Below are 465,773 nucleotides of genomic sequence, written 5' to 3' on the forward strand. Positions count from 1 at the left end.
CCTTGATTTCAGACGTCTGCCCTCCAGAACTGTGAAAAAATAAATTTTCGTTGTATAAAGGCACCCAGTCTGTGGTAGTTTTTAATGATAGCCCCAGGAAATGAATGCACAGCTGCTCCAGTTTGACTGTTCCCAGCAGACTACCACCTACCCCCTCACCCCCCACCCAGCTAGGTCTGCCCTCTTCCTGCTACCTGTCTAGCTCTCTTCAGGAGACAGGGAAGTCAGCCAACATGTAATACTTTTCTAAATACTCACGTGCTACAAAAAAGCTTTGTATTTTTTTAAGCATTTCTCCCAATTTGACAAAGGTTATTAATTTAACAAACATCTGGTGAAGAGATGGCTTAATCTGCAGAAAAAGCCAGATCTCAGGGAAGCTGCAGTAAGGCAACGGGTGTCTGAAATCATAGGAAGATCAGTGATGCCCATTCAGCTAATAGTCGTCGTGGATCTAAGATGTACCAGGCACCAGGGAGACCATGAGGCTGAGTCGGATGTCATTTCTGCCTTCAGGGTTATTAAGTCTTGTAAAGGAGGGAAGACATAATTTTAAACAACCTTCAGAGCAGAAAAGGCTTGATGTTATCAAGGACAAATAAGGTTCTGTAGGAAAAGTTTTTTTTTTTTTTTTTTTTTTTTTAATGTAGCCAGTGCAAGACTGCTTTATAAAAGGTTTTTGTTTTTGTTGTTTTGTGTGTATCCATTTTTTTTTTTTTTAAACTAAGTTGATTCTTTAAGACCCAGGTCAATCATCATTCCTACTGGGAAGACATCTCTGACCATCCAGTCTTCTGTGATCTGAGACTTTAAGGTTTCCCTATTTCAGCAATTAGGACATTTAATCATGAAGGTTTGTTTCCACATCTTACTTCTCTCACTTGACTGTGACCAGATTTCGAGTGTGTGCATGTGGCTACTTTTTATAGCACAGTGCTGGGCACATAATTGCTATACTAACAAATAAACGAATGCTTGCTGTTAGAGATGGTTGGAGGACGGGCAGCCCAAAGAGAAGCAATGGCATGAAGAGAGGCACAGAGTAAGAGGTAAAAAGGTGTCTACGTTGAACAATGTCTTCTTTACAATTTTGCCAGAGGCTGATTTCACTTATACATGTATGTCATCAAGGATGCCCTTCAGCTGCAGGTAACAGAAGTTAACCATATTGGTTTCTAAAACAGAGGGAATTTTCCCCCCCTTACCTGAGACTCTAGGTATAAGCAGCTGAGGGCTGAGTCATCAATGTCCCAGGCTTTCTTCCTCTTCTCATCCCACCATCTTCAGTAAGCAGCTTTACCTCAGGATAACTTCATGGTCATAGTCTAGCTTCATATCTGTGTTCTAGGCAGGACAAAGAAGCAAAAAGAAGGAAGAATCATGCTCATGTCAGGAAAATAAAACTTTCTCGGAAATCTCCAATAGATGTCTATGTGTCATCGATCAAAACTGTATGTGGCTAGCTGTAAGGGAGGCTGAGAATGCCTATCTTTTAGCAGGACTCTTTGTTTTCATAAATCTTTTTTTTTTTTTGAGATTTTATTTATTCATGAGAGACACACAGAGAGAAGCAGAGGCATAGACAGAGGGAGAAGCAGGCTCCCTGCAAAGAATCTTATGTGGGACTCAATCCCAGGATCCCGGGATCATGGCCTGAGCCAAAGGCAGACGCTCAACCACTGAACCACCAGGTGCCCCTATTTTCATAAATCCTATTGGAAAATTGGTTGTGGAAAATGAACATTCGCTAGATTAGCACAGTCTCCTATGACATGGATGGAAAGCAGAGAAGGAATCTCATTATTGCCTAGGGTTCACTGTAAGAGGCGACGCTTAAGCATCTTGACCCATCCCAGTTCAGGAGACCATTTACCACTGGCTCTCAAATCCACTGGCCTCACATCGCCCACTAGGGCTGCTTTTTTCTCAGTATCATGCATAATGGAATAGAGTCTTTGTGTTCCTTTTAAGGAGGTTTCTTCAAAACTCCCACAGTCCTGAACAGGAAAACAGCCTACAGACCAAAGATGGAGGAAAGGACATAATTCCATGCACACTAAGTTTCTGCAGTCTGTCATGTGGGTCACTATGTAACCATTGACATTTCTGAGGGCCACCAAGATTCCTCTGACTTTTTGGTTTATGTTTAGTATTTCTAAATTCGGACAATTTGAGACTTTTTGCACAAAGAATTTTGTTTGTGACACTGAAAATTATTTTATTAATGGACTATGGACAAATCCTAAAATAATCATAGAATCCTGAAAAATGTCACAGATAATTAGTCATATTATCCATCATACATATGGATTCTTGCCCTTGGATTCTGTTATTCTTTACTAATTGTATTTTCTGTATCTCCAGACGCTATTTATGACCCTCTGAACCCTCCTAAGCCAGAAATTTATTCACAGCAAGAATGCTGTAAAAACATGGTTCATTTTATTTCTCCTACAAGTGATGTACCTCCTGGAATGATGCTATAGCATCATGAAAGCTCATCAAAATAATTGTAAAATGTGTATCAAATTATGTTTTGAACAACATTGAGCACCATATTTAACAATAATGTTACATACAATTGCTCCCTAATTCTGTTTTTTTAATTTGTGCTATAGATTTTCTTGTAAGATACTGTTCAGTATATATTTTGGGGTCACCCTGTGAAGATATAGCAGGAAAGAAGCCATCTGGAAGCTGACACCAGAATTGGCCAACACCTTGATCTCAGACCTCCAGCCTCTAGAACTGTGAGAAAATACATTTCTGTTGTTTAGGCCACCCAGTCTATGTATTTTGTTATGGCAGCCTGAGATGACTAAATAGGAAAATCTGTCCTTGAAGTATCCTAGTAAGTTTTGCTTTAAATGTAATTGCAAGAGGGGTGTCTATGTGATGTGTCAGTTAAGCATCCAACTCTTGGTTTCAGCTGGGGTCCTGATCTCAGGGTTGTAAGATTGAGCCCTCATTGGGCTCCATGCTCACTGTGGAGTCTGCTTGGGATTCTCTCCTCCCTCGCTCTCTGTCCTTCCCCCCAGCTTTCTCTTTTTCTCAAATAAATAAATCTTTAATTGCCAGGAAAAAAATCATATAGCCATGGCTAGCTTCATGGAAAGCTGGGAAAGTATATGGCCAAATGCAATGAGAAGCACTACTGGCTTATTTCAGTCATGACTGATCATGTTGTCTGGATGCATCATTATTCCTAACAAATCTTCTGTTGACGGGGAAGGAGGGTAGTACCTATCAGATAGGGGAATGACCTTTCTGCCACAGAGCCTGGAACAATTAGAGAAATTTACACAGAAATTATATCCAAGGAAATATATTGATAGCAGTGACCTTCACATATCTTCAGAATTAGAGAAGCAAACAGATAATTGTGGAATTACAGAGATGATAATATGGAGCAGATAAGACTTATGTGCTGGAGGATCTTGCCAAGCCTCAAACCTGTGAATTCCAACCATATGCATATAGTTTATCCTGCATTCTCAGTGAGTGCTGCATCCGTACAGTCAGTAGAATGAGCCAGAATCCTGAGAGCATTCTTGGCCTCTCTGTCACCCCCACCACATCTAGTCAGTCACCAAATTATGATGATTCTATTTCTAATATCCTTTGTATATATCTTTTTCTTTCCCCAAACTACTTATATTATCTTGAATACAGGCCTTCCTTCCATCTCTGGATAAGAGGCTTCTCATGTCCCGTGTTTTCCCCTGTAGTATGACTTCCATGTTGTAGCCAATGTATAACATGAAGCTGGTTATCCCCATTTACCATTTTTCCATTGTCCCTCAAGACCTTCTGGATAAGGCCCAATGTCCCTTAGAATTTGACCCCAGTTGGTTTTCCCTGTCTCATCTACTCCACCACTGTTTGTCCAGCCATGCAAATCTACTTGCAGTTGCCGCAGTGTCCAGCTCTCTCATACTCCAGCCTTAGCATATGCTACTCCCTCTCGACACTGAATACAATCACTCAGCTTCTTCACTTGGTAAACTCCTACAATTTATTCTTCAAGATTTATCTCCTGTGTCATCTGATCCTTTAGACTGAGTTAGATCTCTTTATTCTCTGTTTATCTTTTTTTTGCTATAACTCTGTGGCAAAACCCTTAATTATAGTGAAAGGAGAGTTTTGTTGAGAACCTACTCTGTGCTATACATTAGTTTGTGTACTTTTACAGACCATCTCATTTAATCCACAAAACACCACACTGTAAGAATTGTTACAAATTCCACTCAGCACAGAATGATTCCATTAGATATGGAAAGGATAACTGTATTTGTATTATATGGGATTTTGTACAGCAAAGGGCTATAACAATGTTTTCCCCAATATCATATATTAGTAATCACCATTTGCTTCTTTTCAAATCAGAAGTTGTGACATATCTCCAGCATAATTTCTGCAGACTGCTATACCAACAATTGATGGTTACCTCCTCCAAGACTATTTTAAAAATTGTTTTAAAAGATTTATTCCTTTATTGTAGAGAAAGAAAGAGAGTGTGCATGCATGCATGAGCTGGGGGAGGGAGGGAGGGAGAGAGAGAGAGAGAATCTCAAGCCTACTCCACCAAGCATGGAGCCTAAAGGAGGACTTAATGCCATGACCCTGAGATCACAACTCAGCTGAAATCAAGAGTTGGATGCTCAACTGACTGAGCCACCTAGGCGCCCCTTCCAAGGATATTTAAATTGATCTTCGTATATCAAAGGACCTCCTCCCCAACCCCTTATTGGCTGCTGAACTTTATCATTAGTTATGTCCATCAGGTGTTTGAAGGTGCTCACTTACCATAAAATGTGCATTTTAACATTTGTTGTGAAAGTTGGTTGTAGCATCTTGCAGCATCTCTAACACTGTCAATTTGTTTGCCATTCATCAGCCATTAAGAATTCACAGTGGTCAACAAAACATGAAATAATAGCAGAAACAAAGATCATGTCAGAGTAAACAGATCAGTTGGCTGGGAGCATATGATATTGCTCAGTCTGTGTGTTGGTTGATGAGTCATGAGAAAAATATATATTAATTTTACTGTTCAATGGAGTAATAAATACATTCTTCTCTTAAAAAATATAAAACTTTTTTCTAAGACCGACAGCCTCTAACAAACCAGCACTCTACAGGACAGAACTAGACAAGGGGTATTGTGCTTACAGGAGATATAACTGATCAGAGAGACTGAGAAATGGCCCAAATCCTCTTTCCTAGGATCATTTAGAATTTGAACCCAAGTCTGCCTTGCATTTGGTAGGTGTTCTTTTCACAGTACCATTCACCCTCTCTGTAGCACTTGCCACATGCTATTGTGATTATTTTTAATTAATTAATTAATTAGAATTGGGGGAGCAGAGGGAGAGGGACAAGCAGACTCCCTGCTGAAGACAGAGCCTGACGCAGGGCTGGATCCCATGACCCCAAGATCATGACCTGAGCTGAAATCAAGAGTCAACGCTTAACCAACTGAGCCACTCAGCTGCTCCTCATTACTTTTTTTTTTTTAACTGTCTCCTTTTTGAAGTTGAGGAAATCCTGAATGTCACCATTTTCATAGCAACCAAAAGGTAGTGTTAAACATCTGACCACTTGATTTGTTAAAATTTGTTATTATACATCATGATCATACTGTGCATATGTTTTATTATTACAGAATTAGAAAGACTGCCTCCAGCTAGTCCAGGAAGTAGGATCACAGCTGAGAGGAGCCAAAGAGAGTTTCTGAACAAGTCCAGGAAAACACTATTGTATTTTGGGCTACATGACTGCTGAATTGTCAGTTATACTTTTCAGTTGCACTGCTGCTACATTGAAGCAGTATAACCTAGAGGATGTAATCATAATTGACCTTCAATTAATTTATTAATTTATCTCCAATTGCTCCATTAAATTTATTCTTTGGAGTGACTTCCTTTCCCTGAGTGAAACTGTGATTGCATTAAAATATTTCTGGCTATTCATAGGTAAAACAGTCCAGAAATCAAATGTCCACTTCCATTTAATAGTACAGATTCCAAACTGAACTTAAAATTGAGGGTTCTCTTCTCTCTTGCTAGGGTTTGTTTCGGGCAGGAAGCCTAAAGTAAAGTAGAGGTACAGAGTTGGCTTATTTTATCTTTGCTCATATCATGCCTATCCCTTTCCATTATTTAGCTATCTCACTGGGGTTTTGGAATCCTGGGGAATTGAGGCAGGGTGATGGAAGAGAAGTAAAGGATAAAAGTACTTATGTGACCAAAACCCTTAAGGATGGGCTTCTAAGTCTCTGGGACAGCAGTTATTTCTCTTCCTCAAAGCATTTAAAAAAAATAGTTTTATTGATATATAATTCACATACCAATTGCTAGCCAACAAAAAGAAACAAACTGCCGGCACATGGGACAACATAGATGGATCTCAGAAATACTATGATGAGAAAAAACATTATGCTGAATGAAAGAAGTCAGATATAAAAGGGGACATATGTGTAATTCAATTTATATGATATTCAAGAACAGGCAAAACTAAACTTTAGCGATGGAAATCAGATCTCATTGATTGCTTGTAGCAGAGATGGGGTAGATTGACTGCAAAGCAGTGGGGGTGGGTCATGGATTTTTTTTGAGGGGTGGAAAACTCTTCTGTTTCTTGATCTGGTCAAGGTTACATGGCTATACATGTGTCAAAAGTCACAAAATTGTATACTAAAATCTTTGTATTTTACTGTATGTAGATTATATGATAATAAAAATTATTTTTTAATTAAGAAAAAATAGAATTCATATAACCTAAAATTCATCACTTAGGAGTGATTTTTAGTATATTCTAGAGTTGTGCAAATATGTTTAAACAGCTCCAGAAAATTTTCATCAGCCCAGAAAGAAATTCCATGGGACAGCACAGAGAGCTCAGAAGTAAACCCACACATATACAGTCAACTAATTTTCTACAAAGGTGCCAAGAATATTCAGTGGAGAAAGGAGAGTCTCTTCAACAGTGGCATTGAGAAAACTAAATATCCACATGCAAAAGAGTGAAACTGGACCCTTATCTTATGCCATATACAAAAACAACCCAAAATGGATTAAAGACTTAAACACGAGACCTGAAACTGTAAAACTCCTAGAAGAAAGCATAGAGGAAAAGCTCCTTGACACTGGTTTTGGTGATGCTTTTTTGGCTCTGACACCAAAAACACAGGGAACAAAAGCAAAAATAAACAAATGATATCTACATCAAACTAAAAGGAAACACAGGAAATTAACCAGCAAAATGAAAAGGCAACTTATGAAATGGGTGAAAATACTTGCAAACTATGTATCCAATAACTCTGTATCCAAAATATATAAGCGAACTTACAACTCAATAGCAACACACACACACACCCACACACAGACACACAATTAAAAAATAGGCAAAGGACCTAAATAGATATTTTCCAAAGAAGACATACAAATGTCCAATAGGCATATGAAAAGATGCTCAACATCATTAATCATCAGAGAAATGCAAACCAAAAGCACAATGAATATCATCTTACACCTGTTAGAATAGCTTTTATCTAAATGATAAAAGATAACAGATGTTGGAAAGGATGTGGAGAAAAGGGAACTTCTGTGCACTGTTGGTGGGAATGCAAATTGGTACAGCCCTTACGGAAAACAGTATGGAGATTTCTCAGAAAATTAAAAATAGAACTACTATATTGTTCAGCAATCCCTTTTTGGGGTATATATCCAAACAGAATGACATCACCATCTCGAAGAATAGCTGCACTCCCACATTCATTGCAGCATTATTCACAGTAGCCAAGTTATGGAAACAACTGAGATGTCTGTGGATGAATGGATAAAGAAATAATATATCTAATGGAACATTATTGGGCAGCCCGGGGGTCTCGGCGGTTTAGCGCTGCCTTCAGCCCAGGGCCTGATCCTGGAGACCCGGGATCGAGTCCCACATTGGGCTCACTGCATGGAGCCTGCTTCTCCCTCTGCCTGTGTCTCTGCGCCTCTCTCTCTCTCTCTCTCTCTCTGTCTCTCATGAGTAAATAAATGGAATCTTTTAAAAAAAAATTCTCTCTCTCTCTCTCTCAAAAAAAAAAAAAACAAAAAAAAAAAAACATTATTTAGCCAAAAAAGGGAAGGAAATTCTATTTGCAACAACATGTATGAATCTGGAGGCCATTATGCTGAGTGTAATAAGCCTGACAGAGAAAGACAAATACTGTGTGGTACACTTAATATGTGGAATCTAAAAAATAAATAACAAAAAAAGGTGAACTCATAGACAGTAGAATAGTGGTTGCCAGGAGCTAAGGGAGGGGGAAATGGTGAAATATTGATCAGAGGGTACAAACTTTCAATTATAAAATGAAGTTCTGAGGATCTAATGTACAGCACAGTCGCTATAGTTAATACAACTATATTGTCAATTTGAAATTTGCTCAGAAAATATACCCTAAGAGTACTTATCAAAAAAAAAAAAATAACAATGGTAGGTGATGGGTGTGTTAGCTTGATTGCAGTAATCATTTCCCAGTGTATACAAATATATATAAAATTATCATGTACATTTTAAATATATGATAATTTTGTCATTTATACTTCAATAACGGTGGAAAAATCGAAATAAAATGTATTTGAAAGGAAAAGAAAAAAGAATATAAAGTTAGGAAAAGACCAAAAAAAAAAAAAAAAGGAAAAGAAAAAGAAACCCCATATTCTTTAGCAGCCATCCCTTATTTAACTCCTCTCAGCACCAGGCAACTAGGAATTTGGATTTTGGATAAACATTCTGGGCAAGAATAGTTTATAGGTGATGTTGAGAACTTTATATTTCAATTCCTCAGGTTGAAGGGGAGGAGGCTGGATGATTCTTAGTTTAATCACTTGATGAAGGTGGTGATGGTAAGCTCTTTCCATTACAGAGGTGAATTTTTTCATTGGCATTGAACAAATAATGAGCAAATAATCTGCAGGGTGTTAGGTAGGTGGATACCTACTCAAAATATCACCCAAAATAATTTCACCCAAAGATTTTAGCATCTATTAATAAGCATTTACTCTACTAGTCATTTTATGGTATGTTATAGATTGAGGATTTTCTATTTTTACCATTTTTCTATATTTATTATCTGGCGTTCATCTATAAGAGTTTTTCTTGCTTCTGAAAAGTCAGGGTAGATGTTTAACTTTTTCCCTTTAACTACCAATTTTCAGAATAAGGAGTTGGTTTGGTAATCACCTGCGTTGGTGGTAAATGAGGTTTTCCTGACTTTCTCTCTCGTTTTTCTTTCTACAGTTAGTTTCATCTATTATTATTTATAATAATTATGGGTTCAAAATTTCTCAAATTTAATATATAAGCACTTTTCAAGGTATATACTTTTGACATGACCCTATTGATAATTGAATTCTCCTTTAACTCTGGTATAAGATATCCCAGGCTAACTTTATATGCTTCCTGTCCCAAACCTGAAATCTGTAAATCTTCAAGGAGATCAGGCTCTTCTTATGAAGAATAATATGTAGAAACAAATATTTGGGCATTCATTGCATTAATTGTTCCAAGGATGTCATTGCTTTTTGTTTTTTTCATGTGTGTGTGTGCATGCATATCCATATATTTTATATATAAATATATATATTTATATGTATAATTTTTTTTCTTGTCCAAGATTCAGCCTTATTCCTCAATACATGCCCTATCTTTGGAACACTAATATAAAATGTTTTATATTTTAATTAAAAATACAGTTTAGGGATTCCTGGGTGGCTCAGTGGTTTAGCACCTCCCTTCAGTCCAGGGCATGATCCTGGAGTCCCAGGATGGAGTCCCATATCAGGCTCCCTGCATGGAGCCTGCTTCTCCCTCTGCCTGTGTCTCTGCCTCTCTCTCTCTCTCTCATGAATAAATAAATAAAATCTTTAAAAAAAATACAGTTTAAAAATATTTGCCTGCATTTTCTAATTTGAAGATGGAAAAATTATACTGTGAAATCCAATCAGTTTTACATGTCACTATATCTCTAGTTAACAAAAATCAATCTCTTCCGTTGCTTCGAAATCTTCTGTGAAATATTCAAAATTGTTGTCTTTAATGGAGAAAGGATGGGAATCCCCATTAGTTTTAAACTCCATATACGTTTACAACATCCCCTAGAGTGGCTTTGCAACCTTCAAGATTGTTGCTCACTTGCTCAGCAGATGCACCTCTGTAAAGCGTTCTAGGAAACGGATGATGTGGAGAGGAAGCCTGATGCTCAGATGCTTTGGGTCTCCTGGAGCTCCCTGACCAGTTTAGTGGTTTTATTAGGTTTCCTTTGGAACACCACAGCATCTTCAGTCAAAATTGTCACCTGGAGTTCTGTACCTCCCTGCATTCAGTGCTGTGAGCCTGTCCTATTTGAGTCAGAACAACCTAGATCCATTTCTAGAACCCCCATATTTTTTATGTCAATTGTCCTGTAATGGCCTTCATCTTTAGGTGATGGTGCTTCCAACTTCTGCAAAGTATTAACATGACTCTTGTGAGAACATGCACTAGGGACGCCTGGGTGGCTCAGTGGTTGAGCGTCTGTTTTTGGCTCAGGGTGTGATCCCAGGGTCCTGGGATCAAGTCCCACATCAGGCTCCCAGCAGGGAGCCCGCTTCTCCCTCTGTCTATGTCTCTGCCTCTCTCGTGAATAAATACAGAAAAATGCACTAAACTATTTGTATTGTGTATGAATAATCTTGGCATGTGGCCAAAACTCAAGGCTACTGAGATCCTTTGGAAGATGAATCTCCCCTATGAATCAAATCGATTACAACAAAATGACCCTTGCCCATATTTATATTAAATACTATATCATAGTGTGCTCCAAGAAACTGATGTATTACTAGTGTAGCACTTTATTCCTTTTATATTCTTGCATCTTCTTCATTCCAGACTGACATCTTTCAGTTGTTACTCCCAGTCTTTTTGTTTTTAAGTTTATTTATTGAGTAATCTCCACACCCCATGTGGTGCTCAAACCCACAACCCTGAGATCAAGATTTGCATGCTCCTCTGGCTGAGCCAGCCCTGCCCCCTGTTATTCCCAGTCTCCAGAGCAGTAGCCTGGTTCTCCTACTGGTTCATCTCCTATGATTTTATACATGTAATACCTTTATTGTTAGTTTCCTTTATATATAGATCTTCAGTATATTTGCATCTATCTATTGTTGTGAATGTTGTTATACAGAAAATGTAATTTATTGTTCTAACGGATAGCCAGTTGTCTCTAAATCTTTAGTAAATCGTGTGTGTCTCTAGTGATTTGAATTATCTTCTTTATCATATATTATCATATTTATAGTCTGTTTATGAAAAATCAATTCTGTTCCATTGATCTGCTGTGCTTATTTCGCTACCAAAATCACACTGTTTCATTGATGGTAGCTATATAACATAATAAAATCTTATTTAAAACATAAAAAAAAAAAAAAAAAAAAAAGGATTCAGGATTCATAGGATTCACAGACCAGAAAAGTACCATTGTCTTTGTCCCATCTGCTTTTCTTTAAATTTTGACTGTTAAAGTTTTCTGGTCACTTTTTCCTCTACAGTCTTTAACAGTGTCACAATCTGTTACTGTTCTCTTTTGGTTATTGTTTCTATATTTATGTTCAAGCATATCTTCGTCCATTCTTAACTTAATTTGATTTAATTTAAGTTTGTTTTCCTGACTGCCACTTGTGAAAATGTTGGCATCGGCTTCTTCATCATCTCTTGTCCTCCCTAGTCTGCTGGGCGTTGCTTTATGTTTCTGCTTTTGAATTCTTCGCACCCATGCTCTGCTTCAGGCTCTGTATTCTTTGAGAACTTTTATTTCTGCCTGTAATAGCATTTTGCAGCTTCATAATAAATAGTGTCCAGTTTGTTATAAAGTAGGCATTAATACACATCCTCCACTCTTATGAGTCATCGTTTTTGATCTCTTGATACTAAAATCCAGTGGGTATTGAATGATCATGGGGTAACTGGGAACAATAAAATCAGTCACAGGAAGTGAACAGAAAGCAGTTTCCTTTCCTTGCAGTGCACTCATCTGTTGATCCCAAGGTTCTAGAAAGGATTCTGTTCTCATGGCTCTGCTGAGGTGCTCTTGAGAGGCTTCTCAGGAGCATCCATTCTCACTGGAGCCTGACACAGAAGGTCTCTCCCTGCCTTGTTCTCCCTTTTCATGTTTCATAAAAATGTTTCTGTACTTTTCTCTACCTCCTCTCCCACCTCCCACCCCTCTTCTTCCCCTGGAACCTGTTTTCTTTCCTTTTATTTTTTTTCAAGATTTTATTTATTTATTTGAGAGAGAGCGCGCGCAAGAGTAGGAGCAGGAGCAGGGGGAGGAGCAGAGGGCGAAGCAGACTCCCCTCTGAGGAGGGAGCCTGATATGGGGCTTGATCCCAGGACCTTGAGATCATGACCTGAGCCGGAGGCAGATACTTAACCAGCTGAGCCACCCAGTGCCCCCTGGAACCTGTTTTCTTTTTCCTTTTTCTGTCCAGTGTGTTATGATCAATTGTCTTTTGTTTCCAAAGAGACTTGAATTGTATCCTGAGCTGCCAAATATCTTTTTCTTAAGCTTTCAGAAACTCTCCCACCCCCGAGATCCAAGACAGAGATGCATATATTTTAATCATGAACTCACGGCAATATCTGTTACTCAAATTTAATAATACAGGTTTTTTCTCCTCTGAACTCCTTTGATTTTATAATTGTACCTTTCTGTTACATAGTAAATCTTACCTTCAAATTACATGAACAAAGTTTATCATTTGCTGTATCTTAAATAGAAAATGGTTTCAAAATTGTAATACCAATATTCTTACTAATAACAAGCCCACCAAGTGAAGTTGAAAGCTTACTTATACTAGGCCATATCCCATGTGGGATGAAAAGACAGATTACTTTTTTTTTTTCCAAAATGACTTGGAATAATTATTTTTCTATATGGTTATTTGACCAATTTAATGTAAAGTTCAGTTCATTCATTCTACTTTGCTTTCAGTGTAGGAGGTGCTTTTTAACTGTAATTGATTTTATGAATATATAAAACCTTTACATAATTTAAAAGCTAGAAGTGTCTTATGAGGTATCCTCAGTAAAGTCTTGCTTCCATCTCATCTCCAACACCTCATTCTCTGTCTTCATGGGGAGAAAGCATAAAAATAAATATTTTTATTTTTATTCCTCTAGTAGCTGTTTTCTTTCTTCAAAATTAGGCAAATAATATATATTCTTATTTTCTCTCCTTCCTTATATCAAATTTATGGTAACTCGGCACACTGATTAGTACTTTAGCAAAATTTTAAGCTTACTCTTTTTTCTTCTTCTAAATTCCATTTTGGAAAATTTTCAAGGATATACAGCAGTAGAAAAGCTTCATCAACCACAATGTACTTTTTCACTCAGCTTCAACCATTATCAATAAATTGTCAATCCTGTTTTCTCTACTTCTCTATCCTCCCAAATTCTTTTGAAGTAAATCTCACAGGTATTGTTTCATATTTATAAATATTTCAGCATATTTCTCTGAAAGTGAAGAATTCCTTTTAAAAACATAAATAACCATAATATCATTATCATATCTAAAAATTATTGATTTTCTAATGTGATAAAATATTCAATCAGTATTCAAATTTCTAATTATAGAACTGACTCTATTTTGGATACTTTGGAGTCCCCATCTCAAGGGATCTCTTACCTGCAGGCCTTACTATGGGCAAAGGCATCTCACTTCAGGGGTGGGTTAATCCTTCCACCACCAGCTACATGGAATCTGGTGATGTCTTCAGCTTCTCTTTGCTGAGGTCTGTTAGACCTCATAGACAGATTCTAAGATAACCCCACACAGGTTGTCTTGCACATGGCTTACATCACATCCACAGGAAATACCCCTGCATGTTTTTCCCTGAAAATTCTGGGGTTTTAGCTATCTAATGCCATACTTTCTCTCCCTTTCCTATCAGCTTCTAGATGGTGTTCCTCTTCCCACTTAGATTTCTCAGATGACAGTCTGGCACTAGTCCCCAGTGTTCCCCAGGCTGCGGGGACATATAACAGTCTCCCCAGGTGGTTCCTTGGAGCCCTCTTGCCAGAAATGATAAAAGAGTACCAGTTTGTACATTTCACATAAGTGAGAAGGTTTAAGAATGAGCAAAAATAAAAATTTACACAGATTTTACTATAAATTCTAAAGGTTGATATTTTTCACAGCTATCTTTGTTATCTGATGTCTGTCTTTAGTCTCAGCAGAAATTTTTATCTTAATATTCCTTTACATACTCAACCATCCAATCAGGCAATTCAAATTTAAATAAAGTGGTATCTTCACTTTCACCTCTGTGCACTGAGGTGGCCAAATCTGAAGATTGATAAATTTTACATCATCTTAAATTTTACATTCTTCAATTTAGGGTATGTGAATTTCTTCAATTTGCAAAGAGAACTCTCAGCAAACATTAAATCCCATTAGGTGGTTTTACACTTGATTTTGCTATTCAAGCAAACTTCTCTGCTTCAGGTGAGCCAAGACCCTGGCTGCAGTGTCACCAGATGCATGGGAACTTTAGTTGTCCAATCATGCACCTCATCCTCATACAGTAAGTTTCTTTCTGTTTGTGTATGTATGTGTGTGTTTTTTTTTTAAGATTCTTTCTATCTATCTATCTATCATCTATCTATCTATCTATCTATCTATCTATCTATCTATCTATCTATCTATGAGAAAGAGAGCACAAGTGGGGGGAGGAACAGAGGGAGAAGCAGATTCTCACTGAGTGGGGAGCCTGACCTTGGGCTCAGTCCCTGGACCCTAGGATCATGACCTGAACTGCAGGCAGATGCTTAACCGAGTGAGCCACCCAAATGTCCTACACATTGAGTTTCTGATTTCATTTTGTTAGAGTTTTCTATTTGGGTAAGAGGAGGGGCCCTCATATTACATCTTCTTTCAGCTATATGTAAATATTTATTTGTAAAAAGTTATGATTACTTTGTACAAAAATGCCTCCTAAATACATTGGTTAACTGAATTCTAGATAATTGTGAGGCCTATACAGTGACAGGCTAAGCCACTGGTTGTTTCAGCTTTACTTTCTGGTGGTGTAAAGTTTACTGTTTCCACAGCATAGCATTACAAGTACTTATTAGCAATATTAGCAACTTTTTTTTCCATTCATAGAAACACTCCAAAATTTGCATTTTCTGTAATGAGAATCTGTGTTACTTAGACAAGTTTTTGCCTTTGAGCAAAAGCTTTTAACAGATTACCCATAAGGCAAGAGATAAGTGCATAGAAAGAGAACTAGACCAGGACTCCAGAGACCCAGATTAAAGTTTAGGAATGCTTGCAAGAAGCTAGGAAACTATGTTATTATCCTAATTCCTAATATTATTTTTAGTGACTTTAAAATCTTTTTTTTTCCTGCATTTTCTCTTTTAGAGTTCCTCAAAATAATGTGGAATATTATTTATCACTAATGCAAATAGATAATCCCATAATTTATTTATGACTTTACAGTTTTCAAAGAATTTTCATAAATATAAAAGCTCAAAAATGTCAAATCTTTTGAAAGACACAATGTTTATAAATCTTATCAACTTAACTCTTTAGGAAAAAATCCAACCCAACATTACAGAGATATTAACATAAAAGAGAAAAAGTATTCATAGTCCTTGTATGAACAACTGTTTAATAAAATAAAACGTGTACATTTCCCTGAGCTTTATTTTTCTAAACCCGTACTTGTTGGGGTGATATTTTTCCTTTTTAAACAAAGATAGAATAATATTACCCATGCTGTTTTACCACTTTTTTCCTGTATCAATAGCTCTTGAATATCTTCCCATGTTTATTTTATGCCAAATCTACTCCCGCATTTAAATTGCTGCACCGTATTCTCTAGTTCATTCAATCAGTCACTTACTGATAGATTAGGTTGTTCCCAATGTTTCTCTAATATGAACAACACTGCGAGAATATTCTCACATATCTTTGAAATTTCTGCAAGTACATCTGAAGGATAAATTCTCGTTTAGGATAGTTGCATCAAGATATCCCATATTGTCTTCCAGCAAAAGTTAAACCAATTTCAACTTCCATTAACAATGCATAATAAGAGTTTGATAAACTAATTTTCTTATCTTCTTTTCCACCTATGTAAAATGAGAGAGCTAGAGCCTAAGCATTTATATTCTAATTACTTTATTGTCTCCCACCATTGACTGCAAGTTCCTAAGGTCAGGCACTCTACGGCTTACTTGACATTAATTCCTTAGTGGGAAGCACATTGAGTGGCACATACTACGTCATCAATAAATATCTGTTAAATTTTGAAGGCATCTGTGGATCTCTCTCGATCTCTTATTCTATGGATTAATGACATGTCTTGTTGATGACATGGCTTAATGATATGATATTGATGATATTGTGTGCTTTTATGGGTAGCTAAATTTGAAGCATGAACTGCTGGTAATAAGTGATAAGGATGTGTGAGATACTGGAAATATAAATATATATATATGTACACACAGTATATATAATATGTTATTTATATTATACTATGTGTATTAATTATATATATAATTATATATATAGTGTGTGTGTATAGTTCTCTGCCTCTTGCTCTAATGAGGTGATCCTTGGTGGGTTCCTGAATGATGAGGGTAGTTACCAAAAAGACCAAGCCATTATCAGAAGCCTGGAAGTTTTAGTTCTATACCCTTCCCGCCCCCCCCCCCCCCCCCATTTTCCAGAGAGGAGAGGGAGTGGAACTAGAGTTAATGATCAATCATGCCTCCACGATGAAGCTTCCATAAACATATCTAAAGTATGAATTAGAAGAACTTCTGGGTTAGTGAGCAAGTGGAGGTGCTATGAGAGTGGTGCCTGGGAGAGACCATGGGAGCTCTGTGGCCTTCCCACATACATTGCTCTCTGCATCTCTTCCATCTGGGTGTTCTTCTTGGTTTTTATTCTATCCTTTTATAATAAATTGATAAATAGTAAACTTCTCCTGAGTTCTGTGAGCTACTCTAGAAAATTAATTGAACCTGAGGTGGAGGTCGTGGGAACCTCTGATTTATAGTCAATAAGTTAAGCACAAGTGACAGACTAGACTTGGAATTGGCATCTGAAGTAGACAGTGGGGGGCTGAGGAGAGACAGTCTTGTAAAACTAAGTCCTTGGCATTAGAAACGACAAATACCCACGATTTGCTTCAATGTGGATGGAACTGGAGGGTATTATGCTGAGTGAAATAAGTCAATTGGAGAAGGACAAACTATATGGTCTCATTCATTTGGGGAATATAAAAAATAGTGAAAGGGAATAAAGGGGAAAGGAGAGAAAAGGAGTGAAAATATCAGTGAGGGAGACAAAACATGAGAGACTCCTAACTCTGGGAAACGAACAAGGGGTAGTGGAAAGGGAGGTGGGTGGGGGTTGGGGTGACTGGGTGACGGGCACTGGGGGGGACACTTGAGGGGATGAGCACTAGGTGATATGCTATATGTTGGCAAATTGAACTCCAATAAAAAAATAATAAAATAAATAAATAAAATGTCCAGGTAGTGTCAGAAATGAGTTAAATTGTAGGACACCCACTGGTATCACAGAATTTCTTGATATGGGGGAAAAACCCACACATTTGGTCACTAGAAGTGTCAGAAGTGAAGTGTTCTCTGTGAATCATAAAGGAGAGACACATAGAAACAGTGAGTGTTTCCTACTCAGGATGGTTCCAAAGTTCCTTTATTTTTCTTAAAGATTTTATTTATTTATTCATGAGAGACACACAGAGAGAGGCAGAGACACAGGCAGAGGGAGAAGCAGGCTCCATGCAGGGAGCCCAACGCGGGACTCGATCTCTGCACCCGGGATCACATCCTGAACTGAAGGCAGATGCTCAACCGCTGAACCACCCAGGTGTCCCCGTTCTACAATTCCTAAAGCTTTTTCATAGTCTCTTTCAACGTCAGATTTCACAGGCTAAGGCCTCAGTTTTTTTTTTTTTATTGGAGTTCAATTTGCCAACATATAGCATAACACCCAGTGCTCATCCCATCAAGTGCCCCCCTCAGTGCCCGTCACCCAGTCACCCCCTTTCCCACCTCCCTTTCCACCACTCCTTGTTCGTTTCCTAACATACAGAGTTAGGAGTCTCTCATGTTCTATCTCCCTTTCTGATATTTCCCATTCATTTTTCCTCCTTTCCCCTTTATTCCCTTTCACTATTTTTTATATTCCCCAAATGAATGAGACCATATAATGTTTGTCCTTCTCTCTGCTCTCTCTTTCTCTCTCTCTCTCTCCCAAATAAATAAGAGCTTAAAAAAAGGACTTCTTCCTCTTCTCTGATTAAATCTGAGATTATTTGAACAATTAAAGGAAATATTTCCGGATACTTATAATGACCTTATTAGAGCTACTTCTCACAGCAATAGTTTTTATTCTATAATACGTGTAATATATTGAGCTTTCTTGAGAATTTCTAAGAGTATATGGCAGAGATATGTGCCAGCAATTGCATTCTCTTAGCTGAGTATGGTGACAATTGTAAGAAGGGAACGATGTGTTGTATTGTTAGATAAGTAATGGTAATAACATTTTGTGACTTGGAGATACAGGCAGAATATTTTTCTCAATCTTCAGAGAAAAATAGAAAATGTATGACGCTGGGATTAGGTACATTTGGTCCTGTCAGTTATCAGCTCTGAATCAGAGTATACCCATGTCCTCATCTATAAAATGGGCATATTTATGTAACCTGCTATTGGGGATTGTTAGAGATTATTAGGAAAATCAACCCTTTTTCATCCTTGAGGTTACAACGTAGCCATGACCTCTGAGCAGCTATTCTGAATTCTCTTCTCCCACAACATAATATAAATGCCTTGTCCTACGCCAGGACCCCATGTCACCACTGCATTTCTCATTGTATTGAAATCGCATCTGTATATGCCTGTCACTCCCACCAGACTGTGATATCCTTATAATCCCTTTATCTTTAACACTGACTAGGGTAACTGCTTACTCAGAGTACGAGCTCAGTAAATATTTGTTGAGTAAATTAATGATTTATTTCAAGTGCTAGCCTAATACTTAAAACATTGGACATTCTATCATTTGTTCTTGACTTCTTTTATAAATTTGAGTCCCCAAACTTTTGTGAAAGATAAGCTGTATTTCTTACCCATGTTGCTGTAACTACTAAAATGCAGGATTGGGGCTGTTTTTGGATTCATTCTAGGTTAATTAGATACAGTGTGAGAGGCATGGTTCATGGAAGGTTAAAATTTACCAAACTTGATGAATAACAGGATGAAAGTTGCTTCAGACCTTTAGCAATAGCCTGTGCACATACATCCAGAAAAAAATTAATTGGCTCTTTGTCCATATTTTTTATAAATATATAACTTGGTGATAAGAATTTAGATCATCAAAGCAATGTGTTGGAGACCCTTTTGCATTTGTCTCAGCTGCCTTATTTAATTGCATTACAAATGATGTTAATTCTGTGCTTAATTGTGCTTAACATTATATATATGCAACCCAGTGTTTATCAGTTGGACATAACAAAAGTGCTGTTGTTTCTTCCCATCTTCCTTCTGCTTATCATTTGTTGATTTTTGAAAGCAGCTGGAGTTGTTCCATGTGGATGGAAACAATCACAAGGCTGTACAATAGATGCTTTTTCTCGAGGAACTATCTTATATAAACTGTGGTCTTTGTCTTTTAAAGTTTTTGTGTATGTTCTCATGCAAACTTTTATTTTTTTATTTTCAAAGATTTTATTTATTTATTCATGAGAGACACACAGAGAGAGAAGCAGAGACATAAGCAGAGAGAAAAGCAGGCTCCCTGCAGGGAGCCTGATGTGGGACTCAATACCGGGAATCTGGGATCAGGCCCTGAACCAAAGGCAGACACTCAACGACTGAGCCACCCAGGGATCCCTCTCATATAAACTTTTAATCTTATCTTTGCCATCTTCTCAGGATCAAAGAAATTTCCCCTTAGATTAAAAAAAAAAAAAAATTCACCTTAACAGAGATTATCCAAAAACACACATATTTCATCCATTGAAATAACAGCCATCTCCAAATTAGCTAGTATAGTCTGTTAAGTATGTGTTAATTCAGGTTTACATAAAGATCGTGTTAATATAATGACTGGGTATTTGTGGCTTAGGTTCTTGTACTTTCCACTATTACATGTGACTTAGGAGTTGGAATGGGAGTAGCTTTTGGTTAGTATTTATTTTACTTATTTTTGTTTTTTTGAGAATAGTTGACACACAATGTTACATTGGTTTCAGGTGTACAACGTAGTGATTTGATAAGTTATACAATATGCTGTGTTCACCACAAGTATAGCTACCATTTGTTCCTATACTTTGCTATTCCATGTGACTTAGGAGTTGGAAAGGGGGTAGCTTTTGTGAGTATATTTAAAAAGAATATTTCAGGGGTGCCTGAGTGGCTCAGTTGGTTAAATGTCTGCCTTTGGCTCAGGTCATGATCCAGGTCATGACCCTGGTCACCATCCCAAGAGTCCCTGCTCAGTGAGGAGCCTGCTTCTCCTTCTCCTCCTTCTCCCTCTGCTTCTCCTCCTACCCATTCTCTCTCTTTCTTTCTCACTCCCTTGCTCTCTTTCTTAAATAAATAAAAAATCATTAAAAAAATATTTTGGGGATGCCTGGGTGACTCAGCGGTTGGGCATCTGCTTTTGGTTCAGGGCGTGATTCCGGGATCAGAGATCAAGTCCTGTGTCAGGCTCCCTCTGCCTGGTCTCTGCTTCTTTCTCTCTGTGTCTCTCATGAATAAATAAATTTTTTTAAAAAACCCAAATATTTCAGCTAGTTTGTCCAGAAAAGATGAATTTATTTTAAAAATGTTCTTTTAAATTTTTTCCATTGGAAGATCAAAACTACATTTAGAGCATAAGTGTAATTATTTTTACATTTTTTGTAGCATGTGTGTTTTTTCCTAAGACTTGTAAGATTAAAGTTCATGAAAAATATTTTTGGTGGCTATGAATACTTATTAAAAATTAACATCTTTTCTGATAGTAATTTTATTTTTTTCTTCAGATTTTATTTTTAAGTAATCTCTATATTCAACATGGCGCTTGAACTTACAACTCTGAGATCAAGAGTTCCGTGCTCTTGGACTATGCCAGTCAGGTGCCCCTCTGATAATAGTTTTATAAATAAAATTTAGGTCATTGTAAACCATGAATTATGCTCTAATAATATTAATTAGCTATGCTTATTATCCAACTATTCTGGGTCAAATACATTATATACATTATAATTATCTCATTTACTCCCTAAACCAATCCCATTTGAAGGATAAAGACTGGAAAGTTAAGGATTTTGTTCAAATTTAGTAAGTAGAAGGAGGAAAATTGGAACCAATGTTTGCATGTGCAAAATTCTTGCTCTGTCTTAATCTATTGATTCCATAAGAATCTCCCTTCACCCATTTTTTGAGGGAACTTAGGAGATAGAGCCAAATAAAGCTCTAGCTAAGTATCCATAGTATACTGAACATTGCTGTATCTTAAATTTTGCTATCTTTCCTTCTCAGTAAACACACCAGGAAGAAATTTTTTGGCTCACTTTGTCTCTTCCCCAAAGGTTTCTTTTTTTGTTCTAGCAAATTCTAAATGCTGGAAAGTCTCTTCTTTAAAGGTGGTAAGAATAATGAAGTGCCACAGTCCCTTCCTTTTTTGTCCTCCCTACCCTTCTGATCCTGTCTTCTTTGCCACACAGACTGTTTGGAATATAGTAAGTGCTCAATAAGTGGCAGCTATTACTATTTTCTAGGCTCTGGGGTTCCTTCCTGAAGGAATTTTTAATAATAGTACTAATAATCACAGTTAATATTTGTTGCACACTACGTGCCAGAATTTCTTTCTAGTACTTTAAATGCATGTGGTCTATTATTTGTCTATCTTTATTAAGCAAGGAAAAAGGTGAGGCTCAGAGAGTAAATTACTTGTCTAAGATAACATGGATAGCTGGTTGGCAATCATAGTTCTGGAACTCAAAATTTCTGACTTCTAGTCCTTTATTGACTTGTGTGGTTGCAGAAGTGTGCTTCTCAAATCTCTTTCAAGAGAACTTGGCATGAGGAACATAGTTGATGACAGATTTCAGCTGCCAACCTCTTCACAGTGCTGTGGTGTTCATACCAAGACCATACTTCCTTCTCTTGGGCCGCCCGACTGATCATAGTAGGAAAAACAGTATGGGCTTATTTCAAGGAGAGGAAAATAATTTGACATTAGCAACTCTGTTAATACAATTCACCTGGAAGAGAACAAATAAGAGAAATCATACAATCATAAAAATGAAGTATTAGAAAAAACTCAATAAACTAAGTACTATATGGTCATGTTTTAAACTAATAGTTGCCATCTAAAAGCCAGAATCATGTTTAATGAAAACACACTGGAAAAATTCCCATTAATTCAAGAGCAACACCAGAGTGTCCATCGTCACTATTGCTTCTTAAAAATGGTTTTGGGGCAGCCCAGGTGGCTCAGCAGTTTAGCACCGCCTTCAGCCCAGGGTCTGATCCTGGAGTCCCAGGATTGAGTCCCACATCAGGCTCCCTGTGTGGGGCCTGCTTCTCCCTCTGCCTGTGTCTCTGCCTCTCTCTCTCTCTCTCTCTGTCTCTCATGAATAAATAAATAAGATCTTTAAAATAAATAAAAATAATTTTTTAAAAAAATATTTTATTTATTTATTCATGAGAAACACAGAGAGAGAGGAGAGACACAGGCAGAAGCAGGCTCCATGCAGGGAGCCCAACGTGGGACTCGATCCGGGTCTCCAGGATCACACCCTGGGCTGAAGGTGGCACCAAACTGCTGAGCCACCCGGGCTGCCCCATAAAAATGGTTTTGAAGGTACTTGTTTAATGCAATGAGAAAGGAGAAGAAACAAGGCATATATATTTGAAAAAGAAGATAAAATTATCATTATTTGCAAATGTTATACTTGCTTACATGAGTATACAAAAGAATCAACTGAAAATTGTAACAAACAATAGAGGGATTTATAAATGGCAAAGAATAATAATAAACAGTAATCAACAGCTTTCATGAGTACAGACAATAACCAATTGGAAGATTTAATAGAAGGGAAGATCACATTTACATCAATAAAAAAATAATTTATAGAAGTAAATTTAACAAGAAATATGCAAAACCTCTTCAAACAAGGAAATTATACATTTTCTTTCTTTTTTGGAAAGTATACATTTTCTTAAATAGGAAGATTCAATATAAAGGTGTCAGGTCTTTCTAATATAAGCAATAAATTTAATTCTATACCAATAAGTACGATAGGATAATTACTTATTCATTTATTTGTTTTTGAACTGAAAGGTTGATTCACATGGAAAATAGAAAAAATATTCAAGAATATTCTGGGAAAGGAAGAATAATAAGTTGCAAGCCCTCTCATATCTTAAAATATATAGTTACAGTAGTTATACTCATGTAATAATGCATGAATTGACATGCAGAATTGGCAAGAGAGTCTGTAAGTAGGCCCAAATATATATTAGATATTAGTATATGGCAAGAAAGGTGTAGCAAATCAGTGGATAAGTGAATTATTGAATAAATGGTATTGGAACAACTGGATAGTCATCTGGAAAATGAAATTATTTTTGAATACTTACCTCATTACTTATATCAAAGTTCCAAATGTTTCAAAGATTGAAATAGAAAAATTAAAATATAAGTATACTAGGGAAATATTATGTATATGGGTACACACAGACGTGTATGTTACATGTGTATCCCTGTGTATAAATAACTTTGAAGTTGGAAAGACATTTCTCAGGTTAATCCAAAACTAAGAAATCATAAATGAAAAGATAGACTAATTTGACCATATAAAATTAAACTAAAAATTTCACAGCATTGAATACCATAAACAAAGGACAAACCACAAATGACATACCAGGGAAAAGTATTCGTGTGCCAGCTCATGACATAGACCAAAGGATATGTTTCTCAGTCTATACAAACAATATGGAAGAAAAATATCAAAAATCCTACAAAGAGATGAACAGTTTGTGTCAAAGTAAATATAAACAGATCTTAAATGAAAATACATTCACTTTAAACATAGTAAGAAAAATACTGATTTAAAAATTAAAACCATAATGAAGTGCCATTTTCTCCTATCAGTTTGGCAAAAATAAAAGAATTGTGAGAGCATACTGTATGGACAGAGGTATGGGGAGAAAGGCATCTAATTTACTGCTCTTAGTTTGGTGTAAACTCTATAAAACGCTATTGAGCAATAGCTTATCAAAATCACAAATGCACATATTCTTTGATCCTGCAATTCTACTCTACGAATTTACCCACAGATATCCTCACCATGTCTTAAATAACAAACATACAAGGATGGTCATCATAACATTCTTTGAAACAGTAAAAAAAAAAAAAAAAAGAAAAAGAAAAAGAAAAGAAAGATTGAAAATAGCTTAAGTATCTCTTTTAGGGGACTGGTTAAAAAGTTATGTACATGTATGGTATGGGATACCATGGAAACTTCATAATGAATGAAGCTGTTCTATATGTATTGATTTCAGACAATTTCCAATATATAGTGTTAAAAGAGTAAAGTGAAGAAAATTGTATACAGTATGTAATTATTTGTTTTATGCACATATGCTTTTATATGCACTGATTATCTATAAACTGATGAAGTTACTTCTAAGGAATGAAACAAGGAAACTAAAGGAAAGGAGCAGTGAAATAGACTGAATTTTTAATCTATAAACTTTTTTTTGAATCTTTTACTGCATGCTGTACTACATATATAGTACTGAACTACAGCACCAGTAGACTATTCAGTTCAGGTGATCATTTCTTGGTACCAAGATTTTCTCAATGGAGGATGCAATGTTCATTTACAGATGGCACAAGCTTTTATCTTGTCCAAGTTTTTTATCTTGGTTAGTTTGTGGACAGGCTGCTGGTCTAGACTGTTTCTGAAACAGGGAATGTGTGCTTATATGGACTGGGATGATGGTGACTTGACCTGTGTTGGTGATGCTGGGCATTAAACCTAGCCAGTAGTGGGAGGGTGAGACCAGGAATCGCAGAGAGTGTGGTGGACATAGCTGCCAGATGTTAGGAGAAGAAGGTAAAACTTGCTAACAACTTTCATCCCTTTTATTCAAGCATTTATCTTAGATGGAAAAGGGCCTTTTGAATACCTACTTTGTAACCTGCAGAAATAGAAAATCATGCCAGAAAGTTAACCAGAGCCCGGAGTTCTCTCTCGGGAAGCAAAGTGGCTAAGAAAGTACAGCAGTAATTTAATGTTTATAAAGAATGGACTGAAATAGCTACAGTATATCAAAAGCAAATAACTGCTGAGGAAATTGGCATATTTTAATTTGGTTCAGACTATATTTTACATGTTCTGGGTGTACTGTAATGTACGAGTTTGTATGTAGAGCTTAAATGTATAATTAATATAGCTTTGAAGCTAGTTCTATCCACATAATTAAAATTTATCATGGAATTAGCTTTCAAATAGAGACTTTTTAACAAGTTATAGTCAATGCTATAAATTAGATTTTCTCTGATGAGCTCTGAATAAAGGACTATCGTTTATCTCAATGGTATTTTATTAGAGACATTTTAATTGCTGTGGCAGGTGAAAAGTACCATCCAGTATCTTGGCTAAACACTTTTGTTAATGAAATCATTTTTCTTCCTAGCACTACTGGTTTAAGGAGTATTCTGTTTCACTGCAAATGAACTAAAAATATTTTATAAACATGATTCAGCCTCATATTGAATATCAGGCAAATCCACTTTGTGGGGAGTTTATCCCATAAAGGAATAGGGAATCTTTTAGCATCCATGAGGGAAACAATATACCATTTCTTGTTAGTGGAGGTCAAAAGGGGGAAATTCCAAATTTCCCTGCCAGTCATTTAAAAGTAAAGATCTGGGGGTTGATTGTTAGTGATCAAATTATCGGTGTGGTGTTTTTCCTGCTTTATAATTATTCATATTTTTTCTTATGATGCATATTTAGTAAAAATTCAGAATTATAGAAATAAACAATTAAAAAATCTCCAATAATCCTTTCTTTAAGAGAGAACTACCATGAATGATTTGGAATACATTTTTCCAGAAATTTTCCACAGAAATTATTTATTTTCTCCTTAAAACTGTGGGTCTGTTGCCAACAATGTTTGCATTCTTCTTGCTCTGCCTGCTGCATTTTATCAAATTTGCCCACCCCTGCAGTTTCAATCACTTTGTTGGAATGACATATTATGTAAATGAAGCCAAAATTCCCAGTTTCTGGGCCTAAGGACAGATTGTGTGCCAATGCATCTGTGCCTAAGAGCAGATTTTAGATTGTGTGCCTGTGCCCAAGTAGGGTCTGGGTGCCAGCCTGTTCAAAGCTTAGCAGAATACCGATCCCCACATGGAGTGAGGCTGCTTCTGGTGGCTTCATTTCCTCTTCCCCAGACACAGGAATCTGGTGAAGTACAGCACCAAGGGGTGGTGTCTTTATCACACTTCCTCACGTTTGGGTCAATGGATTAAGCAAGGTCTCTTCCTTCAATTTCACCCTTGTCAAAATAATTACCAAGTTTATTCCATTTTGGGTTGTATATTTCCCAGCTTTTAATGGATGATTTTTATGGTTTAGTTATTTGACCACTAATTCAGTAGACACCAATGAGAAGCTCTAAAAAGTGTTTTTAGTAAGTGATCTTTATTTAATGTGATAGGTCATTTGGAGTAAATACCCACCCTTTAAAGAGGGGCTGAATTTAACAGTCTAAAAGCCATGCTACATTTACTGTGTGATTGAATTTTAACATATCAAATGGATTTACTAAAGCCTAATAAAATATTCTATGGAAATTAGAATATTAATTCTGAAAAACCTTGGGTCCAAATGCATCAGAAGCTGTTAAGTGTCTTACTGAATTTTGTCAGCTTGCCCACCCTCCTTAATATGCCATCTTCACAGTAGCAAAACAGAAAGTGTACCTAGTTAGGGAGGCCAAATCTGTGCTTCTAAATTATTTTTCAAAGCTGTCTGTGATGTTTCTTCTTCAGAGAGAATTAGGGTAGAAAATTTAAAACACTAGCTTTTTAAATTTTCATGTTGGATATAACTCCTGTATCTTAGACTATGTGAATTTGATGTATATGTCAATATATATAGACAATTTTTATATATTAACATTAATTGGAGACTTACTTTGCAATAGACACGTTACGAAGCATTTATATGGATCATATGATAAGCTATAAGCACCTCTCTGGCTCATTAGTGTTTACAGGAGATCAGTATGCTGTCATATTAATCAAGCCCCCCACCATTTTCATGTAATAATAAACAATGAAATATCACCAAAGAAGATGGAGACAGGAAGACATTGATATGAATTCATAATAATCTCTCTATAGCACTTCAAGGACTAAATTTGCTAGGAACTTTCCAGAAGCAGAGTCCAGACTTGTGGTTTAAACCTCTTGTCTGAGGAGACTTCCAGGAGTCTTGAAATATTATTGTTTTCATTTTATTGGAAACAGAAGACCAGAGTAACTTGCTTATTCATTTTTGCATCCATTCCATCATCATTCACTAAGAACAATCTATAGGCTTGACTCTCTATTGTATCCTGTGATCAAAAGCTAGTAAGTCATGGCTCACTGTAGTGTCCAAATTTTGGAGCTGTTTCTTTTAGTGGGAGAGGGAGTGAAAGAAGCACTGCTGTCATGGGATTAGGTTGAGCCTTGAGTCTACTTATGGTAGAGTCCACAATTCACCATTAATTTTTTTGAGCTCCCACTATGTGTCAGGCATAGAAAAATTCAGAGTAAGGAAATTAGACAAAGCCTCTACTCTCATGTAGTGTACAGCCTCAACTGAAGAGATAGAAGGAAGCAAACAAACAAATGAAAAAATTACAAATTGCGAAAATAAACAGGGTGAAGTGATAGAAAACTAGAGAGCATATTCTAGTTAGATAATTTCTCTGAGAGCATGTCACTGAAGAATGCTGAGACCAAATGAAGGATCAAGTCAGGACTCAGGTGTGATCTGGTGTTGTGTTTAGGTTGTGATTGTGAAAAGCATAGTGCCCAGAGGAAGAGGGGCCCCAAAGCCATAATGTGGAGTTGCAATTATATTTGAAGAGCAGTAAGAAACTATCAAAGGGTGTTTAGCAATGGGGATTGGAAGTATGTTTTTTTTTTTTTTCTTAAAGACCACTCTGCCTGTTGAGTGGAGAATGTATCAGAAGAGAGCCAGCATAAGAGTGGAACATGCAGTAAAAGGTTCTTTGCAAAGGTGAGAGATTGTAAGTGGACGTCAGTGGCAGTGATGCAGAATAGTGCATGAGATGAGATATTTTGGAAAGCCATATACCAGGACCAACATGTTCCTGGATTGAATGTGGGTACCATCAAAGACTATGGTAGACTAAAGACTATTTCTGACTATAACACTGAATGGATGACAATGTTGGTGCATTTACTGATATGAGGAAAACTGGGTAGGATGGGAGCAGATTAGGATCTTTAGGGACCTCATACAATAAAAAATATCATATTGCCTCCTTTCTTTAAACATAATACAAAATAAAAACAACAGTAAATTATAACAAATGAAAAGCTAATTGATTCCTAACTGTAATGGCCATGTATCTTGTTTTATTTTTATAATATTTCCTATTAAATGCTTTCTTTTTTTTTAAAGATTTTATTTATTTATTCATCTCTCTCACACACACACACACACACACACACAGACACATACACACAGAGGCAGAGACACAGGCAGAGGGAGAAGCAGGCTCCATGTAGGGAGCGTGACGGGGGACTCTATCCCGGGTCTCCAGGATCATATCCTGGGCTGAAGGTGGCGCCAAACCGCTGGGCCATCAGGGCTGCCCTATTAAATGTATTCTTTAAAAAATTTTGGAGTGGTTCCCCTATTTTGTTGATGTCTTATCCACAAACTTGTTCTTTTTATTCAAGTACCAATCCCTGAGAAAAATCAAGTATAGTGAGATGCATCCAAAACTGCTAAGAGACGTCAACTAGGTTGTTGGATATACAACTGTGGAGGCTCAGAGAATGGAACAGAGACATAAATTTCAGAGTTGTCAGCATATAGATGGTTTCAAAAGTTATGTAAATAGATGAGATCACACAAAGAAAATGTATAAAGCAAAGAGAAGAGATCCAGGTGAATTTCTAACTTTTAGATGAGGAGCAGGTGAAGGAGACTGAAATAAAGTGGCCAGACTAGGAGAGATGATGTCAGGGAAGCTAAGAGGAGAGTACTTCAAGAATGAGACAGTATACAGTGGTGTAAGTGCTTCTGAGTGGTCGAGTAAGATGATGTCAGAGAAATGGCTGCTGGTGACCTTAGCATGAAGGCATTTTGGGTTATTGTTGAGAATAAAGTAGATTGAGAAGGTAATGGAAGGTGAAGATGTAGAAATGATTTATGTAGAAAATGTTTGCAATCTGTTTTCTTGTGAAGAAGAAAAGAATGTTGGTGTAGTAATTGAAGAGGATCTTTGGGGGTGTTTTCTTTAGTTTTGTTTTTAAGGATGGATGATAGTAGCACATCTTTGCATGAGAGGAATGATCCAGCAGGAGGAAAGTTTGGTTGATGCAGAAGAGAGAAGGGATAACTGAAGGACCAAAGTTCTTAAGAGGATGAGAAAGGCTGGGATTCAGAGAAGGAAATTTAAAGAGGATGGGGACTTCTTGTTTAAGAATTGGGGGAAAAGGTCTTAAAATATTCATCTTTGTGCTTCCTTAGCCAACATCCTTGAATGAAATCTTTCCCTTGATCAGATCATACATGTTACCTTGAGAAATAAGTATTTTTTATAGCATGACTAAAATACTAACTAGTTGTGAAGAGTCAAAAGGGAAGACCTGAAGAAGAAAGGTACAGAATTTATGTCAGAAAGATGCACCTGGAGAGCAATAATGAGCCTGAGCTACTCCTCCTTCCTGGGACTGAAGGCTGAGTGGAGGTCCCTGGGGAAGAGACTGGATAGGAGACTTCAGAGAATCACATAGAAGAGGACTGGGTTAGAATTAGGGGACTGCTGAACATGCTGGTAGCCAGCATCCCAGAGTTTTATGGGAGCCTAGAAGACACCTAGCAATAATAGTGACTCACATTTATTAAGTACTTGCTATATGGCAGGCATTGTTCTAAGATATATATATATATATATAACCAAGTTGTATAAACCCAATAATGTGTGAGGTAGGAAGAATTATTTCCCCATTTTATAAACAAGGAAACTGAGGTTTGGCACTTAGATAACTTTCCCAGAATCATACAGCTTTAAGTGGGGTCAGAGATTTAAAGCCGGGCTATCTGGTATTAGAGCCTCATTAACCGCCATTTATCATTATTGCAAATATGTATAGACCTTTTATTAACAATAGAGGAAACTTCTACATGATGGTGAAGGGTTAACCAACAGCATCAGCCATTCCTCTTTTTACTGTAGGGTGAGGACTTTCCACCAAAAGTCACATATATGCTATCTGGATGCTGAGGGACAGAAGGCACTAGGCAGGTAATGTTCAGATTCTAGAAACAGGTTGGTATTGCTTGGACCACTGGTAGGCTGAAAATACTCTAAACAAACCTCGCTTTAAGTTTCACTATATAGGATCTGAGCAATACCCTTCACTTCTCTAACTTTTTCTGGTTAATAATGTTGGCCCAAAAGGAGAATGATAAGAGAGCTGCGGCCAGGTGAGAGGAATCAGACAAAGACATCTTGGAAGAGGGCAGTCAAAGTCTAGATATTGAGGATGTGAGAGTTAAAAGAACACATTTCGTAATTGCAGCTTCACTGGATTTCAGAGAAAGAGCTCTGCTATTAGCCTCTCAAGAGCTAGGCTGCCAAGATATAGTAGACTTAGTACTTGCTCACAGTAGACTGGGGATGCTGCCTTTTGTGAGGGCCAAAAGGTACATAGGAGGGATAGGGATGAGAAAACGGTATAGAATCTATTTTGGAGGCTGGGGTCCAAGAATTAAATCAGGAAAGGGCAAATGGGTCCATGACCAAGACTTTTCCAGCCTCTTCGTGAGTAGTCCACACCTGGTTAGAGCACTAGTGTTCTTACCTCATAGACTGATAGGGCCCAATGTAAAGGTTACTGCAAAGGCAGAAGGGGAGCAGGCACTGGAGATCCTTGGTCGTAACTAGCAGATTATGAGAAGATGGGAACAAATCTTTCAATGAGAAACAGCGGTAGATTTATATAAAGTCAATGAGGTTAAAATTTCATGTTTTTTTTCATTCACATGCCTTACCTTCTCCAAATTAGTATTCTTCTCTGGAGATGCATAGAGCCCCACCTGGGACCACTTCCCTAGCCTGATGGTCCTGGGCTCTGGGTGCAGCCAAAGGGCTATCAATACCACCTCCACCCCTGGTGGGCCTCTAGCAACTACTGGTTCCCATGGACTGCAACCCAAGGAGAAGCCCTTAGAATAAGATTTGCTCCTAGTTGGGGACCACTATGACCAAGGACTCATCTAGAAGTAGGGAGGGTAAAAATATGGTGGGGGTGGGCAGGACCAAAGACTTGACTTCTGGTGGAGCTGGACCAGCATCTCTGCAGCAGCTGGCAATCTGAGGCCAGATCAAATGAGATCAAAAGTCTAGAGTTCAGGAATCCCTGGGTGGTTCAGTGGTTGGGCGTCTGCCTTTAGCCCAGGGCGTGATCAGGAAGTCCCAGGATAGAGTCCCGCATTGGGCTCCCTGCATGGAGCCTGCTTCTTCCTCTGCCTGTGTCTTTGCCCCTCACTCTCTCTCTCTCTCTCTCTGTGTCCTTCATGAATAAATAAAATCTTAAAAAAGAGAAAGTCTAGAGTTCCCTCAAGGATTGGCCCATGGTAAGAAGCATCATCTGACGAGAAACTGTGGGTGAAGGTGGACATGAAGCATTAACTCAAGTCGTGAAGCTGAAAGCACATTTACAAAATTATAAAAAATAAAAACCAAATTTTTATCAGTCATGTCATAGAAAGATCTATATTGGTTTTTGTTCTTGTTATAGAATTGATATTATTAAATTCCCATAGGAAGAGGTGATCAAATAGAATATAGGCCAAAAAGGTAGAAAGAATATTATAGGGGTATGTTAGATAGTTAATAATAGAAAAGATGCATTATGATTTTTCTGGATTTTATAATATTTATCAGTGTTCTAGTTATCTATTGCTATAAAACAAATCACCTCAAAACGTACTGGCTTAAAACAACAACAATAAAAACATAAACATTTCATTTCCTCCTAAATCTTCAATTTGGGCAGAGCTCAGGAGGAAATAGTTTTCTCAGTTTCAGGTGGGGTGGTTCACATGGGCTTAGAGGGTCCATTTCTATGATGGCTCAGCTCACATGGCCTAGCAAGTTGGTGCTGGCTGTTGGTTGACAGCTCAACTAGAACTGTTCAACCAGAAGCCTCAGTTTTGTCCCCATGGGCCTCTTGGGGATAATTGTGGGACATCCTCTCTTGGGGATAAAACGTGGGTGGATGAGTGGGTTCTAAGAATAAGTGTTCTAAGAGGCCTGAGTGAAAGTGCAGGGTATGTTTTGAGCTCTAATTTTACAAGTCCTAGAATGTCACCTCCACTACAGTGAATTGGTCTTCAAGACATTAAAGCTAGTCCACATTTAAGGGAATGGAACTATATTTCACCTCTTAATGGGATGAGTAGCAAAGAAATTGGACCATCTTTGTCTAACCACAGTCAGTTTTTTGAACTTTTTAATTCACTGTGATTTTTTTTCTCATTCTAAATAAGTACTCCCTTTCATATTTGATTTTGCGTATGAATTTTTGAATATTCCTCTTGGGGGCATGCAGGTGGCTCAGCCTGTTAAGCGTCTGCATTCAGCTCAGGGCTCAGGTCATGATCTCAGGGTCCTGGGATCAAGCCTCCAGTGGGGATTCCTGCTCAGTGGGGAGCCTGCTTCTCCTTTTCCTCCTGCCTCCCCTCCACTACTGTGCTCTCTGTCTCGCTCTCTCAAATAAATAAATAAAATCTTTTTAAAAATTCTTCTTAAAGAGAGCTCCTAAATTGTATAAGATTGAATTCCCTAAAAACCTGAATCCAGGCCCAAGGGGCAATATTGATGCCATCCCACAATGCAGAGGGGACACTGTGAACCTGTGTGACTTAAGTTCAGAGAATTATTATCTTTTTTTTGTTTGTTTTTAACTTCATTTTTTAAAGATTTATTTATTTACTTTAGAGATAGAGCTTGAGCAGGGGCAAGGGCAGAGGGAGGGACAGAGGGAATGGGAGACAAGCAGAGTACCACCCCCCCCAACCCCTTGCTGAGCAAGGAGCCTGGGGCTTGATCTCGGGACCTTGAGATTATGACCTGAGCTGAAATCAAGAGTTGGACACTAAACCAACTGAGCCACCAAGGTGCACTTTTTTTTTTTAAGATTTTATTTATTTATTCATGATAGACACACAGAGAGAGAGAGAGAGAGACAGAGAGAGAGAGAGACAGGCAGAGGGAGAAGCAGGCTCCATGCAGGGAGCCCGATGTGGGACTTGATCCCGGGTCTCCAGGATCGTGCCCTGGACCAAAGGCAGGAGCCAAACTGCTGAGCCACCCAGGGATCCCTGCACCTTTATTTTTAATTTTAGACTAGATTTTGTCTCAGTGGCCTTGGTTCATTTAGGTGGTAGATAATCTAGAATTATAGGCATCAATCTAGGAAGCCTGTTGGGTGTGTCATTACTTATGAGAATGAATTCCAATTTTTACGGAGGCAGGTCAGTAGTGTCAGCAGCAGACACAGCTTGCATATTTAAGTGTACTTTTCTACTCGTATTTACTTGCTGCTATTGAAAAAAAAAAAAAAAAAAGATAGGGGACACGTTGGCCAAACAGGATTATGTACCAAAACCCTTGCCTTTCTAATTAGAATTTCATCCATAATATTTCCTAAATTAAAGCCCCAAATTTGATTTTGAAGATTTCTTAGTACCTAATGAGGGGAAGGAGAAAATGGGAGGAAAAGTTTTTCAGACAGGAGCAATTTTTGTCCTTCGAGTAAGAAATGTGTTGGGTTCAGAGTGACAGTAAAGAATAGAATAAGGGACACCTGGGGGGTCCAGTGGTTTAGCGCCTGCCTTCTGCCCAGGGCATGATCCTGGAGTCCCAGGATCGAGTCCCACATCAGGCTCCCTGCATGGAGCCTGCTTCTCCCTCCCTCTGCCTGTGTCTCTGCCTCTCTCTCTCTCTCTCTCTGTCTCTCATGAATAAACAAATAAAATCTTAAAAAAAAAGAATAGAATAAAAACGATCCATGCGCTTTTCATATAGGTTGTAAGGTGTGAAATTAAGCACGTATAGGAGCATATTAAAGTTTGCCACCAAAAATACTGAATATGGGTCCTCCATGGGTTTGAAAGAAATCTGGAAAAGTATAATTCCATGGGTTACAGCATTCTGAGGAAGTGCATTAAAATAAACCAGTACCTTGCCCCTGGACTGTCTGCCAGGAAGACACTGGAGGTCACACCTGGACTTGAGAATTAAGAATGATCAAAATCTTTAGCTAAGGTGGACCAAGAAAAAGATGGACTTCATCTGCCTGTGTTTGAAAAGGGGGCGGGATATTAATTTGAAAGTGTGTCCAAAAGTGTTTCCAGGGCTTCTGGCAGTTTTCTGTGTTTAATGGAGAAGGTAATTGGGGGAATATAAATTATCTAGAGGCGTTTATCTATTTAGATGACATAATCAATTTTGGCAGGCTTCTGGAAAAGCCAGAGCAAAGACTTCTTAAAGTTAGGAAGGGCAGGTTTGATGATGTTCCCTGACAAGTATTCGTGCTGACAAAGCTTCATGAATTATGATAGGCAAGAAGTGACACAGCATGGTGTGCACTGTTCCTGAAAAAAATACCTGCTCGCCCCCAAGACATCAAATTAAAATCTTTCTTTGAGGTTAGTGATGACCACAGGACACTGTGAAGAGTATTCCCTAATTGCAAAGCTATTAACAACTTGACAGTTAACCCCATCAAGAAAGGTTCAAGGCAGGAAAGGCCTTGGGTCTCCCAGCATGCGGCCATGTGGCCTCTACAATTTTTCAGGGATTACCCGTTGAAAGCCTATGACCAGGCAATCACAGAAACCTAACTAGGCTTTCACACAGCCTGCTATGCCTTTATTACCTATTACCTACTTATTACCTATATAGATGCTAAGTGTAGGTTCAGGCGCTTTCCACCGAAAAAGAGGAAACAAGGCTATGGGGTTTACTAGCCATCGTCTGTTAGGTTGCAACCTGATACACACTCACACGTTTCTGTTTTCTGGTCCTAAGATGGACCATTACTGACAAATTTCAGGAATGTGTAAATGGGGTAGCTTTTGAGGTATGGGACATGAGCAATATGCTCGTTCAGGCTAAACTGGACTCCATGGCGGGTGGTTCATGAAGCCAACACATTCCAATGTTTATTATAAATCAGGCCTTGGCATCAAGATACATGAATGCACATCTCCAAAGACACTTTATAGAGGATGATAAAAGTACTGCTTGAAAAGAGCCAAAGCAATGTATGATTCAGAAGGGGCTGGAAGTCCTCTTGAAGGGATTATGGTCAAAATTTGGATGGTTTTTCCCTGTCCCCAATAATTCAATGTCTGAGGCAAGCCTCACTACCTTAAGGCAGGCAGGGTGGAGCAAAGCCCCAAGAGGTTCTACTTCATCTCCAAGGGTCTTCAATGTTTCCTGCAAGCCTGGAGCGGAGCAGAACCGTGTGTGGCGGAGGCTGTACTAAGCACCGACAACAGTGCTCTATCGGAGGGTAACCCAGACAGATGGGGGCTTTGTTTGTTCTTTCAGAAATGTCTATCATTACAGAAGTAGTATGTTTGTGTTGCAGAAAGTTAATATGGGCAGGCACAAATGAAACCCTTACATTCCCTCCTCCAGAGATCCCTTTGTCACACCTTCATGCTTGTCCCCTCAGAACTTTCTCTGTGTATAAAATATGTACGTACATATGCTTACATACATGTGCATAGAATATATACATATATAAAATACACTCATGCTATAAACTTGCTTTTTACAATATGTTATTTAGAAATAATTTCAAACTTACAGGAAAGTTACAAAATAAAGATATTACAAATAACATCAATATACCCTTTACCCAGATTCACTTACCGTTAATTTTTTGACTCAGTTTGCTTTATAATTTGTACTACCTATCCAATGATCTAGCTCCCCTTCCCCCACTCCCTGAACCACTTGAGGGTAAGCTTTGCACATCCTTTGTCCTTAAATACTTCTGAACTGTATTTTCTAAAATGTTCCTTAGTTTGAAGAGGTCTAGAAGGTAGATGACTTGGATTTTTTTTTTTTTTTTTTTGGTGACTTGGATTATTGGGGAAGGAAAGTACTAGAACTAATCTAGACTTGAACTACAATGCTAGAAAATACTAAATCCAAAAGCAAGGCTTGTACTCACCGTGTCCAGCAAGGAGCCAGCCCATTCTGGCTGCTTAACTGGAGATAATTTAAAGCAGAAGCCACTGAAATGAGTGCACATTGATTTTCTGACCTTGGACCCTGGTACTTGTAATCTGATCTGGTTACCTGTTTTTTTTTTTTACAGGCTACCTTAAGTGGGAACACATATATCATAAACATGAGCGTTTGAAGCCCGAAAAGTTTGACCTTCCTTCTAAAAACAAACTTGTTTGTTTTCCACCCTGCAGAAAAGGTGAGATATCTAGCAAGCTGGTTTGGAGGGAAGAGGAAGGGTAAATTTACTTGGAGTAGTGAAAAGAGGGAGGAGAGAAGGATGGCTGAGTGATGAGATACAAAAGATATGTATACAAATGTTCTAATTTTTCTTAAGTCAGTTTTTACAGTGTGGCTTTATTTTCTGGTTTCAAACACGGTGACTTCCCCCAAAGTCAATTTCACAAAAGGAAATTAATAATTCTTAAGCCAGATGGAAATGACTTTTGATTATCTACACTCCTGTTCATCTCTGATAGCGCCAATAATCAGGAGCTACCGAATGAAAGCAGGCTCAGATCTCCAGCTACAGAAAATAGGATCAAGGAAGATGCAGCCTATCAATTAAGGTCTGGTGCTAAAATAATAATAAACTAGGAATAAAACGTTCATATTCTAACTTCTGTTAGAGTCACTAATTTTCACCATGTTTCTAATGAGCACTGATTATTTTAAAAATATAGAAGTTCTGCTCTTTCACAATGCTGAGCACGCTGCTGGCGGGCATTGTATTCAATGTATCACTGGGGCTAGAAATGAAAAAGTCCGATTAGGTCATCTTGTCCACTTCCTGGGGACATGACTATGTCTATTCAACTGCAATGGCTCAGCTGATGAAAATTTCATTGTGGGCTGAGAACTGATTGCCCTGGGAATCAGGCTGAATGAGAAGATGGAATGGGCTTATTTTTAAAAAGAAAAAAAAAAAAAGAGGAAGCAGATTGGGAAAACACCAGAGTAGATCATTTGTAGGATCACAGCTCTGTATGTAATGGTTAGAGGTCATAATTCATCTGTGGACAAGACTGTTGAGTTTATTCTAACTAAAAATGAAAAGTATTGTGTATCTTCCTTAGGAAGACTCTTCAACAGAACCAAGTTCCTGGCAGTCCCTGAAATCAGTTCTCTTTGGTTTTATTCTCATAGCTGAATTTTATATCAGGATGCAAATAAAAAGGTCTAGCAGAAAATGGATTTTTCCCTGACACACAAAGAAATTTAGCTCCCTGAAGTTTGTGTGGCTTTCCATGACCTCAACCTGATACCTATCTTCTGCATTTGTAACCTGCTAGGCCATTAGAAAAAATATATTATGAGTGTCCCTAACAATCGGAGGGAAACCCCTCAGGCTTCACTTTAGCTTCACCTGATGGCAGTTTCTGTTTTGTCACCTCTTTGGCTTTAACTTTACCTGCTCACCTCCACCACCCAACTCTACTCCAGCTGTGTGGGCCTCCTTCCTGTTTCTCAAGCATGTCAGGGACTCTCCCACCTTAGGGACATTGTATTTGCCATTCCCTCTGCCTGGATGGCTTTTTCTTCGAATACAGGCATCACATCCTTCAGGTCATCTTCTCAATGAGACTATTCTGGGAAATCTTGTCTAACATTTTAGTCTTCCTCTGTAATATCTATACTCCTTACTTCTTGTGCTAATTTTTTTTCCTTTAGTACTTATAACACAGAATATGTAATTTACTTATTATTATTTTTATCCATGAATTTCTTCCACACTAGAATATAAACCTTGTGAAAATAGGAGTCTTATCTTTTAATTTTTGTTCCATTTCCCAGAACCTGGGAGAGTGGCTGATACATGAAAGGTATTCGATATATATTTATTGGATGGATGGGTGGATGGATGGTTGGATAGAGTTGTCTTTTGAGGCAAGAGCCCCATAGCTGGAAGGACTTTCTAACATTAACTCCAAATTTCCATACCTCAACTTCACCACTCACAGTCTACACTTAAGATCAGAAAAACCCTTGCAGAAAAATTCAACCGGAAATCTCAAGGAAAAAATGTACTTGAAGAAACAAGTAGTAATTGAAAGTGCTAGAGTCTAGATTTAGAGACATGAGTCTGAAAAGACAGAGACGTCAAAAAAAAAAAAAAGTAATCTACAAAATCTGAGTTTTTATAAGGAGAGACCCCATGTTAGATTTTAATTTCAAAGATTTATCTATTTACTTGAGAAAGAGAGAGAGAGAGAGAGAACTCAAGCAGGGGAGAGGCAGAGGGAGAGGGCCAGGGAGAGACTCGCAAGCAGATTCCCCGCTGAGTACAGAGACCATCATGGGGCTCAATCCCACAACCCTGAGGTCATGACCTGAGCCGGAATCAAGAGTCAGACCCTTAACCCACTGAGCCACCCAGGCATTCCTAGATTTTTATTTCAGATCCTTTCTAATGAGCAGAATAAGAAGTGTGAGGACAATCTATTAATCTCCATGACATTGATTTGTTGAATGTATTTTTCCCTCCAGCCATATTGAGTGAGCTAAATCATGTTTTTTCTTAGGAGCTTCAACCTCTAGAAAATTATTTATTAGTCTGTTTTCTTAATGACTTGTATGAATCCATTGATTTGCTAATGAATGGGTAACTTATATAATTTTTTTAAAAAGATTTAATTAATTTATTTTTGAGAGAGAGACCACAGTGTGAGGGGAGGGTAGAGGAGGAGGGAGAGGGAGAGAATCCCAAACAGGTTCCATGCTAAGCACAGAGCCAAACTCAAGGCTTGATCCCATGACCTGAGTCAAAACCAAGAGTCAGATGCTCAACTGACTGAGCCATCCAGGCACCCTAACGTATGCAGTTTCTAAAAGAATAGGATCAACTAAGTTTGTGGATACTTCCTTGGATGCTTTGTAGGAGACGTGCATCTTGGTACATTGAGATGAATCAGCAGCTTCTGACCCTTGAGATGTTGCCTAACACAGCACCATAGGAATTTGACTGTTTTGTAAAACAGTGAACTAATTTTTGAGGGGAGGGATGGGAGAGGAAGAGAGAGAGAGAGAGAGGATCTCAAGCAGACTCCACACCCTGTGCAGAGCCCAACCTGAGGATCAATCTCATGATCCTGAGATCATGACCTGAGCAGAAACGGATGGTGGGCAGCCCTACAGATACCTCAGCTCCACAGTTCTCTGTCTTCTGTTTTAGCACTGTCAATACGTGGCCTCCATATGTCTTAAGTCCAGGTGGCTTCTAGAGCCGTAACCATCATATCTGAATTCCAGGCTGATATGGGGAAGAAGAAAAATAGTCCTTCCTTTTCCTTTAAGGAAACTTTTCAGAAGTCTCACATCACCTACACATAGGACAGACTGCTGAGTAGAGTTGGGAAAGATGCAAAATGTAGATTCTGAGCTGGGTATTTTGCCAATTCCTCATAAATACAAGGTTTTTGATAGGAAAGAAGAGTCCAACTCACAACTTTAAAAGCCAGCTAAAATGCCTTTCTTTGTTCCTGAACTTTCCCGTGCTTACCAAACATTTGGTATTTATCTCATATATATGAGAAATACATATATCTAAACTTCTGTTTCTCTTACCATAGGAAGCCTTTATAAGTAGCCTTTTTAAGATTTTATTTATTTATTCACAATAGACAGAGAGAGGCAGAGATACAGGCAGAGGGAGAAGCAGGCTCCATGCCAGGAGCCCAATGCGGGACTCGATCTGGGACTCCAGGATCGCACTGTGGGCCAAAGGCAGGCACCAAACCGCCAAGCCACCCAGAAATCCCTATAAGTAACCTTATACAAGTTGACATCTGGGCAGCCTGGGTGGCTCAGCGGTTTAGCGCTGCCTTCGGCCCAGGGCGTGACCCTGGAGACCCAGGATCGAGTCTCACATCAGGCTCCCTGTGTGGAACCTGCTTCTCCCTCTGCCTGTGTCTGCCTTTCTCTCTGTGTTTCTCATAAATAAATAAATAAAATCTTTAAAAAAAAAAGTTGACATCTACTTTATAGTAGTCTTTATAAAAGTTGGCACTTTTGATCTTGGCATCTAGCGCACAGTGAGCCTCTGGTAAATGTTTGTTGAATCACTGCCTGCCTGTGTGCCTAAAACGACTGCTCCCGAGGTGGTGGATGAATGGCAGTTCAGGCCGTGATAAGTCCAGGCCTTATTTTTGGGTGGGAGCCGAACCCGAGGCTGGCGAGAACCCCAGGGTCAGGGTCTCTGTGCACGGTTGTGCTGGTTGTTTACTGCATCAAAAAACCAAAGGATGCCTGAGGTCTGAAATTCAGCCCTTGCTCTTTGTCCCAGACGGTTACCCTGGAGCAGGGCTGCGGGGGCCTAGATGGGCCACTTTCTTTGGCCGAAGTCGCCCTGTGGCCACCGCACCAGGCTGCCCAGGGGGATCTCAGAGGCGTTGGAGGTCACTCACCCCGGTGCGCGCTGCTCCAGCTGGCCCTTCCCTGGGCTGCGGGGAAGGGACAATATGCTGAGCCCGGGAAGCAGGAAGCAGAATCTCGTCTCCCCACCTCTTCTCTTCCTCTTGCCCTCCCCGAAGCACACCCTTTTCTTACAGTTCAACTTCCAGAACACAGGCTTCCACTGCTAAAAGCCAGGGTTATTATCTCTCTTTGGGGAGCCAGAGATTTAAGTCAAAGGAGGGGGGGAGGGGAAAGCATATGAAGACACAGGGGGTAACTGGATGCGGAACTGCCTCTTGACTCAGAGGCACGACAGGTGGCAGGAGGGCCTGGGGGGCGAGAAGCACACCTGGGGGGCGGGGGGCGCACCTGGGGGGGAGGGCACACCTGGGGGGGGGGGCGCAGGATCCTCCCGCCTGCCGTCGGGGGCCAAGAAGGGGCCTTCTGCGCTGCCTTCGTCTGCTTCTCTGGCATTGGCGACCCCTGTGACCCTGAGTGACCGACGCGTGAGCGGGGGCGGAGGCCTGTGCCCCCTCCTCCAGGAAGCCGGCCCTCCCGGAGTGCGTTGGGACCTGGAGACCCGGGGTCGAGTCCCACGTCGGGCTCCCTGCATGGAGCCTGCTTCTCCCTCTGCCTGTGTCTCTGCCTCTCTCTGTGTGTCTCTCATGCATAAATAAATAAAATCTTAAAAAAAAAAAAAAAAAGAAAGCTTCCTTTCAAAGGCGCACCTGCCAGCTTCCCCGGTGGCCTTGGAAGGATGCGCACCCGGGACTCCTCTGACAGCGGGGCCTCCGCTGACCCCCGCGGCCTGGGATGCTGATTGTGGGGGCGGGGGTGGCGTTTGGGGTCAACAGGGCCGAAGGCGACAGCATTCTGAATCCCACGGAAGGAAGGGAACTCAGTCATAATTTCCAATTTCCCCTCCCAGTTTTGTTTTCATTTCTGTTCTTTCTAATATGATGTTCATTGATTCAGAATGACAAAATAAACTCATTACAGACACTCTGTAAGGTGCAGCTGGAGATTTGGGGAAAAAAAAAAGCATCTGTAACCCCATGTACCATGGTGAGAACTACGATGTGTTTTATTGAATATCTGTTGTCACTTTTCCCTCTTGGCAACGTTGAGTTCACCCTCTCTATGATGCAACTTTCCTATTTTACTGTTGCGGCTTTATTTTTTTTTTAATTTTTATTTTATTTTTAATTTTTATTTATTTATGATAGTCACTCAGGAGAGAGAGAGAGAGAGGCAGAGACACAGGCAGAGGGAGAAGCAGGCTCCATGCACCGGGAGCCCAACGTGGGATTCGATCCCAGGTCTCCAGGATCGCGCCCTGGGCCAAAGGCAGGTGCCAAACCGCTGCGCCACCCAGGGATCCCCCCTGTTGCGGCTTTAAAATGTTAAAGTTCAACAAATACAAATTTTTTATTTTATTTTATTTTATTTTATTTTATTTTATTTTATTTTATTTTATTTTATTTTATTTTATTTTATTTTAAAGATTTTATTTATTTATTCATAGAGACACAGAGAGAGAGAGAGAGACACAGAGACAGAGACAGAGACACAAGCAGAGGGAGAAGCAGGCACCATACAGAGAGCCTGACGTGGGCCTGGATCCAGGGTCTCCAGGATCACGCCCTGGGCTGCAGGTGGCGCTAAACCACTGCACCACCAGGGCTGCCCAACAAATACAAATTAAAAAAAAAAAAGATTTCTGTTGACCATTACAGTGCATGGTAATATCTTAATTTACTTAGCCATTGTCTAATTGCTGAACAGTAAAATTTCTCCAACATTTGCTCTTTTAAATAATTCTATAATGAACATCTTTGTGCATAAAACTTATTTCTGTATTTTAGATTTTTTCCTTAGGATTATTTCCTTGAGGTAGAGTGACTACACCCATTTTAAGGAAAATTTATTGCCAGATTGCCTAAAAATATATAGAAGCACCAGCTTCAGAGTTTCTTTAACAATGGATATTCTCTTTCTTCTTTGAAATTTTAGCTGATTTGGTGTATTTTCCCACCTCAAAACTGTCAAGAATTAAAAGCTAGATATGGGTTGAAGCACCAAACCTACTCTGCTGCACCAAAACTTCATTTTACCACGTTCCAACCAACGGATCTAGGAGTACCATCTAAGCAAGATTCAGAAGTAGGGATGCATTGTGAGGCCCTGTGCCTGAAAGGGATGTGCTATGCTCAAAGGCCCAGCGCGGTGCTCATCTTTGAATGTTGCTTTCTCATTGGCTCACCTCCATTAGCTGGCTCTGTGGCAGTCATTGATAGCCCTAGGTCTTTAATGGCTCCTTCCCGAGGCCAGGTGGCCCTACCTACCGGGAACAGCATGAGTGCTCTGCAGAGTGGGGAGTTAGTGCCAAGTTGGGCATGGTGGTTGGCTCTCCGAATAGAAGTTCAGCAGGAGAGCTGGAGTCCTGCTATGAGGCCAGGCTGCTTCGGAGGCACTGGGGTGAGAGGCCAGCACACCTGGCTTCTCTGGACTTAAGTCGATGCCCCCCCCCCCAAGAGCTCAGTGGGTGGTGATGTATAATCCTGTTAGCCTATTGTTATTCCATCCATCAATAGCCTCAGTTCTGTTTCTTTAATTCTATCTTTCCTGAGCCTCTAAAATCTCTCACTAATTAGTACAGCTTTTCCGCCACTATCCTTGTTCAAATTTGTGCTCCTTCTCCTCCTGACACACCAAATCTTTCTTATCTTCCCAGGGCACCTCCAATCCTATTTTAGGTAATGTATCCCAGTAATTCTGAACTGCCGTTGTCTCTCTCTTTTCTATGTCTCCAGAGCTTTAAAAATTATTGCTGTTGACAAACGTTTTGGCATTTGATCACCTGCCATCTTGTATTTTCTTCTGATTTGTCTCTACAGGCAAGTCTTACGGCCTCAAAAATATGACTATTTTTTAGAAGAGAAATCTGAGTCTTTGTTTTATATTTCTAGTTTATCCTGGCATACTCAAGCTTGGATTTGTTGGACTGACATCCTTCTTAACTCCCTAGCTCTCACCCCAATCACCAACACAAAATTTACATACCTGAAATTCAAATTTACAAAATGTGTCCATCCCCACTGCAAATCTAACTGGTCTACTCAAACCTACTGGATCCCATCCAGTCTTCTGCAACCAGTGATCTTTGCAAACTATCAATTTGATCATGTTATGATGATCAACTTCTACACAACCTATTTTAAACCTGTTAATAGTGGCTTCTTTTTTTCTTTTGAAATTTATTATTGTAAAGAATATATAGACAACAAAATTTGTCATTTTAACCATTTTTAAGTGCAAATTCAGTGAAATTAAGTACATTCATGCCATATAGACCTTATTTCCAAAATTTTTCATCATCCCAAATTGAAACTCTGTAACTATTAAGCAATAATTCCTCATTGTCCCTATCCCAGTGCCTGGAAATGTCTAACCTACTTTCTTTCTCTATGAATGTGCCTATTCTAGATATTTGATATAGGTGGAATCATATGATATTTGTCCCTTTGTCTGGCTTTTGTTTTTTTTTTTTTTTAATTTTTACTTATTTATGATAGTCACAGAGAGAGAGAGAGAGAGAAAGAGAGGCAGAGACACAGGCTCCATGCACCGGGAGCCCGATGTGGGATTCAATCCCAGGTCTCCAGGATCGCGCCCTGGGCCAAAGGCAGGGATCCCACCCAGGGATCCCTGGCTTTTGTTTTTAAACTTAATATGTTTTTGAGGTTTATCCATGTCATAGTACCTATCAGAATTTCATTATTTTTTAGGGCTGAATAATATTCTGCTATACAGATATAGCACATATTGTTGATTCATTCACCTATTGATGAACACTTGGTTTGTTTCCACTTTTGGACTATTGTGAATAATGCTGCAATGAAAATTGGCCTACAACTATCTGTTGGAGTGCCTGTTTTCAATTCTTTTGCCTTCTTTTTAATTTACTTTTTAAAAACAAATTTTGTAACCTAACCTATTAGACTGGCCTCTCCTATGTCCCATGGCCAGCACCTTCTATTCTCACATTTATTTGAATCCTTATTCCTGTATGCTTTCTTCTTACATCAAGGCCTTGGCACAGGTCAGTGCATGTGTCTGTAACCCTCTCCCTTCCTGCATTTTACAAGTTAACTCATTCTTGCCCTTCAGACCTTCACTTATTTATTTATTTATTTTTAATCTCAAGGAAGCCTTTGTTGATTCACCTGAGTGAATGCTCAGCTGAGTCCAGTGCTCCTGTTACAGGGTCTCAGAACATTCATATTTCTCTTTAGTAGAACTTATAACATTTCACATTTTTATGTATTTGTCTTTTCCAGAAGTTTTAAAATTCTTCATGGATAGAATTCATCATCAGGGTTTAACTCATCCTTGAATTCCTACTGCCTAACACTGGTGAATGGCACTTGCTAGATAATAAGGAAATATTTATTAAAGGACAGAATAAATATATATTTTTTCTAAGTCTCTTATAGATCTTATAATAGCCCATGGCATGTATCATAGATTCAATAATATTTGCCTTTCTCAAAATTCAAATTAGCCAACATCCATTTTATTTTGAATAAATAGGATGTTGAATATCAGAAGAAGAAAAACAGAGTTTGGGATGCCTGGGTGGCTCAGTGGTTGAGCGTCTGCCTCTGGCTCAGGGCATAATCCCAGGGTTCTGGGATCGAGTCCGGCATTGGGCTCCCCACAGGGAGCCTGTTTCTCCCTCTGCCTATGTCTCTGCCTCTCTCATGAATAAATAAAAAAAATCTTAAAAAAAAGAAAAAAAGGAAAACACAAAGTTTCTGGAATGCAAGAGGTGATAGTAATTTAAATATCTTTCTTTAGAGACAGTTGTAACTTCATACCTGCTGGATGAGATACCCTCTGTCAAGTGCCAGAGGGGTAGTGGCTGAGAAAGAGCATGGATTCCAAAAGGGGTTTAACACTGAGTTACCATATGAGCCAGCAGTTCCACTCCAACATATATACTCAAAAGAAATGAAAATACATGTCTCCATAAAAACTTCTACACAAATGTTTATAGCAATGAAATTCAATATAGCCAAAAAGTAAAAACAACCCAGTGTTCTTTAACTGTGAATGGATAAATAAAATGTGGTATATCTATGCAATGAAATATTCAACAATACAAAGATCTGGAGTACTGATACATGCTATAACATGGGTGAATCTTGACAACACTGTGTGTGCTAAGTGAAAGAAGCCCATTACGAAAGACCACATATTGTATGATTCCAATTTATTTGAAAATCCACAGAAACAGAAAAAACATTAGTGATTGCCTTGCTGGGGAGCTAGCAGGGAAAGGGAAATGATCTCCAAGGAGTTTAGAGTTTGTTTTGGAGTGATGAAATATTCTACGGTTGACAGTGTGCAACTCCACAATATTAAAAATCATTGAATTATATATTTGAAAAAGGTGAATTTTATGATATGAAAACTGTCTCTAAATATATTAACATCTTTTTGAAAAGTATATGAAAGTTAAAATCTTAAAAAACAAAACAAAACAAAACAAAACAATGTGGGCTCTGGAGCCACATTGTCTGAGTTCAGCTCTTGGCCCCTTGACTTCCTAATTATGTGGCCTTGGGCAGGTTACTTAATCTCTCTGCCTCTCAGAGATAGTGATATCTTTTTGATAAAGTTATGGTGAGAATTAAATGAATTAACATCCATAAAAGCCTCAGGTAAGGACCTGGCACATAGCCAGCGTTCAATAAAAGTTAACGTTATTGTTTTTTCACTGTTCTAGAACTAGGATTCCTCTGCAGGTGCCTAGATCTTCAAATGTGCAGGTTAGTTTTGACTTACTCTGGAAATGGTTCACTAGTGATTACTTTTCTATAGTTTATCTTATTGGTGGCCAGTTTCCTTTTCCCCACCTCTCCTACCAGAAAATTCACCTTTCTTCTGATTTTAATCTGGAAAATAGATCTTTTTTTTTGTTGTTGTTGCTACAACCCTCAAGTCTCTAGAGCATCTTTAAATGAGGTTATTATTATTATTTTTTTGCCATTGAGTTATAGACGTACTTTATATATTTTGACAATTAATCCCATATCCAATAAATGGCTTGTAAATATTTTCTCTCATTCTTTAGGTTGTCTTTTCACTCAGTTGATTGTTTTCTTTGCTGTGCAAAAGCCTTGTAGTTTAATGTAGCCCCATTTTTCTATTTTGGCTTTTGTTGCCTGTGCTTTTCATTATCATATCCATAAAATCATTGCCACAATGAATGTCATGAAGTATTTTCCCTGTTTTCTTCCAGAAGTTTACAGTTTTAGGTCTTACATTTAAGTCTTTAGCCTATTTTGAGTTGGATTTTTGTATAGATGGTGTGTAAGAGAAGGGTCTAATTTCACTCCCTTGCTTGTGGATATCTAGTTTTCCCAACATCATTTATCAAAGAGACTGTCTTTTCTCCACCGTGTATTGGTAACCTTCTTGGCAGTTGACCGTTATGTGTGAGTTGGTTTCTGGACTCTCTCTTCTATTGAATTGGTCTATCTGTCTGCTTTTTTTTTTTTTTTTTTTATATCTGTCTGCTTTTATTCTGATAACATACTGTTTTAATTACTGTAGCTTTGTAGCATATTTTGAAATCAAGAAGTATGAAGCCTCCAATTTTGTTCTTTCTTAAGATTGATTCTAGAAATTGTTACATTCATAAAAACATACAATCTACCAAGACAGGGCCATAAAGAAATAGAAAGTCTTGGGATGCCTGGGTGGCTCAGTGGTTGAGTGTCTGCCTTCAGCTCAGGCTGTGATCCTGGTCTGGGATCGAGTCCCACATCAGGCTCCCTGCGAGGAGCCTGCTTCTCTCTCTGCCTATATCTCTGCCTCTCTCTCTCTGTGTCTCTCATGAATAAATAAATAAAATCTTAAAAAAAAAAGAAATAGATAATCTTGATAGACCAATAATGATTAAGGAGATTGAGTCATTAATAAAAAATCTTACAAGAAAGAAAAGCATGGGACCAAATAGCTTCACTAGTAAATTCTACCAAATATTTAAAGAAAAATTAATTCCAAACTTTATCAAATTCTTCCAAAAAATATGAAGGGCAGGGAACACTCAAATACATTTTGTAAGTGCAGCATTACCTTGATACAGAACCCAGACAAATGCACTACAGGGAAAGAAAATGCAAACCACATTTTTCAGCTTCCCTTGTGATTGCTACATATGGTTATCTGTAAGCTTTGGTCAGTAAGATATAATTAGAGGTGTACATGTCCTTAAAGATAAGGGGAATGCTTTTCCCTTTCCTTTTTTTCTTCTGAAGGAGGAGGGAAAGGAAGAGGGGAAGAAAACTACAGGCCAATAGCCCCGATGAATACAAATGCAAAAATTCTCAACAACAACAAGATACTAGCAAACCAACTCCAACATCACATTAAAAGGATCACACCATGACTGATAAGAATTATCCCTGGGGTACAAGGGTGGTTCAACATACACAAATCAATATACAACATTATCAGAATAAAGGATAAAAGTGACATGATTGTCTCAGTAGATATTGAAAAAATATTCTTTTTTTTTTTAAAAAAGGATTTTATTTATTTATTCATGGGAGACACAGAGAGAGAGAGGCACAGACACAGGCAGAGGGAGAAGCAGGCTCTATGTAGGGAGCCTGACGTGGGATTTGACCCAGGGTCTCCAGGATCAGGCCCTGGGCTGAAGGCGGTGCTAAACCGCTGAGCCACCCGGGCTGCCCAGAAAAAAATATTCTTAATACCTTCTCATGATGAAAAACTTTCAACAAACTAGGAATAGGAGGAAAGTACTACAAATAATAAAGACCTTATATGAAAAGCCCATAGCTTAAAATCATACTCAATAGTAGAGAACTGAAAGCTCTTCTTTAATATCAGGAACAAGGTGAGGATGCCCATTCTTGCCACTTTCATTCAACATACTATTGGAATTCCTAACCAGAGCAATTAGGCAAGAAAAAGAAACAGAATCCATCCAAATCAGAAAGGAAGAAGTGATCAGAAAGGAACTAAGAGGTGAGTTGTAAACTGAGAACTACAAAACGTTGATGAGAGAAATCAAAGAAACAAATAAAAAGACGTCCTGTGTTTATGGATTAGATTTAACATATTAAAACGGCAGATTTTTAAGTTTCCCTATGGCTGCTTTTTTGAGAAAGGGGACAAGGGTTAGGACACAGTTTCTATAATCCTCATAGCACATCACAATTTTATAACAGTGTAAGTGTTGGTAAACATTTAGATTCTGGATATATTTTGAGTGTAAATTTAACAGAATTTGCTGATAGATTGGATGTGTAGTGTGAGAAATAGGAGTCAAGAACAAAACCAAAAACTATCAAACTCTTTTCAAAAGTGGCTGTATCATTTTGCATGAGCACAGCGATTTATGAGTAATCCACTTTTTCTGCAGCCCTGCCAGCATTTGGCTTTATTACTGTTTTTTATTTTAGCTCTTCTGGTAGTTCATTATGGTTTCAATTTGCATTTCCCTTTTAAAAAACTCTAAATAAGACAAACAACAACAAAAAAGAATGAGTGAAATGTAAGTAGACAGATGATGGCTTCACAGCTTTGTGACTATACTAATAGCCACTGAATTATATACTTCATAAGAGTGAATTTTATGGCACATCAATTATATCTCAACTGAGAGGTAGTGATTGCTGAACTCTTTTTTTTTTTTTTTGTATTAAACAACTGGAAGAGTCTATCGGCAATCACCGAGATAGGAAAGAAGGGCAAGAGAGAAGATTTTTGCGGAAAAAGGAAGGGAATAGCAGTTGTAGATATATAGTTTGAGATGCCTCTTAGCATGTAGTTGGATGTACGAATCTGAAATGCCAGGGCAAGTTTCAGTTTGGAGATAGGAATTGGACATCGTCAGAATGTGGCAATTGTTTAAAGCCACAAGACAGGATGAAGTCACGTGGGGAAAGAATGCAAATGAGAAGAACTTGGCCTATGGGCAGTAGAGCACATAGAGGTCAGAGGGATGTGAAAAATCAGCAAAAAGAGACTGAAAAGGGGGTATTTGTGATGTAAGAAGAGAACCTGATGTCCCAAATACTATCTAAAGACCATGCTTTGTGAAGCAGAAGTCATCAATTCTGTCAAATGTTGCTAATGGGTAAAGTAAAATAATCACTAACTGACCATCAGATTTACAAATTGGTGATCATGACAAAAACTTTTTTGATGGTATTGGGAAGGAAAAGCCCACTGAGAGTTTCATAGGTGAGAAAGAGAGGAGGAATAGGAATTAATGGAAACAGAAATGGAGAAAGGAGAGGGAGAGAAATATGGGATCAACAGAGGTTTTTCTCCCCCTTTTGAAATGGGAGAAATGTATCAGGTTTATAGGTTGATGGTAAGAATCATAGAAAGAGACAAAATTGATGAAGCAGGAGAAAGAAAAGAGAATGTCTGTAGTGATAGCCTTGAATACAGGTGAAGAGGATGGAGTCCAGAGGCAAGTGAAGGGCTGTCCTTGGGTAGGAGTCCAGACAGTTTATACCTTGCGTAACAGGAGGAATGAGAGTGTACAGGGGCATGGATCTCGGTAGGCTGGTAGATGTATTTAGGAGTGTGTAGTTTTCTTCATATTAATTCTATTTCCTTAGAGAAATAGAAACCAAAACCAGTGGCCAAGAGTAAGGATGGAGAAGGATATCCTGGAGGTTTGCCAAAGAGGAGGATATTAAAAGCCTAACTAGGGCAGCCCGGGTGGCTCAGTGGTTTAGCACCACCTTCAGCCCAGGGTGTGATCCTAGGAGCCTGGGATCGAGTCCCACATCAGGCTCCCTGCATGGAGCCTGCTTCTCCCTCTGCCTGTGTCTCTGCCTGCCTCTCTCTCTCTCTGTCTCACATGGATAAATAAATAAAATCTTAAAAAAAAAAAATAAAAGCCTAACTAGAAGAGTGAGAGAAGGAAGGGATAAGGGATATGTAGTTGACTTTTTAGGCAGTGCCATGGGCCCATGTGAGAGATTACTCATCGTGAATTTATTTATTTTTTAAAGTTTTATTTCTTTATTCACGAGAGAACAGAGAAAGAGGCTGAGACACAGGCAGAGGGAGAAGCAGGCTTCCTGCAGGGAGCCCAATGTGGGACTCGATCTGGGGACTCCAGGATCATGACCTGAGCCAAAGGCAGACGCTTAACCCTTGAGCCACCAAGGTATCCCTCATCATGAATTTAAAGTGAGATCTATTGGCATAGTTCTGTGTTTTTTTCCTCCACCACAACACAGGTACAGGTGTGGAGTAAGCAGAGAGTTGGGTTCATCAGAATTGGGAGATATTTTTCAGATGAGTAGCCTGGGAAAGCATGTGCAGAATTGTGGGTATAGATGAGGAAGTGTTACAGTGATGGACCCTGACTTCTAAGCCTGGAAAAGAGGGAAGCAAGGAGGGAAGGGCAGTGAATACAGTAGGCATACCAACTCTGCTTCATCTCTAGACATCTAAATCCAGCAGCACAAGCCTACTAAAAACTCAAGACTCATTGTAATATCTTTTACATGAACTCAGATGATGATATTCAAAGTTACAAATTAAAATCCTTTTACACATTTTTTCTTATAGGGAACAACAATTGGATGTGTGTTATCATTGCTCAAGGCAAGAAAACAGCAGTAGTCTGTTCATGACTAAACATGTTGGTGCTTAAAAGGACTCTGAGTCAATATTTAATGAACAAATTGCCATGCTCATTTCACAGATGGCATGATATGAGAAGGTTATCTATAGAATGAAGAACTAATGAATCCCTGTCAGGAAAACATGGGAACTTTATATATATATATATTGAGCTGCAGCTGCTGGAAACATCCTCATGTCAGAATATCTAAAAAAAGCAGTTTGTGCAGAATGCAGGAGACTTCTCTTCTGTGGTCTAAATCTGGAATACAATAAAATATCCCATACACAGTAGGCATAAAACAAGTATTTGTTCAATGAGTTGAAGGAATGAATACACAAATGATGATGAGTCATCTTTCTTAAGATTTTATTTATTTATTTATTTATTTATTTATTTATTTAATCATGAGAGACATAGAGAAAGAGAGAGAGACAGAGACAGAGACACAGGCAGAGGGAGAAGCAGGCTCCATGCAGGGAGCCCGATGTGGGACTCGATCCCAGATCCTGGGATCACGCCCTGAGCCAAAGGCAGACACCCAACTGCTGAACCATGCAGGCGTCCCATGAGTCATTTTTCCAACATGACATTTGTATATAACAAAATTTCCTGTTTTGCCTGCCCTGTGTAGGTTCAATGTCTTTTTGAGATTTTTGGTCCAATTTCTGGTTGGTGATTGAGGATGGTAGAAAGGCTGGTCAGAATGAAGAGGCCTCTAGTTGTTCAGGCATCATGATTCCCCGGCCAGGCAGGGCTTGTGCAAGTACTATTCTTTGGAAAATTGCTTGTTGTGAACCCTCAGCATTGTCAGCCTCACCACTGCTCACCTCCCTCCAGCTTGTCCACCTGGAAGCGGCTTTCTTTCCAGCAGTGATGCAAGCTCACCTCCACTGGGAAGCCGTTTCAAATCTACCTGTCTCTGGCCCTGGTACCTCTCCAGATGTGCCAGACTCTTCTACTTTGTAGGCCTCAGTCGCTTGCCTGGCTGAGAGCCTTTCCTCTACCATCCTCTGTACCTCCTCTGCATGCAACCCCTGGCCCTGCCATCTTTCTGAGCCTTGCCCAGGGGAGGGCTGGACTCTGGCATGGCTCCATGACACCCACCATGAGAGCACAGGGAAGACCCTGGAGCTCGGGCCCAACACACTGTGCCCTCTCCCCTCCAGCTGCTCTGGCCACTCCCAGAAGCAGATGAAGCACCGTGCAGTGGGGTCTGAGTTCTGACCCCCTCAGTCCTGGTCCATGCTATGTAATTCAGAAGTACAAGAGAGGAGATTCCCTCAACTGTAGCCAAGGAGAGACCGGTAGATTCCTACCTCTTCTTCCCTGTATGCCAGCCCCACTCAGACACTCGACGGCACCGAGGTTTTCATACAGCTGTCTGGAGATGTCTAGTGTGACCATACAGCATCCGTGTTTTATTGTAAATGCATCACCTTTGTTTCCTCCTCTTCTTGGTGCTCAGTAAAGGGTTAATGCAGGAGCTTTGGCCTAGGTTCTATTTCTGCGGAAGTGTCCATCCTCCAAAATTCCATAGCAACCAAGGCATACCTCTAGCTTAACTTTCAATAACCTTTGTTGTGAGCGTTAGTTTACTTTTAGAGAGATTCTCAAGGGCAGAGACTTCTGTTTCCTTCCATCTCATTACCAAGGGCCACGTTTGGAACATAGTAGGCAACTGAAGAAACAACCGTTAGTTAATGAATGGCCATAATATCAAACTAATGTGTAATGCACTTAGTGCCAGAAGGTTCCTTAGGTATTTTTATTTTAACTCTTTACTACATTGAGGAACAAAGCTGAGGCTGAGAGAAACTGAGGGACTTTTTCCAAGGTCATGCAGTCATGCAGCACCTGAGTAACCTGACTAGAGCCAGAACATTCCCTTCATCACATAGCACTATTTCCTTAATTGAAAGTGATTACTTCCATTTAGATGCCAAGTAAACAATACCAGGACCAATCTGACAAACCGGGGTTTCTCCCAGCCGCTTTAAGCCTCTGGATTAAAATATAGAGTTGGGGTGCCTAGGTGGCTCCATTGGTTAAGTGTGTGCCTTTGGCTCAGGTCATGATCTTGGGGTCCTGGGATAGAGCCCCCTGTCGGGCTCCCTGCTGAGCGGGGAGTCTGCTTCTCCCTCTGTTTCTGCCCCTCCCCCTACTTGTGCTCTCCCTGTATCAAATAAATAAATGAAATCTTTAAAAAAAATAAATAAAATATAAAACTGGTTAACACTAACAATAGGAAACCATTTCTTTGGCTCTGTCCCCACCATCCTACAAAGTCCTTGGGGTCTCTTTTTACTGGGTGTCTCTAGGTGGCATCTTTTTACTGGGTGTCTGTAGGTGGCATCGTCTGAAACGGTGAAAGTCTCCTGCACCTCCTCAACTCTAGCACCATGTTCTGGATCTCAGGGGACAGAGTATTGCTGCCCCAGCTCCTGGAGTACAGCAGAATTATCTGTTTGTTAGTTTTTTTTTTTTTTTTAAAGATTTTATTTAGTTATTTGAGAGAGAGAGAGAGACAGAGATAGCAACAGAGATAGCAAGATGTGTAAGATGTGTAGAGATGTGTAAGATGTGTAGAGATGTGTAAGATGTGTTTGCAATCACACAGTCCTGCCAACTCCCACAGGGCACCTATCAATGCATTCCTTTCTTTCCTTTTTTTTTTTTTTTTAAGATTTTATTTTTTTATTCATGAGAGACACAGAGAGAGGCAGAGACATAGAAGGAGAAGCAGGCTCCCTGCGGGGACCCCAATGTGGAACTCGATCCTGGGATCATGACCTGAGCCAAATGCAGACACTCAACCACTGAGCCACCCAGTGCCCCTGCATTCCTTTTCTACTTCAATTTCTAGCATGGTGTCCACAGCCAGGGCTTCCTAGTGCACGTCTGCAGGCTTGGCACACCTGCAGAGCCTCAAGTGCTCCTCCTGCTGCTGCACAGCACTCAGGCCTGCTGTAGGCCCGGCTCTATTCCTCAGGATACCTGTATACTGATTGGCTCCTGGCCCAAGAGTCAGTGTGTGGAGGCCATTCTCCTGTAGTGACCTGAAACAGCAAAAGTCTCCTGCACCTCCTCAACTCTAGCACCAGGTTCTGGATCTCAGGGGACAGAGTATTGCTGTTCTGGCTCCGGCTCCTGAAGTACAGCAGAATTATCTGTCTATTCTTTTTTTTTTTTTTTTTTAAGATTTTATTTAGTTATTTGAGAGAGAGAGAGAGAGAGAGAGAGAGAGAGAGATAGCAACAGAGATAGCAAGAGAGCATGGGCAGGGAGGAGAGGGAGAAGCAGGCAGCTGGCCGAGCAGGGAACCTAATGCGGGGCTCGATCCCAGGATCCTGGGATCATGTCTTCAGTCAAAAGCAGATGCTTAACTTACTGAGCCAGCCTGGTGCCCCTCTGTTTATTCATTCTTAACCACATCTTGAGGTCTCAGATGTGAATCTCCAAGATTGGATCAAGGCCACTGGACAATCTGAGTAGAGTCATGATTGTGGAATAGAGAGGTCCGGTGGAAGGGAGGCATAACAAGCCCCTGGCCCCATCACAACATGCTCCCCAGGATACCCAATGTCTGGCGCAGAGGTCGGCCCATGGCCTATCTTTGTCCGACCATGAGCTAAGAATGAGTTTTATGCTAAGGTGGTAAACACAAAGGACAAAGAGGAATATGCTCTAGAGACCCACGTGACACACAAAGTTTAAAACATTTAATCTGTCCCTTTACAGAAGGAGTTTGTGTACTCTTGTCCTTGAGAGAAAACAAAATGCAACAATTAGAAATGGGAGCCATAGCAATGCACGGTATGGACTATGCAATCATAAACTATATATCGCTTTCATATGTTTTGCAACTATACTAAAATCTGGCATTTACCAGCATGGTGGGAACCAAAAGCATCGAGAAATAACTTTCATCTGATGATGACTTATCACAGCCACAGTAGATGACGGCTCTGCCTCCAGCCATTCTGAACTTGCGGGGCCTCCAATCTTAGAACCTGACCTGGCATCGGAGGGAGACTCCATCCTCTCACATTCTGTGCCATTCTTCTTCCTCTTCTTTGTTTTTTATACATTTATTTTCTGTGATTTTTCAGGGGAGTGGCTGAGCCTATTGCATTTTCTATTTCTTAACTGAATATAGTTGAAAACCGTAATAGGGAAAGTAAGTATCATCAGTATTCCCATAGTCAGGAGATGACCACTGACAACACATGGCTCTATATCACACTCAAGGCATTTTTCTATCCATATTACATGTGTTCATATATACTTTTCAAATGCTACAGGTAGTTTAATAAGTGGAGCTCTAGGACCACCAAGCAGGAGAAAAGCACAGGTGTCACACAGGTGGTGACATAGTGGGGACCAGGATGGGCTTAGCATGGAAATGGGGGAAGGGGCATCTGGGAGATGTGGCTGTCTCCTTATTCTGGAACCAAAAGGGAGTGCTCTACATAGGATGAGTACTTAGGATGAGTAGCCCTCTCCTCTTCAGGCTTGTCTGTAGATAAGACTCTTGGGTCTTAGACCACAGGTTCTTCAGCTCTATCAAGAGAGGAATTAATCTAAAAACAAACACAGTTGAGAGTCACACTGAAGCCCCTGCTACACATAAAAATAGATTTGATTTCTGTTTAACTTTATCCCAGTTGGGTTTAAAATAGACTAAAATTATAAATATTTGTTTCCTCTTCGTTGCAAACTTCCTTCCAGGCCTGACCTAAATGAAAAATTTAATATTTTTTGCAAATGTGAGGATGATTATTTTCCATTTATATTTACTTTGCCTTTGAAATTTAAATTCCTGAACCCTTTTTGGCTGGTTGTTTGCTAGTTCATCATTGGTAGATAAAGGTTCCATGCGCCAAGAAATATTCTAGGTGCCAGGAACACAAGAAAAAGAAAACCTTGCCATGTGTTACTGGTTTATTTATTCATTTGAGCTTATTATTCCATTTCTGTTTTCTAAGTGTCAATTAAAAATAGCAACAAAGTAATGTCTTCTTTTGGCTAAGGAGAAAAAGAGACTTCAACCCTATTTCAGGAAATACCGCAGCTTACTGATGTTAGATTAAAATAATAAAGATTGTGACACTAGGGTCACGAATGTGCTTAACTTTATCATGTGTTGCTTTTTTAAAGTGGAATGAAAAGAGGAGTTTCTGTACCAGTAGCACCAAGCTGTTGTGAGTGAACTCCTGCTGGCTCTGTGGTCTGGTCTCTAATTAGCCAATTTCTTCTGTGAGTCTCAATGTCTTTTTTTTTTTTTTTTTTTTTTGGTAAAACACAGTGTCAAATTTGTTATTTATCAATCCCTTTTGGAAGACATTTAAAGAGAGAAATGAAATAATGTCCACAGCGTGTCATGTTTTATGTTTCTTGGAAGAGAGGTTCTTGGTAGCATTTTAAGGACAAGTTCCCTGGAAAAACATGAAGATTCACCCGAGCTGGTACTGGAACCCCCACTGAGAACACAGACTGGGCAAATGAACCTGCCTAGGTGGTTGACGATGGTAAGCAACCCAAAGCCTTGTGCCACTAGCTTTTCAGCTCAAACATCTCTTTAGTTATTCTTCAGTCACGATCCTCTTTTAAATCCTAGATGAAAGAAGAGATTTGATTTGATACCACATATTGTTATCTTGGACACCACGTACTCGGAATAAATACATCTCACAGTGGTACCTGTATCTTACTTCAGCTTCCTGGAGACTTCTTTCTTTCTTTCTTTCTTTCTTTCTTTCTTTCTTTCTTTCTTTCTTTCTTTCTTTCTTTCATTTTATTTATTTGAGAGAGAGAGAGAGAGAGAGAGAGAGAGCAGGGGGAGGGGCCGAAGAAGAGAGAGAAGCAGCCTCTGAGCAGGGGAGCCTGACATGGGGCTCCATCCCAGGATCCTGAGATCATGACCTGAGCCGAAGGCAGATGCTTAACCAACTGAACCACCCAGGCACCCCATGGAGACCCACTTTCTATCTCTTCTCCATCCTAGCTTGTTGTGGAGCTCCTCTCACTGAACCACAATAGAACCTAAGCAAATCAGACCAAAAAAAAGAATCAAATTGTTTTAAAAAACAAGCAACAGAAAAAAACTACTGGAGAAGTTTTCTCAGATGATTCTCTGGATTAACCAGCGTTCATGTTCACTGTGCAAACAATCCCAACTGATGTCCATAGCCTGCTGAACACTTGCTGTTCTTTATTAAGTTTATTTACTTCTCCCACCAACTGAGTTGTATGTTTACCAAGATTCTTTTTTTTTTTTTAAGATTTTATTTATTTATTCATGAGAGACACAGAGAGAGAGGCAGAGACATAGGCAGAGGGAGAAGCAGGCTCCATGCAGGGACTGATCCCCAGGACCCCGGGATCATGTCCTGAGCCAAAGGCAGACACTCAACGGCTGAGCCATCCAGGTGTCCCTGTTTACCAAGATTCTGTTGTGTTTACCTTCAAACTGGATTAGGCTCCTGGTATTTGTTATTATAATTACCTAATTTGATGAAATTTTGTTAAAACTTGTTAAAATGAGTTTGAAAATTGTTTTTCCCAATAAAAGCTATAGATACTCAGGAATATAAAAATGAATCTTAAAAATAATTACTATTGGATTATATTTAGACAAGTAGCTATAGAAGATTGGGGTGAAGTAACAGAAATCTGGGATAGCAATTGAATTGTTTAAAAAACACGGACAGCCCAGGTGGCCCAGGGGTTTATCTCCGCCTTCTGCCCAGGGGGTGATCCTAGAAAATTGAGTCCCACATTGGGTTCCCTGCATGGAGCCTGCTTCTCCCTCTGCCTTGTGTCTCTGCCTCTCTGTCTCTCTCTCTCTCTGTGAGTCTCTCATGAATAAATAAATAAAATCTTTTTTTTAAAAAAAGAGAGAAAAACATCTACAAGTTCTTGTTTCATTAAAAACAAACAAACAAACAAAAACCAGAAACATAAAGCTGGAAATTATAGAGGTGAATTATAGATATGCTATAAGAAAGAAAAATAATATGGAACTCCAATCAGAAGAAGCATAATTAAAGAAGATACCAGTAAAAGAATAAGAAAAGATAGAAATCATTCGATATACACACAGTGATGTGGCTGAAACTCAAAAATATGATGCTGAATGAAAAAAGACATTGAATAAGAACAATAAAACCATACCAACTGTAAAAATTTAAATTCATAGACATGAAATAAAATTGCACATTTTAAATTTTTTTTTAAAGATTTATTTATTCATGAGAGACATGAATGGTGGAAACTAACCAGAAGCAAGCTGATTCTTGCTATAGAAGGTCAACAGACTCAGCAACAAGAGACCCCACGTATGTCTGGAGGCAGAGATGCAGGTACAGTTGGAAATGGGATTGATTGAAATTTCACTCAAAGAACAGATTCAACCTTGGGTCCCTTCCTCCAACCTATGCAGTCAGACATCTTCCCTTCTTTCAGTGTCAGGGAAGCTGAGAAGTTTTACTTTCTAGAATGGAAGATCACAGTTGATTGGAGTGAGAATAAGGCCATCTGAAAACTGGTAAATAGAGAAAAATAGTCTTATTCAATGGTGCATCTCTTCAGCTTCCTTTCTTTCTTGTGTTCTAGGACCCTATCAACTGGGTTTATACCTATACCTGCATCCCCAATTAAGACATTGGAGAATCTGACTCAGCAAGAGAAAAGACCCCTGGATAGTGACCACTGGGGAATCTGTCAGTGAAATGGTCAGGTCCTGCCCTACCACCTACAGTGAGCAAGCCAACTTGTTCCCGAAACACAGAGCTTTCAATTGGCTTCTTGGCAACTCACTCTTGACTACATGGGTAGTCAAGGATCACCAGAAATCCATTTTGGATAGTAATTTTACATTATAAAAATAGATTCTGGATTATTTGCTGTTCTGAATTATCCATGCCTTTGTCCTCTTTCCCTTGTCTAAGATTTTGCCTCTGATCTTTACATGAATGAGGATCCATGTCAATCTTCACCACATTCCCTAATATTAGTGTCCTACATCTCCTTGGCTAAAATGATCTCACAAGTGTTCACTCCAGGAGAGCAAATGAAACTAAAATATGGAGGAAAATGTATTGTATTCTTTTTTTTTTTTTTTGTATTGTATTCTTTTAACTTCAATTCTGTAGCAGGTGGCCTGTCCTCATCACATTTCCATCAGCTGAGAACCTCCTGTAATGATGTGGGGCTTCCAGTTGGACTAAAACAGGAGACAATTGTATTTGGTTCAGACACATTTTGATTGGGGCCAAAGTTGGAATATTCTATCATCTGCCATTTTGAGTAGGTATATATGGGTGGGTGTTTGTGAGTGTATGTATGTACATACCTATACACCCAGGTGTGCACACATAACTATGCCCCAGTGCAAATGAGTGAGTGCTTGTCAAGCTTTTTGAAAGGAAATACACCAGCCGCTGGTGCACCTTGCCTTTTTTCCCTAAGAAATCAGGAATTTGGCAAAGCAGTCAGAACCCCAGAAGAAATGCCCTGTTTGATGAACATGGAGCCATCCATGTGGTCATTCAGCAGGACTCTGCCAGTTTTGTCATCAGTGAACATCATGGCTGATGAATTAAGGCCTGGATACAATCTCTAAAGAGTATCTCTAGCTTTACTATAGGATAAAAGAGAGAGAGTGAAAGAAATGCTTGAAGAAGGACTTTCTTATCATAGCTTTGGTTTTCCCATTAATCTTCCTTTCCACCCATGATGCCCTTGTGCACTGTTATCTTGAAGAGTGTAAGCTGGAAGTACTCCTGCAGGATGATTGAATTGTTCAAATTTCCCTCTCTTAGTTTCCTATGGAAAGTATGGAGACAAGTGTTCCTGCTGCAGACTAAGACAAAAGCACTACTGAGTTTCTTGGAAGTACATTAACTCTGCTTTCTGTTTTCTGAATTCTGATGCTTTGACATTTAAGGTCTTGCAGACCCTGGAGGACTGCCCCTTGCAGGGCTAGACAATTTAGGCAGAGTAAGCAACTGGCCTGTGAGGATGCCTTTCAAATGCAAACCAACCACTTCAGAGCCCAGAGTCCTAATCACTTCCTTTATCAGCCTCTCAAACTATAGGCCATTATCTACTAATCACCTCAGGCTCAGATACCAGACAAGGGAGAGCGTCTATACCCCAGAGCCCATTGAAATTATTCAACGTAGTGGATTCTAAGCCTGTTTACTCTGCTTCTCTTGTTCCTTTCCATGGAAGCCATAATAAAGACTGTACCCATGTTTTCCACCACTCCCTCTGCCTCCTAACTGACCCTGGTGCTTCTCCATGTAGCCCTTCATGACGTGGCATGTCCCTTCTCCTGAGAATTATGAGTAACTATCATTTCAATGGCTATGGTCTCCTAATCTGTTGGCCTAAGCATCCCTAAGTAATAATAAAACAATTTAAAACAGGAATGCATGCTATACTGAGTGGCAAATCACAAGAAACTATATCTTGAGGTATAGTTCTTCCACGAGACTTTCTCTGATCCCATCAACTTACAATGACCTTATCCTCTTATGAACATCTAATATCACTGCCTATGACTCTCATTTAGAGACATATAGACATTTAGATATATGCCACTTCACAATAATGTTGTTTAAATTTCTTGTGTATGTTCTTGTTCTTCAGATGAAATATAAATTTCTCAGGTGTACAATTTCTATCTTCCAATAACTAATGAACTAATGAATGAATGAACAAATGTAACTTACTAAATTTGACCCAAAACTTACAAAGATCTTACTTTGTTTTTCCTGAACTTTCTCCCTTTTTTTTTTCATTTTTAAAGAATATTTTATTTATTTATTTACTTGAGAAAGAGACAGAGAAAGAGAGAGAGTGAGCAGGAGCCAGGGGGAGGGGCAAAGGGAAAGGGAGAAGCAGTCTCCCCACTGATCAGGGAACCTGATGCAGGGCTTGATCCTAGGAACCAAGGATCATGATGTGAACCTAAGGCAGAAGCTTAACCAGCTGAGGCACCCAGGTGCCCTATTTTTTTTTTTTTAAAGTAGATCCCATCTCCAGTGTGGAGCCCAATGTGGGGCTTGAACTCATGACCCTGAGATCAAGAATTGAGCTGAGATCAGAGTTGGACACTTAAGCAACTGAGCCACCCAGGCACTCCTGAACTTTCTCTTTGCGGATCACTTTGTATGACTGTGACAAGCCCAAAACTGCAAATCTGGCTGTTTTCTTCAAACAAACAAACAAACAACCCAATAAATACTGAATTATTTCCCTGTACTTGTAATCACATATAATTGTCATGAGCATCCATAGTTATTTACTGTCTGTAGGAATAGCATAGCAATATTGGGTGCTGGTTAAGAGTGCTGTTTTGGATTTAGACAGACTTAGTTTAAATACTAGCTCTATTACTTATTAGTTACATCTTTGGTCATTTTAGATCTTCAATTTCTTCATCTATAAAATGGGGATAATAATACCTATCCTAGAGGGATTTTATAAGGATTACATGTGTAAAGTTATTAGCATAGTACTGGTGTATGGTAGGTGCTCAGTAAATAGTATGATTATACATCTTGCTTTGCTTGGGACACTATTCCTGTTGTTCTAACATCATTATTAACACACTTTTTTCCCCCCCTAAATTTTGAAGTTTAGGCAATAAATTGTTCTATTATAATAAATGTACTTTTGAACTTTTTATACTGATCACTACTTAAATATGTGTGAAAATAAAATATATTTATAAATGAATACATGGTTATGTTGGGGCTGTGTTGTAATCCTTTGCAATACAGTCCACCCCATTCATTTGTCTCCATTGTGGAGAAGCAGAATACAGTATAGTGGCTAAGAGCACTGACTTAGGAGTCAGACAGCCTGGACTTAAATCCCAGCCATGCTATGTCCTACCTGTGTAAATTTAGATCATTTATTTACCTAGTGTGTCTTAGTTCCCTCACCAGTAAAATGGGAACAATAAAAATGGTACTTTTATCATAGGGTGTCATGAGGCTGAAAATCAGGACATGAATTTTAAAATGCTTACAATAGTGTCTAGCACATAGTAAGTCCTCTGTTAATCTGAGTGGTTATTGTTGCCTCCATGTCAGTGGCACCTAAATTGAAGTCAGCTTGATTCTGTTTCCTGTGAATTGCCACCGGTATAGAAAGCAACTCTAATATTGCCTTCAGTTTAGCTTACGAGTCTGCATAAGTGTCTTAGATGATAAAGTCTTAGAGGAGTTTTGCACAATAGTGTGTGTGATTCTACAAGATATAAATATGTTTTACCAATGCCACGGACTGAATTATAGCCCCTCCATTTGTATGTTGAAGCCCTGACCCCCCGTGTGACTTTATTTGCGGGTAGGGCTATTAAGTATCTAATATTAAATGAGGTCATAAGGTTGGGACCCTAATATGATAGAACTGGTGTCCTTATAAGAAGAAGAAGAGACGCCAGAGATCTCTTTCTCTCTCTGTGCATACACAGAGAAGAGGCCATGTGAGAAGAAAGCAAGAAGGTGGGTGTCTACAAGTCAGGAAGAGAGTCCTCACCAGAAACCAACCCTTGAGCACAATAGCTTTGGAGTTCTAGCCTCCAAAACTGAAAAAATAAAATTTCTGTTGTTTAGGCCACTTAGTCTGTGACATTTGTTATGGCAGTCTGGGAATTTAATACAGATAATAAAGGTTGTGCTCCCAAGATTAAGCATATAAAAAAAAATCTGTGTATAATTTGGGAATTAGACTAAAAACAGTAGAGGAGCCCTCTGTTTATGGGAGAATTAGATCAAGGGACATCAAATAAAACATTGATATTGTACATCTGTGAATCTGCTCAAGGATGAGAGAACTGTGGTCAACCAGACAGTACACATCCTGTTTAAAGACACTAAAATCTAATCTTCCAAAGTCCCCATACAGGCTAAACAGAACACATCAAGAGGATACTGGTCCTGTGGCCCTGCTCTAGCAAATGTCTTTGGAAGTACTGATGAGTTGGATCGTCCTCTGGAGAGCACAGATATGGGGGTTTCGTGAGTGAATAGAATCTACACAGTAGAGAGATGAGGACGGAGGGTATGAGAGAGGCAGCCTGGTAGGGAGGAGGCTGCCGACAGAATTGACTGCTAGGGCTGGAAAGGGATACAGATCCATTTTGTCAGAGGAGAGGCATCATATAAAGAAGACTGGAAAACACGGATGGAAAGGTTCAGTCTGCATTTGGCTACAAGTTCTAAACTAATAAATTTGGATATCAAGTGGTTCATTTGAGAGAAAGTTATCATGAAAACATTGTTTTTAAATAAATTGTAAGTGCTTGTTAGGATGTTTGGGAGAAAGAAGGAATTGGAATGAGTTCCTGAGACTGCACACACTCACCTAGAGGCTGGTTTGCCACTTGGTGGGCAGTGGTAGATGGCTGGAAGGCACATCACCTGGGGATTTTGTTAAGCTGTAGAGGATCATCTCAGCAAGTCTGAGATGAGGTCTGAGGTTCTACATTAAATAAACTGATGCTGATGATCCTGCTGGTACCTAACCACACCGCAGATTGCAAGGAAATGGATGACCTCTAAATTTACTGGTAGCTCCTTGATTTTACTACCTATCATGCTGAGAAAACTGACTGAAAATTTACATTCAGCACCAGCTTGAGTCATTCTGCCCGTCCCTAGTGATGAAATTGGGTATTCTAGAATGCCAACTCAAACCTTGCAGAAAAATGACTACACACACCTCCTTGCTTTGCAAAGACAGCACCACATACTGTGGGTTAACAGGAGCAAGGAGAAAGTACACACAAGATTTTGGAAAGAATGGAACTAGATTTGGACTTAATGATAAAAGAAACATTGTAATCTCTGGATGGAAAGATATAAAGGGAAGAATTATGGGACTTAACGATAGATTACTTTTGTTTAAGAGTACAGTTTGTATGCGGAATATAAATAAAAAATGGTCAAAATCAGAGAAACAGAGTAGAAAAGCGGTTGCCAGGGTTGGGGAAATAGAGGTTGGTAAAAGGTACAGACTTTCAGCTATAAGATGAATAAAGTCTGAGGATCTAATAATAATGTGCTGACTATAGTTGATAACACGGTATGTACAATCGAAATTTGCTTAGAGAATAGAACTTAAATGTTCTCACCAAAGGAGGAAAAAAAAAGATATGTGTGTGGGGTGATGAATGTGTTAATTAACTCAGTGGGGGAACTCCTTCCACGATGTATACGTATATCCAATCACCATTAGGTACACTTTAAATATCTAACAATTCTATTTGTCAGTTATACTTCAATGAAGCTGAAATTTAAAAAAAAAAAGAATATTGCTTTCTCACTGACTATAAAACTTAATCTCACTATATCATCATACAATCTGCATTAAGCTAGATGTGAACAAAATATTTTCTCAAATCATTTTTCCTAATAGCTCCTTTTAGACCTTGAAAGTGTAGTTATACAGAAAACACTTCATCAACGGCATGCTAAAAAATATTTAAGAATCACAAACTTTCATTTTTTTTTTTTAAAAAAGGTTGTATGGATTTATTCGACAGAGAGAGAGAGAGAGAGAGAGAGAACCAAAGAGCACAAACAGGGGGAGGAGCAGAGGGAGGGAAAAGCAGGCTCCTGGCTGAGCAGGGAGCCCGACTTGGGGCTCAGTCTGAGGACCCCAAGATCATGACCTGAGCGGAAGGCAGAAGCTTAACCGACCGAGCCACCCAGGTGCCACACAAACTTCATCCCCCAAGCTACCCCTACCACCACTCCCCATCCCCGGCTGATGGAGAACCATTTATTACTTTTATGTACAAAAAATTCGACAGTGTCCACTCAGCCCAGTTTGGTGGCCAGTTCTTTAGCCTTTGCTCTTTCCAGCTTGGTGATGAGAGTCACTGAGGTCGGACCCAGGACGTTGCCTCCCCAGTTGCAGCAGATGCCATCATATCTGTCACTGTAATTGGTCCTGATGACTTAGCCCGAGCTCCTCTGTCTTCCGAGTTAACCTGTGTGAAGGCAACAGTGGTGCAGGTCCTCCTGTGGACTAGATGCCCAAGGCCTTCCCCCTGATAACACAGTAGGGAACCCTCTGTCTTATGATACAGGATGGGCAGGAAGACCAGCAGCTCAATGGGATCCACAGAATGGGTGATCATTCCCAGCTGAGCCTTCTTGGTTTCCACCAAGATGGTGACAGTATTAACCCCAGCTTGAAGGACCGACAGCCTCTCCTTTGCCTGCAGCTTTCCTCTCAGCCTTGAACAAGCTCTGCTTTTTCTCTTGCTGTCTCTGGTCTGTGTTTGTGGGCCAGTTTAAGCAGTTGGGCTGTTGAAGGCCTGGGTGAACTGGTTAATTGTGGGAGGCACTTCTAGATGTTTATAGAGAATAGCCCTTTGCAGTTGTAGCTGGATGTAGTGGGGCCATTTGACAAAGCGGTTGAGGTCCCTCTTGGGCTGGATGTCCTGTCCGATGCCAAAATACTTGGGCCTTTTCTCACACAGGGGATTGACCACCTTCTTGGCCTCATGTTTCTTCACAACAGCAGGGGCCAGGGCCGCCGGCTTCTCCTTTCCCTTCTTTCCTTGGGTTGCTGGAGGATTGAGTCAAACTTTCTTTTTTTAGGAGTTTTTCACCTACTTTTTCCCTTTTAATTCTTTGAGACACGATCACTTTTATAAAGTTAGTTAAAAATCACTACTTTAATACTTGCTTAATCCACTCTTCAAAAGTGCCTATCCATCGTTTTATCATATGGAAAGGTATGAAGTGGATCTTACAGAGGAATTGAGATGAAGGCTGATGATGGGCCGAATTATATTTAACATGGAATATTATGAAAAGGTGAATATAAAATAGAACATGGTGATAGTGACTTGTTTCTAAATCAAAAGGACGTTGAATTTTTAACAATAGGAGTAGTTTCTATGATTTTTGTTTATATAAAGTACCTCAACTCTAGAAAAGTAGAAGTTAAGGAATGGAAAATATTCTTTGAAATCATGTGTTTCATGACCTTCATTTTACAAATGAGAAAGTCAAGGCTCACAGCATCACAGTGACTTGCCCATGACCATTCAGTATATGAGTAGCAAAATTAGGAGTGTGGTTCTCTCTTTGCAGTAAAAGAGCTGTTTCCTTGATACCATATTGCTATCTTTTGGACAACCAGTAATGTTACCATTACTAAGATTAAATATTGTCCCTCAATATGCTTTGTCATTTTGGGAGAGACATGAATGATACCTGTGTGCATTCTGAGAAGATTTTATAGAAGAAAGAGGCCTTTTTCTATCTAAAAAAAAAACTAAAAAAAAAAGGTTTTTAGGACCCAGAGATGGCAATGTTAGTTCAAGCTCCAAGAGCAAAAGTAGCAGGAGATAATCCTGAGACCTGAGGACAGTGAGTACCTGGAACGATTGGTCAGCAAAATTGGGTGAGAAGGTGGGGCCAGCAATAAAAAATCTAGGAAAGCCAGGAAAGGAGTTGGACTCAAAGTCATAGCTCAGAGCCAGAACCGGTGGTGAACTGGGAACCAGTGGAAACCAGCTGTCAGAGCTTCTTGTCCCAACTTAGAGTTCAGTAACATCACATCAGCAGCTTGAAACTGGCCATGGTGGGAGTATTTACACCATGGGACTCGGCAAACTCTACTAACAAGGAGTTTTTTTTGTTGTTGTTCCTGGAGAGCCAAGGCACCACCGTATCCAGACAAAATGAAAATCTACACTCCAGTAGCTGTCCTAGAGCCTGCAGGAGGAAGGAAAAATTGATAGGAGGACTGGGGAGATGGGAACCTCCACTGTGCAGTCTGTTGAGAAGTTTTCAAGGCATGTTTTCTCATCCAATTTTCATGGTAAATATTACGTATATGTCCATGGCCCTTTAATTTGTAGAACCAAGAGATCCTAACTTCCAGATTATTCAGTCGGGTGCTATCCATAGCATTCTGGATTTTTCAGACTTTGGCTCAATTCCAAAGTGCTTCAGGTAGGAAGAGAATGAGGATCCCCATCAAGACAAGAATAAGCTATGGGACTCCTAGGTGGCTCTGTGGTTGGGTGCCTCTGCCTTCAGCTCAGGGCATGATCCTGGAGACCCGGAATCGAGTCTCACATCAGGCTCCCTGCATGGAGCCTGCTTCTCCCTTTGCCTGGGTCTCTGCTTCTCTCTCTGTGTATCTCTCATGAATAAATAAATAATTTTTTTTTAAGAAAAGAATAAGCTAAGAAAAAGAGAGTCTAAAGACTGAAAGTAATTTTGTATTACATTAAACTCTAACTCACATCTATCATGCCTAAGGCAAGGTAAGATTTTCATCAAAAATTACCATTATATTAACATCAATCAGGTGGAAAACTCCCAGCATACCCCACATCATGATTTTCCTTGTTACCATCAACACATCACCGCCACCAGAAGCAATAGCACTATCATTTATTGAGCAACTACCTTAAGCCAAGCCTTATGCTAGTCATTCAATAATTATTTATTAAATGGTTATCATGTGCCAGGCTTGTACTAGATTAGTAGTTCTCAGTTTCCTTGGTCCCAGGACCCCTTTACACTCTTAAAATTTGTTTAAGGCCTCAAAGAGCTCTGATTATGTAAGTTATAGCCATTGATACTCACTGTATTCAAAATTAAAACTGGGATATTTAAAAATATGTGTTAATTCATTTAATTATAATAATGTAAGCCCATTACATGTTAACATAAATAACATATTTTGTATGTAAGATAACTATATTTTCCAAAAGGAAAAAATTCTGAGAAGAGTGGTATTTGCTTTATAATTTTGCAAATCTCTTCTGGTTTAAAAGAAGGCAGCTAGACTTTTTCATATCTGTGTCTGCATTCTATTGGTTGCAATATCTCTCATATGTAGTTTCTGGGAAACTCCATTTTACACTTGTGAGAATGGGAGTGGAAAAGGCAAATAATGTCCTAATGTTTGTACTAAAGGCAGTTTTGACCCTATGGGTCCCCTTCCAAAGTTTAGGGACCCCAGGAGTCTGCAGACCACACTTTACAAACTACCATATTACATTGGGTATTTAACCGTAGGGACCTTACATTGTAAGGCTAAGTCTCTCTTATGATGTATTTAAGCCCATAATCCTATAAGATAACTACTTCTATTGCCTCTATTTCTAACGTGGGGAAACCGAGGAGCAGAGAAATATATAATATGAAGGTATTATTGGTAGGATTAAAAGTGGCAGAGCTGGTACTCAGCCTAGGTGTGTCTGATTCCTGAGATGATGCTTGTATCTGCTATACAAGCTGCTTCCTAATGCACACACAAAGAGCAAACAAAGTTCATTAACTACTTTTTGAAAATCCCACCTAGCCAGGAAAGCTCAACCATCTTTTGAAGAGATACAAAACAAGTTCTAATCCAGTAGCTGCTACTATTCTTTTGTCATAACTGAAAATATGATGTCTAGGCAGGCCTTTTGTTTTGTTTTGGTTTGGTTTTTGAAGGATGGCAAGTGTCTGGGATGGCTGATGTACTCTGAGAATTTGGAAGTGAAGAACATGACCTGACCAGGAGATGACAGTCTTTGAAACAAGCCTAGCTGTATTGAGATCAAATAAGGAAAAGGTTGGTTTGGAGTTTTCGGGCAGTGAGAATAGTGAGGTGCCATGGTCAGCAGAGCTCTCTATTTCCCCAAGGATTCCTTTCTGGCTGCAGAGGTGTAGTGGCACAAATTAATAGCTTTTCTTTACTGAGACCAGGTAATAAATCTGGGTGCCATCCATGATGGTACTTAAGGGAAAAATGGGTTACAGATGTCATTATTGTCAGATGGCCCAGGGATGGTGCAGACAATAACTGTGACATCATCATAATCTATTGACAAAATTTCTCAGGGGTTTTATAAAGGAGACTCTCTTTACATATAATCTCTACTTTCTACTACCTCAGTAGTGTAGCTACCACAGAATTCTTTCAAGAATTATAAGGTCTGGAAAGAATGTTCAAAGATCACCTGGCTTTTCTCCAGCATTCTAATACTACAGTAGAAAGTGCATGAGCTTTGGAGTCATAGAGATGAAGGTGTAATTGCAGGATCTGCCAGTGATGAATTGTATGGTCTTGGATAAATGAGCTCCTGAGCTTCAGCTTTTCCATCTGCAAATTGGGGAAGACAAAATCATCCTCGCGGGAACATTGTGAGGCTTAAATGAGACACTAAGGAAAGGGCATAGCCCAGTTCCTCGCATTCGAAGACAGATGTTAAAGAGACATTACTTCCCTTTTTCCTTCTAAGTACAGCGACTGTAATTTATCATCCCAAATGAAATATTTCTGAGAACAAGGAGAGGCTCAGTTAATAATTATACCTGAATACCTGATGTAAGCTGAGAACATCTTGGGCAATCCAGGTGCATGATCGCCCTTTCTTTGTGTAAACTATTCTGGAAGGCAGCTGCGCATTGGTAATGACATAATTTTGTAATGTCAGAATAGTGCTTTTTTTAATTAATAAAAATTAATAGACCAGTTTCTAGAATAGTTGTAGATTTACAGAAAATCAAGGAGGTAGTAAGTACATAGAGTTAGTTTCCATATACCACCACCCTATACACCAGTTTCCGCTACTAACATTTTGCATCTGTGTGGTACATTTGTTACAAGTACTGAACCAATGGTGATATATTATTGTTCACGAACGTACATGATTTACACTAAAGTTCACTCTGTGTTGAATAGTTCTATGGATTTTGACAGATGCGTAGTGTCATGTTTGTCTCCTATGTCAATATCAAACAGAATGGTTTCAACATCTAAAAATCCCCTGTGGTTTACCAATTTATCCCACTCTGTCCCCAACCACTGGCAGCCACAGATCTTTTTGTCTCATATAGTTGAAATCATGCAACATTATAGTCTTTTCACACTGGCTTTTTAAACTTAGCTATATGCATTTAAAATTCGTCCATGTCTTTTCATGGTTTGATAGGTTCTATCTTCTTATTGCTGAGTATTATTCTACTTGTTTATCCACTCACCCATTAAAGACATCTTGGTTGCTTCCAGTTTGGGGATATTATGAATAATGCTGCTATAAACATTCATATGCAGGTTTTCATGTGGATATAAGTTTTTAACTTGGGAAAAAAAAACCCTAGGAGTGTGATTGCTGGATCACATAACAAGACTATGTGTCAGCTTTGTAAGAAACTGTCAAGGGGAACCTGACTGCTTCAGCTGGGTGAGTGTCCAACTCTAGGTTTGGCTCAGGTCATGGTCTCATGGGTCATGAGATGGAGCCTTGGGCTGGGCTCTGCGCTCAGTGAGGAGTCTGCTTAAAGATTCTCTCCCTCTACTGCTCCCCTGACTCATGCACACATACATACATACACACACACACACACACACACACACACACACTCTCTCTGGAATAAATAAATAAATCTTAAAAAAGAAAAGAAACTGTTTTCCAGTGTGATTGTACCCTTTGGCTTCCCATCAGCAATGAATGTGTCTCTGTTGCTTGATATCCTCACCAGGATTCAAACTAGGCAGTTCTCTCATTCTTTTTGTTTCTCACAGATCATCACTAATTCATGCAGTCCTCAATATACAACTAGCAATTCCTTAACTGTATAAATCATTTTGTGCTTAAGCTAGTTGAATCCCCTTCCCTAACTTTGGTTCCCTGAAATGTTATCAATCATGATTAATATAAAAAGCCAGTTTTAAACATCAACAATAAGGAGGGTCATGATTATTTTTGCTCAAAGAATTGCATACAAATTTAGTGGTTTCTATGAAACTATTGTTTTGTTTTGTTTTTTTTTGATACAAGAGTGGTTTTATTTATTTTTTATTTTTTTAAATAATAAATTTATTTTTTATTGGTGTTCAATTTGCCAACATACAGAATAACACCCAGTGTTCATCCCATCAAGTGCCCCCCTCAGTGCCCGTCACCCATTCACCCCCACCACCCGCCCTCCTCCCCTTCCACCACTCTGGGAAACGAACTAGGGGTGGTGAAACTATTGTTTTTAAAACAATTCATTTTTCTTAAACTGGAAAGTAATAGAATCCAAAACAATTAATATTTGAATTTTCACATATTTTATTAAATGTTCAAAATTAATCAGTTGAGAAATGAGAGACAAAAGGAGAGAGGTGAGGGAAAGGTTTCACTACTTATCAAATACCTTGGGTTTTTTATTTGTTTGATGTCTGACCTGTTCTGCTTTCGCCAGAGTAGCACTAGCCAATTGTGCTTTTCATATGAAAATTTTGATTAGGAAGTGAGTCTATAACTCCCCAAATCTAACACCTGTCTTTGTGCTTAATATGATCTGAGTAGATAGTAGAACGAAATGAGAATGGAGCATGAAACCAAATGTTTAAAACCGAACACATCATCTCCTGACCTCATGAACCTATCAGAGTTTCCTGCTGTCATTTCTCCGTTCTGTTTTTGAAACCTCATTACCCATGTCACCCGCATTTGAAACTGTGCTGTCATCTTCGACTCTCTTCTCTCTCCCTTACCACTTAGTTATAAGCTGTCTTTGTACAGCAATGTTGTTTTGTTTTGATTATACCATTGCATGGTTGGAGCAAATGAGAAAAAGACAGCTACAATGTCTTGCCAAATGTAACTTTGGATGACATTGCTAGACTGGAACATATAAAACTGAATCTTTTAGTTCTTTCTTTTTTTTCCTCTCTCTCTCTTATATACCCTGTCTTCTTTAAGATTTCAGGAAATCTTAAGAAGGCAACTGAATATGCTTCCCCAAATCTTGCCCAGTTGCTAGGGGAAAGAAGAAAATGATCTCCAATAGTCACTATTATAATACACATTACCTAGAAAAAAGAGATGGATTTTCTACTAACAATTCTCTGTTAACACTTTGGCATTCATTCATTTGTCAGATTTATCAGTGAAAACCATGGAAAATAGGACAAAACTCACTTTCTGGGCTTCCATTTGGCTTTCCTCCAAATGATCTTCTTCTTCTTCTTTTCTTTTTTTAAGATTTTAATTAATTAATTTATGAGAGACATGCAAAGACACAGGCAGAAGGAGAGGCAGGCTCCTCACAAGGGGCCTGATGCAGGACTCAATCCCGGGACCAGGCTCATGCCCTGAGCCGCAGGCAGACGCTCAACCACTGAGCCACCCAGGCATCCCCCAAATGATCTTCTTTGACAATGATACCGGTGACATAGTATCTTTTCAAATGCAGAGGCAATCAAATTACTCCTCCATCTAGAATCCTTCAATGGCTCTCATTACATGCAAGATGGAGTCTGGAAAGATTTTGGTGATTTGCCTCGGACTCATTTTTTCCAGCCTCTCATCCTTGGCTTACTCCTTCAAAAGCAGTGCTGTCATTCTCTGATGAGTCCGCTCTCTCCTGCACATGCTGTGAAGTTCACTTGACAATCCCCTTATAATCAGGACTTAAATTAGGCAGCGTGTCCTTTCTATAGCTTGTGCCAATTATGAAGGCAGAGTTTACTTACTCACTTAACAAGAATTCACTGAGAGCCTACACTGTACCAGATGCCACTCCAGGGCCTGGGGATGCTGCTGTGATCAAGGCAGACCAAATTCTCATTCTCAAGAATATAGACTAGTGTAGAGGAAATGGGTGGAAGGGGGAATTTTCACCTAATAAAGAAATACATGCTAATAAGTAAATTATAGGTAAATAAATAAACAAGAGAATTTCATGTAGTGCTATAAAAAATAGCAAGAAAGTAAAAAGCATAACAGACAGAAACTGCTAGAAGTTGAAGTGTGGCCGGTAGAATAATGAGTCCCTGAAGATGTCCACCTCCTAATCCTGGGCTGTATGTTATCTTGCATGGCAAAGAGGATTTTGCAGACGTGATTAAGGTTAAGGACCTCAAGATAGGGAGAGCATGGTGGATTATTCGAGTGGTTCCAATCAAATCACAAGTTCTTAAACAAGGAGGAGCTTTCCCAGCTCTGGTCAGAGAAAGAGAATGGTAGAAAAAGGAGCAGAATTGCTGGTTATGAAGATGAAGGAATGGCACCATGAACCATAGAACAAAATGTCCTACACAGTGGAAAAGGCAAGGAAGCGGATCCTCCCCAGGATGGGCCTGAAAGCAATGCAGCCTGCTGACATGTAGCACCTGTGATACCAGTGTCAGTCTTCAGGCCTACAGGAATGTAAGATTATAAATGTATGTTGTTGAGGCCACTAAATTGAGCTACTTATGACCAGGTAATCAGGGATGTATTCTCTGAGGAGGAACCCTTGAGCTGAGAGCTGAATGATAGTGGGAAACCAACTCATGAACTTCAAAGGAAGTGTAGTCCAGACACAGGGAAGCCTAAATGTCTGAGGTTGGAGCAAACTTGGTATGCTTAAAAATGACGTGGAGGCCACAATGGCTGGCATGTGTTCATGAGAAAGAGAGCAGTCCAGGATGAGATCGGAGCTCCAGGCGGGCCCAGGCTGTCAAGAGCCTTTTGCTGCTTTAACTTCCATTGTGGTTTTGCCATCATGGGATTGTGCACACATGGAGCGTCCCCAGTTCACTGTGAGTCCCTTGAGAGCCTGAAGAGCAGGGACCAGTCTCATTCATTTCTGGACCCCCCACCCCCCAGCATAAAGTTGTTGTAGCGCCTCAAACACACAAGCTCAAATGTACAGCTGTGGGATAGATGCTGGAGATTCTTTAGAAAAGCAGAACAATAGTAAGATTAATCTGTTTGGCATTACCAACTACTGAGAGTTCCCTGAATTTTAATTTCTTGCTTGTCATCATTGGGTAACCCTTTTAGGGCATATTAAGGAAAAGTGATTTGTGGTAGTATGGTAGATCAAAAAGCAGCAATTCAGATGATAAAAAACAAAATTGTTGTCTGAGGTCCCTGGTGGGATTTTCTTTAACACTGCTATCATAATCAGGTTTATTTCTAGTTTTAAAAAATAGCAATAGCCCTTGGGTGTTTATTAAATAAAAAATTTTCCTAACAGAACTATTTTGAAAACCAAAGTGGAGATAATGTGCATTCTATTATTGCAAGCAAGTATTTGTAGAGGGCCTATTATGTGCCAGAAGCTTATCTCAAGCAAGCCCCACTCCACTCGGCTGAGGCTGAGGTTGGTGCTTTTATCATTTTCATTTCAGAGATAGGAAACTCAGCCACAGGGGGGAAATATGACCCCAGGTCTCTTGCTCCAGAAGCTACATTCTTAAATACCAGGTTACTTCCCTCCCTTCCCCCAAGAAAGGGGTAGAACCAGAAATTTTTTTTATTTTTTTAAATTTTTTTAAAATTTTTATTTATTTATGATAGTCACACACAGAGAGAGAGAGAGAGAGAGAGAGAGAGGCAGAGACACAGGCAGAGGGAGAAGCAGGCTCCATGCACCGGGAGCCCGATGTGGGATTCGATCCCGGGTCTCCAGGATCGCGCCCTGGGCCAAAGACAGGTGCTAAACCACTGCGCCACCCAGGGATCCCTAGAACCAGAAATTAAACATAAAGTCTCTCAGGAAAATGTATGGTATTTAAAGAGATTTAAAATTTCAACTCTACAAGTTCTGTTAATTTTTTTCTCTCTGTAGTTACTGTCTGTTTAAAGATCATCAAAGAATCCCTTGTAAAATATACTCTATGATGGAGCAAAACAGGATAGGGCTATGAAGGCATACCTTCCCTGAAATTGTCTGTTAAAAAATAATTAGCTTGGGTTTTAATATTATGATCAGAAGAAGAAAATGCTGCTGCTTTTGTCACTGATGGATGGGATGAAATATTTTGAATTCAGATAATTTATTTCTTTTTTACATTTGAACTGCCTTCTAAGACAGTTCCAATTTGTGATCTAATCTCCAAACATTTATTTTTTATTTTTTGTCTCTAATTTGAAAGAGTCTGGCAATATCTCTGCTTCAGACTGGTAGTTTGTATATTTAACCAGTCAATGCTAAATTACTTTCTATAAAATTAATTCAGGCTGTCACTATCATTGAAGATAACAGTGTGAGATATATATATTCTTTGCCTGGTTCAGTTGCCTGAGATGTTTTAGATCAATTTGGGGAAAATAAATGGAATAAATAAAATCAACAGATGAAAATAAATACCTTCATTTTTAATTTGTTCTATATGTACGGTACTCCCATCCATTAGTTATTCTATTTAAATTACAATGAATTGGTAGAGGAAGATGGATATCTTTTAAGATTGGGTCTGATGTGTTGGTGAAACTGAAGTCCAGAAATGAAAAATATTGAGTTCTTATTCAGTTCTTTTATCGATTCACTGGACAGCATGTGGATAAATTATATCACATCTTATTTGTTTGTCCTGCTACTGATATAAGAAAGTGTCTTAGTGTGTTCAGGCTGCTATAACAGAACACCATAGACTGGGTGACTAATAAACAATAGAAATTTATGTGTCATAGTTTGGGAGCTTGGGAAGTCCAAAATCAAGGTGCCAGGAGATTTGATGTCCAGTGAGGGCTAACTTTCTGGTTCATAGATAAGTGTCTTTTTGCTAACTCCTCACATTGTGTAAGGGTCAAGGGAACTCTCTGGGTTTTTAGTTTTTATCTGTAAAATGGGATCTGTAGGACATGCCTTAGCTTGCTCCTCGTTAGACCTCAGAATGGAAACTTACTTCAGAAGAATTCAGAGTCACCAGAGCATTGTGTTCTGTTTTTGAAGAGAGGGAGAGCACAGGCAGAGGAATCAGGACTTGATACCAGGCTCATGACCTGAGCTGAAGGCAGACATTTAACCGACTCAGCCACCCAGGTTCTGCAGGGCATTTATGTTTGTTTTAAAAATATTTTATTTATTTGTTTGACAGAGAGAGAGAGAGAGAGAGAGAGAGAACCAGAGAGCACAAGTGGGCAGAACGGGAGAGGGAGAACTAGGCTTCCCCACTGAGCAGGGAGCCCAATGTGGGGCTCCATCCCAGGACCCTGGGATCATGACCTGAGTCGAAGGTGGGCACTTAACTGATTGAGCCACCTAGGCAGCCAGAGCATTTATGTTCTTCTTTCTTTTCTTGTTCTCTTTTTTTTTTAATACTGCAGTAGAACCTGAGAACATCCTGACTGCAGAGGCTGTATAGTCTCAGGAAGTGAGAAAAGGGGTAGCTTCTGATCCTCTCTATTTTTACTAATATTGTGTGATTGCTGTAATTTGTTCTGGGCTCTTAAAAAATGTTGAATGTGTCTTTAGTCTTGAAAAAAATAGATTTTACATGGAGTTTATAAATTAGATACAGATTAGAGCAAATCAGAGGACACTCCCCACCCCCCCACAAATCACTTACCATTTTGAGAAAAAAAAAACATCCGTTAAATTGAGTCAGCCAGATAATTGGTCCCTCAGTACAATCAATGTCTTTAAACACTGAATTAAAAATTGTTCCGGTCGAAACTAAATTTGCATGCAGACACTAAATATGTGGCACTTAGGTTTTCTTAAATCCTAAAAAAAACTAAATACCCTAAAAAAAAATGGAACACTGCCCATTTCCTGCTCAGCTGCGTGGAAGTTTAACTGCTGGATTTCTAGAGAAATTATCTTATGTAGACCAAGATTCTTTTCATTTGTTTGTTTTCTGATATCATATAAATTTCCAGTAATTTCTTGTGAAACTATGTTTGGATAAGAAACTTCCTTTCCATGCTTGTTTAATCCAATAACAACCTAACTGTAGAACTACATTTTAGTGCTCGCTAAGTCAAAATTACCTTGGCAGCTGATTTATAATTTCACATTATTGGTGGCCCACAACTCACCCAGCATCTTCCTTGTTTTATACTGACCAAAATGAATGAATTAAAGTCCTTTTCTTTTTCTCCTCCACATGTTGCCTTCATCACAGCTTCGTGAGTGTGTATGTGCGTGTGCACATGTATTTAAAATAGGTTGTAATGGTTAATGTATGTGTCAACGTGGCTGAGCCACTATGCCCAATGTGAGTGAGGTCAAGCATTATTCCGGATGTCTCTGTGATGGTGTTTTTGGATGAGATTAACATTTAAATTGGTGGACTTTGAGTAAAGCATATTGCCCTCCATAATGTGAATGGGCCCATCCAATAAGTTGAAGGCCTAAATAGAACAAAACACTGACCTTCCACAAGAAGGAGGAATTCTGACAATACAAGGCCTTAGGACTCAAACAGCAAAATCAGCTCTTGACTGGAGTTCTGGTCTGATGACCTTCAGACTTGAACTGTGACAATGGTTCTTCTCTGGTTTCCAGCTGGCCAGCCATTCCTACAGATTTTATACTTGCCAGCCTCCATAATCACATGAGCCAATTCCTTAAAATAAATCTTTTTCTCTGTATATACACATTCTATTGATTCATTCTCTGGAGAATCCTGATCAATACATAGGCATTCTGAATGGAACTTTGTGGCAGCAAATGTATATTATCTTTGAAACCCTGAGATGTATTAATATACAATCTCAACTTTCTTACTACAAACCCAAATGATTTATCTTCTTTCTTTTGTCCATCCAGTTGTGTTTTGATTGAAAAATCTATGTTTATATATTGGAAATGGGTAACAGTTAAATGGATAAATTATGTATCAGCCTCAACTTTCTCACTGCAAATTCCTCTAGGGCATGGAATAGGAAATGGGGAATACCAAATAGCTGCCAGCGTCCTCTTGAAGAGGAGAGTGCTGGGCTATAGTCTTCACATTGCAGCCTCTTAATGTTTGATTTTTCTGACATACTTGCTGCTGGAAAAGTGCTTAGGACTATTGTAAAACCACATAAGACCCACTATGGTCTTGGGGGGATGCTTCTGTTTACCAAAAGAAATCCCTCAGAGAACAATTGGCCTAGGTACATAGAGAGGAATTGACTTTGAGAAAACAAAATTTCCATCTATCTGTGATTTTGGCGGGCAATCTAAGTTACTGGTCATATCATCTCCTCAGTCCTCAAACTAGAGTACTGAAATGGTATTTTATGGGCATATGGAAAACTATAGCATAAATATAGTCCACTTTTCTTTAGAGTCAATTTTTCAGTTTTATTGAAAACCATAATAAATATCCCTAGCCAGCAAGTTAAAAGTGTTGTTTCAAATTGAAATAAATATCAATATATTATGGACTAGACTGCAAAACTTGCAAAATTTTACAAAACTCCTAAGGGCTTTGCACTTACAGATGAATGTTTCCAATGGGTTCCCAGTCATCATCTGCTCCCAAATAGGAGTTAAGATGATATTCTCTACTGCCCTCAGCAATACACCTTTGATGGAAAAGTTTCAAAAGCACTATTTTAAAATAGGCTGCCTTTAGAAAGTGAAAAGTATTGAAGAAAAAGGAGAGAACCAACTCCATTTGAGAGTCCTCTCTTCCTTTAATTAGTGAACTCTCTCAAAAAGGAAGCAATGGAAAGTAAACTATCAACAGTGAGTTTTAAAGACATTATGGTTTTGTTTTTAATTTCCTTCTCCGTAAAAGCCCCCTTTTTATAAATGTTATTTTAGTTCTCATTTTAAGAGCTATAATTTATTGAGGACTTTTAATTCTAGGTTTTCTATAATTTATTGAGAACTTCTAATTCTACTTGGGTTTTCATATTTACTCCTTTCAACAGCTCTATGAGATGGACATATTAAATAATCTTTAACAGCTCCATGAGACAGATGTATGAAATAATCTTGTGAGTGGCATGGATTTGCCTCCAGGTCTCCAAAGCCCATGGTTTGGGTTCATTGCCATGTTGACTTCCCCTATTTTTGCTCTCCTGGTTGAACCATCAAAGCACATTTACTGGGCAGTGGATACGTCAAGAGTGAAGGAATTCATATTCAGATAATACTCTGCTGTTGTTTTCAAAGCAGTCCATGTTTCATGAACCTGCAACAAAAGAAACTTCAAGTCATGATCTCTGAGTATGGAGAGTGCATGTTATATCAATTGTGTTTGGGTTATTGTACAGATAATCCTAAAAGATTAGGAAGTAGAGTGGAAGAATAATACCAAATAAGGTTTGGTTAACATACTTTTAGTGACCTGTATACTTGGTGCTTAAGTGTTTTCCAGTATTTTGGGGCCACTGTAGGAACCAATGTGGCAGCGTCCTATTATATTTGTCAGTTGATCATAGCACTGGCCTATAATTATAGGCAGGAGTACACTTGAAAATTTCAGTATTCCATAAAGAAGACACAGTCTACCCGCTTATGTAATATTTAATTTGCCAAATAAACAAATGTCTGGTTTTAATATCTCTAAATGATGCTTGTTGGAGAAAAACATGCATAAAACTAAATGCATTATTCAAGCTGGTGGTTTGCATCAGCAAATGCTAACCAGCAATGAGCCAATCCTGGTAGACCAGTTAAAACTCAACCATGCAGAGTAAGGACAGGACCCAGGCCCCAGAAAAACAAAGACAGTCATTTTTTTTTAAATGACTTTATACAACCCTCTAATGTAATGATAGAACCTGATACATGTGTAAAAGGGCAAACAAGTGAAGGGATTAATTAATTTGTTATACATTTTTATTTTCTGAACAGCTCAATTTTAAGAGGGAAATCATGAATAATTGAAATACTCAGACAATTCAGCAATTTCATTTGGCCTGGAGTTTCAGTGTTTTCTTTCATCAAAAAAGTAAACATGGAATAAAACTGGCTAAGGTACATTTCTTCTTTATTTCTCTTGAAGTGAGACTTCCAAATGAATAGAAAACTGTACAAAGGCAAGCAAATGAAGGAATGACATTAAGGGTTTGCATAATTATCACAGTGGAAAATAAGCTGTTGAATAACTGAAAGGGAACTAAAATGTGACTGTGATTCTTTCATCCACCTACACAAACGTGCAGTAATCTACTGAGATTAGACCGAGTAACAGTCATTTTGATAGTTCTTGAGAATAATGACCTTGATGGATAAGTTGTGCACCTTACTTCTGTAGCCGAGGTAAGGGAGGCTGGGTGCACAAGGCAAGCTAATCCCAGTGTGATAGTTACAGAGCGATTCACACATGAACGGCATGCAAAGGAGAGAAAGGAAAGAAGGGCAAAAAAGAAGCCCAGGAAAGAAGGGTAAGGCTTCAGAAAGGAGGGAAGCATTTGATTTTAGTCTTGGAGGAAGACGTGATGTTTACTGCACAAAAGTCACTTTATGGTGAGGAAAGGTCAAGTATAGCTCAGAGTGGCTAGAGAGAAAAAAATCATAGGTTGGGCTGGTGGTGTGCTGATGCCTGCTGTGGCAGTGTCTACTTAGCAAGATAGAGATGGTGCGTTGTTTCTAATGCAAATACCTGATCGGCCAGCGTGTTTCCCCACATATTTGGATTGTGATCTGGGTCCCAGTAATTCTGCAAATATATATGTCTTTTGAGATGTAGGAACTGGTTTGCTGGGTCCTCCGACAAAAATGGTGCTCCCAATGCTCCTGTAATTCAGAGTCCAAGAGCACAGCATCTTTTAGGGCAGTAGTTTACATCTCAATGTTTATCTTTTTAAGAGACACAGCTATGGCCTTTGGGAGGTTGGGTGCCTGAGAAGCGAGCCCTGAGAAAGCTATACACGGAGAAAGGTGACTTCTCCTCAGCCTTCCTCTATCACTGTGCTATCATCACCCTACATGTCCTCAATATAGTGCAGCATCAAAGCTAGTGCTAGATGGGAAAAATTTTTTAGAGCCTTCTGTACCTGCATGGGAGCCCACACACCTGGATTCAAATTCTAGCTCTATCACTTTTTTTGGACAGGTTGCTTAATTTTTCCTAGCTGTAATTTTCTTGCGTATAAAAAGAAAAAAAAAGAAAAAAAAAAGAAAGAAAAGAAAAGCATAGTAATAACACAGTAACACAATAATATAGGATTACCATAAAGGGTTGGCTCTATTAATGGTTGTAAACCATTTGGCTCAAACCAGGCAGTCAACAATCTTAGTCTTCCTTTCCGAGCCTTCCAAAAGAGAAACATATCTTTCAGTTTGAAGTAGACTGCTTCCAAATCTGGCACCATGGCTTAAATTGTTAGTATTGATAGGTCTGTCATTGAATTGAAGAGGTTTGCATTTTGTATTCCTTCCCACTCCAGGATTAAGGAAGAAAAATGATTGTTTTTAAAACCTAGACATTTTTAGTATCTTGAAATTTTAAGTCTATATTGTATTTTCATTTCCAGATAAAACACAACCACATTCAGAGTTGTAATCTGAATCAATATCAAGGAAGAATACACTCCTGACCTATTTGTGGTAACAATACAATCTGTTCATTGCTTGTGATAAGCATTTATTACAAATGTCATGTTCAGTACTCCAAGCTTCATCATTAATAAGACTCTATTGACCAGGGTTATAGTGAACTATAAGATACGAAACCTCCCCTCTGTAGGGCAAGGGTATGAGGGAGTCCAAGATTCAAAATAAAACAAGGCAACATAGCATTTGATTGTGCCAAGGGAGTTTAGGAGAAGGTGTCATTATTGAGCTTTGGAGCTCTGAGGCACCAACAGACATTTTCATGGTCAGAAAAATTGCTGAACCTATTCCTTAAAGAAAAGATTAAATTTAGTGGGATAGGAGAAGGAGAAAGACTTTCGATTTTAAGCTGGAGGAATGGTGTGGCACTGGGAATCTGTAAAACAGATATCTGAACACAATGGTTATAGGTGGCTAAATTACTTGTGCGTGTGTGTGTGTGTATATATATATATATACACACACACATACACACAAATAACAATGAGAGTTGACATTTATTGAGCATTGTGCTAAAAAATACCTGAACTACCTTATTTAATACAACAAACCTAAGGAGCAGTACTGTCAATCATTTCATTTTGCAGACAAGGTAACTATATCACAGGAAAAGTTAAATACTATGTTCAAGGCCACATAGCTAGTAGGAAGGGGAGATGGAATTCTCCCTTTAAAGCCACTGTGCGATATTATAACTAAGAGACGGGAAGGCTTGGGGCCAAAGAAAAGCAGCAGCAGCAGTAATAGTAGTAGTACTACTACTACTAAATAATAATAATAATATTAGTCTTATGCATTTATAGAAAAGAGACAATCATTACTTATACATTTCCTATGATATCATGCTTTTCCAAGCTTGACCTTGAGTACTAAGCAGGGCTCTAATTATTAGCTCTATTACTTTTAGCTTAATTTGTTACCCTGCTAAGTTCTAGTTTTAACTACCTACTTATTGAAAATGACAACCTCTGTGGATGTTATACATCACTCAGGCTGCCTCTAGGTGCAAAACACTAGTGATGGAGGGTAGAAAAATGACTTACACATATTCTCTATGAATAGGGGGTTAACAATTTTAGTTATTCATGGTTTAAAAAAGAAAGGCAAAAGTCAACTTTCAGAAGATATTAGTAACAGATGATAGAAGTAATAGTGTCCTGCTTCTAGGTCATCTAATTCAATATAACTAAGCTAGCATGCCTGGGGAAGCCATCCTCTAAGATGTCCCCCAAAGACCACTGCCTTCTTGGTATCCATACCTTCTGTGGTCTTCTTTCATTCAGTAGGGCAGACCCTGGAACTGTGGAAATGACAGTGTGTGCTTTCTGTGGCTAGCACAAAATAGGTGTTACAGCTCCTGCCTTGTGCCTTTCTTGGATCACTTGCTCTAATGGAAGACCACTACCATGTTGTGAGGACACTCAAGCAGCCTGTCAAGGAACTGAATCCTCCCACCAACAGTCATACAAACAAACCACCTGGGAACTGGATGCTTTCATTCCAGTTAAGCCTTCAGATCACAACAGTCCTCACTGACGTCTATACTGTTATCTCATGAGAGAGCCTGAGTCACAATCTGTGACCTAAGCCACTCCCAGATTCCTAGAAACTGTAAAATAATAAGCATTGATTATTTTAAGTTGCTACGGTTTGGAGAGGTTGTTAGGTCATAGTAGATAACTAATACAATGCATTATGAGTGCCTACTGATGTCAGGATAAACTGCTAACCACCAGACCTGAGCCCCAGATGAAGCAAGTGAGTCCACAAATAGAAGAAGAAACTGGCTTCTAAGCTTACACAAATTTTGTGCCATGAGATCTCTACTTGCTCTGATAATCCTCATTGCATAGAAAGAGAAACAAAAAACAACCCTTGCCGCTAAGTAACTCACATGATATTCAGAGTTCATAAATAATTTATAAGGAAATATACTATGACCATACAGTTTGAAGGAGGAGTGATTAGTTCTGATATTGGCATGGAGGTAGCATGGAGGTAGCATGGAGAAATTGGTTTTGAGTTGAGCTTTCATGCTTATGGAATGTCTCCACAGTTAGGAAGAAGGGAGTGGAAGCAAAGAGCATGTGTTCCGGGCTGAAGAAGATTGGTGAGCCAAGGAACAGAGAAGCACAGTAAGGCTCAGATTTGGTGACCCCGACTTTGCCAATGTGATGGCAGGGTAGAGCTGAGGTGTGCATGTGGTCAGAGAGAATGTTGGAGGATTATTACTGTCACATCAAGGAGGTTGGACTTTATTCTTCAAGTAATATTTCTGAACAAGAAAATGATAGGACCAGATTTACTTGCAATTTTTTTGGTTTGATTATGATAAAATATGCATTATATAAAACCGTTTTAACCACTTTTAATTGCATAGTTTAGTGGCATTAAGCACATTCACAGTTTTCCAATCATCATCACTATCTCAAGAACTTCTCCCTAAATGGAAACTCAGTACCCTTTAACAATTCCCATCACTCTCTCCTCCAGCCCCTGGTCACCACCATTAGCTTTCTATCTCCATGAACTTGCTTATTGTAGGTACCTCATGTAAGAGGAATCATGTACTCTTTGTCCCTTTGTGTCTGATTTATTTTACTTAGTAGAGTATCTTCAAGATTTGCATGTTGAAGCATATATAAGCATCTCATTCCTTTTGAAACTTGAATAATATTTTGTACCTATATGCCAACATTTTGTTTACCCATTCACAGATACTTTTGAAAACTCCTTTGTCAGTCGTGTTAGAAAGCAGATGGTAAAAGGAAGACAGTGAGAGACACAGGTTGGAGCCTCTCGTAATGGTCTGGTGGAGAGATAAGTAGGGCCTGAATCAGGTGATTGACACCAGGGATGGGAAGACAGGGCTGATTGGAACAGAATAGAGAACTCATCCATTGGGCTCGCTGGTGCAGAACCACCAGCACTGAAGTTCTGGTTTTAACTGAGATGTGTTCATAGGCGACTTCCAGATTTCTCTTCATTCTCTTTGAAGAAAAGGTGTCAATTACAGTGTGACATGTGTAGTGTGCTCATATTCTGTTAAAAAAAAAAGGAGGGGGGTTTCAAAATGAAGAGAGTATTTAGGCAAAGAAGATCCAATATCGATATCTAATAAATATTTCTTTTTTTAAGATTTGTTTATTTGCTTGAGAGAGAAAGAGAGAGTGTGAAGGAGCAGGGGGAGGTGCAGAGGGAGAGGGAGAGAGACACCCAAGCAGACTCTCTGCTGAGCGCAGAGTGAGAAGAGAGGCTCAATCTCATGACCTGGAGATCACAACCTGAGCTGAAATCGAGTTGGCCACTTAACCGACTGAGCCATCCGGGCGCCCCTCTAATAAATGTCTCTACATAAATTATGCTTACAATATAATTTATAGCAAGATAAAGTACAGTAACCACTTAAGGTAGTGTTACTTGGAATCATCCAAAAGTAAAACCAATATTCTGTACCGTGGTTGTCCCGGTGCATTGTATAATCGCTAAGGGAAAAAAAATGCTATGACATAAATCTTGACAGAGAAGCATGCTTTAAAATATAAGTCATAGCTATTTTCAGCTCTAATAATTCTGTCTTTTGTAAATCTTCTCTCTTTTTGCTCACGGAAAATGTTTCACTGATATAATCTCCCCCTCCCCATCCCCCTGCCCCTGAACAAAGCGCCTACCTCACCATTATGCGCCCAACAGGCATCCAATAAATATTAATTGATGGCGATAATAGCATCACCCACAAGAGAGACAGAAAGTAGTATTTATTGTCCTACTTTACAAATGAGAAAATTGACACACGGAGATGAAATGACTCACTCAAGGTCACCTAGTAAGTCATTGGCAGGGCTGGAAATAAAATGCAAGTGATACAGAAGGGCACGCTATTATCCTCTCTGCTTGAGAAACTTCTCCTCCCTTTTTCATCCTGTCTGACAAACCTTGAAAGTTAGTGAGAGCAAGATCAGAGTTTGTGTTTGTAAGCCTATATAATACTGCTGGGGTTTGAAAACTGAACCCTGACTTTTATTAGTTTGTTGGTTTTTAAATTTTTTTTTAATGTAGGCAGTATCAGCCAGGTTAATGTCTTTTTTTAAAAGTTAGAATCATAAGCTATAAAAAAAAATCTCCCTCTTTTTTCTTTCCAACTCCCTACACACCCTCCTTCCTTTCATCCCATATCATAGTAGTTTTAATGGATCTGTCAAGCTTAGTTCTGCTATCTAAACATGTCTCAAATATCCTCTGCAGAAAATTCTGTGAGTCAAAATGAGGCAGACACTTCAGAATGTGGAGACGTTGGAGATCACAGCTCTTGCCACACAAACCAAGAAGGATCAGAGATGGGAAGTCTTATCCTGGCCCTGCCAGTGATTAGTTGGATCATTAGTTGGTTACTCCTACCCCCCACCCCCGTTTCCTATTCTGTAAAACAGGGCTGGATCATAGGAAGCTAACTAAGATGTCTTGTGCCTCTGATATTTTTAACTGGAATGTATTCATAATCAATAGGTCATTAATTGAAAACTACTTTCTCTGCATGATATTAGGGCATCAAAATATGTAGAATTTGCTTAATGGGTACAGCTCCTAGTACTGTCAAGGAGCTCACATGCTGAGAAATTCAGCACTGAGAGAGACAGAAATAAGTGAAAGAGAAGTCAGAATAGATCTAGCCAATAATTAAAGCAATACAAGTAAAAATGTATTCACGTTACACACAGAGATGAGAACCCATCATGGGCTGAGGAGCAGCATGCTGGTAATGGAAGATGTATAGTTAGAAATGGAATGCTTCCCTATTTTGCTATCACCCAGGGAGGGCTGAAAAAGAGTCTTTAAATTTGATAGTGGAGTCATAACTGAATAGTCTTTATACTGTGCACGTGACCATGAAGATGATCCTCGTGGTAGGAACCTATCTGCTAAAAGGGTTCTGGAAAGCCTGATGTGAAATGTTAAGATACAGAATCCAAGGACAGAGTCTGAGGGCAGAGTCCTGTTTTCTTCTCTGTGGAGGGAGCTCTTTTAGAGTAGCCTCTAACCACTCATCTCCCCTTTGTAGACAGTGCCCCTCGGAAGGGGCAGTGCCCCAGGTAACTGGTAGGTCCAAGAGGCATAACTTGGCATGTCCAGTCAGCTCCTACTTCTTCCTCTTGAGAGTTAGCTGCGCTCAGAGATCACACTTTCTCTTCTGGTTCCACAACCTGCAACCGGAGATGAAATTTGCCAAATTCTGGGGTCCAGTCAGCAGGCCCTTTCTATCTTACACTGCTATATATTCCAAATTAGCCTTTCCCAGTAATAAAGGGAATTGATTGCCTTCTATGATCATCTTTGATTTATTTTTCAACTAGATCAAAAGCAGGCCAAGAAAGGGGACAGGAGTTCTATGTGTCAGACAACAGGTCTATTGTCTCAGAGCCTCACTAAGAAATAGGAAAAAAAAATATAGCACAGACTGGGCACTCCAGCCAATAAGAGCCTGTCATCCCTGGAAAGCCACAGCTGTGAATATTCATAGGCAGTTACATGAGGGAAGGAATTGTATGTCTGTGAATAAATGTGATGGGATTTAGCAGGGGTAGAAGACACAAAAATGACCAGCAAATCCACAGGATGGGCCATAGCTAGCTATTTCCCGGAGAGGTGAGGTGACGCTGCTATTTGTAGTGGTACTTGATGCCTGGTGCCAGAGATGGAGAATAAGCATGACAGTCCTGCTACAAGCTTAAAAATACTCAGTATGGGATGCTGAACATAAAGCACTTAGCATTCAGCATAAGCAATTAAAGAATAACAGTTATTATTTACTATTTTTATTGCACTGAGTTTTAGTCACTTCCTGTAACATGTCTATGTCTTTAGAAAAAAAAGACGAAATAAATGCTCAAGCACATAAATTAAGTATTAAAACAAAGTATAAATGGTCACTAGGGATTAAATACAAAAGAGGATCAGGAAAAAGTATATACAGGCATCTCGGCAATATGGCAAAATTTTCAAAGATCGCTCTAAGTGTAGGAGAAATTTTATAATTTTGTGAGTGATTCAAGTACATGTCATGTTTAGGTTCATATGTTTAAAGTTGAATCTTTTATTCTCTGGGCTAAGTAAATAATTTTTGTTATAAAATAGTTATCTTTTTCTTCCCACTCTAAATTTTCATCACTGACCCAAAAATTTATGGCAGAAGACAGAAGAGCTATATTTAGTATAATAGGCTCTCTCACTTTGCTGCAATTGAGATTAAAATTAATGAGAGAGAATGAGAGAGAAGAAATTTGGGGTTTGAGACAGAAAGAAGGAAACAGGAGAAATCAAGAAAAGAAATCAAAGAAAGGAGAGACAAAGAAGGGAAGTTACAAAAATGAAAGGTTACGAAAGGTGAAAAGCCATGGGGAAAGGGAACAGAGAAGTAAAAAGACAGAGGGCAGGATGGATGAAAGTCAGCTGGAAAGGAAGAAAGAGACACTGAACTTGGGGACCAGCTCTCAAATCCCATGGTTTTACTAAACTGTTAATGAAATGCTTTCGTATTTTGTAAATGAACTTTTAACTCAGGGAACTTTGGTTTTAGTGACGTTACAATTGCTGGTGTGTTGACTACTTTGCAAAGTAAACAGGAGCTAGTGTTGCTTGAGTTGGAGTTCAGTCTGTCTTGACCTGCTCTCAACGTGCTAACATACACCCACACACGTGCTCACATGCACTACCATGTCATTCCCTGAGGCATGTTTTGGACCTGGTAGATCTTTTATTAACTTTTGATTTTGTGGGCAGCGAAATGTGTAACTCACGAAAGACAGTGTTTTATATGAGTCAATAGTAACCCCTTCTGGGTCATTGCCTGTGTGTGTTGATGGAATTTCCAACTCCAGTGCCATGACAAATGATGCAATGTGGGCAGGAAAATAGATGGCTTTTCGGCAACACCCAGAGAGCTCAACGGATCTAGTCATAGGCAATGATATTTTTTTCTAACTGAGATATTTCCCAGGTTATTCTCACTACTTGCTTTCTTGAGAACATCAATCAATCTGAAGCCAAAGTGAGTAGATAAAATTAAGAATGAGTTCTTATAAAAAAAAGCAAAACTATATCCAGAAATATAGACTCTTCAAGGAATGGGGCAGTGAAGGGGGGAGGGGTGGCTGGGTAACTGGGAAGGGCCCTTCCTTCCATGGATGGTGCTAAAGGCAAACTTGCAAGCACTGGCGGGGCCGAGTGGGTCAAGGGGAAGAAAATGTGAGCTTAAAGCTGTTATCTCAAAAACCCAAGCTGGGACGCCTGGGTGGCTCAGTGGTTGAGCATCTGCCTTTGGGTCAGGGTGTGATCCTAGGGTCCTAGGATCGAGTCCTGCATCAAGCTCCATGCAGGGAACCTGCTTCTCCCTCTACCTATGTCTCTGCCTCTCATGAATAAATAATAAATAAAATCTTTAAAAACAAAACACCAAACCAACCCAACGACTCAGAGAAACAAAAACCTTCAGGACAAATTGCTCTTGGTTACTAGGTGTAGGGTGAAAAGTAAGAGCTAGAGTAATGCTAGAGAAACAGGCAAAAGGCAGTTCACTTCCCCTGTCTAAAACCAGAAGACATGCTTGCACTTCATGTGATCTGATCACAGGTCAACAATATGGGCACGAACCTCCAAATTGTCTCACATATGGGTCAACTTCACTGGTTTATTTACTCTGTGAAATACTTTCCAAATATGTGTATTTTCCATATGTCTTCTTTGTGTGAAATGGGGCTGTTTGATTTTGATGAGTGTCCTATGGAGGTGGAACATATGAGTTTAGGACTTCTGTTTACCCTCACCACAACTAGAAACTGCCATAGAAGTCTTCTGGTTATATCTCAGTGTGGCTCTGTTTATTCACCTAAAGTCACCCAGCTCCCTAACTCCTGGCTTGTTCTTGTAGAACCAATGGCTGTGATACTGGCTTTATTCCTTTTTCATGAGGAGGTCTTGTTGTGTGCTCCTTTGCCTATACCATAGCTACATATTCCATATCTAGCATGGCAGCACCAAGGGGACAGTTTGTTTGTTTGTTTATTTGTTTATTTATTTTTGGGGGGGACAGTTTGTTTAGATGAAAGAAGGGTTTTGTTATCGGAAGAGCTAGCTGTAGAATTTGCACATGAGTCCAGCATCCACCATGGATTAGCTGTACAGCTCACTTAACTTCTCTAAGCCAAAATTCCCTTATACAATGAAAATCATAATACTTATTTGCAGAGTGATTATGAGAGTTGACTTAAAGTAACATATGGAAAACCCCTGCCCACAGAATAAAGACTTAAAAGAGTAGTATTAATGCTTGCTGGGTTTATTATAGAAGGCAATTCTTGACCTAAATGCTGAAGAGAGGGTTTTTGTTTTTGTTTTTTAATCAAATCATGACACTCGGATTTCTAATTCTCTGACCGAGGAACCAGTTCCTATGTGTATAAATTACTATTTTAAGAAAATCAATAAAATGATTTGAGGACTGTGTTTATAAATGTAATTACTTGGGGAAGGTTCTTCATCATTTTTGGCTTCAGCATTCCCATTAGGAAAATGGATAATGAGATCTTTTCCCTATTTGCTTCAAATTAAGTTCTAGACAAAAGTAATTTGTTAGACAATTAATCTGTAATGGAGAAAACTTTTTTTAAATATAAAAACAAACTTTTAAAGATGGTTATTTTCTTATGATAAGTAGAAGTTTCCAGGGAAGTGTAGATCAATAGGTAGCATTCTTAAATGAAAAATGGGAGGGAGAGAAAAAGGGAAGAAAGTTGACCCAAGCTAGGATTTCCTACTTGAGAGCTGTATGATTTAGAAAGTGTCAGTTAAACAAATTATTAGTGTAACAAATGAATCTGGTTCTAACGACTTCCATGTACTCAGCCTACATGCAGGAGAGGCTTCTTTCCTGAGATCTGAAGGGCTAACCCCACCTTGTCAATGTTCCTCTGTCCTTAGGCTCTAATTCTCAACTTATTATTTCACGAACTCTCACCACATAATTTTATTTATTTGTGTTTTAAGTGAAGTCAGTCAAACCAGTTATCTTTCTAGATAGACATATTTGTATCTCAGCTGGAGCTAAACTTAATTCTGACTTGTTTCTTAGGAAAGTCCCTAAAATGGCCTGGGTGGCTCAGTGGTTGAGCATCTGCCTTTGGCTCAGGTTGTGATCCCAGGATCCTGGGATCAAGTCCTGCATCAAGTTCCCAAAAGGGAGCCTGCTTTTCCCTCTGCCTCTGCCTTTCTCTCTGTGTCCCAAATAAATAAATAAATAAATAAATAAATAAATAAAATCTTAGAAAGAAGAAAGAAAGAAAAAAGAAAGAAAAGGAAGGAAGGAAGGAAGGAAGGAAGGAAGGAAGGAAGGAAGGAAGGAAGGAAGGAAGGAAGACTGTCCCTAAAAGGGCTCCTTTCAAATAAAATAAAATAAAATAAAATAAAATAAAATAAATAAAATAAAATAAAATAAAATAAAATAAAATGGCTCCTGGGTGGCTTAGCAGATTGAGCATCTGCCTTCAGCTCAAGTCATGATCTCAGCGTCCTGGGATCGAGTCTAGAGTTGGGCTCCTCAGCAGAGTGTCTACTTCTCCCTCCACCCCTCCGCATTGCTTATATTCTCTTTCTCTCAAATAAATAAATAAAATCTTTTTTTTTAAAGTCTCTAAAAGTCATTTTGCAGCACAAATTCCCTTTTGCCAGATTTTTTTTTTTTTTGCCAGATATCTTTGACCCTGCACGTTCACAGGTGAATGTAGACCAGCAGCAGTGCTTTTAGCCTTGCGCTAATACACCATCACCCACTCTAAAGCCAACTGCATGGATCAGCAGGTAAAGCAAAGCAATAACTGATGGATTATAACTAGCCCATGACTTCAATTTACAGTGTGCTCCTCATACACTCACTTAAACTGAACCAGCCTCACTTTCTTCATCTGGAGAGGTGGGCTGTAACCGGGTATGATTACACATCTTGATGATAATTACCTAATAATAACTTGGCTAAAAATTTCTAAATCATTTATTTAAACATGTCCCAAATGCAAAGTATAACATTGGTAATTAAAATGATTTATCAAAATTATTTACATGCTTAAGAATATAAGGCTAGTTATATACACATACATATATGCCCACATATCTAGATTCATATTCTAGGTATATACCTATATCCTTTTATTTAGGACACACACATCTCTGTGTGTCTGTGTCTGTGCACCTCAAGAAAAATATGTAACTTTTTTGCATGGGCCTCAAGTTTATCATAAAGGTAGAAATTTATTCTTATTTAAGCATCATATCAGAAGTATATATAAATTGTAGAGATTTAACTGTGAAAATAATTTACACCTTTGTAAGTATTTTCAGTTTTGGTTACAAGAAAAACAAATGACCTCTCAGTTCCATTCAGATATAAGTCACTGAATTATTGGGTCAATTTGGCAGCAAATCATCTGACCTTCAGTGCCTTCCTTGATCTGTCTTTAAAACACCACTTCTCTGAGCTACAGCTTGCTCTAAAGGTTAATGAATTCACACTCTCAAAGTACCTTGAGGTCTCCACATAATGGTACTATGTAAGTATTACAGTTTCTAAAAAGCATTTAAAATTTTTCTTTGTTCAAGGACACAAGAGTACTTCTTTGGAGGCAACCCTTAAATAGATTTCTTAGCAATAGTGACACATTAATACGTTGATACATAGAAATAAAATGATCACACACAATTAACACTAACATGTTCAAAACCATAGCACGACACGATAGTTTGGTTGTCCTAATGTTCTAGAATTGATCTGTGGATAAAACCTATCTGTTCATTTCTTTGAAAAAGTCAAAAGGGGTTATCTGTCAACCTAATCTTTGTAAAAGACATGATAAATAAAAAAGAAATGGATTCTTACCTATAAGCAATGTTGAACACAGGGCTACTTGAAGCATTTTATAGGCCATAATCCTGTTTTGAAAAGAAAAGATTTATTTATTTTAATTTAGACCAAGCAAAGCTTCAGGGCATACCGGCTACTTTCCAGGACTATGAAGCATTTGCTGCATACCTGGCAGCCCTGTGAGCTGAGATAAGTCAGAGAGGCCGTTGCTTAAGATGGCTTTTTTATATGACTCCCGTCTTTTTACCCTTTGGACTTTTTGGACTGACTTTTTACGAGCTTCTTATATGGGCCATGTATTTACTTACTAATTTTATCATCCATCCAGACTAATGTCATACAATGTAAAAAAAAAAAAAAGGGTGGAAAAACTGAATCACTCATACATTGCTGGTGGGAATATAAAATGGTACAGTCACTTTGAAAAAGAATTTGGCAGTTTCTTATAAATCTGAGCACGCAATTACCATACAACCCGGCAATTGCACGACTGGGCATTTGTCTCAGAGAAATGAAAACTTATGCTCATACAAAAACTTGTACGAGAATGTTTCACTACATTTTTATCAGTAGTAGGCAAGAAGTGGAAACAACCCAGATGTCCTTGACAGCCGAGTGTTTAACATACCGAAATGCTTCTATACCATGAATTACAGTAACGATAGAGTAAAAATTACTGATAGACACAACAACTTAGAGGAATCTCAGGGGAATTATGATGGGTGATGGGTCCCAACTGGTCAAATATGGCATGATTCCATTTATGTAACTTTCTTGGAAATGATGAAATTATGGAAATAATGAATAGATTAGTGGTTGCTAGGGGTTAGGCATGGAAAGGGATGGAAGAAGTTATAAGGGGCAGTATGAGGGACCCTCATAATAATAGAACTACTTGGTATCTTAGCTGCGGTGGTGGTAGACCCAAACATAAATGTGATAAAATTGCACAGGACCAAATACAGATGTCTCAGATACATACATGCAAATAAGTACACCTAAAACTGGGGAAATCTGCATAGGATCAGTGCATCGCATCAATGTCAATGTCTTGGTTGTGATATTGCATTATAGTTTTGCAAGATGTTACCATTGGGAGTAATTGACTGAAGGGCACACAGGATCTCCCAGGGATCCCTCTATTATTTCTTACAAATGCATGTGGTTCTACACATCTCAAAACAAAATGTTTAAAGACAAAGGAATGTGTGGGGTGCCTGAGTGGCTCAGACGGTGAAGCCGTGAAGTGTCTGACTTCCGCTCAGGTCATGATCCCCCAGGATCCTGGGATTGGGTCCTGCATCAGGCTCTGGCAGAGAGTCTGCTGCTTCTTTTTTCTCTGCCACTCCTCTACCCTTGCTCATGCTCTCTCTCTCTCTCAAAGTAAAAACAAACAAACAAACAAACACTTAAAAAAATGACAAAGGAATGTTTAACTGCATTATGGAATGTGTTTCCAACAAAAATTCACAATGAATAAAACCAGGACACTTTTTTAAAATTTGAGTTTTAGGGGCGCCTGGGTGACTCAGCGGTTGAAACTTTAGTGTAGGTCGTGATCCCAGGGTCCTGGGATCGAGTCCTGCATTGGGCTTCCTGCAGGGAGGCTGCTTCTCCCTCTGCCTGTGTCTCTGCCTCTCTCATAAATAAACAAATAAAATCTTAAAAAAAATAAAATTTGATTTTTTAAACAACTACCCTTTTCTGTGGCATGATTAACAGTTAACTAAATCAATTTATTATTATACAATTTATTCTTAACAGCAAATCATGCATCTGTTAGCCAGTCTCATCAAAATTATGCAATCTGAAACAAACAGGTATAGAGATATAAAAGTGGTAGAAAATAACTTTCTTATCTATCTTAGAAACCTGGGTCTACCTTGTTGAGAGTTACACCTCTAATTACTGATAGAAGGTTTGGGAAGACAGATATTTGGAAATAGGCATGGTGAAATTTTGGCAGCTTATCCCATGTGTCCATCTATGTGTCCAGCTGTGGCCACATTTCTGTGATTCTTGTTTTTTATTTGATGGAGAGGTATAAATATGTCATTATGTCATAGACTAGAAAAATCTTAGGAAAATCAAAAGAAGAGTATTTTTATAACAAGAAGTACACTCACTCAAAGGAGGAATTCATCTTCGCCTCTTTTCTTCCATCCATTATTCTTCAACTTTTGGAACTGAAGTGAAGCTTGCCTGGAGTGGGAATAAGGGTGGGGACAGGGTTGCCCCCATCTCTTTCACCCTACTCTTCTCACAAAAGAGGTTATTAGTCTGTTATTTTGGTTGGGATGTAGAATGCAAGTATAAAATAACAATGGCCTTTCTGTGAACTTTATATATATTGTCTCATTTAATCCTCATGACAATGCAATGATGAAAGCATTATTATTATTTTACAGATGAGTAAATTGAGGCTCAAAGAGAATTTATAACTTGTCCAAAGAGCATTCAGAAATTACAGGGTAAGGGGCATCTGGGTGGTCAGTTGGTTAAACGTCTGCCTTCGGCTCAGGTCACGATCCCAGGGTCTTAGGATCGAGCTCCGCATCGGACTCCCTGCTCAGAAGGATCTGATTTTCCCTCTCCCTTTGCCTGACACTCTGCCTGCTTGTGCTCTCTCCCTCTCTCTCTGTCACATAAATAAAAATAAAAATAAAATAGAATAAAATAAAATAAAAAATTACAGGGTGAAACTCTGCAGCAGAAGTGGAGCGACTGCGTGGCTGAGAGGCACAAACCAGTGAAATGAAACAAATTAGGTGACTGAGACCCCAGTGTGGTCTACAGGTGAAGGTGGCTTGGGCAACTCAATTTCACAGTGATTATGTATCATACGAGATCCTGTTTGAGCCAGAAAACATTGTCCTTCCTGGTGAACGAAGCCTTCTCTGATTCCCCAAATCAAATTTGGCTTCTCTTTCTCACATCTGCATCCTTTGGCAGTTGGGCCATGTCTCCCTGTACTATGCGTGGTTTCATATGTGTATTTCAGTGTTCCTGAGTGGATTCTTTCTGAAAGCTGCTTCTGCATCTTACTCCTATTTGTATGCCTTCGATGCCTAGCAGGGTGCTTATCATATAATAGCCCTCAATAAACATGATTGAACTGAATTGAATCAACTGATTCAAATTAAACGCAACTACGTTAAATCGAATCAGTATTTTCCTGCACTGGCCTATCAGTATTACAACCTTATCCGACTGGCTGTAAAAAGGCAAGTATAATGTAGCAGTTTTGTTTTTATGTTGCTGCTTGGGTTTTAAATAGTGTTTCCCAGAGCTTGCCTCTTCTTATGATCTATAAAGGAAAAAAGTTAGATGCATGAAAATTGGCAATATTTAATTATAAAGACATGGAAATGCTCTTTGAAATGAAATTGGAATATCTATCTTTGAGAAATACAAAGATCAAGTGGCATGAATTAATGAAGCTCATCAATGGAGTCTGTTTATAACTTTGATGATTTATACTTAGAAATTATTATTTTAATATGACACAATGGACCTTGGTAAGCTCCCATGGTCTTTTTCATATCAATGAAATATAAATGTGAAAAAAATGTGAGATCAAATCCAGTATTATAAAAACAATTTAAAGAAGAAAAAAGAAAAGAAGGAAAACTTTATTTTACCACGGAGCAAACAACTTGGTTTCTGCTTTGTCATGCCAGCAATACAATCAGATCCAATAAACTGCAAAGCTCTGGAGAATGCAGTGTTCATTTATAAAATTCTGATAAGAAGTGATGAAGGGCATGGTGCAGGCTCGCATCATTTAGTGACATCATCGGCATCAATAAAAGGTGAAGAGTCCACCAACATGTTGGAGGAGAGGATACTCACCCTTTTAAACATTGTACTAAACTTTTGACCGTGTTCACAATTGAAAATAAACCTGTGATAGGACTTCTTCTTATGAGATTACTTGAGATTTTTGAAGAATTGCTATGTGGGAACAAAACAAGTCAGTTTTAAACTGATTTGACTGCAATGAGTTTGTTGTCATTGATAGTCTAAGAGTTTAAGATGCCATCATTATCAGGTCAAACCTCAATTTAGGGATACACTTACTCTTCTGGGATGGATGGAATATCTCATCATAGCTGGCTATTGAGGCAGAGAATGTCATAGCAACTACGTTCCAAGAAGGAGTAAGGGTTTCCATAAGGTCTTGTGCTACATGCAGAAAGTAGCTTTGAGAAGGCCCATGGTGGTACATTATGACTCGGTTGGTATGATGCAGAAACTACTTTTGTTTATTTACTTATTTTCAAAGATTCTTTTTTAATTTTCAAGGAATCTCTATACCCAAAGGGGGGCTTGAACTCACAACCCCGAGATCTAGAGTTACATGTTTTACCAACTGAGCCAGCCAGTTGCCCTAGAAACTGCTTTTATTTTATTTGTACTCTTTTTAAAGATTTACTTATTTATTTTGAGAGAGAGAGAGACAGAGACAGAGGGAGGGGCAGAGGGAGAGAGGAGAGAGGGGAGAGAGAGAGAGAGAGAGAGAGAGAAGGAGAGAAGCGGAATTCTCACTGAGTATGGAGCCTGATTTATGACCCTGAGATCACTGCCTGATCAAGAGTCAGACCCTCAAGCGACTGAGCCACCCAGGCCCCCAGCCCTCCAAAACTACTTTTAAAGTACTTTGTAGAATATTGTTTAGCCTTGGAAGCTAGAGTTCCTGCTCCACCCCCCTCAATTTGTGAATAAAATAAAGCCTTGCTGAGAGCCAACAGAAGATATAGTCTCTCTTTAGCCTGTCCCCTCCACGTAAGTACATTGTACTCCCTCTTATCTATTGAGCCTTCAGGGCTTCTGTCTCCAAGTCATGGGGGGCCATGTACTCATCTCAGTAAGAGCTGGATTAATTTAGAGAAATTACCTAAAACGTTGGAGAAATACATTCTGTATTTGTATTCATTTTTAGTGTGACTGTTGCAGATTTAAAAACTCGATATGGTGTGAGATGCCTTAGTTTTAATGTGGTTTGGAAATGTAGTGTAAGGACTTACATAATAGGCTTCTTGTTTACTAGATGTAGTTAGTTCAGGGTCTTTAAAAGATTAAATTGATCTTATCTGGTTTGGGGTGGGGGGTTGATTGTCATCTTGAGATCTAGGCCCTGGTATTGGCCAGGGCTCCCTTCTGCTCCCTCTTTCCCATTTATCTGCTGATTTGTGTCTCCACCACAGAGCAGTATATAAAGACAGACCATGAAGAGTTTTATAGACTTCTCCTTCAGGTATTATTCATTCATTCAACATCTATTTTACTTGGTCCTTCCTATGTTCTGGGTACTTGTCAAAATCCATCTATTTTGAACACATTTGATATACATTGTTCCAAGAACTAGAGTTACAAAGATCTATCAACCATTGTTTCTTCTATATGAGAAAGTAATTTCAGGGCAACTTTCCAGGGAGATGAGTTGCAGTTTTCCATGAAGACAGATATAGTTGGGGGACGAGGAAAATTTTAGGAATGGAAAGAGCTTGGTAAAAGATCAAGAGGCTTGAATGGAGGGAAGGCATTACTCAGCCATCATCTGAGGCTATCACAACATTTGTGAGTACTGTACTGGCCTTCTCTAAAAAGTCTCCATATTATTGATGTTTAATAATTTCAGTGATTTCTCTTGGTTATTGCTATAAGTAAATCAGAGTAATTTTTTAAAAAGATTTATTTGAGAGAGGGGGAGAGAAAGAGAGAGAGAACACTCACGTGCATTTTTGCACAAGTAGGTGGGGAGGGGCTGAGGGAGACGGAAAAGCAGGCTCCTTGCTCAGCCAGGAGCCCAACGCGGGGCTCCATCCCAGGACCCTGGGATCATGACCTGAGCTGAAGGCAGACGCTTAACCGACTGAGCCACCCAGGTGCCCCAAATCAGAGTAATTTAAAGATATACACCATTGATAGAAATGTACACAGTTTAGCAGTTTAAGCAAAGATGTCAATCTGTTTTATGCTATGGTGTTGGAATCCCAGGCTTCTTGATTAAGCTTTGAGGTACTGCGTGTCAAGGCATTTTCTTCATTACACACTGAATAATCGATAGTTGACAATATGTGACATTTATTGAGCATCTGCAATTCACTAGCTAGTTTACAGAGCACAGAATGATCAAGGGGCCCTGTCCATCAGCTCACCATCAAAACTCAGTCTGTCATGTGCTAGGTCTTTCCTCCTTCACTAAACTAAAAGCAAAGAAAGCATTTTTCGAGATCACTACAGGAGAGAATGGGGCCATATTTTCTCTACAGGTAGCTCTGTGGGCATTAGTATTAGTTCCATAGGGAAGCAATCTTTTCCCATGGTTCTGGTAATCTCAGAAGATAAATTTGATGATCTAGAATAGATTCGAAGTAAAGGCCGTTCTATCATTTCATGATGCTTTTTCTGCTCTGATCTGCAGGCAAGCCCTTGCCACTGTGATTTTCTGAAGATCAAAATGTAAGTACAGGTGTTTTAGTCTGGAACATATAAAAACAATAGTTGGTTTAGCTTTAAGAGATTTAAAGTATCACTTGAAATTTCTGCTTCCTTGGGGAAAAAGAAGGGGATTTAAGATAAAGGAGAGTAATATGGAAGAAGGCATATAAAAAATTAAATAGTGGGGCACTTGGGTTGTTCAGTGGTTGAGCATCTACCTTTGGCTCAGGTCATGATCTGGGGGTCCTGGGATCAAGTCCTGCATCGGGCTCCCTTCAGGGAGCCTGCTCCTCCCTCTGCCTATGTCTCTGCCTCTCTGTTTGTCTCTCATGAATAAATAAATAAAAACCACAAGAAATAAAAATAAAATAAAAATGAAATACTAGGAGAGGGTAAAGGATCTGGGGAGAGTGAGAACATTCTTCAAACTGAGAATGTTGACTTCTGGGTTGGAGGTGGTGGAGGTTAGAAAGAGGGATGGCACAGTGGTTGGAAAAATGGCAGCAATTGCTTCCCTTTAATTGTTTTTGGGCAGCTGTGTTAGTTTGCAAGGGTGGCCATAACAAATATCACAGACTGGTGACTTAAATTATAGAAATTTCTTTCTCACTGTCCTGGAGACTAGAAATCCAAGATCAAGGTGTTGGCAGTTTTGGTTTTCCGAGGTCTCTCTTTTTGGCTCTTTATTGGCTGCCCTCCTGCTGCCTCTTTGCAAGAACATCTCTCTGTGGGATCCCTGGGTGGCGCAGCGGTTTGGCGCCTGCCTTTGGCCCAGGGCACGATCCTGGAGACTCGGGATCGAATCCCACATCGGGCTCCCGGTGCATGGAGCCTGCTTCTCCCTCTGCCTGTCTCTCTCTCTCTCTCTCTCTCTTTCTGTGTGTGTGTGACTATCATAAAAAAAAAAAAAAATTTCTCTGTGCATTCATACATCCCCGGTATCTCGCTGTATGTCCGAATTCCTCTTTTAAATATACCAGTCAGCTTGGATTAGAGCATATCCTAATGACCCCATTTGAACTTAATTACCCCTCTAAAGACCCTATCTCCAAATTCAGTCACATTCCAAGGTAGGAATGTATTAAAGATTCAACATATGAATTTTGGAAGGACACAATCCATCCCATAGCAAAGAGAAAAATCCATCAAATGTGAGTACTTCTGCTTTCTACTAACCCTTGTTTTTGCTTAAGGAATAGGAGTGTGGAGGCTGATAGAGGAAATTTGAGGGGAAGAAGATTCCCCATGAGCTCCAATGAGGATTTGTCAGCTGGTGATGTCTCCTTCGTGAGATCGCCTTTCTCTCTTGGGTGGAGGAAAGTTCTTCTACAGTCCCCCTCTCCATCTCCGCTGAATCAGTTTCCATCCCAGGAATTCCAATATTGTTCAATGATTTATATCTCTGGCTCATGTGTTGGGCTAATGTAAAATTTTAGTTCTCCTTCCCATTGAGGTTGACTAACAAGTTAATGGGTTTGTTTCTTTTCTTTTTTTTTTTTTATTTATTTTTTTATTTATGATAGTCATACAGAGAGAGAGAGAGAGAGAGAGGCAGAGACATAGGCAGAGGGAGAAGCAGGCTCCATGCACCGGGAGCCCGATGTGGGATTCGATCCCGGGTCTCCAGGATCGCGCCCTGGGCCAAAGGCAGGCGCCAAACCGCTGCGCCACCCAGGGATCCCGGTTTGTTTCTTTTCTTAGCATATGATGGCATGCCTCTTTCTAGGAAAAAGTCTTGCTAGTGCACTGGAAGTTGATAATAATCATTATTCATCTTCTCTGGTATTTATGGGGATTTTTATCTATAAGAATTAGATACAAGAGGAAGGGATATACCACTTTAGGGTGGTGATATCTACTCCAAATATCACACTTCATTGGTGAGAGCCAACCTAGTGATGGGGGTCTGTTAAATGATGGAGTGACTAGCTTTGGCAGGAAATGATGTTCTGAATAAGGCAACAACCTAATTTACCAATACTAACCAATTCAGTGGTTAGTGATCACAGGGTGGAGAATGTTTCTTCTAGAAATGGGGAGGGGGAAAGCTGGAGGATTAAGAAGAAAGGGATAGCCCCCCCAAAGAAAGAGATGCAAAGAGAAGCATGTTACAGAGACTGATGCAAAGTCAGGAGGCTTCTGTGGAAACGATTCAGGCTCTAAGCAAACCACTCTCCACCTCCAACCTCCCTGTGCCACACCAAAACTGAATGATTTGGGGTGAAAAGGTATGGAATTTGGAAGCCTGAGAGGTGTGGATTCTCAATCCCGGTATGTACACTTCACATCAAAGCCTATTGGCATTTTTTGTTGTTTAGGTATTTCCTATAGCATTATATGTTATCACTCACCAGACCCAGGAAGATGCTCCGTCATTAGCCACGTGTCACCAGCATCAGGTCTGAGAGCTGCCCACTCTGGACATGGCTTCAGTCCCCATCCAAGGTGGGAAGATCCAGCAAATGTCCTTGAGCCAGAAGAGCAGGATAACTTCAGTGTTTCAACTCAGAACCTTGCAAGTAGCTACTTCTCCCTTCAGCTCACACCCTATTATTTCTTCCAGCAGGATCTGTGAAATGAAAGTCTTTATGCCTTGTTGAAGAAATTTCAGGCTACAAATAAAAAGAAGGTGGAGTGCTGGGCCGATGGCAGAAGATTCCTGACATCATATCACAGGCTCATTTCTTTCACATGTTGGATTTTTTTCATTCTTTTATCATTATGTTATATTTATAGTGCAACAGAGATAATTTACATTCAACAATAAAATAAATCAAACCAAAAACTATTTTGAAACTGTTATGTAGCTTTAGTTATAGATAAAAGCTATGCTTGATCTAACTTTTTTTTTTTTTTTAAGATTTTATTTATTCATGAGAGACACAGAGAGAAAGAGAGGCAGAGACACAGGCAGAGGGAGAAGCAAGCTCCACGCAGGGAGAGCCCGATGTGGGACTCTATCCCGGGACTCCAGGATCACTCCCTGAGTTGAAGGCAGGTGCTAGCTAAACCGCTGAGCCACCGAGGGATCCCTGATCTAACTTTTTAAATTATCATTGCAAAATTCTTTGAGTTTACCTCAAATAACAGAATTCTGGCAATTTAATATAGGAAGAATATGATAACAGTAAAAAAAAAATATGTATATATATATATAGGTAGTCAGCAAATTTTACATCAGAAACGAAAGTTTATTTGAGTGTGTAAAACACATTAGGCATCTTCTGGATGTTGTGTTATGATATGACGGAAAGACAATGCAATTATGGGCAAGAAAGATCCCTAGACTGAAAATTGTCTGTCAGAGAACATCTACAAAAATCTATTTCATTTCAAAGGTCTGCAATTTGAGTGAACTAAGTAATATTAAGAGGTTTTTTTTTTTTTTTCCCAAGGTAGGAAATACGTGCTTACCTCTTTCTTTGAATTACCAGTTATTCATTGCGCGTCTGTAAGTACTATGAGCAAAGGTCAAGGTACGAGTCTTCCTGACATGTGTGAGGTTTTTTCCACCTTTGAACTTTTAAAAAGACTTTTATTACAGAGTGCCCCAGAGATCAAAATGTCTTATTTCATTACTTTGCATTCTAAGAATTCACTAAATTTGGCTGTTTGCAATGGTTTTTAAGGGGATTTTGTTGAAAGACAGTGGAGCCAGTGTGAAAGGAATCTGGGTGCTTTCTTTTTCTTTTCTTTCTTTCTCTCTTTCTTTCTTTCCAGATTTTATTTTTAAGTGATATCTACACCCAATGTGTGGCTCAAACCCACAAACGCCAGATCAAGGGTCACATGTTCCACCAACTGAACCAGCCAGGTGACCTCTTTAATTTTCTATGAGTGAATCCCAGAAAATACAAACACAGATAATGCTGTCTTGTCCTTTTAGGTCAAGGCTGATGTATAATAATTTTTGACAGCCTACTGAGTGGCTATATAACCTTAATTCAGAAATTTGGTGTTAGTATATAAATGGAATTTCTGTACAGAAGATTTTCTTTGCAGATTTTTTTTAGGGGGTAAGTCTTTTTTTTGGGGGGGGGTAAGTCTTGACCAATATTAACTTATATCCACAAAATGTGCATTTCCCCATTTACCTATGTGTGTATCTTTATTTCCTGGTGAATCTAACTGGCTTCTCCCATTTTCATGAGTTCCTCAGGCTCTGGTTTCAGAGGCATACAAGACTCAATAATTTCACTAATACCTTCCATAACGCAAATTATATTGTACTGAAAAATGACAATCTGGCGTTAGCTAACTCTACTGAAGACAGGAAACCATGTATGTGTGTGTATTTTTTTAAATTTTATTTAGGGAAACCGTAGATATATTTAAAGCACATTGGCAATTCTCTACTAGGATGTGCTATTTAATACTAAATCTTAACGTGACAACAACGAACTCACTGTCTTCTACCTTCCGCACGTGTAGTTTTTTGTGACTTGCCCCCTACTATTAATGGCAATACCATCTCCTCAGGACTTCAAGCTTAAAAGCATGGAGCAACTTTTGCCCTCTCTTTCTTTTCTTCTTCCCTCAGACCCTTGAAGAACTAAATTAAGCCACCCACACTTGTATTCCCCCCTCCTTACATTTACCATTACCTGTTTTTGGTGTGTTTTGTTGTTGTTGTTGTTTTTGAGAGAGAGCACAAGCAGGGGTGGAGGGTGAGTGGTGGTGGGGATGGGGAGGTTCAGAGAGACAGGGAGAGAGAATCCTAAGCAGGCTCCATGCTCAGCTCAGAGCTTGATTCGGGGCTTGATTTCATGATGCTGGGATCATGACCTGAGTCAAAGTCAGGAGTTGGAAGCTTAACCAACTGAACCACCCAGGTGCCCCTTACCTGTTGATACCATTAAGAAATGCCCACTCTCAAGTTTTCCTAATCAAGACTTTTTACGTTCACCTCTTTCTCTCCATTGGCACCACTCCAATTTACTGCAAGTCTTCTGAAGGTTACCTTTCCAGCTAAATAAGCTACCAGGGCCCTTCAGTTGACCTCTTTCCCCTTAACATTAAGACTCCCTCCAGCTCCAAAGTCTATTCCTCACTTTCTGTGGCAATAGTGTTCTAACTGGACTTCCTACTTCTAGTCTTGAATTCCCCCAGACCAGTATTCACATGCATCAAGAGTGATCCTTAAGAAGCATGAATTTATTCATGGCATTCCACTGCTTCAGATTGACTCTGGTTTCTCACTCCTCACAGGATACATTCCAAATTTTTCAGCACAGCATTCAGGGCCCACCACGATCTGCCTCCCATTTCTTCCCCAGTCCTCTCTCAACTCACACTCCCACCCCTCTGCCCCACTTTGCTTCCCACACTGCATACATGATGAGCTACTTGCTGAACATCCACTTTGCCTTTTTTCAACTCAGCATTCCACCTAGAATGTCGATCACGATTCTGTCCACCTGGCAGATGTGAACTCATTTTTCAAGTGTCATTGCTCTTTTGAGATCTTTCTGAACCCATCTCCCTCTTTGGAGCCTCCTTCTCTCAGAGGGCCTGTAATGCCTTAATGCCCTAATTGGTGCTTCAAAGTCCGTGAATGTGGTAGAAATTGTATATAATCTCTTTTTGTCCCCATCCACCTTCTCTCCTATCTCTCTAGTTAGAGAAGTTGGAAAACTGGAAACACCTTGGCAGCCAAGGCTCTGCATGTGGAAAACATTGCTTTGTTTTGTTGTGCTGCTACCGTGCAGGACGTGAGATGTGAGTGTATCCAGGCAGCAGTCAACCTCAGCATTTCTGTACATGGAAACCATCCTTGTGGGTAGTTGGAGGCAGTTGTAGCAGTTCCATCAGCAGACTGCTGCCCTCTCATCTGCACCTTCATGGTGGGAGCCTGAATTCAACTATCACTGGTGGGCTCCTGATTTTGACCCTTCTATCCCTTCCAGAGATTTTACGAATACCCATTTCTCGGTAGTATATTCTGTTGTGTCTAATGTAACTGGAATGGTTTCTGTTTCCTACATTGAAACCTGATACTGTCTGCCTGTATTAAACCATACCCCTTGATGGAAAAACCAAGATTTTTCAAAAAGATTTTTCAAAAAGATTTTTATTTATTCATGAGACACACAAAGGAGAAGTAGAGACATAGGCAGAGGGGAGTCTGATGCAGGACTTGATCCCAGAACTCCAGGATCAGGACCTAAGTTGAAGGCAGACACTCAACCACTGAGCCACCTAGATGCGCCAGAAACAAAATATTTTTATATTCTTGGAACCTACCATAGAGGTGGCTCTCACCGAACAGTTGTCTGATTCACTGGATGAGCCAACCAATGATGGCTCCAAATTACATATCACTTAAACATAAACGTCACCCTAACACTCCAACTCTTCTTTAGTTCTCTGCTTCCTTATCTGGTCAACCTTGGCCCTTCCAGCACTGCAGTCTGATGATTCTAGTGATTATATTCTGTATACATACTATGTTTTGTCCTTTCCTTACTTCTGTGTTCTGATGGTGGCTTCTGTCTACAGTGTCTTCCTTCCTATGAGCTCACATTTACCACCTCTGGCAAGAGAAGACTTCTAAATCACAGCCCAGAGAAAATAATTCTCTGCTTATGCCCAATGATGGAAAGAAAGTATGTTTTTGGGCTTTATGGTATTATTCTTTGTCACTATTGGTTAAGAATAATGTTGGCTACAAGCAAAAGAAAACTGAATTATAATTACATATACAAATAAAGACTAATGTTAAATTTTATTTCATAACACAAATCTCAAGATGGGTGACTGCTGGCTTTGGGACAGCTTCATATGATTCTGTTGACTTTTTCCTCATGGATACCTAAATTCAGGTATCATGCTCATATTTAAGTTAGAGACAAGAAAGATGGGAGATGGAGCCAGCCCTGCCTCTGTCTTTTATCAGGAGAGCAAAAGCCTTCCTGGAACCACTAAGCAGACTTCTGCTTCTATCTTATTTATGAAGACTCAGTTGAATGGCCACCCCTTGCTACAGGAGAGACTGGGAAAGCAAAGCAAGTCTTCACCTTCGAAAGTGGAAAGAGGAAAGTTGGGGAAATGACTAATGGGTTAGCCAACCGAAGATGACTACTATATTTTCTAACTTTATTTTGTATTTATTTATTTATTTTTAAGATTTTATTTATTTATTCATGAGAGACGCAGGCAGAGGGAGAAGCAGGCTCCATGCAGGGAGCCCAATGCGGGACTCGATCCCGGGACTCCGGGATCACACCCTGAGGCCAAGGCAGGCGCTAAACCACTGAACCACCCAGGGATCCCCAATATTTTCTAACTTTAATAGTCATTATTCTGGGGCAAGCTCTAGGCCTCATATTTTCCATAGTCTCCAGAAATGCTTACCATAGTGCTGCATACCTGGAGTATAAAGACTGTCAGTTACGTGGATAATCAATTCAAAAATATTGGGGAAATAGCAGGGAGGGGAAATTTAAAAATGAGAACATCATCTGCCTATCTTATCATTGATCCTGATTTTAAGGAGAGTCAGTTTCTACCATTTTCTAACATGGAGTTGACTGGGAGAGATGAAAACACAACCAACCAGGTTCAGAATTTGCACAAAAGCAAGAAAATAAGCAAGCAAGAGTGAGTTCCTTTCAGAGATATTTCACTATTATCCATTAAGTGTCACTGGCATCTTTCAATATTACCACCTCAATAGTATTTTAGCTTCTGTATTTATTGTAATGTACCGATTTCATTTCTTAATTATAATTCTTAAGAAATGACATATCATTGTGTGTGGTTAGTAGGTACAAGCGTCTGGATTTTTTTATGTTGATAAATTTTGTCTTGAGTTTTAAACATGTTTATGAAGAGTAATAAGATGTTGGTTTATACAAATTTATTTATTTATGAGAGAAAGAAAGAGAGGTACAGGCAGAGGTAGTCTTAAGCAGACTCCACACTGAGTGCAGAGACTGAAGAGGGGGGGCTTATCTCATGACCATGCGATCATGACCTGAGCTGAAAACAAAGAGTCAGAGCTCTAAACTGACCGCGCCACCCAGGTGCCCTCATACAAAATCATTTGAATGAAAAGGGGGGAGTATAGTTTGAAAGATCTGAGCCATTGTTTGTGACTAGTACATGAATGTTGCAAAACTGAAATGTCTAGTTAGGAAGAGCTGACGAGTCTCTTATCCCGAACTGACTCTCCTTAATATCAGGATCAATGATAAGATGGGCAGATGATGTTCTCATTTTTAAATTTCCCCTCCCTGCTATTTCCCCAATAATTTTGAATCATAAAATAAGGTTAAAATGAACCTTGAGGCAGAGTTGAGAGAGGTGGCTCAGACAAAGAATCCCAAAAGCATCCTATGAAGAGAAACAAGATTTACCTTTATGACTGGAGGGTGGTTAAGTGGAATTGAAATGATGAAGGGGAAAGGCTTTTGGGGGTTGCATGCAATGACTCTCAGGCCTCTATTTTAGTAGATCTAACAGATTCCCTTAAGTGCCCATTATCCAGGCCAACCAGTACTGTCTGGTGCTTTGGGGCTGGCCACTTACTGTAGGAGGGCTCTGCTCATATTATTAGAAGACCTGCTTTTATAATAATCACACCCTTCCCTCTGGTAGAAATGAGATATTACAGCCTTTACTAATTACAGGCGGATGGCCCCGGTGCCCTCCCAATAGTAAATTGCTTTGCGATAGCAGCTGGAAATTGGGGTAGTAAAATAAATCCAGAAGAGGCTTGTCAAGCCTCTCTTGCCCATAAAATGAAAATAAATATCATATTTCTGAAGTTCTATGGAAGGAGAAATTGGAAAGATAGCTCAAGTTGCTTAGTACAGAGAATTCTGCTATCAAAACACCACCACGTCAGCCACCGTTAAAACAAAAATGCAATCAGAAAAATTACTTGAAATGTTTATGTTTACTTCCAGTTTTCAAATTAGAGCATCATGTTCCTTTGGGTTGTCATTCAAATTCTCTCTTCCTCTCCTGATTCCTATAAATGTAGTAGCTGATAAACTACCTTTTTTTTTTTTTTTTAGGAGTAAAATGACTATCCCAAAACTGACAATTTTCTTTTTTCTTTTTTTCTTTTCTGAGAGCCTCCTTGCTTGTATGATGCCCAGAAATCACAAACCCATCTAGCTCAAGTTCTTTATTCAACAGACGCTCATTTCTGATTTTCAAACCATCACAGAATCTGCGGGTGCTATTGGACTACCTGAGTTTGCAAGTCACCTAGCCCTAGATGGAATGAGTCTGAACACTTTTTAGAGGTCAACTAGGTTAACTCGTTTCTCATCAACACCAGGACCTTTCCAGAAAGCATCTTTGACAAGTCCTGTTTCAACTTGGGTTTGGTGACTTGGAACTCAGTGCTCTGTGAGCAACAGCGTCTGGCCAGCTGGTGCTCACAGTCCTTCCTTGCGTCCCCACCCCCTCCGTCCCCAGAACCTTCCCCTGCCCAGCTCTCTCCTTTGGAACAGTCCAGAATGTCTGTCTGTTCTTTGAGCCGGGCCAGCACATGAAATAGTTGACTATCAGCTGATAGGTGAGAAAGTCTCTCACGGAACACAAGCTCCACATCACAGCAAAGTCCAAATTCTGCTCCGATTGCCCTCAGTCCTTTCTTTCCTCCCTGGCTTCATCCCGTTTCTTGTCTCTCTTCTTCGAGGGTATCAAGCCAAGAACCGCCGCGAGGTGAGCGCCGGGGTCAGCACCCAAGACGCCTTTCCCCGGGCGGCTGCGTCACAAACTGGGCGAGTGAAGGAAAACTGCCCGTTTCCGTCCTGCCCCGACGCCCGCCGCCCGCAGCCTCCAGCCCTGCCTCTTGGCTCGGCGGGTCCCGCGCGCCCCTTTCCCACCAATTCTGATCGCAGCCCCGGGCCCGCGGGCCGCCTGCCGAAGGACAGCGCCACTGCGCGGGGCCCCTACGCCCACCGCAACGGGAAGCGGCCGGCGCGACGCCGCCTCGTCGGAGGAAGGATTCGAGCCCGCGACCCGGGACCTGCCTGCCGGCCGCCGCCCACGCCCACGCCCACGGCTCCGCTCCGGGTGAGCCTCACCCCCGCCGGCAGGGGCGCGGGCGTTTGTGCACAGCCCTGGGCCTGGCCGTGCGCGTGACCGGCCCGGGGGCGTGGGCTGCCCGGGGGCGTGGGCGTGACCAGAGCGTGGGTGTGGACTGCCTGTGGGCATGACCAGCAGGACGTGGGCGTGCTTGTGATGAGCCCGTGGGCATGTGCATGAGGAGCCCCTGAGCGTGACCAGCCCGAGGGTGTGGGCGCGATGAGCCTGTGGACGTGACGAGCCCGTGGACGTGAGCGTGCCGAGCTCATGGGCGTGGCTGTGCGCAGGGCGTGATGAGCCCGTGGGCGTGGGCATGATGAGCCTGTGGACGTGACGAGCCCGTGGTTGTGCGCGTGAGGAGCCCTTGAGCGTGACCAGCCCGTGGGCGTGGCCGTGCGCAGGGCGTGACGAGCCCGTGGGCGTGCATGTGCCGAGCCCCTGAGCGTGACCAGCCCGTGGGCGCGGCCGTGGGCGTGCCGAGTTCGTGGGCGTGGCCGTGCGCAGGGCGTGACGAGCCCGTGGGCGTGCATGTGCCGAGCCCCTGAGCGTGGCCAGCCCGTGGGCGTGGCCGTGCGCGTGCACGTGGGCGTGCGGAGCCCGTGGGTGTGGCTCGCCTGTGGGCGTGGCCGTGCGCGTGCGCGTGGGCTGTGCCTGCAAAAGGGGTGGCCGCGGGTGCCCCGAGGGCTGCGGGCCCCGGGGGAGGACATGGGCGACAAGTACGGCGGCCTGCGGCGGGCCCAGCTGCACCTGGATTTCATCCACGCCAACTCGTGAGTGCCCGCGGGGCCCGAACGGGGGCGGCTCCCCACGCAGCCGAGGAAGGGCTCTGCTGCTCCCCATGCGAAATACCTACTTGGGGGAAAAAAAATCAACTTGGTATCGATTTATGGGAATTTTATAGACTTAAGTTGTTCCTATTAAAAAATGAAAAAGTAGGAAGGATGCTATTCTGGGCTAGATTCTGATTTTCAGAGAGAGCGGTGGGGTGGGCGTGCTGCAGTTGGGGTGCGGGGGCGCTTCCACAGGCTCCAGCCTCCGCACCCGGGGAGTCAGGAATCCTAAGTCCCTGTGATTTCTCTGGGCCGCACACTGACGGGTTGAGGTTGCGCTCGGAGGATGCTGTGTATTTAGGGATTCCAGCCTAAATGAGTCCTTCCAAAAACGGAGCCTCTTCTGGGCAAGAATCCTCATATTTTAGTTATTGCTAGAACCCCCCCAGCGTCTCTGTCAGCCCCGGGGGCCTTCTGGGGACTCCCCAGGTGCTCGTTTCAAAGGCCCAGACTGCACAGGCACATGACCCAGGTTTTCTGTCCCACGGGCACAGCAGACCAGCGAATGCCGCCTAATTCATACCGATGTGCTAGGTTTTTGTGGAGTCTCTGACTAATCTGGATTTCCTAAAAGTGCTGATTGATGCAAGGGATGCATCATCTTAAAACCACAGAAATAGAAGCATAAAGAATACCAGGCAAGGCCCGCCTTGCTGCCTGGGGCAGACATGTAATTTTTACAGAAAACAAAATAAAACAGGCAGTCATGGGCAGCTGTTTAGTCTTTTTTTTTTTTTTTTAATCTGTCCATCCAGAGAATAATAATTTCCAGAAAAAGCTGGAAAAATTAGAACAAATAATTAAAAGCTAACTGAAGTGGAAGACAAATGATGAGATGGCGATTTTGAGTAGAGTCTTAAAAAATTACAGGTGGAATGCTGGAAGGACTGTGAATTCTGGGAAACTCCCTCAGCCTCAGTGTCATGTAGTTATCATAGCTGCGGGGCCGCAGGCACCTAGTGGTTCCCCCTCGCCCACAGCCCATCATCAGTTGGTGGCCCGAGAACTTCACAACAAAAGTGACAGCAGCGTGAAGCAACGAGAAAATCAGATAGAAATTGGCATTTTCTCGGCTTCTCCGGATAGATTTCTGTTTGCAGAAAAAGCAGGAGTGGTTTTTTTTTCTCTCCTGCCCCACTCCCATATCCGATTCAATGTCAAGTCCTCTTCATGCCATCTCTGTGTCCCCAGGCCTCTGCATTGCCTCTGCCATTGATTTCAGTCCAAACTAACTGCCATCGCCCCTGTGAGGTACTCCACAGAGCCTCTCACCTGGCTCTCTGCTTCCCCTTATTGCTCCCTGATGAGCTATTTTCCTGAGAGCTGCCAGAGTGAGGTTTTTAACAAAAAAAAAAAAAAAAAAAAAAATAAAAAAATAAAAAAATAAAAAAATAAAAAATAAAAATTAATATATATATATATTTATTTAAAGATTTTATTTGTGTATTCATGAGGACACAGAGAGAGGCAGAGACACAGGCAGGGGGAGAAGCAGGCTCCTCGCAGGGAGCCCTATGCGGGACTCGATCCCAGGACCCCGGGATCATGACCTGAGCCAAAGGCAGATGCTCAACCACTGAGCCACCCAGGTGCCCCCAGAGTGAGATTTTTTAAAAAGTAAACCAGATATGTCACTCTCTTTAAAACACAACAGTGGTTTCCAGTTGCATGTCGGGTAAGTAGGAGGTCCTAAGCGTGGTGTAGGAAGCACTGCCTGGCTGGCTGGCCACCCTGCGTCCAGCAGGCAGGATCTCCCCGGTTCACTGTAGCCAGAGCATCCTGGCCTCCCGGGATCATCTTTATGTTTATTTACTTGTGTGTTTTCTACGCCCCCCCCCCGCCCCCGCCCCCCAGCTCCAGTCCCAAGAGGCTGAAGCCCAGGACTGCCCGCATTAGCACGTGGCAGGCAGGCTGTTAAAATACACTATGAAATAGTGTAGATGCCTCTATGGCATTTCTTGGTCAGAATGACTGCAATTACTTTTCTGAAGTATTGTCTCTATGTTGGATTTTTGTATATTGAATCATGTGTTTTAAATTCACTGGAGAGTCCTGTGGTTTCAAGTGCTGCTTTTGTGAAGCATATAACCTTCACTTTTGCTCTGATTTGGATTTTTTATACACTCGATTTCTTTTGAGTGAAGGCCATCTTTTCACAGCAATTGTACTTAGTTTTTTTTTTTTTAATTACAAGTTTGAAAGCTGACTTGAGTCAAGAGACCCCCACATCAGCTTATGTTTAAAGTTTAAAATTAAAAAAAACAAAAAAACAAAACAAAACGGAGGGACGCCTGGGAGGTGCAGTTGGTTAGGCCACTGACTATTTGGGCTCAGGTTGTGATGTTAGGGTCCTGGGATCCAGCCCTGCATTGGGCTTCATGCTTAGCAGGGTGTCTGCTTGAGGATTCTCCCTCTCCCTCTCCCTCTGCCCCTGCTTGCTCGCCCATGTATGTGTGTGCATTCTTGCATTCTAAAATAAATATATCTTAAAAATAATAAACTTTCAGCTAACATATTGTCTTATGGCCTGAGGCATTTGGAATCTCTGAGACATTGCAGATGATCTTTCTTCCTCTACAAATGAGCAGATCTGTTTTGATAAATAGGTCTGTCTTGCTTCTGTGACCTGTTTACTAAATATAAAAGGAAAATTGCTAATTGACTCTTCCCTTAATGCTGTGATAAAGTTGCTGATGGAAATATCCACATCAAGAAATGAAAAGCAAGTGTGGGCCCCTGATGGCAGCCTGATTTCACCCCCAGATGAACATTCAAAGCCTTCAAAGCATAAAGAATGATGGCTGTCTAGTGTGTTCTGTCACCCAGGACCTAGCATGAGGGGGTGCAGGGGAAAGTGACCACAGGTAATTCAGAGGACAAGAGGCCCTGCAGAAAAAATAGGGATTAATGGGGCAAACAGGGGGTCCCTGCCAATGCCTGCGCCTACAGGTAGAGTCTTAAGCCCTTTTGGTGTGCCAAGGTTTTGATCAAGATCTTTCAGAAATAATTTGACCTTAAAGAATACAGTTTTAAGGACAAGTTCTCCAAAAAAAACACTTGAATACATGCTTATAAAGCAGTTTTAAAACATCACAACTTGCTGTAAGTACAGTAAGGTCCTTGATGTCTTTGTTTTATTAGGAACAGAAGGCCATTTTGGCTATATCATGTTCTTAGCCTCGGCTTTGTAATGGACCGCATCTACTTGAGCATCTTGACCGTGCTGAGAAAGTTGTTTCTAGAATAAGTCCTTAATTGATTATCTGTCCTGAACTGGAGAACGCTTGTCTGCAAGTATCTTGAAGCGTTTACACTGATCACAGAGTTGGTTTAACTTTTGGTTTTCCCTCTTTCTTCATCAGCACCACGCACAGTTTCCTTTTTGGAGCACTGGCTGAGTTGCTGGACAATGCAAGGTAAGGCTCATCTGTAAACTGCTCCTATGTGGCAGAAGGAGATTGGCAAAGAAAAATTGACTTCAGACCCAGGGGAGTGAGAAAAATGTGATCAATAAAGCAATTCTCAGAGCCGCATCTATAAACTGGCAGCCCTCTGGCCCCGCCTAGCCTGTCTCGTGTTTGTTTGACTCATGGTGAGAGTTTGCACTGTAGTTATAAAGAAAAGGAAGAAAAGAAGGGTTTATGAAGGTTAAGAAACAGGAGGTGCCACATATAAAATGTGGGTCCCTGGCCCTTCACTCCCCCCTCCTTTTTTTAACAATTAGATGTAGTAGCCTTGAGGCTGCTCAGTGGGCTCAGGTGCGTAGCATGTGCTCTGTTGGGACAGTCTGTGCCTTCGGCTCTGCCATTCCCAGTGCTCCCCACAGGCAGCCTGAACTCCTCAGTTCCTGTGTCTGCAGCAGACCCTTGAGTTTGCCAAGGCTGTTCAGATGCTAGTAATTGATAGCGGATGTAGCTGTTTTATAGATTTACTCAAGATGCTTAGTTCTTATGATGAAGGTCTTTATAAAGTCCCCGTGTTATTCTAAAAAATTCTATCATTTCATTTAAGAGTTTGATGGTTTCCTGTGGTTGGCAAAAATTAAAACTGGAGAATGTGAAAAGGATGTTGTAGACAGCAGGAAAAAATGTGGCAGTATAGGAGGAGATGATGGTTCAGGCCTCTTTTCCTGTTAACAGCAGCTAATCAGAGAAGAAAGTACCTGGGCTAAAGTACAAAGCTTGTTACAAAATGTCTTAATATGCTGTAGAGGTGAATGATTGTTTTATGTCTCATCCCGTGGCATTTCTCTATGAACAAACCCTCTCTGAAAATTCCATTTCAGTGCAGTGACATTTACTGAGCACCTATTAGGTGTATGGTATTTTGTGTAAAGTATAATTATATAATGGGGGTAATGATACTTAGGTATCATGGGATTGTGGTAGGAATTAGGAAAAGGGGCTTAAAAATATTTCATTCACTGTTTATTTGACACAACCAAAATGCTCCAAGAAATAACAGTAGTCCCTCCAGAATTTCCAGAAAGGAGGAGCTTAAAAGGCAGCAGTTGGCTAGAGGAAGGAGCAAAGGGGCCAACTTTGAAGGCTTGTAGAACAAGTCAGTGTACCTACTCAGATTTATTTGGTGTAGTTTTGGCTTAGAATTGATGGAACTTTTGGGAGAGACTCAAATTTCCCATTTAGAGTCCCAGTGGTTGTTATTATTCTGAGTTTCCCTTACTCAACACATCCACTTCTGCATCAGCTAAGACCACTTTCCTCATTGTCTTCACCCCTCACATTGAAACTATGATTTTTTGGCTCTTGCTTTTTTTCTTTTAAAATTTCTACTTAAAAAATAATTTAAAAGATACATAAATAATATCCATGAGTTGTAGAAAACTGAGAAAATAATAAGGAAAAGTAAGGCATCAGTAATCTCATCACATGGCAGGGAGGTGGTATCAGCATGCCTCTCTGAAAAAGACCAAATAGTAAATATTTTCCCCTTGCAGGCCATGTGTTTTCTGTTGAAACTACTCAGCTTTTCCATTGTGGTGTGAAGACAGCCATAGGCTATATCTAAGTGAGTGGGCATGATTGTGTTCCAATAAAACTTTATTTATAAAAACAATGTGGTGGGCCACATTTGGCTTTTGGACCATAATTTGCCAATCTCTGATCTAGAGAAAACCACTGTTTTGATTTCTTTCCTCACACATATGAACATGTATATCATATATGTCATTTAAAAAGATATATGATCATACAGTACATGTTAGTAATTTGCTTTTTCTTTTCATTTTTTGGGGGACTAAAATATATCATGAAAATCTTTCTGTGAATTATGGATTATTATCCAACTAGGTTTTCTTTTTTATATTCATATCTGTTTTTGGTGAGCTTTTTGGTAATTACCATGAAATTCCATCTCATATTTCTGAGTTTCAGGTTTTGTGACATTCTCAAATTATGAGTGATCATAGATCTTAGTACATAAATGTAGAGTGAAACACTTTAGTAATTGTTTTGAAGCAATTTAAGTGGATTTGTCTATTGTTTGTTATCTGACAATAGATTATACTTCATGTAAGCAATTCAGATAAATGTAATTTTTTAAAACATAATTTCATATTGAAGCAGTGATATTTTTATATTGTTTCCAGAGATGCAGGGGCTGCAAGACTTGATGTGTTTTCAGGTGAGCATTTTTATTTTCCTCCTTTTTTTTTTCCTTCCTTCTAATGGAAAGCCTATAGTTATTTTGCTTTTATTTCATGAAGTCAAAGCACATTTTATAGATTTTTAATGTAATCTAAGTGCTTAGTGAGTACAGTGACCTTATGGGGAGCCAGGTTGAGAAAAGTATACTCTGAGAGTTGAATCGTTCACTTGTTAGGGGACCTATTTACAAAATTAGATCTTCCAGGGTTTTCTGAAAGCATCAGAGTGGTGTGGAACAATGTGTCTGCCATAAAAAAAATTTTTATTTTAAAAAGCACATTAAGTTAATGGTTATTTGTAATTAAGTATACATCAGTTTCAACTTATCATAGTGTTAAAATGTGTAAGTGAATGTGATATTTGAATGTTTGGGGGCTATAATATTCAAACCAGATACGTTTGCTTCACGGACTTCATTTTTAGTCACCAAATATTTGTTGTACTTATTAATTAGTTCATTTCGTTAGACTGTGTTGCAAATGAACTTAGGTTCTGAGATCCAGTCTTGTATTTAATACTGCCTAGATAAATGTCTGAAGTGTTAAAACTGATCCCCAACCCTGAATCTGTCAGCTTTCCTGTAAACATTGGCTATTAGTCATAGGCAAGAGGATATGGTCCATGATGTAATCTGTATCTATAATTAAAAAGCAACTCTGTTCAAGTCAATTTAAGTGTTTAAGATCCTGTGGGACACCTAGGTGGCTCAGTCGGTAGAGTGTCCAACTCTTGATCTCAAGTCTTGGTCTCAAGGTTGTGAGTTGAAGCCCCACATTGGGTATAAACATATTTTAAAAAGAAAAAAGAAAAAGATTTTGTGTTAGGTGGTCCTTTTGGTTCATGAGACATGGACATTTTAAGACATCTGAGAAAACATAATAAATGAACTCTCTTCTCTTTCTACTCTTCAGGTTCTGAAAAGTTTGGGAAATAAAGCAAGAGAGCCTTTATTATTCATAAATGCTAGATTGGAGTGTGGAGCTTAGGTGTGAGAAAACCAGTGGATTTGCTCATCATACTCCATAATTAGATACTTGCCCAACCTGTGGAGTCAGGCTTCCCCTCAAAATGGTCTGCCTGGAGTGAACAGAACAGATCTCATGCACTCTGAAAGCAGCTCACTCCCAAGAGGGGACAGAAGAACTCTGAACTGAGCCTCCCTAGGTGATTCTTCCTTAGATTACCAGTCAGATGAGTGAGAAGTGAGTCAAGGGACAGAGAAGGGCCTCTTTACTAATATTAATGGCACTCCATTGTACATTCTACTAATATTAATTACACACCATTCTACTCCATTGGAAACACCAATAGTGGAGAAAATGTCGTCTTCCCTTCCATTAGATAGGATTGAGTAAGTGTTGCTTGTGCAGGGGAGACTCAAAGAATAGTAAGAACACAGAGAAAGGTACCTCATATGAAAGAGCTAGGGCCTGAAATATGGATGTGGTTTTCATCAAATATTGTAAAAGAATATTCCTATCTGAGGAATTATTGTGAGAAAGAGAATGGAAGTAGATCAGTTCAGAGATTCATTCATTTATTCAATAACAGTTTAGTATCTGCCATGAATGAACCAAACCATTACTCTAGGTGCCAGGGACAGCATGGAACAACATGTGTGACTAAATATGTGTTGTCAAGAACGTGTGTTCTCATGGGGGAGAGATAGACAATAAGGAAATGAACAAATAATACACCAGGCAATGGAAAGTGCTAAAAGGGGGGGGGGGAGTGGGATAAGAGAACAGAGAGCGATAGGCAGGGTATACTATTTTTTATGAGGTAAACAGGGAGAGTTTCTGTAACTGAATGCTGTACCATCAATGAAGGGATAGTAGGGGCGTGGGGCTATGGAAACAACCTGTGCAAGATTTCATGAGAATTTGAACTCGGGCAGTGGTCCTAGAAATGGAGAAGGGGAAAGGATTTAAGTTGCATTTCACTCAGAGCATACACACATATATAGTTTTAAAGATTTTATTTATTTGAGAGAGAGAAAGAGCAAGAGTGAGCATGAGTGGGGGATGTGTGGGGAGTGGAGAGAGCGAGAGGAAGAAGCAGACTGCCTGCTAAGCAAGGAGCCTGACAGGGCTTGATCCCAGGACCCTGGGGCCATGACCTGAGCTGAAGGCAGGCACTTAACCGACTAAGCCTCCCAGGCACCCCCAGAAGATACATATTATTGATGAAGGGTCAAAAAGTTGAGAAGAATTATTCGGAATCACAAAGTACAACAAATGTAATTGGAATTTACATGTTAGGTTCTCTTCGGTTTGTGGCAGGACACCAGCAGGGCATGGCAGTACTCATTTCCCAACATTCTCTAACACTCGGCATATATACACACATAAAATCTTTGCCATTTGAGTTCAAAATGGCACTTCTTTTTAAATTTAGGTTATATGTGTTTTGTGAAAAATTGAACTTATGTTATTTGTTTTTAAATTACCTATTCATTAAAAAAGTACTTATTCACATTATAATTTTTTTTTTGTTGCAGCAAATCACAATATGGCTATCAACTTAGCAAACTGATTTTTCTTAAAAAAAAAAAAAAAATGAACCAGGGTCAGGGTTTATGCAGCAATAGATTGAATTGATATGAGGATAAATAATTAAGTCTTGGGTTAGTTTTCAAATTATTTACAGAGTCCCCTGAATTACTTTCCGGTCTTGTTTTCTTCAGTAACTTGAGGGAGGACCCTAAAATTCAAATTAAACAAATTTAGCCATTGTTGTTTTATCATGCATGTGTATTGGTTCTAGTAAACATGGATTTGCAGTCAATACTTGTGTGTGTGTGTGCTTACCGAGTGTCGGGCACTGGGTTAAATGCTGAGTACACACAGTGCCTGCTTTAAAGAAATTGGTATCCTAGTGCGAGGTCTTTAGAAAATATGTATATCTTCACTTTTATGGGTAGAGGGCCCTTAGCGTTCACTAAATCTCTGAGGCAACTGTGTTACAAAAAGTAAAAGCCACTAGTTTGAAAGAGAAAGAGATACACGAGCAGGTGGGAAACACAAAGTACAGAGAAAATGTGCATTATGGGTGCCCAATGATGTGTAGGAATGAGGAAGTGCTCTAGAAGGAACCTTTCTAGGAACTAAAGACCTAAAGGGGAAATAGGCCTTTACCTGGTGAATCAGGGATAGAAAGGGAGAAAGGACAGTGTAGTGCAGGGTCTTGAATCTGGAGAGAGTGTAAAACATGGATGGAGTCGCAAAAATGCTTGAGATGCTCAGGATTAGTTAAAGAGAATATTTGTGTGGAAGTGGATGTATGGTAAGGGGAGGGAGTATGGGTAAGGGGAGGGAGTGATGAGAGATGAGCTTGGAGAGTGTATTTGTCAGAGTTCTTCCAAGAAACAGAACTGGAGACAAGCTAAGTGTAGGAGACAAGCTAAGTGGACAGACAGGTAGACAGACAGACTGGCAGATGTGATTTGCCTCCCTCCCCTGACTCTAGACACGTACGTGTATTTCAATATCAATGTGTGTGTGTGTGTGTGTATCTGTATCTGTCTATATCTATAGATACTGATATAGAGAGTTTGGGGGGGTGGATGAGAGGGAGAGTTGTTAAGGAATCAGCTCACAGATGGTGAAGGCCGACACATCTGCAATCTGTAGGGCAGCTGGCAGGGTGGAAAGCCAGCTAAGAGATGACGTTGCAGTCTCAGGTTCTTGATCCTTGCGGTAGACCAGCAGCCTGGAAACTCAAGTACCATTTCTATGTGGCAGTCTTGCTGCAGAAGATTGCTTCTTTGGGAAACCTCAGTCTTTGCCTTTAAGGCCTTCAGCTGATTGCATGAGGCTTCCCCACGCTATGGAAGTTACTTAAAGTCAGCTGATTGTAAAAGTCAGTTATAGCCACAGATGTTTTTGTAGCAACATCTAGACCAATGTTTGATAAGGGCACCAGACTTAACCAAATTGACACATAAAATTAATTGTGCAATGCACACTGGTCTGTGCTCTGCCTTTAGCAAGGAGTAAGGCAGTGGTTGCTGCAATTCAGAAGAGAGATAATGGTTTCCTGAACTAAGGCAGTGTCATGGGGGTAGAGAGGCATTAAGGAGGTGGCATTGAGAAGACATATGGTGATCCTGAGGTTTTGACTTGGGCAGATGAAGCCTAATGGCAGAGTGACGGCCACTTATTGAACAGAAAACATCAGAAGGAGAAGTAAGCCTGATGAGGAGAAGGTGCTGTGGTTTGTTCTGGACCTGCATATTTAACAGATAATAGATATTTATCTGGAATCCTTAGTTTTAAGGAATTGAAATAAATCAGGTTAAGCTTCAGGGTGGACAGTAGGGGACTATTACATTTCGAGACTGTGATTGTCTGTAGTCACTCATTGGGGTTTATGGAAAAACTAAGCACTGTACTTGTCTAGGGAATTTTCAGTCTTTCCCACTGATTCACCAAAGAAATGCCCTCCTTTCTGTAAGCTCCTTACATGAGAACTTTATCCCAAGAGCTGCAAAATCAGTTGTTGCGTCTATGCAGAGCCACTTGAAGCTTGGATCAGGTGGTTCCCAGGGCTGATACACACTAGGATAATTGGGAATGTTAATTCCTGAGCCTGGCCCAAGACCAGTTAATTTGGAGTACCTCCATGTGATTAAAATGTTCAGCCACGGTTGAGAACTACTGCACTGTGCAAGAGTTGGTTTCCCCTGTTGAATAGTGGAGAATGTCATCCTCAGTCAGAGGGGGGTTGCACAGAGCAAGATCTAAAGTGGGGGAGGAAATATTCTGACACAGAAGTTGAGGTAAGCACTCCGGAGGACCAGGCAGAGAGAGAAACTGGGAAAATGAGATGTAGGGAAGATCCCAAGGGTTTATAGACAGGAAAGGAATTAGCAGGGGTTGGGGGAGGGATTAGAAGTAGGCATGTGACCATAAAATTATGAACCCAGAAAGCTTAGGTATGTGTTTGAGATATTTATTTATAAATTATCTCGAACATTATTTAATTTTTAAAATGTAGGTTAGGGGTGACCATTGAACACAGAGTTGACTAAACAAATGTGCTACAAAATGAATCATAGATATAGAGTTAGCAAATCAGTGGCTACCTGAGGTTGGGGTGGGGGGACGGGTACGGAAGGGGGCAGAAGGGAGACTGGAGAGACAACTAAGGAAGAGGTCTGGGGTGATGGGTATGTTCATGACCTTAATTGTGGTGATGATTTCACGGGTATATACATATGCCACAGTTCATCACATTGTACACTTTACACAGAGGCGGTCTTTTTTTTTTTATGTGTAATCTATTTCTCAACAAAGCTATTGTAAAAGAGAGAGAGAGGTGATAGAACTCGTATATCCAAATGCTGAAATTACCCTCAGACCCAGATTACAAACTGAGCATTAAAATTAGTCTCATTAGTTTTAGTTACACCTTTCCATTTTTTTAAACAAGAGATTATTTTCTGTTATCTTAATGATATCTCTTAATCACCAAAATTGATTCCAAATAACTTAGCCATTTTCAGAAATGCATTTTCAAGAGGCAAATATTTGCTGCCACTAAGAAGCACACACAAATGGGTCTTATGGGAATTAACTACTTAGACAGGAGGCTGCAGAATTTAGTAAGAATGGCCTGGGTTGACTTCAGAATTAGTGCTTCGGTGGAAGGGCATAAAGGTTGATCAGTGCAGTAGAGGGATCCTGGGGTCACATCAGCAGCTACCTTTATTCCCGCTCCAAGGGTGGAAAATACCTGAAGTTTAAAGGCCAGTCCGATTCCAGGGCAGGGCATGCCACACTGTATACATAATTTATTAATGTGTAGATGTTTTATGTTAATTGAAAGCCTTTTTGGTGCATGACTCTTTTCCCCCTGCAGTGTCCTGTGAAACCATAGCCAGGACACCTTTCTGAGCGCCATCATTGTGCCATCACTCTGTCACTCAGCAGCTGCCTTTGAGGAGGACAAATAATTATGTAAGCAGCATGACTTTCTGATGAACAAATTAAGGCCAGTATTTATTAGTAATAACTGCTTTCTCTTACAGTGGATAATGAAAAACTGCAGGGTGGATTCATGTTGTGCTTCCTGGATGATGGATGTGGGATGAGCCCTGGTAAGTTAATTATCTAGGTACCTAACTGGCTGTTCGAGGAAACAGTCTGAAAACCCATAAAATAAATAAAAATAAATTGAGCCATCTATGCAAAAGCAGGTATGGAGCTATTAGGGGAAAAATAAACCCCAGACTTAACATATTGTTGAACTTTTTAGATTTAAATATTCCAGCTGACAGAGTAAATTCATTGTAATCATCCAAACCAAGACAAAAAGTGAATGTAGATAAATATTGCAAGAAAAATGAAAAGGAGAAGGTATGATTACTTGCAAGAAAAAGCATCTGGGAATGAATGGAAAAGGAAGGGTAACTGGATGGATTTTGAGATTGTTTGAGCCCACCCTTCAGATATTGTTTGCAAGAGGCCTGGGGCAGTTTCCAGTGCCTTTAGGCTATTTTTAATTTTCTGCTTAACCTTGAGGAAGAGGTTATCTCTTCTAGTTTTCAGCGGTTTCTTTTTTCTCTGCGTGTTCAAAAGTTTAGTAGCTTCAACTATTCTCACCATAATGAATACATCTACAATTCATTGCATGATTTTTTAAAAAGATTTTATTTATTTATTCATGAGAGAACACAGAGGGAGGCAGAGACACAGGCAGAGGGAGAAGCAGGCTCCATGCAGGGAGCCTGATGTGGGACTCGATCCCAGGTACCCAGGATCACGCCCTGGGCCGAAGGCAGGCGCTAAACTGCCGAGCCACCTGGGGATCCCCTTGCATGATTTTTTTGTTGTTGTATTTATCTTCAAGGCTAACCAAAACTCAACACATAGTAGGTACACGATACCAGTTTACTGTGAAATTAAATGTTATTTCCTCTGATTAAGGCTTTGAGTCATTTGGGATAGCTTATCCCTGAATTCTTGTTTAACTCTTGTTGCTGTCCCACAAGACCACTAAGTTCAAAAAATCGTGAAGTAATTCAAATAATATGGAGCAGTTCTGGTCTGTTCTACTCCAGCGGATAGGACGCTCATCAGTGCTGCTGAAAGCAAAGAATACAAAGTAAAGCAGTTCTCTTCCAGCCAGTCTCTGAAGTACTCCCTGGGTATGAATAGTCAAAGATTATTAGGAAGTTTAGAAAATTCTCAGATATGTTACTCAGTTCTCATTCTGAATTTGGATAATTTTGATTCTTCCAGGTGATTTTGATTCAAAGTACCGTTGGTTCTTAGTGTTTAAGAGAAAGAACAGAGTTTGTGAGAAAATCATGATGAAAAAAGTTTTGTTTTTCACTTCTAGGCTGACCCTTAAGTTCGTTTTCCTGAATTCTTAAACAACAGAATATGTGATATAGTTTAAGTCACTTCCTTAAAAAAGAAAACAGAAAGAAGCAACTCCTTTTATATATGGCCATGAGCAAAATGATCAAAACACAGAAAAGTGGCTAATATTCAGATCCTCAGAAAGAGCTAGCACTTCAGTGGACATGTACAGTACTATTTTTAAAAGCACACTAGTGTTGAGAGAGCGATTCTGTGTTAACATTGATTGGAAATCAGGGTGCCTGGGTGGCTCAGTCGGTTAAACGCCTGCTTTCGGCTCAGGTCAGGATCCCAGGAGTTCTGGGATTGAGCAGCATCGGGCTCCCTGCTTCTCCCTCTCCCTCTACCCCTCCCCCAACTTGTGCGCAACATGTGCATGCTCTCTCTCTCTCAAATAAATAAAATCTTCAAAAAACCCCCCATATTCATTGGAAGTTAAGCAATGAGTTAGAAGGAAGAGTTTATCTGATGACTGAAAATAGAATCTTATCTGTGGCCCAAACTAAGTTAAATCAACCTTGACCCAGAGTAATGATAGGAATTTCCACACTCTTGGCTTCTAGTCTTGCCCCATCATGGTCCATTCCTTACACAGTGATCCCAAGAGTATTTGTTTTCTTTTTTATTTTTTTTTAAAGATTTTATTTATTTATTAATGAGAGATACGGAGAGAGAGGCAGAGACACAGGCAGAGAGAGCAGAGAGAGAGAAGCAGGCTCCATGCAGGGAGCCTGATGTGGGACTCGATCTTGGGTCTCCAGGATCGCACCCTGGACCGAAGGCAGGCCCCAAACCACTGAGCCACCCAGGCGTCCCTTTGTTTTCTTTTAATATAAATCACATTATATCCTTCCCTTGCTTAAAAGCAGTAGTGGTTTTTCATTACTTTGGGATACAATTTATACTCCCCAGTAATGCTTGTAGTTTCTAGCCTTATTTGGCAAGAAATCTTTGTCCACCTCTTTGACCATTTCTCATGTCATTCTCTCCCTTGGCTTATAGCACACCAGCCATGCCTGCTAGCCATTCATTTAAAGCTCATCTCAGATGTGACCTTATGAAAGAGGCCTTTCCTGATCATTCTGTCTGAGGGCCCACTCCTATTAATTCTCTAGCACAGCACCCTGGTTTTATTTCTTCACTTAATACTCTCAGAAGTGATCTTGTTTGTTTCTTTTAATCTGTTTCTCCTACTGTGACATAAAGTTGTGGGCAGAGGTCATGTCAGTGTTCTATACCTGTGCCCAGAACTCTGAACACCATATATGGGAGTCTGTGAGGTGTGCTTGAAAACCACAGAATATGGTCTCTGGCAGCCTTGGATTGTTATCCTTATGGTGGCATTCATCGGCTGTTTCACCTTGGGCAGCCTTTCATATACTCTTTGAACTTAAGTTTCTTCATAACATGCAGATCATCATAATAATATCTATTATGTAAGTTTGTTATAAATATTAAATAGGTGGTGCATGTAAAGGATATGATATAGTTCCTAGCATATATACTAAACAATAAATGGTAGCTAATGTTGTTATCATGGATACCCTCACTTAATGACCAACCCCTTATAAGAACATGTGATAGAACGTCTAGTTGGCTTCAGACAAGCAGAGTGTCTGGTAGCCTTTACACACCACATGCCAGGTGCCGCTGAACCATAGCATGTCTGCACACAGATTGACACAGGTCTTTGAGACACTTCTAGAGTGTGTATTCAGGTAGGCCCCCTGGGAGAGCCATTTCTACCTTTCCCTGTTTCCCTAGAAGCATTCTTGTTTCTGGAGGTATGTATATTTTGAAGTTTAGACGATTCTTCTCTAGAATTCCAGAATGCCCTGGAGAGATCTGGAGGATGACTCGAAGAGTCTGAAACAAGTGGCTCTTCTTCCCCAGGGAGTGTCAGGCCAGAAGTCATTCTACCCTGCTCAGTCTTACATGGAGCTGGATAAGGGCCAAATTCATGGAAAATAACTAGTGGTACAAATGATTATAACATTTTTGATTTATTGGTACTTAGCAAGTGGCATGTATTGTGTTCAGGGTTTCACAAACAGATGATCTTATTTAATAGGTTTGTTTTTATCATCAACTCTGTAATGTAGGTATTAGTGGTTCCCTTTTAGAGATGAGGAAATTAAGACTACAGAGTTTCACTCTGTTTGCCTAAGGTCATGTGGCTAGATCTGTCTGACCTCCTTCAATGTATTACAGTTAAGATCTTGGTCAGAGGTCATGGAGTCCAACAAGGATCCTTGTCACTGGGCTAACCCAAGAGGTATGGATTTGTCCTAATGTCCTAAGATATGCTGTGATATCCTGACAGCTGGACCTATGGCCAGTGTCAATGACAATTTCTAACCACCTAAATGTCTTTGTGAATTATAGAGGAGGCTTCAGATATCATTTACTTTGGAACATCCAAGAAACGTTCATCAACCTTGAAGTTTATTGGGCAATATGGTAATGGTCTCAAAAGGTGAGAATTTTTTTCCTTTAAGGCATGTATTATTGGGAGCAGTATTTACTTAGACACAAACTTACACAGAATGATCTAGATTTGTAAAGGTTAATAATATAAACTTCAAAGTCCTACTTGTTTTGGGATTTCCATACCTATAACTGGCTTGGATCTTTGTAACATTTGTAAATTTAATTCTCAAATAGGTGATGAATCGTCTTCCAAGTATTGAAGCAGAAGCCCTGTACTTCCGAGCTTCCTTGAATCTCTGTGTTCTCTTTTTTCTCAGAGCATATGTTAGTGTAGGTGTAATATGTGTTCACAGCTTATTTTATTAGTCTGCCTCAGTGTAAGGTGAGGACAAGGGTATATTATCACTTATGTGTCACCTGCTGCAGACAGATGATTGTTCTTTTCTTGATTTCTGGATAGCACCTTATTTTTGGCAGTCTTGTCTCAAGCAAGAGTGGAGAGCTGGATTGGTTCAAATCCATCTGCTCTACTTTGAGGGAAAAAGAAACCATTTATACCCTTTCGGTGATGGGTCAGCAAAACAGTGGAGTTACTTCTATCAAAGAACAATTCATCACAGTGATGAATCCACCTATTTCTTTATAGTATTTGAGATGTAAACCAGCATGTTCTCAATTTTTAATATAGTGGATCCATGAGGATCGGGAAGGACTTTATTCTTTTCACAAAGAAGGAAGAAACGATGACCTGTGTGTTTTTTTCTCAGACATTCTGTGAAACAGAAGGTCTTAGTGAGGTAAGAGTTGAGATTTTCCTTTGGTTTCCATGGTAACGGTCTTGTTTTCATTTATCATCTCAGGAGGTGAATCTACAACAGTTCTTTTCTGATTATGATCGAGAAATTTAGAAATGTATTTGGGAAATGGAGAGAGGGTGGCTGGACGCTTTGGGTTCATTAGAGGCCTGTCCTGTTGACCATTCTTGAGTGGGTTTTAACTCGTAAGCAGTTTTCAGAATGTTTTCATTATCCATGTGCCCAAATCTCCCAGAATAAGAGGCTCCCTTTGGCACAGTGAGCTTTTTGGAAGGAGCCTGCAAAATACTTCTGCCATTTGTGCCATAAATGGATTATCATTTTAAGAATAAATATTGGAAAAAAATAAAGATGAAATCAGAGAGGGAAACAAACTATAAGAGACTCTTAATCATAAGCAACAAACCGAGGGTTGCTGGAAGGGAGGAGGGTGGAAGGATGGGGTAACTGGGCGATGGGCATTAAGGAGGGCACGTGATATAACAACCACTGGGTGTTATATAAGATTGATGAATTATTGACTTCTCCCCCTGAAACCAGTAATACATTATATATTATTTAATTTAATTTAGGTAAAATTTAAAAATTAAAAAAATAATGAAAATAAATATTGGATTAAAAGGGTAGGAATACAAAATCTAAAGAAACTGAGTGCAAAATAGAGTAAAAATTGTAACTCCAGTGACCATAATTTCAACTCCATTTGATGACCTAGCTGTACTTTATTAATTAGCAGTATCTGAGTTTTACTATTCAGAATGTCCGTGTAATTCAATACAGCGAATGCAGGTAAACAAACTACCCAGCATGGTTAGATCCTGTGGCAGGGAGAAAACCAGTGAAAGATCATCTGACCATCAAAGTAGTCACAAAATATAGGCAAATGCATGTGAATTGGATTCATAACAAAATGAGGATGTTTATAAACAATTCTGTCCAGTGAGTATGCACTTCTGCTGTTACAGAATTGTCAAAAGCAATGGGATAAATGGAGGGATTAGAGAGCCTTGATTGGTCAATGAGGGTTTTATGGAGAGAGTTCCCTTCGCAGTGGAAAGGCTGGTATGTGGAGAGAAGTGGCGTGCAGCAACTCTCACACTTGGACAGGAGTATAGGATTTGGAAGGACAGTGGAGATGTGAAGTTGTTCCGCAGGGGTGCAGCATGCCCACTGGCAGCAATGGAGGGGGGCCTGGTAAGGAACAATCTGTAGGCAATAGGGAGTAGCTGAATGGGAGACTGCTATAAGGAAAAGCAATGCTTTAAGTATTTATGTTGCCATTTATGTATGTAAAGGCATGGAAAATTGGGCCAGAGCTGAGGTTATAGCATTCCTAAAATGGGCCATTCCCTTTTTTTTTTTTTTTTTAAACTAAAACCGGCAACCCCTTCCTATTTCCACTTCTACTCAGGCAGTCTCTTTCAACAATTTTAGCTGATTATTTTTCAGTATTTTTCCGTGTGTCTCTATATAACATACTGGTATTACTGCTTCTTGATTTGATGTATTATATGATAACTGCTCATTATAAAGGGATTTATATATATTATTTCCTGTGTTCATATCACACATACACACTTTTCCTATTCTCCACCCTCAACATATCTGCATTATCATTTTATTTCTTCTAATTTTCAGTATTTATAAGTCTGTATAAACACTATTCACAACTATATCATGTCATAAACTGGTTTTCCCTTTTTCTGCACAATGTTTTCTTTTCCTTGGAATTATTAGTTGTATGCTTGGTGTTCTATGTACCTACCACTGTCACTAAATATTGGCTGGGTTTTCTGTCTTTGTCACTATGTTAACCCCAGTCTCCAGCTGTGCTCGGCTGAGCCCCATCTTCCTGAAGACTCTGCTCTGGAGTCTTCTCCTGTGTTGCTTCTCGCTCTTGCTTTCCATGGCTAGTGTTCCATTGTCCTCCCAGGATCTGCCCTTGTTAACAATCCTCTGTTAGCTTTCTTAGTAAAGGTGCATGAGAGGTCAAGTATTTTGAGACTTCATGTGCTTGAAAATATTTTTAACCTACCTGAGCACTCAGTGATAGTTTGGGTTGGTGTTATTTGTAGGTTGGAGTGAATTTTCCCTCAGGAATTTGAAGCCATTGCTTCATCATTTTCTTATTTCTAGCATTGTCATTGAGAAGTCTAAAGCCATTTTAATTTCTGAGTCCTGTGTGTGACATATTCTCCCCCCGCCCCCTGCTTCTATTTTTTTAAAGTCAGAGAGGGCAGCCCTGGTGGCTCACCAGTTTAGTGCCGCCTTCAGCCCAGGATGCGATCCTGAGACCCGGGATCGAGTCCCACGTCGGGCTCCCTGCATGGAGCCTGCTTCTCCCTCTGCCTGTGTCTCTGCCTCTCTCTCTCTTTCATGAATAAATAAATAAAATCTTAAAAAAAAAAATAAAGTCAGTAGAGTCATCTTTGTCTCCAAAGTTCTGATTTAAGTATTTTGCTTCTGGGTAGCTCTATTCACATCTATTGTGCTGGTTGCATATTGGACACCTTCAATCTGGAAATACCTGTCCTTCAATTAGGAGATGTTTTTCTGTAATCTTTAATAATTTTCTTCCTTTCATATTTGCAACTTCTGTTCTTAGCGCTTGGACATCTGGAACTAGTTTTTTAATTTTCTTATCTTTTCCCTTCTATTTTCTGTTCTTTATATTTTTGTTTTGTTCTCTGGGAGATTTTCTAACATCTATCTTCCAACCTTTTCATGTATTTTTTTTCTATAGTCCTATTTTTCATTTCCAAGAAGTGTTTTTAAATTCTCTCAATATTCTTTTTAAAAGACATATAGTTCTGTTTCATGGATACAATATTTCCTTTTAGCACTCTAAAGATATTAACAATGATTGACTTTTCTTTTCCCCTGAAATTTTCATCTTCCTCCTATGGTTTTTGTTTCAAATGATTTGCTTTGCTTGTGCCTATTTATTTGGTCTATATTTATCATATTAGAGGCTTTTCTCAGATAGCTATCAATCCTGACTACTTTAAGGAGTATTCCAATAAAATTTGGATTGAAAGCTCTGCGAGAGTAGGATTGGGGTTGGAGGCTTGGCAGCTGTGAGCATCACAGTAGTGAGCTCTAGCTGTGCTGTATTATTGGGAAACCCTCAAGGTAATTTTATGTCTTTCCTTTGGGGCTAGTCTGATATCTCAGGGAAGACTCCTACAGTCTTCTGCCTGAAGGCTTGGCTAAGAGCTTTCTGGGACCCAAATGAGAGAAGAGATCTGGGTTCTCGGCATCCAGTGTGTACGCTTTTCATCCCTCTGATCTCAGTAATGTCCCCCTAATAACTGTGCCTGACATATCCTCTAATCTAGAAAGGCTTTGTTCCATTCTTTCTAGAAAATAAGCATCCAGTCTCTGTGAAGATAGGGGCACTAGTGCCAGATGGGCTCCGGATGCTACTTCCAGTTCTCTTCTCCCTTGATCCCACCTCCTGAGTTAACTCATGCCATCAGTCTCTGAGCCTTTTATTCTGAATTGTAAACTGGCTGGTTTTCTCTTCCAACATTGGCCTCAGATTGATTTTCCTGGATATGCTTTCATGGACTGTTCAACTTCTAGAGTGCTGGTACCACCTAGCACTCCTCTACCATCCTTCCCATATTTCAATAGGAGCTGAAGTAGGTTCCATCTGTCCCCACATCATACAATGGAGCATTTCTGAATAAAACTCTAAGAATACATAATTGTTATGTGTCTCTTTCTTATAAAACTAAAGTAAATAAGAATAAACTTAAACTCTTAACTTTGTGTTTTGTAATTTTGGCTAGATGAAGAATGGACTGAATTAGGATCAGACAAAAGGATGATGGTATTTATTTGTGTATTTCATAGTAAACTGATGTGTTTTCTTTTTTATATAGGTTGTGGTTCCAATACCTTCATGGTTAACAAGAACCAGAGAATCTGTCACAGATGATCCTCAAAACTTCTCAATAGAATTGTCTATAATTTTTAAGTACTCTCCATTTAGAAATGAAGCTGAACTGATGCAGCAGTTTGATGTGATCTATGGGAAATGTGGTAAGATCATCAAAACTCTGAAGTTTTGTTGAAAGTATTTGTCTTTAATGTCTTTCAAAAGATACTTTACATATGCTTTTATATTTTTTCTATTTATAATACCATGCGGGATCTCACATGGGGGCAGTCATTCATTTTATCCGTATGAATTCTGTCTTAAGTGAATCCAAATATGAATAGCTCTAAGTCCCTGACACTGGGTGAATGATTTGTACTTGCATGAGCTTGGTGCAGACTGGATGCGAAGACAATGACATAGTCTGTGACCATAGGGAATCCATAGTCCCTGCACTACATAGCAAAGTTAGGAGTTGATCCCATGTGTATAAGAGAGTTAGCATTGTATAAGCCAGTGAATCCAGTTGTCTGAGGCAGAGAGTTAGCAAAAGCTTTGTGGACATTTTCCAAATTAATAGATCTTTCTGTATATTCTGTATTTCTATATTCTTTCAGCCTGTACCAGCTTTCTACTCAACATGTAGAAGGCACTGAGTCTACTAACATTTTTCAGTGTCAGTTTTTCTCCAGACTTCTACCTTTCATATCTAGAACAAGAAGAATCTTACTCTAGAGAAAACTGTGCATTTCCTTTTTGCAACTCTTTGATTTATGGAATGTTTATAGTCAAATTTTGAGAAATTTGTTTCTGACTTGGCTTGTATTACCTTCAAAATTTCTTCTCTAATTTGTGGCATTTTGTTTAACAATGATATTTTTGTCATCCTTTCCCTTTTGTGTTAGACTAAATCTAGTAGCAGTTCAGTAAATATTAATTTCATTTTTTTTAATTTTGAGAGTGTTTGTACAAGCAGTGGGGGAGGGGCAGAGGGAGAGGAAGAGAGAATCTTAAGCAGGCAGCAAATCAGCACAGAGCCCAATCTGGGGCTCGATCTCACAACCCTAAGATCATGACTTGAGCTGAAATTAAAAGTCAGGTGCTCAAATGACTGAGCCATCCAGGTGTCCCTATACGTGGTATACTTTAAGGAAAACTAATGTAATTTGTTAGTTGACTTTTAATTGTAAAATATTCATGTAAATACTAATGAAGGGTATACTATTTTTTGAATATTTTTCTAAGTGCTTTATAAAAATTAACTCATTTAATTCTCAAAATAATTTATGAGATATACTGTAAATTAGAGAAATTAGGTTCAAAGAGGTTAAGAACTTTATCTGCAGTCATTGCACTGCTAAATCAGTGGTTGATTCAGGATTTAGACACAGGCATTCTTAATCACTGTCCTGTGCTGTTCTCTCTTGTGTTTTAGTACTACCAAGAGAAGTATAGTTGGTTGTTCTTTTAATTTCTCTGACAATCCTGCTGGTATCATAATCAATTTTGTAAAGAATTTGTATTATTCTGTTAACTATGCTTTAGGGCAGGAGTCAGCAAACTGCTGCCTGCAGGATCGAATCCAGCCATACTTGTTTCTGTAGATAGAGTTTTAGTGGACTACAGTCTCACACATTCATTTATATGCACTGTGGCAGCTTTCGTGCTACAATGTTGGAGTTGAGTTGTGATTAGTTAGTTGTGACAGAGACCGTTTGGCCTGCAAAGCCTGAAATGTTTATTATCTGGCCTTTTACAGAAAAAGTTTGCCAACACCTACAATAGGGGCTAAAGCAATTCTTCATATTTGTACAAATTTTAAAAATTCATCTTTGTTCTTATGTGCATTGATTTCAGTTCCACCGACGAGAGCTTTACCTATAATGCAAATTTAGCTCAGACTCCTAACAATTTTCATAATGCAAATTATGAAAAAAGTGCCAAAGTTTAAGAATCCACATTGAGAGACTTATAATGAATAGAATTGGAATAAGCAGTATAATGTAGAAAAACTCAACACTCTTTGGCAGAGAATGGAATTTGCTGTAAGACTTATATCTTGGAACTTATCCAAGCATATTATTTACTGAAGTACGCAAGGAAATTTGGTCTAGAGTAGGCTTAATTCCGTAGATGAGATAATAGCACCATGACTAACACTTAGTGTGAAGTATCAACAAGTCAAATGTCCTTTTTTCTCTGCTAGGTACTTTGCTGGTTATTTATAACTTGAAGCTCTTGCTTAGCGGAGAACCAGAGTTGGATGTTAAGACGGACAAGGAAGATATACTGGTGGCTGGAGCCCTTGAGGAGTGAGTAGTGTCTGTGTTTGACAGGATGTCTCTCCATAATGGCAGCAAGCTGGCTTTGGAGCTCTGCATCCTGGCTCTAGGTCTGAGGCCCCTTGGCCCTGGCACTAGGGCAATTCATTTTATCTCAGTTATAGAGGAAATAGTGGGGCTAGACCACTGATTCCCAGACCTGGCTGACCCTCTGGATGACCTGGAGAGCTTCTTAAGAAGTATAGGATCTTGTCTTATCCCAGACTCTGCTGAGCTCCAGTTATCAGGACAAGGAATCAGTATTTTTCACATGTTCCCCAGGTGATTCAGAGGTAGCAGCACACTTGGGAACCACTGGAATAATGCTTGTAAGCTTCTCTAATTCTGAAACTCCTATTCTATGAATATTAAAACTGAAAAAAACCCTTCAGAGTTCATTATTCATGGCATATCATTAAAAATGAGCATCAGTATGGTACGAAGCAAAAAGAAATATGATCAACTGACAGTTCAGAATGACCCTATGAACTTCATACTTGCAGTTTACAAGTAAAAAAAAAATGACACATTCATTTTTCTTGGCTATTAGGGATCCATAGGAATGGGAGAATAAGGAGACAGAATAAGGAATGGGAGAACATGAGTAAAAAGTGTGGAGAAATAATGAAACAATGTCTAAACTTAAATTTCTCTAAAATAACTTTGTATTTGAAACTTACCAGCCTGAGCCCATGGTCTCTTAGTGTGAGAACTCTGGAGCTGGAAGGGATTGGAAGGAGTTAAATTCAATCTTATTTGATCTAAAAATCTTATAAAAATAAATTTTATTTATTTGAGAGAGATTGAGCATGAAAGCATGAGCAGGTGGAGGGGCCTGATGTGGGGCTCCATCCCAGGACGCTGAGAACATGACCTGAGCTGAAGGCAGACACTTAACTGACTGAGCCACCCAGTTACTCCCAATCTGATTCATTTTAATTAAATACTGGTATTGTCCAATGGAAATATAATGAGAGCCACAAATATGAACCATATATGAAGTCTAAATTTTCTAGTAGCCCCATTAGGAAAAGGTCAAATTAATTTTAATAATATTTTATTTAATCTGGTGTAAAGTGTAATTTTAATATGTAAAATATTAATGAGACATTTTATACTCTTTTTTATCTACTAAATCCTTGGAACCTAGTGTGTGCTTTACATAGCATGCAGCAGTTTGGACACATGTGGCCAAGTAGCTACCACATTGGACCATACAGTTTTAGATTAAGATATTGAGACCTGAGTAACTACATAAACTTGACAAAGAACCTCTTTTACTTTTGTCTTTGAGGTGAAATTTGAAGGTCCCATCCCCAGTTTGAAAATGTAACGTTTGATAACGTACTTTCAGATGATCTTTCCTACTTTTTTCTAATTTACATTTTTCTTCATTTCATTGTTATAACAGTAATTCTTAATTTACACAGAAATGAAGGTATTTTTTTTTTCCAAAAGAAAAAAAATCCAGTCTCATTACTGTTGTACAAATGCTGGGGACCCTTTTGGCAGCATTAACACGCTGATATCAGAAAGGAGGCGCAGAACTGTTACTGGCACCTCTGTCACCACCTCCCCCTCCCCTGTTGGCCCAGCCTTTCTGCCTAACAGCTGTATCCAAACCCAACATCTCATGCTATTTAAAAGCTTAGAGCCCAAGTCTTCAAACAGTTATCTGTCAGAGTGCCTTGGCATTTCAGCACCAGCATCAGGAAACACATACATTATTAGAGAAATAATTTGACAGCTAATTTCTTTGGGAAAAAGTTCTTACTGTTTCTAGATTGTTTAATCGAGTCAGAAGCTTCTTAAGCCATTTAAGCTTTAATCACAAAATGAAGAAAATGGATCAGACCCAGGATATGTATAATTTAATTTTGGAATGTTGACCACATTGGATTTCTTTTTTGTTTGTTTGGTCTTTCAGCAACATTTGTTTGTAGTTTAATCATAAGAAAACCCTTTTAAAGGCAGGGTGGGGGATTTTTATGAGGATGCATTGTCGTAAAGAGGAGACATCATTTCTCTGCCAACGGTGCCATCTATACATTTCATGGCTTCTGAGGAGTCTCACAATAGTGTCAAGGAGGGACAGCAGTATCACCTTCTGTGGGGGAATGATGTATAGTTTTCCCCTTTGAAAAGTCAGTGAGCTCTGACATTAACACCCAATTCCTCTTCATGAAGGGACTAGAAAAACGTTGACTCTTGCAGCTGAAAGAATACTCTAGTCGAAGATGGATCTTTTTCTGATTCTTCTTCCATTTATGACTTCTGATTTTTGAACTTCTAATCAAGTACAGTTATATTATCTTGGTTTCGAGAACAAGTAGTTTACAATGTAATAACTCCTTTGCCCCTTCTTTTTCTTGTGGTTATTGTGTCCCCTTAAAGTCACTGGGCATGATTCTTCATCTGTTCAAAACAAGTTTCAAACCTTGCAACTAGGCAATTTCCACCTTTGGTGTTAGATGGTGTGGTCCTGCTGATTCTGAAAATAATTTAATTTTCTACATAGAAATAGGAAAATTCAAGCTTTCCAGCTTTTTTTCTGTGTTTTTTTTCCTACCTGTTTGGTTTACTATAAAGTCAAAAGTGAAACAATATTTTAAAAAATTTTAAAGAAAATAATTTATATATCATAATTGATTATGAATTTTTTAAAAAATATTTTGTTTCCTGTAGTTTTTATTTTATTTTCAAAGATTTTATTTATTCATTCATGAGAGACACACAGAGAGAGAGAGAGGCAGAGACCCAGGCAGAGGGAGAAGCAGGCTCCATGCAGGGAGCCCAACGTGGGACTCGATCCTGGATCTCCAGGATCACGACCTGGGCTGAAGCAGTGCTAAACCTCTGAGCCACCCAGGCTGCCCTGATTATTAATTTTTGTTATTCGATTCTAATGTTTTTTAAGTGTGATTTCTCATTTTCCTTTTTTCATTTACAATTTGTTTCTGAACTTTGTTATTATGTAGTCTTGGTAAGTCTCATTTCATAATGATTTCTTACTAAGTGGTTTTATAATAGTCCATTAAATTGATTCATTCTAACTTACATAACGATTTCTATATTTTTGGATGGTAGCATTGGTCTCACTGTTTCACATTATTTATAGGTAATATTGAAATAAACATTTTCTGGCAGATGGATTTTTCTCTTCTTTTGAATTTTTTTTTTTAAGACAAATTCCCTGGAAGGGAACTACTGAGTCAAAGTGTCTGAATCTTCATACAGTTATTGTGAATATTTGAATTGCAATCCAAACCCTTTTTTTGCTTCGGGCTAAGGCTTTGGGATGAGGGTCTACAACCATCATCCAACCATCAGCGGGGCCTTGTTTCAAGATGACAGTAACCTCATGAAAATTTCATTAGGAGTGATGTTCAAGCACAGAGGCAGTAGCATTTGCTTTGGCAACATCACTGTAAAGACAACCTGTTTTCACTTAAATTAAAAAAAATTATGTAGATAGATAAGTCATCTCAGAATTTCAGAATCAGCAGAAGTCTGTATTTAACGTGTGATATATTAAATCAGAATTTGAATCTGTGAATGTGGCATGTGGAGAGTGCCAGGGAATCATACATAGTTTCAGGGTGATATGCAGAAAGTGGGCTGTATCCGCAGGGAAAGAATCTGCCATGTTAAATTTAGGCAAAGTGCCTAAAAGGGAAGGGAAGGGAAGGGAAGAAGACAACATGAAAAATAACTTTGGAAGGAATCAAAAGAAAGTTAAGACTTTGGAACAAAGTGGCAGGGGAAGGGGTGAGAATATGGAATATTAATGAAAATAATACTGAACTAATGATGGGAAACAAGATGTTTCTTCAGAGCTTAGACAATGTTTGTTAGTTTATGTTGTAATTTTTGGAACTCTGGACCATGTCCCACATCTCAAATTTTTGCAAATTTTACCCCCTCCCAAGTCCCCCCCACCCTTTGAAGTAGTCAAAACAAAATCAAGTTACTTTGTTCTTTCCTTCTCCCTGATGGCTGTTAGTAGCTTTTAGTAACAATCACACAGATGATTAAAATCAGAGTAATTTGCAGAGGTCCCCTATTGATTGAATACAGTAGGACTGAGCAAATGGAGATGACAGGTGGTAGATGGGAGGGTTTAAGATGCCTCACGTGGGGTTAGTATAAGTTGGCGTCTGCAAAATCGACAGAGCTATAATTCTCCTTCGGTATTCCTTACCCAGAGAGTCTGTGTGGACAGCAGGTATGGAATGACTCTAATTCAGATGTTTTAAATTTAATTCATAGGACTTAGAATTCTTTTTTTTTTTTTTTAAAGATTCTATGTATTTATTCATGAAAGACACAGAGAGATAGGCAGAGACATAGGCAGAGGGAGAAGCAGGCTCCCTGCAAGGAGCCTGATTTGGGGCTTGATCCTGGATCCTGGGATCACACCCTGAATTGGAGACAGATGCTCAATCACTGAGCCACTCGAGCATCCCAGGACATAGAATTCTTTATGTGGATACCAGTATAGAATTATAATTTCATAATCGAGATCTTGAAATTTCATAGAAGGTATGCCGCCAAATCCTGGATCCAAGTGTAAGTTTTACGCTCTCCTGTATCTCACTCTTCACTTTGGTCTTCTTGGTGGCCCAGCCCCTGCTCCAGGGACAGTAGTCTTTGGGGCAGAGGGTGGAGTGGGCCTTAAGTAGTACACAGATATGAGTGTATTCAAATCTACTCAAATGTGCATAAATACATAAATCAGTATAACAGTGCTTTCTCATTTTCTACCCCAACCCCTCCAGTCTTTCTTCTACTATAGAAATAATTTTGCAGCTTGGGATCTTTAAGTATATCATCTAGATTTTTCAGTATTTTTCAGTTTATATTAAATTCATACCTTTTTTCTCCTTAGCTCTTTCTTTTGAAATAATTTCAACTTTTCCAACAGGGTTGCAAAGATAATACAAAGAATTCCAATATATCTTTGCCTCAGCTTCCCCAGATGGTGATATCCTATCACATTTGCTTCATCATTCATCTTCTCCCTCTTTTTCTCTTTATGCACAGCAGGGACCCATGCATTCCTTTTAATTTTAAGGGTAATAATCTGTTACTATCAGTATTAATTTTGTGGTTAAAATTGTCCTAGAATTGGCTACTGGGAGCCTGTTCAAGCTGGCTTTTGTGTTCTTTTGACATATCACCATCATTTTTGAACATTTTCAGCATCATAAGATATTCCAGGCTCATATTATACTTCTGTTGCTGTAACACAATTGACCATTCCTCCAAGGAATCCTGGTTTCTTTCACTGGATAATCGTATTCCTCTTTTTTAAAATGACTTTTTAAAAATGGATGTGAAGCAATAAATTACTATACATTGGTATATAACACTTTTTTGTAATATTCAGTTATTTTACATTGATGTATTGTACCTCAAAACTCATGGGCCCTTAGACTGACTTCACTTTTTCACTATTTTAACAATGGTGATCTTTATGGTTCTATTTTGGGGCACTTGCACAACTATTTCTTTATTATCGATTCTCAGAAATAATATTGCCAGATTAAGTGGTAGTAATTTTAAATTTAAATAGATAGTACTAAATTACTGTACAAAAAGCTTAAACTGTCTGTGCACCTAACCAATGAACTGAGTTTTGTCAATGCCCCGTTTTCACTAAGATACGATGTAATCAAACCTTAAAAATTTTGCCAGGTAGATTATTTCTCTGCGCTTTGTTTTCTTCTGATTTTGGCAATATTGATTATATTTTAATGTTTTGTGGATGCTTACTTTGCTTCCATAATTCGCTTGTATCTTTCACTTTTATTTGTATATTTCTATTATGTAGTGTTATTGATTTTTTTTTAGGAACTTTTATTTGGTTCTAGCTATTATTACTTTGGATGTTAAATATGAGGAAAATATTTTCTCCAGTCTGACACTTAGTCTTTTTTTTTTTTTTTTAGATTTATTTATTTTTGAGAGAGCGAGAGAGAGAGAGAGAACACTAGTACAAGCAAGCAAGCAGCAGGGAGGCACAGAGGGAGAAAGAAAGAGAGAATCTCAGGCAGACTCTCCACTGAGTGTGGAGCTAATGCAGGACTTGATCCCAGGACTCCAGGATCATGACCTGGGCCAACACTGAGAATTGTGTGCTTAACTGAGCCACCTAGCTGCTCTGACATTTGACCTTTTTTCAATTAAAATTTGTATTTAGATAATTATCAACTCTTAAGCAGTTAAATAATGTAGAAAAAGCCTGTGTACCCTTTGCTCAGGTTTCCCATTGCTGTTACTTTGCTAAACTTACAATACAGTATCACAACCAGGGTATTGACAATGATGAAACCTACCCAGCCTGGTGCAAATCCACCAACACATCAGCACAAGGATCCTTCTTCTTGCCTTTTATAGCCACATACACTCTCTTCCCTCTCTCTCCACGTGACTTTTAATATCATTAGTATTGTCCTTTGTCTAATAGAAATTTTTGATATTTTAAGGTCAAATCTGTCAATATTTTTATTTTTCTTTATGAGTTTCTTTTGTGTTACTAAACTCAGATGTTCCTTAACCAAATATATTTTCTTTTAGTATTTGTAGTTTATTTCTGTAGCTTTTTAATCTATGTGGAATTTATTTTTTGAGCATGGCGTGTACATGAGGTAGGACAGATTAATATTTTCTAATGGATATAGCACTTTTAAAATAGTTCAGCCTTTACTATTTATTTGAAATGCATTAATGATATAAACTAAATTCTCATCATATATGGATCTGTTTCCGGATGGCCTAGTTCTTTTCATATATTTTTTCTGCTCTTAATTCATTAAAACTTTTTAATTGCTATAGCCTTTATAATGTGTTTTGATATTTGGTAGGGCAAGTACTCCTTCACTGTCCTTTTAAAAATATTATGATTGTTCTTGCAGATGTTCTTTTCCATATGAATTTCAAAATCAGCTTTTCAAGTTTTATTACAAAAAATGCTCTTGGGATTTTGATTGGTAGTCCATTGACTTTATGGATTAATTGGGAAAGAACTGACAGTTATGTTTTTGTTCTTATTTCAGTCTTTTATATAGTTGAGTGGAGTTCTACATCATTATATATATCATAGTAAAAAATCAGGCTTTGGTAGTTAGGCTATCTGAGTTCAATTTATAGTTCTATAAGCTGTGCTAATTTAGGGAAAATAGTTAACACTACAGAGCCTCAATTTACTTATCTGAAAATGGCAATAACAATAGTAGTAGTAGTAATAGTAGTATTATAGGGTTGTTATGAAGCTTAGGCGATGTATGAACTTAAAAGTGCTTAGATCATTACCTGGCACAGAGTGCATACTCAATAATTGTTAGATATTATTATATCTTCATATAGGTCTTGTACATTTTTTATTAAGTTCATAGGTATTATGACTTCTTGGCATTCAAAAAGGATTTTTTCTCCACTGCTTTTTCTAATTATTGTTAATGTGCAGAAAGGAAAACCATTGACTTTAAAAAAAAAACAGATTTTATTTATTGGAGAGAGAGAATGAATAAGTTGGGGGAGAGGCAGAGGGTCTCTAAAGCAGACTCCACTCAACCCCATGATCTTGAGGTCATGACCTGAGTCAAAATCAAGAATCGGGTGCTTAATAGACTGAGCCATTCAGGCATTCCTAAACCATTGACTTTTGACTATTGATTTTATATCTCACCATTTACTAAATTCTTTTATTCTAATAGTTTTCAGTTGGATTTTCTCTATAAGCTTTATTTGCAAATAATGATAGTTTTGTGTCTTCATTTCTATTATTCTATTTTCTTGTTCTAACTAATTATTTAACTCCGAGTGGTAATAACAGACATGATTTTTGGTTTGTTTCTATCTTAATGGAATTCTTTTATCTTTGACCATTAGGTGTGATATTTGTTCTAGTTATTATTCCTTTTAATCAATGCCTTTTGTCAAACTTAGGAAGTCATTTTATTTCTAGCTTATTGAGTGACTTTTATTTATTTTTCATATCAGGAAATTGGTGTTAAGTTTAAGTCAATGCTTTTTGACATCTGTTGAGGTGATTTCATTGTTTCTCTTTTAAACTGTTTAAATAGTATATTATTCTAGTAAAGTTGTGATATTGAACTATCATCCTTCCATTCCTCAAATGAACCCTAATGGTTCATGATGTAGTAGTATTCACTGTGTTAATTTCACTAGTATTTTATGTAATATTTTTTGCCCTTATGCTTACACATGAGACTGGGCTATAATTATGCCTTTATTATACCTACTTTATTTAGTATTGGTGTACAGATTATGGTAGAGTGAGTTGAGAAGTTTTTCACCTCTTTTGTTGATTTGGAAGAGTTTACATAAAATGAGCCTGTTGTTTGCCTGTGGGTTTAGTAGATATTCTCTGAAAAATCTGTGGTCTTATCACTGTCTTTGTTTTTACTTTCACTACTTTTGAATTGTTCTATAACTGTTAATCTATTCATATTTTAAAATTCTTGGGTCAAGGGACTCCTGGGTGGCTCAGCTGTTGAACATCTGCCTTCGGCTCAGGGTGTGATCCCGGGATCAGGGATTGAGCTCCACATCGGGGTCCCTGTGAGGAGCCGGCTTCTCCCTCTGCCTATGTCTCTGCCTTTCTCTCTCATGAATAGATAAATAAGTCTTTTAAAAAAAATTCTTGGGTCAAATTTGTCATTTATAATTTCTTATAAAAATATTTATTTAGATTTGTAAATTTGTTGATAAAATATTCTTATCAAATTTCTGTTTTATCCAATCCTATAGTTATATCCACTTTTACTACTTTTATTGCATGTTAGGCCATCTCTTTTTCTTGGCCAGAGAGGTTTAGTTGTTTCAAATGTCTTTAGAAACAAAATAATTCTGGATTCTTTTTAAGTCTACTAGGTTTATATTATATATTTCTTATTTTCTCCTATGTTCTTTGGATTTATTTTACTTTTTCTGCTTCCTTGAGGTGTATCTTTTATTTGTTTACTTTCAACCTCATTTGCTAAACTAAACTGAGGCTTTTATGCATCCTCCTAGCCCCACCTCCTGCATTATGGCTCTATTCTACAGATTTCAAAAGTAGAACTATCATTATTGCTTCTTTCCTTTTTTTTTTTTTAAGATTTATTTATTTATTTATTTATTTATTTGAAAGATAGGCAGAGAGAGCATGCGAGTGGAAGGAAGGTTAGAGGGAGAGAAGCAGAATCCCTGCTGAGTGTGGAGCCCAATGCAGGGCTCATCCCACCATTCTGAGATCACAACCCGAGCCAAAACCAAGTTCAACAAACTGCACCCCCCAGGCGGCCCCCCCAGCTTTTTAAGATTTACTCATTATTGCTTATTTGTAAATAGTTTATAAATTCCATTTTGATTTTCTCTTTAGCTCAAGAGTTACTTTTAAAAAGTATTTTAAAAATCTACAAGTACATAGATTTTTGGGGGGTGGTGTCAAATATCCTTTTATTGTTTTGATTTTATTATATGGTGATCAGAGACTGTAGATTGCATTATATCTGCTCCTTGAAATTTGTTGAGATTTCTTGTGGCCTAATGTTTTAAACATTGGAAAAATTGTGAATCTCTGAAAAAGGTTCTGTAACATCAAGCTTTTAATTATTCAGCTCTTCTATTTCTTTTTCCTATTCAATCTCTCAATTTCTGAGAGCAGTGAGTCTTATAGCGCCTATGTTTTTGTCCTATATTGTTTTTTATTCTAATTTTTGCTGTATATGTTTCTGAGTCATTAGATCTATGGCACATACACATCTTAAGGAACCTTTATCAATATAAAATATCCTCTGTATTCCAGTTAATACTTTTTAATAACTTTGTTTCTATTTTTGTCTGACATTAACCTATGTTTGCTTGATTTTGGTTAACTTTTCTTACCATATATTTTTCTACTGTTTTATTCTCAACAGTGTGTTTTTTTTTTTTTTTTCAACAGTGTGTTTAATTTTCAATTTGTCTCATATATGGCATATAACTAGATTTGTGACTCAGTCTAGGTGCTTCTATCTTTTAATAGGAAATTTATCTAGTTTATGACATCTGCTATGGCTGGACTTTGCCCTCTCATTTTACGTTTTATATTTAATTTGGTTCTTTGGTTGTCATTGGTTTGGTCTTGGGTTTGTTTGTTTGTTTAATTTTGTTCTAATTTTTTTCTCCCCCTTTGTGAGATTGGTTGATTTGTGATTTTCTTTTTTTTTGCCAAGAAGGAAGTTTCATTTTTTTTTTCTATTTCAGTATTTGAAAATTATTTGTTCCATTCTGTTTTTCACAGTGGATTACCTTACATTTTAAATAAACATATCTAAATTTAGTTTTCTTATCATAGTGTAGAGTTAATTAATATGCTTCCATACCAGTTCTACCTTTTCTGATTATTATTCTGTTTGAATTTATTTATAACAATATTATATCATACCCTGCATAAATAGTTATTTAGACTAAATTAATAAGATATATTATTTTTCTTTGCTTACCACACCATTTTTCATGCTTTATCTTTTTATTCACTCATTAGTTCATTTGCTGGGTTATATCCTCAAATAATTATTTCAGAGTACATTGGAGGTAAGTTTTTTGGAAACTTGTATCCTTAAAAGTGTCTATATTTTTCCTTTCCTTATTAATATTTGTTTAAATGAATAAAGAAACATTGATTCAAAAATCAATGTTTTGGAGCACCTGGGTGGCACAGTAGGTTAAGCATTTGACTCTTGGTCTTAGACCTGTCTTGATCTCAGAGTTGTGAGTTCACGCCCAGAGTTGGGCTCCACAATGGGCGTAGAGCCTACTTTAAAAAAAATTAAAGTTTCCATCAGCACTATTGCTCATTTGACTTCTTGAATTCATGTTGTTAATGAGAAGTCTGATGTAGATGTCATTACTGAATTTTTGTAAATTACTCATTCCTTCCCCCACCCCCACACCAAATAGCTTTTAGGAGTTCTCTTAACTTTAAATGAAATTCCACAAAGTGTCTATCTGTGGGTTTTGACTTTTTAAAAATTCTTCATACTCAGGAATCTTGTCCTGCATATTCTTGGGGGACTTCTAACTTGCTTATTTCACATTGGTTCTGCCTTCAAATAGATCTAGACCTAGTCATTTAGCATCTCCTCTACTGCTATCCTTGTCTAGCCCACTGTCAAGTCTCCCCGGGGGTTATTTTAGAGGGCCTTCCACCAAGCCGCAGGTCTCTTTGCTCCCACCCTTTCATCCTTTGAAAATTATGCCAACCTTGCGATTCTAGCAGCCAGAGCAGTCTTTAAAAAACTCTCTAGACAAGAGTTCCCTATGACTTCTCTTTACACTCAGAGGGAAAGTGAAGGTCTTTATAATGCTCTGCTGTATCCTATGTGATATTGTCCTCTGTAATCTGACTACTTGTTCCACTCCTCTCTAGGCACACAGGGCTCCTTACTATTCTTTGTTGGCAAGAGACAAGTATGTGTTCATAGTTCCCAACTTGATTCTGTCTATGTCTTTGATTTTTTTTTTAAATAGTCCTATATGTAATGGCATGATCTGTCAGCAGAGACATGAAGCCAAACTGAAGATTGTGGGGAGGGGCATTTGCAGTCTATTGCCATATTAACTTTTCCTGTGTCTAGTAAGGTACAAACAAAATTTAAAAATGTGGACACCAGACCCTTGAATCCAGTTCTGTCCATTAAGTTGAAAGAACCAGAACCTCAAGCTCACAGGCAGGAGAGTCCTGGGAGGTGCGGCTGTTGATCCTCTGATGCCCACTCCAAGTCACATTGCAGCACCGTTCCTCAGGCCAGTCCTCCCTGGAAGCACCTGGTACATTATAGAAAGAATGGGCTCTATAGTTGCTTAGAACTGGTTTCCAGTCCTGGTTCTTCCCCTTGAGTAGCTTGCTGTAGATGGATTCATTTTGCATTCACTCATTCAGTAGATATTTATTGTCAGACCCTGTTTTAGGAGCTGGGTGATATATTAGGGAAAAAACCACAAATATCTCTGCCCCAAAATGGCTTGAATTCTATTGGGAGAGCTTTCATTCTAGTGATAAATTATCTATGGTCTCTGAACTTCAACTTCAGTGTTTACATCTACAAAATGAGACTGTGTATATAGCATCATCTACTTAGTATCAATGCTGTAGAAATAGAATAGGCATAGTACCTGGCACATGGAGGTTCCAAATGCATTTTAGTTGCCTCCACTCTGCTTTTGCCTACAACACTTCTTTTTGGCACTACTGTTATAGTACTTTGGAAACTAACCCAGTGTCTGATATATAACAAGCAACAAGTGAATTCAAGTAAACTGAATTGAATGCCAATGTCTAGGTAATTTTCTAAGGATGTGTGAAAGTATCTACTTTCATTGGATGGTACTGGCGCTCTTAGTAGTGGCTTCTACTCTCCTCTATCCTTGAAGATCATTGGAGATCTTTATTAGGGGCAAGAGGGGATTTTGGGAAATTTTGTGAAGTGCTCCTGTTACCTTTGAAATTTCTTTTGGGTTCCAAATTGTGAAGACTTGATCACTTCTATAACATTTTCCCTGATTCCCTTTTAGGGGTTAAGACCATGTGAACATTGTACCTGTTCTATTATGCATGTGATTTCCCTGTGCCATGTTGCTTTTGTGACTTGTATTTTTAAGATTATAAGTATTTTACATATTCAGCTTTATGAGAAAATGCAAGAAAGCATAGACTATAGTAAAAAAGGCATGTCATGGAATTGTCACTGAATTGTCACTGAAGGGGCTTGTCATACCCCTGGAATCCATCATGGCTTAGGATCTCAGGCAACTGGAGGAACCCATCTTAAAAAACAACGCTGAGAGTGATGATATAATGTGGAATAATGGAGTTGAAATTTTGTGCTAAGTAATGTGTTGAAATTAGATGCCACATTGCCAGTGTGTTCCTAAATTGACAGTCATTGGGCAGCATTCCATAATGTCTCTAGTTTATGTCTTAACTGAAGTTACAGCTTCAAATTATAATGTGCTGCTTGCCATAGCATGGTTATGACAGAAGCACTTTCATTACTTTGCATAGCTTATAACTTTTCTTTTAAATTACCTCTTTGAGTTGACATTTCTCTTAGGTATAATCCACCTTAAGATTAAATTTGGTTAGCCCCTTCATAGTTCAGAATCTAAACTAGTTAAAAATCTTTATGAACTTCCTTATATTCAAGATAATATAGGCCTTGTTAATTTCAACTTTAAGGACTCCTCAGAGATTTTGTAGGGACTTTAGCAATAAATTTAGAAAACAATTTTGGTTATAATATGCAGTATTTTCATGAATAAAAATATGGCACTTCTGAGCTATTCCAAAAGGAATCTAACTTATTGCCTGGAGTTTAGAGTCATTTTTGTCAACTGTGGACCTTACAAGGGCAGTTCAATGGGAGTCCGTTGTCTGTGTACCCATTGTGGATAGATGTAGAGGGTGTCCTATATCCAAATACTGCTTCTCTCTTTCAGACAACCATTTTTACATACTGCCCTGTCCAGCATGTCTACCAAGCAGTGATTCTCAAAACTTGCAGAGTTAAAGGAATCACCTGGGTAACTTAAAAAAATTTACATTCTCAGACTCCAGCCACAGAGAATCTGAATTAGTAGATAAAGGAGATATGATACGGCCACAAGACCTCTCTTTCTGGTCCCTTTCCTGTCCTTTACAGTTTGGTGACCACACCAACCTACCCATGATAGGCCACATATGGAGCAACACTTAAAACAGCAACAAAACATTGTGGATAGATGGGGAGAAGAAAGAGGCCACACCGAGGCCACAGCCACAGCTGGAGACTGATTTAGAGACTTCTTAAGAATTCCCAAATGCTGAGCAAGGGACAAACGCATAGACTATTCCATCTGCTGTTATATTCCACAAACTTTCAAGCCAGTTTCTGGCTTAAAACACTCTTACTTCCCCATATCTATCATGTGACTGTGCATGCGCCTGTTGGGGGGGAGCACCCTCTCTTCCTTTCTTTAGTTGATTATAGCCAGTTAAATAGAAAAATGAGAGAGAGATACAGATGAAGAGATATGGCACTTCTGGCAAGATTCAGGACAGAAAAGAAAGCAAACAAGAGAACACTCCTTGAGAAAAATATGTGAAGTAGTTCCTGGTTGGTGGAAAATAACAGTATTTTTTTTCTTACATCTTTTTTTTTTCTTACATCTTTTGAAGATAACGTAGTACACTTCTATTTCAGCTTCCGTAGTAACTGGCTTTATTTATAAAAAATTGATAGTATCATCATTGAAGATGATCAATCATTAAAAGTCTTTCTTGTAAAGGGAACTCCCTGTTGTTCATTCTAAATTAAGCCAAGAAAGTCCTGAATAAATATCATTGATGCAACAAGTATTTATTGATGAGGATGCTAGCCTCGTGGGTTTACAACCTGGAGGGGTTGTAAACTAGTTAAAAATAGTGACAGTGGCACACCACTAAGTGGCAAGTGCTCTGATGGGGAGTCACAGAAGAAGAAGGGGAGCACCAGAGCCACATGATTCACCCAATCTTGCAGAGTGAGGGAAGGCTTTAAGAGGTTAGGAGATCTCAAGTTGCGCTGTGAGGAGGGTAAAAGGAGTTAGCCAAAAATGGCCAAGGAATGGGTATAAGAAAGCCTGACCCATATCTAGAGAACTGAGAGTGATCCTCAATGCCTACACTAACTACAGCTGGCACTTGGTGGGGCTGCCCACCACTGCCCAAGTTAAGTGGTGGCCAGATCGCCAAGGATCTGTGCTAAATCCCATGAACCCTTCCAGTGAATTTCCTAACATAGAGGACATCCTGAGGATCACCAGCACACCTGCTATGCCTGTTTACCTATAGATATTTATTGGATGAGGACAAAAAGTGAGCTATCAAATGGTAGAAATACTTGTTTCCTTATTTGTTTTTGTATAGTATCTTTTTTTTTTTGTATAATGTCTTTTTTATTTTTTATTTTTATTTTTTATTTTTTGTATAATGTCTTTTTTAAACCTAAACTTGTCTAGCCCAATTTGATCTCTCATCATTATTTCTCAAATTCTCAAACTTGGCTCTGAATTACTTTTGACTTTTACTCTCAAATGACAGAAATATGTTAGCTTTTAGGAGAGTCAAAGAAAGCTACTGGTTCTAAGGGCAATTTTTAATCAAGAGATCCAGAAAGGATTTGAAGCCCTTGGAATATTTATAGTGTCCCAAGGTGACACTTTTTCCCCCCTTTTTCTTTTAACAGGTGAGGATTTACTTGACTGTGTAACTTCTGGTGTAGTAAAAGCCACCCATGGTATTATGGTGCTATACCATAATGCAGATAGCTTCTCTGGTCATGTTCAAGATACAGTAGTATTTATGGAATAATAGCCATGGACCAGATACTTTTATATATATATTTATTGGGAAATTCTACTCAAGTCTTTCTTGAAAATAATTTCTTTTTAAACAATTAAAAGAATTCCTAAAGGAACTTATGACCAGCCAGGAAATCTTTGGATTTCTTACCGGCTTTATCTTCATTTTGGGAAATTCCTTAAAGCTCTGTCCTTTCTTATGGAGTAACTGGCAGTGGTCTGTGACTCTGTTGAGCAGTCCCCCTTAGACAAGCTTTCTGTTTTTTTTTTTTTTTTTCCATCATCTTTGTCTCCCTCTGGACTGAAGTAGGATTGTAAACATGGTGGGCGTAGGGCTCCCTCCTTTCTGTTTGACCTTGTACCCTTCATAGTAGTGTTTTCTGGGGCCCAGTAGATAAAGAACACTACTTCCCAAGCACAGCTGGGCTTGTTTTTGATCTTTATTTCTCATCTAATTGGAGAGGATTTACAGTTCATAAATGGGCTCTAATAGGGAGCGTCCCTGGAGTTAGTATACAGCAACACAGTGATTTCCCAGCAACCTGTGGTTTTACAAGGGTAGCTTCCTTCACAAGTCTATTTACGTTATGTCTGCTCCTGCTTTATTGCCTTTCTGTCCTTTAATTTTCTCCTTTCTCCTCTCTCACTCACCACATCATCAGACTTCTCCCCTCAGCTGGCCATAAATACTTAATACTTATTGCACTTACAGAATGAAGTTTAATATTTATTGTTCATGATTTCCTATGCAAATTAAACATTTTTATTGTATTTCTCTGTTTATAGTAACTTCATGGAAATGTTTCTTATTCATGGGGGCCTAGATTTTTTTTTCCCTCCTGTTATTTTTGAACAGGGGCATAGTTTTGTTTGTTTGAATTGGTTTTACCCTTTTGATCCAATAGCTTTAATGAATAGTGTATTTTCTATTGCTGGTGTACATCTACTTAGCATCAGTTGCCAACAAAAATTCAGTTCTAATCAAAGTATAGGTGATTTATATAGTCCTTTGTATTTAGAAGCCTGCCTAATGAGGTATGTGAGTATTGCAAGATTTGCTGGTGCATCCTCTACAGTGTGCCTTTTGATATTTTCTATTCTAGTTTTCCAGAGAGATGGTCATTCAGAGCCTACACATCTGTTCTGTATTTTGAACCTTGGATGAGAATATTCATTCAGGCCAAAAGAGTTAAAACAAAACACCTGTGCTATTGCCTCTACAGACCCAGGTAACTCACTTTCTTTCAATTAACTTCATAGAGTTTTTATTATAAAATCAATATTGCCCCTTCCCCAAATTGTCAAGGTGATTTGATAGTAAGAATTTTACAATTTGATAGTAAGATTTTATAATTTGATGGCAAGGTTTATACTCTTGTAAATAAAATTCAGACTGCCTCTGAAAGGTTTGCTGAAGAGTAATCATGTGTAACAAATATTTGGCCATAATAACAACACACTGCCGTGAACTCTCTGAAGTTAGAGAATCATTCCAAGTAGGAATTTATTGTTTTATGAATCCTAGGTTCTTTGTTTATGATAAGTTCCATTAAAAAAATCATAGTTCACTATGTGTTCTGTTTACCCAAGGTATTTGAACTATTAAATCATACATATATGTGTGTATATATTATGTGTAGAATGAACATATTTATAAACACAAATTTGGTTCACTTATATTTTACCATGAACTAGTTAACATACATAACCAGACATAGTTACAAATTTTTCTTGTGATGAGAACTTCTAAGATCTAATCACTAGCAACATTCAAATATGCAATATAGTATTGTTAACTATGCTGTATACTACATCCCCATGACTTAATTATTTTGTAACCGGAGGTTTGTACCAACATAAACTTTTTAGAAGCCAACATTTACATATTATAAAATTTACCTTGCCCAACTATATATGCAATCATAACAGTCTGTGTGTGTGTGTGTGTGTGTGTATTCTTCCTGGATGGTCTTCATTTACTCACCAAAACAGTTATCCAAAGATTATCCAAAGCATAAAAAAGGTAAGATTAGCTCTGGTTTTGAGGAGTTTAATATCTACTGGGACAAACATTTAATGCCTATATGCTGTCCCCCCCCCCCCTCTCTCTCTCTCTCTCTCTCTCTCTCTATATATATATATATATATATATATATATATATATATGTCTTTTTATATGCATTGTTTTGTTTTTTGTGGCGACTTTGTAGGTTGTGTTTAATAATCACCATCTCAGAGATCAGGAAATGTCACAACCAGACAAGAGCTCAGTATTCTGGCTTCAAATTCTTGACCAATTCATTCAATGCTCCTTCCCCTATACCACCTAACTTTCTAATAGACCTACATTTGTTATGTTGTCTTATTTTCCATGAAAAAGTAGTGGCTGTCCTAGGATCTTGCAATTACTCATACCAATATCAATATTAAAGTTATAGATCTCTTAATTGTATGCCCTGGTGAATAAGTCTAGTTATCATGTGTCACCATACAAAGTTATTACAGTATTTTTACTATATTCCCTATGGTATATATTACACTCTGATGACTTATTTTTTTTATAACTGGAAGCTTGTCCCTTTTAATTCCCATCACCTGTTTTGCGTGCCCCCAACCTCTCCTTCCTCTGGTAACCAATATTTTGTTTCTTTTATCAGTATCAGTCTGTTTCTGTTTTGTCTTGTTTGTTGATTTGTTTTTTATATTTCACATATAAATGAAATTATATTGTCTTTCTATGACTTATTTCACTTAGCATAATATTCTAGTTTCAACCATGTCAATGGCAAATGGCAATATTTCATTTTTTTATGGCTGAGTGACATTCTGTGTGTGTGTGTGTGTGTGTGTGTAGGTAGGTAGGTATATGTTTACATTTCTTTTAATCCATTCATTTGTTGATGGACACAGGTTGCTTCCATATCTTGGCTGTTGTAAATAATGCTCCAATGAACACAGGGGTGCATCTATCTCTTTGAAATGATATTTTTGTTTTCTTTGGATAAATACCCAGAAGTGAAATTGCTGGGTTATATGGTAATTCTTTCTGAAATTTTTTGAGAAATATGTTTTTGAGAAATTTGGCTGTACTATTTTACAGTCCTACCAACAGTGTACAAGGGTTTCTTTTTCTCTGCATCTTTGCCAACACTTGTTATTTTTTGTCTTTTTGATGATAGCCAGTTTGACAGATGTGAGGTGATATCTCAGTGTGATTTTTATTTTCATTTCACTGCTGAGTAGTGATATTGAACATCTTATCATGTGTTTCTTGGCCATCGTATGTCTTCTTTAGAAAATTGTCTATTGAAGTCCACCTGTTTTTTAATCAGGTTGTTTGTATTTTTTTTCTTTTGGATACTATGTTGTGTAAGTTCTTTATGTATTTTGGACATTAACTTATTATTGATTGTTTGATTTGTAAATATCTTTTCCCATTCAGTAAGTTGCCTTTTCATTTTATTCATTCATTTTATTCAGTTTCCTCAGCTGGGCAAAACCTTTTTAGTTTGTTGTAAACCCATTTGTTCATTTTTGTCTTTGTTTCCCTTGCTTGATAAGACTGTTCTAAAATAATATTGCTAAAAAAATAATAATATTGCTAATACCAATGCCAAAGAGTTTACAGTCTATGTTTTCTTCTAGGAGTTTTATGATTTCAGGTCTTCAAGTCATACTTTAAATCCATTTTGAATTTTTTTGTATATGTTACAAGATGGTGATCCAGTTTGTCCTTTAACATGTAGCTGTCCAGTTTTCCTAACACCATGTATTGAAGACATTGTATTTTCCCCATTGTATGTTCTTGCCTCCTTTATCATAGGTGAATTGACCATATATGTGTGAGTTTATTTCTGGGCTCTCCATACCTTTCCACTGATCTGTATATCTGTTTTCATACCAGGACCATACTATTCTGATTACTATAGCTTTGTAGTATATTTGAAATCTGAAAGCATGATACCTCCAGCTTTATTTCTTTCCCCTCAAGATTGCTTTGGCTATTTGGTATCCTTTTGTGGTTCCATACAAATTCTAGGGCTCTTTGTTCTAGTTTTGTGAAAAATATCACTGGTATTTTGATGAGGATTGCATTGAATGTATAAATTGCTTTGGGTAGTATGAACATTTTGATGATGTTAATTCTTCTAATCTATGACATTGAGACATCTTTTCATTCATTTTTGTCTTCCCCAGTTTCTTTCATCAGTGTCTTAAAGTCTTTAGAGTAGAGATCTTTCACCTCCTTGGTTAAATTTATTCGTGGGTATTTTATTTTTTAATGCAATTATAAATAGATTGTTTCCTTAATTCCTCTTTCTGATGGCTCATCATCAGTGTATAGAAATGCAGCCAATTTATTTTAGAGGGTTATATTAGTTTCAGGTGTATAATATAGCAATTCAGCACTTCCATATATCACCCAGTGGCATACTCCTTAATCCTCATCATGTATTTAACTTAACTCCCCACCCCTCTTGCCTTATGGTAATCAGTTCTCTGTAATTAAAAGTCTATTTCTTGGCTTCTCTCTCTCTCTCTTTTTTCCCTTTGAAGCACAGCCAATTTCTGTATGTTAGTTTTGTATCTTGAGGCTTTACCAAATTTATTTATTAGTTTTTTGGTGATCTCCTTAAGTTTTTTCATATGTAATATCATGTTATTTGTAAATAATGAAAGTTTTACTTCTTTCTTTCTAATTTTGATGCCTTTTATTTCTCTTCCTTGCCTAACTGCTGTGGTTAGGACTTCTAGTACTATGTTAAATAAAAGTGGTGGTGAGAGTGAGCATCTTTGTCTTGTTCCTGGTCATATAGGTAAAGCTGTCACCTTTTCACCATTGACTGTGATGTAACCTGTGGGTTATTTTTATATTGAGATATGTTTCTTCTACACCCACTTTGTTGAGAATTTTTTTCATAAATGAATTTTGTTAGATTCTTTTTTCTGTATCGATTGAGATAATCATATAATTTTTATCCTCTCTTTTGTGGACGTTGAACCATCCTTGCATCCCTGGAATAAATCCCACTTGATCATGGTGTATGATCCTTTTAATGTATTTTCAAATTTGGCTTGCTGATATTTTGTTGAGAACTTTTGCATCTGTGTTCAATAGGGATATATTGGCCTACAATTTTCTTTTTTGGTGGTGTCTTTGTCTGGTTTTGTTATCAGAATAATGCTAGCCTCACAAAATGAGTTTGGAAACATTCCTCCCTTTTAAATTTTTTGGAATAATGTGAGAAAAAAATTGCCATTTTAGTTATCGTCTTGCTATGAATCTCTTTGGGTTCATCCTGTCTAGGACTCTGCACTTTCTTCCCCAGGTTAGGGAAATTTTCAGTCATTATTTCTTCAAATAGTTTTTTGCTCCTTTCTCTTTTCCTTCGGGGACTCCTGTAATGTGTATCTTAGTACACTTGATATTTTCTAGAGATTTTTAAATTTACCTTCATTTTTAAAAATTATTTTTTCTTTTTGTTCTGATTGAGTGATTTCCACTATTTTATCTTTCAGTTTGTTGATCCATTCTTCTATATCATCTGTCTGCTGTTGGTTTTCCTTTAGTGTATTTTTTCATTGCATTTATTATATTCTTCAGCTCAGATTGATTCTTATATTTTCTAACTCTTTGTTGAAATTCCCACTGTGTTTCTCCAGTCTTCTGAGTCCAATCAACATCTTTATAATCATTACTTTGAACTCTTTGTTTGTTTGTTTGTTTGTTTTTACTTTTTTTTTTTACTTTGAACTCTTGGCTAGGAAAATTACTTATCTCTGTTTCATTAGAGTTTTTATCCTGGAATTTAATCTTGTTTTTTTTTTTTTTATTTGGAAAAGATTACATGGAACAGCTACCTGTCCATGTTTTGAAGTAATGGCCTTGTATAAGTGTGTCCTTTGAGTAGACTCTGTGTGCTTTGTCGGTGGCTTTGAAAGGCCAGCCGGACAGGGTGTGGGCTGGGGTGTGCCATACCAGGGCTGCCTTGGAAGGATAATTGGATCAGGCAAGGCCGTGCAGGTCCCAGAGCATGTTGGGGCTGCTTTGAGAATATGGCTGAAGCTGGTGTGGGCCAGGGGCCTGAGGCACACACTGTGGTAGGCTGGCTAGTATACCTGGACCCTGCTCTCATTTGTGCTACTAAGGTGGAGAGGAAATGTAAAAAATGGTGCTCATCCAGATATCTTTGACCCTGGAGAGAGTTCCAGCAGTTCCCCACCCATTTGGTAGGTGCTCTAGGGTTTATAAATGGATTTCCTTCACTTACAGTCTTGTTGCCCTTTAAACTATTCTTTTTTTCACTGTGCCCCAGGATGGGTGAGTCTATACATGGGCCCCTCAATGATATCCCTCCCGGCTGCATGTTGCCACATCAAGGGTGGGATTTCTGTTGATATTGTCTCTTTTTCCTACCCTTCTCTATGGTCCCCCTATTGTTTGTTGTGCAGATCCTGTTTCAGTCAGCCTTAGTTCTTCTTCAAGAAGAATTTCTGTATGTGTAGGTATAGATTCAGCATATCCACGGGAGAAGGTGATCAGGGTCTTCCTCTGCTGCCATCTTGGACTGATTCTCTGCTTTACTTTTGATTTCTGATTATACTGTAGATAATAGTTGAAAAGAAGTATATCATGCCTGAGGCTTTCTTAAGAAATTTTCTGTTTGTTTTCCAGTTCATATCAAAGTGATACTTCCTTTCCATCAGTCTCATTCTTCTGTGAAATATTAAGGGTCTCCTGGATCAATCAATTTTAAAATTCAATTATTTCTTTCTTAGTGAGTTTGGGTAAAAAATGGTTTAAGCCAAAGGAAAATGTGGATTTGTCTCTATTTTCTCAGGGAATTATCTAGTAAGTTGGATTTCATCTACCTAAATTACTGGTATCAAGAGATAGCTGTTTTCATTCTAGTATATTTTTTGTTCACCTTTCTTTTTTTTTCTTTTAAAAAGATTTTATTTGTTTATTTATGAGAAACACACAGAGGCAGAGATGTAGGCAGAGGGAGAAGGAGGCTCCCTGCAGGGAGCCTGATGTGAGACTTGATCCCAGGACCCCAGGATCACCCCCTGAGCCTAAGGCAGATACTCAACCACTGAGCCACCCAAGCATCCCTTTTGTTCACCTTTCAAAGTGATATTCTTAGGGATATGTTACTAGGAAGTAGATATTGTATAAATGCTTATTTTTTTCCCTAAATGATATTTAGGGAGGCTTGCACCTTTGTCAAGTTTCCTTTGGGGTTCCAATAAACTGTTACATCTGGTATTTGGTATTTACTGTATGGACAGATTTAATCCTTCCTGGCTTTGTTCTTTAGGCTTACCTCTCTCCCTGGCATATTTATTTGCATATAATTTCCTTCACAGTTTCTCCGGAGGCAGAATTTTTGTGTAAGAAATTATACAGTACCTCCATGTTATCTCATCCCTAGTGGGTTAACCATTTTCCCTTTCCTTTCCCTCCCTTCCTTCCTACCTCCCTGTCTCCCCCCTCTCTTATTTCTCTTTCTTTTCTTTTCTTTTCTTTTCTTTTCTTTTCTTTTCTTTTTTTTCTTTTCTTTTCTTTTCTTCTCTTTTCTCTTCTCTTCTCTTTTCTCTTTTCTTTTCTTTTCTTTTCTTTTCTTTTCTTTTCTTTTCTTTCCTTTCCTTTCCTTTCCTTTCCTTTCCTTTCCTTTCCTTTCCTTTCCTTTCCTTTCCTTTCCTTTCTCTTTCTTTCTTTCTTTCTTTCTTTCTTTCTTTCTTTCTTTCTTTCTTTCTTTCTTTCTTTCTTTCTTTCTTTCTTTCTTTCTTTCTTTTCTTTCTTTTCTTTCTTTTCTTTCTTTTCTTTCTTTTCTTTCTTTTCTTTCTTTTCTTTCTTTCTTTCCTTTCTTCTTCCTGAAAGGCGTTATAGCTGTCATCACTGCATCAGAACAAATTAGGAGCTGGAAATGAGCCTATTAGATCAAAGTAGGGATATGTAAAAGGTATTAAAAAGTGACTAATTACTTTGTCCACTTGATCACCTAGGCTCTAGTAAACATCTAGAAATGAATCCTGAAATATTATTTATAAGAACACATGACTATACATTGTGGTTAGTCATGTTCTGTATTTCTGTAGCAAACAGAAGAAAGAATACCGGGTTTTATTCTTGTGGGTAAAATTACAGTTCCTTTAGCTACTTTCATCCCAAGGTCTCTAACAAGTTCAGAAGAAGACGAGATAGGAATTTTCGTGTCATATCACTGGTTTCGTTCCTTGATCATATTCTGTTCAGTATTTTTTATCAGTAACTTGGGTAAAAAACAAACATGTTTGAATTCATATTTGACCCTGAACTAGGAGGAATATCTTCCATTAAGTGTAACAGAAAAAAGAAATGAAAGAGTTTAAGTCCAAAAGATAAATGTAGTATAATATACAGACCTGAGTTTAGATTTTAAAAAATCTATCATATAAGCATAGACTTAAAAGTGATTTGTGAAAAAATAAAAAGTATAGATGTCTTAATTGACTATAAGCTTAGGATTAGCTGACAGTGTGACCAATTTGCTAAAAATGTTTATGGAACTCAGTGAGCAGAACAAGATGGTGAGAGTACTGATAAACCATGTCCTGCTTATACCATGTCTGGAGGGCCACATTCAGATGGGGATACTTTGGGAGGTTATGTGAATTTACTAGCTTATAGGAAGTGAACTATCTGGCAGGGAGTCATTGTTGTAATTGAGCATCATTTTATGGAGGAGAGAAGGGCCTGAATGAAAATGTGTTAGCATTATCATGTGATAGCTGGAACTCCAGAGGGCAGAACTTGAATGGCTGGATAGGAGTTGAAGACAAAGCAAGCTCAGCAGGATGTTTTTGCAAGGAAGAGACAGACACAGATTACCATTTTCCATTATTGTTTAGTATAAGGATATTCAGAGAAGTCAAGTTAACACAAGTCAAGTAAACAACTGCCTCACTGCCACCTTTCCATGAGTATTTCCACAAGGAATGTTCCATGGGGGGCATTCTGGAGAAATGAAACAGCAGCCCAGTGTTGCTCTGGCTACAGCTGGGCTCTACTTAGCTGTCTCTGCTGGATGTACCTAGCACTTGTTCCTCTAAGAGTAGATTTTCCACGATCAAATTCAAAACTTCTCAATTGGACAGAGTTTGGAGATGAGACACACCAGAGGGGTTTCATTGCTCATGTAGCTTCCTGTGGTTGAACAGTCTCTGGTTCAGCTAGGAGATTTAATATCCAGAATACGAATCTGGTGTGTCTAGGACAGCAAATTTAGTTTCTTCTGACACACATGGCATGAGATATAGCAACTCAGAGAGAGCCATAAGTGTGGCATGAGATTAATGAAGTTCATACTCTTTAACAGTGGAAGGAAATCCCACCCAAGGTGAGGACACATTTGCTCCTGGAAGAGTCTAGATTATAGAAGAAATTATTACTTTTGGATGAATTTTAGCTAGGTGATTCCTTAAAGGCTTTGTAAGTCGTAAGTCTGTATTTCTTGAAGTCTTAAATATTGTTTATTTGTATTAACACAGACAAGTTGATATATGGCCAAGTTACTTGATTTTAGGAATCAGCACTGATTTTCTTTGGCTTTGCATTCTTTAGCTTTAGTAGAGAGCTAGCTCTCAGATTTATGCAGGCATTATATCTCTGCATATTAGGTCTAAAGACAGATGTAAAATGGTCACTTCTGAAAACTCTTTAAGGTAGACAGAGCTAAAATGTCTGAAGATCTTTGTTCTTCATTAAAACTGTTTGTCATAGACCCATAACACTGAGAGGAGCCCACACGACATGGAATTGGAGTCATCTTGCTTTTCATAGGAGCAGCATGGTTCTTCGTAAGTTATTCAGGGACACTAAGTTTATGGTTTCCTGTTGACTACTCTGTAGTACTATGCTTGTTGGGCAGTCTTTCAGTTTTGGGGGTGTGCTTCCTACTCCCTCAGATCCCACCCACCTAAGTAGACTAATAATACTTTAAAAGTATTTATTTTATAAACTGTGCATCTTATGTGTCCCTTCATGAATTTGTATGATCTTAATTATATAATAATCTGTTGGTATACGATAGCAGATGCAAATAAAATATGGATAAGCCCAACCTGGATCTGAGTTTTGTTATTTACTATTTATTTACTATTTACTATTGTTATTTACTATTTACTATTGTGGACCTTTGGCACTTCCTCTCTACTATGCATTGGGAATTCCTCTGCCCCTTAGGGTTGTTGTGAGGATGGAAATAAAAATAGGTTTTGTTTTAAACATGAAAATACTCAGCACAGTTCTCAACAGATTCGCAAATAAACATCAGTTGTTACTGTACAAATGAATAATGACAAGTGAATGGAATGACTGCTCTGCGTGAGGCAGTGTCATAGGCATTTGGGACTCAGCACAAGCAACAGCAGAAAATTTCCTGACTTCATAAGGCTTACATTCTAGTGGAGAAAAAAACAATAAGCAAACAGTAAATAAAATAGTAGGTAATACTAAGTGCTATGAAAAGACACAAAGCAGGACAGGAAATAAAAACCTAGGGAGAGGATTTGAGTAACTGTCCGAGATAGGAAATCAAGGAAAGAGGTTAGTTCTAAGCAAGTAACCTTTGAGCAGAGAGCTAAATAAACTGAGAGAGTGAATGTGTTATCTACCCTTGCATAACAAATCACTCCCAAATTTAGTGGCTTATTTATAAAAGTAACCATTAGTTATTTCTCAGTTTCTATAGGTCAGTTATTGGACAGTGGTTCTATCGGGTGCTTTTATCTTAGGATTACTCTTGAAGCTGCTGAGACATTTTGACTAGGAAGGCTGGTTAGTTCCTCTTTGCAGGGACTGCTGCACAGGGCTTCTTGAGTGTTTTCCTGGCACAGGAACAGGCTTCTCCCAGAGTGAGCAATTCAAGGGAACAAAGGAGAAACTGCCATCTTTTGGAACCTAGCTTCAAAAGTCGCATACCACTGCTTCTGCCATGTTCTTTTGGTCACATAGGCCAGCCTGGATTCAGTGTGGGAGGGCACTACACAAAGGCATGAATACTAGGGGTAGTAGCTGTTAGAGGATGTCTTGGGGGGGGGGGGTGGATACCACAGGGAGTCATGCAAGAATTTTATGGAAGCTTTCTCCAGGAATAGAGGAGAGCAGCTGTAAAGGCAGGGTAAAAAGGCAAGTATAGCTAGAGCCACAGTGATGGGGAAGAGATGAGGTAGATGAGCAGCATGGCAAGAAGTGGTTGTATTGAGAACGTAGAGCTTTGAGAAACGCAGCATTACTTATGTTTTTAAAAGATTATTCTGGCTGCTGAGTGGAGAGTCAATTGTATAGGATAAGAAAAGAGGAAGGAAGATGACGTAGGATACCATTACTGTATTCCATGTAAGAAATTATTGTGGTCTGAGTGGTAGTGGTAGTGATAGAGTCATGACTAGTGTTTGGATTATAGGATGCTGTAGAGACACAGCCAGCAAGACTTGCTGATGGATTGGATGTGGAGTGGAGAGGAAATGAGGAGTCATGAGTGCCTTCTAAGTTTTTTGCCTGAACACAACCTTAGGAATGATAGGGAAGATGCAGGGTAGAGGTGAGGAGTGGTGGTGAATGGAATCCTTTCTCCTTGTTCTGGATGTAATACATTTGAGTGGTCCCTGTAACTTCCTGGTCGAGCTATCAACATTATACTGGGCAGAAAATTTTTGATCATGCCTCATTACATGTTTTGATGTATAATTAAGTACTATAACTATTTTATGGTGTCACTAGACCAAGTATACTCACATAATTTAAAAAACAATAATTATGATCTTGAATACTGCAACATAGTTATAGTTCATAACTGTGGGCTAATTTTTTCTTCATAATAAAGGTTCAGAATCGTAGTTTTCTTTACTTGTGTCTGTTTTACCAACTCAAAAATTTTAACTACTATATTTTGTATTAGCCAAAATGTTTTTCACAAATTTTGTACTTGTGAATACTAAATGCCAATAAATTTTTAATTTTTACAGATTGTTATGATTGAAATAGTCACTCAGAATGCTCTATTATGCTATACTCTATACTTCTGCAACATAAAACCTTAAAATTACTGTTTTTTCATATTTTTATTTCTCTTGAGGGGGAATAGTTTTATTTTGCTTTTAAAAGTACAAAATTAATAAAAATTCAAATAGTACAGAGTTAGATCTTGGAAAAAAATCAGATAACTAAAATTCTCCCTTACCACTAGTCATTCACTCTGTCCTCTAACAATTCATAATCTCCCAAATGGGAACCTCTGCTAGAAATTTTATAAATACTCTTCCAGATTGTCTTACACACATTTACACACATGCATGGATGCACGCACACAACTTTTATACTTAGAATTCTTTTTTAAAACAAAATTCATATGCAGCTTGGTCTTTTCACTTACAAATTTTCTTGGAGACCTCTCTCTTTTTAAAATATATTATGTAGTACTCTATGGTTTATTTAACTTTATTGTATATATTTAAGATTTTTAGAGTTTTTATTGTTACAGTGCTGAACTGGACATACTTGGGCATCACTGGACAGATGTGCCTTTATGCTAATTTGCCATTCTTTCTATGGAACAGACTACAGAAGTAAATTTTTGAGCTAGAATATAGTCACACCATTAATTTACCTTCTAAGAAGTAGACCCAATTTATTCTTACACCAAAGGCCCTTTTCTGCTTCCAAATCTACATTTACTATTAATAATGTTTTATTTTTTCATTTTTGCCATTCTAAGGAGTAAAACATATATATTGTTTTAGTTTTCATTTCCCTCAGTGTTTTCATTGACCTTATGTTTTCTTCAGCTCCTTGGAAAGACAGTATTCAGTAGATTGCTTTATGTAGAAAGTGAACATCAGGTATTTGAATGTAGCTTCACTGATGGAAAGAAACAGGGAAGTAGAAGGTGAAATGTTTGAGGGAGAGTGAAGGCCTAAAATGTGTCAGAATGTGGCATTTTCAAGAGAAGGCGGAAACAGTGTGGGAGCAGAGGTGTCAAGTCAAAGTGAAGTTTGGGCAATGGATTTGGAAAGAATTCTAGCCATTGAGGAACTGGAGGTGCAGTTCTAGGGGGGAACATCATTCCCCTGCCCTTAGCTGCAAGGAAGGAGGAATAGACAGCTGGATGGATTCTCTTCCTTGTCTTCCAGGGCATGCATTGCTCTGGCTTTGTTTTTTAAGATTTTATTTATTTATTTGAGAGAGAGAGTGCAGATAAGCAGGGGGGAGAGGCAGAGGGAGTGGGATAAGCAGTCTCCCCACTGAGCAGAGAGCCCAACATATGGGGCTTGATCCCAGTACCCCTGGGATCATGACCTGAGCCAAAGGCAGATGCTTAACTGACCCAGCCACCCATGAGCACCCAGAGCATGTTGCTCTGACCTTTTTTTCTTTTTAAATATTTTATTTATTTATTCATGAGAGACACAGAAAGAGAGAGAGAGGCAGAGACACAGGCAGAGGGAGAAGCAGGCTTCACGCAGGGAGCCCGATGCAGGACTCGATCCCGGGTCTCCAGGATCACGCCCTGGGCCAAAGGCAGGCGCTGAACCGCTGAGCCACTCAGGGATCCCCTGCTCTGACTTTTAAGGGCATTTTTATTCTGCAAGAGTCCACCAGTAGGAAAAATGAGAAGTGTCCACTGAAGTAGATTCCTAATTATGGATGAGGATTGACTGAAAATTCTTTCCATATGAGAATGGGTAGATTCATTATACTGGTTTTCCACAAGTACATATATTTCTTTTTTAACTTTTTATAATTGTTTTAAACAATTGTAAATTTTTAAAATAGATTTTACTTATTTATTCATGAGAGACACATAGAGAGGCAGAGACATAGAGAGAGAAGCAGGCTCCTTGAGGGGGGAGCCTGATGTAGGACTCAATCCCAGGACCCCGGGATCACACCCTGAGCCAAAGGCAGATGCTCAACCACTGAGCCACCCAGGCATCCCAACAACTGTAAAATTTAAATTGTGAAACTATGCAGATCATCTGAGATGTTCCAGGTCACCTGGAGCCTGGTTGTCTCAGTGACACAGACTATGAAGAGAGTATATGTGGTTTTGGTCTTTGTTGTTTAAAATTAAACATTAATGTGCAGTTGGCACCTCTTGTGCCACTTTTACTTTTTGGGATTGTAAACACAGAGTATATTAAATGCTTGAATAGTTTAATTCATAGCATTTTTAAAGGATCACTTCATTGTTCAAAGTTTCTCCTCAGTTCTGCTTTAAAACATATTTTAAAATGAATGATTCAAACCAGATTAGGTGATTAGTATGTGATTTAAAGAACAATGGTAATTCCAGTAGATAGAGACCAATATTTTTTTTTACTTTAAAGGTTAGGTTCCGCTGTTTTCTAAATGTTATAGAGACTGATTTGGAATATACCTTGGTTATGACTTAAGTAACTAATGTTCATTGTAAAAGAGAATCAAGGGAAAAAATTGAGGATTACTTACCTTAGATTTTATGGGTGTTCCTTACTTGTGGTTAACTATATAATCCCACTGGAAAATGAACATTAAAGTTAGTCATAAGGAGAGAAAGTTATTATAACTTGATCTATTCATTAAACCGTCGAAGTAGATGAATATAGGATGACATTTAGCTATTTTTTTGAACATTAAGCCTATTCATGTAAGTAACTGGAAAAACTTCAACAAATTTTTCAGCGTCTTAAGAGAAAAGGAATTTATCTTGCTACTTATTTCTTTTCCTTTTTTTTTTTTTTTAAGATTTCATTTATTTGAGAGAAAGAGAGCACGAGTGGGAAGAGGGGCAGGGAGAAGCAGGCTCCCCACTAAGTAGGGAGCCTGATGTGGGGCTTGATCCCAGGACCCTGAGATCATGACTTGAGCCAAAGGCAGACGCTTAACCGACTGAGCCACACAGGCACCCCTAGCTACTCATTTCTTCATTCTTAACATATTTCCCCTCTAAAGCACACATTGAGGGAGCAAGTACTTAATGTGATATTAATAGATAGTATTAGATAATAGGTGTATTGACAACTTTAATTCTCGTAACAACCATGTGAGATAGATACCACTGTTACTCTCCCCATTTGCAGATAAGGAAGTAGAGTCACAAGAAATGAAATAATGGGGCAGCCTCTGTGGCTCAGCGGTTTAGCACCGCCTTTGGCCCAAGGTGTGATCCTGGAGACCGGGGATCCAGTCCCACATCGGGCTCCCTGCATGGAACCTGCTTCTCCCTCTACCTGTGTCTCTGCCTCTCTCTCAATCTCTCTCTCTCTCTCTCTGTGTCTGTCATGAATAAATAAATAAAATCTTAAAAAAATAAGAAATGAAATAATGTGCCTAGTCTTACACTACTCCTAAAGGACACGAAGGCCTTTAATTCAGACAGGATTGGGATCCAGGCAGTCCACCATTTTTTTTTTTCATGTCTGTTGAGATAATGCAAGAGTCTTAAAACTATAAACAGACTTGAGCTAATAGGTATTTAAGTTATATGTGACCTGTTGTACAGTGATAAATTTGTATTACTGTATGCATTATTTAAAAATCAGACCATATAAATACAATTCTAGATCAAGCCATTGCTTATAAGTATAGATTCCAGGGACTGGCAAACCTTTTCATGATAAAGGGCTGATAGTAAATATCTGGTCACATCCATCTCTTTTTGCATATGCTTATTTTTTCCTTTATATATATATATAATATATAATAATCCTTAAAAAGAATAATAATCCTGAAAACTCATTCGTAGGTCTCAGGCTATACCAAAAACAAGCTGCTGGCTCATTTTGGCCTATGAGCCATAATTTGCTTATCCTAGCTTGGACTCAAAGGCATATATATTTATTTATTTATTTTAAAATTATTTTTTATTTTTAAAATTTGTTTATTTATTTTAGAGAGCACAACAGAGGGAGGGACGATGGGAGAGGGAAAGAGAGACCCTCAAGCTGACTCCTCGCTGAGCACAGAGCCTGATGCTGGGGCTTAATCCTAGGACCCTGAGATCATGACCTGAGCTGAAATCAAGAGTAGGATGCTTAAACAACTGAGCCACCCAGGCATGCCAAGAGCATATAGATTTAGACTCTCCCTCTGCCTAAGCATTTATATGGGCAGAAATTTTGTTATTTCTCTCCTGAAGTTCCCTTACAAAAGCAAAATTGTCAACTATTAAAAGACAAGGAATTTTTCCTAGGTATAAAATTTGCTGATTTATCAGTTGGATACAACTTATTCTATGAATCTTTATTAATAATTATGTGTATTTGGAGTATATATTCTTCCTAAAGAATATTCTCTGGATATTAAGTATTTTAAAATGATAATCTGACTTGATTATGTTTTTTTTTGTTGTTGTTGTTTTCAGAAAGTATCTATATGTCACATCTTCTTTTAAAGAAGTATTTAAAAATGAAGTTAAAAAGGCAGAAGAGGCAGTAAAGATTGGTATGTAATTACCTATGGCTAATCATTATTGTTCATTCAGCCAACATTAATTGTGTGCTTATTCTGAGATATATATACTGTTCTAGCATTGTAGGAATGACCACAATTAATCAAATTCCTGCCTCTAAGGAACTTTATAACACACTTTTCTATTTCTAGCTTTGTTTTATCATGGTGTTATTCATCATTATTATTATTATATCTTATTTACTTCCTATTATTCCAAGTACACACTTTAACTAGACTGATATATATTAGAAATTCTGATTGGCATAATGCTAATTTAGATCATTTTAGAGAGTAGCACTGCATGCACTTTATTTTTTTTGAAAGGATTTATTTATTTATTAGAGAGCACAGAGGAAAGTGAGAGGGAGAAGCAGACTCCCCGCTAAGCAAGGAACCTAATGCGAGACTCAATCCCAGGACCCTGAGATCATGACCTGAGCCAAAGGCAGACAGTTAACCAGCTGAACCACCCAGTACCCCAACATGTGCTTTAAGAAGGAATGTTCCACATGTTTACTCCCCCCACATGAAGACAAAGCCATTCTTTCTCAGTGGTCCAAGAGCAAGGAGTAACTTTATATTTCATGGATTTTAGAGAGTTTTCAGTCAGACATTCAGTCATAGCTCTTCAGTTTGTATGTATAAAGTTATGCCCTGTCAACTGTAATGCCTCAGAGGAAGCCCAGTGTGGCTACCTACACCTGGCATGTGGGAGAGCTATGGAAGGAATAGAGATTATTGTCTGTGAACCATTCTCTGAGATTATTGTCTGTAAACCATTCTCACTGGTTACAGCTAGAGTGTGTGTATGTATATGCTGCTCACTTAAAATTGCTTGAAAGAATTTCCTGGTGTTGTAATTACCTTGCTTCTGCTTCCAGCTAATCTCGTATTGAAAGAAGCACAAATCACAGTAAACCAGCCTGACAGGACTTCTTTGTCTTCTGCCAAGGTATGACACATAGTCTTCTTAAATGGCGAAATGTCATTTGCTTTTTCCTGCAAACGGTTGTCTCTTATCATTTACTTCCTAAACTTATAAACACAGACAAGCTCAGAAGCTTAAGTTGATTTTAGCCCAGGTAAACAGAACGGAGTCGTGCAGAGAAAGGAGAGCAAAGTCAGCGGTGAGAGGAGGCTGAGTCTGAGAGCAAAGATAAGAAACGTGGGGTGAATTTGGAACAGCGGGGAAGAGTACTGCAGCTCGTTTCTTTAAAATGAAAAGAAAAGTAATATGAGAAAAGGAGAAAATAATGAAAAACTAGCAGAGAAAACTAGCCTATCAAGTTTCCTTGAAAATATCTTTTCAAATTATTGCTCCCTACAGACCTGAATAAATGGGGAAAGCAAGGAGAAGACTAATAAGCCATCCTTTTTTCTGGTGCTAGGAATTATGTGCTATAATTATGAATATTAATAACAGTACTTCCAGCTTACAAAGCTCTTTTCTTACGAGTTGCTCAACTCAGTTCATAAACATTTTCTGTAATCCTTGCAATACGCCCATGAGTAAGATAGGTTATAAAGAACTATTATTATTAATTATAATGCAGGGCAACTAAGAAAAAGAATACTGCTGTGGGACATGTATTGTAAGTTTGCCACCTTTTACCGAAAATGTGGTACAAAGCTTTCTACCACGGTGAATTATGAAGCTAACCTTTTTTTCCTTGCACATAAAGGAATAAAAAAGTATATGGAGAAAAAAATGCTTCATTTTACCTTTCCTTCATCCTTTTTCTGCAAACTCAGTCTATGAATCCTTCCTGTGATTTGACCTTGAACTTTCAAGGACCAGGGCTGTGTCTGATAAAGAGCTCGCTCATATCTAAAGATCATGAATAGGGAATGAAATCAAAGAGTAGCACATGGTAATGCCCCAAAGTTATGTATGGCTTTCCCAAAATTCTCTTACTTCTTCCTTTTCAATTATTATTTTAAGGTAAACGTAGACCTATCTTACTGTTATTGATTTTTAAAGAAAGGATTAAGCTTTTTTATTTTGTCTCTAAGAAATCAATTTCCTTGGCTTTATGTATTTGAGAGACAAGAGAAACAGACTCCTTCTAATGGGTCAGGACCTCTCTTTCTTCTTGCCTTAGCCTTACCTCTCACTGCCTCTTTGCTCTGTGTTCTGAGCGCATTGACAGGAAGGGTGGGGAAGTCTTTGACCACCCTGCTTTGTTGTTCAGCAAAGAGAGCAAAGCAGAATGACCTTGGCTTTCAACCTCTTACATTCCTCTAGGCAGTTGAGTGGTTGAATTTGAAGTGAAATACTTACCAATCATTTACCATTTGCTTTTACTTTAAAGTCCATGAAAATAATGTTCGGTAGTGGCATACTCACCAAATGAGACGCCCTGCCCTGTCTTTCACGTCAGGTGGCTGGAACACATTAAAAATCTGTTGTCATTTGTGAAATAATAATAATACATTGTTTATTTTCTGGCTGGTTAGAGGGAGTGTACTAGACATAGGGCAGTGAATGAGCCAGTATATCAAATTAAAAGAGAAGATAAGAAAGATAGGTAGGCATTGGTATTGAGGTACTCTGAAAGGGAGAAAGCCTCAGGATGGCATATCCTATAAAAGGGACAGCTTGGGGAGTATTCAGCATATCTGGAACTTGGTATAAAAGAGATATTTCTTATGAGACTGACAAAAATTTTTAATTACAACTTTTGTTTTTCCTGAAGAAGCTGTAGTGATTGATCATGGGATTTGGCATTTTGTTGTTTTTGTTGTTCTCACAGACAAGTCAGAGTCATTTGATATACTAGTACATTGTATGACTTTGCTAAGCTTTTATGTAATTTGTATGAAAGCCAGTGTGACATTACAGGGAGCAATGGCTCTTTTGCTAAAAGGCAGAGAGAGAACTTTGGCATATGTGCAAAAAGAGAACCACGGGCTATGATTTGGTGTGTCCTCTTAGCTGCTGGAAATGAATCATTTTTCAGGTATTTATTGAGTGGCTGCCGTGGTACAATTGCATTAGGCAATGTGACCTATCACTATTACCCTTGTGAAACATTTGGATAATAGGATAATAAATATCAGCTAGCTTTCATTAATTTAATGGAATTATGTTCTCTCCTAACCAAATGTGCTTCCCTAGGTTGCATTACAGAAAGCTCTGGAAGACGTAGAAGCAAAGTATAAGACTCTTAAAGAGAAACGGAGGTGAGAAATAAAATTTTCTTTCCACCAGAGTCCTCTGCACTTCGATTAAACAAATTCTGATTTCTGAGGAGGCAGATTTGGTTAACATGGTAACTCCTCTTTCTCAGCTTATGACATCTTCTTATATTAAGCATAATGTGGTCAAAATCCCCAAACCACATAATCAATGAGAGTATTTATAAAATATGTATTTGCATGCACCAAGTGCAAAATTAGCTCAGTGTCCAATTGAGGAAGTGCACTCTGCCCAGAGGATCGGCTGACTACTTTCTCTGTGTCCTTTGGCAGACACAAGCCTCTGGAGGGTTGGTCCTGGTTTCTTTTCTCTTCCAATACTGCTTAAAATTTAAAACAGAAAATGTATCACATGTATAGTGGAATGAGGAGAGCTACTAGTTGGGTGGAGGGGAAGAATTATATTTGGTACCATTCTTGGTAGGGAAAGGAAAATAACATTGTTGAGGCACCAACTCTGTTCCAGGTTTATACTTAACATTCTCTCTTCTGGTCCTCATGGCATCCCAAATGGCTAAGTATGTATTATTCCCATTTTTCAGATGAGACAGAAAGTTGAAGTGACTCATCCATAGTTACCTGGTTATATTCTATTTGAAGCTGGATATGTCTTTCCAGTTCGTCCATCCAGGCATTTTTCATGGCTCCAGGCAGCCTCCTGTTACTACAATTGTTTCTATCATATTCTGTTATGTCTCAATTTCTGTTTTTACACTTTTAATAGAGAAGTCACATAAAACATGATATAGCAGGACAGAGTCAGAAAAACAGGAGCTCATGTCTGTTGCCCTTGTAAACTTGCTATATTAACTCTGATTTACCTTTGACTTTGGAGGAAAAGAGAAAGCTAAAGAATGTCTTTTGGCACATTCCAATCTATATAGGATATTTGGAGGCTTGAGGACATGCTGAAAGTTAGAAATCACATCTGGTGTTAAAAATAACCTAAATTTTAAAATAGTCAAATCACCATTTTAAAAAAATGCTGCAGTGTACATATTAGACCACTGAGCATTTCACAGATCATTTGGCACTTTCTAGTTCTTGGAAATTAAGGTTGGCCAACCTGTTTTTTAATCAAGGATTGCTTGTGTTTGTTTGACTGGAATGGCCATCATGTTCATGCAGAATACTTGACAATACAGAGATACTGAGTGTACCCACTAGATTTTGCACAATACCGGAGTATTTTACATATAGTTCCTTTGATGTTTACCTTCTCAGTTTAATAATTAGCAGTTTGTAAATTGTGTATTTTTATTTAATAAAAACTTTTTTTTTAATTTTTCTAAATATAATGCCAGAGAACTAAGAAAAGCAAGGACACTCTGCTTGTTCTTTGGAGTGAACATAGAGAATCGAAGCCAAGCTGGGATGTTCATTTACAGTAATAACCGCCTGATCAAAATGCATGAGAAAGTGGGCCCACAGTTGAAACTGAAGTCCTTGTAAGTATGTTTTTGTTTTCAGAGGCATAGGCAAGATGAGTGAGGTTGCAGTAAGATTTTGTCTGTGGAGTTAGATGAGTGATTAATCATAATGGGAGCAGGTGTCATGTCCTCCGTTCACCCTTCCCATCAGTGCGCAGGCATTAATCTGCCTAATTTATAATATCAGCAGAGCTGCATGCCTGTTCTAACGAAAAAGTATACTTTGGGAAATTTTTTCAATACATTTCCTGAGCAATTTGATATTTTACAATTTCTTGCACCATCTACTAGGGTTAGATTTTTAGTATTTTACCAATTTAAAAATAATACAAGCATAATAAAGAAATTTTAGGATAGAAAAATCCATAGTCCCATAAAGCAACCCTTTTGACATTTTGTGCAACTGTTACATGTGTCAGTTCTTGCCAGTTATCTGCATAAGTGTGTATTATTAACACTCTCCAGCCTATTTGGATTCCAGAATAATATACTCTGGTGCTTTTCCGATGGTCTACAATTCCATGGGCTGCTTTCATGAATTATGTAGAGTCTCAAACAGGGTAATTGTGACCAGTAAAATGGCTCTGGGGTCAAACACAATAATTGTAACTATTAGAATGGCTCAGGGGAACATTTTTCATCTTATTTCTCACTCTCGAGGAATTAGCAGTTCATTCATTTGTTCATTCAGCAAGCGCTTATATTGCAGTATCATACACCAGGCACTGCACTAAGCTGTGTAGACAAGATGGTGAACCCCTGATACCCTTTGCTAAAGAACTTATAGTCCAGTGAAAGGGACAAGCATATAAATACATATTTTTTGTATTATGTGGAAACAGCAAGAATGATCTTTAAAAAATAATTAGGCAAAAAAAAAAAAAAATTAGGCTACTCCCTTGCTTGAAGCCCCACTGCATGTCTAATACAACTGGTTGCCATGGGCTTCCAGTGATCTGGCCTCTGCGTGGCTCTCTGACAGCCCCCTCCCTAGCTGCCCTTTCACTGCATTCTCCCTACACAGGCCTACAGGCTTTCTTAAGCTCACTCCTGCCAGAGTGCCTTGACACTTGCCATCCCTCTACCTTGAACCTTCTGTCCTCAGATCTCTGTATTGCTGGTCCTGGTGTGTTACTTAGGCACTAACTCCAAAGTCCCCTCCGTAGGAAGTCTTCCTCATCTGTCAAATTAAAGTTAGCCCCTGCCATCAACCCCTCTACCGTATCACTCTTCACATGTTACAATACCTGCTTTATTTTGCTCCTACTATCACCAACTGTAATGATCTGGTCACCCTTACTGTATGCTACCCTTTAATAGAAGAAAAACTTTATAAACAGGGACCTTGTTTTTCTTGTTCAGTACTGCATTCCTAGTTCCTGGAATAGGGGCAGGTGCTGAGCATGGATGGATGGATGGATGGATGGATAAATAGGTGGATGAATAAATATATGCTAGAGGCAAGCATCAAGTGCAAAAAAGAGCATTTGGGAGAGGTAGTAAACCAAACTGGGGGAAGTTGAGTCAGGCTTCCCAGAAGAAATGATGCCCAAATGTAGACTTACAGAATGAATAGTGAAGGGAGGGCAGGGGAGAAGGGGAAACTAGTGGAAAACATGATAGGCAGCAGCCCCACATTGGGAAGGCTTGGTTTGTGTGCCTTGCTGAGGGGTGTTGGGAGGGCCACACAACTAAATGCACTTTCCCAAAACAGGGAAACTAAGCAGAATTTTCTGTCATTAAGAGAAATATCTTAGTTATATATATATATTGCAAGCTGCTAAAAATGTGAAAAAAAATTGAATTTATCCATCAGACTCACAGGCAGATACCTATTACTTTTTGGGATACTCCAGCCCTTATGTTCCTATGTTCCTTTAATAGAACTCACTAAGCACCCCATGGACCTCTGCAATGATGAGGACAAATCCAACCTGACAGATGAAATGAGGATGGAGAAAATGACTCTTTGGCCAGATCATGAAGAGTCATGTTAGTCTATTTCAGCAAGCATTGTTAGTGGTGACTAGTGCTAACAGGCCTTCTCTTCCCACCCACCCTGACTCCCATATAAGGTTTAGGTTTAGAAAAGGAGTCATATTAATTTAGTAACAGTATGCATTAAGAGATTTTTTTTTTATTTTGAGACCAAACATACTTAGGTTTACCATAAATTTATGTAACAAAATACAGATATAACTTGCTAGACTTTGATGACATGGTCCAGACCAAGTAAATCAATTTATTTGTAAAAAAAAAAAATTCTGATTTTAAAATTTATATTTACTTTTATATTTACTTTTCCTTTTTCCTTAGCTTAATTTCACAGAATTTATTTATGTGTGTATTTATTTTTCCTTTTTCCTTATATTTACTTTTCCTTTTTTCTTAGCTTAATTTCACAGAATTTGTTTATTCTCCCAGATTTGGTGCAGGTGTGGTTGGAATTGTTAATATACCCTTGGAGATCATGGAACCATCCCATAATAAGCAGGAATTTCTCAATGTACGGGAGTATAATCATCTGCTAAGAGTGATGGGGCAGTACTTGGTCCAGTACTGTAAGGACACCGGGATGAGTGAGTATTCAGTAGTCATAGTAAGAGATACTTAATCGGGAATCAACTTGTGTGATTTCTTTAAGCTAGAATGATTGTGCTGATTTGGGCAACCAGTAGCCCAAAGCCCTTAAAGAGAGCTCTTTTTATTTATTAAAATAATAAGTAAGGGAAATGAGAAGGGAGCTGGTCTCAGAATCTTTCCCAGAATATTATGTGAAAAATAAGGCAGCAGATTAAAAATTGTAAGAGGAGAGCAGTGAGCAGAAAGAGGACTGATCATGGAGGAAGGAAGCAGAAGTTTGCTTCAGGTAAGCCTCCGAGGCCGCTCGAAGACTGTACCGTGTAGGAAGGAGCACTTAGTTCCAACAGACCTTAGTGGCTCCCATAGCATTGTTATGTCGTGCCATAGCATAATCATTGTTGACCCTGGATAACTGTAGATGGGTATTTAGCCTTGTTTTGTACAGCTAACAAGTCTAGAATATGTTCATGAGATTTTGATTAAAAAAAATCACTGTAATAAATATATTCGGTAACTTAAGATAAACTCTAGTTACCTGGAAAATGCGGCTTATTCAGAGCACTTCGTTCTCCAGAGATACCTGAACAATGAGATGGTGTGCTGTGCATTAATGAAATAAACTTTCTTTAAGTTATGCAGACATAGGACTTCATTTATGGAAAGAAATAGACGGGCTACTGTGTTTGTTCAGTGATTTGCATGAAGTATGTATAATTCATGCATATCAAAAATTATGTCTCTACCCTTGAGACAACTTAAAATCTTACTGCTCTACTTGAAGTTGTGATTTTTAGAATATTTTCTTTTCTTCTGTACTCACTTAGCTCAGCCCTGAAATTTTCATGTAGCAGTGAAAGAGGAAAGAGTTTGGGTACTTGGGAGAAAAATAAGAGTGGGGATGAAGGTGTGGGCACAGATTTCCTGCCCAAGCTGCGTTTTCATGCCATGGTCTAAAATGTACTCAGAGTGGGCATCACCTGTGAGCTTGTTAGAAATGTAGCATCTCAGACATGCTGGACTCCAGTCTGTGTGTCAGCAAGATCAGCAGTGATCTGGAGGCGCACTGGAGTTTGAGAAGCACTGCTCTGAAGGGTATGTCCATGCAATATTTTCTTAGCATAGATACACTTTTCCCACATGTATTTTTTTTTTCTCAGAGACATGTCTGAAGTTATACTAAGTGTAGGAATGAGTACCTTATTTGGCAGGTTATGCTTAAAGCTATAGGAAACAGAGGGCTATCCAGAGCGAGATATAAATCAAGGATCTACTCTCCAGTCTTGAAATGCTAGCATGACATAGTACAAAAGAAAAAACATTAAGCATTTGAAAATTGTATGACTTCTTGACTCTCCTATTTTTTTCTATAACCTTTTCCTCTTGCTCATCCTTGGAATAAGGAGTGAAGCCCTCAGAAAGTGGCATGAAACTTAAACATGATGGGATTGATGTCCATCGAGCCCACACTTCCTCAGGACAGCCATATTGAGCCCTGTTCCAGGGAGGGCTCTCTTGAAGCCCCTTTTCCTGGCTTGAGGGTACCCTCCTAACAACTGTACTCTCAACTCTTGGGTGTCACTTGCCTGCCTTCCTGCCTCTGTGTAACTCCCCATCTCAATCTAGTTTTTTCAGAAACTTCTCAGTGGATGTACTAAGATGCAAAATAAGTTAGGTTTGTGAAGGTTTTAAAAAGATTTTATTTATTTGCAAGAGAGTGAGGGAGAGAGATCTCAAGCAGTAGGGAGGGATAGAGGAAGAAGCAGACTCCCCACTGAGCAGGGAGCCCAATGTGGGGCTCTATCCCAGGAGCCTGGGATCAGGACCTGAGCCAAAGGCAGATGCCCAACTGACTGAACCACCCAGGAGCCCAGGTTTGTATTTTAATTACTAGTAGTAAATACCATGTTGTTTTCCTAATTCTGTAATTACCTATGAATTGATTTAGGGCTGGAGGTACTTTTACAAAAGGTATTCCTCGAGAAGGAAGTCCGGGAGTAGAGAAAGGATAGCAAGCATGTGTATTTGTTCATATAAATGACAACTTCATCCCAGAACTTCTTATCAAACTGAATCGAGTAATCAAGGTCAGAATTGGCAGTCTGAGGAACGGTGCTGAGGAGATGGACTTTCAAGGTCTTTGTATATTAATTCCCACAGGAATAACCAAAGCTATCTCATGCTTGCCTAATACGCTAATAGCTAGTATTATAGGCACACAGTTTTAATGACAAGTATTTGAGTAGATTTTTGCCTTATAAATAAAAGATGCAATCTTTTGTATTTGCTATAAATCTGATCCGTTTCTATGGAAAATTGAGGCAGAAAGGGAAAAATCAAATCCGCAGAAAGGGAAATGGAGAGGTAATGACTTTGTGTCATTTATCAAATCTGCATTTATGTTTGGCACAGTTGATGCTAACTAAGAACCTCAGAAGTATTTTTCTTGTCTCCAGTCTGACCTTACCTCACTGTCTGCTACTATGCTTCCTGAAGCTTTATGCATCCTTACAGTGAAATGGAGATATTGATCATCAGCCTTTTGGAGTAGGGAGAGGAGGAGAAGGAAAAGATAGAAACATCGAATGAAATTTGGGTTTGAACAGAAGGAAGTATGTAGAAATTTATTACAGAAGTTTTCTAAAATGGATAATATAGCTGATGTACCACGTGAAATTTGTGGCATAATAAGCATAACTTCTCTGAGCAGAACTCAAACAATAGGACCTCAGGGTGGCAAGGAAGCTAAAAATCATATAAGCCAGTCACCCCCCTGATGCTTTCATCCCCACTACCTCATCCACTCCTGCCCCAGCCAAGCAGACCACCATTTTAAGCCTTAGTGAGGGTTTCCTGTGAAAGAAAAAATTGGCACTTCTTGAGGCAGCTCTTGAATCTCTCCACAACTGTAATTAGAAAAATACATTTTCATATCAAAGTCAAATCTATTTCTCACATGGTGTTTCCCTCATTCACCTGTGGCAGGAACAGAATGTTATAGGAGTGACAAATCAGACATGGTCCACCGTCTCTGGGAATCTGCAGTCTAGCAAGGCTAACACAATTTGACAATTAGAAATAGGATTGGTACCCAACAGAGAAGAATGGGTCCTGCAGAAGCCAGTGCTTTGGGAGCCAGAGAGGCCTTCTTGAGGAAGTGATGTTTTCTGAAGGATGAGGAGTTAGCCAGGTCAATAAAATTTTTCCCTCCTAGGGCCATGAAGGATAGGCCAAAAGCCTTTCCAAAGGACAGCCCCTTTCTGTCTCTCTCCAGTCTTATTTTATTGTAATATTTCCAACTCCTGTTGCTAGTTTTCATTTGACAAGGTGTTAAATAAAGTCACTATTTTAACATTATACTTTATAAAGGGTGCTGGCCATGTAGAAACAAAAATTTCAGATGAAACTCAGCCTTGAATAAAATAGGATCATCATCTCTTTCTCTTAGGTTGTTGTAATTCTATTGATGCAGCCTAATATATTAACTTTCAGTAAGCACATTATTGACTTCCAGTCTCTTTATTGCCAATTAAAATCTTTAATAAAAATTTTAATGCATATTCTTGTTAAGCTATACATCTTACATTTTTTTCCAGTATTTTTGGACCCTAGGATAGAATCATACATTTAGTCCTATTAAATGCTACTAGGCCCATCCTTTCAGGAATCTCTTGTTGACTTCTAACTAATATGCTATTTTTCCAGAGTTTTCTCTATGATTTCATTTAAATCCTGTTGCATAAAATTTAAATCAAGCTCTTGTCCCTTCACGGAGGTAGAAATGGGATACCGGATAAAGAAATTAATCATTTACCAATCTTCCTACTTAGGCTATCATCTCACATCAATTTCTCAGTTTGTGTATAATTTTGAAAATGAGAGATAATATTTGTTAGCTGAATGGTTTAAAAAATAGATAATGCTTTATGTCTTAGGTTGGGCTGCTATAACAAAATACTACAAACTGGTGGTTAATGAACAGCATAAATATATTTCCCACAGTTCTGGAGGCTGGAAGTCCAAGATCATGGTCCCAGTATGGTTGAATTCTGGTGAGAGCTGTCTTCCAGTTTGCAGACTGCTGATTTCTTATACCCTCACCTGGTGGAAAAAGAGTGAGCTAGCTCTCTGGTCTCTCATAAGGGCACTAATCCCATCGTGAGGGCTCCACTCACATGAACTAATTACCTCTCAAAGAACCCACCGCCAAATACCATCACACTGGGGATTAAATTGCAATATATGAATTTAGTGGGGATGCAAACATTCAATCTCTAACACTCTAATAGCTAGATATAGTTAGCTTCTCACAGCAAATATGGTCTCTTTTATGATATGCATAAGTCTGTAAGATCTCAGAAAGGCACTACGAGAAAAATGCAACATTTCTGCTGCAGACACATGTTGACTGAGGAGGTCTATATATATAAGTAGTAAAAGGTGAGACTATGAGAAGTTTATTTGGAGATGTAGGTCAAGAAGTAATTCATCTCTTTTTAGTTTTTGAAGTTACAGATTTTATGTATTCTATTTCATTTAAAAATATATTTTCAATGTTATATGTTATATATATATTTAAAAATTTTGTTTATTTATATGAGAGAGAGAGAGCATGAGCAGAGGAAGGGGCTGAGGGTGAGGGAGAAGCAGGCTCCCCGCTGAGCAAGGAGCCTGATTTGGAGCTGCATCCCAGGACCCAAAGATCATGGTCTATGTGAAAGTCACATGCTTAATGGACAGAGCCACCCCAGTGCCCCTTATATGTTATGTTTTATTTTGAAATTTTTCATTCCGGTATTACAGACTGAATTGTTTCATCAGAATTCGTATGTTGGACCCCTAGGACCTCAGAATGTGACCGTTTGGAGACAGGGCCTTTGAAAAGGTGATTAAGTTAACACTAGGCAGTTAGATTGAGCCCTAATCCAGTCCAACCAATGTCCTTATAAGAAGAGGAAATTTGGACAGAAGAGAGTCCAGGGATGGGTTTGCGCAGAGAAAAGATGATGTGAGAAAATAAGTTCCCATTGTTTACGCCACCCAGTGTGGTTTTTGTTGTTGTTATGGCAGCTCTAGCAAATGAATATATATGGGAAATTGTGAAATTAGACAGAATTAAAAAGAATATTATAATGATACCCATAAATCCATCATCCAGCTTCAATAGTTATCAACTCCTGGGCAAATTGGTTTCATCTATATTCCCCTACTCAACAGTTAAATTATGAAGAAAATTCCAGACATTATATAATTATATCAAATGTATTTATCATGTATTTTTAGAAGAAAGAACTCCATTTAAAACAAACATAACCCTAGAAAATTATCAGTATTTTTTTAATACCATAAAAATAGCCAGTCCATTGTTACATTTCTAATTATCTCTTGTCCTAATATATAATTCATGGTCCTTTTCACCCATCCTCCTATTTCTCTTTCTCTCCTGTTTTTCCTTATGATTTATTTGTAGGGAAAACTGGGCTGGTCGTTTCATAGTTGTCACATGCTCTAAATTTTGCTCGAAGCATTACTGGGTGTGGTTTAACAGGTTCTTTCGTTCTGTTGCTTTTTCTGAAAATTAGAAGACTCTAGCAGCTTGACCAGATTCAGACATAGTGTTTATTCATTTGTTTTTTGTCAAGATGCTTCATAGGTAGTCTTGTGTTCAGCCATCAAGTTGTCTGAGTTTCTCTCTTTTAATGATGTTAGCAGTTAATGATTAATACTCAGATCCCTTAGGGGTTCCAAAATCTTCTATCCTAATTCTATCATATTTTTATCATTTATTCACTCTAATACTTCTTATCAAGAAAAACTTTTTTCATCTTCCATTTGGTAACCTATGTGAACTTTTTGACAGAAACAACATAGAGCTCTATACTGATAAAAAGAACTTGTATTGAATAAAAGCTTTATTAGAAATGAAATTAAAGCAATAAAAATGATACAGACATTTGCCTGACTTATATGGCATGAATATATACTCTGTTTAAAATCATTACTTCATGCCAATTCTCAGCAAATAGTGGGATGGTTCAGAAGTTCATTGAATTGATTTCTGTTTAAAAAAAATTACATTCTTAGATTTTATCCATTTACACTGCTTTCACCTGGTAATTGAAATTATCACCATCGACAGTACTTATGCTTCTTTTCCTTTCTGACTGCACTTGTATTATTATCATGATAATGACATTTTTTACATCTACAATGAATTTTCATGCTAAAATATCTTGGAGGATCTCGCCTATATTGCAAATAAAATACTAAAAAGCCTAGTAGCCTTTTGTCTGGAATTAAATACACTCTTATTCTTACAGTCTCATTTCCCCTGCCATACCAGAAGCAAGACCTCAAAACTCTATTAGTCCACTTGTGTGTGCCTCAGTAAAGGAGAGTAGGTTGCAGCTTAATGACTGAATTTAAAACATTGCTGTCAGAATTAAATGTAAATTGTATTAAGAAAAAAAGTAAGTTGCGTCGGCCAGAGTCAGAGTACATATAGGAAATCATTGCATTCCCCATCCTGAAGCTATGAGGTCAGATCATGGAGATTGATCATGCCCAGCCCGCGGTGCATCCACAGCCTACCCCCTTCTGAGAGCTCACTGGGATTATTCACGCTGTGGTGGATGGTCTGCCAAGCCTACAGCAAGTGCTGGAGAGGGTCATCCAAACATCAAGTCAACTTTTGTCACCTATGGAGACTGGGACTTGAAAATCATGCTCCTGGGCCTTGGGCCAGTGCCAGTATTCGGGCTTGCCAGTGGAAGATTACTTCAAGCAGTGGATTAATCTAAAAAAGGTTTACAGCCTCACCATGGGCTGCTGGCCCAAAAATGGACTTCTAGACACAAATAAGGACCTTAGCCTGTAACACATAGGCACAGATGACTGTAAGAACATCTCTAAAATCATGAAGATACTTGCATACCAAGTCTCATTGTCAAGCAGATATTGCCAGTCTGATTGGCCAAGGACAGGGTGGGGCAGGACAGGGTAGCTTGGCCCAGCCCAGAGCCTCCTTTCCCTCTCCTGAGGGGAAAAGGGAGAGTGACACAGCTCTATATCCAGAGTGTCCCCCAGCCTGCTATGTGGGCTTGTGCCCTGGGGAAGGACTTGGCCACTGGGCCCCTTTGGAGCAGACATATTGTGTCCCCCACCCCAACCCCTCAACCTCAGCCCAGTGTTAGTCCTTCCCATTGTGGGCCTGGGCTAGCAGGACCAGGCACTCACTGCCTCCCCCCTGGTACACAGGCTCTGCTGGGACCACCAAGCCCCCTAGTGCCCCCCCTCCCATCTGTAGTGCATGGTATGTGGTGCCCCCAGGACTCCAGGTCAGATCAGGCCCCATCTTGCGTCCCATCCCCGCTGTGAATGTGTCACTGAATAAATTTAGTCAGGGAAATGAGAAAAAAAAAATAAGTTTGAATCTTTAGATTTCTGAGAACATAAGTAAGTCAGTGGGCTTTGTGTATGTCTGAATACATCCTGGTAGAAAGAAACTTTGCTAACCCAGATATTCAGGAGAGTGAGCTGGCTGGCTAGGCAATTGCCCATAATGACACAATTCTAGGACTATGCTTTAGATTAGATTATTATGTCTAATTTTAATTTCCCCATTATAGAGGGAATTAGAAAAGTTGAGTGTGTGCACAGAAAAGCAGTGAAAATGATTTTTAAAAAATTTTAACCTAAAAAGAGAAAGTAAAAGTTTTTTCTTCCTGAGGGATGACAAAGAGGAAACCTAAGTTTTGTCAGTTTTGGTTTTGAAGGCTTGTTGTCGTGGGGCCCCTAACCCTCTTCCTTCTAGTGTCCAGCACAGGCAAAGCATGTTTCTGAGCTGGGAGCCAGGGAGCCCTTAGAGGGCTTTAGAGTATGGTTTGGAATCTTGGAATCCCTGTCTACCAAAAATTGGCTAAAACGGCATTATACCTTATACATACATACGCTACAGTTTTTCAAATATGTGTTGATGTAGTTTTGGTAGTAAAATCTAGAATCACACAGAATTCAGTTTGTTTATTTATTTATTTTTGTCGTATTTTCTCAGGTCGGGGGTCAGGGTTAGTGGTTCTGAAATTATTTTGCAGCTTAAGGAGATTCTCATGGGAAACTACGGATATGGAACAAGAGAAAATGATGCTATGTTGCCGGGTGAGGTAATGAAGTTGACACTTCCAGGGAGTTGGACCAATTCCTCCAACTCCTGGAGCTTTGCCCTGGAGCCTACTGTGCTCACAGTAGAGTGAAGTGAAAACATTCTGGCTGTGGCTGCCACGGACCATCCCAGTGAAGTGAGACTTGCCCAACCCAGGCCACTAGCCCCAGGAGGGAAGGCAAGGGGCTGTCAGCAGCTTCCCCAGCCCTGAAGACATCTTGCTTTGCTGTCCATCAGTTCACATAAAGTACTTGGGGAAGATGGTCATGTAGCAGCTCCTGTGCCATGGGCCCTGCTGACTCTCTAAGCCGCCTTGGCGATTGGCTTCAGAACCCTCCTCAAGAGTGTACAGGTATCACTCTGAATTGATTAGGGTTGGCGTGTTGGTTGAAACCAGTTTGCCATCTCTAACCAAGAGACTCCATCATGAATATAAATGATCAGTGATCACACATGGATCAACTTAGGAAGGGTCTGATGTCTGCCTTTAGCTAAGAATGAGGGGTAACGATCAACAGGACAATTTCAACAGCGGAGGAGGCATGCTGTCCAATCCCCTGAGGATGGATATGTAATTTCTATCTCAGGAGATCTTTAAAAATAGAATATAATCATCTATTTAGTTGCAGAACTACCTGAAGTCAGGGACCTGATTTGAGCACCTTCATCTTATGATTTCCTGGTCCTTCGATTTCATAACTGTTTTAGCCTTCCTTATTTTGATTGAAACCATTACAGCTTTGCTTTGGTAGCTTATTACTGAATTTTATTACTTCTTCTCTTGGCTAATTGATTCCCTGGATGTCTTTGTACATTCTGTGAACAGATATGAAACATCTAGGAGGATGTTAGGCTTCTCCTCTTTTTAAGATGCAGAGTCTTTGTGAGCTGCTCTTTTAGTTACTGGTGTTTGGGAAATGTTTAGTAAGTTATTACAACAGTTCCCATTATTTTTCCTGAGTTTTAAAAGGCTCCTGAAAAATTAATCAGATTAATTTAAACATTTGCAATCTTCTGAGTAAAGTACTCTATACATAGCTAGCAGTAAATTAAATTTTCAGTTGCTTTCAGATACTCATTCTAGAAATTAGGACTTTAATTCTGTGTGCATTAATCCCTGATTATTCCACTAATTTAACAAGCTTGTTGATTATTCAAGCAAAAATCTCAAGATATGTATTCTTTTATAATTTTGAATATTACCTGTGTGCTTGCAGCCATTTCCTGTTTGCAAAATAAACTGAATTTTCAGATCAGAATGCCTTGATAATGTTAATACAATTTTGGAGTTAATAAAGTTTGGGTTATCTTCATAGTACTCTTTTTTTTAAAGATTTTATTTATTTGTTTGAGAGAGAGACAGAGATAACAATAGAGACAGTGAGAGAGAATGCAAGTGAGGAGGAGAGGGAGAAGCAGGGTCCTGGGATCAAGACCCAAGTCAGGCTCCCTGGGGTCATGACCTTAGCTAAAGGCAGGTGCTTAACAGACTGAGCCACCCAGGCGCCCCTTCATAATACTCTTTATAAGTGGAAATATTTAAGATATAAAGATTTTTAAAAAAATCAAATTCTTTTCAAACTTTGAAATTTTACCTCTCTTAATTTATTTCTAGATGAAGGGGCGATTAAAAAAAACCCTCATCAAGACATTAACAAAATGGGGATGCCTGGGTGGTTCAGTAGTTGAGCGTCTGCTTTCGGCTCAGGTTGTGACCCCGGTGTCCTGGGATCGAGTCCCACATTGGGCTCCCCGTAGGGAGCCTTGCTTCTCCCTCAGCCTGTGTCTCTGCCTCTCTCTCTGTGTCTCATGAATAAATAAATAAAATCTTAAAAGAGACATTAACAAAACATTAACAAAAACATCAGTTGTTAAAGCCACATATACAAATATATAACCAGATGTCCATAATTATATACCACAGCATTAGGCAAGACCAACCTAATGTAATGAATGATAATTATTATTAATGTTACTGTTTCTTGCTGGACTAGGATAGACAAGAATTTTTTCCAGCTATATTAGGATATAATTTATTTTAAAAATTGTATGTACTTAAAATGTACAGCATGGTGATTTGATATACATAAACATAGTGAAATATTTAGCACAGTCAAGTTGATCAACACATCCTTCACCTCCCACAGTTATCTTTTTGCATATGTGTGGAGGTGAACGCTTAGGATCTATTCTCTTAGCAAATTTCAAGTACACAGTACAGTACTACTAATCATAGTTGCCATGCCATACATTAGATCCTCAACTCACCATATTGCTCAAAGCTTTTACCCTCTTACCAGCATTTCCCCGACCCTGTAGCCATTGGCAACCACCATTCTACTTTCTGTTTCTATGAGTTCAACTTTATTTTTTTCTTTAGATTTCTGTGTATGAATGATACCATACAGTGTTTTGTTTTTCTCTGTTTTTTTTTTTTTTTTCATTTAAGGTAATGGCTTTCAGGTTCATTCATGTTGCAGATGGCAGGATGTCCAACTTCTTATGGCTGGATAATATTCTGTTATCTAATCATATTTTCTTTAACCATTCATCCATCAATGGACATATAGGTTTCCATATTTCTGTATCTTGGCTATTATGAACAATGCTGTAGTGAACATGAAAGTCCAGATATCTCTCTAAGATACTGATTTCATTTCCTTCTGATGTATATCCAGAAGTGGGATTTCTGGGTCATATAGTAGTTATATTTTTAATATTTTGAGAAAACTCCATACTGTTTTCCATAATGGTTGTACCAATTTACATTCCCACCAACAGTGCATGAGGGTTCCCTTTTCTCAGTATCGTCATCAACATTTGTTATCTTTGTCTCTTTTTGATAACAGCCATCCTACCAGGTATGAAGTCATGTTGTGCTTTTGACTTGCATTTCCCTGATGATTAACAACTTTTCATGTACCTTTGGCCGACTATCTATTCATGTCCTTTGCCCATTTTATTATCAGAGTGTGAGATTTTTTTTTTGCTATTGTACAAGTTCCATGTCTATTTTATTTTATTTTATTTGTTTTTTTTTCCTTGTGTATTTTAGATTTTACCTCTTTATCAGCTACACGGTTTGCAAATATTTTCCTCCTCCTGTATGTTGTCTTTTCATTTTGCTGATTGTTTTCTTTGCTATGCAGAAGCTTTGCAGTTTGACATAGTCTTGCTTGTTTTTTGTTTGATTTTTATGTTTTGTTTGTTTGCTTTTGTTGCCTGTGCTTTTGGTGTCACATCCAAAACAGATCAGTGTCAAGAAGCTTTTTCCCTATGTTTTCTTCTACGAGTTCTATGGTTTCAGGACTTATGGTTAAGACTTTAATCCATTTTGAGTTCATTTTTATAAGTGGTATAGGATAGGGCCCAGTTTCATATTTTTGCATGTGGATATCCAGTTTTTTCAGCACCATACATTGAAGAGACTGTCTTTCCCCCATTGTGTGTTCTTGGTACCCTTGTCAAAGATTAGTTGACCATATATGACTAGTTTTATTTCTGAGCTTTCTCTTCTGCTCCATTGGTCTATGTGTCTATTTTTATGCCACTATCATACTGTTTTAATTACTGTAGCTTTGTAATATGTCTTGAAATCAGGAAGTGTGATGTCTCCAGCTTTTTTCTTCTTTTTCAAGGTAGTTTTGGCTTTTCAGGGTCTTCTGTGGTTCCATACAAATTTGGAGATTGTTTTTTGTATATGTCTTTTGCATTGAATCTGTAGATTGTTTTTAGTGGTATGGACATTTAAAAAAATATTAATTCATCCAGCCTAAGAACGTGAGATATCCTTCCACTTATTTGGTATCTTTTCAGATTTTTTCATCAGTGTCTTACAGTTTTCAGAATATAGGATTTTTACCTCTGGTTAAATTTAATCCTAAGTATTTTATTGTTTTTGATATTGTAAATGAGATTGCTTTCTTGGCTTCTCTTCCAGACAGTTCATTGTTAGTGGCAGAAATGCAACTGATGTTAGTATGTTGATTTTGTACCCTTTCTCTTTACTGATTAGTTCTAGCAGTTTTTTGGTAGAGTCTTAGGTTTCCAGGTATACTATCATGTCATCTACAAACCAGAAAAAATTTTTTGTGCTCTTCCTTTCTAATTTGTATGCTATTTGTTTTTCTTCATATCTAATTGCTCTAACTAGGACTTCCAGTACAATGTTGAATAGAAATGATAAGGATAGTTATCCTTGTCTTTTTCCTAATCTTGAAGAAAAGTTTTTAACTTTTCACTATGGAATATAATATTAGCTATGGGTTTTACATAATAGCCTTCATTGTATTGAGGTACATTCCTTCCATACCTAATTCGTTGAGAGTTTTTATCTTAAGAAGATAATGAATTTTGTCAGTGTTCTTTTTTTTAATTGAAGTGTAGTGGACATGCACTATTAAATTAGTTTTAAGCGTACAACATATTGATTCAACATTTATATATATTAGAAGTGCTCACCATGATAAATGTATCTGTCATCTGTCATCATACAAAGTTGTTACATATTATTACCTATATTCCCTATATTGTACTTTGTATCCCTGTATCTTACTATTTTATAACTAGAAATTTGCGCCTTTTCTCTTTCCTTCCTCCTTCCTTCCCTCCTTCCTTCTTTCTTTCTTTTTTTTTTTAAGATTTTATTTATTCATGAGAGACAGAGAGAGAGAGAGAGAGAGGCAGAGAGACAGGCAAAGGGAGAGACAGGCTCCATGCAGGGAGCTCGACATGGGACTCGATCCTGGAACGCCAGGATCATGCCCTGGGCTGAAGGCAAGCACTAAACCGCTGAGCCACCTAGGCGTGCGTCTTTCTTTCTTTCTTTCTTTCTTTCTTTCTTTCTTTCTTTCTTTCTTTCTTTCTTTCTTTCTTTCTTTCTCTTTCTTTCTTTCTTTCTTTCTTTCTCTTTCTTTCTTTCTTTCTTTCTTTCTTTCTTTCTTTCTCTCTCTCTCTCTCTCTCCCTCCCTTCCTTCCTTCCCTCCCTCCCTCCCTCCCTCCCTTCCCTCTCTCCCTCCCTTCTTTCTTTCTTTCTTTCTTTCTTTCTTTCTTTCTTTCTTTCTTTCTTTCTTTCTTTCTTCTTTTCTTTTCTTTCTTTCTTTCTTTCTTTCTTTCTTTCTTTCTTTCTTTCTTTCTTCTTTCTTTCTTTTCATTTATTTATTTATTTTAGAGAGATTGCATGGGGGGAGGAAGTGAGGGAGATGGGGAGAGAGAACCTCAAGCAGCCTTTCCTCTCAGCGCAGAGCCCCATGGCGGGCTCAGTCCCATGACCCTGAGATCATGACCTGAGCCAAAATCAAGGGTTGGATGCTAAATTGACAGAGCCACCCAGGAACCCTGGAAGTTCATAACTTTTAATTCTCTTCCCTTGTTTTGTTCATCCCAACTGGAAATCACTAGATTTTTCTCTATGAGTTTGTTTCTATTTTGTTTTGCTTTAGATTCCACATATAAGTGAAATCATGTGGTATTTTTCTTTCTCTGATTTATTTCACTTAATATCATCTAGGTCCATCCAGGTTGTCACAAATGACAGATTTCATTCTTTTTATGGCTAAGTAATATTCCACTGTATGTATATACCATATCTTCTTTATCCATTCATCTGTTGATGGACACCTCGGTTGTTTCCATATCCTGGCTGTAGTAAATAATGCTGTAATAAACATAGGGATGCATATATCTTTTTGAACTAGTGTAAATACTTAGAAGTACAATTGCTGGATCATACGGTAGTTCTATTTTTAGTTTTTTGAAACTTCATACTTTTTCCATAGTGGGTGCATCATTTTGCATTAACACTCACTTTGCACAGAGTTCCCTTTTCTCCACATCCTCCACATCCATTCTCCAACACTTGTCATTTCTTGTCTTTTGATAATAACCATTCTGACAGTTATGAGGTGATAATCTTATAATCTTATTGTGGTTTGATTCATATTTCCTAAATTGTTAGTGATGTTGAGCATCTTTTCATGTGTCTGTTGCCTATCCATATTTCTTTGGAGAAATGTGTCAAGTCATCTACCCATTTTTTAATTGGATTTTTTTATATTGAGTTGAGTGAGTTCTTTATATCTTTTTGTTTTGTTGAAATTCTAGTTAGTTAACATGTAGTGTAATATTGGTTTCAGGAGTGGAATTTAGTGATTTGTCACTTATATATGACCCCCATTGCTCATCACAAGTGCCCCCATAATACTTATCACCTATTTAGCCCATCCCCCACCCACCTCCCCTAAAGGAAACTTCAGTTTGTTCTCTATACTTAAGAGTCTCTTATGGTTTGCCTCTCTCTCTTCCTCCCTCTTCCCCTATGTTCATCTGTTTTGTTTCTTAAATTCCACATATAATTGAAATCATATGATATTTGTCTTTCTCTGACTTATTTTTCTTAGCATAATATACTCTAGCTCCATCCATGTTGTTACAAAGGGCAAGATTTCATTCTTTTTAATGGCTGAGTAATATTCCATTATATATTGATACTATAAACACACACACACACACACACACACACACACACACTTTTTGAGGAATCTCCATGCTGTTTTCCAGAGTGGCTGCACCAGTTTGCATTCCCACCAACAGTGTAAGAGGGCTCCTCTTTCTCTGCATCCTCACCAATTTCATGTATCCTGTGTTGTTAATTTTAGCCATTTTGACAGGTATGAGATGGTATCTCATTGTGGCTGTGATTTGCATTTCCCTGATTATGAGTGATATTGAGCATCTTTTCATTTGTCTGTTGGCCATCTGGATGTCTTTGGATAATTATCTATTCATGTCTTTTGCCCATTTCTTAATTGGATTAATTGTTTTGGGATACTAAGTCTGGTAAGTTATTTATAGATTCTGGATGCTAACCTTTTATCACATATGTCATTTGCAAACATTCACTCTAGAGGCTGCCTTTTAGTTTTATTGATTATTTCCTTCACTGTGCAGCTTTTTACCTTGATGAAGTCTCAGTAGTTCATATTTGCTTTTGTTTCTCTTGCCTCTGGTGATATGTCTAGAAAGAAGTTGCCGTGGCCAATGTTGAAGAGGTTGCTGCTTGTCTTTTCCTCTGGATTTTAATGGTTTCCTGTTTCACATTTAGCTCGTTTATCCATTTTGAATTTGTTTTTGGGTATGGTGTAAGAAAGTGGTCCAGTTTCATTCTTCTGCTTGTGGCTGTCCAATTTTCCCAACACCGTTTGTTGAAGAGACTGTCTTTTTTTCTATTGAATATTCTTTCCTGCTTGGTTGAAGATCAGTTGACCATATGGTTGTGGGTCCATTTCTGGGTGTTCTGTTCCATTAATCTATGTGTCTTTTTTTGTGTCAGTACCATATTGTCTTGATGATTACAGCTATGTAATGTAGCTGGAAGTCTGTAATTGTGATGCCTCCAGCTTTGTGGGATCTTCTGTGCAATATTTTAGATATTAACCCCTCATTGGCTTTATTATCATTTGTAAATATCTTCTTCCATTTGGTAGGTTGCCTTTCTGTTTTGTTGATGGTTTTCTTTGCTGTGCCACACTGTTTATTTTGATGTAGTCCCTTTTGTTAAGTTTTTGCTTTTGCTGCCTTTTGCCAGAGAGGATCCAAAAAACTGCTCAGATTGATGCTCAAAAGCTACTGCCTACATTTTCTTCCAGGAGTTTTATGAGCTTTTGTCTTACATTTAAGTCTGTAATTCATTTTGAGTTACTTTTTGCATGTGATGTAAGTTTCATGCTTTTGCGTATTGTTGTCCTCAAATGCCCTTTCTATATCTATTAGGATGATCATATGTTTTTTTATCTTTCCTTCTATTAATGTGGTGTATTGCATTTGTTGATTTGTGTACTTGAACCACCCTTTTATCGAAGGATAAGTCCCATTTGATCATGGCATATGATCCTTTTTTTGTACTGTTGAATAGTTAGAGGAGTTTTCCATCTGTATTCATTGGTGATATTAGCCTGTACTTTTATTTTCTTCTGGTGTCATCTGGATTTGGAATCAAAATGACGCTGGCTTTGTAAAATGAGTTTGGAAATGTGCCCTCCTTTTCAGTTTTTTGGAAGAGTTTGAGAAGGAGAGGCATTAATTGTTATTTAGATGTTTGATAGAAATCACCAGTGAAGCCATCTGGTCTTGAGCTTTTATTTGTTGGGAAATTTTCAATTGTTGATTAAACCTTCTTACTAGTTACAAGTTTTTCAGATTTTCTATTTCTTCATAATTTAGTCTTAGACATTTGTATCTTTCTAGGAAATTACTCATTTCTTCTAGGTTATGCAAATTGTTGGCATATAATTGTTCATAATTCTCTTATCTTCTGTATTTCTGGGGTATGAATTGTAATATGTCCTCTTTGGTTCCTGATTTTGAGTCTTCACCTTTTTCTTAGTTTAATTAAGGGTTCTCTATTCCTATTGATATTTGCTATTTCCTTCCTTTTTCTAACTTTGGGTTTCATTTGTTCTTTTCTCAGCTCCTTGAGGTGGAAAGTTGGATTATTTATTTGAGATCCATCTTGTTTATTAATGTAAAGATTTATCACTATGAACTTTCTCTTACAACTGCTTTTATTGCATTTGTTAAGTTTTGGTGTGCTGTTTCTATTTTCATTTATCTCAATATATATTTAAATTTCTCTTTTGATTTCCTCTTTGATCCATTGGCTACTCAAGAGTATATTATTTAATTTTTACCTGTTTTTGAATTTTTTCTATTATTAATTTCTCATTTATAGTATTATAGTCAGAAAAGAGGGATCCCTGGATGGCGCAGTGGTTTGGCGCCTGCCTTTGGCCCAGGGCGCGATCCTGGAGACCCAGGATCGAGTCCCACGTCAGGCTCCCGGTGCATGGAGCCTGCTTCTCCCTCTGCCTGTGTCTCTGCCTCTCTCTCTCTCTCTCTGACTATCATAAATAAATTTTAAAAAAATTAAAAAAAAAAAAGATATTTCATAATGATTTTAGTATTTGTAAATTTGTTAAGACTTCTTTATGATATAATTTATCCTGGAGAATGTTCCAGGTATGTTTGAGAAGAATGTGTATGTTACTGCTATTGGATGATATATTGTGTGTCTCTTAGATCTATTTGCTCTAAAGTATGGTTCATGTACACTATTATTTTCTTATTATTTTTCTCTGTGATTATCCATTGTTGAAAGTGGGATAATGAAGTCTCCTACTATTATTGCATTCTCATTCATTTCTGCCTTCAAATCTGTTAATATTTGTTTAATGTATTTAGGTGCTCTAATATTGGAGATGTATATATATATATATATATATATATATATACATACACACACACACACATACATACATATATATATGATTATTATTTCCTCTTAATGAATCCTATTTGCATAGGATATCTTTTTCCATCCCTTCACTTTGAGCTTATATATATCCTTAAAACTGAAGTGTCTTATTGTCACCATATAATTGGGTCTTGTTTTTTTAATCCATTCAGCCACTTTATGTTTTTGATTAGAGAATTTAATCTATTTACATTTTACATAAATATTGATAGATAAGGACTTATTATTGCCATCTTATTGAGTTTTTTAAAGATTTTATTTATTTATTCATCAAAGACACAGAGAGAGGCAGAAACATAGGCAGAGGGAGAAGCAGACTCCCTGTGGGGAATCTGATATGGGACTTGATCCTAGGACCCCAGGATCACAAACTGAGCCAAAGGCAGATGCTCAACCACTGAGTCACCCAAGTGCCCTTCCATCTTACTGTTTTAATTATTGTTTTTAAGCTCCTTTGTTTCTTCCTTTCTTGGTGTCTTCCTTTGCAATATGATGGTTTTCTGTAGTTTAATGCTTTTAATCCTTTATCTTTTTGTTTTGCTTTATTGTTTGTTTTGATTTACTTTTGTTTATCATAGGTTTTGCTTTGTGGTTACTCTGAGGCTTGCATAACACATGCTTTAGTTATAACAGTTTATTTTAAGCTTATGACAGGTTAGTTTTAATCTCATACAGAAGCTCTACCTTGTTACTCCCTTTCCCTACATTCTTTATTTCACAATTCACATGTTTTAATATGATATATCCACTAAGAATTACTATAGTGATTTTTAATACTTTTATCTAACCTTTATACTACAGTTAAATGATTTACATACCACCAAGACAGTACTAGAGTATTCTGAATCTGATTATATACCTACATTTACCAATGAATCTTATATTTTCATGTTTTCAAGTTACTAATTAGTATCCTCTCATTTCAGCTTAAAGAATTCCCTGTAGCATTTCTTGTAAGATAGATCTGGTGGTAATGGAATCCCTCAGCTTTTGTTTGGGAAATTCTTTGTGTCTCCTTAATTTCTGAAGGGCATCTTTTCTGGGTAAATTATTCTGGCTTGGCAGGTGGTGGTGTTCTTGTTGTCGTTTTTGTTTTGTTTTGTTTTAGCACTTTGATTATATCATCCCACACTCTTGATTTGCAAGATTTCTGCTGAAAAAGCCGCTGATAGCCTGGTGGAGGTTCCCTTGTATGGAAGGAATTTTTTTTTTTTAGGGTATCTGTATAAATCTCTACAGAGTAACACATTAAAAAAAATTAGAAACTGGCACTATGTTTCCTCCTGCTGCCATCCCTTCGGCTTACTTGCTGAAGCATTTGCCTAGTCTTAAGGGTCCAGTCCTTGGAAATTTGTTTTAATAACATGTTGTAAGTTGTGCACATTGGAGTAGTTTCTATCTGGAAAAAAAAAAAAAGTTGAAGAGTTGAAGTTCTGTTGACAGTTAGAAAAAGCCATTTCTGACTCCCAGAGGGAATAACTATTTTCTTTGTTCTGATATCTGCTTTGAATAGTATAATACCTTCTATCAGACCTGCTCATGATGTTGGGGCTACTGAGTGCTCTGTCTTCTGCTTTGATAGCCAATCATTCTTTAGTATTATTTTGTCTTATAAGTAGACCTTAAACTCTGTGTGTCCTAAAAACAAGATCCTAACATAGCCACTGTATTCAAGGATTTCACTATCTAGAGGGAAAAAGAGGCATAAAGTAAAGTAAAATGTAATGCATGAGCATTAAAGGGTGATATGGTCACAGAGCAGGGATCATCGCACCCTTGAGAGGTATGTGCCTGTATTTCTAACATCCTAGTAGTTTTACCACCCTTAAGGTGTTTTATGTTGGGGTTCACAGCTGATATTTGTTTTAGAAGTTAGTTGGGTTGTGTTAACTGTGTTTAGTTAATGTTTCATGGAGAGATGATTTCACCTTCATTTTAACCCACACGGCACATTAGTAAGGTATTCTGTCAAGATTAGCAGCAACATTTTTTGAGGGCTTGTTATGTGCAGGATGCTGAGCTCTGTGTTGAGGGGATGCAAAGTTATAAAGCACAGTTCCTCCTTTGAAAAGGTACAGTATCCTTGGGGAAGCAATATTTAGAGAGAAGATAAATATAATACAGCAGTGACTTAAATTTCTGCAGAATGCTATAGTTTTTAATACACCGCATTTATTCTTTGTGATAACTCTGTAAGGAAAGTTGTTGTAAACACTTTATGATAAGAAAATTCGGTAGCTTCCCAGTTATACAACTGATGTGTGGCAGAGATAGCACTCGAAGCCATCTGACTTTAATCTGCAGCACCTCTTACTTTGACATAGTAAGAACTGAGTAGTTCATGTGGAAATCAGAGAATGAGGTCTCACAAGCCCTGTCCAGACACCAAAGAATATTTCAAGATCTGATGTGCAGTGAAGAAGTGAAGTTTGGGCTGGGCCAAGACTAACTGCTGCAATTAGCTGAAAGTCAAGAGTTTGAGTTGAGAGGATCCCAAGAAGCAAAATTTGATGTGAGAGCTGCTAGGAGTTTTGTGAAGAGATAAAGTAGGAAAGCTGGGAATTTGTGAGGGCAGCTTTCAGCCTGGCCCAAATTCATACTTCTTTTGAAGACTGAGTTCCTTCCTTGCTGGTCTTAATGGCATGTGACATGCTGAACCTAAACTTTAACATGAATAGTAAGGAGTGGGATATTTATTTGTATTTTGCATGGATTATACAGTCATATGTTAAGGCTGATATGAGGCTGGCTCTACTGCATGTATTTTATTTCCAAGGTGTGTATGTGAGATTCTCACTGTACATTGGTGAAATGCCACATTTCAGGTGCTTGGTATCCATATGTGGCTGTGGTTACCATATTGGACAGAATGGTAAACCTGAATTCTTTTTTTTAAAGTTTTTAAAGCAATATATGCACATGTGAAAATATTCAAGGTGTTCAGAAAGTAAAAAATGAATAGTGGAAATGTCTCCCCCCCCCTTCTCAATTTCTCTCCCTCTCCCCAGTGCCTCTCTCTCTCTTTTACTATTAAAACTTTCTGTTATTTCCTTTCAGGAATAGGAATACATATCCATTAAAGTTGTGTATACATAAGCTTTTTATAAATTTCAAAAATTGCCTACTGTTTCATTCTTTTAAAAAAGATAATCTTTAAAAAAAGTTATTAACATTCTATCCAAGAGATCTTGACAAAACTATGCATTTAGCTCTAACTACCTCTTTTAAAGGTTGCCTAGTGTCCCTTGTTTGGAAATAGAGTTTGTCAGTTTCCTATTTTAGGTTTTTATGTTGTTTCCTTTTTTCTTTTTTTTTGCTGTTTAAACAGTGTTGTAATATATATAGTCTTTGTTTTGTATGTTTGGGGAGTATAGAATCTGGGGCAACAGTAGGACATAAGACTGGAAAGGAGACCAGAGATACAATAACGGTGAAAAAAACTGGCTGTGAGGCAAGATGATAAATATCTATCAATAGTCTGAAGAGTGGCCTTTAAGTTTCATCAGTACAGTCGCTTCTGTGGGAGTATTTAAGAAAAAAGTTTTAAATGTCAGTATATTTTATTACAATATGTATATGTTTTTCTAACATCTATTGTGTTTAATTTTGTTATTAAAAATATTGCAGTTGTAATATATTTATTGTATATAGTTTGGAAAATACAAGAATAAAGCAGAAGACAAATTTCACCCACGCAGAGAAAACTAATATTAATATTTTTATTTCTTATTTCTGTATATGTATTAGTTTTTACACAGTTGAGATCATATTGTATATACACGTGTTTATATTCAAACTTTGCTTATCATCCTAATCTTATTGATTTAATTTTCTTTCATCATTTTTTGCCTGCCTTTTTTTTTTTTTTTAAGGTAATAGAAATCTAACATTGTTTTGGAATGAATTTGGATACCAGCATAACACAGACATGGAGAAATCTTTAGATACTATTCAATATCAAAGACGAAAAGCCCTGGCTATCCCATTCATCATTCAATGTGGTGAGTGTTGAATTTCATTCCCATCAGCAAACATTTAGTGAGTTCCCAATAGCAAATCTTTGTGCTAAAAAATGGGTTATGGGAGAGATAGAGGTGGGTAGGACAGAGTTCTTGCTTTCAAGGAGGTTGGGTCTAGGAAAGGTTCAGAAACGTATGAGACTAATTGTAATAGAGATGAAAATTAGGTAACTGATGTCAAAAAGGCATAAAGTTATTTGAGGCTTCAAAAAAAGGAGGTGGAGGAAGTTGAGGCCAGGTTTCTTGACAGAGGTAGCCCTTGCCATGGTCTTTAAAGTAGCTTTTTTTGTTGTTGTTATTGTTGTTTGTTTGTTTGTTTGTTTTTAGCTTCTTCGATGTGGCCGCTTCTCTCCCTTTAGTTGTGGAGTTTTTTTCTGCCAGTCTTCAGGTCTATGTCTGGGGCATTTTAGGATGATGTGATGGGATGAGGTGAACCTGTGCTCCTTCAGTTCTGCTGCCATCTTCCTCTATAGCTCTCAAAGTTAGAATTTTGAGAGGCGGAGATGTAGTGGGGGAATGTGTGTTAATATCAAGTGTATATACTTCAGCTAGAATTTTTGTGATAGAATAATTAAAATGGTTTTTAAAAATTTTTAATATCTAGCATGGTGTTAAATATATAGTACTTAGTAATTGACTACTGAATGAATGATGAATGAATAATAAGAGACAAGAGTATTTAGTTTGAGCAAACCTATTTGAGGGCCTTGAATGCCAGAGTAAGGAGTTTTACTTTGATAAGTAATGATGAGGCTTTGGGAGTCTTTCAGTAGGAGAACATCACTGAAGCATTGAAAACTTACTGTGTGCCTCTAATACATCTTCTAGCCGATGTACAAAGGGTTAGAGAATTAAAGATACTTTACATCTGCAAGGAATCTGCCACCCAGTGGGGAAGGCAGCCAGGCAAACAAAAAAGTGCTTAATAATGTGCAAAATTCTGTAGTTATTTATGGCCCAGGGAACACCTCTCCCACCTTTTCCCTGAGTGGTCTAAGGAGGACCTGAGCGTCATATGTAACTTGTAGTAAGGTAGCTCTGAGAGCTCAATGCAGGTTGATTTGGAGGAGGGCTAACACAAAGGTGGGGGTCAGTGGGGAGCTGACTGGCATCATCCAGGGTCCAGGGGAGAAATTGTAAATGTCTGAAGATAGGCGTGGCTGTGCGATTTAAGAAGAACATACATGACACAGATATTTAGAAGGTACAGTTGAGGAAATTCATGACTATATGCAACAACCTGTTGGATGATAACAATAATGGCTAAAAGTTACTGTGTGTTTTTGATGTGTGCAGGGTACTTCCAGAATCCAGTCTCCAGTATCTGAGAGCTACATGAAATTGGGCAACTCTTTAAGCTCTTTAAGCCCCAGTTTTTCAGACTTATAAAATGGAGTTAGTGTTTGTAGCTACGTCATACAGCTTTGTGTAAATAAAGTGAACCAACACATATAAAGTTTACAAAGTTCTTAGGTTAACATATTATTAGGGTTCTCCCAGAGAAACAGAAGCAATAGGATAGATGGATGGATGGATAGATATTAATTGTGGGGAATTGGTCCACATGATTAAGGAGGCTAGAGACTCCCAAGACCTGCAGTCAGCAAGCTGGAGACCCAGGAGAGCCACTGGCTTAATTCCAGTTTGAGTCTGAAGGCCTGAGAACTGGGAGACCCAGTGATGTAGGTTCAGTCTGAATGTTGACAGGCTTGATACTCAGGAAGAGCTGTTCTTTTAGTTTGGGTCTGAAGGCAGAAAAAAACTGATGTCTCAGCTCAAAGCAGTCAGGAAGGAAAAGTAGTTCCTTCTTGCTAACAGAACAATAAGCCTTTTTGTATCCATGCAGGCCTTCAACTAATTAGATGAGGCCCACTCACATTAGGGAGGGTAATCTACTCAGTCCATCAGTACAAATGTTCTCATCCAAAACACCGTCACAGACACACTCAGAATAATGCTTGACCGAATACCCAAGTGTATCCCATGGCCCAAACTGACACATAAAATTTACCATCATAAATAATGCCCAGCAATGTTGGCTTTTATCATTATTACATCTTTTAATCCTCAATGATCTTTTTAAATAAGTGATAATATTAATGTCTTTTTACAGATGATGATGCTGAAGCATAGAGAATTTGTCCAAGATGATAAAGGTAGAAAGTGGTTGAGCTGTTCTAGTTCTTACCACTGTGACTTGAACATTATGTGTTCCTAACCATTGTACATACTGCCTTAATCTTAGATGAACAGACAGAACATTTACCTAAGAGCCATTAGCCATTCTATGTGGATAGAATTCAGGATTAAATTTGAGAAGAGCTTGGAGAGAGGCTGGAGTGCCATGGTTCTACAGGGAAGAAAGGAATGAAAGGAAGAAATAGACAAGTCAGAACTCCAGAATAGGCTGGAGGATGGGGTAAAAGCAAGAGACAAGCGCAGAGCAAGGAACTGTGTAAATGGTTCAGAGAGCTTGATTTTCCTTGTTATGTTATTTTTGTGGTTGGACATGGAAAGTGGTGGTAGCAGAGGGATTGTTGATCAGAGAAAATGGAAGAGTTGGGTCACTAGAAGTCTTCTTGTGGTTCAGGAAGAGGTGGGGAGGGACCTATTACCAAGATTCTTCTGGCTGAAAGGAGCAGGAACCAGCTGGAAAGAACTGAACCAATAACAACAATAACAACAATAATAACAGTAATTTATTGTGGTGTGTTGGGGTAGCTGATAGAATCCTAGACTAGTTGTGCCATCAGATGTAAAGTGTGTGGTCATGGCTTAACTTGTCTCTGGGTTGAAAGGTACATCATACGTTCGAGGGTTTTTTTGTTTTGTTTTTGTTTTTTTAAAGATTTTATTTATTTACTTGAGAGAGAGAGAGAGAGTAAAAGCATGGCAGAGAGGAAAGAGCACGGGCAGGGGCAAGGGACAGAGGGAGAAGCAGACTCCCCACTGAGCAGGGAGCCTGATGTGGGACTTGACCCCAGGAGCCTGGGATCATGACCTGAGCCAAAGGCAGATGCTTAACCCACTGAGCCAGCCAGGTGCCCTCGTCATTGGCATGTGCAGTCTGACATGTTACTCTGCTGGGTTCACTCCTGATTGTGATCTTTCTTTTGTGTGATTTTGTTTTCATTATCAGATCTTTGCCTTAAATGGAGAGTCTTGCCTTCTTCTATTCATTATCAGGAAAAAGAATTTTTTGACCTCTGGATTTGTGCTAATAATCCTAACCTCTTGGAAAACAGGTATATTTTTATAGTTTTCTAGAATTTGTTAATCCATTTTTAATTCCTAAAATGCATATGTGTGAGACAGGAATATATGTCAGCTGTAGATAAATTTTAGCTTAATAGCTGTCATCCCTGTGAACTCTTTCTAGCTCCTTGCCACCTGTGGAAAGATACTTCATTAGTGTGCTTTTCCATCAAGATAAGAGACCTGCATGTAGCTATTTGCAAACTTTGGGATGTGCAGCTCTATGCTTCTGCCAGCAGGAGACCATGACCCAGTGTTTGAGTTTTGCCTTCCAGTTCATTTTCACACAACATATGGCCTTATCGTAAAGGAGGCTTATCCAGAGGGTGTCTCCAGGGGCACTAACCTGTTAGACCATGTGCTTTTTCTATTTAAGTTTTATATTGATTTCATTGCTTTGTGCTCTTGGAGGAAGAAGTTCAGACTAAAACGGGAAAAAGACCGATTAAGTATTGATGAATGTCTCTGTTATTACAGGCCCTTTAGACCTACATTATTTTCCTTGGTGGGGAAAGGATGAGGATCCCCCTTTAATGTAGGCACCCTAAATGAAACATTGTTTCTCCGTGGAATTCTAAGTTCTTTGGCCTGGATAAGTGAATCAATATTGCTAATATAGACATTAGAGTAATAACTCCTGTTTGGTTATTTTTATCCAGCCCTAAAAAAAAAAAAAAAAAAAAAAAAAGAAAGAAAGAAAGAAAAGAAAAAGAAAAAGAAAAAGAAAAAGAAAAAGAAAAAGAAAGCACACACACACACACACACACACACACACACACCAACATTGAGATACTGCTGCTACTACCCCTTCTACCTGGAGTTCCCAAATTATCCATATTTAGAGACTAAGGAAAATGCCAAAAGTGGTAAAGGCTCTTAGATTCCCCATGGCCCAGGGGTTTTTATTCTTGTTTCTTGGTTTGCAGCAGAACTCATTTTCGCCAAATAAAATTTGTCCAGACCCCAAATGTATAAGATAAATGCAGAACTTTCCTGATTAAATTGGAAGCTGGGAATCTTGAGAGCCAAAGACTCCACTTCTCATTTCTATTCCATACTCTCTGCAAAAAGCCTAGATCTCTGGGGAGCATGATTATAAAATACTGATCTAGCCTCCTTCCCTCATTTTAGAGAAGTGAAAATTGAAGCCCAACGGGGGCTAAGAAACCTGTTCATGAGGCTACTGGCCAAGGTCTGTGACTCCTATCTGGGTTCTAGCCTGGCTTGAAACTTAAATGTCTCCCACATAAGAGCCAAGATTGGCGCAGTTTCAATATTAAAAATAGTTACTAATATTGATCCCTTCCTGTAAGCTAAGAGCTTTTCACGCAGCATTAGTCCAGAGTTCTGAAACTGGGGCCAGACGGCCTGGGTTTGATTCCTCTGGCTCCGTTAGCTGTGAAATCTTGGGTAGGCAACAGAACATCTCTTTAACTCCGCTGTCGATCACTTAGAATAAGATGTAATCAGAGTATCTTTTGCATCTTTGCTGAGTCCAGCTGAGCCCCTTAGGAGTACAATTTACTGAGTGGTTACTGGGGCTTTTTAGTTATAAGCTTTGAGAATTTAGGTCGCTCCCCACAGATCTAACATATATTTATGATTTCATAGCCCAGCCTTGGGCATTATTGGACCCACGAACTGAGATCTGCCCTCTCCAGCTTTCTTTACCTCTAGTTTACCATTGTCTGTGAACTGGTGTCTCTGACCCTCACCCTCTTCTCCTTGAAAAGTGGTGTTGCCATCACAGAGCATTGCAAGATTAGTTTCAGTTCTGCATCAATTCTGTCTTTTTTGCACGCCCAAACAGTGTTTCTTGTGATGACAGGCAAGAGAAATTTAGCCACATTGACAGAAAACTGATGGTCCTTCAAAGCCTACGATGCAGAGTCGTTCTATATTTATAATTTAAGTCCTTGATTCTTGAAATATACTGACAATGATTTTGACCATGTGTATTTCATTCCCACTGAAAAGATGAGGATAAAAACTATGCTTAATGTGGCAGTAAGAGATTTAGGGGACATGTAAAGAGAAACGCATGATTATGAGGCAATTACTTGAGAGTTGACACTTCCTTTATTAGAAGTCATTAACAGCTCTAATTCAATACAGTAGGAATGACCATGAGTACTTGGAGAACACTCCATAAAATAGCAACCCCTATGCCATTGGATTTGAGAAGAATCACATAAAATCGGTGTATTCAAGTGATGGGAAAAAAAAAAAATAAAAATAAAGTGATGGGAAGTACAATATAGTTATTAGGCAACATTCAGTAAATGAAAGGCCAGAGTAATGGGGTAAAATGTAGCATCATCTCTGTTTACAGACAGTATAGTGTTATTGTCTGCAGTTAATTGCCAATTGTCAGCAGGGTTAATGCCAAGGAATAGCATTTAAATGAACAATGTCTAGGTAACCAGAACTTGGGCAGGAAACATAATAACAGCTTTCTCTTACATAGCAATTATATATGTTACCCCATTTCTTCTTCGCAATACCCGTGTGAGCATTCATCGTTTCTCAGAGAAAACAGTGAGGCCAGTGACTCGTGCAGCTTGCCTCCCTAGAGCTAAAACTAGAAGCCAAGCCTTTTGATGCAAACCTGTACTCTTTCTGCCTTATCACACCCACTCCCTGAAGGCATCCTCTTTGTGTATGTGCTTTAAATGTTTTAATTCAACTTTAGTTGACACACACAGTTATATTAGTTTCAGGTGTACAACATTTACACACAACACAGTGATTCAACATCTGTATATGTTGTGCTGTGCTCCCCACAAGTGTAGCTACCATCTGTCACCATACAACACTATTACAATATCATCGGCTACATTCCCAGGGCTATACCTTTTATTCCCGTGACTTACTCATTCCAAAACTGGAAGCTTGTATCTCCCACTCCCCTTTGCTCATTTTGCCCATCCTCCCACCCCTTTCCTTCTGGCAACCACCAGTTCTCTATATTTATAAGTCTGATCCTGCTTTTTATTTGCTTATTCATTTGTGTTTTTTTTTAGATTCTGAGGGTATCCTTCTACATTTTAGGAAGCCTAATGCCAGTCGTTTACTCTGTGGTGGCAAAAAACACCGTATTACAAATGGTAGTATTCAGAGTTGGTGACTCGGGCCAAGTAAAATGAAGCTATTCTTTTTTGGACCACCAGAGAATCTTTTTCTTTTCCACTTTAAACACACAGGGAGGCTAGACATTTTTTATCACAGTACCATTTCCATTACATTCACGCTATGCGTTTATCTGCATTTGAAAATAGGAATCACCAGTAGGGTAAAAATGATGCCTATCATTTGATTGAACCAAAAATGTCTGAATTGTGAAAAGGATGTTTAAAATACCCATGGCTCATACTGCAATTTAAAATTCTTTAAAGATAATTGAAAGGATTGTATTTTATTAAGATACTTGAAGTTTCTCTTTTCTGAATAAAAACTTAATGTTTTTATGTTAATGTTAATTTTTTCAAATGAAATAGAAGCCTATATAGGTCCCACTCCACAGATGCCTTCAAATCAATACTGCAGGTGGCTGTAAATATATAGTCGATGTCCCCGGATTTGTTTCTCTACCACCTTTTTTGAAAGTAACAATAGGAACAAATACCATATGTGGGTGGGAATTAAGTGTTTTTTCACAGTTGTACTTGAATATGATTGTAGTTCCTCACTCTTCCTTCTTGCTAGGGAGAACCGAAATATATCCTGTGGCCCTGAAAAACAGAAATCATGGGTTTGATATGCTTTGCTTTTCCTGAACTGTTTCAAAAGGGAGAAGGCCCTCTTTCTAGTCTCAACCTCCTTCTCCCTGTCCTAGCGTAATAGCACATTCATTTCATACAGACTTTGTCCCTTCCTCCTCTTTTTGGTTCCTATTAATAATAGAAAAACCCTTACGTAAAGCAGGCTCTTAGAATTGAGCTTGGCATTTTGCCCCACTCCTGAACATTCCTAGCCATGCCTGAAATAAAGCCATGCCCGATGAGAGATGAACATCTTATCCTTGACAAGCCTTGATCCCAAAGGAAACTATAGCATCTCCCTCTCTTGATAGTTTGGCTAACTCAGCTCCCCAGAACACAGCCACGGAACCAAAAGTAGAAGGGGAAAGAAAAGGCCTCTAACCTCCCAAGCCATATGTCTCAAAAGTCATTAGTATTTTATGTAACCATAACGAGGGAGGCTCATCCACAGTCCGCTTGTTGTTCATTTATATGCAGTTCTCCTTGATTCTATAGTACGTGTGTTAGCCCAGCAGTGATTAGGAACGAACAGCAGTAAGGCTGGGAAGCACAGTGGCTGCCAAAAGCAGGTCCGCCACGACAGCCGAGCAGAGGATGTGAGCGTGCCGCAGCCGGGGTCACGGGGCTCACCCAGGACAAAGGGGTGACCCCCGGGCCTGGCACTGAGCACCGCATCCCACACCACGCTTCACCGTCAGCCTTCACAGTGGCTCGGTGTGTTTCAGAAGCAGAATTATTTGGTGTAGTTTAGAGAGACATATGGATTTCTATCTGAATTTTTTTGGGGAAAAAGACATTCGGCAATAATGAGATAAGCTTCAATTATCTAAAAGCATTTTTGCAAAAAGGCTTTGTTTCATGATAATGCAGGATAAATGAAGCATTAGTGAAATAATGAATATATATTCTCCCATTCTTGTAAATATGCCATCTTCCACATTTTCCCTTAAGCTCTTTGCCTTGCAGACTAGAGATTTAATGTCGTGTGTTACCTAAAGTCATCAACTTGCAGCTCTTGCTTCGTATTCAAGTTTTGGATATAAGGCATAAGGAGTATCTGTTTATAGAAGTAAATCATCTTTTACTGACGGTAGTTTTCTATTTCCTCCTGACGTTGTCTCCTGTTGATTGTGCAGTTGTTGTCAAGCAGAACGCCTACCTTCCATCCCTCTGGGCACCATGAACACAGTGTCGCCATCAAAAACTGAGAAAGAGAAACAACTTCAAGAGGTGGTGCAAAGGTACCACAGCCGACTGGCTGAACAGCAGCCACAGGTGAGCTGTTAGTCTTCCCAAACTCTACTTGAACCCTCGAGCTGTTGGTTTTATGTGTGTGAATCAACTAATGTGCTTTATCCCTGTAACTTGTGTAGCTTCTTTTTTTTCCATCCTTTTTTGTCATCTTTTTTCTTTTAATTTAATTTATTTATTCATGAGAGACACACACACACAGAGAGAGAGGCAGAGACATAGGCAGAAGGAGAAGCAGGCTCCCTGCAGGGAACCTGATGTGGGACTCCTGATCCCAGGAACCAGGGATCACGGCCTGAGTCAAAGGCAGATGCTCAGCCACTGAACCACTCAGGTGCCCCTTGTCACCTTTCTTTTAATTTTGGCTCTAAGGACTGTTCTAGAGATAAGCTCAAGTGCCCCAGAGGCTCAGAAAGGGAGGAGAGTTAAAAAAAAAAAAAATACTACCTGTAATATTTAAGCCAATCCACATGACCATGCATGTGAGAAGCAGGGGGATCTGTTTCCACCCTGCAGATGCACAGAGAGCCTTGTGCAGATGACATAGTCAAGACTGGGACATAAGTCTGTATGATTGCAAAGCCTAGGCTCCTTTTATTTCTTTGGGCTTCTTCCCTGAGGGTGGATTTTTGAGGTGAAGAGTTGTCCTTTTAAAAAATATTAGCCTATTAATACAGGAACTCAGTGTCACTTAATTGTTAAGAAAATTCAATAAATAAAGCATTACCATCAGTAAATATAAGTAACCATGACAATTTCAAAGGAAAGAAAAAGTGCTATGCAGAAATACTGTTTTAATCTCTTAACTAATAAAGTAATTAGATCTCTGTTTACTTTATAGGTTCAATACCCAAATTCAGCATTTTTAAATTGGATAGCCTGTCAACTTCCTCAAATAGAACTTGAGGAGGTCAGCAGCACATTTCCAAATGTGTTGACTCCTCTGTAAATGTCAGGAAGTAAAATACTTGAATAGGAAATTCTTTTATGGAGCAGGAATAAAGATTCTCAGGCTTAGCGTCTTATTATTATTATTATTATTATTACATATATTCCTGTGCTTTGAGAAGATCAACTTTCCTTTCCACCTCATTTCATCTTACCTCTCCCACTTTACTAGGGATCTCCCATACAAATCCACCACCGCTTAGGACCACAATCAAAGAAACCTGACCTTCCCTTTTAGTCTGGAGTCTCTGGGTCTCTTGGGAAGACACCGAGAGTCAATTTTGCAAACACGTTCTCTTGAGCATTCCCTGTCCCTCCAAACTGGTGAAACTATCTACAGTTCTTAGAGCCTCTAGTCATGGGTTTGATAACAGAGGTCAGAAGTAAGGGTATCACAGCCTGCAGTTATTTTAATAAACAAGTAGGTAAAGTCAGATCTTCCCAGTGTAGAATGTCTTCATTTGGTTTTTTGCTTCTTGTTTGCCACTCCCTATAGATTTGCCAAGGCAGACGGCTTCTCCTGAAATGACCCCGTCTTTATTGCAGTCTCTGGATGCTTTTTTTCTTTTCTATGGAGGTCGCTGCTGACCCTTGGATAGTAATAGTGCCAATCACAAAGTCTTAATTACCTTTTTGTTTGTTTTATATTGGAATTTTTTATTCATTACTAAGGTAGAGATTTTGACGGTAGCTGTTGGGGTAACAAATTTGGGCCATCCGTTTTGCTTTTTCTTTCTTTCTTGGTAGTTGAGTTTTTCATAAGAACTTGAGCCAAGTTTGTAGATTCAGATTGTTTTACATGTAAACAAGCTTAGCAGTATTTGCATAGAGACTTGTTCCCATCAGTCCAAAGGACCCAAGAATCCTCACCCTCCTCCCTTGCCCCCTTTTCATGAAGGTCATCCAAGTGTCTTCAACTCACTTTCAGCACTCTGTGCCCTTAACTGACCCTGGTTTTGTGGTCTTCGAGGAAAGCTTTGTTTAGCATTTGCCAACCATAGGCAGGCAACCTGTTAATTTTAAGGCTGTCATTGAGCACATACTTACCTTTGGGTGCGTCCCATGCCAGGCGTTATGGGGAAGACAGAGTACCCCTGATACCACCATGTGAGCTCTGTGAGTGCAGGGATAGTCTTGGTTTTGTTCACCATAAATCTGTTACCTAACGCAGTGCCTGGCAAGCAGTAGGTACTCAGTAAATACTTGTTGGATCAATAAATAGAACATGCACTCAGATAATAAATGGTCCTTTTGTGGACCAAGCCTAATAGCTATTTGGAAATTAGCAACCACTGCCACACCACACAATACTAGTTAAGCATTTGTCTGATCACAACTGAAGCCACAATAGAAGTTTATTACGCAGAGAGAGGCGGACAGCTTTTTTTTTTTTTAAATGTCATTTTCTTTTCTTTTAGAAGACTTTATTTATTCATGAGAGAGACACAGAGAGAGGCAGAGACACAGGCAGAGGGAGAAGCAGGCTCCATGCAGGGAGCCCAACATGGGGCTCGATCCCAGTCTCCAGGATCACGCCCTGGGCCGAAGGCAGGCACTAAACTGCTGAGCCACCCAGGGATCCCAGAGGAGGACAGCTTTAGTCAGAGAAGGGTTCACAGAAGAAGTGGCACTTGACTGTGTCTCGAAGAGTATTTAGGGTAAACAGGGAAATGACAGGGCAGGCATTCTAGGTGAGAAAAACATTATAAATGAAGACTTGGGAGATTAACAATGACTTTTTCCTTCATGGTGCCAGTTTTTTAAATTACATGCTAAACTTACATATTTTAAAAAATAGACTCAGCATCTGTGTGACATGAAACTCATTATAAAATATAGTAATTGCTGAATAGAAGACCTCTAGAAGGTGACCTCAATTCCCCTTTCACAGAAATAACCCATGAAAGTATTCAAAAACTGTATTTTGGTGATAGCTGCCTGATGCCAGAAACCAGACTCAAAACCATCCAATATTCATTGTGAATTTACTCCCTTCCTGACTGCCTTTTAAAAGAAGTTCCGTTAGAATGCAACCCAGGCAGGGGTGGGAAAGCCAGAAAAACAGGACACTAGTGCCGTTCAGGTGCAGTGCAGGCATGATTCAGGTGTAGGGTAGACGCCACGGGAAAATCGGGAACTGGCTAGTGTGTTACCATGATTCACTGTGTTTACTGGTGGTGCCCATTCTCTCCTATCGGGAAATAATAAGGCGCATGCCATGTAATTACGGTCTGCTCCCTCTTGTTCTCTCTTCCTGCCTCCCACTACCAGTGCCTACTTATCCATTGACTAGACTGGGAAACAAATATAAAAATAACCCAAATCTGCACATCCCATTTCTTACTGTCTTGTAGTTTATCTTTCATGGCTGAAGGCATCCTGCTGTGGAGAATGAAAAGTTGATTAGGTAAATCAAAGCCCTTTCTGGACCTTAGAGTCTGGGGTTGTGGGTTTTGTGTTAAGGACAAACAAGAGTGATAGATTAATGGTAAGAGAGAGAGAGTTTTTTTTTTTTTTCTTAAAGATTTATGTACTTATGAGAGACACAGAGAGGCAGAGACACAGGCAGAGGGAGAAGCAGGCTCCATGCAGGGAGCCCAATGTGGGACTTGATCCCAGGACCCCGGGATCACGCTCTGGGCCAAAGGCAGATGCTCAACCGCTGAGCCACCCAGGCGTCCCTAGGAGAGAGAGTTTTATGGTACAAGTACGTGAAGTGGACAGACAGCTACAGCCCCTTCTCCACCTCTCACGCACCCTACCGCTGTGTCGAGTGACTAAGGTCTAGGAGTGCCACGTACCTGATGCCCTGGTTAGACGATGCTTACAGTGAGTCAGGGAACTCTTCTGGAAAAAGAGGTATCTCAATGGTTAGATCCGGTCCTTTAGGAGAAAATGAGTAGCTAGATCCAAAGCTGTCATTTCCACAGATGGTATCTTATGTAATCCCTGCAACAGAACAGTCATATCAATTATAGAAAAAGAAGTACAAAGTGGTTAAATAACTGAATCAATCACACATTTTTAAATGATGAAGTTGGAATGTGTTTCCTTTTTGTCTAATTTCAGCATGGCTCTGCTCATAGTCTCATAAGGATAAATACAGTCAGAAACCTAAGAACACTTACAAAGGCAACAAACTGATAAACTGCAAAACATATTTGTTCAGGGAAATACTTAAGTTCAGTAACCTCATGGGAGAGCTCAGATTCAAGATGTAAACTGATGAGCTGTGTCAGCAACCCAAGACCCTCCCTATAGATTGTGCTTCTGAAACAGCCCGTTCCACTCTTTCTCCTTTCTGGAGAGATGAATGAATAATCTGTCCCTAACTCAGCGGTTCAAGTTCATTTCTCAGTACCTGCTGTTTTCTATACCGAGTGACAAGTGCCACCTGCTGGCCAAACGGTGAAACATTTTCATTTTCATCCTGTTGCTCTTGACTGCTCAGCTACTAAGTAGCCTATTATCTGGATAATTGTTATTCTGTTTTTTTTTTCCAATAAACCTAAACAGTACTTTTAAAACCATAGAGTAGAGATAAAAAATCAATTTCTCTGAATTTGAGGAGCTTTCCAGTCCTCAAATTTGCCCTACCTTTTATTACATGGCAAGGACGACTGCATCACAATCATGCACAGGGGATATAGTTTTAGGTGCATCTCGTTCAGGGGGTTTTGGTACCACTTTAAATCCACTTAATGCCTTTAGTCATTATAAAACATCATAACTTGATTCCCTGAATAAAGCCTGCTCTACTCACTTATACATAAGTAACGTTAATGGGCATATATTTGGATAATCCCTGCTTGTGCAATGTGTGCTGTATCACTTATGTATCCTATAGGGCTTTCTGGGTTCATCTTTTCTGAGTAATAACTTCTTATCCTACAGTCTAGGCTCTCTCTAATCTGACACTATTTGCCTTTCTGGGAATACCATTGACCTTTGAACAACATGGGTTTGAACTGCGTGGGTCCATTTGTGCAGATTTTTTTCCCGAGAAATAGAATACGGTATTGTAAATGTATTTTCTCTTACTTATGATTTGATTAATAACATTTTCTTTTCTCCAGCTTTATTGTAAAAATGCTGTATATAATACATCTAAGTACGTGTTAATTTGACTTCAGACTCAGTAAGGCTTCCAGTCAACAACAGGCTATTAGTGGTTCAGTTTTTGGGGGAGTCAAAAACTGTATACAGACTTTCAGCTCTGCAGGTGTTGGTGTCCCAAACCCCCTGTGTTGTTCCAAGGTCATCTGTAGTTTCCTCCCCTCTATGGGATCTCCCCTAGCCATGCCCTAGTCCTTAGCTATGCTCTCCATTTCCATTCCTTCCATATTGTCTGGAGTGGCCACTGTTTCTTTTTCTCTTCCTTAAGATCTAAAAATAATGCCATTCTTGCATGAGGTTTTTTTCTCATTTCCTCCCTGTAAAAATGTCTTCTTTCCAGTTCTCTTTGTCCTTAATGGGTCTTCCTTAGAACATGTTTTATTTTCTACCTGGTGTAATAATTACTCATGTGTCTCTTCTGTCTCCTCTTAGGCTGTAAACTTTTATTTAAAAAAATTTTTTTAAAGATTTTATTTATTTGAGAGAAAGAACGCACAAGCAAGGGGTGGGGCAGAGGGAGAGGAAGAAGCAGAATCCCCACTGAGCAGGGAGCCTGATGCGGAGCTTGATCCCAGGACCTGGGATCATGACTTGAGCCGAAGGCAGACACTTAACTGACTGAGCCACCCAGGTGCCTTAAACCATAAACTTTTAGAAACAAGGGACCATTTTTATTCATCTCTCCATCCTCCAAAACCTACGCCTGGACCTTTCATGTACTAAGTACTTACCAAACGATGAATGAAGGATTGAAGGAATAATTTGATTTATGCAGAACTCTTCACAAATAGGTCCAAGGCCAAGTATTTTCCATTTTACCAAATTGATTGACTCTGCAAAGGTTAGACTTAACTCTTTCTGCATATATTATTGGAGACCAAAGTGTTCTTACACTTGGTCAAAATAAGGTGTGGCATTTGTATGGGAGTTATAGAGACTGTATTTGGATTTTGTTTGCCATGATCATGGTCTTGGCATCAAGTGCAGAGCCTGTGTAAAATGTCGTGCTTGTTGAAAAGGAATTCCAGCAATAGCATTCTGTTCTTTTGCAGTGCTTCCGTGGACACAAAAAAATGAAATAGTGTAATCTGACAATTCCCACACTGGTTGTTTTAGCATTAAATATAGAGCAAAGAAGGCTTCCTGAACTTTTAGCTATGTTTTTCAAATTGAAATGGCATATCTGAATACAACTTTGTAATGAAGAGTATGAATGCATTTTCCCATTTAGAATTTAATCTTTTAAATGTGTCACTATTGCGTAGGATGCTGAGATTTCAAATCTGTATAACCACAGAGACAGATGCCTTAGAAAATATATTTATTCATCAAGAGTACTTTTCAGCCTTCTTACATAAACTGCCATGGTTTAAAATTTATGATACCCAAAGACCCTTGTCTAACAAGAAGCTATTATAGTCACTGTAGTTGAGATATTTTACTTTATTACTCTTGGTACAAAGATCTCATTTCTCTGTGGTGATGCATTGTTTTTCCAAAAGGAATAATGCATAATATACTCACACTTGCGGGCCCTGTGCTCACAGCATAGCAAATGAAATATTAAGTGAGTTGCTTCTGTCAGAGTAGTTTAGCAGTTCGTTGAGAATGGATATCATGTGTTCTTTCTCTCGTGTACCTCCCATCACCACACCTGGCTCAGCGTTGGGCACAGTAGATGGCTACCAGAAGATACTCACTTTCTTAACTGGAGTTGCTTGTCCAGATTATTTTCTAACTCATCCTTTTCCTGAGGCGCTGATGTCAAGCTTCCTGACAGGACAGCACTGTGGCTTACTGAACAAACTGGGGCAGTGCCAGTAGTTAGAGGCACATCAAGACAGCCAGAGCAGGACACTGCAGGGAGCAGTGTGGTGTGAGGAGCCCAGGACACCCCCTGTTCCTGGCTTCACAGATTACTCCATTCTGCCCTGGAATTTGGGATCAAGAAATTTCATCCATTGTTGTCTGCTCCTGGGTCTCCCAAACAGGACCCAGTGCGGCTGCTGGTGGCCCATAGGAATGTGATTCCAAAGGGAACTCCTCCTTCCTCCAAGAAGAAGAGAAGTAGCTTCTCCAGGGGCAGGCGGTCTTGCCACATTACCTCCCTCGCTCAGCATGTCAGTGAGCCATTCTTGCCCACATCCACAGAGACGGAGAGCATAGAAGTTCAGGTGTTTGCTGAAATGATTTTCACTGGAGAGAATACTAATTTGGGTTTCGAAGCAAGTACACCTATTGGATCTCTGCCCTATAAAAATTCTGTGGGTGCCTTAACTGCATGTACAACCAGTTTTCATTAGTGTGCATGCTCTTGGGGGACAATCAGAGGCTGCCTGGTGCCCCAGAAGCACTGCGGGGCCTGTTTCCTGACCGCTCAGAGTAAGGTGCCGACATTTGGCTTCCTTCCAAAGCAGGCTACTCTTCAGTCCCTTCTAAAGGAACCCTGTGCACCCTGAGCACCAGCATTCCTGTGTCTCCCCCTTCTAAGCTTGGATCCCATTTCTCATCGTGTTAGACCTCACCTCCCCTCTCACTCAGGACCCAGCCTCACATTTTCAGTTCAGGTTCACGATTGTTCTGATTTTGAAGTCAAACCTCATATCTTGTGCCTCCTGATTTAACAGTTAACTCTTTGCCACCTGATCATATTCTTACTTTGAATTTGGTCCCTTCCTCTATCCTGACTCCTGTAGGCTTGAGTGAAGTTCAAGTGTAACCTCCATTTTCTACCTTGTCCTCGATCAGCGAGTGCTGATTCCCCTGCCCCCTGTCTCAGGCTTGCTCTCCCAGACCCAGCCTTCGAATGAAACAGGGTGGTCTCTTGACACACTTGGGGGCTCTAATGCAGACACAGAGGATTAACTGTTATTTGCCCATGACCTTTTCCTTATAATGATCTAGAATCATCCTTCCTCTATTCAGAGAATCCTCAAGGAGGTCTTCTAGTCAAGACCATTAGTAATAATTCCTGGCATTTGAAAATAACAAAGTATTATTTAAAATGTTTCTGAACAAGGGAAGATCTAGTTTTTTGGACCTTGAAGCTTGTACAGTTTTGCAGCACCCCCCCCCCAAGAAAAAAAAAAACTATAAAATATATAAATATGAAGTTGGGGAACAGAGCCTTGGAAGGGGCCTATGTTGGGGGGGGGGGGTCTTGAAGCCAAAGCTTCATTTGCTCTTTGGTTTATCTGCCACTTGAAACAAATGGCCAAAACAAGCAAATGGCCACTTGTGCCATTTGATCTCCACAGGAATTTTTTTAGTAAAAGATAACTGCATTTTTTTTAAATTTCCAATTCACTTCTCCTCTCCAATTTCTTCCCCAAGATTTCCATAATCATGGATATTTTGGTGAATTAAAAAACTACCCTGAATGATTAACTGTACATATTACATAGATGAGGAATTTTTTTTTCTTTTTCAAATTTTCATTTAAATTCTAGTTAGTTAACATACAATGCAATATTGGTTTCTGGAATAGAATTCAGTGATTCATCATTTCTTTCTTTTTTTTTTAAAGATTTTATTTATTCGTGAGAGACAGAGAGAGAGAGAGAGGCAGAGACACAGGCAGAGGGAGAAGCAGGCTCCACGCAGGGAGCCCGAGGTGGGGCTCGATCCCAGCTCTCCAGGATTGCACCCTGGGCTGAAGGCAGCGCTAAGCCACTGAACCACTGGGGGCTGCCCTGATTCATCATTTCTATACAACACCCAGTGCTCATCCAAACAGGTGCCCTCCTTAATACCTGTCATACATCTGGCCCATCCCCCCATCCACCCTCCCCTCCATCAACTGTCAATTTGTTCTTTATAGTTAAGAGTCTCTTAAATGGTTTGTTTACCTCTCATAGATGAGGAATCTAAAGGAGAAGGATGAATGAAAGGATTAAATGACAGTAGTGCTTAGAATGTGTCTCTGTTAGAGGTGCTATAAGCATACTGACTCACTTAAAACCTATGACAGTCCTATGATTTTTATAATTTCTCATTCATAGAAGAGGAAATTGAGGCACAGAGAAATAGCTGCCAAGAATGGAGTTAAGAAACTGGTTAACTGTGATTTCTTCTGACACAGTCAGGCTCCAGGCTCCTCAGTCTGTTATTAAGCCATGCGCCTCTCTTTACTTAAGTCACATAAGCAAGAGAGGAATACAGATAAACTTAAAATATGAGATTGATTATTTCAGAGCTATTTGAACTACTCTGATATCTTTCCATTTAGATTGATAGGTCTTTAGTGTGGGAGAAATTGAGAAATTAATAGCTAGCAGCAAACATAATTTTTCTTTTTGAGGAGCTCTGTCTCTATTAGGCAGATATTGGAGGACAGTGATCTCTTTGGAAGGCGGTACAGAGGGAGGATGCTTAGGGGTTCTTTAAAGATGGTGGAGGGAGCTGAATGGTGGGCAGCACTGGCCTAGTGTCAGGCCCTTAACTGCAGGTCCCAGCTCTTGTTCCTAAGCAGCAGACCTCACGCCTGTCTCAGGTCTCTAGTCCTTGATCTTAGTATCTCCTACCCCAATAAAAAGAAAGGGGTTAAAGGTGCATGGGTGGCTCAGTTGGTTGATTGTCCAACTCTTGATTTCTGCTCTAGTTGTGATCTCAGGATTACAAGATCGAGACCCATGTCAGGCTCTGTGCTGAGCGTGGAGCCTGCTTGGGACTCTCTCCCACTCTCTGTCTCTCTCATAAATAAGTAAATAAATAAATAGAGATTAAACTAGATGTTTTTAAAGACTCATCGAAATTTTAGAGCCTGTGAATATTGCCCATCTTCGTTACAAGCTGTTAAGTTTTAAATATCTATATTTGTTTATTTTATTCTGAATATAAACATGAAGTTTCTGGAGCAAAGAAAATTATTATTTAATTATAGCAAATAATTGTGCTGACTTGCATTTGCTCTAAGTTGTATCTTGGAGGCAATGGATGAGATGAGTCAGATCTGATGTTCTACATATACCAGAGTTTGTACTACTGGTAAAGAACTCCAAGGAAAAGAAAAGAAAAGAAAAAAAAAAAGGAATCTGGATGTTTATATAGGAGGGGACACCCACCTTCTGTTCCCCTCCATACACACGTATCTCTTTGCTATTTGGGAGGGGTCCTGGAATCTTACTCTTACCCTTTGGAATAAGGAAAACTTTTGGAGGAACTGGTAACGTTTTTCGTTAAGGTCAACTTCATTTAGTACATTTACGTGTGCCGATTTATTTTAGTTCACTAATTATATGTTATCCCTGTTTCCACAGAAGGTATTTCAATAGATGAAACTAAAATACCCTACTTTTTGTCTTAATGGTTTAGAAAACCTTTTTTGCAAACCTTACTTTTATAGTGTTTTGTTTTAGTCTTTTCCCTTTAATTCTGCTGGGTTATTAAATTAAGTGTGCAAGTATTTTTGTATCTATTATGATGTGGTTATTGCACTAAGTCCACTTTTTAAAATACTTTTATTATTATTATTATTATTATTTAAGATTTTATTTATTCATGACAGACACAGAGAGAGGGGCAGAGACATGGGCAGACACCACAGGCAGAGGAGAAGCAGGCTCCCCTTGGGGAGCCTGATGTGAGACTCAATCCCAGGGCCCTGGGATCACGACCTGAGCCAAAGGCAGATGCTCAACCACTGAGCCACCCACATGTCTCAAAGGATATGATTCTTAACAATGATAATCTAGTATTGCTTTTTCTAAAGAAGAATAGGACCATCAGCTGAGGTGAGAGGCAAGCTTTATGTTCAGGGCATAATGAAGCTTTGGAACAATCTTTGTCAGGAGGGACAGAGCTAAGGATAGTAAAAGAAGAAGTCCAGAGAAGATGAGAACTGTGCCTTTTTTTGTGGTGTGGGTTCAAAAGTTATGCAAATTTTAGCAGCCTGAAATTTCCGAGCAGACAAGGAAAGTGATTAGTGATCTGACTGATTTAAGGCTGGAGTTTATCTTCCTGGGTGTAGCAGAGCATAGCTGAAATGATGACTTGTTTTTCTCAGGCAGGATGGGGAATGGAAGGAAAACCAAGAGGGGGTGTGATAAATTGAGAGAAAAGAGAAGAACTGAAGGAGAATAAAAGTTTCAGTAGCTATCAAGAGCATTTATAATCCTGAGAGAATTAGAAGAACCATAAATGATAAGGAAGTAAAAGGATTTCAGAGCTGGAGAATGTTTGAGAGATGGAAAGATTGGTCTAAGTTCACTTGAGCGCAACTCCTGGAGTTACAAGGTGGAGGAAAGCATGTGATGAAATTAAGGAAAAAGATGAAAAGTACTCAGTTAAAATAATTGGATCCAGTATTATTAAGGATATGCTATACCTTTACTGCAAATATAGTGAAATTATTTATACTGTAGTGAAATTTTCTGGGTATAGAATCATGCAGGGAAAGATACTCAGTGTGGCTATCACTGAATGCCTCGTCCCCTAATTACTGCTATGTTCTTCTAATTACTAGTGAATTTTGCCTTTATCTGGAGGCATTATTACAGGCATCTGGAACTCATTTCAGTGTCTGGTATTGGCTCCCGTATTGCCTTAAAATGTTTTATTGGCCACTACTTTTGATGTTTTTCTGTTCAAAATGCAGCTGAGGCATTTTAATTTTTGCTGTGTTTTTCCATAATATCTGAAGTTCGTCTGTCGAAACACAACTCTGAAATTAGTCATAGAAGAGGAAAGTTTATGTAATTTATAAACGTTTTTATTTACCCACAATTCTAATTTAGTGATGTGATTAGTATAGATCAAAAGTCATTACAATGAAACTAACAAAAGTCATTATCTTTAAGCCAGTACCAAAAATGAGACAACCCAAATTAGAGAACTGAATCAAATATAGTTCCTAGGCTAGGCTCAATCCATTTTGCTGTATCGGGAACAAAGCTCATCCCAGGGTGATACAAACTTTGGAAGAGAGTATATACTAGCATTTCCTATAAAGCATCTCAAAGATGTGATAATGTCCAACATGACTGGAGAAGTAGTCACATTATGCATGCAGAATAGACTTGTGGCTGTGTTTCAACTGTATGGAATAGATGAGCCATAAGCACTGGGAGCATCTATTTATTGAAAAATAAAAAAATTGATTGAAAAATCATCAATTATCAATGTTTTATTGAGCACCTATAAAGTGCTAAACATTGTATTAGGTATTACAGATAAAAAATGGGTTTGGAAGTTTACAATTTATTGAGACAGACACACCTGTTACCATGTAGTGTGATACCATCATAAAGAGACGAAAAAGTGTTATAAGAAGAGACTTCTGGTATAAATGTGGCTAGACAGACATAGCATTTCCCATTCTTTTTCTGGAAGTCTTCTTTGAGCAACATGGAAAACAGAAAACAAAAATGTGAACTCCAATTTCAGTCGTACTAGGAGATATATACTAAAATATTGCTCAGGGTTGTTGCTCAAAGCTGTCAAGATAATGGAGGAACTCCACAGGAGGTAGGGGAAAGAAATGGAAGAAAGAGCCCAACAATAGCACATCTAAGGAATTAATACAAATACACTTAGTGAAGAAGGGTACTTCTGGGGATTGAAAAGAGATAGCCACTGTCTACTATAGCCAGAAGGCAACAGGAGCCCTCCTGGACCTACTCTGGTTCACAGAAGGAGATGTGGACTGCACATGAAAGTATTCAACAAGTCGTATTTGCCGAGGGGTGTGTGTGTGTGTGTGTGTGTGCGCGCGCGCGCATGCATGTATAAAGATGAGAAGAAAATAAATGACTTGTGGAGTTAAAAAAAATAACTTGTCTAGAATCTTATCCTCTCTTTCTATAGAAAACTCTAGCAAAGAGCTAGTCCTAGAACACCTAACTCATATATGTTTAAGAAATGAACTAGTACAGCAGCTTAAAAAAAAAAAAGAAAAAGAGAAAGACAAAAAACAAAAGAAAAAAACATTTCAGTAAAATATAAACAAGATATCATTCCATAAGAAAAAAGGGAAAAGAATCCAGTAAGATATAAATGACATGACAAAAAAGAAGCAACTACATCAATTTCTGATAAAAACATCAAATTTGGAGCAGAAGAAAACTTAGTGTGATAAAGGGCAATCTATAAAAAACTTACAGCCAGAACTGTACTTACAGTGAGAGACTAAATTCTCTTAAGATGAATTAAGCAAGAAGGTTTGCTCTTAAACTCCAATTCAGCATTCATTGTACAGGAAGTTCTAGACAGTGCAAGAAAGAAAGAAAAAGAAATAAAGGACATTCAGATTGTCAACAAAGGTAAACTTTTTCTTTTTAGTTGTGACGGTCTATGTAGGAAATCAGATGGAATCTATAAAGTTACTAAAACTGGTGAGGTGAGCTTAGCAAGGTTGCAGAGTACAAAATTGGTATATAAAAATCAACTATTTCTACATACTAGCGCAAACAATTGAAAGTTAAAATTAAAAAAATAATATTTCCGGGCAGCCCTTGTGGCTCAGCAGTTTAGTGCTGCCTTCAGCCCAGGGCCTGATCCTGGAGACCCGGGATCTAGTCCCATGTCAGGCTCCCTGCATGGAGCCTGCTTCTCCCTCTGCCTGTGTCTCTCCACTCTCTCTCTCTCTCTCTCTCTCTCTCTCATGAATAAATAAATAAAATTTTAAAAGAAGATATCAAGACCTGTACACTAGAAACTATAAAACATTGCTTAAAAAATTACATGAAACAAATGAGAGATAACCTATGTTCATGGGTTTGCAGATTCAATATTATTAAGATGTCAGTTCTCCCTAACTGGTCTGTAGACTTAACCCAACCTCAATCAAAATTCAAGCAAGATTTTTTTTTTTTGGTAGAAATTGCCAACAATCTAAAATTCATGTGGAGTGCCAACAGCAGTAAAAATAACATTGAAATAGAACAGTTGGTGGACTCTCACTACCTAATGTCAAGACTTATTATAAACCTACAGTAATCAAGACAGTGTGGTATTGATGTAAAAAGAGACATAGAGAGCAGTGGAATAGAGTCCATAAATAGACTCACATGTATATGTTCAGCTGTTTTTCAGTAAAGGGACCAATACATTTCAATGGGAGAAAGAATAACCTTTCAACAAATGATACCAAAATACTTGGATAGCCATATGTCCCCCAAAATAGTGAACTTTGACTTTTACCTCAGTACTGAAATTATCTTGAAACCTTAAATGTAAAAGCTAAAACTATAAACCTTTTAGAATAAAATATAGGAAACCATTTTAGTGACCAAAGGCTTGCAAAGATTTTTAAAATATGATACAAAATCACCAACTCTAAAAAAAATGACACATTGGGTTTCTTTAAAAAAAACTTTTGCTTCTCAAAAGTACATGATTAAGAACTTGAAAAGACAAGCCAATGACTGGGAGAAAATATTTATAAAACAGTACCTGATACTAGATTTGTATCTAGAACATGTAAAGTACTTTAAAAACTCAGTGAAGAGACAACATAATTTAAAAATGGGCAGATATTTGAAACAGACACTTCACTAAGCAAATACACATATAAACACAAGCATATGTCTACATAAAAACTCATATGCCCATATTAGTTTTGTTTGGAATAGCCAAAACCTGAAAGTCACCCAAATGACCATTAATGAGTGAAAAGACAAATTATGGTCTCTTCAGTGGAATACTACTCTAAAACAGAAAGGAATGAACTGTTGATCCATATAGCAACATGGATTAATTTCAAAATAATTCTTCCTACTGAAAGAAACCAGAAAAAAAATTCATACTATATGATACCACTTAATCGAAAATTCTAGAAAATGAAGATAATCTATACTAAGAGAAAGATCAGAGGATAGGAAGGGGTGTAGAGAGGGATTGCAAAGGAGTACAAGGAAACTTTGGAGCATGATCAGTATGTTTATTATCTTGATTATTATGATGACTATATACATATGTCACATCTTACCAAATTGTACACTTGAGTTGTGCGCAATGAAGTGTATGTCAGTTATGGCTCAATACAGCTGGAAATGTAAAAAAAGAAAGTGTTGCCGCAGTTCAGAAGAAAATTTTACATATACATTTAGAAACAATTTTTTACTTAGTAAAAAAAAAATAAGTTGTTGGTGGTGTTTTTTGTTTTTTTATGAAGGAAGACGTCTAAGAAGAAATATAGGAACTTAGGAAGAGATGTTGAAACAGCAAGAGACAATGGAAATGAAACATGATTTGGTAGAACTCAAAGAAGAAATAGAAAATATAAATAGAAAAAATAAATCATACAGTTGGAAAGAATACAGAGGCAGGGGATAAAAGCAATAGGGATAGAGCAGGGGTCAGCAAGCTATTACCCATTGAGTAGATCTAGTCTGCTACCTATTCATGTATGGCCCTTAAGATAAAAAAGATTTTTGCATTATTGGATGATTGAAAAAAGGAGAATATGCAACAGAGATTGTATATGGTCTATAAAGTCTAAAATATTTGCTATCTAGCCCTTCACAGAAAAAGTTTTCTATCCCCTGCTATGGAGGATAAATCTGAAAAAGCAAATAAAATGAATAGAAATTAGGAAGGACTTCCTTATAATTACAAGGAAAATGACAATAGAAGGAGATTGAGTATTTGCATAACTGGAATACTCTTTAAAGAAAAAGTAAGGGAAGAACACATTTTTGAAAATATAAATCAGGAACACTTTTGATTAAAAACAAACAAAAAACCTTGATGCTACATATTTGAAACAGTATGCTGCATGGTAGGGTAAACTATCTAAGAATAGTCAGCAATAAGACATATCCTGGAAAAGTTATTCAGCTGTACAGAAAAAGATAAAATGTTTTGATGAGTAGGCATAAAGATCAAATCACTTAAAGAGACAAATTCAGATTCGCTTCAGATTTTCTATGAAAAACTCAGCTCAGGTGACAGTGAAGTAAGAACTCGAAGATTTTGAAGTATAAACCAATAATTTTATATTAGCTATACCATCTTTCAAATAAAAGCCTACAAACAGTTTTGAAAAAATAGGAAAAAAACTCAAGAATCCCTTTTTGAGGAAAATAAGTAAAAAGCAAATTTCAGCCAGGCCTCCCCTGATGTCCTTTATTGCTCCTCCATCTACTTTTTATTTATTTCCTTTTTAAAAAGATTTTATTAATTTATTCACGAGAGAGAGAGAAGCAGAGACACAGGCAGAGGGAGAAGCAGGCTCCATGCAGGAAGTCCGATGTGGGACTCGATCCCGGATTCCGGGATCAGGACATGAGCCAAAGACAGACGCTCAACCGCTGAGCCATCTAGGCATCCCTAAGAATAAGTTTTATAAAATTAACATTGTAATGGTAGCCTGTAGGGGGAAAATATCCCTTCATAATATCAGAAATACCCACATAAATCAAAAGAAAATGGACTGTATCATTAAAAACTTAAAAGAAATGATAAAAGCAAAATAAAATGACAACTATACCACCCATATATATGTTATCGTTAAATACAAATGGCCTAAATCTAGCTTGATAAAGGACAAAGAACTTCAGATTGCATCACAAAGCAAAACTCGATTCTGTGCTATGTGCAAGACACCCATCTAAAAAGGCAATGCAGAAAAATTGAAAATGTTATTTCAAATAAGTGTACAAAAGTAAAATAGAGATCCAGCCTACTATTGGTTTGGAATTCAAGGGAAAAAACACATTAAATGTCCAAGGAAGGGCATTAAGTTAAAGTTTTCAATTTATAATGAAGATATATCAGTTACCAATCTCTCATATCAGCTAATGTAGTGTTGAGTTTCATAAAGCAAAAACCTACAAATGATGCATGGAGAAAGAGTCAATCATTGCTAGTAATAGGAAACTTTGTTGGCCTTCAGCCTAGGAATATCTAAATAATCAATAATATATAATAATAATGTATATATGATATATACTCTGTACTCTCAAAATAGGGAATGTACTTCTTATCAGTGCTCTTGAAATATTCACAAGGATGACTGTACACTGAGCCACCAAAAAGCCTGGTGGGGACAATGTGTCTATCAAAATTACAAATGCATAAACCTTTTGATCCAGAAATTGCACTTTTAGAAATTGATCATATATACATACTTATACAAATATAAAATTATCTATTTACAAAATTACCTATTTTATATGTCATTACAAAATACTTTGTAGAGTAAAATATTGAGAAGGCCTAAATGTTTAACAAAAGGTCTGGTTAAACGAATTGTACAATACATTAGAATATGATGAACCTGTAAAGAGAAGTTTTTTAAGTACTAATAAAGATCTTTAGGATGTATCTTTACTGAAAAAGTAAGATGCAGACTGCATATACAGTATACTACCATTTTTCTCTACCTCAAAAAAAGTGAAGAAAACTTACTTATATATACTTCTGTAAGTATTGGGACTTCATCAAGGTAAGAAGCTTTTGCACAGCAAAGGATACAGTCAACAAAACTCAAAGACAACCTACAGAATGGGAGAAGATATTTGCAAATGACCTATCAGATAAAGGGTTAGTATCCCAGATCTATAAAGAACTTATTAAACTCAACAGCAAAGAAACAATCCAATCATGAAATGGGCAAGAGACATGAAGAGAAATCTCACAGAGGAAGACATAGACATGGCCAACATGCACGTGAGAAAATGCTCTGCATCACTTGCCATCAGGGAAATACAAATCAAAACCACAATGGGATCCCACCTCACACCAGTGAGAATGGGGCAAATTAACAAGGCAGGAAACAACAAATGTTGGAGAGGATGCGGAGAAAAGGGAACCCTCTTACACTGTTGGTGGGAATGTGAACTGGTGCAGCCACTCTGGAAAACTGTGCGGAGGTTCCTCAAACAGTTAAAAATATACCTGCCCTACGACCTAGCAATTGCACTGTTGGGGATTTACCCCAAAGATACAAATGCAATGAAACGCCGGGACACCTGCACCCCGATGTTTATAGCAGCAATGGCCACGATAGCCAAACTGTGGAAGGAGCCTCGGTGTCCATCGAAAGATGAATGGATAAAGAAGATGTGGTTTATGTATACAATGGAATATTACTCAGCTATTAGAAGCGACAAATACCCACCATTTGCTTCGACATGGCTGGAACTGGAGGGTACTATGCTGAGTGAAATAAGTCAATCAGAAAAGGGCAAACATTATATGGTCTCATTCATTTGGGGAATGTAAATAATAGTGAAAGGGAATAAAGGGAAAGGAGAGAAAATGAATGAAAATATCAGTGAGGGTGACAAAACATGAGAGACACCTAACTCTGGGAAATGACCAAGGGGTAGTGTAAAGGGAGATGGGCGGAGGGTTGGGGTGACTGGGTGATGGGCACTGAGGGGGGCACTTGGCGGGATGAGCACTGGGTGTTATGCTAAATGTTGGCAAATTGAACTCCAATAAAAAAAAACAAAAAGAAATAATGCTATGAGTTTATAGAAGATAAAGCAATGAATTCTTTGGAGGATCAGGGGAAGTGAACTAGAAGCAAGAAAAATAAGATGATAGAAAATAGTTCAATCAAGAGATGATAAAAAGCTTTATACAATTTGATGACTTGAGGCTAGTACAAAATTTTGGATTTCAAAGATTGAAGTGGAGAAATCTGTAAAGTTCCTCAGTGGAGAGGATTGAGAGTGACGATGGCCCAAAGATAACCCAGCCATGGTGTCTGGGTGTTTGGTGATGTCTCTAATCAGGAGAGGAAATGCACCAGGAAGTACCGGTTGAGGGTGATGTGGTATAGAAGTAACATAATTCCATTTTGGAAGGGTTGTCTTGAAAGATGCCTGCAGTTTATGGAATGTTCCAAGAGGCATTTGGGTCTCAGGACAGAGAAAAAGGGACCATTTCAAAATCCGTGCAGGCCATCCACATCAGAAAAGTTTTCAGCAGAGAGCAGAACCAACCTTTAATCAGTCAGGACTCTCAGTTTTTGGGGGGAAGGATACTTAGAAGAGGAAAGTAAATTTTAATGTCCTAGAGAATCTGGCCATTGAGCTGGTTACCACACTGGTGTTTGTGGCACAGTAAACATTAATGGATGTACACCATAAAGGAGGTCCAAGCAGACCCCTAACTTGGGTCATATCCCAAGGGGAGTGGACCTGAGCCTGGGTGCAGGTCCTGTATTACTCTCCATCTTCTCTCTGTTTCATTAACATCCCATCATTTTAACATGACCATCATCATCACAAAATACTAGTTTTAAAGGTTTTTTTTTTTTTCAGGGAGAACAAATGCTTCCTCTCACTCTAGATGTGCCTCTAAGTACAAGCAGCATCCAGTTATAAGGGACACAATCAAAGGCAGTCTACCCTCAAAAGTCCCTTGAAGTTCTGACCCCAAGCTCTGAACTAGACAGAGCTATTGCTGCAGGTCAGGATTCATTCCAGATGCTGGGACCTGCAAGCAGGGAACAAAGGGTCTCCAGAGAAAGGAGACAGGGGCTGTGGAGACATGTTTGATACAGTCATGCCCTGAAATTGCTCATGAGATATCTGGTCTGTGATGCTTTGACAAACATTCTCTTAGGTTACCCAGTTGCCACTGATCACAACACTGCTGCAGCTTATCTAAACTAAAAGGGACCCCTTAAATTATCAGGGAGGATGTGCAATCTTGACACTCCTTTAAGAAATGAAGATTATTGAATTATTGTAATATTCCAGTTGAAAGTTCTTTTTACTTACATTCGTCTAATGATTTTTTTTCTATAAAAGCCTCAGTTTGTACCAACAAGTAGGATCACTGAGTTCACTACTACCTGCCAAACTTCAACATCTAAGGTGAATAATTAAAGTAGGATTTAGCCATTTGTGTCATGTTTCCCATATGAAGGGTAAGACTTTTATCAAGGGCCAAGTGTCACCATCGTTAATGAGGTTCAGAGAGTGAAGCACTAATACATATTTTTAACTATTATTTTTTGATTTTATTAGAGTGATACATGTTTAATAGGAAAAACTTACAGAATAAAGTAAATAAGATACAAAAGAGAATTTAAATCTCCCATTATCTTACTGTCTGGAGTTGATGACCATTTTAGATATTTTAATGTATTTTCCATATTTTCTATGGTTTATATATGTGTCTGTGTACATATGTAATCGTATATATAGAGAGAGACATTGACTAATTCAGTCTATGGATATGTATTTGCCTAGAAATATGTTTTCTATGTAATTCCTACATTGTTTCTTTGTGTTTCCCAAATGTCCAATTATCCAATTACATTATATTCTTCTAATGTCTGTTATCTGAAGTTTACATTTTAGAGAGAATATTTTTTAACCTGTAGGGCTTTTCAGTTATACCAATCACACACAAACGTGAGCACACGTGGAAAACTGCAACTTTAGTTATTCATACTTCGTAACAGGAAGGTAAATACTTCCAACAGGAATACTTCCATACTTCCAACAGGACTGGTAAATCCCAGCCAACCCTGAGCTAGATTACTGACATGCTTGCACCAGGGAACCAAAGGCAAGTAAACCTCTGTTGGGAGGAAGTCAGGAAGCACACTGTGTCCTCCATCCGTAAGTCTGCATCCTCAGAATCAGAAGATTTCTTGGCTCAGGCCAGCTCTACGGAATTGAATTCTGAATGAGCCGTCACAATGATATATACTTGCTAAAGTCCATCTTCTACAGCTCTGCTTTTTAAAGTGTTTTTAAAGTGTTTATGAGTAATAAGTATCACCCAATACCATCAGGTTTTGAGGGAAATTATAATTAATTATAAATAAGGTGGCTACCAAATAATGAAAGCATGATCTTTATTATTTAAGGAAAGTACGAAAACACAGAAATTCAGGCCTTGGGGTGATGACTTGAATGAAGAGTCTCTTGCATCCTTTGAGCTTTCTGTCAGCCACAGAGGCAGGAAGACAAACACAGAAGGGTTGGACTCTGATGTGGAGTACGTTTTGGACACTAAAATGAAGAGGTCTACACAGAAGAAAGTGAAGCCTCAACAACACAGACATCCAGCAGCCCTGCCGGAAAACACCCGACTAGCCCAGAGGTCCCAGGTATTTGTTTTTCTTTTCTTATCCACAGATGTATAGTAATTAATTTATTCTAGAAATAGCATTAGGTAAAGTTTTGCTTCATTGTCATGTTTTTAAGGCACCCTAATTAAAGCATACATACATATTGTCTCTCAGTTTCCAGGACAAGGTCCCAATTTCTTTCTTTTTCTTAATTAATTTTTAAATTTTATTTAAATTCAATTTGCCAACATATAACACCCAGTCTCATCCCATCAAGTGCCCTCCTTAGTGCCTTTCACCCAGTTACCCCATCTCCCCACCCACCTCCCCTTCTGCAACCCTTTGTTCGTTTCCCAGAGTTAGGAGTTGCTCACGGTTTGTCTTCCTCTCGGATTTTTTTTGCCACCCAGTTTCCCCTCCTTCCCTTATGGTCCCTTTCACTATTTCTTATATTCTTCCACATATGAGTGAAACCATATGATGATTGTCCTTCTTCAATTGACTTCTTTCACTCAGCATAATAAGGTCCCAATTTCTATTTTTTCTTCTTTGTTCTCTTTTGGAGGAAATGTCAGATGTCTCATATCAGCACATCAGCACAGTATGTAATGCTCAGCCAAATGAAGGGCCCCAAAGAGTGCCTGCATGGGAAAAGGATTTAAAATCTGTGTTTCAGAGAAAAGTATTCATAGAGAGTAAGCCTGTAATCTTGAGGATTCTGCATTCAGTGCTTTAGAGCAAAAATGCTGAGCCAAATTTTATAATAGGTAGTTCCCCCAGTAGTCAAGGTTCTGGAAAAATGGGATATGAACTCGATAATCCATTTAAGTGGTAAGACTGATTTTAACAAATGTACCACCCCACAATTTCCAAATGAATTTGTTTCACCTTCATTCTGACAATATTATTCTTTTTTTTCTTTTTTTTTTTAATTTATTTTTTATTGGTGTTCAATTTACTAACATACAGAATAACCCCCAGTGCTCGTCACCCCGTCACCCATTCACTCCCACCCCCCGCCCTCCTCCCCTTCCACCACCCCTAGTTCGTTTCCCAGAGTTAGCAGTCTTTACGTTCTGTCTCCCTTTCTGATATTTCCCACACATTTCTGACAATATTATTCTTATTTAATTCCTTTTTGAGAACTTGTTCTCAGATTTAGCTTATAATAATAAGAATACCTATGATTGAATGGTCATTTACCTTGTGCCAGATTCAGTTGGAGGTTGTAATGGACAATATCTCACGCCATTTAAAAATTTTTATAAGGCAAAATGCATTGTCTAGTTTATCTGCCTTGTTTAGCAAATTTGATTTCTAATGCCTTCTTACTATATCCCAAAACTAAATTTACCTTTAAAAGGTAGAGATGAGTTACCAGAGAAAATATTCAAATGCATTGCCATAGGCTCTGAAAGCAGTAAACTAATTTGATCAACAAATATCTACTGAACTTTGCCTTGTGTAGAGATACTGTGTTAAGCATTATGGGGGACAAGATGTTTTAGGCATTGTTCTTTCAAAAGGAATTATCCTGAACAATTGTTACACTGCGGAAATATCTCACATGTTCTTTTATAAAATCTTTGGCAAACAGTGTATAGACTCTTCTAGAAAATCTTTAGTGACAGAAACTTACTACCTCCTAAGGTCACCTTTCTCATTACATTTTTGGGTAACTCATTCTCTTAAAATATTTGAAGTCCAGTTCCCTGTAATTTTGAAATTTGAGCCCTAAATCTTTCTTTGAGGCTATAGAAAAAACCCTATCTACAATTGACAGAATTATTTGTCATAGTTACTTTGAATTATATACGTACAAGTTTATAGATACAGGAGATAATTATTTAACCTTTGCCATGTCTAAAATACTGCATGTTTATAATATAAAAATTATTATATCACTTTATAGTCATATCTCTTTTAACCCTGATTTCCATTTGTTAACTGGACAGTTTCAAGATTTGGAATTTGTTGACATATTTTATGAGTAGATTGCAAACTGTTAAAACATATAAATGATTGAGAAGTTGAAGTGTGCACAGGTGTTAAAACATTTTAGACTTTCAATATAGAGATTCATTAAGTGTGAGGTGTGTGTATGAAATCATCTATTATGTATACCATTCAGTATGCTAGCCAACTATGGGGGATTTAACTGTGAGCACACCCACACACGGTCCCTACCCATGTTAAACTTACCTAGAGCAGAGATTCCAATAATCAGACAAATGTAAACTACTATTGTGGCAGTTTTTAGTGATTTAGTAGCATGAGTACTTGTAATAGGGGATTTGACCCTGCCTGGGAAGATTGACTGGAAAAAAATGATGAAAAATCCTGAAAAAATGATGACTGAATTTTTAGGCTTGAGTTCCAGTTGGTAAAAAGAGAGGAAGAGCATTTCCAAACAATGCAGACACGTGTGAAAAAAGGATGCTGGTGAAAAAGAGTATCTTAAGAAAGCAAAGAAGCTCTAGCAGGGTGGAGACGGAAAGGGGCTAAGGTGGGAGATGCGTAGAAGTGAGCAGAACCATGCAGGTCCTCTAGGCTTTGACAAGGGGTTTTGCATGTATCCTAAAAGCAATGGGACACCATTGAATGGAAGTGATGTGATTATATTTTCCTCTAGAAAAGATTGCTGGCTGAGCGTGGAAGCCTGCAATGTGTGGGCGGAGCAGTCGGGGGAGCTGTTAACAGTGGTCTGGTGGGGAAGCACTGGCAGCTTGGGCTGGGGTCATGGCGGTGAAGCAGAGAGGAGTGAGTGTGTGTGTGTGTGTGTGTTCCTTGTGTGTTTGTCTTGAGGAGGGGACACTGACCCACGTTGGTGATGTTTTGGGTTTAGAAGGTGAAGCAGAGGGAAATGGCTAGGACAGTTTCTGGCTCTTGCACCTGGTTGGGTGGTGGTCCCATTCTTTGAAATAGAGAATCCTAGAAAGTGGCTGGGCCTGTGAGGGGCAATCAGTTTCTGTAGTTTGAAGCCTCGAAGAGGACATGCCAAGGGAGGAGTAAGAGTAAGAAGAGAAGAGAAACTAGACGGAAGGCTGAGGGATTTTCCCATCTAGGGGCTGGCTGTCAGGGTGAGCATGCTCAGGGGATGGTGAAGGAATGGCCAGACAGGAAGAGGACATACCAGGAGCTTGTTTCATCAGTAAAGCCTAGAGGGAGAAAATGTCAGTTCAAGGAGAGGTAGTCAGAGAGGTTAGATTCTATTGAAAGGCCTGAAAATGTCCATTTACTTAACGACTTAGGGGTACTAGGGATGATCTCAGGAAGAATTTTGTTGTTTTTTTGTTGACATGAAGGGGATGGAAACCAGATTAGAATGGAATTATTAGCAAGAAGAAGGTGAAGACATGGAGAGAGTTTGTATGTCAACTTTTGGAAATGTAAGATAATTTCACTTCAGAAGATACTCTAGACAAAAATCTAGAATCGAGGCAGAGAGATCAGGAGACTCTGAAATTCCCTAACATTTGAAAAATGAGTTTAGCCAACCAAGTTTTAAACTGCAACTGAAACAACTTGCAATTACTTGAGGATTATTTGCAGTAAATACCTAATATCCTGTCTAATAAGCACACCGGGCATTACCACTACCAGAGGAGGTTTAGAAAGCACATGGAATTAGGAAGGCAGATATGCTCTGCGTCAGTCTTACAATGTGCTCCGAAAGCTTGATAGCAATGGCTCTGCAATTAGCTAATGTTTTAGCTTAAATGTACCACAGTTTGGCTTTATTAACCCAAGTAATTAATTGTTCTTCCTAGAGAATTGTTTTAATCACACCCATGTGTTTCTCAGAAGGTTCTACCTTCTTCATCCTAAACCATGTTTCCCTCATCTCCTGAAAGCAAGACTCCCAGTAAAAATAATATTCTTGTTGTTTCTTACATCTGCAGCTGTTAATTCCTTTTAATTTTCTCTCAGTGCCTTTCGTTAATCTGTTTCACTGAACAAACACATGTTAAGCATTTATGCTGGGCCAGGTGCTAAGGACTCAGACTGACACAGTTCTTGCTCCCCAGAAGCTGAGTCTACCTGTAGCCATTCCAGTCAAAGGAGACTTCTCCCTGCATCACACGTTTTGTTTTTTGTTTTTTTTTTCGTACCAGGTGTTTCTCATCTTTTCAAATATGAGGATTTGTTTTTAAAAAATGACTGCAGACATCTCATGTAATACCAAGCATGCCTAGTATCTGTTGATTAAGAACTACAGGAGAGAAAGCCATCAGAGATATTTTGAAGTGAATGCATGTCTTATGTCCCTACAGCAACATATACATAAATTTTAAGAACAATGTGTATATCCATGTCAGACATTATTTATTCAGTGTATGGGCAGTAATTCATGGAGATCATTTGCAAAATACTATAAGCCCTTTGATTCACTGTGGAGCCCCATAGTCTCAGCCACTCATTTCACAGTTAATTTGCCTGATACTCTTTTTTTTTTTTTATTGTTGTGTATTGTTATTTAACTTTTACAAGTGCTTATTTAAATCACATGCTTCTTCAGGGCAAAGATCAGAAATTGAATTTCCCCGTTTATCCCACAGAAGTTTGTTTCTGTATGGAAGTGAATAGAGGCTGAATAAATGTGGCTTAATGTATACCAGTGATTGCTACTAACCCTTATATATCTTCTGTTAATATCTTGGAAAATGAATAGGAAGCAGAGTCAAAACATTATGCAGGAGTGCAAGGCTTTGATTGGAGTTGAAACAAGTGACAGTGATCCAGATATAATCTTGGTGAGATAAATTTTATAGGTTAAATGACACCTTGAGTTTGATTCACATTCATGAAGATTAAAGGAATTTAAGAAGCATGTCATACTAGTACCTCAAAGTAACTGTGAAACAGTTAATAACCTAGTTTTTAGATGAAGAAACAAGACTCAGAAAAGTTACATATCCAAGGTTACACAGGAACTAGTGAAAATAGAACTGGGATTTGTACCTCCAGACCACTAGTCCATGATGCTTTTCACATTAGCAGTCAGGGTGAGAAAGATTTAATAGTATGCAAACCCATATAAATTATATCTATAACTTGAAGGTCATCCTGAACCCTGCATGCCCTAAGCATATGACCCTTTCTATAATTCATAGTATGGATCCCCACCAGAAAGTGACTTAACTGACTTACCTTAGGCCACTGCCAAAAGCCCTAGAGAAATCTATTAAAGAAATACAATTGTATTTGTTTATCCTCTAGATTATGTATCCCTGATTCTGACTTTGGTGGTCCTTATCGAAGAACTATGTGTCTGACTCTCCTGTAGATCGCAGCAGAGTTGCTTTGTCTCACTGATCACAGTAAGGAAGAAAGCCTTTGGTATTTAGAAAGAACTGACTCAAGGACTGGCCACGTGAGGAACACTTCATCTGCAAAGCCATGTGACAGACATTGTCCGTTATGCCATTTAGTGTTCTTTGTACTGTAATTTAAGAGTTCATTTAGACATCAGAATTTAATGTCAAGAAATAAAGCTATTTGGTGCTTCCTTTTATCAGAATATGAACTGTATCGCTCACTGTAGTTCTTTTTACTTAGATCGGGAAGAAGCTCATACCAAATTTTAAATAAGAATAACTCTAGTCACCTAGATGGTTGCTGTCTGTTGACGTAATATAAGGGAGAGTATTGAGACGGGGACCTGGCCTCACCTGGGTGGCTCTGTGGGTTACGTGTCAGACTCTTGATTTTGGTTCAGGTCATGATCTCAGGGTGGTGAGATGGAGGCCCGTGTTGGGCTCCCTGCTGGGCAGGGAGCCTGTTTAGGATTCTCTCTCTGCTCCCCACCTGAGTGTGTGCGTGCTCTCTTTCTCATCCTCTCTCTCTCAAAAAAAAAAAAAAAAAAAAAAAAGAAAAAAGAAAGGGACATGGTCTCATTGTACTTGCCTTTAGGTAGGATTATTTGGAATTGTAGATTAACTTTTATTTACCAGTGAGCCAATAAAGACCTTATGTCTTCTGACTGCGGCCTAATTTCTCTGCCTGTCAACAGAAAATCATTGTCAGAAAGTACACAGTACGTACACAGTATAACAATAATGGAGGTTTTCTTTAAAAAATTTTTTTTTCATCATGGGATATTTCACACATAGTACCATCAACTCCTTTGTGCCCGTTTCGCGGCTCCATGGTGACCAGATCACGGCCAGTATCGTCTCACCTGCATTCCCTACCTGCCCCCTCACCCCCAGGCATCACATCACTCCATCCATAAACCATCATTGCTTTCAGAAGCCCTCTGAAGGGACGCTGAGAAGGTTTAGGAGTAATTTGTCAAAGGGAGCAGGAAAAACCTTCATATTGACAAAAAGGAACAACTAAATCCAGGACGTGAAGAAAGGAGACACCAAAGCATTTTTCAAAAGGAAAAGAGTCAAAATTCAATCAGCCAGCAGAAAGGAAGAGGAAGGGCAGCTAGTGTTGGAGAGCACCACCGCCTCTTCGAAGCAGGACGTGATGCAGCTGCACCTGTGAGCAGTACTAGTCACGGCCTGCTTTCCAGAACTTTGTTGGCATGTTTTTCACGTATCCATCCTCGTCACCTCCCTAAGCTTTGCATACGCCTTTTAGCAAGTACTTTTTTCAAAATTAGATATGACATTTATATTAAAATTGTCATGGGTTTTTAATGTAATATTTCTCAAGTTTTATGTTGTGTCTTATGCACACACGTGTGTGTAGTAGGGTTTATTTGTGCCCCATTGATCCTAGCAGGAAGTCTGTTCTCAAACTCAGGGTGCCTAATTTATTTAGATAAATACGAATTATCCACGGATGCACATTAATTTCTGTGTTTGGCTGTAGTTGCAGTAATTCTAGTAGGAGATAATTGCTTCTGGATGTTTGTACGTACTTTTCTAAAACTCGGAAGTTAAAAAATGATTCTTCTTAACCCCTGGGCTCTACCCAGTTCTCTTCTACCTGTAGTGCTTACATGCGTGTGTGTGTATGTGCTTTAATTCTGACTCTGTCCCTGACTCATTTAAAGAAGGAAGACACTCAGGGCTAACAGTGCTGCAAGAGGTTCTCACTTAGAGAAGAAGAATTAGCTACTACACAGGACACTTCTCACTCCCTTGCAACCAGGTGGTTTTTATTGTTTTGGTGAATTTACTGGGGCCCAGGGCCTTATTTTCAAGTGTAATGGGCTTAGAAATATATGTTCAGCACATCACAGAAAGCCCATCTCACAGGGATGATTTTACATTATCCAAACTGATGAGACTGTTGCATAGCATCATAATAGCAGTTGGGTCATTCGAAAGATAAATACAGCCTCTACCCAATCGGAAGGCGCACGCTGACCTACACTGTGCACTCTCTCCCTTTATGCCAGTGTGCCTGGGCTGGCCGATTACAGTCTGACAGGTGCTGGTGAGTTATGGGCCTGAATATTTAAAAGGCTTCCAGCTAAGGCAGGCTGCCGCGTCCACCTCCCCCCAAGAGCACAATAGTGACAGTGTTGCCACTGTGACTGACTCTACCACTAAACGGGCACTAGCCCAGCGCCCAGGCCCTGTCTCACCTGCGCTCCTAGGTGTCCCTTTTTCTTATGGAGAACAAGTCCATTGTGGTAAGCACATTCTTTCCTTGGCTGTGTCTGTCCATCTGCCTTCTGAAAGGATTTTTTTTTTTTTCATAGTAGTGTGCTTCATCTTTCTCTCCTCCAAGCTCTGGGCACACCTCACGCTGGCTCTCCTACCAACTATTGCGCACCTTCACCTGAAATGATGAGAGCATTGATGGCTTTTCAGACCTCTCTCGAATCTGAGCACTGCCAATTACTGCTGCCATGTTAGCATCCGTTCTCCTACGTCATCTCATCTGCTGTGGCTTAGGGTTACGACAGTTTGACCTCTTTTCCTAAATTCTTCCTCTTCTCATTCCACCTCATGCTTGATTGAATGTTCTTCATATTCTTTTCTCTCCAAGGCCCCTGGTCTATTGAAGCTATTTTTTTTTTAAGAAAAACGTATTCTTTGGTTTTATTTCTTTTCTCATTGAGATAATGCTCATTTTCTAGCCATTTTTAATGTTTGTCTTTTTGTTCTCCACCATGTCTCACACTTAACATGCTCCCAGATCATTTATGTGGCACTGGGCTTCATTTTCCTTTTCTCCAGTTGCTTCTGATCCCATAGTTTGCTGGTGTCACCTCTGTGGCGTTTTTTTTTTTTTTTTCCCCTTCTCAATATTAATTTATGCTTGGCCTTTTAGCCAGCGCAGTCTATTCATTTTCAAAGTCCATGCAATAAGAGTGTTCTTGGTAAGACCTTGCATGTCATTTGGCACTGTGGAAGTCTCCAACTGGGATTCAGTTAAAACTCTAGGCATTTTTTAGAAATTAAAAAACTGTCATGAAAATAATGAGGAATTTTTTAAGAACATCTTAAACCCCTTCAAAATGCCCTGGGTAGCCTCCCCATTGGACCTTTGGAGACATTACATGTGGGGCTATCCGTTTGCCCTGCAGCAAGCTTCTTTCATTATTTTTCATAATCTTGTCAGCACAGGTACGGTTTCCTCCACCACTTCAGGGTAACTAATGTGACCCAGATTTATTATCTCTGACCCTGTAAAACCATTCTGAAATTGTACTGTGTGTGTGTGCCTGTGTATGTGTGTTTTAGTGGGGTGAGCCTTTCCTCTTTCTTTGTTGCCATGATGAAACTCAGGTACTGTGCTTCACTTGTATAATCTCACCTAATTTTCTTTGTAACTTGAGGGATAAATTCTCTTTTCCTCTCCATCTTACAGGCAAGGAAAATAAACTTGCTCAGGATCACACTGCCAGGAAGTGGTCACCTTGAACCGTAGCTGTTCAGCTTGAGCCCCCACTTTCTTAACCATATCTCCTTATGACTTCTCCCTTTATCATCCATCTCCGTATACTGTCCCCCATATCCGTTCACCCAGCCCATTGGTTGGAGTACACAGATACACTTTACTCAGGGCTGAGGATTTCAAGGTACAAATAAATACCGCATTGATTAACATTCAGCATTTTGGCATAGACAGGTTTCTTGCATTCCATAGATGGGCCTTCTCCAGGCAAGAGTTCTGAATTCATTTAAAAAAATCAATCCATCCTCCTTGCCCACATCAAGCTAACTTCCCTTTAGTTCATTTCTCCTGTTATCCACCTTAAATATGACCTTTCCATTAAAGTTATTTTCTGCTTAAGACCTGGCTCTTCTCTTTCCAGGCACCCCAGACTCACATAGAAATCATCAGGATCATCACCCCAGGGATGATTCCTGGAAAGGAGAATCTTCTCCACATCCAGAATGACTACTTGTAGTAACATGGTTGTGGTCATAACTTGATCACCAACCCCTTCCATGGGCTGGTGTTACCTGACCTTTGGCCTCCAGAAAATCCTATTGTTTTTCATCTTCCAGGCTCAAAATACATACCCTGTCTTCTCTTGATTCTGAACTCTGTCTCAGGCATTTCCAAACCCATGTGTAAAGTTCAAATTTTGTTCCAGTTAACCCCAAATGGGAAGGAAGTAGACATTCTTTTAGGTCACCTCTTAGATGCTGAGCCTCTGCGGGAAGGAATCAATGTCTGAGTAAAGGTTGCTATAGTTTCTGCTTTACTAGATCATTACCCTGTGGTACAGTTGTAATTAAGAATTTGTCTTAAGTTCAATTAAAAACGCGAGAGCGCTGCTATGTGATATATTGGCAATTCAGCTTTACTCCAGGCAAAAATTTGGCATATGAACCTCGTACCCCATTGCTGCCCCTCAAAATGAAGCCATCTGATCAATTGGCACTGCACCATGCTTAAAGAAGCCATAAAAATAAAAGCAAAACAGAGGAACTAGACTACCAAGCATCCTAGCAAAGAGGTTACAGTCTCAAGTTATGTCACCAGATGAGATAAAGGAAGAGACTATACAGATTAGATGTCCTAGGGGGTCTGTTCTGAGAGGTGACTGGGAAAATTAGCTTGCCAGCCTACAGCAGATGGTCAGGAAAGCAAATGATCAATTTGAAGAAAGCTTCAAAATTCAGGAATACCAGGGGAATGACATTATCCATGCCAACAGTAAATCAGAGGAGTTGAATGAGAATAATTTCTGAGACTCAAGCCAGAGTGTGAAAGTACCAACTTTTTGTTGCACATGTGCATGCTTTTATTCATCTTCAGAGAGCATGTGCTCCAAATTGACATTATGCATATTTTCTGACTCTAATATGAAACATTTACCTTCTTCCTAAATACTAGTATTTGTTGTTTTTCCATATTTTATAATAATCTTTTTTTTTTTTCTGTTTCTGCTCTGAATATCAATGGCAAACCCCAGGTTGCTAGAACAGTAAAAACATCTGTCATGGTTACTTCAAGTTGGGTTAGACTTGCCTAGTTAATAACCAAGAACCATACTACCTTTTTGATTGGCCTGACTTGAACCTTTTTGTCCTCTGTGGTCATTTAGGTCTTTTTTGGCTTGCACCTGGTCTCAAGAGCAGATTGGCAGATGGCATTTCATTTTCCCAATCTGCATACATTTAAAAAATTTTGATGGCTAGATCATCGTTGACAGATGTATTTTAAGAGTTTGGCAATGGGAAGCCCTGTATTTGCTATGAAAGATGTAACCTCCAGTGTCTAGCCCAGAATGTGGCACTTTCTGGGGCTAAAAAAAGACATGTGAATAAAGGAATGAGTAGATGGAACCATCTTCCCGTCTCAGAATGAAGTCCTTAACACTTACACCTCATTAGTTTTTTGGGGCATCTTTCAAAAGAGACTGATTCCAGCTTCAGAAAGTCATCAACCAGCTCTGAATCTCTAAGGCCACTGACAGAGTCTCCATGGTATATTAGAAAAGCTGAGGGACATCTGGAATAGCTGATGAGTCTCCAGTGTCTAGATCTATGGTAGCAAAAACAACTAAACCATGACACCCAGAAACAACAGTTAATGGGGGAACCTACAATGGTGTTGCAAGAACGTGATTTCAGATGATCGAAATTGCCTTAATGTTAAAAGCAGGCCATTTCTTAGTTTTCCAGGTTGATAATGTTACCATTGCCTCTGTATGAACTTGTGTAATGCTGTGATTGTTGCTAACAGTATCAGGAATTTCACAGGCAGAGCCAGCTCCTTTATGAGATAAAAACCAGAGCTACCCTAAGGGCTCTGGAGGAAAAAATGTCTCTACTCACTCTCCACAGTATAATTCATCAGCTCACCAGCAGACTTACAACAGACACGGAGACAGTGTGTGATACAGCCCCTGATGTAAAGGAAGATCTCGTCAGCAACATTTGAGTCTGAATTTCCAGTGCCAGTGTGGACTACTAGCAGCTGGGCACCAGTTAAGACAAATGTATCGAACAATATTGTATCAGATATTTTGAGAGACACCAAATAAATATATTTATATATGATCCTTCCTCAAAACGAACAAGAAAATTGGAAGATAATTTTACAAAACCACGTTAGCATTATTTTACAGAAAGTTGACAGACACTGCCCTCTGACAGACCCACCTAGGTTCAAAGTCAGATCTACATGCCGCTAAGTCAGTTGTATCAACTTATGGTCTTCTGTTTTCATATCTAGAAAATGGAAATAATACTACCTACTCTCAAAGTTGTTGCAAGAATTAATGGGATGATTTGTGACAGAATAAAAATGATTATTGGTGTTATGAGAAACATTTTTAAAAAGCATTTTCTGGGATTCCGAAGAGGGCAAATTCAACCTTTATTGGTTGGGCCAGGAGATGGGAGTAAAAAAATGAAAATTGAGAGAGTGAAATTGCTTTGTGGAAGCAAATGGAGAGCTGGAGGGGGTGCATGTGAGGGGTTGGGGAAAGGAAGAGGGTCATCCCAGAAGCCAAAAAACATGGTGCTGCAGAATTGGCGAGGCTGGAGGGGAAAATGGGGGGAGAGAGGTGAGTAGGCAGCCAGTGGTGGAAGTAGTAGAAATAGAGGTGCTTCAGGGTGATTCAAAAGAGACTTTTGCATTATGTGACCACTTCCTCCATTTCGCAACACAATCTTTAGTAAAAACTGTACATCTTTTAATGTTTTGTAGAGTTGGATTTGTTTTTGGGAGATGGACCCAAGTTTTGAATTCTGCTGTGAAGTATCATGCTAGGATCAGGGCTCCTATAGGATCCTGGTCTTATCTAGGCTACATAGATACGATGCTTGGCTATTAATAAAAAAACTGTTTGTAATTTACTGTTAATAGTTTTTCAGAGAAAGGAAGAAATCCACATGGGCTGGAGTAACTTAAAAGGACATTTTGGAAAGAGTAGGATTTATTCTTGTCTTGGAAGGTGGGAAACAGAGGAGAGAGAGGTGTGTCCTGTTAGAAGTGTGTGGGCAAAGATGTGGAGGCAAAAGTGTACGTGGTGCATATAGGGAATTCTGACAGCCTTCTGGTTATAGCAGAGGGTGTTTGTTAAGAAGTACTGACATTGTGCTCACATATCTTAGAATCCCATTGAGAAGGGCTCTGAAAGTCAGACATGGAGTTCGTACTTGATATAGGACAAGTCAGGACGTGTGGAAAGGTTTCGAGGAGGAACATTTGATCGTGGAGATTTTGTATAGGAAAACGAATTGGGTTATGGTGATGCTGCTGTCCTGGATGGAGGAGAAGCTAACGACCAAAAGGAGTATCTGCTGCCTAAAGATTGCAGTATAATGATGAGGAAAACTAGCCATTTGGAAGGAAAAAGCAGAGATCGGAGAGGAGTGTGGAAGAATGAACAGTGAGAGCAGTTTGGGGCAGCCTGGAACAGCATGTTGCTGCCAATAGGAAGAGAGGAGCCGACAGGGGATCTGAATATGCACCCATGGGACTGAAGATTTGACGTTTCAGCAAAATGTTCAAGTGCACATGTCCTGAAGTCAGTTGGAAATGAGCTGGAGCAAAGATGGAAAGTTAGGGTTGAGGATGCTGATCAGGCCAGAATTTGCATAAGGGTGATAGTTGAACCCTCTGAAATTGTAATGGGTTCACTGATGGATTAAGTGTAGACAGAAAAGTCAATATCCCGGGAGACTTGGGAAACAGAAGGTTATAGAAATCAAGGGAAGAAGGAATGGCAAGAGACTTCCTCATGCTTCCCATCTCAGTAAAGGGCACCGCCATGCACAGCTACTTGGGCAACAGCCTAGGAGGCGTCCTGAATTCTTCTCCTTTCACAGCTGGCACTCAACCTGTCAGCCAGTCGTGCCCAATCAACCTCTGAATGTTCATCGACATCTCTCGTCGAGGCTACAGTGGTGGCCCTCCCTGCAAATGACTTCACTGCCCCTGGTGGCATCCACAGTCTCAAACTCTGTTTCATCTAAAAGACAGGTCTTACCACCCTCCTACTCGGAACCCTCCAGTGGCTTCTGCTCACACTTGGAACAGAATGCCATGTCCTTGCTATGCCCTCCAAGGCCTCTACCACTTCATCCCTCCTTTCACTTCACTGTGGCCTCCCTGACCTTCCTTGGCCTCCCACACCCTGAGCGTATTTTTGCTTCCCTGGCTTTTCCGTTGCTGTTTGCAGTGCTGGGACTCCACTCTCCCCAGCCCCCAGCGACATGCACATACTGCCGGGACTTTCTAGGATTCTGTGAGTACTGTCACAGACATGGGGGAGACAGCAAGAAGAGAATAGACACTGCTCCCTATCCTCGTGGTGCTTCCCTTCCATCAGGGGACCCAGACCACACATAAGACAAATAAGGAAGCTGTGTTGCAAGGTCAGTGATGGCAAGAGCTCAGGAGAAAAGGAAAGCAGAGGAAAGGGGATAGGAAGGGTCAGGGTCAGGTGTAGAGAGGGTGAATGAGTACAGTTCTGTAGAGTTGGCATGAAAGGCCCTGCTGAAGGATGTGTGAGGAAGAACCAGAAAAACGTTTGGAGGAGCAAGCGGATCAACAGCAAACAAGCCAAGGCATCAAGAGAGGAGAACATGTGTGTGGCAAAGCGGGTAGGGAGGAGGAGACATGGGGGGTGTGGGGTGAGAGCGGCGAGGCCCAGGGAGGCAGCTGGGCTTGGGTGCGGGGACTTAGGCCTTCCTGCATCTCTTACCCGGGTTACTTCTCTTCACAGAACGTAACGTTACCTGACATCATATCACGTATCCAGATTTTTTATTTACTTAACATCTCTTTTTCCCTCACTATTAATGGTTTGTGAATAAGCTTCACAAAGGCAGGACTTTGTATTCTTCATCAGAACAGCATCTGACCCATACTGGGAACTCAGTTTTATTGATTAAATTTGTGGATGAGAGAGAGAAGCCTAGAACGTAACGTCCACTACGGAAGAGCAAAAACAGAAAGGGCCTTTGAATGCGGCAAGAAGGCGTTCCTGGCCTGGGAGTTTTTTCGGGTCCTTGATAATAACAAATGCTTGTGTTGGAACTAGAGGGGCAAAGAACTAGAAGGAAGGAAAGCAGGCGGAGTGACGCCAACCGGATCTTAAGCATCCTTAACAACAGAAGTAACACAGCTGACGGTTTGTTTCTTCCCCTCTCTCTAACTTATTTATGATTTATTTATCCTCTTAAATAGATACTTCACCAAATTGCATCCCTTGGAGAACTGACAAATCCCACTCTGCTCATTGTTAACATAATTTTAATTAAGGCATCTAAAACCCCATGTTAAGACTTGACTATAATCTCATTTACTGTGTGGGAGGTGTTACCTGGTTCGTGACTGAGATAAAATCTTAGGAAGGAGATATCCCCAAACTGCAGAGCATGAAACACAGTTACGCCTGAGAGACTGAAGAACCCTCTGTAATGAAATGAAGTAATGTATATGAAAGAGCTTTGTAAGCAGTATCAAAATATGCAAATAGTGTCATTGAAAAGGCAAGTCTCAGCCTGAGAAAATTCAGACCTTCAAAGCCACAAATATATTGTGATAGAAGAGAGCACCCTGTGAACTCAGGTAATATACGGCTCATTGGTTGGAGTCATTGTTACATCCACATAAGGTATGGATTTTTAAAAAATATATCTGCACAGATATTGATGGAAGTATAAAAATCCCAATAAAGGAATTTGTAGAATAAAGTAAATAGATAGACATAGATATTTAAAAGGAATTAGTGTAGCTGTGAATTGTTGATCCAAAATCTTTTAAACATCTCTATGCCAAAGGATAAAGAAAATACAAGAAAGGAAAAGAAGATAATCTCTCCTGCAATATAGATGGGAAAGCTTTGTATAAGTATCATTTTTGGGGATGCCTGGGTGGCGCGGCAGTTTGGCGCCTGCCTTTGGCCCAGGGCGCAATCCTGGAGACCCGGGATCGAATCCCACCTCAGGCTCCCGGTGCATGGAGCCTGCTTCTCCCCCTGCCTGTGTCTCTGCCTCTCTCTCTCTCTCTCTCTCTCTCTCTCTGTGTGACTATCATAAAAAAAAAAGTATCATTTTTGGAGTGAGGGGACACATCCGCCCCTCACAGAAACAGCCTCCACAAGGCATGACTCAAAGCAGAGAACTAAACAATAAAACGCAGAAATAATTTCATGACGCTGTGCTAGTAACACCAGCAACCAAAGTTCCCTACTGGGACTGCTGTCATTTTGCCTAATCTTGGATGCTTGCATCTTGTCTGATTTTTATCACAAGGAAGAATTACCAAAGGAAAGGAACACATTCTGAGCTGGATCATCATGGATTACAACAAAGCGGTTATAACTAAAGGCATTAAGTAGTTCCTGTCGTCAGCTTATCTTGTGGTTGCTGTTCACGGCGGTGGGAAATAGTCTACGCTGCTTATAAAAGAGTCAAAAAATATTTAGTTCAAAGTTAGAGGCACTTAAAAAAGGCATGTAGATTTCCCAATATCTCAGCACATTAGAAGAAAACTTACAAGTTTGATGATACATCGGAGAGAAGTAAGATGGACATTTTAAGGTCATTTTGCAAAATGAACTTTAAAAAAATACATGCGTTTTATTTACTTCTAGGGCAGGAGTTTATTTACAATAAAAGTACTAAACTATCCTGAAATGGACAAAAGCAACTTACCATCAGTGTTATTTCTTTCGCCCTAGAAGGACTTTTCTTGCTGTGGATCTGGGTGAAACACAAGCAGCAGTGATGGGCCACCTCCCAGGCCTCCCAGGCCTTTTGTTGCTAGGCTGCACGTGTGCCCATTTAACCTGCTTCCTGACGAGCACGGTTTCTAGAATGCTGTATAAAATAGGCGCCTGCCTTGTTAATTTTCCCCATTCTCACTGGTGTGAGGTGGGATCTCATTGTGGTTTTGATTTGTATTTCCCTGATGGCAAGTGATGCGGAGCATTTTCTCATATGCATGTTGGCCATCACTATGTCTTCCTCTGTGAGATTTCTGTTCATGTCTTTTGCCCATTTCATGATTGGATTGTTTGTTTCTTTGGTGTTGAGTTTAAGAAGTTCTTTATAGATCTTGGAAACTAGCCCTTTATCTGATATGTCATTTGCAAATATCTTCTCCCATTCTGTAGGTTGTCTTTGAGTTTTGTTGACTGTATCCTTTGCTGTGCAAAAGCTTCTTATCTTGATGAAGTCCCAATAGTTCACTTTTGCTTTTGTTTCTTTTGCCTTCGTGGATGTATCTTGCAAGAAGTTACTGTGGCCGAGTTCAAAAAGGGTGTTGCCTGTGTTCTTCTCTAGGATTTTGATGGATTCTTGTCTCACATTTAGATCTTTCATCCATTTTGAGTTTATCTTTGTGTATGGTGAAAGAGAGTGGTCTAGTTTCATTCTTCTGCATGTGGATGTCCAATTTTCCCAGCACCATTTATTGAAGAGACTGTCTTTCTTCCAATGGATAGTCTTTCCTCCTTTGTCGAATATTAGTTGACCATAAAGTTCAGGGTCCACTTCTGGGTTCTCTGTTCTGTTCCATTGATCTATGTGTCTGTTTTTGTGCCAGTACCACACTGTCTTGATGACCACAGCTTTGTAGTACAACCTGAAATCTGGCATTGTGATGCCCCCAGATATGGTTTTCTTTTTTAATATTCCCCTGGCTATTCGGGGTCTTTTCTGATTCCACACAAATCTTAAGGTAATTTGTTCCAACTCTCTGAAGAAAGTCCATGGAGAGGATGTGGAGAAAGGGGAACCCTCCTGCACTGTTGGTGGGAATGGGAACTGGTGCAGCCACTCTGGAAAACTGTGTGGAGGTTCCTCAAAGAGTTAAAAATAGATCTGCCCTACACCCAGCAATTGCACTGCTGGAGATTTACCCCAAAGATGCAAATGCAGTGAAACATCGGGAAACCTGCACCCTAATGTTTATAGCAGCAATGTCCACAATAGCCAAACTGTGGAAGGAGCCTCGGTGTCCATCGAAAGATGATGAATAAAGAAGCTGTGGTCTATGTATCCGATGGAATATTCCTCAGCCATTAGAAACAACAAATACCCACCATTTGCTTCAATGTGGATGGAACTGGAGGGTATTATGTTGAGTGAAATAAGTCAATCGGAGAAGGATAAACATTATATGGTCTCATTCATTTGGGGAATATAAAAAATAGTGAAAGAGAATAAAGGGGAAAGGAGAAAAAATGGGAAATATCAGAGAGGGAGACAGAACATGAGAGACTCCTAACTCTGGGAAGGAACAGGGGTGGTGGAAGGGGAAGTGGGCGGGGGATGGGGGTGACTGGGCACTGAAGGGAGCACACTTGATGGGATGAGCACTGGGTGTTATTCTATATGTTGGCAAATTGAACACCAATAAAAAAATAAATTTAAAAAAATATGCGCCCGTGTTTCCTGGCAGAGGAGAGGAGAGGTAGCCGCTCCTGGTGTGTGTTTAGCAGGGCACAGGGGGCTCGAAGGGCGACGAGCCCCGACTCAGTGGGCAGCTCTTGAGAACCAGCAGCTCCGCACCCTCCACCGGGCCGTGGAAGCGGGGCCGCAGTGTGGTCCCAGCACAGGTTCGGGGGCTGCAGATCAGGAGCTCTCGCCTTCCCCCGGCCTTCTCCATTTTCAGCTTTTGCTGCCTGTTCCCCCAGCTCCTCACAGATTTACAGACTACACAAAGGGAACATTCTAGGGCCGTTTTCCTTGAGGGCATAAACTAACTCTTGCTTTCTCTGATGTAAAGACTACATTTCCAGAAGGTAGGTTTGTTTTGTGTGAGCCTTGCAAAATGGGTCTTCAGGCTTCCCAAAGCAGTGGCCCACCTGGCTTCTGGATGGCACGTCCCACCCCCAGCTCTCCCAACGCCCAGTGCCTCCCACGCACCCCAGACATCACACCATCACACACACACACACACACACACACACACCCTCAGGTGCCACCAACCCTCCTGGCTCCTGCATTCAACACATTAAGGCTCTGTAACCCCTCTTAGGCAGATTTCTTGGAATTTTATCAAAAGACAAGGCATCCCTTTCTCAATGCCCAGGTGCATGCCTCATTCCCATCCCTGTCTTCTTCCCCATAATGCTTTGGGGCCTCAGGCCCCAGCCTCCCCAAGGTTTTCATTGCACCAACTGCACTGATGTTGAGCTCCTGCTCTGTGGCTGTTCTGAATCAACCACGAGTGTGATAAGCCTCCTCAAAACAGCAGAGGCCCCATGGTTGCTCCTGGCGAACCAAATACTTGGCTCATTTGTTGGAGTCATTGTTACATCCACATACGGTATGGATTTTTTTAAAAAAAATATCTGCACAAATATTGATGGAAGTATAAAAATCCCAATAAGGAAATCTATAGAAGTAAATAAATGACAATTGTGATGTAACCATCCTTGAGATGCACGCCAATGTAATTTTCTACCATGTGCATGATTATCTCTTTTCATGACGTGTATAAACTGTACTTCTGGTCTCTCTCTCTAATATGGGCATAGACACTCAAGGTCATTTTGTACCCTTTGATACATCCTATATTTTTGTGCAGCTTTAAGTAAATGGCTTGTTTTTCAGGTTTTAGGTAAAAGTGATGCTGATGTTTCATTGAAACAAAAAAAGGAAGTTTCTCTTATGAAAAGAGGTAAAAAAAAAATTTCAGTTTACCTATGTTAGCTGTAATGTTTGAGTTGTTTTCAATGTGATTTAGGTGGCATATCTGATATGGGATACAGATTGGAAGTTAGGCAGCATTTTGGATTTTTAAAAGTTAAAATGTGTCGTTCCAAAAGTGGGAAGAGGGGTGGGTGGAGGGTGAGCCGCCAATCTCATGTGTTTCAGAGGTCACAAGAGATATTCACTTCCTAAGGAGAGTCCCCCCGGCACTGCCACATGGCCTGACGTTCCCAGAGGTAGACGTGTGCCACTCTCTGCATTGAACTCTGTTTAGACATTTGCAGTGTTTTGATATGAGCTCTTTAATTTTCAGACAGTATTTTGAAAATTATAATGACAGTCCTCTATCTTTAATTATTTAGTCCTCTTCCTGCTTTCAATGATTCCCCTGAGACTAGTTCAGCCAACATCTTCATTAGTTCCTTTGTGCCCTTTGGACATCCTTTGTCTCAGTTGAGAGACTTGACCTTTTTGAAACTTAGAGTTGCCATCTTATACTATTCAATCCAAAACCAATTGCCCTGGATAGAGAAGCTGGGAGCAAACTGGACTTAGGAAAGTTCTGTCTGTTATACCACTGGACCGGAGCAGCAAGCCCATCATTTCCATGGTCCCCTGTTATTCTGAAATAAGTTTTAAAGCCTTTCTTTCTTAGCCTCTTTAGCAAGCCTCAGCTCATTTTGGCTTCCTCATTCCCAGTCCCTGTATCGGTCCATGGCATCATTCTGTGTTCACTGTTGGTCCTAAGCTCTCTCTTCCTTCATACTTTGTTGCTCAGGTAACCTAATCAGTCATTCACACACATCTTTATATTGAACCCATTAGTAAGATCCCTCAGAAATTGCACTTTTTTTCTTTTAGGATAATTTGCAATTCCACAATCAGGATTTCTTTTGTAAGGCTCTCTTAATCTTAAAGCCAGTCTTTTGTAGAAGCTTCAAACTATTAACATGATTTCAAGTATGTGCCTGTTAGATTTCTAAATTGTAATGGAAAAATTGTTAATACAATTTTGATCCTAAAATTAATATTTAATTTCAAATATTCATCCTGGGTTTGGAATGAAAAAATTGTGAAATAATTTCAAATAACCATAATTATAGATTAGTTGGCTCTTGGGCTAAAAAAAAAATCACTTTTTATTCAAGCCAGTGAGTAAAACCAGTGGTGCCTACAGTATGCTTAGGAAGCCTCTTTCTGTGTTTTCTCTTTTGTATTTACTTAAGGAGTCAGGTAGATCCTCAGCCATTCCCGCACTATCTACAGCTTCCTTTGTTGCTCTACTGCTCCATTTGGCCTTTAATGGTCCTACACTTGTTGACAAGGGTTTACTTGGTGGAGTAAGATATTTGGACAGTTACCACAATGAATTCTAGAGATGGATGGAAGAAAGACACATTGATGTATTAGTCTACTGACTCTACCATACTTTTAAAACCAGTCCAAGGATTCGTAACATTTCTGCTCCTCTATGAATTGCAAATGAATCACTCTCTTGAACATACAATTCTGAAGTCGCCTCAATGAGAAGGTCGACTAGATGACTCCAGATCTCTTCCTGCTTTATAATTAAACTCTCTACTAGAGATATGTTTGGGGTTGGCATCTGTTAGGATGTTCTTGAACCTGAACCTAAAATGGAATAGAGTGGGATTCTAGGGAGAAGATGGGAGGTTGTCTGGGCAGAGGCTGGTGAGGAAAGGGAATCCCGACGGCCTCAAGCAGTCACCCGTGCACACCCGTCACGAGTAATAAGCATCATGAATAAGAACTTAGAAAAAATAAATTACAAAGGCTCTTGGATTATTATATACATCATCTACACTTTATTAAAAGGTTAATATAAGTCACATTAAGAACATATTGGTGCAGGGACGCTTGGGTGGCTCAGTGTTGAGCATCTGCCTTCAGCTCAGGGCATGATCCTGGGATTTGGGATTGAGTCCCACGTCGGGCTCCCTGTGAGGAGCCTCTTTCTCCCTCTGCCTATGTCTCTGCCTCTCTCTCTCTCTGTCTCTGTCTCTCTCTCTCTGTCTCATGGATAAATAAATCTTTAAGAAAAAAAACATATCGGTTCAATATCCTTAATAAGGAGATGTTTGGAATAAAAAGCCAAATTATAAGTAGTTAATAAACTGCCGACACTTCTTTCAGTTCACTTTATTGTGTGATTATCAAAATGTGATTGTCTTCATTTTATCGGTCTTTTGAAGAAAAGCAGGAGCTGTGCAGTGATAATCCAGAAATAAAGAGAAACTCTTCATTACCTAACCGGGAAAGGTGAGTGTACCGCAATTATACAAATTCCAAGTGAGTGCAATTATACTGTTGCAAAGTAATTATCAATGTTTAAATACAAGAAGAAAGAAAATAATAGCAACAAGCAAAGGCAATTAAGAACAGAACCAAAATTACAAAGGAGACAAGAAAGAATAGAATACGGCTAGGTTTCTTACCTTTTCCCCAAACCTTTTTATTTTCTTTTGTGAGGATTTGGGGATAATGAAGTGGAACAGGCTTAACTTCCTACTCACCGCGAGCAGCTAATTTAAATTACTGTAATGCAGTCAAAGAACTGAAAATGTCACATATATAAGGTGTGAATATACAATCAGGAACCTGGTTTTTTTGTGTGGCTCATTATCTGTTATATGTAAATATAATTATGATAATCATTGCGTTTCTGGAATTTTCTTGACCTGAGACTTTTGTCATTTTTAACATAAAATCAGCTGAATATTTTGGATGCCCAAGAAAATAGGAACATTTTCAAGGAAGCAAACCCTTACCCTCACTCAGACAAACTTGTCAAAGGTGCTTTCCAGGCATTTAGACCCAGTGTCCCTGGATCTAAATCCTGGGCTCTTTTTGCATTGGAGTATAGAACGAAGTGCCAGATAAAAACATCTTTATTCTCTCTACCTGCTGACAGAGGAGCCCCTCTGATCCTCACATCCCCCCACTTCCCTGTTCTACCCAGAAGCCTTTTGTGGCCCTATCACTTGCAAGATAAGTTATAAACTATCCCTTAGCATGATGTCAGTCCCCTTCACTCTTGGCCCTTCCTATAGCCCCCACTCTGCTTCTCAGTTTCGGAATTGCTTTAAGCCCTGTTTTATCACACTTCCATCACTCTTTCCACACTGCTTCCTTTGCCCTCTGCAAGCTGGACCAGTCTGTAACTCTTTCCTTCAAGGTCTGGTTCAGGTGTTCTTCCCTCTGGGGCCCCCAAGTCTTGCTGGCAAGCTCAAGGGTTTCAGAGAGCCACTGCTGCAGTGATCAAATTGGTCATCCCTCAACCTCCATAATTATCTGTTAAATACCAGCTATATTCTGACATACAATGGTTTGCAACACCATCATCCAGTCCAGTGGGATTGTCCATTTGAATGTCTGTCTTCCCATAAGGACAGGGGCAGTATCTTTTCTTCTTCATAACTTCAAGTGTCTGAGAAGTCTTCCCACGGTACTCCATCCAAAATTGCCTGTCCCACTCCTGATGAGGCACCCTATCAGATCTTAGCATCCTGCATGGTTTTGTTCAGAGCACTTGTTACTATGCAAAAGTATCTTATTGACTCGACTATTTCTTTTAATATTTTACATTCTAGCGTGCTCTTTCTGTATTTTTCACTGGGAGCTAATTCACTCCACAAGAGCAGGGCTCTCTTGCTCTCATCTCTGTGTCATTAGTGTTCAGAATAGCAGCTGACTCCAAGTTGGTGTATTTGTTGATTGAATCAATGATGCCGTTTCCCCTCCCCCCCATTCCATTGCTAGGCCACTTTATGGACAATGGTTTAACCTAGAGTTATTTATTAAAGTTTGAGTTAAAATTTCAAATTCACCCCCAAAGTAAAACACATTATGTGTGTGTGTGTGTGTATGTATTATATGTTACTCTTAGGTTTTTATGAGATTGTGTGTGTTTGTTTTTTTTAATCATCTTTGAGTTACATCTACAACATGAGTGTTAGAACTGTGGTCCAATTAAAAGTCTTCGTGGAAGATTCTTATCAAATTCACTAATAATGGTAGTGATGATAAAGATGATCATAATAACAGTAATAATTAGGTGCTATTTACTGAGCACTTACTAAGCATAGGCATTGGGCTGAATTCTTTGTATGTCTTGGCTAATCCTCAGCACATTCTCTGTGGTGGGCACTATTATTATTTGGCAGGAAGAGAAACAGGTTCAGGTGTAGTACATTTTACCTTTTACCCCCCAGTGCCGGCATAACTTTTCAGCATCCCAAAAAATGTTAAAAGAATTTTTTAGAGGATTACTTTAATAAAATTTTAGCGTAAAGAAAGTTATAGTTAATAGGCTTCAAATATTGTACAAATAATTCTTGAAGAGACAAGCATTAGTTATAATATTCTTAACCTTAAATAAAATTCAGCTGAAGTTAGTAGAATCAATGCCAAAAACGTGTTGACGGTAGAAACACATTCCATTTGATACAAGCTTTTGTCCAATTTTTAAATGACCCATACAGTATAAACATATAAAACTCTCTAGAGCTTTAACACTAGCATGAAAAGATGACAAAAATCTCCTCCTTATTTGACAAACAGATCCCTACATGATCTCACCCCTACCTTCCCATGCAGCTTGGCCTCCCAAATTGCATGTCCCCCAGCCCTCTTGAACTTTTTTCTGTTCCCACAATACTGAAAGCTTGGGGTCTCATTAACATGCTACACTTTCTGAGCATTCTCGCTGTGAATTATTCTCTATGCTGCAGCCAGTTTTCCTTTTAAAACATAATAGATAACCTTGCTTCCATGTCAGAAACCCTCTAGTGGTAATGTCTGCTCCGCTTAGAATAAGCTCCAGTTCATGTCCTGTGGCCATGGGTGCCAGCCCTCCCCCCACCTCCTCCCACCCCCCCATCCCCTCTTACCCCTACCCCCTTATCCTCCCATCCCTTTCTTCTCTACTCCAGCAGCCCTGCCTTTTCACTGTACCAGTAGTCCTGCCTCATTACTACCCAGGATCATTACACATCACCTGGAACACTCCTCTTCCTCCAGATCTTACCTAAGTGCTTTCACCTGACTTTGCCCCTTTTTGTTTTAGTTCTGTATGTACCTTCCCCCAGGCTAAAACAGAACTTCAATTCAAAAGCCTCTTTCAACAAATGAGACAAATGGTATGTGACTACTGTTGTTGAGAATACATTACCACCAATTCTGTTTAATTGTGGCTACACAAAAACCTTGAAACAAAATTTGTCAGGAATAAATAGTAATTTTTCTAGTTGAGAATTGATTTTTTATAACTACCTAAATGAAAGTTTTTAGCATGACGTATATGGCCTCGCTCTCGTTTGTTGTATTTTAATGTCTCTGAATTTATTAGTATCTTATATGATTCCGGCTTTGAAATTATAAGTCTCAGCTTGTTTTTGCACAGTGCACTGATGGAAGATTCAAGTCCAGGTTCTGGATGCAACGCCAGCTTTTCTGTGAGTGGTGGTTGTAACGTCGCTTCTGTACTGACAAAGTCTTCCCAAGGCACATCTATCAAGGAAACAGTAAGAAAACTGTCGTTTAAATTAAGGTAAAGATATTTGCTACCATACTTCTATATGCTTTGTTGAACTTTCTAAGCAGTGACGACTCCTAATCTTTTTTTCCCCCTATTGAGTAGTAAAGTCTTCAAGAAGATTCAATAGAATGACTTTATAACTTGTCTCCTACCTGTACTGATGCAGATACACCATGGGTTAAATGTCTTTTTAAATAGAACTGTAGTCGCTAACTGCCTGTTGTCATGTGGTCTGGCAGTGGGATAGATGTTAGTTATCTCCTGGATGTTACAAAGAATTTTTACTGAATTTCTTCTTCCCTCCCTCCCTCCCTTCCTTTCTCTTTTATTTTTTATTTATTTGGTTTTTGCCTGACAAAGACCCTCCTAAGATTTGTGTGGCCTTCTGAAAAGTCTCCCTTTGGAGCTTTAGACACTAAACTTATTAAGGGAAATTGAGTTTTACTTTTTGGTTCAGTGTAGAATGTTAATATTTGTGGACATGGCAAATGAGGAATTTAGATGTCTGGATCTTAATTCCTAAAGGATGGAGACAGAGATGGGATACAGTCCAGGATTCAGAATTTTTCCAAATAGGGGCTGATGATAGGAGGCTTTATAATCAAGCCAAAGAAGTTAGAATAGAGAAGAGTGCTCTTAAATTAGTAACCTCTGGAGAGGGAAGGTGCAGGAGCAGTAACACCACTAAATTAGCAGAGCCAGTTGGTTTGATTAGGGTTCACAGACTGTGAGTGGCCTGTGTTGTAAAGTAAGAGGCTTTCAACCAAGGAGAACACACCATGTGCCCTAACTAGATCGTATTTTCCATTAGGACAGTTTCTTTGACCTCTGATCCATGAGTGATTACAAAAACTTCCTGAAGAAGAGAGTTGGCAAAGGCTGGAATTAGAAAGTTGGCAAAGAGAAATGTAGAGGTGGAGCATATATATAGGGAGCTGCAACTTCTACTCAGGCTTTGATCTTGTGTGTGATAGTAGACTGCAAAGCACTGTAAGACTTGAGCTCAATTCTGCAGTTGTCCTGGGCTTTCTGGAAACTTCTGTGGTAACATTCAGGGCTGTGGGGCTCTGCATACAGGCGCAACGATGCCCCACCTGTCCTTTAGAAACACTCTCCTAGCATCTACCCTGCCCCAGCAGAAAGGAAGAGGCACTCTTGGTGATACGTAGGTAGATCTTCTTGGACTTCGCATCAGGGCACATCTTCACTAATGATACTAGGGTTCCAGAGACAAGTTGTTGACCAAGAAATGGAACCAGAGGGCTACATTTCTGAACACTGAAGTTTTGACCACTAAATCTGCACTGATGTCTGAATTGGCAGGCTTCCACTAGCCTGGGAATGGGATGGAAACAGGCCAGACCTCAGTGTTGTACAGATATTATGGGGTTGAAAAAGACCACTTGCCACCCAATGATCTGGATGGATGTCAGTCTCATATTGTCATGGTCTATAGTGTAGTCATTCAAGAATGGGATTCTCTAGCCAGTTCTGTCAGTATTTGCCCAGAATTAATATGTAAGCTCTTCAGTTTTGAAGTTGGGTAGCCAAATGTGAATCCTGATTTGTTCCTTACTGGTTCCAAGGTTCAGGCATGTCAGTTGAGCACTACGACTATGCAATAAATTGTATCTATGAATGTGCCTGTATATATCAATAAATGGGTACATATTACAAAAGATGCATGGATCTGACCACATGATTGGAATTTTGCTTCTTGATAAGAATAGCTATACTTTTGAGCTGTTATTATATTTTAGGCTCACCCAAGTATCTTATTTGTGTTATCAGCTCCTTTCTCCCACAAACTTATGGAGTTGATATTATTTTTTTTTAATGGATGAGGAAACAGAAGCTTAGAGAAACCAACACACTCAAAGTCATAATTACACAACTACTAGGACAGGGCTGGGTTTAAGCCTAGGCTCCCTGATATATAGTCTCATGCTCTTAACCACTGCGTATACACACAGACACAGGTGTATAGACACATGCATATACATACAGAAGTGTCTATATATATACACGTCTATATACCTTAGTGTGTATGTGTGTATGTATATATGTTCGTACACAACTTATAACACACACACCCCCTTTGGGGCTGTCCACACTGGGATCTGTAGAGACCCGTCTGTTTGCGTTGCAGCAGAGTTGGGGTATGCCTCTGTGTATCATCATTTTCCTTATTTTTCCCTTGGCTCATTTTTGTTCTGCATTTAAGTGTATCATTATTATTAATTTTAATGTTACATGTGATCAAAAAGGAGATAATGTGATTGAGAGTGCTAGGACTTTAAAGTATGTTCACTTCTATAATTAGGCATCACTAGGAAATTAAAGTTTCCTGGATACCATCTCCCTAATGAACATGTGGAATCTTTGCTGCTTGAAATCACTGTACAATTATCAGCTGAACACTCTGAAAGCCAAACATATTAATAAATCAGCTCTTTTCAGGACCAGCTTGAATTTTTTTTTGTGGTGATTGTTTTACAAAAATATTAAGTGGGAAAAGAATTGTACAGAACACAAAGTTTAACTGGAATAAAATGGGCTCCTCATTCATCAATCTTCTCTTTTGCCTTGAGCAGCATGTAGTATGTTTTCTCACATTTCACGGATGAAAACAGATTTCTTGTCTTCTTTGTTATGTTTACCCCCTGCACTGCGCTATTCTGTGTCTGGTCCACGTGTTATTCATTGTGCTAACTAGACCTCACATTCTCAAGGTGTGAGGATCACAGCTGGCTGTGCAGAATGTGGAAGGTACCGTGCGTTGTTCACTGATGCTTGTTCACTAGGTTTGCCTTGCTTGTCACATGATGAAGAGAATCGTTAGAGCCCTTTCCCTCCACTTGGTTCACTTTGGACGTGCCATCATCCTTATCCCTTTCCACACAGCCAAAGTGGAGTCCAGACACTTCTGTTTATTTCATGTTAATGAAATAAATTAATAAAAATAATCATTTTCATTGTTCATTTTCATTACCTGATTACGCTCAGTTTAGCGTTTTCTGACTTACATTACTTTTGTTTTGTGTATTAGTTTATTTAACCCCCAAATATAGTTAACATATTTGAAAACAGATTGGATTTTCCATATTTGTCTAGCATATAATACTTGGTATTCAAAAAATAATTTTCTTTTCTTTTTAGTAGCCTCCATGCCCAGCATAGAGCCCAATGTAGGGCTTGAACTCATGACCCTGAGATCAAGACCTAAGCTGAGATCAAGAGTCGGGCACTTAACTGACTGAGCTACCCAGGGGCCCCTCAAAGAATACTTCTAATAAAGCTGAGATGGATTAATGTTAAATGCAGTGAATGGTATTGCTGGATATTAAAATATTTTCAGATTATGGGGTGTGTTAAGTCAGAGGTAGCAGAACTAAACTAGGATCCAGACTGTTAAGCTGTATCAGATGATCCTAATATTGGAGTAGTATTCAATCTCAGGTTACTCTCAATATTAATCATCATAATAATACATATTTATTATGTACTTTCTGTGTACCAGGCACTGTCTTAAGGGCTTTCCATGTGTTAACTAACTTTTAAACTTTTCAACAGCCCTATAAATAGACCTTTATTATCCCCATTTTACAGATGAGAAAAGTGAGGTTTGTAGAGGTTGAGTGATCTGCCCAGCATTATATAACTCTTGGGTGATAGAGCTGGAATTTGCATCCTGGCAGTCTCATAGTCCTTGCTGTTAACTGCTAGCCCTATAACCCCTTGTTTCAGTTTATTGTGTATATATAAACTTGATAATAGGGCAGACTTCATTTATTTCAACTCTGCAAAAGCCCAAACATGCTTTGTGTTAGCTTCAGTTTTAAAAGCATCAAAAATAAGTTTTAAAAAAAGAAGTCCCCAGGGGATCCCTGAGTGCCTCAGCGGTTTAGCACCGCCTTAAGCCCAGGGAGTGATCCTGGAGTCCTGGGATCGAGTACCACATGGGGCTCCCTGCATGGAGCCTGCTTCTCCTCTGCCTCTCTCTCTCTCTCTCTCTCTCTCTCTCTCTCTCTCTCTCCTCTCTCTCTCTCCCCTCTCTTTCTCTCTCTCTCATAAAATCTTTAAAAAATAAATAAAAATAAAAAAATAAAAATAAAAAGGAAATCCCTTGGTACAGGTTGCTGCCAGTTACTGAAGCAAGAGAAAAGCCCACAAAAGTAAATACACTAGCAGTTGAGGTCTGTCAAAAAACGTGATCTGATATCCTGGTTTGGGGAAATGAAGCTTTGCCATTTCAATTCATCCTCATCTTTCTCTTTCACTGGGTTGGAGAAGAGAGTTTCAATCTACCTTGAGTAAGAGGCTTATTCTTTTTCTTAGCCAAGACCAAGCTTATTTTATTTTAAAGATTTTTTTTTTTGTATTTATTTGAGAGTGAGAGGGAGAGGGCATGAGTAGAGAGGGGAGGCAGAGGAAGAAGCAGACTCCCCTCCGAGCAGGGAGCTGAATGCAGGGCTCGATCCCAGGACCCTGAGACCATGACTTGAACTGAGGGCAGATCCTTAACCTACTGAGCCACCCAGGACTATGCTTATTAACTTGGTTACTTTTTAAAAAGAGCAGCTGGATGACTAGGTATTTCCGTGTTTCCCTGCTCATGTCTAGAGACAATGAAGCTGTATTAATGCAAGTAAGAGATTTTTCATAAGCAAAAACCACTCCGTTGAGAAGGGAATAGGACCATGGAGTGCAAAGGAAATGACCCTTAGCTGCAGCGTTTCCAAGCTTGGCCACCACGGATGCAAGCAGTGCTATGCAGGGTTGTAGCTCACCCGGCTGATCTCTGTAAAAACTTCCAGATCAAATTTGCAGATCTGGATGTGGATTTTATAGGAATTCAGCCGGGATGGGCCTCATAGCCAAGGAAGGACCTCCTAGGGTCCTGGATGCAAGTAATAGCTCTGGAAGATCTTTAGGATATTTCCTTCTTAAATGCTTGAGAAGAAAGTGTTAAGCCAAGACATTTTCCTTGATTTTCTTGTCAAGCCTGAGGGTAGAACTGTGAGTAGATGCTCCATGGGAAGGAGGGCTGTTCCTACGGGCCAAGAGGCCTGTTGAAAAGGCAGCACTTGATTCATGAGTCCCCCCAGGTGCACAGTATCCACCTGGTTCTGTGGATACTGGTGAACAGACGCCACTTCATCCCTGCAGCTTTGTGCTGAGCGCCTCCTGGCCCACCTCCTGGAAGCCCCCCTTTCACGGATTAGAGGATCACTGTGTCCTAAGGGGAACCTAAAGTTTGTGAGTGAAGAGAGGTTTGATCCACTCTCAGGAACAAAAGAAGGTGTCAGCAAGGAATACCCCTGAAGAAAGGGACTCAAGGCAATAAATGAAGGAATTTTCTAAGAGTTCTTAACTACACTCGCACCCTGCTTCTGCGATGTTTGGGGTCTTCACCGTTTTCTGACAGCACCTAAGTTTTTCTGAATTCACCTTTCAGGAAAACGAAGAAGTCTGTGTGTTTATGCTTGGAGACCACAGGAGCTGTATAATTTTTCCTCTGACTTGGTGTCTTATGGGACAGAATCCCCGAGGGAAAAGCTACTTAGCAGCAGCTCTGGGGAGGAGAGAGTGAAAGGCAGAAACCGGAGGCCCTGGAGGGGGAGACAGGAGAGTGCAGGGGACCTGCTAGGGCCCATGGGGGGTGGGTCCTTAGTAATCAGGAAACCAGAGAGGCTCAAAGTAAGAATGTTTCCTCAATCAAAGTTGTTCCATAAAGATTACGTGAAGTTACGTCTATGAAGCATATAGTAGCCCTCAGCACATTTCTAGCACTTTCTAAAGAGTGGTGGAATGTGACTGGGGGGCTCTGTGTTGCCAGAAAATACTTGTCCCCGGGGCATCTGGGTGGCTCAGTCGCTTAAGTGTCTGCCTTCAGCTCAGGTCATGATCACGGGGTCTTGGGCTCTGCTCACTGGGGTGGGGGGAGCCCCTTCTCTCTCTCCTGATCCCTCTGCTTGTGTTCTCTTTCTCAAGGAAATAAATAAAATCTTTGAAAAATAAATTTGTCCCCAACATGTAGTGCAGTGGCCTGTCATACTTGCTTCCCATGCCCCCGCCTTCCTACCCCACAGTTGGCTAACAACTCCTCCTCCTCTGGGGCTCCCCGTGACAGTGAGGGCCCCTCATCGCAGTGACCGTGGCACTGCATCCCATTCTCATCCCAGCACTTACCACCCTGTCCTGGAAAAGCTTGCTTCCCTGCCTGCATTCCCCACTACTGAATGCCGAGTACTAAGAATGTATGGGTTCCTAGCATGGGGGCACGATGCCAGGCTCTGGCAGGGGTCCCTGGGTAAAAGCTATGTCATAGTGGGGTTCAGCGAGTATCTGGGGGATTATTGAGCCTGAGTGTTTTGAGAAAATACAACATGGCAAAAGCTGCAAAACTTTTACATAAAGTTGTATTTTAAAATGGTATCTATCTTTAGAAATAATAGTAGGTATGTGTGAGAAATTACTTAGACTCTAGATGATGTTTGGCGTCAGTTCTGATGTAGAGATTGCGTAGGTTGAGGACAATTCAGAAGTCACCGAGAATTTTTTCGTAGCCCCCTCCCCTCCCCTGCACCCTCTCCCAGTCCCAACCAAATGCTACCAGCACCTAATACCTGCTTCTCTGGAAGCACCTCCCCAGAAGATTGCTGATTTGCTCTAGATCTAAACCCAAAAGAATTTAGGCCCCCCATAAAGGATGGTTGCTCAGGAGAGGCTCGAATCGTGTGCTGGAGGACGGGAGACTGAATGTGGAGGGGGGCTGCTTTGTGTAAAAGACCTCCCCCTTTCAGCCCCACCAAACCAGTCCTGGCAGTGACCACAGGCCCTCTTTGCTCAGGACTCCAGTTGTAGCTCTGCTTTCTATGCCATCCGATTTCTGCGCATCTCAGATACCTGCTGGCCACCCACCTCCTTACTAGCCAGGCGAGGAATTCTGGAGCGTGTGTGTGTGTGTGAGATGTTTAATGTTGCGCAGCGCTGAGGATTTTTAATGTTTTGGATTAAATTTTTCTTAAAACTATAAATGATTATTAAACAAATGATCTTAAAACACTTGAAATATAAACTATGTAAGAAACAGCTTTTTAAAATTTTTGAGTGCCGTGTTATTTTACGGTTGAAAAATCTTGTGAATCCCTTGGATAATATACATGAGGTTCTTAGAACCCTTCAACATAAAAACACTGTACACTTTTAAGATGTTGTAGCTATAAATTTCTAGATTTCATATTCTCCCAGGAATGAAATATGTATCGCCCAGGTGACTAATCCCAGAAAAGCTGTCACACTACAAGGGCGGGGCGCTGCTGCCTCTCGGCAGAATGAAGCACCTGTCAGAACAGTGGCCAATCACTGTTGGGAAAGAGAGAGTCCGTGTATGATTTCTAAGAGCAGCCACAGAATGCAAGATGAAAGGAATTACTCTGGAGAATTAAGTTCTCTGGTTTTCTTAAGGGAGAAAAGTAAGTAGACAATGTCTTTCCTTCAGGAATTTTGCAAAGTTAAGTTTTCTGCAAGAACTCTCAAGAAGGTGAAGGGCTTTCCTGGGCTGCTTGATTATGGGTGGGGATTGTGAGCCCATGCCTGTCTCCTGCCTCCTTCCCTCCCTCCCTCCCTCCTTCCCTCCTCCCTTCCTCCCTCCCCCCTTCCCTTCCCTTCCCTTCCCTTCCCTTCCCTTCCCTTCCCTTCCGTTCCCCTCCCTTCCTCTTTTCCTTCCTTCCTTCCTTCCTTCCTTCCTTCCTTCCTTCCTTCCTCCCTTCCCTTCCCTTCCCTTCCCTTCCCTTCCGTTCCCCTCCCTTCCTCTTTTCCTTCCTTCCTTCCTTCCTTCCTTCCTTCCTTCCTTCCTTCCTCCCTTCCCTTCCCTTCCCTTCCCTTCCCTTCCCTTCCCTTCCCTTCCCTTCCCTTCCCTTCCCTTCCCTTCCCTTCCCGTTTCCCTCCCTCCTTCCCTCCCTTCCTTTCCTTCCTGCCCCCTTCCCTTCCCTTCCCTTCCCTTCCCTTCCCTTCCCTTCCCTTCCCTTCCCTCCTCCCTCCCTTCCTTCCTTTCCTCCCTCCCTCCCTCCCTTCCCTCCTTCCTTCCTTCCCTTCCTTCCCTTCCTCCTTCCCTTCCTTCCTTCCCTTCCTCCCTTCTTTCCTTCCTTCCTTCCTTCCTTCCTTCCTTCCTTCCTTCCTTCCTTCCTTCCTTCCTTCCTCTTTCTTCCATTCTTTTTAAAGTACACTTTAAATTTTAAAGATAAATTTTAAGATAAGTGTAGGTTCACAAGCAGTTGTAAGAAATCATAGAGATCCCCTGTACCCTTTATCCACCTCCTCCCAGTGGTAACGCTACCACAGGATGTTGGCGTTGAGGCAGTCAACATCCAGAACGGTTGCATCACCATGAGGATTCCTCCGGTTGCCTTTTCATAGCCACACCCACCTCCCTTTCCCCAGTCTGTGCTTTTTGGGGAAGACTCTGAGGACAGTGGTAAAAACAATTTGGTGGGCATGTTCACGTTTGCCAAGACGTTTAACACCCAGGAGATAGCGGTTCTAGCAGGCGACTGCTGCGTCCCTGTCCTGGCGTATCACCATCTCTGCTGTGCTCATCTTCCTAGGGAGTTTATTCTGAATTTTTTTCCTGAGTATCAGCTACCATCAGGATTTGGCTACACATCTGTGGAGGATCTTGCAGCAAGTTTTGAGGTAAGCCGGCTTTATTGGAACTTTGAGAGAATGACAGATAAGCCTGAACTTAATCTTCATCGCAGACAAATTATGAAGCGTTAACAGGAAAAGGACCAGGAATGGCTTAAGTGAATGAAGATGGAGATTTTTGTACCACATTGATGACTCAGAATGAAAAGTACATTTATAACCAGTGTGGCCGAGGTTCAAATAAGCTCTACAGACTGAGAACAGCAAGCTGTAAAGATGAAAAGAAACAGGAGGACATGGTCCCTGACCTCCCTCCATGACACCAAAAATAGAGTTCCTGTTGCTTGGGTTCATTTCCTCAGCCACCCTTTATGAGGGGCTGAGGTGAGGATTGGGTGGGTCAGCCATGCAGGTGCCCAGGGCACTAGTCTTATTAGAGTGACTAACACATCACAGGGAAAGATGAAGAGAATTGTATTGACCAAATCTCCTTTCAGGGTCAGTGCCATGTGTGCTTAGAAGGAAAACTTTGTTCGGTACCTGGGCTCACAGTGGGTTGTCCCCAGACTGCTAAGTCACTGAAGGCTGTGGTGAAGCTGAGTGAGGTTGGCAGGCCTGAGACTGCCAGGAGCTGCTGACTGGAGCCGAGAAGAATCTTGGGGTACAGAGGATGGGAGGTGCCTTGGAGTAAGGAAAGGGTTAAGGTATAGGCAAGGGAAGGTAAGGGGCCCCTGACTGGGCTCCTAGACTCTTCCTGGCAGGCAAAAGAGCTAAACCAGAGTGAACAAGAGAAAGAGAATAGACCAGACCACCCAGCCCCAGATGTTAGGGAGTATTTTTCTTTGGTGGCTACAGTGTAATAACAGAAAATGACCAAACCTCAAAGAAGTAAGTTATTAAGGGTGTTATCAATAGTCCTTGCTCAAATCAGAACAGCTCAAGGATCTCAAGGTCACAAGTTCCCTGGGGAAGCTCTCCATAAAGGACCGTGCCTAAAAGCCCTCAGTGGCAACCCATTTGGGACCCCTCTTACTCTAGAGAGCTTTCTTTTTCCTTTCTTTTCTTACCTTCACTTAATAAACTTACACTTCACTTCACCCTTTTGTGTCCCCGAGATTCATTATTTGACTCCACAGGACAAGAAATCTGCAATCTTGTAACACCTTCTTTGACTTCGTGCTCAGCATTGCTTGTGGAAAGGACAGATACATATGGAAAGGCTAGTAATAAAAAGAGCAGCAAATAATTAACTTAATGGAGATGCCATATGCCTTCATCTGATCCTAGGGGGAATCCCTTAATTTTCTAATCTACAATATTATTTCTGCTTCCTCACCTCTACCCTCACCTCACCTTCCCCCCTCCTTCTCTCTTTCACCACCCCCCCACCCCAATGCCAGGCTTCCAACTCTGTGACTTCACTGGGTCTGTCTGGTGAGGCCCGTGACGACTATGCTGACAAATGCAGTAGTCACTTCTCATCTTACCTGACCTCTTAGAGATCAACCCAGTTGACCACATTTTCTTTCTTGAACCACTTTCTTTGTGTAGCCTCCATGACAACATATTTCCCATTTTTTTTGCTTTCCTTCCTTCCATCTTTTCTGCTCACAACTCATTTCCTTCTCTGGTTTCCAAATGTTGGCATGTCTGAGGGCCCATTCCTGGGTCATTTTCTTCTCTCTATTAAGGGCTGTTTCTAGGTGACCTCAACGAGTCTGTGGCTTTAGATACTATCCCATATGCCAGTGCCTCCCCAGTCTACTTCTGTGGTGTTCTCATTTCATTGAAGAAATCCAGACTCCAGCTACTTCTTGACATCCTCTTGAATATTCTTTGTCATTTTATTTGCCTTCACTTTTTTTTCTCCTGCAGTTGTTTAACCATGTTGTTTATTAATTATGTAAACTGCCTTAATCTTTTTTTGGAATAAGGTGAGGTATATGTCAGGTAATTAATTTAATTAGACCCAGGCTTAAAAGACTCACAGTACCAGTGTCGGCCAGTTCTAGGCTTTGATGTTTTTTTTTTTTTATACTAGATACTTGCATGTTATAATTCCATTGTAGACAGCTCATTCTCTAAAAGTTAATATCCTGTTCTATTATCATTTACAAAAACAGCTGGAGCAGTGCCCAGAGCAGATAAACAAAAAGCTGAGAATGTGCTTCAACCAGGTAAGTTTTTTTTTTTTTCCAATGCAGTCATTTATATTCTAATGATCCCATATTCCAAAGGAGAAATAATATGCATTTCCAAATGTTAGGTTTGGAAGGAAATCAAATTTGTATTCTCTTATCAAGACTAAGATTAATATGTAGCATATCAGATGCCATAAAGCAACATCTTTTTGAATTTTAAAATGTGAATATTTCCACAGCAGAAAGCTTATGAAACACTGGGAGTAGGACTATATTTTGAATGGAAAATATGATATCCAGCGTCTTTAAGAAATAGATTAAATCCTGAGACACTGGACTAAATCAGGAGTCACTGGTAGATTAAAGTTTTTAATTATTTTGGACAATTTGGTATCTCTGGAGGTTTTTTTATATGTTTTTTGTTTGCTTTTTAGTATCCTGTCAACAATTTTTTAAGTTTATCATTTTTCTATCATAAAAATAGTTATAAAAATAATTAATGCTACTAAAGGTACTTAGGCTTACAAGCCGTCTTCTGGAAAACTGTCACAATAACATGCAAACCTATAAAGACTAGGAGGTGCTTGGTGCTTCATGGAATCATGAGAAGCACCAACAGAAACAAAGGCACTGCCTCATCTCTTTTGTAGGGAATGGAGTATGTTTGGATATTCTTGTTTCATAAATGAGATAGAATTACAAAAGACATATAACCAGACAAATTTGAAATGAAAATTAGAACTTGAACCAGATTCCTTCTTAGAAAGGCTGTATCACAAAGTATTTGAAGTATAGGATGTACCTAAATTTCACACCCTTGTGGATATATTTGCCTTTGATGTTTCTGAATGAGGGCCTACTGGACTGTGATAAACAGCTGGAAATGAATGTTTCCCATCATTGTGCAACTGAAGAGTGAGTCTATTTCCCAAATAATGTCTGTTGAAAAGGAGTAATTGAACATTTTCAGCCTAAAGATGTGCTTGTCCACATTTCCTAGATTACAAGACAAAGTTTTCATTCAATATATTTTTGATCCTATTCTAGCACTAATATTATTTTCATCCATGAATGTAAAACAGGGATTGATCAAGAGCCAGTAAAGGGAGGCACTAAACTAGACCTTTTATAGTCAATACTTCTTTTAACCCTCCCAACACTTGGAGGTAGATGCCACTCTCTTTATGTTGGTAATGAGGAACTGAGAGTAAGATATTATTACAATGTCATGATTCAAATAAGTAAGTTGAAACCCAGGTTTGTCTTACTCAAAGCTCATTCTCTGCATCACTGTCTTGCATCTTATTCTTATCCAGACTGTCATACTTCATCCTGTGATAGAATTTGGATGTGTTACTTGCAGTAGGTATACCACAGCTTCTCAGCCTTTCGGTGTAAAAGAATTATTAACTTACTGCAGACCTCTATGTTGCATAACGAGACACGTATGGGAGGATGCTGATTGTGGAAGGGGGGGTACGTGATGGCCATATTTTTAGTGTCCCACCAGGAATTGTCCCAACTCTAAGTCTGGCAGCCAGCTCAAAGAGGTACCAGTAAGGCTCCTGGATGTTCCCACAGGTCTTCATATTTACTGGTTAGGGAACTCTGACTCAAATGCTTACCACCATGAAACTTAGAAATTTGCTAAGGATTAGGTTGTTCCACATCTTACTTTATCCAGGCTTATGTCTGCTTCTAAGTGATATTTTTCTGGTATCTATATGATCTGTAATGGAGCCAAGTTGTTGTTGGGTTTTGGAGACCAGACTCAGTAAGGTAAGTATTTATACAAGGTGATGAGTAGAATCCTCTTAATGTTGAGGGCAAGTGGGATTCAAAGAATCAAAGCAAGATAAAGTCAGGAGACTGTGACTTCCTATTGAAACAGAGATGTTGCAAGCAAAATACAGAACGATTTTTTTGTAATCATGACTTCCCCAGCATGAAACTGCTTGGTCATGAGGACTTTATTAATGATTGGTAGTTTTAAGTGCATGGTTATAAAAACTATTAAAATCATTTTTTGATACCCATGTAGAGGATAGACCTATGCAACTTGCTTTAAGCTATGTATTTTTAATAAAGGCGGCTACATCAAAGCACAGGAGGACCCTTGATAAGTTACAGATGTCTCTGGTCACCTGGCCCTGGTTTCCATAACTACTATTAGTAGTAGATGATTTATGACTGTATGAGTGGTCCTATACAACTTGACATGAACCACCATTTTTTATTCTTTCCTCTCACAAGCCCTATCCGAAATAGGATTGCTCCAGCCTACTAGACTGGCCTGCCTCTGAGCCTTTCCCCATACTGTCCCCCAGAACACTCTCGTCTACTCTCCCATTCTGCAGTTGGCCTCTTGAAGTCCTGCCCACCCTATGTGGAGCCAATGCCACCTTCCACTTCAAGCCTCCCTCAGTACGTTCGTGTGAACCTAATCTTGACTTTCTGTGTTTTGAGAGAACCTTAAAACTTTTTTAGCATTAATTACATGTTTTGCCTTATATTGTAGTTGTTCCGTCTATTTTGTTTTCTCCTTAACTAGATGATATAGACTCATTGAAATTAACAATTGTCTCTAATCAAACTCTATATCCTGCCAGCATTCGGTAGTACCTTTGAATATCTGGACCCTACCGTTTGCATTGGATCAAGGTTGACTGTCTCTGCTGTAGTGCCAGCCCCCATAAACACTCACATGTCATATACCTACAAATAGAGTACAAAATCTATAGGGCTCGGAGGCCAGCCTTACTTTGTGCTAACTAGTTAGGATTCTGGAGCTCTCCAGAGCTGTGAGAACTCTGACTTTTTAAATTCAAGGCAGAAAATTAAAATCTCAGCTGAATATCCTTTCTTTCAAATCCTAATTCTGTTCTGAATTAATGGAGTTTGGAAAGAATTCCATTTTTGATCCGCCAAAATACCTCTACAAGAGTAGGTTTAACCAGCAGAACTAAGCCTCTCATCTTGTTAAAATTCTCTACTCATCTTAATTAAAATGTTAATACAACCAGAAGTCCTTTTACAATGAACTTTGAAAGTTCTCAAAATTGCTACCTTTTATAGAAACTTATTGGAAATGTTAGCCTGAGAAAGGCAGAAGAATAAATCAGGAAACTGGCTGGTTGTGTTTGAAGGAAATATCGTTTCTTGGTTACAAAACTGTGAACTTTGAGAGACTAAATATGACCTTGAGAGACTATGACCTTGAAGGTAGGGTTCTGTATAAGCATTCCTAATGTCATACTGTATGAACAGTGTTGTCTTCTGAACTTTTTATTTTGAAGTAATTATAGGCACACAGGAAATTATGAAATAGTAGAGAGGTCTCATGTACCTTTCAATTTTTCCCAATGCTTATGTCTTATGTAATTATAGAATTATAGTAGAATATCAAAACCACAGAACTGAAGTTGGTAAAATATATGTCTCATTTTATTCAAATGTGTGGATTTGTGTGACCACCACCAAAACCAGGATCCAGAAAGAACTCCCACCACTACCGAGCTCTCCACGTTCTCTCCTTTATAGTCACACTGCACACACACCCAGGCACCCCAACTCCAGGCAACCGCTAATCTGTTCTCCATCTCTATAATTTTGTCATTTCAGTCATGCTGTAGAGATGGAGTCCTTTAATATTCACTTTCTGTCTGGCTTTATTCACTTAGCATAACTCCCTCCATATCCATTCAAGTGTTTGTCAATAATACGTTCCTTTTATTGCTGAAAAGCAGTAATGTTGTTTTTCAGGTTTCTTTGAATTTTACGTGTTTCGGTTTGTTTTCTCACTACTGTTGCTTTTATCAAGAAGCGTTCCCTAGCTATTGCTCTGGATGGCAAAAGCTGTGAAATTGTAGAGCTCTGAACACTAGGAACTCTGCGTGACTGGTGACATCTGAGCTATCTATGACCCTGTCCTCCTTATTCTGGCTGAGTTGAATTATTTATCCTACTCCCCCTGTCTGGCCTTGGGAGACCCACTTCCTGGGGTTGACCTCTGTAAAGCTTCCTGGAGGAAGTGATCACTGCCTTAGTTGTAAGTCATCAACTTCTTGTAGGTTGAATTGAAGATGTTTGAAAGTTCAAAGATCACCAGTTCCCCTCTGTGCTCTCAGAACATAGCCTGGATTTCCGGGCAGGATCGGCCTGCGTGCTTAAAATCCCCTTGCTGTGAATGCTGCACATCTTCTGTCCTAACTCCCCACTGTCTAGTACCAACTATGTGGCAGGCATGGGAAATACAGGGGTAAACAAAACCAATTTTCCTTTTTTTTTTTTTTTTTTACATTGAGGTTACATTCTAGAGGACAGACAGGTAAAGCATAATGTAACATCACATAATGAGAGACACTAAACATGTAAATAAACATAAAATAGTGCTGCAAGGCCCCGGGATAGACCATAATGGTGCATGTTGGGGAAAGGGCAGGCTACTTTGGATGCTGTGAGCAAGGGATACCTGAGCCATGTTTTAGCCCAGACCTGAGGCAAGCAGTGAGCCTCATGGAGATCGGGGTTAAACTCACTAACAGAGAAAGCAGCAAGAGCAAAGGGCCTGAGGCAGGAATGAGCTTGGTGTATTCTTAGAAGAATGACGTTTGCAACTCAGGAAATAAGGTAGATAGTTAGGGGCAGGCCAAGGATTTCAGCATCATGTGAATTCTTGTTACCCACACACAAGTGCCCAAACAGTTTGAGACTCTAAAAATCTGATTTCTTCACATGGCAATCCACAGATTTTACAATTAAGTCTCACTTTAAATGGAGATAGATAGATAGATAGATAGATAGATAGATAGATAGATAGATAGATATAGATGGTGTGTGTGTGTGTGCGCGCGTGCGCTTGCATTTAAGTCATGATCTCAGGGTCCTGGGATTGAGCCCCGCGGCCTGGTGGGCTCCCTGCTCAGCAGGGAATCTGCTTCTCCCTCTGCCTCTCCTCCCACTTTTGTGTGTGTGCGTCTTTGTATCACCTATAACAAAATTCAATGCCTTGAATTTAGGAGGTGGTTAGCGAATGTTAGATGGACTTCAGTGTATTTAGGGGGTTTTGTTTGTTAAAAGGATTTTATAGAAAGAGGAGAAATACGTGAGCGCAATGAGTACTTAAAGGGGCTGATGGGGACAGTGCCTGGGAGGGGCCTGATGAGTTTGGGTCGGGGTGGGGGAAGGCAAGAGTAGACCCAGAAGTCAAATGAGACCATCTGGCAGTTTACCTGGCAGCCCAGACATATCAGAACACAGAAATCTTCTTATTGCAGAAGCATTCAAATGTGTATCACAACAGGATTTGCTCTGTATCTCTTTTCTCAGAACATCCCCTGGCCCTCTCCAAGTGTTGATACGAGCAATTAATGTCATTTTGAAATTGGAGCACTTGGCCTCTCCGTTACCTTTTCTACTCTGTGAGTGCCTCAGCCACAACATGAACTCTTGGGAAACAACTGAGACTGTTGAATTAGCAAGGGCCATGTGTGTAGGGAAGTGACCGTACTCTGCATCAGGATAAGGACCCCAACGAGAGTGACAGAACAGGAATTCCTTACTGTAGCTTCTGCACTTTCCAGATGCCACAGACTTGAGTTATAAATAACATGACATCATCAGGAAAGCCCCGAGTGGCCGGCCATTCTGTCGTTGCCTGTGAGTTTCTGGTGCTGTGGAGAGAGGGTCACAGGTACCACCAAATGCCCCCTTTGTGCCTTGCATACTCTGGGGTCACTGGTGGGCAGACAAATTCAACCATTACTAGATTCCTTTTCCATTTCAAAGCGAGGGTCTCCAAGCTCACCCTAGTATGCCTCTCCCATCTTTATAGTTACTGGAATATTGGACATTTTTTCTTGTCTCTCCTCCTTCCATCAGATTGCAGGTTCCTTCAGGGTATCACCGTGTCTTAGGTTTTGACCACCTGTGGTACACAGGTATAGAGTTGACACTTGGTAAATATGTGCAGAATTGGGATGTGAAATCGCTTTCTGATACCAGGAGGGAAGAGTAATACTTTAAAAATATACTAAAACTGGTTTTAAAAACGTTCCCAGATCCAGAATGTTTACATGGTCCAACATGAAAGAGAACTAAAGAGAAAAATTCAGTCCATCACCTATGATGCAAATAGAAGAGGAGTCGTTAATGAAATATCTCTGAGACAATGTGAAGAAAAAAGAAAAGTTACTGAAAATAAACTGAATAGTCTTCGGGAAAAACTGGCAGTTCTGTTGCAGAAATTCCAGCTGGTAAGTAATGAAATTTTGAGTAGTAGGGATATACTTTGTGGAAAGAGCATTCCGCTAGCTTCCTGCCCTGCCATCGTCATCCACTTTGGACAGGTCACTTAACCTAGCCCTTTCTCTCCCTGTAAGGATATTGATATCATAAATAAGTGAACTTTGAAAGTATATATGAGAACATTTTTTAAAAGTCTGTTATTTTTTTCTTACAAAAAACAGAACCTTGGCTTGTGCTGTTTGGTATAGTTTGATCAACTTGTCTCCTCAGTAGCGTATATCCAGTAGGAAATTTTTTCTAATCTTATCAGACAACAAAACATTTTAATGTTTATCTCAATACATAATTAGAAACGGACTCTTCTAATCTTTGAGGAGAGGTTATAGAGGTCAGGAAACCTTGTGTAAGTGTGCTGTTCATCTTGAAGGCATAAAGAACAGGGCTCCTGTGATGGATTGGGCTAATGAGGAAAGGTCCGTCTTCTTTCTACAGCAAATAGAAATGCTGAATAGAATACATTAAAAATTAAACGATGTATAGCATAAATTCAAATTTCCATAAATTCTAGAAATAAATTGAGAAATCAACAGCAAGCCTAGGAAGCACGTGGTAGTTTGTACTCAGACTTAGGCCCTGAGCCGGGATTGGAGACAGGGCCTTCTGGGCCATCCAAGGTGAGAGGGCAGGAGCTGAGGCCCCACGGAGAGCCCTGAGTGGAGGCTTAGCTTGCCTAGGAAGAGGGGTCGGGGAGAGACCAGGAAACTCGCACCCATCAGTATAGTACGTGATGAGCTTGGGCTTTGAAGCCAGGCCACTGGCTGTGACCATTTCAAGGTGAATCCATTCCTCCTTCACAAAATACATATCTTTTATGTTCTTTGGGATTTCTCTCCTAGTGAATACAAAATGAAACTCAGAAAATATTTTTGTTTAAGTAGATGGCCAAAAAAGATACCGCCCTCCCCCTGCCTTGGGTGGTCTGGGAGACACTTACTGTGGTTATTGTGTCTGTAAAAGGCAGCAAATATTTTTATGTTTGAAAGGTCCGGTACAGAGTACAGCTTCAGTGATGATTGTTGTTTTAGTAACAAAAACTAGAGAGACCAAAGAAATTCTATATCATAAAAATCAAATACTACTCTCTATCAAAAAAGTTCATAAAAATTACTGGTTTTCATGATAGCAAATCTCTGCTTGGCTAGGAGAAAAAAATGAAAGAATAATGACTTACTCTTCCTTCTATGCCAAACCTCTAGGTTCCTGCATAGTAGCCAAAGGAATTCTACTAATTTGCTTTATTCACAACATTTAGTAAGGAGGTGAAGGGGCTTTAGCTCACAGAGTATCTGAAATGCTTCATCTAGTATCATTGGAGAGGTACTCAGAGGACTCCTGCCCAAATAGATTGACTCTCATCCCGGACTTGAAATGTCGATTTCCACTGCCTCTGATTGCTAGAGCAGCTATGCTAGCATAGAACAAAGATGAGAGACGAGGTGGACCCGAAGCAGACGGATGGAGCAGGCCCACGAAGAGGCTGGGGACAGAACCAGCCTCAAGTCCTACTAGGAAGTCTGGCTTGCCAGGCGGAGAGCAGAGCCAAAGGATTAGACTAGACTGAACAGACTCAGAGCCGTCAGCCCATCAGTGCCAGAAGGGTCACCCAGGGCCTTCCTCAGAGCCCGTGAGCATCTGAAAATCTAGGTGAACGTGATTTTCACCTGTGCTTGTTTTTAGGGACAGGGCCCCGGTCATAAAGCTGGGACTCAGGACAGTCCAGCTTTGTCAGAGGCCTGGGGCAGAGAGAGCCAGGCAGAAAAGCACAGTTCATGGAACCAGCTGAGGGATGGAGAAGCCAGGATGGTGGTGCCAGACGCTGACTGGGAACAATCCTAAAGCTGGAATTGTTTCTGAAAGGTCCTTTCTAAAAATTCTCTTCTCCATCAGCTCCAGTTGGAGAGCAGACTGATCCCAGGGCTGGGCTTTGGGGGGAGTGAGATTTAAGTCAGGAAAGAGGGAGTATTTGTCCAGCTGTTCAGAGATTAAGCACCCCAGGGAAGCAGAGGGTAAAATTGCACAGAGAACTTGGGGAAGGAGAGAAAAGGAGATGGATGAGGGCAGCAAGCCGAGCGTGGGAGGGAAGATGCTGCAGAGGGAAGACGAGTGACAGAGGAGTCCAAATATGCCTACTCATCTGTTTTGCCTATAGGGCTAAAGATTCATGAACTTTTATTTATTTATTTGAGAGAGAGCGAGAGAGCACAAGGGGGAAGGGGCAGAGGGAGATGGAGAAGCAAACTCCTCACCAAATGGGAGTCTGATGTGGGGCTCCAGGACCCTGGGATCATGACCTGAGCCAAAGGTAGATGCTTAACCGACTGAGCCACAGAGGTGCTCCAGACACATGAACTTTTAAATTGGAACATAAGGGGCGCCTGGGTGGCTCGATCAGTTAAACATCTGACTTTGGCTCAGGTCATGATCCCAGGGTCCTGGGATCGAGCCCCATATCCTCTCTCCACTTGGCAGGGAGCCGCTTCTCCTTCTTCCTCTGCCTGCTGCTCCACTTGCTTGTGCACGTGCTCTCTCATCTCAATCTCTTTCTCTCTGTCTCTCTCTCTATCAAATAAATAAATCTTAAAAAAATAAATAAAATGGAAGACAAGAGGCTATAATAGAGAAGAATGAAGTGGAGACAGAGTGGCTTTAGGAATATGACAAGTAATTAAATAGAAGGAAAACCAGTTGAACTAACCTCCACATAAAAAGAAAAAAAAATGATCCAAGTTCCTAACCACCTGTGAGCATAAAATGAGATTAAGTGTGAAAACATTTTAAAAGATTAAAGGCATTATTCCAGGGCAAGGTGGGTTTTGTGGCTACATGCATCGTAGGGAAGACTGTTCAGAGGCCACCCAGATGATAGGAATAAACCCTGCAGCTTCTTCGCCCGCTGTGACTGTTGATTCTCTTTCCCCAGGGTAGTCCGGCAGGAGACCTGGAGCAGATTGACGGTTATTTAGAAGCTTTGCTTAAAGAAGATAATCCCCTTTTTCGGAACGCTTTAAATAAAGTGACTACAGATGCAGGACATAGTCTCCCTTTAGAAAAAAACTGAAAATAGTTCTCAAAACTAAAAGTCAGAAAAGATATTTCCTTTTAAAAATGCTAATAAGAAAAAGGAAGATTCTTTTCAAAACATATTTCGCCTTGTACTCGTTATTGTACAGTTTGCTCTGTTAAATTCTAAGAAAATTGTGTATTTTAGAAATAGAGACTGATTTACAATGTACACATTTGCAGTTCTGTTCCAGAACTCTGTTTTTTTCAGAAACTAGTTCTAGAGTTCTCCAGTTACCACGTGAGCAATGAAGAAAGGGAAATGTCAGTTAGGCCTAAAATTTTTTTTTTTTTCACTTAAAAGACTATAAAAACTAGAAAACAGTGGTTTTTAAAATCCATGTACAAAGGACTACAGGATCACCTCCTCTTAAAGCTTTCGTTGAAAAAGAAAGACCGTATGTCCTTTCTCCGTGATAGCCAATACTCAGGAAAGCAGGAAATATATATCCTCAAAAACTGTAAGATATAACTTCTATGATAATTCTATTGTTGAATGGTAGTAAAAGTACAAATCTTCTAAGTATCATGTGAATACATATTACAGATATGTAAGAATTGCGTTTTTATATTTTCCTTAATAACTGATTATTTTTATTTGTTTAGAAATGTCTACAAATTTGGACAAAAGCAATAAAACATTTAATGTTGTGGAATTGTATAATTTTAATTTTATGTACATACACACAGTATAAAATTCAGAACGTGTGAGATGGGATATGGTGGAGAGTCTTCATCCTTTTCTTTAAACACTTAACTACTCCTCTCCAATGGTGTGCTTGTACCAGCTACTTGTGTCCATCCAAAAACAGTGTACAAAAAACCGTATAAGTCATTATACAGATATAAATATAGACATGATGGCCTCCAAAAGATTCTGTTGCTTTTTGCAGTTAATATGCCTTCAAGATCATTCCGTATCAGGATCAGTACATGGAGAACTTCTCATCTTTCCCGCTCCTTATTTATTTTATTCTGTGGACATACTAGAATTTATTTAATTATTCTCATTTTGATGGTCCCTTGGATTTTTTCCCAGTCTTTTGGGTTTATATGAACAGATCTCTATAAATAATGTTTATTTTACACATGTACAGTTAGTTATATTTTAAATAAATCTCAGAAGATGAATTACTGGGTCAAAAGGCATGTACATTTTATTAGTAGTAGACATTGCCCAATAGTGCTCCATAAAAATTTTATTAATATATATTCCCACAGCAACATATCAGTGCCTGTTTCCTCACGCATTCATCCATCCAGTGAATTATCAAGCTTTTTTATCTTGCTGACCCAAGTAGGTGAAAACTGGTATATCCTTGTAGCTTTAATGTATATTTCCTATGCTATGAGTAAGATTGAGCATCTTTTCATGTTTAAAATTCGTTTGAATTTTTTAATTTGGCTTTTTTCCATTTTTCTATTTAATGGTAAGTATTTTCTTACTCATTTATAGGGACAATTTTTATATTAGGGAAATTATTTTTTTATATATGTTACAGCTATTTTCTCCTAATTTTATATTGAAAAAGATTTTACAGTGTTTTGAGTCATGTGGGATTAAAAAATTGGGGGGAGTAATTTCCTCTTCTTTATGCTTTCTGGTTTTGAGTCCTATTTAGAGGGGACATTCCAATGCTAAAAAGTATAAAGAAATTTTTGCCTTGTTATAATGACTTTAATCATTATATTTTAAATATTTGATTCATCTAGAATTTATTCTGGTGAAGAGAGTAAGTTAAAAATCCCACTGTTTCTGTTCCCAGTGTTGTCCCCCAAAGTATTCATTGAATGACCAGTCTCTTCCCCACTTGATCTGCAGTGCCAGCTTTATGTCCTGTTAAATTCCTATTTGCATTTGGGCCAAGTTCTTAAAAAAAATTCTATTATTTTTCATTGATTGTTCCAACTTTTCTCATGTTGGACCCGTGTTGTTTTGGTAGGAGTTGTCAATAATTTTATATTTTAGAATTTTCTTTTGTATCTTTGCATGTTTAATTCTTATCCAGACTTAGAGTTCGCTTTTTTAGTCAACACCCACCCCTCAAACTTCATTTGCATTTTGTTTGGTGTGTGGTGGTATAACAGATAAAGGTACAATTGTCTTTTTTTATATCAAGTCTTTCTACCCAAGATCAAAATATGCTTATCTGTATGTTCAAGTCTTCATTGGTGCCCTATATTAGCATTTAAAATTTTTCTTCAAATACATCCAGCACATTCTAGTTAAATTTATTATAATTTAGATTTATTCTTTGACCTTTTAGAAATGAAGTCTTTTTCCCATTATCTTAGAGTAGATTAATGTTTTGTATAGCAGGATTCCTGAGTTTGGGATATCAATATTGTATCTAATATAAGAATCTTTATACTGTACTTTTAAAGTCTTATCAGCAAGTAATTATGCAGATTTTTTAAAAAGCATCATTTACATGAAGTAACACAGTTTCTGCATCTCAGGTCCTTATATTCTTGATTTATCCAAAATCTTCCTTCCATGAGGGATTTCCTTGGCCCCTTGAAAACTTTCATTACCTTCCTCTTCCATCATCACTAGCCATTCTTTTCTTAATATAAAAATTAGTGATTAATAAATGTTAATGGTGATAAGTCAGTGCCTCTGAGCATCCTTCTGGCAGACATTTAGAAAAGGTCTGCACAGAGACTCCCCCAGAGAATGGTCTTTGAAGATCCTGACAGAATATTCCTCATATTTCCTATCCGAACGGAGTCCTCATTGGCTTATCATCTTTCTTTGTCTTCCACATAAGGAATCTCATCTAGTCTAATGGTTTCGAGTAATACTTCCAAATGAATGAGTTCCACATTTCTCTAATCTTATTGAATACCTGTTATTTAACTGTAATTATGGTTTCAGAATTTTTCTATTTAAAATCTACTTTGGTATGGTTGAAACAAAATTAATCCTATATACTTTAAGGACCCCCACCTCCTGTTAAGGCACTTCATGTAGGTCCCAAGGGCTCCAGTTCTCCGGGGAGCTGGGGCTTTAAATAGGTAATCAGTTAGGACTAAGGAATAGGAATTAAGGCAGAAACCAGACTTAGGAACTGAGTCACTGTGAGAATTGGGGGGGAAATGGAATAAGGTTAGGAGAGGAGAACCACGCTCAGGACCAGATGACCCTGGGTGGGAACAATGGAATTCTGTTACTTGTACATATGATTGGCAGCAAGATGGTGTGAGGGCCACACAGGGCAATTTATTTCCATTACTGGACCATGGATATAGTTCTTAGGCTCATTCACTCAGTTTTCAAGTCCTATGCAACTGGAGCTTGATTCAGACAAGACTAGCTTGGGAACTGGAGTGGGGCAAAACTAGCAGGTACAGGGCATGGGTAGAAGCAGACTTGAGAGACAGAAAAGACAAACAGCAAAAAATAAAATAAAATAAAATGAGAACAATGCCTGAAGACACAGCTTAATATGTCTCATTAACTGCAGATTGCACTTTTCTGCCTACCTCACCTACAAGTGTTTTTACTGCTACTAATAAGGCTCTTTCTACCCATTTCCCTCTTCTGTACATGACTTCCTTTACATTTTAACAGTACTCAAAATGTATCAGTTTTCCATGGCTTCCGACTTTTTGTTTTCATCTAAATTTATCTCCACAGTATTTAGGTATGAAAAAGCAAATATTCTCATTACTGTTTTACAGATGGGAACGCTGAGCCTGTAATGCTTCAGTGCACTCAGTAAGTGCAAACAAAGCCTTGAGCCCAGGCTTCTAGATTGAGACTCAAGAGCTCTTTCTGTCAGACCCCACTCCACAATGTGGGCATAATTTATGGCTGACAGTATGGCAAGGATCATTCTTTTTAAAATATTGCCTCTGCCCTTCACAGAAAACTGTATCTCTGAGTGGCAGTAAGCATGATCCCATCAGTTAGCGATAAATGACCTTGTCTTAAAACTGTTCAGATGAGTTAATCTCACTGGCTTTCTATTCTTATTTGGCCTATAGCTGTAAGAGGTTTAGAGTAGCTCTCTTAAGGCATATGTTAGCCTCCAGTTTTAGTGAAGGGTGAGGAACTAAGTCGGTAGGCACCTTACATGAAAGCAACCTGAGAAAAAGCTGGAGACCGTGAATCGCGATGGGAAATAACGAATCCAGAGCTGGTGGTCAGGCAGCAGTTTCTGCTAAAGAGACCTATGTGTGGTACAGAAAATTTATGAGGGAATATCCATCTGGCCTGCAAACACTTCACGAATTTAAGACACTCTTGGGTCTGCAGGGTCTGAACCCAAAGGCCAATCAACACGTTGATCAAGTCTATAATACCTTTGACATGAACAAGGTAAGAACTTTACTTTTTATTTGGCTCTGGCTCTGAATTTTCCCCTTTTTAAAAATTTGAAATAGCCCGAGGTAAAATGTGTGCATCTCACCGAACAGGGAGCTCTTCAGAGAACCCACAGCTTGTAGGTAAGTGAGTCATTAAACACAGTTAGCACTGACGGCATGAAAGTAATTGGGAACTAGCCTCTCCGCCCTTGGAAATGTTCTGCATGTAGGGAGTTATTTTAAAACCAAATTAAATCTCGGCATGGAATTCTAATGCTATCGTTTAAACAAATCTAATAAGTGCAGATTGATTTACAAAGACTGTTTTCAAAGTATTTAATGCGTTGGTGACATTTTATAGAAAAGCAAATTACAGGAATCTGCTCTAAAAAGTGTGATTGCATCTAGATTGGCAGGTAAAATCAATACAAATTCGCCAACATGTTGTTTGTACTCAGAAGTTGGAACGCTGGAATACTTTTTCATATCTGACCAATTTAGTTGGGAAAAATAAAACAATTTAGCTTTAAATTCAGATAAATTTTAGTTTCTAAAGATTGATACTCAACTAGTGTCTTGAATTTACTCATTCCTGAGGAGTTGTGGCACATTTGATTTTCAAGACTTGAAAAAATACAAAGATGAGGAAAAAAAATAGAAAAAATAAGATAAAAAAAATTAACAATCTAACCAAGCAGGCTCATGTTTTTCCTGCCTACTTTTCCTTGTGCATTTTAGTTATTTTTGCCTGTATATTTCAAAATGGGCTGATTCCATCTAGGATAAAAGGGAAAGGGGAAATACAACTCATTGAAAAATAGATGACTTTAATAGGCTGTGTGTGAGAATAGATGGGAAAGAAGTGGTCATTAATTCAATACAATTAAAACAATTGGCTGCCCATTGGGTTGTATGGAATCTCGCACAGCCCTCTGAACCCTTTTCCAAATCAAAACAAAAACTTAAAAAAAAAATAACCAACCAACCAAAACAACAGATGATTTAAAAGGAGGTAACAGCCAACAAAACTAGGAAGAATTAAACCTGTGCAAAATCAACATTCATTTTAATTTTTGTAATAATGTTGGGAACAGATTTCTTTTAGGACATTGTGTTTTAGGGTATGTTCTTCATTATCAAGCATGAATGAAGCACTGCCTGCTTAGCATGACAGTGTTTTTCCTCCTCATAAATTTTACTTAGTGTAGATGCAAACAAACAGTTCTGCCCCCAAGGAGCATACAAATCAGTGGGAAAATGAGGCAGATCCTGCTTTTGTTCTTAACGTTGAAATACGTTCTAGGTATGCTATAAGCTGAATGTGTGTAGCTCCCATGTTAAAACTGCCAGTTATTTTTACCAGCAAAAATGGGATTATTTGGAAATAGCAGAAAATTGCAATTTTGGACAAGCAAGTTATGGCCAAACCATAGGCGTGTCTGCAGAACAAAAGAGAGGAACCCTCTAGTACAGAGGAAAGGGTGAAGTTGGGAAGGCTTTTATGAGCAAAAGGTCTGTTGGAGTTAACTGGGGCTTTGAAGTATGGTGGCTTTTTTTTCTTTTGTTGTTTGAATTGTGATAGCATCTCACTGGGTGGACTGTTGTGGGGTGGTGGGGTTGGGGCGCTGCTTTTCCCCCTGCTGGGGTGGAAAGTAGTAGTGTCAGCAGGCAAGATCCAGTCTCCTCCAGTGGGGTCTGCAGTTGACCAGGAGTGGTAGGGCGTGAGAGCGCCCCCTGCTGGCCCCCTGGCTCCACTCTGAATGAGCTTTCCTTTTTCATTTGTCAACTGCCCAAACTCCTCTGTTGAAATCTAACATCATCCCCATCCCCACCTCCACCCCCAACCCCCAGCACCAACATGATAGTATTGGGGGGGGCGGTCTCTGGGAGGCGAGTAGGTCATGAGGGCAGAGCCTTCATGAATGGGATCTGTGCCCTTATAAAGAGACCCCAGAGAGTTTGTTCCTGGTTGTGGGGACCCAGTGAGAAGGCTGGGTGTCTATGAACCAGTTGGGTTCTCTCCAGCACCCCAATCGGCCTGACCCTTGATCTTGGATTTCCTCAAAGAGCTGTGAGAAGTACATTTCTGCGTGCTTTAAACCACTCAGTCTATGGTATTTTCCTTAGAACAGCCTGAAGTGACCAAGACAGGAAATTTGTGTGTGTGGGGGGGTGGCTGTTGTCTGCCTCTGCGTGTGCCTTTCAGCTCCCCCTCTCGGCCATCCTGTGCTTCGGTCTTTGTGTGTCTGCTGTTGTCCCTCTGTGCCTGCTGCTGTCCCCGTGCCTGCTGCTATCCCCCTGTGCCTGCTGCTGTCCCTCTGTGCCTGCTGCTGTCCCCTGTGCCTGCTGCTGTCCCTCTGTGCCTGCTGCTGTCCCCTGTGCCTACTGCTGTCTGTGTCTGCTGCTGTCCCCCTGTGCCTGCTGCTGTCTCTCTGTGCCTGCTGCTGTCCCCTGTGCCTACTCCTGTCCCCCTGTGCCTGCTGCTGTCCCCCTGTGCCTGCTGAAAGCAACCGCTTCACCATGGAAGTCTGTTGCTCTCGATGGCAGCTTCTCAGACTCAGTCCTCCTGAGGGGCTGGAAGATGAGCTGCTCGCAGGTTCTTTAGGTTATTCTTCCAAGTAGCCGGTGACACATCCCACACCAGAGATTTTGCTGTTAGCCCAGTGTTTGTGGAAGCGCTGCGGGTCAGAGGTTGCTGTGTGACAACAGGAACATGTGAAAAGGAGCTCTGGGTAGAGACCTGAAGTGCTGTCAAAACCAAGTGTACTGTTGAGGAAGGTGGGGGCGGACGGCAGCCAGATAGGCGGTGTGGGCGCCTGTGCCATTGGACTGTCCTCTCCGGGACCGCGGTGGGGACGGCCAGGCCCACCTCAGCTGAATTTAAATGACTTGGAAGTTCTGCTGGTATTTGCGATCTGTCATAGAGATTTTATGTTTGCTTGGGAAGCAAGTGAACCTAGGCAGTGATGACGGATGCCACACAAGGTGTGGGGGGTTTGGATATAAAATCAGGTTGTAAAATGAGAAGAGGAAGGGGGTTTCATTATCAAGTGATAGTAAGAAATGATGCGCAGTTATGCACAGGAAAACAAAAAGAAAAAGCCATATATTTAATTAGATCAATAAAATGATCAGCTGTCCAGAATCCTGGAGAATTTACTCTTTCCGTGGAGCTCCTCTACAGTTTTAACTATTCTGGATGGAAATCATTCTAAAATGCATTTCATACTCCCCTGCCTCCTCAAAGTGCTGGTAAAGTGTTTTTTGATATCAGAGTCATTATTATGAACATTGGTTGTTATGTTTTTGAAATACCACGAAGCAGCCATGCCTGTTGAAGTTGCTGAGGCTAAATTTCCTAACGTTAAAAATCATGAAAATATATGCTTTTATCATGTTTGCTTTTTTTGTTTTTCTTTCTCCCTGCTGTCAAACACCCCTTTCCCAGCTTTCTGATCTAATAATAATGAGCTTCCAACCTCTTTTTTCTCTGTCACTTCTACCCTGGCTTTGGCATGTACCCAAGTTGACTAAGCCTATTGGAATTGTGCTGTAGGTAGAAATAAATAGATCCTAAAGTTTAGTGCATAAAGTTTATAACAATTCTTGTGGCTAATCACACACCCTTGCAGGCATCTCCTTGTCACTCGATAACAGTAATTAATGATTGAGACGTGTCTAACACTGTTCTAGGGATGGCACATAGACTAACATATCCAACATCACAGTGATAATAGAACCTAGAACCTACTTTACGGTAGTGGCCATGATGTTGGCCAAGGTTAATTGACCAAGATCCCAGGTACATTGCTTTGAAATCTTCCACTGCATGCAGGGCATCCATGCTTAGGTTTAGATTACCACCAATGATTGAGTGCAAAAGTAAAAATAAGGCCAGCCCATTCCTAAGACCCAGGATTCCTTCATCAGCAGGCTTCTCCTCAAGGATTCCCTGGTGGCTTTGTCAAACCATAGGTTTCAGGAGTATCTAGGACACTTCCATCCAAACTTCTTTTACACCCTTCTTCAGCTGGGTCACAGGAGCTCATTCAACCTTTCCTGACTTCCTTCCTGTTCCATTCCCTATACCATTTCTCCAAATAAAATATTTAAATTGGGATTAATAGGTCTAATATGCAATGAATAAGAGTCATAGGAAAAGAGCCCAGAGAAAATGTAAGGTTATAACAAAACAAACCAGAAAAATTTCCGAGACATATTAGAGACATGTTTCACAAGGGGCCCAGCACAATAAATAGAAAGACATCATTCTACAGTGTACGTGGAGAAATTTTTTAATGGAGATAAAGAGAAGATCCTAAAATCTAAAAAGGAAAAAAATCATGAAAATCAAAATAACATTGAGCTTCATAACACCTACACCACAGGCTAAAAAAATGTGCTTCACACTTATTTATTAATAGTGAGCTGCTGGAGCAGGTGCTCCAGCAAAAAGAGAGAGTATATTAACAAAGAAGGAGAGAGTGAATCCAACATAGGAAAGCAGGCATGGGCAGTCTATGGTCATGGAGACGAAAAGTCCAAATCAATAGTTGTCAGAAAGCTCAGTGGACTGTTAATCCAGATGGCAAGGGAAGAGGAGAGTCAGAGGAAGACCTAAAAAAAATTAACACTGATGGATTATCTTTTATGTTTGAGGATTTCAAAAACAGTATTAATTTACTAATTGATATTTAACCAATCCAATGGTGCCTTTAAAAAAATTAACAAGGCAAAGTACAAAGAAAATTATTGAAATTTAGAATGAAGCACCTTTACATTTTTTTATCATGAAAACTTCAGGCCTATGCAAAAGCAGAGAGAATGAATAATCCAGTGAGCTCTCACAGACCAATCATCTGTCTTCAACCATTCTTAAAATGTAGTCATTTCATTTCATCTATCCTCCCACATTTAAAAATTTTTTTAATTATTTTGTAAAAACTTAGAATCTTTTTAAAGTTTTAAATTCCAGTTAACAGTATTATAGTAGTTCCATGTGTAAAATATAGTGATTCAACATGTCCATACATCACCTGGTGCTCATCACAAGGGCACTTACTCCCCATCACCTATCTCCTCCATCCCCCCACCCCCACTCCCCTCTGGTAAACATCCATTTGCTCTCTCTAAGTCTGTTTCTTGGTTTGTCTCTCTCTTTTTTATTTCCTTTTACGTGTTTGTTTTTTTTCTTAAATTCCACATATGAGTGAGACCATAGGGTATTTTGTCTTTCTCTGACTGACTTATTTCACTTAGCATAATACTCTTTAGGATGACCACCCATGTCATCGCAAATGGTAAGACTGCATTCTTTATTATGGCTAAATACATATATATGTGTGTGTGTATGTATTTATACATTTATATATAATGGAATATATATACACATTGGAAAATATATGTACATATATACATGGAATATATATATATTCACACATACATAATGGAACATATATACACACATTGGAAAAAATATATATATATCACATCTTTATCCATTCATCAATCAATGGACACCTGCTGCTTCCATATCTTGGCTATCGTAAATAAACAATAGGGTTTATTTGGCTGTTATAAACATAAGGATGCATGTATCCCATAAGCATACTTTTTAATTATTCTTTGATTTGAATTTTCATCCAAAGTTGATAGGTGGAAATTAGTGGCTATGACTCTTAAGTCTGTTTTGTCTGTAATAGTTCCCTAACCACCTCCTTCCCCCCACACCCCATTTATGTCATTAATTTGCTGGGGAAAGTGAAAGTGGTTCTGTAGAAAATTTTGCATTCTGGATTTAGTTGATTGCTTTCTAGTGCTATTGAGCTTTCTATTCTTCATATTACCCATAAACTGATATTTAGCTAGAAACTTAAATAGATTCCGATTCACTTGCTTGGCAAAAAAATACTTCATAAGCATATAATTATTGGTTGTCACACTTTTCTTGGATTGTCTATTAGGTTCGGGAGGTGTCAGCCTGATAATGATGAGGCAATTATTAACTCCATGTAAAATAAAGAAGTGCGTAATTTTGGTACACCAATGGGCTATGCAAAGAACAAAATGTACTTAGTCATTAAAATTAAACTCTTGACTTTTAGATTAACCTACAATTGTGAGAGTATGGAGGAAGAACTATGGTGTGCTGAGAAATGTTTAATAACCAGTTCTTTAGAGGCAGAGGGGACGACCTGGCAACATATGCTGATTTCCATGGTGTAAATACTCCCACCATGGCCAATTTCAAGCTACCAACCATTTAATAGTTGGCCTGCAGAATTCCTGAAAATTTAGCAGTCAGCTCATGCCACCAGATAGAATAGGCTCCAGGATACCACTAAGATATATATGAGGGTCATAGAACTAAATACCTACCATTTGCTATAGCAGGAAATAATATCTAGAATTGATAAATCTAAACATAAGTAGAATAACCATCTACATTTACATTACAAACATGTAAATAAAGGCTAGAAAAAGTAACCAAGTTCAAAGTTTTAAATGATAAGCCCTTTAGTCTATTTTCAACTATGCAATAAAATCAAAAATGTTTTGATAACAATAAATTTTTAAAAGACAACCCAAAAGATATTAGCACATCTTTGTAGGTGAGGTGAGTGATGGAAACTGCACTCTTCAAAATCAAGGTGGGTCTCTGCACAAGGAACAACCTAGGTTCCTTTCTGCAACTATGAATTATCCATCCCATGATGGAAATCCTGTGGACTCCAAAGCTGACGGTCCAGCCTGGCCCAAACTTGTCAAGAATATGAGGTCTCCATTAAAAAGTACAACACACTGTAAGTGTGTGGCTCTTGTGATCCATGTTAAACCCACACGGGGGGAGATGGTGGGACTTGGAGTTACTTGAGCTCCAAGCAGTGATGGTGCCACCCCACTTTAATAGTTCCCGAACTACCTCCTTCCCCCCCAGCCCACCATTTCCTCCTTTGATTTGCTGGAGAACATGCTTCACTGCCTATATGGAAGCTGATGAGTGGCTGGTGAACTTTAGAGCTGAGTCTGGGCCAGCAGAGATGCCAAAAACAAGAAACCCTGTGAAAATGACAATGCTGCTGGCTATTGGTTCCTAGAGGGCAGTGCAAGCGGACAGACACAGCCCTGTTCTCACCTCGGCATCCCCGTGCTTCAGCTGCGGATTGATGCAAAATGCCCAGTTCCCTGGAAACTGCTTCCCGCTCACGGCATGTGGCTGCACTCTGGGCTCTATGCATACAGATGAAGTCGAACTTATTTCTGCTGTATTGAGATCCGGGCGGAGCCTGGCAATAAAACAAGCACCCAGCACTGCTATTCGACTCCAGCCACCCTGCTTTCTTCACACGAGATCTACAATTTGCTCTTCACCTCTCCTTTCTCTTTTTAAGTCCAATGGTGCATGAATTTATCCTTGTGAAACAACAGTGCAGAAACATGAACAATAAACAAATTAATCATGCCCTTCAGATCCTGCGCGCTTTCCCAGACCAGGATCCTACTGTGGCGGCATAAAGTAGATGTTGACCAAATATTTACAAGTGATTAAATAAAATAGTGACAAATTGATTAGCCTCACTTTTATATTTGCACTTTTTTCCTTTCCATTCCTCTCTCTCCTTCCTTCCTTCCCTTTTTTTTTTTTTCCATGTTATTACCAAGAAGAGCTACTATGTCTTTCAAAGGTCTAACTTAGTTCTCAATGACAGTGATTATCTCAAGGGAAATTTTAAAGTTTATTTTTTTATCCATATTGCTTTTAAGAATTTCAGCTCACACACTCAAGCATTCAGAGAATGTAACTTTAGTTTTCCATAATGGAGTTCATTTATGTTTTGAGTCCCCATCCCCATTTTACCAAGGAGTGTTCCCCCTCCACCCTCCAGGGTTGCATGTAAAGCCCGCGGGTGCATCTAAATCGGCATTAAACCAGGCAGAGGAGTAGGTGTCCACACTGATGTTTGCTGAGACTGCATCTCTCCTGCCCCACTCACGGGGCTGCTCTCTGCAGGTGGGCCTCGTGGGTACTTTTCTCTGAGCTTCCTGCTACTCCTAAGCACTGAAGCCTCTTAGGCAGGCTTAGGACTGTCTGACCAGACACTCCCGCCAGCCCTTCCTCCCAAGCCCAATGAGCGAACCACAAAGTGCTTCTGTTCCTGTACCTGCCAAGCCCACCTGGCATTCCTGTCCCCCAGACCTCCAGCCATTCTCGGCCCTCATAGAGCAGCACCCTCTCCCCCTCCCCATTCACCAGTGTCTTGCAATTCTCTCTTCCTTCCCTAGTCCACACCTCTCCAGCCTATGGAATCCTGATCAAGTTTGGAAGGACCCAGGAGAAACTTGAGAAACTGGCTCTCATTATGTATTCTTTCAAATCTTTTGTTTCTGGCATAAATTTTATGCTCTGAATCCTAAATGGCTTAAACTATTGAAACTCAAGAGCTAAGAATGAACTTGATTTCTGCTTTTCTGCTACAGGGACTTAACTCTTAGGCAATGAAAATCTTCACTGAATATGGAGGGCTAGATGATAGAAGGGATTAGCAGGAGCGGAATCACATCCTTAATACACCATATTATTATCCCACTGCATTTGCAAATATTTACTGAGTCCCCGGAGGTGTGGCGGAAGGGAGGTAGACACCAAGTACATAGGCATTGTTCCCTGTCCTCGAAGGAGTTTATAATCTAGTGGGATGACAAATGCATCCTCAAATAAGAAAAGGGAGTAAAGAATCAAAGGCAGAGAGGGCAAAGCATACTATTTAGTTGCAAGGTTCTAGATGGGTCTCAGGTACTACGGGGCTTTATTTATTTACTTAACATAGAGCAAGCACAAGCGGAGGGAGAGTCAGACTCTCTGCTGAGCAGGGAGCTGACGTGGGGCTGGATCCCAGGACCCTGGGATCATGACCTAAGCCTAAGGCAGGCGCTTAACTGACTGAGCCCCCCAGGCGCCCCTACAGGGCTGCTTTTACACCCTGCATGGGGATGTGACTGATGGGCCAGTATCTTCCTGGACAGGCAGACTGTATGGAAGGGCCGGGGGACTCTCCAGTGTCATCCCAGCAGGACAGGCAATGGTAGAAAAATCACACTCAAATTGGGGAGGGGTATGAGGATGGGGTGAGTAGGGAGGTAGGTAGTGGACAGTCACCAAAGGGCTTACAGTCTAATTGAGGATAGAAGCTATGTTGTGACTAAAAGCCCTTCCAGAACCAGGCAGTGTAACAAACTATAGCAGGACTGGTACAATTCAAGTTACATTTACTGGGATCCGAAGATGAAGCAAAAACTAAAATGTAGAGTCAGAAAGGCTTTTTGGGAGGCACTTTGGGACCTTGGAAGAAAGGGAAGAGCTTATTGCTAATAGATGCTAACACTTAGTGAACACTCCTCTACCAGTCACTGTTGTAAGCACTTCAGTTATTGGGTTATTGGGTTCCTCACAACAATAATCTACAAGTAGCTACTATTTTTAACATTTCCATTTTTACCAATGAGGCGACTGAGGCACAGAGAGGTTTAGTGACTTGCCTGAAGCTACACAGCAGAATTGGAAGGCGGGTGGTCCGACTCCAAGGGCTGTACCCTAAATTGCTATGGACCTTCAACAGAGGAGTTGAGAACTTCAACAAAGAGAACAGCTCAAACACAACTACACGGTGGGAGAGAGAAGGGTAGGTGGGAACCTAAGGCAAAGGGTGACCTCCAGAGCATACCTGGTGACCGCACGCTTCAGGTGCCTCACCTGTGTCTTTGCCGCCTACAGACTCCCCGTTGTTGCCACTGCGTGTGTTCTTACATCAGCCGAGAAATGACGTACCCCAAGGGACAAGATGCCAGTAGTGACTTGCCTGGAGAATCTCCGAGCAGAGAGGGAGCCCCCACCCCGGTCACTCCTGGTGACATCCTGACTCTGCGATAGGCGCGAAGGTAAATGTATGGCACTGTGCCACATCCAGGCATCTGGGCTTTCTCCAAACAGTGCCATTGTGAGCTCGGAGATCAAAAGTAGGAGCCTCGTAGGGCTGGTTGCCCCTTGTAGGACCCCGAGGTCTACGAGCGAGATAAAATGGTTTCTCTGAACTCACGGGTTTGGCACTCAAACCATAGACGGGGTGATGGTTTAAGCCAGAAACGCTGTTGTCAGCACTAGGACACATTTAAACCCTAGGATAAAACAAAACAGCAGGGCAAGTTTTCATGTCATTTAAAGTCACCTCCTCAGAAAAATCCTGGAAATCAAGAGGGAAGGAATGTGAATGATTTCTTAGAAATATGGGTGATTAAACTGTTAGAGAGAGAGAAGGCAAAGAGCAAGCTATGGGGTCTACAAGACGATGGCTGCAGTATGTGTGCTTGTTTACCCACAAATTCGTTCCCGGATCCAATCTTACCTCAGTGCGTTGGAGGTCCATATGCTGTTTTTAATGAGCCTTTCTGTGAACCTGTAATCCTGGGCCCAGGCCAGCCCAGGGCGGTGGAGGGGCTGCAGGAGGCGTGGGGCTGCGGGGTCCTGTCCCAGCTCTGACCAGTATCGCCGTGCGTAATCTTGGACAAGGTTCATCACCTCTGTGTGTGTCAGGGTCATCGGTTCTGAAACCGAGACAAGACTTATCCAGTCTACACTACCGCTGAGCTCGTGTGAAACCATGTGGGAGAACACTTGGGGAAGAGAAGCAGGTAACTCTGACCTCAGCCCCCTGTGGCTGAGTGAACACTGAAGTTTAACAGTGAAGATTAACTTCAGTTTTTATCAAGCTCAAATACCCGAACGAAAGGGTGGATCTAGGGGTGCAGAGGTCGCTTGCCCCCCCTCATTCCTCTTCTTTAACCCATCCAAGCGCTATAGATGGTCATTTGTGCCTCCTCCAGTGCTTGCCAGTCTCGGGATGCAGTTAATCAAAGGGGAATCACCTTCCTTCCAGCTGTCCTTCCGACGCGGGACACGTGCGTGGGAGCGCCAGCTCTACTTGAAATTCAGACGTGACCTTTAGTTAGTTGGTTCCTGAGCTTCTCTTTGTGCGAGGACTCTTGAAAATTGGGGCAGGCAACCTGGATTCTACCTCGTGTCATAAATGTAGCCGTTCATTAACCCCCGGGCTGTGCTGCACCTTCTAACACCGGATCGGGTCGTCTGGCCTGCAGGGTGACGCAGTGACTGCTGCTCTCCGCAAGACACGCTTACTGGAAACATGACCATCTAGTAGGCTGAAGACCACTAGGCCGCAGTCTCTTAAGGGGAAAGACCAAGGCTACTCCTCCAGAACCACCCACTTAGAAGCTCTCAGGAAGCATTTGTTGGTGATAATAAATCACCTCCTATTTGTTTAGCACGTGGTAATTTACAGGGCATTTTTCGTAAATAACATCAATTATCAACATTCTGGCTGAGTTTCTCACCGAATTTTACCTGTTAAAGACATCAGCTGTACCTGCTGACATATATTTAGACTTAAGCTGTTGTAACTCGTATATATGAACCAAATCTATTGGAGTTCTCAGATCTGGCTGCGTATTAGGAGCACCTGGGGATATTATTAAAATCACCACCAGTCGGGTTTCCACCTTAGTCCCGCCAAATCAAAACAATTTGTGTGTTTTAAACTGCCAGGTGGTTTGAAGGTGCAACCAGGTATGAGCACCACGGTTACGGCAGAAAGACTACCGTCACAGTACTAGAAAGTGGGGCTTTAAGCCCATTTCTGCTACCGAGAAGCCTTGTAGCATGGATACGTTTTAGAAAAGGGACTCTGGCTTCAGAGCTGTTAATTCAGAGGCAGTTCCTCTGACTGTTCTTTCCATTACATAGTGGGGAAACACAGCCTTGAAGCAAGTAATACAGGTATATATGTTCCACCATCTGTTCTGCCTCTGTTTCCCTCTTCTGCTCAGTAAAGAACAAAGATCTAGGCTCTTCCATGGGAAATAGCACTCTTAGCAGATGACTGATTTAGGGTAAAGCTGGATTTCATTTCCTCTGTGACAGTATTGCTTGGGGAGACACATTGGCTACCTAAAGAAGTTCCTTCCAGAAGGCTGCCATTGCTGTAGTCACTGTGGGTCTTTCGTGGTGAGCTCATGCAGAAGTGATCGAACCCCGACAGTTGTCTTGCCTTCCCCAGAGCACCTGAGACCGGCTTCTAATTCACAGCAGTCAGGACACCGCTGAGCTGGAAGCATGCTGGGGTCAGATGCTCAAGAGCTTCCTGATTGATATCCAGGACATCAACTAAGAATCGGGGGCTTGTTTGATAAGTATTGGGAGAAACCCTTTGTCCCAGAACCCTTGAATTTTGTACAATCATGGTCAAGAACAACTGCGTTTGATCTGCATAAAGATCGTGTTAAAGAACCGACCTACCAAGCCAGCAGTGTATTTCTCATCTTAAAGAGGTGAGTCTCTTTTCGGAACATTCCAGCAATTCCGTGGCTGACGGAGGCTATGTTTGCTGCTAACTTAAGTGTCTCTAGGTGAAAATGGGCTGGGTCATTAATGCCGAAAGTAACTTTTCTCTTACGGATTTCAAAAATTCACAAAAATATTTAAGTATTCGATATTTAAGTATTCAAGGGTGTCTGACAAAATTGAGATGGCCCTTCTATTGCCTAGTTTTGGGGAGGGCAGTTCCTAAAATGCAAATCAGATATCACTGACGATTATTGATCAGTCATATAATGTGCTTATGCTGCCTCTCTGGGTTTCCTTACTCTGACCATCTGAGCAACCATTTCCAGGCAGACATCTGAATTCATATGTTGCTGCGGACTTGCCACAGCTGGTAAAATGTCATTGGAAAGTGTCACATATAAAAGAATGAAAACATCTAAATGTCTTCAGGTTAGGGGCTGTGGCAATTCATGAATTTTTCACAGATAGTAGTTCTGTGAAAAGTAGCAGACCGTTAATGCTATGAGAGGGAATAGTTTTAATCTGGGGAGATAGTTTGGAGGATTTTTGCTGGACTCGGCTCATCTGTTTTCCTGAACAAGAGGGTGCAATAGGACAAAAGTGGTCTGATCCCTCTTTGTGCGATAATAATTCTATTTCTATGATCTTGGTGTCACTAGAACCCAGGACACTGTGCTTACTGGTTTATGCCTTTCAGGGCGTCTTTCGGGTTAACTGAATTCAGGTGTGTAAAGCAGGCTGCCTGGCCCTGTGTGCATAGCAAACGCTACACCGACATCAATAGTTGTCATTGTCATTATGATTAATATGATTGTTATTTTTACTATTTGCAAAACGAAGGACTGTTTTTAGAACTGAAATTCAACGATTTGAATCAGTGGAATGAAGCCCAGTTGCCCCAAGGACATTACCCAGATTATAAATCTGTGGCTCTATCCCTGGGACAAAACTCCAAAGCAGATGTCTCTGAAGTATATCGAGATGACATTTCAGTGTCTGTTTCTCAGGGTCTCTCAGGCGGAGAGTGATGGCAGGACCACACTGGCAGATCAGAGGATACCTCCGAGATCTCTTCCCTGGGGCTTTTACCCAGTGGGTGGAAGGGCTGCAAGGCGGGTGTGCACCCCTGAAGTGGGGGAGCCAAAGCAAGGCCCAGCTGCAGGGCAAAGGGACACCCCTGAGTCCCCCCCGAAGAGCAGGGGTGAAGACACACAGGTTTGGCTACACCAGTGTGTAGTCTTCAGGTCGTGGACGGGCAGCTGGGGAATTCTCCAGAGAAACATAGGCTGGGAGGGCTGTTGTCTCTGGGGTGCTGGAGGCTAAAACCTGGGCAGGGGAAGGGGCTAAGGATTCCAAAATGGACAGAAGTGTTCCTCAAAGATGCCAAGGAGCAGCAGAGGCAAGGAGAGAGGGAACTCCTTTTGCCCTGCGGAGCCAGATGGCCAAGCAAGCCAGGTGAGAGGGAGGCCTGCAAGGGGTGGCCCCAGGAGCTCTCTGGGCTTACAGTCTCCCTGAGATGAAGCGGCTCAGGCCACACAAGCCAGCTGTCCCTCAGGCAGCACCAGGTATGAGGGAACACAGGTGCCAAGGCTCAGCATCTTCAGACATTCTGGGTCACCTGACTTTATGCCAAATCATCTTACGTATCACGTATTACCAAATAGTTTACACATGTGAATCCAGACCAACACACGGCACTGAATGCATCCCATCTGGGCGGACCCCTCTTCTAGAAGGAGAATTCAGTTGTAATGAGTTTTGAGGGCAATAAATATTGGGTGGTACAATGAAGAGCCTGAGAGTAAGGCTGACTGAATTTAAATCCTGGATCCACCTATGTCCGAACTTTATTATTTAACTAGTCTAGTTTGCCTCTCTGAAAAATCCGTTTTGTCCTCTGTAAACTAATAATAATTAATAACAATAATAATAATATAATAATAATACCTGTCAGGTTGCTGTTAGAATTGGAGATCATGCTTGGAAAGTGACGAGCACAGCACTTGATTTTATAGCTTTATACTTAGTAATAAATAATCAAATCATTGTTTCATATGAAACATTTACATTTTATAATTTAACTTTCTACCTGCATTTCAAATTGATCATATCCTGGAAGCAACTGTGACTTATGGCAGGTTGTTAACATTGCCTGGAACCTTATAGTCCACCTGTGGATTTTCTGCTGGACAGAGCACTAGCTTGTGTTTTCCTTATTTTTTATTGTATTAGACTTCCAAAGTTTCATCTCTTTAATGGTAGAAAGAACAAAAAGTCTTACATATATTTTTATCTTTTTATACTTTCTTTATAGATTTAAAAAGTATGCCTTATGGTTCCCGTATATTTTAGAGACCATGAGAAAGCTTGGATTTAAGGTCTCCATATATTTTTTCTCTCTCTTATTTTCACCCCCCTCTACAAAATGATTCATAACATATTAATGGACCAAACTCCTTTGGAGCCTGAGAAACTGTCATGCTTCCATATCCTGGTCCTGTTTAACTCTTCCCTTTGATCCACTCCATCCTAAGAACATAATGTATAAATCTATAAATGTGTTGGAAGTGAAGTTATTTTGGTACCCATGCTCCCAAACTCTCCTTTTCTGAGGCTCATGAGAATGGCTTTGTGGTGCCCCATTTCCTCTCTGCCCTCAACCTCAAAGGAGGATCCCACCATTGTCAAACTAAAGTTTTAGGATTTGTGATGCAGAATTATGGGACAAAATGAGAGTGAAAGGCTGGCTCTCCTGCTCCAGCGGGCTGGGCAGTGGAAGTTGTTGACAGTGGAGCAGCAGGGCGTATGTGTGGGAGCAGGTGGGAGAGGAAGGGGGTGTTGTGAAGAAATCCATAAATTTCTTGCAACTTGTGATTGTTCCTGAAATGAAAGTACAGACTTGCTGTTATTTTGAAATTAATGTTTGATTGCTGGGCTGTAGGACTCTGTCATTATTCTGAGATTGAACCATGTGGGTCATGTTTTTTCTGATTAGTCTTAATAAGGTTACATAAATTCAAGTGAGAATAAGTTAATTACCACAACCACTTGGGCAGGTACATAGATGATAACGTTGCCTACAAAGAAAGACATCTATAAGAAAAACAGCCTAGGTTCATGTTCCCAAATCTTAGGATACATCAGACTCACCTGGGGAGCATTTTAAAATGCAGACTCTTGGGCCCCATCCCTAGCAGTTTTGATGCTGTTGTTTGGGGGTCAGGTTCTAGGATTCTGCATGTTTCATTGTCCCCCTGTGATTCTGGTGAAGGGAGTTTAGGAACCCTACTCTGGCACAAGGCCAATCGGTGTCAGACATCTCCAGACAGTTCTATGTGCCACAAGGGCTCCAGTAGCTCAAATACAGAAATATGAACTTAACAGTGTCCCTTGGATAGTCTCAAAGAAAAGTCTTCATCGCATTCTTCTTAGTCATATTTGCAGGAACATCTCACCTTCTCTGTGGCTCTTATCCCCCGTTCCATGTTTGAAATCTATAGGTGAACCGAAGGCAATAATTATTTAATCTTCTGACACACAGAATAAGCATTACCTAAAACTCTCTCCAACACTAACACAAGCCATTAAATTACATTCACCAGAGTTGTCTCACTAATGCAAATTTCTGCAAAATCTTACCAGAAAGATAATTGGAAAGAAGAGTTGGCTGTGGATTGTTAAGTATTTGTCTAATTACATAATGGGATGCTGAAATGAAAACAGATAATGTTTTGCTTGCAGGAGATTTTGGAAAAGGCTGCACTTCGTCTAAGTAAAAAAGGCTTCCTTACCCACCATCAACTTTGGTTGTAGATTAACTAGATTGTCCATTTTAAAGTCGTACAATGAAAATATTTATGCTTATCTCCTGGTACAGTTTGCTCAGAGCTTCCAGAGCCTGGTTTGGAAGGAGTGAGGGCCACTCGCCCACTGTGCCTAATCATAAAATACCAAATGTTCTAAAAGCAGCATTGCTCAGGCTAGCCTGTTGCCATTTATCATGCAGGTGACGCTAAAACTCTAATCACTGAAGCAGGACTTGAGAAGTGAAACAAACCATCACAGAATACAAGGTTTTTATGGAAACTTTATAGCCAGCCAGCTCAGTCTTCTTAGAGAGGATGCTTTTGTAACCTCTGGGCAAACACACGTAAGAACCATCCAGGAAACAGTTTATATAAATTTAAATATATATATATTTAAATTTATTTAAAATTTTAAATTTATTTAATCATGATAGAGAGACAGGCAGAGGGAGAAGCAGGCTCCATGCAGGGAGCCCGATGCAGGACCCGATCCCAGGTCTCCTGGATCATGCCCTGGGCTGAGGGCGGCACTAAACCACTGAACCACCGGGGCTGCCCCAGGAAACAGTTATATTGATTGGTCAGTCTAGAGACACAGGAGGAAGACCTGGGAGCCAATGTGCCCTGGCTGGATACTGTCCACTCACTTTATATCCTCTGTACCTGCTGGTCTTGTCACTGAAAAATAATGGTCATGTCCCACTAAGTTGGAAGGTATTTTGATGTCATCTTAAATGAATTTCAACTCTACGATAACATATTTCCCTTGTCTCAGCCATATGTAGGCTAGGAATTAATATGGTGAAGTGGTAACGACCAGTGAGAAAGGCAGATGGAGAAAAGGTAAAACCAACTTTGTTTTGTATACTTGAGCAAATTTCCTTTAGGAGATCCATTCAACCAGACTCCAGGCTGTTAGCAGAAGTCTTACCGCTTACAAGAAATATTAAAGTTATTGATGGGGTAAAGATATCAAAGTTGTAAAATGTAAACATCCAATACATGCAGTAAAATTTTAAAATATTTTCTTATTATATTTTTATTACATATTGTATAAAATTTTTAAAAATAATACATTTTGAAGACAATGCTATAATGATTAGCACATTAGCTTTCAATATCCAAGATATTGTAGTAGTCTTTAAAAAAAACAAAACAAAACAAACAAGAAGCTGTTAACCAGCCAAGAAGGCTTTGCTTCATATCCACAGCTACTGGGGATTTTTCAATTTTTTTTTTTTATAGATTAGACACAAAAGCTTGAGCCTCAAAGCAAACACATACCATTTACAGCCCTTTATTTCCAAGGGAAAGGGGTATTTTATGTCACATCCTGTTTTGTAAATAGGACTCTGCCTTCCAAAATTCCAAGGAGAATGCAGCTGACAGCATGCTTTCTTGGACTGCGCATGCTACCATTGGCATCTGAATTCCTACGGGAACTTAGCAGAGAGTGGGTCACTCACCTCCCTAGAGCTGGTTATCTTTCTTAAGATAGCTGAGCATTGGGTTGAGCAAGGTTTGAAGGATATGATTTTTTTAAAGATTTTATTTATTTTATTCGTGAGAGAGAGAGAGAGAGAGAGAGAGAGAGAGAGGCAGAGATATAGGCAGAGGGCGAAGCAGGCTCCTCATGAGGACCCTGATGTGGGACTCAATCCCAGGACTATGGGATCACAACCTGAGCCAAAGGCAGATGTTCAACCACTGAGCCACCCAGGTGTCTCAAAGGATATGATTCTTAAGAATGATACAGACTATTTCTGTTTCAACTGAGAGTGTTTTACCAGTTTAAAACAGAATGAGGCGAACTGCATAAGATTGAGAGCCTTAAATAATCTTTTCTAAGATGGAGTAAGATGGAAAAATCTTTACAGAAAAGAGACTCATAAATTTTGATTCATACTGAAAATGATGTACTTAAAAAGAATCGTGGAGTTTAGCATTCCAAAAAGATCAGCTGGGCTCTCTAAAAAGGAGTGCAGAATTTAGGTCTTTAGTATTTCCTTTCTATTAGAGATTGGTACCCCGTCTTCTCCTGAGTGGAGGACAAAACCTGAAGATATTCAGAAGAAGACAACCACTGTAGGATGTCTGGTGGTGAGGACACAGCCCTCCCTCATGGCATTTCAGAATTTTTCTGTTTTTTTTGGCATAAGGAGTAGATACTTCCTCTAAAAAAGACACCTATATATTTAAGGTTACCTGTTTCCTTTCGTTATACCATTTTACCCCTGTCAATAAACATTTTTTGATTTTCTTCTTTAATATCAGGAACAGAGCCCAGCTCCTAAGAACAGCACATCAAGTAATTCAGACAACCCCTCCTGGTGAAAACCTGATGTATACATATAGATAGTCATATGTTTATATACACATTTATACATATTAATAGAAATTGCACATCTTCACTAGACTTCCAGACAGAGGGCAGCCCCAGTGGCTCAGCCGTTTAACGCTGCCTTCAGCCCAGGGCCTGATCCTGAAGACCCGGGATTGAGTCCCACAGTGGGCTCCCTGCATGGAGCCTGCTTCTCCCTCTGCCTGTCTCTCTCTCTCTCTCTCTCTCTCTCTCTCTGTGTGTGTGTGTGTATGTGTGTCTCATGAATAAATAAATAAAATCTTAAAAAAAAAAAGACTTCCAGACAGAGTAGAAAGAATGAACTAGAAGCAATATCTGAAAGGATAATGACTGAGAATCTTCCAAAACTGACAAGACACTGTGAATTTGAGAAGGCTCCTTCCCTGCAAGCACTCATGATTCAATTAGATCAATGAGTAAAAAAAAAAAAAATAGTTAAAATGCATATTGTCAAGTAAGGAAGTGGAGGATTTGCACAGGAAGAATAACATATAAACTGGAAGGTCAGGAAAGGTATCCAGAGTAGATTTTGTTGGAGTTAAAGCACGAAGAGGACAACTGATTATTTTAACATACTTATTTTAGTTAACTATCATAATTATGTTACTTATTTCACACATTAAATTATTCAATTATCTCAAATATCTCAACAATTATTTTTATTGCAATAGTTTTCTCAAATAGATGAGCAACAGCATTAAAATTCTGAAGTTGAGCTTACAGACTATACTCCAAAAAGCAAAGGAGACAATTTTTTTTAACATCTAATCTATTTGACTTTAAAGTTACTTGTTCCTATAAATTACCCATATTTTTGTTTGTTTGTTTAACTAAATGCCAGGGGAAAGTTCTATGCTGAAATCTTGTGGGTTGTATTAATTTGTGCTAATGGTCCTGCTCATGAACCATGACTTCTCAAATAAAAAGCAATTGATTTTCCTAAGATACTTATTTTCTTTACCACCTTGCTTTCTATAGGATGGATTTATTGACTTTTTAGAGTTTATTGCTGCTATAAATCTGGTTATACGAGGGAAAATGGATCAAAAATTAAAATGGTATTTTAAACTGTATGATGCTGATGGAAACGGTTCTATTGACAAGAAGGAACTACTGAACATCTTCATGGTAAGTGAAGTAGTGAAGTAACTTTGTAGGACATTGTATAGTTCATGCAGTTTTCCTCCCTCTGGAGCTGGTGACAGCTCTCTAGATGATTGGTGACTCTTGGGATATACATTTGGAACCGCTGGAGCAACGTGAGTTTCACCATGCTGTTGGTTACTGAGTGTGCACCTGCAAACCAGCACTTTCTTGTTGGTGTTCAAATTCACAAATGTAGCAGATGAAAAGTGAAATAAACATGATCTAAAACAATCTTTTTGTCTTCATCTGTGCAGTTTTTTTAGGAGCAGCTCAAATACTAGATGGCCTAGATAGCAAGAGCCATGGACTAAGAACATAGGTACCTGAGGACCCATCTTTCTGGAGGCTCGACTAAAGTATTTCTAATAGGCAGCTCAAGGATCTTGGGTCCTTTCCAGCTCTAAAGTTCAATAATTCCCTTTATAAATATCACCCCCCTCCATCACAGAAATGGGAATAGTTATCATCATGTATAAAATGAAGTGGATCATAGATTAAAAGATGATTCAGCGGGACGCTATACCTAAGTGAGGATGTGAGGTAAGATAAACATTATGAATGCAATATAGTGAATTTGGACTCAGAATTAGAATCAGGTCTTAGAAATGATCTGGTCCAAAGTCTTTCATTTATAGATGAAGGAGTTTGAGTTACAAACATAATACATAGTATAAATATTAGCAAAAATGCAAAGAAAAATAAATGGGTAGAACTACAATTATAATTAAACACCTCAACAAATGGGCAAAGTTCATATTTAAGACTGTTTAGCAAATGTAGAGTTAACCAACATATGCAAAGAATTCAAGAGAATAATACTAATGTCATATATTATCATATATAATAATCTCACACAGGCAATTTACAAAAAAATGCCAAGATGCACTTTGTAATTGAATTTTGTAAGCATTAAAATTCAGAAATTCTGTACCTACAAAATTAGGAATTGAAAATACTCTTTAGAGTATGCCCAATCCCATGTAAATTTTAGACTACCCTCTTAAATAAACATACTCAAATTTATTTTAAAAACATTAAATATGTAATATAGCATACAAATATTGAGGAATGCCTCCAAAGCAGTACTCAGAGCAAGGGTTCTTATCCCAGGATCTATGGATCTGTGGCCTTTGGGAATCCCTGAAGACCCTGAAATTGAAGGCAAATTTTTCCCTGTATGTTATCCATTTTGGGGGAGAGAGTGATAGCCATTAGATTCTCAAAAGAATTAGGAGGAATGAAACGATAAAAGTGATTTTGCCTAAATCTTATGGAAATTTTTGGACAGACTCATTAGTTAAAACGTATAACTTATGTTAGTAAAGAAAAGATAAATATTAAGTAGCTGATTGAGTTTTTTTTCTTAAAGTGTTTATAAGGAGAAGAAATAGGGAAATGGAAATAATAAAAGCGTAGAGCAGAAATTAATAGTTGATACTATTTGTCTCCAATTAAATTAATAAAGATTAACAAGAATAAGATGTAATTCTGGCCAGGGGACTATAACAAGAATCTTACACACTGTGGAGGGACTCTAAATGGATATAACATTCCTGGAAATTTGGTAATCTGCACCAAGAGGGTAAAAATTTATCTTTATTTTAGAATCAACATTTTTGGTCAGGAAAAACAATCATTAACATCATCAAGATAAAAGTTCTATGATTGACATCACAGAGTCCCTTAAAATACTAAAAATAAGTGACTTAAAAGAGGAAAAATTTTAAATAAATAAATGAAACGGAATATGTACTTATAAAAAATGAGTGGTTGACACACATGTTTTCTATATGGGGGCAAGTAAAAAAAAATAGGGTAAGGAATAATACATGCAGTTTAAGTTCTCTCAATACATGCTAACAGGGTGTTAAAATATAGCCCAACCATCAAAAGATCCAAAGGAAGTACTAGATTTTAGGCAAAATTTACAAAGGAAGTAGTTACATCTTAATTTCACTTCAAGGGCATAAAATGGTCCGGAAGATTTTTTTTTTTAGAAGGGTTATTAAACAGGATTTCTTGGGTAAGAGCCCTCAAGTCAATAGCATGGTGATTTAAGGAGATCATTGATATTTGGGGAACACTGTGTTCCAGTGTTTAAATCTGAGAAACCTAATGAAACAGGCTGTGGCGGCAGAGTAGAGGGGTACGTTTAGGAAGTATCTCATGCCCAAAATTAGTTGGGATGAAGGTTTTTTCATGGATCAGATATCGGGGGTAGGTGGGGAAAGCTGACGTAGAGTTGTCTTAGATCTTGTCCGGCTGGGCCACATGGAGGAGCGAGGGCATCCCAGAAGAAGAAGGAGCTGGCGGTAGAACTGGAGAGTGGTTCTCAACCAGGAGCCATGTCGTCGTATTCCTTCTCCCCCAGGGGACATTTGGCAATGTTGGGGGGCATTTTGGTTGTTAGCAGGGGAGTGAGTGGAAGAGGGTGTGGTGCTACTGCTATCTATTGTTTAGAGACCAGGGGTGCTGATAAAGCCTCCAATGCACAGGACACTTCTGAACAAGAAAGAATTATCTAGTCTGAAATATCTATTATGCAGATGTTGAGAAACTCAGACCTAGAACTTCTAGAAGGAGCCTCCTCGAGGGGTCAGCTAGAATCAGAATGCATGATGCACGTCTAGGGGATTGCAGGAGAGAGTCTCAGGAATGAAGGGGAGGCATGGTCTCAGACAAAGAGTGGATTTTAAACATCCGCCATCCAGACAGCTCTGACGCTAGATAACCGTGACACTGCCTGCCAGGTCAGAGCTGTCCTGCTTTCCCATCTCTCCCCCTCCTCCTGCTCCCACTCAGCCAAGGGCTTAGCAGGAGAAAATGCAGATATGCTAAATAAGGGAGGAAAGAAGGAAACGACCCATGCCTCCTTACCTGTCCCCCAACCATGTTTCTCCTGTAAGAAGAGGGAAAACATGGGCAATGCTGATGACTCCCTCCGAAAATACCCCTTCAGGCCTCATCAACCTTCCAGTCAATCTTTCAGTCTCACATATATTGCCTGGAGGTAGGTGACAGACAAATCCTAGGAATTTCATAATCTTTTATTATGACTTATATATGTGGTCTGTATCTCTACCAGGGATACTGGATGCCAAGCCAAATTTTCTAGGCTGTCGGGACACTGAGGAACCCCAAAAATACTCATCTAATAGAGGACATTAGATGTAGGTAACCATTATTCTAAGTATTACCCTATACTGTGAGACCTTGACTTGCTAAGGCCACAGGGGTGGTGCTTTACCACGGCTCCCTAGGACCCTGGATTCAGCCTCAGTAATGCTTGGGAAGCAGCGGAAGAGATAGTCCTGTTTCAGACTGTGCCCTCAATTAAAATATGTTGCCAGTGGTTTTTCTAAAGATCCCTTCACGTTTAGTCATGACAGTTATGTTCAAATTCCCAGATGACTACTCATTCTCTCTCTCTGTCTCTCTTTCATTTTATTATGAATTTCTATATCAAACATTGGTCGTTTAATTTAATCACCTAGAGGTGGGGGACGAGGGAAGAATGGTTAAATTTTCCCTCTAGGAAAGCTGGAAATGTCATTTTCCCCGGGTCTCCTGACAGCCTTTATGATGAAAAGGTGCTGGCAGGATGTGAGAGAAATTCAGTGTCCTTCGAAGGCACACATATCTGTCTTCCCAGTCGATCATTCTACAAAAGGGCAAAAAGGACCAGAGGTGCCAGTGTCAGAAGCTGGAGGGGAAGCCTTGGAGGCTTACAGAATATCCTTTCATGTTTCTCCATAAGAATAATGATAATTGGTCTGAAGTTGAAAACATTGCCTGTTCTCTAGGTCCAGAATTCTTATAACAGTGGCCGCTACATTTTTTTTTTCTCCAGTAGCCTTCTTTTGCATCTTTTGTGACCTGATACGTTGAATGGCTCCCTTTGTGCTATACAATATCAAACTTCAGATTGTATGCAGTTAATTAAATGTCTAAGCCTCATTATCCTGAACTGACATCTAATCTTTTTATTTATTTTTAACAACTAGAACAGGTTAGACAGCAAAAACGACACGAACATATCCTCGAATTCTGTTACATTGGGGTAGAAATGTCACAAAATGTATTTGCTTCCAGCAAAGGTGAACTCTCTGATTTAATTTCTCTTTGCAGGCTGTACAAGCCCTCAATGGCCAGCAAACTCTGAGTCCTGAAGAATTTACTAACTTGGTGTTTAATAAGATCGATATAAACAATGATGGTAAGGCAGTCACTCTCCTTGGAGAGTTTTTTGTTGTTGTTGTTTTTTTGTTTTTTTTTTTTTAATTTACAAAGTAGGAGATGGGGGTGGTAGGAGTGCCCTTTAGGCAAAAGCATGAACCCTTCAAGAAAATCCTAGTTGTGATATGACTTGGACTTCATAATTTGGCCAATTCAATGTTCTCCAGTCAGTACAATTTTTAATTGAGTCAATATTTATTGACTATACACACACACACATATATATATTTATTGACTATACACACACATATATTTATTTATTGACCACACACACACACACACACACACACACATATATAGTCAATAAATATTCACTGAATTAAAAATTGTACTGACTGGAGAACATTGAATTGGCCAAATTATGAAGTCCAAGTCCTATCACAACTAGGATTTTCTTATATATATTTTCTCTCTCTCTCTCTCTCTCTCTCTATATATATATATATATGTGTGTGTGTGTGTGTGTGTGTGTGTATACACACACATATATTCAATTCATGGTGTTTGACACTTTTGAATATATGAACACAAGTAAAGGGAGGTACAAGGAAAGAAAACTAGGAGAATATGATATGAAGGAGTCTGCTGTTTGCTCTGTGATATGTTCTAGTAATTACTCCTTTCTACTGGAGGTGTCTCATCACCTTGCAAATAAACTCAGGTTTTCCATACTATAAAAATCATCACTTCAATTGTGTGATTTTCTTCTACTATCAGATTTTTTTCCTTCCCTTTCACTACACATTTTTGGGAAGAGTTGTACTTGCCTTCATTTCTGTTCTTTGTACCTTTTCTACATTTCTACTCTTTCTGCTCATCTCTCCATCTGCTCTTGACACCTCAAAATCTGGGCTCCTCTTAGCTCGGAGAAGGTGCACTTCTTCAGAGGCTGAGTGCAAGGGAAGACACAGACATTCCAAGAGAAGAGGGAGTGCTGACGCCAAATGACTTTGATCTCAGTAAAGTGGTAGGGGAGCATATTGATTTGAGATTGAAGCAGCGTATCTAGGAATGTTCCTTAAAAACAGAAAGTTTGATGTTATGGAGTATATGATGTTAGTAAGTGGTTTAAGGGGGGTAGGGGACAATGGATATGAGGTACTAGGACTTGCATGGCCATGGTAGTCATCAATCCAAGATTCCTTTTTCCACGGAACCAACGTGCCCGCATCTTGTAATGGACACTAGAGGGCAGTAGACATCCATGTTGAGTGTGGCAGTTTGCGCAAGTCTAATGTGGCCGCTCAGTCTGGCAGGATGGGATGGAGGAGGCCGGAGGGACTTCACATGAAGTCACCATTGTGAGTGAGACAAACAACTGGACAAGAGTATAAATCTCAGAAAAACACTTGGGGAATGTATCAATATGTATCAGTGTATCAATAGCATCAATAGCATCAGTCTCCCTCTTACGACCCTGTCCTCAATTCCAAGTCCATATGCTCATTTTCTAATTTGCCAAGATCAAAGCCATTTGGTTGTAATCACATATATTTGGGTCTATATAGATCGAGGACAGAATAAATCGGTTCATGCGAAAGCTTGAGAAACACGGAGTCCGACTACCCACGACTGACCAGGAAGCTAGGTGAAGGTAGACAAGGAGCAGAGAAATGGAGAATGGAAGATCTTAGGAGGCCAGTGAAAATCGTATTTGAAATATGCAACTGAAAACTCTGATCACTAAACAGGACAAATTCTGTAGGTTTTGTTCAGTTTTAATTTTTAATCTTAGAGGTGCTGGCATGTGGCAGGGATGGAAGGAGAGATGATAAAACATTTCAGCCTGGGGCTGAAATCGTTAACCAAAGGACAATTGCCCTGGAAATTGGTGGGGGGGGGGGCACATTGTGAATGTTTAAGACTTAGCAACACAATGAGTGTCAAAAGGACAGTCAAGAATGTTTGCAAAGATCCCTGGATCCTGCTTCTAGCGATGGAAGTGAGGTGACAGGATAGTGAGGGGATAGGACCTCTCCTGGAGAAGTATGAGGGCTGCGGTGGCCTTGGTTTCTATTAGTGTGAGGAAAGAGATAATGTGTTCCAGAAAACCAGAAGGATTTGTTTTCAATTTACTATTGAAACAGTTTCCTCAAAAACAAAGTATAAGCAACCAATGAAGTGGGGGACTGAGGTTGGAGGAGCCTAGAAGAAAAATGGCAGGGAGGGGGGTTGCAAAACAATGCAAATCTAAAAGCCTGTAGGCATTTTCTTGGGCAATAACTGAGGATACCAGCAGCCTGGGAAGTGGGCTCTCTGACTGGGAAGAGAATGTGAAAAAAGAGAGAATATATTACAGTTTCTGGAAGAGCTTAATGGAACTAATCACGTGAATCATTTTCTCTGATGAAAACTTGTATTTAAGAAAAAAGATGCCTATCATTACCTTTACAATGAAGATATCAAACGAGCTGCGTTTTGGAACAACAGTGAACCACCATTTCTTGGCAAATGCATATACAGAACTAAAACTGATAGAATTTGCTTTTATATGCAAATTATCAGCGGTTGTTTTATCATCTCATTAAGAGACAGCTGGGTCATTCCCTCTGTCAAGAAAAGGATGCTAAAATTGTACTGTTGGACAAAGACAGCCCAGAGCACCAGAAGGCGAGGAAGGGGAAGTAATGAAGACATGGAAGGTTGATATTTGCAGAAGTGTAAAAGGATTTTGCCAGTATTTGACACGGGAAAATAAAGTGTGTTACACATAAAGGGGAGCAGACACCACGGGGAAAATGTCTATTCATGTTTGCACAAGCCTAAGTATATACACCTCAAATAGGATTTTTTAAATTGTTGATTATCGTTCTTATCAAAACATCAGTGTTGGTAGAAATAGAGATGTTCGGTCAAATATAGCAGAATAGCGTTGACTATGTACCAGCATATTTATTTTATTTTTCAAAATGAAAAGCAAGCACAGCATTGGTATCTGATAATTCAGTGAATATTGAAACCAGAGATGAAGAAGATCGCAGCACACCGGGAACTTTAGGAACATATACGAAAATCCCAATTTCGCTGCAAATTGTTTACAAAAGAATGACCAACATCACCTTTGTTGGGTCAGAAAAATACACAACGGCTATGACGTGTTCTATGCATGATTATTGTGGTAGTTAGCAAATCACAGAAGATTAATCAAAAGAGAGGCCTAGGATAAATGCTAAGAAAATAAAAAGATGAGGGTCTGCAAACTCCACGAGGGCAACTGTTTCTGTTTTATGTACTTTGGTATTTCTTGCATGTTTATACTTCCTGACATGTCGTAGTTACTCTATGAATAATTGTCAGGTGAAGGAGTGTCTGGTAAGAAGAAGCCATGAAAAGTGAAGGAAGAAATAAAAAAGAAACAAGCACAACATGCAATGTATTTTTTTTAAATATTTATTTATTTGAGAGAGAAATACAGCAAGAGAAAGAGAGCGTGTGCTCACACTAGTGGAGGAGAGGGAGAGGGTCAAGCAGACTCCCTGCTGAGCAGGGAGCCCAATGTGGGGCTCAATCCCACAACCCTGAAATCATGACCTGAGCTGAAATCAAGAGTCGGATGCTTCGCCGACTGAGCCACCCAGGCCCCCACAACATGCAATGTTAACTGTAGGAAGAAAGGTGTCTGGACTATTTTAACATATATGTGCGTACGCATTGCTACTTCATAAACTGCAAGTGCCACTGTTTAACGGGAGCCAATTGCCAATGGAAAGTGAAACTGGGGGACAGAAAGAGGTCCAGGGGACTCTTTCGTTTCATCACACCTTAATGTAGTGCTTATGCTTTATATCATGAGCATGCTTTATTGTAATAATTCAGCAAGCTGCTTCTAATCGTGTATTGTGCACAAAAGCACCAGGAAGGAAACCTTGAAGAGGATCCCAAAGGCAGGGGATTGAAGCTCAGCACTCAGTATTACTGAGGAATGAGAACAGGCAGGACAGTAAGACAAGTCGGGACGCGTGATTAACTTGGCATTCGGGTAGAGGGTGGGGGTGACTGGTTGATGGGCACTGAGGGGGGCACTTGGTGGGATGAGCACTGGGTGTTATGCTAAATGTTGGCAAATTGAACTCCAATAAAATTTTTTTTAAATAATTGGAAAAAAAAAAACTTGGCATTCTGCAACCTTTGCTGCAGGAAGAACAGCAGTCGTGTTATACCAAGCACTGCCTCGGAGTCGTTCTTGACATGATTTAGGAAGATTTAGGTGCTGTTCACAACATCAAGTGCGGAGAGTGTCCAGGCAAGTTGACCCTGGCGCCAGGAAGCGCAGGGACAGGGGAGACATGAGTGGCTCATCATAATACACCGTGAAAGTGAAAAGAGACAGACTAAGGCCAAAGAGGAAATGAAAGCAGTGACTGTTGGGTGGATATTTTGGGTAAAGGAAAACAGGGACAGAGCATGGAGACATTTTATTGAGCAGTTAACCGGAGGGACCAGTGTTCTTGCCTGGGACATTGTGGAAAGCCACGAGAGTCACAGTGACTCAAACTGGGACGCAGAGCACACCAGGAGATAAGAGGGAATCGAGTTTTTCTCATATAAAAGAAACTGCTGTTCTTAAAAACTCTGCTGTGAAGTGCTGCCGAATGCCTCTAGTGCCACCTTGCTAATGACTCCAAAACTGAGTTGTGTAGACTCTTCACTGGTGTCCGCCCTTGAAAGTCCGTTCATTCTCATCTCCTGAGACCCCACCTCCCCTCCCATCTCTGCTAATTTCCCAGCCCCTCTACCCTGTTTCACCAAATTCTAATTTAAAAGAATTAGAATTGCAAAAAAAAAAAAAAAAAGAAGCCCTTTACACAGACTGGTTTCTTTTAAAACCAGGCTGACTTCTTGAGAGCAAAAATAATAATGTGGGCACTGCACAGCAAATTTTGGCTTTTTTTTTTTTTTTGAGGTGGGGGGTTGAAGGTCCTTTTTTGTTCTGTTATGAAAGATACTGTAAGATGTTAGTGGGAAGAAATACAGGATCCAGGAATATCAACAAAATAACCAGCGAGATTGCAAAAACAAGGTTAAAGAAAATATTCATGGGGAGCTTCTATTGTCAGTGAAGCTGCTGAAATCGGGAGTGAGTGATGGAAGGGCACTGACCTTCAGGGTCTCCAGGAGGAGAGAATGTATCCACAAACACAACAAAGAAAACTAAGTAATGTAAATATAAATGATGAGTATATATCTATTTCAACCTATAAAAATAAAATTGTGTACTTTCTGAATTATGCCCTACAAATAATATAATGTATCTTTAAATATAAAACAAAATAATAAAGACTCAAACAATTGTTTTAGATCCTTCTTTTTTAAAAATTTTATTTATTTATTCATGAGAGACACAGAGAGAGGCAGAGACACAGGCAGGCTCCATGCAGGGAGGCTGATGCAGGACTCGATCCCAAGACCCCAGGATCATGACCTGAGCCCAAGGCAGATGCTCAACCACTGAGCCACCCAGGTGTTCCTGTTTTAGATCCTTCTGAGTCCTGTGATCTCCAACTCGGTCACCTCTTACTGGCTTTGGCTCTTTGCTGGTAGATTTTTTTTTTTTTGTTTTGAGGGGAGGCTTCTGGTTGTGCATAGACAATCCTTTCTCGACAGATTCAGAAACCCTCCTTTTAATTTGTTTGGGCATAAATCAGGCAAATTAAAAGGGATTAGGAAGCAATGTTTAGAAACGTCAGATAAAGGAAAGCAATTTGTCAGCATGTTTTCTGAGCACCTGTCACATTCCAGCACCGTCGTCTGCCGAGCCAGGTGGCGGAGGAAGTGGCCCTCTGTAGCTGGTCCTTAATCCATGTTTGATGAATAAATGAATGAACGCTAAGTGCTAGAGGGGAAAGAGGAAAATTTCAAAGTGAGGACTTTAGATAGAAATAGTAAATATTATAAGCTGCTATAGGTAGAAGTTGGCTCAATTTCAAAAAGAATTTTTTTAATCATAAGTGGTTAGGAAACATGAAAAAAAACAAATATGCAGAGTTCACATGTTTTGAGAAAAGTGAAAGAACAACAGTGAAGAGTTCCATCTTCTAAGTTGTTAGGGGAATAGAACTTAAAGTTTCTCATCACAAGAAAAAAAAAAGTGTAAAGTGTGAGTATGTGAGGTGATGGATGTTTACACTTCATGTGAGCTGTTGCAATAAATACATGAATCAAATCACTGTGTCGTACACCGTAAACTGACACAAGGTTATATGTCAATTCTATCTCAATTTTTTTTAACTTTTTTTTTTTTAAAGAAACTCCATTTTTTCTCTCTTTCCCACCCCAGTAGCTTGTGTTGCCTTCACCTGACATGGTGACTATACCCTCCCCGCGCTCAGACTTAGCTCCTTCCTCCAGCAGTGGTGGCGACAGACAGGTGTTCCAGCTGAGCGATCAGAACCCACTTCGGTTCCCCCGTCTACACTCTCGCTTCTCTTGGGGTCATGCGAAGCCCCTAGAAATTTGAAAGACTTCTGAGTGGGGGGATTTAGCAGCTACGATTTCCCTTTGCAAAGGACAAGATTGTCCTGTTGTTATTTATGGTCCCGTGACCCCCTGCTCTGCACCCATCTGACCTTCCCCAGCCACACACTTACTACTCTTCATTTTCAGTTTTCTCTCCTTAACTTTGGTTCATCCCACAGTTAGACTCTCCCTGTGAGACATAGATGATTCCTTTCCTACCCTGTGGGTTCTGCACAGACTCCTTTGGCATAAGGAAAACCTAAGGAACAAATTCTTAAAAATGTGCTTTCGAATTTGCAGTGCCACTGCAACTGAAAGCGAAATATCTTTTTTTTTAATTTCTTTTTTTTTTTTTTAAGATTTTACTTATTTATTTATGAGAGAGACAGAGAGAGAGGCAGAGACACAGGTAGACAGAGAAGCAGACTCCATGCAGGGAGCCTGATGTGGGACTCGATCCTGGGACCCCGGGGTCACACCCTGAGCCAAAGGCAGACTCAACCACTGAGCCACCCAGGTGTCCCTGAAAGGGAGTATCTTATGAGAGTGTGATGATCCATGCTTATTTATATTTGAATCACTGTGGTGGTGTTTTGGATATTTGACTTTACTAAAAAGTACAGGTACAGTGTAACTCCCGACTTCAGGTCCTGCAGACCCTCTGCCCCAGGGGCACATTCTTAGTTACTAAATGCTCTTGATTTGTCTTTGGCTGGCCTTCTACCAGGCACAAAGCCAATCTGGTAAAATCTCTTTGAGATCAGGAGCTACGTCTCTACCCCTCAACTCCAATGCACTCATGTGCAGCTACCTCCCAGCAGACTCTAAGCCTAGGGTGGGTGGTGGTCCACTGAGGCCAAAGAAAAGACTCAGAGACAGTGATCAAGACATAGGTGGTGGTTTTTTTTTTTTAAGATTTTATTTATTCATTTGAGAAAGAGAGAGCATGAGTGAGGGGAGGGGCAGAGGGAGAAGGAGGAAAAACAGACTTCCGGGTGAGCAGGGTGCCTGATGCAGGGTAAGACATAGGTTTATGGGGGAAACTTACGTACAGGGAATCCAGGAGTGGCCACCTGGACAGAGCATCTGCTCTGGCATCTATGTGCAGCAAGTTGTCTATCATAGCAGTTCCACCTAGCAACTCTCGGTGGCCCTCCCCCTCCCTGCATGGACAGCACTTCCAAGGAAATCAAGCTCTGCCACCTGGACACTGTTTTAAGGGAGATGCTCCAGGTTGGCCAGCCCCAGAGCCCCTGACCTTGAACACTGAACAACACATTCCACCACACAGTCTGCTTGATTGGACATAGAGGGAGGACGGGATCTTTACACTTCCAAGACAGATTAACAGGGGCATTCGGGGATGTTTGCACAAACTAGCTATCAGCATGTACCATAAAACTCATAATGACAATCCAAGTGAGTCAACAGTACCTCCCATCTCCCTAAATGTTGAAGAGTTGTCTTGTAGGGTGAGGATAGTGACAAAACATTGCAGCCAGAGCACATGAGTGTAAGGAGATGGTTTTATAGCCCTGGACTGGCCAGCATGGGCCCAAGGCCTAAGTCAAGGTGATGAAATTAGGAATAAAAAAGGAGAGGGGTGCCTCGGTGGCTCAATCAACTGAGCATCCAACTCTTGATCTCAGCTCAGGTCTTGATCTCAGGGTTGTGAGTTCAAGCCCTGCATTGGGCTCCATGATGGGCATGGACCTTACTTTAAAAAGGCATATCAGAAAATGGCTGGCCAATAATTATATGGGGAATGAATAAATGTTTAACCTTCCTAGGGGTGCCCGGGTGGCCCAGTCTGTTAAGAGGCTAACTCTTGGTTTGGGCTCAAGTCATGATCTGAGGGTTCTGGGATGGAGACCCCAGTCAGCCTCAGCACTCAGTAGGGAGTCTGTTCGTCCCTCTCCCTCTGCCCCTCCCCCCTGCTCATTGCTCTCTGTATATATTTCTCTCTCAAATAAATAAATAAAATCTTAAAAAAAAATGTTTAACCCTCCTCACAGCTTTGGACACTCCCTGCAATTATTTCCTCAGGGAGAAGAACATTGAAAACGGCCTCGCATGCAGTCATTTCCTCTTCATCTTAGAAATCAGCAGTATTCATGCTTCTATCACTTGGTCGTTATCTTCAAGATTAAAGGTCAAATAGCCAATATTATGTAGAGACATAAATGTGTATGTGAACACAGGTGCATTGCTGATATTCTCAACTTAAAAAATAGATTGTATTTGGGGCACCTTGGTCATTCAGTTGGTTAAGTGTCCGACTCTTGATTTCAGCTCAGGTCACAATCTCAGGGTTGTGAGATTGAGCCCCGCATTGGGCTCCATGCTGGGTGTGGAGTCTGCTCGAGATTCTCTCTCTCCCTCTTCCTCTGTCCCTCCCCCAACTCCACTTGCATTCTCTCTCTGTCTCTCTCTCTCCCAAAAAAAGAAAAAATTGTATTTTTCATCTACATTTTCATTGGCAACCCTACCACTGAATGCTTTTCTGTATAAGGATATTCAGAGAACTTAGAATCTGGTTGAGGTGAAAGAATGTCTGAGAAATATCAATAAAAGTACAAAGAATATATTGTATACACCAGGGATTGGTATGAACAAAGCCTCTTGTTAATTTTTCACTTATTATTTTCTAGGAGAATTGACTTTAGAAGAATTTATCAATGGCACGGAAAAAGATCAGGATCTTCTGGACATTGTTTCCAAGAGCTTTGACTTTTCCAATGTACTAAAAGTAATCTACAGTGGGAAACAGCCAGACACAGAAGGGAGGCTTCCTTCAAACCATGTGAGAAGACTGATCTAGGGAAGGTGGAAGTGAAGCAGCCGTGAGAATGCCTTTCCCGACTTTCAGTGGATGCGAAGAAATGAAAATCTCCCACGTACATGCTGTTGATTTCAGGTTTTTGTTATAATTGGTATCGGCTTGGGAAGACATCACCTAAGTCCCATAGAGACTTCCATAAAGATCGTAGACAAAAGAATCGTTGCTTTTCTGTCTATACATTAGTGATCTCTCTGGATTAGAACATGATGATTAAACTGGGGGATTGTCGCCACATACGTTCAAAATAGAGCTCACATGTAAATTTCTGTGCACACCTAAATTAATCTGCATCTTGAAATAGCCCTGGATTACCTGGGCAGTGTCTCCATACTTTGACATTCTTCTTAAACATGCATTTGGCAAATGTGTTTGCTGCCTCTTGGCTCCTGTTGTATCTGCGTATTATAAAGGACCAAGTTCTGGTCTATAGAGAAACTTTTTTCTGTCCTTTTTTTTTTCTTATTCCTTACCCTGAATCCTGCCTTGAATCACTAATACTGTTCTGCTCCAGAAGGAAAGGTCTTAAGCTATGTAGTAAAAGAGAAAATTTCAGGCCAGGCAATGAGAACGTTTCCGCTGATTTGTTATAAATCTGGGTCCAGTTGTGCATGAAAATGCGATGCATCATCTGTAATTATTATGCCAGTTGGGGGTTTGATCAGAACAGCAGACAGCCAGGCTATGCAACAACAAGCACTTGACATTTTAAACAGTCTTGACATTATAGCTCTGACATTTCATTTTTTATATCCTTTCCAAAAAATGAAATGATGAATGAGATTTCTTGATGGGTTAGAACTTTTTAAGTTTTGGATTCTATATCGCAGGCCCATTAGTACATCTGTCAACGCAAGGCTTTCTCATGGAAACACAGTGGTGGCTGAAGAGCAGATGTGAACTATCTTTTTGTTAAGACCTTCCTAATTATGCTTTCATATTCAAATTTGGGTGGAAAACACACAAGTGAAACTACAAAGACAGACGTAGCTGGCCCTGTCTCCCTCATGGTTACAGATGTGGATAAAGTGTTGATAGAGGTATAGATGAGTCATCCATGGCAGTAGGAATGAAGCATAAATGGAAGTAGAGAAGTTATAGATGAAGACATAGATGAAGGTAGTATAGATGGACGTAGAAATATTCTGTGGTTTTCCAAATGATTTTGAGGAGATTCCAAAGAGGTACACAATATATGTTGACATAAGTGTTGCCAATAAAGAAAGAAAAATCACAGCAGCCATAATAAGTTCTACCCATTGGACTCTGAGCTTCCTAGCAGTAGAAGGGAAAAGGGAAACATCATTACAGTCCTGCCCCAACAGCCCGATCCTGGCGTGGCAGTTCATTTCATCCCTCCTCCCCCTACATGCAAACATTCCTCTGAGGCACCCAGTGTCCTTTCCAAAGAAAAGTGAGCCCCAGCAGCCCCTTCCAAACTTCTATGTTCTAATAACTCTAACCTTTTCCTTTTGTTCTTCTAGCCTCAGAGGGTAGCTGCTTCCAGGAATTTCTGTGTTGCTTCGTCAGTGTCCTCTCTTTGCTTTTCCAGTCCTCCAGTGTCTTTCTCACTAATACCTTATATTGATGCTGTTAAAATAATCAGTGTGGTTTCTCTTTCTCTGACTGGATCCTGACTGATTCTGCACCTTGACGGACTGAAGGGTCAGTCCTCATCCAGGTGAGCAACCCACCTCCTCCTTTCTTTGCATGCCCTGATCCTTGCTCCGGAACTGAGCTGAGTGGGCTTGTTGACTCCTAATGGCCCAGTGGAGTGGCTGTTATCCATCTCCACTTGATGTTTGGCAGCTGAGACTCTGGATAAGTGAGACCCCTTCCCAGAGTTACTGTCTGGTAGTGTCCCTCCAGCTCCCCTATGGGCTGAGCTTAACAGGGAAACAACCAGCAAAGGAGCAATGTACTAAGTAGGACACCAGCCTAGCATCACAGCGTGAAATAACAGGAGGATGAAGTTGGAGCCAAGCATATATAGCCTAATTATCAACACATTTGGGATAGGCCAAGTAGACACCATAGTTTCCATCAGAGCACCCAAGCTCTGCTCTACCCCAGGCCCCACCTTGCACTTTATGCTTTGAACCCTGTAGATCTCATCTGACTTCCCCAGGCTCCAGTCACCCTGTTGTCTCTTTATCTGGATCCTGCTCCACCCATCACCCACTTTGGAATCATGAATGATTTGTCTAGTGTACCCAGGTTAGGTTTTGTTTTTGTGTTTTGGATGCTGCCTCTTGGGTTTGTTTCATGCACTTGACCTGATGCCTCTCAAGTTGACCTCACAGCTTGTGGTGGAGAGAAGAGAGTGGTACCCCCTTCCTTTGTCAAAGAATAGCTTCAGGGATGCCTGGGTGGGTAGCTCAGTGGTTGAGCGTCTGCCTTTGGCTCAGGTCATGATCCTGTGACCCTGGGATCAAGTCCCACATTGGGCTCCCTGCATGGAGCCTCCTTCTCCATCTGCCTGTACTCTGCCTCTCTCTCTGTGTCTCTCATGAATAAATAAATAGAATCTTTTTTTAAAAAAAGAATAGATTCATCTGTAAGAAGGGCAGGCAGGCCCACATACACATTTTTGTTAGCTTCTTGGGTAAAAGGATTAGTAGGTACTGAGAATGTGAAGATACTAGTTGCCTGTCATAAGAAAACAGATCATAAAATAGTATCTACTTCATAGTTTTGCTGAGGATGGTCCTAAGAAGGCAAAAATTCTGAAATTCAGGTTAAAAAAATTTAGATTAATTCATGATAAGGTGAGAAAGGAAAAAAAAAAAAGAGTCCAGGAAAACAGAACTACACCCTTTCCTTCAAGTCTCTCTCTCTCTCATAGATAAATAAATTTTTAAAAAATAAAGAGAGAGAGAGAGAGAGAGAACGTGAGAGGGCCAAAGGGAGAGGGAGAGAATCTAGAGCAGACTCCTCTGAGTGTGGAGCCCAACTTGAGACTGATCTCATGACGCTGAGATCATGACCAGAGCCAAAATAAAGAGTTAGAGGCTTAACCAACTGAGCCACCCAGGTGCCCCCTCAAGTCTCCATTTCTTTTTTTTTTTTTTTTTTTTTTAAGATTTTATTTATTTATTCATAGACACAGGCAGAGGGAGAAGCAGGCTCCATGCAGGGAGCCCGATGTGGGACTTGATCCCGGGTCTCCAGGATCACACCCCAGGCTGCAGGCGGCGCCAAACCACTGCGCCACTGGGGCTGCCCAAGTCTCCATTTCTTAAGGTCAATCTCCCCAAGGTCATGTTCTTCTCCATGTTTTCCTCTGCAGGTTTGCATCATGAACCTGGTCCAGGAAATAGTCCTGATCTACATACAAAGCCATGTTACTTGAATGAACTGGGTATTTTAAAATAAATTTCTTCCCCTTCAGATGCTAAGCTTTAAGTAGAGCCTACTGGCCAGTGACTTTTTTTTTTTTTTTTTTTTTTTTTGCAGGTTTTTAAAAAAATTTATTTAAACAGAATTCCTAATGATTTTACAGTAAAATTTCAAGTAAGGAATTTTATGACAAGTGTGTGAAGAACTGCAACAACCTTAGGTTAATGTCTAGACTATCACTCTCACTTACCCAAAGGGCAGTTGATACAATGAGAATTGTAACCATCTAATGAGAACCAACATCTTCCACCACATTTTTCTCTTTGTTTTTATAATGCCTTGATGCTCTGAAGGAAAGACACTATTTTAAAAAGAGATAAGGATGGAAGGTATTCAAAGATTTCATCATCTTAATCTTATAAAGATGATCCCCTCCCCCAAAAAAGATTAAAGTCCTATTACATCTCTCTATGGATTTGAAGATGCACCAGGAAGATGGCCTGCTTCTTTGGTCTAAATCTTGAGAAAGAAAGGAAGAAAAAGAGGAAAAGAGATGAGTGGCAGCTGGTCCAAGATAAGAACAAGCCCTAATATGAATTCTCTTCTTTCTCTTCACATCAGTGGCTTGTGAGTAGCTGCTCCTTCACTCTTTTTGTCAGAGACACAGAATATTCCACCTAGAGAAACACCTGCTGATACAGAACTGGGTTTAGATCACAAAGGCTAGGCCATGGGGGCAGGAGAATGGTTTAAGTGGGGCAAATAGCTCCTTTATTTTTCTTTCCCAAATGTGTTGGCACAAACTTAATGGAGAATTAAATGAGAAAGATAGTTTGTTTAAAATTAAATATGTGGCCGAGAGGCAAAACGAAGAGACCTAAAGGAAGGGTTAGCGCATTAAAGAAACAAGCTGAGTTCTGGAGGCAGCCTGCCTGCTCCACCTCCCCCCACTCCCCATTTATATTAGAATAACCTTTAAACGTGAAAATGAAATACAGAAAAGTCCTGACATTTGAAATCAAACTAGGGTCTTATGCTTGCTAAAGAATCTAAATCATTAAAAGTGTGTGGACAAGGAATAGCTTTTTTAATACTTAGAGTTTGTTTCTGGGGCCAGCAGTAGGTGAGCAAAATTGGACATTCAAATAAAAGCCAGAAATACCAAGTTTTATCAGTAGGGTGACTGACAACATTGAGAAAGATATTTAGGTAGGCAGCATTTCTTGATGGAGACAGTACTGGAGTGAGACCATGTGTGGATTCCTGGGGCCTCCAACAAGCCATTTGCCCTCTGGGTCTTGGCCTCCTCTGCTCTCCAGAGAGGGGACAAATCTCTGAGGTCCTTCCCACCTCCATTTTTTTATGAGTCCATGAAACCTTCATAATGCAGGGAATGACACCTCAGTACCTCAAAAAGATTATTAATTATTTAGAAGCAACATTTATGGAACAAATTGTATTTGGTACAAATTTTTTACTCATGGCCAATGAGTAGAGTAGTATAGAGATTGCTCTCTATAGGCTTTATGTTGTCTTCCCTTGTTACTTTTTATCCCTACCCATGAATGGTTCTTCTTCATGTATAGAACAGTAGGCTAGTGATGGACTTTCTACCTAGAAGGACCTGAAAGTCTTTTTTCAGAATAAAAAAAGTTATATCCCTAATATTGTTGGTGATTCTTATGCATGGGCAGGTATGAAAACCACAGCCACTCACATGTCTTCTATGAGAGAAACTTCTCTATGGTCATCCTGAAAAGGCCAATGTCCAGCCATACTCTTCCTTCTTGCATTGATCTTTTGAGTTCCTTAGAGCCATGGAGTCCTTCATACTTCTTTTATAAGACATAGCAAAAAGGTGACAGACTTGCATGCATGCTCGCTAATTTAAATCCTGCCTCCATCACTCACTTGCTGTACTACGCTTGATAAAACATTTGCTCCCAATAAGTCTTGAGTGTCCACATGACATGACATGAGATAACAAATGTAAGCACCTAGCACAGTGCCTGGCATGTTACATCCTTAGTACACGCTTGCTCCTTTCACCTTGTGCATTTTTAGAAGTTTAGCTACATGGAACTAAACTTACTTCTTAGGGACTGGTTTCCATTCTGACCTAGAGGGAGGCTACATTCTTGTCCCAGACTCTTCAATCTCTTGCTTTTCAAGTCACGTTTAATTGGCCCTTCTAATGAGGTCTGAGAAAACAATTATCTATAAACTGTTATCTCAGAATGGGTAAAATCTTTAAAGTGCCCACAGGGAATGGACCCTCAAACTGTCAGTGCTACAGACCTTAAGATTTTCCTCATGCTGTTAACATGACAATGAGCCCTCATCCATTCATTTTCAGGCAAAAATCTTATAATTAGACTACACGCTTGGTCTCTGCTCCAGCACATATGGTCACTGTTTTTGCTCAGAAACATTATATTTCTAAAACATTTACACTTCTAATGAGCATCATAAGAAATATAAAAAACTATACTATAGTATGGGGCATATAAAAACTAATAACTCATTGATATAATTTAGATATTATGATCATCATTTAATATGTATTATTTAGAATAATATATATGAGATTATTAAGTAAAAATATATCTGGAACTCAACTTCTTTCTTTACCGAACTATCATCCCCCATCCTCCCCCATGCTACCAGCCTGCTCTCTGCTGTCATTGTCATGCACCTGGATTATTATAGCAACCTCCTAAGTAGTCTCCCTGCTTCCAAGCTTGTCCCTCCACAATCTGTTCTCAGTAGAGCAGCTAGAGGGATCCAACTAATTCACAAGGGCAGATCACATCATTCCGAACCCCCAATGGGAGTGGCCTTCAGATCCTTACCTCATCTGCCCCTCTCCTCTCCCCTCCGTTTTCTCATCTCATGGCTGCTACTCTTCCTCATTCACACCATTTCAGCCATAATGGCCACTTGACTCTTTCTAAAACACACCAGCCACTAGCCTTCCACAGGGACTTCTTTCTTGCTGTTCTATCTGCCTGGGATGCTTTGCCCCAGATGTCAACATGGCTGTTTCTCTCACCTCCTTCAAGCTGTTGCTCAATTGTCATCTTCTCAGTGAGGTCTTCCCAGCACCTGTTTAACATTGCAAATGTCCCCAACACACCCTAAAGCCTCTTTTCTGCTTGGATTTATCCCATGGTACTATCACCTTCTAACCTGCTCTGTTATTGCTTATTTTGTTTATTCATTGACTCTCCCCATTAGAACACAAATCTCACAAGGCAGAGGTTTTTGGCTGCTTGGTTTATGAATATACACTTAAGACAGCCTGGCACACAGCCAGCACTCAACAACTATTTCCTGAATGAAGAGAGGAACTACAAAACTTGCCAATGATTATGTATCTCAATAGTGATGCAGCCAACGAAGGCTTCCTTAGTCTCTTTGCAGTCTTTCCCCTAGTCCATGTGTCCCTTCATTGTGTCATAAAGGTCATGAGAAGTTATTTTTTTTAATTAACCTTTGTATTAGTTTCCATGGGAACTCATATAACCCAACTGATGCTGCCATTTAAAAAAATGCTTTTGAAATTGGCTTTTAAGCAGTTTCTTGATCACACAAGAAAATCATTATGTTATCATATTATCATCACAGCTGGCTGATGGCTTTGTTTTGTGTTTTGTCCATTTTTTTAACCTAAGTGATATTTGCTTATCTATACTCTGGTTATCTGACTTGACTACAAAAGATTTCTGGCTCTTTTTGGAATTCAAAATATATTTTCCAAGAGTAGGATGATATGCCATCACTGAGAGCAAAATGGTTCTCAAAATGTGAATAGATCTTTAAGTATTTAAAGATCTAAACAAAACAAAATGCATCTAAACTATTAGATCAAAATTTAAAGGCAAATAATAAGTTGAATTTATTTGTACAGTGTGACAAAGGTCTAAAAGGTAAAAGTTCAGAAGAATTTATAAGACTCCAAAGATGGGGGGGTTACCTGCATAGAAAATTTGCAAAGGTGCAAGTACAACTGAGTACTAATTAACAAACACCATAAAGAATCTTCAAAGTCACAGCTAATAGGAAAAACAAAGCTCATTGCAAATTAAAACAAAACTTAGAAATAATTCCACATATCAAATTTAAATATTCTTTTAAAACTCAATCATAAGATGGTAATAGTAGGGGAAGCAGGATAACAGATACAAGAGAATTCTTTTATTTTTGTAACTTTTCTGTACATTTAAAATTAGTTCATAAAGTTAAAAAAAAAAAAAAGAATGGATATTCTGTTGTATTTCATTGCTCTGTCTATCCCTGCATTGGTTCCATACTCCTTTAATTACTATAGTGTTACAGTAGTCTTGATATCTGATATCTGCCTTCTTTGCAATTGTCTCAGCTTTTCTTTTTTTTTTTTTAAGATTTTATTTATTTATTCATGAGAGACACACAGAGAGAGGCAGAGACACAGGCAGAGAGAGCTCTCCCTGCGGAGAGCCTGATGCAGGACTTGATCCCAGGACCCTGGAATCACCACCTGAGCCGAAGGCAGATGTTCAACCACTGAGCCACTCAGGAGCCCGTCTCCCCTATTCTTGACCCTCGGCCTCCCCATACAAAATGTAACAACAGCTTGTCAATTTCTGCAAAACCACTGCTGGGATTTTCCGTTGGAATTCCAATGAATTTATAGGGTCAGTTTGGGGAGAATTACCGTGCAAGGTAGGAGCCATACCAACAACATATTGTGCATATATCTTCCTCTGTTAATGCTCCCTGAGCTCCTCTCCCAGGTCTTTATATCAGGTAAAGCTGGGCCTGATCAGAGTTTGGGTCCCTCCAGACTTACTGTCTTGTCTGATGAGTGTACAGCCTATTTTTTCACTTGGAGTATTCCCTTCTGATAAAATTTTAATCTGGTGTGGAAAATAAAGCCTTTCTTCCTGTCTTCTAAACCAAGTCCCAGTTTAGCAGGCATATGTATCATGGTTTAGAGTAAATTGATGACTCTGCTTATACCAGTTTAGGAGTAGAGGATGTGGATTAATTCCAATGTAGTAGTCAAGTGCAGAAACCTAGCTCATTATTCTGTATGTTGGTAAATTGAACACCAATAAAAAATAAATTTATTATAAAAAATAAAAACAAAAAAAAATAAAAAAAAAATGCCAAGGGGTAACCACTTTACAAAAAAAAAAAAAAAAAAAAAAAAGAAAGAAAGAAAAAAAAGAAAGAAAGAAACCTAGCTCAAAATAGCTGAAGTCGCAAAGGGAATCTACTCTTCACATAAACATGCAGGCAGCTAAATGTAGGGCTCAGAGGATGTAATCAGCTCCTGGACCTCTTATCTCTGCTTGTCTCTGTACATTCCCTATACATTCCTGAGGCTGGGATAGATGGCCACTAATGAATCTGACTTAAATTATTCTTACAGTTCTCATTCCAGAGGAAGAGGGTCTCTTTCTCTCCTTCACTGTCTCCCTCCCTCCCCCCTTAGAACCCATATAGCAAATCTGAGGGAAGAATGACTTTCCTGCTTGGGTCATTTCCTACATCAATCACTGGGGACAAAGCAGATGGAGGACTTGACTAGCCCTTTCTGAATTGATATATATTGAAGGGCAGGCTGTGTGGGGATGAGGGAGGGACCATCAACAGCCTCATCTGAATCCGAAAATAGGTTCCCTACAATGTGATTGCTGGATTGTATGATATTCTATTTTTAACTTTTTGAGGAACCTCTGTACTGTCTTCTACAGTGACTGCACCAGTTTGCATTCCCTCTTCTCCACATTCTTTTCAATACTTGTTTCTTGATTTTTTTATTTTAGTCATTCTGATAGGTATAAGGTGATATCTCATTGTGGTTTTGTTTTGCATTTCCCTGATGATGAGCAATGTTGAGCATCTTTTCATGTGTCTGTTGACTGGGTATTTACCCAAAGGATATGAAAACACTAATTTGAAGGGATATATGCACTTCTATATTTACTGCAGCATTATTTACGATAGCCAAATTATAGAAGCATCCCAAGTGTCCGTAGATAGGTGAATGGATAAAGAAGATGTGGTATGTATATATATTATATATATAATATAATATAATTATAATTAATAATAATATATAATATAATCATATAATATATACACACACAATGGAATCTTATTCAGCTATAAAAAGGATGAAATCTTTCCATTTACAATAACATGGATGGGTTTAGAGAGTATAACGCTAAGCAAAATAAACCAGAGAAAGACAAATACCATGTGATTTCACTCACATGTGGAATTTAAGAAACAAAATAAATGAACAAAGTAGAAAAAGAGAGAGAGGGGCAAAGCAAACAACAGACTCTTAACTATAGAGAACAAGCAGATGGTTACCACAGGAGAGGTGGGTGGGGGGATGGGTGAAATAGGTGATGAGGATTAAGGAGGGCACTTGTTGTGATGAGCACATGGTGTTGTATGGGAGTGTTGAATCGCTCACTAAATTGTGCACCTGAAACTAATATTACACTGTATGTTAACTGTTCTGGAATTTTTTTAAAAAAAATGAATGGGTTCCCTTCATCAGAGAGGTCTGTTTCAGAAGGGAAGAGAAACTGGGTAGAGGAGAATAGCATGTCACTGAAGTTTCTAACGTACTGGGCCTTACTCACTACACGCCTAGCGGTGTCCAACCTTTAGAGAGCTAAGTATCAGACAAAGTAAGGTTAAACACCTTTTATTAAGTGTCATAGAAACAAAAACTTACAGTATCTATGCAACTATTAGGCACTGCCTGGAAAGTAAGAAAAGTTTATAGTCTAAAACCACTGTAGAAATCCTTTTCTATTTAGGATTTTAATCTGTAAGTGCTTAGGACGATTTCCACTGCTGATGTGATCCCTGGAAGACACTTTCCCCCTGCTGGCTTTTCCCCTGCTGGCTGAAAAAGGTGCTCCTAGCAGGTTACTACTAACCACTGCTCTAGGCATTAGGCAAGCCCTCTACCACTTTGGTGACCACAAGCAGGCTGCATATTACAATCTTCTGGAAAACTGTTTAAAATTGCTTTGCCCAGGCTTCAGATCTCTGCGATGGGGACCCAGGCTTCAGTATATTAAAGCTCTGCAGGTGATTCCAATGCGGAGCCAAGGCAGGTACTGCTGACCCAGTTGGTCGGCAACCTGCATGCGACTCCTCCTAGACAGGCCTTCCTTCACTACCTGGGTCTTAAAACACAAGGAACTAAGACTTAACATGACCTTACAAAAAATGACAAGAAAGGAGCTCTGCCTCAGTTGGCTGTAGGCCATGAATTCCGAAGAAGTTCCTGGGCTAGATGGTATTTACGGTATATTTTAAAAATTGAAAAAAATCATAAAAATCTAGATTTTTTTCAGTCTTCTCTCGAAAAGTTGGAAGGTTGGGAAAATACTGGGCAGCAACCAGTCAGCTGCTGTTGAGTAGCAGCTGCCCTCTCTGGGCAAGAAATGTGCTTTTCAGTTTGTCCTGGTTTTTTACCACTCTATTAATATATGCAGTTTCACTAATCAAAACCATCTGCCTAGCGTTTTCCGGCATTTGAGTGTACGGCTGCTTCTAACTGCTTCACCTCCCTGTAACCCTGGCAAAAATAAGTCCCTATATAATATAGCCTAATTCATTACAACTGGGTTCCCCATTGGGAGAAATGCCTTATAGTAAAAAGGTGTTAACAACTTGTTAACAAGTTGACAAAGTATTTATTATCCTGACCTTTTCCCCTGCACAGAAATCTTTCTTGAGTGACTGTCAAGATAGGTCATAGAGACACTAGGTTCCCTATAGATATAGGGACACAGCGATGAACGTATGCTCGTAGATAAGATGCATATCATACCTCTACCAAGTCTTCCCATGACTATCAAAGGGCCATAAAAGGTGCACACGCCAATCTCAATGCTTCTCTTCACTAAGGCAAAATTAGTACCTTGAAAGGGAATTGATTCAACTCAATTTAATTCAGCAGCAACTAATAGCATTTGTGCAGGACGTTCCAATTAAAAAAAGAGCCTTTCACTTGTCATTTGATCCCCATAGAAGCTATATGAAGAAGGTTTTATTATGATTTGCGATATAATGCTTTATAAAAAAATATATATATTTGGTCGTTTGGATGACCTAAAGATATTTCTCAGGTAGATTTGGTCTTCGTTCACAGTCCCTGAAAATACTTCAGAGCCACAAAGGGGAAATGGATGTCTTGGTATTTAAAAAGGCAACTTTGGATCCCACTCAAGGGCAGGGTCTGGTTGCCAGGAGGACTAACTGTATGCTTAAGGGGTTAGAACTTTTATTTCTCCGCCCTCCCCGCCCATGCCCCACGCCCAGGGAGGGGAAGAAGGCTGGAGACTGAATCAGCCAATGGCCAGTGATTTAGTCATGGCTATTTAGTGGAGTCCCCATATAAACCCAAGAAGACACCATTTTGGTGCTTTTACAGAGAGCTTCATGCTTGAGGAACCAGAACACTCCCACGTGTCACCAGTTGGGCCCCAAGCTCCACCAGGACTGAAGCTCCTTTGTGAAACACTTGCCCCACGTATCTCTTCATTGGACTGTTGAAGCTGGTAAAGGTAAGCAAGCATTTCCCTAGTTCTAAGCTGCTCTAGCAGGTTAACTGAACCTAAGAAGTGGTCGTTGAAATCTCCCGTGTGTAAGCAGTCAGGGAATAGCCTGGGGCTCACAATTGGGATCTGAAGAGGGGTGAGGGCAGCTTTGTAGGACTGAGCCCTTACCCTGTGGAATCTGATGCTCTCTCCAGCTAGGTCAAAATTGCCTTGAATTTAAAAACGTATCTATATGAAGGAATGATACTGAGGAAACAAGAATGAACGATACTTCAATACACACTTGGAATAATAGTCATAACAATTTTTTTCAGGCTTCTTCCCCTCTTGGGACACTGATCCTAATTAGAATTGCTTTTCTCTGTCTAGTTATTTGTAGGCTTATTGATCTGCCCTCCACAGAGTGAATCTCACCACTGTCCCTGTGTTCTCAGTTCATTTGGTGAAAAACATTGTGCCAAGCAGAGCGAGGGGTCCACTCATTTGACTTCCCCCAAATAGCTCCAGCATCCCACATTGCCCAAGATGATTACAGGCAGTTTGGTACAGTAGCGGCTATCTTCATTTGAAGTCCAAAGACTAGGATTTTATTCCTAGCCCTGCCCCCTACTCTGTGGCCTCAAAAGGCAACGTAAATAAGGAATAGGAAATGAGCAAGACCAATGAATGCGACTTTCTGTGGCCCCCTCACTACCAACCAGCCTGTACTCCTGAAATACCAACCTCACCAAATAGCCTACTATTTTAACTTTTACAGCTTGTTCTACTTCTTTCCCCAGCACTGTAAGACAATAAATATTATATGCATCGGGGACCAGGCAGATGTGGACAAAGGCATGTGTGTGCCCGCTTTGGTGATGTGTTTTAGTTGAAATGGTTGTGACAGCCAGGCTCTGAGGCAGGGCACAACTTGCCACTGTTTGGTGACTTAAAGTGACTGCAGTTGATTTTTAAAAGGATTGCATTTAGGCTGTTCTGCTCTGGTGAGCAGTTCATTAGGCTTGGGATGCCTGTGAGAATTGGACTCTGACTTGGTGGAAACCTTGTATAAAACCAACAACATCCTTGCTGATCCAGACACCTACATGATATTTATCAGGAGAATTCTTAAGTTGATTGGGCTCAGCATTTTGTTATCACTTCTAAATATTTGTATGTTGAATTAATTTTGCTTTCTGTTAGTAAGTTTTCCTCTCCTAAGGGGAGGAGATTTTTGTTTTCGATGAGTAATTTCTGATTTACTTCCTGTCTTCTATTGATAAGTGTCACAAAAAGTGAATCCACATAGAGGGCCACTACTACATGTTGCTACAGACTCTAGGGAGTGTGTGTGTGTGTGTGTATGTGTAGACATGTGTATAAAATGTTCATACATAGTGGCTCAGTGGTTGAGCATCTGCCTTTGGCTCAGGTCATGATCCTGGGGTCCTGGGATCGAGCCCCACATTGGGGTCCCCACCAGGATCCTGCATGTCCCTCTGCCTATGTCTCTGCCTCTCTCTGTGTCTCTCATAAATAAATAAAATATTTTAAAAAAATGTTCATACATAGATATGACTCAGTCCACACCATTGGGTGTGTAGGGAGCAACACATTATTTTTCTATAACTGACCTTAAATTCCATTCGGGATTGCCATTCTTCTGCTAATGGAAATGCAAACTCAATTCATGAGCTCTCTTCCATTCTCTCTTTCACCTGTCTAGAAAACTTGTTGAGTGTCCGTGTATAGGAGGTTGTCACATCTCCAGTTGACTTATGTAGTAATCAGGGATAATCATAAAAATATATTAAAAATATCTAAAAATCAAAATGGATGTCTATAGTAACTAATTAATACAAGTGAACAGCACATTCTGATGACCTTGCCCTTCTGGTCTTCAACTGTTGCTTCACCCAAGCCACAGCTATGGCATTCTATTCCCACAGCAAAATCTCTTCAAGTCTCTGTGCCACATCCAAGTGCTTTCCAGGAGCATTAACTATATTGTACTACTTTCATCTGACTTTTGGCCATGGAGACTATGTCTTCTCTATTGCTCCTTAGGTCAAGGGGGAGATTATGGGCCTTGAGATCTTCCTAGATTCTACTCAAGAATTAGATGGGGAAGAAGGTTGATGTCAGAGGGCTACACTCCTCTTGATTTCCCCTTCTTATCCAGGTTTAATTTGGGTTTGGACCAGGTTACAGGTTAGGATCAGGTACCTAAAATGGCCAGAACACAGACAATTTTCAGAAATCTTCTAGTTTTATTATTTTATATTAAGTTTTTGCCTCTGAAAGAATCTAAAGAATATTTAATAGGGAGTACTGTAGCCTGGCTTTTCATATATATTCCCCAAATCCTGTTTAGGACAAAAATTGAATGGTTTGGAGTCCTTCAAGGATCTTTGCCTTTGTTGTTGACAACCAGGGGTCATTTTTCTAAAGTTTTGTTGTTTCATATCCACCGAGGCAACAAATGTTGCAGGAGAAGGTTCACAGTATAATAAAGGATATCAGGAATGGGTGCCTTCTCTTCTGGCCTCTTCAGTCTTGGCCACAGAAATGAGATGATGAAGGAGATGTCATTGTTCAGAAAGTGTCACAGTAAGATGCACATGTTGTGCCGCTGCTGTGACCGTAAGGCCTACCACCTTCCAAAGTGGACCTATGGCAAATGTGCAAGCGGAAGAGAAAGTGTCACTGGAGTGCCAAGGCTAAAAGACAAAATACCACTGGGACCGGTCGTGTGAGGCACCTAAAAATTATATGCCACAGATTCCCTGAAGGAACACCTCAGCCTAAGAGGGCAGCTGTCATGGCATCCAGTTCATCTTAAGGATTTCAACAATGAGTCTCACAATAAGTGTTATGGTTTAAAAAGAAGAAGAATGTCAAGAATGTCAAACTTCCTGGCTACTGTATATTTAAATATCCACCATCTATGCTTTAGACTTCTGACCCATCTGTCAAGTCTGTACATGGACATCTCAAGCACAAGAACAGTCTTCCTTCTTGAGAGCCCACCCATCTTTGGGCCACACTGTTGGGAAATTCTTTGTTATAATGGTCTGAAATCCGTCTCTGTATTACTTTCCTAAGGTTTTTTTTTTTTTTTTAAGATTGTATTAATTTAAAAAAAAAGAAAAAAAAAGATTGTATTAATTTACTCATGAGAGACAAGGAGAGATGTGGAGACACAGGCAGAGGGAGAAGCAGGTTCCTTGTGGGGAACCCAATGCGGAACTCAATCCCAGGACCCCGGGATCATGCCCAGAGCTGAAGGCAGACGCTCAACCACTAAGTCACCCAGATGCCCCCTTTCCTAAGAATATTAAAAAGAAAAGAAAACAACCAGTTACTCCTGTGTTCTCACTTGTCTCCAGGCCTCCTTTCAGATATTCTGTTCATCCCCTTAGTCACCCAAAGACAGGACTACACGCCAGTTTGCAGAAGATGACTTTTTTCGAATCAGAGCGTTTTGTGTAGCTTGTCTGCCATCCAAATTCCTGCCGAAATTCCTGATTAGCAGTCTGGGCAACCAGCTTGGGATCAGTATGCTTCATCTGCCAGTGAAAGGATTTCAAGCCCAGTGGCACATGTTGGAGAGAGGTAACATGTTGGTCCTTGGAATTGGAACCGCTCCACAGACCATTAGCATGAGGCTCCATGAGCCCTCAGTCGTCCAGCTCTGTCTGGGGCTCAAGCCTCATTCACGCTCTGCTTCCCCTGTGCTCTCATCATACCCGACACTTTGTCTTTTCAATTTCTCTTCACTCACCATGCTTCCTTGTGACCCAGGCCTTCGTCCTACTATACCCACTCCTAGAAAAGATTTTTCTTCTCCTATTACCCTCCTTTAGAATTTAGCTCAAATGATACGTCCTCGGGAAGCTTCCCCAAGGTCCTTCATGAGATCCTTTGTTTCTTATTCTTTTCCCTTGGGAGTCACTGATTTATACTTCTTTGTCTAATTATTAATTTCCCTTAGGCTATCCTTATGGTTTATCATCCAGCTGGCACGTGGTAGGCATTGCACAAATAGTTGCAATTTTTTATTTAAATTCAATTTAGTTAACATTTAGTGTATTATTAATTTCAGGCACACATAGTTTCTGAATGAATGAATGAAAAGTCCACACCTATATGTAAAGCGAGACCTGAGCCCGCTTACTCAGTAGCCCGCTTTCTCTATTCTTTCCTCTTTTTATCTCCACATGTTTCTTTTTCCTCTTTAATTGCAGTGTCTGCTTCCAGCAAGCACTGAAATCAAATAGATGGTTAAACGTGTGTATTTTTTCTGTATGGCCAATTATAGGCTGTGGTGATGATTATTCTATGGAGTCGACCAGACCTAGTCTAATGAGCAACAGGAATCTGAAGGGAAATATTATTTCCCAGGGTCTGAGTGAGTGAGTGCAGCAGAGGTGTTGTGGAAAAAAAGAAAGGGTGGGGGTGGGAAAGAAAGAAATCCAGTGACAATTTTTTCTTTCAAAAGTCATTTATATTGCTTTGTAATATATACAATATATCTTGTCATTTAGCCCACCTATTAATGGAGGAAATGTTCTCCAAAAGTTTATAATAAATAACAAGTGTTCCTGGGTGGCTCAGTAGGTTAAGTGTCTGCCTTCAGCTCAGGTCATGATCCCAGGGTCCTGCCCACGTAGGATTCCCTGCTCAGTGGGGAGTCTGCTTCTCCCTCTGTGCTCTTTCAGGCTCTTTCTCTCAAATAAATAAAATATTTTTTTAAAAAACAGTTGATAATAACAAACTCTGCTCTTGTTCATATTCTCTAAAAAGTAGCATACCTCAGATCAGATGTCATTACAAATCCCTTAATTTACAACTTCCTTCTGATGCAGCCCACTAAGTTACATAAAACATCACTGAAATACATCTTCATTTTACATGGAAATCAGATATGGTAATTTGAACATCGAAGGCAGGCTTCAACCGATTCTTGATTGTATTTTCATAAGTGGTAGTATTTTTCCAGTATAATTTTTTTTTCGACAACACATTTAGAAACTCTAAGCAAGAACTAATATTCAGGAAATATTTATTCTGACCCGTTGCCTCTTTAGGAAGGCAAGTGGTCAGAATAAATGATTAGACATTCACTTGGCACAATTTTAAATGCTAATCTTGTTATACTGGTCACAAAAATGAAACAAAAGAAAACAAATTTAAGCTTGAAAAATGTTGGCAATCTGGATGTGAACAGTTTGCTATAATTAAATATGGTAAAAGTAAGAAGTAAGGAACATTTATAGGAAGATGATGTTAAGTTTTAAAAACACGTTTATTTGAAACTGAACAAGAAAATAAACAAGGCAGAGATTTATGATGCAGGCATTCTGTTTACGATAACGCAAGACCAGGAATCTACATACAAGTATGACTATGGAACACTGCAAATAATTCAGTTACACAAAACAAATTGAAAAGGCATAAAATCACCATCTAAAGAATTGGTCACTTTAATCTTTTTCCAATAGTGTTTATTTGAAGGAAAGTCTGTTTTGATGAGTTTCTATTTTTGTTAAGCAAAATAATATGAAACCTAAAGAAGCAATGGTAATTTGTTCAGTAATTTTGTCCAGTGCTGATTTGAGAAGGATGCCATTGAAAGCAAAACAATTTGACTTTGAAATATTGTTTCTGTTACTTGGGTTTCTCCTGAAATAATCTGTAAAGGTAGTTTGTGATCCAATCATGAATTCTGAGGGCCTACACACACTGCATCCCTTAAAAAAAAAAAAAAAAATCCATCATCCAGTTCATTATGAGGTGAGTTAGAACAGGTGATCAAGGTGAAGACCAGAAGTAGTAGAGTGGGCTTTGGAGGTGGGGGGGGGGACGGGAGGGGGGGGACAGTGGAATGGTTGGAGGGGACATTTACAAGGTAGATGTGTAAGAAATGCAATTCCTACATTAAAAACTAAATTGCTGTTGTTTCTCCCTTGTTGTTTGCTCTTGCATTTCCTGTTTTGAAAAAATGTGAAATGCGTGCATTAGCAGTGAATGCCCAACATAATTAACATATTATGGATAGTTCAGTGACCTCTCTGTAAAATAATTGGTGTCTATACAAATGAAAATAAGTAGCTCCCTCTCCACACTGCTGCTCCCTGTTCTGAGTAAAGTTAGGAAATACATCATTTTTTTTCTGTATAGGTCAAGATTGCCCATTAAAATTCATACTCTCTGCTTGATTCCTATTTTTGAAAATTAGTATTTCCAACTACAGTTTTTAAGGCAGAACTACATTTCAACAAAGCTAGTGTGGTCACAGCTAGTGTATATCTTGTATACTGACTGAATAGTAATTTAAAATGCTAAGGTCATTTCAAGTGAGGAAAATGGGATGTCTGACTTGTTTGGGATCATGAAACATTAAAATGCAGGTAGTATAGTAGAAGATCAATTATTTTCTCTGTGATTTGTTAGGCTGACCTTTTGACAGCAGAAGTCCTAAGGAAAACCAGACTAATGGCCCTGCGGCCTTAAAGAAATGGAAATCTCTAACCAAATCTAAATTAAATGAACTAGGGCACAAGGTTATTTTGCACAATTGCATTATTTCCAACTGAGTAGATGCTAATTTTTTTTCCCTTTGTTTTATTTTTTAAAATGACTTCCAGCAGGGATAGGAGGCAGTGGCAGCAGCCATCACCTCAGGGACAGCTGGATACCCCTTACACTGATGAACTGAAATGAAGTGAGAAAGATGAATCCACATTTCTCTAACCGTAGCCTGCATTGAGACTACCATCCAGGGAATTCTCTAGGTGGACAGATGAGTCCATGAGGCTCTGTGCCACTAGAAAAGTGGAACTGGTGAAGTGGGCAGAGACAGAAAGAGTCATTCATTAATTTGTATTTTAATTCACTAAGTGTTGTAGACCTATTATCTGTCAGACTTCGAGACAGACACTAAGGAAGCAGTTAGTAAGACAGACAGGGAGCATGCCTTCTTGGGGTGTACAAGCCTAGTGGGAGTTATTAACCAAATAAATGACCTTATGAGTCTAAAATCGCAACTCTTGAAAAAGAATATGAAAAAGGAAGACCAGTTCAGCTCAGGGTTTTACAAAACAATGGTAATTCAATTACTTATTTGGTATGCATGAAGAACATTGGCCATTTCAGACTACATTTTGAGATCTTGGAAAGGGTATATGTCATTATCCTTGGTTTATGTGAAGGCCATGTGACTGAATTGGTGCGAAAGCACAAGGAAGTGGGATTATGTAAATTTGCTACTGTCTGGAATAAAATACAAATTTTGGGAAAGAAAATATTTGAAATTTATTTTTAATTGATTATGATTACATATGTTGGACACAGCACAACTTTTCAAACCTTGGAATCATATTGAATACCACCAACCACTTCATTTCTTTTTCCATATTGATATTCACATAGCACTTTTTTTTTTATTAATTACATAGTTTTATTTTTAGATCATTGTAGATTCACATGGAATAGTTAGACAAATACCCATTATCCAATTTCCCCAGTGGTAACATCTTGCAAAACTTAATACAATATCATAACCAGTACATTGACATTGATACAGTTATGCTACATAATATTTGTCCTACCATAGGATCTCTCATCTTGCTAAGTCACAGCCCTATCCACTTTCCACCTACTTCTATCTCTTCCTTAACCCTTGGCAACCACTAACCTATTTTCCATTCCCATAATTTTGCATTATAATAATGTTATATAAATAAAATCATACAACATGTAACCTTTGGGACCGGTTTTTTAAACTCAGCAACATTTTCTGGAGATTCATTGAGGTCGTTGCGTGTATCAATAATTGCATGTATCAATAGCATCAGAGTAGTATTCCATAATATGTTTTTTATTTTTAAAGATTTTATTTATTTATCCATGAGAGACACAGAGAGAGAGAGGCAGAGACATAGGCAAAGGGAGAAGCAGGCTCCATGCAGGAGCCCGAAATGGGACTTTATCCCAGGACTCCAGGATCAGGCCCCAGGCTGAAAGCAGGCACTCAACTGCTGAGCCACCCATATAGCACAATTTGCTTATATATTCACCCATTAAAGGATATCTGGATTATTCCCTGTTTTTTGCTAGCTATAAACATTCCTGTATAAGTCTGGGATAAATGCCAGGAGCAACCGATGGGTTATATGGTAATTACAGGTTTAGTTTTTAAAGAACTTGCTATACTGTTTTCCAATGTAGCTGTACCAGGTTACAGTCCCACCAGCCATATGTGAATAATTCAGTTTTTCCACATCCTCATCAGCATTTGGTGTTGTCACTATTTTTTTTTTTTTATTTTAGGCCTTCTGATAGGTATGTAGCAACATCTCATTATAGTTTTAATCTTCATTTCCCTAATGACTAATGATTAAATATTTTTTCATGTGCTTATTTGCCATTGGTAGATCTTGTTTAGTGAAATGTCTTTAGTCCATTTCCCAATTGAATTTTAACAGTTGAATTTTGAGAATTCTTTGTCAGGTATGTCTTTTGTAGATATTTTCTCTCTGTAGCTTATTTTTCATCATATTATCAAGATCTTTTAAGGACCTAAATTTTTAATTTGCTAAAATTTAATTTATCAAGTTTTCTTTTATTAATAGAGCTTTTGGTGTCATCTAAGAATTCTTTGACTAATTTTAGATTACAAAGATTTTATGTTTTTTTTCTAAATGTTTTATAATTTTATATGTTACATTTAAGTCTGTGATCTGTTTGGTGTTAATTTTTATATTAGATATGAGGGTTAGGTCATTGTTTGTTTGTTTATTTGTTTATTTATTTATTTGCCTATGGATGTCTCTTTGCTCCAGCACCTTGAGTTGAAAAAGGCTAAATTTCCTTTACCTTTTTTTTTTTTTTTTTTTTTTTTGCAACTTTTCCTTTTTTTTTTTTTTTTGTCAGAGATCAGTTGAGCATGTTTGTGTGAGTCTATATCTGGACTTCCTATTCTGCTCTACTAATATGTGTCCATCCTTCTGCCAATAACCACACAACTTTAATTACTTCAGTTATGTAAATTACAAAATTGGGTAGACTGATTACACTTTATTCATCTCTTTTCAAATTTTTTTAGTTAATCTGGTTAGTCTGTCTTTCTATATAGATTTATCTAAGCAAGATGTTTCAGAGATCATGATTTCCCTCATGAATATATATGTAAAACTTAAGTAAAAATTAGCAAATAAAATTGAGCAATATATTAAAAGAATCATAAGTCATGACCAAGTGTGGTTTATCTCAGGGATATACAAACTTGTCCAATATTTTTAAAAAATCAATGTTCAAAGTAATCCACCATACTAACAGATAAAAGAAGAAAAATCACATGATCATATCAATTCAGAGAAGGCATTTGACAAAATTCAGTATCCATTCATGGCATGAATGTTTTGGGGGTTATCTTATTTGGGATTCATTAGGCTTCTTGAAAAGTAGGTTTCTGTCTTGTGCCAAATTTGGAAAGTTTCTAGTTATTATTTTTTCCAAGTATCTTTAAGCCCCAGCCTTTTCCTCCTCTCCCTTGGAGACACCAATGACACTAATGTTAGATCTTGTTATGATCCCATAGACCCCAGGGGCTCTGTTAATTTTTTTCTGTGTATTTTCCTATTTGTGTTCAATCTATTGATTTTCTACTATTTGATCTTCCAGTTCATGGATTCTTTTTCCTGTCCTCTCTATTCTGCTGTTGAGCCCATCCATTGAGATTTCATTTTAAGGTTTATATTTTTCACTTCTAAAATTTCCCTTTAGGGGGGTGCCTGGGTGGCTTAGTCAGTTAAGCATTAGCCTTCAGCTCAGGTCATGATCCCAGGGCCTATGTCTCTGCCTCTCTCTCTGTCACTCTCATGAATAAATAAAATCTTTTTTTTTTTTTTTTTTTTTTTTAAAGGCTAAAATCTAAAGGACAAGAAGTAACAAGTATTGGCAAGGATATGGAGAAAAAGGAACCCTCGTGCACTGATGGTGGGAATGCAAACTGGTGTAGCCACTGTGGAAAACAGTATGGAGGGGCAGTCCAGGTGGCTTAGCGATTTAGTGCTGCCTTCAGCCCAGGGCCTGATCCTGGAGACCTGGGATCGAGTCCTGCGTCAGGCTCCCTGCATGGAGCCTGCTTCTCTCTCTGCCTGTGCCTCTGCCTCTCTCGTTCTCTCTCTCTCCCTCTCTCTCTGTCTCTCCTGAATAAAAAGATAAAATCTTAAAAAAAAAAAACAGTATGGAGGTTCCTCAAAAAATTAAACATAGAAATGCCCATGATCCAATAAGTCTATCAAGTATTTACCCAAAGAAAGTGAAAACATTAGTTCAAATAGATATATCCAACTCTATGCTTATTGCAGCATTCTTTACTCACATCCAGATAAGGAAGATTTGGTGTATATGTGGAATATCGTACAGCCATAAAAAAAGATGAGATCGTGCCATTTAGAACAACATGGATGAACCTAGAGAGTATTATGCTAAGTGAAATACGTTAGACTGAGAAAGGCAAATACCATATGATTCCATTCATAAATGAAATCTTAACAGCAACAAAAACAAAATGTATTAACAAACAAAAAACAGAAGCAGACCTATAAATACAGAGAACAAACCGAAGGTTGCCAGAGGGGAGGGGTTGAGGGGTTGGGCAAAAAGGGGGAAGGGGAGTGGGAGATACAGTCTTCCAGTTTATGGAGCAGATAAGTCATGCGAATGAAAGACACAGCATAAGGAATCCAGTCAACGACACAATACTGACAATATAATCGGATAGATGGTAGCTGCACTTGTATAATGTATAAATTTGTTGAATCACTAAGTTTTATACCAAAAATTAATGTCACATTGTGTGTCAACTATCCTCAAATAAGAAAAAGAATAAAACTACAACTGTCCATTGCTCTCTCATCCCCACATGTCCTCTTCTGCTTTATTTTCTCCTTAGCAATTGTCCTTCTATCCTACCACATAATTTAGTTATTTTGTTTATGTTCTGTCTCTATTAAAATGTAAACCCCATGAGGGACATGGCATGTTGTTTTGCTACTTCACTGCTGTTGTCCCCATCATGAACAATGCCTGGAATATACTAACTGCTCAATACATGTGATACTGTTGAATGAAGAAATTACCTGCATATCCAGGCTTTATTGAGACAGAAGCAGCTTCATGTCCCAGCAATAGCTCTGACTGTCTGACTGACAGCAGCTCTGGTGACACAAGGTAAATTCTAGTAGATGTTTCTTTAGATGCATGTATACATGGATTTCTGGTCTAGCATTGTGTCACTGTATTTCTTTGATAATCTTTGTCCCTCTGCTTCTTTCTGCCTCTCCCATTCTAGACTCACCACCAATTATATGGTTTTCTCAATATTTCTAAAAGAATGATGAGATTGCATGTGATTGGTGTAGTGAATTGTCATCATGCCTTGGCAAAATCCTTAGAACAGATCACATTACCGGCCAGCAGTTGTGGAACACTCTTGGGTGAGCCATGGGTCAGGGGTATATATATGACTGCCTCTGCTGGATAAACCATCTCCAAAGCAGCAAGTGGATAAGACAGAGGCCCAGACAGGAGCAGATTCCGCTCTAATATGTTAGGCAACTCTGGAGATTTGCAAAAATTTTTATCGATTTAAAAATAAAATCCTCCAATTCCTTTTTTGACCATTATATCTGTATACATAAGCTACTCAGCTTACACCTTAGCAAAATGGAAACCAAATCATGACTCACCATTTATCAGAGGGATTCCTGACCTTTTTAACTTTCTGTCCAGTAGAGGACTGAGCTCTTGAAGAACGTAAGAATCTATGCAATAAATAGCAAATAGCTTGATTTAACTCAATTTCTATTTTTGAAATGAAATTGAATTTCAATCCAGATAAACAGAAAGGCTTTCCTCTTAGGTCTGTACATTGTCAGAAAAGTGGCGAAACGTTTTGCTTCGCAGGATATCTTGGAGCAGTCCCACAAAACCCTTGCAAGTTCTTGGATGCTGTGTCTTACGTATTATGGCTCTACTACTACAGAGCTCTCTTGGAAGAGTACAAACAGAGAAATGTCAGAACCAACTCCTGGCCAGCATGACCAGGGACAGCAGTTTGGAATCACTGTGGATTTTGGATTTTTCATAGGAATTCTTTTCTGGCCCTACTCAGGGAAAAATTGTTTCCAACATGCAGGGCATAATTAGACTTATTGTATAATCTCTCACTTTTTATACATCATGATAAATACATTATAAACAAACTGTTCCTTGACAAACAGCTTTCAAAACACACACACAAAAGATGAAAAAAAAATACCATTAAGCCTATTTTCTTCCCTAGAAAATTCCTATCACATCCAACAGCTGTTTGTTATTATGTTGTTTAGGTGGGGGTTCCTCCCCCCATGCCATATCTAGAGATGAAAGGAAAAAGCTATTATGGATAAACCGTGATGAAATTACCAAAGCCCAAAGATCCAGTGGAATGTTTTAATATGAGTATATTTAATTTTGGAGAAGTGGGACGAATTTCAAATTTAAGTAGAAGCTTTTGTTTTCACGTCAGAATCTCTCCCTCTTCCTTATTGAACACAAAGTTATTGATTATTGAACAAACGTTTATTCGATTTTCATCGAACACCTCCCAAAGCAGAGTCAGAGTTTGCTTTTCGCAAAAACATTAGCAGGTGCCGTTAAGCAAAATGCACACAGAGATAGCTCAGCCTTTCTGTTCTACCTTATGGAACATTCCTTTATAATTGAGTGTGTTTTTAATTCCCCTGATTAGAGTGCAACATTACCCAAATTGAAAGGAGAGAGATTAAATAGCAGCATGTCTGAGCTAGATGAATTATCTGCTGATGAGAATAGAATGACAAGCGATTGCCACGCTTTTCTCATCTTTATTTGTCCAATTATCTTTACTTGTTTAATTATCCTCGCTAGAAAATGAGGCCAATAAAATTTTCAAGACAGAAATTTGTATCATTTTAGCACAGCTTCTATTGATAAACAGCAGCCAAATAAAATAATCAGGACACAACAATGTCAACATTTAGAAAGTTTTATGATGTTGCTTTGTTAATATTTAGCACACGACTGACAGAGCCATCTGAGGGGTGGTGAATCTGGGGCGATCGTTAAACAAAAGCCTGGAAAGAGGTCGTGTTCCATATTTTTGCCTTTCCCCCTTCCCTGTGGCTCTAATAATACCTCAAGGCTATAAATTCCTAAGAAATGAAACACCAGCAGACAGAATGAGAGGAGGGGGCAAGGCTGCAGTGCTCGTGGAACTGCACTGAAATGGAGCTTCTTGAGGGCAGAGACCATGGGACTCCCCACTCATCATAACCCCAGTGCCTAGAACTGTGCCTGTCACATTGTAGGTAAACAATTCAATCTGGGCGAAAGTGAATACATGTAGGAATGAATTCTCTTTCTTCTATATGATGATGTTCAGTCCTCTCTTTTGACACCTTTCCTCCATCAAGAAAGGTTTACTTTATGTCAACCCTCTAGTATAAAATTAGACCAGTGGAAAATAGGGCAGTTGTAAGAGGTACGTGGTGTGATTTATTTCTGTGCGAAGCCCTATGCATCTGGGTTGATGTCTCCGAGTAGAACAGAGGGTCTACCTGTGGGTCTTTGCAGGCAGTAGTAATAACTACATGATCTTGGATAAAATACGAACCTCCATCACTCTAAGGTGTTTTTTTTTTTTAATTTGCATACTCCAAAAGAGGGCTGGTTTTCAAATAAAATGATACAAAATCAATCAGTTATTGAAAACCTTAATGTACCACTGTGGTCCGGAAGGTATGAGTTTGTTCTACAACACTCGGGGACAAGAAAAGGTATATTACTTTATTCGTGTAAATCAAATTAATTCTGGCTTCGTGACTTGGCTTGTCAAGGTTGTGTGAAATTCAATTATGATTATGTTCTGGGAGGCCCCTCCACTTCCCTGGAGGGAGGCTTTCATATTCATACTCCTGCAAATACAAGTAAGTGCAAATAGATGTATATTCTTACTTCTTCGCCCTGACATTCTTACCTAAAAGGTGGTGTACTCTATGCACTCTTGTACACAGTGCTTTTTAAAAAATGTTCACATTTCCACACCAATGGACAGAGCATGTCCTGATTCCTCTTTAGAACACTCATTGATATTCCATTGAGTGGCAGTACCAGAGTTCCTTGAATGGGATTCCTACTGTTTCAAACTTCCACTATTACAAATAATGCTGCAGTGTTTGCCGTACGGAAATATGATTCCGTACATACCAATGTATCCACAGGGCCAATTCTTCAAAATCAGAGTCCTGTGCCAAAGAGCAAATGAGCTTGTAATTCTCACGTTGTCCCCTAGCCCCCCAGCGGGTGACCCCCTGCTCTCATCAGCAGCAGGTGTAGAAGTGCCTGCCTTCTGCAGGAGGATAGTGAACTCTTGAGTCAATTTCTTCAACAGTTATAGGAAATCTTTGACTTTTCTGGTTTTTTTTTTTTCCTTGAGCTAGTTCTGATCATTTGTATTTTTCTATGAATTTATGCATTTTTGTCTAAATGTCTACCCATGTTTGCATAGGTCTATTCTCATTATCCTTTTTAATCTCTTTCTGTATTTATGGACATCAGAATGTCCTTTGCATTCCTAATATTGTTTACTAGTGCTTCTCTCTATTCTTAATCCATCCAGCTAGGCAGGGCTTCTCAACCGTGACATTTTGGGTCAGATGATTCTCTGCTTTCAGGTTGTCCTGTGCGTGGTAGGGTGGTTGGTAGCATCTCTGGCCTGGACCCAGTACATGCCGGTGGTGCCCCCCACCCTGGGTTGTATTTCCAATTACAGTATGTCTGCACATTTTTCCAGATGACCCCTAAAAAGAAAGATTGGGGTACAGGGGGACAAAGCTACTCTTAGTTGCAAACCACTGATCTAGAAGACTGGCAGTGTTAGGCCTTTTTGAAGAAAGAAGTTTGGTTTTGTTAATTCTATTTTTCCTTTTTGCCACTCTTCATGTGTTTTCTTTCTACTTAGACTCATTGATGTTCATCTTCCAACTTTTTATAATAGATATTTTACCCTTCAGTATTCACCCTATTTTTTTTTTTTCCTAACATAAGCACTCCAGGTTCTACATTTGCCTACAATCCACAAGGAAGTGGAATTGCAGTTCCATTTTAGCTTTCAGTTTTGACTTTAATTATTTCCTCTTTTATCCATGGGTTACTTAAAAATATGTTTTTACAATTTCCAAATGTATGGATGTTTAAACTTTTTTAAAAAATTGATTTCTAACTTAGTTTCATTGTCAAGGAATATGTCTGTGTAATCCTGGTGCTTTGACATATATTGAGACTCATTTATAGCTTAGAATGTAGTCAGTGATTTTCTTTTCTTTTTCTTTTTTTTCTTTTTTTCTTTTTTATTTTTTTGTCAATGATTTTCATAAAGGTGCCATGCATTCCTGAAAATAATGTCCACTGGCTGAATATAGTTTTCTATACAAGCCCTTTTTCCCAGTTCTTCACAAACATTTTCTGATCATGTCTTACTGGGATAAATGAATGAGGTTGGTTGTGGTCAGATGAGACAGATCTGTAAGGGTGAAGACACCCAGCCCGCTGTCAGCTCTCCCTGCAACAGAGCCAGTGAGGTCTCATCTGACTTGTAAATATACTGTAACAGGCTGCCAGAGCACAGCAGCTTACAGGTTTTGCATTAGGTCAATATTGACTATGTTTTGCAAATTTTTCAAATCCTTACTTGATTCTTTTGTGTGTTAATTTATTAATTACAGAGAAAGTTGTGGTTACGTCTGTTATTTTTATACTTTCTCTCTGTAGTTCCATAAATGTTGGCTTTACGGATGGTATTAGGTACATACAAATTTGCATTCTTAAATATTCCTAGTAAATATTAACTTCATTAGTTGCAGTGACTCTTTTATCTCTAGTCTTGCTTTCTGTCTTCCTGTCCATTTGTCTAACAGTATAACCATGCCAACTTCCTTTTACGTTATTTACTTATATTTTTTTTCATCCTTTTATTTTCAACTTTTTGTATCCTTATGTTTTAGGTATATTACGGATAGGGAGTAGGTAGGTGGATTATTCCTCCACAATATTTGTGAAATATTACTTCTGATAAGTTTATAGACTTGATCTCTTATTAAAACAAGAAAGTTGTAGTCATAGGCTTTAATTTTTTCCATCATGGCAGTGAATTCTTTTCTGATACGATCTGCTATTTATGTTTAAAAGCACTAAGTATTTATGTTTAAAAGCACTAAGATACCAGATATAACAATATTACCAGGTCAAGTGAGATAACCATTCAGAATTGCAAGTTTTTTCGGTATTTGTTAGTATTTGTTACAGGGCATGGCAACAATCTCTAAAGTCTTCAAAGTCTTACAAGAATCTTTTCTGATACTTTCAAGGACAAATTTAAATTAATAGAAAGAACACTACAAGCTGGTAACAGTTATGAATATTCACACAAGTCTCCTTGTTAGAGGAAATAAGATTGATATTCTTGTGAATGTTCTCAATTTAATACCTTATCAAATCAGACCTCTTGAATGTGTTTTATGATGCAGAAAGCTCTCTCTCTCTGTAACTTTAGGAAAGAGGGGATATCTCTTTATCTCTTTTAGACTTTTTTGTTAATTGTGAAGACTTCTACTCTTTTTTAGATGAGGCTCTGTTAACTTCATGACTTAGCATAGGAGGTAAAAGCCAGGCTTAAGGTCTCATTTTGATTTGCAGAGGTGGAATAAAGGATGAATAGGATTTTACTTATTAACAGTGAAAGAAGATGCATCTAGCATTAACCTTCCATAATCTGATTTTATAAATGAGGAACATGCTATTTGTCATTGAATGCAATGAATGCAAGAATGACCAAACTGACAGGCAAACGTCACATTTTCCTCTTTAGGTAATCCAAGGTTTAAACCTTATAGAGCAGGCGACACTGCAGCACTCTCAGTGAGAGGGACCCATTTCTGTGTTCACCCAAGTCCCCCACCACAAGATGCTGCAGACCTGCCCCTGATTAGATTAGTGACTATCCCACTTCTCCATTCCTTTCTTTTCACCTGTATCAGAGCTGAACTCTGCAGCCAACTTGATTTATATCTTTGCTGGAGGCTTGTCTTCGGGGCCTACTAGGTTGAATGAATTAGGTCAGACTAATGTGACCTGGATAATTGAAAATACAGCCAGTGATATTGTCCTTAACAATCTGATGGGGAGATTGAGAAAGTGAATGAAGTATCAATAACCAAGGGATTGTTGGTCTTTTGTTAAAAATAGGTTGGTTAATATTTATTTAAAGTATCTGTAAATGTCTTGCCAAATATTTTCTTTTAAGTGATCTCCTGAAGGCACAATTTTATTCTCTTGATTGTATTTCCTCTGAATTGGTGAATATAATAATTAATAACTATGCAAATTTAGCCTTCCTAGTCATATATAAGATATTCTAAATTTTAATGGGGAGGAACAAGTTTATGTATTTGTGAGGAATTTTAATATTAATCTTCCTGAAAACTGGCTTTTTAAAGATCTCTAAGAATATTCTGAGTGATGTGAAGTAGATTCAGTCTGTAAAAGGAAGAAAAAAAAAACAACGCCACAGATTTCACTCTGACACCCTCACCTCACCCCATATGACATCATTTTAGCACTCCTTATTACCTCTTGGGAAAAAGTTCACTAAAAACTGAAACCAAGATATTTGTGGGTATATTAGATCAAGTCCACCCACAAGTAACAGAAAACTCAAATAACAATGGCTTAAATAAAACAGAAACTTCTCTCTCACATTCAAGAGGCTGCAGATAGTTGGTCCAAGGCTGGTGTGGTGGTGGTCTGCGTGTTAGGGAGGTAGGTTTTTCTTACCTTGTTTCTCTGCCATCCCCAGCCCATGGCCTCTTGCCTGTGATCTAATATGGCTGCTTAAATTCAGGCACCAGATCTTTCCTCCAGCTGGAGGAGATGAGGGCCAATGAAGGCCACACGGAGCTATAGGGAGGTCATTGTTCCTTTAGCTATGCATTCAGTATCAATTGCACTGGACAAAGTTAAACAGACAATTAAGACTTTACTCAAGACTATGGCAGTAGAGGATAGAAACCAAATTCCACTCTACAGAACCAAAAAAACTGGAGAGATTTTAAAAGCTGGGTGGGGGCAATCTTAGGCCAGCTGTGTTTCCGGATGGGCTTTACCCAAAGAAAAAGTAAACTCTCTCCTAGTTGGGTTTTTTTTTTTTTTTTTCTCTCAGTTATTTGAAGAATAATTACAAAAACACAATAATGTTTAATTCAATAATTAATCTTATTAGCAGAATTTCAGGTACTACTATGACTTGTGTGGGAGAGATTTTGCAGGTGTGGAGGACCCTCCCAGTTCTGAAAATTCATTTTGTAAAGTTGACTTAGATTTGTAAAGTAGAACACTTGTTAAGTGATCTCCACTTATGTGAGCTATTCTCTCTCCCTTCTGTAAACAGACTGACTTTCGACCACAGCATGAAAAAAAAAAAAACCACTCAGGCCAGTAGATATTCCTCTTATCACCTGTTGAGTTTCCTACATGCCCCAGCATGGTACGCTTTCCAAGAGTCAGTGGTATTCATTTCTAAAGTTGATTGTTCTAGCTATACTTGTTACTGTAGTTACATAAGATAATTGTTATGTTTCCTAATGAAATATGGGTGCGGAAGGAACATTTTCTTTCATAATTAACTTTGGTGCTTTGCAAAAAAATCAATAAACCTAACTTGCTTAAAAATTGCTGCCAATTTTAGATGGTAGCAGTACTTATAAAAGTCTTAGAAAAAAGGCCAAATATCTGGAGAAGTTCTGCACTTAGATTTCATCACAAATGTTTTAAAGTTTTATTCTACTTTAAAGAAACTAAAACTGGGGCTTTAGACAGTGTTTTATAGTCAGTGAGATTTAAATAAAAAATATGGCATGGAAATCCCATCATAGATGTACTCAAGAAAAAGTCTTGCCCTAGGTCAAAAGGTTAATATCGAAAAGTGTATACATTTGAGGTCAAAATGTTTATGTTCTTTTTATTATCCAATGCTTGGATCATTTTTAAAAATTAATCTACCAATTCTTGTTTCAATCAATTGAGATGAAAACAGAACAAAATTAAAGCTCCACTAAAACTGCCCAGTTTTATAACAGACCAAGAGAGTTGTTCATTACTTCAGAGGTGGCCAAGGACACTACTGATTGAAATGCTTATTCACTTTTCATTTTGGCTTAAATACAAAGATTTCTCTAATTTTAAATGAGATAACTTTAATCCTCACCCCACCCCCAGATAAAATGGGACAAAATTGAGCAGAAAATGAGGGTTTAGCTTTAATATTGGAATTTTTTGTGTGTCTAAGTTAGTTTTAAGTTTTGTCTTTTGAGGGGCATGAGCATGACCTTTGTATAAAAAAATCATCAAAATGATGATGTCTGTCTTTCAAGGTATTTAAAAGCAAGTGTCATTGATAAAATACTTTCCTGTAAAAACACTTTGCTGTTGTTTTTAAAGATTTTATTTATGTGAGAGAGAGAGAGAGAGCGCACACATGCATGAGTGAGGGGCATCAGGACAAGGAGAAGCAGGCTCCTCACTGAGCAGTGTGAGCAATGTGGGTGGGGCTCAATCCCAGGACCCTGGGATCATGACACAAGCCAAAGGCAGAGGCTTAACCCACTGAGCCACCCAGGTGCCCCAGTAAAAACATTTTGATATGAATATTTTGTGGGAGATGACTTAGTGTTTATAGGGAGCAACAGACTGTCATTTAGGTGGACTTATGTTTGGATTTGTCCTAAACTGGAGAGGCTCCAGTGTGTGAAAGCTACCATAAACTGTCATTATTTTTCAACATTTTAAAGAAATGTTTTTTATTTTGTTTTAATAATAGTTTTGACTTTAAATAATAGAAACTCAGGGACACCTGGGTGGTTCAGTGGTTGAACATTTGCCTTTAGCTCAGGGCATGATCCCAGAGTCCCAGGACTGAGTCTGGCATCAGGCTCCCTGTGTGGAGCCTGCTTCTTCCTCTGCCTGTGTCTCTGCCTCTCTCTCTCTCTCTCTCTCTCTCTCTTTGTCTCTCATGAATAAATAAATAAAATATTTTTTAAAAAATTTGTTTAAATAGTAGAAACCCAGTCTATTTAAAGTAGAGAGAGATTAATTATGACCAAATAGGTGGAGAATACGACAATCCAAAAATAGAGCTCGAAGGTCTTAGGGCCAACTGAAATGATCACTTCTGTACAGAGCCAGCTCTGGACTTAGACTGTGTGTTCAAATCTTGAATCTACAATTTATTTGTGCACTATTAGGGAAGTAATCTTCATCAGTCTTGGTTTTCTCATCTGTAACGTTAGTATTTAATAGCATCCATCTTTTAGGGTTTTATGTGACTAAATTAAGTATACAAGTAAACACTTAGCTCAGTGTCTTACACTTAGCAAGTTTTTAATATTAGTTGTTGTTGTTGTTATGGTAGTAAATTGATTAGTCTGATTAGTTATGGAGTCTTGAATGCCACTCTGTAGCGACTATCATCCTGCATTTACTCTTAGTTTCTGTCCTTTGTAATCATGCCTCGCTTCCCAAAGCCCCCTTTCTATCTCATGGCGTCCTTATGGCTCTCGCTTCAGTGACCACTGTTCAATCATCTATGTATAGATTGCTTCTGAAGATGAGTTAACTATCTTGATTCGAGTATTCACCTCTGATCCAGGCAGCCATGACTTCTTAGATTGTAGAAGATTGTGGGTAGGGTGTTTTCCCACAGAACAGGTTAAAGGAATGACAAGCAGGATTAAGAGAGCACTTCTACTGGGTTTGTATTCTTTCTTGCTTCCTTCTCTAAATTTTGGTGTTTCCTGTTTTTAGTGTCTTAATATAAATTGTCTGTTCTGTTAATCAAGTGACAAAAAAAACCTCAGAGAGAGATTTAGAGCATATTTCAAAACTAATCACCCTAGTTTTACTTTGCCAGAAATAAGCCCTATAATACCAAAGGGAAATGAGTTATTGCTATTATTCTTGCAATTCGAGTGAACATTTTGGAGCTTTAACATTCTCAGTGAAAATATCGAGAATTCATCTGTTTTCTAGTTGCAAATTTTCTCTGTATTCTTGTCTGTGCAATTTTTTCTTAGTTGAAATGTGAATGCTTATAATGAGACTCCTCTGGGACATAAGCCCTGAGAACTGCCACAGGTAAAGTATACAGATACCCTTAATAATTGCATAATGATCAGTAATTCATAGCTTACTAATTAACATTTAAAAGACTACAAGTTAGGTTACAGAATTACACTAAATTACACGAAAAATATATTGTAGAATTACAAAGTGGTATGAGAGACTTGGAGTTTTGCTTCTGGTCAAGATGAAATTACATTTTAGATTTACCCTCTCACTTGGATACATATACCCTCCGACCTTAAACAATTACAACCCAGACAAAGTATATAAGACATTGGCATTCAAGGCATTGGCTATCAGGCAATGGAGGACAATCATCTCTGAAGGATGAGAAATAAGGTGAACTCTACTGTTGCCGTATCTTGTTGTCTAGAGAAAGTTTTCAGGCCTTAGAGCAAGTAGAGGCATTGTGGGTATTGTCCACTGATCACCAGAGCCAAGAAGATGAAGCTTCATGTAAAAAAAAAAAAGCCAGGAAGGTGGAGTACTGGAGGAGAGAGAACCGTACATGAACTCTGAGATATGTAGAGTCCCCGTGAGTAATTTAGCTGAATACTGATCAGTACGTGCATGTAAGAAAGCTACCAAAAGCTTGAAGGTAAAGACCCACCTAAAAAAGATTAGAGAAAGCAGTGCCCATGCCTCACACAAGACTGGACAGAGGACCTGTTTTCCACAACCAGAGCAGAACACCTTGTAATTGAGCAGGGTCTGCTGAGATTCTCTCTCTCCCTTTGCCCCTCCCCCAGTCACATGCACTCTCTCTGTCTCATAAATAAATAAATAAATAAATAAATAAATAAATAAATAAATAAAATCTTTAAAAAAGAAATATAAGCAAGACTCTAAAGGGCCAAATTGTGTCCAAGTAACCTATTTTCCAGAACAAGGCTCAAGAGTATTAATAGGATTACAAAATATCCATCTCCAAACAGAGTAATTTTCACAATGTCTTCTGCCCAATTAAAAATTACTAGGGGGCAGCCCCGGTGGCGCAGCGGTTTAGCGCCGCCTGCAGCCCAGGGCGTGATCCTGGAGTCCTGGGATTGAGTCCCATGTCCGGCTCCCTGCATGGAGCCTGCTTCCCCCTCTGCCTGTGTCTCTGCCTCTCTCTCTCTGCATCTCTATGAATAAATAAATAAAATCTTAAAAAATTTAAAAATTACTAGGAATTTTAAAAAGTTGGAAAATATAGCCCATAATGAGATAAACTAGTCAGTTGAAACGCAGAAGACAGAGATGATAGAATGAGTAGATAAAAACATTATAGTAGTTGTTAAAGCTACATTCAATATGTTCAAAAAGTGAGAAGGAAGGTTAGACATGTTTGATAGAGATGTGGAAAATGAAAAAAAGATTACTCAAGCTGAATTTGTAGAGATAAAAATTAAATTGAGATTTAAAAATATCTATCTTGGATTACTGATAGATAAACATTTTAGAAGCAAAGGTCAGTAGCTTTGAAGACATAGCAAAAGAAACTATCCAAAATGGAGCACAGAAAAAAGACTGAAGTAAATGTATTAGTGAAATGTGGGAGAATTTGCAAGTGATTGAAGAACTTGATGATGAGGGGGGAAGGAAAAATATTTAGGGAAATATTGGTCATTTATTTCTCTGCATTTGATGAAAACTATAAATATACAGATTCAAGATGCTCAAGAATGTCCTAATACAAGACACATAAAAACAAACAAAAAACTACTCCAAGGCATGTTATTTAAAACAGTGAGAAGGAAAATCTTAAAACAATCAAAGAAAACAAGAAATAACAGAGGGACAAAGACAAATATGACACTAGATTTTTTTCTTCAGAAAAATGTAATTGAGAAAGCAGTAAAGCAGTATCTTTGAATTACTGAAATATATAGTCAACTCAACCACAATTATTTTACCCAGAGAAAAGCTTTCAAAAATGAAGGCAAGTAGAGTTTTTCAGATACATAAAAGCTGAAGGAATTCATCACCAGCAGACCTGTTTTAGAAAAATGTTTAAGAAAGTCCTTTAAGCTAAAGAATAATGATAGTAGATAGAAGCCTGTGATCACAAAGGATTGAAGAGCTCTGAAAATGTTAACTATAGAGATAGACATGAAGCTATTTATTATTATTTAAATCTTTTGAAAAGAGGATTGGCCTTATTAATAGAAATAACAAGGATAATTCCTTATTAAGGGAAAAATAGTAACAATGTATAAAATAAATTAAACCCAGAGCACAAAAGCCAGAAGGGCAGAAGTAGAAGTATACTGTTTTAAGGTTCTTATACTATACCAAGGTAGTAGCATATCATTTGAATATAGGCTGTGATAAGTTAAAGATGTTTATTATAAACTCTGAGCAATCACTAAAATGGCACAACAGACTTCTAACTAATATTCCAACAATGAAGATAAAACAGAGTCATAAAAAATTACCAATGTACAGTTGGCCCTTAAACAGCATGGATTTGAACTGCATGGGTTCGCTTACATGCAGATTTTTTTATAAATTTAGTACAGTATACAGTACTGTAAATGTATTTTGTGATTTTCTCAATATTTTCTCTAGCTTACTCTACTGTAAGAATATAGTATATAATACATAAATATACAAAATATGTGCTAATTGACTGTTTATGTTTATTGGTAAGGCTTTCAGTCAACAGGAGGCTATTAGTGGTTAAGTCAAAAGTTATATGTGGGTTTTTGACTGTGGGAGCAGGGAGTTATGTCCCTAACCCTTGTAATGTTCAGATATCAACTGCAATATAGGAGTCATAAAAAGGGAAAAATGAGTGAAGCCGAGATGAGAAAAATAGAAAACAGAGACCAAAAGTATTGGTTTAAACCCAATCATATCAATAACTGCATTAAATAAGAATGGTCCAAACACCCTAATTAAATGGCAGAGATTTTCAGATTGGATTAGAAAAGCAAAACAAACTCTATGCTGCCTATAAAAATGCATTTTAAATAGAGAGGATATAAAAGACTTGAGTAACTCTATCAACCAAATTAACTAATGGCATTTAAAGAATATTCTATCCAACAAAAATAGACTATGCATTTGTTTCAAATGCATATAATCATTCACTGAGATAGACTATATTCTGGGCATTAAAGGAAGGCTCAATAAATTTAAAAGGATTCAAGTCATGTTTTTTTACTACAATGGAGTTAAATTAGACATCAATAACGAAAAGAGATCCGGAAATTCTTAAAATACTTGGATACTAAGTAACACACTTCTACATAACCCATGGGCCAAAGAAGAAATCAAACGGAAAGTAGAAATATTTGAAATAAATAAAAACAATATATCAAAATTTGTGGGAGATTTATAAGACCAAATACCTAGTTTAGACAAGAAGAAAGGTCTCATTACTGACCTGCTTTCACTTTGTGAAGCCAAAAAAAGAAAACACACAGATGAAAACACATGATCAGAAAAAATAATATAGATCAGAGGGCAAAATAATGAAACAAAAATATAAAAACAATTGAAAAATTATGTGAATGGTAACTGGTTATTTGAGAAAATCAATAAAATTGATAAATCTCTATCTAGACAAAGTGGGGGGGACAAATTCCCAGTATCAAAGACAGGTTAAATCATTAGACTCTACAGATATTAAAAGGACAATATGGGGATATTTCAAACAACTTTATGCCAAGAAATTTAACTGCTCAGACGAGAGGGATACGGTCCTCAAAAGATGCAAACTACGTCATTCACTCAACAGGAAATAGATAACTTGAATTGTCTTTTCTCTATTAGGAAATTTACATTTGTAGTTAAAAACCTTCCAAATTATCAGTCATCAAGTATATTTGAGTAGAATTCAAATGATATAAACCAGAGGCAAAAAATTCAAATATCTTTAGGAGTAAGTGAATGATGTAGATTAGTTACAGGAAGAAGTAACTGCAAAAAATATAAACTTTATTTTTACTGAACCACAGTATGTATAGAAATGTAACACAAATGCACATAATAGTGAGATTTTGAAAATTTCAAGTCAATATATAATTATTATTTCTATGTTTTTATGGCTCTTTTCTAAAACCAGGGACCTGGTTCTTTTTTCCTGCCCTTAGATATTAATATTTTTTGGAATTTTTTATGGCATTGTAGACTTCAAATATTTTACTTTAGCATTGGCATTTAATTTTTTTTTTCATAATGGAAAAACAATTATTGACAGAAGTTGGTACTTCTAAATGTGGATAGAGTTCTTCCTTCTTCTCTCTTCAGGTGGATGGCTCCTCATTGTTCAATTCTGAGAATTAAAATGTTCTCCTCAGAGATGCCCTTCTCCCCATTATTGTTTCTGATTCTTCCATTTTCTTTATTTTATTTTTTCCCTAGTACTTATACTTTATTAAACTGAGACTCATCTTTTCTACACATTTCTAGCTCCATGGGGGCAGTGTCTACCTTGTTTTACCTCTGTTTTCCTCGTAAACCAGTGTCTAAGTTAGTGCCTACACTGTGCTAGGAGCTCAACAAGGAACTAAAGAAAGAATGAGTAAAATCCACTCAGTCCTGATTAGAGGGCAGGACTACAGCTCCCATGTACATTTTCTTTGGTTAGTGATGACTTGAGACTCAACCAAACTCCTCTTTCAAATGGAGGAAGATAACAGAAAGGTTTGTTTTTAAATAGCTTCTTGGAGGGCAGTTTAGGAATTGAAATTGGACACATACTCTGACCTACTCATGACCTTTTAGAAGTATATCCTATGGAGATTCACTATGCACATGTTTTAAAGCAGCAATTCCTTTCCTAGGCATCTAGCCTCAATAAGTCCTGTAAGTACTCAAATGTGTGGAAATGCATTCTCATTGCAATATTATTTGTAAAAGTGAAAAACAGAACTTGGAAGTAAGCTAAATGTACTTTCAAATTATTTGAATAAATTCTATGTAGTCATCAGTGAGATGCTATGCAGTCATTAAAATTATAGTATGTAACTATACTTAGTTAAAGAAACAAGGAAAATAAGTCCCCAGTATATTAAGTGAAAAAAATTTGAATAATATGTATAAATTTATTTTTTTTGGTAAAAAAAGAAAGAAAGAGACAACCCATGTGTGTACATATGGAAAATTGGTCATAGTGATTATCTCTGGCGAGTGGAATATCCAAATCCTTTTTTATTTTTATTGTTATAAGGAACACATATTAACTTTATTATAATTTTTTAAAGTAATAAGGATACTTCCATTTGGAAACAATACTTCTTAATTCCATTTCTTGTAGGGATATATTTAATGTCTCATGTCTTTTGATTAGAAATTTCTTTCAATTAAGGGGTGTTTCATATCAATGAAAAATGAAAGATGTTTTTTTAAGAGTGGATTTTATTTTTCTTTCAACATGTTCTAGAAGATGCTTATGCTTAAAACATTTTTTTGTTTTATCTGAGTATTAAGTATTGTTGGTGAATTTGTGACTTTGTAATTAGGCTCAATTTGCGACCTTGAAATGTTTCATTTTACATTTTACTACTAGGCATGTGTTAAGCAAATCTAAACAACTAATTTTCATGCCATTACATTTGGTGTGCAAGAACCTAAGCTCTGGATGAGAGATAAGCCACCATCCCCCTAACGAACGATTTAGATCATCGCCCTCCCATACCATGTTGTGCCGTATACGGATTTTGTTTTCTTTAACATCTCCAATAAGAGCCAGGTTATTGAGCTAGGTCACAGTCCAGCTAGTTTATAGATTCTTTCTTTGCACGAATCAATCCAAACAGTCTGATGGGATCATCATGAACATTTTCCTCTATTTCCTGGTTCTCAAGTGGGAAACTGTTTACCAAAGTGGTCTTAGAGAGGCTGACATCCTCTGCATGTAACTGCTCATCTTCATCCTTGTCTAACACATAATTATTCTGTTTCTTGGTCTTCCTGTGCTTCCCCTCACAGTTGTGATCCAGTGAGGCATAAAATACCTGTGCTTCCTCGGATGCCTAAAAAAGAAAGGCATGTTAATTTTTTATTGTTCTCATTCCTTAACTTTGATGACTTCTGGGAATTTCTAAGTCTGTGAAAAACAAGCAGCTTGTTTTCTGCGCTTTGGCTACCTTGTTTTGCCAAATTTGTCCAGTCGGATGACAGCACAAAACAACAGCTAACTCAAGACTTTTGAGTAGAAAAACACTTCAATGAAATTTTTGCGTATTTTGATTTCTTTCTTGTACACAAAATATACACGAACATTTTGGGTGGACTTTCACGGGCCTCTCCCCCTGCCTTCACCTGATGTAGCTCTTGTGCTGCTTTTAGCAAGTGACAATATTCCGATTTGTTAAGCTGGGCACAAGCACGATAGGAAAGAAGGCAATGAATATCAAAATCTACCTTATATACATTTAATAACTGGTCATTTGATGGTACACACAAAAGTCCCCAATTTTTCTACATTTTTGAGATTCGGGAGTATCAACTATAAAGATTCAGATGACAGTAACCATTTATGTGACCAGCATCTGGCAAGAATTCTATTTTCCATCTCCCTCCCATGATTTCCTTCTCGCCTGCCTGTCTGCAGGTTCCCTCTGAGCTCATTACGGGTTGGCCTGTAGATCTTCGTTTGCACCCAGGAGGGAGGGTGTGCTGGGCCTTGGCCTAGAGCCGAGTCAATACTAGAATAAGGACAGGAGACGAAGGAAGCCTGGGGAACCAGTAGGCTTGAAGGCAACACTTTGAATTTGGTGTGGGAAAGCCTCGCCTTGAATCCTGGCTCTGTAACGTACTTATCGTGGGACCTTGGGCGATTTTGAAAAATGACTTTGAGCCTCAATCTTCTCACTTATCAGTTGAGGGTACCTATCTTCCAATGTTAGGAATAAGTAGAGATAATATAGGTGGAAGCTATAATCATTGCCCAAAGATAAATTGGGGGATTATAGTTATTAGAAGTTGTAGGCTAAAACTTTACGACAGCCATTGAATAAACCAAAGGATTCACCCTTAAGAGCAGGCCCCAATTATATCAATTTGTGGGGGGCATGGACTAGAGAAGCAACAATGAGGTTAACAGAACTTCTAATGCATCAGTAAGCATCTCCCTGTTGCCCTCGTTTGCATGCTAAGAGTTACCTGTCTTAATATTTGCTACCAGGTGGAAGAGATGGTCCTATTTACAACCTCTCTGGTGTCTTGTCTTTATTTTCCCTAAAATAATCATTTTGGGGAAATTGCAATAGCTGCCTCACCGGTATCCTTGTTCCACTCTCTTCCCTTTGCCAATTAGCCTGGCTGTGGTCTTCAGAGTATCTTCCTAAGCCACAACTTGGATAGTTTTACCATCCTGTCTGCAAAAATTTAGCCTATAAAATCTGAGTTTCATATTCTGACATCTAAGGTCACCTTTTTTATTTTGATCCTGCTACTCCCACTTCCCCGGCCCCCTAAAGTGTATTCGAGGCAAGCGGGACAATTCACTGCTTCCCCCACACACCATCTACTTCTGCCTGCTTTGCCTTTGCCCAGACACACAGAGAAGGAGATTCAAAAATAACTAGAAGGCACTCAGTGATACAAAGGGATGGATATCTTTTTTGTCTGTCCAGCACTTTGTTCCCTTTTTTCTTTGATAAATTCTCCTTTTTATTTTGGGAAATCCTTCTGCTCTGAGTCCTGGAGAGGCTGCCAATTACAGTCCTGTACCCCAAGCCTAGCACAGAACTAAACATGTGACTCAGGCTAGAACCAACCATACCACCCATTTCCTTGGCAAAACAAGTTGGTCCAGGAATGGACATGTGAAGGATGCCTGGGTGGCACAGTGGTTGAGCATCTGCCTTTGGCTCAGGGTATGATCCCAGGGTCCTGGGATCGAGTCCCTCTTTGGCTCCCTGCAGGGAGCCTGCCTCTCCCTCTGCCTATGTCTCTGCCTCTCTCTCTGTGTCTCTCATGAATAAATAAATAAAATCTCTTTTAAAAAAAAGAATGGACATGTGACTTAAGCAGAGCCAATTATGTGGCATCTTTGGAATTGATGTACAGATGTAGGAAAATGTGTTTTTCCTTGGCACTGGGAGGAAGAAAATCTGGGTCCATTCATGGCTTGCCCAGCCTCCACAGAAGGGTCTGTTGGTAATAGAAGAGAAGGAATTCATTAAGCAGGAGAAGCAGGGAGGAGAAATGGAGAGAGCCCTCATATTCAGTCATCTCAAAAACAAAATACACCCTTCCATCTCCCAGTTATAGGAGGCAATAATTTCCCTTTTTTGCTAACGTGGTTTGAATCTGGTTTCTCTAATTATAACTATAAGCAATTCAGATAACATATGTTTGGTCAACAGTTGGTCGACTTTATCAAGTGCTTCAGAATTCAAAGAATGTAAATTCTGAGAAAGTATCACAGATTGTACATAAAGAGTCCCTTGTGACCTCCAGAGCGTGGTTTCCTTTGAATGTATGGGGTGGAAAAAATATTGCCAGTAGTAAAAGAATGTGTATCTATGGAAACAGTAGAGGAAAGTAAGAATCGCTTTAGGAATTAGGGAGAAATACAGGTAGAAGGCGAATTTTGTTGTTTTGTTTGTTTTTATTTTTATATATCCGGGTGATTTGTGCATATTGTTAGGTAGATAGTGATGGTTCTTTAAAGAAAAAATGGAAAATTGAGACAAAGGAAATAATTGAAGGTACAAGACCTTGAAAGAAATAGAAGAAATGATGAAAAGCATAAGTAGGGTATTGGCTTTGGAAAGGAGAGCGGATACTTCGGACATAGGAGGAAAAGGCAAGATCAGTGGGAGCTGTGACATCGAGGGGAGCAAGCTCACACTGGTGTCCCTCATGTGTATTACAATATAGGAATTTTGTGGACTCATTTTATTATTAGGTTTCCTGATGACGTCTTGCTAGTTAATGGTAGATGTTGAAATTATAATTTCTGAACTGTACACACCATTTTTAAAGGGCAAGAAGCTTATTTCTTTTTCCAAGAAACAGACACTTTATCCATAAAGCTTTCTGCATAATATTGTAGACTACTTTTGTAATTGGCCAAAGTAAGTATTGTAGCAGCAAACCGGGTAGTGGTTTTCATGATAATGATCATTCTAATAAAATGGAATTGAGCAAATATAAAGAAATTACGTTTAATTTGTGGAACTAAATTTGTGAGAAGGATATAATAGAATAAAGGCTAATCTCCTTAGAAGTGTCTTTAAATACATAATTTATAAAATAACAGGCTTTTAAAGACATTTAAAGCTTTGCATAATTTCCACTTGAGTAAAAACCAGATGTACCACAATTCATATGTACTAAATAGTAACTTTTATTATCAATTTTAAGTTCCTTTACAATTAAGGTGCGGTGCATCTCTACATTTTAGATGGTGTGGTTATATTTTAACTTTCTCTAAGAAGTTTTCTTTTTATTGTCATGGATTTAGCAGGTCATATGAGAACATGCAGGTTTATATATCTTTTATCTAAAAAAAATTTTAGCACTAATTGAACAGCAGGTGACAGATTTGTGCATCAGAAAGTGACTTCATATTCTGCTTAAACCTTACCACATCTTGGTTTCTTAAAAACTTCAAGAATTCTGATTTTTTGGTGGACTCATATAAAGGAAAAGAGAAAAATTCTATCTTAATGGAACTTTTCAAGATGTGACCCATCTTAGGGAGGAAAATATTTTTTGTAAGACAGAACTAAGTTTAGCTTCTCTTTCTACTTAGTACTTGAGTGCATTAGGGCAAGTTTTTCATCCTTCTCAGGCCTCTGTCAAATGGAAGAAATAATGCTGTTTCCTTCATAAAACTCTAAGACGATAATACATGTAAAGCAATACGACAAGTCCTGACACAAACGACTGCAGAGGAAATGCTGGCTGGCCCTGTGACTATTTTGAGGGGTAGCAAGAGAACACGTAATTGAAGGGACAAGATCTTTTAACTGAAATGTATAACATTTCAGGAGCATGTAGACAAAGAATTGTGCACGGCTTCTGATGATGTCAGTGCTATGTCTGAGGATGTTGAACTGATTTTGGTAGGAAAAGGAAAAACTATTTCTTCTTGGGTTTTTATATGTTTCCACTTACATTTATATCCTATTTAACCCTACACGAGTCATGTGAAAATCTCTTGCCATTAACCCACAGCCATAGAGCTGTGTTAAAATTTACACTCATTTGCCTTATAAAATAAAAGTATGCTCTTTTATATCCAGCTAATTTATCTTTTAACTGAAGCATTTTCTCTTTCGCCCACCCCACTCTCTCCTATTCTCTCTCTGTCTCTCTCTCTCTCTCTCCTCCATTTCTATCACTCTCTCTCATTCTGTAAGGCACAACTTTCTCTTTCTCTCCTTCCCTCTCCCCTCCTCCCCCTGTCCCCATAAATTCCTAGCATCTAGGTCTTATGAGCATTATATACATGTCACCTTTTACGTTTATTTTTGTGAGCTACATAATTTTTTTCAACCTGAAAGAAAAAAGCTTAATTGGTTAATAATAGAATCCAGTTGTTTCCTTCAGTCTATTGCCTTTGTAATGGTACACAATTTTGACTTTTTGAGTGTGGCAAACTGTACTGTTTATTTGCCTTTGAGGTTCCCTTTAGAGCTCAGGTCCCAGAACTTGACAGTATTTGGCCTGTAAAATCACAGGCTTCAAATGTGAATCAGAATGTGCTGCTCTTATATTCTTGAAACATGCAGCTGTGCTGTGATCTAGGCTGAGCTTGACCCCTAATACAGACAATAAAACTCACCTGTGTAGGCAGGGTGGCTCCTTGCAGTTCATTTGTACATCTCTCTGGTCGGGCTTTCATTTGTTCATAGCAATTTTCATCCACTGGTTCTTTGAGATGAAAAGATCATGATTTACAATGGAAAAATGAAAAATGCTGGCACAAATAAAAATACATGACCCCCAAAACACAGCTGTAAATATGAAGCCCCCAAGGATCTTTCACCTTGTATTTTTTGTGGAGATGCAAAAAAAAAAAAAAAAGGATGCACAAACCATTTTATGCATATCAGAATGTGAAGAAGTCATTTGACCCACAGCATCACTTGGGATAAAGACTAGATCATATTAGTTTATGCCATTGCAGGATATGACAGGCTCATCTCAAGCTTCCATTGGCTGTTATGGAGATCCCATGTGTTCTTTTCTATTTGGGTATAATTACAAGTGATGCAGGGGGCCACGGCATAGTGTGCATGCACTGATGATTGCAATTTGGTCATTTTTTCCCATGAGTAAGAAATTTTATTCAGAGGTATATAAACACTTATGTCCTATTTTTGAAAAAGAATGTTTAGATTATATTTTTTGTCCCAGAAATCAGTGATAACACAGCCAGGCTGTTTTGAGGGTCTAGAGCTCTGTAATGCTGATCCTAATTAGAGTTTTTGTGCAATGTCTGATACCCAGAAGACAAGCAGACATTTCATCCCATAGGGACATGCTTATTATATCATCCTTCCCTTCCCTCCACCTCCCCTCGCCCCAGATATGCCTGTTTGAAAGGGAGAAGAAAGAGAGAAAGTGACTTGTAGGATGGCCAGTCCACTTGGCAGAAATGTGGATTGCACTAACTTGATCCCATAGAAAAAAGACATATTTACTGCAATGCAAGTTATCTTATAATCAATCATTCAACCTTTCTGAAAAGCAACACAGAGGAGTGATGTTTCTTGAAGCATCATCCATGGGAAACATGCATTAGATTCACCTAGAGATTTGTCAACTAGCAAATTCCTAAATCCTATTCCTAAAAACTACTAAATCAAAATCTGTGGGGTGGCACCTGTGCTGCCTTAGATATGGAAATTGCAGATATGGTGCACATTGCACCACCAGAGTAGGTAAGAATTAAACTCTCAAATATTACAGGTGGATATGAGGATTCTACAACGTGGATCAGAAGAGCAAGTTATTTTTAATTGGTTAGTCTTAAGAAATAGTTTTGATTTCTCAGAGTATACAGATCAGAAGACACTTTACAAAGAAAGGAAAGACAAAGATTTAAATACATTTTTAAAATTAAATAAAATTTGAATCCTTTAATGGTTTCACATTCCTCATTTTAGGAGAATTGCATATACAGAGATTTAGATAGTTTGGATTTGATATACAAAGATTCAGATAATTAGTTCATTCCTAGAAATTTCTGTTAACCCCCAATTCATGAATTAAGTGACATGCTTGCAGGGCAAGGATGGGGTTAAATGCTAGTAGTTAAAAAAATAATAATAATAAATAAATAAATGCTAGCAGTTACCCTCACAGCTTATCTCATCAGAGCTCTGGGATCAGGTCATGGAATTTAGTGGCATTTTGTTTTGGGGTGGTTGGAATGTTTCAAATAATAAGGGATGCTGGGAATTGAAAAGTACTTGTTACCTAAGAACAAAAAATGTATAGCCTAGTCAGTGTGATTTAGCTCTTCTCTTTCCCCACTTGCCATCAATGTAGCCCTAGATTCTCTACTTAACATGAGCAGCTAAAACCAGAGAAACCAGTGAACATGCTTGTTGTTCCAGATTATTCACTGTAGATTTGCTTTTATAGACAGAACACAAAGCTCTGTTTCCCTGAGCCATTTTCTGTCCTAGAAATAGCTTTATTTCATAGAATTGTGTATGTCAAAATTCAAGATAATAGTCTTCCTGTATTCACATTTCTACTATAGTAAGATGAAGAGAATATAGAAAAACAGGATATTGTAACACAATTGATATATGCAGCTTTAGAAATATATACTAAATAATATGGTAAACATTATTGAATCTATGGTTACCATTGGGGTATTTAAATGTGATTGCAACCAAAAATAAGCCACCTCAAATGCTGTGGAAAGGAAGGGAGGGATATTAATTTATAAATAAACACAATTTCTAGAAAAATAAAACTTACCTGGGACCATGTCATCTAAGTTACCATAAATTGGTGTGTCTTCAACATAATACTCCTCCTCCCTATAATAATGAAAAGCAATTGATCTTGTTAGAACCCAGTTTACACATAGCTCTTAATTCCTCAGCTAAATTCTATATATGATAGCATCTTCTTGTTTAACCCCCGCCAACCAAGGTAGATATGTGTGAGTGATTGGATGCAATGAATGTGCATGAATGCCTATATGCACGTGTGTGTATATATTTTTGACCTTTCAGGAAATAATAATAGAAAATGCTTACTCAGCACTTATGTTTGTCAGATGCATTTTATATATTCATTTATTCCATTCTAACAACAATCCAACCAGACAGGCACCATTGCATCCCATTTTATAGATAAGTCATTTAAGGCACAGAAAAGTCATATAATCTGAAGGTCAGAAGACTAGTAAGTGGCAGAGCTGGGACTAGAACCTAGGTTATCTGTGCTCTTAACTGTACGTTGCACTGCCAGTTTACTTGCCCTGTGTATCACTCTGAATAATCCCCTAAAGCTAAGTTTGCTTAGTAAATACTAATTGAGAATGATGCTTAAAAAAATAAGAGGCCAAAGAAATACTGTAGACTCAGCTTGACTGATACAGTAAAATGATTGATCATCTATTACATCCATGTGGTGTGCTAAATATTTTTTATATATTATCCCAAAGTCCTGGGGAAATTCTGCAAAAATATTATTTCCCATTTTATAGATGGGAAGTCTGAGAGTCAGAAAAATAGATTAACATATTTTCCCTAGCCTTATGTGTAATGTCAACAATAAGTACCAATTCTGAAAGCTTTTCTTTATGCCAGTGCTCACTCAGCCCTCAGAACAACTCTGAGATCCACCCTCCTCCCCCACCCCCTGTTTTTTTTTAAATCCCTACTGTGTATATAAGGAATTTGCAACTCCAAGAGTTAAATTGTCCGAAGACAAAGATAGTAACTAGCAGTGTTAGGATTGTAATGCTAGTCTGGTCCAAAAGCCCTGAATACTATTTGCTCTTGATGTTTGATTAAATTTCCTTACAGCTTCATCTGAGAAATCCTTTTAGGATTAGCCTAGACATCCTATCATTGTCACCAGACAACGACAATGGCCCTGGTGACCAGCTTTCACAATGACAGGCCGGGAACAGAGGAACATATCAGGCTGCGAGAGTGGCATTTCATAAAATAGTAGCAACTGCTTTAACTTTGAGATTACATATCATCAAGAACTGGAGGGAATTGCATGAAAAGAAAAAAGAACACTTATCTCAAGGCATAACACCTATTTTACTCCCTATGCTTCTGAAAGAAGACACAGTATATGTAAATAGTAAGTAGGTGTCTTTAAAAAAAAAACAGATCAAATGATACTTGTATGAAATGGCTTGAAAAGTCCAGATGCTGGCATGTATATCTCTCATCTGATAACAAAGGAACTCATCTGTAACCTTTCTTTCCATCAGTAATTCAATACAGCTTAATACTGGGATATGGAGTAGTCCCTGTTCATGGTTTTTCACCGGCTGCACAGAGAATATAATAGCAAAAGGTGAAGAATTTTTAATAAGACAATCCATCCATTTTCCTAGCTCACACAGATAGCAGATACAACCTGCAAATGATAAATCATGTCCAAAAAATGAATATCATTTCATTCCCTATGAATGAAAATAAGATGTGATTTATAATGCAGTGCCCTGTGTCTGCAGGCAGGTCTCAAATGATTAATCATCCCGAATAAACCATTATAAAGGAACAGTTGCCTAACCAACAAATTAAAAAACATATTTTTACTTAGCAATGCCAAATAGCTCCAGCCTATTTCAAATATCTAATAAACTTTAAGCACAAATGTTTGGTAGTGTTTTATGTGGAAGATCAATTACTATTACAAATAGATTAATAAATAAGCCCATATCCCAGAGGCCAGTGCAGCGCTCTGAACATGGCCTTCTGACCAATAAGCACATTTATTGATACTCCAAAATTTAAAATAATATTGATTGTATTTTTTGCTAGGGTCCAACTTTTTCTACTTTCATGTATTTTTTCTTAGTCCCTATTTTTAAAGTTTTAATATCATCATTATTTTTATTGTTAAGTCCTCTTAGAAAAATGCTTAAATACTGTATTATCCAGGCAGATTAAATAAGTAAATTAAAAAAAAGTAAATTCAATTTTTAAAAAATCATTACTTCTATCTAAATGACTCTGGACATAAATTCTCTGAGTTTCAATTTCCTCATTTATAAAACAAATTTATTAAACTATTTAATCACTATTGTTCTTTTCAGCTCTGAAATTCTATGATATAATTGTAGGGTTACAATACCCAAAGAAAAATTAAAGATATTTCTGTAAAACTAAATAAAGCTATTTTAAGGGGCTGGGAAATAGATTGAGGAAAGAGAAAACTTAGGGGTCTATCAGAAATTGGTTTGATAAGTGTTACCTTGATTTGCTTAATAGGTGTTTAAATTGGCAGATATATGCTTGGGCTCCATTCATGTATAAATGTTATACATTTAAACACATTTAAATGTTATTTAAAGCCATAAGAAAAGGTAAAACTACTTTATAGAATTAGAGTATAGATAGAGAAGAGGTTCATTAGATGAGCCCTGGTACTCTAATGTCAAAGGTTCAGGAACCAGCAAAGGACAAAGAGTCACTGGTGAGGAAGAAAACTATAGATGAGAGGACCTGGCCTGGAGAAGTGTTTCAAGAAGTAGAGAGTGTCAATATGTCAAACTCTACAGATGGACTACATACAAAGACACTAAGATTTGGCCATGGGGATTTCATTGGTGACCTTGATGAGGGCTGAGCTGGTAATTATTGAAAGCAAAAAACTGAATAGAGTAGGTTAAAGAAAAAGAGAAAAGTCAGCTGATATGGACAGAATGTAGATGGAACTTTCATGTTTTGCTGTAAAGCATACAGAGCAATGGAGAGGTAACTGTAGGCAATCTAGTACCAAGAGAGCTCTCCTCCCTCCCTCCCTCCCTCCCTCCCTCCCTCCCTCCCTCCCTCCCTCCCTCCCTCCCTCCCTTCCTTCCTTCCTTCCTTCCTTCCTTCCTTCCTTCCTTCCTTTTATGAAACAATACTGTTATATACCAACGAGAATAATACAAAAGGGATAGAAAAAGCAATGATTCAGGAGAGAAAAAGGAAGGTTGCTGGAGGGACACATTCTTGAGTGCACGCTCACTGAATTTTTGCTTTCTTAGGCAGGGACCATGCCATGGGTGTAGGTATCTTGAACTTGAGGTAAGAGGACTAAATATAGACCCCTGGTCCTGGGGAAGGGTATGAGCCTTGGTACTGGCTTGGATGGTTGGAGACTAAGAAGTGAATCCAGTGGCATTCCCTGTGAGGGAGATGATTAATGTACTCTCAGAGCTATGGTATCTAATGCTAAACTTTTATTCTCTTGATTAGTGCTCCAATTTTTTTCTAATATATCCACTTCTTTGTGATGTCAATTAAACACAAGGTACTTATATTGCGAGTGCTTTGGAGCACTTAAAAAAAAGGGGGGGGGGTCTTTTGCCAAAGCTTTGGGGAAGGGAAACTGGAAAGGTCAGCCAGCATGAAGAATTCTAATGATATGGGGAAAGACATGTAGAGCAGTGACACAGAGATAGGGGTGACAAAAAAGACAATTCAGAATAAGGTTTTTGAAACCTATCTGTACTTCTCAAGGATTTTTAAGAAGGCATACTTGAAGGGACTGGGCTTCTTGCAGTCACGTAGGGGTGGAGGTTGGCTTATGGTTATTTGTACATTAAAACAAGTAAACAGAAGGCTGGAAATCTTGGAGTTATTTTGGTTACAAGCATGGCAGTGATCACAATAAGGGCCTTATCCGCACAACCACTTGCAAGTCTCAGATGTCTAGGAAGGCTCCCAGTTCTCTCATCATAAATGTCCTCAACCTTGAGAATGGGTGAGGAGGACAGCTAAGACCAAAAGGCAGGTTCAGGGCTAGGTTAGTGTGTTTAGTAAAGAGGGGAAGTGAAAGGAGTTTGTGGAGTCCCAGAAATCTAATAAATCACCTTGAGGTAGGAGAATGGCTGAGACGAGATATGTTTCATCAGAAAAGCACTTTTCAGTACCACCCAGGAGCAGACCATGCAAATGCTGCTGGGAATCTTCCCTGAGGTTTTTGAGAGAGACTCTGAAACTGAGGAGTCATGATAAATTTCAAGTAGTTGTAAACCTGAACTGATTTTCTAAATTAGAGGATAAATGTAAAGCAAATGGGCTGGAATTTTCTTAGACCTTAATTTTCATCTGATAAAGCAGTATTTTTTTCAATCACCTATGCTTTATAAGGAAAGTTATTACCTTATAATGTGTATTTTTTAGATGATAGAACTGAAGTTCATCGATGCTTATTTTGCTAAGACTACACAAGCCTCGTAATCACAAGAGTCTGATTAAAATCCAGAATTGTCTAGATCTTAAATCTATGATATTCTCACTGTATTAGCCTCCTAACACAGATCAAAAGACCAGGATTGTGTAGAATGAGGTTTTAAAGGAAAAATAAAGTGGCCCGGGGTAAATACCAGGAAGTGTATACCTGAGTTTCTGTTACATATAGATGCTACATTGTTCTTAAAGTGATCACAATTTTTGACCTACTAGTGCAGGAAGGGCAAGGATTTAGGGAAGCAGGAAGATAAGATCAGAGAAACAAAGTTCTTTCCCCTCTAGCATGGCTTCCTACCCAAACCAATGTTGAATGGGGCAGAGACAGGGTGCAATGGGGAGCCTTAGCCTCAAACCACCTAAGAACTGAGAAGCATCTCCAATTTTTTTTCTTCTACCTAAGAAATATAGCCTTTATTTCCACTTGCTGTTTTAATGTTGAAGTTTTAATGGCTGGAAATAGTTTTACATTTGTTTGTTTCCTGAAGCCTCCATGTCCTTCCTATAAAGGTGATTTGGGCTCCTAAACTACATAATCAGAAATCGACAAGCTGTGAAGTACATACATAATTAACATGCCCGCCACTTATTATAGATAAAATCTGCATTGTGTATTCAAATTATGCCTAAATTGAGATTTATTACAATAGATAATAGATTATTAAATCCACAAGGGACAATCTGCATTTTTCCATCTTTGCAACTCTTGTCTAGCACAACTCCTATTTGTTGAACAAATATTTATTGAATAAATGAATGAATGAGTGTTATAAAAGAACCAACCTCTTTTTCGCACTTGCCTTATGGGTAAGAGACTGATTACTTTGAGGTGGGTATTTTACCAATTTTTCATTCTAACTCTTACCATCTCAATCCAAGAGTACCAACCCAGTCTTTAGCAGAATGATCAAATCACTAGACTTTCTATCACATTGCATCTTAATTGCCTTTCAAATGACAAGTGTCAAATCAATTGTCCAAGAGATTAACTTCCACGTGGAAAATCCATATAGGGTTTTCTTTGTCATGATGTTTGTTGTAACCAACTCTGCAAATACTCTTGATATGAGATAATGCACTGAAAATTATCTCCTGTTATAGAATCCCATGTTAAATCATAAAAATAAAGATTTTCTTTTTTGTGTGAATCTGCCTACAGCCTACATTCTGCATCTGTCAGAGATATTTCCACATGGAGAAAAATTCTAAAAAGACCATTTAGAGGCTAACAGCTTATAATCTTACCTACCCAGTGAGAAAGCTCTGTGTTTGTGAAAGACCTTTCTGCTTTTCAGTCTACCATTTCAGAAAGGTCTTGAAGAGTCCTGTAGGAAATTCTCTATATTTAGATGTTTTTTTATCCTAAAGGAGAAATCTCCAATTTAATAACACATTTGGGTCAGAATATACTGTACAAGAAAATGAAAATTCTTTGCTATGATTTACACCTGAAACCCATTGGAAAAAAAAAGAATCATACAAATTTCTTTGCAATTAAGCCAACAGGTATTAAAGAGAATCCATTATATCTGTAACCATATATTATTTTAGGATTAATGTATCACATTTCCCCCATTGATTGACATTACTCTTAAAAACAGCACACCACAGAGCACTTTTATCTAAGTATATATGTCTTAAATTTTATTAGATAGTGCCAGATTTCTTCTCCAGCTTGGTTTCTTAAGAGCCCCACAATTCCATATATAATTAGACTGCATTCTTACAATTTGGGCTAAATCCATCTGAAATTGTCAGGAATTCTGTAGATACCAGATTAGGATCTCATTTTGTCCCTTAGCCAGTTCTCTTATTGACAAAGGATAAGTAAGTAACTAAGGAAGATAATAACATAGCTTTTGATCTTCAGATAGGAGTAAAAGTGAGTAAAATTCATTTTATTTTATTTTTACCCAAATATGACATTGCTGAGCCAAACCTATAAGCAATATAGAATCTGTTACTTCCCCTTATTAGTTGGGAGTCATATAACTTATTTTCTACTTACCTGGGAATATAGTCTTCAGAGTAACTGTACATTTTATCTGAAAGATATTAAAAACAGACACATTAAAAGAAATTTTGACATACATTTGTTAAATCTTCTAGAGAATTGTGAAGTTGGTGAGGGTAGCTTAGCCTCAGTGTCAGTTCATATCTTAAATCAAGACACTTGGCCACCACAACCAAGGTCCTCTGCTTTGGGCCAATTGTATATATTCTTTCTTGGTAATTTGAGACGGAAATACAGCGCAGCTTGGAGGTAATGTAGGACCCAGATGTGTTGCCATTTTATGCAAGGGAAACAGCAAACTATGAACATGGGGACCTCTACCCCTGCCTTTCCTGTGGGGCAGCCCATCATGAGTGGACCATACTGTCCTTTCTGCCTTCACATTTCATGAAACACCTCTGCCTCCTTCTGACAAATTTCCGTCTTTGCCCTTGTTGATTTGAATAAGCTTTTCTTCCTTACCCAAAACAAGCAAATGAAAACAATGACACACACACACACACACACACACACAAAACCTAGAAGACTTATTTATTTATTTTTGAAGTGTCTGTTAACACTTCATGTTATGTGAACAGCAACATAAAAATTATGTTCAGGAAGTTTCTCTGGTTGTGATTCTATCTCATCCACATGGTGCAAATAGAAGGAGAAAGAAGATTATAGGGAGAAGAGATCAGGAAAAAGCTGGGAATACAGTCTAAAGTAATCAAAACATAGAGTGACTTTTAGAAGAAACAGTATACTGGTCTGCAGTAACAATACTGACCAGAGATCTGAGGTAAGATCATAAAACCATGAAAAAAATTCCGAACCTGGGAGCCTGGGTTGCTCAGTGGACTAAGTGTCTGCCTTAGGCTCAGGTCTCAGGGTCCTGGGACAGAGCCCCATGTCAGGCTCCTGCTTAGCCAGGGACTTGCTTCTCCCTCTCCTCCTTGTTCATGCTTTCTCTCTCTCTCTCACTCTGTCTCTCTCAAATAAATAAAATCTTAAAAAAAAAAATTTCGTGCCAAGTCTCAGAAAGTAACCCACTGTTGAACCTTGAAGGTGGTGGTTCAAAGGCAAATAAAAGAAAATATTCTTGCTTCAAATTAAATATATGTATTCAAACTTGAAAAATTATTTTTAAGAATTTTTTTGGTGAAAAGTAATAGATTCATAATGAATTATTGAGGGAAATTTAGAAATTAAATTTAGTTTTAATAAGATCAATGAAGAAGTCTTTATTATCTGTTCATCAATAAATGTTCTTAGATATTGAATGGATATGTATACTATGACATTTATTATATTTTGACTGGGTATCAGTCAACGTGGCATTGAATAGAAAAATTTTGCAAAAGCTATTTCTATAAAAATGAGGCCCATTATTATCTAAGTCTCTGGAAATAAGACAGAGAAAATAGTAACCAAAGGATGATCTTCCAGTTTTAACATATAAAAAATACCGTGTTTAGCAAAAATATTTCAAATGACTGAATAAGTCACCAAACAACTAGAAAGATTATATTTAGTTAGATTTATATGTGATGAAGTTGAAGTATTCTCCAGAAGGGTCATTAAATGTTAGAGAAACAGTATTGGAACAAACTATTAAAATCATCATATTGGAGGATAAAATGGACATGTCCCATGTCAGTGTATTTGGAAGAATTAAAAAATATATATAAGAATTTAGTGAAACCTTAGACTGATGTATTATGGGAAAAAATCAGGATGAGAGATGAAAAGACTTTGGATTTGGTTAGCAGCTCTTCATGCATTTGCCATGTGACAATATGCAAAGTAAACTCTGATTCTCACTTTATCCATAAAATAGAGATAATAATGCCTGTAGCATATGCAAAGATGGGGAAGATAAATGAGATAATTTTTGTTAAAAACATTTTAGAAAACGACAAGATTGATTTCAATATTATACCTTCTAAATCCAATCATATTGTCAGTCACAACTTAATTGTGCTGATTTGAATAGTCTCTTCATTAAATGGATTAGCTGAAAACAAGCTGATATAATTAAAATGCTATTTACAAGATTTATAAATAAAGCTTGATTTGTAATGAAATGACCAAATCTCCCTTCTGGCAAGAGGATTGTCACCAAATGAGTGTGAAAAGAAAAGATAAAAATTAAACAGAGAATTTGAAAACAAAAATAATGACATGACTTAGAATAAGAAAAAATAGGCACAGAGTCAAATATTTCCCCACACAGACTAATATTTTTAAAAGATAGTATGGATTTTCCAGTGAGAAGTGCTTGGAGTATGAATGTTGGTGCCTGGAAGGTATGTGTATGTGTAAAAGGATAGCTTTATGGAAAGAAAATGTTGTTGGATATATTATCAGTAAAGAGAAGCAAAACAAGGTTTGGACCAAAAAGCTTTGTGGGAGGAAAAGGAAGCAGAAGCAACTCTATGAAGGATATGATAAAATGATGTGATGCTTATCTGGAAGGAAAAGAAACAAACAATGTAAGGAAGAAAATAAGTATTGGGAAAATGACATTGTCCATCCAGACTAATCATACATTTTTTAAAACATTTATTTATTTATTCATGAGAGACACACAGAGAGAAGCAGAGACATAGGCAGAGAGAGAAGCAGGCTCCCTGCAGGGAGCCCGATGTGGGGCTTGATCCCAAGACCTCAAGATCACACCCTGAGCCAAAGGCAGACATTCAACTGCTGAGGCACCCAGGTGCCCCTCAAACCAAGCATATTGAAGAAGCACCCTGAAAGGATCTTGAAAAGAGTTCAAGGTCCTCTTACAATTTAAATGTGTCATCTGAAGCTGGATGATGTGTACTCCTGTGGTTTTAGTAATTTCTTTCTCATAGTAAGATGTGTGGTAGCATACGATTTCTTTAAATGGGGGAGTGCTAATCAAAAGTTTTCAACGTTGGAGCCAAGGAGAATGGTCAGCCAGGCTCAGGCTCCTGAAGACTGCTCTGTCAAGAAGGCTTATAAGCTTATTTAAAATAAATGGCATGAAAAAAACAAAAACAAACAAACAAAAAAACAATAAAATAAAATGGCATGACTTAAAAGCTGGCTAATGATCTCAGTGATATTTAGCAAAATAAAAAGCAGTTTTTATATTGCTATGAAGCAGTTATGTTTGCAAGATTCTGTGTTGAGAAGAGCTGGGTGAGTTTTCACAATCCTCCCTGTGATTCAGACACAGATGCCTTGCGGTCAGGTTCATGGTTGAGAGCGTGTAAGCAAACATTTCCTTTTATGTTTTCTCCTTTATAGTGTTTACCCTTCCGTGTGCAATACATAACAACAAGAAACAACAGCACATGGCTTAAACTCCATAATAACATTTTTGGATACATTCTTCATGTGAAAATGTGAAAAAGGTGCCATAATTTTCTAGGGAGTGGGAGATACACTGATAGGACTTTGATGTATGAGCAAACCATGCACTTACTTATCCTTCTTCTCGCAACAGAGAAGAAAGGTTGGATAAAGAAAATGTTTTGGATTTAAAGGAGGACACCGCTAATACATTCCTAGCAGAAAAAGAAATAAATATAATCCTCCTAAAGAACAAAGAATCACCTAAAAAACGTAAAGTTTATTTTGGGGAAAGGGAAAACTACGTTACAAAGCCTCTAGCCAGCTCTGCTGCAGAAAACATCAAGGAGAGGCTTATCATGTCTATCTGATTGAATGTGTAGATATTGCATTGTTGCTGGAATGGAGATTTTCTTTGGTAAGCTGTTTAATACACCAGCAAAACTTACTCTCCGACTGTTCGCCATAGGTGGAGTCATCTCTTGCAAGTTCCTTAGCCACAAAGAATAGCACAAAGATGCAAAAATAAGAAGTTCCAGGAGGCCAGATACAGGGGCACTGCGTTCGCAGACCAAGCGGCAGAAAAGCTGGCTAATAAATAGAATTGAATCTCCTCTGTCCGGTCTGTCTAGGAGAAACAAAGCCCAGAGGAGCCTTTAGTGGGACTGGAAAGAAGTCAGCTTGCAGAGCTTTTCCCAGAGCCACCTGGAACCTCTGCGTGAGACAGACAGTGCTGTTTGCTCCTGTGGACTCGCAAGGGTGGCAGTCATTGCTGATGCTTGGGGAAAGGGTCAGGAGAAGCTGGGGCAGTTGGGAGAGGGCTGCAGGGAGAAGAGGAGGAGGGAGGAGAACGATGGGCCTTTGGGCATCAACGAGCATGGCTAATCTTGCTAATAAAATGCAAGATGCAGGGTTGTGTGCTCCACCCAGGGAGGGCAAGTTATGGCTCAAATAAAATAAGTTGCAGTAGGAGAATGGTTAGAACCAATCCTCTGAAAGCCTACGGAGAACTCTCTAAAATGCACCTGTATATGACTTAAATGGACACAGCAGTTGTTGCTAAAAATTCAGGTTGTTGCATAGATGTGTTAAATGATACGGAGATGGGGCAGGAAGTGACCTGGAAGCTGGAAGGGACCTAGAGAACACAGAGATGGTGGGAGCGGGGAGGAGCCAGAGGAGCTAAGGTTCCCTGAAATACCCGACACTAAAATTAAATGGGATAAGATGTAGTCATAGCAAGCCCTTAACAAATACTTGTGGGAGGGGGGTGGGAAGCAGCAGGACCACCAAGAAGGGTGGGGGTGGGGGCTGTGCCATGTGCAGGACTCACCCCCTCAGTCCCCAGAACTGTGCTAAGGGATCTACAGAATTCTCGTGAGAACCCTGTGGTCTAGATGGTCTTTTTTCACATTTCATAGACAAGGAAACTTGTCAACAAGGCAACTATGAGAAGGTATGTCTCTTATACAAGAGATCTCCCAGGTAAATATTGAAAGCAGGGTTCTAGTTCATGACAGGTTGACTTCAAAAGCCATGATGTTAAAAACAAATTGAGAGAACTGAAATTGATTTTTAAAAATACAGCAATGAACGTAATTTACTATTTCTTGCTTTAAAAAAAAGTGATTTCCCAACATCCTGCTTTTAGACAAAGTAATTTATGGCATGCCTGAGGCAGTTAGGGTTTTGTACAATTGAAATGAAAAAAAAATTATTTTTTTTTAAAGCAAAACCCTGCTTTCCTTCCTTCCTCCCTTCTTTCCTTCCATCTTTCTTTTCTTAAAAAGTTAGTCTACTGTCTTAATAGTGGTCAACTAAATATTATAAGAATATAACTCCCCAAAGGAGTTCATATGGTGGCAAATGGTATGAATACAGATAAAAAAACTTCCAATGTACAAACTACCAAAAATGAGAACTGAAAAGGCCACCACTTGTTCCCTGACCCCACAAAGATCTTTGGAGGACTGCCACTGGAATCTACAGAAGGGTGAAGTACTAGTTCACATGGTTATTCTTGTCCTGGCTTCCATTTTAAATTATTTCACCTATATAGCTCTTGATTCACCTTTTTCCTTTTTTCTTTTTAAAAAGATTTTATTTATTTATTTGAGAGAGAGAGAGAAAAAAAGCATGAGCAGAGTGGGAGGGGCAGAGGCACAGGGAGAAACAGACTCCCCACTGAGCAGGAGACCTATGTGGGGCTCGATCCCAGCATGACCCGAGTCAAAGGCAGATGCTTAACCCACTGAGCAGCCCAGGCTGCCTTCAATTCACTGTTTTCTAATTCAAGGGACACTATTATCTGCATTCATAAAATATCTTAATGGAGAAATTAGAATATAGTCATTTTAAGCTATTATATAAAGAAGAATGCTACTACTCTTAGCTCATATTTTTCTGTGGTAGAAGCTTTTTTCAAAGGTATTAGATCATGGGTCATTCATGCATCTGACTTCTGAAATTTGTTTGAGAAAACATTTGATTTAAAAAAGAATTACTGAAATCCTTGCTAATGAAAAAGCATTGCTGCATTTCAGGCATAGAAATGATATAATAGAGATCCTAAAAGAGTGTTGGTTTTCTGGCCAAGGACATTTGGTCAACAATGTAAAAGCAGCATGTGCTAGTGGAAACCATTCTGGGCAGAGAATTAGATAGGGCCCTTATCCTTGACTTTGCTATTGAGTAGATGTGTGACCTCAGCTATGCCACTTCACTTTCTAGTGTCTCATATTTTTTGAGAGGTATAACAGTAACATTTTCTTCATATTTTATATTTGTGTTATCAACACTGAAGAAGACATTCCTAAAAGGATCAAGGACTGTCCCCAGAACCTGACCATTGTTCTAAATTAGCTTCATGCCTAAGGCAATTTTATTAACTTGGTTTTATTTCTTTTCATCTGTTAAAATGCACCAACATTTTCTTTTCTATTCATTATTACCACTGAAATGTCAGCTAGACTTTCATATCCATCCAACCATCCATCCATCCCCCCATCTCCCCCAACACACTTGTGTTGAATGCCAATAGCGCACAAAGACCGTGCCAATTGCTGGGCATTGCACTATTTCAATCGTGTCCATGAGGTGAAAGCCAAGTGGTTAAAACTGCTGACCAGCTTGTTGAAAGGGAAAGCCAACCTCAGGAGTGTTAGATAATAAGCCTGTGGGTCAGCCTGTTGCTTTTCCAGTTCTCCGATCCTGATGCAGGATCGTACTGTGCTGCTGTACTTTGGAGGCTCTAACTGAAGCTGAGGGGTTTGAGCAGACTGGAAGATTGACGAGCTAGTTTTCACTCTTCCCATAGTGTATCAGTGAGAACTTTTATGGCTGCTGCAGAATAGGCTACAATTTCATGAGCTGTTGAGTTGGAGGAGGAAAACCACATCTTATCAAGACAATTCCTTCCTCCTCTATATCTTAAGGCAGAGATAAAGCCAGGATTGGGAGTCTGTCTATATTCTAATATGATTGCATTTTTAAATTAGGAGAAGGGTGGAAAAAATATCAAATAGATTTCCTACAGATAAAAATATTCTATTGCATGACATTTCATAAAAGTGTCTTTTTCTATAGGTTTTCCAGTGACTTCTTTCCATTCAAGCTGGTCCTATCTGGCTATTTCTCAAAATGTCTTACCTTGTCGCTGCTTTTCCACATAGTGGGAAATATTGAAGATCAGTGATACAACCAGAGCTAATCCCAAAAAGGCTAGAATTATCCAGACATAAAAGCATTCAGAGCTTCCTGGAAAAAAACAAACAGACATCGTATATAAAATAGCTGCTTACCAATTTGTTTTGAATTAGGTATTCCCACAGTTAAAACCATAGTATTTATTCATAATGAAGAACAAATCCTCTGCCAAGAAATTAATTACCAGTGACAGACAAGGGATTCTTACAGATTTCAAATGGGTATTGGTGATAAGTCCCTGCATTCAGCATGGACAAAAGGAAGCAAATTTCCCACATTCTCAGTGTTGATGAAATGAAAGACATTTTCAGTCTAGCTGCTAAAATTCAACAACTGGTGACTGATTATAAAATTAAGTTCAAAATTTCAAAATTTTGAGCATCCAAATTATCCAGAATCATAATTTGCCACACTTTTCCCCTTTCTTTAGTCATCAGATACAGTTATACATACTTTCATTATTTATGGGTAACCACCTATCCCTATCTATAAATCCCAGGAGTATAGGATACTGTGTGTTGTGATAAAACAGTAATTCTGGCATCATAGTAACCTAGTTTTGTCAAGACTGGCCACAGGGTATTTTTCTCATACGATTTAGAGACCTGTGAATGGATATTGGAGAACCAACTATGCTTTTCTTTACCCTTGTGAAGAGATTCTTTTATCATTTCTGAGCCCTAAGGGGGTTTTGTGGGATAGTGCCTGTCAGTTGCCCTTGATTATTTATGGCAAGTTTTACATGTATATGAGTGATTTCTAAGATAATAACCTTGATTTTTATATATATGTGTATTATATATAATGCATATATAAAAAATACAGTATATTTGTATATAAATATATTGATTTTATGCATAATACATGATATGTATGTGTGTATACATTAGTCTATACCATATATCATAAACATACTAAATAAACATTACATATTATGATATACTTATAAATAACATATATTTATATTACATATATATGATATATAATTTATATATTATTTCTTTATATAAATATATTTTATATCTGTATATATTATAGTTTCATATATTTATATATATATAAATTAGACTAATCATCTTAGTAGTCAAAGACTCATGTGAATGCTGACCCCAGAAAAGGAACTTATGATTCTATAATGCTATATATTTATGTATTCAACTGATACCAGACATCTCTTCTGTGTGAGGAATGGGGCCCTATTTGGGAATCAAAAGTAAAGAAACGGGATCTTTGCCTTCAAGGAACTGTTTGGTTGGGGACGCAGATGTGTAAACACAATCAGAAGTCCTATGTGACCGTAGCTGCAGCAGAGCTTATATTCCTTCATGGTCTCAGCTTCCTACATGACTGCCCCGAATCAGACATCATGCTCAGCTCTTTTAAGAAATCTAAATAGCATAGTATTAGATACAATAAACAGAACAGGCAAATCCTTAATGGGAGGGAAAGTAGTTTTGCTTCCCTATTCTGTCTTTAAATTGGCAAGTAAAGAATCCCTAGACTGAAATGTTCTTTGTATGGCTCTCTTTTACCTATTTTTTATATCTCAAATTTGACGTTTGAATTGTTAATTTTTTTTTGAGTACTTATTGACATTGCAGTGTGGTTGTTGAACTGCTCTCAGTGGTCCTGTTAGAGGAGGTCGTTCTTTCTCTGTCTCTTTCTTCCTTTCTTGGAATCATTTATTTTTAAATGAACATAGTTAGGCATCTAGATGATTAAATATATAAAATAGATATGCATTTGTGATATAGATGTACCTATATGCATATAATTTGCATATTGCTTATTTATATATTCTTTGCTTTTGTTTGAACTAGTCTGTGGGTGTTTAAACACCAACAAATCTGTCTACTGCCTCTTTAATTCTGTACTATGTTATTTAGATGTTCAAAATACTGTAAACTCCACAGGAAATAGAATGATTTCTGCCTTCTGCTCTGCAGTGCCAGACATACTATACATGATTTAGAAAGATTTTTAAAGAATTAGTTAATAAATGGGAAAAGTTAACTGATTATGGTAGTGAAATGTATGGTTTTATTTTCTTTAAGGAAATTTTTATGTCTCATAAAGTGTAAGAAAATTGAGAAGATTTGAATAGTCTTTAATCCTCCAATAGACCCACTAATTAATGTGGTTAAAAACACTAAGCTTTGGAAGGGACTTATTTATCCATCATGAACATAATCTCATACTTACAAGAATTCTATAACATAGTAATCATTAACTACTTAAAATATACTAGAAATTCTAGGTATTGCGTGGTACTGCCCATATTCCTAGAACTGTTTCTTTGACTTTTTATGTTTATGAAAAAAAACCACAAGTGCCTGCTTGAGTATAAATTTTAAACATTCTAGCAATAACAAAATCTAGAATAACATGTGAGATTCTCTATTAAAGCATAAATGGGTCACTAACATTATACTAATTAGCCTTTTTAAAAAGACTTACAGTGTGTCTGGGGGATTTTTACCATGTTATTGTGTTATTTTTAGTGGCAGCATGGAATTACACAGTATGGCTGTAATATAATTCATCTACCCACCTCTCTAAAATGGACATTCTGATTTTTTAAAATGTTTTCTCTTACAAACAATAATGCAACACACTTCATTGGACAGGCATCTTGGGCATATGTGGGCTTATCTGCAGAAAGAGGCTCCTCGGAATACAATTGCTGGATCAAAGGAAATTTTTAAAGCATGCTTTCGAAGAGAGCTTGTTCCCCACCTCCCATTGATAACAGTCCTTTTCAGGTAGTTAATGTAAGTATAATTGTGAACAAATGGGGCCAGCAAGCTGTCTCTTTGCCAGATGGGTCTCAGTTTCCCTCGCTACTATCACAACACGAAGGTATTCATTTTCTGCTTTCTATGACCAAATTAATGGTTAAATCAATGAATTCTGTTATTAAAGACTTCTTTTCTTCTTCGTGTATATATCACTTAAAGACCCACAGTCTAGATGCAGTTCTAGGTTCTTCCACATTTTAAAACTATTTGAGGGCATCGCTATATTTTCTATGGGATAGATCACAATTATCAATTCAGGATATTCAGTCTGTCAAGTAGACTTATCGTATTTGGTGACAAAGAAATGAACCTTAGTTGCTACACAGAGGCCAAACATGCTATATATATATCATCCATGTTCAATATTAAAAGCAACTAGTAAACTCAGACGAGCAAAAACAGAAAAGTTAAGACTCAACCATAATCCTATGATGAAGAGACAATCACTGAGAACACCTTCATTCATATACTTCCAGTCATTTTTCTTTGTGTAGAAATTGTTACGGACAAAGACATAATATTCAATTATATTGACTATCCTATTACCTATTTTTCACTCCAATAATTTATAGTGTGTTTCATTTCCTATAAATAAAATATGCTTTCATGTCTGTTAGCTGCCAGATATTCCATTGAATGAATTTTCCATAATTTATTTAAACAATCCCTTATTGTTAGGCCTTTAAGTTGCTTGTGATGTTTACTTATATAAGCACTGTTGTGATGAATATCTATAGCTAAAGCTAAATACATCCAACCTTAATTTTTTTTGACATAAAAATTCTTGACTTGCTAGATTGAAGGACATACACATCTTAAAGGATTTTAATATAATGATGGCCCAGGTTTTTAAAACACAATACTAAGCAGACCCTTTTCGGGTCGGTCTGGCCTCTGTCCCTGTTGTTTCAGCTGGCCCTGATTTTATGTGCATAGCTATTTTGGTTCATCCACACTACATCAACTGCCATTCCTGGCAGCTACTATCTTTCCACACACTGTCTCATATAGTCCCCTCCTTTGTGGTTTTTCGGGGAAGTTGTTCTTTTGTCTTTTTTCTGGAGGCTCTGATGTGGGTCCTTCATGAGGAGGTGCTTGCTCCTATCTCTGCCCTAAGCATAGTGACTGTAGAGGGTGAGTTGCTTTGTTTCAAATGAAGCATTTGATAGATATATTAATGATTTACCTTGTATTCTTGTTTGAAATTAGTCAAATTCTAATTTTCTTTCCTTTCCATGAACTATTTCCACAAAATGTTATTTTAGATTTCCTATCTTTTAGGACCTGTTTGTTATGCCTGCACAATAATATACCATGCTCCAATCACTCTGAAGCACTTAGGTTTCTCAATAGATACCATACTTACCACTTCATGCCCCTATGTCTTGGTATGTTTGCCCCTTTCCCTTAAATGCCTTTCCCCTTAGCCATTTGACAAATTACTAGTCATTCTTCAAGACTACCTTTTCTTTGAAGCATTCACTCTATGCTACCTATCCACCACCAAGTGATATCTTTTATATCTGTCTATAGTTCAATGAATATTGAGGTAATATTTATCATTTATATATTTATAGGTCATCATTTATATATTAAAATCTCTCTCTACTTGGCTGTGAACTTATCAAAGAATGGAAAGGTCATATTCATGTTGGTCTTCATGCCTCCATATTCTTGTTGTACCTATTTTTGTGGAGACTGAGATTTATAGAAGAGTGTTCCTCACTAATAAGATGCTCAATAAATGTTAGCTATTATTTTTTTAATTGTATTTGAGCATGGCCAATATACAGTGTTACATAAGTTTCAGATGTACAACGTTTCTATATGTTATGCTATGCTCACAAGTGTAGCTACCATCTGTGTCCATATAACACTATTACAATCCCACTGACAGTATTTTCTGTACCTTTTATTCCCATGGCTTATTCGATATATTTCTGGAGACTATTGTGTTTTTTTTAAAGATTTTATTTATTCATGAGAGTCACAGAGAGAGGCAGAGACACAGGCAGAAGGAGAAGGAGGCTCCATGCAGGGAGCCCGATGTGGGACTCGATCTCGGTACTCCGGGATCATGCCCTAAGCCAAAGGCAGACATTCAACTGCTGATCCACCCAGGTATCCCTAGAAACTATTGTTATCCTAATTCTCATATTACTACTAGTAAGACTCCTATTTTTATTTCTGCAACCTATTTAGCACAAAGTACGTTCTTACTAAACATGTGTTAACTGACTAAATAAAAGACAAGTGGAGTAAAGATGGGCAATGTAATGACCAGGGCCAACAGCAAGGTTCTGAGCAAGTATGGGGCCTAAGCACACTCACAACCTTGGAGAGACAAGTTGAAGATTCTATTACATTTGTCTCTGGTACTATTGAGAAAAGACCTATCTCCCAGCAGCTGGAAAGAGATCTCTGTGAGAAGGAGGGTAGCACATTAGGCCACTGTAATCTTGGTGAAAGTGCTCATCAACAACATCCTAAATCTTTCTGTCCTGAATCCATATTTACCAAAAACCCTATAGACTATTGTATTTTTTCTAAGAAACTTGATACAAGGAATTGGTGCTAACAGCTAGTCATCTGATTAAATTTATGGGGTGTCCACCACTAGAAATATAAAATTTTATTTTCTTGTTTAAAAATCAGTCTTTGGGAGTTTGGTTAGGGTCAGTGAAATCTCTGGGGAAAAAAGAATTTAGAAAACACCACTAGTTGAGGTAAGCAGTCTGAGCCAGCCAGATACAACCCTAGGAAATATATGCCTGCATAAAACTGGAATGTTAATGACATAAGAGTCAGGGTAAGAAGAAATAATCTCTTCACAAAATGCACAATAACTTTCAGAGGCATGAAATGGGATGTGCTTTCAATCTCTTCAACTTTTCCTTGAAGACTAATGTTTCCATTTTTACTTATTAAATACACAAGCTCCTACTATGAAAAGACACAAGGGTTTTCCTGTATACTGATAACATGGTTATCATAAATCAAGAGTGGCCTCATGAAATAGTTGTTCTGTCTGGTTATTATTAGAGGAAGAATGGACAAAATGCAACTGCTTAACATTCAAATTGTTTTAGACAATATCCATTATTATTTTTTCAGCATAGTAAATATATACCATAATATAGTATAATATAATATAGCTTATGTAAGAACATATCACAACTAATTTTTTATAGAGCTGATGAGAAAGTTGCTTTGTTTGCATTTGATAGATATATTAATGATTTACCTTTTGACCAAATTGGGTGACTTGTAATCTTATGTCAGAAATAGTCAAATCTAATTTTTCCAAAGACATACAGATGGCTAACAGACACATAAAAAGATGCTCAACATCACTTATCATCAGGGAAATACAAGTCAAAACTATAATGAGATACCACCTCACACCTCTCAGAATAGCTAAAATTAACAATACAGAAAACAGCAGCTATTGGGGAGGATATGGAGGAAAGGGAGCCCTCTTGCACTGATGGTAGGAATGCAAACTAGTGCAGCCACTCTCGAAAACAACGTGGAGTTTTCTCAAAAAGTTAAAAATAGAACTACCCTACCATCCAGCAATTGCACTACTAGGTATTCACCCAAAGGAAATAAAAATACTAATTTGAAAGATACATGCACTGTGATGTTTATAGAAGCATCATAAACAATAGCCAAATTATGGAAAGAGCCCAAATGTCCATTTACTGATGAATGGATAAAGAAGATGTTGTGTATACACATATACACACAATGGAATATTACTCAGTCATCAGAAAGAATTAAATCTGGCCATTCTCAATAACATGGTTGGAGCGAGACAGTATATGCTAGGTGAAATAAGTCAAAGAAAGAAAATATCATATGATTTCACTCATATGTATAATTTAAGAAATAAAACAGATGAGCATAGGGAACAAAAGAGAGGCAAGTCATAGAAAACTGAAGGTGGCTGGAGGGAGGTTGGGGGGCGGACTAAATGGATGATGGGCATTAAGAAGGTCACTTGTGGTAAGCACTAGGTGTTGTATTTTACATGATAAATCACTAAACTACTCCTGAAACTAATATTACAATATATGTTAACTAACTGAAATTTAAATAAAAACTTGAAAAAAAAAGAAAAAAGAATGTTTACTTCAGAAAATTTGTAATTGGAAAAAATTGGAAAAAAAAATAGTCCTGTCTAGAATTATTGCATCAAATACTTAGGCATATACTTTGGAACCTTGATCATTCACCCATGCACATGCTGAAAGGATGTAAAACTGATTTTGGAAGGAAATTTTCACCCTGCCTATAGGTTCTCCCAAGATCTACTTCTTCTTCTTTTTTTTTTTTTAAGATTTTTATTTATTTATTCATGAGAGATAGAGGGGGGAGAGCAGAGACACAGGCAGAGGGAGAAGCAGGCTCCATGCAGGGAGCCTGATGTGGGACTCAATCCTGGGACTCCAGGATCAGGCCCTGGGCTGAAGGCAGATGCTAAACCCTGAGCCACCCAGAGTCTCCCAAGATCTCCTTCTAAAGGGAGATAGAACTGGCTTCAATAGCTTTCTATTCTGGGACATGTCCCAGTTAATGTTCCTAAAACGTTTTAAGAGAATATCAAAGCTGTTTCCATTTCAGCTGACAATCTGCCCTAAAATGTCAACAAAATATTGAACTTCAGGTTGTAGTCAGAAAATAAAAATTAAAACACTTTGTTGTTCTTTTTGTTCTCTTCCATTTTGTACAGTTTCTGCCTATGTTATCAGGGCAAAATTAATTTTGATTTATTAAAAGAACCAACTGTGTGAAACTTGCTATTGAATTCATTAATTATAATGATTCTATGGACTAGAAGATATTGTTTAATGTATCACTTGGCATCTTAGGTAGAAAAATCTGGGAATCTCAAGAACTGGCACATTTTCATTCTTATAGTTCATGTGATTATTACCATTGGCCATCTGTCTGTATTTATGTATCATTTCATACACAATCTATCTTAAGCAAATCTCTGGGGTTATGGGATACCCATTTTTGTGGCCTAATCATATCCCTCCCTCCTTATTTTCCTTTGTCTTGATCTATTTGGTTATCTTTTATACTGTACTATATACTTCAATGTACTTTGAATACCTCTTTTTCTGGGGGAGGGGAAGGAAAGCAAATACATACATAAAAAAGAAAAATAGATCTCTAGAACTTATCCTTGAGAGAACTAACAATTTACTTCATACTTAGTAGGGTTTTTTCCCTTTCCAGTTCTCATAGCCTCTAGTATTTAGTATAGATTCAAAAATAGTTGTGGTTTGGGTAAATAAAATAGAACACTGTATAAAAAGGTATACTTCAAGGCAAAACCCCTCATCTTATCTTTATAATTACACTGACTCTAGCTATAATATACCCTACCATTTGTGCAAAATTGTATTTCAATTAGAAGTTTCCCTTTATCCTTTTTAATTAAAAGGAGCACTGAAAAAGTTGTATCAGCCCATTAATTGGGACAAGAAGATAATTTGCTCTCAACTACAAAGTAACAACCAAATCAATGTCATGAGCCTACATTTTGCATAAAGGTCTTAAGGAAAGTCCTAGAAATTTTTCTGAAATATGTTAGCAACAGTAAGGCAAGAACTTAGACCACACTGTACATTCTCCTAGGGCTCGGTTTTGTCATTTACTGTAATGATAAATTTGTTTCACATAATCAACTGGAGGTTTTGAAAACACATGCCAAATTCTAAAATATGGAGTTGGTTTAGCATGGTCTCTGGTTTTCCTCTGATTTCAGGAGTCTCCAACTCCTATCTAACCTTCTTCTGTTTTCCAAGATTCTTTTCCTTGTGTAATGTGATGTGAGCTTTAACCAGGAAGATTTTCATTTAGAAGCTTTATATTTCATGACATTCTGGATGGCTTTCATAATTTTTTTAAAAGGATTTTATTTTTAAGTAATCTCTATACCCAATGTGGGGCTCAACCTCATGACCCTGAGATCGAGAGTCACATGCTCCACCAACTGAGCCAGCCAAGGGCCTCAGCTTTCATAATTTTTTGATTGCCAACAATAAATGCCTCCATATGCAAAAAAATATGCATTTAGCTACTATGTACTAAATGTATTGACTAAGTAGCTAAATGGTGGAGATTTTCAACCTGAATGGCAGATCTATGTAAATGCTCACATGCCCATGCACACACATACCTTCATACCTCCCTTCACCCAGTTGTGTTCCATATGCAGTATGATTCTCTCCAGACCCATGTGGGTATCCATTCAGTGTAGAGAATGCTTCTTATAATATTAGATGCACAAAGTGCTCAAAAATTCTTGCCCAACAAATGCCATCTTTAGTATCATTATTCCATAATTGTAAATAATTCCCTTTAAAAAACTTTTATCAATTTAAAAAGAGCTCCCACACAATTGGAATTTAGTTCTTTACACTGTTAAAAAGCCAAAGGCCTCAGGAAGTTATTAGTGAGGCCATGACAGCTAGGAAAAGCATGATTTAAGTTTCTATCTAGCTTTCAATTGCCGGGGGCTAATCGGCTAATCGTTGTAGCTTTGATTACAAGAACTCTGACTCCTTTAAAGCCAGCAGTAGTTGGCAGGCACTGTATCTGGAATTCACACTTGCATGTGCTCTGGAGGGAAACTCAGGTGAGCAAATGTATTGTTTTTCTGCCGGCAGGTTTGATTCATATAGAAGCCTTTGCATAACTAACAATGGAAAAGCAATACATAAAATGCCTTGTTTTTCCCTCAGGGAGTCTGTAACTGAGACAATTGTGTAAGTTTATAGTATATGGAATATGGTGTTTCATGATTGTTTCTCTTCCTTGGCTTATAAATTCTGTCAGAGTGGTGACCATCTCCTTGTTGCCTTCCACAAATATGTGCATCCACTTTAGGCACACTGGAAAGTTCAAAGAAAAAGTTCTGCTATAACCATCCCTATGGATCCTATGAGTAACAAGAATTTTTCTTACTGTGATGATGGTTTGGTGTGGCACTAGGTGCATTCTTGATGACTCTTTGTGGTACGTTGTCAGTATTCTCACAGCCCCCCACTCCACCACTACCCATCCCCATTACCCCACCAATAAAAGCCATTAGAGTCATAGATAGAAGCGCAGGAAGGGATTCTCAAATCCACTCCCAGGCTTTTGAGTCAATAAAATGTTGTTTTTAATGCAACATTGAAATCTGTCAACCTTAAAAGAGTGTCTGTTATGAGCAGAGGGTTATTTGAGAAATGGATGGTGATGGGGAGAGGGACAATAAACAATACGGGGCATTGGAATATCTGCTTCAAAGTGCACAGGCAGATTGAGTGTTGCCCTGTGACTTTTTGAACCTCACTAAGCCAATTGTAAAGTTGGAGTTCAGATCCCCATCTGTGTGACACCAAGGTCCCTCTTTCTAGTACATCATGATTGCTCTTAACCAACACTTACTGAATTTGTTTTTTATTTTTTAGATTTTATTTATTTATTCATGAAAGAGAGAGAGAGAGAGAGAGAGAGAGGCAGAGACACAAGCAGAGGGAGAAGCAGGGTCCATGCAGGAAGCTGGATGTGGGACTCAATGTGGGGACTCTGGGATCATGCCCTGAGCCAAAGGCAAGATGCTCAACCACTGAGCCACCCAGGCCAGGCGTCCCCTTACTGAATTTGTTAAGGAGAACACACACGTGGAATGAGGTGGGGGGAGATTTTTAAGACAGTATGTAATTATTCCTCCAGTACTGGACTACTCGTCACATTTATAAAGAAACTTGAATTGGGATTGGTCAACTTGAGAAATCCTATTGGCATTGCAATGCTGCCAAAGTCCCTGCTGTTGATGCGTCTTTATCTGTATTCACTACTCTGTTTTATATACATGCTTATTGTTTTCTGTTGGAGAAACACCTTGGTGAGATCCTCTGAAGATGCCATGGGTGTGTGGGAAACTGTCATCCAACAAAATTTTAACTACTGTGTTTCTTTATTGTTTTAAGAAGGCCTGTTAATTTTTTTCTCTCTTCTTTCTAGTTCTGGAATACTGAGAGAATTAAATAAAATACAAAAAGCCTGGAAATATGACTGATAATGATGTTTACTATTATTATTATTATTATTATTATTGGTTTTTTTCTAACTTTACAAACCCTTGTGTTGAGGATAATGATGTTTACTATTAACTAGCAATTTATGGGCATTCATTTCTCAAAGCTGAGACCCATAAGTGACAATCTTTCCTGGATTGACCTTCCTTAAAATCATTACCTAGATTAAATGATGAAACATATTGTCTTTGACCCATCTTTAATTTAAAGAACACCTAAGTTTAAAAGATGATTTATAAATTAGTCCTACCTTGTCTCTAAAGGAAAGGCTCATTGTTCTCAGAAAGGCAATTGAAGCTCAAGGGAAGAGGAAACAGAGTAAAGACAATGAAAATCCTTTTTTTTTTTTTTTTTTAAACCAGCAATGTGTAACTAAGTGTGGATCACTGTGCAAACTAAATTAACGGTAGCCCACAGGAGTTGTTCTCACCAGTTGGTTCAGCTAATATTGATTTTATGTGCATGTAGAAACATGAGAGGAATTATGATATTGGCCCATTTATTGATACAGTGAGTGCAAAGCATGTAGGCAGGAGGAAAGGAAAGATTTGAGTTTTTCTTTTCTTACGTTGTTTTACTTAACTAGGAATAATTTTGCTTTTCACACTTTTTAACTTCACCTATCTAAATGTAAAAAAATGCTATCATCTGACTCTTTTTTCACATGAACGTTTTTTTCTCCTCCTTTTAAGATCTATGGGTCTTTAATGGTATTTTCATCTCTTCTGTGGCATTGGAAACACTTGGTATTTTCATCTCTTCTGTGGCATTGGAAAAGGTCTCAACTGACAATAGAGGAACTCCTGTATTACCTCTAAAGGGAAAATCTAAACTATGAAATGGTATGGAAGAAATGTTATCATATCCCTCATAAAATTAGAATTAATTAATCCTGAAGATAGTTGAATGTCATATTCACTACCTTTTCATTCCCACCCTTCCTGAATTCTCCAACACCATCAGCTCATGGCCACTGTTCATAGTATTGCCATATCTATTTTTTGCAGGCACTAGCAAAGCTGGAATAGTTATTTTTATTCTCTGCTAATCTATGAACCTGGGAAAAATAAAGACAGGTGTGCAAACCATATGTCAGGCTTATGCTCCCTGTGTGATGAATCCAATCAATTGATTCTAAAAGCCAGCAAACAAAATACTGGGAAGCAAATTCATTGAAATTATATATAATATCTTTACCCTATCAATGGCTCATACAAATTGATATTAAAAGCACTATAATTAAGCAAAAGGTATAATCAGACAATGTTCAGGTTGTATGATGATAAACAGTTTAAAAACCCATGTAAAAATGTTCAGCTTCATTATAATCAAAGTAATAACATTATCAACAATGGGTTGGCATATTACACCTTTATGCATAGAGATTTTTTAGATTATTCCAGCCTGTTCAGGAGAAACATGCTAGGATGAGAGTGATTGACCTCACTCTTGGAAAAGCAACTTAATAATAATGAGACTTACATTGTTCATAACCTCTCACTCAGTAATGCCAATTCTAGAAATTATTCCTAAAAAAACCCTTAACCTCGAAAAAGTACAGAGATGATCATCTTCCTGTCATTTGAAATATCGTACAACTGGATACAACATAAATGTCCAACAATAAAGAAATAACTAAGAAAACTACAATTAACCCAATGGATGTCATTGCCCACATTCATCTAAAATGATTAAGCAGAAATTATCGTAAAAAGGCAAAGAGTTATTTTCTAATGTTAGCAAAAAATCTGGATATATGATTTTATGTTCATTATTATTTCAGGTATGAAAAGCAAACCATGTAGAACATATTGAATAAAAAAGTAGGAAGGAAATACAACATAATGTCTCGTGTTTTTTTAAGGTGATGTGAAGTATGTAAATTTTTTTGTTTCGTATATATTTCAGTTTTCCTACTTTATATGTGTTTTCTTTTACAACGAAAAGGTGTTTATTAAGGAAATTAAAAGTACATAAGACATTAAAAGAGAAATGAACCACCAAAGTGGAACAGACGCTCAGCTAATTGATGGGAATTTGAGCCTTGGGATCCATGCCACGGAGACTGAGTTTTCACTGGCCTTTGGAGACTAGTCATCTCTCTACTATCGACAATTGGATTAATTTCTGGGAAGATAACACAATTCTTAAACTCAAAGGAATTAGAACGTGGTTACTACTAACCTGCTTTATAATTAGACAAAAGAGGAATATGCATCATCAACAAAAATTTCTTCAAAAATAACAGATACTATAAATGGCTTAATTATCATTGAACACTTACTGACAGCTGCAACTAGCTTTATGTTATAGAACTTTTTTTCTTTTCGAAAAAATAACATATTCATTAAAATATTTCCAAGTATGTTCTAATTATACTAAAGATTATCTCACATTTAAAAATAATATGTAAACTAGTTTACTTCCCAAATCTTCAATTTTTTTTTGGCTGGAGACATGGAAATTTTTTAGTGATTTTTTAGGCATAGGAATAGAAGAAAAGAATTAAAAATACCACTTACCTGGCATGCTTCCTTTGTCAGAGAAATCCTTATGTAGCCATAAGGCAAATGTAAGGATGAAAAATTCTCCTACAAACTTTTTTTTCTAAGTAAAGTTGCTCAGTTATTTCAGAAGCAGTGTGCCAGTAAAACTTGTTTAACCGTACCTCAGTTTTCTCTCTTCTGTGTCTTAAAATCTTTTGTGTGTACTTTGTTCAGTAACAAACAGGAAATGTGGTGATGGAGGCTTCTAGAGTTTTGATCTGAAACCAGTACGTTCTTAAATTTTCATGTTACATGAGAAGAAAAATCCCACAAGCCTCTGTATTCTGATATTTGGATTTTTATCAATACTTGAATCTAATTTAAAAACAATAATGAAAGCAGCATATGAATTAGCCTGGGAGGGTTCTCCTAGGCCTCTGGAGAGAATCCAGGGATCTCCTCAAAAGTGACTTCACATGGAAACAAAATAAAATATATTAAACCGGGGAGGAAACAGTGAGAAGCCCCCAGGTGTGCTCAGCTGTTGGTTGTGCTTTCTTTGAGGCACAATGGAGGAAAGGGGATTGATGCTTTTTGAACATTGTTATGTGCCAGATGCCTTTTTACCTGGTCCCACTGGGACACTGGGTGCCAACCTTCTTTCCTGGCAACCTTCACTCCAGCCAATGGGAGTCCCTCTGTCCAATCTATGGCCACTAGGCAATGAGCACCAGCTCGCAACACACAATCCAGTGTCTTGGTAATCAGAGGTTCCTAAATATTAGTGTGCATAAGTGTGATACATAGCACTGATTTAACATGCATATTCCTGAGCCCTACTGAATCCGAGTATTTGGAGCAGAGTCCAAGAATCTGCATTTTCACAAGTGCCTCCTGGTTATTTTAAGATATAGGTATTCTCAATGATACTCTGAAAAACACCATGTATATGTCAATGGTAGTGTTTATTTTTGGCATCAGTCAGATAAAGATGATCTGGGCTGTATCTGCGTATATGGTTTGTATGCATTTGCGTGTACATACATCTGCTGCATATTGTGTGTCTATAGATATTTGCTCATGGATTCCACTGGTTTTAATTATAGAAAAATGACAAACCTGGATCTGGTTTACTACAAAAGGGGATGCACATAAACTTTAAGAACAACTTAAAAATGAGGCTTTTGATGCACAGACTCAGAACAAAAATATTAAATGGCCTGCAGGATATCTTACTCTTGCTGATTTCTCTAAGGTTCTTGGGGCAGGGGAGTATTGCTCTTATCCATCATAAAAACCCCAGCATCTGCAATAATGTCTGGCATGCTACAGATCTCAATAAATATTCTCAGAATTATTGAATAAATAAAAGAATGCTAATCTTCTGCTTTCTCCTTGTTCCATTAATAGAAAACAACTTCCTAGTAATGAAAATACGGTGTTCTTTATTCTCTGAACGGAGTTGTCTAAAACTAACAGATTTTTTTCACTTCAATCACTTTCCTCCCCAAATATTTCTTGTGAATCATTGAATCAGAATCTGTAAAACTGAAAGAGACCATGGAGATTCCGTAATCTTCTAAAAGAGCATTTTTCAAAATACATTTCAAAGAACAGCCCTTTTAAGAAAATTTGAGGATAAATTCACCTCAACAGATATATCTGGAAAAGCTCTTATTTTCACTTTCATGGATGCATATAGTATATTAAAAGCTTAGGTAAGTCCTACAAAAAGTAAACCTGAATAACCACTTTAACAGAGCTTTTTCTAAACCTATTTGGCCAGAAAACTTTTTGTTCAGGACCATCCATTAGCAGGGTATCAGGTTGAATGAAGCAGGCCTTGATGCCCACAGACCAAGAGCTCAAGGGAATAGAAGTTTCAGGTTCATGGAGGGACCAGAGGACAAAAAAGAATTAGAAGGATCCAGCCAACAGTTAGGTAGGACACAGGAATGGAGATCTATTCAGGAGGAGAGGGCCCAGTCGTGGGGCAGTTTTGAGCAGTTGAGCTTTGTGCCTAAAAGAGGACACCTGGCAAGGAACATGGAAACCCCAGGCTCAAAAGGAAACTGCATAGATTGCCTAAGCAGGAACATGGACTCTTGAAACATGGGCAGGGTAGATGCCCATTTAGATCAGCCAGGACCTACAGAGGATGTGGGAGAGATAAGGGGTCTCGGGACTGGAGATTTCTTTGCAGAAATCTGTTTCCTCCTGTTCAAGCAGGAATCATGCAGAGGATGAGGAAAGAAGGAACAAAGATGCCCTGGTTGATCCACAGAGCACAGATCCAGAAACAAGGGTGTTCAGTGATTAGCTTTGGTTATGAAAAAGGTCAGCTTTAGTGAGAAAAATTCAGGTGGAATTCAGGTAGAATAATTCAGGCAGGAATCCTGAGGTTAGCCCCAGGGGTGTATGGGATATAGGGATATAAACTCAAACCAAGTGAACCAGTTGGGACAGCGCCCAAAGCTGCCGAAGCTGTCCCTGCCTCAAGCCTGTGTTATACTTACCAGTCTGCAGAAATCTGGGGAAGGCAAGAACCAGGGGAGACAGGCAGGGACACAGAAAGGGTATATCCTGCTCCTTCAGGTCAGTAAGGCAGCCTGTGGTACATGCTGAGTGATTACTTAATGGCTTCACAGATTTATGAACATGATGCATGATTGGCATCTCTAAAATGGTAAAACTTTAACTGATAAATCTGAACCACTTCACAATTTCTAATTATTATAATATTTTTGAAAAGTGATCTGCATGACAATGTTCTCCATCCTGTAGATTTATAAAATCAGGATATAGAGCAAGATTGTCCAAGGTCACATAGGAAGTCTGTGCCTGCCTGTGCATTGGATAGCTCCACATATGTTTGAAATTTGCCAGGAGGATAAAAAAAGATAGCTTTTCATTAAATATATGTGGCTGACCACATGGAGGCATCAGAATATAAAAAGGCTTATGGATTTAAGTTTGTTATGAAATACACTAGTGAGTACAATCAGAGATTTGAATGATGGCTTCATGAGTCATGTTCAAATAATAAATAAACATGAGGCTTCTGTAGTACTTTTTAATGAGTTGAGTTCTCGAAATGAAGTTTAGCAGATAGCTGGACTAAGCAGATCTGTCCTGACAAGCTTGAAGCAGTTAAAAATATTGTAGGAAATTTGGGGGGGAAAGGTATGTGGTTCTGATGGGCACCTGTCAGGAAATGAGAATTTTAAGGTCAACAAAATTGAGGTTTTTGTTGCCAAGAGAAAATGAAAAACATATCAAAATGGCAGCTGCCATTCAAAGCTTCCACACTCAGAAAAATGGGTCATAGTGTATAGAAAGAAGACCAATTTTCAAATCTTTTTTTGATGGTCATCTATTTTATTTTAATCTTTATCATTATAGTATATTTATTTATATCTATATATATCACAAATATATATTATATATGAATATGTATTTTAAAGTTCAAGGGGTTTCAAACTGTTAATAGTAGTTACTAATAGGGAATTACCTCGAACTTTGGATTTATGCTTTATAAATTTGTCTATTGTTTAAATTATTTTCAATAATATGCACTGAATAAAATAGCTGGACTAAAAGATGCCTTATTTTTAAAAAATATTTTGTCTATTCATTCTAGAGAGAGAGAAAGTGTGAGCGAGAGAGTGGGGGGAGGAGCAGACTCCACATTGAGCAGGGAACCCGATGTGGGGCTCAATCCCAGAAGCCAGGACCCTGAGATCATGATCTGAGCCAAAACCAAGAATCAGATGCTTATCTGACTGAGCCAGCCAAGTGCCCAAGATGCCTCCTTATTTTAAAGGATCTTTGGAGCACCTTTATTTTACAGAAACAACTTATCTCTCTGTGTGATTTTTCTTTATTCTGGTAAGTCATTCTTCAGTAAGACTGAAGCTGGTATGCAAACAACTTTATGAAAGACAGGATGGGAGGGACCCTGTGCTTCCAATTACGTGGTTTTAAAATATGAAAGTATTCCAAATTAATGATGATATTACAATTACATCTGATTAGACTCTACTGATGATTCATTCATTGAGTTCACACTATAAGATCCTCCAGAAAACATAATTAATTATTTATGGTGGAAAAAAAAAGTTAAAAGCAATTGAACAATGCATGGATTTGGCATAAGATTCTCAGATCTTTTTATTATACTTATTATAACTTCGTAGGACCATAATTCTTGGAAAATTAAATATTAAAATAAAAGAAGAGGTAAAATTCAGAAACAAGGGAGAGTAATGACTCTCTAATTAAGACTACCTAATAGTAGGTACAGTCCATCTACCCACATGTGAAAGGCTTAAGTATTCAAATTCTCTAGGAGAAAATAATTTGCCTTATTACAAAAATTTCTATGTAATGTCCCAGAGAGAGTGCTGTTAGCAAAGTCAAAGCATCCTGAAGAAAATTTGTTCTTATTTGGAACACAACTGGCTCAAAGTAAATCCAGTTTACTTACCATAGAACTTCTCATAGCTTGGGATCCCTGGGTGGCTCAGTGGTTTAGTGCCTGCCTTTGGCCCAGGGTGTGGTCCTGGAGTCCCGGGATCGAGTCCCACATCAGGCTCCCTGTGTGGAGCCTGCTTCTCTCTCTGCCTATGTCTCTGCCTCTCTGTCTCTCTGTGTCACTCATGAATAAATAAATAAAATCTTAAAAAAAAAAGAACTTCTCATAGCTTTAGTGAGCTAATATACAATTTCTCTTTTCAAGAGGTGGGTAAAAAATTATTTCACAAGAGAAACATGCTCTTATTTAAAAAAAAAAAAAGATTTTTATCCATTCATTAGAGCATGAGCAGAAGGAGCAGCAGAGGGAGAGGGAGAAGCAAGCTCCCCACAGAGCAGGGAGCCCAACCCAGGACTCAATCCCAGGATCACAAGATCATTATTTGAGCCCAAAATGGGGCTCCGTCCTAGGACCCCAAGATCATGACCTGAGCCAAAGGTAGATGCTTAACTGACTGAGCCACACAGGTGCCCTAACTCTCTTACTGTTTTTTCAAAGCCTTTTGCAGGACTATCACTTTGATGTGTGTGTTTTAGGAAACACTGGATCAAGCAAGCAACTTTTCTTCCGGTGGAATGGCTCTTCTGACCTCCTCCCACATTCAGGCCTGGCTTACCCAAGGGACACCACAGATAATATCGACTTTACCACCTATATATGAATTTCCATCTGTAGGAATGTTTTGCCTGAGATTATAAAGGGATGAGTCCTTAAAATTCAGATGTCCCAGGATGGGTAACACAATTAGCATCCTCAGAACAGCCTTCCCAGTGAGACTAGTTCTAGTGGACTTTCCACCCAATACAACATACAGTAGACTAAATTTTGATCAAAAGACGAGATTTGGGAGTAGGATATTTCTAGAGGGTAAGCTCTAGTTGGAGGACCAAAGGGACTGGAAAAAGAATGGGAGGAGGGAGAAATGATACACCAGTTGGGGTCCTGGCTGGAAACAGATGCAAAAGTCAAAAGGGTTGGTTGAATGAGTTTAAGGAAGAAACTATTTGCAGAGGTGCAGCCTGGGCTAATGGGAACAGGGATGGTGAAGCACCTCTAGGTTAACAGCAGAGGGAGGGAGCCATGACAGCTCCTAGGCTGGAAGGTATGAGAGGAATGTCCACTACTGGAACCCTGTGAGATAAAGAGCTGTAAGAAAGGGCTGCCTGACAAGAACTGTGTCTTTCAGTTAAAAAGCAAAACCAAGCCAAAAACATAGCCATTGCCATCTGTGACCAGGCAAGAAGGAAGCTGTGGGAAAACATGCCAATTTTGTTCTTCTCTTCCCTCAACTCTCCCACCCATTTCCTCATTAGTCACACCCAATGAAGTCAAAGGGAAAAGCAGCCCTCATGGGCAGTCCATGGAGGTCAGCCTCCCACGGACCAAAGAAGGGTGCAGAGTAGAGAATGGATCTGGAGTGTAAATGTGCAAAGAAGCAGTGCCGAGGATGAACTTAATTTTAGACAGGTACTATCCATCCCGCCAGACATGGACTTCATCATTTTAGAAGTAGAGTTTTTCTCTAGAGCATGGAAGAGTTAAATAAGAGCAATTAATTTTGAGATTTTTAAGCTATATTCATCAGGGCAGTTTTGTTGACCCTAAAATAACACTTGAGATATCCTAAATCATATTACATTGGTTCTGTCATAGTAAAACAAAACTGAGGATAAAATTTAAGGATAAAAGTAAGAATAGAGGGGGGTTATGCCTAAAACCACTATGTGGAAATTAAGAAATGCTTATTCCTAGAAAATTGTGACAGCTTCAGACAGGAATGGCAGCAGTTTGGGGTCTTCTGGCCTCTACTGTTCTCATCCTCTGTCTTCTCCTTCACCCTTTGCTGTTTGGTAGATTATTGGCCTAAAAATGGCAGAAAAAAAATCAACAGCTCTAAAACGAGAGGTGGCAGACTTGATTGGGGTGGGGGAGGAGAAGAGCAAGGGGGAAGGATGGGTGTGAAAACCCCAACACTGCTGGCTAAAAGTGAAGCATCATTTCAGAATAAATGGGGAAAGACTACAACTTTGCTAGTCTGAAGTTACAGGTCTGGTTTAGGACAATGATCTTCCAGATAAAATTTAATAGTGAGAGCTGTAACAGGGATGAAGGAAACTCTCCACTCATCCCCGCCTGCCACTTAATGATGCGTGGTGTTGCGTCTGGGGGGACCCAAAAAAGACCAGGGTAAAACGAAGGCCAAGTATCTCTGAGAGCTGGGCTGCAATTTTGAGAGTGTTTTTCAATACAGACATACTCAAACAGGGAAGCCTTAGAAAATTCAGATGTCTGCTCAAATCATTGGTTGACCACTAAACTATGTAAACAGGCCATGGCAGGTGAGAATGGGGAGGTGGTACAAGGAATGAATGCTAAGAAATAAAAAAACAAAACAGCAAAACTAAGCAGAAATTTCAGAAGACTTCAGAAGTTAAGTGCAGGCAAGGTACTAAAACAAAGAAACAATAAGAAAACCCCACGATACAGTGAACCTTAGAAAAATGACACAGAATGCACAGTGCTACAATATGTTTTCTAAAAGTTTTATTTTCAAAAACATAAATAAATAAAAATTTTATTTTCACATAACCATTACAAGATTGCCAAGAAACAGAAGAGCACAATCCATACTCAAGGAAACAAAACAAAACAAAAGCAGCCAATAGAAACTGGCTTTTAGAAACCCAGATGAAAGAACCAAATGGAAATTCTAAAGTTGAAAAATATAATAACTGAATAAAAAATTCACTAGGGGGACTCAACAGCAGATTTAAAATAGCAGAAGCCTCAGTGAATTGAAAGACCAACAGAAGTGATTGAATCCTAATCCAAAGAGCAAAAAAGAAAGAGATTGAAAAAAAAAAACAGTTTCAGAGATCTGTAGGACAATTTAAAGAATTCCAGCATCTATTTATTGGGACTCATAAACAGAGAGGAAAGAAAGGGGCAGAAAATTATTTTAAAATACAGGGATCCCTGGGTGGCGCCGCGGTTTAGCGCCTGCCTTTGGCCCAGGGCGCGATCCTGGAGACCCAGGATCGAATCCCACATCCGGCTCCCGGTGCATGGAGCCTGCTTCTCCCTCTGCCTATGTCTCTGCTCTCCCCCCCCCCTGTGTGACTATCATAAATAAATGAAAAAAAATTAAAAAAATAAAATATAATGGCTGAGGAGTGCCTGGGTGGATCAGTTGATTGAGTGACCAACTCTTAATTTTGACTGAGGTCATGATCTCAGGGTCTTGGGATCAAGCCCTGCATTGGGCTCTAAGCCCAGCAGGGGCTTATGATTCTTTCTTCCTCTGCCCCTCCTCCTAAAATAAATAAATAAATAAATAAATAAATAAATAAATAAATAAAATGGCTTAAAACTTCCCCCTTTGATGAAAAACATTTATTTCCAGACTCAAGAAGCTTGATGAACACCAAGTAGATACATACATAAAAGAAAATGCAACTAGACACATTATATTCAAACTCCTGAAAGCCAAAGAAAAGAAAAGATCCTGAAAGCAGCAGAGAAAAAGAACCCATTGTAGAGAAGGGGAAAACAATGTGATTAATAGTTAACTCCTTTTTTTAATATATAAGGTTTTATTTATTTATTTGAAAGAGAGAGAGAGCATGAGTAGGGGGAGGGAGTAAAGGGAGAGGGAGAAGCAGACTCCCCACTTAGCAGAGAGCCTGACGTGGGGCTCAATCTCAGGACCCTGGGATCATGACCTGAGCCACTCAGGTGTTCCAATAGTTAACTTCTCATAAGAAACAGTGGAAGCCACAAGAAAGAGGAATGACAATACTACACATCTGGGCAGCCCAGGTGTCTCAGCGTTTTAGCGCCACCTTCAGTCCCGGGCCTGATCCTGGAGACCAGGCATCAAGTCCCACATCGGGCTCCCTGCATGGAGCCTGCTTCTCCCTCTGCCTGTGTCTCTACCTCCCTCTCTCTGTGTCTCTCATGAATACGTAAATAAAATCTTAAAAAAAAAATAGGAATGACATATTTAAAATGCTAAAGGAAAAAAAGTCAACCAAGAATTCTATAGCCTAGTGAAATTATCCTTAAAAGCAAAATAATGACATTCCTAAGATAAACAAAAATGGATAGAATTAACTGCTAGCAGACCTGAATTACAGGGAAAAACTAGAGAAGTCCTTCAAGACACAGGAAATGAGACCAGACAGTAACTCAGATCTGCAAGAAGGAATAGAGGTCACCAGAAATACATGAGCCAATGAAGATTATGTGTATACATGTATATGTTTTTTCTCTTCCTTCCTTAATTTCTTCAATGTCAGAAGATTGTTTAAAGGCATAATTCTAACACAGTATTATTAGGTTTATAATATGCATGAAGGTTCTATGTGTATGACAGTAACACAAAGGAATGTGGAGAGATGAGATGAAGTTGTGCTGGTATGCTATATTTTACTGAAATTAAGTCTGTATTAGCTTTAAGTGAATTGTAAAAGTTAAAGATGAATATTTTAACCCCTAGAGCAACTAACAGTAAAAAAATACTTCAAACACAACATCTAAAATATTAGGGTATTAAATGGTATCCAAAAGTTTTGTTCAACACAAAAGACAGTGGAAGAATAGAGGAACAAAAAAGAAATGAGATATATAGAAAACAAAATGGCAGATATAAGTCAACTATATCAATAATGATATTAAATGTGAATGAGCTGAATACACCACCCCAAAAGGCAGAAGTGGATTGGATTAAAAAAAACAAACAAACTAAAAGCAAGATCTTACTCTTTCTACAAAAGAAATACTTAAAATTCAAAGATACAAATAAGTGAGGGTAAAAGTATGAGAAAAAAATGCCTGTCTACAGTAATCATAACAGAGTTAGAGTGGCTATATTTACATGAGATGAACTAGACCTCAACATAAAGACTATTATGAGAGATGGTTTTGTTCATAATATTTCATAGTGATAAATGGGTTAATACATCAGAAAGATATACTAATTGTATATGTTAATAACAACGAAGTCCCAAAACAAATGAAGTACAACCTGACAAAATTAAGAAGAAACAGAAACTACAACAGCCATATTTGGAGATTAGCTACTTTTATCTCAGTAATCAATAAGAGCAGAGAGAAAATAAATAAGAATATAAAAGCATCGAACGACACTATTAACCAAGAAGATCTAGTTGACATTTAAAGAATATTCTCCACATGGCAACAGCAAAATACATGTTTTCAAGCACACATGGAATAATATTCAGGATGGACTATATGCTATTCCATAAAGCAAGTCTTAAAAAAACCAAAGGATTGAAATAATACAAAGTACTTTTTATTGTAACAGAATTAGATCAGAAATACGAAGTAGAAAGGTATTTGAAAATCCCCAAATATTTGGAAAATAAACTACAGACTTCCCCAAAACTGATGGTCAAAGAAGAACTCACAAGGGAAATTGTGCAATGTTTTAAACTGAATAAAAATAAAAATACAATATATCAAAATGTATGAGATGTGGCTCAAGCGATGCTTAGGAGGAAATATAGGTCATAAAATGCTTCCATAGTTAAAGGTGAAAAATCTAAATCAAAGCTTGTCTTTAACCTTGACAAGCAAGAAGGAAGAAATCAAACTCAAAGTAGATAGAAGGAAATCATAAAGCTCAGAGAAGAAACCAATAGAATAGAAACAGGGAAAGATGTGAAAATATCAGTGGACCCCCAAGCTGGTTCTTTGTAATGATCCATAAAATTAATATACGTGAGTATACACCTTACAGGAAGTACAAGCATTTTAAGGAAATAGAACCAACTTTATATGCCTACAAAGTTAACACTTCAATGAAATGGATAAATTCCTAGAATAATACAAATGACCAAAACTGACTTGAGAAGTAATGGAAAACCTGAATAGACCTCTGCAAAGTAAAGAAGTAAAATGAGTGATTAAAAACAAGAGAGGAGGGAAATCGCAGTGGAGAGTTTCCTTTGTAAAATTCCATATTATATGAATCTTTTTCAATGAGAGAAGGTAGTTCCTAGTCGTTTGCGTGAAAATGAAAATGTCTGTTGCTGGCTGTAGTTGTTTCATATTTCAGCTTAGCCAACTCAAGGCACACGTTGGGCTTGACCCAGCACCACATTTATTTCCTTTTGAAAGAGCGCACAGGATACAGTGCAGCACACAGAGCAACGGAGCCCTGGTCTTGTACCTCCCAGGCTGGCTTGCACCGCTCCTGCCACGCTGCTCAGAGGACACGCAGGGTCATAAGAAATGCAGCTGAAAATGTGCACAGTACCAGGGCCCAGGGAGTCCTCTGCTCTGGGCTCCTTTTAAGCTTTCGCTCCCCCTAAGGCAGCCTGCTCTCAGGTGTGTGCAGCCAGCCCCAGCTCTCTGGGACAGCTCTGCCTCATAAACACCAATTATTCATTTCTTGGTCCCAGCAATGGGTGTCATTGGGTCCTGGACCCAGTCCTTGGCCAGATGCTTTTTAATACAGATCTGCTAGAGTTAAATTCCTAAAAATTATTTCAGTTAATACTGCAAGGAGGACTGAACGTGGGTCAGATCATCAGACTTTCCGTGAGACTGAAGGAAATGTCAAAGAAACAGCTGTTAACTCCCTTTTTGCCCTTCATTTTTTAAAATTTAAATTTAATGAATTTACATATATTGTATTATTAGTTTCAGAGGTAGAGGTCAGTGACTCATAGGTCTTACATAATCCCCGGTGCTCATTATATCACGTGCCCTCCTTAATGCCCATCCCCCAGTGGTAACTTCTTTTAAAAGTCTAGACAGATATCACTCAAAGATTAATAACAGATATGTGATAAGATTATAGATGATTTATTTTCTTCTTTATCGATATTCTTCTTTGGTAATTTTATAATGAGCAGTACTTCATTTTACATTCAGAAAAATAAAGCCATTTCCCAAAAATACATTATTTTTTTATAAACAAAATCACATATCTGTTCAACTGGGGAGACCAACAGTTGGTGCAGATGGCAAATACTTCCACGTTTGCCATTAATTGTCAAAATGACAAAGAATTTCATTGACCTGTGGCCATCTTACACATGACATGCCCACTTGAATAATGGAGTTTTAGAAATTACATCTTTAAAAGAATTCCACATTAGCTTTACAACTAAAATAGAGAAAGGAACCTGTTAGGAGTACATTTAATTTCCTATTTTATTTTTGCAGCAGGTAGGGGTTCCCCAGGAAGGAGACTGGAGACGGTCATTGGCATGCAGGAGGCTAAGTGGCGGTGCCCTTGGGATTGTGTGTCCCTGGAGGCGAGAGGGCCAGGATTGGGCAGAGGGGAGAGTTATGGGGCAACACAGTCTCCACCGAAGCTTCAGTTGACCACCAGCTCCGAGAAGATGACCTTCCAGCAGAAGAACAGTCAGAGAGAGGGACAGAGAGGGACTCCTCCTAACGTAGGAGGAGCAGGGTGGCTGAATGGGCAGAGGCGCGGGTGGGGCCTCTGCAGGCTGGTGATGATGAAGATGGCCCTGGGAGGGGGGCAGTCCTTGGCAGGGTGACTCTCCTCAGTTGGGTTGATACCCGAAGGGGCCCGATAGCTCGAGGGCTGCCCTTCTTCCAGCAACCCTCCAGGCAGAGGGATGACCAGTGCTTTATTCCTGATGGGCCCTCTGGGGCCTATATTACAGTGTGCAGTACAATCTGCAGGACGCACGACTTCTCCTTGCCCAAGATTCTCCTCCTCCCTGTGGTCTCATTTGTTTGAAGCAACAATGTGCCAAGGCCAGGTGAAGGGCCGGGGGAGGGAGGGGGGTCTCAGCCGATCCTCAGAATCCTGTTCTCTGCTTTCCCAGAGCTCTTCCCTGCTCTCCCACCCTCTGTGGCAGTTAGATGAGGTCAAAGAGCCTAATGAAAATAAATAAATAAATAAATAAATAAATAAATAAATAAATAAACAAATAAATAAATAAATAAATAAATATTTTTCCCTTCAAAAAAAAAAAAAAGAGCCTGATGATGGTAAGATAAGGAGCCTGGAGGAAATGTCTGCTGCAGGAATTCTGGGGGAAAAAAAAAAAAGTTGTTTTCTTTGTTAAAAGGAAAGAATGAAGCTGATGTCTCCCCTACTACCTCCCGATTCTCAGACACAGCTTGTAACTGTAGAGGTTATCTGGCAACCGAGAGGATAAAGGTCAAGAGAATGTTTATGAGTTTGTGCTGACATTTATGAGCCACTGAATAAAGCCACCAACCCACCTCTGGGTTTCTTACTCTTTAATGAAAACCACCCCTAATTGTGTAAGCAGCTAAAATAGCATATTCTGTCACTGATAGCAAAGCATGATGAGTTGAGCTAGAAGATGGGATCATGACTCTTTTGAAAATATAGAACTGGTTAATCTAACGTATGTGTGTGTTTACCAAACTGTGGTGTATTTTCAATAAGTCTGAAAACACTTATTGTGTTACTGAAAGTATTATCCCTATGGGGTTTCACACTGCGTATTAGCATGAATGACATCATTAGCGTTAAGATGCTCTGTCCTAAATCTATTTCAGAGTTTATCCTTCTTAGACATATTTGACCAAAAATAACTATGAAAACCCCTTCACCTACTCCTGTGGAATGGGTTAGGAAACTTCGAGTACACACGTTCTGACCCATGGCTCGCCAACTAGCTCCCTATTTCTCTGATGATTTTCTGCAGCAGTATTCCCAGGAGCATGCAGTTCATGGTGAGTTAAGCAAAAGCAGTAAAACATGGTTACTTTTTTCCTTACGCCTGTGACTGGATTATTCAAACAAACAAAAAAAAAAAACTTAGCTCTGAAATATTGACGCGTCTGTGTTTTAGGATGTGGTCAAAGCTTAGCAGAGAGAAACACGTGTAGCAGCACAGTTGCAGGTCACAACTAACCTGCAAACTGTTTGCTGGTCACAATTAACATCCTGTGTCTTTACACTAATTATTTTTATCTGCCTGCAATCAGCCCCCTTTCACTCCTGGGTAGGCTTACTTAATGGGAAACAGCATGTGGAGACACCCAGCCTCCTATGCTGAAGAAGGAGGGCGTCCTTTATTTTGACACAGGAAGGAAGGGTTGAGGCCACTTCAACAAATGTCCTGAGTTGCACCTGCTCATGTAGTTTCTCACCCTGGCCCCTACAGAAGGGGCTGTGAGACATCCCCCCCCCCGCCCCCCCAGAGTCATGCTAGTGTGAATGACGGGGAACTGGCCTTCTCTTTGACCTGCTAAGGATCCATCTCACAGTTATTCAGTCATTCCTATCCTGAAGGATGACTCAGAACATCTCACGCATGGCAAACTAACATTTTCTGAAACCCAACTTTCGATTCCTTCTCCATCTGCCACATTTTGATACCAGCACTATCATCACCCAGAACTAGAATTCCCCCTTCCTGCCTTGGCGTGTCCCTTCCCCTCAGATGGATCCAATCCATCTCCGGGTGCTGGCCTGAGAAGACCTCTTAATTCATTCCCACCATCTCTCCGCTGCCCCCTGTACACCAAGCGTCATGATCTCTTGCCTAGACCACTGCCTCCCTACTTCTACCCTGATGACATTTATGATCTATTGCCCACCCATCACCCAGAATAATATTTTAAAAACTGAATTAGACCAAGTCATTCCTTTGCTTAATGGGAGCTCTCAATGACTTTCTGTTGCACTAAGAATAAAATTCCAACTCCTTACTGTGCCCTCGGGTCCCACACTGGACTATGCACAGTTTTCCAACTTCAACGTGTGACATTTTTTTCCTTTTGCTCTATAGTCTAGAGCAAATTACAACCCATGGGGCAAATCCCCCCATCGCCTGTTTCTGCAAATCCAGTTTCGTTAGAACACGGCCACATTCAGTCGTTATGGACATCTGTGGGGGCTTTTGTGCTGCAAAGTTGAGTAGTTTCCACAGAGAACATCATATGACCTGAAAAGACTATTTTAAGTCACTGTCAGACTTGTTAGAGAAAAAATGTGCTAACCCCTCCTCTAGAGCCTCACCAGCCTTTTTTTTTGTACCTCCTTGATCAAGATAAGCTCTTTTTTTCTCTCCAGCCTTTGCACTGCTTGGAAAGGGTAAAATGTTTCTTTATAAAGCTTCTTTTATCTCCTCAGTGGCTCCTCTCAAATTTAAATATTCAGAACAGTCTTCCTTTAGAACTCTAACTGAAGTAGGGCACTCATCTCCCCAGGTACACACTACTCTATTATATCCTATTTCCTGCATAACACATTAGAATGGAAATTACTTTGCTTATGTCTTTGTTTATGGTCTACTTTCCTCCATGAGATTCTAACCCTTAGGAAGTCAGGCCCCATGTCCATCCTGTTCAGCACTGCTTCCCCAATATCTAGAAAGTGACGGCACATAGTAAGTGCTCAACAAATATTTGTTGATTTTTTTAAAGTAACTATCATAACCAACTTTCCTGAGTGACAGTTGTCATTTATTTGACATCCAGTATAAATTTCCCACAGGAAATACAGTGCTTTTCCTTTCCCTTCAAAACAGCCTAGAACACATGAGAGGATGACAACAAATATTGGGACTGCTGCTCCTAGAGGTAGTCCAGTTGTTCTTTGTATTAATTCATTCATGCATTTATCCGTTCAAATATTTATTGATTGCCACCGGTGGGAAGTGTGGGGCAAGACAGGATATAATAGGCTTGTCCATTGGGCAGAAGCGGGATTATTATTATCTTAACTTGACTAAGAGATTTCGAAAGTTAGAGAGACACCATTCTGAGATTTCCCCCACCCTGCTGCCCTGCTCATCCAGCCTCAAAGACTCAGCAAAAAAATGTGCTGTCAACCCCAGGTGGGAGTAGTCAGCATAGGTCTTACAAGACCCAGTGGAAACTGTTCTGTAGGACTCAGCATGGATAGATCGGTCCGGCCCAAGTATTCTATAGAGCTGGGTCCAAGTAACTCATGTTTTTTCAGTGATTAGGAGTCTGGTTAGCTACAGAGAGGGAGGAGCAGTTCGAGATAGAGGACTTTCTGGAGTTTGGCGATATTGGGCTTGGATGTGACTCTGTAGTAGAGAGCTGCGGGCCGTGTGGTCACTGGGTATTGGTGCAACTAGAGAAAATGTCATCTGATAGCTAAGGAAAGAAAAGCACAATTTTTCTACATTATGACAACTGCTCCATCTCCAATTGCCAATCCCTTCTTTTTTAGGGATGGCCACAGCTTGCAGGTCTTGCCTTACTTGTGTTTGTACCTCTCAAAGTGTCCAATTCAAAGATTTCACACTGTTACTCTCTTACATATTTGCTGAATTAAATAACAAGTACACTTCGAGAGAGGGGATTTTCCCTATGATTTCATCTACGATGAATACACCGAAAGCGTTTGCGTGGTTTTTCACTAGAGTAAGGCTGGTTGGTGTTCCAAGCTACTAAACCCATTCAGTTTCTGAAACTCTTTGTAAACTGTATGTATAGGTGAATTTGCAATGGCAGGAGTGAAAGATAGACCTAAGGGCTTTTGGTGTTAAGAGATAAAGCTGCCTGATAATTGCCATCTTGTTTGCAAATAGCAAAGGATGGGGTTTAGGATGATTAGCAGGCAGTAATCTCATTAACCTGCCTTTGAAATCAGTTCTACTATAAACTGCAAGATGGATTTCCTGTGGGAAACCACCACTCTGCCCCTAACCCTCCTCCTCCCACCACTGAGTCTTAACTGGCATCATTTCCAAGAAAGCTCAGCAAACTTAGCAAACAACAACAATAATAATAATGATGATGATTTTTAAGCATCTACATTTCTAGACAAAAAAGGAGACAAGAAGGAAGGAGCCCATAAGTGTTATGTATACACTTGCTACTTGCAACTTGCATACATTGGCGCAAACCCTTTCAGCTTTAGCCTATTCTTACTATGGAGAGAGTTACAATTTTAAAAAGGCTCTTTTGCCTATTTTCATTTTCATACTTGAGAGGCATTCCTGCTAATTATCTAGTAAATATTCAGACACATGGTTCCTATCTGCCATCATTCTTCTATCAGTGAAGACTTTGTATTAGAAATATCAAAACAAATTGCTAGCAATCAATGGTTATACAAAAAAACGCAATATTGCCCTGTCATTAATAAAAGCAAAACTACTTGGGTGGAAGAGATCACAGCATAGGGACATCACTCTGTTCCAAATCCGTGTCCTCTTTCGATACCAAAATGCTGCCAGATTGAAGCACTTAAAACCATCCGGACAAAATAAAAGGCTAATAAGTCATTTTGAGAATCGTGGCTAAGGGTAAATATTGGAATTTCACAGCTGTTTCAGAAACTTCCATGATTTGAGTAACACCGAATTAATTATGTCCACAAGAAAAGTGAGAAAATAGTCTTAGGTAAGGAACTGCAGATAAATTTTTAAAAATTAAATAGCACTATTAATAGCTCATTGTCAACTGAACTGCAATGTACTTAAGAAGTCAATACTGTTCCTCTCTTACAGGTGAAACACACAAGCTCATGGTCCAGCAAAACCCTATTAGGCCAAGGTCCAACTTAGTTAGTGGCTCTATTAGTATGAAAAGAATCTGGATTTGTAGGAAAGGGTAAATGTTATAGAAGTTGTATGTAAAGGCCTTTAAATTGTATTATGTAATCTTTTTAGGGCAGAGACTATTTCTGATGCATTTTTGTGATTCTCCATAATGCCTGAAGCAGTTCCATGAGTGTAGGAGCTGCCCAGGGTTTGTTTCCTAACAGAATGGACTAAATCACACTGGTAAACCGAGACAATCCTAAATTGTACGGTGACCTATCCACATTTTACACTTAAATATTGTAAAGGACTTCATTTTGTTAAATACCTTTTGTATTTTTATCTCACCTGAAATTCAAAGGTATAGAAGTGGGTAAATTAGTATCAGTTCTCGGTGAACAATAAGCAGATAATACAGAGGACTGGTTTTTGAATTATATATTCTATCAGCCTGATGTATGGTTACTATTCATCATTTAGAGCAGCGCAGCAAGCTAAAAAGATACAGTGATCTTTAAGATGCACATTTTAGAACAGCTTCAGTTTTTTTCTAATTCAAAGATATTTTATTTTTAACTTTAATTTTTACACTTAACTGTTATCCCTTGTTTCTTGCTCAATTTATTATACACCTATTTTGGGGGAAATTTAAATTTTTTTAAAGATTTTATTTATTTATTCATGAGAGACACAGAGAGAGAGAGAGGAAGAGACATAGGCAGAGGGAAAAGCAGGTTCCATGCAGGGAGCCCCAAGCGAGACTCGATCCCGGGTCCCCAGGATCACACCCCGGGCTGAAGGCAGGCACCAAACCGCTGAGCCACCCCGGGATCCCTGGGAATTTGTAATTTTTGAACACTTTTAGGTTTACAGAATTATGGCAAAGATAGCAGAGTTTTCATATGCCTCACACTCGGTTTCCCCTACGATCCTTCCTTACTTTGCTGTCGCAGTGGTAAGGGCTAGCATGGTGTATCTTTCTCCATCTCTTTACTTTTGACCTATCGGTATCTTTATATTTAAAATGGTTTCCCCCAGACTACATATAGTTGGGTATTCTTTTTTTAATCCACCCTGACAGTCTCTGTCTTTTAATTAATGCATTTAAACCATTCACATTTAGGAGCACCTGAGTGGCTTAGTTGGTTAAGCACTGAACTCTTGATTTCAGCTCAGGTCATGATATCAGGTCGTGATTGTGAGCCCCACATCCAGCTCTGTGCTGAACGTAGGGCCTACTTAGGATTCTCTCTCTCTCTCTCCCTCTCCCTCTGCCCCTTTCTGCCTTCTGCTTGTGTGCATGATCTCTCTCTCTCTTTTAAAAGAATTAATTAATTAATTAATTATTTGAGAGAGAGAGACAGTGAGACAGAATAGGCAGGACAGTCAGAGGGAGAGGGAGGAGGAGAGAATCTCAAGCAGACTTTGGGCTGAGCATGGAGCTCAACGTGGGGCCGATCCCAGGACCCTGAGATCATGACCTGAGCTGAAACCAAGAGTTGGAGGCCTGACTGTGCCACCCAGGTACCTCCCTCTCGAAAAAAAAAAAAAAAAAAAAAAAAGTTCACATTACATTTAAAGTGATTATTGAGATATATGAATTAATATCAGCCAATTTTGGAACTGTTTTCTATTGATTGCCAGAGATATCTATTTCTGCCTTCTATGCTTCAAAATGTGTATAAGTATCTTCAATTTCACTCCTCTCTTAGCATGTCAGTTATACTTTTTAAAAACATAATGTATTGTTTGTCCTAGAGTCTGTCATATACATTTTTAACTAAATCTACTTTCAGTGACACTATTCCACTTCATGTGTAGTGTAGGGACTTTATGACAGAGTTCCCAATTCCTCTCCCTCACCTATTGTGACATTGCTGTCATCCATTTATTTACTCATCATGTTATAAAGACCCACTATGTTGTTATTATTATTGCTCTAAATAGTTATGTTTTAGATCAATTAAGAAAAAAATACTTAATATCACTCATATTTATTCCCTCTCTAAAACTCTTCCTTTTTTTATGTATATCCAAGTTTCTGACCTATATGGTTTTCTTTCTTCCTGGAAAAAGTCTTTAAACATTTCTTGCACAGCAGCTGTGCTGGTGATGAATTTATCCCATTTTTATTGGTCTGAGAAAGTCTTTATTTCTCCTTCACTTGTCAAGTATAATTTCACCACATAGAATTCTAGGTTGATGGATTTTTTTTTCTTTCAACACTTTCAATATTTCATTATACTTTCCCTTGGCTTGCCTCTTTTCTCAGAAGCTTGCTGTCATTCTCATCCTTCGTCTTCTATAGGTAAGGTGTTTCTTTGTTTGCTTTTTTCCTCTTGGCTCCTTTCAAGATTTTCAATTAGTCTTTGGTTCTCTGCAGCCTGACTCTGATATAGGTAGGTTTTTGTTTTGTTTTGTTTTTGTTTTGTTTTGTTTTTTATCATTCTTTGTGTTCTCTGGGTTTCCTGAATTTGTGGCCTTGCTGTCTGTCATTAATTTTGGAAATGTCTCCACGACATTATTTCAGATATTTGAGTCCCTTTTCTCTTTCTTCTTGTCTTACAGTTCTTCAAAATTCTGTTCCATTTTTTTAAAAAAAATTTTTCTCTTTAAATTTCAGCTTGAGAATTTTCTAGTAACCTGTCTTTTGACACACCAGTTCTTTACTCTGCCATCTCAAGTCTTTCTAGCATTTCCTGGTGATTCTCAGAATTCCCATATCTTTACTTATATTATCCATGTGTTCTTTATGTTGTCTACATTTTCCATTAGAGCCTTTAACATAACCACAATTATTTTATGATTTTCTGATAATGCCAATATCTGTGTCGTATTTGAGTCTAGTTCTGATGATTTGTCTTTTTTTAGGCTGTTTTTTCTTGCCTTTTGTCATGCCTTTTTGAAAACCAGGTCTATTGTATTGAGAAATAGGAACTTAACTAAATAGGCCTCCCATGTGAGAATTTATGTTAATTTGGCTAGAAGTTGGGTTTTGCCTAATATTTTCAGTAGCTGACAGAGGCATCAAATTTCTCCAGTGTCCTCATTTTCTATCTTCCACATTGACTCTGGACTTTCCTAAGTATTACATTTTAAACAGAATCTGTGATTCTTAGGTCTCTCAGCTGTAATCTGCTGTAGTTTCACTGGAACCCCATTGGTGTGGTGGTGAGGTGTGGGTGGAGGGGGCGTTCTATAATCTTCCAATTTAGAATAAGGCCTTTCAGTGAGCTGCATCTCTGGCTTGTGACTTTCACAAGCGATTCTTCTTGGGTAGCTCTCCCCACCCCTGCCACCTTCCTTAATGAGACAGGAGAGCTAGATGAAGCTGGAATGAGAAGAATGCCCCTCTGCTGCAGTTGTGGAACATCCTGATAAAGTTTCTTTTTTTCCCTTGAGAAGTAGGCCTTTGTTAGGAGGAGAGCTCCAGGCAGGTGCATTTCGCAGTAATTATCCTTCCATTCTCCTTGCCAAAGCCAAAAGGGCTATCATTCTCAGATCTTTACCATGAGAACTTGCTGGATTTCCTAGACATAAAGTCCATAAAAGTGAGGAGTGCCACCTAAAACCTTGACCCCAAGGAGTTACTCTCACAATAGTCCATAGTCAACCTCCAGCAATCCATTAAAATTGCCATTTAAGTGTTTCCACATGATCAGTGGTATCTACTCTAGGTAAGCAAATCTTACTGTGACCCTTACTGTAAATCATTCTCTGATGGCTCCAAGAAAAGGTACTGATTTTCTTGGTAGCTTGGAGTGATGGCCTCCAAGCTCTTTAAATATTGGAGCTGAAACCTATATTTAACTTTCGTTAGCTGTCTTTTGCAGATGGAAGTTTCATACTTAAATCTTAAAATATTTGTGCTTTTCTTCTTGACAAGACATCAACGGCCATTGATTTAGATTTTTATCACCAGCAATAAAAAGGCAACAGAACCATTTTATATTTCATGCTGCATGTTTTGCATCTACAGTGCTTCCTTTCATTTTGCTGAAAATGCCTGGCTTCACATCCTTCAGCCACAAATCTTAAATGTACAAATGGACATAAATTACATCAAATAAATACCTTTTTAAATGTATGTATATATGGTTTTCTTATGTTACACTTTTTACCTTTTTATTGTAAAATGCATATTCATAAAGTATACAAAGTACACATGTACAATTTAGAGAATGATTATAAAATCATTACCCCTGTAGTGACCCACGTTAAGAAATATAATATTGCTAGTTAAAAATCTCCAGCGTAATGCTAAATAGTAATAGAAATAATGGGCATCCTTGCCTTGTTCCTAACTTTATTTGGAAAGCGTCTAGAGTTTCTCCATTAAATGAAATGATTACTGTAAGTACCAAAGTATATGCTTTTTGTCATTTTTACTGTTTGAGTATTTTTATCAGGAATGGATGCCCATCTTTTTTTTTTTTTTTTTAAGATCTTTCAACATGTTTGGAGATACTGAAATGATTTTTCCCTTTGGCCTAGTAACATGGTGAATAAAACTAACAAATTCCCTAATATTAAATGATCCATGTATTCTGGAGATAAATCATACTTGATTGTCTTGTCTTTTTTAAAAAAAAATATGCTGATAAATTCAGTTAATTATAAGGGATAAAGAAGTCATATGAATGGGCCCATATCTGATATGTGTGGTATCCTTATGAGAAGAGATTAGGATGTGGACATACACAGAAGGGACACTATATAAAGACACAGGAAGAAGATATCTACTTGTAAATTAAGAAGAGAGGCCTTGGAAGAAATCAACTGTGCCAACACCTTCACTTCTAGCTCCAAAACTCTGACAAAATACATTCCTGTTGTTTAAGCCACCCAGACTGTGATAACTTTGTCATGGGGGCCCTAGCAACTGATACATGACAATATTCACTTTGGTGCTTATAAATCCAGTCAGGAAAATCACTATGGTATGATGACCAGGATTCTGAAGCACGAAGATTTCAGGCAACTGTTAACAGAAATTTGGATGTGTACATTTTTCCTGAGAAGTCGATTTTTTGTGTCATATGAGGGGCTAACAGAGTTGCTCATGTTTGGTCCATTAAACATTCTCTTTCAATCCTTCAAAGAAGTATTTTTTGGCCAAGAAAGATGACTAATGATAGTACCATTTTTTAATCCAACCTTGTAAATGAAGCAAGAGTCCTAAATAATCCATTTTCTCTATTATCAAAACTCTCACCGAACTGTTAAATGTTGACTGGTTTAAATTCATTTTGTTTTGGGACGCTTGGGTGGCTCAGCGGTTGACTGTCTGCCTTCGGCTCAGGGCGTGATCCTGGGTCCTGGGATTAAGTCCCACATAGAGCTCTCCACAGGGAGCCTGCTTCTCCCTCTGCCTGTGTCTCTGCCTCTCTCTCTGTATCTCTCATGAATAAATAAGTAAAACCTTAAAAAGAATAATAAATTTGCTTTGTCTATGCTGCTACATAGTCACAGTGCACTGACGTAATGTATTGAAAGGTTCAGCTTTGAGAAATTATTTGCTGAATAAGCTATATTTGTGAGTGACTATTTATCCTAAAGGTGAGAAATAAATTCATGTACCTTTTCCAGTTTTACCCTTTGCTATGGAGACTTTTTATTTTATTAATGAAAAAAAAAAAGTAGCAATTCATCCCCCAGTTTAAAACCCAACTTCTCCTGGCAAAAAAAAAAAAAAAAAAAAAAAAAGTGTATCTTTATGAAAAATACTCTAAAAAAAAAGTATGTGCAAGTCTTTTAAATTTGTAATTTTTATCTCTCTGTAGAAGGTAGAAAGGCAGACTTTGAAGCAAAGTATCTTGCTTCTACATTCAGGATGCTTAGTGGCCGTGTGAGCATCCAGTTGGCAGTTTTGTTTCTTATAGATTTGACTCCAACTTCCCTCACACCTGTACATATGTTCAGGTACATTCAATAACAAGCTCAAAAAAACTCTTACTGAAAATTTCATCCATCATTTTACTGTCAAGTACATCATAAATTAACCTGACTTCGGATGTTACTGGTATAAATGTAGGAACAAAAACAATAAAATGCCCATATCATTAATGTCTGTATTTTCATCCAGCCACATAGTGAAAGCTCAAGTTAACCTTTATCTCTCAGCTACTTGTTTGAACCCAGCCTTATCTACAGCACAATGCTCTATCAGATTTTGCTCTCTTATACGAGATCCATCTTCCAAAGTAATCCCGAAACTGAGTTTAAGGAAAAATATTGGCAGTTTTATTCTCTTGTTTGATTGTACATTTCATGGTATGACTCCTCATCAAGGTTTCCTTTCCTTTCTTCTTTCTTTCTTTTTTTGTTTCAAAATGTAGAGAGGGATCCCTGGATGGTGCAGCGGTTTAGCGCCTGCCTTTGGCCCAGGGCGCGATCCTGGAGACCCGTGATCAAATCCCACGTCGGGCTCCCGGTGCCTGGAGCCTACTTCTCCCTCTGCCTGTGTCTCTGCCTCTCTCTCTTTCTCTCTCTGTGACTATCATAAATAAATTAAAAAAATAAAAAAATAAAAAAAAGGTAGAGATTTTACTAATGAACAAATGATTAATTGCTGAGCATTCACAATTTTAGTCCTTTTTCAAGGATTCCAAGGATTTTGTGTTTTGAGTTACTTCTTGAGTACTCCTTGGTTCTATTTTCTTTTCTTTTTATTTTTTTGTACTCCTTGATTCTAAAGAAATGGTTGATAACAATAGTATTAAAAAATATAGTTCCATTAAGTGGAACTAAGGTTGTGTTTATTTAGGGGAAGCATCAAGATTTGGGGAAGGGATGAGTTTGGGAGAGTTGAAAGTGGAAAAGAGAGAATTAAAGGGAGAAGATACTTTTGGGATAGAAAATGGAGAGGAGAGGGTAATGATGAAAGATTTTAAAAGAAGCTTGCTTTGCTTTAAAATTGACTTTCCTCTGACATGGTCCACTGAGGGACTGATGAAATTATTAAATCTTTTAAATTACCTTTTAGCTGTCAAAACCAGACAATGTGGGCTTCAGGATTGAATCGATTTATACTGGATTGATTTTTAAATGTCACCTCCTAAGGGACTGCTTCATGCTATTCTTTCTCAGGCCTTTTTCCATGTAAGTCTCACAAGAATGGAAAATGACAAGGGATAAACTCTTCCCAAGGACATGATTTGGCTATGGCTGGTTCTTTATCAGCTTGTTTCCCTTTGACTACATCAAACTAATACCTCCTTACCTTTGCATTAGGTGGTTCCATTAGGCTTTTTTCTCCCTGAAAAGCCTTCCCAGAGAAACTTAGGGAGACTTCATCACAAGTAGTCCCTCTACATACTTCTTAATGAATCAACTAATTTAAATTGATAGGCATCTGTCTTTTGCTCTCATGCGACCCTATTTTTTTTACCTTTTGTTTTATAGGAGTCTCTTGGTAGAGTTCTTCCTGAGAATTCCCATCTGTCACCACAATGATCAAGTAGAAGTCTATAGGTAAGTGGGGTGCTCACACTTGGGGGATGAATTAGACACGAAACTGCTTAAGCAAATAAATGTTTCCTTTCCTGCCCCCAGTGAGAAATTGCTTCTCAGAAGCCTTTCTAAAACCATTGCACTAACTGTGGCTAGTAAGGCTTCAGGAGACATTCGCTCAACCCTATTCCAGTTTCACAGTGCCCTGGTGAAAGGGCAGGATCTGAGCCTAGCACATGCATAGACAGACCACTCTCTGCTCCATTTTCTCAGAAACAGCATTGCTACTGGGCCAGTTGAATCTCAGTTGCACAGGACAGCTCCCAGAAGGCGAGTGTAGGTGACAGCACCTCAAACCACACTGGTGTGTGAGGCAGAGGCTGGTTTGTGCTTATGCACCTGAGTAGCTTGTCTGGATGCTATATTTTAGTCAGTAGGGGAATAACATTATGTTTTGTGGCTGGGCCTGTATTTAGCCACTCCTTGTCAACCCCAATCTTGAAATATCTTAGACCCCCTTTTATTCGCCACTCAGTTGCTTTTAACTTTGCTCTCTGATGCCATTTCCTTCATAAATGGGAAATGATAGAGCACTTCAACTAAATGTACTGTTTTATTTTTTAAAAAGATTTTATTTTTAGGTAATCTCTACACTGGACTTGGGGCTCCAACTTATAACCCTGAGATCGAGAATTGCATGCTTTACTGACTGAGCCAGCAGGCATCCCAAGTATACTATTTTAAGAGGAATTAACTTATCTTCATATAATAGGTCTGCCATGGGCTCAAAGGGCTAGCCACTGAGCAGATTGTCTTCCCCCCAGGTATGCCTCACCTGTGTTAATGAATCTTCACAGATGAAAGCATGTTCTTATCATGGTCCCTGTTCTATGCTGATAATGAGAGTTGTGTTAATGAACCTTCACAGATGAGAGAATGTTCTTGTTGCTGTCCATGCTCTATGATGATAAAGAGGGTTGTACCTTCACTGGATTACTATCCTTTCCTTCAACAATTATTCTCTGAGTACCTACAGAGGCCATGTATTAGGCTAAATGCTGGGGAAACAAAGATGAGATTGCTGCTGCCATTATAATCCGTCAGAAACAACTCATGAAAATAATTGTACCAGAAAGCACAGTGAAATAAATCTAGGACAAAAGCATATATAAGATGCTATGCTTAATCCTCATGAAAAGAAGATACCACTGAGAAACTAGTATTTGAGGAAAGACTTAAAAATGAGTAGATGGAGAAGGCAGGAAAAGACTTCTAAACTAACGGAACAATTTGACTTGAAGCATAGAGGCATCAAAGATCATGGCATCTAAATACTGCCTGTGTGGCTATTAAATCAACCAGATTAATTATTTTTTAAATCCTTTATATCCTTATCATCATCATCATTATTATCTATCATTTTAAATATCAGCCTCTGATGGAGGAGGGTCTCCTGCTTGAAATATGATGTTTTTTCCCATTTTTTCTTTTATTTCTGTTCATTTTTTAATTATGTAATTTTATGTTATGTTAATCAGTATATATACTTTCATCACTATTTTATTTTGTTGATGGATTGCATTTTGTGAATATAAATTAAATTACCCATCTTTGATTTACCATCTTTGGCTTAAAATTCCACTTTATCTAGTTTATTAAATTACTTTCGTTAGATGAAGTAGCTGAATCTATAATAATTGGATCAAAGTCTTAAGCCTGGACTCTGAGAAGGAATAATGCAATGAGAGATTAACCCAATCTCCGGTCTCAGCTTTGAGAGTAGTGATCCATGAAAACATGGTTTTAGTGCATAGGAACTAGGGAAATAGTAGAAGAGGGGAAATCTATAAAAGTCCTGAATCCAGGACATACACTGGAGCCAATACCATTAATGACATTCCCTTCTCTTTCATACTTCTTTGAAACCTAAGCTCACTTCTCTATCTCTTCTAAAGTTAGAAGATGCCAGGTGCTATAGAGTTGAGCTGTGGACCAGCATAAACCATTAACACTTCCTGAACACCCCATAAGCTACACATTCTCCCAAAGGAAACAATGTTCCTTCAGTGAATCCATTCTGCCATGGGAACAGAGGTAGGAAAATGGGAAGGTAGTTGGTTGTACTTTATCTTTGTTCATAAATAAATATGCCTCCTTATTGTTTTTGGTTGAATCACGTGAACTAAGAAGAAGTGAGGGAGGGGGAATCTCAAGTGGACTCCTCACTGAGGACAGAGCCTGACACGGGGTTCAATCTCACAACCCTGAGTCCATGACCTGAGCTAAAATCAAGATTCAGACACTTAACTGACTGAGCTACCAAGGTACCCCATGAAACTTTATTTCTAAACCCAGCCACCATGCTGAGAAAAGTACAAGCTCATGAAGAACATGAGTGTTGCGGTTAACAGTTCCATCTGAGCTCCCAGCCAATGGCCAGCAATGCAAGGGGGCCCCCCTGAGAACCTAGCCTAGTTCAGCCTTTGATGTCAACATCTGGCTGCAATTGTTTTTTTTTTTTTAAATGAAAGATAAGAAACCGACTTTTTTTTAAATTTTTATTTATTTATGATAGTCACACAGAGAGAGAGAGAGAGGGGCAGAGACACAGGCAGAGGGAGAAGCAGGCTCCATGCACCGGGAGCCTGACGTGGGATTCGATCCCGGGTCTCCACGATTGTGCCCTGGGCCAAAGGCAGGCGCTAAACTGCTGCACCACCCAGGGATCCCCATCTGGCTGCAATTGTATGGGCAACCACAAGTGAAAACCATCTAGCTGAACCCACACAGCATGGTAAACAGTGAGAGATAATAATAGAGATGGCTGGTATTCTTAGGTAGGCATAGTATTGACTCTGTAGCCCCAAAGATGATGACATTGTCACAACCTTAATCAGATTTTTCTCTTCCTTTTCTGAACATTGCAGATGCTAAAAATAAAAATGTTTGTTCTTTTTTTATCCCTTTTCCTCCCACCTTCCTTTCTTAGAGACCTGATTTCTGTCATTCAAAGATTGTTTTCACTATCTGTGGTTTGTATTTACCTTTAGGTTCCTCCTTAAGTCCCCTGTTTCTAAGAATTCATTGAAGAAAGATATCTGTTTTAATAAACTTCCCCATCATATAGCTTTGCAGCACTCAAGAAGTGAGCCCCACAAACTCACTTCCCAGTAGTACAAGTGTGAAGGGAGAGCTCTTAGGTGAAAATCAAGTGATTTTGTCCTTATATTTTATGTCTTGAATATCAAGAACATAGACAAGCACTACAACTGAGAAAAAAATTCAAAGTTCTTTATATAAGCAATTGTTGGATATCAGCATGGGTTTTACTAAAAAGAAGCAACTGAGAAAAGCAGGATGGAGATTAAAATTATTCACTTCAGCAAATATTTATAAGGGTATTTTCCATTCTGCATTAGATTTCTGTTCAACCCACAATCAATCATGGCTGTTTGGTAAGGATTCAGTCCATTCTCACAATTTTTGGTGACATTTTATAATGAATAACACAACAGCCTAGTTTGATGAGAAAGGATGCTTTCCTGGAAAAACTGAAATGTATTGATAAATTGAACATTTCCCTCATGTCTTACAAAAATCATCTTGACAAAGTGTTCAGTCTCATTTAATGAGTTACATGATGAACAAGGTATGCACGGTTTCCCAAATGTAGGATGAGGTTTAAACAACAGTTGGAAAAGTTGAAAAAAAGAAAAAAAAAAGAACAACTGATTTAGGGAATGCCACCAGGGACTAAAATGTAGTGTCAGATTAGGTGCTTTCATGAAGAAATACAGAAAAACTGTATTAAGTATTTTCACGAGGACATGTGAAAAAGCTTGGTACTTTTGACTTCCCAGGAAATACTATGAGTAGGAATATTTTAAGTTGAAGTGCTGCCTGCTAACCAAGTTCATAATGTCCACTGTTTTTTTATAGAATAATCACAAACATAAAATTTAATCAATTATAAATAATATACTTATGTATATGCCATTAACTAATCATTCATGGATTTTTCATGTAGTAGTTGCCTCACCCTTATCTTACTCAAAACTCCCTTCTTTATTTTTATAGCAAAATGTAGAAGAAGTTGGGTGGTTTTGAAAAACTTCTTTGAAGAACTGGTTGACATTTTTTGACAATAGAAAACATGAATTTTGCAACAAAAGCTATCTAGCTGGGGACCCTCATTCATGTGAGTGAGGATAAATCACAGCTTTCTGAGACAAAGTTCTCTCATTTAAAAATGAAAAGAGATCTTATCTACTGTGTAAAATTATCAAAGTACATAACATGCTCCAAGTTGTAAATCCCCAACCTCTTTCACCCATCTGGGTTAGGTGTCTCTCTGTGTCCTTTTTCAGCGCCCTGTAACCAACTCCTTGTACAGTAGTCCATCTGTCTGATGAGCTTTTTTTTTTTTTTTTAAACTGGTACACACTGTTCACACCTATATTTCAAGTTTGGAAATGCATATTTGCAAGCAGCAATACAAAAGTATTCATGAAGAATGCATAATCTCTGAAAATTATGAAAACATCCCTGCTACCAATACATTTCTAAATACAAAACTGACTACCATATTGTTACTTCTGTGTAGCGAGAGAAGTTCATTTTCAAAACAGACAAAATTCAGTCTTTAGGTGTGAATGGTATGAATGACAGTCTTTTTTTTTTTTTTTTTTTTAATTCTTAAGTCGTTTGGGATCCTTAAGCATGCAAAACCTCAGATGGGATGGGTCCACAAAGGAACCAGGGTTGTCTTATGGCATCCAGTTAAGCCAGAGCTGGGAATGCCTCAGGGTCATCTATATCAGGAGCAGAAGCACTTGACTTGAACAACTCCTCTGTTCTTTATGGGAAGGGGAAGTGTCTCCCCGACATTGTGTGCCTGGTTCTTCTCCACATTACCTGAGCTAGACTAGGCTTTCAGTGATTGAGTGAGTGAATAAATGAATCAGAAAGACATTCAAGGTAACTCACTTTCATCTGAATGTATGTATTTTATATTGAACAGTACAGTTAATACAGAATGTTTCCATCATCACAGAACGTTTTATTTCTAGATGCAATAATGAACAGTTAACCAGACCTAGTTCTGGATGGAGAGAGGACTTTTTTTTTTTACAGGAATCGTGCAAGAATTACACATTCTGCTTGTCTAAATATGATTTAATAACCCTCTGAGAACGCTGCACATCCATCTGAATGTGACTTCCTTAAATACTTCACAGGATGCAAATCTTACCTGTTGATCATAAGTAGCAATAAATCATCTTCAGAGTGAGTGTTTGAGAAGCTTTTTATGTCTGTAAAGGGTAATGTGACCCAACCAAGATCTAGAACAAGTTGACTGGTAGTACAAACGTGACTGAGTGCTGAGGAAGCTTCCAGCTGATCTATTTGTGAGTAATTTTAAATCAAGAAGAAAGGTGGCCTAAAGCTTTGGTGTCCTTTTTTTTCCCTCAAGATTCTGGGGTTTTATAAATTGTCAAATATTTTAATAATGATCCTCAGGGGGACTTATTTAGCTAAGTGAGAGATACAAAACTGGTGATATCCCAGTTATGGAAGGAGATGCCAAAGTATTTTTCTAGAAGAGTCAGACACTGAACTTGATGGTCAAGTGTCATGCTAATGTTCATTTCTTTGCAGCAGTCAGAAAGATTCTCGCACAAATGAAAGAATGTGAGATCACTCAAAACTAATCTGGAATCTCTTGCAGTTTCTGAGGATATTGCTTCCGAGCTCTCTCCCCACTGCTCCCCACCCCACCCCCCAAACTCTTTTTCAGTACCTGTATCTCCACACAGTCCTGCCCTGGTTGACATTTAGAAGACAATACTAATTCAAAATAAATAGTTCGATAGCTCATTATTTGATTTTCTAAGACTTGAACTCGCAAAGCAGGAATGTGTATATTAATAAGAGTAAAACATTCTTCTAATTGGTTTTCCCATCCCGAGCTATACTGTTTTCTGTTTGACACTCAACTCATCTGCTATTTTCGCTGTTTGCTTCTGCATTCAAAACAAACTTTTATATAATTTTATTAAAGGAGAGAACCAGGTGGAGTGCAAGGATCCTGAGCTCACCTCATCCCACTGATACGCTGAGGCATCAGCTACACCTATACAGCTTACTCTGAAAATGACCCGAAGACGGACAGAACAGAACAGAACCTTCGAACGTAGTCCTAGAGAGAATTCCACATTGCAGAGGGCAGGAGGGGTGAGGATGTGGTTGGGAACCAAACCCCTGGTTGAAGGAACCACAAACAGAAGGGACCTCACAAACACGGAGGAGAGAGGGGATCATACCCTATACTGGGTACCACCCACCCTAGGGACCTGCACTGGGAAGAAAAGTCCCCACAGGTCTGGCTCTGAAAGCCAGTGGGGCTTAACCCTGGGAGAGTGGGAGAATGAAAGGAACTGAGTCCCTACCCTTAAAGAGCCAGCACACTAAATAACCCACAACACAGCACAGAAGCAGCAGTTTGAAAAGCACCTGGGGTATATGTGAAGGAGATCTACTGACCAATATTAGAATGAGTGCTGGAGGGATAGGGATCTGCAGGAGATTTTTCCAGAAACAAAAGTGCTGGCAGGTGCCGTTTTTTCCCCTCCCCTACCCCAGAGAGCCAGACACTTACAGGAGCCAGCTAACAATCTTCACCTATCTTGCTGGCATCCTGTGCCTGCCCCCACATACCCCCTGACCCACCCACCTCTTCTGGCATCCCACGGAACAAGTTCCCACTCCACCACAACTGGCAAGCAGCCCTTACTAGGACCAGCGCCACTTCCAAAGTAACTCCTGCCCCCTGAGTGGAAGGGAGTTAACACACCAGCACATCTGCAGTTCCTGCAGCTGGGCCTCTTAGCTAGCTGTGCAGGGAGCAAAGCCTGCACTTTAGTGCACCTAAAACTGTGGCACACAAGCTAATTTCAGATGGCTGGGCTGACTGCCAGCTCTGCCCACCAACCAGCCTTGGCAACTACAGCCAGCCCTCTCACTAGCACAGAGTGCAAACCCTGCCCAGTGTGTCCACAGCAGGCAAAGCAGTCATAGCTCGGCCACAACAGGAAGACACACACAGTTCACACAGGGAACACCCCTATACTGCGTGGTCCTGGTGACCAGGGGGATCGTACTATAGGGCACCACAAAACTTCTACATAAGATCATTACTTTCCTTTTTTTCATGTTTATTCACTTTTTAAAACATTTTTAAATTCAATTTGCCCACATATAGTATAACACCCAGTCCCCATCTCATCTGTGCCCTCCTTAATGCCCGTCACCCAGTTACCCACCCACCCCCAACTGTTCTGCAACCCTTTGTTTTCTGGAGTTAGGAGTCTCTCATCGTTTGTCTTCTCTCTAATTTTTCCTCACTCAGTTTCCTTCATTTCCCTTATGGTCCCTTTCACTATTTCTTATATTCCACATATAAGTGAAACCATATGATAACTGTTTTTCTCTGACTGACTTATTTCACTCAGTGTAATACCCTCCAGTTCCACCCATGTCAAAGTAAATGGTAGGTATTCATCCTTTCTGGTGGCTGAGTAATATTCAATTGTGTGTGTGTATGTGTGTGTGTGTGTGTGTGTGTGTGTGTGTGTATATATATATACACATATGTATATATATATATACACATATGTGTGTATATATATATATACACATATGTATATACCACATCTTTTTTTTTAATTTTTATTTATTTATGATAGTCACACAGAGAGAGAGAGAGGCAGAGACACAGGCAGAGGGAGAAGCAGGCTCCATGCACCGGGAGCCCGACGTGGGATTTGATCCCGGGTCTCCAGGATCGCGCCCTGGGCCAAAGGCAGGCGCCAAACCGCTGTGCCACCCAGGGATCCCTATATACCACATCTTCTTTATCCATTCATCTGTTGAGGGACATCGTGGCTTCTTCCACAGTCGGGCATTGCTGCTATGAATACTGGGGTGCAGGCATCCCATCATATCACTACATCTGTATCTTTGGAGTAAATAGTAGTACAATTGCTGGGTCATAGGGTAGCTCTATTTTTAACTTCTTAAGGAACCCGCACACAGTTTTCCAGAGTGGCTGTACCACTTTGCATTCCCACCAACAGTTAAGACGGTTCCCCTTTCTCCACATCCTCACCAACGTTTGTTGTTTCCTGTCTTGTTAATTGTAGCCATTCTCACCAGTGTAAAGTAGTATCTCATTGTGGTTTTGATTTGTATTTCCCTGATGGCAAGTGATGTGGAGCACTTTTTCATGTGCTTGTTGACCATGTGTAGATCTTCTTTAGAGAAGTGCCTATTCATGTCTTCAGCCCATTTCATGACTAGATTGTTTCTTGGGTGTTGAATTTGATAAGTTCTTTATAGACCCGGGATACTAGCCCGTTATCTGATATGTCATTTTTATTTTTATTTTTTTTTGATATGTCATTTTTAAATATCTCCTCCCATCTCCCATTCCACAGATTGCCTTTTAGTTTTGTTGACTGTTTCCTTTGCTGTGCAAAAGCTCTTTATCTTGATGAAGTCCCAATATTTCATTTTTGCTTTTGTTTCCCTTACTTCACAGATGTATCTTACGAAGTCATTGCTGTGGCCAGGTTTAAAAATGTTGTTACCTGTGTTCTCCTCTAGGATTTTGATGGATTCTTGTCTCACATTTAGATCTTTCATTTTGAGTTTATCTTTGTGTATGGTGTAAGAGAATGGTCTAGTTTCATTCTTCTGCACGTAGCTGTCCAATTCTCCAAGAACCATTTATTGAAGAGACTCTCTTTTTTCCATTGGATATTCTTTCTTACTTTGTCAAAGATTAGTTGACCATAGAGTTGAGGGTCCATTTCTGGATTTTCCATTCTGTTCCAATGATCTATGTGTCTTTTTTTGTACCAGTATCATATTATCTTGATGATCATAGCTTTGTAATAAAGCTTGAAGCCAGAGGTGATGCCTCTAGCTTTGGTTTTCTTTTTCAACATTCCTCTGGCTATTCAGGATCTTTTCTGGTTCCATACAAATCTTAAGATTATTTGTTCCAACTCTGTGAAGAAAGTTCATGGTATTTTGATAGGGATTGCATTGAATCTGTAAATTGCTCTGGGGGGCATAGGCTTTCACAAAATTAATTCTTCCAATCCATGAGCATGGAATGCTTTTCTATCTCTTTGTGTCTTCCTCAATTTCTTTCAGAAGTGTTCTGTAGTTTTTAGAGTATAGATCTTTTACCTTTTTGGTTAGGTTTATTCCTAGGTATCTCATGGTTTGCGGTGCAATTGTAAATGGGATTGACTCCTTAATTTCTGTTTCTTCAGTCTCATTCTTAGTGTAGAAAAACAAAACTGATTTATGTGCATTGATTTTGTATCCTGCCATGTTGCTAAATTGCTATATGAGTTCTAGCAATTTTGGGGTGGAGTCTTTTGGGTTTTCTATATACAGTATCATGTCATCTGCAAAGAGGGAGCGTTTGACTTCTTTGACAATTTGAATGCCTTTTATTTCTTTTTGTTGTCTGATTGCTGAGGCTAGGACTTCTAGTACTATATTGAACAAGAGTTGTGAGAGTGGATATCCCTAAGATCATTACTTTCAAGATCAGGAGACATAGTTGACTACCTAATACATAAAAACAAACAGAGAGAGTTGAGAAAAATGAGGAGACAGAGGAATATGTTCCAAATAAAGAACAAAACAAAATCAGAGTAAAAAAATCTAAATGAAATAGAGATAAACAATATGCCTGATAAAGAGTTCAAAGTAATGATCATAAAGACACTGGACTTGAGGAAAGAGTAGATGGACTCTATGAGTAACTCAGCAAAGACACAGAAATATAAAAAATACCAGCAATGGTGAAGAATTCAATAACTGAAATGAAAAAAAATACACATAGAGGGAAACAATAGCAGATTAAAGAATACAGAAGAATGGATCAGCAATCTAGAATACAAGGTAATGGAAAGCAACCAAGCTGAACAGTAAAAGGAAAAAAAAGAATAATGATAAATGAGAATAGGTTAAGGGAACTCTGTAACATAATTAAGCATAATAACATTCACTTTATAGGATCCCAGAAGGAGAAGAAAGAGAAGGGGACAGAAAGCTTATTTAAAGAAATAATACCGAACATTTCCTAATCTGAAGAAGGAAACAGACATGCAGATTCAGGAATCACAGAGAACCCTAACAAGATTAACCTAAGGAGGTCCATACCAAAACACATAATAATCAAAATGGCAAAGAGTAATGATAAAGAGAGTTTTAAAATTATTGAAAGGAAACAATTACATACAAGGGAAACCCCATAAGGTTGTCAACTGATTTTTCAGGAAAAACTTTGCAGATTACAAGAGAGCGTCAGGGAATATTCAAAGTGCTGAAAAGAAAAAACCTACAAGGATACTCTATCCAGCAAGGTTGTCATTTAAAATTGAAGGAAAGAGGGATCCCTGGGTGGCACAGCGGTTTGGCGCCTGCCTTTGGCCCAGGGCGCGATCCTGGAGACCCGGGATCGAATCCCACGTCGGGCTCCCGGTGCACGGAGCCTGCTTCTCCCTCTGCCTGTGTCTCTGCCTCATTCTCTCTCTCTCTCTGTGACTATCACAAATAAATAAAAATTAAAAAAAAAAAATTAAAATTGAAGGAAAGATAAAGAGTTTTCCAGACAAACAAAACAAAAATATATTACCACTAAACCCGCCTTACAAGGAATGTTAAAGTGGGTCATTTAAGTGGAAAGAAAAGGCCATACTAAAAGTACAAAAATTATAAAAGGAAAAAATTTCACAGGTAAAAACAAACATATTGTAAAGGTAGTAGATTATTATGGATAAAGCCACTAGAGAGGTTAGAATACAAAAGTAATCAAATCAATTGTATCTACAAAATTAGTCAAGGGATACAAAAAATAAAAACATGTAAACTATTGCATCATATACATAAAACATGGAGGAAAGAGTAAAAATTTAGTGCCTTTAGAAAGTGTTTAAGGGCAGCCCATGTGGCTCAGCAGTTTAGTGCTGCCTTTAGCCCAGGGCCTGATCCTGGAGACCCAGGATCTAGTCCCACATCAGGCTCCCTGCATAGAGCCTGCTTCTCCCTCTGCCTGTGCCTGTGCCTCTCTCTCTATCTCTCTCTGTCTCTCATGAATAAATAAATAAAATCTTTTTAAAAAAAAAAAGTGTTCAAACTTAAGTGACCATCAGTTTACATAGAATGTTAAATATGAACCCAGTGGTAACCACAAATCAGACACGTATAATAGATACACAAAACTAGAGAAAGAAATCCAAATATAACACTAACGAAAGCCATCAAACCACAGGGGAAGAGAGTAAGTGAAGAACAAAGAAAGAGAGAAGCCTGACAAAAACAACCAGAAAACAATACACAAAATGCCAATAAGTACATATGCATCAATGATTATTTTCAATGTAAATGGATTAAATGCTCCAATCAAAAGATGCAGGATGACTGAATGGATAAAATGAAGACCTATCTATATACTGCTTAGAAAAGACTTCCTTCAGACTGAGAGATACATACAGACTAAATAAAAGTAAAATGTAAGGAAAAAAATATTCCATGCAAATGCAAGCCAACAACAACAAAAACCACAGTAGGTATGCTTATATCAGATGAAACAGACTTTAAAACAAAGACTGTAACAAGAGACAAAGAAGGGCATCATATAATAATAAAGGGATAAATCCAAAAAGAGGGTATAACAATTGTCAATATCTATGCATCCAATATAACAGCACCTAAATATATAAAGCAAATCTTAACAGACAAATAAAAGTAGTAGATCAAATATAGTAATATATCCAATCAGGAATTATTATCCAAAATATATAAAGAACTTATAGAACTCAACACCACAGCAAACAATCCTATTGAAAATGGGCAGAGAACCTAAACAGACATAATAATGGCATAATAATTTTATCCTACCAGGTCCCACTCCTTCACTAAAAGAACTAAGGAAGGTTTTGCTTGTTACAGATTTGCATTTAGGAAGCACTCCCTGCGTACCATGTGGGGAAAGGGTCAGAGGGAGCAAGGACACTTTCAAGGAGACCCTTGGGGGTTGGGGGTTCATAAGCCTGGGGAAGGATAACAGAAGTCTGGAGGAGGTTTGGCAGCAAGAGGGTTGAAAAGAAACAAGTGCAAACGTGTGAGGTGTAAACATAAATACATAAAACCCCCAAACTGCTTATGAATTGAGTGATACTTTTAAGTGTTTGTGTTTATTATGCCTGCATCCTTGCACATTGGAAAAAATAGTCAAATGCTTTGTGGTATTTTGAGTCCTCTGAGCTGCAGCTGCCAAGATGGGATTTTTATTAGGGGGAGGCACCCCTGGAGTTTTATTAGGGGGAAGGCCTGAGGAGGGCCAGGTGCCTGGGGGAGCTGTGATCTGCAGTGCAAGTATGGCCCTGGGGGGGGTGGGAGGGGAGGAAAGAGTTCCAGTAGCTTCCCCACCATTTAGCAGGGTTCTAGGGCTCATTCCTCAAATAGCAGTTGCCCTTTTAAGTTGCAGCTTTTTTTTCTGTGCCTCAGGGCAGAAATATCTGTTCCTGAGCTCTCAGGGCCATCCCTCCCAATTGCAGCTGGTAGTGTGAAGGGTGGGGGTTCCCTTCCTGACCACTTCTCCAACTGTCTTTCTGTTCTCTATGTGGTCTCTCTCTCTTGCTGTGCAGAAGACATTCAGCCAGCCCTCGGTTCTTTAGGAGCAATTTCTCTATAAACAGATACAGATTTTTGCATTCTGTGGAAGAGGTGAGTTGAGGATCTTCCTACGTCTCCATCTTGGACCAGAACACAAAAGGGGTCCTTAAAAAAAAAAGAAAGAAAAAAGAAATTGCTTGGAAAAACCTGTTTTGAACTCCTTAAAATCATGACATGAAGGCCAAACTCGGGCTTTTCCACATTATTTCTCCCCAAAGAACGTGCTCAAGTGTGTGATTTGAATGAAAGATTTGGGCAATGAGAAAATCACAATATGAAATGGAAACATATTCTGTTTCCGAATTCTGTTTCTTCAAATACCGGTTCTTGATTTAAGCAATAAGCGTTCCTCAAGAGGAAAATTCAGAGAAAAGGATTGTCTGTATCTTTTGTACTCTAGCCAAGGTTTGGGGAAGAAAATGGAAATGGACCCAGAAATGCAAACCTGAAATGAGCAGTTTCCTCTGGGATAAATTGTTTGGAGAGAAAGCTCTAGATGGGACAGGCTTCCTTACCTGAACTGATGGCCTACATGGTGCCTCAAGAGGAGATGGAAATTTGGATTTGAATATCAAATATCCTACAGTTTAACAATTTAATTTTTACACAATATTGTTCAGGCCAAACTCTTTAGCCAAAATTTGCATCCTTTGTGTTATTAGCTCTTCTCCCTTTGCTCCCAATTATGCTTTTACCACTCACTTTGTTTCAGGGCCTGCTCAACTCCAGACTTCTTGGGTTCTGGCTCCTGCTCTAAATGCTACGTGTGCCTTTGACCTTAATGAAAATTTTCTCCAAAAATAAGAGGTGAAGTAGGTTATCAAGTTTTCCAGCTCTTGATCCTCCTATGCCCAGACCTCCAATGCTACCACTGGACCTCTAGCCCAGGCCCCAAGGACAAGTAGACAGGGCTTTGTGCCAGCAGGAAGTGACAGCTTCCAGAATACCCCAGGGCCTTTGTACAAGCATAACTTATTATCTTGCTGGCAGAAAAGTGAGGTAAATAAGAACTTAGAGGACCAACAAAAACTGAAGGCTGTCAAGACTAAAGCAAGCTCAGACATCATGGAGCCTTGGCCCAAACTTGACGCCAAAAAGGGAGTGCTGAGGTCACACCCTAGATATCTTGGTTGGCATCACAAAGCTCCCAAAAGAGCCAGTGGTTTAGATTCTTCCCTTCACTCTGGGCCAGAAGTTCTCCATTCCAAGGAGGAAGTACAGCAGAAAGGAGGAGGGGACCTCAGAGCAGAACCAACTCCTGGACTCTGATTTATGGGCACGACTGCTAGACTTGGGCATGTGACAATAGATCACTGTTCTTGTATTTGCTGACGCAGCTTTGAAGCCTCATCCCCACCTCCAGGCTCTTAGCCAGGGCTCAGTATGGAAGAGACAAAGTAATAATAATGGGGACTGATTGTGGAGGAATATGTCAGTGAGTGTGACAGTCACACTTACTGTTTTGGGGGGGGTTGAACTGCAAAAAATGGAATATCAAAAGTAGCAGTTGTCAGAATTCTTTTCCCTAATCCCCACGTACTCCTGCAAAGTTTTATAATAAATGTCAATTACCCAGTAGGAGAGGAGAGAGTCCAGAGCCATCACCAGACATCTGGCTTTGGAAGCACCTTTGCCAAAGAGAACACAACCTGTGCAACTGAATCTGAGCAGCCTTCATTCTTGGTGGTCTTGAGTGTCCTTGCACCCAAAGACAGGAATAAATTCACTATCTTACTGTATGGTTTATTTATATTGTTGCAGAAACATTTTGACTACGACTTTCTAGATATCCCTCTTTTACGACCAACAGTCCCACTGAAATGTGAAATATACCTAAAATTAACAAAGGTAATATCTCATCCCACCTCTCTGATTTCATTTAGGCTTGAAGAAGGGGGGTGACATCATACAGAGGACAAAGGAAAGGAGCAGAGAGACCTGGGTTTGCTCCCAGCTCTATGCCTGCAACGTCACTCATTTGTGACCTGAAGTGCAGCCACAACAGTTGTCACAGTCTTAGACAGAGTTGTCTTTTTTTTTTTTTTTAAGATTTTATTTATTTATTCATGAGATACATTGAGAGAAGCGGAAACATAGGCAGAGGGAGAAGCAGGCTCCCTATGGGGAGCCTGATGTGGGACTCAATCCCAGGACCCTGGAGATCACACCCTGAGCCGAAGGCAGATGGTCCACTGCTGAGCCACCCAGATGTCCCCAGAGTTGTCTTTTGAATGCTGGAGTAGAATCAGGTCCTCTCCAATGGCCCTGGCAACCCTGACACTACTGCTGAACTCAAGCTGACCTCTGAGAAAGACTCATGGGACTTACCTTCAAGTTTTCATTCCTCTAATGATATGTGGATGACAAGGGGCTGAAGTGTGGGGAAGATACCTTGGAAATTTCCCCATAGAGACATCAAAGGAAAGAGTCCAGAGTCTTTTTGCCCCATTTCTGCCTACTATTCCTTATTTCTCAGGATAAGAAATACAGTTTTTGAGAATATCTTCCAAAATAGTGTGGCGTTCTCCTTCTCCTCTACCCCTGGAGGTTCCACTGGGTAAGAAAGTTCTGAAGAGATGTGGGAATCTGGTCAAGCACTCCCTTGGGCAGCACTCACCAGAAGGAGGATCCAAGAGTTTGCTGACAGCCAGCTGGGGGTCCATTTTGAAGCATCTGCAGATACTCTAGAGAAATTGTGCTTTTACAATGAGGAAAAGCTGCACATTTACAAAAACATACATTTCCTGACCCATTGCAGACACCACAGTCCCTTCTCACCAGTCATTCTTCAAAAATGTGAAGTATACCATGACAGCAATAGTGCTTCCATTTAAACTTCTGAGGCAGTATTTTCAAGATCCTTGGAAGCTAAATTGACAACCACAGTCAGCCTATGACTTCTTTTAATAAAATTAATGGTTATGTTGCTGTTTCATATCTATTTCTGAGTAGCAATTCACCCCGAAACTTAGTGCTTGAAACAATGACGTATTATTTCTCATGGTTCTGTGGGTTGATGGGAAGGTTTTTCTGTTCGGGTCATCTGGGCTCACTCATTTTTGCTGCATTCTCTGGAAGGAGTCCCTGACTCCTTCCCTAATGTCTGGCAGTTGGCCCTGGCTGTTGACTGGGGGCCTTGGTTCTCTTCTGAGAGGCCTCTTATCTTCTAGTAGTCTAGACTGGTTTCCTTACCTGGTGGTTTCAGGGCAGCACTTCAAGGGAACAAAGTAGAAGCCACAGGCTTCTTATAGCTTAACCTCAGAATAATGTGACACTATTTCTGTCACATCCATTGGTCAAAGTAAGATGTCCAGATCAGAGTTAGGTGGTGGGGAAATAGACTATCTCTTGATGGGAGGCACAGCAAAGTCAACGAGGTGTGTGCAGGAATTGGAGGGCTGGCTGCTGTTCTCTTCACCTCCACCTACCACGGATAACTTTTAAAGTGATTTTTAAAACTAAAACATGAGACACCTGGATGGCTCAGTAGTTGAGCATCTGCCTTTGGCTCAGGGGTCTGGGGATTGAGTCCCTCATTGGGCTCCCTGCAAGGAGCCTGCTTCTCCCTCTGCCTGTGTCTTTGCCTCTCTCTCTGTATGTCTCTCATGAATAAATAAATAAAATCTTAAAACAATAAAAGTAAAACATTATAACTATAATGTTAGTTATAACATTATAACTAACTATGGGAAAGTGGAATGCATCAATAATTATAAATAAGGAAATAAAAATCACCCTTAATCCCACCACTCCTAGAGAACGATTGCTAATACCATCACTTCATGTATGCCCAGCATTTTTTTATATCAGGTAAAAAAAACACAGACTTGTTTTGTTCCCTGATTTTTATAATCCAACAGTATGTCCTAAACATTTTCTCATACTGTACCTAATATCTCTTAATCAATGTGGCATAATTTATTTACATATTTTGTATATTTTTACTGACATAAGTAATCATGTAGTGAACTTTTTCATATAAATCTTTGTGCATATCTCTGATTTTTTCCGTAAGGTTAAGTTCGTAGAGTTGTTGAGTCAAAAGATATGTATTTTAAAACTTTGAGATATTTTGCTGAATGACCTCCCATAAAAAATTTAAGATTATTTTATGTTCTCAGCAGAGGAATATAAGGAATCCCCATTTTCCCTTTTTCTTTAACCCTGGTGAATCTGAGAGATAAAACTGATATTCGTAGCTATATCGATTTGTAGATCATTGTCAATGATGTTGAACATTTTTCCCATTTTTATCAGCCACTTGTTTTCTCTCACCAACTCAGTGGACTGCCTGTCTCTCCCTCTGGAAATATCAAGAAGAAAAAATGGAGGAGAAGGAGTTTTAAGGAAAGACCTTTCTTTAATTATCATTATATTGGTCTCTTTCTCCTACAGACAAGTAGTTTACTGTAAATGTGAGTGCTTAAATGTGAAAAAAAATAACTATGTCTCACGAGTCAAAGAGTCCAAGTCCTGTGGGTGAGGGAAAGAAAGGGAGAGAAGGAAGGAAGGAAGAGGAGAGAGGCGGGGGGAAACAGAAGAAAGGGGAAAAAAGTTATATGCTCAAGAGCAGGTAGAGGAGAGGTGGAGAAAGAAAGCTAGAATTGATTTTATGAGCAGAGATAGATCAGGGAGGTTTAGAAAATGACTATTGGCTGGATTTTGGTGTAGAGCCGAATGAGGAGAACATGCGGTATAAGAGCCAGGGAGATTGGGCAATCCATTACTTGAAATAGTGCGCTACTGCATTTGGGGTATGCCAGGGTTGACCCTTTCACACCAAAACTCAGCGATTGTCCTTAAAAAATTAACAGAAATATCCTCATGGCATATACCATGAATAGCATGGTATATTTCAACAGCATGAGAAACTCTAGCTTGGCTCTCAAGTTGAAGCAAGATAGAAGCAGATAGAAAGGTAGGATAAATTCTTAGGCCAACATTCATCCACTCATTCATTCAACCAGCCAACCAACCACCACTAACATGTGCCGTGTGCCAAATACTGTGGGGGTGCTGGAGCCATAGAGCAGCATTGAGAAATGATTCATGCTCCCAAGCAACTTAAAATCTAGTAAAGCATCAGATTTTAGGGAAGAGAAACATGTAGGCGGGGTCTGATGTCCACCATTATGATGTTCATCATAATTACTGATGTCTAATTATTCAAACTCTGAACCTCTGGTGTATCCACTATTCTCTTCTCTGGACCCTCTTCTTTCATTATTCCCTCCCCAGTGTCCCTTTCTGCAATCATCTCCACCCAGGATCTCTATCTCTCACCTCCACTTTTATCCACGCCCAACAGTTGAGTCTGTTAGCCTAACTTTACCACAACTGACTTTACAACAAACACCAAGAACATACTATTGTCTATTAGACATTTCCAGCAACGAAAGGACCTGGACAGTCCAAATACTGATCCTTCGGACAAATAAATTCACTGAGCCACTCAGGGATACACTTTTTGGATACACTGGAATGCAAATTTTCTTCTTATAACCGACTTGCTCCTGATTGGAAGCTTGATGAGTGAAGAGGTTTTATGGTTTCACAGGCTAATTGAAAGCATCAACTCATCAAGTTTTATAGAACCATTTTTTTTCTCAGCTTGATAATACAGAACTGTGCAGTCTTAATCAGGTGCCTCTGTAACCCTTGACCAATTCCAAGATCATTTTTGAGGGATGTATTGCCCTATCTCCAAACAAATCTGTGACTAATCTTTATTCGGAGTGGGTCAGTCTCTCAATATTTTTTTTAAGTTTTTACTTAAATTCCAGTTAGTAACACAGTGAAATATTAGTTTCAAGTGTGTACAATTTAGTGATTCAACACTTACATACAAACCCAGTGCTCATCACAAGTTCACTCCTTAATCTCTATCACCTATTTAACCCATCTCCCGCTCTGCCTCCCCTCTGGTAACCATCAGTTTGTTCTCTATAGTTAGGAGTCTGTTTCTTGGTTTGCCTCTCCCTCTCTTTTTTCCCCTGTGCTCATGTTTTTCCAAATTCCACATGTAAGTGAAATCATATGGTATTTGTCTTTCTCTGACTTATTTCACTTAGTGTTACACTCTCCAGCTCCATCCTTGTTACTGCAAATGGCGAGGTTTCATTCCTTTTTATGGCTGAATAATATTCCTCTGTGTGTGTGTGTGTGTGTGTGTGTGTGTGTATGTGTACACATACCATATCTGAATTCATTTATCTGTCGATGGACACTTAGGCTGCTTCCATAATTTGGCTGTTGTAGATAATTATTCAACCCTTGGGATGCATGGATCCCTTTGAATTAGTGTTTTGGCATTCTTTGGGTAAATACCTAACAGTACAATTGCTGGATTGTAGGGTTGTTCTCTTTTGAACTTTTTGAGGAACCTCCATACTATTTTACAGAGCCAGCCTCTCAATTTTCATCTGCATTTCAGTTTTGTTTGTTTGTTTAGTAGGTTCCACGCCCACCATGGAGCCTAACGCTGGGCTTGAACTCACGACCCTGAGATCAAGACCTGAGATCAAACATTGGACACTCAACCAACTGAGCCACCCAAACACCCCTGCATTTCAGTTTTTACATCCAATATCAACCTGACTGGTTTTTCATGTACTATCTAAAGTATATGAATCCACAAGGTGAAATAACACCATTTCCATGCCTCATAAGAGAGCTCTCCACCTCTAGCCAAAACCAGCTAGAGACTTGTGTTTGAGAGACCTGCAAACTTCCTGTGGCTATTGGTTTTTCTGGTTTTCTACTATTTTTTTTCAGATGCACCATGAGTTTTTAAAAATTAAACACACTCAAGTGCAATTTATAAACTGTAAACACGCACAGATAGATTTACTATAAAACAGATAAACCTAGAAATGTTAAAGAATGAGAAAAAATTAATAAAAAGAGAAGCTCTATTGTTTCCTTCTTTTAATACATGGATTATTTTGTGCATGTCTACACTCCACATGGAAAACCTCTGCTCCCATGTCCAAGGGAAGTCATAGGGAAAGAGTGCTGTGCCTTAGCTCAGCCTCCTAGATGACCCTGTCAACCCTTGCACCATCTTTCCTGCCTTTACTTTTCTTAATTGCCCAGTTACGTTTACTGAGATTTTAAGTTCCACTTTTTCAGCCTCTGCTCTATGCTATCAAATTTTCAAACTCTATTTACATACTAAAAAATAAAATAATATAAAATGAAAAGTAATCAGTGGAGAATTGGATGGCAGAGGAGATAAAAATTGTAAAAAAAAAAAAAAAAACAAAAACAAAAAAAAACCTTGCCTCCACATTTGAGTCATCAGGAAAAGAGTGTTCTCTTAAGAAGAGGATAGCTCCAAGGAGAGAAGAATGTTAAGATTCCACTTAGTTTATCTACAAATTTTGGAGGGACAAAAACCTTTCTTCTTTGTGTAGGAGCTACTGAATATTTTCAAGGAAGCTGAAGTGGAAGCTCTAACAAGCAGTAGTTCATCCCTGGCAACATCTTAATAGCATAAGCAGTGACTGCCAAGGGCAGAGAGGAAGGCAAGAAGCAGGGAGCATTGTCTACAGAGAATATAAAGGCAAGAATAAATCTGAGTAGGGGATCCCTGGGTGGCTCAGCAGTTTAGTGTCTGCCTTTGACCCAAGGTGTGATCCGGGGGTCCAGGGATCAAGTCCTGCATCAGGCTCCCTCCATGGAGCCTGCTTCTCCCTCTGCCTCTCTCTCTCTCTCTCTGTGTGTGTGTGTGTGTATGTGTGTGCGTGTCTCATGAATAAATAAATAAAATCTTAAAAAAATAAATCTGAGTAAAAGTCTATTCAATTTTTATTAACACCATACACAGGAAATTCTAAATAATGTCAATGGTGATATACTCCCACAAAACATTGTGTGTTAGTCTAAAAAATTGCTGTGATTACTGTTGAGTTTTAATAATATTTATGCAAGCTTAAAATTAGTGCATTTTATTTTCTTATTCTTTAATAAGCAGTGTATTCCTCATGGAAGTTAATTCAGAGAATTTCCAGTTATATGAGTAGCCTTACATATTCAGCCTCAGCTATTAACCTTCATTTTTTTTTAAATCAAAATATAGTTGATGCACAATGTTACATTAGTTTCAGGTGATTTTACAAGTCTGTATGTTATACTATATTCGCAGGTGTAGCTACCCTCTGTCACCATACAACGTTTTGTTTCTCTTGCTGTTGACTATATTCCCCGTGCTGTATTTTTGTTCCTGTGACTTATTCATCCCATTGTTGGAAACCTGCATCTCCTTCTCTTCTTCACCATTTTTCTCATCCTTGCCTTCCCCTCTCCTCTAGCAACCATCTGTTTTCTGTATTTATGGGTCTATTTCTGCCTTTTGTTTATTCATTGGTTGATTCATTTTTTTTAGCTTTTTTTTTAGATTCTACATGTAAGCAAAATCATATGATATTTGTCTTTTTCTGACTTGACTTGTTTCAATTAGCATTATACCCTCTAGATCCATCCATGTTGTCACAAATGGCAAGATATCATCCTTTTTTATGGCCAAGTAATATTCCATAATATATATATATAATATATACATACATATTTATTTATACATATATATATACACACATATTACACACACATACACCCCACATCTTCCTTATCCATTCATTTATTGAGGGATGCTTGGCCTGTGTCCATATTTTGTCTACTGTAAATAATCCTTCAATAAGCATAGGGATGCATATATCTTTTCAAATTAGTATTTTTATTGCCTTTGGGTAAATATACAATAGTGGAATTACTGGATTTTACAGTATTTCTATTTTTAATTTTTTGAGGCACCTCCACAGTGGCTGTCCCAATTTAACATTTCCACCAGCAGTACACAAGGATTCCCTTTTCTTTACCTCCTTGCCAACACTTATTATTTCTTGTTTTTTTGAGTCTAACCATTCTGACAGGTGTGAGATGATTTTTCATTGTGGTTTTGACTTACATTTACCTGGAGATTACTGATGTTGAGCATCTTTTCATGGGTCTATTGGCCATCAGCGTTCCTGTGGAAAATGTCTTTTCAGATCCTCTGCCTATGTTTTTTTGAATTACTTGTTTTTTTTGGATATATCAGATGTATCATTTGCAAAGATCTTCTCCTATTAAGTAGGTTGCCTTTTTGTTTTGTTCTCCTTCACTGTGTAAAAGCTTTTTATTTTGATGTAGTCCCAATAATTTATTTTTGCCTTTGTTTCTCTTGCCTAAAGAGACATGTCTAGAAAAATGTTGCTAAAGCCAATGTCAAAAAGATTACTGCCTATGTTTTCTTCTAGAAGTTTCATGATTTCAGGTCTCACTCTAGCCCATTTGAGTTTGTTTTCATGTATGGTGTTAGAAAGTGGTTCAGTTTCATTCTTTTACATGTAGTTGTCCAGTTTTCCCAACACCATTTATTAAAGAGACTTTTTCATTTTATATTCTTGCCTCCTATGTCATAAATAAATTGAGCAGATAAGCATAGGTTTATTTCTGGGCTCTCTATTGTGACCTATTGACCTATGCATCTATTTTTATGTCAGTACCATAGTGTTTTGATTATTATAGCTTTGTAGTATATTTGAAATCTAGAATTGTGCTACTTCCAGTTCTTCTTCCTCAATATTGCTTTGGCTATTCAGGGTCTTTTGTGGTTCTATACAAATTTTAGTATTATTCTAGTTCTACAAAAAAAAAACTGTTGGTATTTTAACGGGGACTGCATTGAATCTGTAGGTTGCTTTGGGTAGTATGGACGTTTTGACAATATTAATTCATGATCCTGGAATATCTTTCCATTTGTGTTGTTCTCAATTAACTTCATCAATGTTTTATGCTTTTCAGGTTGTAGGTCTTTCACCTCCTTGGTTAAATGTATTGCTAGGTATTTTATTCTTTTTGTTGCAGTTATAAATAGAATTGTTTTCCTGATTTCTCTTTCTGCTACTTGTTACTAGTATATAGAAATGCAACTGATTTCTGTGTGTTAATTTTGTGTCTCGCAACTTAACTGAATTTATTTATTGCTTCTAAGTTTTCTGGTGGAGTCTTCAGAGTTTTCTGTGTATAGTATCATGTCAACTGCTAATAGTAACAGTTTAGCTTCTTCCTTACCAATTTGGATGCTTTTTACTTTGAGTGTGTGTGTGTACGAGTGTGTGTGTGTACGACTGCTATGGCTAGGACTTCCAGTATTATGTTGAATAAAAGTGGTGAGGATGGACATCCTTGTCTTGTTTCTGGTCTTAGAGGGGAAGTCCTCAGTCTTTCAACATTAAGTATGTTAGGTGTGGGTTTGTCAAATATGGCCTTTGTTATATTGAGTTATCTTCACTCTAAATTCACCTTGTTGAGAATTCTTATCATGAATGGATATTGTACTTTGTCAGATGCTTTTTCTGCATAAATGATCATATGGTTTTTATCCTTTCTCTTGTTAATGTGGTGTATCATGTTGGTTTGTGAATACTGAACCAACTGTGTATCCTTGGAGTAAGTCCCACTTGATTATGATGAATTATTTTTTAATGTATTGCTGAATGTGGTTTGCTAAGATTTTATTGAGGATTTTTTTTTGCATCTATGTTTATCAGGATATTGGCCTGTGGTTTCCTTTTTTCTGTAATGTCTTTATCTGGTTTTGGTATAAGAGTCATGCTGACCTCATAGAATGTGTTTGGAAGCCTTCCTTCCTCTTCTATCTTTTGGAATGTTTTGAGGAAAATAGGAATTTGCCTGTGAAGCCATCTGGCCCTGCACTTTTGTTTGTTGTGATTAATGACTCAATTCAATTTCATTAGCAGTTATCAATGTAATCAAATTTTCTATTTCTTCCTAATTCAGTTTTAAAAGATTGCATGTTTCTAGGAATTTATCCATTTTTTTCCTAGGCAGTTCAATTTATGGGCATATAATTTTTCTTAGTACTCTCTCATTATCCTTTGTATTTCTGTGATATCAGTTGTTACTTCTCCTCTTTCATTTCTGATTTTATTTATTTAGGTCCCCTCTCTCCTTTTTTTTTTAATGAGTATGGCTAAAGGCTAAGCCATGTCATGTATTTTTTCAAAGAACCAGCTCCTTAAAAAAATATTTATGTATTTATTTGAGAGAGAGAACATGAGGGTGAGGGGCAGAGGGAAAGGGAGAAGCAGACACTCTGCTGAGTGGGGAACCCAGCACAGGGCTTAGTCTCATGACCCATGAGATCACAACCTGAGCCAAAACTAAGAGTCAGAGGCTTAACCAACTGAGCCACCCAAGTGCCCTTCAAAGGGTTTTAATGTCATTAACCTCTTCTATTTTTTAATCTCTATTTCATTTATTTCTATTCTATCTTTATTATTGTCTTCCATTTACTAACCTTGGGGTTTGTGATATGACTTCATTTCAATTTTTTAAAAGATTTTATTTATTTATTCATGAGGGACGCACAGAGAGAGGCAGAGACACAGGCAGAGGGAGAAGCAGGCTCCGTGTAGGGAGCCCGATGTGGGACTCAATGCCTCAACCAGGATCACACCCTGAGCTGAAGGCAGACACTCAACTGCTGAGCCACTCAGGTGTCTCTCATTTCAATTTTTAAAGTAAGTTCATAACACTTCAGAAACATTCAAGTTTGTTTTTGTGTCTACAACTCCTATCCTGCTATGTATTCCTGCAGTTAAACAGTTTAATCTAAGTAAGAAATGATAGCCCAGTGAGTAAAAGGATAATTAACAGTATTTAAATTACACCAATTTGGTCACTCTATATGATTATGTAGGGTTTAATTGTGCTTAAAATTTTAAACTCAAAGAGTGCACAAGCTATATTTTTTTGTTTGGTTAAGTGCAAATTTTAATTCACACAAAAATATTATGCTGAATTTAATCAATAGCTTTCAAATTGACATTTGTTCTTTTAAAGTTTTGTTTGTTTTAAAACTAGAGAATGAATCAAGAAATGATTATTACTGACCATTACATAACTATCGCCGGAACTAATTTTATTATGCGAAGGAGAGGAGTCTTAGGGTGATCCCCTCTGGGTGTCACGTACACCAGGCATGCTGCTGACCACAAGTGTTGCCCAGAGGCTATGGTCACTCGTCCTGTCGTCCAGGCTCATTATAACCGAGCATACTCTCTTGTGATCCTGTTCTCTTCTCTGTCCCTGCCATTCTCAACAAACCCACTGGTCAATGCAGCGGAAATCATATCTTAATTCAACATTCCTTTGGTCATACACTTCCTTGACTTTCTTGACTCCCTTAAAAAAGTGTTCACTTCTTTTATTAAATTATCTATTCTATTATATTCATCTGTATATTGGTTACTCTCAAATTTATATCTCTGACTCTCACCTTTCCCGTGAACCCCAGACTTGTACCTGACTCCTATGCCATGGCTCCACCTGGATGTCTGATAGGCATATTAAATTGACCATGATCAGGACGCCTGGGTGGCTCAGTGGTTGAACATCTGCCTTCAGCTCAGGGCATGATCCCACATCTGGGGATCAAATCCTACATCAGGCTCCCCACAGGGAACCTGTTTCTCCCTCTGCCTATGTCTCTGCCTCTCTCTGTGTGTCTCTCATGAATAAATAAAATCTTTTTAAAAATAAAATAAATTGACCATGATCAAATAGAATTTATGTTTTTGCCATATCTGTGCTGCCCCAGAGGTTCCCCTTTCAGCAAATGGCATCATGCTTCAACATGTCATTTAGAATATAACCTTGATCTTTCATTACTGTTTCTTCTATACCTCATACCCACTGCATCAGTAATCCCTAAGAGGCTCAATCTTCTATATATAACCCAAATCTACCCAGTGCTCACTCCGTCCCTTACTACCATCTGAGAACCAGAACTGTACAAAAGCTTGCTGCTTGGTTTCCTTGCTTACCTGTTTTCCTCCAGTCTCTTCCATAGCAGTGGTCTTAGTAAGCTTTATAAAACATAAATGATCTTATATAAATATATAAGTCATATCACTCCCCTGAGCAAACTGCTCCAGTAATTTCTGATCAAATTTACGATACAATCCCGAGCACTTATGTTGGTTTACAAGTGCTGTGTAACCAACTTGGCCCCAGTTATGTTTTTGACCACTTTCCTTACTTCTCTTTCCTTTACTCATTTCTCTCTCCTCAGCCACACTGCCTTTGTGTGGCTCTTTATACTTGCCTTGCCCCTTAGCCTGAAACATTTGTGCCAGATTTTTCTATGGGTTACCCTACACATCTACAGGTTATTATTTATAAATTTTTTTCCTGAGATGTCTTCCCTGAACACACTGCATGATATACAACAAACATGGAAGTACATTCAATTGCCTTGCCTTCATTTCTTTTCCTTCAGGGCATTTTTCAATGCCTGATGTATTATATATTTATCTTCTGCCTTTGAGTGTAACCTCAAGAGGGCAAAAGCATTGCCTATACTGCCCACTGCTGAGTCACCTGAGGTGTAATTTATATAGAAAACTCAATAGGCATTGAATTAATAAATAGGAAAATGGATCCAACTTTTATACCAAACCCAAGTCTACGCTCTTTCCTGATCTTTATCACTCTTTTGTTTCCTCAGTTCTTATCAGGGCATTAAGGAGGCATCCCTGTCTTTTTGCTGGTATAGCTGAGCCCCATTTGCAAAGATTCCTGAGAGAGATATGTCAAAGGAATAGCTAGTTCTCAGAGGGCATCTTTAGGGAAAGGGGCAGTGAGGCTGGCCACAGCAGCAGCAGAGCCAAGCTTCCCCACCTGTCTGCCTCCAACACTGGTCATCCAACAGCCATTTTCTGCTTCTTCATCTTGCTTTTGAATCATGGGATTCAACCCTGGTGACCATGTGCCCCTCCTAGGGAATAAATCACAAATGAGCCCAATGGTCTTCTATAAGGGACTATAGAGATCTACTCAATTTGTCAGCCCCACTAGAAAGGGAGGTCATGCGACCCAGAACTGAACAATGAAATACAAGGGGAAATCTGCTTGAGTTTCTAGGGAAGAATCTTGCTTCCAAAATGAAAAGGCAAAGCCTTCAAAGAAAATGGCCTTACTCTAGTCCTTTCTTCCTGCTCAGGATCTTGGCGGGGGATGTCATGATGCCTGCCACCTTGGGACTATGAAGAAAGAAGATCAAGAATAAAAATCCAGTGAACTGAGGATGGTAGGGAAAAAAAGGGAAGAGATCAAGCTAATAATGACCGTCTTAAAGCTCCAACAAGAACCTTGCAATCAAATGCTAATGCTTCTGGTTAAGTAAATATTAAACTTCCCTGTTTGTAAACCAGTGATAATCTGGTTTTCTGTTACTTTCCCACAGATGGGACTAGCCAGAGGCAATAGAATGATGTCTAAACAGATGATATAGGGTCATCTAAAGTCACCTCTTCCTGATGAAAGATCAAACACAAGGCCTATTAATATGCGGCAGTTAACAGAAGGCTTAGGTGCTGGCCTTATCCAGTTACTGAGAAGAAAGGAGAGGGAGGAACAGAAACGCAGGAGGACTCCCCTTGGCAGAGAACCAGGGGAAAGGCAGCTGCTGCTTGTCATGGACCCACTGAAGTTTATCATAGTTGTGTGTCACACCCCGAGCAAGCATTTCTTGGAAAATATACTTGGGAGTGTATTTGAATGTTGTGTTTGCTTGTGTGTTGAGAGGTTGGTGCAGGTCAATGCCACAGGGTATAAAATATCCTTTCCTACCAGTCTTTGCAGGCCTTTTCTGATCTTCTCGGTGAGTGAATTTGCTCGGCAGCCAGCCTTCCTGATTCTTCAAACCACTTGGGAGAGATCCAGGCTCTTCTACACTGACACCCAAGTTACTCCATATGTTCTCTCTTGAAACTCTCCCCGAGCTCTTTTTCCTTCCTTTTGGACAATAGTGGAGGTCAAAGATGTCAGCTTTCTATCTTTCCTTCCAGGCCCAGGACACTGCCATTCTACAGGATGAAGACCACTTGTTGCTTCCTTCTCCTCATCCTCCTCCAGCTGATGATCCCAGGGACTGCTCCGTGTTCCTTGGACTTCATTCTGGATACAAAGATAAAGGAAACCCTCAGTGGCTTAGGTAATTGACTGGGGGTGGAGAGTGGAAGAGAACCCCTAATCATGCCTCTTACTCCTAAACCTAATTTCTCTATTCCTTCACCAAATACCCAACCTCTATGAAGTCCAGTCAAGCTTAATTTTCCTGCCCAGGGATCTACTCCCATATCGTTTTTGGATTCCTGACTAAAACTTCAGATTTCCCTGGTAATAGTACCTGATGACTTTGGTGATGAGGAGAATAGTTATAACTTATGAACACTTATTGTAAACAAATTATGCAAAGCTTTACATAGATTACTTCACTTGACTTTCACTTTATGAAGTAAGTACAACTATTACTTCTATTTTACAAATGAGGAAACTCAATGATAAAAGCTAGTAAGGACACAGTGACACTTCTGAGGTAAAAGGAGTTGTGGAAGGGGATGATGGGAGACAGATATCATGGGCAATACCCTTTCTTCTCTTCTATTTAGAGTTACATCCTTCCCCAACACGAAGGTTGTCATGTGTCAGTGTCAAGAATTCAGGCAGACTGTCCTCCTGCCCTGCAGGTGAGTAACTCCATGAGGAGGAATGGTGGGAAAGGTGCCCTGTATCCTCCCCTGACCATCCCCCAGCATCTATACTTTCCCCCTGTCTCATGTTTGTATTACCATGGGGCAGAGTCGTAATCCTGATTCCCAGAGATCTCTTGCCCATTCTCATTCCCTTAACAGTGCTACTGAGGGCTCTTGAGTTTCGGCCTCTTCCCCCTCCCACCTTCCTTTCATGACCTCACACACCAGCCCTCCTTCCCTCAGTTGTCCTGTTACGATCTGTCACCTCCCATTCCCCCCATCATTCACCTCCCTTTCCTGATCTATTCCCTTGTTTGGGTGGGGAGGGCCAGCATTGAGGTAAATATATCATGAATCTGAGCAAAGAATTGCTCAGGCCCCTCACTTTCACGGGTCTCTTCCATGGCCCTACACCTAAATTTGTTTTAGTCATTTTTGTATTTTTTTTTCTCTTAAAGGGGGCTCTCAAAATTGAATGAGCTCATAGCCCCCACAAAACTTAGATCTACCACTAGGCTACGCAGAAATGAACAATGATAGGAGGACACCTCCCTCTTCTTAAAATCCAAGGGTCTATGTCTCATGTGCCCATGCAGGGATGATTGTCACTGGCTGTGCCTGTGGCTATGGCTGTGGTTCCTGGGATATCCAGGGCGAAACTACATGCCACTGCCAGTGCAGCACTATCGACTGGACCACCGCTCGCTGCTGCCACCTGACCTGAGGGGGAGGAGGAGGAGAACCCAATGGTGTGACCATGACTGTAATGAAACCATACACCTGCCTCAAACTGTCCCTTTCATTTGTCACAACCTGCCTCTTGGGTAATAAAGACAATTTTTATATCTCTCTGTGTTTGTATTTTTTATATTACTGACCCTGGCTTAGAATTCTTCTAGCTGAAAATTTCTCCAGCATCCTAATTACTCCCATCTCAGCAAAGATTAAGAAAAAAAATGGGGAGAATGGGAAAAACTGAGATTGATATTCCAGACTCCCGGTTCCCTCATTGTTTAATAAAAGGACAATGACTGTGTCAGGCGTTTTGCTTTGTACTAGAAGTACAGAGGAAAAAAAAAAAAAAATAACATGCATACCCTTATGGAGCTCACTGAGTAGAACAGTGGGTTCCAAATTGAGTGCAGGTAGGCTTTCCAAGGTGGAGACAGGTAAAGACAGTTTAAAAAGAATGAATTTCTAGATTCCTGGTTTGGGTATGTACTGTTTCCTAAACTTATGTGTCAGAGATCTATTTTGATCAAAGTGATGAATATGCCATTGTCTTTCTCCTCCATAACAAAAGAAAAACACAGCCTTTACCTGCCATAGAACCTTACTATGAATTCATCAGCTTGGGGTATAAATATCTGCAAAATAGAAAGGAATGATTCAAAATATTGGCATCAAGGTTGAGTGATCTGGTGACTAGGGTATCCAGTCCTTTTACAATTTGTGAGACTTCCAGTGTTTAACGCAATATCGAAGGAGGGTGTCATCCAGTTATCAATCGGTAGACCCCCCAAAATAATATTTAATAGTAAATTGCAGTAAGATTTGTAACAAAAAACTCAAAAGAAATTCAAACAAAATGAATGATATTACTACAATAAAATTTTCCCTCCCTACATACTTATTTATGAAATTGTCATCTCAAAGCTTGTAACTATGAAAAGAAAAAAGAGAAATATACTTGGCTCCAAACTTTATCTCTCTCTAGGATTATTTGTTCATGGGTATATAAACTACTCAAAGAAAAAAAAGCAGCTCCATCTCTCTAAGAAGCATATTTCCAAAATATACTGTTTGTGTTTATTACTTATCAAAATCTGTTATAAATGTTTTTGTTCAGTTGTGTACTATAAATCAGTGTAATAATAACTCAATACCCCTACTTATGGCAAGTAGAGTGAGTTTCTTAAAATATAAACCAAAGTCATGTCACATTTCTGACCAAATTACACATTCTAGTGACTTCTCATTACACAGAAAATAAAATCCTGAGTACTTATCATGGCCAACATGATCTGCATCTAGCCTCTGGGTCTATCTCCAACCTCATTTCTGATCCTTCACCCTGACCACATCTGAGTCCTTGGTATTCCTAGAAGCAATAGCCACACTACTACCTCAGGACCTTTCTACTTCACATCCCCCAGATAGTTACATGGTTCTCCACACACAAGGTCAATCACCATTATTTCAGAGAAGCCTTTCTGGCATGTTCTATCTCTTATCTTTTTTATCATTTTTATTTTCTTTTTCTTTCTTTTTTTTAACTCTTTTTTTTTTAAGATTTTATCTATTTATTCATGAGAGACAGAGAGAGAGAGAGAGAGAAGCAGAGACACAGACAGAGGGAGAAGCAGGATCCATGCAGGGAGCCCGACGTGGGACTCAATCCCAGGATTCCAGGATCACCCTGGGCTGAAGGCAGGCATCAAACTGCTGAGCCACCCAGGCTACCCTTTTTTCCTTTTTTGATCCTTTTTAGTCTTGACTTCAAAATACGTATTTATCTGTTAATGTATTATCTCTCCCCTTGGAACATGTAATCCATGAAAGACGAAACTTTGTCTAATCTGCACATCATTGAATCCTCAGTGCTTAGAATGGCAGCTGGCCCATGGAGGGGCTTCAATGAACAAATGAATTAGTCTATTAAGTCTGAGTCAGCTCCCTCTCTTGCCTTCTCTTCCACTTCCCCTGGTCACTGAGGGACAGACACTGTTTTACTGGTCCCAGGATCCCACACTCAACGTGCCTGTGGAAGAAATAACTATACCTCAGAGGGCACATCTTTCAAAGAAGAGTCAGAGTGAAGATGGAAACCAGAGACGTTAGCAACAGCAGAAGCAGAAGTTGGATTTTGTAGCTCTGGCTGATATGGTTGCCCACTGAGTGGCCAATTTCCCCTTTCTCTGTGTGGACAGCATCCTGGTTTCACTCAGAATAGTACTGTGCCCAGTCCTCAGGGATAAATTATTGTTTAAGTCAATAAGGGAGCTTCTGCTCCTCTTGGCCAAATATTCTCTTTCCTAGACACCTTTGCGTGGGGTGGAGTTGGGGTATGTGACCCAAAATAGGCCAACAACACAGACACTCTGTTTGAGTCTTCTGAGAAAGAGTTTGCTTCCTGGATGAAAAGCAAAGACTCAAAACTGTCCATGATAATTTTGTTGCTTTAGATTTGGGCGTGAGGACGTGAAGTCTGGAGCTGTGACCACGGAGTTAGTCAACCATCTTGTGATCTTTGAGGAAAAACTCTAAGGATGGTAAAGAAGAAGAAGGGAAAGAATCTGAAGCTGCTGGAACAAAGAATTTGAAAAAAGCCTAGTATAGTTAAAACCTCATTTCTTCATAAGTAAACAAATCAGTGTTTATTACTCATTCATTTTTACCAATATTTATTGAGTTCCGCTGTGGGACAGGCAGTGGGATACGGTGGTGGCCGAAAAAGGCAAAAATTACTGCCATTCATGGAGCTTCCATTCTATGTTTTTTAAGATTTTAACTATTTATTTACTTAGAGCTGGATCTCCCAACCCTGAGATCATGACCTGAGCTGAAATCAAGAGTCTGACACTTAACTGACTGAGATACCCAGGTCCCCCAGTGGAGCTTCCATTCTAATTCCAGGCTTCTACCAGCTGGAATTTTTGTTACTGTCCCATGAACAGAATTGGTCAAGGACAATGTAATATAACTCAGCAGATGACAACCAGAGTTCTAAGACCACACCTTTCTGCCTCTTCCTGTTGAAGGAGTCAACAAAAGGTCTATAAAGTGAGATGTTAGCAAACTTGGCAATTCCTGGCAAGGTAGTTGCCAGGTTTGTGGGGCTGCCAAGAGAGGGGAAGGGGGGGAAAGACAAAGGTGGAAAGGCTTCCCCAGCAGAAAATGAGAGCAAAGGCAGCTTGTCCCTCTGTGGACACACTGGAGAGTGTTTCAGCCTCTTTCTGAAGGCTGGACCCTCCCCGGCTGCCTTAGATCCCAAATACTGTGTTGGTCGGTGGAAACGAGGGAATGCCCTCGCCACATGCTGCCAGGGTGAAAACGTCTCTGCCCTCCCAACCTTGGCAGCCCTTTCTTAATCCTGGCTGTGGGAGTCTGACGCAGAGCTTTCTTCCCTGACATCTCTGCCTGTCAGGAGTGCTGCCAAGGGATCCGGGCTGCCCAGTCCAGTTCTTTCCTAGTGACCTTTCCCTCCTCTCCCCTCCAGACCCCGAAACTGTCTTCACCTCCAGACCCCTGAATTGTCTTCACCTTCTCTCCACTCTTTCCTCATGGCAGGATGCGGTGTTCCAACAGGATGAAGCCCTCTTCTCACCTCCTCCTCATCCCACCTTCCAACTCATGAGCCCAGAGGATTCTCAGTGCCGCTTGCACTTCGTTATAGATGAAAAGGTAAGAGCGGCCTTCGGTGAACTGGCTGACTTTTATTGGGGGGCGGGGGGGGGGAATGGGAACAGGGCCAATCATATTGCAGATTCTCAATCCTGCTATTAGACTCCACCCCATCTCCTAACCGATCTCTGGATGGCAACCCCTAACTTTAAGATTCATCCCAAACTCCCTGCCTTCTCTGTGCCTTTATGGGCTCTTCTAGCTGCTGGCGGCTCGCTGTCAAAGTCTACACCTAATATTCTCGAGCCCTTGCCACGCGTTGGCCCTGGTAGGCATTCTATTATTATTTTATGAACTTCTCACTACAACTCTATGAGGTAAGCACTGTTCTTTCCATCGTGCAGAAGGGAAAACTGAGGCTTAGATAGAATTTATCCAGCAGCGGACCACCATTAAGTGGCTCAATCCTGGATACGCTGACTCCTTTGCAGGAGGGTGATGTAGAGTGTAGGGGAGGGGCTACCCAGTCTTAGCTGTCTTAGCTCTTAGCTCAGCTCTTCGTGTCTCCCAGTGAATGCAAGCCCTCGGACTGCATGAAACAGCTCTTCTGTAGTAGCATCACTAATGAAAGTAAGCTGTCCTCCTTCCTCTCACATAAGTAATTATATGAAGATGGAGGTGTTTACTCACCCCTGCCCTTCCTCATGCCCCTGGGCTCAGGCTGCCAACCCATGGTTGTACCAACACGTTTTCTCCAAACTCAGGATTGTAATGTCTTACATTACAGGTTGGGCCAAAAGTCCAAAACCCATACTTTCCATCCTTTCCTCCCAAGAGGCCATTTAGGGAACTGAGGTTTCATTCCACTCCAATCTTTCCTCTCCTCCACGGCATTGCCATACCACCTCCTTCCTCTTCTGTGTCCTCCATCTCCCCCTCCCAATCTAATCCCATGCTGTCTCTGCCCCATTGAAAAGGAGGAGACAAAGGATGATGGGGGAGGGCTTGCTCGTGTGCCTGTGCTTGTGGCCCCTGAGAGGTCCAGGGGGCACCATGTGCACCTGCGGTGCAATCCTGTAGGGTGTACGTGGCCAGCTGCTGCTTCCTCATCTAAGTGAAGGACGCAGGCTCTCAGTCGGGACCATGAAGTCAATAAAACCAAATCGCCAACCAGGAAACCTCCACCCCCTCTCCTTCAAACCATGAGTTCTCAAGTCCCCCCCGCCTGTGACATCCTTGCCTCACAAATAGCAAAGATAGTCCTTGCACTTCTCTGTTTGTGTCTTTGGTGTTACTAGACCACACCTAGGTGCTGGGAGAGGGCAGAGAGCATGAAATGGGTGGTGGGAGACAGACGCTGTAGCTACCAACCACAGCCTGTGACCAGCGACAGAGGCAGAGACATTAGAAGCTCTGTTTTACATTAGTTAATTGTTTCTTATCTTCCTTTTTTCTCCCCATTAACTTTTATGGGGAGCACTGGGTGGTAGCTAATGTTCTGGGTTTTCGTTTTCAGGGAGGAGGAGACTATACAGCCAGGCTCCTTCCACGTCGGGTCACTGCATTCCACGGAAGCCAGTGCTCCCATCAGGGGTTCATTTCTGGGTCGTTCTCTCTCTTGGCTTCAGGATCTGCTCCTCCTTCTGACCTTTTGTTGGATTCCCCTTAGGTACCAGGGTTGGATGCACATCTATTTCCTGCTGCAATTCTGACAGACATAATCACCAGTACAAGGGCTTTAGAACCTTCATAGAACTTTATATTCTAGGTAAGCACATATTTTTGCCCTGACTACTCTCTCTGTTGATGAAAGCTCACACTACCGGCTTCAGCCATATTGCATTGCCGCACAGGAAGCCCATGGTCCTTGGAGGAGCGCCAGCACGCATGGACAAGCTACTATTTACCAGTATATCATTTTGGTGTCACAAGGGTGGCAAATCCACTCTACTCATTGCTCAGGCCTAATATGTTGGAGTCCTCCCTGAAGCCTCTCCTTTCCCAACCTGATGCATGGGGGGACTCAACCAATGTTTTGAAGGAGTCCATAAACACCTCTGTGGCAAAGGTGTTATCTACATTTTGCGGTGGCAACTGAGGCCCAAGGCCACTGAGAAACTTGCCTGAAGTGACACAGCCAAGAAGTCAGAGCTGGGAGATACTAATCCTGGCCTGTGTGATTCTGAAGCCACCTTTCCCCTAGACCAGGCGGCGCCCCAGTGTGGACCTCCACATTAGCCTCCGGAGGCCCTTCCTGAGCCTGTCCCACCTGCTGCCACCCACTGTGCCCATCTGTATAAGTTTCTCTCCTGGAATCATCTCTTTTCAAATCACTCAAAAAAGTTCACTGTCCCCCTACCTCTGCCATTGCCTGGTGTGCCAAGCTTGCTGTCCTCAGCTTTGCTCCAGTGTCCTCCACAAGCACTTCCAGTCCACTCTTCCAGCTTTATTTGCTGCTCCTCCCCAGAAGATGTTCACTCTATTCAAATGTGTCTACTCCTGGTAGCCCTAATCCACTCCCCCACACTTCTTTTTCCTCCATGCCTTTGGACAATCCATTTCTTCTACCCTAACTGCCACCCCGGTGCCACAGCCCACTTCCCCATTCCCCCATCCCCAACCCCACTCTAGAGAAAGCCTGCCTGTCCTGAGGCCAGGAGCAGACCTCATTCCTACTGAAGCTGGCTCTGACCAACCCCAGCCCACAGTGACCACGACTTCCTCTTGCTTCCACTGTCTACATCTTCATTTTACATTCACGGATTGCTTCCTGTGTTGTTGATGATCTCTTTATGTGTTATGTCTCATTTCTCCTACTATACTAAGTTTTCTGTGCAGCAAGGACTATGTCATATCCATCCTCCAGAGTGCTTAGGACAGAATCTTACATAGTGTAGGAGCTTAAGATCTGTTTCTTGTATATCATAGCATGCTCTGGAATTAAATGAAGTACAAACTGGATCCTAGACTGATTACTCTAGTGTTCCATTTCAGAGATAGGAAGTACATGCTGTGTACAGAACATTGGCTTTAGTTAGACAGATGGATCTTCACCTTTCATTTCTTTCACAACCTGCATAAATTTCATTGATTCTCTCAATCTCTAGGAATCTCAGTTCCCCTTTCTGTAAAATGGGGATATGACCATTTTATTTATTTCCAACTCATGGAGTTGTCTTAATGATTAAATGAGGTTCCTGTGCTAAATGCCTAGCACAGTGACTGGCACATAGAAAACACTCAATACTATTATTCCTATATTATATTATTAATACTGTATTACTCTGGAGCCATCAGAAGCAGGTGAGCTATTATCATGGGATCAGAAAACTGTGTACCCAGGATGCATCCCAGCCACTGTCCAATCTGTCCTCTACTCTTTTCCAGGTGATAATTGGAGGGTGAGGAGCTTGATCAAGGTCAAAGAAATCACTAGTGGGACAGCCAACATTGGAAGTCAGAGGTTTGATTTCCCAGTTCTGGGCTCTTTCTATTTTATACCCTGTTTCTCATGACAAAAGCATGTAGTATTTAATAAGCATTTAAATCTCATTTAATTTTTTCTAAATAAACATTGGTTCTCCTGAAAATTTTATTTCTAAGCTTTTGTATTAGTTGGAAAATATACCCTAGAGGCTAATCTTTAAAACAAGAAGGAATATAGCATTGTGGGGTTTTTTGTTTTTTTGTTTTTTGTTTTTTAGCATTGTGGTTTTGACTTAGGATATAGGAAGGTGGAATGAACATCACTCTTATACCTATAATAAGTAAAAGAGTGGATAAATGGTGAGTTCATGACTTTTTTGGAACCCACTGGAGGGCAGAGAAAAAAAAATTAACCCAAATCTGAGGAGCAACAGCTTCTGAGGGAGAAATGGGATAATAAACTGTTTTTCACCTGGGGCAGGTACAACCAGTGAGAAGAAGTTGTGCCATTTCCATAGTGTTAAGGTATTTCCCTCAAATACTTATTAATTACAGAGGGAAAATAGTGATAAACACGGAAGATATCGCCTTAACTCCATTATCAAAGTGAACATCACAAGTATACCCTGATCTGATACACTGAGGGTGTATATCTCTTCTGTGGTATTCTTGTGAAAAATGCATAACCTCAACCTAATCATGAGAAAGCATCAGTCAAGCCCAAACTAAAGGACAGTCTTCTAAAGAATTGGCCAATAGTCTTAGTAGCATCAAAGTAAAAAAAAAAAAAAAAGAAAAAAAGAAAAAAAAAAGGCTGAGGAATTAACACAAATTGAAGGATACTAAGATGACATTGCAGATGAATGTATTATGAGATTCAAGACTAGATCCTGGATTTTAGCAACAACAACGACGATGACAAAAAGTGGAGAAATCTGAAAAAAAAGTAGTTTGCAGTTTAATAGTATTACATCAATATCTATTTCTTAGTTTTCATAATTATTATTATACAAGATTTTAACCTTTGAGGAACCCAAGTGAAGAGTATAGGAGAACTTTATTATTTTTTTCAGCTTTTCTGTAAGTCCAAGCTTTTTCAAAATAAAAAGTTTCTTAAACATGTAAGTCATGACAGTCATAGATTCTCAAAACTGAAAGCAATAGTTCAGTGTCATTTATTTTACTTTCCACCTAAACTTACATATTTCTGATTTGGGCATCTACATCTCCTTAGCATCTGTAAGCAGTCTGAATTCAGTCTGTCTGCTTCAAGCAGAAGCAAAGTGTCTGTGAAATATCAGGCTTCAGAATTTCATTTTAGGTGGATAAAAGTGAGAAGCCCAGAATGGACCCTGAAGTCAGGGGGCCATCTTTCTTTCTTTCTTTCTTTCTTTCTTTCTTTCTTTCTTTCTTTCTTTCTCTTGCTGGGAAGGAAACCACATCACTTATAAATGGGCTATTCTATTTTGGACAGAGTGCCAACATATTCAAATCTGTTAATGTCCTAGTTAGATAAACTAAAGAATAAAATGCCAAATTTTCAAGATGTTTATACAAACATTGGTCTTGGCCCTGGACATTCCATCAAAGCTTATCTATGTAGTTAAAGAAAACTATATAAAGTGTTGATTGTCTTGCTTTTTCATCCCCAGTGAGAGGAAGAAAGAGAAAAAGAGAGAGAGAGAGAGAGAGAGACTTTGTAAGGTAGGACTATAGGCCCTGTAAGATTTAAAATGTAACTAGTTGTCAGGAGGATGGTGGAATAGGAAGTCTTAGTCCTCATTTCTCCACAGAAACCAATTTGACAATGATGTACATACCCCAATGCCTTTATGAGAAGTCTAAAAATCCAGTTAAGAAGTTGCAACACTCCAGATGAGCACAGGACCTTTAAGAGCTGCACTGAAATGTGTAAGAAGAACAATTTCAATTTACTCGCATCAGCCTCACTCCCAAGTCAGGACAGCCTCAGCACCAAGAGAGATGGCCTCAGCCTGCGGTTTCTCCCCGCAGGGCAGGGAGGGAAGTGTGCATCCAATTTTCAGCACACTGCCGAAAGGGCTGGTTTCTGTCTCAACTCACCCAGAGCACTGATGAAACCAGCAGCTAAGCACAAAGGAAAAGAGGGGGACGGCTTGCTGTACCCAGCACAGCTCTACAAGTTTGGGGAGGAAAAAATTCCACAAGAACTTGAGTTTTCTCCATAGGGAAAAAAAAGAAGGAGTGGAGTAGAGTGGCTCCAATGTCCCAACTCTTGATACAGCAGTCAGACACCAGGAGCAAGAGATCTGGGGTTCCTGAAAAGAAACCAAGAAATCCCTGAAATTAGGAATTTACATGCATAAGTCCAGAGAGGACATATCCATAGAAAAGGTTTGAGAGGCTCTCAGCATCTCTATCAAGGCAGATTGGTGAAAGTCTTCTGAAGTGTGAAAGCCAGTCCATAAAGATTGGGAGAGGTGGCTATTTCTTCCAAAGCATAGGCACCAACACAACGCTACAAAGAAAATGAAGACTGTGAAACATGACATCAAAGGAACTACAAATAAATCTGCAGTAAATAATCCTAAATAAATGGAGATCCAGGAATAGCCTGACAAAGAATTCAAAATAATCATCTTAAAGAATCTCAGTGAGTGAAGGCTTTAGCTTTCCCCATCGTTAGGAATAATGCATGAACTGTGACTCAGGCCATGCCTGGATATTTCTGCCAAGTATCTCCTGTAGAGTTGTTCCTGATGAAGGCAAGACAGATACTCACTCTGATTCTCAGGATGGAGGAAGAAATAAGCTGAATTTTAAAAGATAATGAATTGAATAGGGACTTCATGGGGCAGGGGGTAGGGATGGGGTGGGGAAGCCTGCTGTCATATAGCAGAGCTTTTCAGCCAGGAACTAGGTAATATGTGGAGGTGGAGCAAATATCTGACTAGAAACCTTTCTCTCTTTATAACCTAAAACACCAAAGGCATGAGAGCACATCTAAGGTGGATGAGATCTCTTTGGAAGGATGTTGCCCTTACCTTCACAGGAACTTGGAGGGACCTCCTGTACCTTGCTCTCAAATGAGGCTGGTTCTTTGGTAGAGTAGATCTTTGTGATCATTTTAAACCTCATCAACTTATGTTTAAAGGGTACAACTGTAAGATAGCCCTTTGATGACATCACTGTCTGGAACAGCAGAGTTGGAAAATCTCATCCTCCCTCATTACAGCGATCTTCACCAAACCCCCCAAAGTAGACTGAGGAACATCAAGGGCTGAGCTAGGCTTATGAGGGCCTTCTAAATAAATTTATGATTTGGGTCCCAACAAATGCCAAGTAATCTTGGCTGAGAGAAATGCAGACTGTCAGAATGTACAGTGGCTTGAACCTGATTGGAATAAGCATGAACCATTACCCAGACCTAAAAGTGATAGATTTACCAGGGCCCAGTGTATATTGCACCTAGCATATCCACTGACAGACTTCTTCACGACCTATACCACCGTTCACCACATCCACAGCCCTTCCAGCTCAGAGGAGGGCTGATTGACGTAAAGAGCTGGGATGGTACCATCTTCAGGACACAGCAAAGGAAAGTGCCCCTGAACAAGTGAGCTTGAAAGGCCACCTGGGCTCAAATATGTTTAAACCATATTCTTGAGTTTGGAAATGTTTATACGTATTGGGTCTTGACCTAATGTCTTAAGTGCCCTGACCAATTAGGAGTTTGACTCTCTGGATTGTCATGATAAAAAATTAAAACTTAAGAAAGTACCTCCTATATAATTGCCTGAATGCTTACCTTTAAGAGTACAAAAAATCAATAGGATGTTCCTTTGTGCCTGGGAGTAATAAGTGCCACACAGCATAAAACAGTACCAACCCCAACAATAAGGGTATTTAGGTAAAATAACAGTGTTTAGATCTCTCTGATCACTGTTATGAACTTGTTTGTGACAGGTAAATTTTTGGCTGGATTCCAGCCTAATTACTTCAGAATAATGGTTGGATACGAGGTAATTGAGCAGTGATAAGTTCTGCAATATTCCTAGTACTTGGGCAGCTGAAATAACACCTGGTTGTAAATCATAACCATGTCTAGCTCTTCAGATGAAAATGGGCTCCGGTGCAAAAATTTCTCAGTTTGGGATACAGTTCATACCTAAAAAGGGCTGTGACCAATAAAAACATTACCACTGTGAAAATGAACATTAAACCTCCGTCCCTTGGGTAATTCTCAGTTTCTCAGTTCAGTGACCAGACCATGTTTTAGATCAGAGCAACCAGAATGACCATAGGATATAATTAGAACCATCTGACAATTACAAAGAATGTCAATGAACAAAAAACACTGAGCTTGAGGGAAGCCTTAATAAAGGGTCCTCCAGTGCACTGGCCTAGATTGATGTGTTTTGCTTCATGTTTTGTTGTAAATGCTTTATCATACGATTTAATTATTTGTGGTGCTACAGGTCTTTGGCTTCAAGCCTTGCTGAAATAATTCTACTGCTATATCATATTTTGCTTCAGAATGACCAAGGGATCATTTTCCATTGACTACTCTGAAATAAAATATAAGCAAAAGTATAAGCCAGAGATACTTGGAGTTTTACAGACTTGAAGAAAAGATATGAAAGACACCAAAATAAACTGTAATCATATACTTAATGCTCGAGACAGGGGATGCTCTGTGCTTCACAGTTTCTGTAAGTACAATTTGAAGAGGCTAAATGATAGAATCTGCCTAGCAATTTAGCAATTTAGGCCCCACGTAGCTTCACATTTATGTCAGGCAAGAGGACCAAGTCAAGGCAGAGGATAGTGAGCTGCCCGTGGTATACATGCAAGTCAAATGATATCCGAAGTAGTGATCCTAAAAGATGACCTTACTCAACGTGGAGTGTTAGCTTGATGTCCTAGACCACAAGGACATTAAAGGACAAGTTATTTTTGCCTTGAATTATAGAAGAGTCTTGAAGGGTTTGTGCAAGCCGTGTGGCAAGATGGACCTGGCTTGGGTAGGAATTTCTGCAAACATTAGGAATGAGCTCAGAAGAAAAGGGAACTACTCTACCTGAAGGGTAGCTTTATTTTTTTTTTTTTTGTCGTTTTTTTTTTAATAATAAATTTATTTTTTTATTGGTGTTCAATTTGCCAACAGACAGAATAACACCCAGTGCTCATCCCGTCAAGTGCCCCCCTCAGTGCCCGCCACCCAGTCACCCCCACCCCCCGCCCTCCTCCCCTTCCACCACCCCTAGTTCGTTTCCCAGAGTTAGGAGTCTTCCATGTTCTGTCTCCCCTTCTGATATTTCCTACCCATTTCCTCTCTGAAGGGTAGCTTTAGAGACAATGGTCATCTTTTGGGTATTCAGAAGAGGGGGCTTCACACTATCCCATTTTGGAGGAGAATGAGGCTTCCTCCAAAAGGCCAGTTTGCAAAGCTTCCTGCATTTTCTGTGGCAGCCCCCTCTGGAGATTGGAGATTGCGGAGATTATTGCACTGGCAGGAAGTTTTAAAAAGGGGAAAAGTCTTCATGATGTGGGCTGAGGCCATATATAAAGTCTATGCCTGGGCAGCCCAGGGGGCTCAGCGGTTTAGCGCCACCTTCAGCCCAGGGCGTGAGCCTGGAGTCCCGGGATCGAGTCCCACATGGGGCTCCCTGCATGGAGCCTGCTTCTCCCTCTGCCTGTGTCTCTGCCTCTCTCTCTCTCTGTCTGTCTCTCTCTCTCATGAATAAATAAATAAAATCTTAAAAAAAAAAAGTTTATGCCAACCCAAATCCTGCATCTTTTTTTTTAAGATTTTATTTATTTATTTGAGAAAAGAGAGCACAAGTGGGAGGAAGGACAGAGGGAGAAGCAGACTCCCTACTGAGCAGGGAGCCCGATGGGGAGCTCAGTCCCAGAACCCTGGGATCATGACCTGAGCTGAAGTCACATTTAACCAACTGAGTCACCCAGGGACCCCTATCTAGAATTGCTTTATCAAGACCTGGTCAGTGACATTGTACTTTCTTCCCATTATATTTTATTCTTCCAGCTGTCTCCTGAGACCTCAACCTTCTATAACCTAGCTGCAGGGCTCTTCAGTCCCTATTTTTCCAGAACTATCCATGTCCCCAATCCCCAGGCATCTTTGTAGTTTTCTCTTCTTTTCCTGTCCTGTTCCAGGAATAAAAGATAAAGCTCTTTCTTCTGGTACTCATTCTTATATTTCTTGAGCTGGTGGCTCCAGAAGGGGCCCAGAACATCTCAGAATTGACTGTGGGTAAGAGAATAGAGACAACAAATGATTCCCAGAGTAAGTGACCTGGGATCCTCACCCATGTTCAGCTCCCTCCACTCCACCACATATCCACACCCAGATTCCAGACATCAACAGGTTTAGCACAGATTGTTTTCACTCTTCATAGAACTGATGACTCACCTGTCTAGAATAATCTCAGCCTAGACACAGTGACTTCTTGCAGGGACTCAACGAGGTCAGGATCTCTGAATATATTGCTTGAAAGACTCCCCTGCACCCAGCTCTGTCTACTACCCCAACCCCAAGCACCTGTTTCCCCTCCCTGCCATCTCATTGCACCAGGCCAGCGGGTCTGACTCGCTATCCCCGAATCCCCTTCTCCCATCCTTGTTTCCTTGGAGGGTGATGCTGATAGATCTCTGGTTTCTGTCCTTTTCCTCTCCTTCTGTCTATTAAGGTCTGTGTTGTCCCTTCTTTCAAAGACATTTTGCCACTTGTTTATCTGAAAGTCTATGTCCTCTGTCCTCTGGCTTCTTGCCTCCTTCTTCCATGATACTTACTGAACTCCCAAAGGTAGAGAAAGGATAGCCACGGGGTGAAGAAGGGTTAGCGGGATGGAAGTAGGGTAGGCTGAGTTAAGAATTCTTCTCTTGTCAAATTTAAAGATTTCATTGTGTCTGCCCCACACTCCATGCAGGATATCCCATCATTGGTTGTACTTGTCACTATGGCTATTTCTCCTTGAATGTCCTATGGAAAACCGGTGTGCCATTAGACTGGACCACAGCTTGTTGCTGCCACCTACTCTAGAAGAAAGCAGCTAAGCCATTGCTCTTGTGATCTTTAAATAAATCTCAACTCCCATCAGGAAACCCTCACTAAGTAACCTGAGTTATGGCTTCTCAACTCCAATTCCCTCTGCCTGTAACATCTGGGCCCCAGTAATACGTGTGGTCTCTGCATTTTCTGCCTCTATGTCTACCCTCGCTCTAGAAAGTAGGAATTAAGAACTAAAATAATTACTTCTGTTTATTTTCTCCTTCTCCCTCATTTCAAGCTGGTGGCCAGGTTTTGTTAATCCTTGCTTCAAGGCCTTTGGCTAGACTGAAGTACGTAGTGCCAAGTACATGACTCTTCCAGTACCCACTAAAGAACCCATGGCTCTTCCAGTGAGAACCAGTCAAGGTGTTATTGTGTGGGCAGGAAGAGAGGAACATTTTGTCATACTAAGGACAAGGAGAATATACTTCCCTGGGCTAGCGATTGGAAAGAAGCCTAAGATCTCCCTAACTATAAGAATGTTCTTACTTCTTCCTAAGTCCACCTGAGTGAAGTGAAAACACCTCAAAAAAGGGGAGGATCCCATATTTATCAAGGAGACTAGTATCCAGGGAGCTTTGTACCGTGAACATGGTGAGGACCCAGTGGAATTGTTGTCCCCAGGGGCCATAGAGTAGGAACAACTCTGGTCTCTGGTAAATGACTGATGATCAAAAGAGATTTCCCCATTTCTTGGCTTTATATAAGATGTCTACTCCACTATAAAGTGGGTAGCCCTGATACAGAGTGAGTTTGAATTTCCTACAAGCCTGGAAGAATGAGGGCTGTAAACTAAAACTGACTTAGAGAACTTAAAAGAAATATGGAACTTCTCGCATAATCCCATGTGTGATCATGGAGGATGCCCCCACCACATCTCTTAGATCCTAAGTGTTTTCAACTCATCTCAGGAGTGTTGCTCTCTGGGAACCAAGACAGAAATCCCATTAAGACCAGTGCCCTCATTGTTAGAAAAGCCTTTATTGAGCTTCTTCTGAGCACTCCAGGGGTGCAAAGGGGAGTATGAACTAGCAGTGCCCATGAGGCCAGTGAGGCTCAGGTAACCAAAGGTGGTTTTATCTTAGCTCACATCCTTGTTTTTTGTTTGTCACTGATCACACCTGAAACCTCACTATCGCCTGAGGCAAATAGGGCATTTCTCCTTTTCAAACAGTGACTGGACACAGCCTGGCTCACATTTTTCTGGTAAATTATTAATCTGTCACCAGATTCAGGCACACCTTTGCAAGGCCCACCTCACATTATGAGGATCTGAAAGTGCAAACAACACACAGCTGAGCAAACTGCAGGAAATCAGCTCTCAGCCCCTGGAATTGGAGTCCATTCTAACCGAAGGAGGAACAAAAGCAATGAAGGGATACCAGGAAGGGGGTTGGTATGATTTTTATATCCTAGGCAAGGAAAAGGGAGAGCCAAGATAGAGATTATTTCCTCAACTTAGCTTTTTCCTTTGTGGGGAATAATTGAAAGTTCAAATCAAAAAGCTATCATGAATTTTAAAAATATTTCCTTATTAAAAACAAATATTTTTTAGGGGTGCCTGGGTGACTAAGCATCTGACTCTTGGTTTCAGCTCAGGTCATGATCTCAGAGTTGTGAGATTAAGCCCTGCACCAGGCTGTGTACTCACTGCAGAGTTGGCTTCACGTTCTTTCCTCTCCTTCTCACTCCCCCTCTGCTCCTCTCCCGGCTGGCACTCTCTCCCTCTCTCTCTCTCTCTCTCTCTCAAAAATAAATAAATAAATTATTTTTAAAAAAAAACCACCAAATATTTTTTAACTAACACGTATTTAGTGTCTATGGTATACTATGAATTTTGGCAAGTATTACGTATACAGCAATGGTGAGGATATATGGCCGCTGCTCTTGAGTACTCATTGAGTAGTCAGGGCAATAAAAATATAATTTCAAGGGATGCCTGGGTGGCTCAGTTGGTTAAACGTCTGCCTTAGGTTGAGGTCATGATTCAGGAGTCCTGGGATCAAGCCCTGAGCCCCACATGAGCAAGGAGCTTGCTTCTCCCTCTGCCCCTCACCGTGCTTGTGCTCTTGCTCTCTCTCTCTTTCAAATAAATAAATAAAATCTTTAAAAAATATATAATTTCAAAATCATGAAGTACGTGCTATGTGGAAAGGGTACCTCAGATACAAAAGCAGCACCAATTTAACCACCTGAAAGATGCTGAGAGGATGAGAGAGAGCTGAGGTGAGGTGACTAGTAAAGCCTCCCACATAGTAGGCTCAGAATTAGCAGGAGCTCTTACTGTTTTGTCATCAGTTAAGTAGACTGGGCACAGGGCCCAGGTCTCACATGGTGAGTAAAGGTGGGATTCAGGCTTCTACTTTCAGTGGCTCTATTACTCTTTTAAAACAATTTTCCAAAATATTTGTAAAAGGTTTTCCATTTATTAATGAAAATCAAAATGCTCTGTATATCTCCCATTTCAAAGGAAATGAATGCTTTCACCTCTTGGACATTTTGGGTTTTGTTTTGTTTTGTTTTGTTTTTGCAATGGAGCTATATACAGGCAAGCAGATGAGAAGAACCACTGTTTGCCTTAGTGATCTGGAACTAAGCATTCTCCTTTATGTTTTTTCTCATGTTTCTCTGCTCAGAATCACTACCAAAAAGTTCTCTATCGCCAGTGTGAGGGTTACAAAGCAAACATCTAAATGTTAAGAAAAAGCATGAACTTGAGATAGTTGTATAATCGCTGTGTGCCTCTATCTCCTCATGTATAAAATGGGGATAGCAATAATGCACACCTCATAAGGATGTGGAAAGACTGACTAGGTAACATATATAAAACATCACATAAATATTAGCTTTAATTGTTTATGCAATTAAAATATCTTTAATATGACTTCTCCAAAGCACCAATTCAGAGCCTAGTACATAGTAAGTGCTCTGGAGTATTATTTATCTTGCCAATGGTACTGCTTCAAAAATATTACTATCTGCCATTGACATTAAACTCTTTCTCGTCTACGCCAAATCATCGCTTTTTCTACTGCAAACAGCAGTGAATCTAGCAGAATAAGGCCTTCATCAACAGCAAGGAGATCAAGCAAGGAGACGGTGAACTGTGCCAGGGATCCATCCATTTATCATTCCAGAAAAGATAAAGAAGACACTTCTGAAGCATTAACTTATGAGCCTAGAATTCTAAATTACATCACCTATAAATCTAAGCTCCCCCCGAATGGGACTTATACCTGAGCTGAGAGCTGAAGAATAATGGTGTTATTTATCTGCCGGGGCCTCGTGGAGAGCAGAGGTCCCGGAATTAACACTGATAATCAAGACCGCTGAAGAAGGGCCGACCACTCTAAATCAGCCCACGTATTTCATCTGGCAACAGTCTCTGTCGTATGATTCAGACAATTCTAATTGTCGTATAATTCTCAGGAAACCAGAGGGCCATCAACAGGAAATTCTCTGGCTAGAGTTTGTTTTGCTGGCTTTGGGTAGTTTTGAAAGGAGTAGTATTTCTTTTTATTCTGCAATTGTAATTAGCAAGATTTAAAAAAAAAACAACTCCTCACTGGTGGTTTTAGCCTTCTCTTTCCTCCTTCTTCAAGAATTTAACATTCCATGGTGGTTTAAATGCAGGGTTTACGTTTTAGAAGAAAATTGGAATTGCTCATTAGTGTTGGTTTTTTTCCCTTCATTTTAGATTAAACTGTCTAGTTAGTGACTGGAAAAGAACAAAGATTTTTAAAAATTGCTTGTTCTCTAAGGACAATTACTATAGACTTTAATGATGTTTAAAAAAATTTTTTTAAATCACTAAATGAAGCTCAGATCAAATTGAGCACACTCCAAATCACCTAGTAACTATTAAAGAAATGCCCCAGCAGAAGGAGAAAAACCCATTTCTTTTGAACTCAAGAAAAACTAACAGCACATAACAATTTCCTAATGTTCTGCTTAAAAAGTGTTTTATACAGTCAACAAAGGCACACCATTTCTGAGATGAGATAATTGGAAATGTGCCTTGATTTTTGATATTCTAAAAAGCAACCTGCTAGGAGATTTGGGAAGGGCTTCGTATTTGGGAAAAGATAAGAGCTGTAGCAGAACCACACACAAGTATGGTTACTAGTCCTGGCAGCACCATGTTAGGCACAATGATGACAGCGTATAGCGTGATTTCTTTTCTGGCAGTGCTGAAAATCAACTTGGAGAGCTGTAATCAACCCAAGGGCAGTAATTAAAGTAGAAAATCAAGAGCAAGTTCAGAAACAAAAGGCATCATTTCGGTCCAGCTCTCGGGAGACAAAAGTCACAGGAGATAATGATACAGTGACAAGAAGAAAGAAGACAGGTAAGAGGAAGAGCTCGTCCTGGCTCTGCCACTAATTCGTTTTTGACTTTGAACAAGTTCCTGAAACTCCCTGGACTTCTGGTCCCTGTCGTCGAGAGGTAAAAGGTGGGAATGAAGCATGAGCTCACCATAGGAAAGCAAATTTAGTTGTCCGGCTGGGTGCCAGGCAACCCTCTTTTGATGCATTGCAAGACATCCCTAGGTGACTATATCTGTCTTAGAATCCAAAGAAAATTGGACTTTCTGGAAGGGATGAACAAAGTAAAATCTCTCCTGTCTAGGTTTTCACTGACTTGTGGAGAAGAAAAACTTTTAACACTCATGCATATAAAAGGCACATAATAAATGTCGACGTGAACAGTTTGTTGTCATTCATGCTAGTTCATTCACCACGATTCCTTATCATTGAGGGACATACAGGATGTTGCATTTATTTCCTGTAAAATGGAAAAATACCTGCCTTGACAATAGCTTTCAGCCTTCCTGGTAATTAAATGCAAATTAAAGTAAGATAACATTTTCATTTATCAGACTGGCAGAGATTAAAAGAATAGTATTACCCAGTGTTTGTGTGAATGTGTAAGGAAATGGACACTTTCACATGCTGCTGTTGGGAGTGGAACTGATTCTATTCTTTCCAGAATGACAATCGGACAATACCATTTTCAAGACGTAGATTAAAAAGAGCATATTTTAAAGCCAGCATTCTCATTTCTAGAACTTTCTCTTGAGGAACCAAGAGTCCCACAATACATATAAGATTGTTTGCTCCTGTAACACTATTTAAGATAGAAATAGATGTGCCTGCCTTCCATCCTGGGTGAGTCTCCCATTGGGTGAGTCGTTTTCAGCTCCACATTCAGTCTTCTAGCGGATTGGCAAGACCTGAAATTCCAACTGGAACTACATCATTGGCTCTTCAGGTTCTCCAGCTCAGCAACAGAAGTTTCTGGATATAGTCAGCCTCTGTAATCATGCCACATTGGAATACTGCAGCCATGGCTGAGGAGGGATCTTCGTGAGGCATCACGGGCATCCGTGGTGACTGCAGAAGCTTGAGGGCTTCATGGGGAAGGTGGAGTGGCCATTTTTTGCAACTTCGACCTGGGTCTGTGGGTGATAACATTTGCAGTGACTCTAGATTTATTTTTTCCTTTATGCAGTTTTGAAATTTTCTACAGTGACTCCTCCACCCAAAAGATGCTGAAAGAATGAGAAACTGAGGTGAGGTGACTAGTAAAGCCTCTCACACAGTAAGTTCTGAATTAGCAGGAGCTCTTACTGTTCTCTCAGCAGTTAGGTGGACATATGGGCACATGGGCCCAGGCCTCACATGATGAGTAAAGGTGGGATTCAGGCTTCTATTTTCAGTGCCTCTATTACTTTTAAAAAACATTTTTCAAAACATTTGTAAAAGATTTTCCATTTATTAATGAAAATCTAAATGGCCTGTATGACTCTTGTTTCAAAGGAAATGAGTGCCTTTGCCTCTTGGACTTTTTTTTTTTCTTGCAGTGGGGATAGGCAAGCAGATGAGAAGAACCGCCATTTGCCTTAGTGACCCAGAACTCACCATTTTTCGTTGTGTTTTTTCTCATATCTCTGCTCAGAATCAAAACATTCTCTATAGTCAATGACAGGGTTAAATAGCAAACACCTGAACACTGGGGAAAAGCATGGCATTTGAAAATTATTTCTCCCAGTTTCAGAATTTTGATTAAGAAAACTGAGAAACCACAAGTTTCTATATGATGTGTGAGTCACATTCTAGAAGTAGAAGATCTTTTGATAAAAAATTGACTCCATTGATGCTTAACAAGGCCAGTAGGTCACAGGACACCATCTCCCTGCCTTGGGATGACTGTATTTAATATTCTAAAGACAAATTAAACAGGAATATCATCTTAGTCGTCCTTAAGAATTACTAAGAAAGCTTGACTCTGTGCCTTGATTATTTTGTGTTCCCAAAGAGTTGGGTTCCTCCCTCCCTCACTGACTCTCTTTCCCTCCTTTCATTCTGTTACATCCTCACTTCTTTCCCTTTCTTGCCAACCTCCTCACCTGCCCTGTGCCTGAGCCTGCTTCCTTCTCTGAGAGTCACAGTGAACTGGGGTCAAATCAGCAATGCTGTATCAGTTATGTGTCAGTCACTCTTCACACGTGAAGAAGTCTTGGTCCTTCTCTGTAGAGTCTAAAAATAGTCTAATTGATGTTTTCTTTCTGCATAAGTAAAACCTGGTAATCACTAAAAAAAGAGCTACAGTCAAGCCAAAAAAGGAATATCAAAGCATCTGTAATCTACCATCCAGAAAACCACTGTTCTATTTAGAACGTATATTTCCAGTGTGTTGCTATGCATATAAAACATTTTTAACGAAAACTAGATCATAATCTCATATGGTTTTCTAACCTATTACCTTTCCACTTAAATATTATACAAATTTTTCCACATCATCCAAAATTCTCTAACATTCTTTGCCATTTCAATGTAACAGACATTTCTTTAGAACAACTGTTATACAACTCTATTATCTTATACAAACCAGAAGAGGACCAGACAAACACAGTTCTATTTGCAGATGCAAAACAAATACAAGTCAGGTGTTAGAAAGTGGGTGGACAAGGTGTTGTGAAAGCAAATACCCAGGAGATTAAATCTTGACCAGAACTAAAAAAGAGTTCCTAAGGGAATGGCTGTACCGTGTAATGAGAATGCAGGTATTCCGGTGTATAGATGCACCTGGAGACGTTATCTGCTCCTAGCTGAGGCTTCCTCACCTAGTTGGGTCTACCAGGTGTTCCTTTATATTTTAATATTATGCTTCATAACTCCTGTTAGACATCTGTGTGTAAATAGGCTTGTTTCTTTACCTTTGTCAATCAAGAGGGTATTTGCTATCCAACAGGTGTCTCCTAGGCCTGTGATTTAATAATGTTTACATAGGGGAAACGGCAACTCTTTATCTCCAGTCTGGCCCCAACCTCAGAGATGCCTGCTGAATGCACTGCAGGTACATTGCCTGGGCTCAAATTCCAGACAAGAGACAAGAGAGGGGAACGTTTATCTCCCCGTCTTGACTTCTTTCCTCATCTGTAAAATGCCAGCCATTATCCCACTTCATAAACATGTCATGGGGATCAAGTTAGAAAATTGTGATTATCTGGTGTAAAGTTAGGATTATTATTATTGATATTGGTAGTCGTAGCAGTATTCATTCATCCATTTGGCTGACAATGATAGGAAGAAAGAGGGATGGAAGCCTGATGTTTCATACAACCACATATTCCCAAATGACTAGTGGTCTCTAGATTGCTCCGAGCACTTCTGGAATGAGGTACCTCACCAAGACCACTTAGAGAGGCCACAGAGTCACCTTCCTGCCATGCTCCAGACAACTTCATTGCCTGAAGGATTTTCCTTCTTTCTTGTTTATTCTGCATCATTTCTTCAAATTATTGCCCCAACTCTCTGTACAAGGGGAACTTACTCCCTTTAAGAAATACTCTGAGTAGGACCTCCTGGGATAAAAATCACCAAATATTCTTGACATCAAGGAAGCCCCAGGATCCCTTCCCCAAACCAGTCCTCTCAGTCATATGCCCTATTTGATGATGCTTCCCAGCAGAATTCAGACCCATGATCTCTCTTCTCCATTTCTGCTGTGTTTTGTGGGGCATCTTATTTACATTATATATTTTCTCTGACTAAATTTGGAGGTCAGGTGCCCCTGCTTTTCTTCTGCCTAGTAAATATCCACCTTTAATTTTATATTTAGAGAGAAAAGATGGACTGAGGGGAACATACTTGCAATATGCAATTCAGGCCATCAACTTATGCAGGAAGTCTTCAGTCAAATATTTAGGTCAACATATTTCTGCTCTAAGAGGGAAAGAATATATTTATAACTATCATCATTGGAGTAAATATTGTCCAGCTTTGATTTGGAGACTTGGGAAAGCAGAGGAGTAGTTTACTGCTTTGTGACTGCTTTTGAGGATAGCATCTTACCTTACGGGTCTCAGAGCCTTACTATCCTCATCTTAAAATGGAGTGAATAATACCTGCCAACATCACAGAATGTCATGAAGCTCACACCGTATTTGTGAAAGTGACTTTCAAATGTTGAATTTTGTAAAATGTAATTATTGTCATTATAAACGAGCTGACTCTTTCTTAGGTATAATTTCTTAGAAGTCCATGGAGGCGATGTTAGTTACCCTTCAACAAATTTCAATTATTTAAGAAATAAAATATAGTACTTTCAAATTCATTTCATGTATTTCTGTTGCTAAGTATTACTAGTAGTTTTAAATTTGGTTATGATATTTCACAAAACAGCTAAGAATATTTAACAGACTTGATCTCATCATCAAAAGATTTTTTGTGTGTTTCACATTTTTAACCTTTCATGCTATAGCATTAGCACCTCTGATTTAAGGCTGGGCACAGGAAGCAGATGGCAGATATAATTGCTGAGAGTTGATGTCTGGTCTCAGGAAAGCTGGTATTGCAGTGACATAATTTGCTTCCATTGACCAACAGGTGCCTCGCCTGCTCTGTGACTACCTTCTGAGAAGCAGAACCAGCATGGCTTTTGAGTCAGACTGACCTGGCTTCAAGTTTTAGCTGGGTCTTTTCACTTTAGTTATTTTCCTTCTGCATTTAAAATTTAAAAAATAAATAAATAAATAAAAATTTTAAGTTTTTTCATTTTAATTATTTTGTTTAAGCTGAGATACTAAGTCCTACCTTCCAGCGTGTTTGAGGACTAAAGTGAGGAGTATTAAGTAACACACCTGGGATTTAGAGATTTAAAAAAAAAAAAAATGTCTCCTTTCTTCTTCTTCCACCTCCAAACTGATGCTCTGGTATCTCCGGCTGAGTCCCCAGCCGTTTAGCTTGAGCAAAGGGAGGGTCAAGTTAACATCGAGCTCAGTTGCTGCATATCCTCCAGTTGGAAGGATTCTGCTGTACAAGACTATTTCCTAGGTAGGGTGCTAATTGGTTGGTCATATGGAATATAAGTGAATTCAGATCTTTGTCTTGATGAATGCCTTCTCATTGAATATGCACCTATTTATCACAGGATAGCAATGACAATTTTTCGCAGAAAGAAATGTTTCTAATTTACATATATGTGCCTGATGCATGAAGTGCGTTTTATAAATCACTATGTCATCACCACCAAAAAATGCCCTCTAGCCATATTAAAAAGAGCCCATGACAAGGGACCTATCAAATTGAATGGAAAGGCCATAAAACCATCAGTTCATTTGACATAAAACTGATATATTATGTGATAATGCTTCAAGTAGAACCCGGGACCCCATTCATCACATAGGCTGTTCGTTGGCTAGGTTCTGAGCTGTGTGTTAATGAAACCGTCACGCTCTGCTCAAGCTGCAGATTGCAGGCCCCGGTCAGCACTGGGGGCCTACACACCAGAAAGTGTTCCCACTGAAAATATGGTTTGTTCACTAGTGAACTTTTCTGGGAGAAAGTTGTAACAGGACAGAGGTCCCACAGCTTCTTGGGGATAGTGTCTTCACAGGTAAAGGGTGAGACAAGATCCATGGTTCTTGGTAAGAGAATTGCATTGGGCTCATCTGGCTAGCCTATAAAGGCGCAGGGGCTAGGGCCCCATCCTGGGGGCAGGACCTGGGTATCCCGCTTTAAAAAGATCTCATGATGGTTCCAATGCTCACCCTGGGTTTAGCTTTTCTTTTTTCTTTTTTCTTTTTTCTTTTTTCTTTTTTTTTAAGATCTATTTATTTATTAGAGAGAGAGAGAGAGACCACAAGGGCAGGGGGTGGGGGATCCTCAAGCAGGCTCCCTGATGAGCATGGAGCTGGATGCAGGGCTCCACCCCAGGGCCCTGGGATCATTACCTGAGCCGAAATCAAGAGAGACTCTTAATTGACTGAGCCACCCAGGCACCCCCGGGTTTAGCCTTTTTACTCAGTGTCATTACAGCACTAGCAGCATCAGGATCTGCTGGCACTTTGTTAGAAATGCGGAATCTCAGACCTACAAAGTTGGAATCTGAATTCTAACAAATTGCCATCAACTCAATGCCTAGTAAAATTGGAGCAGCATTAGAGAAGTATCTCACAGCCTTGGCCTCATGTTAATTAATATCCCTTGGGGAGCTTTTAACATCCCAATGCCCAGCTGTGTCACAGACTCTAATAAAAACCTCTGGGAGTGGAGCCCAGGCATCAGAGTTTTATCTCCCCAGGTGATTCTAATGTGTAGACACGCTTGAGAACTACTAGCTTAGAACCTCGTTTACAGTGTATACCCGAGGCTTCAGCTGGTCCTGAACACAGAACACTGATGGGAACACGCAGAATCAGTGGTTTAAGGAGGCAGCTTGAAGTAACAGCAGAAAAGAGGAGAGGTATTCTTTGCTGAGTTCCTCCTTCACTCAGGTATTGTTTCACTCTTTTATCTATAGCTTCAAGACAATGCTACCAGGTAGGAATTGTTAAATATTTTTTAAATTAGAAAATTGTGGCTCAAAGAGGTAAAGTGATTTGCCCAGAGTTGTAAAGCTAGTGAACACTGTGTATCCCGCACCAGAAATCTTGCTCTCTGCTATACTACCCTCCCCTCTTAGAACCCTCAGAAGGTTCTTCTCCCTCTGTACCTCCCAGGATATATTAGTTTTTTTTTTTTTTTAGTGGGAGCACAATTCCAGAAGTGATAGGTAGAAATAGGATGATTGTTTTTCCCAGAACCATTCTGCAAGTGTCATCAGCATGGAATGTAGAGAAATATCCAAACTCAAAACTTTCTGGGTTAGGATCAGTAGAAACCTGGAGGAGCCCAGATTTGCCCCGCTGGGTGGTGGAGCCAGGTGGGGCCTTATCTTTGTGTCTTTATTCCAGTTAACTAATGCAATCTCCTTAGTACGTAATGACCATACTATGTGAAATTTAGTGCTCACTTAAAAAAAAAAAAAAAACACAACTTGAGATATAATTGACATAAGCTGTGCATATTTAAAGCCTACAACTTGGTAAGTGTTTATATATATATACACACATTTGTGAGACTATCACCACAATCAAGGTAACAAACACATCTGCCACTCCCTGAGATTTTTCTTTCATTAAAATATTTCATTTATTTGAGAGAGAGAGAACAGGGAGAGAAGCAGAGGGAGAGAGACAAGCAGACTCCATACGGAGCATGGAGCCCAAGGTGGGCTCGATACTACAACCCTGAGATCATGACCTGAGCAGAAATCCAGAGTTGGCCACTTAACAGACTGAGCCACCCAGGTGCCCCACTACATTTTTCTTTGTGCTTCTTTGCAATAACTCTTTCCTGTCCCTCCCCACTCCCAGGCTACCACTGATCTGCTGTCAGAAATAGGTTTGCCTTTTCTAGAATTTTGTACAAATGGAATTATACAATGTTTACTCCTTTATTAGTCTGGCTTCTTTCAATAATTATTTAATGTGAGATCCATCTAAGTTGTTGCACGTATCAAGTGTTTGTTTTATCATTTACCTATTTACCTGGTGAGGGTTTGTGAAACAGTAAAAAAATATATTTTTGGTTTTTGTCCCTAGTTCCTTACACATTCATCCTGAAACCCTTGGAATTCTCCGAGGAAGGCGTATTTTTAGGATGCTAATGAGATGACTCTTGGCTGAAAGGCCCTTAGCTTCAGGATGGAAGCTGGTCACCAGAGAGACCAAGTCATTTTGGAACATTCAGCCCCACCCCCACATTTCCAGTGAGGGGAGAGGAACTAGAGATTGAATTAATTACCAGTCGCCAATGATTTAATCAGCCACACCTGTGTAAGGGAACCTTCATAAAACCTCATAAACGAGGTTCAGAAAAGCTTCCAAGTTGGAGAGCACATCAAGGTCCTGGAAGGGTTATATATCTAGAGAAGGCCTGGAAGCTTCATGTCCCTTCCCCCATACCTTGCCCTATTCATCTCTTCCATCTAGCTGTTTTCGGGTTGTATTGTTTGTGATAAACTGATAATAGTAGAGTGCTTTTCTGAGTTCTGTGAGCAATTTTAGCTAATTACCAATCCTGAGGCAAGGGTCATGAGAATCCCTTTAGTCCAGTCACTCAGAAATACCTCCAGGGACTTGTGAGTGGAATCTGAAGTTGGGGACGTCTCGTGGTTCTAAGCTCTAACCTGTGAGGTCTGTGCTAACTCCGGGTAGTTAACTTCAGAATTGAACCGCGTTGTAGGACATCCATTTGGTGTCCAGAGAGTTGGAAAATTCATTGTTGGTGTGGAAAAGACCCCATGCATTTGGTGTCAGAAATATTGTGAGTAAAAACAGCTAAGACAGGTATGGTTGTATAACCCCTAAACTGGAAAACTCCAACAAAGTTTCTATGAACATTATGTATGAGGCTTTGCATGGTCCTATGTTTTCATTTCCCTTGGATAAATATCTAGGAGTGGAATGGTTAGGTCATATAGAAGATGTATGTTTTTTGTAAGAAAATTCCAAACTATTTTCCAAAGTGGCATTTTATATCCCCAAAAGCAGTATGTGAAAGTTTCATATGCTCTATCTACTTACCTACACTTGATATGTTCAATCTTTTAAACTTCAGACATTCTAATAACATCTCCTTGTGGTTTTAGTTAGCACTTTCCAGATGACTAATGAGCATCTTTTCATATATTTATTGGAATGCGTGTGTGATCCATTCTAATTTTTTGCCCTTTTTCATAGGGTTCTTTTCCTATTATTGCATTTTGAGGGCTTGCTATACATACTGGGTAAATGTAAGTTATGTGATTTTAAAAATGTTTTCTTTCAATCTATGACTTGCCTTTAAAAAAAAAAAGATTTTATTTACTTAGAGAGCAAGTATGCATGGGGAGTAGAGGGGGAGGCAAGGGGAGAGGGAAAGAGAGTCTTCAGCAAACTGAGCATATCGCTTCTCGGCCTTTTGGCTAAGATCAAGTGTAGCAAACTGAGCATACACCGATAATGTCAGGTATAGTATTCCTGATTATAGGGTGTTTTTCTTTAAGCACTTTGAACATATCATGCCACTCTCTTCTAGCCTTCAAAGTTTCTTCTGAAAAATCAGTGGAAAGCCCAATGGGGGTTTCCTTCTTATGACCTAATTGCTTATCTCTTGCTGCTTTTAGAATTTTCTCTTTATCTTGAATCTTTGAAATTTTAATTATTACATGTCTTGGTGTGGACCTCCTTGGGTTCATCTTGTTTGGAACTGTGTGTTTCTTGAACCTGGATGTTTATTTTCTTCCCCAGGTTAGGAAAGTTTTTAGCTATTATTTCTTCAAAATTTTTTGCTCCTTTCTTTTACTTCTCCTTGTGGAGCCCCTATGATGAAAAATGTCTGTTTGCTTGATTTTGTCCAAGAGAACCCTTAACCTATCCTCATTTCATTTTATTCTTTTTTCATTTTGCTGTTCAGTTTTGATGTTTTCCATTACCCTGTCTTCCAGATTGCCGATCCATTTTTCTGCATCCTCTAACTACTGTTGATTTCCTCTACTTTATTTTTCATTTATTGTATTCTCAACTCAAATTGGTTCTTTCTAAAATTTCTCTTTTGTTGAAGTTCTCACAAAGTTCATCCACTCTTCAGTCCACTGAGCATGTTTATAACCATTACTTTGAACTCTCTATCAGACTGGTTATCTCCATTTCATTTAGTTCTTGTTCCTAGGTTTTGTCTTGTTCTTTCATCTGGAGCATACTTCCATCTCCTCATTTTGCTTAATTTTCAGTGACTGTTTCTATGAATCAGGTAGAGCAGCTACTTTCCTTAAGCTTAAAGGAATGATCTTCTATATGGTCATCCCCTGTGTAGACTGTGTGTGCCTGGTACCTTTGGCTGGCTGGAGCTGTGACTGGGATGGGCTGGGGATCTTGGGGAACTCCGTCCTGGGGCTGCTCTGGTGGGATGACCAAAGCTGAAGTGGGTGTGAGCCAGGGCAGCCCTGAGGCTGATAGAGAGCACCTTGGCAGGATAGCTAAAACTCAAGTGGACACAGGCCAATGTAGTTTCAGTGCTCTCAGCACAGGCCCTGGCAGGACAGTTAAAGCTAAAGTGGGTTCAAGCTAGGATGTTCTGGGACTCTTCAAGCATGGGGCACACTGGTGCAGCTAATAGATCCCAGGTAGGGTACAGGCTGGAGGTCCTGATGGAGCAGCTGGAGCTGAGGCAGGCTTAGGCAGGGGATTCCTGGTGTGCTTCATGTACAGGGTGTCCTGTAAGAGCAGCTAGAGCTGAAGTGGGCATGTCCCTTGAGCACTCTGCAGTAGGGCTGTCCTAGTATCTTGTCTGGAGCTCAAGTGGTATGAGCTTGGAGAATTGTGGAGTGCTTTGCATCTTTGTCACCTTGGCAAGATGACTGGAACAGTAGGAAATGCTGACCGGGAGCATGCTACTATGTACCACACTGGGGCTGCTCAGCAAGATGGCTTGGGCTAATGTGGGGGCAGGGGGACAGGGATCACTGTGGCAATAGGCCAGCTAGGCACTCGATCTGTGCTTCCATCCACACTCTTAAGGTGGAGAGGGAAATGTAAACCATGGTCCTTACCAGCCACTCCAACACAGAACATTCTGGGAGCTCCACCCGCCATTTGGTAGAATTCTAGGGCAATATTCTAGTTGCTCTTTTAAATTGGAGCTTTTTCTTTCCTGTGCCCCAGGACATCTGGAGCTTGAGTGGACTAGGGACCTGGAGCTTACTGAGGTGGTAGGTCAGCTATCGCACCTATTTTTTAAATTTTTTTTTTAAAGATTTTATTTATTTATTCAGGAAAGATTCACCAAGCGAGGCAGAGACAAGGCAGAGGGAGAAGCAGACTCCCTGTGGGGAGCCCAGTGTGGGACTTGGTCCCAGGACCCAGGATTATGACCTGAGCCAAAGGCAGACGGTCAACCGCTGAGCCACCCAGGTGCCCCACCAGCTATGGCATCTAAACCATGCCCTTGTTTGCACTACCAAGGTGGAGAAGGACCATAAACCATGGTGCTCACCAGCCTCCTTTGACTAGAGAAAATTCCAGCAGCTCCCCTGCTGTTTGACAGAGTTCTAGGGCTGAATCTTTTATATTCTCATTGCTCTTATAAAGTGTGGCTTTTTTTCCGTGCCCCAGAAGAATCTTCTCACCATTCCTCCCTACTATAGTTTGCAACATCAGGAATGGGAGTTCCCTTTGCTACCGTGTCTCCATCTCTCTTGAAGTTCTCTCTGTGGTCTAGCTTTCGCTGTGCAGAAGCTGTTCAGTCAACCCCCACTCTTTCTCAGGGGGAACTGCACTATAAATAGGTGTAAATTTGGTGTGTCTGTGGAGAGGGTGAGCTCAAGGTCTTCCTGGGTGGCCATCTCAACCACTGCCTGTTGTTATTAAAATATGACATGAGTCTGGGAGAGTATATACATCTTAAATATAAGTTCAAGATACATAGAACATTGCATACATTCTAGATTCCTTTCTCATGTCAATCCCTGCATTTGCCCTTTCCATCAAATATTAGTTTATCTTATCTTTTTTGAGTTTTCTATAAAGGGAATCCTACAGTATGTACTCATTTTTATCTGAATTAATTCCTTAAAAGTTATTTCTTCATGATTTATCCATATCGTTGTGAGGAAAAAGAGTCCTTTTTTCCCCTGCTTTATAGTACTCTATTGTAAAAAATATACAACGATTTGCCCATTCTTTTATTGATAAGGTTATTTCCATTCAGACTATTTATGAATAATACTGTTGAACATTCCTGCACATGTATTTTGGTGTACATATGTACACACTTATATTGTATGTATTATTAGAACAGATTTGATGGATTGGAGAGCAGGTCTATTCTTAGCTTTGGTAGATCTTGCAAATCAGTTTTCTAAAAGGGTTATGTCCATTTACATTCTTACAAGCAAACTGAATGAGAGGTTCATTTGTTTCACATTCTTGCCAAAATCTGGTAATTTAGGTTTTCGCTTGTTAATTTTCAGTTTAGCCATTCTTTTCTATGTGTAGTGATATCTCTTGATGGTTCTGTTTTTTAACATTATGAAAATTAATAATTATTTTTCATGTGATTTTGGTTATTTGAATATCTTCATTTATGAGGGGTGTGTTTTTCTCTTTTGCTTATATTGTTTACTTTTTCTTATTAAAGCTGTTTATAAAATATGAATAGGTATCCCTTGTCTTTTCTTTTTTTTTAAGATTTTATTTACTTATTTCAGAGAAACAGAGCATGAGCAAGGAGAGGAAGGAAGGGAGAGGGACAAGCAGATTCTTTGCTGAGTGGGGAGCCTTATGTGGGGTTCTATCCTAGGACCCTGAGATCATGACCTGAGCTGATGTCAGACTTCACTCACTGAACCATCCAGGCACCCCAGAAGTCCCTTATCTTATTCACACATTACAAATAATTTATCCCAGATTGTGGCTTCCCTTTTTGTTCTCTTAATATGTCTTTAAAAAAATTTTCTGAAAGTATAATTTTCATGCCATTAAATTCATCATCCATTTTAAGTGTATGGTTTGAAGATATTTAGTGAATTTATTCAGATAACCACCACTATAACCTAGTTTTGGATTTATTTAATATCCAGAACCAAAAATTGTAGGAGTAAAATTTACCATATTCTACACTTTGGTTTTGTAGGGAGGGTTCATTCCACAAAGAGGATTCATCATTGTAGCCAAATGTCCCATGAGTCAATGGTTTTATAATAAACATAAAATCTTAATTGTAATGACATATAGTTTATTAATCCATTCCTTCATGGCTAAACCTTGTTGTGTCTTAGGAAGTACAAGAGGATTTTCCTCTTTTCTTTACCCTGAAAACCTGGTGAGACTCCTGGAAATAAACCCCACAAAATTCACGGGAGGGGGGGGGTTCCTTATGCTGGGGCCCCAGTAATGTTTATTTCTCAAACTAGTTCACACTCAATCTTTAACAATTAGCCATTTGCCCTGTAAGTGATTTGCTGGTTCCAGCTCAGTTAGTTAAGTGTCCAACTGTTGGTTTGGGCTCTGGTCATGATCTCAGGATTCTGGGATCGAGCCCTGATTTGGGGTCCACACTCAGCTCAGAATCTGCTTGTTCCTCTCCCACCCCTGCTCATGCTCATATTCCCTCTTTCTCAAATAAATAAAATCTTAAAGATTTATGACCCATTCTCTTTTCCTCTTGGGAATCCAATTATATGTATGTTAAATGCTTTTACTTTTATACTTTCTTGTATTTTCTATATTTTTGCTCTCTAAGCATCAGCCTAGATATTTTCTACTGTTATATCTTCCTATTTCACCAATCCTTTGCTCTGCTGTGTCTAATATTCTATTAAACCTATCTATTACTACTAGAGTACAACTAATTTTTTTCAGTTTTGAAATTTTACTTAAATTCTAATTTACCGGGATCCCTGGGTGGCGCAGCGGTTTAGCGCCTGCCTTTGGCCCAGGGCGCGATCCTGGAGACCCAGGATCGAGTCCCACGTCGGGCTCCCGGTGCATGGAGCCTGCTTCTCCCTCTGCTTGTGTCTCTGCCTGTGTCTCTGCCTCTCTCTCTCTCTCTCTCTCTGTGTGTGTGTGTGTGTGACTATCATAAATAAATATTTTAAAAAATATTATAAAAAAATTCTAATTTACCACTTTTTCATTTTTCTTCTCAAATATATTAGTCATAATTGTTTTGGAGTTTTGTCTTATAATGAAGGAATATGGAATACCTGTGGGTCTGTTCCTGTTGTCTGTTTTCTCATAGTTTTCAGTCATTTAGTCCTGTTTCTTGGCATGCTTGGTAAATTTTGTGTGCGTATGGAATGCCAGTTATGTATGAAAAATTGAGGAGACTCCAAATTATGGTTATCTTCTTCTAGAGACCTGTTATCTTCTAACAGGCAGACAGGGCATGACCAGATCACTTTGATTCATCAAGTCTGACCTATTTCTTGTCTGTCCTTGCTCCTGAGATTCTTAAGGTTCTCAGGGGAATGCCTATATTGTTTGTGAGCCCTGAACTTCAATTTTGAGATATTGTGATATAGCATAAGAAGTATATATTTGGTCTTCATCCGATTCCTAGCACAGAGCCCTTAAAACCCTTGGAATTTCTTAAGGGATAAGAGTGATAAAGGTGTCTTTTTATTCATAACAAGCCTCTTTCAACCACACCTTGCTTTATGTTAATGAGATAACCTTTGGTAAGCCCCTAAGGATAGGAATGGGGCTGATTGCCAGGGAAACCAACCACGTGGGGGAATAAAATTTGTAGGACACCAAATATGTATCCACCAGAAAATGGGAACACTTTTTGGTGTGTTTGTGTATGGGACAGGAACAAGTCCCACAAATTTGCACAGCCAGAGTATTCTGTGAGTAGACAAGAGGTGGGTTTTTTTCTCCTTTTAAAGAAAGGCAGACTGCCATATGCAGCACCTCATTTAGATGTGTCTGGAGTCTTGGAAACTTGACTAGCCTATATTCTCCTATAAATGGACCATAAGAGCTTGTTTGCTGGTTGTAGTAGGGGGAGTGTAGCTACTTGAATACGTTTGACTGACATATGGTCCTCCTCTGTCACAGCAGTTCCTCCTTTGAGCACACAGCTTCTGGAGGGACACACATGGAGCAGTGAGGAAGGAAAGGAACATCCACCTACCCAGCCAGATCAGCTGAATCAATCCTGACAATTGATAGGGTGACAATATCACAGCCAGATTGCCCTCACATCCAAGAGGTGTTTTGCCTTATACATTTTTCTCTCTAGAATCATTGACAATGCCTAAATCTCAACTTAGCTTTATAGCCTTTTAGCAACCCATTTCTTCTTGATTTCTGGATTCTTGTCTGGCGCATGTGCAACTGAGGAATTGGCAAGTGCTTTAAGGGTGGAAATGCAATGAGAAAGTCAGTCTCACCTCTCTATGGTTCTGTCTCTAAGACATTGGTATCAGGTTCTGCTTGTCACTAGCCATGAGCTCCACTTTATTTTTTCTCTCTAATCTGATACTTTCTTGAGTAATATGTAGTTACTTCTCAGTACCTATGCCCTTGAATATACAAATGCCTCCAGGAGAAAATACAGCTTTGCTTTCTCTTTGGAATCATGGCTCCTCAATGCCTGGCTAGCCTCATTATTCTCTGATGGTTTCAATTAGCTGTCTTTAAATCATTTTTTATCCAGTTTTTATAGTTTTTCTCAACTAAACTGTGATACCAACTTCAGCAAAACCAAATGTAGAAGATTTAAAATACACTTTTATTTACTTTTAAAGAAATCTTTAATTTTATAAACCCTAAATTCTAAATGTATAGAGATTATCAGTCCTGCTTTTCTAAGGATCTTTTGTTTGGTACATTGAGTACTTTAAGTTGTGGTTGTTTCTTAGTTCTAAATTCCATTATTAACTAGTATACAGTAATAACATTTTAAAATAATTATTTCTAAGGGAAAATACTTTGAATTTATATTCAGTCAAAATATGGGAATATGGTAATGCCTCAGAAATGAGGCAACAGTTTAAGGAGCCAATTTCTTTTTCTGAAATAAGTAACTAAAAGAATTTTGCAAGATGAATAAATAAAATTTATTAAACATAAAGAAAAATCCAACCTTGCTCATATCCGATGTAATTCACTTTAAATCAATTCCAGAAGGAAAAAGAAATCTTGATTATGTCCAAAAGATATTAAGGAAATGAAGATGAGGTAAGAAACTGCATAAGACAAAGACCAAACCCAATTATTAGATTTACCTTTAGACTGAATAAATTTCGATCTGGGAAATCAAGTTCCTGTAACCAACAAGAAAACTTAAAAACTAAAAAAACATTTTTCCCAAATCAAAAACTAAAAATTGCAGGTATGAGAATGACTCTCCAGGGCACAAGAATCATAATTCTGGATGTATTGGTTTCATCCCTGTGTTTATACAGCATCAGATTTTTCTTACTATGAAAACAACATTAAAAGGCT

At 39.2% G+C, this 465,773-nt stretch overlaps 5 protein-coding genes, 3 long non-coding RNA genes and 3 pseudogenes across 12 annotated transcripts; 7 read left to right on the forward strand and 4 right to left on the reverse strand.

Moving 5' to 3' along the window:
- The first annotated feature begins 13,897 nt into the window (after window positions 1-13,897).
- LOC140625084 (uncharacterized) lies at window positions 13,898-37,251 on the forward strand. The gene is made up of 4 exons (XR_012024466.1): window positions 13,898-14,433; window positions 14,540-14,618; window positions 36,746-36,853; window positions 37,134-37,251. It is a non-coding gene; the product is annotated as an uncharacterized lncRNA (long non-coding RNA).
- A 28,323-nt stretch (window positions 37,252-65,574) lies between these two features.
- Window positions 65,575-72,236, reverse strand: LOC140624779 (large ribosomal subunit protein eL8 pseudogene; annotated as a pseudogene).
- Window positions 72,237-79,169: 6,933 nt separating this feature from the next.
- C35H3orf85 (chromosome 35 C3orf85 homolog) lies at window positions 79,170-93,105 on the reverse strand. Its single transcript, XM_072811710.1, has 4 exons — window positions 93,059-93,105; window positions 92,906-92,958; window positions 81,032-81,165; window positions 79,170-79,615 (listed from the first exon to the last, which is right to left on the reverse strand). Exons 2-4 carry the CDS (start codon window positions 92,952-92,954, stop codon window positions 79,526-79,528), a joined length of 273 nt encoding a protein of 90 aa, XP_072667811.1. The 5' UTR covers window positions 92,955-92,958; window positions 93,059-93,105; the 3' UTR covers window positions 79,170-79,525.
- Window positions 93,106-109,921: 16,816 nt separating this feature from the next.
- MORC1 (MORC family CW-type zinc finger 1) lies at window positions 109,922-291,303 on the forward strand. Of its 3 annotated transcripts, XR_012024103.1 has the most exons (27): window positions 109,922-110,148; window positions 113,571-113,624; window positions 115,817-115,851; window positions 121,906-121,974; window positions 125,627-125,717; window positions 126,360-126,468; window positions 130,374-130,533; window positions 132,576-132,681; window positions 149,163-149,288; window positions 164,448-164,527; window positions 165,418-165,488; window positions 167,655-167,719; window positions 169,039-169,182; window positions 171,589-171,743; window positions 193,088-193,216; window positions 196,374-196,479; window positions 201,387-201,525; window positions 222,341-222,583; window positions 241,489-241,555; window positions 243,801-243,867; window positions 247,010-247,156; window positions 255,754-255,841; window positions 257,917-257,970; window positions 263,994-264,188; window positions 267,161-267,761; window positions 271,690-271,752; window positions 291,173-291,296. XR_012024103.1 is itself a non-coding variant. In XM_072811549.1 (25 exons), the coding sequence occupies exons 1-25, from the start codon at window positions 110,084-110,086 to the stop codon at window positions 267,296-267,298; spliced, it is 2,703 nt and encodes a 900-aa protein (XP_072667650.1). In that variant the 5' UTR covers window positions 109,922-110,083; the 3' UTR covers window positions 267,299-267,956. The 3 variants fall into 3 exon arrangements, 1 of the variants encoding a protein (XP_072667650.1); XR_012024102.1 differs by lacking the exon at window positions 271,690-271,752 and having other exon boundaries at window positions 291,173-291,303; XM_072811549.1 differs by lacking the exons at window positions 271,690-271,752; window positions 291,173-291,296 and having other exon boundaries at window positions 267,161-267,956.
- Window positions 178,292-178,747, forward strand: LOC140624744 (ERI1 exoribonuclease 3-like; annotated as a pseudogene).
- LOC140624651 (uncharacterized) lies at window positions 264,353-267,482 on the reverse strand. The gene is made up of 3 exons (XR_012024104.1): window positions 266,936-267,482; window positions 265,175-265,274; window positions 264,353-264,684 (listed from the first exon to the last, which is right to left on the reverse strand). It is a non-coding gene; the product is annotated as an uncharacterized lncRNA (long non-coding RNA).
- Window positions 271,039-305,313, forward strand: GUCA1C (guanylate cyclase activator 1C). Its single transcript, XM_072811550.1, has 4 exons — window positions 271,039-271,624; window positions 291,173-291,322; window positions 295,469-295,556; window positions 304,684-305,313. Exons 1-4 carry the CDS (start codon window positions 271,421-271,423, stop codon window positions 304,851-304,853), a joined length of 612 nt encoding a protein of 203 aa, XP_072667651.1. The 5' UTR covers window positions 271,039-271,420; the 3' UTR covers window positions 304,854-305,313.
- A 38,026-nt stretch (window positions 305,314-343,339) lies between these two features.
- TRAT1 (T cell receptor associated transmembrane adaptor 1) lies at window positions 343,340-378,031 on the reverse strand. Its single transcript, XM_072812506.1, has 6 exons — window positions 377,816-378,031; window positions 364,337-364,444; window positions 357,380-357,416; window positions 350,918-350,979; window positions 348,765-348,853; window positions 343,340-343,995 (listed from the first exon to the last, which is right to left on the reverse strand). The coding sequence occupies exons 1-6, from the start codon at window positions 377,820-377,822 to the stop codon at window positions 343,738-343,740; spliced, it is 561 nt and encodes a 186-aa protein (XP_072668607.1). The 5' UTR covers window positions 377,823-378,031; the 3' UTR covers window positions 343,340-343,737.
- A 51,394-nt stretch (window positions 378,032-429,425) lies between these two features.
- Window positions 429,426-431,478, forward strand: RETNLB (resistin like beta). Of its 2 annotated transcripts, none has more exons than XM_072811711.1 (4): window positions 429,426-429,679; window positions 429,943-430,088; window positions 430,546-430,623; window positions 431,226-431,478. In XM_072811711.1, exons 1-4 carry the CDS (start codon window positions 429,441-429,443, stop codon window positions 431,351-431,353), a joined length of 591 nt encoding a protein of 196 aa, XP_072667812.1. In that variant the 5' UTR covers window positions 429,426-429,440; the 3' UTR covers window positions 431,354-431,478. The 2 variants fall into 2 exon arrangements, with proteins under 2 accessions (XP_072667812.1, XP_072667813.1); XM_072811712.1 differs by having other exon boundaries at window positions 429,620-429,755.
- Window positions 431,479-434,471: 2,993 nt separating this feature from the next.
- On the forward strand, window positions 434,472-454,503 carry LOC140624925 (uncharacterized). Of its 2 annotated transcripts, XR_012024355.1 has the most exons (4): window positions 434,472-435,033; window positions 436,643-436,741; window positions 438,361-438,436; window positions 454,345-454,503. It is a non-coding gene; the product is annotated as an uncharacterized lncRNA (long non-coding RNA). The 2 variants fall into 2 exon arrangements; XR_012024354.1 differs by lacking the exon at window positions 454,345-454,503 and having other exon boundaries at window positions 438,361-438,563.
- A 4,223-nt stretch (window positions 454,504-458,726) lies between these two features.
- On the forward strand, window positions 458,727-458,854 carry LOC140625244 (U2 spliceosomal RNA; annotated as a pseudogene).
- Window positions 458,855-465,773: the final 6,919 nt, after the last annotated feature.

The sequence above is a fragment of the Canis lupus genome, chromosome 35, assembly GCF_048164855.1.
Source record: "Canis lupus baileyi chromosome 35, mCanLup2.hap1, whole genome shotgun sequence".
NCBI lineage: Eukaryota > Metazoa > Chordata > Mammalia > Carnivora > Canidae > Canis > Canis lupus.

Bases quoted from the DNA above. Each gene is read 5' to 3' on its own strand.
- C35H3orf85 (XM_072811710.1), bottom strand. From the start codon at position 92,954: ATGGCCTATAAAATGCTTCAAGTAGCCCTGTGTTCAACATTGCTTATA. The intron at 81,166-92,905 runs GTAAGAATCCAT...TCTGAATTACAG, and splicing joins GTGTTCAACATTGCTTATAG to GAGCATTGGGAGCACCATTT. The intron at 79,616-81,031 runs GTATTTGCATTA...CTTTTGTTGCAG, and splicing joins GAAACACGCTGGCCGATCAG to GTTCATGAAACATGGACTGC.
- MORC1 (XM_072811549.1), top strand. From the start codon at position 110,084: ATGGGCGACAAGTACGGCGGCCTGCGGCGGGCCCAGCTGCACCTGGAT. The intron at 243,868-247,009 runs GTGAGTGTACCG...GTTTTTGCACAG, and splicing joins TCATTACCTAACCGGGAAAG to TGCACTGATGGAAGATTCAA. The intron at 257,971-263,993 runs GTAAGTTTTTTT...AAACGTTCCCAG, and splicing joins TGAGAATGTGCTTCAACCAG to ATCCAGAATGTTTACATGGT.
- GUCA1C (XM_072811550.1), top strand. From the start codon at position 271,421: ATGGGAAATAACGAATCCAGAGCTGGTGGTCAGGCAGCAGTTTCTGCT. The intron at 271,625-291,172 runs GTAAGAACTTTA...TGCTTTCTATAG, and splicing joins ATACCTTTGACATGAACAAG to GATGGATTTATTGACTTTTT. The intron at 291,323-295,468 runs GTAAGTGAAGTA...TTCTCTTTGCAG, and splicing joins AACTACTGAACATCTTCATG to GCTGTACAAGCCCTCAATGG.
- TRAT1 (XM_072812506.1), bottom strand. The intron at 357,417-364,336 runs GTAAGACATTTT...AATATCTTTCAG, and splicing joins TGTGGAAAAGCAGCGACAAG to ATAAAATGTACAGTTACTCT. The intron at 348,854-350,917 runs GTAAGTTTTATT...TTCATCTCAAAG, and splicing joins CTTAGATGACATGGTCCCAG to AACCAGTGGATGAAAATTGC.
- RETNLB (XM_072811711.1), top strand. From the start codon at position 429,441: ATGCGGCAGTTAACAGAAGGCTTAGGTGCTGGCCTTATCCAGTTACTG. The intron at 430,089-430,545 runs GTAATTGACTGG...TCTTCTATTTAG, and splicing joins GGAAACCCTCAGTGGCTTAG to AGTTACATCCTTCCCCAACA. The intron at 430,624-431,225 runs GTGAGTAACTCC...GTGCCCATGCAG, and splicing joins ACTGTCCTCCTGCCCTGCAG to GGATGATTGTCACTGGCTGT.